This window comes from Ambystoma mexicanum, chromosome 8, assembly GCF_040938575.1.
Source record: "Ambystoma mexicanum isolate Mex_15411 chromosome 8, UKY_AmexF1_1, whole genome shotgun sequence".
Classification (NCBI taxonomy): domain Eukaryota; kingdom Metazoa; phylum Chordata; class Amphibia; order Caudata; family Ambystomatidae; genus Ambystoma; species Ambystoma mexicanum.
Window position 1 is genome coordinate 1652101704 of NC_090929.1, and position 576716 is coordinate 1652678419.

General features: G+C 47.8%; 1 protein-coding gene across 1 annotated transcript; it reads left to right on the forward strand.

Moving 5' to 3' along the window:
• Positions 1-79709: 79709 nt before the first annotated feature.
• Positions 79710-472656, forward strand: HSPA12A (heat shock protein family A (Hsp70) member 12A). Its single transcript, XM_069611919.1, has 12 exons — positions 79710-80053; positions 220302-220390; positions 228422-228549; positions 261589-261775; positions 265791-265895; positions 307886-308002; positions 408287-408458; positions 423239-423325; positions 435821-435925; positions 443151-443409; positions 458063-458166; positions 460003-472656. The coding sequence occupies exons 1-12, from the start codon at positions 80014-80016 to the stop codon at positions 460638-460640; spliced, it is 2031 nt and encodes a 676-aa protein (XP_069468020.1). The 5' UTR covers positions 79710-80013; the 3' UTR covers positions 460641-472656.
• The last annotated feature ends 104060 nt before the right edge of the window (positions 472657-576716 follow it).

Consider the following 576716-nt stretch of genomic DNA (forward strand, 5'->3'; position numbering starts at 1 on the left):
TTTTGCAATGATTCTTTCCTTTAATTTTCAACTTGGAAATCATTGAGTTCTAAGCTCTCAATCTGATATCTACACTGGCTACTATGACACAAACATCAATTATTTAAAATAAATAGTCCTTTTTTTCTTACTATCTATGGTAAAGTTATGTCCAACACCTCAGCTCAAACGTCTCTTTCACCCTTTTGTTCATGTTCCTTTCACCTCCCTAAGCTTTAAATTCCTGCTTGCCATATAAACTTCACATGTGGATTCTACTTGAAAATTGCACGTTCCATCGCAATCATCTTGATCTTTAGGTTGCTGCTCCCAGATTCGAGATGGATCACATGGATCTTATATGAAGATCACGATCTATCATTGACGTGCTTTGTAAATGGAGATCATGACCCTTAAAACATGGATTCCAACACATCAAACTAACACGTCTCCCTATTCAATATTTTGCATGTATTCACCTTTTCCTTTTTTTAAATTGATGACTCAATGAAAATCGAGATCTAGCCTCGCGATCTTCTGTATTTCAAAAGTAAAATTAGCATTTTTTTTAACAACGACAATATCTTAATATTACAAATGTTTCAAGTGTTATTTTGTTAATCTTTCTACCTACTACAAATCAGATATAACATCTTCATCCAACTATATAATGGCACAAATCGCCATTATATAAAAGAAATTGTGTGTCTTTGTCTTCCTTTCTATGGTAAAATTCTGTACGATACCCCACCTCAAACCTCTCTTTCATCTCCTTTCATGTTGCTTTCATCTCCATAAGCTTTAAATTGCTGCTTACTATATATATATATATATATATATATATATATATATATTATATTGTGGCGGTCGCCAACTATAGTTGAATAGTTGAGTATCGAGTTCAATAGCAAACCCGACAATTGAATTGCTAATAACTTGCATGAAGGATTTGGCTGATAGTTTGCAAACAGAATGTTTGTCGCGGTCAGAGTGAGGCTGGATGAGGATCCAGAGAGAGCACAGATGGTTTAGTGGAGATGCAGGGATTGAGGTAGGCACATTGTCATAGATACAATGGTGAGGAATTGGCATGATTTTGAACTCAATGCAGGCATCAATGAGGAGCCAGTTGCGACTGGTTGACGAGACGTTCTCTGATCGCTCTAGTCCTGTGGCTGCTCCAAGAGCCTTGTTTTGAATAGTTGCAGTTTGTATCGGTTCTTGGCGGAAGTGCCTGAAAGTCAAACTTTGCAATAGTCCAGTTTACTGCCTATGATGGCTCGAGCAAGAGTTAAGCAATTGTCCTATGAAAGGGACTGTCTGCTCAGAGTAATGAGTGTAGAGGTGTTGGGAAGGGGGGACCACTGTTCCACACCGCCAATCGGCTCAGGATAAGACAGAGGCCTGGAAACCTGATGTAGGGCAACAAGGGGCAGTGGGGTGCTCCTAAGGGGATCGGTATCGGAGGATTAGTGCATGCTTTTAGATGTAGGGCACATGTAGTACCAAAAGGCCATTTTATATAATAGCAGCCATATTGAAATTAAGGCCTAACATGGCACAACAGCCAGCCTCGCCGACCTAGGCCACAAACATGAGAACAAGCAAATGCATGAAGAATAGGTTGCATCTTGGGTACTGATGAGTAAGGCCAGGGCCACAGAAAATCATAAACCCTTCAATGTCTCAAAGTTGCCTGCATTCTTGTTCCAGGAGGAATGAGCCCTGCGCTTTTGTAAGATGGGATCCCATGAGAAGGAGGGCAGGATCATCCGCATGCAAATGCCCTCATTCCAAGACCTTTAAAAATCCAAGGTACCAGCCAGCCCTGGACCACCAACCATAAAACAGTTGAACCCCCAATTGATCAAGAAAGATCAGAAAGCAGGGCTTGTTTTCCTTCACTTTGGGTCACGTGATTGCAGCTTCATGGGCAATGACAAACGCATCAGCGCTCACATGGAGGAAGATGGACAGAAGAGGCTGGGACCACCGGCCTGGTATCTCCTATGGAGCAGGTAGCCTATGTATAGGGTCTTGCTATCCAGCCATGTGGTTTCACACTGTATGTGATTACGTCACTGATGACGCTACATGCCTTTTTAATGTGTTGCTCATGCTGATTTTGGCAGGACGTTCGGTTGTAGCAGAGTTCTTTGCTGACACACCTTTATTTTGTGAGAATAAAAACTTGTTATCTTTGCAAGTGGTGTGCTGGGCTTTTCCCCTAGTGGGTTGCATTTGTTTTGGTATGAACGTTTAGGGGCTTCCCAACAAATTTGTTGATCCTGATGTGATCCCTGCAACGCCGCGATGACAGAGGCTTCCAGGCCGCATCTCTGGAGGGGCCATGCCCACCTGCAGCGACCAGTCCCAAGCTCGCAACCTACAGAGGTGTGCAGAAGCCGTTTTTACAGAATTCTGTCTGCTTTTTGGTGCAGGGTGCGGCTCCTAGGAGGGTGCATGCTGTTATTGGGACCCTGTGATGGAGGAGCTTTGGTGAACACGCTGCTGTCAGTACACCCCTTGCAAATGATAACGAGGGTTGGAGTGTATGAGGGAGAGTGGTGTGAATGGTTGTAAAAGGGGAGTAGTAGGCCATGTGGTGATTTTTGATTTCGATTACTATTACTATTAATATTTAGGAGGATAATAAAAAGGATAACAGGAGTGTGGGAATCTTTCTGAGTGAGGGAAGAAGGTGGAGCCATTTTTTATTTGTGACACACAGATGAAAGTAGGAGCTTTGTATAATTAGTGAGCTTGGCTTCCTGTAGCCAGTATATTTCGGGTGTGGGAAGGGATAAAGTAGTGGTTGTTATTTTGGCTTGTTATTTTAGTTTGTTGTTTTAGTGTATTATGATATTTTGTGCAAGAGGTGGAGCCCAGAAAAGGACCTGTGACGATAGTGTGTGTGGTAGGAGTGTGGAGTGTAAGAGTGTGCATGGAGGAGGGCGGGATTATTGACAGGGGGTGATGGGGAGGCAGGGGCGGTGGACTGGTGGTGACTTTGTGATATAGGTATATGCAGCGTGTAATTGCTGTGAGAAACCAGAAGGTGCCTCACCCACTAGTCCCCAGGGATCTGTCATCCAGGTGGCCAGGACACGACCATTGTTTTTGGATCCAGTTTCTGGGGATGGACCAGTGCAGGAGGATCACCTGGATGAGGGGTCTTCGGTGAGTGGAAGTGGGACACTGAAGGGTGTGACGTGGTATCCCCTTCCCTGTAACACCTTTACCCCATCCTGCCAGATAGGATATTTAGGAACTCACCCCCCCCCTTTTACAACATGAACACTTTCTCACAGACAGCCCGCTATGAGAGAAAACAGGCTAACACCCGAGCAGTATACCTAATGTGTCCCAAATCCCCTGGTCAGGGGCGGTCAGGTAATTACTAACCATCACACACACCTGACTTCCATTAAGCTTCCTCACATAGATAAAAGGCAGAGCACGAGAGCACACTCTGAGCGAGGCAAAGCACACGAGGAAACAGCAGTTCCAAGATGGCAGTTTAATGAGAGAAGAACGACGGCAAGACACAAGGGGGTCACAAGGAAGGAAGTTCCCTTGACCTTTTTGACAAGGAACCGTTACTTTCATGAACTCTCGAGAATAGAAAGTGTAAGAACAGGAAACCAGGCTGAAGAAACCTGCATTCTGTGTCAGAGGTACCCGAGCCCTCCGGCATCGATAATAAAGTCGAGTAGAATCGCCTGCTGCCGTGGTACTGTCCTTGGCTCCAAGAAGAAAGCAACGCCACAGCGAAATCCACACAGCCGGTGAGTTGGGGAGACCGATGCAAGACCGGTGTATGTTGAAGCCAAGGTTGCAAGCGCCAGCATTGTATGGTGAGCGCTGGAACAAACATTGTTTGAAACGCGTGTGATGACCAATGCGAGTAAAGTTGAACTGCAGATGAGTGATTGAACTTTGAAACCAAGATTCAATACCTTTGACAGAGTGGTCCGGTACCACGTGTGTGCTCAATCGAAGGTCTCTGTAAGGTATCCAGCTGAGAGTTGACAAAAGTGAAAGAGTGGCTAAGGATTGTGAATCGAAGTGGTCCTGTGAAGTTGATAGAGTAAAGAAAGTTTATGGCAACGTAGATAAAGTTGGTGCGAGCCCGGCAGAGGGAGATCAATTGAAAGCTTTGAGTTAAAGCACGTTTGTGTTAAAGTAGATAAATTGGTCCGAGCCTGGCGGAGGGAGACTGATTGAAGATTTTGTGTCAATGCGGATCTGAGCCCGGCGGAGGGAGATCCGGAGTGAACCCGAAAATTGGACACATAAAGTCCTAAGAACATTGTGTTAAAGTGGATCCGAGCCCGGCAGAGGGAGATCTGAGGTGAATAGTAAATCACCTAAGAAAATTGTGTCTATGTGAAATAGATAAAGGAAAGGAACTTTATTGTTTGTTTGTTGCAACAAGCCCTCTGAAAGAAGAGACTTTGAATGGCAAAGAGACTTTGGCAGAGAAGGCCATGATATTGAAGATTTTAACTGCACCCTCGTGCCAGAGAAGCCAGAGACTGTGCTAAGCTTGAGTGTGCCGCCTTGTCCCGTGCTGACAACGTGGGGAAGGGAAGCCTATGGCTTGAATATCCTGACATATGATTTCTTGAACCCTTTTCTTTTGCATAACATTGTTTCCCACACTATTTGAATTTAGAGGTGGTATTGGCACTAGTTTTATTAGTATAGGTCCTTTTATTTTGACAAGACAACACTAGGAGAGCAGTATTATTATTTTGTGGACATAGCTTGCTCCCATCTTTAGATTACGATTAGATAGGCGTTTTTCAAGCCCAGTTGAAGTTCAATGAACACCCTTGAACTGTGGTCACTTGTGTCTGTCTTACTGTTGATACCATGCCTTCCTTATATTACAAATCTAGTTTTTGAGTGGGGTGAGTGTTAAGATGGGAGGGAAGACACCATTGGAGCATATGTATAGGGCATTACTGTTGTACAAGGATAAAATAGAAAAATACCACAAGCAGTGGGTTGTGGGGACACAAGGGAGGATGCCCCGCCCATGGCCAGAGCAGGGCACCCATAACAGATGGCTATTGGAACATACAAGTGCATTTATAGCCACCAAGTACAGAGGTAAAAAACTCCAGAAGAGAAAAGAGATCTTAGAACTGTGGAAAATGATAGAGGACGTAGAAGACCCTTATGGGTTTAAATCCCAGAACACCAAAGGAGTGCCTCTAGATGTAATGCATGCGATGACACTGGAGAAAGGGGCCCAGCCCTCACTCAGGGGCTTTACCTGCTTACCATTTGCCCAGCCTCTGGGTACACAAACCCAACATATGTGCCTACTCCTGCCACTGCCCCAGCCCCATACAGATCTACACCAAGCACTATCCCGCCCCAGGAGAATAAGGTTCAGAAAGAGTTAGAGGAGGCATTGAAGCCATGTCGGTGGAATTTAACCCTTACTAAGGGGGGTAAAGGAAGGGGAGAGCAAACAGGGGCGTGGGCCGGATGAATGGAGGGCTGAAGATATTCTGTTTAGACTAGATAGCACATCAAGAAAGGGGATAATGGTGACAGGAGGGCAGAAAGTGTGGGGAATGGGACAGTGAGGTCCAACAGGGATGCGGACAGAGAGTTAAAAGATTGGGACACAGTGGACGAGGTTGAAGACGATGAAGAGAATGCACAGCAGGCACCGGAAGATACACCATGGGTGGAAAGTTTGTGGGGGCCACAGTTAAGGAAGAAATTTGCGCAGGTAGCAGTAACAAGGAAAAAGGGAAGTGATGCACGTAAAGTAAGGAGGGGGACGGCCACTCAGGTGCTGCTGTTGCATAAAGGTCTGGGCAGGGTGCAATATGTGCCCTTGGCCCAAATGGATCAGAAAAATCTGATCAAAACACTTCTGCCCCTTACTGCCGGTGCCAGGAAGTAGATCTATTCATTTGAGAATCAGGGGGGGATTCCCCTGACAGTGGGAGACATGAATTGTTTGCTTGTTGCAGCTACTGCTTTCTCGACGGTGTTACCTAGGAAGAGAAGATGGGTTATCTGGCAATAGTTACCTAGGTTGTCAGGATCCAGAGTGGGTTTCTTTAGTAGAGAGAGGATTTGTCCTGTTTTTAGGGTCGAGGGGAAGGTGCCTTCAGTTAAGGCGTTGTTGATGATCTCCAGGTATGGAAGGAGAGCTTCTGCAGGTAGGGTCTTGAGGATGGATGATGGGAGGGTTGTATCTGTATACGATGTGGCTTTGAGGGTGTACAGGGTTTCTACCAGGTCCTCTGTCGAGAGTGTCTTGAATGTTGTCCAGGGAGTAGAGATTTCGCAAGGTGGGGTGTGAGGTGGGTCTGTGGATGCAGAGCAGACGTCTATGTGCTGGTGAATCTCACTGATGTTGTCGATGAAGAAGGTGTTGATGGCAATTAATTTTTCAGTGTGGTATGGCAGGGTTGGGTAGCAGATTGACGCAGTGCTTGACCACTTTGAAGGGGGCTCTGCTTTTGTTGTCTGCATTTGCTTTGGTATTGTGATAGTAGGAGTCCTTGTCTGTGTGTATTAGTTGTCAGAGGGTTGCTCAGAAGTTAGGCTCAAAGTTGGATGCATCTGGTATCACCTGTCATTGGTGTGCCACTATATGTAGGATGTGGCATAGGAGCTCTGGTGTGAGTGCGAAGGCTGGCCAATCTTTATAGGCCCATGCATGAGCGAGATTGAGTGGGTAAGTGGCAGGATTAGGTGGCTGGGTAAGGGGATCTGAGATGCATGGGAGAGGAATAGTGGAGAGGGGTGGTAGGAAGTAGGTTGGGTTGGGTGCAGGATGAACGCAAGGGGGACAGGAAAGAGGAAAAAGGAGCAGTAAAGAGGGGAGATGGAAGGGGGTCAGTTTTGATAAAGTTGGATGGGCGCTGTAAAGAGGGGTAGAATAGGAGGTTGGGATGTTAGTGTATTCACTGTTGTGAGGTGACGGTGGAGGTGTGCAAGAAGAGTTTGCTGAATCACTAAGAGAGGTAGAAACTATGTGGAGGTAGGCTGTGAGCAGTTGGGGTGGGTGAATGGTGCACAGGTTGCCTCTGACTGTGGAAGAGGCAAGCTTACCTTGTGTACTACTAAGCGGCTTGCACGGGACAAGCTGCATATCACTGGAGACTTGGCGAGGGATGGAGAGTGGAAGCATTTTACTGGTAGTAGTCGAGGATGTAGGTTGCATCCAGAATAGTGTATGAGAACTGGGGTGGTTGAGATTAAGAAGGGGTTACTGGTTAGCTGCATGACCGCACATGCCGGACACATCTGGACAGGTTCAGACACGTGAGGGCCTGACCAGTGAGCCTTGGGAATGGGCCAGTGATGCCTGCCGGCTGCGGGGCTGCATCTTGATGATGTATTGCTGCAGGCCAATCAGCTCGAGCGAGGGCTAGTAAGTAAGAAAGAAAGGTAGTGCTTTAAAATATACAGTGGGCATGGCCGAAAAACACGCTCACTGGCCAGGGCTGAAGGCCTGGCTAGTGGGCCTGAAAGACATGCATTTGGCCGTGGCCAGCTAGTGGGACCAGCAGAAATATATTGGGGAACATGTACATGGCCATGGCCAAAGGCCAAGGCTAGTGGCTCAGTAATGTTTCAAAATATACAGTGGGCACGGCAAGAGGCTATGTTCACTGGCCATCGCCGAAGGCCCTGGCTAGAGGGCCCGGAAGACATGTATAGTGGCCATGGCCAGAGGCAAAAAGAGGTGCAAAAGAAACATCTTGGTGGAACATGTACAAACTATGGTATAACCAAACCTTTGAAATTCACTGAAAAAAACCCTAGTTAAGGTGCAGTTAAGTTGCACATACTTAATGCAACAAATCCATTGGGGAAGTCATGACCAGCTTAACTCGGCGCGTTCCTGTTGCAAAGCCCATGAGCACGCACATTTTATAAGAAAAGGGATTCACAATGACAAGCAAAATGAGGGTCATGATCTTGTAGAGAAAATAAGATCTTTGAAGACACGTCCCACAAAGATTGCGATCTTCGGAATGAAATCACTTGAAACGATTGTCCAATCAAAACAAGGGATGCTGAAAACACGTATCGTCATGGCTCATGCTCCTCTGGTGCACTTCTTTTCATTAAACAAGGAGGCTTAAAACATGTCTGTGCAAACCCACACCTCAAACAGCAACTCCGCCTAATACCAGTCTCCCACACATTTTAGGTGAATTTAGCAATCCCTGCATTTCAGTTATAATTATAAATTAGGATTGCTTCCTACATTCATTCAAAGTACTGCGTTACCCCTCCCCACTAGAATATACTGTGCTTGCCACATTATTTTATTCATTAAGTTTCAAGAATTTACTCTTTTTTCACTTGCTCGATCAGAATGGAGATCTTAGATCGCAATCTCTGGGAAAATGATCGAAAAACAAAATAAGTCTACACTACCGCCAGACCCCAAACCTTCACGGATCCTCTCAGGGGTGGACTGGCCTTTAGGGAACTCTGGAGATTTCCCGGTGGGCCTCTTCACCCTGGGCCTCTTCTCTGTGGTATTTCCAAATTTTCTCATAGGAAAAGCATTGGGCTTGCTGAAAATGTGTCATATGGGGCCACTTTGAACTTTATTTCCAGGGCCTCTTTTGGTCCCCAGTAATTATTTCCATGACCTCTTTTAGTTCCCAGTCTAGCCCTGGATCCTCTTCACTTTTCTTCCCAGCATGAAAGCTGCCCTGCTGCTTCCCCTTATGTCATTTTAGGGCCATTTTCAGAAATTGAATCTGGATCTTTTGCACTCACTTATCGCTGTTTTCAATAAGGCGGGTTTTCAGAAATGAAATCATGGAAGATAGATATTTGTTTTTGGACACTGGGGGCACCCTGCTTGCCACCAATTTTGAATAACGAAAAGACGGATTTATGTCAAACCATCAAAGGATTTCCCTTGAAGGCTTATGCATAGCTTGTTTCTTATTTGTCAAAAATCTGTCCAGTGGTTTGTGCTGTGTACTTCTGCAAAAATTGGACATTTTTCATATGGGAAAACCAAAGTGAAAAGTGAAAAAACACACCCTTTTTTGACTCTTTATATCTTTTGAACCATAACATGGAATTGCACCAATATGGAAAAAATTCGGACTGATCCATCATACAGGTCAACGGTTATTTGACATATAATTTTTGCATTTCCTATGGATGATAGATTTCACCTTAACCATAGTGCGGCAAGCGCCACCCTATGATACATATATGTAACTCAAGAGTGAGGGGTGCACTCCAGTTGCCAACAGTGTTCCTGACACATCTAGTAGCGGGCACACTCTGTCTGGCTCTTTTAAGCCTCATTCTCTCTTCAGGAAGGCAGTCCCAGGTGTTAATTAGCTCATCTCCCATTAGTGCGGGGGAATTCTGGTCCTTGTAGTTGCAGTATTCAGGAGTTGGGAACCAATGTTATCCCTTTGGCTGAACCTCAGTTGGGGATGGGGTGATACACTGCAAAGTACTCTGGGTATACGCTGGAGCACAACTCATTATTTCATTCTGGCACCACTTACTGATTAAAATGTTAGTACTCCATTAAAGTACTAGAAACTGCTCCCACAGGGAATGATATGATAGGTTATTTATAACGCCTTAATACCCAGAGGCTTCTAAGCGCGGACCCAGGGATCGAACCTGTATTGTTCTGTGTCATCTTGCTTCCAAGGCGAGCACGTTGCCCCTGAGCTATCCTCCCAAGACGAATGCACTCCTTATTATGAGCATTATGCGTTATGCCTTTCCCCGATCTGCTGTATGCTTTGTTCGCTTTGCATTGATACCACAGGCATGCAAAATCCCTACCATACATCACCTCATCCCCTCGCTTACCTGTGAAAATTATTCATGCTTGTCTAGCTCTGCTCCCCCTTTCATCCTTTCTCTCCTCAGATGACTTTTTCATCCCTCAGCAAGCTAAGGTCTGGATATCCCCGGCACAATATGACATTTTCCATACAGTCCTCGGCACTGTTTGATCACTACAACGATTACTGACTTGGTAAAACAATTTAAAAACGATTGAGCTAACAAAAACAGCTCTGAAAGTGTATACAATTGCTGATCAATTGTTCTTGAAGTTGTATGGTATTCACGTTCAGTCAGTAGAGACTTTTTAATCTATATTTCTGGATTAAAGAAGAAATAAGCAGTCATATTCGGCCTCAGGCAGCCTGTCAGCCGAGTCGCCATCTTGTTTTGTCCAATTAAGATTAGTAACGCCATTTTCATTCTGATGTGCATTTTGTATCCCCCTTTCTGCACCTTCTTCATAGCTCTCAACTCACGCGCTTTTGGCGGGTGACACCCCCCTTGTAAACAGCTGACTCACCCGCATCCTGGCTCCAATGGTCTGATTTGATCCTTCCTTCTTCTAAATGCAAATATGTGCACTTCTTATCCTTGCACTCTGAGGAGGGTTGGTCTCGGAAGAGGCGGAAGGCCGGCTCTCGCGAGATGATGCAGCTGTTGCGCGCGCAGGCGCCCATGCACGGCAGTCAGAACGCGGGCTGTGCTAGCAGCACACGAACCCCCGAGCTCCTCCATAGACACTGAGAGATTGGATCTACCATCCATGTAAATAGTTATATGCTGTATGCATAGTTTTACGCTTTATGTGCACTAACATACTGCACTAACCTGGGTGGCCAAGTTAGTGCAGTATTTAAGTCTGTCCAGTTCAAACTTTGCATCCTGCGTAAGGTTCTCCCATATCTTCTGCAGCACCTTTGTCCTTTGGCTGTCTCGTCTTTGGTTTCTGGCTCTATCGATTATTGCCACGCCCTTTATCTTGGGCAACTGGTGTATCTCCTTCAGCGCCTACAGATTGTGCAAAATTCGCCGGCCAGGGTCGCTCTTCGGGCCTCTCGGCTCTCCTCTGCGTTTAGCCATTCTTTGCTCTTTGCATCGGCTTCCAGTGGCCAAGCAGGTCAAGTTTAAGGCACTGTGCCTGGGCCATCAGGCCTTTACAGTTCCTTGGAATACCTACAGTCTAAGTTCAAGCGGTATATTCTGTCTCGCGCCTTGCATTCTGCTACAGCCTGCTGTATTACTGTGCCACGTTTTAAGCACTCCCCTCTGGGGCGACGTTCCTTTTCTGTAGCCGCCGCCTTTCTGTGGAACGGTTTGCCTCCCTCACTCTGTTCCATTTGTAACCATCTTTCATTCCGGCGTGCTGTTAAAACTCTTCTCTTTTCTGTCTAATTTCTTTTTTCTTTGCATTGCTGTTTCTCTTGGTCTTTGCCTTAGCGCCATGATGCCCTAGTTGGTGATGGTTTGCGCTATATAAATTCTCATAACATATGTGCTATGTAAATGGTGTCACAGTGAAGCAACTGTGGTTAGCCCCCTGCTGTAAACATCACAAGGCCCAGTGTCATCTTTATGGCCACAACACACACCCTGCTCCCCTGAAGGAGATGATGCTACCCAGAAAGAGAGAGCAACATGGAGAATTGTAGCACAGAAGGCCAGGTGCCAGCACAACAGCACATGCTTGTATTTAAAAGACACTGCGGTTCTCATTGTTCTTTAAAACGTTTGACTCTGGTTCTCCATGGACTTGGGGGTAAACCTCCTACTAAAGACTTGGACTTTATAACAATGAGTTGCAGGTGGTACATTTAGCTCTCAGCCTTGGGCTGCTTCAGAGCTCCCTGCCCGCCCCCAGCTCCAGTCATGACGGCGTTCCTCATCCGCACAGAATCTCATGGCTATTCCCAAGTTCCTCATGACACTCTTTCCAACATTGAGAGCAGTTTTCCTTTCTCGCCTGGCTGCTACTAGCCACTAAATTCACTGTGATTTTGCAAACAGGCCATGGAAAGCATGACTTGCGCTCCTGCTCGGGGACAGGTTTAGACATTAGTCAGCACTAAAAGTCTCATATTTGTTGCAAGTTCCTTCCCTGCAACGCCATTGTGTCAAGGCAAGGCTGTGCCTAAGGGACCCAAGGATAAAAGGACCCCTAAGGACGCAGTGGTAAGAAGAGTTATATTACCTAACCTTTTTCTTCTGCAATTGTTGTATCTGCACGGTTGTTTTTAACTCTTCCAAGGATGTTCCATATTTCTTTGGGAATTATAATTTTTTGTCTTATTAGGGTATTTTGTGAGCATGTGTCTAGCTTCGAGAAGCAGCAGAGCACTTTACATTCGAGTTGCTTTGCTGCTCACTGAAATCCTGGGGACCGTTGGGCACATTTTTGCTTGGTTTGTATCGCTCCTGGCGCAGGCGCAGGCGCAGAAGAGGCCTTCAGCGCATTCCAGATGCAGCCAAGTTCAAGGCAGTGGGAGATGGAACTGGACGCTCACATTCAGATAACGTTCCCAGTGCTGTAGTGCACCTGGCATGTGGCTACGGTTTAGGAATTGCAGATGTCAGTGGTTTTCCTTCAGTGGTCACCAGCCTATCTGAGTGTAGCCATAGTTCCACCGTCTTGTCGATAGTAAAAAAGGAAAGCAGTCAAACTTTTCTAAATATGTGGAGCTTTATGACGAGTTGCCAGAAGAGCCCAGTTCATCCGGAGCAGGTTAAGCCAGTCCTGTTTTTTAATCATTATCGACGTGCCTGACGGATCTTGCATACAGGGTCGGACTGGGCCATAAAATTGTCTCGGGCACCGATGACAAAGTGGCACACAGTTGTAAATAGCTATTTATTCCTTTTGTGACAGTGTTTGAATAGTACCCAAAATTGTGCATTTTAAAGAATGTTTATTCAACAACACTGGTCAAAACTATAAGCCGCATAGTGAAGTAACTCATCAAAGTGGCCTACATTCGCCAAAAAAGTGGCCCACTTTGACCCAAAAAACTGCCCCACAACAGCATTGTGCGTTTTCGGGTCGGCCATGGGCCTATTGCCCTATAGGCCGGTCCGAGCCTGCTTGCATACCCATCATTTTAATGACTGAAGTGATAACTACAACTCCCAGCATGCAAAGTGCTGTGGACTCCAAAGCTCGGACCGGATGCACGTGTCAGGAAAGCACGCTCGCCACAGTGATTCTTTGTTTCCTGGATCTTTTATGTGAATAACTGGCACAGGACCAGTCATGTGTGTTATTTGTTTGCACAAACTTGCACCACTAAGACTGGCTTGTGATGGGCATGTTTCCAGTGTAGCAGTGCCACACTGAATCAGGCAGTGCTGTAGTGAGGTGGAATGCATATTTTCTGTGAATCCAGTGTTTCTCTCTACATATCACTTTCTGCTGGGCCCATGCACGATTTGCTGTGCCAGCACCCCTCCCCCTCAGAATTGAATGAAAATAATAAGGCATTTTAAGAGACCTTGGGCGTCATTACAACTCTGGCGGTAGCCGTGCCCTTGTTAAGGCCACGGCTGCCGCCGGAGTTGCATTTTTTCCGGCACCCGCAAATGGGCAAAAACCGGGTCATGCCGAGTTCGGCGGGCCCAGTAATTGCCCATTTTCGGGTGCCGGAATCAAGGGCCTCCCCATCCACATCCTGCCCCATAGGGTTGGGGACGTCGGATGCACAGGCACATTCAGAGTTGTGCCGGTGCGTCCGATGTGCTCTGCTCGCGGGTGCCGTTACACCCTCCAGGAAAAACCGCGAGCAGAGCACATAGTATGGCGGTCCAGGAACTACGGTACCGACATGCTTACCGGTACCATAGTTCCCGGACCGCCATGGTTGTAATGAGGCCCCTTCTTCAGAAAATGGTGATAGAGCAGACTATAACACAGAAAAGATTAAATAAATATATAAAGGGTAGTGGGGTAAGGGGTTAAAATGGGTCGGGATGGGGTTGGGGTGGCATTATAAGGGTGGAAAATCCAGGATTTGGGGAAGGGGCGAATTAAAACAAAAAACAAAAATCAGTGTTTTTCAGTGTTTTGTCCACGATGAAATGTACCACTCAATAATGTCCGTTGGTAAAATCACATATAACCTATCGAACCATTATTTTAAAAATGTTCCTGGGAGGAGAATGACACCCAAACACTGGGTTGTCTGGCGTGGCCTTTTTTGGGTCCTGTACAATTGATCCAAATACTAATTGCATGAAATCTGAACCGAACCTAGGGTCATCCTAGGATGGCATGAATGCCCTCATTCCAATCTCGGACTCACCCTATCATAGGTACAACTTTAGACATAAAGTGTACTCATTGAAAAATCACACATGCATCTCAAATTGTTCCCGGTATTCTTTCTATTTGGTTTTTCCGAAAAGTAGACTCTGCTGCTCAAGTAGGAGACGAACCCCTGCATTTCGCAAAGTCTCCTACTTAACCTAGGATACAGATATCCCAAGCAAAAACAAAGAGATGATGGCTGGAAGGTTTAGAATGAATCTTAACCACTGGCAATGCTCTGGGCAACCCCCCAGACCACCGTTCTTCACCTGCCAAGCCATTACAGAAGGGGAAAGACCATATGCAAATCAGGCTTGGCCCCACCCCAAAAGAGGCAGTCCAGCCCGAACTGCTAGGCTACATCCCTTCTGTACGAGACCACAAGCATCCCCAAACATGTTTCGCCATTGTTGGGGATCATCAGTGAGGAGTAGCTTGGGTCTCTAGGCCCAGCAGGCACGGGACCCACGTCTGGGCATACCCGTCCCACTCGGGGTGACAAAGCAAAAACAAAGAGGTGATGGCTGGAAGGTTTAGAATGAATCTTAACCACTGGCAATGCTCTGGGCAACCCTCCAGACCACTGTTCTTCGCCTGCCAAGCCATTACAGAAGGGGAAAGACCATATGAAAATCAGGCTTGGCCACACCCCAAAAGGGGCAGTCCAGCCCGAACTGCTAGGCCACATCCCTTCTGCACGAGACCACAAGCATCCCCAAACATGTTTCGCCCTTGTTGGGGCACATCAGTGAGGAGTAGCTTGGGTCTCTAGGCCCAGCAGGCACGGGACCCACGTCTGGGCATACCCGTCCCACTCGGGGTGACAAAGCAAAAACAAAGAGGTGATACCTGGAAGGTTTAGAATGAATCTTAACCACTGGCAATGCTCTGGGCAACCCTCCAGACCACCGTTCTTCGCCTACCAAGCCATTACAGAAGGGCAAAGACCATATGCAAATCAGGCTTGGCCCCATCCCAAAAGGGGCAGTCCAGCCCGAACTGCTAGGCTACATCCCTTCTGCACGAGACCACAAGCATCCCCAAACATGTTTCGCCCTTGTTGGGGCTCATCAGTGAGGAGTAGCTTGGGTCTCTAGGCCCAGCAGGCACGGGAACCACGTCTGGGCATACCCGTCCCACTCGGGGTGACAAAGCAAAAACAAAGAGGTGATGGCTGGAAGGTTTAGAATGAATCTTAACCACTGGCAATGCTCTGGGCAACCCTCCAGACCACCGTTCTTCACCTGCCAAGCCATTACAGAAGGGGAAAGACCATATGCAAATCAGGCTTGGCCCCACCCCAAAAAGGGCAGTCCAGCCCGAACTGCTAGGCCACATCCCTTCTGCACAAGACCACAAGCATCCCCAAATATGTTTCGCCCTTGTTGGGGCTCATCAGTGAGGAGTAGCTTGGGTCTCTAGGCCCAGCAGGCACGGGACCCACGTCTGGGCATACCCGTCCCACTCGGGGTGACAAAGCAAAAACAAAGAGGTGATGGCTGGAAGGTTTATAATGAATCTTAACCACTGGCAATGCTCTGGGCAACCCTCCAGACCACCGTTCTTTGCCTGCCAAGCCATTACAGAAGGGGAAAGACCATATGCAAATCAGGCTTGGCCCAACCCCAAAAGGGGCAGTCCAGCTAAAACTGCTAGGCCACATCCCTTCTGCACGAGACCACACGCATCCCCAAACATGTTTCGCCCTTGTTGGGGCTCATCAGTGAGGAGTAGCTTGGGTCTCTAGGCCCAGCAGGCACGGGACCCACGTCTGGGCATACCCGTCCCACTCGGGGTGACAAAGCAAAAACAAAGAGGTGATGGCTGGAAGGTTTAGAATGAATCTTAACAACTGGCAATGCTCTGGGCAACCCTCCAGACCACCGTTCTTCGCCTGCCAAGCCATTACAGAAGGGGAAAGACCATATGCAAATCAGTCTTGGCCCCACCCCAAAAGGGGCAGTCCAGCCCGAACTGCTAGGCCACATCCCTTCTGCACGAGACCACAAGCATCCCCAAACATGTTTTGCCCTTGTTGGGGCTCATCAGTGAGGAGTAGCTTGGGTCTCTAGGCCCAGCAGGCACGGGACCCACGTCTGGGCATACCCGTCCCACTTGGGGTGACAAAGCAAAATCAAAGAGGTGATGGCTGGAAGGTTTAGAATGAATCTTAACCACTGGCAATGCTCTGGGCAACCCTCCAGACCACCGTTCTTCGCCTGCCAAGCCATTACAGAAGGGGAAAGACCATATGCAAATCAGGCTTGGCCCCACCCCAAAAAAGGGGCAGTCCAGCCCAAACTGCTAGGCCACATCCCTTCTGCACGAGACCACAAGCATCCCCAAACATGTTTCGCCCTTGTTGGGGCTCATCAGTGAGGAGTAGCTTGGGTCTCTAGGCCCAGCAGGCACGGGACCCACGTCTGGGCATATCCGTCCCACTCGGGGTGACAAAGCAAAAACAAAGAGGTGATGGCTGGAAGGTTTAGAATGAATCTTAACCACTGGCAATGCTCTGGGCAACCCTCCAGACCACCGTTCTTCGCCTGCCAAGCCATTACAGAAGGGGAAAGACCATATGAAAATCAGGCTTGGCCCCACCCCAAATGGGGCAGTCCAGCCCGAACTGCTAGGCCACATCGCTTCTGCACGAGACCACAAGCATCCCCAAACATGTTTCGCCCTTGTTGGGGCTCATCAGTGAGGAGTAGCTTGGGTCTCTAGGCCCAGCAGGCACGGGACCCACGTCTGGGCATACCCGTCCCACTTGGGGTGACAAAGCAAAATCAAAGAGGTGATGGCTGGAAGGTTTAGAATGAATCTAAACCACTGGCAATGCTCTGGGCAACCCTCCAGACCACCGTTCTTCGCCTGCCAAGCCATTACAGAAGGGGAAAGACCATATGCAAATCAGGCTTGGCCCCACCCCAAAAGGGGCAGTCCAGCCCGAACTGCTAGGCCACATCCCTATTGCACGAGACCACAAGCATCCCCAAACATGTTTCGCCCTTGTTGGGGCTCATCAGCGAGGAGTAGCTTGGGTCTCTAGGCCCAGCAGGCACGGGACCCACACCTGGGCATACCCGTCCCACTTGGGGTGACAAAGCAAAAACAAAGAGGTGATGGCTGGAAGGTTTATAATGAATCTTAACCACTGGCAATGCTCTGGGCAACCCTCCAGACCACCGTTCTTCGCCTGCCAAGCCATTACAGAAGGGGAAAGACCATATGCAAATCAGGCTTGGCCCCACCCCAAAAGGGGCAGTCCAGCCCGAACTGCTAGGCCACATCCCTATTGCACGAGACCACAAGCATCCCCAAACATGTTTCGCCCTTGTTGGGGCTCATCAGCGAGGAGTAGCTTGGGTCTCTAGGCCCAGCAGGCACGGGACCCACACCTGGGCATACCCGTCCCACTTGGGGTGACAAAGCAAAAGCAAAGAGGTGATGGCTGGAAGGTTTAGAATGAATCTTAACCACTGGCAATGCTCTCGGCAACCCTCCAGACCACCGTTCTTTACCTGCCAAGCCATTACAGAAGGGGAGAGACCATATGCAAATCAGGCTTGGTGCCACCCCAAAAGGGGCAGTCCAGCCCGAACTGCTAGGCCACATCCCTTCTGCACGAGACCACAAGCATCCCCAAACATGTTTCGCCCTTGTTGGGGCACATCAGTGAGGAGTAGCTTGGGTCTCTAGGCCCAGCAGGCACGGGACCCACGTCTGGGCATACCCGTCCCACTCGGGGTGACAAAGCAAAAACAAAGAGGTGATGGCTGGAAGGTTTAGAATGAATCTTAACCACTGGCAATGCTCTGGGCAACCCTCCAGACCACCGTTCTTCGTCTGCCAAGCCATTACAGAAGGGGAAAGACCATATGCAAATCAGGCTTGGCCCCACCCCAAAAGGGGCAGTCCAGCCCGAACTGCTAGGCCACATCCCTTCTGCACGAGACCACAAGCATCCCCAAACATGTTTCGCCCTTATTGGGGCTCATCAGTGAGGAGTAGCTTGGGTCTCTAGGCCCAGCAGGCACGGGACCCACGTCTTGGCATACCCGTCCCACTTGGGGTGACAAAGCAAAATCAAAGAGGTGATGGCTGGAAGGTTTAAAATGAATCTTAACCACTGGCAATGCTCTGGGCAACCCTCCAGACCACTGTTCTTCGCCTGCCAAGCCATTACAGAAGGGGAAAGTCCATATGCAAATCAGGCTTGGCCCCACCCCAAAAGGGGCAGTCCAGCCCGAACTGCTAGGCCACATCCCTTTTGCACGAGACCACAAGCATCCCCAAACATGTTTCGCCCTTGTTGGGGCTCATCAGCGAGGAGTAGCTTGGGTCTCTAGGCCCAGCAGGCACAGGACCCACGCCTGGGCATACCCGTCCCACTTGGGTTGACAAAGCAAAAGCAAAGAGGTGATGGCTGGAAGGTTTAGAATGAATCTTAACCACTGGCAATGCTCTCGGCAACCCTCCAGACCACCGTTCTTTACCTGCCAAGCCATTACAGAAGGGGAGAGACCATATGCAAATCAGGCTTGGCGCCACCCCAAAAGGGGCAGTCCAGCCCGAACTGCTAGGCCACATCCCTTCTGCACGAGACCACAAGCATCCCCAAACATGTTTCGCCCTTGTTGGGGCACATCAGTGAGAAGTAGCTTGGGTCTCTAGGCCCAGCAGGCACGGGACCCACGTCTGGGCATCCCCGTCCCACTCGGGGTGACAAAGCAAAAACAAAGAGGTGATGGCTGGAAGGTTTAGAATGAATCTTAACCACTGGCAATGCTCTGGGCAACCCTCCAGACCACCGTTCTTCGCCTGCCAAGCCATTACAGAAGGGGAAAGACCATATGCAAATCAGGCTTGGCCCCACCCCAAAAGGGGCAGTCCAGCCCGAACTGCTAGGCCACATCCCTTCTGCACGAGACCACAAGCATCCCCAAACATGTTTCGCCCTTGTTGGGGCTCATCAGTGAGGAGTAGCTTGGGTCTCTAGGCCCAGCAGGCACGGGACCCACGTCTTGGCATACCCGTCCCACTTGGGGTGACAAAGCAAAATCAAAGAGGTGATGGCTGGAAGGTTTAAAATGAATCTTAACCACTGGCAATGCTCTGGGCAACCCTCCAGACCACTGTTCTTCGCCTGCCAAGCCATTACAGAAGGGGAAAGACCATATGCAAATCAGGCTTGGCCCCACCCCAAAAGGGGCAGTCCAGCCCGAACTGCTAGGCCACATCCCTTTTGCACGAGACCACAAGCATCCCCAAACATGTTTCGCCCTTGTTGGGGCTCATCAGCGAGGAGTAGCTTGGGTCTCTAGGCCCAGCAGGCAAGGGACCCACGTCTGGGCATACCCGTCCCACTTGGGGTGACAAAGAAAAAACAAAGAGGTGATGGCTGGAAGGTTTAGAATGAATCTTAACCACTGGCAATGCTCTGGGCAACCCTCCAGACCACCGTTCTTCGCCTGCCAAGCCATTACAGAAGGGGAAAGACCATATGCAAATCAGGCTTGGCCACACCCCAAAAGGGGCAGTCCAGCCCGAACTGCTAGGCCACATCCCTTCTGCACGAGACCACAAGCATCCCCAAACATGTTTCACCCTTGTTGGGGCTCATTAGTGAGGATTAGCTTGGGTCTCTAGGCCCAGCAGGCACGGGACCCACGTCTGGGCATACGCGTCGCACTCGGGGTGACAAAGCAAAAACAAAGAGGTGATGGCTGGAAGGTTTAGAATGAATTTTAACCACTGACAATGCTCTGGGCAACCCTCCAGACTACCATTCTTCGCCTGCCAAACCATTACAGAAGGGGAAAGACCATATGCAAATCAGGCTTGGCCCCACCCCAATAGGGGCAGTCCAGCCCGAACTGCTAGGCCACATCCCTTCTGCAAGAGACCACAAGCATCCCCAAACATGTTTCGCCCTTGTTGGGGCACATCAGTGAGGAGTAGCTTGGGTCTCTAGGCCCAGCAGGAACGGGACCCACGTCTGGGCATACCCGTCCCACTCGGGGTGACAAAGCAAAAACAAAGAGCTGATGGCTGGAAGGTTTAGAATGAATCTTAACCACTGGCAATGCTCTGGGCAACCCTCCAGACCACCGTTCTTCGCCTGCCAAGCCATTACAGAAGGGGAAAGACCATATGCAAATCAGGCTTGGCCCCACCCCAAAAGGGGCAGTCCAGCCCGAACTGCTAGGCTACATCCCTCCTGCACGAGACCACAAGCATCCCCAAACATGTTTCGCCCTTGTTGGGGCACATCAGTGAGGAGTAGCTTGGGTCTCTAGGCCCAGCAGGCACGGGACCCACGTCTGGGCATACCCGTCCCACTCGGGGTGACAAAGCAAAAACAAAGAGGTGATGGCTGGAAGGTTTAGAATGAATCTTAACCACTGGCAATGCTCTGGGCAACCCTCCAGACCACCGTTCTTCGCCTGCCAAGCCATTACAGAAGGGGAAAGACCATATGCAAATCAGGCTTGGCCCCACCCCAAAAGGGGCAGTCCAGCCCAAACTGCTAGGCCACATCCCTTCTGCACGAGACCACAAGCATCCCCAAACATGTTTCGCCCTTGTTGGGGCTCATCATTGAGGAGTAGCTTGGGTCTCTAGGCCCAGCAGGCACGGGACCCACGTCTTGGCATACTCGTCCCACTTGGGGTGACAAAGCAAAATCAAAGAGGTGATGGCTGGAAGGTTTAAAATGAATCTTAACCACTGGCAATGCTCTGGGCAACCCTCCAGACCACTGTTCTTCGCCTGCCAAGCCATTACAGAAGGGGAAAGACCATATGCAAATCAGGCTTGGCCCCACCCCAAAAGGGGCAGTCCAGCCCGAACTGCTAGGCCACATCCCTTCTGCAAGAGACCACAAGCATCCCCAAACATGTTTTACCCTTTTTGGGGCTCATCAGTGAGGAGTAGCTTGGGTCTCTAGGCCCAGCAGGCACGGGACCCACGTCTGGGCATAACCGTCCCACTCGGGGTGACAAAGCAAAAACAAAGAGCTGATGGCTGGAAGGTTTAGAATGAATCTTAACCACTGGCAATGCTCTGGGCAACCCTCCAGACCACCGTTCTTCGCCTGCCAAGCCATTACAGAAGGGGAAAGACCATATGCAAATCAGGCTTGGCCCCACCCCAAAAGGGGCAGTCCAGCCCGAACTGCTAGGCTACATCCCTTCTGCACGAGACCACAAGCATCCCCAAACATGTTTCGCCCTTGTTGGGGCTCATCAGTGAGGAGTAGCTTGGGTCTCTAGGCCCAGCAGGCACGGGACCCACGCCTGGGCATACCCGTCCCACTCGGGGTGACAAAGCAAAAACAAAGAGGTGATGGCTGGAAGGTTTAGAATGAATCTTAACCACCGGCAATGCTCTGGGCAACCCTCCAGACCACCGTTCCTCGCCTGCCAAGCCATTACAGAAGGGGAAAGACCATATGCAAATCAGGCTTGGCTCCACCCCAAAAGAGGCAGTCCAGCCCGAATTGCTAGGCCACATCCCTTCTGCATGAGACCACAAGCATCCCCAAACATGTTTTGCCCTTGTTGGGGCTCATCAGTGAGGAGTAGCTTGGGTCTCTAGGCCCAGCAGGCACGGGACCCACGTCTTGGCATACCCGTCCCACTCGGGGTGACAAAGCAAAAACAAAGAGGTGATGGCTGGAAGGTTTAGAATGAATCTTAACCACTGGCAATGCTCTGGGCAACCCTCCAGACCACCGTTCTTCGCCTGCCAAACCATTACAGAAGGGGAAAGACCATATGCAAATCAGGCTTGGCCACACCCCAAAAGGGGCAGTCCAGCCCGAACTGCTAGGCCACATCCCTTCTGCACGAGACCACAAGCATCCCCAAACATGTTTTGCCCTTGTTGGGGCTCATCAGTGAGGAGTAGCTGGGTTCTCTAGGCCCAGCAGGCACGGGACCCACGTCTGGGCATACCCGTCCCACTCGGGGTGACAAAGCAAAAACAAAGAGGTGATGGCTGGAAGGTTTAGAATGAATCTTAACCACTGGCAATGCTCTGGGCAACCCTCCAGACCACCGTTCTTCGCCTGCCAAGCCTTTACAGAAGGGGAAAGACCATATGCAAATCAGGCTTGGCCCCACCCCAAAAGGGGGAGTCCAGCTCGAACTGCTAGGCCACATCCCTTCTGCACGAGACCACAAGCATCCCCAAACATGTTTCGCCCTTGTTGGGGGCTCATCAGTGAGGAGTAGCTTGGGTCTCTAGGCCCAGCAGGCACGGGACCCACGTCTGGGCATACCTGTCCCACTTGGGGTGACAAAGCAAAAACAAAGAGGTGATGGCTGGAAGGTTTTGAATGAATCTTAACCACTGGCAATGCTCTGGGCAACCCTCCAGACCACCGTTCTTCGCCTGCCAAGCCATTACAGAAGGGGAAAGACCATATGCAAATCAGGCTTGGCCCCACCCCAAAAGGGGCAGTCCAGCCCGATTTGCTAGGCCACATCCCTTATGCACGAGACCACAAGCATCCCCAAACATGTTTTGCCCTTGTTGGGGCTCATCAGTGAGGAGTAGCTTGGGTCTCTAGGCCCAGCAGGCAGGGGACCCACGTCTGGGCATACCCGTCCCACTCGGGGTGACAAAGCAAAAACAAAGAGGTGATGGCTGGAAGGTTTAGAATTAATCTTAACCACTGGCAATGCTCTGGGCAACCCTCCAGACCACCGTTCTTCTCCTGCCAAGCCATTACAGAAGGGGAAAGACCATATGCAAATCAGGCTTGGCCCCACCCCAAAAGGGGCAGTCCAGCCCAAACTGCTAGGCCACATACCTTCTGCACGAGACCACACGCATCCCCAAACATGTTTCGCCCTTGTTGGGGCTCATCAGTGAGGAGTAGCTTGGGTCTCTAGGCCCAGCAGGCACGGGACCCACGTCTGGACATACCCGTCCCACTCGGGGTGACAAAGCAAAAACAAAGAGGTGATGGCTGGAAGGTTTAGAATGAATCTTAACCACTGGCAATGCTCTGGGCAACCCTCCAGACCACTGTTCTTCGCCTGCCAAGCCATCACAGAAGGGGAAAGACCATATGCAAATCAGGCTTGGCCCCACCCCAAAAGGGGCAGTCCAGCCCGAACTGCTAGGCCACATCCCTTCTGCACGAGACCACAAGCATCCTCAAACATGTTTCGCCCTAGTTGGGGCTCATCAGTGAGGAGTAGCTTGTCTGGGGATGCTGTTGGTACTCTTGTTCAGAGGAGAATTGCCTAGCATTTCGGTGCTGGACTGCCCCAGGGCAGGACAAAGACTGATATGTTTGGGATATTTCTTCTCTGTGAAAGATAGTGAGCAAAGACTCTGGGTAAGTCTCTCGTAACCAGGGCTAATGTCTGGCAGAGAGACTCCCAGGACCCCCCTTGTCAATTTGCATATTCAAGTAACTTTGGGTCTCACCCTAAATTACTAGGGGAATCCAGATGTGGACCCCTTGCTCACTATTCTTAGAGAGGCACAGCTCCTCCCTACTGATGAGGTCCAACCAGACTGAAACACGTGTCTGGGGTTGCTGTTGGTACTCTCGTTCAGAGAAGAATTGCCTAGCATTTCGGTGCTGGACTGATATGTTTGGGATATTTCTTCTCTGTGAAAGATAGTGAGCTAAAGACTCTGGGTAAGTCTCTCGTAACCAGGACTAATGTCTGGCAGAGAGACTCCCAGGACCCCCCTTGTCAATTTACAGATATCCCATACAGGCTCCAGCCCTACACCGGGGGCATCTAGGCTAACATTTCACAGGGGTGAGGGGCTTACCCTTCAAATGCTGGGATAGGGTCTAACTTCAGAGACTTCGGGGGGGGGGCAAACTTTACCTCTGTGGGGGTATCTAACTTCTGTCAACATTTTAATGAAACTTTTCTGGTGTAGCTTCAATATTAATTCTCCCCTTCGGGCCTGAAACCGAACCGGACTGCTGTGAGAATGAGCTGTCTCCTGCCTTGCCCCCCCCACCCATCCAATCACTCTGTTGACATGTCGGCACTAGCACCCCAACATGATTTCTATTGCCAAAGTATTGTATGCATACGAATGCAGGCGCTATAAATTAAATGCTTTACATTAGTAAATGCCCTTTCTTTTCTGTGTCCTGTCTGCCATGGCTCGGTAGGTCAACCAGGTCAAGTCAGCATAACCCAAAATGTCGGGGTGGGTGGGGGGGCTAAAGCCCGATCTGCTGCCCAATGGTCATTCCTCCATTAACCCTGCGCAACCCTATGTTTAGTAGGGGGTCGCAATCTCCTACTTGAACTAGGAGGAGACGGCTATCCCCTACTCTGGGATAACAATGGCATCTGTTATTGCAGCGCTCCGAGTCCCACGCGTGTGTAGCGCTATTTAAGAAGTAGATATTAATTAATAATATGCTCCATGTTGCAAACCTACTCAGCCCTATAATAGGGGGTGCAGAGAAGCAGAGACTGCATTGGGACCAAGCTTCATGGTGCTTTGTGTACTTTGCAAGTCAATTCTTTCAGGCTGTTTTATTGTAGTTCTTGAAAGCCAAAGCTTCCATGGTTGTATGTACTCGAGTCTAGACAGTGATGTGTGCTACTGGTGCAATTCGTAGAGGCAGTCAAAGGTTCGAAGATGCAAACAGTGTCAGAGCCGCACCGCGGGTCTTGGGGCGGCTCGAAGGTGTCATGCGTGGACGAAGCAATTCAAAGGCAGCTCGAAGCAGCGAAACAGGATTCCAGGCTGCTCTGGGCCTATGAGGTTTGAAACATGGGGGGCGTCCTACCATCAATATTTGAATATTTGCATTTACTCTATGCAAACATATACATACACCTTTATCATTTTACACACAGACAAGAACATCTTTGTCTCGCATACCTTCGAAAAATACATTTAAACTGATCAGTGTTTAAGCCGCTTTTATTATTTTGCTGCTGGTACTTTATTTTACTTTTTTTTTACTCTGCTGTCAAGAACTTTTGCAGTTCCAGAAATGAATTATGTGAAACATTCAACATAGTCTAGTGTGCTAACATAGCAGTAACAGCAAGAAATGTGCGATAGATTATGTATTCAACAAGGAGTCATCGATAAGTCGACATTGTACATGTATTGATTTCGCATGTTGGAAACTTCTCAATTGCTAAACATACAATAATTATAAAGTATGGACTCAGTCATAAAAGTAGGGATGCGCTGAGCTTGAAGAAAAGTCAGAGCTCTAGTAGTACAACTAGTTTGCTACGTATCTTTTAGTCCCAAGGGATGTGTGGGGTGTCACACTCCTTTATAGAGACCTCTCTGAGGTCCTGCAACGCCAGGCAAAAGGGTGACCTATTTGTGGCTGTGAGCCCCGCTCCAGGGGCTGTAGGACAATGTGAGTCCTTCTTAGCCTGTTCCCAGTCCAGGGAGCTTAGTTGGCACCAGAGGGTTTCCTTCACCCCCATTGAGGAGCCGTGTTCCAGTGCAGATGGGAGAGAGGCAGGCATTGGTCCACACCATTCACCCCCAATGTTTACTGTGCATAGTTAGACGGAGCTCTTCTCATCCTTGAATGCTTTCTGCCTTTGCCTCTCTCAGAGAACTTTAGAATGGACTGCACTCCTAGTAGAGGTGCACAAGTGTATTCTTCTTCTGATGTGCAAAGTTTTATCAAAGAAGAAGTGCCCCCCCTTACTTATTAAGACAAATTGTCACTGGGGATTGGACAAAAGCAGGTCTGCTCTAAGGGGGCCAATCCCTGCCACTGTACCAGGTGTCCCTTGCCTTATTGCATCATACACATGGTGCTTTATCCTATAGAGACAGAAAGGGAAAGAGCCCCAAAAGAAAAGCTAGATGGTGTAACCCTATCTCAGGTCCACCTTTCTCTCTTTGGCTACTTAAACTCTAACCCTTTCAGTGACTGCTGATATCAAAGGATCTCTGCAGTGCAGCACCCTGTTGTGAGGCTGACCTTTGGTATGTGAGTGCCCCTTTGAAGCAGGGTTCCCAGGAAATCTCCTGGTGAGCGCCCCTGTGCCCTAAAGGGAGGTGTTGCCCTTCCTCTTGCGGAATCAAAGGAAGGTTATTGGCTCACTTCGATCAGTGGAGACAGATAGGCTAGCCATGAATTTACATCGCCTTGACAACACTGACCTAGGCTCACATGGGCTACCACTTCCATGTTATGACATTGAGGTGGCTTTAATAATTGTGTGCTCTTATCAATCACCTCATATCAATACAATGGGGGGAAGAACCCGTATGCTAGTACCTGCAGCCCTGACCCCAACCTTGAATTTAAAGACTAAAAACTAAAAAATAGGGACAGGAAAGAAAAGGAATGTCACAACGTGGAAGACTGGGCAGTCTGAACTACCAGAAATTAATAATACACATTCACACAAGGATCAAAGTACACCTTTAATCAAAAAATGGCAAACACACTCTAAAAGCCACAGTAAATGGCAACTATTTCATCCACCAAAAGTAACACAAATAAAGTGCAAAAGAAGAAGCAGCCCAATTTAAGTGCTGACGTGCCTACCTCTATCCGAAAGGGAATTGGCAAATGTCAAAATAAATATCTATACACAGACAAAACAATACAAACCTAGAGACACAATACTACATGCTAAAATGAAGACGAATCTAGAACCATTAAGGACATCTCCTCTCTCAACCAGCTCTAGCCGCTTTCTGTAACCACACCTTCCCCACTGGCTCTTTCCCTCTATCCCCCAAGTACCCCCTTGTACACCATCTCCTAAGAATGCCCTCTGCTGGCCCTTCTTGCCTGGCTAACTATCGCCCCTTCACTATTACCCCCTTCCTGGGCAAACTCTTGGAGAAGCTGGTCTTCCCTCAACCTTCGACACTGTTATCCATTCTATCCTCATAAAATGGCTCCAAGGTACCCTCAGCATCATGGACCGGACAATGGATTGGCTGACCTCCTTCCTTACGAATCGCCTTCCCTGGGACCTTCCACCTGTCTCTCTACCTGTGGTGTTCCGCAGGGCTCTAGCCTTTCGCATTGGCTTTTCAATATCTACCTTGCCCCTCTTGCCCACCTGCTCTCCTCCTTCTCTCCTCACTTCCAGTGGTAAGCTGATGACACTCAACTTTCCTTCTAGCCCCCCCCATTACTACCACCTCTTCTTCCTCGCTCATTCCCAATTGCCTGTCTGCTATCCAGGCATGGTGTTCTTCCAACAATCTCTGTTTTAATGCCAGTAAGACAAAGATCATTCTTATTCGGACACCTGTGTCGTGCAGCCCTCCAGCTCTCTGGCCGCTCTCCTTGTGCCCTCCTCCATCTCCTTCTACTGAAGCTAAAAATCTTGGGGTCATCTTCGACTCCTCTTTCTCCTTCACTCCTCACATCCTGGACCTTGCCAAGAAGGCCCACTATCAGCTTCACATGCTCAGAGGCATTCTCCCTTTCCTCACCTTCCCCCAGAGGCTCAATGTCTCCAGAGCTCTGGTCCTCTCCAGGCTGGACCACTGTGACAGCCTCTTCCTCAATCTGCCCCTTTGCTCCATTCGCCCCCTTCAACTAATGAAAGAATAGGGCTGCAAAACTGATCCATGACCTCAAGCCCAGGGACCGTATCTCGCCAGCTCTAAAAACTCTTCACTGGCTCCCGGTGGCTGCGAGGATCAAATTCAAGACACTCTGCATCATCCACAAGGCTTTCTGGGGGCTGGGACCAGTCTGTCCCCAACTTTCTCTTACTAAATAGTCTCCTGCCAGATCCCTTCATTCTTTAGCTCCAACTCCCTGCTCATCAAACGTTTCTCCAAGCAGAGAGTTGGGGGCAGATCTCTCTCCTCAACTGGTGCCTCCCTTTGGAACAACAGCCTCCCTCACCCTCGCCGACTTGAATTGGTCCACCTCAAGTTCTGGAAACTCCTCAAAACTCTTCTTTTTTCTACCACTTTCCCTCTCTCCCTCCCCCGATAACTTCCCCACTGCCACTGAAACTGGTGGCATGGTCCCTCATGAGTCCTATAGGTTACCAGGCCCTCCTCACAGTCAATACCATCAACCTCCCCTTCTCATCGCTGCCCTCCGGGCCCCCCGTTTGACTGCCTGGCGGCAGGCATCTCCCCTCTCCTGGGACACCTCCACCCTAGCACTTACCAGTTGCCTCCTCCTCCGGCAACCTATGGAACTTCCTCTCTTGGGCTGCCACTAGCACTTGCCCTACCCTGATCCCCCCACCTTAGACTCTATGGCACTCCCCGTCTTGGGCTCCCACTAGCACTTGACCTACCATGATCCCACTTCACCCCCCTCCCTGTCTCTCCTACACCTCCCTTCAATGTACTTGCACGTTCTGAATGTCACAAGGCCTAGTAGGACTGTGATTGTTTATTGTCTATTCATGTCATTGTTTATCTATTTACTCCCCTGTTCCCTCCCTTTGCCTTGCGGTGCCTCGAAACACTACTTGTTGTATAGGGGCCTTACAAATACCCAATAAATAAATTAAATAAATGGAGAATGAAGATAATTAGGAGCACTGTAAACATTCAGTAGCTTAAAATCTGCTCAACATGTTTCTCTTCTTAAATCCTATAATTTGAGAACATTCCTCAGGAGCATTATGGGCAATCACTCTTGAATTCTGGTACTCTTTTACTTGTAGCCAGAAAGAGCACCAACAACACAGTGGTTAGTTTTTCTAAATTTTTCTAAATGTTTCTGTTTTTCAAGTCGCTCCTCCTCCCCACGCTGCTAAATACCAATAAAATTAGCAATTAGTGCTATATGTGCTACATTAAGGCGATAAATACCCTTAATAACCCCAAAGAGTGGTGTAACAAATTACCTCTCGGGTTTGAGGGGCAGGATTTTCTTCACTTAACAGCTGGTACTGCTTCTTAAAATCACTTAACAGGCACAATCGGCAGATACACAATAAAGTGTACTAAGAAACGATCCCTATGTGCACAATTCACAACCCCTAAACAACTTCCAACCAGCACTCAGTAAATTCACTCACCTGTATCCACCTTCATGAGGTGGTCCTGTTACCCAATCAACTTCTATGTAACCGTAGACCAAAGTCCAGTTTCCAATGGATCCCAATATGGTTGAAATCTATGGAAAGCCAAAAAGAGCCTGTCTAAGCATTCTCAGGTAGGCTAAAAAAGGATATGGTGGTCTCAGCATAAAGTGTTACGTTTCATATTCCTCAATCGCAGAATTCCGTCTAACAGCATACGACGGGACAAACATGGCACACACAATCTGGTAGTAGAAGTGTCTAGGGGCATAGGTTGTTAGACCTGGGAGACTGGGAATGGATGAACACCCAAACAGTAGAAACAGTGCTCCAAAAGTAAAGGAGCAACACAAACGGCTTCAGGTAAGTTTGCCAAGAGCCCCACAGTACCTTGAGAGTGCAGAAGCTGATGCTGCTGGATGCCTTCTGGATGCACGGCTGCAAACCTGATCCTATTCCTTGGTTGTAGTGATGAAAGGGGGGACCCTGGATTGAGCTCCTACAGCAGTAGTCGAGAGCGAGAGAGAGCCTTGCCAGCAAAGAATTCTTCTTACTCCTGCATCAGTGTGTGGTTTTAGCGGTATCAGGTAATATTATCCCCACCAAAAATATCGCCGTACATATGGTCGTCGGGAACGGCCATAGGCGATATTTTTGGTGGGGATAATTTATTAGGTAAATGGTTGCGGGGGTGTCCCCCACTCCCTTAAAAAATATATGGGGGTTGCGGTGGTGTCCCCCGCAGGTTCCATGAGGTAATATCGCCGGAGAAATATGGCAACATTTTTGTATGGCGATATTTTTGCGGGGATATTATCACATGGAACCGTTTTAGCGCCTTTTTCTCTGCACCAGGAGCTAACGATCACCCCCAGTTGGAATCTTCTTCTTTTCTCTGTCCTGCACTCTGGTGAGGGGACTTAGAGGAGAGGATGAATGCTTCTGGAGGTCCATACATATGCTACTGAAGTTCCAGCAAGATTCAACAATGGCAACGCAATGCACTTCCAGGGGGTCGAGGTACCCTGGACTATTGGGATTCTGCAGCCCGGGAAGGTTGCAGGATGTAGGGTCTTGGCTCAAAATGAAGAGTGCATTGAGACTGGTTATGTTCACTAGCACAGAGGAGGAAGTCATACTTGGCGGAGCTTCCCTGTTGATTCAAAAACAGGGTCAGGACAGCAGTGGTACTTCAGGGGTGCGTCTGCACTTACTGGGGGTGCTGCGGGTGTCTCTGCCCATCTTCTTCTGCAGAGCTTCAGTTCCACTGGTCAAATTAGCCTTCTGTCCCAAATATCTTGCCTTTTATGTAGGAACCCATTAATTAAGTCCTATGGAATTGTCAATCACCTGGAGGTGGCTGTCCTTCCAGGACAGTGAGTCACCAAGTTCAAACTGGTTTCAGCCAGGCATACCCTCAGACAAAGGACAGAGATGATTCACGCTCCTCCCTCACTTCATGACTCAGCAGGCACACTGGAGCCTTGGCAGGCGTCACAAAGGGATCCCGCCAAAGGCAAAACTCAATGAGGACCCACCCCACCAGGAATGGTAGAATAAGGGCTAAGAAGGAACCTGAATGAAAAATGGCGATAAAAGAAGACTGCGGCCAATTTAGGAAATGGTCACCCATGGGTGCTGTACTGCAGATGTGAAAACAGCCTGCGAGTAATTTATATGTAAATGTTAGAGAATTGTATCCACTGCCACCAGCCATTTAGGTTTGTCTGTTACTGTAACTTTAAAAGTACAGGAACGTTGGGAAAGGAGATACAGTGTAGCCGCTCAGCACGCCACATAAGGTGGTGTGTGCTGATCCCGAAAAAAGAAAGGTAAGTAAGATAAAAGTATCCTAATATACCTGAGAACTGTAGTTCTCATGGAAAAGTAATTAGAACATAAAAAGGGAAGTCTAAGGGACTCCCCAGCAACACTGCACATAACTCCATTAAAAGGAGAAAGAATTCCCGTAGCAGAAAAGTAGGGTTCCCATCCCAGAGCAAAAAGAAGGAGGGAGTGGTAAAAGGTCCCACTCGGGAGAATAAAGCAAAAAATCACAGAAGTCCAGCAAAAGTGCTTGGGGTATCTTGGCTTTAAGGGAATTGGCACAATACATGAAAATTCTACTAACATTCGCCCCCCCCCCCCCAGACTAAGGGACAGGAGGATTTAATCCACTCCTGGATGAATCTCTTATTCTGGTCAGTCATACTTCCGGGAGAGCCCATCAGCATTCTTATGGTTGGTACCTGCCCTATGCTCAATGATGAAGTTGAAGCCTTGAAGGCGTATGGAACACCTGAGCAGTTTAGGATTCTTCCCCTTCATCTGCATTAACCATCTCAAGTGTTGGTGGTCAGTTCGAATTTGGAAAGTTGTCCCATACAAGTATGGTCTAAACTTCTTCAAAGCCCAGACAATAGCAAAACACTCAATAGTTGCCACCTTGTTTCTCTGTCTTTTAATTTTCTACTAATAAAGCAGATGTGGTGTTAGCTGCCGTGTTCATCCAGTTGGCTCAATACTGCCCCAATCCCTGTGTTAGAGGCATCAGTCTGTACTAGAAAGGTCTGAGTATGATCAGGAGCTCTTAGCACTGGAGATTTACATATGGCATCTTTTGGCCCCTGAAATACATTTCCATAATCTTCAGTCCACTTCACTTTCTTAGGGATAGTTGTAGAAGATATGACATTTAGAGGATAAGCTGTGGACCCACAGTTCTCATTGAAGTTCCTGTAGTAGCCTGTCTGGCGCAAAAAGTCTCTTACCTCTGTTTGAGTAGATGGGTGGCCCAGTCTTCACAGCTTTTACTTTGCTGGTTAACAGCTTGATCTCACCTCCTTCAACCCCATGACCAATGTAGACCACTTCACTCTGACCAACTTGACATTTGCGAGCCTTGATGGTCAGATGGGCCTGTTGTATAGCAACATCTTTACCACCTAGACACATATCCAAGGTGGTAAAGATGTGCTTCCCAAGTGGAGCTGAACACTGCATAAAAGTATGCCATGCAGAAATCCTCTAGTCCATTCAGAACATGATTTACCATCCTCGGAAAAGTTGCTGGTGCACTTTGCAGTACAGAGGGCATGATCTTAAACTGGTACAACCCTTCAGGGAGAGGAATGCTGTTTTCTCATTGGCATAGCCTGTCAGGGCTACTTGCCAATAGCCTGACGTTACGTCAAATGTGCTGAGGAACTTGGCAGACCCAAGTTTGTCTGCCAGCTCATCTGTCCTAGCTAATGGATGGGCATCAGACTTGGTAACTGCATTTAAAGCCCTATAGTCTACGCAGAACCTTCATTCCTTGGTACCTGCTTTTGGCACTAGCACAACTGGACTTGCCCATGGACCTGTGGAGTGTTCAATGGCTCCAAGGTCAAGCATTTTGTTAATGTGATTCCTCACTTCGTCTGACATTCTGTTGCCCCTGCTTTTCACAGGGACACTGTCAATATCATGCTAACCCCAAGGGGCTAAGCCTAGTCTAAGTGAGAACAGAGAGGCAAACTGAGTTAATAGAGCTTTCCGCTCCTGTGGTTACTGCAGTGTCAGGTTAGAAGAGAGTTTGACTCCTTCTACAGATCCATCTGAGGGTTGTCCCCAAAGATGATCAGGGAGAGGTTCACTCTCCTCCTATTCTTGTTCAGAGGCTAGAGGCAAAGCTCCCATCTATGGTCTGGAGATGTATGCCTTCAGGTGGTTGGTGTGAAAGACCACAGGGGCCTCCTTGGGTTGCCCAAGTCCACAAGATAGTTTACCTCTCCAAGCTTGCCTACAACCAGGGGCATCATTTAGGTGTCACCAGGGGTCGCAACTGCGATCCCTGAAATCTCCCTTGCTACCCCTGTGGTCTCCCTTGCTACCCCTAAAAAGACATTACAAAAAAGCCAGCAGCATGTGGCTCTTTGTTTCTGGAGTGGCTGGTTTTCTAGCAGCTATGGCCGGTAAAATAGCTCAGTGGGTAGAGCGCTCACTGCTGCAATGTGTGTGTGATCTGCAGGTTCGACTACTAGCAAGGTCAACTCAGCCTTTCTTCCTGCTGAGGTTGATAAATGAGTACCAACACAGGTTGGGTGATATTGTATGCATATTTGTTCTATATGAAGCTCTTGAGCGTAAGTGCTATATAATAACACATCATTATTGTTTGGCCTTGGAAGTCTGCTTGATTCACATTAATTTGATAATATGGGCCTATACGGACTGATATTAACGATACATATAGTGATCAATTCTTGTATGCAATGTATACCACTTTACAGTGATAATGTAACCATATTATTCATAGTGTACTTAGATGCTATGTGATGCCATTTCCTGTTTTGTGAAGGGGTGAAAGGTAGTGTTTCATTGCTTCCCGTGATGTCACTTCGGGGTGGGGTCAGAGGACATCACTTCCTGTGATGTCATCAGAGGTCAAGGGTCATGTGATGTCCCGCTACCCCTGGCATCTTGGTAAAATGACGTCCCTGCCTACAACTTTAAAGAGACTAGTCCATTTGTCCTGCAAAGCTCTTTGTTTTGTTGGGAACATAACAAGGACTAGCTGCTTTGAAGTACACTCCACCATGTTATCTTTCTGGTCATGCCAATGCTTGACCAGGGCATAAACAGCTTTCAGGTTTTCTGTAGCTTCAGTCATCATTTGTGCCATCCTCTATCTGAGGCCTAACAAATAGTCAATAACTCGGACTGGCATTAAGGGTGGAACACTCTCCAGCCTTTCTTCAATCAGGGCCAAGGGGCCTCTGACTGGATGCCCATAGAGGAGGAGCTCAAAGGAGCTGAAGCCCACTCCAGCTTGAGGCACCACTCTGAAAGCAAGAGGAAGGCATGGCAGTAGAAGGTCACACTTTCTTCCAAGAGGTTCAACTAAAGCACTTATCATGCTCTTCATTGTTCTATTAAACCTTTCCACCAACCCATTGGTTTGGGATGGTAGGATGTTGAGAACTTGTAGGTGACCTCACAGTTTTTTCCACATGTCTTGCATGTAGTGAGACATAAAATGTGACCTGCTGTCAGATACTTCCTCCTTACAAAACCCTATTCTGGTACAAATACCAAGCACGGTCTTAGCCACTGCCTGTAACGCTTACCTGATCTCTGCTGGAGCGTCTGGCTTCACTGGTTCTATAGGTGCGGCTATGACCTTGCTGGGAGTGGTAGGAACCCTGCAGTAGTGGAGAGAGAGGACAAGGAGTGACTATCTTGTGAGTCAGAACCTCTTACCCCTACTCACTCTTCTATGCTTCTGCCCTGTCCTCTGGTTCACCCCCCTCTCACCTGTGTGTTTTAATTAGGAAGCTCTTCATCATGCTGTCTAGCAGGGGTGAAAGTAGTTGGTGAGGCAGCTGCAATTCTCGTCACTGGAGAATAGGACTGCCTTGCTATGGAGGATGAAGAGACCTCATCTTGGTAAGTGATTTACAGTTTTGTTTAGATTTTATACTGGTTCCCGTGTCTTGCTGTAGTCAAAAGATGAGCCTTTGATGTTAACTTGACTCTGCCGTGGTTAATTCTCTGCTTCCTATCTCCTTCTCTTGCAGTATGAAGAAAAGTAACATGGAGGAATACAGGCACTACGGAACGCCTGCAGAGTGTTAGTAACAGAGGTAAGTCTGAGCGCGTTACTTGGAACAGCGCGGTTTAGCCAGAAAGCTAATGTGGAATCTGGTGTCTTCGTATCCTAGGTCTACCCACATGTAAACTCCCGGAAGCTGGAGAGGTTCGTGGAATGCTGCGCTAAGTATGTGTGCGAAGCCTTTTTAAATGCGCGGTCACTGATTGTGTGAGTTTTAAATGTCTGTAGCTTGTCCTTCAGATTTCGCTGCACTCAGAGTTTTGCCCCTCCGCTGCTGGTACGGATGCCGGGGAAGTTTTGCTGAACACGAGCGTGGAACTCGGAGAGAGATCTGCTGCGAGGAACTGCTGCGGATCATGTCAGGTACGTATAGTTCTGTTATTTGTGGTTTTCTTGTAAATTTTTAAGTCTTTAACACGTTTTCTCTCTTCTCTTTCAGATCTGTGAACAGCAGCGCCGGTAAGGGTTGTGCCGCTGTCAGTGGTAACAATGTAAAGCACGTGCAAAAGCTCGGTCGGGACTTAAATAGGCCACCACGCCCAACTACTGGTCTTACATGCAGACCAGCCAGCGGCTCATAATGCACCATCCTGGGGGAACACCAAACCCTAGTATCTCCTATGAGTCCTACTAATGTTTGTGTGATGATAAGCATGAGGAATGCCTGGCAGGCCAGGACCCATCTAGACCCTACATGGTTACTTAAAGTAGACTTGCTACACTGTGGTGAGTGTCCCAACCAATGGGCCTTTGTGGTGATCATGACACTGCCTGAGCATTAACAGTCCTTATAGGTATGGCCTCAGGGTGTCTAGTAGCATGGTCTACTACAACCAGTATAAACCTGTTGCCTGAGTGGGTTGGAGGATCAAGGGTACAACAATGTCAATCCCCACTGTGAAGAATCCAGCGGATCCCTCACTGAAACCCTGCCTAAAGTCTCCTCCCTGGTGGCCAGCGGGGGGAGGGGGCAGACTCTTCCTAAACCCAACCCTGGAGGTGGTGTACTGCGGGAAGATCACCTGGGGAAGACAGGGCCCAGGACGGTGAGATTACATGGGATGAGACACCGTATTTATCCTATGGAAGGAAGAATCTTCCCAAAGTACATAGAGAGGTAATGGCTTATTGTCATTTTAATGTCCCTAACTCTCATGTTAGATCTCAAGTTGTGGACCTTAATGCTGTAAAATCAGAGCAAACTTTATCAAAAGAAAGATCCTTGTTGCTGCCCCAAACTAGACACCTTCTTCAAACCCAAAGGTACACTATAAAGGAATGTGTAAATGTTTCCTTTGATACACTTGCTTCCTCTGTAAAGGCTAATCTTCATAGCCCCTCTCTTGATAACTTTAAGGGAATTAAACCTACCCTTAAAAGAAATGTAAATATGCTAAAACCTAACTTTGTTGAAATAAACTACAAGTCCCAGAATCCTAGAGGGAATGGGATGAGGAAGAGGGCTGAAGAGGCATGCAGTTGTCAAAGGTAGGCAATAGGCTTAGCAGCCATTGCAGTAGTCAGGCAATTGAGGGTAATAACCCAAACCTGAAAACTATCACAGAAACTGGGAGGTATTAAAGGCCCCATCAGAGAGAGAAAGAAGGAAGGAGTGGAAGGAGCTGCAACCTTGGCTGAAGTGCAGGCTGTGGCAGTGGAAGCAGAAGGAAGACACAAGACTGGCAAACCAAGCAGAAATTGGAGAAACAAAGGGACACCAGAACCTGGCGACAGCAGATTTCACCAGCATGTTCCAAGAGAGTCCTGTCCTCCCAAACTCTGAAGTGCAGAAGCTGCGCAGTGAAAGATGTGCTGGAGAAATAGTTTTCCCCATGTGAGTCTAATTGCTGTGGTTGCCCAACTGCTGACGTATCGAACACTGAGGCAAAAAGCACTTGTCAAGTCAAGGGTCTTGGTAGCAGAGGAGGCTCCCAAGGCTTCTGGCCAGACCGGAGACACCTCTTCAGGAAAAGGGTTTGGGTCCCTAGCAAGCCAGAAGCAGTAGAAGTAGTTGGAGTCGGGGAAGCAGAGTGACCCGCAGAGAATGCTTCAGGAGCCGGTGAGTGAAGTACAGCTTTCTAAAGCATTGCACAAGCATTGCTGGCAACAATAACCAGCTCCTTTACCACTCGCGTACAACTTTCAGCAAATAGACGTGGACTGTTGTATTTAAAATCCCTTGAACAATGGAATTGAAACACACGCGTATAGATTAAAAGGCTTCTTGCTCGCATAGGAAGCTAATGCTTTTAAACCCATTGTTCCAATAACCAAAGACTATCATTTTTAGAAGAGTGGTTATGTGTCCTTAATAAAGAGAAGGGAACGCTGCAAAGTCCATTACAGAACACTTAATGCTGACAATATCAAAGTTACAATATTTACCATGGGAAAATTAAATTAATGAATGTTCGCATGCTCCTTATTGTAATTCCTCAAGGAGGCCTGAACTCTATCCTTTGCTTCTATGGGAATACAATTACACAGTCACTGTTAAAGCTGGAAAATGACATCAAAGAGAGATTGTGTGTGCCCAATTGTGGTTTCTTCTGAAAGACTGAACCTTACACTTTGTATAAAAATGAGAAAACATTAATTCTCAAGTCTATAAAAGACTGAAGAGAACAAGCATTGCCTAAAGCCAAGAGGTACCCCATTCTAAGTGTGAAGCTGACCCTTTCTCAGAGTTTAGAACAAGCCAGCTGCATTGTGAAGTTACTAACAATAAAAAGGCCTAAAATACAAGTGCACAAGCATTACCCAAAGCTAGGAGAGTGGCACCAGGGATTCTGCAAAATTGTGCGGGGTGATATCCGAGTGAAAGGCAAAGGTGAAGATTGGGAAGGGGAATTGGCAGCTTGTTAAGAATTATCCTGAAGCAGACTTAAACTGTAATGCCCAAGAGGGTCACGGCCAGAGAAAAATGAGTCTTGAAGGCAAACCCAGGTTATTGTTGTTGTGGCAGTTAGAGAAGAAAGGCAGAGAGGCTGCCCCTTAGAAGACAGCTACTCAAAGGAAGAGTGCCTTGCCTACCTGAAGAGGTTGAAGTATCTTGTTGAAGTCTGTCTAAAAGTCATTGAAGCTGTGGCAGTAGTCCAAGGCATTGGAACCAAAGAAGTATATCTGGTTGTCAATAGATGCTACGTTACAGTTGTCAAAACCAAGGTGAAATATTGTGATGTAAGAGGTCTCTAGTCTTATGATGAAGCAAGTAGAAAAAATTTTGTTGAAGTAGAAGTAGCAGTATCAAAAAGATGTTCTGACCATTTTCAATGCCAAAAACCCTAATTTAAGAAGTCTTAACTGTTAAACAAGAAATCTGTAATATTAAGGGTGTGTATAGTACATTTTCTTTGAAATGTGGTGAATCTTCCTATGGGAGTGATACATCATCATGGCCAGTATTATTACCATTGTGGCTATTTTTCCTGGAAGTGAAAAGTGGATGACTTTACCCAAAGAGAAGATTTGTTACTATTGGAACCTTTTGTTGATGAACTTTTGTTTTGACTTAAAAATCGCCAAGAATTACGTTAAGACATTTTCTTTCTATGTGTTACGCTACGGCAGCAACAAAGGACATTACCAAAAAGATTGTTCCCACGGAGTATCTTGCAATCAGGGAATTCGCTCTGGCAGCGTTACAAGTTGCCTTGGAAACTGTTTGGGTCACGTAGATCTGCTAGTCAGCTGATCAGACGTGCCTCACTTTCACAGAAGCCACGCCTCCTTGTTCCTTAAAAGCGGTCAGCCGCGGGAGCTTTGTTGCTGCTAATCGATCGTTACAGCGTTCCTTTTCGTAGCCTTCCTACGGCTTGTTCCATTCGGATCACCCTCCGAGTATCCTGCTTTGTATTTGATCTACCGTTACCAGACCTTGGCTTATGTCTCCTGTTTTGCTTCCTGGATTTGTCCTTCAGTATCTATTGCCTTGGTTGTGAATCTGCTCGCAGTCTCTTTACACTACCGAGCTCCTGTTGAGCTCCCCGCTCTGCCTGTCCTCCTGCTGGGTTTTCAGCACATCATTCCCCGCTGAGAACGGAATTCCAGTCTTCAGTTTTCTTCTTACAGCAAGCGCCTTTCTTCCAGCGGAATTCAGTCTTCTATCAGGTTAATCCTATTTCCAGCCCTGCTTAATTAAGGATTTACTTCTACCTCACCTACTTATTTGACTGTGTTACATCCTGTGAAGATGATGTGTATTTTCCACTAAAGTGCAGTACGAACGCTTTCCAGTTTTGCACCAACCCGGTCCTAGTACGTCCCTCGTGCCGTTCGGGTTGTCCTACCTATACTAAACTTCCCATTTGTTATTTTATCCTTTCGTTGTCATCCCTCATTTTGGAACTCTGAACACTTTACTGAACTGATACGGGACTTCCTCTCAAGGCCTTCATTTTCACTATCTCAGGTACCAGCGATTCTGTTGTGTTCAATAATTGTATACCTTTTCACACCAGGTTGGCGTTATATTCAAAACAGTTTATTTTTTATTTTTTGCAGCATTGCTTGGTGGTGCGCTCAATTCCGCTCTTTTGCATTATAGACTACTCTGTCTTGTTTTACATAATAGCAGAGTGGTACGTCGTGAAAAAGAGCCCCTCTCTAAGAGGAAGCCTGATTCTTTTGAAATCAGGGGACCTGGGTTTTCTGAAGACTTCCACGGCTCGCCTCACATCTCGATCCAGGTTGGAATCAAGTACTCCTTCCGGGTCGGTGAGTAACAGAATTAGCAGCCTCGAAGAAAATGTCGACTGAGACTACTGATGCTTTAAATCAAATTGTGCAGATGGTCACGGATCTTCGGACTGATCTGACAAGTGCACAAGAAGCATTGCGCCAACGCATGGATGCAATTTAGTCTATCGTCACTACTCCAGCAGCACAGGCAGGCGCTGGGGCTATGGCTTCAGGTTCTGGGTTTCCAGCACCCGTTCAAGAAAACGCTCCTGTGTTGTTTACAACCCAGTTCCCATTGGCTCCTCCGGAAAGGTTTTTGGGAGATCCCAAACAATACAGGACGTTTATCAATCAGTGTAAATTGCACTTCCTATGTCGTCCTGCCTCCTTTCCTACTTCCACTACCAAAGCGGCTTTTGTCCTTTCTCACTTAGGTGGTACTGCAGCAGCCTGGGCCAATCCCCTGCTTGAATCCAATAGTCATGCATTGTACAACTGCGATACTCTTCTTTCCATGATGAGCAAAGTGTTTGATACCCGATACACTACCCAGGCTACGGATTTGGAATTACTCAAACATCGACAAGGTAATTTCTCCTTGTTGGTTTATCTCGCTGGTTTCAACCAGCTGGTTGCTGAAACTGATTGGCCCGAGGAGAAAAAGGCTGCAGTGTTTTATCAAGGACTTTCTGAGGAACTTAAGGATGTTTGTCCACCGTTCCCGTTGTACCTACAGCCTTTGGGGATTTGCTCGACTTGGTACTACAAGTTGACGCCCGTAAGGCAGAAAGGCGTGGTGAGAAAAGGGCTAACCCAGTGCTACCCACCACAAAAGCGGTTTCAACATCTCTGCCTCCTCCCGAGCCCATGCAAATCGGTGCTGTTTGGAGTCCATTAACGCCCGCTCAAAGGGAGTATCGCAGGTCTCACAACCTTTGCATGTACTGTGGTGCTTGTGACCATCTATTACCAGAGTGCCCAAAAAAGCCCAAAAGAAAGGCGGGAAACGCCAAATCCCGACAGTAGATAGAGTCCCTACGTCGGGAGATTCAAGTCAGAACTCATCTTGTCTTGCTTCGTCTCAACTCATCCATCTCCCTGTCACATTTTCCTTGACAGCCGGTCCGTCTATTGTGGCCCAGGCCGTGGTTGATTCAGCTGCCACAGGCAATTACATTGATCATGGTTTCGTCTCAGTTACAGGGATCCCTTTGGTTTCCAAAAAACAACCTGAGACAGTCAATTCGGTAGACGGTTCTATCCTCGTGTCTGGAATGGTTACTCATCAGACGGTACCCATGGTCATGTGCACCAATGACGGACATGCTGAGACCATTACATTTGATGTTATCAGAGCTCCGGTTTATAAGGTCATTTTTGGTATTCCATGGCTTTGTTTCCATAATCCTGTTATTGACTGGGTAACACACCAGGTACAGTTTCCATCTACTGTATGTAATCTTCAGTGCACGCCTCTGCATGGTGTTATCCAGAACACCCCTACCAATGCCCTTGCCTCTTCTTCCCTGCACATCGGGGCGATTACTACTGTCAACTTATCCTCTGTTCCCACAGAGTATGCCGACTTCCTGGATGTGTTCGATAAAGGCATGGCTGAAAAACGAACCCCAATAGGGTCTATGACTGCCCCATTGACTTAATGCCTGGGGCAAAGATTTCTGTAGGAAGAGTGTATTCCCTTACCCTGAAGGAAGACGCTGTGTTAAAAGACTACATCGATAAAGCACTTGCTATGGGATTTACCAGGCCATCCAAATCACCGGCAGCGTCCCCACCCTTCTTTGTACCTAAAAAAGAGGGCGACCTACATTGACTACAGAGCCCTGAATGCAGTCACCATAAAGAATCCATACCCGCTTCCATTGATTTCTGTTCTTCTCGATCAACTGGGTTCCTCGCAGATTTTTACCAAATTGGATCTCGGAGGGGCTTATAATATGATCCGCATGAGAGAGGGGGACGAGTGGAAGACGGCATTCAAGACACGTTATGGCCTGTACGAATACCTGGTGATGCCCTTTGGGCTTTGCAATGCTCCGGCTACCTTTCAAGCTTTCATGAATGATCTATTTCATGACATATCTGACCAATATGTCGTCGTTTATCTAGACGACATCCTGATTTATTCTCACAATCTCACTGAACACGTTCAGCATGTCAAAACCGTACTTCAGTGCCTGAGGGAAAATCACTTATTTGTAAAGGCTGAAAAATGTATATTCCACGCTTCTGAGGTGGAATTCCTAGGATATGATCTTACCAGCCAAGGAGTGCGTATGAGCAAGTCCAAAGTTAAGGCCATACTTGATTGGCCAGCACCCAAGACGGTTAAGTCCCTTCAATCTTTCTTGGGATTTGCCAACTTTTATAGACAGTTTATTCATAGATTTTCTGCTCTTTCAGCGCCTCTAACTTCATTAACCAGTGTCAAAACCCCCTACGTTTGGTCATCTGCGGCACAACTGGCTTTCGACCAATTGAAATCAGCCTTTACTTCCGCTCCTGCACTTAAACACCACGATCCTGATCTACCCTTCTATGTGGAAGCGGATGCCTCCGGTACCGCTATTGGAGCAGTCTTGTCCCAAGAATGCCCACAGACTGGGGAAATGCATCCCGTTGCCTTCTTTTCTCGTAAATTAACAAACTACGAAAGGAATTACTCCATCACAGAACGGGAGTTGTTAGCCATCAGGGATGCCTTCGCTGAGTGGCGACATCATCTACTTGGAGCGTGTCATCCTGTCACTGTGTTTTCTGATCACAGAAGTCTTTTGGCTTTCAAATCTATGAAATGTCTCACAGCCCGACAGGCCAGGTGGCACTTATTCTTTTGTCAATATCAGTTTCACATCACCTATCGTCCTGCCAGGGCTCAGGTATCAGCTGACACACTTTCAGGTCTCCATTCGGTGGGTAACCCGTCCAAATCCGAACCTCCTATGCTTCTCCCGGACAAGGTCATTTGCGGTGCATGGTACAGCCTTCCTTACGGGATGTGATTGCGCAATGGGTAATCTAACATCCGAAGGAGGTTGAGGAACTTAATATGGATCTGTCTCAGGGGTTACCCATCATTCAAGAACGTATTTTCATACCTCCTGGTCGGGCTCGTTTATTGGCACTTCAATGGGCTCATGATTCTGTGGTTGCCGCACATCCAGGTCAAAAGAAGACGCTGGAATCCCTACGGCGATGGGCTTGGTGGTCTAACATGTCTCGCAATGTGCAGGATTACATCACTACGTGTGCTATTTGTGCCCAATGCAAATCTGCCAGATCCAGACCAGTTGGTTTGTTGCGTCCTTTACTGGTGCCTCATAAACCCTGGCTTATGATATCAATGGACTTCATTGTGGAATTACCAGATGTCAAGGGTCATGATACCGTGTGGGTTGTCATGGACTACTTCACTAAATACGCCATATTTGTGCCATGTTCAGGATTGCCTTCTGCTTCTCATTTGGCCAGACTATTCATGGCTAAGATCTTTCGGTATTTTGGTCTCCCTTCCATCATTGTTTCGGACCGAGGTACCCAGTTCACTTCTAAATTCTGGAAGGCTCTCACTACCTCTTTGGGAATTGAAGACAAATATTCTTCATCCTATCATCCTCAAACAGACGGCCAAACCGAGAGACTCAACTCCACAATTGAACAGTATTTACGCTGTCTTTGTCTTCAGTTTCAACAGACCTGGTATACCGCCCTGCCACAAGCCGAATTTACATATAATAATTCCATGCACAGTTCTACAGGAGTGTCTCCCTTTTTTGCTTTATTTGGTCTACATCCTAGGTCTTTACCGTTGACTCCACCCTTACCTGAGGCCTCGCCTGCTGCACTGGTATGTGTGAGATTTAGACCAAGTTCATCGGGATGTACGATGCCATCTGCTCAGGGCTCAAGAGCACGCCATGAAATCAGCGGATGCACACCGACTGCCAGCTCCGGTCTACCAAATTGGAATGAAGGTTTGGTTGTCCTCCCGAACCTACATATTGCGGGTAAATGTTCATTGTTGCCGCGCTTTGTTGGTCCTTTCCGCGTTTCCTCTGTAATCAATCCAGTTGCGGTTAAATTGGATCTTCCTAAGCGCTGGCGTATTCATCCAGTGTTTCATGTATCACTTCTCAAACCAGTCATTCCGTCCACTCGGTTGCCTGCTTGCCCTGCTCCTGTCATGGTCGGGGGGAAGGAGGAGTATGAGGTTTCCCGCATCCTTGATTGTAGGATCTCGAGGGGTTCTGCCCTCTATTTGGTGGACTGGAAGGGGTTTGGACTTGAGGACCGTACTTGGGAGCCTCTGTCTAATCTGCATTGCCCCGATCTCTTAAGGGATTTCCATGCCGCCCGGGGGTTGCCGGCGTTTTTGGCGGCGGATGCTGTTACGCTACGGCAGCAACAAAGGACATTACAGAAAAGATTGTTCCCACAGAGTATCTCGCAATCAGGGAATTCGCTCTGGCAGCGTTACAAGTTGCCTTGGAAACTGTTTGGGTCACGTAGATCTGCTAGTCAGCTGATCAGACGTGCCTCACTTTCACAGAAGCCACGCCTCCTTGTTCCTTAAAAGCGGTCAGCCGCGGGAGCTTCGTTGCTGCTAATTGATCGTTACAGCGTTCCTTTTCGTAGCCTTCCTACGGCTTGTTCCATTCGGATCACCCTCCGAGTATCCTGCTTTGTATTTGATCTACCGTTACCAGACCTTGGCTTATGTCTCCTGTTTTGCTTCCTGGATTTGTCCTTCAGTATCTATTGCCTGGGTTGTGAATCTGCTCGCAGTCTCTTTACACTGCCGAGCTCCTGTTGAGCTCCCCGCTCAGCCTGTCCTCCTGCCGGGTTTTCAGCACATCATTCCCCGCTGAGAACGAAATTCCAGTCTTCAGTTTTCTTCTTACAGCAAGCGCCTTGCTTCCAGCAGAATTCAGTCTTCTATCAGTTTAATCCTATTTCCAGCCCTGCTTAATTAAGGATTTACTTCTACCTCACCTACTTATTTGACTGTGTTACATCCTGTGAAGATGATGTGTATTTTCCACTAAAGTGCAGTACGAACGCTTTCCAGTTTTGCACCAACCCGGTCCTAGAGCGTCCCTCGTGCCGTTCGGGTTGTCCTACCTATACTAACCTTCCCATTTGTTATTTTATCCTTTCGTTGTCATCCCTCATTTTGGAACTCTGAACACTTTACTGAACTGATACGGGACTTCCTCTCAAGGCCTTCATTTCCACTATCTCAGGTACCAGCGATTCTATTGTGTTCAATAATTGTTTACCTTTTCACACCAGGTTGGCGTTATACTCAAAACAGTTTGTTTTGTATTTTTTGCAGCATTGCTTGGTGGTGCGCTCAATTCCGCTCTTTTGCATTATAGACTACTCTGTCTTGTTTTACATAATAGCAGAGTGGTACGTCATGAAAAAGAGCCCCTCTCTAAGAGGAAGCCTGATTCTTTTGAAATCAGGGGACCTGGGTTTTCTGAAGACTTCCACGGCTCGCCTCACATCTCGATCCAGGTTGGAATCAAGTACTCCTTCCGGTTCGGTGAGTAACACTATGATTGAACATTTTTTTCATGAAGTGACTTTGAATACTGTTGATGGGAGATATCCCAGGACATTAGAAGGTCATTTAGGAAATTATACATTGTTTAGGTTATGTTGAATTGCCATCTTTTTTAATTTATGTGTTTGTTGTTTAGTGTGAGGGCCACTTATCCTATGTTAGAGTGTGTCGCCTTAGCTTGTAGAATGGGCAGGGAATTCCTCAGTAGAGTAGGGCAAGTGAGACGTTTGGATCTATTTTCTTTACAAATAAAATGGCTTATTTTGAAAGATCTTCCAACAGTTGTCTCCCTCGCATTACTGACCCCCTCACACCAACCTCTCAAAAGGAACTCCCACCACTGGTAGAACCACTAAAGGGGACACATTCTTGGAACCACTTTTGCCAGACAATTGGCAAGCGTGTCTGCTCCTACAATGCTTGTTTACATCTGTACCCATCTTGGGCCAGTAGAAGGACAATGGGATTCACTCTTTGGTCCTCAAGTGACCGGCCCAGAGGGATCTCATGGGCCAACTGTAGAAACTTTGGTCTAATCTCTTGGGGTACCACCAGCCTTCGGAGGTCACCTGGAGTAGTTTCTGTAGGCTCACTGTAGATGAGCCTATCCACCCAGTAGAGTCTATGCTCCTCTGGCTCTTGCCTTTCCAGCTGGGAAGCTGCCTGCTGACAAAGACCTTCAACAGAGAGACACTCTCTTTGACCTCGGCTGAAGTCTGTCCAAGAGGGTCCACCTTCTGCCAGTAAAGGGTGCAGCTCAGGATGGTCTCTAGGATCCAGATCATCTTCTATGTGGGGAGGAATAACCTCTGCCTCTGTTTCACCATTAGGGGTTTCTTCTTCTTCCACCTCAGCCCCCACTAAAGGTGGGGTCACTGGGGTAACCTGGAGTTTCCCTCTGGGAGAAACTCTTATATTTAAGGAAGGTCTGGACTTGAGGCCCTTTTTTTCCTGAGACTCTGGATTTCTGCTTGGTCTCTTTCTTCTTTGTGATAGAAGTGGCTTAGAGACCTGATGGTCGACTGGGGATACTGAATTCCTCCTTGATCTCAAAGGGGATGTCTCTTAAGGTTGCTTCCCTGGGCAATCTAGAATGTTCCTTTTCCTTCTTACCTGGAGGCTTGGGGTGCTGGAAACTACACCCAGAGTGTTTAGATCATTACCCAGAAGAACCGTACCAGGCACTTCAGACTGACACTAACAGGACTTCTAACAATCATGTTGTTGCACTTTATGGCAGCTGTCATTATGATACCCATTTGGTGAGGTACATCCTCAAGGTTCAGAAAACTTTCATCCACCACAGTTATGCTGGCGACACTGACTCTAATGGCAGGGATCTCCTGACCATTTACGAGGACACTGTCCTTGTAATATTCTTTGGTATTATCTGGAATGGTTTTGTAAACCTCTACATTCTGTTGTTCCCACAGACGCAGGGACACTAATGAAACTCTGGCCTGAACACCAATGGGTTCTTCATCTAGAGTATGAAAGCTAGCACGTGTCATAGGAACTTTTCCCTCAGAGATGAAGGCTATGGAGACAGTTGGGATCCCTGAAGGTCTAACCTTACATCTGGGATCCCCTTTCACATGGTCACCAGACCCACAAGCCACACATCTGGTAACTACCCTCTGGTTTTGCCCCAGAGGATTCACTTGTCCTATAAGGTTTATCATGGAATGTACCCTTGTTATGTTTGGGGGCCTCTTTGGATGGTGGATTATTGGGGTTTCATTCCCCCTCTTTCTTGTGCTTCTTCCTCTCCTCCGTCTTATGAGGAGCCTCAGAATACTTGTGAGGGGCCCTGTTGGCTACCCACAGGCCAGCAGCCTGTGGTAACTTCTTGGGGTCAAGTTCTTTGGAGTCAGCTAAATGCTGTCTCAGCTCTGCGGGACAGGCATCAAATATACCTTCAAGCATGAACAGGCTTCTCATACCCTCAAATGAGCTCACCTTATGGCCCTTAATCCAACCATCTAATTGGTTCAGGCACTCACATATCCAAGTAGTCCACATCACACCATCTTTCTTCTTATGGTCTCTGAGCCTTTTAAGATATTGGGAAGGGGTCTTCCCAAATGTGGCTACAAGAGCCTCTTTGGCTTTCTCATAGTCCTTTATGTCCACAGCATTCAACTCCATCATAGCATCACAGCCATTCTGGGGAAGCCTAGAGATAACCCATGCAATCAACTCATAGGTACTGATATCTCGCATGCCACAGTTAAACGTAAAAGTACTCAACCAATCCAATATATCAAGCTTTGTCTCATACACACTCGCCACTTCTTAAGGCAGTTGAGGCTCCTTGGAGACATCAGACTGGGAGGACCCTGAAAAGGAAGAAGAGTCAAGAGACCACTTTTCCATGTCATATTCATGCTGTATTTTTCTTTCTCTGAGTCTCCTCTGCTTGTCTTTGTCTTCATATTGGATTGTTTGTTTCCTGAATTCTAGTTCAAGTCTCATTTTCCCCATGGATAGATATTCAGTGCACAGGTTGTGACCTGACGAGGTCCCGATAGGAGGAAACTGTGGTATAGGTGAAGGATTGGAAGGGGGGATCTCACCCCCTCCTGATTACCCCTCATCTTTTGATCCCTGAGGTAAATTAGGGCTTAGCTCTAAAGTTTCATCCTCATAAATGTCTTCCATATCAATGTTAGGAGTAGAAGTTACAGACATACTCCTAGGGTTTGTTTAGTTAGTAAAGTGTGAATCAGGTCATTCTTTCTACCCTTAGAATTAAGGTTTCTCTCTTTACACAATTCTTTACGTTTATCTACTGTAAGAACTGTAAGAGCCTCGTCCTTGGAATTATCAATTTTAGAAGGTGTTAGTGAACCTTTTCTCAGTAGTGTATTTCTAATAGTGTAATCCAATGTACACAAAATCCCACCACTGCCACCAGTGTTAGGTACGTTTTTGTAAAGTCCAATTGGGATTGGACTCTGCGAGCCGCAAAATCTAACATAGTCCTGTACTACCCAAGGTTGGTAGAGTGTCGGACCAGCCAGGCTTATTTTAGGAGGAGAAATGTGAGCTGCAAAGCAGTACACAGAAATCAGAACATACATATACCCAAAGAAACACTTACAGACGTGTAGTTATATCAAAATAGTGATGTATCTTAAATATACACAATGCAGTTATAAACTAAAGGAATATCGTATCAGGTAGCAACATCAAACGTACATTTAGAATAATAAGGACAAATAAAGCAGGTGAGTAAATTGTTATGCACTTTTCCTATCCATACACAGAGTGACTTCAGTCAGGTAAGCAAAAGCACTTATTTAAATTAACTCTGCATCATTAGGTTATTAGTCAAGTTAAGAATATAATGGGCAACAATCACAGGTAAGCAATTCTGAAGTCTTGTAAGGTTTAGGCAGTCTTTTCCCTAACTAGAAAGGAATACTTCAGTTCAGGTTTTGGAAGGGAACAATGCAATGCCCAAGCCAAGAGGGTTAGAAGATTTACTGTTGAGAAACCAGCAATGCCAAAATCAATAGGAATACATCAGTTCTGATGCAAATCTTAGCACAGGTAGGTAACAAGTAAGTTGTTCTTTGAAAATGCACATGAGTTTAAGAGAAGCCTTCCTGTGAGGGGACAGGCTGTTATGCCGGGGCAACTGGAAATGGGTGAATACCCAAACAGTTGTGAGACAGGCATGGTGTCAAGACAGGCATGGTGTCAAGAGAGATGACACAGACAACAAATATATGTTTCAACTAAGACGTTATTAATCATCAGAATGATGTAACGCCCAACTAACCCAATGCTACGGTGGAATTTCCCTGCCTACGTTCGATATTCAAATTGTGTGCATCGGGCTTAACAGCCTCTTGCAGAGTGTCCCGGGGTCCTGTGTGCTCACAGATGCTTACTGGAAGTCACTCCTGCTTTGCCAGGCGATTTCTGCTGCACGCCCCGGCCTTTGTGCTGGACTGAAACTCCGCTTCTCTGTAGCAGTCACACTTTGCCTTTCCCCACAAGGGTTTCCAGACGAGCAATGTTCTCCCGGCTAGAATCCCAGGAATTCAGTTAGTGTCTCAGCGCCTCCGCTACTTGTCCTCTTTGCACAGCACTCTACAGGTTCTCTGCTCCTCCTGAACCTTCCGCAGCACTCGTACTCCACGTACCTCTTCCCCCTTCTCCAGTCTGAATGCCACCTTTTATATAATCCTTGATTACCAAAAACTTGCAGGTGGAACTTGTCATTCTTAATTGCCTGACCTTGTATAAACGTATTAATGGGACATGCCTCATCTTCATAGCCGCATGCCACTAAACCGCTCTTCTTCGTCACAGCACCAGAGTGGTTTTTACAATGGGAAATCTGCACTATTACTAGTTGCCTCTTCTATCCAGTACTCAAGGGACACTTACAGGGGATGATGGAAGGAGCCTTGCAATAGCCCACAAAGGCTAAGGGAGGGGAGGGTAGGTCAATATCAGGAAAGGGGGGATACTTTGTTCCCCCCTCAGGCACCTTCTCTCTAATCCCCAAGGACCCTCAACTCAGGTTATCCTCCCTCACTTGTCCGCCCCCAGGGTCAGGATTCAAGAGCGATGGACCATCCTTGGCCACCTAAACACAGGATCCAAGGGGAGTAGATGTGAGAGTACCTTTAGGTTTCTCACACAGTAAAAACAGTGCCTTAGAAGCACAGTGAGGCCCCACGATGCACAGCCTTCTGCATTGTGCATAATCCAGTATGCCTTCTGCATCAGAGTACATTTGTGCGATTTACTGCGAATATTAAGAAGCTCTGTAAAAGCGCAGTTCTTTCCATGTCGCTTGCCACAATGATTGTGTTTCTGGCCACTAAGCAAGTGAACTTCCATTTGCCATCTACTTTGCTTCATGACCGCACCTTTAAAGATGGGCCATCGAGACTCTGACAAGAAACCTACACCCACGGCTGCCTAACACTACATTGATTGGCTGGTTCATGCCACAAACAGACCAATGGTACAACCGGCAGGTGTAAGCCGGCCCCCCTTGCAAAGGCCCCACTGCTAAGGCTCCTGTCTGAGCCTGTGCGTGCTGGTATGCACCCTGTGCGGTACCTCCTGGCCCACCTATCCACCCAATTTTTGCTCAAGCCGTTCCATCAGGTGGGATCAAAGCTTTGCCAGCCCCATGATTCCTCCTCCTGACTTACCCAGTCATCAACTTTGGATTGGCTCCATTTTCTACGTTGACGAGTCTCTACCATTGCCCACTCTGACTCTCTACCTATCCACTGTAGTGCACTGCTGTAACTCCACTGTATCCCTAAATACGGTGCACCCCGAAAATCGCTTAACTCTGGCTATCTGCTGTCCTTAAAGTTGGCATTCCCTCCATAGCGTTCCAGCTCTGTTACTTTCAGGCACAAACCCATGCTTTGACAATGCCTGCATGATACATCGACTGTCTCCTGCCCATGTGCTTTCTCAAGATGCTCTCATTTGCACTTTGTGCCTCTCACATCGTTCACCATTCCCATGTGATCACACTATGGAGACCTGCCAATATCTGCTCCACTGTCAGCCTATCAGCGCTACCTGACTCTCCTTACTACCAGCTTGACCCGTGCAGGTCTTCTACCCACCTGCACTTGCATATTTGATGTAGCACTTGTACCTGAGTTATGACTTTCCAAATTGTGCACCCAAACTCATGTCGTTCTTTACCTACCTGTAACTGCATGTTTTGATGTAGCTCCCCGGACCATGGGTTGAGGCGTTCCAAACTGTGCACCCAAACTTATGTCGCTCTTTACCTACCTGTAACTGCATGTTTTGATGTAGCTCCCCGGACCATAAAATGTTGCTTTCAAAATTATGCCCACCAATTTATGTCTGCTAGCAACCACTGTAACCACTTCCTAATCAAACTATTCATGTAATGACTGTAACTTTCTACCATGTAATGACTGTACGTTTCTACCACTGTAAGTAACCACTGTAACCACCTACTTAAGTAAAAGCGCCTAGATGCCCCTGGGCTTTGTGCATTATATAAATGTCAAAAATGAATAAACAGATAATTAATAAATAAAGGAGCGACACAAACGGCTTCAGGTAAGTTTACCAATAGCCCCACAGTACCTTCAGAGTGAAAAGAATGATGGTGTCGGGTGCCTTCTGGATGCATGGCTGCAAACCTGGTCTCCTATTCCTTGATTGTGGTGGCAAAAGGGGCATCTGGGGGGCTTCTGGAGCAGTAGTCGAGCAAGGGACTTGCCAGCACAGAAATCGTTGTACTCCTGCGTCGGTTCATGGTTTTGGAGCCTTTTTCTCCGCACCTGGAGCCAACGGTCACCGCTGGTTGGAATCTTCTTCTTTTCACGGTCTTGCACTCTGGTGAGGACGCTCTGAGAAGAGGATTCATGCTTCGGAGGTCCACACAGATGCCATCAAACTGCAACGAGATTTGTCAACGGCAAAGCAATGCACTTCAAGGAGGTTGAGGTACCCCAGATATTGGGATTCTGCCGCACGGGAAGGTCACAGGATGGTGGGGGATGGCTCAAATCGAAGAGTGTCTTGAGCCTGGCTATGTCCACTACTCCAGAGGAGGAAGTCATGCTTGGTGGAGCTTTCCCATTAATTAAAAACGGGGTCAGTACAGTAGCAGTACTTCAGCAGTGCTTCTGCGGATACTGGAGTTGCTGCATGTGTCTCTGGTCATCTTTTCAGTGTTTCAGTTTCAGAGGTCAACTTAGACTTCTGTCCAAAGGCCTTGCCCTTTATGGAGGACAGAGCCATCTTAAGCACTTTTGGGGCCCTGGGCATGGACATCTTTGGGGCCCCCTCCACCAAACCAAAGGAATTAAGGGATCAAGAATACTGGTATCGCCCCCCACCACCACCCGTCACGCTCACAACCTATAGGTCGATACGCTGTCTCGCAGCATAATAAGCATGTTTACTCCCTTTAAGTCCCCCTGCCCTCTTCATTCTTGCTCTAATCAGAATGATAAACAAGTAGCATTTGAAGACCAACATTAGCAGTCTACAAAGGGGTTATTGTTCTAATACATAGAGGATACTTTTTATCAATAACATTCAGGAAGGTAGATGTAGTATTAATGCAGGACCGTATGTAAAAGTTACATGTAGCTCATAATAGACAGAGAACTCACATTAGCTGACTCGCAGAATGCAAAAGTGCTCATGAATGGATAGAGACCACCAAATGGAAGAAAGGAGAACGTTACACATACCGTAGCATGGATAGTGGATGCAGATTATAAACTAGCAGGAAGGTGTATTTATCCAGACAGACTGAGATTAGAAGTGGGATATGGTTTTCAACAAGTGTTTCCATTAGATATAAAAGGAACAAATGCCTGTGGTGTGCGATATAAGTATGCTCACTATTAACACAATGGAACCATGAAAAAGGCTTTTATGAAGATCATACCATGAGAAGGAAATCACTTGGAAGGGCTGACAATTTTGAAACGTTTAGGGACTGGCAATATTGAGAATTTAGGCAATACAAGATTAAATGAGATGCCCAGGATCACAGATTGGTTAAGGGGTGAAGCTGGGATTTGTGCAAACTCTGCAATTTCTGCATGTTAATACTTTCTTTTCCAGTTCTTACCATGAACAACACACTTGGAAAGTACACAAATCACATTACCAAACATGACCATTTTTAAACAAAATATTATAGAAGGGTGTTATCCAAAATGGGAATGATTCTAGCTTCACTCTCTCCATCATCAAGGGAAGTATATTAACACATTTAATCTGAGTTTGTCTTTTGTATTTTTAAAGCTTTAAACACTTCCAAAACAATGGCTTTATTTATTTAATATTTATATTGTGCCGGTAGCTCGCAAGCTTCGGGGCTTGTGACTTTTTCATTGGTAAACGTGCATAAAAACTTTGACTTTTACCAAAAAGCAAAGCATTTTTTGTGTCAAACAAGCAGAACTTAAAATATGCTAGCATGAGGCCTGCAACATATGGTCCGCTCTCTTCTGTCTACCAACCCTTCCACCCAAATGGCCTACATAAAAAGAAAGATCAAGTAATGGGCTAAATGATACCAGCAGCATGCAAGAAGGCAAACCTCACAGAAGACAACACAGTAATGTAAGATATGTTAGATGATTTTACCAGGATCACTGTATCATCTGCTGGCAAATCCAGGATACAAACATGAACGCTATTGTTCCATAGTCTTGAATTTGGATAGTTATTCACCTCTTGGACTAACAGTTTATGCCATGGTTGGAGGTGATTGCCTAGGTTTTACAACACCCCATCTGAACAAACCAATTTCTAGACCTTCACCATACGCATGATATGTTAGTTTTTATAACAACCCCTATCTGGTGCAGGTATATTGTTGATAATAGTAGATGTTGTTCTGCAAAACCAAGTGCATATGCAGGCAGGTTTATAAACTTCAGACATAGGAAAGGCTCAGCCAGCCTTGCTGGAATGTGATATTCTAATTTTGCATATGAACACATATCTCTGCAAAGGGTGCTTCACACACTGAGCTAACTTCTGGAGCATTGTGGCACTCAATTTATCAATACGCATTTCACCATTGCCTATTGCACGTGATCAACATAATTCCCACAGGAAGGAAAGATTGCTACAGAGTTGTGCCTTAAAGAACACACAAACTATGTATACCACAGTGGACACAGAAAGCAATACATGATGAATTTATCAAGGCAGAATGCCCTTGCCAAAATAGAAAGACAATGGGTTTAGCAATGGGTTTAGAACCTCAGCAGCACCCCATAAAATATCCCGACGTGTACTATTTAAGTCTGGTGAACAATGGAATCTTCCTTCTTTAGATCAGCTAGCCTTGTGGGGCCCCCTCCAAGGTGGGGGCCCTGGGTATGTGCCCCTTTTGCCCTCCCATAAAAAAGTCTCTGATCCAGGAACCCATTCATTCAGTCCCATGGACCTGTCAATCACCTGGGGTGGCTGCTCTTGCAGGACAGTCAGCCACCCAGTCCAAACTGGTTCCAGTCAGGCATAGTCTCAGACAAAGGCCAGAGATTTTTCGGGCTCCTCCCCCACTTCCTGCCTCAGCAGAAACACTGGAGCTTTGGCAGGCTTCGCAAAGGGATACTGCCTAAGGCAAAACACAAAGAGGACCACTCCAAAAGGGATTGGTAGTAGAAGGTCCAAAAAGGAACAAACAAATGAAAAATGGTCATAAAAGAAGACTGCTGCCTTCTGGGGAAATGGTCACCCATGGGTGCTGTACTGCAACTGTGAGAACAGCCTACGAGTAACTAACACAACAATGGCAGAGAAATGTATCTACTGCCACCACCCGTTGTAGGTTTGTCTGTTACTGTAACTATACAAGTTACAGGAGCAGTGGGAAAGACGTTATAGTGTAGCCCCTCTGACTCCACAAAAGAAAAGCAAGTAAGATAAAAGTATCCTATTATCCTTTAGAACAGTGGTTCTCATGGAAAAGTAGTCAGAAAATAAAAAGGTAAACCCAAGGAGCTCCCCAGCAACACTGCACACAGGGTGCTGGGTGCTGCAACAATCCATTACAGATGCCTGTAGTGAAATACCTGGAGGAAAGCATGACTCCATTAAAAGTAAAAGGAATACAGTAGCAGAAGAATAGGGTTCCCATCACAGAGCAAAAAAAGAATGAGTGAGTGGTAAATAGTGACACTCACTCAGGAGGATAAAGCATGCAGTCGCAGAAGTCCACCAAAAGTGCTGGGGGTCTCTTAGGGTGAGGTGAATTGGCACAAGAAATGAGAATTCTCCCTTTCACCGCAATGTCACATTTCACCTTTAGTTGTGTGCTGTTTTTCATCAGGTTATATGGTGCGGTGGTGAAGTGCCGAACCTGGCGGCCACAGTTCGAGTGCCGAGGTCGGTGTATATTCTTATAAGACAGTCAATGTTTCTAGTTTTACACACTGCTTCTAAAATACCCGGGGGTGACGGCATCTGCTCTGTGAAAAAGGTGGGGGGACGCTGTCCACCAGCATGCACCCTCGACTTGAGTCCTGCATCTACCTAATGAAATTGGGAGAGTTCCTGCCTCCTCACTTTCGAAATACTCTGGATAAATAGGGTGTATGACCCTTCATCCAAAATGGGATCAGGGCTGGGATCGTGGGCCAAGCATCCTGTCGAGCTAGGCCATGGCCACTACATGACACTTTTTTGCGAGTCTCTACCTTTCACTGAAAACGCAGTCACAACTTTGATTCTAAGGACCATTTCTTTTGTTATGTTATGATGTGTTACTGTGATTTTTTTTGTATTCATGTTTTTATTTAAGCACTATGGTTTATATTAAACCACCTGCTGGATATCAAAACGCACGAATACAGATGCCACATAAATAAAATAATTTCGATTTAGTTATTGGTTTTTATACCGCGCTCTGCTGTCTGGACTACACACCTGGAGGGTGCTCTTGTCATCCCTGATGCATCAGTACCTGCCTCGTCCACTCCATTCTGATTGCACAAGAGGTAGGAGCGAATTTTAAAACAAGAAGAAAGCTTGAAAATGGAAAATAGAAAAATTACATTAAATCGCTCTATTTTTCACTAATAAGGCCATTTAATCATGCTGACCTCCGCACTGCCTTTCATTTGTCTACCATTGCCCAACTTCACTCTGGGGCTGTGCGTACTGTGGCAGAGGGGAGATTTTACAACAGTGGGCCATTTGCTTACTGGTTCATGCGGCAATTCCAAGGTGGCTGTTTCCTTCTTCTCACTGTAGAAGGCCCCTCTGAGTCCTCTTCACTCACCTACCCTCATGTCGATTGGCTGCTGACATCCATATTTGGCGTATTGGGGGAACAGCAGGCTTTAGCCAGCCCCCTCTTCAAAGGCCCACATCTAAGGCCCTGTCTGTTCCTGTCAGTGCCTGGCTGTGCTCCGGGCCCCACCTTCCCAAATCTACAATCAAAATGCTCCTGAATGATATATATACTTTCAATGGTCCTCTTGACTGTGACTTCCATACTTGTGCCATCACGTAAGTACTGCTTCCTAGTGGCTGCATCGGCTCCACTGAACTCACTTCCTCTGCTTCTCAAGTCATCCACCTTGTAGATGCCCCATGTTCTACTGGGACTCTGCACTCTGCCTTCACTCACTGTGTCTCATCCTCACTGACACCATCTACTGTAATTCTGTGCTGCATTCCCTGTGTCATTCCTCCAAGACTGTGTCTGTTTGAGCGAAAATCGTTTTTAGCGGTGCCTACTCCTGTCTTGAAATTGCCTGTTTGTGTGAAAATCGTTTTTAGCTGTGTCTCCATCCTACTTGTTTGACTTTACACCTATTAGCCATTTGGCCTACTGTGCCAAGTGGATCAGGTTCAAAACTGTGCTTTCCAGCATACTCACCCCCACCTCACCTCTCACTTTCTCTCTGCCTCTCTCTTCCTCCCTCGTTCTGAGACGGCACTCTCCATCTCCCCTATTTTCTCCAACTGCTACACTATCACCTATCCACCCTCTTTCACTAAATCTTGACAGAAAAAACATGAAAAAGACATCCTTGCTGCTAACCCAGACCTCCCAATTGCAGACGTCTATGTCAGTGCATCCTCAAGAGACATCTTCACTGACATCTTCGTTTCCGTCCCATATCCCGACATATGGACCTCTCATCTCACAGCCACTCTCCCACCTTACTCCTCAACTTCCATTAATGGCGGCACCAAGTGGGAAGTACTCCTTGCGGGCTTCTTCTCATCCCGCTGCTGTATCAATGTTTACAACACGGGCACAGTCCTGGGTCAAGGCCCTCAGGCCAACCTACTCCTATTTGACCGGCTCCTGCCTTCTCTCATCAATCAACTTCCTTCGTTCCCCTGCCTCTCCCCCTTCTACCTCCTCTACTCTACCTCTCCAGATCGATGCCCCACGTCCCGTCACGCTGCCTCAAAAAACCTTCAAAGGCAGCGATTGCCTCCATCTGGCAACCTTCAACTCACACACAGCCTTCAAATATTTGGCTGGCATCTGCCTTCTCCTTCAAGACACTTATCTGGACATACTTGCACTCATGGAAACTTGGTTCAACACCAGCTGAGTTACTTCCCTTGACTGACTCCTCCCGGACGGCTTTAAGATCACCTCTAAACCTCAACCCCACCGTGCTGGCGGTTGAGTTTCCTTAATGTTCCCAGAGTGGATTCCTTCTACCACCCTACCCACTCAGCAGTATTCGTCCTTTGAAAGCCTAGTGTGCAAATCGATCATCTCTCCTTCCTCCACCTTGACCATTAATACCATCTACCAGCCCCCTGGCACTTCTTCTCTCTCTATCTGAGTGCGTGGACTTTTGTTCCTCCCTACTCTCTGCCACCTCCAACCTGCTACTACTAGGTGACTTCAACATCCACCTAGACTCCCCTTGCACAGCAACCACCCTCTTCACTAACCTCTGCTCCTCCCTATCCCTCTCCAGTCTTCCCTCTGGCCCTACCCATTCTGCTGGACACACGCTAGATGCCATGATCCACTCCAACCTTACTCTCTCTTCTCCCCTGGTACCCACTCTCCCCTGGTCTGATAACTCTCTCCTCACCTCCCATGTTGGTCTCTATGGCCCTTTGACAACTCCACTTAAAGCTCTGCCAACCTCGTTCACGAACATCCATCTGATGAAACGAGTGTCAGCTGCTGGCTTCTCTTCCACTTTCATTTCCCCTTGCCCACCCAACACAGACGTTTCCCCTGATTCTGTCCTCAGCAACCTCTAGCTGTCCATCACCAACACCCTTGACATCCTTGCCCCAGTCATGAGGATCCGCCTGAAACCTGCCTTCAAGCGTAACACCTGGTACGACTCTGATCTTCCAGACCAAAAATGGAAGTGCAGGGTTGCTGAAAGGAAGTGGAACACTTCCGGCTCACCCTCTGATAAACTGGCCTGCCGCCTGATCCAGAGACACTACAGACTCTCCATCCATGCCAAAAAGGAGGCCACATTCAGGCACGTGTGTCCAATGCGTCCAACAACATGGCTGAACTCTTGAAAATCTGTAAGGAACTTGCCAACCCATCCGCAGCATCCTCTGCCCCTACTCCTTCCCAGGCCCTCTGCAATGCCCTCGCCTCTCACGTCACTGTCAAAACCCAGGGCATACTGAAGAGCCTTGTCACGCACTCTTCCAACCCAACCGTCCCCTGTTCCCCCCTACCATTCCCCATCCCCTTCCCCCTCCTTTACGCCTGTCTCCCCTGAAGAAGTCACCAGTGTTGTCAACTCCATGAAGGTCTCATCCAAACAGGTTGCCCCTTGCTCCTCCACATCCATCAAGGAAAATACCACCTCTCTGGCCCCTGCTCTGACTGATCTCTGCAACCACTCCTTTGCTACTGGCTCTTTTCCATCTTCCCTCAAGCACTCCTTTGTGCGCCCCTCCTTAAAAAACCCTCTGCAGACCCTTCCTGCCCAGCCAATTACCACCCCATTTCCACCACACCCTTCCTGGGAAAACTGCTGGAGAAGCTGGCCCTCCCCCAACTCAACGCTCATACCGAACTTGTAGGCAGTCTTCATGACCACCAGTCTGGATTCCGAGCTTCTAGAGGCACGGAAACTGCTCTACTGAACACTTGTGAAGAGCTGTTTGCATCTCTTGACTCCAACTCACCTGCTGTCCTCATCCTTCTCGATCTCTCTTCTGCATTTGACACAGTGAATCACTCCATCCTCATGAAAAGGCTCCATGACACCCTTGGCATCTCGGAGCGGGCAGTGGACTGGCGTACCTCCGTCCTAATTGACCGTTCCTCCAAAACCATTCTGGGCTCTTTCTCCTACCCTTCTCACTCCACCGCCAGTGGCGTACCTCAGGGCTCCCTTCTTTTGCCCTGCCTCTTTAACATACATCTCTCTCTGCTGGCGCGACTCATATCCTCCTTCTCCCGCAACTTCCAGTGCTACGCTGATGATACACAACTTTTCTTCAAACTTCCCATTGATGCTCTTGAACCCTCCTTCATCCCTAACTACCTCTCTGCCATCCAGGCATGGTGCACTGCTAATGACCTCTGCCTCAATGCTAGCAAAACAGAGATTCTCCCTATTGAGTCCCCTGCACCATACTTTTTCCCTGCACTCTGACCTTCTTCCATGGGCCCCCCTAACCTCCGCCACTGAAGTTAGTAATCTCAGAGTCATTTTCGACTCCTCCCTTCATCCTTCATATTCAGGACATTGTCAAGAAGTCCCACTTTCAGCTCTTCCTTCTCAAAGGGACTCTACCCTTCCTCACCTTCCCTCAGAGACTCAATGTTACCCGTGCTCAGTTCTTTCTAAACTAGACTACTGCAATAGCCTCCTCCTTAATATTCCTTCCTCCACACAGCGACCCCTCCAGCTAACCGAGAATAGGGCAGTGAGACTTATCCTTGGCCTCAAGCTACCGGTCTCAACACCGATTAAATTCAAATCCCTCTGTATCATCCACAAGGCTATCTGGGGCCACGGACCACTGTATCTTCAATGCCTCCTGGCCAATACTCCCCTGCTAGACTCCTCAGTTCCTCAGGCACCAACTTCCTTCCGTGATAAGCGTTTTGCTAAACAGAGAGCTTGTGGGCAATCACTTTCCTTGGCTGGCTCCCTCCTGTGGAACAGCCTCCCTCTCCCTCTGCGTCTTGAGCATGACCTCCTTAAGTTCCGGAAAAGCCTCAAGACGTTTCTCTTTACCTACTCCTTCTCCTCTCTTCCCTGCTAATCTTACAGCAGCGTGACTGATATGCAGGGCCCTTATGTGGCTTCGGGGCCTTGACCCCCCACATCTCTCATCCCAGCCGCAGTTTTTCTGCTGCTGTCGTAAATCTCTCCCCGTCGCACTGGGATCGGGATCTCCCTTGTTCGGCCGCAGGACTCTTCCTGTGGATGGTTCGGGTCTTGAATAGGCTCGCCCGAGCCTCGTCAGGTTGCAGGACGCGTTCAGAGTTCCGGGAAGTTCGTGGTTCCAGGGTATCCAGGATTAGCGAAGAACGAGTAAGTGGCGGGGGGGATCCGGGAACAGGATAAAGGCAAGGAAGGAAGCAAGAGGATCAAGGAAATCAATGTAAAGAGTAAGCACACGTCGGGTGACTACCGAGGATAGCGTTGAGACGCGCGGACCTGCAGGGGTGTGACCAATTTATAGTACGTGCCACAACGTGAAAGCTAGTGCGTAGCACGGAGTTTGGTACGGCCATGTTGGGAGGAAGAAGGAGTGCAAGCCCTTCGTGACAATGACCATGAGGTCCAGAAGGGGCAATTTCGCCGGGTCATGACAGCATGCCCCCTCAGAAGACTGGTTCCTCCAGGCTTGCCTGGGTGAATAAGATGAAATCTTCTGAGCAAACGAGGGGTCTTTAAATTTGAAACTGGTTCCCATGTTCTCTCGCTAGGGGGGTAGCCTTTCCACTCGACCAGATATTGTAGTCGACCCCTCCTATACCTGGAATCACATATCCTGGACACCTCATATCCAACTGGTCGTCCACAACCACAGGTGTGGGTTTGAAGGGTTTTCGAGTAGAACTAACGTAGGGTTTCAACAGGGAAGTATGGAAGACTGGATGTATCTTTTTCCAGGAATCCGGGAGCTTAAGTCGAAAGGAGACAGGATTGATGACCTCCTTTATAGAAAATGGACCATAATAGCGAGGAGCTAATTTGTTTGGTCATAGATGTCGAGGTAACATTTTCGAGGCTAACCAGACTTGATCGCCAACTGAATAGGAAGGTGATGGTCTTCTCTTAGAGTCTGCATATCTTTTGGTTCGAGTCTGGGTCTGTTCTAACTGATCCTTTGCCTCTCTTTGTAAATTGATCAGCGTCTGAATCCAAGAGTCAAGGGTAGGTACCGGAGTAGATTCGGGAAGAACTGATGGTAAAACAGACGGGTGATAACCTTGACTGCAATAGAAAGGGGTGATCTTGAGAGCTGAATGATCTGAGTTATTGTAGGAGAATTCGGCTAAGGGTATAAGGAGAGACCAATCGTCTTGAACCTTGGTGGCAAAACAACAAAGATATTGTTCCAGGGTTTGATTTACTCGTTCCGTTGCCCCATTGGTTTATGGATGATAGCCTGAAGAAAGGGCACGTTGGATTCCTAGAACACGACAGAGATGTTTCCAGAATTGTGAAATATACTGAGGTCCCCGATCTGAAATAATCTTGGAAGGAAGGCCATGAAGACGAAAATGATGTTCCAGGAAAATTCCAGCAAGTTCCGAGAAAGATGGTAGTTTATACAATGGTGTAAAATGAGCTAGATGAGTGAACAAGTCAATGGTTACCATAATGGTTGTATATCCTCAGGAAGGTGGTAATTCAACAATAAAGTCAGTGGCAATAACTTCCCAGGGTCGGGTTGGCAACGTAGGTTGTAGAAGCAGACCCACCGGCCTCTGATTATCGTACTTGTTCTGACTACAAATAGCACATGTCTTGATGTATTGAACTACACTGGACTTCATCCCTGGCCACCAGAACTGTCTTTGTATAAGACGGAAGGTGTTGGTTACTCCTCGATGGCTGGAGTGAAGAGTATCATGGCATAGATTCATTACCTTCTGTTGAAGTTCTTTTGTCGGAATGACCACTGAATTGTTCTCGAATAAATATCCTTCCTTGATTGTCAGTCGTCAGGGATTTTTCTTCGATATGTCCTTCCAGAGTTCAGATAATTGAGTCTGTGCTCTGATTTCTTCCAGGAGATTGATCGCTTGAGCTACAAAGATTGTGGGTGGAAACATTTTTGGATAGACCTTATCCTCCAAGGGAACATAGTCGGGACGCCGAGAAAGGGCATCGGCAATCAAGTTTTGCCATCCAGGAACATGTGAAATTTGAAATTGATATTGAGCAAAGAAGAAGGCCCATCAAGCTTGTCTACTGTTCCTGCACTCCATGGATTGTAGGACCTGAAGATTTCGGTGATCAGTACGGACTTGAACTGGATATTTAGCACCCAGGAGTAAATGTCTCCATTCAGTGAAGGCATGACGAATAGCCAATAACTCCTTCTCCAGAACTGAGTAGTGAGTCTCGCTGGTGGTCAGGGTCCGTGAGAGATAAGCAATGGGATGTTCCAATTTATCATCAGATTCTTGTTTTAAAACTGCTCCTATGGCGTAATTGGAGGCATCAGTTTCCACTAGAAAAGGACGATTTATGTCAGGTTGGGCCAGGATGGGGGCCTGGGTGAATTCTTCTTTCAAGCGTTGGAATGCCTTGTCTTGTGGTATAGACCAGTTAAATGGAACGTCTTTCTTCAGGAGATTAACAATGGGTTGAACAATCTCGGAAAAGGTGGGAATAAATTTCCGGTAGAAATTGGCAAGCCCCAGGAAGGATTGTATTTGCTTAACAGATGTTGGGGCGGGGCGGGCCAAGGCCCATCTTTGAAGGGTCCATACTAATTCCTTCTGATCTGAGGACAAATCCCAGATAGTGAACTGACGTGACATGAAACAAACATTTTTCTGGTTTGGCTAAGAGTTGATTTTCACGAAGACGTTAAAGTACTGCTTTTACATGTTCTTCATGTTTCAAGGAGTCCTTGGAGAAGATCAATATGTCATCCAAGTAGACGATAACATTGAGAAATAACATGTCAGAGAACACCCTAGCCATAAAACGCTGGAAGACTGCGGGAGCATTGGTCAGACCAAAGGGCATGACTAGGTATTCAAAGTGACCAAAGGGTGTTCTAAAGGCTGTTCTAAAGGCTGTTTTCCATTCGTCTCCTTCCCGGATACGGATCAAATGGTAAGCACCTCGGAGATCCAGTTTCGTGAATATCACTGCACCTCTCACAGCTTCAAGGATATCCGAGATCAGGGGTAGAGGGTATCTGTCTTTCAGGGTGTATTGATTTAGGCCCCGATAGTCCAGGCAAGGTCTGAGCTCTTTAGTGTCCTTTTTCGGAACAAAGAACAATGAAGCACCAGCTGGTGATTTTGAAGGTCTTATGGTGCCGTTCTCAAGATTAGTGTCTAGGTATTCCCGGAGGGCTCTCTTTTCGGGTTCTGAAAGGATAAACATCCTGCCAAAGGGAATCACTGCTGAGGGTTCAGTATCTATGGCACAGTCTTCGGGTCTATGTGGAGGTAAGGCTTGAACAATGGCAGTAGAGAATACATCAGCATACCCTTGATAGATCTCTGGAACTTGTACAATATTGGAAACCATGAGATGGGCTCTCTGGACACCTTGGTAGACTTATAGGAGCTGTGACTGAGGTATACAGGTTTAAACAATGGTTCATACAGAACTCCGAGCCCAGGAATAATGGATTGTGCCTTTGTAACCAGGGCATGCCCAGAACCAAGGGGTAATGGGCTGATTTTATAATGTCAAACACAATCCTTTCTTGATGATGATTTATGGAAAGATGGATCTCCCTTGTTTGCAGATTTATGGGTCCTGAGGAAAGAGGTCTTCCGTCAATTGCTTCCACTGGCTGTGAAAAACTTCTTGCTTCATATGGAATGTTATAACTTCTTACCCAATCTTGATCAATGAAGACTCCCATTGCTCCGCAATCCACCAAGGCCAGTATGGGGTAGACCTTGTCCTTGGATGGCGATAAAAAGGCCTGTAATATCACCAATTTGTTTTGTCCAGGAGAGTTCAAGGATGGAATTGATGTGGAGCAAACATCGCTCTCCCGAAACCTTGCTCCATTTAGGATCGGGAGCTGGCGTTTCCCGAGCGTCGGGGAGGAGCCAGAGGACACTCTTTAACTAGATGTTTATCTGAGGCACAATACATACATAAGCCTGTGTGTATCCTTCTTAACCTTTCCTGCGGGGAAATTGGTCCACGAAAGGCTCCGAGTTGCATGGGTTCAGAATCAGTGCTCGGATTCTTGGCAGATTCGGTCCTTGTAGTATTCTCTGGGGAGTTTCTTTGAATTGAGACTTTATTCTTTTTCTTTTCGGCCTTTCTTTCTTGGATTCTGAAGTCTATTTGCATAGACAAGTCCAGGAGGGCCTGGAATGAACTAGGACGTGCCGCTCTGGCTAATTCGTCCTTAATCTCTTCATTTAGACCTCTGCGAAATAAGGTAAAACTGGCTTCCAGGGGCCAGTGCGCCTCTTTGGCTAGCTGTTTGAATCTGGTAACATAGGTCAACATGTCTTGGGATCCTTGTTGGAAGTCGAGTAACTTCTCTTGAGCACCGTGGACCAGCTCTGGACGTTCGAACATGGTCTTGAGTTCCGCGATGAAGCCTTCATAATCATCCAGGAGAGCATCCCCTGAATTGAGTAAAGGAGTGGCCCAAGTAAGGGCATTACCGGAAAGATGCGATATTATGAAGCCCACCTTAGCCCTAGGAGTTGAGAAATAGTAGGGCTTGAAGGTAAAATGTACCAAACAAGAATCCAGGAATCCACGTAAGGTCTTTGTTGAACCGTCGTATTTATCAACCACTCCTCCAAATAGTACGCTGTCCTTGTTCGCGGAGTCACGTGACAAGATAAGCTGTCTTAGCGCCGCATTCTCGGCTTTTAAATTCTGCATCTCTGTAGAAAGTTCTTGCATTCCGCGCATCAGGTCCTGAATAGCATTCTCCATGGTAGAATCCGTATTGATCGTTTGGCGTCTCAAACTGTCGTAAATCTCCCCCTGTCTCACCTGTGATCGGGATCTCCCTTGTTCGGCCGCAGGACTCTTCCTGTGGATGGTTCGGGTCTTGAATAGGCTCGCCCGAGCCTCGTCAGGTTGCAGGACGCGTTCAGAGTTCCGGGAAGTTCGTGGTTCCAGGGTATCTAGGATTAGCGAAGAACGAGTAAGTAGGGGGGAATCCGGGAACAGGATAAAGGCAAGGAAGGAAGCAAGAGAATCAAGGAAATCAATGTAAAGAGTAAGCACATGTCGGGTCTCTACCGAAGATAGCGTTGAGACGCGCGGACCCGCAGGGGCGTGACCAATTTATAGTACGTGCCACGATGTGAAAGCTAGTGCGTAGCACGGAGCTTGGTACGGCCATGTTGGGAGGAAGGAGTACAAGCGCTTCGTGACAAGGACCATGAGGTCCAGAAGGGGCAATTTCGCCGGGTCATAACAGCTGCACTTACTTGGGCTCACCCTACCCACGTGCGGTTGCATTTACATTTGTCACCTCTTAGCACTTACCCTTAGCAATTCTCCATGAGCATCAAAGCACCTATCCCTCAACCTTCCCCCCTCTGCATTTGCATGTTCTGAATGCTCACAAGGCATAGTAGGTTTGCCTCCCCTTCCCTTACTCTCATTATTTGTTTGTACTATTAATTCAATTATTTATCCTTGCTGTAATTCATTGTCTACCTTACGCTGTCCCCGCCCTGTTTGCCCTGCCGGCACTTTGAAACGGTTTTGCTAATTGTATAAGCACCTAACAAGTGACCAATAAATAAATAAATGGCCTTCAGGTGCTCCGGTAGATCTGAAGGAAGGGCCTATGTTGATGGGCAGTATTGCTGAGAGGATACCCAGACCTAGCCCTTACCAAGGCTAAATAAAAATGTGAATTGAGAACAAGGAAAGAACTTCTAGGACCAAAGAAACATACGGATAGTCCCACTTTGACTCACCTTGTGAAATTCTCCTGGCAGAATTTGCAAATTAGACGCTTCCTGAAAAAGAACTGAAAGATTTTACAATTGGACACAAAGCTGGATAAACATTTTCCAAAACCACCTTTGGTGGTTTATACTAGAGGAAGAAACTTGAGAGACCATCTTGTGAAAGCAGAGAAGGTAACAACTACTATGCAATCCTTCAATCGAAACCAAAATGCTTAAATTGCAAGAATTCCAATAATGTTCAGAAAGGGGAACACGTGAGAGAGACATCCAGGCACAGGAAAGAAAATTACATTCAAACATATTTCTTTGTGTGATTCTAAGAATGTTATCTATGGACTTATTTGCCCGTGTAGGAAATATTATGTGGGGCAAACCACTAGAAAACTAAAACAATGCATTAATGAGCACAAGTCAAATATCCAAACTAAGAATCAGAAATCCCCGGTGGTCAGACATTTTGAGAACATGAGACATTCACTTTCATAATTAAGATTTGTGGTTGGAGGAGGAGGTAATCTGAATGATCTGCTAACCAAAAGGGAAATGTTCTGGATACACACAATGGATTCACTGCAACCATTGGGCATGAACGAAGAATTTTCTCTAGCTCGGTTCCTCTAAGCAAATTAGAAAACTGTTTGAGTTTATTATCTAAATTCTGAGACACAATATATTGAGTTTGGTTGACCATATTAGATTGTTAATGAACTTTCCTATCTAAGAACTTAGAAGCTGGGGGCTCTATACCATTACCATATAATAACTCAGGTATCATATAAGTAGGTGGACTTCCATGACAGGGGAATTTTAGAAATTAAATAATATGATCATCGAATAGTTTGTACAAATAACGTTACACATAAATGATTCAGTAATACTTAATAAATCAATGTGATGTTGTGACCTATACTTACTGTACAGATGATCGTGAAAAATACCCTGTCTAAGTCATGATACATTGGGAAAATGTTGTAATCGTAATAACAAAGATAATATCAACAGAGCAATGTTATAGAATGAAGGGATACCAGGACATCTCAAGATCAATATTCATGGATGAAATATGAACTTTTATTGATGTGTGCAATTCACGTGATCTAATGTATCTAGTTTAGATCATGATATCATGATATCGTAACATCATTTTGATAACAATACTAAGCTTGAGGAGATCTGCATATGATAATGATAGGTTAATAATATTTCTGCAATTAAGATAAACTAGAGAAATGCACATGAATAAAGCAATGAGATAATTATAATTGTTTACATTACCTAGGTGCCCGTAACACCGGGCTATAAACAAGATTGCAAACATGGGATGACTGTTTCCATTTACATGTGGCTGACTCTTGATATTCATGTCAGGAAAATTAGTTTGATTAGAGGCTTTTGCCCACCTAAATCTTATTTCAAATCTGAGATCATAAGCACAACAGTATTCTTGTACGTCTACTTGAAAGAAAATCCCTGTCACATTAAAAGTTTTCAAAATATTTTTTCATTATGGTTTATTGAAAATGGATTCATAGAACATTTGGTCCCAGTGAATTAGTACTAAAATTGTTATAGATTACATCTAATTTAACACCCGGGAGAACCGAGTACTTATAAACAAACAAATCATAAACTAGGAGACAACATTTCTGAACTGTGGTCATTGCTCCATGCTATGATGTCATCATGTTAGGGCGTGATAACCTCATAAGAACGTATACATACATTAAGTGGCCATTTTGTTATCGAAAACAAAGAGTTCTCATTGTAAAGAACGTGGCACAAGATGATGCTCCAAAATTCAGGTAAATAAGAAGGACATCATTATTTACTATCTTTGTGGTCTGTGGTAATTTCAGCTCGTGTTTAGACATGTGCGATCTGAAGCACACATATGATGACTACTGCACCATTATGGTTTCTGAATGGTAAGTAGATTGCCCAGTATCAATTTCATTGACCCTATAATATTGAGAAGAGACTACATTAGATCATTGTTTGATATTTCACAGATAGTAGATCCTTCTGAATCACTAAATAGTGCTGATCTACCCAAAGTTGTGGTATTGTCATTTCTTGAGCATCATCTCTAAGGTAGAATTAGCCATAAAATTCTACCAAACCATTTATTAGCAAGATTACAATAGAGAGCTTATGCTCTATTTAACATTCTCGAAAGATATCAACCATCGGGGGAATTCGCTGGTTGGGGATGAGACAGACCATCACCATCAAGGTATATTCACCCCAATAGTCAGCCAGGTGATTGGAAGCAAGATAACTTGTGAGAACAGTGCATAGTGTGTAGTTACTTGATTAATATGAAAAGATGTATAATTCCCTTTCTATTTACACTTCAGATAATTGAAGCAGATACAAGAATCTATTTAATTGAAACTTGCCCCTGATGAAGGGATACCCCGAAACACGTTGAGCTTTATTATTATTTCTGTTTAAATCTTTTTTGATGGATTAAAGAAATTGTCAAGAAAACTTAAAATTGTTTTAGAATACTCTGCGTTACCGAAAATGAAGCTTGAAAGTATTTAGACGAATTTCATTCAAACCGATTCTCTAAATACCTTATTCTGTGAAATATTATGTGAAATTCAATATTTGAACAAAATTTTAACAAACTTTGACTGATTTTATTTCAGCTGGCACGGGGAAGGGGAGTGTCCAATGCTTAAGGACACTGTTTTGATAGTTGATTAGAGAGCAGCTTAAAGTACCAGAACTGCATTATTTCTTCCCAGCAGCCTAAATATACTTAAATTGTGTTTGAATTTATAAATGGAAATTCTCATACCCAGAGGTGTGCATTTTAGTTGCTAAATACCACATTGTGCTCGCCACATGTAGCTTCATAGGGCAATTGATCACCCTGTGGGCTTTTATCACCAAGATGTGTAGTTAATATGCTCAGAGCCTGGCTTGACACGTATTTTAGAGCTCTGGGTTATCGTGTAGGTTTTTGCAGGTGAAGCTGGGGAACAGAGCGAGAAATTCATCTGTGCCTGCCCCCAATGCTGCGTCAGCAAAAACCACATACCTTTACACGAGCTTGACATGTTCATGCTGGCTTAAAACCAATGGATTCCTAGTCATAGAGAATCCGCCTGGTTTCAGCGTTTGCTAAAAGCAGGTGGATTCCAAAGGCATCCATAGCAAATGCCTTCCGCAATCGTTAAATGCGGGAGGTGTTTACACTTTTTGTACTACAAAGTGCAAAAAAAGTGTTATTGTTTCCGCCAGGTTTAACACTTTTTTCCACTAGGCTGTGCAAATTTGCACAAAGCAGAATGGACGTGCATATACATTGGTGCTCATTTCTGTGAATTACCAGATTTTTTATTAAAGGTATTTTTTACTGAAACTTTTTTACTGAAAAAATACCGATTTTTTTATATATATATATATATATATATATATATATATATATATATATATATATATATATATATATCAAAAAGCACAACAGAGGAAAAAAAAACCCACTCCACCATGAGGTACTGCAGGTCCCAGAAATGACAAACTCGAATCAATGTAAAGACACGAGTTTTAATGATGGTAAAAAAAGCCAAAAAAGCTAAACACACACAGCAAACAAAGCAGGACACCAAGGATGGGTCCTGAACGACGCGTTTCGCGCTTCCCTGAGCACTTGGTCACGTTAGGGAACCAGAGTGAAAAACACAATACATATTGCACAGTAGTCCCTCTTACATTTTGCCTGTTTCCACACGTCAACCACTATGCTGTAAAAACCAGGGCAGCCATGTTAGACTGGAGTAAAGTTTAAAAGATAACAATATTATGAACAATAAGATATGGCAGTATAATTGTTCTGACTTGAGTGTCGTGTAGACCGTTGAGACCTCCGTCCCCAAGTGACGCACAGGGGAAACAAAAGAAACCCGCTGTGCGACCTTTGGAGCCACAGGTGGGAGATGTTACTTCCCGGATCCACGGAACCTCTGGAACACTGATGCTGCTGCAGAAAGAACGAGGTTAAGTACCAGGCAAACACAATATAACACAGTAATCAAAGGATCTGAGTAATCTTACCTATCCGGTGATTGTAAAGCCCGGGAAACCTAGTGAAGGAGGTTCGAGACTCAGATGAGAGGCGGTCCCCAGAACAATAGGGAACGGAGTCAGGTGTGGATACAGGAGAGTCCACCTGTACAGCTGAAGACGTAGTTTGAGTTCCCAAAGGGCAATGGCGTAGAAGTCCAACAAAGTACCAAAGGATGATCCGAAGACAGGTGAGGGACGCGTTGAGGTTCAGCAATGGTTAAACAGTTCCAAGCAAAGGTACAAAAGGGTAATCCGAAGAAGTCCAGGTGAAATATCCAAGATCAAGGTAAACCAACACAGTATATCAAACGTAGCGCCAAACAGAGTCGAAGACAGCTGAGAAGCGATGAGTGCTCCGTGCATTAAGTTTTATATACTGTGCGCTTCTGAGTCATGTGACGTCCACCATGATCACGTGGGAAACGCCGCTCTGAATCACGTGAGCAAATGAATGATCTATGCGGAGGTGTTCCGCCGCCCCTTCTGCTGTATGTTCTCCATGGCAACTGCCAATGCAGGAAGGGCTGCAACCGGGCACGTACATTGTACCTGGTACAGATCTTTCGGTCCTTTGTGGCAACCACATCACGTCGTGAGTCTCGAACCCTGGAGGGAGTAATGTGGGAACCCGAGGTAGGTGTTGTGGAGATGTTAGCAGTGTTCTGGTGTGCAGAGGAAAGTCTAACATAGCCCCCCCCAATGGCCCACAACCCCGTGGGCAGGACGGGTGATCCCTATGGAACCGGGCCACCAACCGAGGAGCGTTAACGTCCAGGGCGGAAACCCAAGAGCGCTCCTCCGGGCCATAACCCTTCCAATCCACCAAATACTGGAGCCCACCCCTAAACCAACGGGAACCCAAAATGGCTGACACTTCAAAAACATCAGGGGAGGCCAGGGACACCGGGGCAGCTGGAACCCGAAGGCGGGAGGAATCAGGGCAGGGCTTGAGGAGAGAGACATGAAAAACAGGATGGATACGCCAAGAGTTCGGAAGAACCAGACGAAAATCCACTGGATTCACAACCTGAGAGATCACATACGGGCCAACAAAGCGAGGCAGAAGTTTCCGACAACCAACCAGACGAAGGTGACGGGAAGACAACCACACCTTAGAACCCACCGCAAGGGGAGGGGCAGCCAAACGCTTGCTATCAGCACGGGACTTCATAGAGGCCTTTGCTTCAGTAAGATGGACCAGAGTACGAGCATGAACAGCAGACAGATCCCTAAGACAAGCCGTGGCCGCAGGATTCAAAGAGAAAGAGGCGTCAGGGACAGGCAAAACCTTGGGGTGTTGGCCATAGAGGGCGTAGAAAGGAGAAAAACCTGTAGCAGAGTGAGCCGCGTTATTGTATGCGAACTCGGCAAGCCGTAAAGTACTCAGCCAGGAGGACTGTTGTTGCAAGATAAGACACCGGAGATACTGCTCCATAGATTGATTCGTTCTTTCAGTCTGCCCATCAGTCTCGGGGTGATAGGCCGAGGAATACCTGGTATCGATGCCAAGCAGCTTAGTCAAAGCTCTCCAAAAACGAGAGGTGAACTGCGACCCACGATCGGAGATAATGACAGAAGGAAGCCCAAACAACGAAAACATAGATTCAAAAAACAACCCAGCTAGGACCGATGCCGAAGGAATCCCCTTACAGGGAACAAAGCGAGCCATTTTTGTGAAAGTATCTACCACCACCCAGATGGTATCAAAACCCCGCACCTTGGGGAGATCGGTCATGAAATCCATAGTCAGTGTGTGCCAAGGTCTTGGGGGTAACGGTAGCGGAAGCAGCAGGCCGATTGGACGACCTCTTCGATGTTTGGCCTGAGCGCAGACAGAGCAAGAGTTGACATAGCATTCCACGTCACGCTTCATAGAGGGCCACCAACACCAGCGCTTTAGGAGATCCATGGTACGCTCCTGGCCGGGATGGGCATTAAAGGGAGCATCATGAGACCATTCAAGGGCCAGGTTACGGGTGTCAGGCATGGGGAGAAACAAGAGATCATGCATGAATGGTGAACCATCACAATACACTGGATCCCAATCCTGCAGTTGATCAGAATGACTGCTCGTCCAAGCTCGCACAGAATCCATCAATGATAGAGAGGGAGTGCAGAGACAAATCACATGACTCTTACCTAGAACTGTATCGGGGAAGGTTGGCAACGAGACTCCACCCGGAGAGCGTGACAAAGCGTCCGCTTTCCCATGAGTGATCCCAGGACGATGAGTGATGTGAAAATCAAAAGCGGAAAAGAACAGATGCCACCGGACCTGTCTGCTGTTGATGCACTTTAGGGAGGCCAGATCCTGCAGGTTCTGATGATCGGAGTAGACAGTGATTGGATACTTAGCCCCCAGGAGATGATGGCGCCAGACTCGAAAGGCGTCCATGACAGCCAGAAGTTCCTTCTCCGTTACAGTATAATGGGTCTCAGTACTGGAAAACTTACGGGAGAGATATGCCACCGGGTGCAACTTGCCTGTCGTAGGACATGTCTGAGACAACACCGCACCGAGGGCAAAAGAAGAGGCGTCCGCCTCGACTATAAATGGAAGTTCGGGATTGGGGTGCTGAAGAATTGGTGTGGTGGTGAAAGAGTTTTCAGAGCCTCAAAGGATTCCTGATGTTCCTTTCGCCACTGGTAGGGTACTTGAGGGCTAGTAAGAGCCGTAAGTGGGGCCACAATGGTAGAAAAGGACGAAATAAAGCGCCTGTAAAAGTTGGCAAAGCCCAAAAAGGCCTGCAAGGCCTTGAGTGTCTGAGGAATCGGCCAATCTAAGACCGCCTTGACCTTGGATTAGTTCATGGATAATGCCCCCTTGGTTATGTGGAAGCCCAGAAACTCAACAGACGTTTTATGAAACTGACATTTCTTGGGTTTGGCAAACAGCAAATGTTCCCTCAGACGGGATAAGACCTCCCGAACATGCTGTACATGGTCATCAAGATTCCGTGAAAAGATCAAGATATCGTCCAGATAAACAACCATGTATACATCCAGTATATCCCTGAATATGTCATTCATAAAACGCTGGAATGTTGCCGGGGTGTTACATAGGCCGAAGGGCATGACTAGGTAGTCATACAACCCGTAACGGGTGCAAAAGGCAGTTTTCCACTCATCGCCCTCGCGGACGCGCACTAGATTGTATGCGCCCCAAAGGTCCAGCTTGGTAAAAAAGGAAGCATGGGATAATCGGTCCAGGAGGGGGGTAATCAAAGGGATTGGATACCTGTCCTTTTTCATGATGGCGTTAAGGCGTCGGTAATCCACACAAGGACGTAAGTCCCCCTCTTTCTTGGGTACAAAAAATATAGGGCTTGCAGCTGGGAAAGTAGAAGGGCGAATGTGTCCTAGTCGTAGGGCGTTCTGGACATACTGTTTCAGAGCTTGTTCTTCTGAGGGGGACAGAGAATAGATCCTGCCCGAAGGAACGGTAGAGTCCGGGATTAGTTCAATCGGGCAGTCATATGATCTATGTGGAGGAAGCACCTCGGAAGAACCGCGATCGAAAACTGACTCGAATTCTTTGTACTCAGAGGGAATCCCGGTAACTACCCCTCCGACGGTATGAGAATTCACAACCGCTGGCCCACCATCATTCAATGAGAGCTGAGCAAGAGCTCCCAAAGCTCGTGACGGAGTATCTGTTTCTAAATGGGCTGGGAGACAAAAGTTCTGGCAGATATCCGACTCAAAGAGTACTTTGCCTGTTTGCCAATTAATCAAAGGATTGTGTTCACGCAACCATGGTATTCCTAATATGATACCGAACTGGGGTGTAGTGATCAAGTCAAAACTTAGCGTCTCTGTGTGAATGTCTTGTATAGTCAATAATAGAGGAGCAGTTTGGTGTCTAACGGGACCAGAGACTAGGGCAGTGCCATCTACGGCCTGAATCGGTTCAGGTCGGGTTTTCACCACTAAAGGTAGATTGAGGGAATGAGCTAAAGCAATGTCTATGTAATTCCCTGTGGCACCAGAGTCAATGATGATCGTGACTGCATGAGAGATACCCGCAGAAGGACAAAGAGTGGCCTGTACAAAGAAGGGCTGGATACGAGCGAAAGCAGGAGTGGCACCCGGAGATGAGGACTGGAAACTCGACCTGGTCTCCGGATCTAAGGTCGAGCTGTCCAAAAAACCTGGGACTTCTTGGGACGTCGAGGGCATTCCTTAACATAATGTCCTGTGGTGCCACAATAGAAGCATGCATTATCCACCCTCCTACGTTCTCTCTCAGATGTCGTGATAGGACTACGTAAACCTCCCACTTGCATAGGTTCCTCAGTGCTGGATGCTGGAGTACTGACAGCTGTAGGATGAGAGGAACCCAACTCAGCCCTGCGCTCTGAGCGACGTGCATCTACCTGTAGGGCAAGATCCACTAGTTCTTGATACTGAGTGGGTACAGTAGGGATCACGGCTAAGGCATCTTTCATTGGATTATTCAACCCTCTATAGAATATGACCGCCCGCTTGCTTTCTGGCCATGTTTCGGCGACCAATTGGTTGAAGCGGGTAATGTAGTCTATCAAGGTCCCTCTCCCCTGGGTTAGTTCTAACAACTCCAAATCCCTAGATTGTGCTTTGTGTCGAGTGTCGAAGACTCGGGACATCTCGGTAACTAACAAATCAAAATCATAGAGAACCAGACTATTGTTCTCCAGTAAAGGATTAGCCCAAGCGGCAGCCGTTCCGGCCAGGTGGGAAAGGGTAAAGGCTGCTTTAGCAGTGGAATTAGGGAAGGCCAGAGGTCTACACAGGAAGTGTAACTTGCACTGATTGATGAAGGTCCTGAACTTCTTGGGGTCGCCTTGATAATGTTCAGGAGCGGCCAAGGGAGAAGGGGCTGGAAGGACCACTAGGGTTGGGGCTGGGGTATTTGCCAATGGAGGAGGTGTAGCTGGAGTGGGAGCATCCCCAAATTCAGAGTCTGCAGGGAGGGAATGCTGGACACTCTGTATGGAATCTAGCCTTTGGTGAATCACCGTGTTTGCGGCGGCCATATCTGCCCTTAATACTGTAATTGCCTGAACTAAAGCAGCTATGGGTTCTTCCGTGGACCCCTGCTTTATCGAACACGACTATATGGCTTCTCAGTCTGTTCTGACTTGAGTGTCGTGTAGACCGTTGAGACCTCCGTCCCCAAGTGACGCACAGGGGAACCAAAAGAAACCCGCTGTGCGACCTTTGGAGCCACAGGTGGGAGATGTTACTTCCCGGATCCACGGAACCTCTGGAACACCGATGCTGCTGCAGAAAGAACGAGGTTAAGTACCAGGCAAATACAATATAACACAGTAATCAAAGGATCTGAGTAATCTTACCTATCCGGTGATTGGAAAGCCCGGGAAACCTAGTGAAGGAGGTTCGAGACTCAGATGAGAGGCGTCCCCAGAACAATAGGGAACGGAGTCAGGTGTGGATACAGGAGAGTCCACCTGTAGAGCTGAAGACGTCGTTTGAGTTCCCAAAGGGCAATGGCGTAGAAGTCCAACAAAGTACCAAGGGATGATCCGAAGACAGGTGAGGGACGTGTCGAGGTTCAGTAATGGTTAAAAAGTTCCAAGCAAAGGTACAAAAGGGTAATCCGAAGAAGTCCAGGTGAAATATCCAAGATCAAGGTAAACCAACAGAGTATATCAAACGTAGCGCCAAACAGAGTCGAAGACAGCTGAGAAGCGATGAGTGCTCCGTGCATTAAGCTTTATATACTGTGCGCTTCTGAGTCATGTGACGTCCACCATGATCACGTGGGAAACGCCGCTCTGAATCACGTGAGCAAATGAATGATCTATGCGGAGGTGTTCCGCCGCCCCTTCTGCTGTATGTTCTCCATGGCAACTGCCAATGCAGGAAGGGCTGCAACCGGGCACGTACATTGTACCTGGTACAGATCTTTCGGTCCTTTGGGGCAACCACATCACGTCGTGAGTTTCGAACCCTGGAGGGAGTAGTGTGGGAACCCGAGGTAGGTGTTGTGGAGATGTTAGCAGTGTTCTGGTGTGCAGAGGAAAGTCTAACAATAATACATTGCACAGTAAAGTAATTCAAGAAACATGTTTAAAATGTCACAAAATAAGAGGTAAGCATAATACTGGAATAGAAGTCCCATGATAAAAAATAAAGGATTATGGATATGGATGCACACACAAAATTATTTTTTTCTTGGAAATGAAAACATCACTTTCCGAAACGTGCAGTCAATAGTTATAACATGAAGTGCAAGTGCAATATTATGTAAACATATTAACATAGCAGTAGTATAAAGTCGAAGAGAACAATATATAGAATAACAATATAGATATGAAGCCAGTGGTGGCTTGTTAAAGCACTATCAGAAATATGCGACCATGGAATTAAAACATGTTTCTATAAATGGGCCATAAAGTGCAATAGCAAAAGATCTGATGAGTGGGGCAGCCCACAGTTACAGCATAAAGTGCAAGTGCATTTCCATGGAAACATACCGACTTAGCAGCAATAGACAAGAGACCAAACTTTATTGGTACTCATAAAGTGCAAGTGCAAGTATTTTACGATAAAATTCCATATTGAAATACATATGGCTGCAAGCTAGGGTTGGAATAAAAACACTACATGCCATAAATTCTTTAAAAAGTAGTTGGTTTTTTGTTGATCAAGTGCCCACACAGTCAAAAGCAAATATATGAAAACAAGAAATCTACACAGTGCTCAGCCTTATAGAATAACAAGTAAGGAGAGAAGGCAAAAATTGGAAGGAAAGAGAGCAATATCCATAGAAAAGATAGATTTAGAATAAACCTATATCAAAATCATAATAGTTACGGTCCCTTAATGTATCAGAATGGCAAGACAGCCGTAAAGCCAAAAAGAAAAAGAGTCTGGTGCAATAACACAGATAATAACATTTAAATAAACAAGGCGTTTCCAGGCCAGAGCAGTATGTCTTATTAGTACCTAAGAGAATCAATATTATATTATGTGTGTGTGTGGGTAAGGAGTTAAAAACATGGGGAATTAGACTTTGAGCCCCCAAATAAACAAAAAAAATATTTCGGTAAAAAATGCCTTGAATAAAAAAACTTCGGTAAAATCATATAGAACCGGAATGCGTACGTTGTTGCTCATTTTTGTGAATTGCCACTTCTTTTAAAATGAGATCCTGGGTATGAGGTGGCAGAGATAGCTCACAGAGTTATGCACTCACTTCTCTGTGAAACAACTACAATTGTGATCCCAAGCGCCAGGTGAAAAGTGATCTCTTTTTGCTGATACAGAATGGGTGGTTTCAGAGTGCCACAATGATCCGAGGAAGTGCTGGTGCTCAAAATTAGACAACAACAGTTTTAGTTTTGTCAGTATTTGTCTTTTTTTGATGGGGTAATGATCTCTCAACCCCCCTAAAGCTACCACCAGCTGTGGAACTGTCTTCACAGTGCCAGGAGAAAAGAGGAAACCATGCAAAAAAAAGACTGAGCTGTTTAAAGTGCTGAGCTGTTAAATAGCGAAGTGCTTGACAGCACTTAAACACTGTGGGCCTGATTCATTAAAAAAGTGCAAAGTTCACGCAAAGTACTTTGTGCATTAAAAACATTGTTGTGCCTACCTAACTGCATATTCCCAAGGCGTATTCTAAGCGCAATGTAACCTTAGGTGCAAAGAAAATAAAGTAGCAACCAGAACGCCCGCGACACGCCCCCATGCAAACCAAAACCAGCGACATATAGCAACCTTTGAGCCTACCTTATCCCCACCATCAAGCACCCTGGCAGTACTGCGGGCCTTCCCCCCACAACCAAGGCAGCACTCCGGCGACACTACGTACCAACCCCTAAAACCCAAAACTGTACCCCGATAATCTGCGTACCTCTCAGACTTGGCAGCAGTTAGAGATTCACCCTTGAAGTCTCCCACCTCCTCCGCCTCCTCACCTGTGGACGCCTCATCGGATGAGCTCTCGGAAGAAATATCTCTTCTTTCTCGCCAGGAGTTGTTAGACTTTTCTTTGCAGGTTTTAGGATAAGCTCTTCTGGAAGCCACACTGCCTAAAAGCAATAAGCCGGTAATAGGGGCTTCCAGTGAGTCCACCCCACTTCAGGGAAAAACGTTGCTGAAAAACCCTGATGTAGACCTTCTGTTGATGGTATCTTGAATCCCAGGTAAATATGATCGTCTCTCTGTGTTGGTTACTTTTCTGATTGTAAAGACTACAATTCCCAAGATGCACCGGAACAGGATGCGTGGCTGACAAGGAACTTGGATTCAACAGAGAGGGATCTGAGTCGTCCTAACCAACAGGAAGGGAATCCAGAAGGTAAGTGGAGTAGCAGGATGAGGAAGAAAGTATCGAAATAAAGTAGGTGGCACCGAACCATGGTAACCGTAACTGCTACTGAGCCCAGGGAAGCGTTAAAAAATAACGCAGAAGAGGTGACTCAGGAGCAGAACAAAAAGGAGGAAGACCAAGAGGGAGGAACAGAGTAAGAACGGAGGAATGAGTGAAAGCGTATAGTATACGGAACACTCGAGCAGCGGGTAAACCCGAAGGGAAGTGCAGGGTTGCAACGCGCCGAGTGAAGATTCCGACGCGTATTTAAACACGTCATCAAAACAAAGACTGAACACTAGTATGCTGCACTAGCTTCACTGAAGCGGAGATGGCTCATCCCTTCCTCCATTGCTCCCATAGCTTCCAGTGGGGACGATTCATGACAGTACAATTTCTTGTAACTCAAGGAGGCACCTGGTTAACCTGTGATCAGCTCTAACTCCAAGCGTCACATCAAGGACGTGCCGTCACCCCTAAATTGTTATGTTGAAGTTACCTTTGCGCGTTGGACCCTATGCGCATTGTGCTTTGCGCCTTCTATCATGTGGTGGCGAGTTCTCGAGGTTTGCGTGTGGCTTTTTCCGACGTGAAGCTGCGCAGTGAAATCCATGAATACGGTTGGGCCTGCACTTGACTGGGGGTCAGATTTGTTTGCGCGGCCCATCCCTCAACCCGCCCACATTATTCCTTGCTCATCCTCATTTTGCCGGGAGAATGGGAAATATGCATGCTCCGCCCCCTATTTATTTCTTTGCATAGGCCCGTCCCGCACTTTGCTTGGTGTGTCGCGCAAAGCGTTCGACTGCATGCAAAGACGTGATGGACCAGTGCAGGATCCCGGAAATACAGGCAAAGTCCAATCCATCAACCGGGAAAAGTAGTTTTGTGCGCTGGAAGGTGCGCAAGCCACTTTTCAGCGAGCAAACAATTCAATGAATCAGGCCCAGTATCTGTCTCCTGCAACATAGTAACTTGGGGTGTAACCCTGTTGCTGTGAGTATCTGTGTTACTGAGGAAGGCTTCGTCCCATGTGCCTTGAAGCACCACGTCTGCCTTGGGCGCTTTACAAATTAGCTAAATCATTTAAAATGAAAAGGGACCTAAGTGGCATTTACAAAACAATGAATTGTATTAACAATACCATTTAATAGCACGAGTCGACAAAGGCGACCAGTACTACCACTGGCGTGTTATACTTACAAATTAAAAATGATAAACAGATTTCTAATTATTTATGGACAGAGATCGGTTGTATAGGGTCCATATAGTTTGGTTGCATTCAGTATACAGGGTGTGGTGTGTTGTGTTGTGGCATGCAGCTGGCTGCTTTTTTCGCTTGGTTACAATTCTCGCCCAATGGCATGGCATGTCGTGCTCAAGGTGTTGGTGCGAGTTGTTAAATGCGCGCGTGTCTTTGGCCAGGACACATGACACGCATTGCAAGCCCCCCGCATGAAACACGTTGCCAGCCGCGGGACAACACATGCAAAGCATGTCGTGTGTAGCTGGGATGCTGAATTGCCTGTGTGGGAGGGCACGGGGGGGCTTGCTGGATGCAGGAGTGTACGGAGGGAGGAGGGATATGGGGTGCAAAGAGGTGCGACGGTGAGAAGGCTAAGGATGGGGCGAAACCTGAAGAGGAGAGAGAGTCTCGGGATGGGTGGGCTGCTGGAGACATGAAGGGGGCGAGGAAGGAGAAACGGAGGAGGAAGATGGGAGGGGCGGGTATGCAGGAGGCTGTGTCGGGAGGGGTTGATGGATGGGCGTGTAAATGCTGGCAGCCAGGAGCAGGAAGGAGGGAGGGAGGGGCGCTGCGGATGCTCTGACACTGCAGCCGCTCCCACCTCGCGGGACACCGGGGGGAGTCCAGCCGGCAGCACAGACAGTCTGCAGCAGGAGGAAGAGGAGGGGGGCTCCCAGCTCAGGGGTCTGAGCGGAGGGGGCAGCGCGTCACAGGCAGCTGCAGTAGCAGCACAGGACCCCGGCGGTGCTGGCATGCCTGCTCCTGCAGCCTGAGCTCCGGAGCCACACAGGGGGCGCAGGGGACCACCCACCCACGAGCCATGTCTGCCAAGCAGGGGCTGCCCGACGGCCACGTGGAAGGTAAGGGCCAAGTGAAGGAGTGGGGTCCTGCCGTGACTGGGGGGGGGCTGTGGCAGCCTGCCCTTAGTGAGATGGGTGCTGGCTGGCTGCCTGCCGTGATGGGGAATGAGTGGGGTGGGGGGTGCGCAGCATCCTGTCATGACTTGGGGAGAATTATTAGCGGGGGGCAGCCTGGGTCCCGCGGCACGCACTGCGGGGATATATGAGAGCTGCGTCGCAGCTTCGTGCCCTGTGGGGTGGGGGCTAAACTGCTAGTGCAGCAAACAGCAAAAAAGAGACACGTGGGAGTGCTGGCGGGGCAGGCCGGGGTGCAGTTCTCTGCCCTCAGAGGAGATGAAGGGGCGAGGTGGCACTGCAGGGGGTTCGGGGGCTACTGTAGTAACCTGTCTTTGGAGGATGGGGGAGGTCCTGGGAAGGATGCGGTGTGAGGATGGACACCGGCCGCATGCCCTTGAAGCAGTAACTTGTCTGTGGGGTGAGGGGGGGGGCACAGAGGTAGTACGCAGCAGCTGCGTGTCTCGTGGAAAGGGGTGTGTGCGTGCGTGACAGGGTGGAGGGAGGGGCGCCGCGAAGCTCTGCTTCGAGCGGCAGGGGTCTGTGGGCTGGTGCAGCGAGCTGGGGGGAGGGGGCTGGAGTTAGTGGGTGCTACGGGGGTCACTCGCGAGTGGAGGGGCGTGCGGGACTGCTGCGTGAGGCTGACCTGGGATCAGTGGGGGGCTGCGCGAGTCTGTCGGGGGGGGGGGGCATTGCGAGTTTATGGGGCGCATGAAGGGCATGGGCGAGGCGTGGTCTGTGCCAGAAGAGAGAGGATGCTGCAGAGTCGGGGACGCCAGGGATGCTCTCACCTCCGCCTGCCCATGCTTCTGCCCCCACTCCCTCCCCCCCGGCACCAGGGTGCCCAGCGCGGCTTGCCAAACCCAGCCTTGGCAAAGTAGTCTCTGCTCGTTCCCTGCCACCGAGGAGCCGCAGCCGGGGTCCTTCATTAGACAAAATGACCCCATTCAAACTTTCTATTGTTCTAAGATGTGCTGAACTAGGTGGAGCAGGATGCCAGTCAACCCCCCGTGGGGCTACGGGTCACCCCTGCGGGGTTAGGGATCTCCAGCGCCAGCCCTGTAGGAGTAGGCGTCTCCTGCTCTTCCCTGCAGGAGTAGGCGTCTCCTACTCTGCTCCGCCCTGCAGGAGTAGCTTTCTTCTGCTCTGCTCCACGCTGCAGGAGTAGGTGCCGGAGTAAGTGTCTCCTGCTCTGCTCCACCCCACCGGAGTCTACCCTGCAGGAGTAGGAGCCTCCTGCTCTGCTCCACCCTGCTGCAGGAGTAGGGGCCTCCTGCTCTGCTGCAGGAGTAGGGGCCTCCTGCTCTGCTGCAGGAGTAGGAGCCTCCTGCTCTGCTGCAGGAGTAGGCGTCTCCTGCTCTTCCCTGCAGGAGTAGGCGTCTCCTACTCTGCTCCGCCCTGCAGGAGTAGCTTTCTTCTGCTCTGCTCCACGCTGCAGGAGTAGGTGCCGGAGTAAGTGTCTCCTGCTCTGCTGCAGGAGTAGGAGCCTCCTGCTCTGCTCCACCCTGCTGCAGGAGTAGGAGCCTCCTGCTCTACACTGCAGAACAATATTCCTCTACCTGGACAAACTAGACGTTTACTGCTTCATCCTGCAGTCCCAGAGTACCCCCCGCCCCCCAATCCCGCCCTCAACCGCATGGCCGGCCGAGGCATAGCCTGATAGCCAGGATTGTCTAACAAATGGGGCCTGAAGCCAATGTAGTTGGGCCCGCGGCAGTGGCATTACCATCTGTTAATGCCCACAGAGCGCTGCTGAGTGGGTATTTGCAGATTTCGGATGGGCCATGCTCGCTTGGGCCCTACCCTCTCTACCTAGATCCTCGTCCTCCCCTCTGAACTCTAGAGCCAGGTACCCACACCCCACAGGGACTGAGAGGGGGGTGCTGCTACACTTTCAGTACCCGGTGCCAGTGGCATGACCCATATGGGGTGGGGGCTCTTCTCCCAGGAAAAATCTGGGGCGGGCGGAGCCCCGAATCCAGCCCATGCTCCACCGGTGATGACGCGCTGAGGAGTGGCTGGAGTACTCCTTATCCTTGTTTTGTGTGCTCTGGCTGCACTGGCTATTTTCGGCTCGATCAGACAAAATATCAGCTGCGTGATGCAGAGCCATTAACATGTCGGTGTGACATCCCCACCTGCTGTCACCCACTGCCGTCTCCAGTGGAGCCGGGTCATTTCTAAAGGCCTGTTTTTCTGCCATTTAAATTAAATATTCCAACTTGACTAAATAACAGAGCGAGACCATCTTCTGAAACTGACACCAGCTATGTTTTGATATGATGGGTCCATTATACTCTCTTATACCCAGAGGTTTTTAAGCGCGGACCCAGGATCAGACCTCTGCTGCTCTGTGTCGTCTTACTTCCAAGGCGAGCGCGTTACCCCTGAGCTATCCACCCGAGTTCACGTAACGTATTGCACATTTCGTGTTTTGGTGGGCAGGTAACTTTTATTCTCATCCATATGAATATTACACGCTGATGTTTTAAAATGCTGTCGAAGAGCAGGTGGTTTTCTCGCACATGAGCCCGTGTCAGACGCTCTGCTAGTCCTGGCTCTTAGGCTCCCAGTGCATTGGATTCTGGTATGTGTAGTCTTTTGTTTTTTACTTGCAAAACAAAGCTACACATACTGTCCAAGCATAGTGAACAACAAATTACCCAGGATCTCTAACGATGTACCAGGAACATAGAGTCCCGCGTTGACATTTTGTAAACTGGGCAACCAGAAAACCTGGGCTCCCAGCTATGCTCCCTCCATTTGGCTAATGCTTGTGATCCTGGGCAAATCATTCTGCCAACATTGAGATCACCTAGAAGTGCTCCTCTGAAGTGGGAACTGCACAAATAACCTCACTGCTACACGGCAGACAGAGCGCCGCCGCAGGTGCATCAACCAACTCAGGAAGAATTCAAATGATCTGTTCCGTGGGTTTTACCTTCTTGAGGATGGGCGATCTGTGAGGAATGTAATTCTGGGGAGCAACAATTCGTAAAATCAAGTTATTCTTTGTAATTTAAATAGGTTTTGTGTAGCGCAACGTCTTTCATTTGGGCGGCCTCTTTGCGCTGCTAAAGTTCTGGATGCACGGGTTTCCATGAATCATGATCGCAATCTTCGCTCTGAGTAGGCTTCCATGCCATAATTCTTCAGGGACGACATTAAAAAAAATAAAATAAAAAAAAAAAACAAATATAGCTCCTGGGTCCTCGGCTGTGGCCAGCAGCATGTGGCTCTTTGTTTCTGGAGTGGCTGGTTTTCTGGTAGGTATAGCTGGTAAGATAGCTCACTGGGTTGAGCACTCGCTACTGCAATGTGTGTGTGTGTGATCTGCAGGTTCGACTCAGCCTTTCATCCTGCTGAGGTTGATAAATGAGTACCATCACAGGTTGGGTGATATTGCATGTATATTTGTTCTGTATGGAGCGCTTAAGCGTAAGTGCTATATAATAACACATCATTATCATTTGGCCTTGGACATCTGCTTGCATTCACAGTAATTTGGTAATATGGGCCTATACACACTGATCTTAATGATACATATGGTGATCCATGCTTGTATGAAATGTACATCACATTAGGGTGATATCGTAACCATATGTTTCAAAGCGTACTTAGACACCATGCTATGTATTGCATTGGCACCTCTGTCTGTTGCCCTCAGTCTCCAGGACCCAGTGCCCCCCCCCTGGCAGAGCACGAGTCTGCACTCGGCAGTACCCCCCCCCCCCGCCCCTCATAGAAACATAGGGGGTGATAAATCCATTATTTTGGCAGTGGCAGATGATGGAATTTAGACACTCCGATATAAATCTATTTGCCGAAGATCACACTAGTTGGTCAGGTAGAGATGCTGGGATTATAAATCTGGCCTTTCGGTGTCTGAACGATTCCTTAAACTCTGCGTTTGACATTAGCTATGTGGGTGCTTCCCCATGCTGGGAGGGGTGGGGGGGGGCTGAATGCATTTCCCCTTCCACCTCTCGCAGGCCTGCTAACTTCCAGAGGTCTCCCCCCTCCCCCCCTCAGGGTTCTCCTATGGGGCCTGTCTGGAGGAACTGATAGGATCCATGTGGGTCAACACTTTAGGAATGTGCCCCCCCCCCTTCCCCCTTCCATGCTCCATGACCCGGGCCTTCTCACATTACCTGTCAGCTTCTCTCCTTTTAAAAGCATCGCGTCCTCCTACAATCCCGCCCCACTCACTTTACAAGACCCCCCACTCCCCTGTCACCCCATCCTCTTGCTATGTTATGATATACAATACAATACCATGCCACAGCGGGTTCTATTGTGACGACTGAACAGAAACGTGTTGCTATATTTATTCCAGTCAGCCCCGCCCCCCACCCACCCGCAAGTAACACTTACCCAAGCCCCTTTACATGGGCACTGTTGCCCCCTCCATCATCACCCCTACACACCAGTCACGCAGGCTCGGACTGGCCTATAGGGCAATGCCCGAACCCAAAATGCAAAATGTTGGTGTGTGCCAGCCTCTTTGGGTCAGAGGGAGGCGATTTTTTTGTCCCATGCAGCAAGTCTTTTTCACCAGTGTTACTGAATAAATATTATTTTAAATGCACAATTTCCATCACATTTTATCAAAACCCCCCCCTTGGGTACTGCTCAAACAGTGTCTCAAAAGGAATGAATTGCCATTTGCAACTGTGGGACACTTTTTGATTGGTTCCCAAGACAATTGTATGCCCCAGTCCCACCCTGCAGCCGCGCACCCCTCTGTGCCCCCTTACTACCAACTCTATATCCCATCACAAAACTTTATTTCACCTATAAAATGTTCCCCACACAGTCGTTCTCATTACCCACATACAGCATGGATATATCCCGTCCTCTTACACAGCAGTACCCTCTCCTCTCTGCCAGTCTCCCACACACACTCAGTGCTAGCCTTCCACTCACGCAGCTCTCCTCTAGTACTGTGACTCGTCGCACTGCTAGCCTTCCACTCACGCAGCTCTCCTCTAGTACTGTGACTCGTCGCACTGCTAGCCTTCCACTCACGCAGCTCTCCTCTAGTACTGCGACTCCTCGCACCGCTAGCCTTCCACTCACGCAGCTCCCCTCTGGTACTGCGACTCCTCGCACCGCTAGCCTTCCACTCGCGCAGCTCCCCTCTAGCACTGCGACTCCTCGCAGTGCTAGCCTTCCACTCGCGCAGCTCCCCTCTAGCACTGCGACTCCTCGCAGTGCTAGCCTTCCACTCGCGCAGCTCCCCTCTAGCACTGCGACTCCTCGCAGTGCTAGCCTTCCACTCGCGCAGCTCCCCTCTAGCACTGCGACTCCTCGCAGTGCTAGCCTTCCACTCGCGCAGCTCCCCTCTAGCACTGTGACTCCTCACACTGCTAGCCTTCCACTCACGCAGCTCCCCTCTAGCACTGTGACTCCTCACACCGCTAGCCTTCCACTCACGCAGCTCTCCTCTAGTACTGTGACTCCTCGCACCGCTAGCCTTCCACTCAGCTAGCCTTCCACTCACGCAGCTCCCCTCTAGTACTGTGACTCGTCGCACTGCTAGCCTTCCACTCACGCAGCTCCCCTCTAGTACTGTGTCCTCGCACCGCTAGCCTTCCACTCGCGCAGCTCCCCTCTAGTACTGCGACTCCTCGCACCGCTAGCCTTCCACTCATGCAGCTCTCCTCTAGTACTGTGACTCCTCGCACCGCTAGCCGGCTTCCACTCACGCAGCTCTCCTCTAGTACTGCGACTCCTCGCACCGCTAGCCTTGCACTCACGCAGCTCTCCTCTAGTACTGTGACTCCTCGCACTGCTAGCCTTCCACTCACGCAGCTCTCCTCTAGTACTGTGACTCCTCACACCGCTAGCCTTCCACTCACGCAGCTCCCCTCTAGCACTGTGACTCCTCACACCGCTAGCCTTCCACTCACGCAGCTCCCCTCTAGTACTGTGACTCCTCGCACTGCTAGCCTTCCACTCACGCAGCTCTCCTCTAGTACTGCGACTCCTCGCACCGCTAGCCTTCCACTCACGCAGCTCCCCTCTAGCACTGCGACTCCTCGCACCGCTAGCCTTCCACTCACGCAGCTCTCCTCTAGCACTGCGACTCCTCGCACCGCTAGCCTTCCACTCACGCAGCTCTCCTCTAGCACTGCGACTCCTCGCACCGCTAGCCTTCCACTCACGCAGCTCTCCTCTAGTACTGTGACTCCTCGCACCGCTAGCCTTCCACTCACGCAGCTCTCCTCTAGTACTGTGACTCCTCGCACCGCTAGCCTTCCACTCACGCAGCTCTCCTCTAGTACTGTGACTCCTCGCACCGCTAGCCTTCCACTCACGCAGCTCTCCTCTAGTACTGTGACTCCTCGCACCACTAGCCTTCCACTCACGCAGCTCTCCTCTAGTACTGTGACTCCTCGCACCGCTAGCCGGCTTCCACTCACGCAGCTCTCCTCTAGTACTGCGACTCCTCGCACCGCTAGCCTTGCACTCACGCAGCTCTCCTCTAGTACTGTGACTCCTCGCACTGCTAGCCTTCCACTCACGCAGCTCTCCTCTAGTACTGTGACTCCTCACACCGCTAGCCTTCCACTCACGCAACTCTCCTCTAGTACTGTGACTCCTCGCACCGCTAGCCTTCCACTCACGCAGCTCTCCTCTAGTACTGCGACTCCTCGCACCGCTAGCCTTCCACTCACGCAGCTCCCCTCTAGCACTGCGACTCCTCGCACCGCTAGCCTTCCACTCACGCAGCTCTCCTCTAGCACTGCGACTCCTCGCACCGCTAGCCTTCCACTCACGCAGCTCTCCTCTAGCACTGCGACTCCTCGCACCGCTAGCCTTCCACTCACGCAGCTCTCCTCTAGTACTGTGACTCCTCGCACCGCTAGCCTTCCACTCACGCAGCTCTCCTCTAGTACTGTGACTCCTCGCACCGCTAGCCTTCCACTCACGCAGCTCTCCTCTAGTACTGTGACTCCTCGCACCACTAGCCTTCCACTCACGCAGCTCTCCTCTAGTACTGTGACTCCTCGCACCGCTAGCCGGCTTCCACTCACGCAGCTCTCCTCTAGTACTGCGACTCCTCGCACCGCTAGCCTTGCACTCACGCAGCTCTCCTCTAGTACTGTGACTCCTCGCACTGCTAGCCTTCCACTCACGCAGCTCTCCTCTAGTACTGTGACTCCTCACACCGCTAGCCTTCCACTCACACAACTCTCCTCTAGTACTGTGACTCCTCGCACCGCTAGCCTTCCACTCGCGCAGCTCCCCTCTAGCACTGTGACTCCTCGCACCGTCAGCCTTCCACTCGCGTAGCTCTCCTCTAGTACTGTGACTCCTCGCACCGCTAGCCTTCCACTCGCGCAGCTCCCCTCTAGCACTGTGACTCCTCGCACCGTCAGCCTTCCACTCGCGTAGCTCCCCTCTAGTACTGACTCCTCACACCGCTAGCCTTCCACTCGTGCAGCTCCCCTCTAGCACTGTGACTCCTCGCACTGTCAGCCTTCCACTCGTGTAGCTCTCCTCTAGCACTGTGACACCTCTCACAACTAGCCTTCCACTCGCGCAGCTCCCCTTTGGTACAGTCACTCCTCGCACCGCTAGCCTTCCACTCACGCAGCTCCCCTCTAGCACTGTGACTCCTCACACCGCTAGCCTTCCACTCACGCAGCTCTCCTCTAGTACTGTGACTCCTCACACCGCTAGCCTTCCACTCACGCAGCTCCCCTCTAGCACTGTGACTCCTCACACCGCTAGCCTTCCACTCACGCAGCTCCCCTCTAGTACTGTGACTCCTCGCACTGCTAGCCTTCCACTCACGCAGCTCTCCTCTAGTACTGCGACTCCTCGCACCGCTAGCCTTCCACTCACGCAGCTCCCCTCTAGCACTGCGACTCCTCGCACCGCTAGCCTTCCACTCACGCAGCTCTCCTCTAGCACTGCGACTCCTCGCACCGCTAGCCTTCCACTCACGCAGCTCTCCTCTAGTACTGTGACTCCTCGCACCGCTAGCCTTCCACTCACGCAGCTCTCCTCTAGTACTGTGACTCCTCGCACCGCTAGCCTTCCACTCACGCAGCTCTCCTCTAGTACTGTGACTCCTCGCACCGCTAGCCTTCCACTCACGCAGCTCTCCTCTAGTACTGTGACTCCTCGCACCACTAGCCTTCCACTCACGCAGCTCTCCTCTAGTACTGTGACTCCTCGCACCGCTAGCCGGCTTCCACTCACGCAGCTCTCCTCTAGTACTGCGACTCCTCGCACCGCTAGCCTTGCACTCACGCAGCTCTCCTCTAGTACTGTGACTCCTCGCACTGCTAGCCTTCCACTCACGCAGCTCTCCTCTAGTACTGTGACTCCTCACACCGCTAGCCTTCCACTCACACAACTCTCCTCTAGTACTGTGACTCCTCGCACCGCTAGCCTTCCACTCGCGCAGCTCCCCTCTAGCACTGTGACTCCTCGCACCGTCAGCCTTCCACTCGCGTAGCTCCCCTCTAGTACTGACTCCTCGCACCGCTAGCCTTCCACTCGTGCAGCTCCCCTCTAGCACTGTGACTCCTCGCACTGTCAGCCTTCCACTCGTGTAGCTCTCCTCTAGCACTGTGACACCTCTCACAACTAGCCTTCCACTCGCGCAGCTCCCCTTTGGTACAGTCACTCCTCGCACCGCTAGCCTTCCACTCACGCAGCTCCCCTCTAGCACTGTGACTCCTCACACCGCTAGCCTTCCACTCACGCAGCTCTCCTCTAGTACTGTGACTCCTCGCACTGCTAGCCTTCCACTTGCGCAGCTCCCCTCTAGTACTGTGACTCCTCGCACCACTAGCCTTCCACTCGCGCAGCTCCCCTCTAGTACTGACTCCTCGCACCGTCAGCCTTCCACTCGTGTAGCTCTCCTCTAGCACTGTGACTCCTCACACCGCTAGCCTTCCACTCACGCAGCTCTCCTCTAGCACTGTGACACCTCTCACCACTAGCCTTCCACTCGCGCAGCTCCCCTTTGGTACGGTCACTCCTCGCACCGCTAGCCTTCCACTCACGCAGCTCCCCTCTAGTACTGTGACTCCTCGCACTGCTAGCCTTCCACTTGCGCAGCTCCCCTCTAGTACTGTGACTCCTTGCACCGCTAGCCTTCCACTCGCGCAGCTCCCCTCTAGTACTGACTCCTCGCACCACTAGCCTTCCACTCGCGCAGCTCCCCTCTAGTACTGACTCCTCGCACCGCTAGCCTTCCACTCGCGCAGCTCCCCTCTAGTACTGACTCCTCGCACCGCTAGCCTTCCACTCGCGCAGCTCCCCTCTAGCACTGTGACTCCTCACACCGCTAGCCTTCCACTCACGCAGCTCTGCTCTAGTACTGTGACTCCTCGCACTGCTAGCCTTCCACTTGCGCAGCTCCCCTCTAGTACTGTGACTCCTCGCACCGCTAGCCTTCCACTCGCGTAGCTCCCCTCTAGTACTGACTCCTCGCACCGCTAGCCTTCCACTCGCGCAGCTCCCCTCTAGTACTGACTCCTCGCACCGCTAGCCTTCCACTAGCGCAGCTCCCCTCTAGTACTGTGACTCCTATAATGAAGAACACAGGAAACCCCTTATCCTTCTTCAGTTCTGCTTGCTGGACACGCCCAAACGCATTTTCTTTTGTGAAGATTATTTTGGCTCATAGTGATGTATACCACACTGGCCATAATTGCAGTCAAATCGATTTTACATCACGTGTAGTTACCCAATCTTCATGGTTATTTTAGAATTGGATGTATGCCTTATTTACAAGGACACTTCCTATCTGTAAGCAGGGGAGCCGACTTATGAATTTCCCGGGGGGTGCCCAAATATAGGAAGTGACATCACTGGCAGTTATATGACCACGTTTGCACAGAGTTTACAACTTGGTGCGAGGAGGTATGGGGTGGGGGGCGCAGAACAGTGGCAACATTGGCAGCATATACTAAAGGTGTTGTAAGTCAATATGTTTAAATATATGGTCTAAACCACCTCATTTGGTTCTTGCAGGAAGAAGTGTCTATTTGCAATCACTGTTCAAGTGGCAATTGTGATAACAGAGATTGTGCCCCTTGGGAGCCTGTCGAACTCTGCAAATACCATAGAAAGGGATAAGCCCCGCTTATACTGTCTATGCCACTAGATATTTTGGCTATGTCTTCCCCTAGGAGCCAACACTCAAAATCTCCTTTGATTTTCATGTAAGGGCTACTTAATTCACGTCATGCCCTCTGTTAGAGGAAGGGCCTTACGCTATGAAGGGCCTTACGCTATGAAGGGCCATACTCTGGGTAATGCATTCTTTCAGATTCTCATTGGCCTTCCTAATTTCAAGGGTAATATTTCATTTCATATTCTCAGGCCCCAATGTGTTTAACCTGAAGTGATAAGTAACTTCTCATGAAATTAGCTGGTTTTGTGCCCTTTTCTGAATGTGATGGCGCCTGGATGCCTTTTGGGCTTTGGCAGTATAGACATCTATTAACATAGCATAACATCAAACAAGTGAGTCTCAGCCCCACCGACTCATAATGTCAGCCTGCCCAGGCTTATGTTCATACTCTGGTTTCCAGTCACAGGCCTTCCCCTCAGAGGTAAATGAATCGTGTAAGACTGTTTTTCATGGCCCCACTGCCCTCAGGGATGAACCATTGCAGAATCTTTAGGATTGACTATTTGAATCTCAGTGCGCGTAATCATTTCACAGACTCAGGTACTCACCTTCTAAATGAACGTCCCCTCTCAGGGTCCCCCTTGGAACCGCTCTGCCTCACATGTCTGTTAATGATTGAATGGTCGCAGGCACAGCAGACCCTTTGCACCACATGCTGGTGGCCGTTATGCGTCTCCTCTGGGTTTAATGGATGGCCGGTGGGACACAGTGAAGGTCATTCCAGGTCATCATTTGTTCTGATACTAGAAACTGTCCTTGTGCCTCTCATCTCACAATCTCCACATCTGTGCACCCCTTCTTGCCAAGAGGGGTGCAGAGATGTAGAAGTTCACCCAACCCAAAAAGGATGGAAGCACAGATACAATGCAAGAGGGGGGCACAGATGTACAAATACATCCAACCCAAAACGATTTCTAGAAATTGAGGGACAGATGCAAAGCAAGAGCCTCTTGCTTTGCATCATCGTCTCCATTTCTAAAAATCTGTTTTGGGCTGGGTGTACCTCTACCTCTGTGCACACCTCTTGCATTGTATCTGTGCCTCCATCCGTTTTGGACTGGGTGTACCTCTACCTCTGTGCACACCTCTTGCACCTCTTGCATTGTATCTGTGCCTCCATCCGTTTTGGGCTGGGTGTACCTCTACCTCTGTGCACACCTCTTGCATTGTATCTGTGCCTCCATCCGTTTTGGGCTGGGTGTACCTCAACCTCTGTGCACACCTCTTGCATTGTATCTGTGCCTCCATCCGTTTTGGGCTGGGTGTACCTCTACCTCTGTGCACACCTCTTGCATTGTATCTGTTCCTCCATCTGTTTTGGGCTGGGTGTACCTCTACCTCTGTGCACACCTCTTGCATTGTACCTCTACCCCTCTTGCAAAGAGGGGTGCACAGAGGTAGAAGTATACCCAACCCAAAACGATTTTTAGAAACGGAGGCACTGGGGTAGAAGAATGGAAAGTGGGTGTTGGAGGGGGGGGGGGGTAATAACGGCCGCCGGGTGATAAGGAAAAAAAGAGGACAAAAAATGTAAAAGGGGGGTGGGGGAAACGTAGCTGCTGCTGCTTTCCGAAAGTGCTGCTCTCTGCTTCGGCTGGTGGCGTTGTATCCTGTGTGCTGCTGCTTCTTCCTTAAACACGGGCAAACCGGAAGCAAAACAGAAGCTTCCGGCAGCCCTCCCCTCTAGCACCATCCACCAATATGGGACCTACAGGGGAGGGCTTAGAAATGTTTGCAGCTTTTACCTGGGCCAGAGAGCGAGAGAGAGAGAGGCACAGTATGGATGGATCCATAATGCTCTCTTCTCTCCCGGCCCGACTTCATTCTGCCGGTGGGTGCCCGGGCCCCAGAGCACCTGCATACTCTACGCCCCCGTCTGTAAGTAAAGGCAAAACTGTGCTGCAGCGTGAGCTTCCGCCTAGAAGTGCTCGGCCAGCGCTATAGACAGTAGAGCATGAGCCTCACCCAGTCTGTTCTATGGGTTATAGCAGATGGTGCTTTGTCTGCCGGAAGTGCTATACAGGCTGCACTGTCAATGGTCTGGTTTGCTTCTGGCCTGGCAGAAGGATGTGAAACAGTTTGTGCTGGTTTGCCCCTTATGGCGGGGCACTAAACGTGATGGGCACATGGTCCTTTCCCTCCTCTAGTGCCATGGCACGCTGAAAAAAACTGGGTCACGAGGGTTGCCCAGAGTTGCGCCAGTGGTTCTGTTTAAGCCAAAACTGTCCAGCCAACACATGTATTTGTTCTTTTCTCATGCAGTCAGGGCTTTAAGTGGGCCAGTGCTAGCCAAGGCTTGACCTTGGCAGTGTCCTAATATTGTCCTTGAGCCAGGCCTCTGCTAGATATCTCCGAACAGACCTCCCTTTCGAAAATTCTTTAAAAATATGAGCGCAACACTGGTGTTGGCTAGAAGATGTCCCCTACAGTAGTGTTTGGAATTGCAAGATCAGTTTAAGAAATGTAAACATTAGGTACTTTTCAAACAGGAAAGGGAAATTATAAGAGAATACATTGTTTGATTTTTTGCCACACAATGTATTAAACTATTAGCTTTATAATGCCTTTAATTAGTATTTATGAATTATGGATTTCTTTCAGAACTGTGGGATTGCCTGGTGTACGGACCCCTTTTGATTTGATGTTCTGTTTCATATTTGAATGTATTTATTTTGGTCAACATTTGTACACACATTAACCATATTTAAATGTATCTTTTAAACCAGATTGTTTGCCCTTTCATTGCATATATATGTAAACTCAATTGGCTCTGTTAGGACACTCCTTTATTTACACGGGCCACTCCTTTATTCACACGGGCCACTCCTCTTTTAAAGCTTTATTAGCTACCTGGGATTTGAGGCTGCACAAGACTCTTTTTAGGCTCCATCCCCACATTCTGCATCACAGCGCATTAGAGCCCCCCCTCGATTTCTTATCCCACTTAAAGCACTGCATGAAGTGTGCTCATGCCTGTCAGATCCACTTGTATAGCGTCCCAATGGCGGCCGGTGCATACAGAAAGACTTGCGCAGTGTCAGCTCCCCAGCAGTGCTCAGCCAGTAAAATGGGCCTCTTAGCAGTGTGCGCTTCCTCCAACATGGCTTCTCCGGAAACAGTGCTACGGCTCCCTCAGATACACCCTATGGGAGCCACTGGACCAATCAGAGCTTCAGATCTCAAACATTGTGACCCTCCACCAGCAGGACTCTGCCATGGCTACAGGACCCCACCAGTGTGAGCTTCCTCCAGTGGTGCCCTGGCGGGGCCGGAGCAGTGTGCACGAACTCCAGAAGAACATTGAGTGCTTGGACCCAGCAGCACGCCGCCAGTGATGGAGGGTTCAAGCCAGTGGTCGCAGTGAGCAGGAGCGGTGCTCCTCTACTTTTTAAAATTTAGTATAGGAACTGTTCCGAAATGGTTTGTTTTAAAATAAAATTGAAGTTGAAAATTGCACTTTCATTGTACTGCTCTGAACATTCCCTTAAACAGCAGGTGCATGTGTTTGGGGGTTTGTACTGGACGTGGCGATGGGGTTTGTGGGGAGTGGGTGCACGCCGGCAGGGAACATAGTTCCACTACTTCTTTTCGTACAGCTCGACCATTGGTTCAAGTAGTTTGAGCCTCCCTTTTCAGTGGCAGATTGGCGATATGCGCCCCCAGAAATGCCCTGTCATAGCTACAGGACTCCCCTAGTGTGAGCTACCATCAGAATTGCACAGTCACTGCTCTGGGACCCTTGCAGTGTGACCCTTCTACTGAAGTACAATTTCAGAGCTACAGGGCTTCAGCAGTGTCGGCTTCCCCCAGAAGAATATCGCCACTGCTATATGACCCTAACCCTAGTCCTGTGGCCATATAGCGCCTCTGTAGTGTGACCTTCCCCCAGAAGTTGGGTGTCAGTGCTGTAGACTGCCACACGCACGTGCTCCCTCCGAAGCTGCACCGGGTGCGAAAAGACCCTAGCTTTGCCCCCTGTCATGGTATCTGCCTGCCCTGGAGGCATATGACCATGCCTGGGGGCACTGACTGGGCATTGAGAGAGGAAGGAATAAGCAGGAGAGGGGAAGTAGCAGCATTGTGATAGGATGGCTGAGTGGTGCCCATGAGGGTCAAACAGGCATTACACCCCTATCCCCATTGAGGGTCACTTGAGGGCAATGGGTGCCACACTCAGCCTAATGCAACCAGAGGAAGGAATGACTTTGAGTGGACCAGGGAGGGAAGCTGGCAGAGGAGAAGTGAAGAGCAGGACTGCAGGAGGTGAGAGGCATCAGTTCTATTGAGGTCTGCATCCTGTGCTGAGATCTGATATGCTGTCTGCCTTTATTGAGCAAGATCCCAGATCCCAGCAAGCACTAACTCTAATAAGCAAGCATCGACTAAGCCTATTGCGTTGGCTAATGGATAGGCCTTTGCCAGGCATTGGTGCCATATTCCCAATTACGTGAACCATTTGCCAGGTATGGTCACTGTATGCATTAGAGCAGGCGTCTGCAGCCTTTGCCTCACCAGATGCGTGGGACTACAATTCCCAGGATGCATTGCTATTGACTAATTTGGCTGAGCATGATGGGAGTTGTAGTCCAAGACATTTGGAAAGGCAAACATTGCAGACCCTGTGCTCTAGAACATTGAAGCGTCTTTTGTGCTAGATGGAATTACAATAAATCTCAGACCAAATAATTGGACAGACTCAAAGAATATGGCAAAGTAGTACTTTATTATCAATTGAATAAAGCAGGGTCAATTGGCAGACATCGGACTGATGTTCACTCGCAACCAAATTTGGAGGTCGTAAACCCCAATATGAGTCGTCTATGACGTCATTCTATGTGGCAAAATACAAAACCTATCAAGGGAAGGGACTGTTTAAGGGAACATATCTACTTATAGACATATAAAAAATAGTGCATCATTGACTACCCCTTCTCTGTAGGGCACGACTTGAACTACCTCTAATACGTACAATACTGATTACAGTGGACAAAACATCAGTGGATTGGCCCCTGCAACATTGTATGTTAGGTTGTTCCCGAAGCCCACTGATTGGTTGGCATAGTATCCAAACTTTGGACTTTTGGCTTAGCAGCACGTACGTGAAACGAGACCTAGATGTTTGAATCCAGTCAGACTACTCCCCATTTTCCCAATTAGTCCATCATCTCTCATCGGTAGGCCGTCAGCCAAAGTCTTCTGTTTGTAGTTTACCTTGTGCCTGGTCACGGTCCTGGAACATTGAAGGGCGTGCGAGCGCACCAGTATCTTAGCTTGAGGCTCTAATGAATAGCCTTTGTTTTCGACTTCTGAGTCACATGTGAAGAGACCACACATTTGTCCATTTCACCTTCCATTACGGCTATTTGATTCAATTTATGCAAGGTTAGTTGCTCCCCTTGGCCTCTAGAGACTTGCTCACACTATCTCATATGAACTTTGTACACTTTTGATTAACCAACAGTTTGGCTCTCACAGATGTTTTCATCTTCTTCCATCTATTAAGAATGTCTCACATTCAGAGCTTATCCATGCACTCCCTTTATGCTCTGTGATTATCCTTTGAAAATAGCATCGTTAACTCGAGGCTAACCTTGACTCATCGCCGGCTCTGCACACAAAACTGTTTTCATGCATATCCTGATTTTTACAGCCTCGGCCTGTCTCTGAGATCGCTTGGTTATGTTCAACATGAGCCAATATTCATTTTTCTAATATGGCCATCCTTGCCACGTTCTATATTCCTCTATAGCTAGATTCTATGTTTTCTTTCTACCTTATGTTCCTGCGGATTTACAGTTATTGGTCAGTAAGTTACTTCATCTTCTTTAGATCCAGGATTGCTTTAGCTTCAGGTTCATGTAACTTCAGGTTCATGTTACTCTTAGTGTTTCAGTTACATTGTTACTTAGTATTTTCATATTGTTTCAACATAGGTTCCTATATCTTCATCATGACATCACTTTGTCCTTTTCGATTTCATCTTAACCTACGTCCATGATGTCAACAGATGCATTTGACGTCTTGGCAGGCGACATCCTTCCATCTTGCATTGTTCCATACAACATCTTCCCACCCTCTCAGTGCGACGGTACATTCTGTATGGCTGTCTGAGTGCATAACATCTCTTATACACTCGATGCGGTATAGGAACGATGTAGGGTGTCCCATCTACGGCTCTACTCTGATTGTTCCAATATGATGGCAGTGAGGGGGCGGGAACTGGCAGGGTAGCGAGTACCTGCTCCTCTGCAACCCCCTGCTTAGAGAGTACCATTGTGTGTTTGATATCTCTGACCCCCATCATAAAATGTCACTTTTCTCCCATTGTTCGAGGATTTGGCAGGTTGACGTGGTACTTACTGCCTGATTCCATTATTCTCACAGTGAACCTGCCGAAAAGTTTTGGAATACTCCTCTCTAAACAGAAGAAACTGGAGCACTAGCCGCCAAGCCCTAAGAGAATGAGAAAGGGTTGGCCCAATAGATAAGTGTGTGTTGCTAGGTCTGGAAAAGATCCGGGGCTAAGCAAATGTCGGGACTGGTGGGACACAGGGCTAGCTAGCATTTTGGTTGTAGCACCTGAGCTTCTATCCGGGGCTACAACCAAAATACACGGGGCTATAGCACCCTCAGCCCCCACCCAGCAACGTCTCTGAGGGTGGTTCTGTTTAATGAGTTATCATTTGTCCATATTTGTATTGTGTGAACCTAGCTATGGAGAAACAGAGTGCTGTACAGGGTATACATAGAACCGTTTTGCTGTACAGTTGTTGGTGTATTTTACAGCACGTTTGGACTATTTGCAAGAAATCTGAGCCAAATGGTTTTCTAGGTGTTGTACTCAGTTTGACACAAAAAGTACCCCATTGCCATATTTTATATCCGTTTGACCTTGACAGCATCCTAGATGAGACAGACACACACAACCCCCTCCCCCCTTTAAATGTTAGTAAACATGAAGGCCATGTTGTCATGGAAGCACACAGTGGCAAATTCGTGGTCAAAGCCACAGGGATAACTGTGAAATTCTGCATCTGAACACTTCTTGAAATTGTAATTGGACAATATCTACCTCTAGGGTGGGCCTTAAAGATTTACAAAAAATAACGTTTCCCTTTGATGAACAGGCAACTGAGGGTGAGCGTCTTTTCGTTCAAGGGAAACCTGGCACAAAAAAATTTCCACCATCTAAAACAAGCATTGGCAAATCCAACAGTTTGGGCTTTTTGTTTAGGTATGTGATAGGCAGTTGTTAGACACTCATATAATGGTACTACCTGACCATAAGATCACAACAGCTAGAACATGGTGTGATTGCCTGGACATATAATAGCAGTGCTTGGCAAATACATATCGAATGCCTATGGCTGGCGACGGCTGGCTTTGTCAATGCTTGTTTTTAACAGGACTCCAGTGCAAGCAACAGATAAGTGGCCTAAGGATCACTTTAAGACATATTTCTTACACCAGTCACACTTTACAGCTGCAATTAAGCCATTCCCTTTTAGCAGACTGCTTAGGATAACTCTGGCAGGCTGATGTTTGATGTTAATGCTTGATAGAGCGAGCTCAAAGAGATCCCAAGAGGATGTGATTTGATTGGGAAGGGACAGGTAGTGGGTGGGAATGTCCAGAGATTAGCATGGCCAAGAGTAGTCAATGGGTGGGCAAATAACACCCACAAGCTGTGTCCCTCCTCACATGCAGGGTCGGACTGGCCTATAGGGCAATAGGCCCATGGCCGAACCAAAAACACAAAACTATGGTGTGGGCCAGTTTTTTGGTTCCAAGTGGGCCACTTTATTGACTAATGTGAGCCAGTTTGATAAGTTATTGATAAGTTATTTCACCATGCGGCTACTAGTTTTGACCACTGTTACTGAATCAATATCCTTAAACATGCACAATTTGCATCACATTTTAACAAAAACCTCCCCCTTGGGTACTACTCAAGAGTGTCACAAAAGGAATGATTTGTCATTTGCAGCTGTAGGCCACTTTTCTATCGGTGCCTGAGATAAATGTATGGCCCAGTCTGACCATTGCTCACATGTCATCTCCCTCTTACCTGTACTCCAAAGCAATGGTTTTGAGTGATAGGTGGTGCTAAAGCGCCACCTCCTAGCCCAAACTAAAAAGAGAAGAAACATGGAATAATGCCCGTGGTGGGATGAAGGGAGGGGGAGTGTGGCTGATGCCAGTGGACAATTCTAGCAACAGTATTAGATGTGCAACTAGTTTGAAGAGTTCACGATAAGCGAATATTGACTCCTCTCCCACCTTGCTAGTCTCCTTCCAGTGGTAGCGTTCCTTCTTGAGCTTCCAAGGAGAGGGACGTTGGCCATTTTTGTTTAGCAGTTGATCCCATTGAAGTACATGGAAATTAACATGTGTTTTAGAGTGCGATGAATGTTTGCTGATCCTAATGAAGTCTACGGAATGCGTATGGCTTGTTGGAGTGGTTAAAATGAGGTTCGGGCCGGTTAGAACCGACAAACGAAGGTTCTCTCAGACATAGGGGCAGTTGTAGTTTCACAGTGTGCTTGGTGGGCGCTTCCGCAGGCCCTCTATGCAGCAGGAAAGAGTTGCAGCAGCCAGGCCAGTACCTCCTGTCCAGGTACCCAGCTAAGGAAAACCTGCGCCATGCCCACGTTTGAACCAGGCTAGGCTCCTTTCCACCTGCCTCAAGACTCCCTTCTGTAAAAATAGCACCGCAGTGGCTCTAGCCGCCCCACCCCGCTGGGGCGTTCCTCCAGTTTGGATGAACGAGGGCCAACAGTGAGCTTGGAAGTCATACTCTCGCTTAATTGCAGAAAGCCCACTTGCTGTATTACTCGAGTACCTCAGAAGGTACAAGCCAATTGCACCCTACAAAATGGAGCAGAGGTTTAACTACACTACATAAGACATACGTACCATTGGCGTCACCAGGAATCAAATTTATGAGGGGCACATGTTTCACAGGGGGGGCCTTGGCCCCCTCAGGCCCCACCCTAGCGACGCCACTGATATGTACCTACTTACTTTCCAAGGAATGTCTTAGGTCAGATTAACAACGCTACAATGATACCACGAAGGCAGCAATGTAATAACATTCAGGTGAGTTTAGAGGGCACAGGAATGAATGAATGAATGAATGAATGAATTAATGAATGAAAGAAAGTTGCCTTAAACGCATGGTGAAACCCTGAGAAGTACCATGCGTGAACCTCAAAGCCGTGCAATTCTTATTTATTTATTTAGCATTTTTAAAGCGCTCACACAGCCCGAGGGCATCGAGGCTGAGGCGCTGTTACAGGAATTGTTTTTTTTTTAGTTGCGTAATTGTTCTTTTAAAAATCTTAGTTGCGTTATAACGCGCTTAAATACCCAAGAGGTTTTTAAGCGCAGACCCAGGGATCGAACCTGTGTTGCTTCATGTCATCTTGCTTCCAAGGCGAGCACGTTGCCGCTGAGCTATCCTAATGTTTGTTTTCAGTGGTTGACAAAAATCATATTTTTGAGTCAAGAGGAGAAGAGAGGAGACATAAGACAATTGTGAAAACACAAATGTCTAAATCATACTTTTGAGTTATGAGGAGCTAAATGCATGTTTGAAGAAAAGCTATGTCAATGCTATACTTATGAGAAGAAATTGGTGAAAATAAAATATTTTCAACATCGTTGACTGGAAAATGTGATGTGGTTTTACTTTATAAAGAATGTATTAGTTGGTGCACATCAGAAAATGCCACAAAGTAAATCAACCTGCAGGACCGTCATTGCACGGTGTGGGCCTCCAGGCCAGAAATGAGAGAGAGTCAGCAGTTCCATTGTTGGAGTCTGCAGCCATTCTGAGGCACGTGCATGCAGCGCTCCTTTTATTAGGTCAGGCCATGACACAGTCATGAATCTTAATCTTAAAAGAGCAATACACTTGGGAAGGACACCATCTTAAAAGGGCAACACACTTTCGAGGGTCATACATAATACTCCTCCTTTTTTATAACAAAAGAATTTACTGAAACATAAATGATTCCCCACCCCCACCCGTTACAGAACGACAATACTTCTACCACTTCGGTATCGTAGGGTAGACCAGTCATAGGATAGACCAATGATACATGCATAGGGACTCGGGTAGTTGCAGACATATAACACGGATCAAACACTCTGTACATATTCAGAGGGTGACAGCAGAGGGTGACAGTTGGGGTTGGTAAACTTATGTTGGCAGTTCCACCACCTTTTACAGGACCCTTTATTAACCTTGGGTATATGGAACTTCAACCACCGAATGACGCCATTGTTAGCTGCTGGCACCATCTAAAGCATGGCTACATACTATGGGAGAACAGCTTCGCATCCATTTAACTGGGACCAGTTTACGCATGTAATTTACATGCAGGCTCACAGCATTTAAACACATGTTTACTGCGTCTTCCTTCAGGACTGCAGGAGACCAGATCACTTTGCATCAATGCCTGTTCAGGATAGTTACTACCACGGGTCAAGGTCTGTTGATGGCACAGTTCAAAGGCCGGTAAAGCTGCACCTGGGAGCACCAGGGGCCACATTGGCTTAGTCCCTGGATGTTGGGGCAGGCAGAGAGACGCAGATAGCAGGCAGCGCGTCTAGGCTGCGCCATGTTCAGGCTCCTCCAGGCAAGGATGCCTCTTGATGTTGACAGGGCAGGGGTGGCAACATGCTATTCAACCCTCTTCTCAGCAGGAGGTCTTGCGGTACTCCTCCTGACAGGGTCCCATAAGCACTCGCATGGGGCAAGACCTGCAGCCAGGTAAATGACTTGTGGGGCGGATGGGCTGCCCACTTGTCAGCAGGATCATTGCTCCTGATCTCTCCCTCCCCCAGGCAGGAGTCACTGCTGTAGATGCGGCAGCAGTCCTGGCCAGTCCTAGGGCGACACTGGCGGCAGGGTGTCGCTGGTGGCAGGGTGTCGAGAGTGGCAGGGCCACATTCCTTATTCAGCTCCCCCAGGCAGGAGTGTTCTTTCTTTCGCTCTTCCCATGGCAGCAGGAGGCCGCCCTCAGTCTCTCCCGACTTCAGCAGATGTTGTTCACGTCACTACGGCAGGTGCGGTATCTGTGGGCTGCATTCACTCCAGCCTCCCCCAGTCCTCTTTCAGTGTCTCGAAGCTTCCTCCCCTTTGGGGTCTTTACTTACAGAGACATGGAGCTCACAGTTTGCTGTTTTCACGATGGAGATTTGCCTTTCTATGTTAACAGCTCCCATGCAGAGGACGCTGAACAGTTCCTGAGTGCCAAGTTCCATGGCGGCAGCCGGAGAACCGTTTTAACTATACATATTTTTTTCATTGCCCCGACATGGAGTGGTGCTCCATTCTCTGCCGGAGCCCCGGGATCTGCAGAGAGACATCTGCATATTTGCCGCACAATGCACCGCCGATGGGCCCGGGATCTGGAAGAGGGACCCTTCCTTTTGTTTTTATTTGCACCGACGCGCAGACTTTCTTTCTCATCACCGGGCAGCCCGGCTACACAAACGGGGGGCACACTTCAGCTCAAACATGGAGCTGCCTATACACTCGCCGCCGGTCAGGCCTGGGGTCTTCTGGAGCTTCTTTTCTTCACATGCTCCAGCACTGGAGGACATCGGGCCTTTCTATTGAGCGGTCATGGGGCGCTTCACGGTGTTCACCGCCTCATGGCCCGGGATATTATTAGGGCATTTATCTGCACAGCTCTAACACCGGAGCATGCACCTTATCACCGTCGGAGGCCCGGGATCTTGGTGAGAGCGTCGGCCGCCAGCCACCTCCATGACTTGTGCTGGTGCCTGAGGGGCAGGCTGGGTACTTGCCTCCAGTGATGTGTATCTGGGACATCGCAACCCTGCGGCAGCAGGCAGTTTCCTGCACAGCGGGACGTTACTCTGCTGAGCACAGGAAGCTGTTCAGACATTACTGCCTCCACCACGCAGCACCTGCTACACTGCAGGAGACCATAACCCTGGCCTTTGTCCATTCGTATCCAACATATCCAAAGCTCATTCCCCTTTCCTCCAGAAAAGTGTAGAATGAGACCTGTTTGTTTTTTGGCATAAAAGGCTGCAGATTTATTCCACAATAACACCAAAATCAAAACCACACTGCACACATTTGTGGAAAAATTAGTCATAAAATGCAGCGACTGCTCCGTGTCCAAAATAACCTGCTTCCCCCTTCCTTCCCAAAACGTCCAGAATAGGCCCAACTCTCCCAACCTTTGCGTCCAAGCCTCTCCTGCCCCTGCAGGCGCTCCTGGGCGGGGAGAGTGCTGTTTTCCTTGTGGGAAGCTGAGCCCTAGTTGTTCCTCCCAGACGCCCCTGCCGCTTAGGCTCCCAAGGGGTGCTGGGTCTGAGAAGAGCGAAGACCCTTCTTGCTTTCTACTGGCTCATCCGGAGTCTGTCTCATGTGTTTGTCCGGCCAAACACTGCCACGCCACGAGTGGGTTACCGCCCATCGGGGCTCCCCCATTCTTCCTACATTTCGAGGATATTTGTGCAGATATTCCAAAAAAACAGATCCATGCCAAAAGTGGTCAAGTGCACCCCATCCTTGAGGAAGTATTCCGGGGATTTCAGATTGATCAGGCCGTGCCTGATCTGTCCAAAGCCCCTGCCCCTGCAGAACTTTGCCATTGCGCTGTTCAGCTTCCTCCTGGATTTCTCCACCGCTGCGTGGTTATCTGCACCTCTCCATTCCGGCCTCGGGATGATCTCAGACCAAACAATTTCTGTTTCCCCCAGTTCTCCTGCCAGTTCCTACAATGAGCACATCATTGCACGCATCAGAGCCCCCCTCCCCAAGCTCGTCAGGTCGTTACCCCCCAAGTGAATAACCAGTATGTCTGGCTTTTGCTCAACGCTCAATAATCTGTGCACCTGCTTCTGCAACTGTGCCCATTCCATACCCGGCACCCCGTGCCAACCTATCCTGAATTCACCCCCTGTCAGCTTTTCTTGTTCTTCTGTCCAACTTGCCCCTGCTCTAGACACAAAAGAGTGTCCTACCACCCACACCGATCTCCTTCTTCTTCGAGCAGGCGCTGGTGAAAAAAGGACAAAAAATTTAAAACCTCACATTTTCTCGGGCCTGATATACCGTTTGAAGCAACTAGATTTCCACCTCCCAATCTGCTTGATTGCCACTCCCTCCCCCCTCTCCCCCGCATGCCAACCGCTGCTGCGGATGTGGCCGCCCCTTTCCGGAATGAGTGTGTCCCAAAGACCCCTTCCGTCTCCCCAATTCCTTCCAATGCCAGTTCCATCACTAACTGGAAGCGACTTGGCGCTGAACCATCCTGGTGGATGAGTAGTGGAGCCTCCTTTACTGACAGAGGTCTGAGCTTGGGATAAACGGACACTGCCCTAACTGGGCATATTGTGCTCCCTGTGATGAGCTGCAATGACACCGTGCACCCTTTGCCCTCCTGATCCGTTTTTGAGCTTTTTAGCCATAACGCCACCTGCTGCTATGAACAGTGCACATCCTGTACTTGTAAAAATCTCGCCCCCTTTGCACCTTTGTTCTCCGGTACCAGTTCACTTATCCTGAATGCCCCAAAGAACGCTAAGGTAAAAGCAGCTCTGAATAGCGCCGCCTCGTACTCCCCGTGGCAGATATACCCTAGACAAAACACCAACTTCTGCAGCTTGACCACGTCAATGGGCCTCCTTTGATCCCCTCCAGATTTTACTTGTCTAGCCCATCCTTTCATTGCCATACCAATATAGTGTTCTTTAGTAGGGTCGTTCTCCCCCCTCAGTTTACACTAATGGATGAAAGCTGCTGTGTGATGTGCCATCCAAGACATATTTTTCCGTTCACGCCAGCCCCAGCCTACAAAGGCCCTCACCGGCGATTCTTGTTGGTTTTCCCCCAGTACCTCTCGTTTGAAATTCAGGTACCGCTCCCAGCAAGCCTTATACCTCCTTGTAGTGTCTGGTGCCAGGGCCGTCTGGATGAGAGTACTCGTATTACCCCAATCATGTCCCACCACTGAGTTTTGAACAGAGACATCACCTTCTCTGCTCCCGGGCAGCTCTCTCGGAATTTCTCCCACTGTAAACGAGAGAGGGCATCAGCTGCCGTGTTCTGTACCCCGGAATGTGCCTGGCTCACACTTCTATATTTCTCTCTAGCATGCATCTCTGAAGTTCCCTTAAAAGAAGCAAAACCCTTCTGCCACTGGCGGAACCTTGGTTAATGATTTGGACCACCGCTCAGTTGTCCGACCAGAGCATGGTTTTGCTGTTCGCCGGCTGTTCCCCCACACAGTTTAAATGCTACCACAATGGGGAAGAGCTCCAAAAGAGTGATGTCCTTAGTGACCCCCTTCCGATGCCATTCCCTAGGTCATGCCACACCCCACCATTTGCTGTCAAGGATTGCCCCGAACCCCAATGCACCAGATGAATCAGTGAACAATCTGCGCCTATCCTCACTGTTCCCTTTGTTACGCCATATTAACACCCTATTAAAATCATCCAAAAAGGTGTCCCACATAGCCAGGCGTCCCGTACCTCAGACCCTAGTGTGACGTGTTGTCCTGCATGTTGCAGGCCGACCGTTTTCAGTTCCACACCCCTTGCGAATGTTTTGCCAACCGGGATGACTTTGCCTGCACACTTGAGGGAGCCGGCCAGAACGTGGAGTTCCCTCAGGGCTGCTTTCTTCTTCCCTCTTAGCCCCGTGATGATCCCTTTCAGTTTTGCCACCGTGTCTTGTGGCAGCCTGCATTCCCCTTTCACAGAATCAATCTCTATCCCCAAAAAGGTAAGACAGGTCACTGGGCCCACTGTTTTTTCCTTGGCTAGAGGAACCCCCATTACCTTCATCAGCCTCTCAAATGTGCTCATGAGGTTTTCACATTCTTTGGACCCCCCCCCCCCCCGATAAACAAAAAATCGAGGTAATGGACCACTGCCCCCTCCGGACATTCCTGCTTCACTGTGAACTCCAGAAAGGTGCTAAATGCTTCAAAATAGGCACAGGAGACGGTGCACCCCATCAGTAAACACTTGTCGTCATAATAGTAAAGCTTTTGCACCTTAAAACCCAACAAATGTTGACTTTCTGCATGAATGGGTAGTAACCGAAATGCTGATTCACTGTCAGCCTTTCCCATAAGCGCTCCCCTCCCAGATGCTCTCGCCACTTCCACTGCCTCTTCAAAAGAAGTATAATGCACTCTGGAACTTTCTTCGCTAATCCCATCATTGATTGACTCCCCTTCTGGAAATGAGAGGTGATGGATCAACCGATATTGCCCTCCTCCTTCTTGGGTACCAGCCCTAGTTGTGATACTACTAAATTCGGCATTGGTGGCTGCCTGAAAGGCCCCGCCACTCTGCCCAGGGCCACTTCTTTGGCCACTTTTTTGAGCCACCACTTCCGGCATCCCCAACGCCGAGCGCAGGTTGCTCGCCTCTGTGCCATTCTTTACAATTGTACATGGGATCCTGAACCCCCACCTGAAACCTTCCTACAACATTTTGGCATCATTACAGTTGTGATAAACTTTTAACCACAGAGTCATTGCTTGCAAAAGAATTGGGGTTGGCAGCCCAATTTTAATCACACCATTACATTTTTGCTTCGGGGGCGTTCTTGACATGCTTTCTACTTCATTCTTTTTTGACCTTCTCTTTCCCTTTTGGACTACTTCTGCGCTTCCCTTCGCTAGAGGCGGTGCTGCATTCCTTGCCGCTGCCTCCGCGAGGGTGCCTAAATCGGCACGATTTTCCAAAGGGGCAACCCTCTTCTGAATTGACCCTCCAGCATTCCGCTTGCTCCCCCTGGTAGCTGCCTCTACTGTTCCATGAGGAGTGCCCGCAAAAGGACGCCCTCTCCCGCCGGGTGAAACCTCCCCTGACCCTCCAAACCTGGGGCTTCTCTACCGTGGTTATTTTCGCTTCCTTCTCCCGTGAGCACTAATTTATCCAAAAACCCGCCAACATCCATTTCATCCCAAGATAAATCTGGCCATACCTGCATTTTCAAGTGGAATGCACGATCATATTGTAGCCAACCATCGCCAGCCCACTTCAAGTAAATATCTGGGATGTAATGACCATATGCCAGCATTGCTAAAGCGTCCTGAGGGTATTTCTCTATCATTATTGAAGCATATACTAAAAAAAGCCTTTAACCAATTATGCATGGTAGCCTCAGTTTTGGGTGTTTCCTTCTCCCTCTTTTCTTTTTCCTTTTCAGATAATTCTTTTAACCCATTTCCCAGAGGCTCCATGTCTACCAGTTCCAGGATTTCTATGAATTCCTTCCTCCAAACCCTCTCTTTGATTGATTATGGTATGTGCCAAGATAAAGAATTGACTGCCACCCTAACCGGGCAAACCCTGGCATTGTTCTCCCATACTGCGTCATTGTACCCACCACTCCGTCTTGGCCGACCATGGAGCTAGGACCCGGAGGCAACCCTGCGTTAGTCACACCTTGCCCCCACCATGTGGTTGGCTGAGTTGCCCCAACTGTAGCCGACCCCCAACTGCTTCCCCAGGCCACCCCCAATTATTGAGCCTGTGCCAGTTACCGGTATGGGCTGTTGCACTTGTGGAGCTTGCTCAGAAATGGGGCCCCCAGCATTGCCATTAGATACCGCGCGGCCCCCTTGAATGAGTGGCTGTTGCACTCCCCCATACAAAGTTGTTGGTTCCCTTGGTTCCCTGACCCTGGAGCCCCCGTGCACTGCTGGTAACTCCCTGGGACCCCAAGACCTGTTGCCAACCCTCTTTGCTGTAATACCGCTGCCCCATTTCCCATATGGTTCAATGCATTGATGTTCCCGCTCAACAATTGACCATTACCCCCGCTCCCCCAAGCTTGCATACATTGCATCACCATACCTTGCACAGTTTCCAAGGATGTGGGGCCTTCTCCCTTCACAGCCACCGGTCTGGTTGCAGGTGTGCTGGGTGCTCCCTGTCTCCTTGGTGCTTCCACAGGTTCAGGCGCTGGCATGGCCACAGCCTCCTGTGTCCTTCCTTTGCTTCTAGCTCCGACCACTCTAGCTTTCTTGTTCTTGGCCGCCTGCTCCCTGCTCCCTGCTCGCCAAGGCCCTTTTGAGTCATCACTCTCCTCCTCTTTCCAGTTGGCTCCTCTTCCTCTTCCTCGTGCCCCTCTCCTTCCTGTTCCTGTATGTCCTCCTCATTGTGGAACATCAATGGGGATTCCGGGCACTCGTTTGTCCCTGGTTGCTCCTCAACAGGCTGTGCCGCCAGAGCCTCCATCCAATTGCAGCCGTGCTTGGCCTCCACCAGCTTGGCCATTGCAGCAAAAGCATCCAGATCCATGCTTGCTGCTGGGTGTTTTGCCACGGGCCGCTGCTTAAGCAATGCTTGCCTGCTTCTCTTGGCTGCCCACAGTTAAGCGCTCAGTCTACCCCCCGTGCCTCCTGTGCCCCAAAGGAAGTGAGTTTGCCTGTGTGCTGTTGTCCTTGCCGCACACGTGCTTTCCCAGACCCGTGGGTCCGGTGAAAAGTCAGCCTTAGTGTTCTCTGCTGACCCCTTGGTGCCCCAACAAAGGGCTCGCCGCGTGCCCCTGCAATGCCAAGGTGTCTCTAAACCCACGCCGGAGTTCAGATGATGAGAACTCTCTGCAGCGGCCAGCCGTGGCTTCACAGCGTGGTTCTGTATTGGCACGTGAACCGCTGTGATCTGGTGGCTTGGGAGAGACTTTCCCGCTCGCCCCGCCTCCTGCCGGTGTTCCACAGCTCCTCACACCTGCAGCATCGGTCCCAGGGCTATGCGTCCGAGCTGCGAGGTGCTCAGCCGGCTTTGGAGAGATTCTCCCGCTCGTCCCGCCTCCTGCCGGGATTACGCAGCTCCTCACCCCTTTAGCAGAGGTCCCAGGGCTATGCGCTCCAACTGCGAGGTGCTCGGCCAACTTCGGAGAGATTCTCCCGCTCGTCACGCCTCTTGCCGGTGCTCCGCGGCTCCTCACTCCTGCAGCAGCGGTTGCCGGGCTATGTGCTCCAGCCGTGAGGCGTCCCTGAATGTTGCACTACAAACCAGCGGCCCGAGCGTCCTCTTCTCCTCCCGACGACGATGCTGACCTCAGCTTATCCTCTGTCTGGCAGTCCTTCTCCAGTCGTCACCGAGCCTGCTGCAGCAGATCTTCTTGCTCGCGCTGCAACTGAAATGAAAAGTTTCAAAACGAAAAGCTCCTTCTGCGAGTACTGGACGGGTGTCCTTTGCAGAGGCTGGATGCTGGCTTCCCTGCAGCTCCAGCCTGCTTATAAAGGGCGAGACCCCTCCGCTCCCCTTTCCTTTGTCAGCCCTTCGCAGGCTTTCCTTGGGATTTGCCGTGCTTTCTTGCTTTCAAGGGCTTTGCCTGTGTTTGGCCGCGCTGGGCACGGCACCTCCCCCTTCTCCAGAGAGGGGGAGGCCAAGAGGGGAATCACTGCCCGGGTTAACGGGGGTGCCTCCTCCATTTTTCGGTGACTTCGTCGTCACCTTCATAATGGTTGTGGCAGAGGCTGCGCTTCCGTCCCCAGTGGGGGACAGCTCACTTTCTCCCCCAGGCAGGAAGAAACCAAACCACTTTGTGGCGGATGCCGCAGGGGGTGCAGGCGCCTCAGGCACTGCAGGCTGACCCTCACCCCAGCCGCACGAGCACCCTCTTCACAATGGATGCTGTGAGCATCCTAGATGAAGGCTGCCTGGGGAGGACCCAGGGCCCCAGGCTGATCTAGTGGGCCCAGACCAACAGGGACCTGCAGGACCGTGATCACACGATGTGGGGCTGCAGGACCGTGATCACACAGTGTGGGCCACGCAGACTCAGAATGAGAGATGGAGTCCGCAGTTCCATTGTTGGAGTCTGCAGCCTTTCTGACGCACGTGCATGCATGGGCTCCTTGTATTAGCTCGGGCCATAACACAGTCATGGCCCAACTTAAAAGGGCAACACACTTGGGAGGGTCACACATAACACACTGAAGACTTAATGGTTATTTTAATCGTTTGTCTTTTCCTGTTACTGACCTGACTCCCTCAATGACTCCAGAAGGGCCGGCAGTGGCTATCCTTGCTTCCTTCCTTCCTTCCTCCCTCCCTTCCGTCTGGCTGGGCTCTTCCTTGCCAGGCACTGCAGTGAGCCTCATCTCTTTCATGATCAATCTGTGGCTTTATCAAGGAAGTGTGAATCTCCCAGCAATCAACAAGGAGTAGATTCTCAACTGGACTGTGATTCTGGAGGCTTTTGCTTGGGAGGTGCTAACATTTCTTTGATGGAGGTCATTGTCGGCCTCCTGTCCAACCAATCAGAATGTTTGGCTGCAGTCAGTACCTGATCGCGTTGACTGCGTTCCAACTCTTCGGACTTCAAAAGCAGCCAGGGAGACGACAAAAAGCCTTCAAGGAACAGCAGTGCACTTTCCAGGCAGTGTGTCTTTCAGCAGGTCTCGCGCTCTGGGAGGATCTCGCGTTTCTGCAAGATCCAATCTCGAGCTGAAACACGAGAGGGCACGTGCACACTTCTCCTTGAGAGAAACTGTTTACATCAAACCTAAATCACTCTCCTGTTCAAAACAATTCCAGATCAACCACGTTGGCAATTAAAATGCATACTCGCCAATGGAGACATACTACACCATACAACTGCTTTTAATTCACATTCTCTATTTTCTTTGCTCAATATTAAACGAATGTTTCTTACTTTGTCACCAAAACTCCACATCAAGCATTACTATTACCAGGCTCTATAGACCTGGGGACGATAGTGACCCTTTCTCACCCGCAATTTACCGTCTGGTGCGATGGTCATTATCCCACGATAACGGCCCTCACAAGCTCTATAAGGCTACGGGATAGAAACATTCTACCATGTTAACTGTGTAACCATACCATCATTCGATTGCAACTTCCCTGCTTGATGTATTTTATACATATTTTAAAGAGTTATTCAAATATTTGTCAAGTAAACATCCATGGAAGCTGTACTGGAGAAGGGGCAGATTCTTATTTTCAACATGGACACAATCTATGGCCTATGACACCATTCCAAATCCAACATTGCTTTGGGAATATTCATTCATTTTGCCCTATGCTGGTGTGTTTGACCCCTGTAGGTACTAAGATAGGGTTCAAAGCAACAAACTTTTGCTGCAAGCGCCCTGTAACAGCAAATGGGACTGGAGGTAGTGTAAATACGGTACTTGCCACAAACCTCCCCCAGGCAGTCACAAACCTTATGCACATCTGACAATGTGCCCCCCACCCCCGCTGCCCACCCACTGCACCCGGGCAAGCAGCTGCAGAAAGGTGTGGCATTTAACAGGAGTGACGGCTCAGCTGGTGCCCAACCTGGGCGCAGACTTTCTCTGCCGCCATCTTGTGTCAGAGCTCCGGTTTCCAAACAGTCTCCTCTTTCCTGTCCCTCGTGGAATGCGTTTCCCGGAAGTCTTGGCGCTGGAGACCCTGGAGTAGGAGGGAGGATGCCTGGCTCGCTGCCTCCTGTGTCGCACTGTGAAGACTAACGCGTCTTAAAGCGTGAACAGTGTGTGCGTTCTGCTCCAAAGTTAACAGGCCTGTTACGAGTTCGGCGGTACAGCACATTTTTGGCGGTAATTCCGTTACTCGCTTTTTTTGTTGAAGTAACCGAATTGCTGCCTGCTTTACCACACTGCCGTGTTCTAATTTTAGAGGAGGAAGTAAATTATTCACTTAAGTTCCGAAACATTGGAGGGTTTGCAGCAGCGGGATTTCCACTCCTGCTTAAGCCTCCAAAAAATGGAAGCCTGCCGTTGCAGTATTTATAGTTCAGCTGTAAATCCACTGGACTGAGTGGCAGTGGCGGTAAACGAGTTTGGTGGCAACTTCATCAGAATTTTCACCAATTTGGTAAATCGGACCCAAAATCTCATTCAATTAGAAACATGCCGCCAGTGGTAAAATTCCATGAACTACAAATGAGCTAATTACCGTTGAGGAGTAAAGTCTAAACCTAAAGGTTATCGCGGGGGAGGGGAGGTAAATGTATTGCCACTGCTGGTCTGCCATTTATTGCACCCTTATAGACAAAGCATTGGGCCTCATTACAAGCATGCCGGCCCGGAAACAACGGTGCCGGTAAGCTTACCGGCACTGTTGTTTCTGGACCAGCATACTACGACTCTGCGGGTGGGCGCCATCCTGCCCGGAGGGCCGTTTTCACGGAAGCACCGGCACCGTTAAAAAGAGGTGCTGGTGCTTCCGTGGTCCCCATTGCCATAGAGTCCCATATATAGGAATGGGGATTTACAAACATACCAGCACCTGACTTCCCGGCCACCGGGGTTGTAATCACGCAGTGTTACCGGGAAGTCAGGCGCCGGTAATTCATTGTGGATAGCACTGGCACGGTCACAGCCAGACCCATAATGAGGCCCATTGTTTATGTACCACCCAAATTATAAACCAAGTAGTATTGCTTATGTAATGTGGGGGGGGGTCCATTAATGTGGATTCGAGCTTGACCTGTACCAGCAACCTCTGAGATATGACGAGGAAGGAAAACCAAGAACAAACGCTGACTTTCATGTGTGCTAGAAAGGACATATTCCTGTTGATCGATGTGGCGTACAGTGCCTAGAAACCATTTATAAAGAGTATGTGACCACTGAAAAATGTACAAGCAGACTCCAGTTAGTCAACTTTTAAATGAGGACAACCAACATTTTACATTCCATGGTCCTATCACCGCTTCCTAATCTTAAAAGCTGTGTCATATTGTCTTTTTCTGGTCTGTACCCAATGATTTGATCGGTAAAGGGGCCAAGGAAGCAACTTGCAAAGAACATTTGTAGCATAAAGAACGCTGATCTACATTTGGCGCCTTGGTGGTGAAATAGGCACCGAGGTCCATGAAATGGGGCACATAATCCCTGATAATGACTGTCCCATCACTGTCCTGCCATACCGCACCAGAACTATGGAGCGCTTCATCACAAGCCACCTCCAACAACACGCCACCACAAAAGACCTCCTCAACCCCTTCCAATCATGCTTTCAAGCCAGCACAGCATCAAGAAGCTAAACTTCACATTCTGAAAGATCTCAACGACCTCGGTGGCAAAGGACACACAGCCCTCCAGCACCTCTCCGGAGCCTCCGACACCATGGACCTTAACATAAGATCTTATCCCACAGCATTACATTCTTGGGCACTGTTCTCGCTTGGTGCAGCTCCTTCCTCACTGAAAGGATACCCCTTGTCTCCATGCACCCCATTCAGTAGAGGGTTCCATAACCATCCTCCATCTCTCCCCTCATCGTTAGCCTACGTGCAGAATCCCTCGGACAGACCCTTCGCAAACACAATATCCTCTTCCACAAATATGCTGTACCCAATAAGAAATATACGCCTAAATCTCACCCTCAGAACTCCACACCCTCAAAACCTGTCTCTCCACCATCACCACCTGGATGGCCAACCAGTTCCTCAAACGCATCCCTTCCAGAACAGAACACCTCCTCATCTCCCTTCACCCCTCGGGCCACACCCGACATCAGCACCTGGATCAAAGAACTCCCCACATACAACCCACGCATATTCCTCTCCACTCCTGTCCAATCCCTTGGCTTCACCATCAACCCCCGCCACCCCACTATTCATTCACACGCCACATATAGCTGCTGTCACCAAATCCTAGAGCCTCCGATTACACATCTGCAAGAAAAGACACATTCTTCCCCCGGCCACTTCCACTCCGCAGTCCAAGCACTGGTTCTATGGAAATGCTCTCATCACTGGACTCCCCAATAGCATCCTTATCCACTACAACCCATGCAAAACGCAGCCACGAGACTCCTCCTCCCGCTACCCAAATATTGAGACATCCCACCAGCTCCGCCCAGCTCTGCTGGCTCCTGCAGCCCAGAGAATTGCTTTCAAAGGACTCTACATCTTTTACAAAGCCTTCCACCTCAAAACCCCATCCTACTTTCACAACAAATGGAAACCGATCACCCACACAAAGACCAGACCAACCATTACAAATCTCCTACACATTCCACTCGGCCAATCAGTGTGCAGGCAAAAGCGTGCCTTCACATAATGGGCACCCAGAGGCTGGAACCCCCACCCACCCCACATCAGTACCGCAACCTCCATCAATTGTGGAAAAACCCTTAAAACATACCTCTTTCATCATGCCTCACCAGACCACCTCCTCCCTCATCCACTGCCTGTCCTAATCTTCTATCCTGGTCTGAATACATTGTAACTTCTTTTTCACCGCCTCTCTTTTGGACTTTGTAAGGCTCTACGAGACCCTGGGTAAGGCCAGCGGTGGACAAAAATTCATAAAAAAATAAATAAGCTTCTCCATAAAGACTGCGATGGCTAGACTTGGTTAGCATACATTTCCATGTATACTAACCGTTTAGCTACCATTTTTCCTATTTTGTGTGGGCGTTTTTTTTTTTTTTTTTTTTTTTTATTTAAAAAAAAAAAATCAATTGCAATTCAGGCAAGAAGAGTTTTTCGCAAATTCTTTCCGCCTCCCTTACCCCGCATATATCCATCAAGCACACATCTCGTGTTTATTAATATCTCCCTGTCCTTGCCCCCTGCATTGGCTCATGCTCCCCAAAAGCATCCACTGAAGACCCCAGCATTGGCTGCCATGCTGCTGACAAGGACCCCCTTTTCCTGAATTCGTAAATGTAAACCTTATGTTCCCCCCCCCCCCCGACTTTTCCACTACCTGATTTTTTTTTTTTCCCCCATGCCATCCCTGAGCAACCAAGGATTGGGGCCATGCCTTCTTTGTGGTTGCTACCTGCTTCTGGAACTTTAGCCAACAAGTCATCTCACACATTAATTACCACTTAGAATTCCAAAATGCTGCAAGTCTTGGCTCTTTCCACCAGTTTGTATGAGGACCACAAACCCACGTTCTTGGTGTGTGCACGCGCTATAAATGTGCAAGTAAATACTTGAACATTGGGTTTCAGAAGGTTTGTTGGTTTCTTGATGCTGGAGATGGCTGAGTGTTTATTACCACTCTGGGCAGCTGCACCAGTCGAGTGCTCGGGACATTTGTGTTCTTTGCTACTTTAACGTTTGCGTTGCATGCCTATTACAGCTTCCAGTGTGCCCCTCCCCCCCACCCCGTGCCCAGCCTGTCCCTTCCTGCTGGTCTTCCCACCACTCCATCTGCATATTGCCTGTCTTTAGCCGCTGCTCAACTCCCTCCCTGAGCATCCTCCTCTCACGGCCACACGGTTCTTCAAATGCCCACCATGGAAAAGAAAAAGGGCCCAGTCCTCAAGCACTCTTTCCCTCTTCTGTCGGCAGCCATGTTGGATTGGGTATGAATATTCTTTTATGAATGGATGACAGTGCAATTGTCCTTTTATAAAATGTTTTCTTTCCTAAATAATGGGCATTAACGGGTGCTGATGATAATGGCTGTAGGCATGGACTTGTCTGACTTGGTAACAGTCAACGTCTGTTTCAGACCTCGGTACCCAGGGGCCAATAAATCGAAGTGGTGGTCATCTGTTACGAGCTGGTGAGAACTGTGCCAGCAGCCATTATCACCATAGTCTGTGATGTCCCAAGTACTCTTTCCGTCGCAATAGTTTCCACGGACCAAGTCTGTGCTGATATACAGACTGCCTTCGAAGCCAAGGTGGACAAGGCGTGGGATAAAATCGGAGCTAAACCTTCGGCTGATAAACATCTACCTTTCTGCCCTCCTCCTGTTCCTCTGATCCATAAATCGGAGTATATGTTTAGCTTCGCTCCTGTCTCTCTTGCCGGCATGATGGCTTCCCTTTCTAGCATGCACCCCTCTGTGTCCAGACAACACCATTCCCCATAACTTTTTCTTGAACTACAAGGATATCTTTGCACCCTTTTTGAGAAGATTTGTCAACTCCTTTTTTGCCAATAATCCAGTCCCCAATTCAATAAAGAAAGCCACTATAACCCCTATGGTTAAAAACCCAGGACTAGACCCAAGCGTCCCTGGCAACCTGTGCCCCATCTCCAACTGTCAATTTCTCCTGAAGGTGCTTGATAAATGCGCCACTAACCAGGGGCGTAGGAGACACATAAAATCTCGGGGGGGCAGGGGACATCTTGGGGACTTTTATTTATTGTGTTTTAGTCAAAGAACTCGACTTTTCACAAAATTTAGAATTAAAATAGGAGTACGTATTAGATTACAAATATCACTGTATGAAACAAGAGGAAAGAAGAAAAGAAAACAGAAGAAAATTAAAGGATGCAGCAGCAAAGAACATGTCTTTTATGTTGCATTTCTGGATTTTACATCTGACTAGGAGCTCATGGTAAGAGAGAGGAAATTATAATTACTTCCAGTGGACCACAGCTAGGACGCCAGCTCATTAAGAGGCAGATCACCTAAGTGGACTCCTGCCAAATAAAGGAGTTGAAGCCTTTTCTTACAACTGCACGTTGCTACTTTTTTTGTGTGGGGCAAGGAGACGTTTGTGTCTCTTGGAATGGATAGATGGAGGTTTCAAAGAACGAGGAAATCTTGTTTGTACCTCTGACTAAGCCCTGTTTTGCGAGTAGAGGGACCAGGTGTGTGATGTTGTTGTTGTTGTGATGTGTGGGTACAGCAGACAAGGAGGATGAGCGATCGCAAGCCCACCCCCTTATAAGCACCACCCTGGTCTGCCACTGGATGTGTCGGACCCGGGGGATGCCGAGTAGGTGGGGTGTATGTGGACCCAAGGGGGTGGCTGTCAGGGCCGGGCCAGCCTGTCACGATCTGGTCCCTCTTATTCCATCTCATGCTGGCTTCAGAGCCTAGCCTTTCTTTGCCTTTGTTATTCTGAATGCAGAGCTGGACTCTGTTCCTTTCTCGTTTAACATTTGTGCAAAGCCAGATCTATTTGATTCTCTCATATGTTACTAGGATGGCAGAGCATGGGTCCTCTGCCCTGTTAGATTATTCAAAGAGCCCCTCTGGCCTTTCTTTGCCTCTCCCTTGTCTCACTGCTTGCTTAATACATACCTCCTTGCTTGAACACTCAACATATTCTCCCTAACACAGCAATGGCAGCTGCAGTCTGTCTTAACTTCTATTTGTTCCGTGTCTTGAATTGGCCTCTTACTTCTGCTTTTCTGTCTGCAGGGGAAAGGCATTTGCCAGTCACTGCCATGATGATTCTTGTTAGGGAGAATTCTCTGTAAGGCTAATTTCCCTAACCTAGTGAGTCCCCCAGCAGCTTTGCTGGATTGTTGAGGTTTATTTTTTTCTCTCCTGCTAAGAGTGAGATTCTTTTGCTCCCACTCTTAGACATGATTTGAGGTGTTCCTTTAACTTTTCATGTGTTTTATGGGCTATGGGGTCTTTTACTCCATAGGGTCTCATATGTTTTTTTGATGTGGGTTCACAGCACCCTCCGTGCCGTAACCCAGGGGTGTCATAGCGACTCCTCCAACATAGACTCCATACCCTGGGACTGACTACTGTCTCCCAGGGCATGTAAAGTCACTATTGGCTTTGCTAGTCCCAAATTATGAACAGAAACCACGACAAACCATCATATTGTGGACGTACTGTTGTTCGAGGGGGCACGTCTCCGTCCCCCCTGATCGAGTTTTGGCTGGTGGCAGTGGATACTACTTTTTATATTCGACCGCAAATATATCTCTATGGGATTTTGCCATTGTTCGAGGCTACCTTATTTAATTCTTATAGCCTCGAACATACCGCTGGTTTAATTATTTAATATTAATTCACCGGTTGGTATTTTTTGCCAGAACTCTATTCTAAAATGGCGTTTGTGTTCTTTTCTGTGACTCCAACCCAAGTCGAGCCCTTTGTTCCACTTTTTGGCGGGCTTCTCCACAGAAGCCTCCGAAAGTGGTGCCACTCTGTCTGGGTACCACAGGGGGTGTGGGAGGGGGTTTAGGCACCCTGGACTGAGTTACTTTGGTAACTCAAGTCGCACTCTTGTGTGATTGGCCCAAGTGGTGAGCCGGCCGGCTCACCACTTAGCATGTTTGATTGACAGCTAGGCTGAGTGAATGGGGGTGTGCTGCATAAAAGCAGGGCTTTGGGGACTGGAACTTCAGAAGTCGCCACAGGACCTAAGAATCCGAGGAGGGAGAAGCTGAGCCGACCTGCAATGACGACCCCACCGGTGGAGCCCTGCTGAACCGTCTCACCACTTTTCCCAACAACAGAGGAGATCTCCAGTCCGGAGAGTCTTCTTCCTTTGACTGGTGAGGATAACCAGTTTTGCCTTCTTTTCACCTTCCTGGAGCATCTCGTGGTCGCCTTGCCCGTGCCAAGCACCCCGGCAACCGGAATACCACGGTTTACCACTACCGCGAAGAGAAGGGTAGTACCTTTTAACCGGAGGACTCCGCGGCTGGTTTCTTCCCTGGCAGTGCAACGACCTTCATCTTTCCTCCACCGCGAGACCGCTTCGTCCTCTGGACGAAACACTGACTTGCACCTGCTGCCAGGAACAACTGCCCCCGCTGGAGCTTCCTTCACACTTAAGGAACTGTGTCCCGCCTGGCTTCCCTTGCGACAGATCGTTCGGGGTGACAGTAAAGCCTCGACTTTCTACCTGGGCTAGCCTGGGTCAACCTAGCTAGCTTTTCCTGACTTGAATTTCAACCTTTTGTGCAAACTATCTACAAGACTCTTTGGGCATAACCCCACTGTGTGAACCTGGACCCCTTCTGCTTTCTCTCTCCAAGAGTGGACCTTGCAATTGACTTCCTTGCTCTCCAGTAGAACTCTGCCTATCCTGCCTTACTGTGGTTCTTTGTAAAAGTATTGAAGCTTGTGTGCTTCCTTAACCCTGCCTTTTTCCTCCCTTTCTTTACAACTTATTAGAGTGTCATCTTATGTTAAGCGCTCACCTCTGTCTGAAAATAAGTGGGGTTTCTCACTAAGACTTGTCTAATAAGTGAATAGGTTTGTATATATATGATAGTGACTGTGTGCTGAATTTACTCACCTCGTTTTTGCTAGTGTAAATTACATGTGTGTTTTTAAATAATTATATACTTTTACACCAAAGCTCTGGTCAGTGTTTGTTTGTACTACTGTGTCCCTGTACCTATTGTGTATACTCTGCATACTGCCTAACTCTTCTTGAGGGAAGTCTGACTGCTCAGCCACAGCTACCAAGTGAATCTGTGTGGTACAGACTGCTACCAAGTGGGTTTACTGCCAAACACCTGCACCTGTAGTCTTAAATCTTTTGCAGTGGTCCCTAAGGGAACTGCACAGGTTTCTGCCTAACAGTTCTACCTGGCCATAAGAGGGCAACAGCTAGCCAATATTGGAAGAACATCATGACATATTATGCCAGAGGCTGGCAACTGCCTTCCTAATGCTACCAAGAGACACAACTCTTGCCTTTGTTTCTAACAGTAATTCAGTGGATGAAATAACGCGAGAACACACACATTGCTTCTAAATGAAGGGGATGATGTCACACTTGGTTAAGACATTTTGATCACGCCAGGAGCTAATTTCCAGCTGCAACTAACTGATTACCTTTTAGACTTCTGGCTTTAAATAACGTTAGTATCACCTGGAAAGCACAGAGGTTGCTCAAGAGGGTTCCTGGTTCACGAGGGGTACCCTACTCGTGGGCATGGGTGATTGTAGGGCATTCTTGCCCTGGTTTGGAGCCTGGCCCCTACAGCCATGATGGGGGAGGGGCCTATTACTTTTGGTTGTACGTACCCTTTGAGGGTGGGCAGACTGTCGGGGTAGTTCTCCCGGGGCCGGCAGAGCCGTCCGCGGACCTCTGGGCTGTGGAGGCCCCAACTCCACCCGTGTCCCCAAAAGGAGTGAGACACACACAAGAAGTAAGGTGGGTACTGCTGTTTATTATAATAATGGCAGGGATGGCTCTCGGCTCGTATGCATCCGATGAGAGACTCACTGTTAGTGGGGCTCGCAGGCCCTTTTTACAGCAGTATGACGCGCTATTCGCATCACCTGGGAAAAGTCATCACAAAACCTATCGGCACTCTGGATTGGGTCCCCGAGTGGTAGGGTTAGTATATGTCCCCTCTAGGAGGAAATGTTAGTGGAGAAGGACGGGTCAGGTGGTACACTTGGGCTGTCCATAACAGTTGTTACTTTAGAATTGTTACAGGTGGACCCTTGGTGATTGGCTAAGAGTACTGGCGTCAGTAATAAGCCCCCCTGTATTCTGATTGGTTCTCCAACGAGCCCCCAAGCCTGGGACCATCGTTGTTCCCAGCTCGCGGTGTACCTGTCCTTAGCAACAATGTGCAACTATGTGTTTGTGCGGACAATGGACAGGTCTGCTCATGGGCTTGTGAGCGGGTCTTTCCCATCGCTGTAGGTGTCCATCTTGCCGCTTCGTTGTTGCAACCTGTGTCCCAAACGTGGGAACTGGTGACTGTCTCGTGGGCTTGGCACCTTGTCAGTTCAGCCTGCTCACATGTGAAGAGACCGTAGCTGGAGCAGAATTATGAGCATTTGTTTTTGTATTTCGTCTCTGAGGGCTTGGCACTTGCAGGTGTAACCTTGGTGCTGGGCTCGCGTTATGCGAGTTGCAACATTGTGGCCTTGGCTGTGAGCTCTCGTTGGAGGCTCGTTCTGCATGGTCAGCACTTGTACTATTGTCGCTGAGAGGATTTTTATGGCGAGGCTCCTGTCTGGGACACTTGCTTGCGGCCTACTTGGCCTAGTTCAAGGGGGGGGCGGTACATAATCCATAGTATGGAGGTCACGGGGCAACAGAGTGTCACAGGCAGCACTAGATGTACATGGTGGTGTCGTCCTGGAGTTGGGTGGGGGGGAAAAGCGACAGCAAGCATGTACACGAGCTCTTCGTGCGTCTTGCGTTTCTGCGGAGCTGTAGAAGGCCTATGTAAATATAACAACGATGCACGTCAGTGGGTGTGTCCGTCCCCTACGTCATAGCACTGAGTATGCTCTTCATGTAGGTTGGTGTGTGAGTGACCAGTGTGCATGGTGGCACGTGTGTTCTTGTCTGTTGGCTATGTCGTCGTGGCATCTCTAATGATGTGAATACTTATGGCTGTTCTAGTCGAGTTGGTCCATGTTGCAGGCGTCGGCTTGAGCCTGTCACGCTGGTGGACACACTCCTCTTATGTTTAGGTTTCTGAACCAGGGTAATTTGTCATCTGGTAGGTAAACTCCTCTCGTGGGGGATGTCTGGGTCGTGATCCCCTAGGCCATGGTCTGGATGAGATTGGGGGGAGGGTGTTATCCCATTCTCCTACTTCAGTCCCCCCTCTGGTCGACTTGTCGACCACAAAATCATCCCTTCCTTTATCTCCTTTCGCTCTCCATACTTTCATTATTCCGGCCAGGTGTCCATAGTGTTTGACATGATCTTCAAATGACCAATACATATAAACACAGCCGCCGCCTGGTTGCAATAGACCCATCTTCCAACATAGCTCCTCGGGTTCCTTGTGTTCTCCACCTTCACAGATGGTGGGTCTATGTGAGTGTCCAATATTTGCTTGCATATTCTCTCACGTTCCTTTATTATTATGTCTGTGTGCTTGTCATCTTCAGCTGGTAGTAGGGCGTGCATGCCGACCATTTCCATCATTTTGTTCGTTGTACGAGCTTTTCTATTTTTCCAGAACTTTATTATGATCAACACAGCTGTCACCAGTAGTATGCATCCTACTGTTAGCTTCAGCCCGTCTGACAACCAAGAAGGCATCCGTAACCATAGGAATGAAAACCAGCTGCCATCCTTCTCCACTCCTTTACTTTCTTCCACCATTTTGGAGTGCATCAGGGAGAGTTGTGATACTGCTTCAGTAAGTGTTCCAATGTCTGCCTCATTAGCAGGGATGAAACCCCATGCATTTCTGAAAAGAAGACACCCGTGTAAATCCACAGAGGTCAGACTTGTGCGAAACGCCCCATAATGTATGACCCACAATCCCTGACAAAGTCTGAAATTTTGTGGAAAAAACACAATTTTCACTTTGTCTGGGATTGTGTGTAATAAATTCTGGGGCGATTCGCACACATCAGACCTCTGTGGATTCCCACTGGTGTCTTCTTTTTGGAAATGCATGGGGTACCCTGTTTTCCTTTGTGTCTTCGACACCCTAGGCCAAAATCTGTAGGTTGTCTCCCCAAACCCTGTGGGGGTTACCAGTGTTTAGCCTTTTCCCTTTGTGCCCAGGTAGGTGCGCCCACACATGTGAGGTGCCGTTTACGTCGGGACACCTGTGGGAACGCGGGAAGGTAGGACATGTGGTGCTGGCGGCGTGTTTCGGTGGGTGGGCAGAGGGAAATGTCTGTAAATTGTGTTTTTTTTTTTCACCAAATTTCAGACTTTGCTGGGGATTGTGGGTAATACATTTTGGGGCGATTCGCGCAAGTCAGACCTCCATGGATTCCCACAGGTATCCTCCTTTTAGAAATGCATGGGGTTCCCTGTTTTCCTTGGTGGCTTCGACACCCTAGGCCCAAATCTGTATGTTGTCCACGTGAGCAAAATCTGCTCTGCCGAAAGGCTTGGGGTTACCAGTGGTTTAGCCTTTTCCCTTTGCGCCCAGGTAGGTGCACCCACACATGTGAGGTACTGTTTGCGTCGGGACACAGGATTGTAGGACATGTGTTGTTGTCTGGGTGTTTCAGTGGGTGGCCAGAGTGAAATGTCTGAAAATTGTGTTTTTTTTTTCACCAAATTTCAGAGACATTTCCCTCTGCCCACCCACCGAAACACGGCGCCAACAACCTACCTTCCTGCATTCCCGCAGGTGTCCCGAAGAAAACAGTACCTCACATGTGTGGATGCACCTACCTCGGCGCAAGGGAAAAGGCTAACCCACTGATAACCCCACGCCTTTCGGCAAAGCAGATTTTGCTCATGTGGACAACCTACAGATTTGGGCCTAGGGTGTCAAAGCCACCAAGCAAAACAGAGAACCCCATGCATTTCCGAAAATAAGACACCCGTGGGCACCTCTCTTTCCACTAAAAACATCCATGGTGGTTTAGTGACCCCCACACCCACCCAAAACAAGTTATAAATGTTTTTGTTTTTGTTTTGCCTCTTTCCTAGGGGCAGATTGTGCTAGCAATCTGCCCCCAGGGAGGGCTACATGAGATGCCCCCCATCCATTTGGGGTGAGGGGGAGAGGGCCACCTCCCTTTTCACTAAAAACATCCATGGTGGTTCAGTGGCCCCCTACACCCACCCAAAACAAGTTATCATTTGTTTTATTTTTGTTTTGCCCCTTTCCAAGGGGCAGATGGGCACATGTGTGTGGCCATCTGCCCCCCAGGGCACAAAGTACTGCCCAGGCTTGGGGGGTGGCTCTGCCAATATTTGCAGTGGCCTCCCCCCCGCCCCAAATGAATGGGGGCATCTCATGTACCCCTTCCTAGGGGCAGAAATCTGCCCCCAGGGAAGGCTACATAAGGTGCCCCCATCCACTTAGGGTGTGGGAGAGGGCCACCCCCCATTTCAAATACAAAAAATCCTGGTGGTCTAGTGGGCCCCCGCCCCCTACCAAAACAAGTTATAATATATAACTTTTTGTTTTGCCCTTCCCTAGGGGCAGATGAGCACATGTGTGTGGCCATCTGCCCCCAGGAGGGGTCAAAACGTACTGCCCCAGGCTTGGGGGCAGGGTAGCTCTGCCAATATTTGCAGTGGCCTCTCCCTTCACCCCAAATGGATGGGGCGTCTCTTGTATCCCTTCCTAGGGGCAGAAATCTGCCACCAGGGAGGGCTACATAAGCCCCTCATCCACTTAGAGTGGGGGGGAGGGCCACCCCCCTTTCAAACACAAAAAATCCTGGTGGTCTAGTGGGCCCCCCTCCCTCCCCCCACCCAAAACAAGTTATAATATATAACTTTTTGTTTTGCCCTTCCCTAGGGGCAGATGAGCACATGTGTGTGGCCATCTGCCCCCAGGAAGGGTCAAAACGTACTGCCCCAGGCTTGGGAGGGGTGGCTCTGCCAATATTTGCAGTGGCCCCCCCCCCCCACACCAAATGGATGGACGGCATCTCATGTACCTCTTCCAAGGGGCAAGAATCTGCCCCCAGGAAGGGCTACATAAGTTGCCCCCCCATCCACTTAGGGTGGGGGGGGAGAGGGCCACCCCCCCCTTGCAAAAATCTCTGGTGGCTAGTGGTCCCACCCGCACCCACCCCACCCAAAACTACGTTTTTAAAAACAAAACATAATTTATTTTGTTTGCCCCCCTTCCCTGGGGGCAGATGATCACCCATCTGCCCCAAGGGTATTGCCCCCATGCTTTGGGGGCAGGGGGGAGAGGGCAGTTTACATAGTAAGCAGCCCCTCCCCCCACTTAAAAAACAGATCCCTGCACAACACACCAAACACATATTCTGGGGGGGATAAATGACATTACATCCCCCCCACTTAAAATTGTGAGGGGGGATTTGTCCCCCCCTGTCCCCCGATGTCCTACACCCATGCTACTAACCAACAAGCCATTGTTGAGAAGGCTAACATCCTGCATCTAAGACAGTCTGACTTTAGACCCTTCCACAGTACCGAGACTGCTCTTTTAGATCTGCAGACGCACATGTTGTGTACACTTGAGTAGGAGCGCGATACAAATAAAATATCAATATCAATGTTGAGAATCTCGGATGGAGGTGGCTCTGGCATGCTGAGATGGAGGTGGCTCTGGCATGCTGAGATGGAGTTCGCTCTGGCATGCTGGGATGGAGGTGGCTCTGGCATGCTGGGATGGAGGTGGCTCTGGCATGCTGGGATGGAGGTGGCTCTGGCATGCTGGGATGGAGGTGGCTCTGGCATGCTGGGATGGAGGTGGCTCTGGCATGCTGGGACGGAGCTCGCTCTGGCATGCTGGGACGGAGCTCGCTCTGGCATGCTGGGATGGAGGTGGCTCTGGCATGCTGGGATGGAGCTCGCTCTGGCATGCTGGGACGGAGCTCGCTCTGGCATGCTGGGACGGAGCTCGCTCTGGCATGCTGGGACGGAGCTCGCTCTGGCATGCTGGTTCTGCTGGATTTGTCAGCAGCTTTTGATCTTCTTGACCATGACCAACTCCTGCTCGCCTTAGAGGAACATGGTCGCTGCACTCCTGACTCAATTCTATGGGTGAGATACTTTCTCCAGAATCCTACCTCTCGAGTGTGTTGGGGCGAGACCACTTCACCCTCTTCCACCATTTCCTGTGAGGTCCCTCGTGAAGCATGCATGTCGCCCTCTACTTTTCAACCTTTATAGTCCACCTTTCTGTTAACTGTTGGATGAGTTCGGAGTATACTTCTCGAACTATGCTGATGACACCCAGCTAGTTCTTGAGTTATCAGGGGATTATGCCGAGGACTCTGTCCTTCTTCTGTCCTTCTTCAGACCATCTATCTTCATGTTGAGACCTGGATGAGCAACAACTGATGTGTCTGAATGGGAATAAGACCGAGCTGCTGGGTTTTTGGCACCAAGCACCCTTGACCAAAATAAGACCCCAGCTACCAATCATTCTCCATCCATGGCTGTCCAATCCCGGTCTCACAGATTGTGAAAACTCTGGGCTTCTTTCTTGACCCTCTGCTTAGTGCAAACGCTCATATAAACCAGACAGTAAACAATGGTTCTTACTACCTTAGGCTGCTGAGAAAGCTATGTCCCTTTCTGTCGGCATCCAGTTTCACCTCAGTGGCCCGTGCGGTTGTGATGTCCAGATTGGACTATGATAATTCATTATTAATTGGGGCCAATAAGAAAAACAACCATGCCCTCCAAACTCTTCAAAAGGATGCAGTTTGCATGATCACGAAGAGAGCTATAAGAGATTATATCGCTGATAGCCGGTGAGATCTCCATTGTACACTTGTGGCCTCCTGGCTGGTATTTCAGGCTGCCTCTCTAGCCCATGAGCTTTATATGGTACGGCAAGAACTGGTGTCCTTTTATGAGCCATCGAGGAAACTGCGCTCCTCTGCCTTCGTGCTGGTCAACATCGGTAAATTTGCTTTCTCCAGTTGTCTAGGCAGATCCTTCCCCTTCAAGGCCACGAAAATCTGGAATGCCTTGCCTTTGGAGCTCAGAATGGTAAAGGAATACAATCCCTTTTGACGGAGATTGAAAACTATCCTTTTCAACTAATGCTCTCTACAGCCACGCCTCTCTGAAATAGAAGCCGCCCTCTTCTGTTCCTCTTGCCCATGCTGGTTACCTGTCCCATCTTTTTTGTTACAGTTTCCGGTGTTTGTGTTTCTGCGCCCTTATGCCTGTGGGCTTTGGCACCCTACAAATAAATAAATAGCATTTTTATAATTAGCTGAAATCTGTTAGAGAAGCTTTATAAGAATATCCGTTAAGAAGACTCTGTATTTAGATGAACATCTGAAAATTTCTGGTGGTCTATGGTTTAAACTTTGTATGGGGTTCAACTGCTAGTGCCTGGTTTTCAATAATTTGACAGAAAGTTAGGGTTTGGAATCCTACTTCTTTAGTTTTATCTTGGAGGAGTAGCTGACCTTTGTGACACACATTTGTTTACAAAAGAGTTAAGGTTAAATCAACAAAAACATAGTCTACAAACATTAGAGATAATAATGCTAAGGTACCAACAGAACAACATATTTATTTTTTATTTTTTTATTTTTATTGTTGTATTATTAGTTTGCATAAAACCTTATACAACATATAACACAAAGGAAAAACACATTTATAATACATAAGCATATAAGAATGCACTGATATATAAGATGGAGAAAAAGTTATCATACCATACAAAAAAAGAAACGGAGAAAGAAATTTCATCTAAAACATCCAAGACATCAGCATTTTACAAAATTCTTAAAAGATTCCTTCCCAGCCCTAAAATCAAATTACATAGAAGTTATATGCCTTGTTAATATCATTACCCGTTTTACCCACAATTAATTCTTTATTTTTGGCTTCCAATTCCTCCGTTATATTTTGAAGCAATAAATTCAAAGCGAGAATTGGGGAGATATAACACCCCACATGCAGCGACTCCAGAACAGATTTTTTGACATTTCTAAATCCTCATCAAATCTATCAGTGAGGTATAGAGCTCGTTTTGACCCAAAATGGACACATGTTAAGACGAGGTGCTTGAGAGTTTCTAACATGTCAGTTTCTCCACAAAAACGACATGTAAGGCTAGGTAAAATATAATTAAGCACCTTTTCTTTATGCATCCAATAATGAATTCTTTCTAGGGTCGGCATCTGGTTAAGTCTAAAACGCACAAATGTAGTTCTCGCCCTATAACAGGGGAATCTAAGTAAATAAAGGGGGATACATTCCCTTGCATGTACAAATTTAGCATATTCCTTATAGGCTGCATAGGACTCTATCCACCCAATCCCCCTTGAATAACAGTCTCTTAACTAGGCCGGGTCGTTGCACCAAGTCGTCTAAACAAGAGCCTAAAATATATAGCAGAGAATTCATTCTGTCGCTGAATCCCTTAATTGATTGGACTGACCCAGATTTAATCACCCTATTCAACAACTCATACAGGGTATTTATAAGAGGATCATTCATTTTCCTAAAAAAGGAAAGCTGTCTCCACAAATATCTGGCTTTGAGTGAGACAAGACATAGTTCGTGCCGGATAATGGCATTGGGGATTGCCATGGAAAGGCCCATTACTTCCTTCCATAATTTTCCCTGAACCACATTTAAATAGGAACTCATATCCTTGGTGCAAATATCCAGACCATATAAAAGAACCGGCTCACATTTAGCAAGGTAGAAACCCTCAACAACATATTTATACATTTTTAAAATATGATATCAAAACCAAATATGGTAACATATTCACCCCATTTTTTTGTAATATTTAGCTTAAGTTGCAACATTTTTACAGTGAATGTTGTCATTTGTTTTTTAATATTGTGTTATAAAAATCTGAAACTTTTTTATTGATTTGTTTTTAATGTGCATTACACTTTGGATGCTTTTGTTAATATTTACATTGTACATTACTTAGTAATGATTTTATTGTAGAAATTGGATATTCTAACTATTAGGTTGTATACATATTGTTATTTGTTGAAATACATGTTACTGAACAGTGTTGGTTATATTGTAATTGTTTTTTGTTCAATGTATGTTTTTTTATGTACTGTGTGTTGTATGTTTTTGTTACTGAATTATGAATTTGTAATTTTAAAATGTTATGTTCAATATTTAATGCAAATTATACAATTTTAATTTTGATGGATAGTGTTATTTATTTAGATGTTACTTTTTTATTTATAGTATATGTTTAGAGTATTCTATTTTTAAATATGTGTTGCATATGAATTATATGTATATTTTATTTTTAAATTATGTATTTGTGTATTATAAAAATATGGTATGTTTTATGATGCATTAATGGTGTACATTTAATACTTTTACATTTTAAATTATTTATGTGTGCATATATTTTTTTTAATTATATAATATTTGTTTATGGCTGAGTTACAGTTAGCATATTTGATTTTAATATATGCGTATAAATGTATTGATGATATATTTTTATGTTGTTTCCTTAACATTATTTATAATGTTTGTAGACTTTAAATTTTTGTTGGTTTAACCTCAACTATTTTGTAAATTTTTTTTAAATAATCCCCTTTGTTTTTAAAGTACTACTATATTTGATAAAATATTAGGTTTCATGATATATTTAATTGACATATATGAATGTTTGTTTTAATTCTGTTTTTTTAATTTAGTTGTTTGAAATCTATCTATTTGTGAAAATGTAAAATTAATGTTTGTGACCGCCTCCACATCACGCCTTTAGCCATCCCTTACCTCCAATGTTAATAAGAACCTTTGAAAGAGAGTAAAATAATTAAAAAAATGAGACCATTTCATGTAGATTGTATTTATGTATAACAGCTTTTTGGCAGATAGGCAATGCCTATCCCATGCCTACACAAAAGTCACATTTGTTGGCTTTGCCAATCCCTGTTTTCAAAAGGAATTCTGTGCAAGGACCAGTGTGAAGACCAGCAATGCTTATACATCAAGCTCGTGAAGGCTCACTTATTTAAGACATTTTTATTACACCTGAAGCTTCTTTATAATTATGCCATATACTGGTTGAATATTGCAGAGGGCAAGTTGTGGAGGCGTAACCTGGGACTGTCTCCATCTACGCCTATTGAGGCAATACGTATGGAGCTCGGACTTCTCTCATTGGCAACGCGAATTAAAAGAAAAATAAGTTTGCTGTTATTTAAAATACCAATTGATGGTGGCAATACACTACTCAGCTGGCATGTGCCGGAAGGGAAAATGAAAATCTGCTCGTTGCACTCCATGAAAGTACTGTATACCTCTTTTGTGAAATTTCATGAACTGATTGATTGGTCCCTAGACGACTTTATCAAAACTTGCACCACAATAGTCCGGAAAGCCCTGGCAGACAAAGCATATGTCTGGGACAGCGCACAGAACATTGCACACGTTCATGGGGAGAAAAAGAAAACATACATGGCATATGCAAGCCAGCCATTTCCGTATCGGGAACCCATGGATTACGTACGGTCCACCAATAATCGGAATGTTGTGCAATTTGTCGTGCTCCCCCCGCTTGAACTTACTCCCTACTATGGTGGCGTAATGCAAAATTTGGGGTCCCCATGAGAGCCATGCTGAGGGCCCCCAGCCCCAGGTCGGCAACAAACCACTGGTCGCGCTACACAGCCTAGATTACCATGCTTGAGCAATACGCACAAACGTGCTGCTTCAGGGGTACGCCGCACAATGTACTAGGAGTAGTGTGTATATGTATGTATGTATATATATATATATATATATATATATATATATATATATATATATATATAATGTATTAATGCATTATACAGGACACATTCTGAGAAAAATTTGCTAAAAAGCCAGAGCGTTTGGAATTATTTTATAGGGTAACACCAGTCCAAAAATCCAATACATGCAAATCACCAACAGTGCACTGGAACATTAATGCTTTAATTAATGTAATGTTTTGCTATTAAAAATGCCATGCCACAATGAAAACCTATCCAACTGGCTGCACATTATAGACCCAGTCTAGACACATAACATATTACAGTAAAGCATGCCAGGTCACATTTAGAAATACCTAGACTGGTTGCACCAAAATGCCAGTCGAAGCGATAATCCTTATGGTTGTTTTATCACAGATGCCCAGAAAAATATACAATGCCACAGTAACAAACGGCTAGACTGGCCTGGCAGCACCCAAATACCAGTCTAGCCAGGTAATTACAATTAGCAGGACTGCTTCATCAGAGATCCCCAGTTAAAAACAAGTCAAGCCAAACTAAGAAATGACTAGACTGGCTGCATCACAATGCCTCTTTACGCACTAATACCGCATACGATTACGATATCACACAATCCAGTCACGCATCCTTTCTCCCTCCAACCCCTTGCCCCAACCCTCAAAATCAGCACATCGGCCTAGAATTGACTCCACGTCCCTCTTCCTTGTCCCAGTGCTGACGTATGAGGCATGCTGATGTATGAGGCACCGTGCCTCATATGTAAGTACTTGGATGAGGAAGAGTGGGACTAGGAGTAATGAAGATTACAGGGAACTAAGCCAGGCATTTCCTCCATGTCCAGCTACCTCATCCCAGTAATTGTGTATTAGGCAGAGTGCCTCATACACCAGTACTGGGACGAGGATGAATTGGGGCTACGAGTAATGAAGATTAGCAATAAGTAATCATGGCATCAAACACAAGCAATGGCACAAAAGCATTGATCTGACTGGGCTTCAGTTCTCTCTCCCACCCCCTGAAATTTTGGGCGATGTTGACCCGACCTGGCTGACCTACAAAGCCGGACAGAACAGGACAGATGTTAAACGGCTCCTTCGTTTCACCATTAACAAAGGCCCAGCAATTTCACTTTTAGTTTTTAGGCAGTTGAAATCGTGCTGTGGGTCTAGTACTTGCATGCCAGGGGATTGATTGGAAGGGTAGAGAGGGGACCGGAGGGATCGGCCTCACAGCGGCCCATAGGTGGGTGCTTTCAGACTTAAAGGCGAGGTAACTGCTTGTAACATGGAAGCTGCACTAGAATAGACTCATTATTTTGCGTAAAAAGTTAGATGCTCCCACACAAATAAGTTTGCCCCTCCCCCACCGCCCGTAAAGTTAGCGCTGCTCCCAACATTTGGAGGGTTAGTCTTCCTGAAATGCAGGTTTTGTTGAACCTCTGAACATACGCGCACACACCATCCACCACACGCATTCATGCACACACACGCACACACACGCACACCCAGCCACCCATAGATTTGAGTGTGCACCATTTCACCATACACTCACACAGGCATACTCAGGCCGCATCATGCAATCACTCATTAATGCACATTGCATTTTATATTATATATATTTACACAAACTTACATGTAGACACACACATTTAAAGAAACTACATTTTCTTACCTTTAATCCATTGGTGCAGGGTACGAGACCTTCAGCTCCCTGCAGCCGCCAGGAATGCTTGCTCACGCCATCTGCAGAGGATCTGGAGGCCTCCGTGTCATGGAGTGGAGGGCATCCCCATTACTTCAAAAAGAAAGGGTTTCTTTATGAAGTCACTGTAACTTCATAAATACATTATTTCTGTTAGAGGACTAACCGTAACAGAAATAATTTCTTTATGAAGGTAGAGTGACTTCAAACTATTTGTTTTTGAAGTCATACGGCAACCCCTGCCCATGACATGGATGTCTGTAGGCTTTCATGCCATGGTGTGGGGGAGCCCTCAGACTTCATAAAGAAATAGTATCTTTTTCTAGTCACTCTGCCTTCATAAAGAAATGAACAGAAATAATTTCTTTCTGAAGGCAGAGCGACTTCAAAACATTATTTTTTTTGGTTTTAAATTTTTGAAAAAAATGTTTGTCTTAGGTGCCCCCTCCCAGGACATGTGCGGGGGGGGGGCTATGATGCAGTGCCACACTCGTATGACTTTGGGTGCAAGGGAAGGCATTCCGATAGAAGAAAGGAAGTGCAGCACTTGCAATAAATCTCCTGAGGCTACCAGACATCTTCTTGTACAGTGCCCCCTACATGTCCCTGTTGTATGAGCTTCACTGGCAGACATGGATAAGCTGTAGGCAAAACGTAGAAGACCACCAGTACTGGGCCACCGTTAGAAGTGCACAATCAAATGTCATTTTAATTGCAGTATTTATGGTTTGGAAAAGTGTAGTTAAGCTATTGGAGGCTAAGTGTTCCAATGTGGTAGTAGTTTAATAACTGATGACTGCTATGAAATGGAATAATTTAAAGAATTATACATGGGGGAACAATGTAATGACTTATGTTTAACATGGACTGTATTTTATGATAATGTAAAAGGATGTTACATGTTTTTTTTAAAAAATAAAATATAAGATGGGCCTGATCACGAGTTGGGCGGTGGAACACTGCTTAAAAAAGTAAGACAAGTATGCCCTATACAGCACGAAGTTTGATATTGCTGCGTGACCAACCAAGTTCAAAGCTATCCCACGTGGGTGTGCTTTGGGAGGGGCAGGTAGTAGGTAGGGCTGGGTGAAATTGTCAAAGTCCGTACCACTAGCCGCGGAAGCGAAATGTGAAAGATTTTGACCCGTTTCACCAGAATCCACCATTCCGCCATCCAGGGGAGTTGCTAGGTCTGGAAAAGACCCGGGGCTAAGCTGATGTCTGTACTGTTGGAACTGGGGGCTAGCTAGCCTTTTGGCTGTAGCTCCTGAGATTCTATCCGGGGCTACAACCAAAAGATCAGGGGCTATAGCCCCCTTAGCCCCCCCCTAGCAACGCCCCTGCCGCCATCCCTGCGTATCAAAAAGAGCGGTGCAAAGTTTCTCGGGCCGTCGATCAGGCAACCCCCGCAAAGATTTTCATGCTGCTGCGTGAACCTAGCACCAATCGAAAAGAGCAACACGAAGTTCCTTATGCTGCTGTGCGAACCTACCACGAATCAAACAAAAAAAATGTGCAAAGTTTCTTGTGCCCCTGAGCAAACCTCGCACGGGTCGTAAAATACCCACCCAAAGTTTCTTGTGGCGCTGCACGAAGCAAGCACGGATTCACACAAAAAGACCTGTGCGAAGTTTTGTGTCGACCACGCACCACGTGAAATTTCAGTGGCGGTGGTAAAAGTAATACTGATTTTGCAGATCGTGTGGAAGCGAAATCCAGTGCGGACTCCACACTATTCGCTATGCAGGCAAACATTTCACTCACCCCCTAGCAGTGGGTTGGAATACGCCTAAGGATTATCATGGCCAGGGGTGATAAGTGGGTGAGTAGAAAGCATAACACCCACATGCTGTGTGTCTCCGCCTCCCCCTCTGCCCGCATTCATCTCCCTCCTCTCTGTACTCCAGTGAAGCGCCCCCTGAAATCCACACTAAAAATGACGGCACCCCTACGGATTCCTCCCGCAAATCCAGCCTTTTGGTCTCACCCTCAACCAAACGTTTATATCCTTTAAATGGCATTAGTCTGCGCACCCCCCAGCCCTAAGTGACTGGCAGAGTATTCATGCGGGGGGTGGGGATCAGAAGGCGGCACTGCAGAAGATTTTAAAGGCAGAACGCGAGCCTTCTCTGTTCTTAAGAGGCCCAGATGGCTGCCGTGTGGAACTGACACGTGCATTGCAAGGGCGCTCGGTGCGCAGAAGGCAGTGCGGGGGAGGCGACATGCGGCATAAGAGGAGGGCGTATGCCGGCTCTGTCCTGGAGAAAAAGGCTGTATGCAACACGTGACTTGGGAGCGGGCGTCCTCCTTAAAGACACGAGGGCCAAAACCTGAATAATGTCCAGACTGACTTCATGTTGGCTGTGAAATGGTGACTTTGATATTGGACACAATCTGTGCAGCACCGGACTGGCGAAGAACTCATTGGGATCACAAATGGACAGGGCTTAGAAGGCAAACACTCTTCGTATGGGTATCTCTTCCCCCAACAGCTCCTCTGGATAACCAGTCCACAAAAAAAGCACGTGGAACACTCCTAGCATACAGGGCTTGTGTGGTACAGAATGCCTGTGGGTGGCTACCCAGGTTCATCACGTCACTTCGGGTATCACAAAACACAGGGGTAGTGCTGGGCAGCAGGATGCATGTGTAGCACTGGCATTGGTGGTCCAGAAGGTACCGTGCTACTCGGGGACGGCGTCGGGGCCTTTCAACGTTTTCATATGAAGGGGGACTTGACCAACGGCCCCCATATTGCCAGTCAGCAGTCTAATAACAGAGCAATACAATCCTTTATCTATTACTTATGTTCTGGGGCTTACAGTGTGCGCTTTGCAGCTCTCGCCTTACAAGCTGCGTTTGCTGGAGCCCACCGGGCTGTCACTTCCATTGGGGAAATCCGAAGTGTTGTCAACTCGTTGCCTTTTAACGCTGCTTCCTCAGCATCAGCCACTTGCTTACAAAGAAGGATTCACAGCTATTCAGCGTGCATTCAGTGTTTCAGCTCCCTCCTGGCTTGCTGTCTCGTGATACTTGCTGGCTATTAACCCTTTCTTTATCTCCATTATAATATATCTCCCCACGGTGGCTCAAACAGCTTTCTGCTCTAAAAGAGGGGGAAAGGGGTGGCACCATCATGTTGAAATGGGGCCCCCACACATCTTCAGCATGCTGCTCCTCCCCAGGACACAGCGCCAAGATCACAAGCATGGTCGGCAATGCGCTTTGCTAGCCTCTTCAGCAAACTGAGACACTCTGTGTCCTCGACACTGTTTTCCCAGCTCTTTCAACAGGGCGCCTCACGGGGGGCTGGCAAATACATTCCCCTACATCTTCATTATCAGAAACACATTTAAAATGAGAAGCTTTCTAGAAGTGATGGACTGCCTGCAGCAGACACAGCAGGTGAGCAGGGAACAGGGAACGCATCCTTCGAGTGTCCATTGTCTGTGACAAGGCTGCCTAGTGAGAGTTCATGTTTGGGTGATTGGAACAACAGCAGCACACCTGCTTCTAAATGCTCAACCAAGCTGCAGTTGGCAACCCCAGCTACACCTTTTTTCCAAAACAACTAAAGGCAGTTACAAAATATGACCCACCCCCTTTTTATACTATCTAGTTTATTTTCATGATGTCCGCCTGTTTGACTTTGTGGCACCTTAAATGTTCACAACTCGCATAACAAGGTGCAGGTTTGTTGCAAACAATGACTACAGACAGGTAACAGTATAACATTGTCGTTTGTTGTGTGTTTTGAAAGTACAGTAATAAACCCCAGGGAATATTTGTGTAGCCTCACATTACTTTTCATTCTAGTAGTTGAAAGCTTCCATTCTGGATAGGAAATTATAATTGCATGTATAACTTTTTTCCTCACACGTTTCCATGAAGATTTCTTATATATTGCCAGGTAGTTTATTATGTGATCTGTGTACTTTGTAATTCATCTCTATACAGAAGAGAACGATGTGTGCTCTTGAAAGCTCCACATTACTGTACTAACTATACTGGGAGGAAAAGTGTCCAGGTGCCTTATTTGCATATTGGACTCTAATATTGCCCCCCACACTGCCTTATCTGCCCAAATAGGGCGTCCCCATAGTGATCTGTTGATTGTGCGTGATTAACAAAGCCTCACTCCATGTCATTTCAACCAAATGTCGGGGTTAGCGGAAGTGAGCTCCCCAGCCTGATGGCCTCCCAGGAAGTGACCACGGCTGAGCTTTGACTGGAATGACATCACAGACAGGGGCACCACTCGTGCCAAACGCCCACAATGCTCATACATTCATAAGGTAATGAATAGTTGCTAAAGGCAAGCTATGAACCTTGCTATGCCATAGCTGAAGTCATGCTATGCTAGTGGCATACACCGTAGAAGCATTACAGGTCGGTGACACGGTCTCCATATGCCACCGCATCCTTTTATGCCAAGGTACTGCAGCCTCACATGTTCCTTAATTAGCCATCCTGTGCAAGGTGCACTCGGCCATGCCCAGGTATTGCCATCATATGCCAAGGGCCCTTCCTTTTCATAGGAACATGCCAACGTGTACCTGGAACTACTCGCGCCATGGGGGGCCCTGCCTCCATGCCATGGGATTCAGGAGACTTGGGCACCGTCTTTATCAGCCAGTAATGGGGTCACGATGGTGACCTATTCAGTTGACCTTTCATCTTACTGATCATCTAATGCCACTTTCCATATAGTGCCTCATGGCATAGCGCTTTCACTTCTAAGCGCTATAGCCCTAGGTGTCCTGGGCTTCCAATGTAATGATATCCAGTGCATTGACTGATGAAGGGCGGTTGCGGTTCTGTCGTGTTGCTGTAAACTGCACGTAGCTCTCAGACCAGCGCTTAACTCAAAAACTATCATCCCTACTGGCGTGGGACGCTGAGCTGCTTCCGGGAGGCACTGTGTCCCCTCACTCATTGCGTTTATTACACTGCACCCTTTAAAACATATATTTATTTTCTGGCATAAACAGTAATTGAACCAGGCGTCAATGGGACTAAAGGCAGGACATCGGAAGCCATCCCATGTCAGGTGTGACAGGTGTGTGCCACCCGTGTCTTCCTCTTTGCGTTCGTGTGCATGCACTTGCTTTCCCCTGCGTTATATGCGCACCAGTACGAGTGCTAAAGTGCAAAGAAAGAAAGGTCTGGAATAAAGTGCAGTGATTACCCCCGACACAAACTCAACCTTGCGAATATGAGTTTGAGGGAAAGCTGCACGGTCTTGCATTTAGCAAATTCATTCCATGCTTGGAGTTATTTTTTTTCTTTTTTCTTTTCCAAACACGGTTTTCGAACATGTTGTTTTCTGGCTACACTGTGCGGCAGGCATCCGAGTGCCAGACGTTTCTAACCCCCACTGGCAGCGTGACCAGAGGTAGCAAGGAGGCTCTCGGAGGCAGAAGCCGCTCTCTTCGTCTCGCCCCCAATTAACATTCTATTGTCTTGCTCCAAATGGCCTCCGAATAATACAGCGCTGGAGCAACGTAGGCCCAGCGCTGGAGCAACGGGGCCCCTTCCGACAGAAAAGTGAAATGAGTGCTATTTAGCGTTGTTTACTGGTACATTTTTGTTTCAGAATTGTGTGTGATTAAAATGAACGCCCCTTGGTTTTGCCTTGAATCTAGACTTGGTGGTTAGTGCCCGCTAGCTTTGGCGGTCTCCACTTATGTGCCCCCCCCCCGTCCCCTGTACATAAGATCATGGATAGATGGGAGGTGGGTTTTCGTGGCTGTTTTGAGCTATTAATGGAGGCAGAATGATTTACAATGTTTAGGATGGGTGCCCGGGCCCTGCTCAGGGCTGGACTGGCCTATAGGGAACTCTGGAGATATCCCGGTAGTCCTCAGCACCCTGGGCCTCTTTTGTGTGGCAACCTATTTTATTTCTAAGTTTTCCCACAGGAAAACGGTTGGGCTTGCTGAAAATATGTAATATGGGACGACTTTGAAAATGATTTCCAGGGCCTCTTTTGGTTCCCGTCCACCCCTGGCCCTACTGTCTAAGGATAGTCTATGGGAGAGCCGGGGGCACTAAAGAAGCCTCCCCATTCCCTAACGGGCATGCACGAGGGGCTTTTTACGGGGCGCAGAGCAGCCGGAATTGCCTCCAAGCGCTTGAATGCTTGTTACTAGCCTGCACATTGATGCACCGATTTCCATTCAGTTTTATTTGTAAAGTGCCTGTGGCTCAAACAGGGATCAAAGTGCTGGGAAAGTGGGGGAGCTGAGGTTGCAGTGATTAAAAGAGCATCTACATGTTATCGACTATGCGTTGCTAGGTCTGAAAAAGATCTGGGGCTGTGCTAATGTCGGGACTCGGGGCTAGCAAGCCTTTTGGTTGTCGCCCCTGAGCTTCTATCCGGGGTCACAACGAAAAGACCAGAGGCTATAGCTCCCTCAGCCTGCCCTCCCCACATCCGCACACCCTAGCAATGCATCTGTATGCTCCAGCAGGATTCAAAACTGGTACCTGCAGGGCTCTGATAAGCTTGGCGCGCCCTTACCAGTTGCAACTCCCTTTCCCACTCGGACTTCCATTTCACTTGGGTGCACCCCTGACCTGGGTGTGACTCCTCTCAGCCTGGCCCTTGACATCTGCAGACCCAGTCTTTCCCCCTCTCAGGCCATGGAGGAAGATTTTGCCTAAACCTTCCAGCCATCACCTCTTTTGTTTTGCTTTAGTCACCTCAAGGGGGACGGGTATGCCCAGACGTGGGTCTCGTGCCTGCTGGGCCAAGAGACCCAAGCTACTCCTCACTCATGAGGCCCAACAAGGCTGGAACATGTTTGGGGATGATTGTGAGCTTGTGCAGAAGGGTTGTGACCTAGCAGTTCGGGCTGGACTACTCATTGTGGGGTGCGACCAAGCCTGATATGGTCTTTCCCCTTCTGTAATAGCTTGGCAGGTGAAGAATGACGGTTTTAAGGGTTGCCCAGAGTGATGCCAGATGGTATGATGAATTCTAAACATTCCCGCCATCACCTCTTTTGTTTTGCACTAAATAGATGGAGCACTCAAAGGGAGAAAGGTGTGGCAAAGGTGCAAAAGGTGAAAAGTGCAAGTTCAACACATGTATTAAGTGTGTCAGGATGGGTGTGGTTAAGGCCTGTAATTCCTGTGGAAAATAAGGGACACTGGTGAGATTGCAAGCATGGGACAGCTCTGTTTCTCGGGGAGGGGGGTGGGACAGTCCGGGGGTGGGGGGGTAGTCAAATCATCTGTCAGCCAGTGAAATGGGAGGAGATCTGTTCTGGATTTTACCAGTAGCACTTTTTTTTACACAGTTTTCCCCTTCTCAACTCCTGTTTTCCATCTAGTGCACCTTCACTCCCCCGGTCTCTGACAGAAACTGGGACGTGTAATACCAGTAGCATTTTTTCATTGGGGGGGGGGGGGAAAGGTTTTGATTTGGGTACCCTAGTTTGCCGCTTTTCCCTGAAATGTGGTTGGTAATTTCACCACCCGGGGTTTCCCAGTGCTCATATGAATCTCATTGTGACGCATTGGCTCTTATTAGGGTTTGTGCAGTGGTGGCTGATCCGCCATTTTGAAGTCAGGCGAAAGAGGAAAGTTGTTCCAGCAAGCCTGTAGTCTCCAGGTGAGTAGGGCTGTTTATTAACCCCACGTCAGCCTGACACAAACGGGGAGAACTAACCCAGCACTCACAGCCACGACTCCAAAACAGATATCAGGCGCATTCCCCACACACTGAGAGGACTGCATGGGTGTTACATCTGCCTCACCTCCTGCATGGGTGGTGACGTGAGACACATTAATAAAGTACCCGCCCTGCTGGCAACCCGGCAGTTCGGGACCCGACGAGCAACAGCAACTGGTGTTTTTCCTCTCTTCCATGCTGCTGGCGCTGCACAGTAGAAGGCTACATGCACGACCTAACCTGAGCTCAGACCCCGCTGGCTACTCCAGCAGGGAACTCAACACTGGTGACGAGGACATGTTTTAGAACACACACGCACAGCTGATTACGTGATCTATCGGTGCCAAATGACCACTACACAAACAATTTTTGGAAGCACAGAGGGGACACATTCCTCCACACGTGGATGAGGGACAGCTAACACTTCCTCAACCCACACCCCACAGGAGGCACAGCATCAAAGCAGCAACCTACAGGTGAGGAGGGTCAACACAAACTGCTCACAACCACACAGGTGCCATTTTCCACACAGTGCCACAACATGGCTTCTGGACTTTCCACACCAAGGCCCAGCATGCCAGCTAGAATGGCAGCATCACTAACACCACCTGCACCATCAACTCACAAGGGGGAGACGCAGCAGTGCTCGGGCCTTTTGACACTTACAGACCCATCATCAGTGGGGCCCTGCAGGACTATCTGGCATCAAAGATTTGAGATGGCCATGGACTGCAAGGATATGACAACCCATAGAAAATTAAGATCACACATTCTACTTAATGTTGGTGACGACATGCTACACATCTTTAATTCACTGGCCGTGGGCGATGGCGCAGACGTATATCAGCTGGCAGAAGATGCCCTAACGGCGCACTTCATGCCACAACTAAATCCTGATTTTGAATCCTTCAACTTCTGCACCATGGTACACACCGAAGAAAAAACCCTCGATGCCTACCACACAAGGCTCAGATGACTAGCACTATCCTGCGAATTTAACGACGTCGAAAAGGAGAAAAGGCACCAAATAATCAACGTAATGTGCTCGGAAAAGCTACGTAGAACAGTATTGAGCGAGAAAGGAATGGCCCTAGTGAAAATAGTAGAATATGGTTGCTAAAGGGAGCTATCACACGCAAGAGCAGCGCGAATAGGCACCACCCTACAGAAGTTACATCTGGCACTGACGACAGCCACCATAGCACAGATCACAAACCACCTGTCCCCAAGGGACGGGAGCAGGTAAGTATACAACTCTCCACAGTGGCAACCAAGAATCCCGGGGCCGACCGAGTGCGGATGGTGTGGAGGAGCGTGACATGGAAAAAGAAATTGCCCAGCACACGGGACCACGTGCAGAGCATGTGGCAGAAAGGACCACTACGCACGCATTTGCAGATCCTCGGGCCAGCCCCAATGCTTGAAACAACAACCACCAAAACCCCTCGTCAGGAAGAAAAAAAAGCAGATATGCACCCGGTGGCAACCAGAGACAACTCTATCAATGGATGAATCTGGGGATGAACAGGAGGAAGCGGCAATCCCCAAGGGACAAAAGCAGCGAAGCGTACAACTCTCCACTGTGGCAATCAAGAATCCTGCGGCTGACCGAGTGTGGATGGTGTAGAGGAGTACGACATGGAAAAAGTAATTGCCCAGCACAGGGGACCACGTGCAGAGCATGTGGCAGAAAGGATCACTATGCAGACATTTGAAGATCCTTGGACCAGCCCCACCGCTCAAAACAACCACCAAAACCCCTCGCCAGGGAGAAAAACTAAGCAGATATGCGCCTGGTGGCAACCAGAGAAAACTCATCAATGGATGAATCCGGGGATAAACAGGAGGAAGTGGCAACAGCGGTGAAAGGAAAGGAAAAATCCACCTGATATCTGCACTGGAGCAAGGAGGCATGACTCTGAAAAAGAGCACGAGACACAAGTGTCTCGTAAATATGCAAGGACAAGAAACAATGATGTAGATCGTCGCAGGAGCATCGGAGAACGTCACAAATATATTTCGTTAACTACAGCCCCAGCCAGAGCTCAAACAGACAGAGACCCTACTATTTGCCTACGGCAGCAAGAGGCTGTATCCGATAGTGGGGCGATTCAGAACCGTACTGAGTAGAGGCAAAAGGACCATCCGTTCCAAAATGTATGTAGTCAATGCAGGAATAGAGTGCCTACTCAGTTGGCACTCAGCTGAGAAACTGGGCCTCATAAGCTTCATCTCCGATATTACTGACTCGATAGATGTCACCAACCTAGTTGTCAAGCACCCAGGCATCCTCCATGGCATTGGATGCCTTAAAAGCTGCATATTGACCCTACAGTTCAACCACTGGCAGTACGCCACAGAAGGACTCCGTTCCACATGAGGAACCTGGTGACAAAGGAAGTACAGGAACTCAAAAAAGGCCTAATCGAACAGGTGATGGGGCCAAGCAAGCAGGAAAGCTACGAATCTGTATAGACATGTGCCTACCCAACACAGCTATAAAAAGGGAAAGGAACATCACCCAACCCCACTCTGGACGAAATAATCACAGACCTCACAGGGTCAAATATTTTCGAAACTGGACCTCAACGCTGGCTACCATCAACTGAAGCTGCACTGTGACTTGAGTTACATAACAACCTTCTCAACTCGCCTGGGCCTACGGCAGACTGTTTTGGAATGTCATCAGCAGCTGAGGCTGTTCAGCAAGCTATCCAAGAAGTGATGTAGGGTATCCCAGGGGTGCTAAATGTCAGCGACGACATTTTCATTTACGCCAGCGACAGACAGGAACAGACAGGAACAGATGTGCCACCTCGAAATGGTCATTAACAGACTGGAGACAGCAGGCCTCGCAATACACTGTGAAAAGTGTGAGTTTCTAAAGGATGAAATCATTTTTGGGGGAGAAGTCTTCAACAAAGAAGGAGTATCCACTGACCCTCAGAAAGTGGCAGACATAAAAGAAGCCTCCCCACCAACTACCCCTACAGAGGTACGCAGTTTCCTGGGCATGGCCACCTACTGTGGTAGGTTCATCCCCCAACCTTGCAACCATGTCAGAACCACTCCGAGAACTCACCAGAACGAGAGACAAATGGGACTGGAGCTCCAAGTGTGCAGAAGCTTCACTGTCATGTGACACAACCATGGCATACTATGACCTGGCCCTAACAACGGAACTGTACGTAGATGCGAGCTCCGTGGGACTCGGGGCAATCCTAGTCCAACAATCACGGATGGGTGAGACCAGACCCATTGCATATGCCTCCCGTGCCCTCACGCCGACCGAACAACGGTACTCCCACATCGAGAAAGAGGCCATAGCAGTTCTGTGGGGCTGCAGATTCTCTCATAAATATGTGAACAGAGGAAAGCACAGGGGCCACGCACTGGTCTTGGAAGCAACAGAGGTTTGAAACGCGGATCCGCGCTTAGAAACCAAACTCAGGTCAGGTATGGTATTAGGCGCGTTATAAAAAAAAAATCATAATCTCTATGGTCGAAAGTTCAAAACTTACACCAACCGCAAGCCCCTGATTCCAATCTTCACTGGGTCGTCAGCACACCCTCCGGCCAGAATAGGGAAGTGGCTACTACACCTCCAACAATATGAGTTTGACCTGGCATACCAGGCAGGGACGGACAACCCGGCAGACTTCTATCCAGGCATGCAAGAGCTGCAACCCTCTGTGAGGTGGACGAATCAGAAGAAACGGAGGAACACATCTGCCAAATCATCAACACCGTGAAGCCCAGGGCAGTTGGCATCCCTGACATTGTTAAGGCTACACAGAGCGACCCATGCTGTGACATTGTGAAAAACACAATATTGGCAGGAGATTGGAAATCATTCCTCCGTCACGTGCACAACCGCACGGCTGCAGCCAAGGACTTTCTCACTGGAATGTTCCCAGTACGGCAGGAGCTGTCCGTTACCAGCGAGGGATTGATCCCGAGGGGAGCACGCATAGTAATCCCCATCAGTCTACAAGACAGTATCATAACACGTGCCCACGAGGGACATCAAGGACGGGTCAGAACAAAGGCCTGAATAAGACACTGAGTGTGGTTTCCCCACATAGACGGCAAAGTCGAGGAGATATTACACATCCTGCCACCCATGCCAAATAGCGGGAGCACCACCAAACCCGGAAGCAATCCGATCAGCAGAGCGTGGATCAGAGACAATGCCTCGGCCATGGGCCAGCAGATATAACTTGAGGGAAGCCCCGAGAGCTCCAGGGAAGCTGAGAGACTGAGTGGTGAAAGACCGAAAGATTGCTTGAGTTGTCCACGTAAAAGGGGAAGCAGGTACCAGTGCCGGACTAGATGACACAGGGAACCAATGTACAGTGATGATGTCTGTATTACGTTTTTCGTTAATTGGGATAAAGGAGGAATGGTACATCCACCTCATGTCCGGCATGCGTGGCGACGTGAGGCGCACTAATAAAGTACTCACCCTGCTGGAAATCCGGCAGTTCAGGACCAGACAAGCGACTGGTGTGCCACGTCTTTTCCATGCTGCTGGTGCTGCGCAGTATAAGGCTGCATGCACGGCCTAACCGAGCTCAGCCCCTGCTGCCTACTCCAGCAGGGAACTCTGCAATGGGCACAGTGTTTACTTCTTGGAAAAGAAAGAACGAGTGTGCGGTACCAGAGGAGAAAATCTGCTTGGGCAATGGTGGGGAAAGGGAAACCCTTTCTCCACTGGGTTCATGCTTAAGCTGGGGGGGGTTGCACCAGCCTTCGCTCCTTCTGACACAAAACAATTGTTGTGCAGTGCTTGCTGTGTGTCAGTGGCCTGAGAGAACGGTGGTGTGTCATAGTGGGATGTTTGGATGCAAGTTCCCGAGAAGGTTCCAGCTGGAGGCAGTTGGGGACTTGTCAGCCTGGCTGATGGGACCCAGTGGTTCTCTCCATAACAACTTGATGTAAACTACAATAAAGCTTGATTTAAAGAACTTAGCAGAAAGCGCGAGAAGTGGCTTTATTTCAACAATGAAGACTGGGACAGGAGGAGGTGTGCACAACATCCCCATTATACCACCTCCAGTTAGTACTTAACATGCAGGTGGGTGTCCCTGATAACATGCAGGTGGGTGTCCCTGATAACATGCAGGTGGGTGTCCCTGTTCTCCAGAGCTACTAGAAAGCCAAAGGGGAGGATCTTCAATGTCTGGTTTTGTTTGGTTAAATATTTCTGCAAGTTGAAAGTATTCCAGAGCACTGTGAAGTGCAAAAGGGGACACTTTGCGGCTCTACACTGAACACAGGCATGAAGTGAGGCATGGATCAGAAACTCGTCGGCCACCAACTTCCTTACTCCTTCATTTTACCTCCTTAGAGAAACTCAAGTAAATGCAAACAAGCATTGCCAGAGCCAACAGTTTAGCATAGGTAGTAGATGGGCATTTGCAAGACCCCTGCACTAGGTCAGGATAGGACCTGTATCTTGGACGACCTGTCCCAGGGTCCCACTCACACTGCAGCCCTTGTGCAGGGCCCCCTTTCTAGCAGACGTGCATGCAGCACGTCGCCCCACTGCAGAAGGATTGAGAAAGGCATGCGCCCACGGGGATCGAAGCAATCATCGATGCAGTCCGCGGGAGTCCTCCCTTTACTGCACGATCATCTATTTTCGGTCTGGGTTAATACCCAGCCCCTCCTGCCGTATCAACCGAGACAGTAAATCGCGCGAGAGGCGACGGGAACATGGAGAAATCCTGTATCCGAGTCTATCAATGCTCCAAGAAGGGCACGAGAAGGTGACTTTTATATAGCGCGCATCACTATGTGAGATGACTATTAAATGACAGGCGCTACTGTTGTCAGATACAACCCATGCTCCGTTTAGTGGCCGAGGCTCAGCTGAGAGAAGGACTGAGGCAGAAATTCAGCGTTCAGTTCAACCCTAAGAGTTGCAAAGTACACACACGTCTCTGCCACGGAAAACCACATGGGTGTCTTGCCGGCTTCACACCTGCGATGAGCCTGTGGACAGATCACCCCTCTGGCAAAGATGGCTCTAAATAAAGTTTCCTGGTTAGGCACCAGGGCTGGGGGCGGGCAGAGGCTAACCCCTTGCCCCTCCCCACCACCCCACCCTGAACCACCCTCCCCGCCCCCCAATGATCTGGGACGCCAGGCCACGCGTGAATTGGTAGAGTTTCCTCACCACAATCCAGGAACTCACTTTGGTAGCGTGACCAAACTCGGGGTTAAGTTTGTACAGGAGAAGGTGGGCAGAGTAGCGCATGAAAGGAGGACACAATGAATTCGCCACACAAAGTCAATATCATGAAATGACAAGCTAAGACGAATAAGGCTTCTCTTCATAGCATTACACATGTTAATATTTTATGTCAACAATCCCACAACCCTGCTTGCATTGCACACCCGCCAGATCTCCAAGAGACCACGCAAGTGGCAACAGTGCATAGTACAAGATCCATTAACATGAACATATGCATTTATGTAACGCGCGCCCACCAGCGGCCTCTTGGCGCTAAAGACACAACTGATGCAGTCAGAAACCAAACCACAATATCTAAAAGGGAAAAGCTTCAAGAAGCGCCTAAACTGGAGAAGATCTTGAATCACTCTAAGAGAAATTGGCGAGGAGTTCCAGAGTTTGGCCGCTGCAATGGAAAAAGACTGGCCGCCAGTCCTGGTTAGCCGGAGGCGAGGAACAGAGATGAGCCGAGCGTTCTGATAACATAAGGAACTCCCGGGAAGGTACCGTAGACACCTGAGCTGCAGGTACTCCGCAACCTGACTGCAGAACGCACAATGAGCTATACATAGTGACTTGAATTTAATCCCCTCAAAGACGGCAAGCCAGTGGAGGGAGCGGAGCACCGGAGAAATGTGGGGAACCGTAAGGGGCGTCAGTGGTGACACGAGTAGCCACATTTTGCAAACGCTGGAGCCGACGAGTAAGATGGAGAGGTTGAGCAAGAAAGAGAATTGCAGTAGTTGGTACTAGTATTAGTAGAGGAGCCAGGACTGGAGCACAGAGTGAGGAAGTAAATAATGGCAGAATCTTCCGCAGAATTATTAATTGGAAGTGGCAAGGTTGGCAGGTAGAAAGAACTTGTGTCTCAGTGGAAAGAGGAGAGGAAATTTTGAAGCCCAAGTTTTTCACAACAGATACAGGTGAGGGACGGGGACCCAGGGCAGGAGGCAAAAATGAGAAAGTCCAAAGAGATGGAGAGGTAGAAGAAGAGACGAACACCAGTACCTCCGTCTTGTCCCCATGCTGGGACACCATATCGGGCTGAGTGGAATTAAGGGAATCTGTGATCACTGTGCTGCACGTAATTCCGCAGATGAAAATGACGACTGCAATTGCGGTGCAGGGATCAGATACCCCACTTCTGCTCGCCTGACCTGGCCTGCAATCCCCACATTTACCTTTATTCCAGCACTGCGGTGCCGACATCCTTGTACCCCTGCAGCGGCAGCTCCTCCCACTTATGTGGGGCGGTGCGGACACCACAGGGTCCTTTTTTTTAAAATCTTATCCCTGCTTACCGTAATGGTAAGCGGGGGACACCCCAGCAACCCCGACCCCTGTTACTGTACCCAAGGAGAGCAAGGGACACCCCTGCAAGCCATGCTTTGCTTGGGCGCAGTAATGGGGGTCAGTAATTTTGTACTGCGACCAGGGGCAGTTTTAGGAATGTTGCCACAATCGTGGCGACATTATGGTACGATTCCGAATTAAGGCGTACAGTATTCTGAATATCACCAGCATAGGAGTAGCCATGGAGGCCATAGGAGTGGATGATTTGGGCAGGAAGCTGAATATAGATGTTACATAAAGTAGGCGACAAGGTGGAGCCCTGAGGGACACCACAAGTGAGGGTACAAGGATGAGAGCAGAAAAAACTAAGAGCAAAGAGCAAGAGCAATAGAGTTTGCTAGTAAAGCAAAGCCATAAACAGTGGGTGGGGGCGATTATATAACAGAGAAAAAAGAATGATATATACAAAGAGGGGGGGATTCCTTTCTTACCACTCCTTGACACAAGAGGGCGAAAGAGAAACAATGGAACAATCGGTCATATGTGACGAGAGTCCTCGTTTTGTTAATTGGTTGCAGGAGAGTACTATTGTGGAGCATTAAAAGAGAACTTAAAAAAAATAATCAATTCCAAACAAAAAGCTGCCCGTATACCATTAGAAATGAGTTCTATAGTAATGTGTTACATTTTCACATATATTTGGCAAATTAAATGAAGACTGGTAGTCTTTCTTCTTTATTGCTTGTTTCTTATTTGTATATTCCATTTCATATTTGAAGTTTAAACTTTTAAGCACTTTTCTGGAAGATGCAGGGGGCCTGATTTTAAGACTTTGGGCCTCATTATGAGTTTGGTGGTATCTGGGCGGTAAATCCGTCCAGATACCGGTGTTAAGTCAAAAGATATATTTCCCCCCCCCCAAAAAATATAACAAAAGATCAATTTAGAAAGACTGCTCTGTGAACGCACAGAGCGATCTTTCTAAATCGAACTGTCACACTGCTGCCGCACACGAGTGCGTGCAGGGGCTGACGGGCACAGCGTGACCTGGATGAGTCATTGCGAGAGTGTCCGGTGAGTGTCTGTCTGTAGGTGTCTGTGTACGTGTGTGGGGAGTTGATGTGTGTTGTGCTGGGAAGGGATGGTGGGTGGGGAAACGGGAGGTTCAGAGGGGTTAAACCTCCTCGATTAACAAGCGAGCCAGCAGCAGAGGGGCAAGGGAGGCAGTATGTCTTATTTCGGCATTTTAAAGCCAACACAAAAACGGCCGAAATAAATCTGTCTTTTTTTGTGTTCGGTCTTTAAAATGGGTCAATATCGCATATAACCCAGATACCACCACATGCTATTACTGGTAATGCCACCCCGTCCGGCGGTATTACCGCTGGATTATAAGTGGCAGCAGGTGGTGTTAGTCTGCATTTATTTGAATCCATTGGACTCAATGGGGGATTTTTGGCAGAAATAATGCAGCAGTAATTCTGCTGCAGTAATTCCCCTGAAATTATGCAGAAAGGTGGCGAGTTACCTCCACCTCATAGCTGAAGGTGAATCCTCCAATGTTCAACCCAACTCCGAACTGAGCGGTGTGGTATTGCTGCGGTGTACAGTAATACTGCCGCATTGAACCTGCACCGCCCAACTTGTAATGAGGCCCTTATTAGTCTTTCTTCTTCTTCTATTCTGCCGTATTTTCAGACTGCTAGTCCTTCTTTTGAATGGTATTTTGATTGCTCCTGTTTGTTTAATTGTACTTGAAGTCTTGACGGTCGATCCAGGATATTACTTGAGAATCCTGAATGTAATCCTTCTCGGTGGACTGGCCCTAGTGAGATGTAGCAGGAAATGTTTGTCATTATTAGGTGGCTGCTTGTTACTGGGTTTGCTCCTGAGGGTGACTCTAAAGTTCCAGCTGGAGAGGAATCCCGGGGAAGGATCTGTTCTGTGCGGGGCAGTTGATACCAGCAAGGGGCAGATTAGGAGGACCGGCTTGCAGCCTGGTCGCCATGATGACCCCTTTCAGACTCTGAAGCACTCAGAGGCATAGATCTTCTGGGGGGTCTGCAAATGGGTGACCTTTGTATTCCAATGGTGGTGTGGACTAGTAGGTATTGCCAAACCTTGGGCGATGTTCATGGTAGCCTACCTTTGTAGTTCTGATTTGCCGTGGCGCTTTGGACGGCACCCCCCCCCCCACACCCTTTTTGCTGGATTTTGGAATGGGACATTACACAGCATTCTTTTGTCCCTATATATTTAAGGGTGGTGAGAGGACATGGCCGAAAAATAGTGAATACAGTGGTGGGACATCAAGGGGGGGAGGGGTATCTGCACTAACCCCACGAAAATACTGAACAAAAGGAGTGCAATGCCCGGGGCGGTGGGCTGTCCTAGATCCTTTTGGACGAGGGAACCGTCTGATCGTTCTGGATCCAGTAATTGTCCAAAGCTATGGAGGAGTTGGCTGCAAATCTCTGGCTTACCTGCTGGATGGGCACGGAGTGCTTTGTTGGGTGCGGTCTATTGCTGTGCCCTGCTTTGCAGGTTGGTTTCTTAAATCTGGAGCAGTGGTGGATTAGGGCCTCTCTGTGGTGTTTCATGCTTGCCATATTCCATGGTAGGCACAGCACAGTGGGCACCTATGTGGTAGGGGATTTCCAGAGTTCTGCATCAGAGGGACCTGGTTCCTGAACTCTCCAGGCAGGGCAGGACTCCACGCTCCTAGCACTTGCACGCTAAGGGCCTCTTGAGGGGTTCTCGGGTGGCGAGGCTGGTAGAAAGTGCCCAGTGATCCGGTGTGGAGCTTCTTCTCCTGAAGGTAGCTCGATTCCTGGTGCCCTGTTGGGATGTCTATGAAATCCTGCCCTCCTGCTCTGAGTAAGAGGAGTTGAAGGTGTATCACTGTGTCTGACATCCGGGTAGAGGTTGAGAACCTGAAAAGTAGCCTGGGTGGAAGGTGGATGGGTTTAATTTTCTGGCATTGCTCTATGCTGTTGCAGAAGAGAATCAGCCATATGCAAATCAGTATTGGAAATGCCACCAATAGGAGCCAACCAGGATGAACTGCTAGACCGCCTCCCCTCTGAATGGAAACGCAAGCAACCTCTGGCAGTACTCTGGGCTGTTGCAGAAGATGACCAGCCATATGCAAATCAGTATTGGAAATTCCACCAATGGGAGCTGACCAGGCTGAACTGCTAGGCCACGTCTCCTCTGCACAGAAACACAAGCAACCCTAGACATGTTTCGGCCTTCTTGGGGCTCCTTATTGGGATACAGCTTGGTGCAGCGAGCTAGGGACCCCGTCTCGGTCTAACCTTTACTCACTTAGGGAGACGAACTAGAACCACCCTGGAAGAGGTTGACCCATTGTCTTAGAAACGGCCATTTGTGTTTGCCACATATATTCACTGCAACACTGCTGGCCCCAGCCCCGGGCTGTTTGGCTTTATCACGTGACATGGTGCCCATCAAAATGCTGCCTAACTTCTTCCTTTTATATGAGCCGGTCGCTGCCTCCAGAATCCACATGCACAAGCAAGATTCATACACTCAGATATGGCTGGCCATATCAGGCACTATACAATGTATCCCCACTACTGCTAGGGAGCAGTCCATATTGGCTCTCTTCCAGCAGAACGTGGGTTCAATCGTGCAACCTGTTATTGAAGGGGGGAGCATGTCAGCTGCGATGAGAGTTCTCGCTCAAAACTGCTCCTCATTTCACCATGATAAAAGTAGAACAAAAACACATAAAGCTAACTTTTTTAGAAGGGGTGGACTGGGAACCAAAAAAAGCACTGGAAATAATGTTGAAAGTGACCCCATATTACATATTTTCAGCAAGCCCAAGCCTTTTCAATATGAGAAAATTCGGAAATAAAATGTCCTACCTGTAAATCTCCAGAGTTCCCTATAGGCCAGTCTACCACTATGCCCAGGATGCAGAGGGCTACCGGGAAATCTCCAGAGTTCCCCGTAGGCCAGTCGACCACTGTGCCCAGCGTGCAGAGGGCTACCGGGAAATCTCCAGAGTTCCCCATAGGCCAGTCGACCACTGTGCCCAGCGTGCAGAGGGCTACCGGGAAATCTCCAGAGTTCCCCATAGGCCAGTCCACCCCTTGCCTTATACGGACCAAACTTGCATCTGTTCACTGCTGGTTCCAGAGTAGGCCCCCACTGGCATTGTAGGCTAATGGGCGCAAGCCCCACTGGGGCAACCAAGCACTTTGGGGGTTGGGAATTTGGAGTCCAGCTTGACATGTGAAGCTGCAGGAGGAGGGCTGTCTGGGACAGCGTCCCGCAGGCCAGTAGCTTGCTCTGTAACCAGTGCTCAATAGTGGATTTGTTTCATGAACTGGGGAACTGGTGTGTTGCACTATTCTGTGGAAAAACGTTATACAGGTGCACACCAAGTATTCGGTGTATGTATGTAACTAGTTTGGGATTGGTAGTGAGGTGCAGAGGAGTATAGCAACCGTGACAATAGGTGGCTTTCGTCAAAAACCAGGAGAAGACCGTGTCCACGATCTGTGGCGCACTCGCACCCTCTAGGTTTTGTCAAGTGGCAATGTTAGCTTAGCAGTAAATCTGGTCTCGTGTCCCTTTAAACCAATAATTTTTAGAAAGCGGAATGACCACTTAAACCATTCATGATCAAACAATTAATCATACATTTTGCTTTTTTAAATAAAATATATATTCATACATTTCCAAACTAAATCAATTTTTTGACACAATGTTTTGCAATATTTGTTTCATATTGTGTGATGCATATCTGTCGATATATTCTCGGGAAGATAGCTCATGGGGCAACGTGCTCGCCTTGGAAGCAAGACCACATGGAGCAACACAGGTTCGATCCCCGGGTCTGCGCTTAGAAACCTTTGGGTATTAAGCACGTTATAAATAACCTATCATATCATATCATATCATAGAGTCAACTTTAAAAAATGAGCACTACACGTAGCAACAGTTCATCTTGTATTCAACTTTCTTATTCAATCTTCTACTTCAATTACCGTTCTGTATGAGAAGGTAAAATGATATACTCAAAACATCATTTGTGTTGCCACTTGCCCTACCTCTCATGGCTACCCTCTGGGAGCCCCTTTGTGGGTGTTGGGGACAGGTATTCATGGAACTCGATTGCAGAGCCCGTCTCTCAAAGCATCTAGGGCTGGAAGAACGAAAATGAGAGTTTCTGGTAAATAATGAGGTTCCAATTGAATATGAAAGGGTTACTTCACGAGAGTTACAATCCTGTGTTTCTACAGGTCTTACCTGCTGTCAGGCGCTGTGCCTGGCGGTCTTTGAATGGAATCTGATCACGGTCATTGGTCAGACCCTAAGCAGAGGAAGCTGTTCGGTATTTTGCTCGTTTCTGTCACTGAAATCTAAGTATTTAAAAAGGGCATAATTAGTGCCTTTTTTACTGGGTATAGTATTTCTGTCTATGATGCTATAATGCGAGGCGCGCTTACCTCTGTCCGCAAGCAGACTCCTTTTATAATGCAAGGTCAGATATAGTAACACGGAGGTCGTCCGTTTAAAAGGATCTGGCAGCTGCCTGCTCCGGGTGTAGAGAGATGCATGCTGCATGCCAGAAGCGTGCCACAATGAAAATGCCTGCTACGTGCAATGGCGTTCGCTTACCTCTAATGTATACCCCCCCTCTCCTAAGGTTCTGGAGCCTGTCAATCAACTGAATGGTAGATTCCGCAGCCGTATGCCGAGCATGTGTCGAGGAAACTAAAGATACAATGAAAGCGGCTTGTAAATAAACGCGCTGCGACCAAAATGACTTGTGTATGGTATGCTCGTGGGCACTTGCTCACCTTCAGTGACTGGAGCTTCCCTCATCTGTTCCGGGAGTTGGCAAGTCAGCTCAGTGGTGGACCACCAGAGATGTAAGATAGCAACTTGAAAAACGGCATTCAGACGCGTATGCACCTCAGCGCGGTGACGTCACATGTAAACAAATGACATCACCACGTCACGGTCCCACGTTATATTCACTTTTAAATAGATATTGTTAGTGGGGGGCTATTCTCAAACCGACTTAGCCAAGTACAGAGCGTATGCCAAACCAGTACATAGTAACATTTTTGGTTTCATATTGAGGTTCGAGGGTCACAATACGATGAGTAGATTAGAGTGCAATGTAATGCCACTCTTCAGCTGAAACGATGCACCTCAAGGCCGCAGTTCGTCCGAGCAAACTGTTGCTTAGCCATATCCCACATCTGGCTGAACTGTGTTGCTTGGCCATATCTCACATCTGGGTGAACTGTATTGCTTAGCCATCAAGGTGAACTGTGTTGCTTATCCATATCTCGCATCTGGGTGAACTGTGTTGATTAGCCATTGAGGTGAACTGTGGGCCTTAGCCATATCCCACATCTAGGTGAACTGTGTGGTTTAGCCATATCCCACATCTAGGTGAACTGTATTGCTTAGCCATCGAGGTGAACTGTGTTGCCTAGACATATCTCATATCTAGATGAACTGTGTTGCCTAGTCATAGCACACATCTAGGTGAACTGTGTTGCTTAGCTATCTAGGTGAACTTTGTAGCTTAACCAAATCCCACATCTGAGTAAACTGTGTTCCTTAGCCATCTAGGTGAACCGTGTTGCTTAGCCATATCCCACATCTAGGTGAATTGTGTTGCTTAGCCATCTAGATGAACTGTATGACCTAGCCATATCACACATCTAGGTGAACTGTGTTGCTTAGCTATCTAGGTGAACTTTGTAGTTTAACCAAATCCCACATCTGAGTAAACTCTGTTGCTTATCCATCTGGGTGAACTGTGTTGCTTAGCCATATCCCAAATCTAGGTGAACTGTGTTGCCTAGACATATGTCACATCTAGGTGAAATGTGTTGCTTAGCCATCTGGGTGAACTGTGTTGCTTAGCCATATCCCACATCTGGGTGAGCTGTGTTGGTTAGCCATATCTCACATCTAGATAAACTGTGTTTAACCATCTAGGTGAACTGTGTTGCGTAGCCGTATCTCACAATCAGGTGAACTGTGTTGCTTAGCCATAGCTCACATCTAGGTGAACTGTGTTGCTTAGCCATAGCTCACATCTAGGTAAACTGTGTTGCTTAGCCATATCCCACATCTAGGTGAACTGTTTTCCTTAGCCATCTAGGTGACCTGTGTTGCCTAGCCACATTTCACATCTAGGTGAACTGTGTTGCTTATCCATATCCAACATCTAGGTGAACTGTTTTCCTTAGCCATCTAGGTGACCTGTGTTGCCTAGCCACATTTCACATCTTGGTGAACTGTGTTGCTTAGCCATCTGGGTGAACCGTGCTGCTTAAACATATCTCACATGTAGGTGATCTGTTGGGTTTAGCCATATCTCACATCTAGGTAAACTGTGTTGCTTAACCATATCCTAAATCCAGGTGGACTGTTTTGCTTGGCCATCTTTGTAAGCTGTTTTGCTTGGCCATCTATGTGAACTGTGTTGCTTTGCTTAGCCATATCCCACATCCAGGTGAACTGTGTAGCTTAACCATATCCCACCTCTGGGTACTGTGTTGCTTAGCCATATCTCACATCTAGGTGAACTGTGTTGCTTGGCCATATCCAACATCGATGTGAGCTGTGTTGCTTAGCCATCTAAGTGGCCATCTAGGTGAACTGTGTTGCTTAGCCATCTCTCACATCTAGGTGACCTGTGCTGCCTAGAAACATTTCACATCTAGGTGACCTGTGCTGCCTAGCCACATTTCACATCTTGGTGACATGTGTTGCCTAGCCATATTTCACATCTAGGTGAACTGTGTTGCTTAGCCATCTGGGTGAACTGTGCTACTTAAACATCTCACATATAGGTGATCTGTGGGGCTTAGCCATATCTAAGACCTAGGTGAAATGGTTTGCCTAGCCATATCTGACATCTAGGTGAACTGCCTTTCTTAGCCATCTAACTGAACTGTGTTGCTTAGCCATATCCCACATCTAGGTGAACTGTGCTGCTTAGCCATATCCCACATCTAGGTGAACTGTGTTGCTTAGCCAAATCCCACATCGAGGTGGACTGTGTGGCTTAGCCATCGTGGTGAACTGTGTTGCTTAGCCATCGAGGTGAACTGTGTTGCTTAGCCATATCCCACATCTAGGTGAACTGTGTTGTTTAGCCATCTGGGTGAACTGTGGTGCTTAGCCATATCTCGCATCTAGATGAACCGTGTTGCTTGGCCATCTAGGTGAACTGTGTTGCTTGGCCATATCTCGCATCTGGGCGAACTGTTTTAATTAGCCATTGAGGTGAACTGTGGGTCTTAGCCATATCCCACATATAGGGAAAATGTGTTGCTTAGCCATCGAGGTGAAGTGTGTTGCTTAGCCATATCCCACATCTAGGTGAACTGTGTTGCCTAGACATATCTCACATCTAGGTGAACTATGTTGCTTAGCCATGTCCCACATCTAGGTGAACTGTGTTGCCTAGTCATAGCACACATCTAGGTGAACTGTGTTGCTTAGCTATCTAGGTGAACTTTGTAGCTTAACCAAATCCCACATCTGAGTAAACTGTGTTCCTTAGCCATCTAGGTGAACCGTGTTGCTTAGCCATATCCCACATCTAGGTGAATTGTGTTGCTTAGCCATCTAGATGAACTGTATGACCTAGCCATATCACACATCTAGGTGAACTGTGTTGCTTAGCTATCTAGGTGAACTTTGTAGTTTAACCAAATCCCACATCTGAGTAAACTCTGTTGTGGTATGCTCGTGGGCACTTGCTTACCTTCAGTGACTGGAGCTTCCCTCATCTGTTCCGGGAGTTGGCAAGTCAGCTCAGTGGTGGACCGCCAGAGATGTAAGATAGCAACTTGAAAAACGGCATTCAGACGAGTATGCACCTCAGCGCGGTGACGTCACATGTAAACAAATGACATCACCACGTCACGGTCCCACGTTATATTCACTTTTAAGTAGATATTGTTAGTGGGGGGCTATTCTCAAACCGACTTAGCCAAGTACAGAGCGTATGCCAAACCAGTACATAGTAACATTTTTGGTTTCATATTGAGGTTCGAGGGTCACAATACGATGAGTAGATTAGAGTGCAATGTAATGCCACTCTTCAGCTGAAACGATGCACCTCAAGGCCGCAGTTCGCCCGAGCAAACTGTTGCTTAGCCATATCCCACATCTGGCTGAACTGTGTTGCTTAGCCATATCTCACATCTGGGTGAACTGTATTGCTTAGCCATCAAGGTGAACTGTGTTGCTTATCCATATCTCGCATCTGGGTGAACTGTGTTGATTAGCCATTGAGGTGAACTGTGGGCCTTAGCCATATCCCACATCTAGGTGAACTGTGTGGTTTAGCCATATCCCACATCTAGGTGAACTGTATTGCTTAGCCATCGAGGTGAACTGTGTTGCTTATCCATATCTCGCATCTGGGCGAACTGTGTTGCTTAGCCATCGAGGTGAACTGTGTTGCCTAGACATATCTCACATCTAGATGAACTGTGTTGCCTAGTCATAGCACACATCTAGGTGAACTGTGTTGCTTAGCTATCTAGGTGAACTTTGTAGCTTAACCAAATCCCACATCTGAGTAAACTGTGTTCCTTAGCCATCTAGGTGAACCGTGTTGCTTAGCCATATCCCACATCTAGGTGAATTGTGTTGCTTAGCCATCTAGATGAACTGTATGACCTAGCCATATCACACATCTAGGTGAACTGTGTTGCTTAGCTATCTAGGTGAACTTTGTAGTTTAACCAAATCCCACATCTGAGTAAACTCTGTTGCTTATCCATCTGGGTGAACTGTGTTGGTTAGCCATATCCCAAATCTAGGTGAACTGTGTTGCCTAGACATATCTCACATCTAGGTGAAATGTGTTGCTTAGCCATCTGGGTGAACTGTGTTGCTTAGCCATATCCCACATCTGGGTGAGCTGTGTTGGTTAGCCATATCTCATATCTAGATAAACTGTGTTTAACCATCTAGGTGAACTGTGTTGCGTAGCCGTATCTCACAATCGGGTGAACTGTGTTGCTTAGCCATAGCTCACATCTAGGTAAACTGTGTTGCTTAGCCATATCCCACATCTAGGTGAACTGTTTTCCTTAGCCATCTAGGTGACCTGTGTTGCCTAGCCACATTTCACATCTAGGTGAACTGTGTTGCTTATCCATATCCAACATCTAGGTGAACTGTTTTCCTTAGCCATCTAGGTGACCTGTGTTGCCTAGCCACATTTCACATCTTGGTGAACTGTGTTGCTTAGCCATCTGGGTGAACCGTGCTGCTTAAACATATCTCACATGTAGGTGATCTGTTGGGCTTAGCCATATCTCACATCTAGGTAAACTGTGTTGCTTAACCATATCCTACATCTAGGTGGACTGTTTTGCTTGGCCATCTTTGTAAGCTGTTTTGCTTGGCCATCTATGTGAACTGTGTTGCTTTGCTTAGCCATATCCCACATCCAGGTGAACTGTGTAGCTTAACCATATCCCACCTCTGGGTACTGTGTTGCTTAGCCATATCTCACATCTAGGTGAACTGTGTTGCTTGGCCATATCCAACATCGATGTGAGCTGTGTTGCTTAGCCATCTAAGTGGCCATCTAGGTGAACTGTGTTGCTTAGCCATCTCTCACATCTAGGTGACCTGTGCTGCCTAGAAACATTTCACATCTAGGTGACCTGTGCTGCCTAGCCACATTTCACATCTTGGTGACATGTGTTGCCTAGCCATATTTCACATCTAGGTGAACTGTGTTGCTTAGCCATCTGGGTGAACTGTGCTACTTAAACATCTCACATATAGGTGATCTGTGGGGCTTAGCCATATCTAAGACCTAGGTGAAATGGTTTGCCTAGCCATATCTGACATCTAGGTGAACTGCCTTTCTTAGCCATCTAACTGAACTGTGTTGCTTAGCCATATCCCACATCTAGGTGAACTGTGTTGCTTAGCCATATCCCACATCTAGGTGAACTGTGTTGCTTAGCCAAATCCCACATCGAGGTGGACTGTGTGGCTTAGCCATCGAGGTGAACTGTGTTGCTTAGCCATCGAGGTGAACTGTGTTGCTTAGCCATATCCCACATCTAGGTGAACTGTGTTGCTTAGCCATCGAGGTGAACTGTGTTGCTTAGCCATATCTCGCATCTGGGCGAACTGTTTTGATTAGCCATTGAGGTGAACTGTGGGTCTTAGCCATATCCCACATATAGGGAAAAAGTGTTGCTTAGCCATCGAGGTGAAGTGTGTTGCTTAGCCATATCCCACATCTAGGTGAACTGTGTTGCCTAGACATATCTCACATCTAGGTGAACTATGTTGCTTAGCCATGTCCCACATCTAGGTGAACTGTGTTGCTTAGCCATATCCCAAATCTAGGTGAACTGTGTTGCTTAGCTATCTAAGTGAACATTGTAGCTTAACCAAATCCCACATCTGAGTGAATTGTGTTCCTTAGCTATCTGGGTGAACTGTGTTGGTTAGCCATATCTCACATCTAGGCGAACTGTGTTGCTTAGCCATCTGGGTGAACTGTGGTGCGTAGCCACATCTCGCATCTAGATGAACCGTGTTGCTTGGCCATCTAGGTGAACTGTGTTGCTTAGCCATCTGGGCGAACTGTGTTGCTTAGCCATATCTCACATCTAGACGAACTGTGTCGCTTAGCCATATCCCACATCTAGGTGAACTGTGTGGCTTAGCCATCGAGGTGAACTGTGTTGCTTAGCTATTGAGGTGAACTGTGTTGCGTAGCCATATCCCACATCTAGGTGAACTGTGTTGCTTAGCCATAGTTCGCATCTGGGCAAACTGTTTTGATTAGCCATCTAGGTGAACCATGTTGCTTAGCCATATCCCACATCTAGGTGAACTGTTTTGCTTAGTCCTATCCCACACCAGGTAAACTGTGTTGCTTAGCTATCTAGGTGAACTTTGCAGCTTAACCAAATTCCACATCTGAGTGAACTGTGTTCCTTAGCCATCTAGGTGAACGGTGTTGCTTGGCCATATCACACATAGGAGTGGACTGTGTTCCTTAGCCATCTATGCAAACTGGGTTGCTTAGCCATCTGGGTGAACTGTGCTGCGTAGCCACATCTCGCATCTAGATGAACTATGTTGCTTGGCCATCTAGGTGAACTGTGTTGCTTAGCCATATCCTACATCCAGGTGAACGGTGTAGCTTAACCATTTCCCACTTCTGGGTACTGGTGTCCTGTCAATTGGTCGACTGCAATTTGGTCGACTGCAATTTGGTCGACACCATTTGGTCGAATGCCAAATGGTCGAATTTTTTTTTTTTTATTTATATATTTTTTTGTGGGTTTTCGTGTGGGGAAAGAAAAAAAAAAAGAAAAAAAAAGGAGGTTGGGGGGGTGGACCCCCCCAAAAAAAACCAAAAAAGGGGTAAAAAAAAAAAAATTCGACCATTTGGCATTCGACCAAATGGTGTCGACCAATTGTCCTGTCGACCAAATGTTTTCGACCAATTGACTGGTAACCCTGGGTACTGTGTTGCTTAGCCATATCTCACATCTAGGTGAACTGTGTTGCTTAGCCATATCCAACATCTAGGTGAACTGTGTTGCTTAGCCATATCCAACATCTAGGTGAATTGTGTTGCTTGGCCATCTGGGTGAACTGTGTTACTTAGACATATCCCACATCTGGGTGAACTATGTTGGTTAGCCATATCTCCCATCTAGATGAACTGTGTTGTTTAACCATCTAGGTGAACTGTGTTGCGTAACCGTATCTCACAACCAAATTAACTGTGTTGCTTAGCCATAGCTCACATCTATGTGAGCTGTGTTGCTTAGCCGTCTATGTGAGCTGTGTTGCTTAGCCATCTGGGTGAACTGTGTTGCTTAGCCATATCTCACATCTAGGTGAACTGTGTAGCTTAGCCATATCTCACATCTAGGTGAACTGTGTTGCTTAGCCATCTATGTGAGCTGTGTTGCTTAGCCATCTAAGTGGCCATCTATGTAAACTGTGTCGCTTAGCCATATTTCACATCTAGGTGACCTGTGTTGCCTAGCCACATTTCACATCTTGGTGACCTGTATTGCCTAGCCATATTTCACATCTAGGTGAACAGCGTTGCTTAGCCATCTGGGTGAACTGTGCTGCTTAAACATATCTCACATCTAGGTGATCTGTGGGGCTTAGCCATATCTCGCATCTAGGGGAACTGTGTTGCTTAGCCATATCCCACATCTAGGTGATCTGTGTTGCTTAGGCTTATCCCACATCTAAGTGAACTGTGTGGCTTAGCCATATCCCACATCTAGGTGAGCTGTGTTGCTTAGCCATCGAGGTGAACTGTGTTGCTTGGCCATCTATGTGAGCTGTGTTGCTTGGCCATCTAGGTGAACTGAGTTGCTTAGCCATATCTCACATCTAGGTGAACTGTGTTGCTTAGCCATATCCAGGCCAAGTCACTTCCATCACTGCTACCCACTTTTTGGTCATCCGACCCATGAAGCGTGTATCAGTCGAGGCTTTCACCACCACCTTCTCACCCTCCTCCCCCTTTGGGTGAATCGCAACCTGACCAAGCCCTCTCCACTCTCCACTCTGCTATATCTGATACTTTTGATATCCTTGCTCCTGTCATGAGAATCCGCATGAAGCCCAAAGCCAAGTGCAACTCCTGGTACGACATAGACGTCGTCACCCTAAAACGCAAGTGCAGGGTGGCCGAGAGAAAATGTCGTGCTTCATGTACATCCTCTGACAAACTGGCCTGCCACCTGCTCCAAAGGCTATACCGGCTCTCTGTCCTAACCAAGAAGAGAGCTCACATCCAAGCCCACGTCTCTGTGGCATCTAGCAACTCGGCTGAGCTCTTTAAAATCTGCAAGGAACTAGCCAATCCTGCCGCAGTCATTACCTCACCTGTCCCTTACCATGCCCTCTGCACAGCACTGGCTTATCACCATCTCCAAAACTCAGGACATCCTGTCCTCACTCTCCTCCTCTCCGCTCCCGCCCTCTATTCCCTGCTCTTACTCTGGCCCTTCTGCTGCCACCTCTCCTCTCTCCTTCTCTGCCTTTCCCCTGTTCTCCACAGACGAGATTTCTAGACAAGTCCCATCTATGAAAGTCTTGTGGAAACAGGTTCACCCTTGTTCCTCTAAAACTATCAAGGACCACATTGACTCAGTGGCTCCCGCCCCGGCTGACTTCTGCAATCATTCCTTCGCCACTGGAGTCTTCCCTTCCGCCCTGAAGCACTCCCTTGTGCACCCTCTTCTTAAGAAACCCTCTGCCGACCTCTCCTGCCCGGCTAACTATCGCCCAATCTCCATCACTCCCTTCCTGGGGAAGCTCCTGGAGAACCTGACTATCTCCCAGCTTAATCTCCACACCGAATCTGTTGGTTGTCTTCATGACCATCAGTCTGGCTTCAGAGCTGCCAGAAGCACGGAAACTGCTCTCCTGAACATCCGTGAAGACCTGCTCTCCAACCTCGACTCTAACACCCCTTGCGTCCTCATCCTGCTTGATCTCTCTTCTGCCTTTGATACAGTCAACCATGCCATCCTGCTCAACTGTCTCCGTGATAACTTGGGTATCACTGGTCAGGCTCTGGCGTGGCTGACTTCTTTCCTCTCTGACCGACCTTCCCAGGTCCAACTTGGGCCCTTCCCCTCCGCTATCTTTTTTTCTACCTATGCTGTCCCCAAGGGGTCTAACCTCTCTCCCTAGCTGTTCAACCAATACCTGGCACTCCTTGCCCACCGCTTCGCCGCTCTCTGCCCCAACCTTCAGTGCTATGCAGATGACACCCAGCTCATTGTCGGGCTACTCTCGGCCTCCTCCTCTCCTTCCCTCATCTCGGACTGTCTGTCTGCTATCCAGGAGTGGTGTGCCGCCAATGACCTCTGCCATAATGCCAGTAAGACTCAGATTCTCCTCATCGGCACACCCGCTCCCTCCTTTCCTGTAGCTCTCTGGCCGCCGTCTCTTGGCCCTCTTCCCACTCCCACCTGCAAGGCTAAAAACCTCGGGGGTCATCTTCAACTCTACACTCTCCTTTTCTCCTCACGTCTTTGAAGTTTCCAAGAAATCACACTATCAGCTGCACCTCCTCAGAGGTATTCGTCCTTTCCTCTCCTTCCCCCAGAAGCACACTGTCTCCAGAGCTCTGGTTCTCTCTAGGCTGGACTACTGCAACAGCCTCTTTCTACCTGCTTTTTCTCTCCGCCCTCTGAAACACATCCACAACAGGACTGCTAGACTTGTCCTTGGCCTCAAGCCCAGGGATCGTATCCCTCCAGGACTGAAATCTCTTCACTGGCTCCCAGTGGCTGCGAGGATTAAGTTCAAAACCCTCTACATCATCCACAAGGCCTTCTGGGGCCTCAATACCTCAACTCTCTCTTCCTAAATATCTTCCTTCTCGAGCTCTTCGCTCATCCGCCTCCAACTCCCTCAGGGTCAGTCGCTTCTCCAAGCAACGAGTTGGTGGTAGATCTTTCTTCGGCTGGTGCCACCCTCTGGAACAGGCTCCCTTCCTCCCTTAAACTTGAGGAGAACCATCTCTGGTTCTGGAAGCACCTCAAAACCTTTCTCTTTGCTTCTGCCTTTTATCCTCCTCTCCTCTGCTGACCTCCTGGCTGTAACCGGAACTGCACTGGCGACCTGGACAACCTCTGATCTCAGGCCCAGTTCCCTCCCTCGCCAGCGTCACACTCCTGCACTGCCTGCCTGGCAACCCCCGCACTTGGGGACTGTTTCTCTATCCCTACAGTCCCCCTACCAGCCCTTGACACCTGATGTCTGCACTTACCCATGCACTTGCCACTTGCTGGCCGTTACTTACTTATTGTTATCTATTCCCATGCACTGCACTGTCCGTGCCCCCTTCCCATGCACTTGTGCGATCTGAATGACACTTGGCCTAGTAGGATCGTTGTCTGTCCTCCCTTTGTTCCCCTCGTTGCCTTTTCGCTCCTTGAAACACTTGTGTATAGGCGCGTTATAAATGCCATATCATATCCAACATCTAGGTGAACTGTGTTGCTTAGCCATACCTCCCATCTAGATAAACTGTGTTGCTTAGCCATCTAGGTGAACTGTTTTGCCTATCCATATTTCACCTCTTGGTGACCTGTGTTGCTTAGCCATATTTCACATTAGGTGAACTGTGTTGCTTAGCCATCTGGGTGATCCATGCTGCTTAAACATATCTCACATCTAGGTGATCTGTGGGGCTTAGCCATTTCTAAGACCTAGGTGAACTGTTGCCTAGCCATATCGCACATCTAGGTGAACTGTGTTGCTTCGCCATATCTCACATCTAGGTGAACTGTGTTGCTTAGCCATATCTCCCATCTAGATGAACTGTGTTGTTTAATCATCTAGGTGAACTGTGTTGCGTAGCCGTATCTCACAACCAGATGAACTGTGTTGCTTAGCTATAGCTCACATCTAGGTAAACTGTGTTGCTTAGTTATATCCCACATCTAGGTGAACTGTGTTACATGGCCATATTCCACATCTAGGTGAACTGTGCTGCTTAACCATATCTCCCATCTAGGTGAACTGTGTTGCGTAGCTATATCCCACATCAAGGTGAGCTGTGTTGCTTAGCCATATCCCACATCCAGATGAACTGTATTGCCTAGCCAAATTTCACATCTAGGTGAACTGTGTTGCATGGCCATATTCCACATCTAGGTGACCTGTGCTGCTTAACCATATCTCACGTCCAGGTGAACTGTGGTGCTTATCCATATCTCGCACCTAGGTGAATGGTGTTGTGTAGCTGTCCAACATAGGTGAATCAGACAGGCTAGGATCCAGTTACCCATCTCTCACCCACCAGCACCTCCACTAAAGCGCGCCAAATCTGCTAGCTCTACTCCTCCCAGTCTATCCTTAGTGCAAGGAAGGGTACCAACCCCAACAGCTAAAAGCAGGCAAGTACCACCTAAAATACATAAAGCAGAACCACAAACAGGGTAGCAGACAATCAAATCCAAGAAAGAACCAGGATCTCCTCCCCACCAGTCTCCAACCCATCAGTCATCCTCCCCTACTGAACCAACCCATCCTGAACACAACAATGCAACAAATCACTGTAGCCCCCGCAAACTGTGGGCCAGACAAAGACAAGCTCAAGACCCCGCAAACCCACCAATGAAAGAATGCACACAAGGAAACAACCACTTAAAGGAACCACCCACCAAACCACAGAGGAAAACAACAACTGAGGAAACAAAAGAAACACAAACCACAACACGAAAGGGCACATGAACTGGAACTCGCCCCACGGACCACCAACCACGGGAAGCCAGCCACAACCGGGAGGCAAACAACCAGCAACCACGGGAAGCCATTTGCAACGTGAGGCAAACAACCACCAGCCACAGGAAGCTACTTGCAACCATGAGACAATCTACAAGATTCCCGAAGAACAGACTATGCCTCGCCAAAGAACCAGCCAGCACAAGAGAAAGCAAGACGAACTGACAACTGGAAAGGAACAACGAGAATGCACACCGCCAAACTACAGAACACCAACAGAACGCACATCCGTTAACAGCACAGAACTAGGAGCAGCACCAAAGAAAAGACTAAAATCACTCTACCTGAGCCCCTATCTCGCAACACAGACACCCAGAAGAGATGCTCATATGTGGCAGCAGGATACCATAATCTCAAAAAAAAAAAAAGGATGAAATGACTAGAAGACGGAGGATCTACTCCCTCAACCCCTATATCACCAAGTTAACCTCCACCACCACCAGCCTGAATCTGAGGAGGAACCAGAAAATGCCATCAACCCAATAAAAAAACCTAACCAACACATTCAACAATGTAACCAAAATAACTGAACACACTCAACAACCCACAGAAGACAGGGAAGATCTGAAACAAAACCACTCAAAAGCGCAAGCCAAAACCCAAAAAGAAACCTTGAAGGGGAAACTACACTGCAACCTAATCAATGCCAGATCGATGTCCAAACACGCAACCAAGATCTACAACCTACTCTGCGACGGGGTTATCGACATCCTATTCATCACAGACACCTGGCTAGCTGAAAATTACAAGGTAATCCTACACAGCCACTTGCCACATAATTTCAAATGCAAACAAGCAAACAGAAAAGGGACAAGAGAAGGAGTTATCCCAGTGGTCTAAAAATAACACCTACAAATAAAAACAGCCGCTCCTTCATCGAAGCAGTCACAAGCCTAGCCATACAACACAAGCATCTGATTATCCTCAGAGACTTCAACATTTGGCTCGACGATGAGAATCCCATATAGCAAAAAACCTTAATGAAACAACTCGAGACAATGAATCTGCAACAGATGGTGAAAGGAGCGACTCACACAGCAGGGCACACCCTGGACGCAATCTTTGCCAAGGAAAATCTGATCACAACATCACCACCCATCCAAATACTAAGGGAGCAGAACCACGCAATTTGCGCCACTGTTGTCATGAGACGCTGCCGGCAGCTAGGAAAGGTAACAGCACAGTGCAAGTTGCGGCATTGTTGAATCCGCTAATGGAATTGATTGGGCCAAAGCGATGGATGGTGGACAGGCAAGGGGAGTCGCAGGTATCCGAACCCTTCTCCACCCTCTGCTCCCCCCATCCCTTGGAAGATATATGCAGAAATGCAGCATGTCGCTGTGCCGACCTGTTTCGTAGTGCAGGTCTGTGGTAAACGCGAACATGTGCTGCTTTTAACAAGCATTGGCAAAGCCAAAAGAAAGTTTAGGCTGTTGTGTAGGAGTGGGATGGGTATTCATGGTACTACTTGGCCACATGATGGCAACTGCAGGGGAATAGTGTGTTGACCTGGGCATCTGACAGCAGTGTCTAATACCTACTTATACACAAGACAAAACGGTTAGGTTTTCAATGCATGTTTTCAACTGGACTTCAGTGCATGGAACAGAAATAAATCAAATGGCTGAGGCACACTGAATAAAGACATTTTTATTACATCAGAGGTGTCTTTATAGATGCAATTAAGCCTTTAGTTGTCCAGAGACTACTTAGAAATAACACGTCAGGACAAAATTTGATGTTACTGCTTGAAAAAGCTAGCTCAAAGAAACCAGTGGAGGATGTGTTTTGGGTGTGGGGGGAGGGCGGATAGGTAATGAGTGGGAATGGCCACGGGGATTAGCATGTCGATAGGCAGTTAATGGATTGGTAAATGACCATAGACCCCACTCCCCCCAAGCTGTGGGGGGAGATCCTCGCATGTAATTTCCCTCTATTGCACTCGTTTTTGCTTGTACAGACCCCTCCGTTTACAGTGATTTTGCAATCGCTCAAAATATAGCAAAATCTGCCTTTAAAAAATAAATGCTTGAAAATGGCAGTTTTTGCATAAACAGTTTTTTTTCTTTCAAAAGACACAAAGGGACAGTTTTTCAAAACTTTTTTGGTGCAAATAATGAAATGCGTAAGCGCATCTTATGACTTGCATGACAAAAGGGAGCAGCCGATTGCACAAAGGGCCTCTGAATGAGCCCGTCTTAAATGAGCTCCTTCAATTGCCCTTTTTTTTTTTATCCCTTTGCACATTTGCACAGAGAAGGGGGCATTTCTGTGAATTTAAAGCAGGGTTCACTTTTAAATGTGCAGAAACCTTAGTCATCCGCCTGCACCTGTTTGGAACATTGCTGACCCTGTCATGCAATTTCTTTTTGTGACATCAGCGGTATGAACCAGTGCTGTCTTCCTGGCATTTCTAGCCCTTAAACAGGGATAGAAATGTTTTTTTTGGGATCACATTTCACGTTGACAGGCCCTTTTTAAGAACCTTTTTGCGGCATGGCTTCCCCCATTCTGGGTACTGGGTCCGGGCTCCCTGAATGGTGAAATACCGGGCCATTCCGACCTTGGAATTCGACCATTCCCCATTCAAGGAACCCGGACCCGGTACATCCCCATTACCATTTCAGCCCCCCTAGGGCTCAATGGGAATGGGTATGATGCTAACAACGGGCCTTTAATGACGGGCCCGTTGTTAGCATCCTGGTCTGCTCGTGGGACCCGTTAGCGGGTTCCTCGAGCAGACCTCGTAATGAGGAGGTGGTGGGGTCGTAATGAGGCCCATAGTGTCGGGAGAGAGCCCCTGATACCAATGTATTCAAGGTGCCCGGCCAGTGCATCATTTGCGCCTCAGCTCAATCCCCTCAAGATGTGCATGCCACCTTTGAGAATAAGGTGACCTGAACAATTCCAACAATGGGGCATCCAAAAACAGGGTATACTCTGTGCTATTTTTAGATGCCCCATTTTGGGGGAATCTGGCCCAAAGTCTGCATCAAAAAAGAATTGGTACAATATAAGGGGGAAAAGGAGAGGAGGGTGCAGTGGGACACAAGGGGAGTGGTGGGCCGGAAAGAGCGAGCGAGCTGCCGATTGGGAGACAGGATCGGCAAAGAGTGTAATAGAATGGGAGACAGGATGTGAGATGCAGAAAGAGCGAGAAAGAATGAAGGACTGTAGATTGGCTCAGTGCCCATTCCCAGGTGCAAATGTGCAATCAGGTGGCTGGAACAACAGGGGGTGAGTCGCAGTTGCAGCCACCCGAGGTCCTTCCCTTGGTGAGGCTATCTTTTTTTTAAAAAAAAATGTTTGCTTTTTTTCTCAATGTGCGGAGGCAACAAGGGGTCTCTCACTGTTGCTTTCCTACCCCCATAAGAAATCCAATCCCTTCCCTACAGCCCCACCACTTAGCTACGGGACCAGAGCATTATGCTCCTGTCCCGGTTCTCCACCCGCTCCTGATGCCATAGAAAAGGAAAAGGGACTTATTCCCTTTTCCCTATGGTGGGGGCCATCTTGTTTTTTTTCTTTTCCTTGGGAGATTGTTGTTGCTTGCGCAAGCCAATCTCCTGATGGGGCTGGGGGAAGAAAAACACTTGCACCCCAGAAGAAAACCAGGGCGTGAATGGCTTTCCCCCCTGCTGAGGGTGTGGACATCACCTTTTATAGCCCCCAGCTCGAGCCTAGGCTCGAGCTGGCAGGCTGTTAAAGGCCATGACTGCCCACCGCAATGGGAGTGAAAGTCATAAACTGGACTGCAGAAAATCCACACCCTAATGGACCACCCGAAATTCAGGAATAGTCTAAAAACCAGGCCCTTCAATGCTTAACAGACACGTTTTACCACACACCCTCCAAGAAGCGGAAATTACACTCATGAATTGTTCAACCTTCACATACAGACAAAACCTAAGGGAACTTCATACTGGCTCCTCACTGTCTGCCTAGAGCACACTTTACTGCAATCAGGAAACTATAATGATGAAGACCTTACATCAAGTCCCGGGAGGATAGCTCAGCGGCAACATGCTCGCCTTGGAAACAAGATGACACGAAGCAACACAGGTTCGATGCCTGGGTCCGCGCTTAGAAACCTCTGGTTGATAAGCGTGTTATAAATACGCAACTAAGACATATTCATGTAACAGCGCCTCGATGCCCCCGGGCTGTGTGAGCGCTTTAAAAATGCAAATAAAATAAAAAAAATAATAAATCAATGCACCAGGGCACCACAATAACCCTAAGTGAACGCTTTCCCTGTCTCCCAGAATACCCTAAAACCTCCCCACCTTTTGACTAACCCTCAATTTCTCTCCACCTTACCACACACAAACAAGCCACTTCCACGCAGCTTTAAAGAGACCCTCTTCCCCAGACATCGAACCTCATAAACGCACACCTCTAGCTGCAACTGGCATACTCGGCCGATGACCAACACACACCCACACTACAGTCCCAAAACTGCACCTGTGGACACAAAGCCTTCAATGTATCCTACAATACACCCCTAAAAAGCTTACAAGCAAGAAGAGCCGACTGTACGTCGGATCTGCAACCTCAACACAAAGCATTGCAATCTCGCCTTTTCCTCTCCTCCCAACTAACCTAACCCACCTTCTGTTTTCCAGAGCGACCTGGAGACCATGCAAATGGCAGTGGTACGCAGCAGAGACGTTTCTAGGGGGGGCTGAGGGGGCTATAGCCCTGGGTCTTTGGGTTGTAGCCCCGGATAGAAGCTCAGGTGCTACAACCAAAATACTAGTTAGCCCTGTGTTCCGCCAGTCCCGACGTTAGCTTAGCCCCTTATCTTTTCCAGACCTTGCAACACCCCTGATGCGCAGTACAGTGCCGGTAAGATAGCTCAGCCGGTTGAGCGCTCGCTGCTGCGATCTGAACGTGATCTGCAGGTCGCAGGTTCGAATCCCGGCAAGGCCACCTCAGCCTTTCATCCTTCCGAGGTCGATAAATGAGTACCAATTTTGGTTGGGTGATAGTGTATGTAAATATGTGCTCTGTAAAGCGCTTTGGTTTAAGGCGCTATATAAATAACTCCTCATTATCATTACAGTTCCTAATAACATATAACATATAGGAAGTCCCACTAACAGGAACCGTGCAGCATCCTGACTTGCTGGTACGACTGTTTTAAGACACTCCCTCCTCTGGCACTGTACACAGGAAATCCCACCTCAGAGGGTATGATGGTGAGGAGTTGTGTGACCCTGAGCTTTTTAGTACATAAGAGTTTAGTACCCACGGCAGCGAAACCACCCCCTTCAATGTGTAAGCTGTACACTGTGAAGTAGAGTAGGGTGCCTGAAGCTCTAGCCCCACATCACAGTTTAATAGGATGGCTAGTTTCAAGCTGTGACATACTCGGGGGGCCTTAAGTGGCAGTGGAAAAGAAGCCGGGGCTCATCAAGGGGGCATAGCCTAATGGTGGCTGGTTGCATGCTGGCTCGTTAGGCCACACCCCCTTGATCGGCCCTGGCTCAATGAGGCTACAGGCAACCCCCCGCCGCCAGGCAGCCTTTTGTAGAGATCAGCACCCTCTCCCCACTGGGTTAGAGTGTCCTGAAAAAAGCCTCTTCTTCCAGCGGCCTTATCTTTCTTTCATAATGGTGGTGCCGGCGTACAGGCATCTCTTGCTTGAAGGGATGCCTTGCAGGTGCGGCACCACCATTATGGATTAAAGGCATTTTCTTCTGTAGCCTGTAGCTCTCGCACATGAGCGAGAGCTGTAGAGCTGTAGGCTTTAAAAAAAAAGCTTTGTCCTGTAGTGATCGGGCTGCCAGGGGAGATTAGTAAGCCCCGGCAGGGCCCCACCTCAGAACGAGATTTCTGAGCTTGCCAGAGCTTGGCTAGCCCCAGCCCACTTAAAGCCCTGGACCTACTTTACGAAAATATGAAGAAGAAATTTTTAATTTTTCTTGCCCACTGAGAGTGAGGGCGTTGTATTGTCCAGGCTTCTGCCTAGGCACCCATTCTTTGGCTTGTGCATGACCAACCCTTTTGTAGTGTTTGTAAAGGCATCAAGAGAGCTGTGTAAGCCGGTCACAATTTCCATGGAGATGTGTGGACAGCCACAGAGGCGGACAAGGTATTGTTGGGACACGCGCGTCTCTGCGGCAGCAGATAAGGTGAATTTATCAGGGGATTGTTCCAGGTTACACCAGCAGAAATATGGCACTGTTGCCATAGCAAAGGCCTGGACAGGCCGCGCTACATTAAGGACAAGCAGCTACCGATCAGGATCAGCAGGGGGCTCCATTTTGGCCTTAAAACCATTCCATTTTTGTATTTGTATAGCGCTTTACGACAAAGCGCTTCACAAAGTAATTATGGTACAAAATAAATGACAATGACAAAACCTACGAGAGAATATTATGATGAAAAAATGTAGTCTTTGAGGCGAGAGCGAAACAAGGAGTAGAACGAGAGAGACCAGAGAGAAAGGGGAAGCGCGTTCCAAAGAAGAGGTGCAAGTAAAGAAATGGAGCTAAAGTGAGAAGAGGCACAGGGAGGACGAGAGATAATGAGAAGGAATAGAGATACCAAGTGAGCGAGAGTGGAATGAGTGAGGAAAGATATGGAGGAGCAAGATTGTGAAGGGATTTAAAGTAAATACACAGGAAGTTGAAGAGCAGGCGAGAACGGAAAGGAAGCCGGTGAAGTGATGCTAGAACAGGGAAAATAGGAAAGAGAGACGGAGACAGACGGGCGCGCTTTCCAGGGGTGAAATCGACATGAACGAGAAACTGCAGGGGTATAATGTTCAAAGTAGCTGCGTATTGGACAGTTTCAGAAAGCCCAACCCTCTTCCTACAAGAAAATGTGGAAATAAAATAGTTTACCACACAAAAGGGGCCTACCGGGAAATCTCCAGAGTTCCCTTTTGGCCAGTCGAGCCCTGGAGATGTGAGCATAAAAGGTAAGGGAAGAAAGAGTCTATAGGGCAAGATTGCCAGCAGAGGGTTAGGAGGGTAAGAGATGAAAGCCGGAAGGAGAGGAGGAGGAGGAGGAGAAGGAGAAGGAGGAGGAGGAGGGAAAGAGGAAGCCGGAAGGAAGAGCACCACAGTCTTGGAAGCGTTCAGAGAAAGGAAATGGTTGGACATCAAGGACTGGATGGCCAGGAGGCAGGGTGAGGCAGTCGCATGAATGGCAGGTGTGAAAGACGAGAAAGAAAAAGTTGCGTGCCATTAGCTTAGAAGTGGCGGGAAAGACCAAGCGAGGTAACAATGGAAGGAAGTGAAATGGTATAAAAGGAAAAGAGAGGTGGGACCAGGACAGAACCCTGAGGGACAGCATATTGAAGAGAGAACCTAGAGTAGTGTCACCAGCCCAAGAGATGGAATAAGAGATAGGAACGGAGCCAATCGAGAATAGAGGTTTTTTAAACCAAGAGAAGCAAGTGATGGAAGCAGAAGAGAGGGGTTGACACTATTCAACTCCAGGCAGGTCTGGCTTGACATCAGCGGATCCATTTTTGTCAGACCCATCTCGGCTTTTCATCATCCCAAGGTAAAAAACGTATGGTACATTGTTTTGTTCAATGTGATTTTAGCCATACAAAATTATTTATTATTTTAATAATGCAGATTGCATTTTAGAAAACGAATATAGGTCAGTTAAACATAACTGCTAGTATGATTTGTTTCTCGTTTCCTTGGCAGTTTTTTTCCAATCTGTGAAAAAGGTGTGTCAAGGGGCGGGCCTCTAAAATGTGGGCGTGTCCAAATGATTTTTCCTTCAAACGCAGGTGGCAACGCTATACTTGTATTGAAAGCATAGAAATCTACATCTTCTCTGGGGGAGAGGCTCTGCCTCCTGACCCCCCAGGGTGTCTGGCCAGACTTCCGAGCACATGTCCAGATGGCGGGGCCAGGCCATATTTCACATTTATTGCTGTGAAATATCCATAATTAATATGCGAGGAGCCATTTAGGCGCAGGCTGGAAGGACATGCAAGCTATCCATTAGTCTGCATTCTGGCCCCCAATGTCATCAGAGCCAAAAAATATTGCCATCTCCAGAAAGAAATACAGCGTTTTGTATCGACGCACACTTTCCAGTGTGTTCGCCTTCAGACAGGGCAGGCTGCCCAGTCAGTCTGTCTGTCTGTCTTTGTGTCTGATAGATGCTAGAGTGCAAACAGCATAGAGGCCCGCCCGGGGCCCCACCCAGGGTGTCTGCGGGTCTGGGCCACCCTGACGGCCCCTCCCTGGGGCTCTCGCAGGTGCCTCACACTTCCTTTACAGGAAGCGAGACCTAAAATGCACGTTGGAGCCTCCACAGAGGTGCACCAATGCATGCACGCATCAGTTATAAACCTACTTCTCTTCACACAGAAGGACATGGTAAAAAAGAATCCAAAACAACATTTAAATGTCTGCCGTCAAGATTTCAGCTTTTTTTTCAGAATAACAGATGGTGGGGCAATAGAAAGTTCCAGGAGCACAGCATTTATAAATGAAGTTGCCAGAGGGCATAGGGGTGACGCTAGTGGGCCGAGTTAGAGCAATCAGCAGGGATACCGTCCTTCCATGGCTTGAGAAGACTACAACGACCAGAATGCATCAGTTGGCTAGGTAAAACTGGAAATGGATTGTTGATTGGACTGCATGTTATCTTATGTTGATTTATACTGTGCACTGCTACCACCCGGGGGAGCTCTCCAGGCCCTCATGTATGCATTAAGAACCTTCCTTGACACATACCAGAATAGTAGCATAAAGGGCCAAAGATTGGGCTTCGTTGGGCCCTCAAACACTGCATGCATAATGAAATGACAATGACAAGGTGTAGGCATAATACACCCCCCAACCCAAAAGTGTTGAGTGGAATGCAGGTTTATGCCCACTCTGCGGTAAAGTTGTGGAATTCAAGATGGCCCTGAGTGCAGCCTCTCTGATTGGGTGAAATGGCTGGCAGTCCTGCTCAATATGAGGCTGTAATATTTCCGTCAATACAAGTGCATTTTAATTTTTAGCCAATCGGGGCATTGGAACGCTATCTAGAAGACTCAGCGGATGGCATCAAGAAAGCTGGCAGCACTGTACCAAAAACTGAAGACCAAGTCCATGCCCCTCCGGACAAAGATCAACGCCTACAAGGTGATCATCAGACCTACCCCGATGTATGCCTCCCCAGCATGGATGACCTGCCAGGAGCGACACTGGATAAGTCTTCAGATAGTCCAGCACAAGGCCCGGTGTATAGCGGCTGAAGCTCCAGCCTTCACAAGGACAGACGACCTTCACAGGGAGCTGGGCATCGAGATGCTGGACGAACATCTAGCAAAGCTGAGCAAGAAACTCTGGCAAGAACTAGATCAGAACCCGAACCCTCTGATCAGAAGACTCGCCATCGCTGCAAACCCTTACGACCGCTACCCGCGTCCCATCACGGCGAAGACCCTATGAAACCAGCCTTACTGTGACAAGTCCGCACAGACAATGAAGAAATGCAGCCCCTGACTACACACTCGACCCGACGAGATGGAGTAATGAGGCTGTACCCAATTATCGCTGCTGATACATAAAGCCTGTCAGCAAGAAGACGAATGAAGCTGCATTGCAACACTCCGTTCACCTTGCTTGGCCCCCCAACTCAAGAGTGGGTGGTGTGGAATGTGGCACAGATTCTAAGTCTGCTTGGAAACTGTCTGGAGGATCAGGACCGCCCACAGCATGGCTATCTCACCACATTTATTTGGTGGCATTTGTATGGGGGCAAACCTCCCATACCCGCTTTCTACATCCACGGGTTGACTGGGAACCAAAGGACACGTTTTGACCAAGTCCAACCCCTTTTCCATTGAAAATGTGAAATAAAGGCCCATGAGGCAAAGGCCTACGGGGAAATCCCCAGAGCTCCCTGTAGGCCCCACAACCCTGAAATCCCATTAAAATAACCTCACCTACAATTGAGCTGCCCAAAGATGTGGTGAGCAAGGTCCTTCAGAAGCTTCTCCAGCCCACAAATGCTTGTGTTTGATTAAAGGCTCATGGCCACCATGATCCCTACAGCAGGGCATCCTCCAGGGACCACCTAAAAGATGGACTTCAGTACTCCAGGGGCCCACTCCTCTGACCACAGCCCCCAGATGATCTACTGTACTCCAGGGGCCCACACCTCTATGACCAGAACCGCCCTGTGTTAGATGCAGAGTAAGGGGCTCTTTGAAGACTTCTTGCATCCTTGCCGCTAGAAGCCGTGGTCTTTAAACTTTGGCCATGGCCCCAAGGATGGACTGGCCTATATGGAGCTCTGGAGATTTCCCGGTAGGTCTCTGCCCACTGGACCTCTTGTGTGTGGTATTTCCAAATGGGAAAAGGGTTGGGCTTGCGGAAAATGTGTAACATGGGGCCATTTTGAAAATTATTTCCAGCCAGGGGTTCTCAGCCCACCCCAGCTGGCCCTATCCAGGGTGGGGAGGGGGAGCAGGCAGGAGTCAACGAAGCAAGGGGAGTCCCAGAGAATGTCTTGGGGGTCCACAAGGATGTTTTAAATGGGAGGAGGGGGACTTTATTTTAATAGAACATGTAAGCAGTTCTAGTATTTGGTTGGGGCACCGCCAACATTTTATTTACTCAAGTGTACCCAGCTTCAGGGCCGGTGTTACCAGGCAAGGTTAGGTGCTTGCCCATAATGTTAAAATGTTAGAGCGACAAATGCCACTGAGGGCAATAACCACGTAAATATTTTTGTATACATAAATTTATTATTCTCTCACTTGAGTCTCGACTACTTGAAGGTGGCATTCTCGGCACTGCCTGCAGCAGCAGGCAGCAGGCACTGGGAGGTTCGGATCAGGTGTGGGCGTGGCGATGTGCCATGCGCAGGGCCTCAGACCGCACCTGCGCATTAGCATGACACATGCACTCATGAAGCTTGTGCAAATGTTGTTCTCCTTCTGAAACATCTGTGGCCTGCCCTGCACTAGCTGCAGCCTGCCGCCGTGGACCATGGCTGGCGGCCCTGTCTGATAGAGACTCGGACACACGCACAAGCATGTGAGGTGAACTATTGTTTTGTAATTTTTCTGACTCCTGTTCTCGGGGCGGCAACAGCCGAACTGGGATAGAGTAGTAAATTGGAGCCAGTGGAAGTTCCGTGGATTGCAGGCTGACTGTGCACAATTCCAACCTATTTGGTGCTGCTTATGTCCAGTTGGCATCAACCAAGTCCAAAACCCCAGAACGCATTCAATTTTCATTGAATGAGGGTCCAATGAGCAGAACTAGAAAAACAGCACAGCGCCATAGAGTTACTTACCTTGGCCTCCTATCTATGATCGGGTGAGCATGAGGGAGATTTTTACCCTTACATTTTAGCCTCCCTCCACTCTGTTCCCCACATGCCTTCAACGACTGAGCAAATCTTTCCTATGCTTTAGGCCGTCTGTAAATGAGTCTCCTCGCGGTCCTGCTCAACTTCCCTAAAACAGACCTAAACGAGGCTATCGACGTGTACAGGTTTTCTGTGTAACTGCCACTGGCAGCTGGGGTTGCAACTGTCACTCGGCTGCTTTACACTTCGGCTGATGTTGAGTGCAGCTTCTACTTTATCTTGTCCAATAAGGATTCGGCTAAGGGAATGCGCCCGCTGACATTTACATTTTGGAAATGCACTTGGATAGGTTTGCGGGACCCCGCGCTTGCCAACAAAGAGCTTTTCTGTCACCTCTGCATATGATTGGCGGGGATTACATGCTACACTTAATTTGGGGATCACCAGTGGTCGCAACTACGACTCTGGAGGTCTCCCTTGCTACCTCTGTGGTCTCCCTTGTAAGTAAGCTTTTGGGCTGGCTGTGGATAATGCCATGAGGCTTTGTTTCTGGAGTGGCTGGCATTGTTGTTAAGATTAGAAAAATAGGAATATCAAATCATTTGTCTATCTCCAATTCTATACAATAATTGCTAGACTCATTAACCCCTTAAGTGCCAGGCTATTATGTGAGTCTATACAAAAAGGACGAGCAAGGTTTATTTCAGGCCCACTTCAGGGGGTGAGTCACTGATTTAGTCTGTTCTTAAACACCTCAAATCAGCCTTTCATCCTTCTGAGGTCGATAAATGAGTACCAACACAGGTTGGGTGATATTGAGTGTATATATTTTCTATATCAAGCGCTTAAGAGTAAGTGCTATATAATAACACATCATCATCATTTGGCCATAGACGTCTACTTGCATTCATAGTAATTTGGTAATATGGGCCTATACACACTTATATTAACGATAAATATGGCGATCCATCCTTGTATGAAGTGTATATCACATTATAGTGATATCGTAACCATATTTTTTCGTTCTGTATTTAGGAATAATGCTATGTGATCCCCCTTCCTGTTTTGTCAAGGTACGAAAGGTTGTGTTCCTTCACTTCCCGTGATGTCATTATAGGTCAAGGGTCGTGTGATGTCACTTGCGCTACCCCTGGCATTTTGGTGAAATGACGTCCCGGGATCTTAACATTGTTCAAAGTGACCCATCTATATATATGCCATCGTCCTCCCTCTGTCTTCCCAGATTCCCTGCTGCTTCCTGCCCTTCACTCCTCACCTGCTCCTGGGGCCGCTGTGAAAAAGTAATAGTGGCCCCACATGGATCCCCGCCTAGCCATTTCTATAGCGGACATGTTGGGTGAGTATTTGCATGAAACGACGGATGGCACGCTTTTCGCGAACCTGTTTTGATAAACAAATTCATTGCTATCCGCACCCCAAGGGAGCAATAGCAATAACGAAGAGTTTGCCGTGTTCTACTGAGTGATAATGGCCCAGGGGACCTGGGTAAAGACACTTGCTACGCTCATACCTATTGACTCTGGCCCCAGGCCATGACCACTTGGTACAGCCCAAGAAATCAGTGATTATCACTAACTTAATTAGTATTTGCATTATTTTATGCATGAAGCAGAACAGTTGCTTTTCTCCCTGCGTGTCTCTGCTGGTAGGTACATGATATTACAATGGCCCCCATCCTCATGTTGAGGCCAGAGGAGCAGGATGAGGGAGAGCTGCTTGGAGGGAAGGTTTGAATCAGTGAGAAACGAATGCTGAGCAGGGAGATGTGAACTGCACAACCAGATGGCCGCTTTATCGCTTCTTCCATCTGCTGATCAGATTTTTCCAAAACAATCTTCTCCCAGCTCAGAAATTAAAATATATTCCATCTCCAGCATGGTGATTGGAAGGCGGGGATTGGGCCAGCGCTGGCCCTTTCCCTATCAGATGACTAATGTATGAAGAAGCACAAATGCGCCCCGTGCGCACACACACACCCACACAAATCCCCTGCACCTTTCCCCCCACACCTACATACACCACCCCACCAGATGACTAATGTAAGAGGACACACACGTTCGCACACACACCCCTACACTACCTTAAAAACAAGCAGAGACAATGCCAACAGTTTGGGTTTTTGTATAGGCCTGGGAAAGGCACTTGCCAGGCACAGCCGTAGTAGTATAAACTGCCCATTGATGGTAGCGGCTGCAAAATCATCCGAGTACCTGGGCATTAAATAGCAGTGCCTGGCAAATGCCCAATACTTATACACAAGACAAAACTGTTGGCTTTGTCAATGCTTGTTTTTACCAGGACCTATGTGAAGCACACGCATAGTGCTTAAAAATCAAGTGGCTGAAGGCAGACCTGGTTAAACCTTTTTATTGCACCAGTAGCTGCTTTGCAGCTCCAATTAAGTCATTAACTCTCTGAAGACTGCTTTGAAGTAACCCTGGCAGCCACTTTGAGTGGAAGGTTTGATGGTAAGGCTTGACTAAAACGAGCACAAATAGTTCCCATGAGGATATATTTTGGGCAGGAATGAGTGGGAATGGCCATAGGCAGTCCATGAGTGGGAAAATAACCAAACCACACCCACAAGCTGTGTGTCCCTCCTCATATGCCATTCCTCCCTATCTGTACTCTAATCCAATAGTTTCGGCTTATAGGTGTTGCAAGCGCCACCTAATGGCCCAAATTAAAAGGGAATGTGTGTCTCTACCTTCAAGGCCCTGCTGGTGGTTCTGGGGAAATGGTGCTTTTGACTCTTAATACGAGTATTCACTCCATGGTGCCTCTGGCAGCAGTGTCTAGCTGCACAAGTTATGAAGGCGAGGGCTGCAGTACCATCACAAGAGGCCAGCTCCTCGGGAGGATAGCTCAGAGGCAATGTACTCGCCTTGCAAGCAAGACGACACGAAGCAACACAGGTTCGATCCCCCCGGGTCAGCGCTTAGAAACCTCCGGGTATTAAGCGCGTTATAAAAAAACCTACCATGTCATACCACAGCAGATCTGGGCCATCTCAGGGGCTCCCCTGCACCGCCGGAAGCACATGGTTCCAGTCTCTGCTGTGAAGCGGTAGTGTGAGCCAACCCACTGCCACACCTGATTTCTTTTCCTACCCCTGTCTCCCTTTTCCCAGCTCCAACATCACAACTTCTTTCTCTCTTCCTACAACCCAGCTCCAGAGCACACTCCACTTTCCTGTCCTTCTTTTTGTATCACATGCTACTAACAAGCACCTTGCCCCTTCACATGTGACCACAGATCTAAGAATCATGCTCCCATAGAGCTCTGACGGCCAGGGGCGTTGCTAGGGGGGGGGGGCTAAGGGGGCTATAGCCCCTGATCTTTTGGTTGTAGCCCCGGATAGAATCTCAGGAGCTATAGCCAAAAGACTAGCTAGCCCCCAGTCCCAACAGTTCCGACATCAGCTTAGCCCCTGGTCTTTTCCAGACCTAACAACTCCCCTGCTGACTGCCGTGACGCCTGCTTTGCTTGGAATATTTTTCCTAAATTTCACATGGAAAAGAAAAAAAGAAAACTTCCAGAATCCAAAGGGAAGAAAAGCGACAGCATGACCTTCTCATGCATGCCCATTAAGGGAACCTACAAGTCCCATAATTCCACAGGACACTTGAGAGCTCTGACCAACCAACTTTCACTCACTCATGCTGCCTTCACTTCTTCTTATGATCCGTCGCCTCCCGTATGCTTTCCTTAGCTGCAGCCACCACCCATTTCACTTCATCTACAGTACTCACAACCACCTCTTTCTTAATGCGTGCCACTATTTCTCCCAGCAGTACCAGAACGATCTACTATTTCATGCATTTCCTGTGGAGTGATATGTTTTCTCTTCCATGTGTTAATATGCCCGCAAAGCTATCGCCATACAAAAATATTGCCATATTCTTGCGACGATATTAGGGCATGGAACCTGCGGGGGACACCCCTGCAACCCCCACTCCCAAAAACCCCAAAAATGATCAGCCCCCCCCCCAAAATATCACCTATGGCCTGGCCGATTCAGACGACCATGTATATGGCGATATTTTTGGTGGGGATAATATGTAGTGATACCATATTTTATTGTTTAGCGTGGACCCAGCCCCAGGGAGCAATGGACCCCTGTACAGGGCACACAGTGAAATCAAGTGCTAAGCAGCGCAGAGACATAATGGGGTCCACACGAATAATACCATGACACCGATTTAATGGAAAAGATTAGGCGGCAGGCTTTATTATAAAAAACATCAAAACCAATTCACAGGTGCTTTTGGGCACTACGTGGGCATGGAGAGGAAGCTCCGCCTTCCACCAGCCGGTGCACATCAAACCAATGCCCAGAGCTCTGCCACCATCCAGCTTGGGCTTTCCAGAACCGGGTAAAGCTCTGGTGTTTTCTCCCAGGTGATGTAGCTTTCAGCAAGCGGGGCCTGGTCATCCAGGAGTATTGTGCTTTTGTTTCATTTCTGTCTGGCACAATGGGCTTCCTCTGCCCTGAACCGTCCTGCCACACCCGAGTGTGTCTACGGCCGCTCAAGTTCCCCCAAATGCCCCTATGTTGGCGAAAAGCGCCATGCCTAAATTGGACCGATGCAACCCGTCTGCCATGAAGTCCGGGTTTCCCAACTTTATTCTGCCCGATGCCCTTGCAAAAAGTGGCCAGGGCTGAGTTCAGCTTCCTCCTCGATAGATCCACCGCATTCTTTGACCTGGATCGTCTCCAGAGCCACCTGGGTAATATTTCTGACATGAAAAGCTATGTTTGCCCCCAACAGTGACCTATGCTACTAAGGGATGTGCAACTCCCCCCCCCCTCCCCCCCTCAAAGCCACCTTCTCCCTAGTTTTGCTAGATCGTTTCCTCCTAAGTGTATGACCAGGTGGTCCGGGGGTCCTCTAAAACATATGAAATCTGACAATCTGTCATGTAACTCCTCCAATTGCATCCCAGGTATACCCCACCACGTGGTTACGGTGTTGCGGAAGTCAGGGGCTGGACATGTGGCTTTCCAACACCTTCCGGCTCTTGTAATAAATGAGTGACCTACTATCCAGTCAGACTTGCCGGGGGAGGGGGGGGTGCCGGTGGACGAGGAGAGTGGCCGGTGGAGAGAGAGGATTCCAAATTATAACTTGTCATGTCTAATGTAACTCTTGAAACTCCCTGACTTCCAACCTCTTCACTCTCTTAATCCCCAAACCGCCCGTCCATGCGGATGTGGCCGCCCCGATCCGGAAGGAATGTGTACCTGTGTACCAACAACTACTGGATCCCAGCCGTCTAATCTGACTGTCTACTTAAGGGTGGCCTGAACCTGGAATCTACTGCGGAACCTGCCATCAATGTGGATTAATCGAATGTTCCCCACCGGCGGCCTGACCCTCATGAATGCCCCTGTGATGCATATGGGGCAATGCCCCAATATCATCCATGCAGTACAAATTCAGGAACTTCCCTTTGCCCAGTGGGTCCGTTTTGGCCTTTCTCTACAGAATAGATGGGCTCTTTTTAGCCAAACTCTCCTCTGCTCTTGCAGATCAGCAACAAAAAGATGGGAGAGGAGAGGGTATCTTGACCAACCAGGGCACACCCTCAAACCAACAACGAAAAAATACTCAGAGCCCCGGGATCAATGTTGTGTAGGTGGCGCATCACCGTGTATCAAAACACTTTTTTCACACCCTTCTTTTTAAAGATGTGCAAATAGCAAAATGCATATATATTGTATAACAATTTTATTTTCTCATATACAAAAAATGTATAGCAGATATTACAAATGGCAAACAATTGAAAAAAGAGTCAACCCCTTGCAGTCATTACCGTGATTCAACACATTTTACTAACTCTCATGTCTAATCACACATTGAGAATTATACCCAAAATATTAATTCACCACTTCCCTACTTTATTCCATACTTACCTATCCCAACATGTTTCTTTCCACTCATACAGTTTCAAAAGATTTACATCGGAAATTCATCAGGGTAGAGCTGACTCTCACTAAACACAGAGTGTTCTTAATCTTGTTGTTTTATCCAATGTGGGTAACAAGTATTCACAACTTTCTTGCGTTTTCTTGTGTATTCCTGTACTGAAACAAACACAACCAACTTAAACAATTTCTGGTCACCTCCTCCCTGCAACAATGCACCACATACAACAACACCCGCATGGTTTAAAAATCCATGTTCTACTGTCCACCCATGCACTAAATTGATGTAATTTCCCACTTTGGGGTCGGACCCGCACGTTTCCTCAACAAATCAATGTGATTTGAAAAGGGCAAATAATGATAATCGAGAGTAGGTCTTGGACTAAAATGCAGAATACAGAAAGATTAGTGTTTGTGAACACTTGGAGCAATTTGGCCACTAAGATTAGGAAGGTAATAATGAAAAACTGTAAGATTTTGGAGAAAGGGAAATGTCCGCTTGAGACCCCCTAGTCACTGGGTGAGGATGGGATCATCCCCATACCTCCAGGTTCAACCCACATCTGCAGGAGAGGGTGACATCTCCCCCATTCCTCGCGATCAGTGCATGTCAACGGGTGATGATTGGATAATCTCCATACCTCCAGGTTCAATGCGCATCTGCAGGGGAGGGTGACATCTCCACGATCCCTCGCGATCCAGTGAATGTCATTGGCTCATGATGGGATCATCCCCATATAGCCCCATTCGTCAAGACCCCATGCATCTCCACGGGTGATTATGGGATCATCTCCATAAACCCAGATGCAATGCACATCTGCAGGAGAGGATGACCTCTCCCCATTGGTCGAGATCCCATGCATATCAACGGGTGAGGATGGGATCATTCCCATACCTCCAGGTTCAATGCACATCTGCAGGGGAGGGTGACCCCCCCCCCATTCCTCGTGATCAGTGCCTGTCAACGGGTGATGATTGGATAATCTCTATACCTCCAGGTTCAATGCACATCTGCAGGAGAGGATGACCTCTCCCCATTCGTCGAGATCCCATGCATATCAACGGGTGAGGATGGGATCATTCCCATACCTCCAGGTTCAATGCGCATCTGCAGGAGAGGGTGACATTTCCACGATCCAGTGAATGTCATTGGCTGATGATGGGATCATCCCAATATATCCCCATTTGTCAAGACCACATGCATCTCAACGGGTGATGATGGGATCATCTCCATACACCCAGATGCAATGCACATCTGCAGGAGAGGATGACCGCTCCCCATTCGTCGAGATCCCATGCATCTCAACGGGTGATGATGGGATCATCTCCATAAACCCAGATGCAATGCACATCTGCAGGGGAGGGTGACCTCTCCCCCCCCAACCCCCCATTCCTCGTGATCAGTGCCTGTCAACGGGTGATGAATGGATAATCTCCATACCTCCAGGTTCAACCCACATCTGCAGGAGAGGGTGACATCTCCCCCATTCCTCGCGATCAGTGCATGTCACTGGGTGATGATTGGATAATCTCCATACCTCAAGGTTCAATGCGCATCTGCAGGAGAGGGTGACATCTCCACGATCCCTCGCGATCCAGTGAATGTCATTGGCTGATGATGGGATCATCCCCATATATCCCCATTCATCAAGACCCCATGCATATCAATGGGTGATGATGCGATCATCTCCATAAACCCAGATGCAATGCACATCTGCAGGAGAGGATGACCTCTCCCCATTCGTCGAGATCCCATGCATATCAACGGGTGAGGATGGGATCATTCCCATACCTCCAGGTTCAATGCACATCTGCAGGGGAGGAGGGTGACATTTTCCCGATCCTCGTGATCCAGTGCATGTCACTGGGTGATGATTGGATAATCTCCATACCTCCAGGTTCAATGCACATCTGCAGGGGAGGGTGACATTTTCCCGATCCTCGTGATCCAGTGCATGTCACTGGGTGATGATTGGATAATCTCCATACCTCCAGGTTCAATGCACATCTGCAGGGGAGGGTGACATTTTCCCGATCCTCGTGATCCAGTGCATGTCACCAGGCACAGGATAGTCTTGACCTTGGTACACATGATCCCTACATTTGGTGCAAGGATTCGGGCAGAAGATCGGGGCAGTTGTGGGGACTGATGGTCGTGGTGTGCTGCATGATTTGACGGCAGAGCCGACACAGACCATTGGCTAAAAATCCCATCACCATATAGCGGGCCATAACAGTCCCACGGTGCTGCTGCAAAAATGGACTTGCCAGAGCGCGTTCCCGTCTAAATGCGTGACAAGCCCTGATATGAAAGTATTCCTTTGCTCACCAGGACAGCCCAAACTCTAGCACTGAAACGGTCTAAAGCTGTACATATGTCTCATGCTGTGCACGCATTGTATCGTCATGGTGTCTATCCTGACAGATGAAATGAGCAGCAAACCAAGTGCGCACTGCATGCTCAGAAGGAATAAATGCACCTCGTTTTTATGCAAAGCAGCCAGCATCTATTATTCAGGGCACCCACATTATTCAACACCTGGCTCCGCCACTCAGTCCTGCTCACACCGCTGACAATCTACCCTCAAGAATGAAGGAGAAAAAAGGAAGGGGGAAGGAAAGGGGAAGGAGGAAGGTTCTCCCCCAGTAAATGTCTACCATTTCCAGCACTGCATTCCGTAATACCTTTCCTCCTGTAGTAGTCCTTGATGCCCACGACATTTCAATGGTGATTGGGGGCGCTCCCTCCATTCTAACAGTAACCGAGGTATTTGTCTTGTCAATCACCCAACCTTTCTGATCCTAGTCCTGGAGTCAGCCATTTACTGTCCATCTTGCGTCTGCACCCCCTTGGAAATCTCAGCCTGCCAATGGGGAGTTTTGGTCCACCTGATGCGAACAAGCCCTCGTTCCAACTGTCCAATGCTGTCCCTCTGCCTGGACATCGCTTGCTCACTCGCCTCGAGTCTCTTACTCCAGCCTTACTTGCTAGACATTTCACTCACTGGTGTTACCTCTAGCAGAAGCCTGTCTTCGACCTTGGAAGAGTTTTTCCACCCCTCCTGTTTTGCTGCTTTCGGATTTAACCTCCCGTGTGAACTCTCCTTGGAGTTGGGGAAGATGGAGGGCGTGAGTCGCAGAAATACTAATTCACTCGATAAACCGGACTCCTCAGCAAACAAAATGGTGTCAATTACAAAACAATGTGTACTCTCCTCAGAGGCACGGCAACAATGTTGGGGACTGGCCAAGAAGCAAGGGCTACAACCACGGAAACACATCAACACTGTACTGTTTCCCTGGAAGTTCTGGCGGCCATGATGGTTGAGTGCAGCCCAGGAGCCGCTTCCAAAACCTTTCGTCATCCAGAACTTTTGTACCGCAGTGTAAATGTCTGACATTTGAGAAAGAACTCCTCGCACTCCTTTTCCCCCCAAAGGAGGGGAAATTGTTAATTTTGAACATGTGTTGATTATGAAATAACCCAAGCATTCTTCTTTGGACTATTGAAAGTTCCGAACGTTTTAAGCACTTTATGACAGCAATGCAAACACTCCACCACTTTCTTGTCACCACATTTTCATTTTTCTTCTCCTTTTAATCAGCGTCACTTATGCAATGAAAGCACTGATTCCAGAAAAGGCTAAGTATTGGCACAGACAGTTTCAGTTCCGTTTGCAAGATGTTAATTCCAGAACTAAAGTGATGTTCAGGACAAGAAGTTCTGGAAGCCAAACTGCACAACTAGCATCGTTCTTCTCTGCATATTTTGGCAGTACTTTTGCTAGTAATTGTTACCCATAAATTACTGTTTGCAACACCATTAATTTATTCAGGTTCTCCATGAGCTAGTTTCCTTAAACTTTTTAATACTTTTAACAGTTGTTATACCCCCCCCCCCCTCCAACCCGTCCCCCGGTTATCAATTAATGTTTAGTTGCATGCATCCTTATTATTGCAAAAAAATACGGTTTGCTTCAAAATATATGCAATTTCCGGTCATGGGATCAAAGAGCATTTGATGACACTGAAATCCACATCACTCATGTTGTTGGTGTTTCAGAACACTCAGATTTCGCTTTCGGTTTTAGTTCTTGTTTTCAAAAGTTTCTGGTCATATTGCACTAAGTTGCATGGATGGTTACCAGCGGCGTCCCCTCGCCGCCCAGCGCGGCAACAAACACGGGCCACACCACAATCCGTGCCGGCCTGGATCGCCACGCATTCACGATGCACACAACGGTCATGCTGCTGCACTGGCCAGCCGTATACGGCACTATGCGAATGATGCTGGTATGTATTTTAATCAAACTTTAAATCTTTCATCTAGTGTAGAAACCAGGGGACTGTGCCTGGCTCCTGGGTCCTGGCACCCAAACGTACCAGCCAGCTCTGTGCTTCAATGCAAAGTGGCGGGGGGCGGGGGAAGCAAAACTGGATTAGCTGTTGACGGCCGAAATTGGGAAAATGGATACACCATGACTTCTCTTAATACTTGGTAATAATTATATGGCGTTGGTCATACACGTGCGAGATGACACAGGCGATCTCCATTATATTTGATGGACCTGACGATTGAGCAAAATAACCGGCATTGATCACATTAGCCGTGGAAAAGAGAGGGGCCCCCACGGGCCATTCGTGTGTAAAAATGGATGAAGGTGCTAGGGTCCACCGACCCCCGGCGCACTCCGGACCAAACTTTGGCAGTCGAGTCCACTTCGGTTGCAGGTTAAAGTGCGGCAATTTGGTGGCTCTGCGACTTTCAGAGAAGAAGATACAGTGATGATTCCCAAAAGGAACAGTTGTGATTTCTCTGCTCCTGGTGGATGGACCAGGCCAGTTTTACTGCAGCAGGCTTCAGGGGCTAGAGTACACAAATGCAGCGCACCTTCAAAGCTCGTCACCACAGCTGGGCGACACAGTAACCGCATATAGTAGGACGCACTCACTTTATTCCAGACCTGGGAACGCCAAGTGCACGAAATTCGGTGTGAGAGTACTGTGAACCCAGAGCTAGCGACATACAAAGTTTCAAGGGCCTCCTCGAAACGGCGGCGGTATCGGGGCAAAGAGTCTGCATAAGCTGGTAAGGTAAGCCCACTGGTTGGCCCAGGCACATTTCCGAGACGGCTTACTTGCAGGGTATGATAAAGGTACAGAGAATAGTTGGTCCAACTATTTCAATGGGCCAAAGCATCTTTGCAGACCTTCTAGAACGACCAGATGCAGAGGGGTCCCACGGGACGACAGCGGGCTCAGGGTGCCAAACCTTCCAGCGGGTCACCAGCGGTTCCTCGACTCGGCTTTTTAGTTTCAGGATACTTGGATCCTATCCTTCATTCAGTGAGAACTCCAGAGAGCGACATGGTGTGGGTGTTCGGGACCTTCTCTTATCCCGAATCTCCTTCGTGCCAAAACGAAGAGGACCCAATGGGAGATCTGCTCACTTACAGGCACACCAGACGTGGACCAATCATGGACCACAGTGGTCCCAGGCATTCACAGCACTCCAGACTCTCTGGCACCCCGGATGTGTATTGGGGACAGGCACCCCAGCCCACATCCTAGAGGCACACACACAAGGCATGCAGAATCCAGCAAAAGCCAGCAAAAGCTTGGCATTTCGCAAAAGAATTCATGCCCAAATAAGCACTGACCCGGGTTGGCAAAAATGAAGTTGTGAAGTTGAATAAATACTTTTTGGGACAAGATACCTGGCAGAGGTATACACCAGGAAATCTGAAGAGATCACAAGAGGATTCCTGATGAAGAAGCAGAACAGGTAATCTGTCAAAGTACAGAAGAAGTTAACTAAATCCATGTGTGGAATTTCTTATTTCAATAAAAACTCTTGTAACTCCTGTATAAAGAACCCAAGGAGGAGCTGAATGTTATAAAACCCTTTGGAAATACAGTTCAAAGAAATCAAGGAACAGCTGACTGTTATGGAAAATATTGTTTGTGCAAAAACATTTTGAACATAATTTAAAGAGCCAAAGAACCTGTTGTTTGAAAGACACTTTTGTCATTCTCCCTAAAAGTCCAGGGGAAGGAAACCACCCTCTGGATCCAAGGGGTTCTCCATGGAAAAAGACTTTTCTGTTGGATTTACTCATTTACTTTAATTATGAACACTTTTTGCCAACTCGAAGTCAAAAACATGTCCTTGCACCCTTCGTTTTCCATTTTTAGTGGGAAAGCCAGATTACAATGTTTTGGACACATAGGCAGTTTATACGTTTATTGACTTGACACAGACTGATCTTCAGTTTGTTTCCTAGGCAGAGGAACTCTCCATGGGGTGGAGAGGTGCTCATCCAACCAATTTCTGTTTGAATCTAAGAAAACAATACCTTTGTGTCTCTCTTATTTCTGACCCCTCACACCAGTTTCCTGATGGCTACAGCTCCAGCTCTGCATTGGCATGTGGCAGTTTCAAATATCACCTGTGCATCCCTGACAGCTGCTGGGGCACAAAGTCCCATTTTATTCTTCTGCACCTCTGATCTACATTATGATAAGTGTATACATTAGTCAGTCCTGCAGCACATACATCTGTAACTATAAGCCATGCCCGATTGTGGGATGGTGTCTGATCAGAGGAAACCATTATACAGTCACAACAATTTGATATCATACTGGTGTCAGCTTGGTTAGCAGGGCTGAGCTATGGCAGGACTGATGTATATTGGTGTCTGGCCTGTCTGCACAGCCTCTATGTGAGACAGTGTTCAGGATGAAGTGCAGGAAAGGGACCCCTTCCATCAGGTCATGGCAACCAGTGCTTCAGATGCTTTACAAGCCAAAGAAAACCACTCTCACTCTAGGCTGCTGACCACCGGAGACCCTTTGAAGTCATCAGACAAGTGAAAGGGGTGGAGTTAGAGCCTCAGTAGAGCGGTGGGCTGAAAGAATGTTCCCACCCTCTTGGATTCTGTTAGAGCTCTCTTCCTTTTCCTGTCCCACCATTCCCTGCGGGACAGGTACTCCAGTGTGATGCCATAATGCAAAGGCAGTTGTTACAATCACTTGAATTGGACCCCTTACAGCAGGCTTGCTTCAGACGAATCCCCTGTGTGGGGGTACCCCCTCATTCTTTGATGAATCTTTGGACCACCAAGAGAGAAGAAAACTCATTTGGACCTCTCTTGGCAATGCAGTTTATTCCAAAGTCCTCTACCGTAGAGGTGGAGATTGAAGGCATATGAGGTAGAAGAGCGTTCTGGCTACTAACCATTCCCAGGGAACGGTGGGAGTGACTCTGCTGCACCAGGACCTCACTGCTGGCTGCATTGGAACAGGTCTCCTGTTCACTGGAGGTGAAGGATTGCTTGTAGGTGGCAGCCAAGCTCTCTGGAGTGGGCGTGCAGGATCACCTTGGCCTCAACTCCCAGTAACCCAAAAACCCAGAAGCATCTTGAACCTGTTTTGCCACCTCGAGATGCCTTTGAGGTGGATTGCCCGTGCTCCACACCTTCGAGCCACCACATGGCCTGGGATGTTTTTGGCACTCTAAGCAAATGTCGCACCGCTCTCAGTATCTGGAGCCTTCCGGGTGCCAGCTAGACTCATTGCCACAGATCGTACGAGTAACCTGACTGCACGGTCGACCTTCATGGGAGCAACTGATTGGAGTGGCAATTCCACCTGCTGGAAACAACTGGCCACTGCGAATGCCAAGTCGACACAGCAGAAACCATTGTATTACCACTGACTCGTCAGCTGTCTGATCCATTGGAAGGCATTGTTTCACCATCTCCGACCTTTCTGGAGCCTGCCCCATCAAACTGACTTGACAATGACTGCCAGTGGAATCGCATTGACTTGAAACATCTCGACCTTGGCTCAGATATAACTAAAGTGATTAGAAGCCCGGCTTGATGCTGTTGCACCCCCAAATCCAATGATAAGGTACTGTGAAGGTGCCCTGTACTCCTGATTCAACCTTGGCACTATAGTGACTTAGGCCTCCCTTCTCAACCTTTTTTCTCCAAAACACACTGAGCATTGACATTGTTGCCCAATCTGACTGAACACCCCTACTTCTTGATCCAGAGTGGTTTCTCCCAAAAGCCTGAAGCTCTGTGTTTCCCTTTAAATTGGCGTGGTTTCCTTGTGTTGTATAGTTAGTTGGTCGAATTTTTATTGTTTAATGAAGAATCTCTATGTTCATAGAACCTTAATTGAGCATTCTTTTATTTTGGAGCTGTAGTACGTAGGTTTGGGTTACTACTGAAGATGACGCCTGCCCTCGGCCCACCTCACCAAAAGCGATGTAGGAGATAACCCTGTTAGCTGTGCCTGTTTCACCTTTATGGTTGTGGGGGGGGGGGATACTGCTGGTTTAGTAGTAGTGTGAGGGCTGAGTGGACCTTTTAGCCACGACTCACCCCTGTACTCCGGCAGTGCAGTAGTCCTTTTGTCACACAGCCTCTCAAGTGCAGTTCTGGAACTTGCTCGGACCCAACCTCAGCAGCACCTTGTTTCTTATTTTTGTTTTTGGTTTGTTTAGTCTGTGTTTTATAATGTGCCACACACTTCGAAGTGGAAACGAGAACAAAAAAGTAGGACACAAGGGCATGGGGCGCTTGGTTGGCATAAATGAATTAATCTTTTGCACCAACATTTCAGGAAGTATATTGAATATGGCTTTGTAAATATGACTGCCATTCAAGTGGTGCGCAGTACACCACGGCAGACCGCTCCAGCCAGTTATGAGCATGCTGGATGCCACCATCTTTGCTTGTGATTCCAAGTTGCAGTGACGTCATCTGCTTTGCTCCATACATCGCTCTGATTGGACAACAGAGCATGAATGTGTTAAGTTTGTAGAAATGCACAATGCACTATTTGTTGTTTCCATAATGTTTTAACTTTTTTTTTTTTTTATCGGGGACCAAGTGCGCCTAGGTGCCATGTGCAACTAAAATTGATATTGATATTTATTTTTGAATTTGATATTTTATTTATAAAATTGAGAATCTGGGATCACTGCAGGCATATGCCTCGCCTGCATGCACCGGGCCCTCTGTCGGCCATGACAGAGTCAGGCGGCCACTTTTTGCTGGCGCCACATTTGAAGAGAGGATGAGTGGCCAACTTGGCGTATATGGCTCATGATTCTACTCACTTCTTAGGCCATTGTCTTGTTTTTGGATTTTTCCAAAAAGGGGGAAAACCATAATGACGCCTGCAGGAATTAGGGGAATTGTCTATAAGTTCTTCTCTCTGTCGCACACAAAATGCCTTCTCATCTGAGCTTTCATGTTATGTCTTGTATGGAGCTAATATCCAGCATTCAAAAGAACAGGAAGGCTAGATGTGCTGCTCAATCGCCTGATGAGCTAATATCGCGCCCCAGCAAGCCTATCGTCTCTGATCATTCTATCCCCACGATTTCTTCTCTACATTTAGACGGTGACACTACTGTCTCTGATATTGTTCAGCTCTGCCCCAATGTTCAGATTGCCACGCTTTTAGTGTCACCAGCCCTGTGTACACCCCAAGTCTCCTGAACCTTCTGAAATTACCAACACCAAGGTATGCAACCACCTTCAAGCCCCATCTCTCATTACTTCTTCTACTTCTCCCTTTCTGCGAGCTGCTCTTCTTAACACCCGCTCTCTCCGTTTGCAGGGAGTAGAGATTGCAGACCTTTTACTGTTATCTGGCTTTGACTTATTTGCAATCACAGAATCGTGGCTTGATGAAGCTACCCCGTCGGAAGCCTTACTTGGCGTTCCTAATAATTATTCCCTCCTACGTGCTGGTTGAATCGGCTGTCGCGGGGGTGGAGTAGCCTTTTTTTTGTAAATAATTTACTACAGTATCATGTAGTTCAATATGAATCACCTGCAGACTGTGAATCTCTGTTAGTAAAACTGAAAATATCAGAACCTATATCGATTTCTATTGTCATCATCTATAGACCTCCTGGGGCTCTTCCTCTTACCTGACCAAATCCCAGTTGCCAGTTCTTGTGATGGGTGATTTCAATCGTTGGTTTGATGCTGCCACTGTTTCTCTACTCTGTGCTTTAGATTTTGTAGGTTTCTCCCAAATGGTGTCATGTCCTACCTACGTTGCCGGGCATATTCTCAATTGGCTGCTTGTACACTATCTTAACTTAGCCAACTTGATTATCTCTCCTTGCATTTCGTCTGATCACTCTCTGGTGTCGTTTCATATCAATATACTGGTCAGACTCTATACCAATCCCAGATTCCTCTCTCGCATGCAAATTGGAGGTCCTTAACCTCTGAAGAAGTTTCACCTCTCCTTCAAGCTAAGCTTGGTATCTTGCAGGACGTTACGAAGGCAGGTGAACTAGCTTTTCACATTTCAAATACTCTTGAGATGGTTATTAATCAGCTAGTACCTTTACAAAATTGCTCCATAAAGAGTGAAGCATTAAATAAAGGCTGGGTTGAGGAAACCGTCATCCACCTTAGACTGAAGAAAAGGTCAGCTGAACGTCGTTGGCGTAAGAACCCTACTTCCGTCACCATGGCCAACTAAAAATTGTTGGTCAAGCAATACAAGGAAGCCATTATTTCGGCTAAATCCTCCCTGTACAATGATGGGATTATGCAGGCCTAATCTAGCTCCAAGGAACTTTTCACCATTCTGAGTGAATTTAAGAGCAAGGTCTGCTCTATGTCGGCCCTGGCAAAAGATGATGACTGGTGTCAATCTATCCACAACGCCATCATCAATAAAGTAATTCCTCACCAAAATAACATCCAATCTACTAGGGACGCTCATTATATTGGGGCTAATTCCAAATCTGTTAATGTTGAACCCAATTCTCCCAAAGCTACCGCCCCTGTCTTTTCTTTCGCTGCTTGCTCTGAATCCACCATCCGTTCAATGACTTCCCGTATGAAGCCTACTTCGTGCCAGGGTGATGTCTGCCCTTCTAGCCTTTTCATTAACTGTATGGATGTGCTCTGCCCGTGGGTTACGAAATGTATCAACCTCTCATTTGCTCAGGGGTCTGTCCCTCTATTCCTTAAAGAGGCCTGGGTCACACTCCTCCTTTAAAATGGACAATCTTGCCGACCAACCAATTACCAATGTCCCATTTCTTTTAAAGATCCTCGATAAGGCGGTTTATACACAGTTTCAGCACTGTGTCGAACAAAATGATATCCTTGCTGTTCATCAGTCGAGCTTCAAAATGGGGCATGGTACGGAAACGGCCATGCTGGACCTCATGGCCAATTTATTGAATATCATCCAGCTTTGCTGTTGCTCTTGGATTTGTCTTCTGCTTTTGATCTTGCAGACCATGGGTGCACAACATACGGCCCGCGGGCCAGTTGCGGCCCGCCATGCTCTTTTATCCGGCCCGCGAGGCACAAAGACTTTCCTAATGGAGGGCGGCCCGCAAGCAGCATCGGCCGCCCTCCATTAGGAAAGTCTTCGTTGTCTTCCGGGCCGGACAAAACACTGGCCCTCATTGGCTCAGCACACACGCACCACGTCGCTCCTATGAGCCACGTAGTGCATGTGTGCTGCACCAATAGAGGGCCAGCACTATAGCTAGCGTGCCCAGTAAGGCTTGATGCCGGAAGGCATTTCTGTCAAAATCAGTTGTGCACCCCTGTTGTAGACCCCTTTTGTAGACCATGCATTATTGGAAGAAAGACTCTGAGACGTTGTTGGTTGCTCCCCCATGGCTTCTCAATGGATCTCCTCTTTTCTTGGTCCACGCAATACCAGAGTAAGTGTGGGTGAGGCTTTTTCTAAGCCTAGCTCTATTATCTGTGGTGTTCCGCAGGGGTCCTGTCTTTCCCCCTCCTTGTTTAATATTTATATAGCCCCTTTCTGAATCTCCTGGATGGCCTGGGTGTCCGGTATACTAACTGTGCTGATGATACCCAGGTCGTCGTCAAACTTACAGGCTCTTACTCCCAGTATCTGGCCTATCTTAATTCCATCTACTTTGCAATCCATGCGTGGATGGCTATTAACTCCTTGGCGCTTAATTCCAAGAAGACAGAACTTCTGATTGTGGCCTCCAGCGCTATACTTAAGTCCCTACCATTGGAATACAAGAGTTTTGTCATCTTTGGCACATAGGGTTTTGCTAGGTCTGGAGAAGACCTGGGGCTACACTGATGTTGGAACTGTTGGGACAGGGGGCTAGCTAGCCTTTTAGCTGTAGCTCCTGAGATTCTATCCGGGGCTACAACCAAAAGACCAGGGGCTTTAGCCCCCTCAGCCCCCCCTAGCAACGCCTCTGTTGGCACCAGTATCCCTGTGGCAAAAAAGGTGAAGACCTTGGGTGTTACCCTTGATGCAGAGCTCATGATGAACTAGCACATTGCTCAGACTCGGTCTTCCTGTGGCTTGATCAATAAACTCCTCTGCAATATCCGCGTGCTTTCTTGACACATGCAAATGCAGCTATTCTCACCACGGCCCAAATCAATTCTCGCCTTGATTACTGCAACAGTCTTTCAAGTGGCTGCTCTCAGCTCAATGTGCTATCTCTCCTGGTTTCCCAAAATGGAGCAGGCCGCGCCATTTCAGGCCTCTCTAGGCGAGCCCAGGTAACTGCCTCCGGACAGGATTTTCACTGACTCCCTGTGAAGCACAGGATCATGCACAAATTGCTCACCTTGACTCACAAATGTTTTCTCAACTTTGCCCCAAAAAATATCTTGCTGATCGTCTAATGCACTATATGTACCCTAAGGTCTGAGAATGAACTCCGAATGGTACAGCCCAGATTCAAACTGGCCAAGGCCGGTGGACGCAGTTTTGATGTCCAGGGTCCGACTGCCTGGATTACCCTGCCGTATAGTTTTAGAACCATTCCAACAAACAATGAATAAAAAAGAAAAGGCTGAAGACGCATCTTTTCAATCTATCACCAGATTAATCTGCGTTCTGCCTTTTTTGTCTCTTTGCTCCCTGTCTTGATAGCTGGCTTTACCTGAATTGTTTGCTTGTGTCGGTTTGTCTTGTTTTGTCTGCGCGCTCTGGGGCTTCCGGGCATGTGGCGCGATTTATAAAATAAATAAATACATGTTGGGGGTGCAAATGAAGAATGAAAGCGCTGAGAGGCCACGCAAATTGCAAAAGCAAGACCCAGTATCCTAACATATCCCATTCCAAAGGAGAGATCCGCCATTGCGCGTCATTCCCTAGGTATGTTATGTTTTCGTGCTGCTTCTAATCCTCACTGTAGTAGCTTCTAACCACCAAATCCTTGTTCTAGGCTCATTCTGCCGAGTGCCCACTAGGTACTTTGTGAGAAGTCCACAAATCGTCCATCAGTAGCCTGAACTCATTGAGTTCGAATAGTTTATAAAGGCACCGTTCGCTTTCTGGGGATCCTCATTACTGTCCTCTGTATTTCCCTTTCCTCGCCTTGTTAGTGCCTCTGATTGGGTAGGGCCTGTGCCCTGGGGGCAGACTATCGGTCCCTGGGGGCTCAGCTCTGCAGGCAGCTCAGCCATGCAGACAGTCTGCACCTGCGCACTACTAGCCTCCGGAGACCTGTCCCTGCGGGAACACTGACTAGACTGTGATCACACGAGCATAAGACGGGAGGGGAAGGGCAGGTATACATATGGATTTAAAAGGTGGTTGTTTTTTGGCTGCTTAAAATTCCTTATGCACTTTAGTTTCTATTTTATTTAATGCCCCCTTGGATTCACCCTCCATGGCTGCCAGGTTTCCCTATGCCACGTCCGACAACTCGAGCCAGTCCTGGTGTTGCCTATTGCAGAGTGGAACTTGTAGTTTGGTTTTCCCATTGTAAGTATGAGCCTACACGTCCCAGTAAGCACTGGGAAAGGAACACGTGGCAGCTAAGTAATTACCTGAGATGCATGACCCCAGTGTAGGTCCCCCGCCCCACCCTGCTCCCGGGTGGGGATCTCGCTGAGCTGCAGAAAATGAGGGGACATGTTAGTGACCGTATGCCACTTAATGTGGGGGTTGGGGGTGCAGGGGAAGAGGGAATGCTAATGCACGATGCCCACACTGGAACTGCTGTGAACTGCCATCAGGGCTAAGAGCCGAACAATCCTACTGGAACTTCCGCAAGCTGCTGAAAACTTGACCCATCCAACCTGGCACTTCCCAGACACCATGTTTTCCCGGTGCCTTATCACTGCCGACACGTGTCAGACATTATGACTTTTCTGTAACTAGCGCCTGATGGCTATGGCTTCAGAGCACCAATACGAATGTAAAGCTAAATATATAAATGCTTCCTTCGTGAAAGGGTGTGCAGACTCTTGGACGGCCAAGTTGGTACTCTCTGGTCTACCAGTAGACCTGGCCTTGCGCGACCTACTGTATTGAAAGCCACCTTTGCATGTGCCCTGCCTGTTGGCGTTGCTCATTGCCCTGCAGGTCAGTTGCCTCCCCCCCCCCCGCTACACTACATGGTAAGGAACTTCTTCTCAAGCCGCACCGCTTGCATCATTAAGGAAGCCTTGGACCACTCTGCACATGGAAAATGGCCATACTCTACTTTCCAGAGCGGCTTGCCTTCCCGAGGGGGTCTCATGACCCTCCTACATGCACCTGTGAAATGTTTACATTTAGTGCATTTCCCACAGAAGGAACATGGTTGTGCACCATCTTAGCAAACCCAAATGACTGATTCTGCCATCATAGAAAACCTTTCAAACTCTCACTGTAAGCGAGGGATTGATTAGTCCTGTCAAGTAGACCTCTAGCTAAAAGTGGCTTCCGACATTTATACAGTGTTAACTGCCCAAATGTAATCCCAATTGTCTTAAAACAAAAGGGCAAGTTTTGGGTAGCTATTAGGAGTTTTTCACAATGTTATTGTGTCCCTTCATGGCGCTAGTGACTCATCTCAGTAGCAGCCTTATTGGTATCAATGTCTGGGACCAGGTTTCACCCAAACCCAACCCTTTGGACACAGCACAGGAAAGCCCCCTTTTGAGATCTCTGGGAAGGCTTGCCACCTTCGCCAGAGGACAGGGAAATGCCCCGGGCGTAACTGGGAGCTACTGCTTCAAAACTGCTGCCAGGGCAATGGTGAGCCAACACCAGGATGGTAATTACCACGCACTCTTTAATGCAGGGTAGACGGGAGAGAGGGCATATTCAGTGTTGTCAGGAGAATAGCCAGTTCACAGAATCACCCCGCCATTTTAGATTCTCTCAGGGATCCCACACTTCCTGTGCCCACTCCCTGCTGACAAAGCACTCTGGGAGGAAAATCACCAGGTAACAGAATTCTGACCACAGCAGCTTGGAATTAAACCCTTAGATAATGCTAGAAGGGTAACAATACACAATGGCAGGTTGCCTCTTTAATGTGGCAAGACAACCCCCTCTGTTGTATCGTCTTTAGACCACTGAAAAAGGAATTCATCTGGAACTGTATTAGGGTTATAGTCTGTCCAAAAGTCCTCTTCCCCAGTGCGATCATTGGGCCAGACCATCCTGGATCTGGGATTCGGCAAAGCATGACTCCCCGGATCTTGGGGAATCCATATGTCCCATGTGCACTTTACATTTGTTTTTTATTTCTTCAGTGCGTTCCATGTGTTTCATGCGTTCTCCAGCATGGGGTCTGGCATGGATTCACATGCTCAAGAATATTCCCCGTCGTCAGGCTGGGAATCCTCGGTAAAGAAAAAAACCAGTATCAGTTTCGTTTCTGATCTGTCTTTCGTAGTAATAACCAATCACTGATCTCTGCGTCATACTGACCACAGCCAATGACTGCCCTCTACCTAAGCCCCGCCTCTGGCAGCCATCTTCAGATTTTTACCGCACGTTCATGTGTTGGGATCCTCGTGCTATTGCTCTCGAGCGTTAGTGCTATTTTTTTCACGTTTTTTCTCAAAAACTTCGTTTTTTCGGTCAAAAGAGCCTCAAGCTCCACCGACTCTCCATCCGATCAACGGGGACCCGTGTCGGATTCGTCTGCGCCCCTCAAGGGTGAAGATTTCGTCAAGCTGCGCTTTTGGAGGACTCCAGAAGTTTCTCAGGCCCGGTCATGGCCCAGGAGAAGGGAAGCTCGACGCCCGGAAAGCTGTTAAGGGTCTGCCCTGGATGCCAGCTGCAGAACGTCTTCAAGGAGGACGAACACTCTTTTTGTCTTTACTGCCTACATGAGGACAAGACGCACGTGGAGAAGGACTGTGCGTTTTGCAGCAACATGTCGGAGCGGACCATGAAGGACCGCCATCAACGTCTCGCCAACTGGCTGGAAGAGAAGAGCCCGTCCGGCGAGAAGAAGAGGAAGAAATCCGAGCGGTCTTCTAAGACCTTTGAGGACGCCCCGGCGACGGGGGTCCAACATAAGGCCAAGCACCGCGAGTCCGCTGGCACCGGGAGCGCCGAACGGTCGGGCTCTACGGGCGCCAGGCAGGGCGCACCCTCCCAGGCACCATCAACCACGAGCCAACGCTCTGGGTCGGGTAAGAGGAAGGCCGAGCACCCGGCAAAGCTCCTGGAGAGGCCCCGGTTGAGCTCGAAGGCGGAGGGGGAGCGAGGCAGTGTCCCCCCCCCCTCAAGGATAAGGCGGTGAGCGCACCTAAGGTGGTGAAGGCCTTAATCCATCCGGCCAAGCCCTCTATCGAAACTGTCGCGGCGGCCCTGGCTCAGCCTGTGGAGGCTACACCAGTGGTGGCGACCTTGGGGCTCAGAGTCTCCCTTCCACCTCGGAGGGAGTCCTCTTTTGTGTCCATCGATAGGACCCCCGTAAATCACCCGTGGGGAAGAAAAAGGGGGGGCAGGGCGTCGTCGTAGATTCGGCCTCAACCGCGGAGGATGAGCTGGTCGAGGTCTTAAGCCATGGCCTCGGCGTGGAAGAAGACCGGCCCGTCGGGATGGATCCCGACGCAGGTGACGACGACATCGTCGAGGGTACCGACGGGGCCCCTGATCGCCCATCGGATTCCCCTCTGCCAGCGCCGCGAGACAACTCGGCGGCCATTTTGTTGGCTATACAGTCCTTATGCTCAGAGATAAGGATGAGACTACCGTTGCCGATGGAACCTCTCCCGTCGGGGGACCCAGAACCGGGACCTTCTGGTGTTCCCCCTACCAAGAAAAGAAGGATCCACCCTCCGCCTCCTTTTCAGCCGTCGCGTCCCTTCCAGCCCTCCTCCCTGTCCACCCGAGGGGATGATACGGGGACTGACACGGCAGCGACGGGTACGGACGACGAGGTATACGACGAGGATGTACCGTCGTCGCCTCCCACCAGGGCTTCTCCGCCCGACGAGATTGGATCATTCCACTCCATGATCACCAGGGCATCCGAGCTTTTCCAACTCTGCCCTGAGGAGAAGAAGAAGGAAGGTTTCCTTTATCAGCGGCGCGAGGCCAAGAGGAAGACGGTCCTCGAAGTGCCTCTATTGGACGACATTTGGGATGAGGGCCTCACCCTTCCACGACGCCAGCTAGAAGAGACCGGTACGAGAAGAAGTACCGGGTCCCGGACACGGCCCCCCTGTGCCTCCGGGCGCAGCCTACCCCGGACTCCGTCGTCTCCGCGGCGGCCAGGAAAAAAGCGGGGGGGGGTGCGGCCTCCACATCGACTTCCCCACCGGACGGCGAGGGAAAGAAATTGGACGCTATGGGACGCAGAGTCATCTCGTCTGCAGCGACGATGATTAAAGCGGCCAACGCCTTGGCTATCGTGGCCCGCTACGAAAGGGAGCTCTGGTACAAACTGGCTCCCCTGCTGGACTTCTTGCCGGACGACAAGAGGGCAGAGGCCCTGGAGATCCTGCAGGAAGGTGAGGTGGCTTCGGACCACACCATTACCGTTGCGACGGACATCGCCGACACTGGGTTCCGCCAGTTGGGCAACGGCGTTTGCCTTAGGCGGCGTGGATGGCTCAAGGCTACGGACTTCCGTCAAGACGTTCAGACCAGAGTCCTGGACATGCCCTTCGATGGGAACAACCTGTTTGGGAAAAAAGTGGACGATTCCCTTCAGGCCATTAAAGCGGACACCGAGACGGCCCGGGCCCTTGGAGTTCTGCAACAACGACGGACGCCCTTTCGGAGCAGCGGAGGCAAGGGCGCCTCCAAAGGTTCCGGCGGCGGTTTCTCCACCTACGGTCAAGCGGCCCGCTCGTCGTCTCAGGAGGCCTACAGAGGACGAGGCAAGTCTGGCAGACCCCGCCGTCGTCGCCAAGGAGGTCAAGGCGGCAAAGCCTCGTCGAAGCAGGATTGAACCGGCCGTGGGGTCGGGCCCCCACCGAAGCACCCCGGTGGGAGGCCGGCTGGCGAGCTTCGTCAGCGTGTGGGAGTCCATCTCCACCGACCGTTGGGTGCTGGACGCCTTGGCCCAGGGTCACGCGCTCGAGTTTCAAAGAAGGTGTCCGCGCGTCCCCCCCGTGGCCAGGAAAGAACGTCACGTCCCTCAACTTCTCCTGGAGGTAAAGGCGATGCTCAGGAAGGGCGCCATCGAACTCGTCCCAAAGAGGCTTCGGGGCTCCGGAGTTTACTCGAGATACTTCCTCGTGAAGAAGACGGGGGGATCCCTCCAGCACGTCCTGGGTCAGCTGGAGGAAGGAGACTTCCTGTCGTCGTTGGATTTGGAGGATGCCTACTTCCATATTCCCATCCTAAAGGGGCACCGAAAATTCCTCAGGTTTGTGGTCCAAGGGCGTCATTACCAGTTCAAAGCCCTCCCCTTCGGACTACGGTCGCCACCCAGGGTGTTCACCAAGTGCCTCGCACCGGTGGCGGCGCAGCTGCGCCGCGAGGGGATCCACGTCTACCCCTACCTGGACGACGGGCTCATCCGAGCCAAGACGAGGGAGCTCGCTGTGGTTCACACGGCAAGGACCGTCCAACTTCTCATGGACCTGGGATTCTCCGTGAACTACGCCAAATCCCACCTGATACCCGCGCAAGACGCTCTGTTTCTGGGAGCGAGGCTCAACACAGTGTCCCTTCTGGCCTCCCCGTCGGAGGAGAGGACCAGGACCATCCTGGGCAAGGTGCAGCGGATGTTGGTGGCCGACGCGGCCAAGGTGAGGTCCATCAAGTCCCTCCTCGGAATGATGTCTTCCTGCATCTACCTCATTCCCATGTGCAGGCTCCGGATGCGCCCGTTGCAGGAGTTCCTGGACGCGCGCTGGATCCAAACGACGGGCAGCTTCGAGGAAAGGATCACACTCGACGAGAGTTTCCGACGAGCGATCCGGTGGTGGGGCACCCCCGCGCATCTGACGGCGGGCATGGACCTCCAGACCCCAGCCCACCAGGAGACAGTGACCACGGATGCCTCCCTGGAAGGGTGGGGAGCGCACACCGAAAATCTGCACGCAAGAGGCCTTTGGCTCCCGACGGAGAAATCCCTACATATCAACGTCCTGGAGCTCCGTGCAGTGTTTTGGGCCCTCAGGTCCTTCCTTCCGTCCCTCAAGGGCAAGGTGGTGAGGATCTTCACCGACAACACCACCACCATGTTTTACATCAGGAAACAGGGCGGAACCAGGTCCCCAGCACTGTCCAAGGAGGCGCAGGACCTGTGGCATTGGGCCGTCGCCCAAAGGATGTTTCTGGTGCCGTTTCATCTGGCAGGGATAAAAAACACCATCGCCGACTCACTCAGCAGGGAGCTGCGCTCGTGCCACGAGTGGGAGCTACGGCAAGATCTAGTGGATCGCCTCTTCCGACGGTGGGGCACACCCCAGATCGACCTGTTCGCGACGGCGACGAACTCCAAGTGCCTGAGGTTCGCCAGCAGGTTTCCCCAGGCGAGGAGCATGGGCGATGCTTTCTCGTTCCCCTGGGAGGGCCTGTTCCTCTACGTGTTCCCTCCTTTGCCACTGCTAATCCGGCTCGTCAACCAGCTCAAGAGGTCACGGTGCAGGATGATCCTCGTCGCACCTGCGTGGCCGAGGCAGATATGGTTCCTGGACCTTCTGGACTTGTCAGCGTCCCCGCCAATCAAGCTGCCGGTGGACGCGGATCTACTCTCCAGGGAAGGAGGCGCCATCCTCCACCACGACCCGAAATCGCTGAACTTGCAGGCCTGGCTCCTGCAGCGCTAGAGTTTGGAGGATACGACATACCGGCCGACTGCAGAGAGGTTCTTGCAAAGGCCAGGGCATCCTCGACTCTTAAATGCTACGGACACAAATGGAAGAGGTTCTCTGTCTGGTGCCGCGCACAGAAGATTAACCCTCTACGGATTACGGCTCCCCAAGTACTGCCGTACCTGCTGACGCTGGCCAAAGCTGGACTGGCACACGCGTCCATCAAGATTCATCTTGCTGCGATCTCCCGATACACCAGAACCACGGGGCGGACGTCCTTGTGGTCTCATCGTCTGGTGAAAGAGTTCATGAAGGGACTGTTCAGATCGTTCCCGCCGGTGAAGGCTCCGGCCCCGGCGTGGGAGCTCAACGTGGTGCTGACCAAGCTCATGGGACCTCCGTTCGAGCCTCTGCACTCGGCTCCGTTGAAATTTCTGTCGTGGAAAACAGCGTTTCTTGTGGCCATCTCCTCCGCACGACGAGTGGGAGAGATCCAGGCCCTTTCCTGCAAGGCCCCGTACTTGACTTTTCACGACACGAGGGTAGTGCTCAGGACGCACCCCTCCTTCATGCCCAAGGTACCGTCGGACTTCCATCTCAACGAACCCTTGGTGTTACCTGTGTTCTTCCCGTCGCCTTCGTCGCCGGCTGAGAGGACTTTGCACTCGCTGGATGTGGCTAGAGCGCTGAAGTTCTACGTGGACCGCACGAAGTGTTTTCGGAAGACGTCACAACTCTTTGTGAACTTTGGACCTGTCAATCAGGGGAAGGCTCTCTCGAAGGCTTCCATTTCCAGATGGCTCTCCGGCTGTATCATGTACTGTCACCGGTTGGCAAACCGACCGCTGCCTGGCCGTCCGAGAGCCCATTCCACCAGAGCGATCGCAGCTACCACAGCGTTCCTATCTGGTGTGCCCCTGCTGGACATATGCAGGGCTGCTACGTGGAGGTCGACGCACACCTTCACGAAATTCTAATGCGTCGACCGGGATTCCAGGGAGGAGTCCAGGGTCGGCCAAGCAGTGCTGCGCAACCTGTTCGCCTGAGGTGAGCCTGGTGAGGAGGTAAGATGCTTAATGTTGAGTTTGATATAATGCTTAATGTTGAGCCTTTGCCACCTCCCGTGGTTGTGCATGTGTGTACTGCTATGTATTCTTTATTCATGAGCATGTGAATCCATGCCAGACCCCATGCTGGAGAAGGAACAAGTTACTTACCTGTAACTGTTGTTCTCCAGCATGGGTCTGGCATGGATTCACATGCGAACCCTCCCGCCTACCCCTCTGCGGCTCTTCACTTGGTCATACTGCCACTTCACGTGCTTCCAAATCTGAAGATGGCTGCCAGAGGCGGGGCTTAGGTAGAGGGCAGTCATTGGCCGTGGTCAGTATGACGCAGAGATCAGTGATTGGTTATGACTACGAAAGACAGATCAGAAACGAAACTGATACTGGTTTTTTTCTTTACCGAGGATTCCCAGCCTGACGACGGGGAATATTCTTGAGCATATGAATCCATGCCAGACCCATGCTGGAGAACAACAGTTACAGGTAAGTAACTTGTTCCTTTTTGTTGGGACCGGGATTTGAACCGTGGTCCCTAGGTCGAGAGGTGAGACAATTCCACACAAGACCACTTGAGGGACTGAGCAGGAGTGCTCTGAATTCCCATTTCAATTTTGCACTAATCAGGAAATATTGCTGTATATGTTTGTGGGGTTTAAAAGGGGTGCACATTTTGTACTTTGCTGACATTATAAGAAATTGGGCCATTTTCCAGGTCTTCATGATTCATCTTCTGAGCAGCAAATGTTTATGGGGATGACTTACCCCACACCCCCGCCTCACACCTTACTCTAGCACTAGGTGGGATCCCCCAGTAAAAAAAATGTACATTTCCACCACTGCGCTGCTATAGGTGCGAACCTAAAAAAGGCCTACAAAAAAGGCGCAAGTCGTTCCCTCGGCTTTCTTGAGGGAACATTTTGGGTGATCTGCTGGCTGGACATGGCCTGCTGTAATTGTAATTGTAATTGGTTATTTATAACGCGCTTAATACCCAGAGGATTCTAAGCGCAGACCCGGGATCGAACCTATGTTGCTGCGTGTCGTCTTGCTTCCAAGACGAGCGCGTTGCCGCTGAGCTATCCTCCCGAGACAGCTGGGGGATACTGGTACACAGGGACCTTCTTACTACAGGTGACAGCCCCTGCAGGTCCTCTCTGGCAACCTTCTAGGCTGGGCAGTGCAGAGCAAGGGCCGCCTTGCCACTGGGGACGCTGGACAGGGTCGCCCAGCAACCAGAAGTCAAGTGCCAGCGCTAGGCACTGTTTTTCTGCATCAGTCCACCTTTGAGTCAGCTGGACAGCTTTGAGACACTTTTCGAACCACTGCCATCCCTCAGAGCTGCCTTTGATACTCACCAGTTTCCAATCCATTTTTGATCCTTCTCGACATTGACTCGACCCCTCTGGAAGCCATCGTAACTCGCACCTCAAACACTGACTCGACCCATTAGAAGCAATCGTCTCGACCCATCTTGACCGCTGACTCGACCTAGTGGAAGCAATCATCTCAACCTGTCTTCACGCTGATTCAACAGGCTGGAAGCATTCGCCCTTCTCAACTCTGTCTCAAACTGTAGCACAGCTTCTAGAAACCCGTCTCCACACTTTTGTGACACACGAACAAGCGTAAAAGCTCCCCTATGCGCATTGTTCCTTAGAGAGGCTCAACTTCACCTCCGTGATGAGGCCCATCAAGGCTGAACCGCGTGCTTGGGGGCTACTGATGATACTCTTGTTGAGAGCAGAATTGCCTGGCCATATTGTGTGGCATTTTAGTCCTCGACTGCTGTTGGAGGTGGGGCCCATTGATCTGCAAATGGATATTTCTCCTCTGTAAAGGGTACAGTGAGCAAAAACTGGTTGTAGACCCTCCGGAGTGCAAGAATGTCCATAGGACAGGTTATATGATTCTTCTCATTATTAAGGTATTTACTGAACGCGGACCCAGCTTTGGGGTAAGCAACGGAGCACCTTACAATCATAGGGTGAAGAGCTCCAGGAGCGAGCAGAGAAAAAGGGAGTCAGGAGCTAACTGGGGAGGGGAGGGCAGGGAATTTGGAGCAAGGGATCTACAAGCAACCAAGAAAGGAAACGGTGGTGTGGGGCAGATCCCCAACTCTAAGGTAGGGTGGGGAGAGGAAGGTGTTTGCTCTCAGTAGAGGGGCTCCCACCCTTAGGTACATTTTGACTCTGCATCAGTTGGGCAGCTTGACAAAATAAGTAGAAACTTTAAGGAGGAAACGGACCCATTTTAAAATGACTCCTGATCCACAGACACAAAAGCACTGCTCAACCTTTCCTCCACCTTCCGAGAATTAGCTCCGCCTCCTTTGCAGTGCTGCTGTCTTTAAGGGGAACACTTGAGAGATAAGCCTACTCTTTAATGTAGACCAACACTAGAAAGAAGTCCCAATGTGTTTTTCAAGATCTCCACCTGGTTGGAATGTTTCTAATTGTGCGAGGGCATTGAAGTGGGTTGAGGAGCTCTTCAGCTCCCAGGTGAAGCGATGCGTCCAGACCTCCAGGGAGGGCAGAAATGGGCAGAGACCAACGTAATGCTATTATTAACCATTCAACAGCTGTTCATGAATGCATTTCATCTCTGGATCCGAGATTATTTCTTAACTGAAACAGGAATATCAGAGTGTGTCAACATTTAGAAAGCTGTTGTCTCCTTTTTAAGGGCTAAAGGAAGCGGCGTCGTTGTGTCTGCCCGCTGGCGGACCGCAGATGAATATTGCATTTTGTACCCAGCAGACGGGCACCGCAAATCAGCAACTCACAACAGCACGGTCAGTGCTTTGATGTCCTAAAAAGCAACCAGCAATACAAATGTTGTTTATTTGAACCACAGCCCAGCCTGGGGCTAATGGCATACAACGTCATGCTGCAAAGTAGATTGGTGGTGTATCTTTCAAAAGCGAATCTCTTGCCAAATCTTGCAATGGCTTACCTAAAATATAATATTAACTGCATTATTAATTGCCAAAAACAGGTTTCCAATGCATGTCAGGTTACAAGTGCTAGTACAAGAAATGCAAAATCTACAAATTAGCCAAATGCACGCGTTAAGGCGAGGACGCCCCCTAAAGAATGTGGGGCTCATTACAAGTATAAAACTTGTGTGGCATATGACTGGGTCCCCAAAGCGCTTGTCGGTGTCCTATATGAGATGGCACTAATAAACCTGTCAGTAAAGGGTTACACCAAATATTCTCTCTGATGTGACTGCTGCGGGCAGCGATGAAGGTATGGACCAAATATTCTCTCTGATGTGACTGCTGCGGGCACCGATGAAGGTATGGAGGGTGACCAGCAGTAGAATACATGTAAAAACTATTTTCACAACCACACTGCACATATACTGAGTACAATCTCAATTTGCATGTTCCATGTTTAATGCGGTTATAGATAACATGTGTTTCGACCAAACAGTCTTCTTCTGGGCTGGGCTGACTTCGGTACATAAGGCAAGCAGCCAGGGAAGAAAGTGAGCCGCATACCTGCAGTTTCACGATCACGAGCTGGGTTTGAAGAATTTTGGAAGTCGGGGGCCGTACTGGAGTCAGCCCAGCCCAAAAGAAGACCATTTGGTTGAAACATTTGTTGGCTATAACCGCATTAAACATGGAACATACAAATTGAGATTGTACTCCATATATGAGCAGTGTGGTACTCCGTGTGTGGTTAAATGTTAAAGGTATTTGTACCGCGCACCGTCACCAACGGAGTTGGTCCCCAGGTGCTCTGGAGGATCTGTAAACGATAAGGTGGGATGGGTTAGTAAGGTGAAGAGGGAGTAGGACAATGAGAGGAGTGGTGTTCTTTTGGCAGCTTGAACTCGGTATACACCGGGTATTGGATCGGTGTCGGTCCACGTGTGCTGTTAGTGCGGCTTATGTGTTGTTGCAGTGTTGTGAAGTGCATGCGTCTTGTTGTGCGAGAGATGGTTGTGTGAGTTTTTGAGTGAGATAAGTATGCAGGGAGCTTGAGCTTATATTGTTTAGTGGGTTACCTGACATTTAGCATGCTAACATTCGAGTTTCAAGTGCGGGCATGCTATCATTCAGTCAAAATCCTATCTAGATGCGACGCAGGCTAATGTTCAGAATTCTATCTAGGTGTGGGCATGCTAACATTCACAATCTTATCTAGATGCTATGCAGGTGAATGTTCATAATTCTATTTAAGTGTGGGCATGCTGACATTCAAGTTTCACCTAAGTGCGGGCATGCTAACATTTAAAATCCTATCCAGATGCGACGCAGGCCAACGTTCACAACTCTATCCAGGCCTGGTCATGCCAACATTCACAATCCTATCCAGATACCACGCAGGCCATGCTAACATTCAAGTGTCACCTAAGTGCGGGCATGCTAACATTCACAGTCTTATCTAGATGCTGTGCAGGCTAATGTTCACAATTCTATCTAGGTGTGGGCATGCTAACATTCTCCATTTTATCTAGATTCTACGCAGGCTAATGTTCACAATTCTATCTAGGTGTGGCACATGCTAACATTCAAGGTTCATCTAAGTGCGGGCATGCTATCATTCAATCAAAATCCTATCTAGATGCGATGCAGGCTAATGTTCACAATTCTATCTAGGAATTGGCATGCTAACATTCAAGTGTCACCTATGTGAAGCACTTGTTGACCTTGACAAGTATGTTAGTATGTACTGCAAGGCAACTTCTGCAATCCTGACATGAATAGGTTCAGTCTGGTGGTCACAAATCTTTCTAAGTATGCCTGGTGTGAGTCTATGGCAGTCTATGTTATTGGAAGGTAAAATAGAGTGGCTGGGGTTTTCTGGAGTAGAGTGATCTACTCCCCACCCATGCCACACTCACAATTTTTGTTGGTGTCTGTTTACTGCTGGCTTCATTGGCGTCCCCTGCGGACACCTGCAGACACATCTTGGAGCCGCCAATGAAGGAGCCGCCCTTGGCCTTGGGGCCCTTAGCTGCAGGGGCTGCCGGGCAGAGGGCTGCCCTGAAGTGTCCTTGATGTGGTAGAGGCGGACCAATCGGGGCTGGGGAGGCGGGCTCGAAGCGAAGCAGAAAGCGGGCTGTCATGGGCAGGTGAACTGCGTGTCGAGTGCGCTCTAGGTGCTTTTAAGCACAATTTAGGAATTTATTTGGGAAAGTATGCAGGTGAGGGTCAGGAGACTCTTACCTCGGCTAGGGTGGCTCAGAAAATCACCCAGGTGGAGCTACGGTGTATACACAGAGCAATGTGGGTCTCAATCCACCAATCAGGTTCACGCGGCGGGTTGGGAAGTGGGAGGTGGGAGGAGGGAGGGAGAGGGAAGTGGTGAGCTGGGGAAGCTACGCTGGGCAAGGCCGCAGCACAGCCACAAAGGGGCACCCAGATGGCAAAGGTGGGCCCAGGAGGGTCGCCACGAGCAGCCTCACTCACCTGGGGCTCAGGATGGCAAAGAGCACACAACTGGAGCTACGGTGTATACACGAGCAACGTGGATCTCAATCCACCAAAAAGGTTCACGGGGCGGGTTGGGAGGCGGGAAGAGGGAAGGAGAGGGAAGTGGGGAGCCAGGGAAGCTACGGTGGGCAAGGCTGCAGCACAGGCACAAAGGGGCACCCAGATGGCAAAGGTAAGCCCAGGAGGGTCGCCACAAGCAGCCTCACTCACTTCATAACAAGTATGGCGGTGTGGGGGAAAAAAGTAGCGGTAACGGAATTACTGCCACTTTTCCTGCTCCACCACACTACGAGTTTGGCTCTGGAGTGGGGGGATTTACCTCCAGGACCGAATCCTCCCACTTTCGACAGAAAATTAGGCAGAATTACTGCAGCAGTAGTCATAAGTTGTCCACCTGATAAAGGTGAGCCAATAACAATCCTAGCTCCTAATACTGTATATCTAGATGTTCTTAACAAATCCCGGCCTTGATAGATTTTTTACTATTGCCACGTAGTATGACGTCACTATGTATCTTCAGGTATAAGAATTGTATTTTTTGTGGAGATCATTGGGAGACTGAGCATACGTCCGTTGATGTTCGTTGTACCCTCCCTATTTTAGATAGTTGTTAATAAAACAGTACTTTGCAATCATCTTGAGTTGGTTCGGTTATTTGGACTCAGATTTATTCTGGTGTAATCACATCCATTAACATATGCACGTTCCAACGGGTCATAAACTCAGTACTGCACAGTGCCCCCTGCTTTTCACTGCGCTGCACCTGCCTCTGGGCGCTCTTTCCATACCCTGTACCCTGAGTTTATCTGTGGAGTTCACTTGTGGTTCAGGTATACTGACCAGAACTGTGAGTTGCCAAATCCCCAATCTGAGATAATTTCACTTGATCACTGTACTTTCAGTGTCCATGTGCCTCCGGCTCAGTGGAGGGTTCCTGCACTTGCTTCATGTAGTTCCCTCCATGCCTTTCTTCTTCATTCTCTGTTGCATTTTTGACTTTTTCAGTATCTTTCCCTTTGTCCCAAGTTTCTGGAAACTTTCATTACTAAAGCATGCTAATTATTGTGCTGCGTCTCAGACACTGCAACTCTCTCCATGATCTGCTGTCTTCATTGAGCTAATAGATGTTTCCTGTTGTTATCCCCTTGTCAGAACTGGTCTACTGTGAGACAGTGTTTCTCCCCTTGTGATTCAAATATCCTGACTTTAATTTCCATGCTCTTACAACATGGCTCACATCTTAACTTTCTTTTTGCTTTCTTTAGTTTTTCATTATCCTGCATTTTATTTCTTCTACTGTCATCTCTTATATCAGGTAGTCATCTCGGAATCCATCTAAGATGAGCTCCAGTCACAGTATTGGGTTTCAGTCTATTGGGTGAGAAGCTATTGCATCCAATGCCATTTTCTGCACAACCGTTTTAGAGGCAGGAGCTTTTTGGAGGCTGGCTTTGGTGTATTGGTTTGCACTTTCTCCCTGCCCATTAATCTGGGGGTGATAAATGGCTGATCTTCTTTGATTAACCTCAGAGAAATCCTACACCTTTGTTCGACACTGTCCATTCCACAGCACTGTGAATCTAGTCCAGGTGGACATGTCCGATGCAAAATCTATCCGTTAGGCTAAGAATTCCATAACTTCTGTGCCATTTCTGTTTCCGGATTTGTTCAAGTGTGGGTGGAGCGGGGGGATTGCTATAAAGGGCAATCCTACTTTTTTCAAGGGGTTCTGTGGGTTTTCAACACTCTGTAGAGAAGTTAAAATGGTGCATGTCCTGTGTCTCTGGAGTGACATTTGCTACTCCAATCCACAACTATATCGACATCACTGTCCATTTGGGCACCAGTACACTTTTCAACCTCAGCGTTTATTCAGTGTCACTCCTAAATGTTCTTTGCGCACGTTCAAAATGATCCATTGTCTCTCACTTGTGAGAGATTTCGCTTTTGTCTGTTCTGGATGTCACTGACTTTGTCACAGATAACGCTGTAACGATCTGTGGATATGGCATGTCACGATGTGTCAAGCCGCTACCACTATTACAGTGCAGCATTATTCTCCATTGCAGCTTTTGCCTCCGCCATCTGCATTCTCACTCACCACATCTTAGAAAGAGTTCAAGACATAAGCCCTGTGAGATGCTTAAGTTTAGTTTGCGCATCCCTCATGGGCATTGGGGGTGCACATCTTGGAAAGCTTAGAGAGATTGCAGGATGGTTGTATAACCGTATGATGTGGAGAGGGAAACCAGCCTGAAATTGAAAGGAGAAGCTTCACCCTCAAGATAACTCTTGATGGCCCAAGCCCCGCTTAGACTCATCATGACGCATCAGCCTACCTGGAACTTACAACTTAACCTCACGTGAAGACCTATTTCCGCTTTAACCATTTCATTTCTTTGCAGCTCAATCCCTAGAACTACTTTCATGTCGTGGAAAATCATGTAATCCTTAGCATTGCATCCCTTCTCTCTCCCTTTGCTTGCTCTTTAAAGCTGTGTCCTGCCTGAGATCTAATCTGTTGACATGGAGTGATAACAACAGCCTCTGGGTCATTACAGAGTTCAGAAGTGTTTGATGGGTAGGCGGAATGATATATGGAGTTGTTTTTTTTATTTATTTGCTTTGTGTTATATACAGGGCTAGCAAGAGAAATGAAAAGCGAGTGTTAGAGACAACCTGGTGTTTTACTCTGTACATTACTGCATGGCGATCATACACGATAGGACTAGGGGCCATTTTGATTCTAGCATGGATGCTAGACTAAAATGGAGGATATGAACCAGGTTTTATCCAAGCATTTTGTTCTCCATACTAGTCTGACTCGATGACACCAGAAAGGAGTTGTGTGGTCACTCTATACAAAGAGCGCTGCTCTGCTCTATAGTCAGTGGGGTAAATTTGCTGAAAATGTTGGGGGTGAAATTACATCTAAATGAAAGGGGCCCCTGCCAAATGAGGGGAACAAAATGGCATGGCACGAAAGTTAGGTGGGACAAACACCCGTGCCCCCGTCCCAAAACTACGCCCATGTCTATGAAGATGGACATTAATGGCCCTCTTTAGTCAAGGAAGCAGCAGAGCTCCTCCGTTCGCCCCTTTTTCTGTATATACTGTGTGTAGCGATTGGCAAACGTGGACGTAGTCCTACCCGGTAGGAGTCTGAGAACACAAGCAACTACACGGTCAGCCTGACTTCAGTGGAGGAGAAAATAAAGGAGCCTTCTATGCAGGACCTAATGATCCAGAAACTTGAAAAGAGTAGGCGATGTGGCCGAGCTGTGTGCCTCCAGGCCAATGTGGCCGAGCTGTGTGCCTCCAGGCCAATGTGGCCGAGCTGTGTGCCTCAATGGCCGATGTGGCCCAGCTGTGTGCCTCAATGGCCGATGTGGCCCAGCTGTGTGCCTCCAGGCCGATGTGGCCATGTTTTATGCCTACAGGCTGATGTGGCCATGTTTTATGCCTACAGGCTGATGTGGCCATGTTTTGTGCCTCCGGGCCGATGTGGCCAAGCTGTGTGCCTCCATGCAGATATTGCCAAGTAGTATGTGTCCTAGTTGAGGGCCCCAAGTAGTGTGCATTCATGCCGTGGTACCCAAGAGGTATCCAGACTGATGTGGCCAAGCTGTGTGATTCGTGCCAATGTGGCAGAGCTGTGGGCATCCAGGCTGATGTGGCGGTGCTGTGGGCATCCAGGCTAATGTGCCCAAGTAGCGTGCACCCAGGCTGATGTAAAGAAGCAGTATGCAAGCAGAGTGATGTATCCAGTCTGTGTGTATTCAGGCCATGGTGGTCATGCAGTTTGTGCCCATAATGTTGCGCCCAAGCAGTGTTTGTTCTAGCCAATGTGGACAGACATTTTGCAATATGACTGATGTGGCCAAACTGTGTGTGCGCTGGCTGTTGTGGCCAAGCAGTTTGCATAAGTGCTGATGTCCCCAATCCGTGAGGATCCAGGCCTACATGGCCAAAGAGTGTGCGTCCTGGCTGAGTTGGCCATGCAGTGTGTGTCCAGACTGATGTGGCCAAAGTGTGTGCATTCAGATCAATGTGGCTAAGCATTGTGTAATGTGGCCAAACAGTGTGGATCCAGACTGAAGAGATGTGGCCAAGAAAAGTACATTCTGATGGATGTAGCCAAGCAGAGTGCATCCACAGTTATGTAGCCAAGCAGCCTGCATCCAGACTGATGTGGCCAAGCAATTTGCATCTAGGCTGATTTAACCAAGTAGTGCGTTATGTTGTTTGGATTTTTACAATGCACCACTGCCGTTTGCATGGTCTCCAAGCGCTCACACATTATGCCACACTGTTGCATTCAGGCAGATGTGGACAAGCAGTGCACATCTATTCCAATGGATTCAAGCATAGTGTGTCCTGCCTGATGTAGCCAAGCAGTGTGTGTACACAATGATGTGGCCAAAGTGTGTGTACTCTGGCTGATGTGGCCAATAAGTGTGTCCCCAGGTCAATGTGACTAAGGAGTGCGCATCCAGAATGAAGTGATGTGGCCAAGCAGAGCGCACTCTGATGGATGTGGCCAAGCAGAGCGCATGCTGATCGCTGCGGCCAAGCAGAGCGCATGCTGATCGCTGCGGCCAAGCAGAGTGCATGCTGATCGCTGCGGCCAAGCAGAGCGCATGCTGATCGCTGCGGCCAAGCAGAGCGCATGCTGATCGCTGCGGCCAAGCAGAGCGCATGCTGATCGCTGTGGCCAAGCAGGGAGCATGCTGATCGCTGTTGCCAAGCCGCATGCCTTCCATCCAATGATGATGGAGCCACTAGGGCCTTGGTAAGCGTGTTAGAGCAGCGTGCACACAAGCCAAATTAATGTGCCCTAAGAGCTGATTGCTAACTGGGCACGCGGTTTACGAGGAGGCCCTTTAATTTGCAACAAAATAGCTTAGGACATCGTGTTAGGAAACATGTTTTCCTTGGCATATGCAAGTGTGCAAAAGAGCGTGGAAGGGGCACGTGGACTGTGTTTACATATTCGGCATTCCTCTTTCAGCCACAGGTGCCCAGCTTCTATTGTGGCTGACTTATATTCTGATCACTCAGGGTCTCAACCCTTGACCCGAGTCAGAATGCTTGTCGATTGAGCGACCTCCAAACAATGACGTCATTTGAGCGTCGCCAGGGGGTCGCAACGCCTTTTATTTTTTAATGCAAGCTCCTGGGCTGTGGCCAGTGACATGTGGCTCTTTGTTTCTGGGGTGGCTTTCTGGATCAGGCCTCTTAAAAAAAAACAGGGGGTTCCACAAGTGTAGCACTTTGAGCAGTGACCCTAAATAAGAAAGCATAGGAATAATAAATAGTCTTTCGGGTATTCTTTAAAATAATTGTTAGACTCATTAAAGGTTTATTTTAGGCACACTTCAGTAGGTGCGTCACTGATTTAGTCTGTTCTAAAACACCTCAAATTCACAATGCAGATGTATTTTTCTTTTCGCAAGTTGCAGTTATAACCTGTTTTTTTCTGCCGTTCTCTGTGTCCTCCGTCACTTGACAAAATCCTTGTGCCTAAAAGCTTGTGTACAATGCAATTGCTCATTTTACTATAGCGCGTAAGATAGCTATAGCTGGTAAGATAGCTCCGTGGGTTGAGCCTTCGCTGCTGTGATGTGTGTGTGTGTGTGGTGTGTGATCTGCAGGCAGGTATGAATCCCGGCAAGGCCAACTCAGCCTTTCATCCTTCTGAGCTCTCTAAACGAGTACCAACACAGGTTGGGTGATACTGTATGTATATTTGTTCTATATGAAGCGCTTAAACATAAGTGCTATGCTGGGACGTCTGCTTGCATTCATAGTAATTTGGTAATATGGGCCTATACGCACCGATATTAGCGATACATATGGTGATCCATTCTTGTATGAAATGTATATCACTTTACAGTGATATCGTAACCATATTTTTCGTAGTGTACTTAGAAACAATGCTATGTGATGCCACTTCCTGTAGCATTCCATCACTTCTCATGATGTCATTTTGGGGGGGGTCGAATGGCATCCCAATGACATCACTTCCTGTGATGTCATCAGAGGTTAGGGGTCATGTGAAGTCACTTCCGCTACCCATGGCATTTTGGTCAAATGACGTCCCTGGACACATCTTGTACACGTTCGGAAGAAACTTAAGACCTTCCTTTTTAATCCGCTTTAACGCTTATTGGTGTTATTTCCTCTCATTATATAACATTCCATATTCTTCGTTGCCAGAAGCACTTTGTGTGGCTTATTTGGTCTCTACCGCGCCTTGATAGCCCTGGGTATTGGTTGCGCTATACAAAACTCGGTTAACATGCGGCAACATAACATATAGATGGAGTCTTTTTGCATGGTTTGTACTGTAAATGATTTTGCCTGAACAAAACCTGTGTTCTACAGAGCTCTCCCTCTCTGAAACGAGCAGCAGTCCTTTCCTTCGTTGGCGTGTGCCGTGCTGTCACGTGTTCCCCATGTCCGCCCTTCTGTTTAATGCCAGCATGTGGCCATGGGAGACTAGTCTCATTCAGTGGCCGATAAGTTGAAACATGTCGATCATATACTAAGGAGATACTCCTTATCTGTTATGTTCCTTATGTGTAACATCCTCTCTGCACAGAACAGAGGATGTGCCCTTCAGCTGGATATGTGTATTAATTTGATTTTGTTTGGAAAATGTTCAGTTTCAATGTGATGAGTGAGATCATGCAGTGTGGCCCCTGGGGTGCTGTAATACCTTAAACATTTAACTGAATCCATTGCCTTGGACATAAGTTCCGAACTCCGGGTTTACAAGATATTTTTGAGATCCCTTGTTCCTAACCCCTCTGGGCTTCTCCTTTTCTTATAACTGTCTGTGGCAAACTCTTTACTGGCTAGTTTTGAATTGGGCTCCAAACGGTATGTTGACGGGGAGATGTGGCCTACTGGAGAAGATGAGGTCTTTGTGACGGGTTGTCAAAAAATGGTCATAGGCGCCCCTCTGCGAGAAGGAACACGGCCCATTGACCTGTTCTTTCGGAAGGTACCCACTCGAGAGAGTCCGCAGCCACACTTTAGCTCACTGTACCTTTCACCGAAGGGAATATCCATTTGCATATTAGTCTTTCTCCAGCCCACATGGGCAGTCCAGCACCGAAATGCTATGGCAATTCCTCTCTGAATAAGAGTACAAACAGCAACCCCATACATGTGTTTCAGCCTTGTTGGGCCTCATCAGTGAGGTGGAGCTGTGCCTCTCTGAGCACAGTGAACAAGGGGTCCATGTCTGGATTACCCTGGGACACCTAGGGTGACTAAACCTAAGTCCCTTAAAAAAATCAAGAGTCCATACACATATCAGTCTTTGTCCTGCCCTGGGTCATTCCAGCACCAAAATGCTCTGGCAATTCTCCTCTGAACAAGAGTACCAACAGCAACCCCAGACACGTGTTTCAGCCTTATTAGGCCTCATCAGGGAGGTGGAGCTGTGCCTCTCTGAGCACAGTGAGCAAGGGGGCCCACGTCTGGATTCCCCTAGGAATTGTCAATTATCAAGGGTGTAGAAGCATTGGCTTTTAAAATGCGTATTAAGTAATACAATGATTCAGGTAATTCCGTCTCTGAAAGGGTAATTTTCTGATCAGATTCCACCTTCATAAACTCTGTGCCAAAAGCATAGCGTGCACCTGTGCCCTGCTGCATCAGTCTCTTGATCTGCGGTGCCTGCTCTACCAGTGGCACAGAGGAGGTCCAAAGGGCACAGTGGCCCATTTAACAGCTGCAGTGACAGCCACGTCTCTGCAGTGCATGGTCTACATTTAAGATATTGCCATCCCATCCCCCTGTACCAAAACCTGGATGATCTTAAGTAACCCATGTTGGTGGCATGATAAACTCTAAAATAAAGCTATGCCTGTGTTAAAGCATGGTGCATGGCACTACATATGATCATGTCAGCCACATCCAATTTGATATCACACGTGTCTGTTCCTGTGAGTCAATTCTGTTGTGGGAGGTAACGTGTATTGTATTTATATTTTATAATATTTTATATAGCGCTTTTTACCAAAGAGCTTCACAAAGAGAAATCAACAGTACAATAAAATCAGCATAGACAATTGTGTTCAAGATCAGCCAGTAATAATCAGACAGGAGACTGATGTAAGTGACTTTTTAAAGAGGAGCGAAACAGAGAATAGGAGGCTATACAACGTAGACATAGAGGAAGGAGATTACAGTGGAGAGGGGCCAGCAGTTGGAAAGATCGAAAGCGAGATTGTTGACAAGGGGCACGAGAAACAGTAAGTAGGAAGAGTCCAGCAGAACCGAGAGGCCGAGGAGGAGAATAGAATGAGAGAAGAGAAGCAAGGTAGTTGGGAGCAAGACCATAAAGATTTGAATACTAAACAGAGGAAATTGAATTTGAGCTGAGAATGAAAGGAAACCCATCCAAGAGAGTCAAGAGAAGAGGAGATTGAGTCATGATCGGAAAGTAAACAAAGTGAGCGAATAGAGGAGTGATAGATTGATTTAAGAATGACTAGGCGAGAGCAAAGAAGACCAAAAAGTAGAACAGAGCAGTAGAAAAGTCAAGAAAAGACTAGTGTCGAAACCAGGAGCTTAGTAGCATGAAAAGGGCGGATTTTACGACTATTCTAGAGGTGAAAACGACAGGCGGAGAGCTGAATGAGATATGATGGGCGAAAGAGAAATTGGAGTCAAGGTAAAGACCGAGATTATGGGCAGTAGGGGAAATCAACAGATTTAAGGGAGGAAAGAGGATAGAAGGAGGAGGAGACAGAGGTGGAAGAACATTAGCAGGAAAGAAAAGAACTTTGGAACCCGAAGGCCCACGCCTCTTCTTTCATCTTTGTTAGGGTAGGTAACACACCCACCAGAGACTGTCGCCCACCAGGAAGCTGTCCTGGGCCCAGGCATCAAAGGGGCACACCCATTCAAAGGCAGTAGCCTCACATTAGGGTGCTGCATTTTGAAAGGCCTTTGATACCACTGAGAAGGGAAGGGACAGGGTTAGAGCACTCTGGGGGGCTCTGATCAGTGGAAGGAGACTTCCAGCCTTTTGTTTCTCTTTCCTTCCTGTCCCCCCCAACCACACTTCCTCTAGAAAAAAGCACTTTGGGTGTGATGTCAGATGGGCAAAGTCCACTTTTTTCGGTAGGCATCAGCTGTGAACTTTTACCTTTTAAAAAAAGGGGGTCTCCTACCACTTCTTTGATTCACTCTGGAAAAACACCTGAGAAGGATTCATGGGACTTTTACAGAGAGGTGCACTTTCCAAAGCCCTCAAATAGTGAAGACGCAGTCCAAGGCAGAGGAGGCCTCTGCACTATAACCTCTCCCACGGCTCTCAAGGCAGAGAGAAGCAAACCCTGAAAGGGTTCATCTTGAGCTAGAGCCCCTGGATTATGACTCGCAACATCTGACCATATCAGCGAACGGCTCCCTGAACTGACGTCGATGCCGTAGATGCTGAGGGATTCGGCCGGTGTTCATTTCTGGCACTCATCGAACCTTCAAACTATTGAGCCTATCAACACTTCATTGTGCCCTCGCTGTGCCCACCACCTGCTATGCTCAAATCAACTGCTTGACGCCAGGACCTGACTCGAATTGCTGGTGAGTCACTTACCAGGGGTTACACCATGACTCAACCCTACCCCACCCCTCAAAACTGCTGCTTCGCCAAACCACACCTTGGAGCAACAAGATCACCATTTTGACCACCGTCACCCACCGACTCCCTTCTATTCCCTCTCCCCTCTGTCCTATTCCCTCTCTTCTATTCCCTCGCCCGTCCCTCCTATTCCCTATTCCCTCCTTTATATTCCCCCGCACGTCCCTCCTATTCCCTCCCTCCTATTCCCTCTCCCCTCCCTCCTATTCCCTCTCTCCTCCCTTCTTTTCCCTCTCTCCTCCCTTCTTTTCCTTTTCCCCTCCCTCCTATTCCCGCACCCCTCTATCCTATTCCCTCTCCCCTCCCTCCTATTCCCTCTCCCCTCCCTTCTATTCCATCTCCCTTCCCTCCTATTCCCTCTCCTCTTCCCTCCCTCCTATTCCCTCTCCTCTCCCCTCCCTCCTATTCCCTCTCCCCTCCCTTCTTTCCCTCTCCCCTCCCTCCTATTCCCGCTCCCCTCCTATTCCCGCTCCCCTCCCTCCTATTCCCGCTCCCCTCCCTCCTATTCCCGCTCGCCTCCCTCCTTTTCTCGCTCTCGCCTCCCTCCTATTTCCTCGCCCCTCCCTCCTATTCCCTCGCCCCTCCTTCCTATTCCCTCGCCCCTCCTTCCTATTCACTCGCCCTTCCGTCCTTTTCCTGCCCCCCTGTCCCTTCCCGCCCCCTCCCTCCTATTCCCTCGCCCCTCCCTCCTATTCCCTCGCCCCTCCATCCTATTCCCTCTCCCCTCTCTCCTATTGCCTCTCTCCTCCCTCCTATTCCCTCTCCCCATTGCCTCTTCCCTCCCTCCTATTCCCTCTCCTCCCCTCTCCTGCAGAGCTTTGAAACACCCTGCACGTGGTATTAACAGTGCTTTAAGGAGGAAAAGGAATAAAGAGGGGGCACTAGCACGCCGTGATGAAAATTCTGGGGGGGTGGGGGCGGTCGGTTGAGGCCTAAAAAAAGGTCTGGCACACCCTCAAATCCCAATGCCTTTAAAAGAGGTGGACTTACGTGATTAAGAGTGTCCTAACAGAGCCAATCGAGTCTTCATACGTGAAATGAAATGGAGTAATTTCTACCGAAAACATTAAATATAAATGTGCTTACAAATATTGACCAACATCAATATATTCATAAATAAAAATTAAAACCGGTCACTGCACCATGCATCTGTTATTCTTAAGTACGAATGAACATCATTGTAATGAGAATACTTTAATAAAATGTGTGTCAAAAATGAAACCTGTTTGAACAAAATCTAATTCAAAATGTGTTTGATATTGTAATTATAAACATGACTGATAGTGACTAGTGAAGAGCAGTATTGGCCGGGAGGATAGCTCGGGGGTAACGCGCTTGCCTTGGAAGCAAGATGACGCAGAGCAACACAAGTTCAATCCCGGGACTGTCCTTCGAAACCTCTGGGTATTAAGCGCGTTATACATAACGTTATAAATAACCAATTACAATTGCCATTCAGCTTTGCATTTACGTTATTGCTAGGAAGAGATCTGGTCAGGCAAGTCAGTTTGAAGAGCCAGTAGAGTCGAATCAAGGTCAATATTTGGAGATTGCCAGGGATGAGTCCTGGCTATCCCCAGCCCACTTAATGCCCTGGGTATTAAGTTCTATGGAAGAAACCTACCCTCACACAACAAAGACTATTCCAGACGTTTTCAGCCTTTGGCTCTCCAGAGCTTTCAGAGTACAACTCCCATCAGCCTTAGCCAGCACATTCAAAGGTAAGGGTTCCTGGGAGTCGTAGTCCAACCCCCTGGAAAGCTGAGTTTGCAGTCCCTAGCCCCAGCCCCAGGAACGCGTTTGATAGCAGGATGAAGTTCATGTTGATCAACCACTCAAACGCGGACTCTTGCTAGAGAAGTCACGTGCGTTCAGTCTGCGTAAACTAGAAGTAAAACGTGTGGTGTTGGGCAACAAGAGTACACATTCGAGGGTTATCCTGCCAACATCCCTCAGAATTAGAGTGAGGGAAAGGGGGGACGCGAATAATGCCTGTTGCATGAACAGTGTGATGGAAAAAAGTTCATGAACTGGAAGGCTGGCAAGGCGCGTTCAAATACAAATGTCAACCAAAACTTTCAAAAAAGATTCAGAGGGTCAGAGGAGTATAAATGGCTTGCGGTTCCAGAATGTCCACGAGGCCTGTTGCGCGCTACTGGCCGCACCACTGGTGTCAGTTGGAGCAGAGGAACGACCGTTGGGAAGATCAGACTTTAGCCCCCCACCCCAAATTTTGGGTTACGTTGATTTGACCTGTCTGACGTACACAGCCGTGGCAGGACAGAGCATGACACAGACAATAAACTGTGCCCTTGGCTGCAGAGTTAAGTGCCAGGCAATTGCTTAAGCAATATTCCCCGAGCAGGGGGGCATTACCACTTCAGGTAATGCCCCAGGGGCCATAGTTACAGACCCGAGTGCATCGAGGGCCTTAAAGGCCCCATGGCATTATCTGAAGTGGTAATACCCCCCGCCGAAGGGCTATTGCTAGTAGTGCCCCAGCCTGTAAAACCAGGGTACTAAAAGCAATGTTAAAAAAAAGTGCCCAACGGTGAAGGGGAAAACGAAGTCTGTTTTCACTTTATTTATTTGTTTTGTTTGTTTGTAATGTGCCGGTAGCCCACAGGCATCAGGGCGCAGAGAGACACATTAGAGTTAGGCAGAACGATAGGTGGAAACTAGGAGTGGCACATTATTTGAAGAGATGAGTCTTCAGATTTTTCCTAAAGATTAACAGATTTGGCTCTGATCTCAGGGTACCTGGGAGGTTGTTCCACTGCTGAGCTGCTCGAACCGGAAAAGATTTCCCAGCACCCGTAGTTTGGGATGCCTGGGGTATCTGTAGCTTGCCAGATGTTTGAGATCTTAGGGCCCTATTAGGGATGTAAAGTGTACATTTGGCTCTGAGGTAGGATGGGGACACTTTTCATGACATTGAAAGAAAATAGAAGAAAAGTAAACAGAGAAAAAGGCCACCATGTAAAAGGGAGACGGATCTACACATAGTCCCTTCACTCTTTCTGTGGCGGCCATAAAAAGAAGTTTAAAAAAATGCCCGCCATGGAAAGTCCATGCCGGCCTGTCGCAGATCGGGAGCGGATGCGCTGTCGACACAAGTGTTCCCAGCGTGTCCGTTCCCGAGATGGACAGAAAAGATGGTAAGTGGGGGTGGGAGGATGGCGAGAGAATTCTGTGGATGGAGGAGTTGGGGGAGGGGAAGACTTAACTCATTCCCCAGCGAGGGGAGATGGCGGCGGCCAGCCCTAAGGAGGCTCAGGGCAGCGTGATTACTGTCTGGTAACGCCTGTGTTCTGAGCCTCCCGATTGGCTGGGAGGCCACCACGCCCCCCTCACTGGGTACTAATAATGTAAAGCGTTTTCTTGTTAGCTTCTTGTTACATTTTTAGGCAAATGAAATTGTGATGGAGGGGGGTAGTGCTTGCATGCCAAGGGAGTGATTGGAAGGGTGGGGGGGGGCAGGAGACGGCTCAAAAATCAATGTGCAAATATTTCCCAAGGTGCCACGTGACCTCCTCTGTACACCACTTTATTTCTGTTCCTTCTGCACAGATTGATACTAATGTGCATGTATTTTTATTTTCAGTTACAGTTACCACGACAACGTACTCCTCTCCTGCGAGAAGCTTGGGCGATCCCGGGATAACCCCGCTCTCTCCATCGCACATCGCTGTGGTAAGAAGCACTCTTGGCATGTTTCAACCCCACTGCTACCCCTTCCCAAAGTACCAGAAAGACGCCCCAGGAACCACTCACTTCCCCCCCCCTTGATAACAGTGGTATTAGAATAGTCCATTTCAGATAAGCCACACATGTCACAGCGCCACCTAGCAGGAATTTCTAGGTGTTGTTTTGTTGCATTTTTTAAAGCCCACCATACTATTGGTGGCCAATCCTATTAGTGACATATTGGTAGTGATTCTTTAAATGGATTAGCTGCAGAATAGTATCGCCATGTATTTGATTGGCGGATATTAGCAATGTAAAAAATGTTTAGTGTTCTGTGCATTGACTGCAAGAGTTTTAATTGTTGAGTGAAGTTCCCGCCTAGAAATATAACCATTCTGTAGGTTTATGTAGGAATTGAAAATACATTTTTTTTCTGCTAGTACAAAATCAAAGATCGGGTTAATTTACCTCGAAAGAAATGCAAGGATTTGGGGAATTTCAGCAAGTATTTAATGGATGTATTCACTGTTTGACTCTCCCTAACCCCTTAATGGATGTATTCACTGTTTGACTCTCCCTAACCCCTTAATGGATGTATTCACTGTTTGACTCTCCCTAACCCCTCGCCTGGATGTTATTCACAGATTCAGTCAATTTCGTCTGGAATTTCATTGAGTTAATGTATTTTTCTGGAGACCATCAAGGATTGTGTGTATTTTGTTCAGGGGCGGAGTCTGGGCATTTTAACTTTTTAAAATGAAATGGGCCTCGAGCCCCAGGGAGGCCCACAGCAACTGCTTCAATGTTGCCAGTCAGCAGTATTATTATACGGCAATCGATTCCTTTGTATATTATTTTAGTTCTGGGCCTTTTAATGTGTGCTTTGCAGTGCTTGCTACAAGCTTCAATTGCTAGGGCCCGTCGGGTCGTCATGTGTATTTTGCAGCACTCGCGTTACAAGCTTTATTTGCTGGAGCCTTTCTGACACCCGAAGGGCTCCAGCAAATGAAGCTTGTAATGTGGGCACTGCAAAGCGCACATTTACAGAAAAGAATAATACCTAGGCGTTAATAGCCGCCGATTACTACAAGACCGCCACTGAGCTGAAACACAAAATGCCCTCTGAAAAGCTAAACCATCTTTGTCAGCAAGGGGCTGATTGTCACAACGCTGTGGAAATGCTGGCGAGGGATTACCTAGTTTGACATTTTAAGTTAGACCGCTTCCGCCATTAGCGGTCTAGTCTTTCCCAAGATGGCGCCTGAGCTCCAGTTCCTGTATCGGCTCAACGCGTTGCAACCATCATTCACCCTTGGGGTAAAATGCTATGTTCCCGCTTTCCACTTGCCTTTTCATCTTTGGGCCGCCACCTTTTGCTTCTTTGTAAGCTGTCTTTGGTATCTGTATCCTTGCTGGTATCCCCTCCCGCGTCTGCCTCATCTTGCCTCTTTGCTGCTGCCATCATCGCGCCACGTTTTCCTAATTTCTAGAGCCTTGCCTGGTATTCTTATTGGAACTCTTACTGAAGAAGCCTTTGTGGCCTTTCTCCTCGTGAGCTCTTGTTCCATCAGGTGCTGCTGTGGTGGCAGGTAGGGACAGGCCTTACCCGTTCACTGAACGCCTAGGAACTTGGCTGAAGCCAAACAAGAAGAGACTTCCGCCAGATTCTATTGGCAAGTCTCAAGGTGAGCGTTCTGATCGTTTGCAACACCTGCACATACCATTCGAGATGGCCCAACAATTTGCCATGCTCAGGTTGTCGGGGTGCCGGGAACAGTTATGGGGGACCTTGCGCAGGGTCCCTGAGATGCAGATCTGCTTAAGGGGGACCCCACACACTTATTGAAGGGTCATGTATTCACACCTGGGGTAGCATGCAAAGGTAGCTGATCTGGCTGTTCATGCTTTGTGTGTGGGCGTGTCGGGGGCGTTCCTGCTGTGACTTGTGAATACGGTTACTTTGCACAAACAATTCCATGAATACGCGGGACGTGCGTTTTTTATTCTGCGCCCAGGATCGCGCAGTGTCCTTCTCGGCACGCAGTCCTTCTCGGCACGCAGCCCTTCATGTATTTCTGCGCACATTTCCATGAATCAGGCTCAGAGTATGTAAACTTTGACTTGTGCAAAAAAAATTGAGCAAATTAATTAAGCGCCTGTTTTGCTGCTTGTTTGATAGGGACTAGTGCTAACAGACTTTGCTTCAATCTGCATTACATAACATAATTTCACTAGAACAAAAAATAAGACTGTTCATTTTACTCTTCTTTGTAACATAAGAAGACATGTAGGAAACATTTTCTTAGTGGTTTAAGCTCTTGCTTGTCCCCCAGAGCAGACTCGTCCTTCCACCATTGGATACAAGGGGCATGGTTTGAATACCAAATAGATGGGTATTAATGGCACAAATTACAGTGGTTAGAAGGGCGAAGAACTTGGTACAGTGACCTATAAAAAAATCTTGAAATTGTACTTCTGTAATATTTCTCTAGCGCCTAACAGACATTGTCATGGCCTTGAACCGCTTCATAACAAATATAGGATTACCCCCTGCCCCACATCCAATACTAGTGACTCTTAACCAGATCCCAACACCAAGTCACCACCCCCTTGACCTAGTGCTAATCCGAGGGAACCAATGATAAAATGCAGTCACGTGACGAATGGAATCTAATCAACATGCATTTCTTCACCAAAGGGTTACTATAGAAACCAAGCATGAAACCCCCTGAAACTCAATTCTCACAGCACCAATACTGGGAGAAAATTCTATTTTCGCCTAATGGCTTGTCTAGACATGCCTTGTCCTCTGGGGCCAAAAAGGTGCGACTTAAAGGCTGTATTTCAACAGGGCTTCAAAGCCATACGCACATAGTGCACGAATTTTCAGACACTTAAAATAACGTCACTCCAGGTATTTGCACGATTTTACTAAAACCATAAGGGTGGAGGAAGTGACGTCACATGCTCTTTGACCTACAAGCTCGCCCACGCCCCACGCTTTCTTTTTTAACGATGGCCTTTATTAACTCCGCAAATGACAGGAACTCACACACTTTTATTATTTCACAGGCCAAGCGTTCCGTCCCTGCAGGCTTATGAATTCCTGAAAGATTCAGTAAGCCTCGTTTTCCTGTATTGACTGGGGGGGGAAAGGGGGGCATCAGACCCTCGTCTCACACTCGCATGTCTCCCCCTGCCCTTTAAAGGGAAAAACAATCCTGAAAATTGCTGGTTTTCTAAACAGTGCAAAGGGGGGCGAACTGGACCACCGCGGCGATGGGCGGTTAGGCCCTATCGTGGTGTCCTGGGCCACTCCTTTTCATCTTTATCCTCCTCCCATATAATTTCTCTGCAGGTAGCACGGAGCCTTTGTGTGCAGCACTCCGAGTGCATCAGAAAATAAACAATTCATGCACACTTTATAACGATTTGAGGTGTCAGGGAGCTGTCGTGCCCCATGCTCTCAGAAATGCTTTGTTGAGGGATCTGGGGGCATTACACTCAATAAATACCTTGCTGAAGCTGCCCCCCACCCCCCTGTTACTCAGTCTGTCGGGTCAAACCTTACATCCCTCTGGTCCCAAGGTTTCACCAGAAACCCTGCCATGGCTAAACAACGGTAGACTCTCCCTTGGGTGGCTGGCATCGAAGGGGTGAGGGTCACACCATTCAGATGGTCTGTGATCCTCTGACCACCTGGGAGAGGGTGTTTGGGGAACTCCCACAATCTGGAAACCCTCCTCCTGGGACAAAAAGATCTTCTGATAACTTGAATCTTCAGTCAACTTCCCTTTAGGAACGCCACTTTCATAACTCGGCTCTCCCTCTGTCATTGGTCCTGCCCGTTGTCCCTCATCTTCCAGACTTCCTCCCAGCATTGGGTCGCCCTCTGTTGCACAGCCACTGGGCATTAAACTGACACCTAGGTCAGAGAGACCCCCACGTATTTTCAGTAGGCTGTCCAATGAATACCTGGGTATGATGTCATTTACTCAGGAGTCAGGAAAGGCTAACCACCTAGTCATGCACAGCACTGGTGACACTTCTAATAAATCTGGTTACAGAATAACTAAAGTTCCCAAAACATCAGGGCTTTGAGGGCTATATAGAGTCCTGAGCTGCACCTCCTTAATGGGGCCAAATGAGACAGACATGTCTGGGGTTGCTTGCGGTGTCATACAGACAGGATACAACTTAGCAGTTTGGACAGGGCTGAGCCTTTTGCGGTGGCACTATGCTTTGATCATGCCACACGGCTCTTGCGGGAACAGTTCTCATGCATAAGACAATGTGCATAAGCAGACTGAAAGATGGTGCCGAGGGTATTGCAACTGTGCAGCCCCCCTGAAAGATCAGAATCCAATGTAACACTTTTGAGGCCTAAGGATAGAACATGTTGGGGTGGCATTTTTCCCTGTGCATAGGGCATACGGGTGTTCAAGTTGGCAGCTTCCTTCGGTGGCATGGGCAGATAATGATAATTTTTCATATGGGTGTGACAAATTGACTTCTGCCATGCAGGAGTACAAGGATGAGTAAAGGCTAAAACATCCACTCAGCCCTCACACTTCTACAAACCAAGAGCCAACACAATCCTAAAGGTAAAGCAGGCAGAGTCACGAGATACACCCCCCTTCGCCTTTTGTGGTCACGTGGGCCGAGGGAAGGCCGTGGGTCAGTAGCAACACAAACAGCAAAGTAGAACAGTGCAAAATGAAGGAATGTCCAATCAAGGTTCTATAAATGTATGTATACTTTAATCAAACACACCATGTACAATAACTAACTAGAAAATATTGTAAAAACTCACCACTGAAGGAAGAACACAGACTATACAAATATAAAATAAATGCATCACTTTGGATAATGCGACAGGAGAGAGAAACACCAATTTAAAGACCACAATGTTCAAAGGATGTTTCTTGAGGTAGCAACATGGATTAACATTACCTAGCCAGTCTCTCGGCACCAAAGATGGACCAGGGGGCCGTTATCAGTCAACAATACCTCTGCAAATGTCTTGGGGGGGGGGGGGGTTTGAAGGTGTCGAACCAGGCTTCTCAGCATCGATTCAGATCACAGATAGGGCAGTCACGATAGTCGAGCGGTAAGCTGGCGTCGAGTGTGGGTCGAATGGAAGAGGAGCTGCAGTCTCGAAGTGTCTACTCAGTTACCAGGTTTGGTTCAGCGGTCGAGGATCAACGGCGGTCGAGCTGGTACCAAGATGAGCAGGCAAGTTGGTTCGAAGAGGAGATGCGAAGGTCGCGCCTCGGGTGAACACCAGGGTCGCGTCGATTGACTCACAGGAGCACTGACAAAGAAGCTGGCATTACGGATGGTGACTCGGGTAAGGCAGCAGGCCTTCATAGTTCGAGCAGAGGCAACAACGCACTTGCTGTGCTCTGGTAAAAAGGGTGTCAAACAGCAGACGGCAGTTCGGAGAACAATGAGCGCCAAAGGGCAGTGTCAAAGTGTCCTGCTGGTTCACTCTGACTCAAGGCACGCTTGAATCACAGCTTGGAGCAGGACATCGTCGACAACAGGGATCTTGTTTATGGCTTTCAGGTGCTTGGGTTCCCACTCTAGGGTCTCAATGGCCAATGCCTGTCTATTTCTCAGGCTCCCAAACATGGGGAGGCTGGCACACCATCACAGGACCTGCAGCATGGTGAGTCCTAGGCAACATGGTGGCTGGCAGAGAGGCATGCTTATGGTCCACCAGCAGTGTTCACCCCCATTGGTCTGTGTAGATGGTTAGGGGACAGAGATATAGTATTTATTTGTATAGCGCACCAAACTCATAGGCATAAGGGTGCTGTTGCAGACAGGCATAGGTTACAATGGGCACAATGTAAACAAAAAGTCAAAGCGGAGTACAAGGCATGTAAAAGTACAGTTACAGTGAAGGAAGTCATGACATTTACTTTGAGGGGAGTAAAGATAGGTTACTGTGCCCTTGTGCCATCCTCAAGGGGGCTATGCTAGTGTTGCTTGTCTAAGGTGGACAACCAGGTTTTGAGCTTTTTCCTGAAGGACCAGTTCAAGGTATTGCTTCTGAGTTGGGGAGGTAGGGCATTCCATCGTTTCTGGAATTTAAATGTGGGTGTCAGAAGCATATGTGTCAGGGAAGGTCTAGTTGGTCTGTTCACTTGAGTTTTCTTGAATTTCTTGGTGACCTATTTAGGTGCATTATTGGCTAAGCATTTGTGTGTGATGGTGAGACTTTAGAAGTCTCTCTCTAATGGAAACCAGTGGGCATTACTTCTGGTGATAGAGATGTGGTCTTTTTTCTGGATATTCAGTGCTGCCCCAAGAACGTTATTCTGGATAACGTGAAGTTTCTTTAGATTACTGGAGGATGGTCCGGCAAAGAGGGCATTGCAGTAGTCAAGTCTTAACAGGTCAAGGGCTCTGGCTAAGGTCTGGCAGCTGTCAGTGGAGAGGAAGCCTGCCTTCACATCACAACTGAAGGACTCTAGAAAGGACTGCTCTCTCAGCAAGGTCCAATGAAATCTTCTCAAGTGATGATCCAAAGATGATGCAGGATGATTCAAAGAACTGGCGCGAAACCCCTTATTGTATAGGTAAAAGTCTCCCAGTGATTGGATTAAAGCTAGCCTGCTTTAGGGGTCCAATCCCTGCTCTTGAAATTAGTGGACTTTGCCCTTCTGATGTGCCACCCAAAAATATATGCTCCAGAAGAAGAGGAGGGGAAAGGAAGAGAAGAGAGGAAGAGAGATTCAAAATGGTGGAAGTCTCCTTCCCACGAACAGAGTTCCCCTTACTACTCTTATTCCGCCCCTTCCCTTCGCTCAAAGAACACACGCCTTTATAAATGTATCCCCTGCTGTGTGAAGCCCGGTTCTCCGTGAAAGGGTATCCCCCTTGGTTTCTGTTCCCAGGACAGCATCCTGTGGAGTGGCTGTCCTGCGGGAAAGGGTGTTATCTGTCCTTACAAAGGAATAAAGAGCAGCAACTTCCCAAGGCCACAGTCCTGTCAGTGGACAGAGGTCTGGGAGGAATGCACAGAATCCTTGCACAGCTGAACTGGTCCCAAAGGGTTGTGACATATGTGCAAAAGAAATGTAATGAGGCTGGGATAGATCTGAGAGATGCTGGCCACCAGAGCCTACCTCGGGTATGGCTTATACCTGCAGTTTAGTGTGCCCCCCAGGACCGGATCTCAAGTGTTATGCAGTTTTTGGAACAGGGATGCATATTTTAAATGCAGCCCCTGCACTGCAGAGACTTAGGTGCCACCGCAGCTTTCAAGAGGGCACCTCTGACCTCTGAACCGGCTCTGTGCCACTGTTAGAGCAGGTGCTGCAAATCAGGATACTGATGCAGCAGGGCACAGGTGCACACTATGCTTTGGCAATCAGCTTTAGCAGGTTCCCCTATCAGAGATGGAATTAGCATCATCAGTTTATTACCTAATAAATAAAAAAAGCAAGGGGTTTCACACCCTTGCCAGATGGAAATTCGTCACAATGGGGGGGGGGGGGAGGGTGTGTGTGTGTGTGTGTGTGTGTTCTGTGATGGGTTGCATGGCACCCACAGGAATTCCCTCTGTGTAAGGAGTATCTCAAATATATCTAACCATCGCATTTGATTAGGACGTGACTCTGCCACAGCCATATTTTCCTTGAGGAATATATTTCCTGTAGGGGGAGCCAAAGTATGAATGTCCCATGTTATGCATGTGTCAAGATGAACATAATTTAGGGCAGCGGCATTGAAAGGGCATTTGAAATTGATTTTCGTGCGGGTGGGGGGCCTGGCCCCAGACCACCCTGTCCCCTACAGACCACTCTAATCTGTATTGAAATGTGTTGATCGCTGAGGAGGCCTATTTGGAAATACTTTGAGTGCTTGCTGCGTGTCTAGGGATTGGAATGAAGCAGGTGAGCAGTGATGAGGTCTGACGGGTTCCTTATTAATGCACCTTGTACAGAACTGAACATGCGGGTCATTGCAGTGCTCAGTCCTTGCAAATCCATGCTCCAATTTGCCCTTGTCTTGTGTGATCTACAGAATGATTCGGATTCCGGGGTAGACGAGCAGCCGTCCTTCCAAGTGGTGGTGGCTATTGATTTTGGCACCACTTCCAGCGGGTACGCCTACAGCTTTGCCAAGGAGCCGGAATGCATCCACATTATGAGGTAAGAGCTGCAATGCAGCAGGCACCGCCCTGTGCAGGGAAGGAGAGCATGCGGCCTCCCGCAGCAAGCCGGGTTGGGCAGCATGCATCCATTCTCTGCATTTTTCTTCACATTTTGAGTTCCACTGCTTACATTTTGCCATTTTTTATTGTTACTGTGGGATTCCACCACTTTGAATTTTTTCTACTGTTAGGTTTCACCACATTGAATTTGGCTAATGTGAGGTTTGCACCATTTTGATTTCTGCTGCCTTTGAATTTTGCCACTCTGAATGCTGCCACTGTGAAGTTTCGCCACATTTGAGTATTGCTTCCTTGATGTTTCAACACTTTGAATTTTTCTCTAGTGTGAAGTTTTCAATTATACTAGATTTTTACAGCAATATTGAGATGGTAAAGGCAAGAGGCCCTGCACTTGGGGTGGTATCTTAGTCTAAATTGACAATTGTGCATGCAATTTTGTGCATTGACTGCGTAAGCCGTTGGTGCATGTGTTCTGCATGTAAAGTATAGCAGAGCCCTCAGCTGTAGACAGTTGCCCTAGGGGGTGATCGGCTGTTTACAATGCCCTTGCCCCTCTCGTGCCACAACCCATGAAATACAGCTGAGTTCCACAAACCATGCTGTCCAGCTGTCGCATAGCCACTGACATAGTAGTCTTCCTTATGCCTTTGCAATAAGCTCTGCAGGATTGAAAACTCTGCAACATAGTAATCTCTTTTTATCACAGAATGTTACTGTTCACTCGCTTTGTATTTCTCCTCTTATTTACTTGTTTGTACAGACTACAGTCTTCTGAAGGCCGTTCATCCACTGAATCACTTTGAGGCCATACCAATGGCAGTAGGTGCTATGCAAATATCAAAAAACCTAACACATTGTTCTATGCGTTTATTCAATCACATGCCTTTTCTATTTCTAAAAACTAGAACCCATCACATTTGTCAGTCTTAGTAAAAGTGGTTTATTTCACCCTAAACTGTGACTTTATCAAACCCAGGCCCTTGGCATGAGTGTAATAAAATAAAATCGCAGAAAGAGAAAAGTTACTACTAGTGTTATTCACTGGTGTCCAAAACAGTAAAAATAGACAATACTGTGAATGCAAAATGATATAAAGATAATAACATATTTTTCATACATAGGACATATTTACACGCATTAATATTATTATCCAATCGAAATTGTTACTCATTTATCGACCTTGGAAGGATGAAAGGCTGAGCTCGCCTTTCTGGCATTTGGACCTGCGACCTGCAGATAAAACACAGATTTTTTAAAATGTATGTATTTATTTATTTATTTATTTATTTATGTCTATAGAGTCTACAGCCAACAGGTATCGGGACGCTTACACAAACACAGGGGGAACAAACATAAAAAACAAGACAAAGAGGGCAATACTAAAATACCCTAGCTGAGAGTGGTTGCATCCTAGAGCGAACTGATCACAGCAGCGAGCGCTCAACCCACTGAGCTATCCTGCCAGCCTCTAATTTTGAATATGTTATGTTACTTGGCATTTATATAGCGCCTTTTCTATCATTGGTATGATCTCAAAGCGCTGGTAAGATGAACGCCCTCGGGAACCGTAGTTCAAGTCAGCAGAGAGAGAGAGTGTGGTATGGTGCGTGGGTGTACCGGATATGTGTGCAGCTGGTGTGGTTGTTGGATGATAGCTGATTTCTAGCGATAGGTATGGTGCTGATGAAATCAGTTGGATGTGTTCAGTCTGGTGGGTGGACACCTAGACTGGGTTCTGGCTGCGTTAGGCCTGAGGAACGCCTAAGCTAGCCGGAATGTGCTCAGCTAGCTATGTTTTATTATGGTGATGAGGTGTTTGTGGGGTCGTGTTCGTATGAGCACAGCTAGCCCAAATCATCATGGTAAAGCTGTGTTCTAGTTGAATGATGGTGTATAACAGAGAGTAAGCATAGTGGTGTGATTCCATGAGCAGGACAGTGAGGACGAGCATATCCACACACATATATATATATATATATATATATTGCGATGGGATGGATAATGGTATATATGGGATACAGATACCTAAGGGGATACTGGTACATGGCACATATAGGCTATACAGGTATTAGGTAGCATCGAAACTCAACAAAATGAGACAATTAGGTCTCCCTTAATGATATTTGGGCTCGCTGTCAAGATGTTAATGTTAAAGGACTGTACCTCTATGTGTGCACATGCTTACATTCACAATCCTATCTAGCTACGGTGCAGGCTAATATTCTCCAATCTTAAGTGTGGCACATGCTAACACTCAGTTACATCTAGATGTGGCGCATGCTAGGCTTAAGAATTCCCTCTATGTGTGCACATGCTAACATTCACAATCCTATCTAGATACGGCACAGGCTAACAATTATTACACCTGTCTAAGGTGACCTAGGCTGATCTTGACCGTTCTCTATAAGTTAGTTAATATTGGCTCTAGTTAACATTGGCTTTGCGAACCTACCGATGATACATAAAGCGCTATACAAATGCAAAGCAACATAACATAACAGTATGCTAGTGCATAGAGCAGTGCAAAATGTATAGTCCAGCCAAGAATGTATTTAGGTTGCTGGTCACTAATCTCTTTAAGTATGCATGTTGTGATTCTATGGCAGTCAATGTTGTGGAGAGGCAAGGTAGAATGGTGAGGGCTTTCTGGAGTTGAGTAATTGCTCTACCCCCACCCATGCCACACTTACAGTTTTGTTGCTGTCTGTTGGTGGCTGGCTTCCTTTGCAGACACCTGCAGACACATCTTGGAGCCGCCTCTGTTAGAGCCGCCCTTTGCCTTGGGGCCCTTAGCCACAGGGGCTGCCAGGCAGAGGGCTGCCCTGGTAGGGTCAGTTAAGACCAGATAAATCAGCCAATGGGAGGGGGAGGTCGGGCCGGGAGGCGGGAGAAAGGGGAGAAACCACAAACGGGGAGCTGGGAACTGGCGAGGCACACAGGACCTCAAATCACATTTTGTAAACAAAAAGGCCAGAAATGGGGTCGCAGCAGCAGCTGCACTCACCTGCTCCTCGAGGTCTTAAAATGGAGCAGGTGGCAACGAGTGGGTCACTAGACCCGAGACCACAACATGCGGCTACCAATCATAGGCCATGGGCGGGCTGGGAGGTGGGAGGAAGGGGAGAAACCACGAACGGGGAGCTGGGAACTGGCGAGGCACATAGGACCTCAAATCACATTTTGTAAACAAAAAGGCCAGAAATGGGGTCGCAGCAGCAGCTGCACTCACCTGCTCCTCGAGGTCTTCATCATTGGGAATCCCATCTGTTATGTATGTGCACATGGGCTTTCCAACCCGGGGTGCAGGGGGCGAGTTAAGATGATTAAAGATAATAATATATTTTTATACATAGGACATATTTGCATACATTAGCACTCATTTACCAATCTCAAATGGATGAATGGCTGAGTTGGCCTTTCCGGGGTTTGAACCTTGCAACCTGTAGATCAAACACAGATCACAGCAACAAGCGGTTAACCCACTGAGCCATCTTACAGCATGCGAGATGCATAACCACATACGTTCCACTGCTCCTTACTACTGTAAAAGTGAGATATGCATTCATTACAAAATTGACATTTCTTTATTGCTTCATTTACTTTTGGTGCTCATATTGTGCGAGTTTAGCTTCGGAAAGCACCAGAGCTTTGTACATTAGTAGGGGTAGGAGCCGATGCACTAGACGGCTGCAAAGAAGAACAAAACAAAATTACAATGTGCGTTAATCGCAGCTGCCCATAACAGTAGACATGAACAACAGACTTGGACACAAAATCCTTTTTGAGGAAAAATACAAATATTTTGCAATTCAAAACTGCACATGCCATCATTAACCACATTATTCCAACTTTTGATTTCAGCACAGCTTTTCTGTTAACACCTTACGTAATCTACAAACCATTATTTGTTTTACTTTTAATTTGTATGTGGGGGGGGGGGGCAGTTTTTGTTCTTTCTGGTGTATGTATCATGGGGACTCATGCCCTCTGTATTGGTTTTGCCGGCGCATGTGATGTTCTGAGGAGGCGAAGAGTTTAATGAAGACGTGCCCTGCAAATGACATGGGTTCCCCTGAGGAGGGTTGCGTCACTCGTATGTTCGCAAGAATAACGGTGGGATGCCAGCTTGCCAAGGATCATATAAAGGGGGTCCTTTTGCCAACAGTAGTTTTTTCAATGGAATCTTTCTTGGAAAAACCATCAAAATATATATATTGGGGGAGGAGGGTTAAGAAGTTAAAAGGGGTGGGGGTGGGGTTAAAACATAGGGAAATGGGGGGCTTGGGTGAGGACCCCTAAAATAAAATTAAAACATTTTGATACGTTAATTCGATGGATGTTTTTTGGTAAATAATCCGTAGAAAAAACTTGTCGGCAAAATGACATTGAACCATAAAGCATTGGGCTCTGTCACAAGAGCAGTCTGCACTTTTCAAGTACGAATCCGGTGGCAAAGTAGACTTAGCATCTCCTCCGGGGGCCCATACATCAAGTATAATGTGTTGAGACTGAATTCCTATTTTAGGGTTCTAGTGCCACATTACGGCCCCTATAACCTTTTGCTTTTCTCCCATTTTTTTTTGCATTATTGACCTCTTTTTGGTGGCTAGGGGACCTTCTTCCTGTACTTAAGAAGCCAAATCCCAAGCGGTGCTCCCTAGGCCCCCAATTGTAGCCCGAGCATGAATTTATCACCCTGCACTGGTTTTAGGCAATAGGTTGGTGGCAGCTGTACTTTAGTTTTGGCTTCACCAGGGGTGGCTGCCATTTTACTGAATTTTTCCCAATGTACCCTTTTGGCAGCCATTGGGGCACCAATATATTTTATTAAGTCCTGCCCTCCACCATTTTGGATTTTAGGGCTTTTTGTTCAGGGAACCACGAGGTAGGCCTAGAATGGCTGTTCTGAGCACTTGGGCTCTTTAAGAACCCACAACGGCAACCTCCATATTGGTTCTTACTGGTGTAGACCAGTCAAGTTCCCACATTTCTTCCTCTCATCCTCTAGTGGTGGCTTGTGCTGACTAACAGTCGTGATGACCAACCAGAATGGTTGCCCTTCCGACTCCTTCCTCCCATCGCCCTTTTCTGTTGAGTGTGGGTCTTCCCTGCCCCTTCGCTCTCTTAGCTCCCTTGTCTTGGAAATTGGAAGGAGCGGGTCTGACGACATTCTTGATCAAATTCCATCCATTTTTACACTGCTGCCACCATTTTAAGCACTCCTCTGGCCATACTGTTGAATGCAGTGGTTCGGGAAAAACTGGTTGGGGTTTTCTGCAGATAGACCTCCAGTCCGGGCTTCCTGAATCTTCCTTCTGAATTTCCTTTGGTGTTGAGTTGGCTTTCCAACCTGAGACTGTTGTGAGACAGGCATTGTATCCAGAGAGACACAGACTCAAAGCTAACAGTTTGAAAAACATTGTTGAATCTCCTTGGGTTGGTGTAATTCCCAACTGGCCCTAACTCTCAAGGGGTTGTTCCCCTGGATGTTTCTAAGGGCCGTCAATGTCTGTAAATCCAAAACCAAAGGCTGTCTGTGTCAAAACCTATGCTTGCCCTCACTCTTAGACAAAATGTGTTCTGGGGTCTTCCTAAAGAAAAAATGGTGGCTCAAAAAGAAATGTAAACAATGACTGGTTTCAGGTGGCCTTACCATCACGTGTAGTTCTGCCAGTTTCAAAAAGAAATTTCAACACAAAAATCAGTGGCCGTGGTACCTTCCACGTAGGGCTCCTCTAGCCAATACATTCCACAATGTCTCTGGTTTGCCTGTGCGTCCCTTCCCCAAGCTTTAGTCTTTCCAGTTCCAAACAAAAAAACACAGTTCTTGTCAGGCCTCTCGAGATGCCCTTCCCCAAGTCTAGGCCTCTCCTGCAAAGGTTCAAAATGTCTGAGGGCCTCTCGGGGTTCCCTTCCCCAAGCTTGGGCCCCGCTGGTTTCAAACAAAAGTGTGCATAGTTCTTCCATCTGCAGTGTCAGACTTTCGAAAATGCTGGTTTTCTGCTCCACCTCTTTGCGACCACTCTGACTTCTGAACCCACTCCTCATGCTTTGTATCTTTTCTTCTGCCTGGTTTGACTTTCCCCTTTCTTTCCACTTTGCTGTGCTTCTTGCACACTCATCTTGCTTTGTTGTGCCCAAGGCACACTTTGTCACTTTGCCGTGCACCCTTGCACCTTCTTTTCCTACTTTCCGGTCACTTGCACCCTCTTTGCTTTCCAGTTCTTTCAAATGCACTCTTTCTATCCTTCAGGTGGCTCGCACCTTCTCTTCTGGTTTCGGGTGGCCTGCACCCTGTCTTCTGTCTTTATCTTTGCACCGCTCGCACACCTTGTTTTCCTTGCTTTTCTTTTTCGTGCCGCTTTCCACCTTGAAATCTCTGCTCCCAGTGCAGTCACACGCACGCCACTGGGTGTCTCTCTCTCTTGCTACGAAACTCACCCAGATAGCGCAGCGCTGGCGAGCAGCTTCTTGGGATCTGTGGGTCGAGGTCAGGGTCTCACAACCTGCCCCTTAGACATTCTGGGACCCGCACACGTCCCAAGGGAATGAGCAGTGGCCTGGAAACTGCCAATAATTAGTAATTCGCCTTACTCCCTCGCCGCTCTGCAACCCTCCATCCACACGGTCAGAGTCTGTGTCCTGCTCTCCTCCGGACTTTCCAGGCTTCCAATGCTGCAGCCTCCATGTTCCAACCGACAACCCCAGCTCGCTCATCTTCTGTGGCAGAAGCACATCTTTTATACCCTAACTGAGGGTGTGAATGATCAAAGTAAAGTGCCTGACCTTGCCTGACTCTTAGTGGGACAGCCTAGTGGTGAAATGTAGTAGGCCTCTCTGCTTCTCACTGTTATGTCTATGGGTAATCCTCACTGCTCCTGGTTGCCTCTTCCTCCTCCCAGTACTTGTTAGTGGGGAGGGGGAGATGGATTGGGATTGGAAATATCCCATAAAAACTGAGGGAGAGGATTTTAAGGTGTAATGGGGAAAGGGGGAATACCATGTCTCACCCTTGGGCATTCTCCTCCCAATCCCCCATGACCCTCCACTCAGGTGATCCTCCCACGCTTGTCCTCCCCCAGGTTCGGGATCCAAAAGCGATGGCCCTTCCCTGACCACGTGAATAGAGGATCCCGGGGGAGTAGGTGGGAGAACACCGTCAGGTTTCTCAGACTGTTTTCCAGGACTTTTACTGCCACTGCCTGCGGTTTTCTTCCAGGTTCTCCTGCCTTGATGTAGGTAGCTGCAGTTGCTTGGAAGGGTAGTGGGACAACACTACCCCATCTCGTTTACTCCTGAGGTCCTTCTGGGTTGCCTCCACTGTCGTCCTCCCCATGGGACCATGTCCTGTGGTTGTGTCACCCTTCCTTTGTTGACCAAGCCAATGGTGTCTGGCTTCACGGGTTCCTTCATCTTCGTCGCCAGTGTTTTCACTGCTGGTATAAGGTGCTCAGTCGTGGGAATGTCCTTTTGTTCTTCTCTCCCACCCGGAGGGGTCATCGTTGCCTTAAGGTTCAAGCCCCTGGTTGCTGAACCTTTTAAACTACACCTAAAAAAAGAAGCACTCTATATCCGATTGTTTTGTGCTGCTGGAACAGTTTTCTGTACAGCTAACGCTATGACCTTTTGGGTCCTTGGGTGAACTATTATTCAGGATACTTACCCTCAGGTCCGGGATCGTGAATCTTTGGAAGAGCGTTTCGACCGCATTTCACATTTACTAGCATATGGGTGGGGTACCGGGGGTTCTTCCTACTTTGCTGCATCCTCTCCCGGAGTGTCTTCTTCTTTAGCCGCCTCTGGATCTGTTCATTCGGTCTCCTCTGGTCCTCCCTGGGGTTGATTGCCACTGAATCGGCACCTGTGCGGTGAGACAGACATGCCTTCGTTTCCAAATGCATGTGTCTGACCTACTGACATCCAATTGACTTCTATGGAACTTTCTACTCACCCTGGAACATTCCTATAGGGACTTTGGAAAAGTTTAATCCACTGTTCCTGGAATTAAGGGCAGTCTCTCAGTGATGGTCTCTAAGCAAGCAGCGTGACCCCCGCTCAGTTCGTTCTGTCAGGAGTGCCGGACAGCACCTGCTGCTCCGCTCCGCTCTGATCGCTGCTCATCACTGCGCGCGCTCACTGTTCTGCGCGCTTCTCGCACCGAGTCTCGCGATGCCTCCCTCACCCCGGGCTCTCGTGAGACTCCCTCTCCACACTATCCTTTCTCTGCTGATTCATTGTATGATATTGAACACACCTTTCACGATGGATACTGCTTCCTCTCATGCCAGCTGCGGAGCGTCGACTGCACCTTTTAGGCCACGCCTTTAGTAGAATGAGTAGAATGGGGGGGGGTGAGTCGTGTACTTTTCAGGGTAATTAGCTACTTGCAATTTGGGCCGCGCCAGACACGTTTTAGACCTGCCCCCCAAATATTGTTTTGGAATTCGCTATGGTTCCCCCATCGATTTCTTCCGCCACTTAAAATACTTTTGTCTCCCCTTCCAAACACCCACCCAACTGGCACCTGTGTCTTCTGTTGGGGACCTACCCCCTAGCATTCTGAGACACCCCAGGACTATACCCCACACCACGACACAAAATTAACTCCAAGGGGGCCTATGCACGCCTGCCTGGTGACCTGGGTGAAGTGGGGGCCTTAGGGCAGGATCTCCCTAAGGGCAGTCAGGACCACCAAGGGGTTGAACAATGTATTCATTCAGAATTAACCCCTTTAACTCCGAATATTTTGTAAATTAAATGGGTAGCTATTGTTAGGTGTGTAGTATAGTCTATACATGGTGGGAGGTCCGAGCGCCAGGTGTGCCCCTGTTCTACTTTAACAGTGCCCTGTCCCACCCACATCAAGGACTTGACTTTTCTTAGCTGGCATTGGTGATGCCCTTGTGTGAAGGTGCTTAGACGTGGCTTGCTCTATGCTGTGTGTCAGCCTGTCTAATGCCCAGGCTGCGGCTGACTGGCACTGTTGTGATGTGGTAGGGGGCCACCAGGGTGCCCTCTGCTGGTGCAGAAGCTGGAAGTTGTGATAGCCCTGTGTTGGAAAGTGAGCTACCTAAAATTGGACTAGCCTACCTAGAAATCACAGGATCTCCATACTAGCAGGTACCGCTGAAAGGAAGCTCCATCTGGAGCTCACTTGCCCTGTCGCTGACTCTGTGTCAGGAGTGGCACTCTATTAAGAGTGGCACAGGACACCCAGAAAGGGTTTGGGTGGTTGTGCCAAATAAAGTGGACAGATAAGAACACACACAGCGGAAAGAAAAGAGAACGAAGAGTAAGCAAGAGTAGCAAGGGAAAAGATACAGAATGAATACCCTCTTGGGGTGTATGCAGATATAGGAAAAGAGTATTCCACGAACCTTGGAAATACTCTAGCCTTCTGCAGTTTGCTATAACAGAGGCCCACGCTGATTGCTCATGACTTGGAACAGCAGCTCTGGGTGTCTGTAATGTAGCAACAGGACAAGGGAAGGGGCAGAGGTTGACTGATGGGAACCAACAGACAAGCTCTGTACAAAAGGGTCTACAAACAGTACAAGAGAAGATACTACAGACAAATCCAGTAAAGGAGGTGATAGCAAACTAGCAGAAGGAAATGAAAGGAAAGTCGTGTAACAGGATAGGATAGCAGAGGACAGTAAGGAACAAGGTTGAGAGCTCAGAGGAGCAGGAAAGCAATGAGTAAGCCCACAGGAGTAGGACTGTAAGGTAGAACGCCCAGAGGAAAAAGGGCTTAGGGCAGCAGATTAAAGCAGACTGCACGGCAAGGATCCCGTAAGGGCCGGGCAGTAAGGAGTGAACCCTGAGGGACAGGGCCGCTGAACGTAGAAGGTAGCAGAGGACTGTAGAGAGCTGCTAGGCCGAGAACCCAGCGGAAAAGGTAGATAGTAGGCAGCGGAGCGTGATAAGCTGCAAAGTAGGAAGGCCCAGAGGACAAGGGCTGTAGGTAGCCAGAGAGAGGTAGGCTGCAGAGCAGGGAGCCCCAGAGGACAAGGGCTAAGGCAGCCGGAGTGAGGCAGGCTGCGGGGCAGGGAGCCCAGAGGACAAGGGCTGAGGAAGGAAAGCAGCAGAGCGTGACCAGCTGCAATGTAGAGGGTCCGCAGGGCAAGGGCGGAGGCTGGAAGGCAGCAGAGTGTGATCGGCTGCAATGTGGAGAGCCCGGCAGGGCAAGGGCGGAGGCTGGAAGGCAGCAGAGCGTGATCGGCTGCAATGTGGAGAGCCCGGCAGGGCAAGGGCGGAGACTGGAAGGCAGCAGAGCGTGATCGGCTGCAATGTGGAGAGCCCGGCAGGGCTAGGGCGAAGGCTGGAAGGCAGCAGAGCGTGATCGGCTGCAATGTGGAGAGCCCGGCAGGGCAAGGGCGGAGACTGGAAGGCAGCAGAGCGTGATCGGCTGCAATGTGGAGAGCCCGGCAGGGCAAGGGCGAAGGCTGGAAGGCAGCAGAGCGTGATCAGCTGCAGTGTGGAGAGCCCAGAGGAGCAGGGCTGTGAGGCAGGGAGCCTGGCAGGCTATGGCTGGAGGCAGCAGGGTGGAGCAAGCAACAAGGCAGGGTCCAAGCAGGAGTGAAGGTAAGCAGCATACAAGATCCGTAGGAAGATGCAAAAGGTGGAGGAAGGACTCTCAGATGCAAGAGGCTGAGCCACTGCAGGCAGCAGCCTTTATACTGCCTAGCCCAGCTCAGGGGCAGGCTAATTGGTTGCACCTGGCGAAGCACACCTGCAGGCAATCGGCCACCTCCCTTTCTGTTCCTGGGCTGGTGGAAGCAGCGCAAGTCTCTAGGGCTTCTGGGGGGTGTAGTTCCTTTGATAACCAATAGGAACAGCCAGGAATCGATGCTTGTAGCCAGGTGCATTATGGTATGCGTAGTTTGTTGGAAATAATAATTAAGCAGCAAAGTCTCGCAAATGGGAAATAAAGTTCCCAAAGTAAATATAGATGGATCCAAGAGTCTGTTGTAAATAAATGATAAACATATAGTCCAAATTGAGCGTAAATGGATGCGCCCATGGCGCAGGCATGACAGTATGCCCCTCTCCAGGCCCTTCTCCAGGCTCCCTGAAGACCGACCTATAGGAAGAATGTCTGTCACACCGTACAAGAGTCTTACTCCAAAAAGGCACATCATGAAGCACCAGAAACGGGTTGCAAGGTGAGAGTCTTGAATGACGGTGATAGTACCAAAGTTCTGGACTTTTGATGTAGAAATCAGAATAGACGAAGTCTTTGGACCACAGACCCCAACTGTGTGTGCATGAAGAGAGGGACTGCGAAAAACTGCTGCAGGCTCCATGATAGATTTTGCTTTGACGGGCAACAATATGGTGCTGGAAAGTGGAGCCATAGGTACAGCAGAGTTGGTAGCTTTAGGAAGGCTTTCCAAGACATCCGGAGCAGCAATGACAACGTTAGGGTTAGCCGCAGAGAGTTCAGGAGTCACAGCAGCGGTTTTCCCATGATTAGTAGACAGTTCAGAGGTAACAGCAGCACTTGAATGGCTGTAGAGAGTATCAAGGCGGTAGCAACTGGGTGTGTGGGTGTCATGAGAGAGCCAGCGGGCTGGAACGCACCTGAGACTGGTAGAGTAGAGTCTGGCAGTCTTAGTGCTATAGATACACCAGCAGGAACAACTGGAGCAGTAGTCTTAACAGGAAAACCCTTCGCTGACCTTGCAACAGTTAGCATGTAGGATCAGGAAGAGAAGGTGCTGAGGGATCAGGTTGTGTAGCAGAGGATTCTGCTGCAGCGAGCACAGCTGCGAAGGAAGTAGAAATCTGGGCATCGGGAGCATCAGAATTAGCAGTAGCTTCAGGAATCACAGTAGCTATAGCAACCTCAAGATTTGAAGCAGAGACTTGAGGAGTCTCAAATGTGGCAGGGAGTTTAGGAACCACAGCAGCAGGAAGATCATGAATTGCAGTTGGAAGTTCGGGTGCTGTAGTAGCTACAGACAGTTCAGGTGTTGCAACTACTGGTAGATCGGGTACCACAACCACTGGCGATTCAGGGGTATCGAAGAAACTGAAGATGTTGATTGCTCAAGAGTGTTGTCTGATAGCACAGCCACACTTTGGCAAGCCCCGCTTGCCAACTCAGCATGCTCGGTGTGAACCGCGCCAGTCTCTTCAGCTGCCATTGTCATTTCAGAAGAGGTTGTAAGTGTGAGTACTGGACAATAGGCAAGGGTGAGGGCGGAACCATCCTTTGACTCGGAGGGATTTCCAATCAGAAGACCACCCTTGTTTTGCGGTGTAATGGCTGTGTGCGTGATTTGACCCACCGGAGGAGTTAATTCTTTTCTGTCAGTACAACAACCTGAGTTTCTGTGGCTGGAAGGTGAAAGAGCTGTGTCAGTCTTTAGAAGGGATACATATGCTATGTTTAGGTCTTCCATCTGCTTGGTATAAGTCTGTATACTTTTCTGTATGGCAATTCCAGGCCTTATCATGTCGATCTCTAAAGATAAGATGTCAGGTGTTGGACATAGTGTCAGATGGTCTGGTGACTTGTGTCCCTTCATAAGATTCTTATAATGCAAATAAACAAAGTCATCATAGAGGTCTTCGGTCTTTCTTTTAAGGCGTAGGAGTTGTTCGTGTAGCAGGTAAGCATCATTAGTTTGATCTAAAGCTTCAGAAGCTCGTGTGGTAGAAAATTCGGTTGTAGCAATGGGAAGACTGACCTTAGGGTTATTGTGGTTAGTAGATACTGTGGAAGCATTAAGATAACCGATGGTTACTATAGGTCTTTTGTACCCAGGACCAGATGCACAAACCTCAGGATAATGACTGCCTTGTCCTGTCAAATAAGGGTTTCCAGCATTCTGGGGAGCTTTCCAAGCTGATCTTGCGCATATCACTCTGGCAACAGCGTATTCTGGTTTAGAGTCCCCCACAATGAGTGCTATATCCTTGTCTGTTGCGGTGTTAGAAGGCTTGTCAGAAGACGCAGGAGTGTTTTTCACTGTTTGGTTTAACAAGATCTGTAAGAATTCATTATCTTGCTGTAGCTCTGCAACAGATAAGGACTGCGGGTCATAGTCGCAAATGTCATAATAATTGTACATGGAAGAAGGGTCAGCTAGCCAGTGAGTATAATACCGTGCTTGTAAATCTTTGTTTACTAAGGCGAGACTGTCCTTTAGACTAAGGTTCTTGTTTGCTGTCTTTAGGGAAACCATAGGTTTATGCAAAGGTTTCTTAACCCGAAAGGAAAGCATCTTTGTTCTGTGTGTGCCTTTCCGGCCTATGGAACAAGACATTTTTTGCTCTTGCATTCTGTCAGGAGTGGCACTCTATTAAGGGTGGCACAGGACACCCAGAAAGGGTTTGGGTGGTTGTGCCAAATAAAGTGGACAGATAAGAACACACACAGCGGAAAGGAAAGAGAACGAAGAGTAAGCAAGAGTAGCAAGGGAAAAGATACAGAATGAATACCCTCTTGGGGTGTATGCAGATATAGGAAAAGAGTATTCCACGAACCTTGGAAATACTCTAGCCTTCTGCACAGTTTGCTATAACAGAGGCCCACGCTGATTGCTCATGACTTGGAACAGCAGCTCTGGGTGTCTGTAATGTAGAAACAGGACAAGGGAAGGGGCAGAGGTTGACTGATGGGAACCAACAGACAAGCTCTGTACAAAAGGGTCTACAAACAGTACAAGAGAAGATACTACAGACAAATCCAGTAAAGGAGGTGATAGCAAACTAGCAGAAGGAAATGAAAGGAAAGTCGTGTAACAGGATAGGATAGCAGAGGACAGTAAGGAACAAGGTTGAGAGCTCAGAGGAGCAGGAAAGCAATGAGTAAGCCCACAGGAGTAGGACTGTAAGGTAGAACGCCCAGAGGAAAAAGGGCTTAGGGCAGCAGAGTAAAGCAGACTGCACGGCAAGGATCCCGTAAGGGCCGGGCAGTAAGGAGTGAACCCTGAGGGACAGGGCCGCTGAACGTAGAAGGTAGCAGAGGACTGTAGAGAGCTGCTAGGCCGAGAACCCAGCGGAAAAGGTAGATAGTAGGCAGCGGAGCGTGATAAGCTGCAAAGTAGGAAGGCCCAGAGGACAAGGGCTGTAGGTAGCCAGAGAGAGGTAGGCTGCAGAGCAGGGAGCCCCAGAGGACAAGGGCTAAGGCAGCCGGAGTGAGGCAGGCTGCAGGGCAGGGAGCCCAGAGGACAAGGGCTGAGGAAGGAAAGCAGCAGAGCGTGACCAGCTGCAATGTAGAGGGTCCGCAGGGCAAGGGCGGAGGCTGGAAGGCAGCAGAGTGTGATCGGCTGCAATGTGGAGAGCCCGGCAGGGCAAGGGCGGAGGCTGGAAGGCAGCAGAGCGTGATCGGCTGCAATGTGGAGAGCCCGGCAGGGCAAGGGCGGAGACTGGAAGGCAGCAGAGCGTGATCGGCTGCAATGTGGAGAGCCCGGAAGGGCTAGGGCGAAGGCTGGAAGGCAGCAGAGCGTGATCGGCTGCAATGTGGAGAGCCCGGCAGGGCAAGGGCGGAGACTGGAAGGCAGCAGAGCGTGATCGGCTGCAATGTGGAGAGCCCGGCAGGGCAAGGGCGAAGGCTGGAAGGCAGCAGAGCATGATCGGCTGCAATGAGGAGAGCCCGGCAGGGCAAGGGCGGAGACTGGAAGGCAGCAGAGCGTGATCGGCTGCAATGTGGAGAGCCCGGCAGGGCTAGGGCGAAGGCTGGAAGGCAGCAGAGCGTGATCGGCTGCAATGTGGAGAGCCCGGCAGGGCAAGGGCGGAGACTGGAAGGCAGCAGAGCGTGATCGGCTGCAATGTGGAGAGCCCGGCAGGGCAAGGGCGAAGGCTGGAAGGCAGCAGAGCGTGATCAGCTGCAGTGTGGAGAGCCCAGAGGAGCAGGGCTGTGAGGCAGGGAGCCTGGCAGGCTATGGCTGGAGGCAGCAGGGTGGAGCAAGCAACAAGGCAGGGTCCAAGCAGGAGTGAAGATAAGCAGCATACAAGATCCGTAGGAAGATGCAAAAGGTGGAGGAAGGACTCTCAGATGCAAGAGGCTGAGCCACTGCAGGCAGCAGCCTTTATACTGCCTAGCCCAGCTCAGGGGCAGGCTAATTGTTTGCACCTGGCGAAGCACACCTGCAGGCAATCGGCCACCTCCCTTTCTGTTCCTGGGCTGGTGGAAGCAGCGCAAGTCTCTAGGGCTTCTGGGGGGTGTAGTTCCTTTGATAACTAATAGGAACAGCCAGGAATCGATGCTTGTAGCCAGGTGCATTATGGTATGCGTAGTTTGTTGGAAATAATAATTAAGCAGCAAAGTCTCGCAAATGGGAAATAAAGTTCCCAAAGTAAATATAGATGGATCCAAGAGTCTGTTGTAAATAAATGATAAACATATAGTCCAAATTGAGCGTAAATGGATGCGCCCATGGCGCAGGCATGACACTCTGCCCCAACCCTACCTGTCTTTCGAGGAAACAGGCATATTTCCCCGTAGTCCAGTCCAGTCCTCTACAGGGTGTAACGTGCAGCCGAGAATCACCAGAAAGTGGTTACAGTGGCCTAACAGGACAGACATTGAGACAGTCGCATGTTACGTTATGTCAATCATGTTTTAGTTATTGGTTTGTTGTTTGTTTTATACTGCACCATAGCACCAGCAGTGGGGTCTCAAAGTGCCGAGGCTTGCCTGGAAGTTGTAGGGTATCCAGTCCTTAGTCTGCCGAGGAAAAGCGAACCAGTGGGGGAAAGAGGGCCACCGAGAAAACAAACCGGGGGTTTCAAAAGGAGGTGGCCAGGTAAAAGGAAGGGGGTGGTGCTGGGCACATGTCGATCCAGCCAAAATCGATCCCAGGTTCAGAATGCGGAAGTGAGAAGGTTACATTCTCTGGTGTCTGAGGGAGAGTGGATTCATCCCATGGTACAGCTTCAGAGAGCTGATTGGCTGTTGCTGAAAGTCGTGTGTGGCTGTGATGGGCTCGAGAGGTGCTCAAACTCACCCTCGAAGCGTGTCACATTTAATTGCTCAGGAGTATGTTTTAATTTCTCCTTTGGGGTGAAACGTCCCAGTGACGTGAGTAAGGAAGGGGTCTGGCTGAACATAGCATACCGTATTTTTCCTAGTGGTTCATATCGGGTTCCTAGTGTTTTCTTAATTATTAATTTTGTATAGCGTGCTTAGAGGCCAGTCTCTAAGCGCCCCTGGGCCATGATTTTAACCTGTGTTATCTGCTTGCTACCAAGACAAACACGTTGCCTCAGAGCTATCCCAGTGATAGAAGTGTACCAAAAAAAAGCTGGTGAACTGCGACTCCGGCTGGGGACAGAGTGGGAAGGAAGGCAGCAACGTGCAACACATGTTTCAAGGGTTGCAGTCATGCTGCTTGACAGCCAATTGAGTTGAAACAGATTTCAGTTTAGCTGTAACTGATACCCAGTGGTAAAGTGGGGAAGTGTGCTTGAACTTCACAAAGAACACTTCTATAATGGTGAAAATGATTGCAAAAAGTAGTGGTACTGTTAAAAGTAAAAAATAAAAGTAGCGGAACACCGCCCCCGACCGTTCCTGCTCACTTCGACCACCGAGCTATCTTCGCTGTAAGTTTTCTTACAGGAAGACTAGGCATTTTCCAGGCCAGCAGTGGGGAAAGCCTAGACTAGGATTCCTACAGGACAGTCTTTTACCCTGCTTAGAAGCCGTCTTATACGTCATTTCCATCTGTTGTTTTTCTTCTCCATATGAGAAACGCAGACTGCTGCCGCCCGCTATAGATCGGGTCCGATAGCTAAGTGAGTTGAGCGCTCTGCGCTGCACAATGTATTCAGTCTGCAGGTCTGACTCCGCGTTTATTCTTGCAAGGTCAATGTATCGAATACCCTTCAAATAGGCAATAGAAACACAATCCAGCACAGTGCAAAATGTTTAACTGCTACGCTGCATAACAAAACGATGTAGTGTTATTATATGTCCAGCATATAAGCACCCTATGGGTTTCCTACATCAAATTGCCTTCGTGATTTTGCAAAAGATTCACGAACGTCTCAAAATCGGCATATAGTAGTAAAACATGTCTGCTTTTTATGTCGCGCTTAATGACTGATTACCCCGCTTCTAAGTGCTGTAATACTAGCTTGTATCCGGCAATTTAAAGCTATGCAATTGGACAGAAGGACCCTTTGCCTGATTCAAACTTACAAAGTGCAAGCAAGCTCCATCTCGGACTCTAGTGCCTAACCCGTAGTGCCCGTGGACCATATTCTCAGCACTATGTGGCATGCATTGGGTGCTTATGAATGCTCAACAATGCCTCTGAAATCCAAATCGTGGTCGTTTTGCTTCTGCCCTTGGCACGAAGCCTCGGATGTGCCTTGATCCTGTTTACAAAGACCCTTGCAAAGGGGCCTTGGTGCTCAGCAGCCGAGCAGCAGCTGCTTGGCGCTGCACGTCTTCCAGGCGGAATGGGGGAAACGCGTATTTACTGCGGCTGTTTACATTGCTAGCATGCGGGCCTGCGCTGCCGCTGGCCTGGCTTCAAAGGGTCCGCCCGAGAGGCAAGATTTCTCAGCCTGTACTCGCCCCCCTCCAGTGCATCGCGTAGTTAAGGGGGTCGTGTCACCAGCTGCAAGAGCGTAACCCTCCTGGTTCACATCCCAGCGTGGCCCTCCCATCCTGACGCACACTGCGAACCTCTTGTGAGGGTCGTTGTTGGGACGTCGAGATTGGGTTTCGAGTATTTGCTATAGCGCTGCGCCACGGTGCAGAAGAGCGCTTTACAGACAGCTTTTGTTATTGCAGGGCCATCTTAGAAACGTGGCTGCAGCGCAGACAGGATAGAATAAGGTCAACATCAGAGGTGTTTTGCATAGCGCCCAGCTGCCATTGGTATGACCTTGCGGCGCTGTATCCTTGACTGAAAGCAGTTGAGGTACCCACCAGAATGGAGTTTGGTGTCGGGGCGCGTGGTGATTTGGGAGCAGAGTGCTGGTATGTTTATTAGGGATGGCCCAAACTAGTTCCCGGATTCACTGAAGTACCCCATTTTGGGTGGTTTTAGGTGAAGCAAACGTTTTAAGCTTTTCTGGTGCTTTGACTGAAAGTCTGAGGTCCTCCAGGGATACAATATTAGGGCAGTGTAAGGGAAGACAGCCTTCTGCTATCCCTTGCAGTGCTCTGTAACATGCCCCAGGTCCTTACTGGGGAGGGGGGATGACTGCCAGGACCCCACAGGGCAGTGGGCCATTTAACACTTGCAGGAGTAAGCGGGTTTGGGTGGGGGGAAGGTGCTCTGAATTCCCACTGCACGCTGGTCTCTGTGGCTAGATAACTAGTGCATGCAGTGTGTGGTGCAGTGTGGAACATGGCTCTGGTACCAGCTGTAACGTGCCCCATGTACACGGTTAGTGGTAGCTGTCCAGGCAATTCCACCCTGCGTGCAGGTGTGAAGGTTGAATTGACCAAAGCGTGAGAACACAGGTGGCCCTCTGCCTGTAACGATATATTGGGAGGCCACGCTCAACATACGAAGGGAGTACCCCCTCCCCAATTAAAGGAGAACGCAATAGATCATTTGTTTAGGATTCAACACGTTGTATCTATGACTCCTATAGAGCCATGTACGCCCCCCTCCCCCCCCCACCAACAACGAGCAAAGAACCAGGCCAGGGTACAGAAAGAAGATCTAGAGAAAGGATGATGGCACAGGGGCAACACGCTGGTCTTGGAAGCAAGCCCACGCAAAGCAGCAGAGGTTCGAATCTCAGATCCGCGCTTAGAAAACGAATTCAGCTATAGTATTAGGCATGTTATAAAAAACAGTTAAACAAATAAATGCATTTGTAGTTAGGTTTAATGAGGTTTGGTTTATGTTACACACACCACCTTCTTTAAGGCACAAACTAAACTGCAACACATAAACCACCTTCTCCTTTTTGTTTTCGGGTACACGGAGCACAGGCTGCATAAAAAGTTCAGAACGTCCCACAAACTCCTTTGTTATCAAAATGAAATAATAAGAGCCTAAGCCTTAGCATTTCTTTCTCTGGGTTTAGTTTGAAAACACATGTACAGTTTCGTTTTTTTGTACGTTTTTTTTTTAATTTGGTAGTTTACAGTTAAAAATGAATTAACTTTTAACACAAGCCACTCCAATCGGAATCTATTAAAACTCCGCCCACAGACAATATAAACCATCCTCAGTCTAAAATAAATATCTCCCCCAAACATTTCGAACATTTTGTAAAATGTATAATGCATCCTTCATTAGTTCTGGAGATGCAATTTTCCCCAAAATCTTCAATGGTAGTATGCATATCTACTCCTGCGGCCAGGGGGGCCGATTTATGAATTTCACGGGGGGGGGGGGGCCCAAATACAGGAAGTGACATCACTGGCAGTTATATGACCGCAAATTTGCATGTAGTCGCCAACTTGGTGCAACTGCGCACGGGGGGGAGCGGGTGTTGGCGCGCACAGCGCAGAACAGTGGAAACATTGGCTAGCATGCACTGCATATACTAAAGTCAAGAAAGAAGATTTAAGCCTTCGAGTTGCATTCCAGTAAGACATCACTGCCCCTACTCCACCGCTCTATAATCGTCCATCAACACAACTCGGATGGGAGAATGAAATGCTTGTTAAACAGAAGGTACAGCTGCAAGGTGGAGTACCACCACCACCACCAAAAAAAAAGTTCCCAATTCAAGGGAAACGAGAAGTAAAGACGTTTCCCGATTTAAAAAGTACCAATCAGGACGTGTGTGGTGCAATAGTTCAGTAAAACATCAACAATTCAAACTTACACTAGTGCTGCTGTAGATTGGCCAGCCACAAGTGACATTTGCTAAGATGTTACCTCTGGGTAACCAGATAGCGTTAGGGATGTAGCTTAATCGTAAACCTTTCAGTGCACACATCAGATGTGCTGCTGAAGTATAATGCAATCCTGGCTGAAGTATAATGCAATCAAGTGTGGTTTCAGACTTGGGGGGGCGGGGGGGGAAGAGTGTTAACTGCTTTTAACATTGTAGTTTACCAGAAATTCTGGTAAAGTAGTGTACAATGTTAAAAAGCAGTTACCCAGACTCACCCTGCACCCAGGTGATGTTTGGGACTGATGGAAGCACTCGCGTCTAAATGTTGTAGCCATGGTTGTCTCCATGTTTTAAAAACTCCCACTTTCCGGGTTTTCAACATTAAAAAAAAAGCACACACATTCTTTTGCCGTGATGACCATCATCATGGCAAAAGAAGGTGTGTGCTTTTTCTTTTGTCTTCATTAATAGGCTCCTAATGGAGCATGAGACCTCACAAAGGCCCGGCCCCTGTCGCACTAAGCATGGTGGCAGGGGCCGTGGATCGGGCTGCTGCTTCTTAACGAAGCAACAGCCCGACCCTTTGGTCATTTATCCTCTTTTTTTCCATCTTTTTTTTTCCAAACTGTGGATGCGCGCCCCCCCTTGGGCATGGGCCTGCGGCCCACCAGAGGGGCGCCCCCCACAGTTTGAATACCGCTGAGCGCTAAACCCTCCCCTCCAGGACCATAAACCAATATGAGTCCTAGAGGGGAGGGCTTAATAATCGCACATTTTCGCGATTATACCTGGCCGGAGAGAAGTGATGCAGTATCGATGGAAAGGGCCATCGATGCTGCATCACTTCTCTCCGGCCAGGGGGGGCTCAGCCCCGACTTGATTTTGCCGGGGGGGGCTCGGGCCCCGGAGCCCCCCGTACTCGGCGCCCCTGCCTGCGGCTCGAGCCGCTCTTAGACGCGCGCAGACAATGCAGCGCATTCAAGAAGCAGGTGCGCGACCAACTCCTTTTCCAGTTCTCCACGGCAGAGTCTTTCGTTCCTAGGAATCTTAATCCCTCCCCCCGCCATCGGTGATCTCAAATGTTTTAACAGCGTTGAATTTGAGTCGCATGTAGTCCCAGACCAAAGAATTTCCAATGAAGTGCTGTACATATGTGGGTGCCAGCTGTTGCACCAGTATGTTTGGAATGAACCATTGTCCTCTGGATTTGGAGGCTAAATTGACAATCGACTCTTTAGTGATAATGAGGTCGTCATTATTCTTTTGTAGGAAGTGGAAGTCCTCGCTAAGGGACCCCCGCGCTTTAGAAGTCCACTTATCTGCTTCCCGTTTTATCAATGCTGAAACAGTTGACTGCATAAAAGAAATTTGACTGAAAAACACTTCAAATAACCATCTCATTAAGTGGTTTTTCTCAGCATGTGCCAATTTCCAATAGAGCATTAGACAATTCAACATTACTCGTTCTCTTATTGGAAACGCATTGAACCCCAACTACAACAGTTCCAGTGAAGTGAAAGTGGGAAGCCTTAAAATGTTCTTCAAAATCGTTGTTTCCAATTTTGTAATTGCTTCAAGTCCTTCTAATACCCAAACTTCAGCCGCAGATGTAATGACGGTCCTGTGGCCCTCCTATTGTTAGCGACTTGTCTCGCTAAAATACTCTCTCTAATTGATACCAAATATCTTTCATACTTCATCAAAATAGAGGCACCCAGCGACAAATCGAAGGCTAGTTCGGACATGCACTCTATGCACACAATCCTCAAATACCATACGCGCCCTATCAGAAGCAGCCTCGATTTTAGTAGATGTCCATATGACTCGATTTTGATGCAGGGTTGAGCAAAAGTGGCCCTGAGGTGTGTGCCCCAGACTCTGGGCCCTCTGTTTAAAACTAAAGATGATAGGAAAATGGTCGCTGTTAGTTTGACGATATACACACGTCAGTTATCAAAGAGAGGGCCTAGTCAATAATACTAGAACTGTTGGTGGAGTCCTTGTGAATTGAAGCGGGCAGTCGAGGTTTCTTATGCCATTAATCATTCAGAACCCTTTCGAATAAAGCAGGGTAGCCCAACTGATTCCATGGGGTCAAGTGTGGTCTAACCTAACCTCATAAACCGCACAAGACCAGAAGATGTCATTAACACAGCCTTCCATGTTTGAGTTTCTAGGAATGCTAGAGTTGAAATCTCCACACACCAGAATTGGAGAGGTAGAGGCCATTGTACTAACCAATTCTTCCATCTCCTTCAGAACAATAGCGTGTGATCCAACATAAGGAGGGTCATATATACATTAAGAAGTATGATTTCTTTTGTCCCCTTTGCATCAGTTTCGTTTTGAAAAGGTTCAATGGAAATTACACTAGTTTCACTTTGCAAAGCACTTCTGCCACCAGCACCCTAAACCCAAGCATCAGTGCTATGCAGCACACCTCTGTTTAAAGGTCAGGTCTGCGATAGTCGGGGCAGTTTATACATTTTGTTTTTGGGCCCCTTTGTTGAATACAATGTTGAAAGAGTGGTGACAATTGGGATTTTAGTTTCGGGATAAGTTTACGTTATATTTAAAAGCAAGTTTTGGGAAGCGGTATCAGTTGGGAATTTCATTTTAGGGGCAAGGACCTTTTTTTTTTTTTTAATGGCAAGGTTTGGGAATGGTGACAATTAGAAATTTTGTTTTTGTGGCCAGGACAGCCCAATTAATTTGACAATAACATTATTCCCGCTAGGAGAGAAGGTGGAAGTTTCAAACTCTTCCAAGCTCCCCAATGTGTCAATCTATTTGGGAGTTAATGACAGTAATATACAGTAAAAAAACGCTAAGGGTCAACACAATTTTCCCTCCACCCACTATGAAAGGCGACCCCCCCCATGCATTTAGTTTCAAATGGATCAATTCTACTTACATTGGACCTTTGTTTTGGGGTGCTCAGGAAGGACAGGCAGGCTTTTTTGTGAACCCACAGGGTCTGGTCACTTCAGTCAGCTGTTGGCGTCCCCAGTTTCTCTCCCCCAGGCAAAGTTTAAGGCTTCTCAATGTTAAGGCCTCTCCACCCAAGATCGTGATAGGCAGTTATCACAGAATACCCCTGGGGCAGCTCTCCTTCAAGAGGGTTTTTAGCTCTCCTTCCAAGATGGATTTTAGGCAGGATCGCCCCAATTCTGTCCAGTTCCCCATTTTCCATAGTGCAAGACCTTTTTACTCCAAGCCCCTACCATGGAAACATAATAATAGGAGGTGCTAATTTATAATCTCGCAACTAGCATTTTACAGTTACATTTCTCTCCACCACCAAAGTCCAGCCCCTCTCTAAGGATTGGTTCAGGAATCCAGAACAGAAATATTGCAACTCCCCTTTGAGATATATATTTTTTTATTTCCCGTTTACCATCCAAAAAGTCCAATGTGGAAAAACTTTACATTTGACAAATAACTGCCATGATATATAGATACAAATATTGCCCTTCTCATGATGGACCTGTAGAAGTCATTTTCATTTCGGCACCTTATTGAACGGGCGGGCTATGATTTTTCGCCCATCAACCAAATAGTGCAATGGTTATGAATATGAAATTTAATATCCAGATATCTAATTAACGAGCCATCAGCTCGCCAACTTTCAGGTTTCCAACATTCTTGTGCTGTTAGAAACACCTTTTGCATTGTCACAGAGTTATTCATAATGGCTTTCAAATGAGACCTGTCACAAGCTTGTGAGTATCTCAGTCTCCAATTTATTACAGACCATAGCATTTGCAATGAAAGTCTATGGCCACATGTTATATGTATAGCGCCTTTTACCATCGGTGTGGTTCCATAGCGCTGTGGATTGAACACCCTTGGGGACCGTAGTCTAAGTCAGTGCACAAGCTAGTGTACTAAAAAAGTTCTTGGGTGCACTTGGTATGTGTGCAGCCAGGGCAGATTAAGTAGTGTGTAGATGCATTCTAGTGCTAGGTGTGCTGCAGTGGTTGTGTGATATCAATAGATTGTGTGCAGCAAGGCCAATTGGACTTGGACAGCTGCATTCCGGTTGTGATGGAGTTTGTGCCTGGGATTATGTGTGCAGCTAGGCTGATTTTCCGGGGGTATAGCTGCGCTGTGAAGAGTGTTGAGGTGATCATGGAGGTGTATAAGCATCTGTGCAGCTAGGATAATGAATCAAGGGGTACAGCTGCCTTCTATTTGTTGGTGCAGAAGAAAGTGTTAGCATATTGTTGTCTTTGAGTGTGTGGATTTGAGGGGGGACCCTGTTCCTGACTAACTTCCAGTACCTGTTTGGGGATGGTATCTCCCTTTGGGGCTCAGGGGTTCTAGGCTAAGGTCCTCCCTGTGTCTTGTTGGGTCTGCAATTTCTTATTGGAGTTGTCTGTTAGACGATGACAGCCAGATCGGGCCCAAGTAATATCGTTTCAATGTAGGTGCTAGAGAGGCCCTTGGTCAGTCGTTCTGCTAAATACAATCCCAGATAGGTAGGATTAGCAAAGATATAACTGCTAGTAGGCCATCAGTATGTAGTTCTTCTCAAAGATTTCCAGATGTTATGTTGACCCATACCACGCACCGCTACCACCCAGGGGCAGTCTCCAGATGCTCATGCGGCTCCGCAAGAAAGAGACAGGGCTGGTTAGTGAGGGTAGAGGGATAGGATAGGTCCAGAACCAGGAGAAACTGGCATCTGTGTGTGTTGGGTTGCAGGTGGGCTGTTTGTGTTGTGCGCTGGCTTGTTGTATCCGTAAGGGTGAGGCCCAACATTATGTTATCATGATTTATAGAGCGCGCTATCACCCAGAGGCATCATGGCGCTAGGATATAACATCAGTAAGACAAGAAGCAAAGATTAGAACAGAAGCGTCTTCAGGAGACGTCGGAACTCAAGATGATTAGAGATTGTTTTCTAATTGAAGGAGGCTGAGCATTCCAAGGTTTGGTTGCTGCCACAGAGAAGGCACGGTCACCCACCCTGGCTAAACGAGAGGAGGGGACAGATAGTAAGCAGGCAGATAAAGACCAAAGAGAGCAACTAGGTAGTGCACAAATTTGTCCTGTAGATAACTGGCTCCCATGCCATAAAACACCTGATGCACCAGGGAAAGCGATTAAAATTCAGTACGCTTTGCCACCGGAAGCCAGTGGAGGGCATGAAGTACTGGAGTTATATGATTTCCATAGGGAACATTCCTAGCCACCCGAGCAGTGAGATTCCGAAGCAGTTTTAGTCGATGGATAAGGCCCTTTGGCTGTATGAGGTTTAGAGCATCGCAATAGTCAATGCGACAAAAAGCACAAGGGCTGCGACAACTGGAGGGTGGACATGAAAAGGAAGCATATTAAGGACTTTCCTAAGAATCTTAAGATGGTAATGTCTGGCTCTGCAGACAGCAGCTACCTGGGCATCCATGGAGAGTGTTGATAAAAAAAATAACACCCAGATTTCTGGCAGCAGTGACCACTGAAGGAAGAACACCCAGTGACGGAGGCCAGAAAGCAGAGGTCCACAGTGAAGGAGAATTGTCGCCATTACGTTTCAGCCAATTCTGGCTCATCCAACTTCCAACGGCCACCAAGCATTGGCTAAGGCGTGATGACACCTCAGCCTTGTCAAGATCAAGGTGGACGGGGATCTGGGTGTCATCGGCACAGGAGGCCGAAGGAGTGGAAGAGTCTCACCAGAGGTTGCATACAGATGTTAAACAGCAATGGCGACAAGGAGGAACCCTGGGGGACACCACAGAAAATAGAAAAGAGTGCTGACAAAAAAGGAGGAAGAGGAAAAGGGAGTCTGGCTACAATCTGCAAGGAATGAGGTAAATCGGGCGAGAACCGGCCCCATCATGCCAATCTTGGCCATAAGGGAGATCAGAGTAGGGTGGTCGACAGTATTGAAAGCTGCTGAGGTCTAATAAGATCGGAGCAGCCATCCCACCTTTATATACCAGCCTGGCCAAATCATCCGGGGCTGACACAAGGACACTCTCGGTACCTCGTTCTGGGTGAAAGCCAGATTGGAAAGGGTCAAGAACATCAGAGGCCTCCAGATATGAGTAAAAACGGGGAGAAATCAAGGCCTACAATAATTTCATGAAAAAAGGGAGAAGAGAAATGGGACGGTAGCTGGCCGGAAGTGAGGGGTCCAAGGAAGGCTTTTTCAACGAAGGAATAACATTAGCATGTTTCAATTTAGCAGGTATATGCCCGGATTGACATGACACATTAATGGCTTGAGTGATCAGAGAGACAGGACCAGGAGGAACATCTTTAATAATAGCCAGAGGAATGTGGTCAGAGGGAGCTGCAGATTTCAGCTGGGAAATGGCCTTACTGACCGCCTCAGTAGTGAAGACGGGGAAAGAGGACCATTCCTGGAAAGGTTCATCATTGACAGGGATGGTAGATGGACACAAACGACGAGCCGGACTGGCTGAGCTAATGTTGTTGCAGATAGTCTCAATATTAGTAACAAAAGAAACGAGAAATAGTCGCACATTTCCTGGGTAGGTGTAACTGATGCTGTGCGCTCAGAAGCAGATGACCGAGATCTAACAACTGAGAAAAGTTCCTTCGATTGGTTAACAGCCTGATCATTTTTTGAGTAAGGAACTGCCGCTTGGCTTCTTTAATTAAGGTGCGGTAGCTACTAGCACAGTGTCTATAGGCTAGCCTCTCTGCGGATCCATAGTCACTCCTCCACCTGCGTTCAGCCTGGCAAAGCTCACGGCTTGAAGGTCAGATGAAAACCAAGGTTCAGACGGCTGAGGGCGGTGTGTGACCAATTTAGCAGGTGCTACAAGATCGGCAGCTGTCTTAAAGGATTCAGTAACGACCTCCAAGTCAATAAGAGGTGCATGGTGTTAAGATGGATTTCTGAACTCTGACCTGGTGGGCAGAGGTTCAGAAGGCCAGCTTAGTTTCTTGGAACAAGGTAACCTTCTGTACAAGCCAGACCAATCAAGGTAGCATTGGCAGCATTCAAGACTAGGTCTCAGGAGGGGTGAGGGTGATCAAAAGAGCCCACAATGAGCACACACAGTAAATGATACCACAAATTACCCTGTCAGGTGTATATATCAAAAATACATATACATTTATTAAAGGCATTTTAAATCGCAAAGCAAATCTCCGCAGTATTAACGAAACCAGCACAACACTAATTATGAAACATATATACAGTTACCAATGGCCTAATGGGCTATTAAACAGTATAGATCCACAACCTGCAAAGAAAGAGGTCACACAGTGCGAATATATCTTATAGGAAGTCCTTCACAATTCAAACTCTAGCTAAGAGGCGTTCCAGTCCCTAAGATGAGTGGGGCCTTGAACTCAAAAGCATATTCGGTGCTGATGCAGACGGTCATGTGGTTAGTTCAAAACGGGTCTCTTCAAGGGGCTGTAGCGACTCAGGAAGGTGGGTGAGGCAGTGAAGAATAAGTTCCCACCATTCGATGAGGGTCTCCCCAAGAGGGCAGAACAGGATCCAAGAGTTGGGAATAGCTTGGTAGGACAGGCTACCTCAATAAAGTAAAAGTCTATGGTTGCGCCAGGGGCCATCGGTTAGGGGTGCAAGTACTTACCGACCCTCAGAGCACTACGGACTAAACTTTGGCAGTTGAGTCCACTTCGGTCACAGGTTCAAATCCTGCAGTTACGCGGCTCTGCAGCTTTCAGGGGCTGCGTTCCGGGAATGATTCTGTGGCAGGACGTAGCAATTTCTCTGCTCCTGGTGAAGAGATCAGACCAGTTCCACTGCAGCGAGTCTGAGGGCACAGAGGGGGGGGGCACAGCAGCAAGGCACCCATGAAGTTCGTCACCACAGCTGGGCGACACAGTGACTGCATATGCTTGGGTTCAGGCGTACTTTCCTAATTTCATAATTTCAGACCTAGGAAGGCTAGGTGTACGAAACTCGCTGGGAGAGTGTCTTATACCCAGAGCTTACAGGCTCAACTCGAAACTCGAGATGGAAGCGGTTCCACGGCAAAGTTCCCGTACGAGCAGGTCAGTTCACTGGGCGGTCCAGGGACACTTCCGAAATGTTTGCTTACAGGTTAAGCAAGAGGTGCCGAGAGTGGTTGGTACCACTATTGCAATGGGTCAAAGCACCCTTGCAAGCCTTCTAGGTTCGATCAGAAACACAGGGTCCGACGGGACAACAGCGGGCTGAGGGTGCCAAACCTTTCCGTGGGTCAGCAGCGGTTCCACAGATCTAATTCTTCAGTTCGGGATACTTGGCTCTTTTACTGAGTTTGGTGTGAACTAAGAAGATTGACCTGGAATGGGTGTAAGATGCCTTCTCTTATCCAAAATCTCCCCCGTGCCAAAACGAAGAGAAACCAAATGGAGATCTGTGCACATACAGCCATCCCAGACGTGGACCAATCACAGACCATGGTGGTCACAGTCATCCCAGCACACCAGACATCCTGGCACCCAGGATTTGTATTGGAACCAGAACGCTCCAGCCCACATCCTGGAGGCACACACACAAGGCATGCTGAAGCCTGTGAAAGCTTCGGTTTGCGCGGGGGTCTGCATGACCAAATGAGGAATTTCCCAGGTCTGGGGAAGGCAAAGGGACAAGATGGCCAAGGGACAGAATAAAGGACCTCCTGGCATGGCCATTTACTGGCCACTGTCCTGGGCCTAACGCTGTACACGCGGTATAGACCATAGAAAAGAGTTGAAAATACATAAAAAGTAACAGTTGCCACCAGCTCTGTCCAAGGCATACTTGTACATTCACCAAAAAATCCTTCGAGGGTGTCTAGGGCCTTAAAAATAAAAAAAGGCACCCCAGCGCTGTAAGGTACTTTGTGCACTGATGAAATGTTACTAAGAAATAGCAACAAAATGAAAGACTAAGGGAATCAGTCTCCCAGTACTGACGGTCTTAAGGGCATGTCAGTTTCCCCGTAACAAAATGGAGCAAAAGCCCATTGGAGTACTGCAGAAGGCTGGGATCCACTGGCAAAAGTCGGGCTAGGATGGTCAGATAACAGCAAAAAAGTTGGGGGGTTCACAACTGGCGGGAAAATTACCCATACATGGTAATATTTCCTATCACTTGTCCCTCCCATACCAAGGACAGGGTGAACTAATCTACCCCTGGATGACTTCTTGTTCAGGTTGGGTAAACATTCTGGACAACCCATTAGAATTGCTTTGTTGGACACCAGGCCTGTGCTCAATGGTGAAGTCAAACCCTTGCAGGCTTCTGGACCACCTGAGCAACTTGGGATTCTCCCCCTTCATGTTCATGAGCCACTTTAAGGGCTTATGGTCACTTTGCATCGTGAAGTTGGCCCCATAGAGGTAGGGACTCAGCTTCCTTAGGGCCCACATAACAGAGAAACATTATTTCTCTACTGTGGACCTCCTGAGCTTTCTGTCCTTAAGCTGGCGATTTATGAATCCAATCGGGTGTTCCTTGCCTTTCTCATCTACCTGTGATAGTACAGCCCCTATCCCAGTGTCAGAGGCATCTGTCTGCACAATAAAAGGTCTTTTGTAGTCGGGGACCCTGAGAACAGGGGCCTGGCACAAGGAGTCTTTTAAGCCATTGAAGGCTCCTCAGATCAAGAGACCTTCTTCGGTTTCTTAGGAGTAGGGAGAGCAGTCAGAGGGGCACAGCTATGGTGCCATAGTCTGCATAAAGTTTCTGTAATACCCAGTGAGACCTAAAAAGGCTCTCACTTGGGTCTGTGTAGTGGGGGTAGGCTAGTTATTTACTGCTTGTACTTTACTGGGTAGAGGCTGAATCCTCCCTCCACCTACTTCATGCTCAAGGTAGACCACAGAACCTTGACCAATCTGGCACTTGCTGGCCTTTATGGTCAGGTGGGCCTTCTGGAGAGCTTGTAATACCATTCTGAGGTGTTTCACATGATCCTCCCAGGTGGCACTGAAAACTGCTATATCATCCAGATGTGCAAGACAAAATTCATCCAACCCATTCAACACGTGATTCACAAGCCTCTGGAAAGTGGCAGGTGCATTTGTCAACCCAAATGGCATTACCCTGAACTGGTAAAGGCCTTCTGGAGTTGAGAATGCTGTCTTCCCCTTGGCATGGCAAAAACAAAGAGGTGATGGCAGGAAGGTTTAGAATGAATCTTAACCACTGGCATTGCTCTGGGCAACCCTCCAGACCACCGTTCTTCGCCTGCCAAGCCATTACAGAAGGGGAAAGACCATGTGCAAATCAGGCATGGCCCCACCCCAAAAGGGGCAGTCCAGCCCGAACTGCTAGGTCCCATCCCATCTGTACGAGACCACAAGCATCCCCAAACATGTTTCGCCCTTGTCGGGGATCATCAGTGAGGAGTAGCTTGGGGTCTCTAGTCCCAGCAGGCACGGGACCCACATCTGGGCATACCCGTCCCACTCGGGATGACAACTCAAAAACAAAGATGTGATGGCTGGAAGGTTTAGAATGAATCTTAACCACTGGCATTGATCTTGGCAACCCTCCAGACCACCGTTCTTCGCCTGCCAAGCCATTACAGAAGGGGAAAGACCATATGCAAATCTGGCTTGGCCCCACCCCAAAAGGGGCAGTCCAGCCTGAACTGCTAGGTCACATCCCTTCTGCACGAGACCACAAGCATCCCCAAACATGTTTCGCCCTTGTTGGGGCTCATCAGTGAGGAGTATCTTAGGTCTCTAGGCCCAGCAGGCATGTTCTGCTAGGGCTATTTGCCAACACCCTGCATTGAGGCCACATGTGCTGAGGTACTTGGAGGCACCCAAGGTAGCCACCAGCTCATCAGTTCTAGGCAAGGGGTGTGCATCTGTCTTGGTGACAACATTCAGAATCCTGTGATCTACACAGAACCTCAACTCAGAGGAACCTGCTTTTGGAACCCAGAACCACAGGACTGGACCAAGGACTACTAGAGGGTTCAATCACCCCAAGATCTAACATCTTGTTGACCTCTGTCTTGATGTACGATCTCGCCTTATCTACTAGCCCCTACTTTTGGTAGGTTCACTATCTCCTGTGTCAATATCATGTTTGCACCAAGGTGTCAAACCAGGAGCTAGGGAAAACAAGGGGAGAATTGCCTCAGCAAACTTCTCACCTTATCTTTCCGACCAGAAGTCGGGTGAGGGGCCCCTTTTACACCCTCAATGGAGCTGTTTGAAGGACTGCCATGGAACAGATCTGGAAGAGGTTCTGACTCTTCCTCCTCTACATCTGAAGCCAACAGCAGTGCAGCTATTTCAACCCTATGGAACACAGCCTTCAGCCTATTCACATGGACCACCTTTGGAGCCTGTCTAGCCCTTCCAAGGCCCACTAAAAAGTTTACCTCACCCAGAGGCTCCACCACTGAGTTAGGGCCTGACCATTTATCCTGTAAAGCTCTAGGCCTTCTAGTGTTCATGATCAGGACTTGCTGGCCTGGTGTAAAGGTGACGAGGGAAACCTTCTGGTCATAAGTGTTTCACGGGAGCTTTCCCAGCCTTCAACCCATCACTGGCCCGAGCCATCAGGAGGACCATTCTCTTTCTTAGTCCCAGCACATAGTCAACTATGTTGCTAGTGATAGGGAGAGTAGGCATCTACCACCCCTCCTTGAGTATAGCTAAGGGTCCCCCAATAGGGTGACCAAAAAGAAGCTCAAAGGGGCTGAAGCCAACCCCCTCTTGAGGTACCTCTCTGTAGGCAAACAATACGCATGGAAGAAGGAGATCCCATTTTCTCCTTTGGGTTGCTTGCAGAGCCCCAATCATGCCTTTGACGGTTCTATTGAACCTCTCAAACCATTGGTTTGGGGTGATATGCTGAGGAAAACTTGCAAGTAACCCCACACTCCTTCCACATGGCTTGCATGCACCTGGACATAAAGTTGCTGCCCCTATCAGACACAACCTCTTTAGGGAAGCCAATCCTAGTGAATATGCCAAGCAAAGCTTTTGCAACTGATTTGGCAGATACTGTCTTTAATGGGATGGCCTCAGGATACCTGGTGGCATGGCTGATCAGCACCAGGATAAACCTATTGCCAGAGGATGTCCGAGGGTCAGGGGGACCAACAATGTCAATCTCTACCCTTTCAAATGGTACCACCACCGCTGGGAGTGGTACCAATGGAGCTTAGTTTGTTGTGCCACTTTTTCCAGATAACTGGCAGGTGGCACACCTCCTGCAGTGACCTTCTACCTGGACCCCCATCTTGGGCCAGTAGAAGTGCATGGCTAACCTTTGCTTGGTTCTCTTGATGCCAAGGTGACCGGCAAGGGGGACTTCATGCGCCAGCTGCAAGAGGAAGGACTTACGTGATGGTAAACCACCAAACTCCTATGGTCTCTCACTGTAGAGGAGCCCACCTTCCCAATAAATCCTGTCCTTCCCAGGACTTCCTACCTCAGGCAGGTAGCAGGCCAGTCTCCTTAAGCCTTCCAAAGATGGACACTCATGTTGGCCCTTACTAAACTCAGCCCTATGGGGACCACCTTCTACCAATAGGCTTTGGAGTTCAGGATGGTCATTATCAGCTCCCGAGACCCCTACCCAGCATAGTCCGTGGAGAAGGACAATGGCAGTTCTATTCCCAAACCTCTGCAGGGCCACAGATGGAGTACCTGAAGCCATATGCTACTAGAATTAGAGTATTCTATGACTTCATTCATTTGACTACTGATCTCATAATTATTAGTAACATTCAATGAGTGTGCTCTAGTTTATTTTTAAATGTTTCAGATGTTCTAGTTCTGCAATTGAGTATTTATCATTTGCCTTGGACTTTAACCTCTTGAATTGTTACTTATATATTTATCCCTACTTCCTATATTAAACGAAGGAACATTTAACTCTGAATTGCTTCACTGTCCAGGTGAAGAAGCTTTGCTCTGGTTTTTCCCAAACTCTAATGTATTCCCTTTTAAATGCGGAGTTTGAGGGTGTCCGGCCATCTCATCTTCTAGTTTATTAGCAATTCGTACTTGTTCAGAATTGGGATTCCACTGCCACCCGTCCTGCTCTTCAGAAGGTCACTTTCAATACCTGGTTCATGGATTACCTCATGGCACCCCCTGCACTGTTAGTAGGACAGATTTCTGCAAGCGTCCTTCTAAACTGGTCAAAATTCAATGCAGACTCACCAAACCTCAATGGGATTTTCCAAATGTTCCCATGATTAAGGTTTCTTATGTTAACCAAACCTTCTGTGAATTTTAAGTCTGTGTTCCCAGAGTTCATCCTATTGGTTAATGCTTCTCTCTTGGTTTCTAGGCGGTGGGAAGGCGGAGATCCAGGAGTGTCCAATCAGAAGACTCCGACCACAATCCTCCTCACCCCGGACCGGAAGTTCCACAGCTTTGGCTTTGCAGCCCGTGACTTTTACCATGACCTGGACCCCACCGAATGCAAGCAGTGGCTGTACTTTGAGAAGTTCAAGATGACGCTGCATACAAGTCCAGTAAGCAGTGACCGTGGACACTGCGCAACACTCCAGTTCACCACTCTAGGGCTTTCTCATGCCCACTCCTGATCCAAGACGGAATACGTTTGTTGCACTCATAACCACCCTCTGTATGCATACACATACACACACACACACATACATACACACACATACACACACATACACACACATACACACACACGCACACACACACAATCTTTTCAATATGTTTCAATAATATAAAATACATTCTGAGAGCCCATATTTGAAAAATGTATGCCAGAGAGAAAGGGTTTTACTTTCTCTATATCTGAGTTCCGATACCTGTGCCATACGGTGTCATTATATTCATATGTATATCCCAATGTCAACACGTGCACCTTACCGTGTTAGGAATGATTCCTGGAAACACGTGCACACTCGCCATGCCTTGTTTCCTTGATACTTGACTTTGCCCAACGTGCACGTTCAGTTCCCATTGTGGGCAGATGATTATTTAATTACCTGCGGGTTTGTAAATCCGCAGTGTTAACTGGTTACGCAAGTTACACACGCAGCACACAACAGGCGCCCTTACAAGTTTGGTGGTGCCATACAAAAGTGCTGGTAATAACGTTACTGACACTTTTTTTGGCAGCAACAGAATTACTGCAGTTTTTTTTCTGCACCACTGAATTTCGAGTTTGACCTTGGAGTAGTTTGACCTTGGAGTAGAGAACTTGCCTAAAGCAAGATCCTGGCGGTAACTCCTTCACCTTGAGGCCAAATATCGTTGGATTTACCGCACAGAATTACCTCTCAAGTTAATTCTGCAAAACATCCCCATGGAATCCTTTGGACTCCAAAAACAGGGCTAACACCACGCTGTCACCCCTCTTAATTCTTGAGATAAGCCCACAGGGCCGACTGACGGAAATGCTAAATGATCGTGGCGACGGTTTTACCACCAATTGGATGCTAAACTCGGAATGAGGCCCTTTGCCAATTTGTGCCTATCTGGTATGCATTCACTTACAGAGGCACCTCCCTTTGTTTCCAGACATCTGCAGTACATTGTTACCTGGGTGTTTCATGAATCACAAGATCCAGTTACACGGTTTTAGTTCACACAGTTTGAAGGATATGCATTGAGTCATGCTAATTTTGCTCACCCCGTTTCAGGAGTACATGTAGAGATGAACATGCACGTGGAGCTTACATTGTAACTTCGGTATTTATTTTTATAAATACCCAAGTATTTATAAAATAAATATAGTTACACGATAGAGTTTACACTGCTGGAGGAGTATGCGTGTAATCATGCACATTGTTACTTGGGTATTTATTGTTTTATCTCATGATACAGTTACACAATAGAGTTTACACTGCTGGAGGAGTATGCGTGTAATCATGCACATTGTTACTTGGGTATTTATTGTTTTATCTCATGATACAGTTACACAATAGAGTTTACACTGCTGGAGGAGTATGCGTGTAATCATGCACATTGTTACTTGGGTATTCATTGTTTCATCACATGATACAGTTACACAATAGAGTTTACACTGCTGGAGGAGTATGCGTGTAATCATGCACATTGTTACTTGGGTATTTATTGTTTTATCTCATGATATAGTTACACAATAGAGGTTAGACTGCTGGAAGAGTATCGATGTAATCGTGCACTTGTAGCTCACATTGTTACATGGTCCTACAGGTGTTCACTGCCTTATTTAGTTACTCGTTGTTTAGTGAATGCATTTTTGTGATCTATAGCAATGTTGCACACATTGATACCTGGGAACATATTGGGCTACACATGCACGTTACATTTGTATTTAGTTACTCATTAAGCCCCTATTGTTACCCGGGTATTGTTTTTGCTATACATGTAGCAAGGTAATTCCCTACCTAGTTAATTGTGTTGTTACCCATGTTGCTCACATAAGTATTTAGTTACTCGTGTAGCTTACAACATTACCAGAGAATGCTTCTTGTTAAGCGTAAACAAGTAAATCACACGATCATTGTGTACTTGTTGTGTTCCAAATGTACCCCACATGTCCTGGGCTTTTATTTAGTTGCACATGTCACTTAAATTATTGATCGGTTTCTATATTCCATCTCGAGATGTTCGATCAAGAAACGTTAACTACTTAACTTCGCCCAGTTTTAAGGTACACTCTGCTGGGGGTAAGTCCTTTGCTGTGAAAGGCCCTCGCATTTGGCATCCCCGCCCCCTCTCTTTGAGATCTTAAAACAATCTAACACGCTTTAAGTAGCCTCTTAAAAGCTTGCTTTTCCGTCAAACTTCTCTCTGTAAGCTTGTTGTTGCCCTCTGATTCTAGCTCACCACCGTGCTCGAATACTTCTGGGTTGGTAGCGCTATGCAAGATATTGCAACAGAAAATGGCATTCTTTTTAAATTCCATGAGAACATGTCGCTCACGTTCTTAAAACTACATGTGCCCTGAGAGATCTTAAGAACAGGCTTTCTCCATTTTGGGGGTACGAGTTCACCATTTGAAAATATTTTGCTTCTGTGGGTCTCTTAAAAAAACATTTTGCCCATTGCAGTTTGACCGTGAGATGGCACGTGATCCTCCACCCACTCCGATTCAAAATGTTTCTTCTCAGGTTGTTTTGGGTAGTACATTTGCATCAGTGTTTTTCTTTCCTAAACCCTAATCGGTGCACCTGATCGTGGCATTGAACAATAAATCTGGGCAATTTAGGTGACACTTGTGCGTCTTCTCGTGATAGCATAGCACAGTTACAGATATCAAGAAAAGCAATAGAGGTGATGGCTGAAAGGTTTAGAATAAACCATAACCTCTGGCATCGCTTTGGGCAACCCTCCAGACCATCGTTCTTTGCATGCCAAGCCATTACAGAAGGGGAAAGACCATATGCAAATCAGGCTTGGTCATACCCCAAAAGGGGCAGTCCAGCCTGAACTGCTTGGCCACATCCCTTCTGCACGAGACCACAAGCATACCCAAACATGTTTCAGCCTTGTTGGGCCTCATCAGTGAGGAGTAGTTTGGGTCTCTAGGCTCAGAAGGACAACATCTGGGCATACCCGTCCCACTGGGGGTGACTAAGCAAAACAAAACGGGTGATGGCTGGAAGGCATAGCTCTGGGCAACCCTTCACTTACAGATTTGCCCAGAAGTGGGTCCTCAGCCATCTGGACCTAGAGACACAAGCTTAGCCTCACTGATGATGAGGAAGGGACTGCCCCTTTTGAGATGGGACCAAGCCTGATTTGCATATGGACTTTCCCCTTTATGTAATGGCTTGCAAGGCAAATAACTGTCATCTGAAGGGATCCCCCGAGCAATGCCACTGGCTAAGATTGATTCAACACCTTCAAGTCATCGACTTTTTTGTGTGTGTCAATTTTCTTATATTGGCTGTAATTCCTAAAAGGCAAGGATGTGGGGCCCCTCTACTGAGAACTAGCATGGGCCCAATACCCTGTTCCATGGAATTTCTTCCACCCAGGAGAGTCCACAATCACATTTTAGGTCCCTGAACTCTTCACAGAGGAGAAATATCCATTTGCAGATCAGTCTGCTCCAACTCACCTGGGTATTCCAGCACTGCAATACTAGGCAATTCTCCTCTGAACAAGAGTAGCATCAGCAACCCCAGATTCTTTATGCATTTGTATGGATTCCTAAAAGATACTGACACAATTGGGGAAAAAATATGATATGTAATATATAGCTATACCTATGGTTGGGAAACATACTGGAACATTGCTTTCCTACTTGCACTTGTATCTTGTGTTTTCTATGCTGTAGTGAACAGGCTGATTAATGTACTGAACTGTGGCTCATGCTAGCGCTATATGTAGGCGCTGTGTTGGTGGCATCTCTGCATATTGAAATCATCTGGTTCAGCTTCACACGCGCTTCCAAATGACCCAGAGAAGTTATCTTGCTCAGTGCGCAGCTGCCCTCCACTATAACTCAGGAACATTGCAATGCACCACATTTCCTCTTCTAACGTATGGCCCCGTTGTGTGTTCTCGCTCTACTTCTAGAACCTCAACATGGAGACAGACCTCACAGCGGCCAACGGCAAGAAGGTGAAAGCCCTGGAGATATTTGCCTATGCCCTGCAGTTCTTCAAGGAGCAAGCCATGAAGGTATGTATGGGGGAACACACTCCTGGAAAGTGTAATAAAAAGTGAGATTTGTGACCTTTGAGGATTAGTTGTGTCATGGACCCACAAAACACAGCACTGAACAGATAGTTGTAACACATTTCCTCATCAGAACACGATTGGATTCTGCAGCTATTGGTGGTGTGTGTTTACCTATAACTAAGTAGGACTTTGCTGGCTAAACAAATAGTACCAGGGTTCTTGCCGCCTTCTTTGCTTTCTTGAGGATATGGCGCCCAGGTGCTTCTTTATCCCTTGTCACAGTCGCAGGGATATGTTAAGTTAAAGGTTCTTATACTGTGCACTGTTGCCACCTGCATGGCCTCTTGGCGCTCTGGTGGATCTGTAATGCACAGAGGATGGTGGGTATGTCAGTAGGACTGAGTGGGGAAAGAGCAAGAGGGCTGTGTTGTGCTGTTGGCAGCTTCAGTTCAGAGAAATCGTTCAATGAGCATAGGTGTGTTTTTCGGTTGGTAGTCACCGTGTGATGTTGGGCGAGATTACGTGTGGCTTGTTTCGTTGTTGTGGTATTGTGAAGTACGGTGCGGTTTGTGGTGCTGTAGAGGTATGTTGTGTTTAGTTCAGAGTTTGAGAGGTGTATGCAGAAGGGTGAGTTTTAATATGGTTAGTTAGTGGCAGTACATTTCCTACCCCCGCTATTACGACTAAAAGTGACCCATATCCCTTCCCCTGTCGTTCATTCTAGTGTGTAGAAATTACCACCACCACTGGTTTCTCCACTAGTGATGAATTCCCTATGCCCTGCGGTCAGTCCTTGAGTTGCACAGTTACCTCGTCCATCCACGTTCCTTTGTGTGGCGAGTTTCACACCCTCGGTAGTCCGATTAAGTGGGACACATCTCCTTCCCCATTTCCACCTTTGCCCCTCTGTCGGGATGAGACACACTTCAGGTCTCCAGCAACCCTTCCCACTTAGATGCCTCTGTTCTCGCATACCCTCCACTCCGGTGCGGCCTACTCCCCACTCCTTTTTTGTTGTGTGTTTGTTTCATGGTGCACGGGTGTTGTTCAGTCATTTTCATCCCATTCTGAGCTACAGAGCAAGGTTTTTAGAAGTTTTCTTTTAGATGGTCTTCATAGTTCATATTTCTTTGAGGGGTGGGGGGGAAGGTTAACAAAGTTTTATGGCTATGCAAGAGAATGCTGATCCACCAATTTTTCTCCATGTGTGTGGTTTGGGTTCTAGGTGAATTGTCGTTGCTGGATCCAAGTGTTCTTGTCGGCTGGTAGGCGGTGATTTTCTTTTTACATTAATTCAACTCCTTGCCCGTAGATTGCTCTGTGTGTTATGCACATTGTTTTGAAGGTGATTCGTCTTTTGACAGGGAGCCAATGTAGCATGCTTAGTGCTGGTGTAATGTGGTCTCTTTGTGAGAATTTGAGGAGAAGTCTGGCAGCTGGATTCTGTATTTGTTGCAGTTTACTCAGTAAGTAGTTCGTCATTCCGAGGTATACACTGTTAGCGTAGCATTTCCTGGACATGTTGAGGGAGATGATGGGCAGTGTTTTGTGCATGAAAGAGAGAAGGGGCAGAATCTTTTTGATCGTGTCAAGATGGACGAAGCATTTAATATCGCATTTACTTGAGATTCTAGCGTTAACTCATTCTCCATTAGGATTCCAAGGTTTTTTACTACTTTGGACAGTGTGGGTGGCATTCCCAGTTCTGTGGGCCACAGGATGTACTTGTTGTTTCCTTGGTTGTCTGGTATAATCATGATTTCCGTCTTGCTTGGTTTTGAGGTCATTAGGGTTTATCCATTGGTAGAGTTATTTGAGACAGTCTGTTAGCTTTGGGTTCTCCTCTTTTTTATCACTGATTTTGTAGTTGATTTGGGTATCATCTGCGTAGTTGTAGCGTGTGAAACCGTGTCTTTCGATGAGGTTGATTAGTGGCATCATATAGATGTTCAAGAGTACCCGGGATAACGAGGAGCCTTGTGGAACTCCACAGGCGGTGTCCCACAGTGTGGATTTGAATAGTTTTAGCCATACTGTTTGTTCTTTCGGACAAGAAAGATTTAATCCAAAGCAGCGCTGTGTCGCCTATCCCTATTTCTTCCAGTCTATTGATGAGGGTGTTATGGTTTACTATGTCGAATGCTGCGGAGAGGTCGAGTAGTATCAGTGCGGAGTTCCTGTTGGAGCCTGTGTTGGTCTTTAGATCGACCCATATAGAGAGTAGTGCTGTCTCCATTCGTCTCAAGGGTCTCAAGCCTACTTATGTCTGGTCCAATAGTTGGTCATTTACAACGTATTCCAGTATTTGTTCATAGACCTAGGTCTCTAGTAGTTTTGCCGGGTAAGGAATGTTTGAGATCGGTCAAGTTTGTAGTTTGAGAGATCTTCCACATTGCCCGTTGGATCTTTGAGGAGCGGTTTGATGGCGGCAATTTTGAAGGCTCACGGTACTCTCCCCATTGAATGTGACAGATTGAAGAGGTTTTGGTAAGGATTGATTTGTAGATGTTTGGCAAATATGGCTCCATTGTGGAGCCTGCCTTGTTACTTTTGTTGAACAAGGTGAAGAATTTTTCTCTTGAAATTTGAGCGAAACTGTTCAGTCTATTCTGTGGTCCTGGTGTTGGTTGGAAGTGCTAAACGGTCTGGGTAATTGGTCTACTTTGTATGATCTGATGTATGTTGGTGATTTTATTCTTAAAGTGATCTGCGAGAACATTGCATCATTTTCTGCTAGGGGACCAGTGTGTTAATGCATCCGGGGGATTTCTCATCTCATTTTGAATGTTGAAGAGTTCTTTGAGTGTTGGTGGCTTTTGTGATCCGGTCGTTGTAGGATTTCTTTTTTGCATTGAGAATGTCCACTTTGTATGATCAGATTTGCTTTTGATATGTTTTTCTTTTGGCTTGGTCATAGTTTGTTCTCCCTTCTTTTCGTAATTTCCGGTTTGCTGTTTTCATTGATTTAAGTTGGGGCATGAACCATCTTGCCACTACTTTCTTTCGTTTGGTGATTGGATGAGGGGGTTTTCTGGGGAGATGGGATCTATTGTTTCTGCAATCCATTTCAGGACTAGGTCTGTTTTTTCAGGTGTCACTTGTGTCCAATGTTGCACTCGATGGTTTAGAGGATTTTAGTTTTTCATCTAGGTTATCTAGTAGTTATCCTACTTCTTGCCCAGATCGGGGGATTCTTTGGGTGCTTGTTGGATGCTTTTGGTGGTATCTGGAGCACATAGGGTAAAATGAGGTGGTCGCTCCATAGTATTTGGATTGGTGGTGCTGTTGTGATCAGGTTTTTATTGGCAAAGATTGCATCCAGTGTGTGTACTATTGTGTGTGTCATTCCTTCACCATCTGTCGCAGTTGTATTGTCCCAAGCTGCTTAGTTAGGGTTTTCTGTGAGTTTGCATTCTCTTCTTTGAACCATATGTTGAAGTCAGCGAAAAAGATCAAGTGATCATGTTTAACGGCCAGGTTTGTGACTGCTTCTACAAAGGTATCTATGAAGGTTGCGTCTTAGGTTGGTGATCTATAGATAAGTATAAATGTGAGGGTTGTTTGTGGATCTGAGGTCAGGATGTTTAGTGGGTTGGCTGTTTTTATTTTTTTGTGTTCTTTGCAAGCCATTGCAAGCCCTCCTCCTGCTTTTCCTTTTCTGTTTGGCTGTATGCATTTGGAATTGTCAAGTAGACAGCTGTGCGGTATCACCTATCAGTTTTCAGCTAGCCAGGTTTCTGTGACTAATAGGATGCTGCTGCAAAGTGGATCGTAGATCTCTGCTGTGTGTTTGGCCGTAGATCTGGCGTTCATTAGGTTGCAGTGTATTTATTTTCTGTATAGTGCCCTGTTTTGTTTTTGCTTGCGACTCTCATCCTCCGGATGTAGGTTGTGTTCTGTTAGGTCTGTTTCGTCATTAAGTAGGTCAGCTAGGTTTCGTATTGGGATCACGTCTTCTTCTGGCTCCTCTTCTGTTTCTGGTTGGTGTTGCCGTTGGTTCCCTGATGAATATTCCATTGCGAGCTAGTGTGTTAGACACAGTGATTTTTGTCTTGTTTTTGGGGTGGTTCTTTTCACCGTCTGACTCATCGGTGTGTGTTGCGCTGCTGTGTTGGAGTTTGCTGGCATAGTGGCCTGGTGTGGTTCAGTTTCGCGTATCCTTCCATGTTGGTATAGCACCCAGACACTTCTTGGGCACTATCAGAGTGTCACAGATAGAGTAATAAACCCCTACTTGTAATCCACCTGGATACATGGTGACTAGTGCACTCCCCCATGTTCCAAGGCACATCCTATTGGTATTTTGCGAGTGACAATTCGCATGGCGTGTAGTGCTGTTGGCTTGTCCAGGAGTCTATATAGGAGAGGAGGGAAACGTGATCTCTTTACAAGAATAAAAGCAAGTGTTGTGGATAACGCCCCACATTGGGCCATTGCGTCACGTGGGAGCTACGTCATTCGGCTCTGCAGCTAATGTGTGCATGTTTGGTGAACGAGTGGGACATAGACGTGTGTGGCTGAAAAAGTAGACAATACCAGACTATCAGGCTTGGCATCCTTAATCATAGTGTGCTTCATAAAATCAATAGCTCCACACATTAAGAAAAGCAGGGTATCCATGTATTGCCATCATTTCCTTTTTAACATCATTCTTTTTTTTAAATGTATTTTGTTTTTTATTGTGATCCTGGTTGCTCTAAGTCAACCTTACACACATCTTAACTAAGCATCAGGGCAAGTTGTTTGCATCACAAAATGCATAATTTGGCTAGTGCAAAAACGACGCATTGGCATAGCTAAGTGCATAGACCCTGCACACCATGCAAGACGAGCATAGTCACGCCTGCAGAAGAATAGAGTGTGATCTCTGAGATATTTCTTTGTTGGTTATTTATATTGTGCTTAATGCCAGACCCCTCCAGCTCCAGTGTTATGATATGATATATGATAGTTTATTTATATAGCGCCTATACACAATGTGTTTCAAAGCGCTTCAAGGCAAGGGAGGGAACAAAGGACAATACAACGACATTCTTACAGGCCATGAACAGTAAGGATTTGAAATTCGGGCCAGGGTAGGGTGTAACTCCTTCTATTTTCGGATAATCGAGTGGGATTTGGGATTAAGGCTCCAGTTGCTTAATTATCGAAACCAGTGGCAGACTGCAAATACATCCACCCGCCCATGTGTCCGTTCAGCTGGACGATTCTCATCTTCCTGTGGTGTTAAAAGGTTTAAGGGCACCACATATAGCTGGAGAACCGTACCTAGAGTGGCGCATGATTCTTTGACAAGAAAACGTCCCAGTTCTCTGGAGTGCAATTCAACAATGTACTTCAGGCCTGACATTTCTTGCCATTTGAGGGTTTTCTATAGTTTCTTCCTTGATGTGTAATTTTTTGAGGTATGTGCCATGAGAATCCTGCATACAACTGGATCTTTCATTCATAGCCGTTACGTTAGCTCAGCGGGTTGAGCACCAGCTGCTGCGACCTGCGTGCAATCTGCAGGTCTTGAATTTGAACCCCACTAAGGCCAACGAAGTCTTTCATCCTTCTGAGGTCGATAAATGAGTACCAACTCCAGCTGGGTGATATTGTATGTATTTATGTTCTATGTAAGGCGGTATATAAATACACATCATTATCATTATAATGCAAACTGAAAGGCATAAAGACCCGTTTAGGGCACACAACTGTGCCATTCTGTAGAATGGTAACAAGGTTTATTGGGCCTCACTACAAGTATGGTGCCAATTCCTCTGGAATTACTGGCAAACTCATTTACCGCCACCACAACGCAGGCCAGCGGAACTCCAGATGGATTCCAAATGCGGTAACACCACCAGGATTTTGGAGGAATTCTGCAACTGGTAATGCCTCCAGTTTTTGCCGGTTAAGTGGGGGAGATGCTTCCAGCAATAAGCTTGGGCTATCTCCTCCACTTTTCATAAAAACTCACAACCCAGTGGTGCAGAAAAGTGGCAGTCAAGTGGACATAACCGAATTACCCCCCGCCCCCACTGTCCACTGTGACGTATTCATGACGCCCATTATTCTTTACCCATAACATTCATTGCAACATCGGAATGCTATATATATATATATATATATATATATATATATATATATAATTTTCCAACTCCTCCCTGATAAGGGTTAGTGAAATGAGCTCCTTTTAGCTGTAACCCATCCATCCGCTCTTGATGTGTTATCTGGACAGGGTCTCTGGCTGTTCCTCTGGTTGTTGAGTGGGAGGGGGATAACTGACCTGGCACCTTGAGTACCGGTGACCTCATGGCCAGAGCTTCACTCCTTCAGCTGAACCTATCTCTCAGCCATGCGCGACTTACTCGGTGCAACCGTTCAGTGCTTGGAACCTCTCAATGGTGAACGTGATGTTTATTCAATCACGCTGCCTTCCCATTGTACCAAGGCCACAAAGTAAGTCATCACCAATATGTTGGTAGCTACAGTGAAACGGCGGTAACACAGTTGCCACTGCCTCTACCAGATTTGGAGAACTGGAGGAAATGCCTCCAAAAGATAGCCAGAGCCATTTCCTCTAGACAAATGTCAGGAAAATCACCAGTGGGATGACCATGGAGTCTTTGTCCTGTAGGCACATGTCTGAAGAGATACAAGGGCCACTGGAACGGATGGTGTGGTCCTAAGGGTTCATTCTGTTTCTCTTCTATTACAAAATTCCATTCAGAAATTGCTTTTTTACAGAAATTTCAACAAGCAGCAATTCTGAAATATCTGCTTTCAATTCTAATATTGGACGTTTCAAAATTATTGGTCTCCGCAACTTCTAATGGCTACATTCGGATTATAGCGCATTGTATGACTGTAATTGGGGGCGCGGGAGGGAGGGGGGCCAAAATCACTGCCCCAAAAAACCTCATTGCCCTCCATGCATTTAACTCTCGCCATCCAAGAACGAGCGTAAGATCCAGTACATCTACTAAGGTGCCCTTGAACCCTCTGAGGCACGCCTCACAATCCCTCCTGCCCCCTTAGAGTGCTCCGTGCTCTGTCTTTATATAGCCCCCTCGGCCTTACATTCTCACCAAATCATGCCTCGTTTCCCCTTGGATGCAATTTCATGAAAGATTTACCCCCAACGTGCGTTTAGCATTTAGTTATTTATTTATTTTTACATTTTGTAAAGCGCTCTAAACCCATAAGCATCAAGGCGCTGGGCCCCAACATAAGACTTGGGCATTAGGTTTACGCTCTATTATATTATGTTGCAGGGTTGGATATAGGGCAAATACTGCCATTCTAAAGTCACTTGGCACATCAAAAATGAAATGCGGCGCTATGTTGTGGAAGCCTTCCACCCGCCTCCGAGGCTTAATTCAATGCGTTTTCATTTGGCATGGTAGGTGGATAGCTATTAACTATGCAGATATTTTCCTCGGATGGGGTCTGTACCACGTCTGGTTCATTATAATGTGCACGTTTAAATGCCAGGCTTTGAAACATATGGCGATGAAAGCTACTACGGTGTCATTATACGTTGTGCAAGGCCTCCATGTCCCTTTTCCACCCTCTGTGCTGTCGTAGCGGGAAAGTATTGCAGGTGGTCAAGACGGGGAAGCATGTTGAGGGACGTGGTGTGTGAATTGATGTTGAGGAGGTACAGGGATTTCTTGGCTTAATTAGGTTTTGGGAGACCAGAGGGGGCGTGAAAAAGGCCTTACCCACTGGCAGGACATCAGAGACGTGGATTAGTTATTCCACAATTCTCTGTGACGTCACTGCGGGGAGATGCAGGATTTCGAAAGGGAAATTGTTGCTAATGTTACCCATGGAAGCTGCAGCTATACACAACAACGTTTTTCATCATTTTAAAAATCGAATGTTTTTCTAGCTATATCCATTTCTTAGTTCAGTCTGCCTATATATTGTGTAATGTTTAAAAAAAATATATAGTTAATAGAGTCTGACTGTGTGAGGTGCCCAGCGGGCGACACCCTCTTTTAGTCTAGCATAGCAGAAAGCAGCTACAATGGGACTATGCGGACTATTTCTGTTTTTATTTTTTATTCATTTTATTGTTCAAAACGTGGCCCGCGCTCGAGAGCAGCCGAGCGCTGTACAGAGTGTGAGTAGCTAGCGTTTGGGAAGCCATCTTTTCACATTTGCGCAGTAATGTGGGTAGTGCTCTGTGCATTTTGTACTTTGTTTCTTTTGAGCATATACTGTGATGAACTCCCCTGCATGATTCTTGAGCTGATAGTGGGGGTAGCCATGTAAACCTGGTACTACCTCCCACAGAATAGCAAGAACACATACTAAGGGGCTATAGACGGCGCACAGGTTCAGCAATGCACCAAACCCATGAAGAAAGAAGGCGAGAAGCTTGCGTGCATGAGTCGGTGTGTTCTGAGAATCTCCTTTTTGCCAGGTTAATTCTGAACCCATAGGCCTTTTGAGACGAGGTAACACTCTACAGGGTGGATGGGGTGCAGAAGTTACTCAAACATCAATAATCAAACCGACTCAAGAAGTTGGCAAAGATTTAGCGGTTATAATAACAATTATCTAAAACAGGGAGTACAGCCGACACCTACGGAGGTCAAACAATATCACGCTCAATGGCTCTTCATAAAAAACAACCTTTTATACTAAAAACTCGTCATCTCTGATGTCGCACTACGTCGCATAATAAGAAAACTTATGTGGGACTGTGGTTGGTTAATGGGAAACATCTAAGTATACTTTCTATGGGGTATGGGGCTGTGTTTGGGTCTCTTGTCAGGTGGACAACTCTGCCCACCCCTAAGGCAAGTTATTGTCAGTGTCATCAATTACACAAAGTCTCATTGGGCCTCTAAACTATAGGACTCTTTACTACGTGGCCCTATATAATTGGTTGGCACGCTTCTCCAGCATGGGGTCTGGCATGGATTCACATGCTCATGAATATTCCCCGTCGTCAGGCTGGGAATCCCCGGTAAAGAAAAATCAGTATCAGTTTCGTTTCTGATCTGTCTTTCGTAGTAGTAACCAATCACTGATCTCTGCGTCATACTGACCACAGCCAATGACTGCCATCTCCCTAAGCCCCGCCTCTGGCAGCCATCTTCAGATTTTTACCGCACGTTCATGTGTTGGGATCCTCGTGCTATTGCTCTCGAGCTGTAGTGCGCTTTCGCACTTTTTCATAGGAAAATTCTCTCTTTTTTCGGTCAAAAGAGCCTCAAGCTCCACCGTTTCTTTATCCGATCAACGGGGACCCATGTCGGATTCCTCTACGCCCCTCAAGGGTGAAGATTTCGTCGAGCCACGCTTTTGGAGGACTTCAGAAGTTTCTCAGGCCCATCTCGATCATGGCCCAGGAGAAGGGAAGCTCGACGCCCGGAAAGCTGTTCAGGGTCTGCCCTGGATGCCAGCTTCAGAATGTCTTTAAGGAGGACGAACACTCCCTTTGCCTCTACTGCCTGCATGAGGACAAGACGCACGTGGAGAAGGACTGTGCGTTTTGCGGCAATATGTCGGAGCGGACCATGAAGGACCGACATCTGCGTCTCGCCAACTGGCTGGAAGGTAAAAGCCCGTCAGGCGAGAAGAAGAAGAAGTCCGAGCGGTCTTCTAAGACCTTTGAGGGTGCCCCGGCGCCGGGGGTCCAACAGAAGGCCAAGCACCGCGAGTCCGCTGGCACCGGGAGCGCTGAACGGTCGGGCTCTACGGCTGCCAGGCAGGGCGCATCCTCCCCAGCGCCATCAACCACGAGCTAACGCTCTGGCTCGGTAAGAGGAAGGCCGAGCACCCGGCGAAGCTCCTGGAGAGACCCCGGTCGAGCTCGAAGGCCCCATCAGAGGGGGAGCGAGGCGGTGACCCTCCCTACAAGGAGAAGGCGGTGAGAGCACCTACGGTGGTGAAAGCCTTGATCCACCCTGCCAAGGCCTCTATCGAGAGAGTCGCGGCGGCCCTGGCTCAGCCTGTGGAGGCTACACCAGTGGAGGCGACATCGGGGCTCAGAGTCTCCCTGCCACCGCGGAGGGAGTCCTCTTTCAAGCCCATCGACAGGACCCCTGTGAAACCTCTGACGGAGAAGAAAAAGGGGGGGCAGGAGGTCGTCGTGGATTCGGCCTCGACCTCTGAAGAGGAGCTGATCGAAGTCTTAAGCCACGGCATTGGTGGGAAAAAAGAAGACCAGCCCGTCGGGAGGGATCCCGACGTAGGAGACGACGAGAACGTCGAGGGTGCCGACAAGGCTCCTGACCGCCCGTCGGAATCCCCTCAACCAGTGCCGCAAGACAACTCGGCGGCCATTTTGTTGGCTAAACAGTCCTTATGCTCGGAGATGAGGATGAGATTGCCGTTGCCACCAACGGAGGAACCGCTCCCGACGGGGGACCTGGAGCCAGGCCCTTCTGGGAGCCCCCCTCCTAAGAGAAGAAGGATTCATCCTCCACCTCCTTTTCAACCATCGCGCCCGGCTCAGCCCTCCTCCACGTCCACGACCCGTGGGGATGATACAGGGACGGACACGGCCGCGATGGGTACAGACGACGAGGTTTACGACGAGGATCTTCCGTCATCATCTCCCCCTGGGCCTCCCCGCCTGACGAGATTGGATCGTTTTATGCCCGGAAGAGAAGAAGAAGGAAGGTTTCCTTTATCAACGGTGCGAGACCAAGAAGAAGACGGTCCTCGCTGTACCTCTACTGGACGATATCTGGGATGAGGGTCTCGCCCTCCTCATGAACCCATCCACAACCCCTGCTAGAAGGGATCGGTACGAGAAGAAGTACCGGGTCCCAGACGTGGCCCCCTTGTGCCTTCGGGCACAGCCATCCCCGGACTCGGTCTTCTCCACGGCGGCCATGAAGAAAGCGGGGGTGGCTTTGGCCTCTACGTCGAACTCCCCACCGGACGGCGAGGGAAAGAAATTCGACACGATGGGACAGTCATCTCATCGGCAGCGACGACGATTAAGGCTGCAAACGCCTTAGCCATCGTAGCCCGCTACGACAGGGAGTTGTGGTACAAGATCGCCCCCCTGCTGGACTTCCTACCGGATGACAAGAGGGCGGAGGCCCTAAAAATCTTGCAGGAAGGAGATGTGGCGTCGGACCATGCCATTACGATAGCGACGGACATCGCTGACATTGGTTTTTGCCAGTTGGGCAACGGCGTGTGCCTTAGACGGCGTGGATGGCTCAAGGCAACGGACTTCCGGCAGGACGTGCAGACCAGAGTTTTGGACATGCCATTCGACGGGAGCAACCTGTTTGGGAAAACAGTGGACGATTCCCTACAAGCCATCAAGACGGACACGGAGACGGCCCAGGCTCTTGGTGTTCTCCAGCAGCGACGGCCGCCCTTTCGGAGCGCCGGAGGCAAGCAGGGTGCCTCCAAAGGTTCGGCCGGCGGATATTCCACCTACCGTCAAGCAGCCCATTCGTCGTCACAGGAAGCTTACAGGGGACGAGGCAAGTCGGGCGGACCCCGCCGTCGTTGCCAGGGAGGACAAGGCGGCAAAGCCTTGTCGAAGCAGGGCTGAACCGGCCGTGGGGCCGGGCCCCCTCTGAAGCATCCCGGTGGGAGGCCGGCTGGCGAACTTCGTCAGCGTGTGGGAGTCCATCTCCACCGACCGTTGGGTGCTGGACGCCCTGGGCCAGGGTCACGCGCTCGAGTTTCTAAAGAAGTGCCCGCGCGTCCCCCCCGTGGCCAGGAAGGAACATCACGTCCCTCAACTTCTCTTGGAGGTAAAGGCGATGCTCAAGAAAGGCGCCATCAAGCTCGTCCCAAAGAGGCTTCGGGGCTCCAGAGTTTACTCAAGATACTTCCTCGTGAAGAAGAAGACAGGAGGATGGCGTCCCATCCTGGACCTACGACGACTGAACAAATTCATCAAGGCACAGAAGTTCCGGATGGTCACCCGCCAGCACGTCCTGGGTCAGCTGGAGGAGGGCGATTTCCTGTCGTCGTTGGATTTGGAGGATGCCTACTTCCATATCCCCATCCTAAAGGGACACCGAAAGTTTCTCAGGTTCGTGGTCCAAGGGCGTCACTACTAGTTCAGAGCCCTTCCCTTCGGATTGAGGTCGGCACCCAGGGTGTTCACCAAGTGCCTCGCACCGGTGGCGGTGCAGCTGCGCCTGGAGGGGATCCACGTCTACCCCTAACTGGACGACTGGCTCACCCGAGCAAAGACGAAGGAGCTCGCCGCGGAGCACACGGCGAGGACCGTCCAAATACTCACGGACCTGGGATTCTCCATAAACTACGCCAAGTCCCACCTGGTGCCCGCGCAAGACGCACTGTTTCTGGGAGTGAAGCTCGACACAGTGGCGCTTCTGGCCTCTCCGGAGGAAAGGACGAGGGCCATCTTGGGCAAGGTGCAGCGGATGCTGGTTGCGGACGCGGCCAGGGTGAGGTCCATCAAGTCCCTCCTCGGAATGATGTCTTATTGCATTTATCTCATCCGCCTGTGCAGGCTTCGGATGCGCCCGTTACAGGAGTTCCTGGACGCTCGCTGGATCCAGATGACGGGCAGCTTCGAGGACAGGATCACACTCGACGAGAGCTTCCGACGAGCGATCCGGTGGTGGGGCACCCGCGCACATCTGACGGCGGGCATGGACTTCCAGACCCCGGGCCACCAGAAGACAGTGACCACGGATGCCTCCCTGGAAGGTTGGGGAGCGCACACCGAAATTCTGCACGCGAGGGGCCTTTGGCTGCCGACGGAGAAGTCCCTCCATATCAACGTCCTGGAACTCGGTGCAGTGTTTTGGGCCCTCAGGTCCTTTCTTCCGTCCCTCAAGGGCAAGGTGGTGAGGATCTTCACCGACAAAACCACCACCATGTTCTACATCAGGAAGCAGGGCGGTACCAGATCCCCAGCCCTGTCCAAGGAGGCGCAGGATCTGTGGCATTGGGCCGTCGCCCAAGGGATGTTTCTGGTGCCGTTTCATCTGGCAGGAATAAAAAACACCATCGCCGACTCGCTCAGTAGAGAGCTGCGCTCGTGCCACGAGTGGGAACTAAGATAGGATCTAGTGGACCGCCTCTTCCGACGGTGGGGCACACCCCAGATCGATCTGTTCGCGACGGCGACAAACTCCAAGTGCCGGAGGTTCGCCAGCAGGTTTCCCCAGCCGAGGAGCATGGGCGATGCTTTCTCATTCCCCTGGGAGGGCCTGTTCCTATATGCGTTCCCTCCACTGCCGCTGCTGATCCGGCTCATCAACCAGCTCAAGAGGTCACGGTGCAGGATGATTCTCGTCGCACCTGCGTGGCCGAGGCAGATATGGTTCCCGGACCTTCTGGACTTGTCAGCGTCCCCGTCAATCAAGATGTCAGTGGGCGCGGATTTTCTCTCCAGGGAAGGAGGCGCCATCCTCCATCACGACCCGAAGTCGCTGAACTTGCAGGCCTGGCTCCTGCAGCGTTAGAGTTTGGAGGTTACGACATACCAGCCGACTGCAGAGAGGTTCTTGCAAAGGCCAGGGCGTCCTCAACTCTTAAATGCTACGGACACAAATGGAAGAGGTTCTCTGTCTGGTGCCACGCACAGAAGATTAACCCTCTACGGATTACGGCTCCTCAAGTACTGCCGTACCTGCTTACGCTGGCCAAGGCTGGACTGGCTACGCTTCCATCAAGATTCATCTTGCTGCGATCTCCCGATAAACCAGAACCACGGGACGGACGTCTTTGTGGTCTCATCCTCTGGTGAAAGAATTCATGAAGGGACTGTTCAGATCGTTCCCGCCAGTGAAGGGCCCGGTCCTGGCGTGGGAGCTCTACGTGGTGCTGACCAAGCTCATGGGACCTCCGTTCGAGCCTCTGCACTCAGCTCCGTTGAAGTTCTTGTTGTGGAAAACAGCATTTCTTGTGGCCATCACCTCCGCACGACGGGTGGGAGAGATCCAGGCCCTTTCCTGCAAGCCCCCGTACTTGACTTTTCACGACACGTGGGTAGTGCTCAGGACGGACCCCTCCTTCATGCCCAAGGTGCCGTCGGACTTCCACCTCAACGAACCCTTGGTGTTGCCTGTTTTCTTCCCGTCGCCTTTGTCGCCGGCTGAAAGGACTTTGCACTCACTGGATGTGGCTAGAGCGCTGAAGTTCTACGTGGACCGCACGAAGAGTTTTCGGAAGACATCACAACTTTTTGTGAACTTTGGACCTGTCAATCAGGGGAAGGCTCTCTCAAAGGCTTCCATTTCCAGATGGCTCTCCGGCTGCATCATGTACTGTCATCGGTTGGCAAACCGACCGCTACCTGGCTGTCCGAGAGCCCATTCCACCAGAGCGATGGCAGCCACCACGGCGTTCCTATTTGGTGTGCCCTTGCTGGACATCTGCAGGGCTGCTACGTGGAGGTCGACGCACACCTTTACGAAATTCTATTGCGTCGATCGGGATTCCAGGGAGGAGTCCAGGGTCGGCCAAGCAGTGCTGCGCAACCTGTTCGCCTAAGGTGAGCCTGGTGAGGAGGTAAGAATTGCTTAATGTTGAGTTTGATGTAATGCTTAATGTTGAGCCTTTGCCACCTCCCGTGGTTGTGCATGTGTGTACTGCTATGTATTCTTTATTCATGAGCATGTGAATCCATGCCAGACCCCATGCTGGAGAAGGAACAAGTTGCTTACCTGTAACTGTTGTTCTCCAGCATGGGTCTGGCATGGATTCACATGCAAACCCTCCCGCCTACCCCTCTGCGGCTCTTCACTTGGTCATACTGCCACTTCACGTGCTACCAAATCTAAAGATGGCTGCCAGAGGCGGGGCTTAGGGAGATGGCAGTCATTGGCTGGAGTCAGTATGACGCAGAGTTCAGTGATTGGTTACTACTACGAAAGACAGATCAGAAACGAAACTGATACTGATTTTTCTTTACCGAGGATTCCCTGCCTGACAACGGGGAATATATCGAGGATTCCCAGCCTGACGACAGGGAATATTCATGAGCATGTGAATCCATGCCAGACCCATGCTGGAGAACAACAGTTACAGGTAAGTAACTTGTTCCTTGTACCCTTCTGGAATATTCCACTCGCTAGCAGCTCGCAAGCTGGTACCCCGGGTGCTGGAGGGTTGGCCTGGTCATGCCTCCCCACCCATTTAGCCCAACATCCATCATCACTCCTACTGTCTGCCATGCAATTAGGCCTTTGAACTCGGCCTTCCTTCGGATCTCTAAGAATAAGAGTGTGAGCATGGCCTTATCTTCTGGTCACATGTAGCTTGCCCAAAGTCTATTTTCATGTGACCATGTGACTGGAGACCACGTCTGAGCTTCCTTAGTTGCATTTAATACCATTACATGAGTAAAACACTGTGCTTGCAGTGTTTTTCCATTGCACCTCAACAGGGGCTCGCCCCTTCTTCATATTCATTGTATCCGTCTATGATAGATAACCAGATTCTTGGCTGCCTCCACCCTTGACACTGGGCCAGACAATCCTTCTTAAATCTTCCTTCACCGTCAGCTGTTTTTACTTCTACTGCGCCACACTTTCAGCCCTTCTATTCACGGCATCCAAGTTTGCTATAATGCATCGTGGAACATACAGATTCTATACACACACACGCGCGCACACGCACACGCACACGTAAAGTTGCACTAATAACAATCTATGAAATTCAGTAAGAAAACGTTATTAAAAGGACGTTATGGTTACAAGTGAAATCGAAAAACCCCTGAAATTCGCCAGTTATGGTAAGCTAAGCAACCATAACTCGCGCCACCACCGTACACTGCTAAGACTAACACCCAGGACATCAAAGATGACATCACAAATATCATTGATGACATCCTTTTCCAAGATAGCCAACATGGAAAGAGAAGGCGGGGCTCCATACACAGCCCCTCTTCCCTTGCCATGGCAGCCCGCAAAACCCTATGAACATATTACCACAAGCACTTTTTTTCCCTTTCAAACCTATCCTACCTTCGAATATCTTTACCACATAGCCCATCCGAGGTAGACATAGCCACTTTAACACCACTTTTCGTCCCTAGTGGTAATGGACAGTAGCCAGATTGTCCGTGCAATAACCTTATACCATGACCCAGACAATCTGGCTACTGCCCACGGCCACAGGCTATACCTCAGTCACCAAAGGTATATGACTATTTTTTGCACCTACATTATTAAACTTGTCAAAAAATAAAACACGGGCACATTTGCAAAACCATGCTTTAATGTCCTTGCCAATGCTCCTCACGAGTTTGCACGAAATCCGCCCATGTTTTATTTTTTTAAAAGTGTCAAAATGTATGTACATACAATAGTCATATAACTTAGCCCACACTCGACAAAATCCATTCAGTCTTTACACAAACATTGAAGGTTTGGTCTATAATCTTTCTCAAAACTTTTGTCCACATTCGTAAAATAGCAACAAAGTTAAAAGCCATCAAAAAATGTTGAGACCCTTCCCTCTAATTTCGCCCCTCTTGAGAAAATCCCACCAAACTTTAGAAAACCATTTATATCTAGATCCAAAATCTTTTTGCCAAATGTTGTGCAGATTCGTCAAATGACACCACATTTAAATGCCTTTACAATATTTTGGGACCCTTCCTCTAATTTTGCCCCCTCTTGAGAGAATCCCCAAAAATTTTGCAAAACCATTCAGGATTAGTTCTAGAATACAATTGCTAAATTACATGCAGTTCTATTGAGTGGTGCAAAAGTTATAAGCCATCCAAAAACTGCTTTTCCCCAACCCTGTAATGCAGAAATAGGTACAGATGTCCTAGGACATGTGTAGTGTCCGGGCACACCACAGGACTGTCCCAGGACATCCAGAGTGTACGCGGACCTTCGGGGGGTGAAACAACCCATTTTTTGGCTTCTTATGGCCATATCCAACCCCACCTCCCCAGAGATTGTTTGTCGAGTTTGCCAAGTGAAATGCTGCTTTTTAAAAAAAGTTTTCACTGCGCTGTTCGCGGACCCCAAAAAAGTCAGCGAATCCAAGATGGCGGGTGTTTCAAGAAAAAAGACGCATTTCACGTTTTCTCACCATCCAATCAGCGGACGTGTCCCAGTGTCTGCGGACTATGCAAAAGTCTGCGAATTTTTCTGGCCAATCGGAGGCCAGTCCACGGACAGCACAGCCAATCAGAGGCCAGTCCGCGGACCGAACGGGGAAGTAAGTCAGCGGACCGCACATAGATATAACACATTTTTGTTGCCTTAAGTTTTGGTCATTTAAAAATAAAATACTGGACGGATTTACACCAAATAAAAAAAGCACGCTTTCGGGACCAAGCCGCCGCTCCTTCAGAGTGGGCCATATACTTTTTTTTTGCAAAGTTTGGTGAGGATTCGTCCATGGGGAGCGAAGTTATAAGCCGCCCAAAAAGTGCTCGTCCTATGGAAACAGAAACTTAACCAAAACCACACAGCCACTACCGTGGCTGTGTAATATATTGGCGGCACCACCTGCGGTCTATTCACTATGTATAGCCAGCCTTCATGAATTCTTAGTCTACTTGCGTTACTGCATCTGTACATTTATGAAATGGTTTTCATTTTCTTCCATGCTCTTACCACATGCAATCTTCATTCCTCACGTAAAGGGTCACTCGAGCTTTTGTTTTGGCATCAGATACTTATGGTCTATTCACCTTCTCGCTTGTCACCTTCTTCTAGGCGCATCACTTTTGCTTCATGTGACGTCACCAGTCTCTTCTTTCATCTGTCTTCACATGCTCTTCGGGGATCTTTCCCAAGAGACTGTCATCTTTTCGTGGATACATAAAGAATGGTCTTCTTAATGGATACTTTGCTTCAAAGGCTGCTTGTGTTATAGGCATCACAGGTGTCGCTTTTGTCCCTCTTTACGGTTCCCAACATATAGGCAAGTTAGGGGTGGGACTTGCGGTAGAGGCTTTTGGCTCCTCCTCTACAATTCTAGTAAGCGTGTAAACTAGGGCAATACCGTGAAGCACTTGGCTCCTTTTGGCTCGATAGCTCCCATGTTGCCACAGACAGTTCAAAATGGCAGCACGCTGACTCAACATCTTGCTTCACAGGTTGGCATGCAACAGCAGTGGGAGTCTAAGGAGACGCAGGAAAGCTGCAGCTCAGGAGAAAACAAGTGGACACAGCTTAACCAAGTTAAGTGAAGGAGGTCTCCAACGGCAGGGCTAAGCTCCTATATGAGACCTTGGTGTGGGCATTTTCAGACAGCAAAGGTGTGGTACGGAGGGCTCGAGGTGTGAAAACAGAGAAAGAGGAGAAAATGGGAAGGAGGGAATGAGGCTGGAGAGTGGACCAGGTGAAGCTCGGGAGGAGAGATGGATGCTGGTTAAAGGTGGCGAGGGAGGAGGAGAAGGATAAAGAGCAAAGGTGTCTCAAAAAAGGTAGCAGGTGCTCCACTCCAGAAAGAACATGGCATGATAACCTGTTCTGTGGTTTTTTCCCACTTTGAGATGAGTTTGCAGTACACGCTCTGAACATTAAGGTAGAGGTCCTGAAGAAGAATTCGAGGAGCACCACCTGTAGAGTGGAGAGGAGGTGGCGCCAGAGAAGATAGAAGGGGATGGAAAGAGCAGGACATGGATGAGCTGATGAGGAAGGAATTCAGGGTTACTCAGGGCAAGGAGGAGAGTGAAACATAAAGTGGAGGAGTGTAAGGAGAAGGAGAAAAATCATGAGATGCTGGTGAGTGGGGAAGGTGAGAAGCAGAAAGGACGTCCGACAGAAGAAAAGGAGGAGACTCTCTACACTGAAGGGACTGGACAAGAAAGAGAGGCGAGGCAGGTATTGTACCCACCACAGAGAGGGTGAGAAGGAGCAAGCACATTGCAGAGGTAGAGAAGATGAAAGCATAGAGGAGAGAACAGGGGAAAGATGAGGACATGGAGATCCGCTTAGGAATTGAATAGTGCCGGCAAGGAGGTAGAGGGAAGCAGGGTGATGGGGGAAGAGACGCAGGTCCCACATACAATGAGAAGTCATGCAATACCACGCTCAACCTGCCAAGCAGTGTAAGTGACCCACATCATGGTGGACATTCTGGGGCTTGGTCTGGTGTCACTCGGCCCGGCATCTTGCTGCCACCCAGGCGTAACATGCAGGTGCATCTACGCCCCGAGACACAACAGAAAGGGTCTTCCGAGAACCTCGGGAGGATAGCTCAGGGACAACGTGCTTGCCTTGGAAGCAAGACGACACGGAGCAACACAGGTTCGATCCCCGGGCCCACGCTTAAAATCCTCTGGGCATGAAGTGCATTATAAATAACCAATCATATCTTATCATATCATAACCCATGAACCCAGGATGGGAAGAAGCAGACTGCACTCAGAAAAACCAAGAACTGAGAAAGAAGTGCTAGGCCACTTGAAACCCCCAGACTGGGGGTGACGGACACCCTTCCAGAAAGGGACTCCAGAGTGAGACGTTGTGTTGCATCAAGAGAACATTTGTTTTCACCCTGAGACTGTTCCTTGGAAACCACGTAGAAGCCATACTGTGTATATGTAACACAACGTTGGGAAAAGCCTACAAACTGATTGCAACCCAGAAACCATGAGCCCAGACAATTGGCCGCAGTGGCAGGAGGGAGCCCAGGGACTGAGTGAAGAAAGGTGGGTACCTTCTATGCAGTATCTAGCGAAGGACAGCCCCGAATACACACTTGTGTAAATGCTCTTAAGGGGCGTCTGGGTGTTGGCGAGCCCTCTCGGCTTCGTGACAGTACACAATGGAATACATTTAATCTAACCATAAAGAAGGCTATCAGGAGAGCATCTCGACCTCGATTTTAACTAAATCTCCGTTTCCTGAAAAATGAACGCCTTGTTCTTCAAAATGTAATCCCGAAGGGGGTATTTTCAGGACAATGTGTGTTTTCTTACTTTCTTTACCAAAGACCAATAGCATATATTGGATTCAGGTAATAACAAATTAAACCCTCTTAAACCCTCTTAAAGCTTTGGAGAAACGAGGGTCACTATTTCAAGCCGATTTACTTAGTCAGTTAAATAAATGAGTCTTTGAAAGGGAATACATGAACATGCTTATATTTAATGATGTACTTCCTCCCAAGTAGTTTCTATATTTCAGGTCTGTGTTCTCTACTGGACATTCAGACCAGATTATGTCGTTTAAGCCACCTTGTAACCGTGTGATATCTTGGACCACAACAGAAAACATTTGTGTTGGAAATGATGAACATGAATGCAAGTTTTTCAATCAAATTTCAAAATATGTTGTTCAACCTTCGTATCTAGGTTATAGCGTCCTTTCGTTGCTGGGTGAAATTTCGATGTTTTTTTTTTTCAAGTACATTTTACAGAAACAACTCGAAATATATAGGGTGGGGTGGAAAAGTATATATAAGGTGTGGGGGTGGTTGGGAATAGGTAAAAAAACAGGGGATATGGGCCAGCCCCCAAAAAATAAAAATAAAATGATTTTGATGAGTTTTTACGGTAAAAAATACTCTTAAAAAAAATAAAAATTTCACCCATCGATGAAATGACATAGAACTGTATCTAGACCTTCTCTGAAAGACTCAATCCACCCAATGGTTGCCCATGGTCAATCTTACCCACAGCAAACTTGGGAGCACATGTCGTGCTACTCTTGCACCCAGACTATACGTTCTCATTTGCAATTCATTACTCTCTTCTCATCAATCAATCAATCATTCACACTCCTGATCAAACTCCCATCCTTCCTTACTACACTGCCTACTGTGGCGAAACCCGGGATTCTGTCACTTCTCCCCAAGGGGGAACCTTTCCTTGTAAGGCTAGTGAGGTGAGCACGCTCTGCTATACCCTCCTTAGGTGTAGTGGCATGCAGGACCTCGCCGGGAGAGACTCCCTCTCTGGGGGCAGGGTCTCCCGTTCTGATGAACTACCTAAAGAACAGGTTACCAACCCATCTTCGAAAACATCTAACGGAAAAAACATGTGCAAAACAGACTAGAATCTATTATTGCCAGCCAAGCCCTCCGGTTGTACCTATAGGGAAACAATTTATATGGTACTGAGATGAAGATTATTACTGGAAGAATACGGAGTAACTAAAACACAAAAGAAGGACTTTGACACTACACTGGCGAAGTTCCACGGGAGGGTCTGAAATCTTGGAGGCGGAGACCTAAGGAGTGAGAGAGCCCGGGAGGTTTAATCAGCTGGAAGGAGCACGCTGAGTGAAGCATGGATGCTCGGCACTCGGATGGAGAGAGAAGCCAAAGTGCAGCCCCCAAGGTGTGGCTCTGGAGGGGCGAGAGGACGCGGAAGACTGAAGTGGTCGTAGAGCGTCCTGAACTCAAGAGACAAGTGTTGGCGTGTCCGCATCGTGCTCGACCGAGAGGTCCATGAATGACACCAATACCACTTTTCTTTCCTAAGGTATTGCGGAGTGAATAGACCGACGGTGATAGGAGGAAACCAGTAACCATCTTGAGAAGAAAAGAAGAGAGTCCCAGCTTGTCGGAAAGCCCGGTGACGCTGTCCCGGAATAAAGCAGGTAACCAGGAGAACCAGAGACCCGGGAGGGTGACGAAGATAACAGGAATACTCCTACTCGTTCTAGTAAAGACAAACTGTCAAAAGTAAATGCCGGGCGAGAACCCCTGCAGCTCCCCTCACCCTCCCTACTCTAACTTATACCCTTACCCCAGCTATTATGCATTACACATATACCATTTCCCCTACCATTTTCGGTGAAATAAATTAGGTGAAATGATATTCGAAGAAATCTACGGTAATGGAAATTCTGCTGAGCTTTTGAGGCTTGGATGAGTGACTTTGGGCAGAACCTGCCGGCTCAGATTTATTTCAGTAGGAACACAGGCCCTCTTTAGGGCAGTTTTGTAGTTTATAAGGTACATAGCAAGACATAGGCTTTCTTGAGATCCACAGTGTAGACATCCAGAGATGCCTGGACGCTTTGCATCATCATGGGAGCGTCCGGAAGCAGAAATTGCAATTTTTAAACATGTTTTCTCTACGGCAGATGAATATCACGTGCGCTCCTATTGAGGGGCTGTCGCGCCAAGTTCGAAACCCTTGCCCAGCCAACTCATCCCTTCATCCTTCTGAGCTCTGAAACCGAGCACTACACACGCTGGTAATGATAACATCCGTTATTAAGCTCCCTGAAGCTCTTAACTGTGGTATACAGCACAAAGACCAAATATTATTTTTAATGAACTTTGCCTGTAAAAAAACAAAAAGGGGCGTTTTAAAGGCAGGCAGCTGAGAAATAATCCCAACATTAAGACTGGAAATGCTCTTTTGCCAAAATGTGCACATCACTAGGATATGTTGTCCAGACTGCCTGCCTCGTCCAGCATAATATGTGCCTTGTAATAATTCATAGTGCTCTTCACCGGGGCGTTGCAAGTCGTGCGTAAAACCACATCCAGGCAAGGGCGTTATTAGTGCGGCTGGACCGGTACTCTCAGGACGGTAACGGCCGGTTCTGCAAGTATTCAAAAGGCCTGATTGGCTGATTGCCCGGGACGACTAATATAAATCCGAGGACCATAAAAAAACAGATTACATACAGGGCTTGCGTTTGGCGCTGCCGGTTGGCACAAAGTCAGCAGAAAATCAATGTTTTCTTCTTCAGGTCCACCAGAGTGGCTGTAAACTGCCCCTGTCCTTGTGTATTCTTGGAACCCGAAGCACTATTGGAGCTCCGCCGAGACCAGCTCAGACTCGCTGCCGGTACGCAGCGCTTTCCATGGTGAAGAGCACAAGCTCTTGGATTGGGACGGCCACTCTTGGTACCTTTAAAGGAGCTCTAGCAAAGGCATCTATTTCTGCGTCATGCTGCACTCAGCGAGAGAGCGCAGCGAGCGGTCCCAACCATCTCAAGGCGCTCAGCAAGAGAGCGCAGCGAGCAATCCCAACCATGTCACAGCGCTGAGCAAGGGAGCGCAGCGAGCAATCCCAACCATCTCAAGGCGCTCAGCAAGGGAGCGCAGCGAGCGACCCCCAACCATTTCACGGCGCTGAGCAAGGGAACGCAGCGAGCGATCCGAACCATCTCAAGGCGCTCAGCAAGAGAGCGCAGCGAGTGATCCCAACCATGTCACAGCGCTGAGCAAGGGAGCGCAGCGAGCAATCCCAACCATCTCAAGGTGCTCAGCAAGGGAGCGCAGCAAGCGACCCCAGCCATTTCACGGCGCTGAGCAAGGGAGCGCAGCGAGCAATCCCAACCATCTCAAGGTGCTCAGCAAGGGAGCGCAGCGAGCGACCCCAACCATTTCACGGCGCTGAGCAAGGGAACGCAGCGAGCGATCCGAACCATCTCAAGGCGCTCAGCAAGAGAGCGCAGCGAGTGATCCCAAACTTTTCACGGGGCTGAGCAAGGGAGTGCAGCAAGCGATACCAACCATTTCCCGGCACTGAGCAAGGGAGCATAGCGAGCGATCTCAACCATTTCAAGGCGCTGAGCAATGGAGCATAGTGAACAATCCCAACCATTTCAAAGCACTGAGCAAGAGAGCACAGCGAGCGATCCCAACCATTTCATGGTGCTGAGCAAGAGAGCGCAGCAAGCAATCCCAACCATTTCAATGCACTGAGCAAGGGAGCACAGCGAGCGATCCCAACCATTTCAAGGTGCTGAACAAGAGAGCGCTGCGAGCAATCCCAACCATTTCAATGCACTGAGCAAGGAAGCACAGCAAGCAATCCCAACCATTTCAAGGTGCTGAGCAAGGGAGCACAGCAAGCAATCCCAACCATTTCAAGGTGCTGAGCAAGGGAGCACAGCAAGCAATCCCAACCATTTCAAGGTGCTGAGCAAAGGAGCATAGCGAGCAATCCCAACCATCTCAAGGCGCTGAGCAAGGGAGCATAGCGAGCAATCCCAACCATCTCAAGGCGCTGAGCAAGAGAGCGCAGCAAGCGATCCCAACCATTTCCCGGTGCTGAGCAAGGGAGCGCAGCAAGCGATCCCAACCATCTCTCGGCGCTGAGTAAGGGAGCACAGGGAGCGATCCTAACCATTTCAAGGCGCTGAACAAGGGAGCGCAGCAAGCAATCTCAACCATTTCATGGCGCTGAGCAAGGAAGCGCAGTGAGCGATGCCAACCATTTCAAGGCACTGAGCAAGAGAGCGCAGCGAGTGATCCCGCCCATTTGAAGGTGCTGATCAAGGGAGCATTGCGAGCGATCGCAACCATTTCAAGGCGCTGAGCAAGGGAGCATAGTGAGCGATCCCAACCATTTCAATGCGTTGAGCAAGGAAGCGCAATGAATGATCCCAACCATTTCAAAGCACTGAGCAAGAGAGCACAGCGAGCATCAAGACCATCAAGCGCCACGATGCCTCCGGGCTGACGTGCGCTCTATAAATCTGAATAAATAAATAAAATAAATCTCAAAGTGATGAGCAAGAGAACGCAGCGAGCGATCCCAACCATTTCATGGTGCTGAGCAAGAGAGCGCAGCGAGCAATCCCAACCATTTCAATGCACTGAGCAAGGGAGCACAGCGAGCGATCCCAACCATTTCAAGGCGCTGAGCAAGGGAGCACAGCAAGCAATCCCAACCATTTCAAGGTGCTGAGCAAGAGAGCGCTGCAAGCAATCCCAAAGATTTCAATGCACTGAGCAAGGAAGCACAGTGAGCAATCCCAACCATTTCAAGGTGCTGAGCAAGAGAGCGCAGCGAGCGATCCCAACCATTTCAAGGAGCTGAGCAAGGGAGCATAACAAGCAATCCCAACCATCTCAAAGTGCTGAGCAAGGGAGTGCAGCGAGTGATCCCAAACATTTCAAGGCTCTGAGCAATGGAACATATCGAGCGATCCCAACCATTTCAAGGCGCTGAGCAAGAGAGCGCTGCGAGCAATCCCAACCATTTCAAGGTGCTGAGCAAGAGAGCGCAGCGAGTAATCCCAACCATTTCAAGGTGCTGAGCAAGGGAGCACAGCGAGCAATCCCAACCATTTCAAGGTGCTGAGCAAGGGAGCGCAGCGAGCAATCCCAACCATTTCAAGGTGCTGAGCAAGGGAGCACAGCGAGCAATCCCAACCATCTCAAGGCACTGAGCAAGGGAGCGCAGCGAGCGATCCCAACCATTTTAAGGCGCTGAGCAAGGGAGCGCAGTGAGCGATACCAACCATTGTAAGGCAATGAGCAAGGGAGCACATCAACTGATCCCAACCACTTCAATGCGCTGAGCAAGAGAGCGCAGTGAGCGATCCCAACCATTTCATGGCGCTGAGCAAGGGAGTGCGGCGGGCGATCCCAACTATTTCAAGGCACTGAGCAAGGGACCATAGCGAGCAATCCCAGCCATTTTAAGATGCTGAACAAGAGGGAGTAGCAAACAATCCCAACCCCTTCAATGCACTGAGCAAACGAGTGCAGAGAGCGATCCCAACCTTTTCAATGCACTGAGCAAGGGAGCGCAGCAAGCGATCCCAACCATCTCAAAGTGATGAGCAAGAGAACGCAGTGAGCGATCCCAACCATTTCATGGTGCTGAGCAAGAGAGCGCAGTGAGCAATCCCAACCATTTCAATGTACTGAGCAAGGGAGCACAGTGAGCGATCCCAACCATTTCAAGGTGCTGAGCAAGGGAGCACAGCGAGCAATCCCAACCATTTCAAGGTGCTGAGCAAGGGAGCACAGCAAGCAATCCCAACCATTTCAAGGTGCTGAGCAAGAGAGCGCTGCAAGCAATCCCAAAGATTTCAATGCACTGAGCAAGGAAGCACAGTGAGCAATCCCAACCATTTCAAGGTGCTGAGCAAGAGAGCGCAGCGAGCGATCCCAACCATTTCAAGGAGCTGAGCAAGGGAGCATAACAAGCAATCCCAACCATCTCAAAGTGCTGAGCAAGGGAGTGCAGCGAGTGATCCCAAACATTTCAAGGCTCTGAGCAATGGAACATATCGAGCGATCCCAACCATTTCAAGGCGCTGAGCAAGAGAGCGCTGCGAGCAATCCCAACCATTTCAAGGTGCTGAGCAAGAGAGCGCAGCGAGCAATCCCAACCATTTCAAGGTGCTGAGCAAGGGAGCACAGCGAGCAATCCCAACCATTTCAAGGTGCTGAGCAAGGGAGCACAGCGAGCAATCCCAACCATTTCAAGGTGCTGAGCAAGGGAGCACAGCGAGCAATCCCAACCATCTCAAGGCACTGAGCAAGGGAGCGCAGCGAGCGATCCCAACCATTTTAAGGCGCTGAGCAAGGGAGCGCAGTGAGCGATACCAACCATTGTAAGGCAATGAGCAAGGGAGCACATCAACTGATCCCAACCACTTCAATGCGCTGAGCAAGAGAGCGCAGTGAGCGATCCCAACCATTTCATGGCGCTGAGCAAGGGAGTGCGGCGGGCGATCCCAACTATTTCAAGGCACTGAGCAAGGGACCATAGCGAGCAATCCCAGCCATTTTAAGATGCTGAACAAGAGGGAGTAGCAAACAATCCCAACCCCTTCAATGCACTGAGCAAACGAGTGCAGAGAGCGATCCCAACCTTTTCAATGCACTGAGCAAGGGAGCGCAGCAAGCGATCCCAACCATCTCAAAGTGATGAGCAAGAGAACGCAGTGAGCGATCCCAACCATTTCATGGTGCTGAGCAAGAGAGCGCAGTGAGCAATCCCAACCATTTCAATGTACTGAGCAAGGGAGCACAGTGAGCGATCCCAACCATTTCAAGGTGCTGAGCAAGGGAGCACAGCGAGCAATCCCAACCATTTCAAGGTGCTGAGCAAGGGAGCATAGCGAGCAATACCAACCATCTCAAGTCGCTGAGCAAGAGAGCGCAGCAAGCGATCCCAACCATTTCAACGGGCTGAGCAAGGGAGCATAACCGGCAATCCCAACCATCTCAAAACGCTGAGCAAGGGAGTGCAGCGAGTGATCCCAAATATTTCAAGGCTCTGAGCAATGGAACATATCGAGCGATCCCAACCATTTCAAGGCGCTGAGCAAGAGGGAGTAGCAAGCAATCCCAACCATCTCAAAGTGATGAGCAAGAGAACGCAGTGAGCGATCCCAACCATTTCATGGTGCTGAGCAAGAGAGCGCAGTGAGCAATCCCAACCATTTCAATGTACTGAGCAAGGGAGCACAGTGAGCGATCCCAACCATTTCAAGGTGCTGAGCAAGGGAGCATAGCGAGCGATCCCAACCATTTCAAGGCGCTGAGCAAGAGGGAGTAGCAAGCAATCCCAACCATTTCAAGACGCTGAGCAAGGGAGCGCAGTGAGTGATCCCAACCATTTCAAGGCACTGAGCAAGGGCCGCAGTGAGCGATGCCAACCATTGTAAGGCAATGAGCAAAGGAGCACATCAACTGATCCCAACCACTTCAGTGCGCTGAGCAAGGGAGTGCAGCGAGCGATCCCAACTATTTCAAGGCGCTGAGCAAGGGACCATAGCGAGCAATCCCAACCATTTCAAGGTGCTGAACAAGAGGGAGAAGCAAACGATCCCAACCCCTTCAATGCACTGAGCAAATGAGCGCAGCAAGCGATCCCAACCATTTCAAGGCGCTCAGCAAGAGAGCATAGCGAGCGATCCCAACCATTGTAAGGCAATGAGCAAGGGAGGGCAGTGAGTGTTCCCAACCACTTCAATGCACTGAGCAAGGGAGTGCAGCAAGCGATCCCAACCATTTCAATTAACTGAGCAAGGGAGCACAGGGAGCGATCCCAACCATTTCAAGGCGCTGAGCATGAGTGAGTAGCGAGCGATCCCAACCATCTCATGGCACTGAGAAAGAGGGAGTAGCGAGCAATCCCAACCATTGTAGGGCAATAAGCAAGGGAGCACAGCGCACGATCCCAACCATTTCAAGGCAATCCCAAACATTTTAAGGAACTGAGCAAGAGGGAGTAGAGAACGATCCCAACCATTGTAAGGCAATGAGCAAGGGAGTGCAGCGAGTGATCCCAACCACTTCAATGCACTGAGCAGGGGAACATAGTAAGGGATCCCAACCATTTCAGGGTGCTGAGCAAGGGGGCGCAGTGAGCGATCCTAAACATTTCAAGGCACAGAGCAAGAGGGAGTAGCGAGCAGTCCCAACCATTGTAAGGCAACGAGCAAGGGAGCACAGCTAGGGATGCCAACCATTACAATTAACTTAGCAAGGGAACGCAGCAAGCGATTCCAACCATTTCAATTAACTGAGCAAGGGAGCGCAGTGAGCGATTCCAACCATTTCAGTTAACTGAGCAAGGGAGCGCAGTGAGCGATCCCAACCATTTCAGTTAACTGAGCAAGGGAGCGCAGTGAGCGATCCCAACCATTTCAAGGTGCTGTGCATGAGGGAGTAGCAAGCAATGCCAACCATGTCATGGCACCGAGCAAGGGTGGGTAGTGAGTGATCCCAACCATTGTAAGGCACTGAACAAGAAAGTGTAGTGGGCGATTATTTGTCACTACCATCTCGGATCATGCCGCCACCAGCACACATCCTGCATGTGTTCCTATGAGTCCAAACGAAACACACAAAGCACTTGCAAACTCTCCCCTTTAGCACCCCTCCATGTGTTTTATTAACTAACCCCAGTTCGACCCACCATTTGGTCGAACTTAACAATAAGACGCTGTGCTCACTGGAAGATTTGTTCCCTGTATCCACAAACCCATCTAGTCGTAAACCCATGACCCAATGCCACTTCATTTACTCTTTGCCTCAAGTAACCGTGTGATGCCATAGCCAGCTGCCCAAATGTGGTTTGCTTCATTCCCCTTTCCTTGACCTGGTCATTCAACCCTTCAGTCCATGCAAAGTCCTCCACAAACCAAACTCTCTCTGGCCTACAAGAAACCAGCTATGGGGGAACAGCGATCTGCACTATTTCCATCTACTTGCAACAAACCCCATATTCCCCTAATATCCCAGAGCATGTCCCCTATCTAAGCCGCTATCGAATCCCACAAGTACATTGTTCAGGACTACTGCACCCATCACAGTGGCTTTCCCTTCGTGGACTTCTCTTTCTCTCATGCATAAAGCTCCTTGCTTCCCACTCTAAGCACTACACTGTGTACATTGCAAAATTACATTGGGCCTCATTATAAGGCTGGTGGCCGCGGTATGAACGGTGCCAGTAAGGCACCGGCACCGTTCATACCGGGCCGCCGCATTACGCGTCTGCTTGCGGGTTCCTGACAGCCCACTAGGTTTTACCTGGCGGGCTGTGCGGCACCCACGAGCAGAACTCGTAATGCTGCCGGCACCGTTCTTAACGGTGCGGGCGCATCCATGCTCCCCACACCCATTCTGCCCTATGGGGCAGAATTGGGATCGGGAGCCCGGCATTGCCACCTCCCGCAAATGGGCAATTACCGGTCCACTCATCTCGTAATGGGCCGGTTATTGCCCAATCGCGGGAGGCGATGCTGGTAGAGAACATGGCGGTAGCCGTGCCTGCCATACAAGCACGGCTACCGCCATGCTCGTAATGAGGCCCATTGTGTCCCCATGACTTCTATTAGGTTGCTAGTGTTGCAAATCTAAAATGTATCCAAACTAAACACAAAGGAACACTTATATTAACAACATTGCATCTAACCTAGCCACACCATTGTTCTAATATGACGTGCGCAACGTGAACCTCTTCCCTACGTTGGGGCATGAAACGTGCATCCCAACAATTCTATGCAGAGAAAAGGTGCATTTCGCAGCACCTTATTCCAAATATAGTGGCTAAGAAGGTGCGTGCTTCAGAATCCGTTCTATGGGGTGTTCCAAATGTACACGTGAGCATTCTTACCCAGCAACAAGTCCTGCGACAAGAGAAATAAGTTTAAATATTATGCCCTGTGTCGAAAAGTAAAATGCAACCAGGGTTGTTGCCAGCCCAGGGGACAGCCAACATGTGCCAAGGTATTGCAGCCACATGCCACAGTGCCGACCATGTACAGGTGCTGCCAAGTACTAAATAAATATATAATATCAAATCAATACTTCAATTATTATGCAATAGGGGTGATGTTTGAATGCCATTGCTTCACTCCAGTACATCTTGCAGCAGCTGCATGTTGGCTTATTGTGCAGCTAGCCTTTTAACCTGTGATGCCAACCAGTTTTGCTCTATTCAGAAGCCAAAGTATATATGTATTTTTATATTTATGGCATGCATGCATGTGTGGTATGTATGTATGTATGTATGGTGGTATAGCTCAATTGGACATCACACTGCAGTCAAATGATGCCCTGTGGTGCAGCTTAATAATAACCTGTCTTGCAGCTCTGCTGTGCCAGCGGTGAAGCTTATTTTATTCCATTTGCCGTGGCTCAACTATTCAACTGATACAGCTCACCAATGCCCCTGGGTCAGCTCACTAATGCCCCTGAACAGCAACATCATACCACTTAGTAATAGTCATGTATGCCCTGTGGTGCTCCCTTATTCACCTGGTACCACCTAATGATGCCCCTGGCACGGCACAATGAGGCCCCATGGTATAGCTCAAAGTATGCCACGCTGCTCCGCCATCCCCTGGATACAGCACAAGTATGCGCCCACTGCAGCTTGGTGATGGTTTGTGGTGCAGCTTAATTGTGCCAAGCCGTGGTGCAGCTTAGTGCTACTTCACGCCACCACTGCACTATGCACTGGTGAAGCTCAATAATGGCCCCTGGTGTCTGTGGTGCAAGCCACCTGCTTGTCCCGAGATGCCCTTTTGGCTCCACTCAGTTACCCATGCCACTGCTGGTTATCCCCTCCCCCCTTTGCCACATACAACTCTGTGGCTGGAATGATTTATCAAGCGCTATGTTGGGGTTATGGAGAAGATACGCGCCTGGCAGCCTCCTTAGGAGAAAGCAGAGCAATCCAGCAACATCCCCTCGCCCTCTGTGGCTTGGCCATTCAGGACTCTGCTGACCCACCGATAGCAGTCTCGGGAGGATAGCTCAGGGGCAACGCGTTCGCCTTGGAAGCAAGAGGACACGGAGCAACACAGGTTCGATCCCGGGTTCGCGTTTAGAAACCTCTGGGCATTAAGTGCGATATAAACAACCCATTAAAATTACCCCAATTCTGAGTGTTTGGGGCCCTAACTGTTTCTTGCTTCATCCCTCGATCAGCCAATGGGAGCCCTCTGTGGGTGCAGAGCATAGGAGAGCACAGACAGGGGTGGACTGGCCTACAGGGAACTGTGGAGATTTCCTGGTAGTCCTCTGCACCCTGGGCCTCTTTTGGGTGGTATTCTGTGTTATTTCTAAATAAATGTTCTCGTAGGAAAAGGGGTTGGGCTTGCTGAAAATGTGTAATATGGAGCCACCTTGAGCATTATTTCCGGTACCTCTTCTGGTTCCCAGACCACCCCAAGCACAGATAGGGTGGTTTATTGTGATTGCCGGTACTGTGCCAGGAAATTGAAGGCTGCAGGGGACTGGAACTTCATCTCCAGCCCGCGGGTGGGATTTGAAGCTGCTGGTTTAGCCCCCAGTAGCTCGTTGTGTTGCCCTGCAAACGGCTCTGAACGTTTCCCAGAAAATCATTCAACTACTCCATCTCCCCAAATCTAATAGCAATATTGCTATCAATCAACCATGCTGGAAAGGATAAGCAATCTAACCCCCCTCCACCCCCCCATGCTGGAAAGGATAAGCAATCTAACCCCCCTCCACCCCCCCATGCTGGAAAGGATAAGCAATCTAACCCCCCCACCCGCCCATGCTGGAAAGGATAAGTAATCTACACCCCCCCCATGCTGGAAAGGATTAGTAATCTAACCCCCCCACGCCCCCATGCTGGAAAGGATAAGTAATCTACACCCCCCCCATGCTGGAAAGGATAAGCAATCTAACCCCCCCACCCCCCCATGCTGGAAAGGATTATTAATCTAACCCCCCCACCCCCCCATGCTGGAAAGGATTAGTAATCTAACCCCTCCACCCCCCCATGCTGGAAAGGATAAGTAATCTACACCCCCCCCATGCTGGAAAGGATTAGTAATCTAACCCCCCCACGCCCCCATGCTGGAAAGGATAAGTAATCTACACCCCCCCCATGCTGGAAAGGATAAGCAATCTAACCCCCCCACCCCCCCATGCTGGAAAGGATTATTAATCTAACCCCCCCACCCCCCCATGCTGGAAAGGATTAGTAATCTAACCCCTCCACCCCCCCATGCTGGAAAGGATAAGTAATCTAACCCCCCCACCCCCCCATGCTGGAAAGGATAAGTAATCTAGACCCCCCCCATGCTGGAAAGGATAAGTAATCTAACCCCCCCATGCTGGAAAGGATAAGTAATATACACCCCCCCCAACCCCCCATGCTGGAAAGGATAAGCAATCTAACCCCCCTCCACCCCCCCATGCTGGAAAGGATAAGCAATCTAACCCCCCCCCATGCTGGAAAGGATAAGTAATCTACACCCCCCCCCCATGCTGGAAAGGATTAGTAATCTAACCCCCCCCACCCCCCCATGCTGGAAAGGATAAGTAATCTACACCCCCCTCCACCCCCCCCATGCTGGAAAGGATAAGCAATCTAACCCCCCCACCCCCCCATGCTGGAAAGGATAAGCAATCTAACCCCCCCACCCCCCCATGCTGGAAAGGATAAGTAATCTACACCCCCCCCATGCTGGAAAGGATTAGTAATCTAATCCCCCCACGCCCCCATGCTGGAAAGGATAAGCAATCTAACCCCCCCACCCCCCCATGCTGGAAAGGATAAGCAATCTAACCCCCCCACCCCCCCATGCTGGAAAGGATAAGTAATCTAACCCCCACACCCCCCCATGCTGGAAAGGATTAGTAATCTACGCCCCCATGCTGGAAAGGATAAGTAATCTAACCCCCCCACCCCCCATGCTGGAAAGGATAAGTAATCTACACCCCCCCCCCCATGCTGGAAAGGATAAGTAATCTACACCCCCCCATGCTGGAAAGGATAAGTAATCTACACCCCCCCATGCTGGAAAGGAAAAGTAATCTACAACCCCCCCCCCCATGCTGGAAAGGATTAGTAATGTACACCCCCCCCCCGTGCTGGAAAGGATAAGTAATCTAACCCCCCCAGCCCCCCATGCTGGAAAGGATAAGTAATCTACACCCCCCCATGCTGGAAAGGATAAGTAATCTACACCCCCCCCATGCTGGAAAGGATAAGTAATCTACACCCCCCCATGCTGGAAAGGATAAGTAATCTACAACCCCCCCATGCTGGAAAGGATAAGTAATCTACACCCCCCCCCATGCTGGAAAGGATAAGTAATCTAACCCCCCACCCCCCCATGCTGGAAAGGATAAGTAATCTACCCCCCCCCCCCATGCTGGAAAGGATAAGTAATCTACACCCCCCCCATGCTGGAAAGGATAAGTAATCTACAACCCCCCCCCCATGCTGGAAAGAATAAGTGATCTACACCCCCTCCCCCCCATGCTGGAAAGGATAAGTAATCTACAACCCCCCCCCCCATGCTGGAAAGGATAAGTAATCTACAACCCCCCCCCATGCTGGAAAGGTTAAGTAATCTACAACCCCCTCCCCCCCATGCTGGAAAGGATAAGTAATCTAACCCCCCCACCCCCCCATGCTGGAAAGGATAAGTAATCTACACCCCCCCATGCTGGAAAGGATAAGTAATCTACACCCCCCCATGCTGGAAAGGATAAGTAATCTACACCCCCCCCATGCTGGAAAGGATAGGTAATCTAACCCCCCCATGCTGGAAAGGATAAGTAATCTACACCCCCCCCATGCTGGAAAGGATAAGTAATCTACATCCCCCCCCCATGCTGGAAAGGATAAGTAATCTACACCCCCCATGCTGGAAAGGATAAGTAATTTACAACCCCCCCCCCATGCTGGAAAGGATAAGTAATCTAACCCCCCATCCCCCCATGCTGGAAAGGATAAGTAATCTACCATCCCCCCCCCATGCTGGAAAGGATAAGTAATCTAACCCCCCCACCCCCCCATGCTGGAAAGGATAAGTAATCTAACCCCTCCAGCCCCCCATGCTGGAAAGGATAAGTAATCTACACCCCCCCCATGCTGGAAAGGATAAGTAATCTACACCCCCCCCCCCCCATGCTGGAAAGGATAAGTAATCTACACCCCCTCCCCCCCATGCTGGAAAGGATAAGTAATCTAACCCCCCCAGCCCCCCATGCTGGAAAGGATAAGTAATCTACGCCCCCATGCTGGAAAGGATAAGTAATCTACACCCCCCCCATGCTGGAAAGGATAAGTAATCTACACCCCCCCCCATGCTGGAAAGGATAAGTAATCTACACCCCCCCCCATGCTGGAAAGGATAAGTAATCTACACCCCCTCCCCCCATGCTGGAAAGGATAAGTAATCTACACCCCCTCCCCCCCATGCTGGAAAGGATAAGTAATCTACACCCCCCCTCATGCTGGAAAGGATAAGTAATCTACACCCCCCCCCCATGCTGGAAAGGATAAGTAATCTACACCCCCCCTCATGCTGGAAAGGATAAGTAATCTATAACCCCCCCCATGCTGGAAAGGATAAGTAGTCTACACCCCCCCCCCATGCTGGAAAGGATAAGTAATCTACACCCCCCCCATGCTGGAAAGGATAAGTAATATACACCCCCCCATGCTGGAAAGGATAAGTAATCTAACCCCTCCAGCCCCCCATGCTGGAAAGGATAAGTAGTCTACACCCCCTCCCCCCCATGCTGGAAATGATAAGTAGTCTACACCCCCCCCCATGCTGGAAAGGATAAGTAATCTACACCCCCCCCCATGCTGGAAAGGATAAGCAATCTAACCCCCCTGCAACCCCCGATGCTGGAAAGGATAAGTAATCTACACCCCCCCCCCACGCTGGAAAGGATAAGTAATCTACACCCCCCCCCCATGCTGGAAAGGATAAGTAATCTACACCCCCCCCTATGCTGGAAAGGATAAGTATTCTACAACCATCCCCCCAACCCATGTCATCCACTGAAATCAATTTTCCAAACTTGGTCAGTAGAAGCTGCAATTTCCATCACCGCAAAAAAATCCTTGGCAATCATTTGGCTAAATTACTAGCACAAACTCCTCCGCTCTCCAAATGAGGTGGCTCTAAGTACTCCCTTTTAGGCTCCTTATGTGATGTGTTTTCCAGTTGTCTTTATTTTATATTATTTGAACTTGTGTTTAGCGCTGGCTCTACCCAAAGTGTCTCGGAGGGCCTGACGTGGGTCAAAGTTTGAAAAGGTGGCAGTTGAAAAAAGAAGTTACAAAATGATTTCAGGAAAGGATAGGAAGATTAGGATAGACAAGTGATAGCAGTGGGGGAGGGCGGGGTTTAGGAGAGGATAGGAAGATTAGGATAGACAAGTGATAGCAGTGGGGGAGGGCGGGGTTCAGGAAAGGATAGGAAGATTAGGATAGACAAGTGATAGCAGTGGGGGAGGGCGGGGTTCAGGAATGGATAGGAAGATTAGGATAGACAAGTGATAGCAGTGGGGGAGGGCGGGGTTCAGGAAAGGATAGGAAGATTAGGATAGACAAGTGATAGCAGTGGGGGAGGGCGGGGTTCAGGAAAGGATAGGAAGATTAGGATAGACAAGTGATAGCAGTGGAGGAGGGCGGGGTTCAGGAAAGGATAGGAAGATTAGGATAGACAAGTGATAGCAGTAGGGGAGGGCGGGGATCAGGAAAGGATAGGAAGATTAGGATAGACAAGTGATAGCAGTGGAGGAAGGCGGGGTTCAGGAAAGGATAGGAAGATTAGGGTAGACAAGTGATAGCAGTGGAGGAAGGCGGGGTTCAGGAAAGGATAGGAAGATTAGGATAGACAAGTGATAGCAGTGGAGGAGGGCTGGGTTCAGGAAAGGATAGGAAGATTAGGATAGACAAGTGATAGCAGTGGAGGAAGGCAGGGAGATGTTAATTCTTTGACATTCTCAACTGCTCATCCTCCCGACCAGTCTCCCGTTTCCGTGTGAGCTGAATTTCTGTTCGGGTTCCTCTACAAATCATTCTGCAAATACCATCAACCAGGGGCGTTGCTAGGTCTGGAAAAGATCCGTGGCTACGCTAATGTCGGGACTAGGGGCTAGCTAGCCTTTTGATTGTAGCCCCTGAGCTTCTATCCAGGGCTACAGCCCACCCCAGCAACGCCTCTGCCATCAGCAGTGGTCAAATAACAACACTGCTCATCCAGCTTGCTCACAGGAGAATGGTGGGCAAGTCCTTTCTCTCTGTCAGTGATTTTGGGCAGACTGATCCTTTGCACAGGGAGCAGCAAATGGTCCCCCATAGGTGAGTGGAGCCACAGGTGGCTGTCTCTCTAGAAGCCGGCTTTAAGGCATAGCCAAGGTTACGCTTGAAGGTCTGGCCAAACCTTTTTGGCACAAACTCGAATATCTCAAATTACCAGGTGATTGGAGTTTAACAATTCGATTCTTTTGGTGATTGACCTAAATACGTTTGTCCATTAGGGTACCGCAAAAGTGATCAGACCCTTGCCGGTCTGTGTGACACATTTTCTCTTTTTAATCCTAAATCAGCCTGCTCGAGAAATGTGTATTCTATTTCTAGAGTAGTCCCAGCACGTTTTTCTTTTTAAGCTAAAAAGCACTGCACTGTGATTCCTGTTCTCCGCATCGGGCACTAATTATTTGTTTAAAATGCCATGATTTTCCTTTTTATTATTTTGGCCCCACTAAGATTTGTACTAGAAATAGAAAACAGACTTTCTACAGCGCCTCTTCACCAGCAACTAACCATGGGTCAGTAATATGTGCATATTTGCGGGTCACATCTCGCACATTGGCTCAGGATTACAGTTGCGTGCAATTATGTTCAATGGCAGATTCGTGCTCAAGTCTCACGGGTCGAGGATTTCCAGAGAAAATCTCTTTCTGAAGACCATCCCTTTGGGACGCATGCGTATTTTACAAAGGAACAATACAATGGTGGCTGAGCTAAGCTTCACCCACCATTGAGTCCCACGGACTCCCAAGTCATTCCAACTGATCATCCATGCTCCAGGTTTCCTGGTCCAGTAAGAGTCCTTGGATTTTCATAGCTCCGGAATATGTTTGGTGGTGCGTATCCTTTACAACAAAGTTCTCTGAGATGCATTCTAACACTAACCAATCCTCATTCACAAGGACCAAGCTAGTGACGCCAAACATTCATGACACGGCTTACTCTAGTCAGTCCCACACAAACTAGACGGTGTTGCCTGTTAGTACTAGGTCGATCGCAGAGTGTCCAAAACACACGTTTGTGAGACATCCAGATATGTGGTGTGAGGAACCTGAGTGTCCTCACTTCATTCCCCGATTTATCCTCCTACCAGGTGGCCGGTGAGAGGCTATCGCTATCGGATCCTGACCCTGAGGGTGGATATGTAAGGGAGGACTACCTAGTTGGAGGAGATTTGTGTAACGGAGATGAGGCACCTTTGGGTGAGACATGGTATCCCCCATTTCCCTTTCACCAAGCGTCCACTGCCCCCCTAAACTTTATAGGCTATTGTCATTCCCTTCCCTACTTTTCCCACAATTAATTCTACTATAGACACCAGTTCGCTACTGGGACGAGGAAGAGATGACTAGAGAAATACATCCTCTCTTTATTGACACACATACACACACACCAGTTATGTACTGCGACGAGGAGGAGGCGAGCAAGAGCAATGAAAAACTTCCAAGGCGGCAGTGAGTCGTCTAATCCTTAAAACTGGTGGGAAGTTTAAAAGCAGCAATAATGGTGAGAATGGAGTCAGCTGACCTCTCCTGGAAGGCAACGTAGCAGACAGAGTGCTCTAGAGCGCCAGTACGATGCAGAGTGTATGCAGCGTGAAGAAAGACTGAAAGAAGCTTGAGGCCTGCGGTAAACTGTGGAGCGGGAACCGGCGTGATCAGGTGAAGCTTCATAGTGAGGCCCGAACTGCTAGAGACGCATCAGTGGCAGAAGCGAAGCCACTGAGAGCCGCTGTGGAGACTGAGCGAGGTACCGCATGAGAAAGAGAACTTGTGGCAGCCGGAGACCTCGCTAGAACGCAGGAAGCACCGACTGGTGAGTCAACCTAGGAACGGGGATACTGGGGTGGCAGGCGCATGTTACAATTGAGCAACATTAATGAATGCTGAACCAAAGCAAAGAAAACCTTTTTGACTACCGATTTAGAATGAAAGCAAGAAACCAAACACTCTTGAATATTGATTTGAATGAAAGCAAGAAAGCGAACACTTTTGAATACCGATCTGAATGAAAAGCAAATACTGTAGAATACCGATTTGAATGAAAACAGTGTGGTGGAATATGACGCTGTAAAGGAACTGCGTAACTTGGGAGAACAAGCATTGGCAGGAGATATTAGAATATATGAAAGTGCAACAAGTGAATAGTGCCAAAGCAAGCAATGGTAACGCATCAGGAGGATGTGAAATGAGAATAAACCAAGCACCACTGCCGAGCTGAAACAGTGGCAACGTGCATTCAAGGAAGAAGAGGCAAGATGGGTGTCTCGGTTGCGTGACCTGTAGTGGGTGGACCGTGTGGTCCGACAACAGCGCCTAGTCCGAGGACACCTACCTATGGGAAAGCCACTTCAAATACCCATAAAGAAGCTTGTGTTTGAATATAATTGAAATTTGGTGTGAACTGAAATTAAGGAACTTTACTTTAAGAACTTGATGAAAGAAAACCAAACCAGAAGAGCTGGAAAGTATTACCAAAAACTGTGTTGCAGAAAAGTGGAAAGACTTGAACGCTTGGGGAAGGGAAACCCTTTACAAACCAAGAGCTGTAAGAAGCTCTGAACTTTTTGACGCTGACATCCCTACACATTGTATACAAATAGATGTGAGGGCAAGCATATGTTTTGAAAACGGACTTTTGCTTTGGACTTCCTGACACAGACTACCCTTAGTTTATTTAGGTAGGGAAATCCCGCCGTAGCATAGGGCAAGCTGGGAATTTTTCGTTTCTAACCCAAACTTTCATTCTGTTGTCTGTGTCTACTTCATGATGCCTTCACAGTGGACAATGCTTAGAAGAAGCCTGAATTACAAACCAGGACATTAGGTTCTGATATTAGATCGGACCTCCCCGCACAGATGGCTATTGCCTCTTGACACTTATCTTTGGTCTGTAAGCCTCCAGGCTCATTGGTATGTTGCGGGCTTCACTGATTACTCATTAATATTCTCAGGACCCCTCAAATCCTAGGCCTAGACTGCTGCTCGCTTGTTGCTTTGTACAGTTCTGCTTTAAAGATGTACACAACCTTTCCTCCTGCATTGTGAGCTCAATCATAGAGATCAGTCAGTGGGGATCTCTTTTAGGAATTAGCCACATTGGTAGAAAGAAAATCAATCGAATGGTACATTTCGCCGATTTCGGTCAGTGCCATTCGATCGATTTTTCCAAATACCGAACATGGAGAGCGGGGGTGTCCCCTGCTCCCGATGTTCAGTATTTTTGGATTTGAGGGATTTGGGGGCGTCCCCCACTTTGTCAATATTGGAGGCAGAGGACAAACAAAAATAAGACAAATGAAAAAGGAACCCTGCTGCGTCGGATCCGACCCACGTTAGAGGGACGGAACTGACAAAAGGGGACAGGGGAGGCAGCGGACAGTGAAAAGTTAAGTAGAAGGGAATTGGGTGGGGTTTATGGATGTAATTTGGGGGGACATGGGTTTGGTTTGTTTGGCCTTGTTAAAAACGTATTCGCAGCGAAAATGACTAAGGTCAATTTCGCCGCGAACAATTCTACCACGATCAAACAACCCAAATCCCATTTTAATGCTTTGCTGAGATTGGCCAAAAATATGGCTAGTTTGACTACAAATATGATGTACAACAAAGTCACTGATACCAGCAATCATTATCAAATCTCATCAAATGTCATCAAAGAGAAGGTGGTGGCAGCAAGACTCGCAGTGTTGTCCCTTTAGTGAACACAAGAACATCTTTTCGTACATGAATGGGGTATGAAGATGGGGGCAGTAAGGAAGGAAACTCTAGCTAACCTAATAACCGAAGTGGATGATAATATTTCAACCAACAGCATTTTAGCTCACTGGTCAACTCAAACCACCTTTCGTACTTTTCATTTAGTGGAAGGTTTTGGAATTTAGGAGAAGGCTGCAGAGGAAGGAGGCGCGAGGCACTATTTGGGGTTGTCTCCTGGTGAATGGTTGAGAGAATGTTGCATTTTGGCCATACTATATCAGCTGCTATAAAATATATTGTGTGCGGTGTGTTCCTTCTGAATTAAGATGGCTCAGTGCGTTGAGCACTTGCTGTTAAGGTTTTTGTGCTACCCAGGTTGCAGTTTGGGCTGCTAGTCTAAAACTGATAGAAACGGGTATCACCTGGATGAAAAAGGAGGAAACCTGTCATTAAGCTGCCAAGAGAGTTCAGCAAAGAGTACCCAATAAAAATGTTCAATATTTTTATATATTCTGACTTCTTCTATCCTCTTTATTTTTATCTCTGGGTACTACCCGCTTTTTTCTAGTCTCTACTCTTTTTCTTTTTCCCTTTAGGGGTATCCCATGGTTTTATTGACAACAAACACTTCGAAGTAATTTACTTCGATGCTATTATTTCGAAATACTTCGAAATTATACATATATTTTTGGAGTATGGGGGGAAGCGGGTGGGGAGGAGTTTGGGGGTGAGAGTGGTAGTGGAGGGGGAAATGGGATATCGGGGGACATGAGATATCGGGGGACATGACAAATTCGAAGAAAATGTTCGAAGTAATACCATCGAAGGAAATGACATCGAAGTTTTTTCAGTCGGTGAAATGACCCACAGAAGTGAAACTGAACAGCCATGTTCTTATGATGAAGCAAAATGGCACAAACAGCGCAAGATCGACGTAAAAATGGATTGAGGAATCTTAAGAGATTCTCATCTCTCTTGCAGGGCAAGCGAGAATTAACCCGGCCTTTTCCCTGCTCTTCAGTGCTTTATGCATGACTACGTTAGAGGCTGGGGTGAAGGGGGGTACAGGGCACCACAATCTTGCAAGGACCTTTCCCTGCTGCATATACCACAAACCCCAGAGATTTAAGTGGACCCGGCTCTCCTGGGGCCAAACTTGGGCAGGCTTTTTTTTAATTAAAGCCCTGTCTGGAGAAATGAGTGTGGGCGCACAGCACTTGAAGGGAGCCCTGCCCTCTTTAACATCTTTCACTGCAACAGCCAAATTCACCAACTGAGCTACTTAGTGGAATGGGGAATTCTCACCTGCAGGGTACACGCATGCCTCTGCAGCAGACACTTTAACACCCCGAGCTATCTTACAGGGATTGATTTTGTTCACTACTGATTATTATAATATTTATTTTACCACACTTTTTTTAGATGCATCTCCCTTTAATCAAGCCTTTGACTTAGCCTAATAAATCACCCATTGACTTATACAGGCCATACCTCCCATAAACTGCCCACGCCTACTTCTGTTTCTTAGACCACCTCATATACTAAGCCCCCCCACCCGAGCATTGGTGTGTGTCTCAGTGCGCCCCTTATTTTAATCATCCCGCTTAAAGCTCTAGCAAGCATGCACACTATTTGACGGCTATGTTTGACAGGAAGGACGGCGGGGCGGCTTTGACGGCGCTGCAGCCCCCCTGTTAAGTTGGCTTCCTCTGTGGCTATTGTGCCTGAGGATCACAGGGGTCGCAGGAGGGGAGTGCTTGTTAGGGTGTGGACATAGACAAGGCAATCACTTCTAGGCGCTAGCACACACATTGGGCCTATGTACAGCGCTCCATCTCCAGTCATGCAGCTCGTTGTTCCCAAGCCAGGCTCGTGCTTTATAAATTCTATAAATGCAACGTGGAGCGACAAATAAAACTGAGTTGGAGCTCGTTTTTGTTAAGCTTTGTTACAGGTTCTTAGGACTTGCACTGGCGCCACCTGAATGGTCGCTTGGCGCTCTGGCGGATCTGTAAGGCAAGGGGGTGTAAGTTAGTAGGACTGAGCGGGAGAAAGAGCGATTGAGCTCTGGTGTGCTGTTGTGGAGAATGAAGGAATGTACATGTGTAAACACACACGTTTGTTAGGCAACACCACGCTTAATGCTTTCTTCTATCACGCAGGAGCTGAGTGACCAGGCGGGCTGTGATTATTCCGCGTCTGACGTCCGGTGGGTCATTACCGTTCCCGCCATCTGGAAACAGCCGGCCAAGCAGTTCATGAGGCAAGCGGCTTACAAGGTAAGGCGAGTGAGGAGGACGACTCTGCTCAGGTAGCCGCGGTCCCCGGCCATGGACTTCGCTCAGGAAGCCGCCATCCCCGGCCATTAGGGTGACCAAATTTCCAAAATGAAAACCCGCCACGACCAACAACATAAAAGAGGGACTACCCCATTGCGGCCCACTAATTACCGCCCCTCCACCAACACGCCCCCACAACCACCACCCAATCATATTTCCAGCACTTCTCCTTTCTATAAACTGTGGATGATCTCATTTGTGCAGTTTTGTCTGTGAATCTTGCCATGTTCATGCAAAACAGGCGTTTGCTCTAATTGATTTAACATAGCTTGCTGTACACTCATTTCCAAGCCAGTCTCTGTGACTTGTACCTGAAAGGTTGGGGGTTCGAGCCAATCCTCCAACATCAAGATTCTGACAGTGTTGTGACAAAAAAAAAAGTTTTAATGACCGTAGCCACCCATCCCTGCAAACCCCGGATGGGGTTTCTAAAATGAAAAAACTCCCGGGACCCCTGGACGGAGGGTGATTTTCCCAGACTGGCCCAGGAAAACCGGGACGTCTGGTCACCCTACCGGCCATGGACTCCGCTCAGTTAGCCGCGGTCCCCAGTCATGGCTCCCTTCTATGGACTCTTTGGCTAGGCTTCCATGCACCAATGCAGGGCCTTTCCTGGGAGGCGTGTCCCTCTGACTCTGCCAGGGCCCACATAGCCCCTCAGATGCAGGAATGCATTGCGTAATCTTAAATCGGTCACTGGCCTTACACGTGACTTACTCTGCCCCAGCCCTACTGGCCTGCCTTAAGCACCGGCCTGTCATGAGTTTAATGATTGACTCTCCCCCAGCCCTACTAGCCTTTCCGAGCCCTATCATGCCAGGACAGCACCCGTTTCGTCTGCGGCCCAGTTTGTCTGTGCAGGACAGTGATTGCTCCTCAGGGTCCTGCCCTCACAGCATGGCCCAGGGTTCAAAGGACAAGTTAATGAAGGCGTGATGTGGTCATGCGGAGGGATATGTGGGACTCTTGCAAGAGGTGATGCAGTGAAGGGCTGGGGTGTCGATGTGCATCTCTTTCCGGTTGTCTCGACTCCTTGTCCCTTAGGAGCTTTTATTAATTCATTATTATAGTCTTAGGATGCCTGTGCATTGGGCTCTCCGCATGTGCACAGCCATTCTTAGCCTTTGACAGGGCTAATGAAAGGAAACACTATTTCCCGGATGCAGTGCCCGATGGGATGGGCCTGATGTTGCCACCATTTTGTTCTCACAGCCAAGTCCCGGGGATGGGTGAATCAGTATTTACATTTCAATGTTACTAACACTTTAATGTTGGAGTGCGAGTTATGAAAAATGGAAAGAACTCCTGGCCAGTGTGCATTATGTACTTAGTGATTCAAGTATACAAGCCTTTCACCACAAACACAATTATCAAATATAAAGCTCATGCTTATGTTCACAAAATGCTCTTTGGTTTTATGCAAATCAGGCTGTAACCCTCACTGGTGCAATTTGCTCCATTCACTTTCTCATAGGGGTATTTTGAAAGCGTACAGTAGGAGTGTAACACAATATCCATCTTGGAATGATTACCTTGTTTTAGAAAATAATGCATATGGTTATTCAGGTTTCAATAATTCCCTTTGCTAAGTAAGACAAGTGTAATGTTCATCTTTCTGCATGCGTACAAGCTAATATTGTATCCGTTCTGAACAAAAAGTAAACCGCGCTCAGTTTGCTGCCCCCCAGTCATCAATATGGCACTCGCAGCATGAATTCCTGATATTAGAAGGGACCCTCCTTGACCACCCTGACACCCGGGCCAAGTGCCCTATAGGCCAGTCCTCGGCCCTATAGGCCAGTCCGAGCCTAGACCTCGGGTATGTCTAGACACATAGGCCCTAGTTATAAGTGAGCTTGTCCAGAAATAAAGGTGCCAGTAAAAAGTTATAGCACCCTTTCCGGACCGGGTTACTTTAAGTCTGCTGGTGGGGACCACGGATCTGCCGGGAGTTCAGGCCCCTACCGGCAGGCTTTTCATTGAAGCACCGGCACCGTTACTTCAGGGTTCCCATTCCCATGGAGTCATATGTGACTCCATGGGAACGTACTGCCGCCACTGGTGATATCCCGGTAACAGCGATACAGGTTTGCCCGCAACCTCGTAATGAGACCCATAGTCCTACAATAAAGCTTGTCTGCTGTGACAGCTGTGAAGAAACCTACTTTACTGACGATGAAAGAATTAAGAGGTTTGTGAGCGTATTTAGAAAGGTTACATTATTGTGCATTTTTATAGTGCCTTATATACCATTGGTATGATCTCAAAGCGCTGTGACTAAAGAAAGGTTTTGGTGCAGCTGCCAGGTGAGGGTTTATAAAGTCCACTCTGCAGCCACTTGTCTTTCAACAGGCGGTGTTATTACCATGTTTGCGTGTGTGCATACCTCCCCATCTCCTAATGCTTAGAGGCCAGCAGCGTTCCCTGGCAGTTGAGGCAATGTGGGGGGAGGTCTGCAAAGCGTTTACTGCACCCAAAACTCCTTCACTTCCCCAAAGAAATAGGCGTTAATATACATGCTGTGGCAAAACGAGACCAATGTTTGGCGTTGATGTATACAAATGAAAAAAGCAACTCAACCAGTTAAGCACTCTTACTGACTTCAAATATCCATCTGGAGTATACTCCATTATCCGGCAACTTGTCTCTGAATTTTCATAATTTTGGATGAAGAAGTTAAAAGAAATTAAGGACATTCGAAAACCAGAGTCTAGCCAGGATAGGATTACTAAGGCCATCCTTATGAGTTCGATGGTATTACCCCTGGTTTGGTGTTGTACAAACCCCTCTGGGGCATTATTGCACCATAATCCACCGTTTGCCACGGTGAAGCCCGTTTACATCTATATTAATGGGCATCCGTTTAGGGAATGAAGGCTACTCATCACCACTCCCAGGGAGTGAAGGCTGCTCGTCCCCACTTTCCCCACTCCCAGGGAGTGAAGGCTGCTCGTCCCCACTTGCAGGGAGTGAAGGCTGTTCGTCCCCACTTTCCCCACTCCCAGGGAGTGAAGGCTGCTCGTCCCCACTTGCAGGGAGTGAAGGCTGCTCGTCCCCACTTTCCCCACTTGCAGGGAGTGAAGGCTGCTCGCCCCCACTTGCAGGGAGTGAAGGCTGCTCGGCCCCACTTGCAGGGAGGGGAGTGAAGGCTGCTCGTCCCCACTTTCCCCACTCCCAGGGAGTGAAGGCTGCTCGTCCCCACTTGCTGGGGGTGAAGGCTGCTCGTCCCCACTTGCTGGGGGTGAAGGCTGCTCGTCCCCACTTGCAGGGAGTGAAGGCTGCTCGTCCCCACTTTCCCCACTCCCAGGTTGTGAAGGCTGCTCGTCCCCACTTGCAGGGAGTGAAGGCTGCTCGTCCCCACTTGCAGGGAGTGAAGGCTGCTCGTCCCCACTTGCAGGGAGTGAAGGCTGCTCGTCCCCACTTGCAGGGAGTGAAGGCTGCTCGTCCCCACTTGCAGGGAGTGAAGGCTGCTCGTCCCCACTTGCAGGGAGTGAAGGCTTCTCGTCCCCATTTGTAGGGGGTGAAGGCTGCTCGTCCCCACTTGCAGGGAGTGAAGGCTGCTCGTCCCCACTTGCAGGGAGTGAAGGCTGCTCGTCCCCACTTGCAGGGAGTGAAGGCTTCTCGTCCCCACTTGCAGGGAGTGCAGGCCGCTCGTCCCCACTTGCAGGGAGTGCAGGCCGCGCGTTCCCACTCCCAGGGAGTGAAGGCCGCGCGTTCCCACTCGCAGGGAGTGAAGGCTGGCGTTCCCACTCGCAGGGAGTGAAGGCTGCGCGTTCCCACTTGCAGGGAGTGAAGGCTGCGAGTGAAGGCTGCGCGTTCCCACTCGCAGAGAGTGAGCCTGCGCGTCCCCACTCGCAGGGAGTAAAGCTGCTCGTCCCCACTCGCAGGGAGTGAAGGCTGCTCGTCCCCACTCGCAGGGAGTGAAGGCTGCGCGTCCCCACTCGCAGGGAGTGAAGGCTGCGCGTCCCCACTCGCAGGGAGTGAAGGCTGCGTGTTCCCACTCGCTGGGAGTGAAGGCTGCGCGTTCCCACTCGCAGGGAGTGAAGGCTGTGCGTTCCCACTCGCAGGGAGTGAAGGCTGCGCATTCCCACTTGCAGGGAGTGAAAGTGAACGCTGCGCGTTCCCACTCGCAGGGAGTGAAGGCTGCGTGTTCCCACTCGCAGGGAGTGAAGGCTGCGTGTTCCCACTCGCAGGGAGTGAAAGTGAAGGCTGCGCGTTCCCACTCGCAGTGAGTGAAGGCTGCGCGTTCCCACTCGCAGTGAGTGAAGGCTGCTCGTCCCCACTCGCAGGGAGTGAAGGCTGCGCGTTCCCACTCGCAGGGAGTGAAGGCTGCGCGTTCCCACTCGCAGGGAGTGAAGGCTGCGCGTTCCCACTCGCAGGGAGTGAAGGCTGCGCGTAGGCTGCGCGTTCCCACTCGCAGGGAGTGAAAGTGAATGCTGCGCGTTCCCACTCGCAGGGAGTGAAAGTGAACGCTGCGCGTTCCCACTCGCAGGGAGTGAAAGTGAACGCTGCTCGTCCCCACTTGCAGGGGGTGAAGGCTTCTCGTCCCCACTTGCAGGGAGTGAAGGCTTCTTGTCCCCATTTGTAGGGGGTGAAGGCTGCTCGTCCCCACTTGCAGGGAGTGAAGGCTGCTCGTCCCCACTTGCAGGGAGTGAAGGCTGCTCGTCCCCACTTGCAGGGGGTGAAGGCTTCTCGTCCCCACTTGCTGGGGGTGAAGGCTTCTCGTCCCCATTTGTAGGGGGTGAAGGCTGCTCGTCCCCACTTGCAGGGAGTGAAGGCTGCTCGTCCCCACTTGCAGGGAGTGAAGGCTTCTCGTCCCCACTTGCAGGGGGTGAAGGCTTCTCGTCCCCACTTGCTGGGGGTGAAGGCTTCTCGTCCCCACTTGCAGGGAGTGCAGGCCGCTCGTCCCCACTTGCAGGGAGTGCAGGCCGCTCGTCCCCACTTGCAGGGAGTGCAGGCCGCTCGTCCCCACTTGCAGGGAGTGCAGGCCGCGCGTTCCCACTCCCAGGGAGTGCAGGCCGCGCGTTCCCACTCCCAGGGAGTGCAGGCCACGCGTTCCCACTCGCAGGGAGTGAAGGCTGGCGTTCCCACTCGCAGGGAGTGAAGGCTGCGCGTTCCCACTCGCAGGGAGTGAAGGCTGCGAGTGAAGGCTGCGCGTTCCCACTCGCAGAGAGTGAGCCTGCGCGTCCCCACTCGCAGGGAGTAAAGCTGCTCGTCCCCACTCGCAGGGAGTGAAGGCTGCGCGTCCCCACTCGCAGGGAGTGAAGGCTGCGCGTCCCCACTCGCAGGGAGTGAAGGCTGCGCGTCCCCACTCGCAGGGAGTGAAGGCTGCGTGTTCCCACTAGCTGGGAGTGAAGGCTGCGTGTTCCCACTAGCTGGGAGTGAAGGCTGCGTGTTCCCACTCGCAGGGAGTGAAGGCTGTGCGTTCCCACTCGCAGGGAGTGAAGGCTGCGCGTTCCCACTCGCAGGGAGTGAAAGTGAACGCTGCGCGTTCCCACTCGCAGGGAGTGAAAGTGAAGGCTGCACGTTCCCACTCGCAGGGAGTGAAAGTGAAGGCTGCACGTTCCCACTCGCAGGGAGTGAAGGCTGCGTGTTCCCACTCGCAGGGAGTGAAAGTGAAGGCTGCGCGTTCCCACTCGCAGGGAGTGAAAGTGAAGGCTGCGCGTTCCCACTCGCAGGGAGTGAAGGCTGCGCGTTCCCACTCGCAGTGAGTGAAGGCTGCTCGTCCCCACTCGCAGGGAGTGAAGGCTGCGCGTTCCCACTCGCAGGGAGTGAAGGCTGCGCGTTCCCACTCGCAGGGAGTGAAGGCTGCACGTTCCCACTTGCAGGGAGTGAAGGCTGCGCGTTCCCACTCGCAGGGAGTGAAGGCTGCGCGTAGGCTGCGCGTTCCCACTCGCAGGGAGTGAAAGTGAAGGCTGCGCGTTCCCACTCGCAGTGAGTGAAGGCTGCGCGTTCCCACTCGCAGTGAGTGAAGGCTGCTCGTCCCCACTCGCAGGGAGTGAAGGCTGCGCGTTCCCACTCGCAGGGAGTGAAGGCTGCGCGTAGGCTGCGCGTTCCCACTCGCAGGGAGTGAAAGTGAACGCTGCGCGTTCCCACTCGCAGGGAGTGAAAGTGAACGCTGCTCGTCCCCACTTGCAGGGGGTGAAGGCTTCTCGTCCCCACTTGCAGGGAGTGAAGGCTTCTCGTCCCCATTTGTAGGGGGTGAAGGCTGCTTGTCCCCACTTGCAGGGAGTGAAGGCTGCTCGTCCCCACTTGCAGGGAGTGCAGGCCGCTCGTCCCCACTTGCAGGGAGTGCAGGCCGCTCGTCCCCACTTGCAGGGAGTGCAGGCCGCTCGTCCCCACTTGCAGGGAGTGCAGGCCGCGCGTTCCCACTCCCAGGGAGTGCAGGCCGCGCGTTCCCACTCCCAGGGAGTGCAGGCCACGCGTTCCCACTCGCAGGGAGTGAAGGCTGGCGTTCCCACTCGCAGGGAGTGAAGGCTGCGCGTTCCCACTCGCAGGGAGTGAAGGCTGCGAGTGAAGGCTGCGCGTTCCCACTCGCAGAGAGTGAGCCTGCGCGTCCCCACTCGCAGGGAGTAAAGCTGCTCGTCCCCACTCGCAGGGAGTGAAGGCTGCGCGTCCCCACTCGCAGGGAGTGAAGGCTGCGCGTCCCCACTCGCAGGGAGTGAAGGCTGCGCGTCCCCACTCGCAGGGAGTGAAGGCTGCGCGTCCCCACTCGCTGGGAGTGAAGGCTGCGTGTTCCCACTCGCAGGGAGTGAAGGCTGTGCGTTCCCACTCGCAGGGAGTGAAGGCTGCGCGTTCCCACTCGCAGGGAGTGAAAGTGAACGCTGCGCGTTCCCACTCGCAGGGAGTGAAAGTGAAGGCTGCACGTTCCCACTCGCAGGGAGTGAAAGTGAAGGCTGCACGTTCCCACTCGCAGGGAGTGAAGGCTGCGTGTTCCCACTCACAGGGAGTGAAAGTGAAGGCTGCGCGTTCCCACTCGCATGGAGTGAAAGTGAAGGCTGCGCGTTCCCACTCGCAGTGAGTGAAGGCTGCGCGTTCCCACTCGCAGTGAGTGAAGGCTGCTCGTCCCCACTCGCAGGGAGTGAAGGCTGCGCGTTCCCACTCGCAGGGAGTGAAGGCTGCGCGTTCCCACTCGCAGGGAGTGAAGGCTGCGCGTAGGCTGCGCGTTCCCACTCGCAGGGAGTGAAAGTGAACGCTGCACGTTCCCACTCGCAGGGAGTGAAGGCTGCGTGTTCCCACTCGCAGGGAGCGTTCCCACTCGCAGGGAGTGAAAGTGAAGGCTGCGCGTTCCCACTCGCAGGGAGTGAAAGTGAAGGCTGCGCGTTCCCACTCGCAGTGAGTGAAGGCTGCTCGTCCCCACTCCCAGGGAGTGCAGGCTGCTCGTCCCCACTCCCAGGGAGTGCAGCCTGCTCGTCCCCACTCCCAGGGAGTGAAGGCTGCGCGTTCCCACTCGCAGGGAGTGAAGGCTGCGCGTCCCCAATTCCAATAATAAAGTATTTAATATAATGAACAATAACAAAAGAAACGCTTAATGAGTCGAGCAAAATCACCCTTCGGTTAATTCCTGCTTTATTTTACCGAAAAGACTTCAGAGCAATATTTGTTCCAGCTGTGAGATGTTTCTGTTTTTTAATCTTACTGAATAATCATTATTGCAGAACAAAGAAACCCCTATTTGATTTTCTGGGGAGGGGAGTGGGCGCTGGAGACACGACTTCTGCTCCTCTTCTTTCAAGGTCAAAATCGATGGTAACTCAGTCTGCACGCGATTGAGATGGCTCGCGACCCTGCAGGTTAGTCATTCTGTATTGATAGGTTTGGACCCCATGGGGGTGGGGTTGAGGGGAGGAATTGATCATGGTAGGTGCAGTGGTGTCATGAGCTAAGTGCTCTCCAATTACTGTGTAACGGACCACCCTCCCCTCGCCGCCCAGACCGCCCTCCCCTTGCCGACCAGACCGCCCGCCCCTCGCCACCCAGACCGCCCTCCCGTGGCCGCCCTGCCAGGTCCTTGGGACGGGCCTGAAAATTGGGGCCCTCGAATGGAGGAGTTTCGTGAATAAAAAACAGGCATTGTCTCAGTAGATATTTAAGCTTCCCACCTGGGAACTCGCACCGTGGGCTTTCATGACGGGGCCACAGAGGCAGGTTTTGGTGAGTTGTATTTAATGTTCAAAACCCGTTCTCTGCCCTAAATATACACAATGGGAACCTCAACCAAATCCAAGCCTCGGGGGCCGGAATCCTGACGGGTTTTCAGGATATCCCTCATTAATATTAATGAAAAGAAATGTGTATACATTTAGAATCATTGTATGCAAATGTATCTCGAATATTTTTGATGGGTAGCCTGAAAACCCGACATGGATCCGGCCCTGAAGGCTGCAGCTGGACAACCCTGCAGGAAGTGCTAAGGGTGAGTATGTTCACCCTGAATTTCCAGAATTAATCATTGTAGGCTCCGCCCCTTAAACTGTCATGACTTATTACGCCAGTAGCAATCCACTCCACGTGCTGTGTGATTGGTGGGGGGTCTTTAGTTTTGGCTGTTCAGAGGCACTGTGGTCCCTGCCTGCGAGCCGAAACTATTGGAATGGGAATTGAAGATAAGCAGGTTGGGTTGTGAGAAGGGGCACGGAGCCTATGGGTGGTGTTTGGCTTTTTACCCACCCGTTGACCACCCACGGCCAAGCCAGTCATTATGGTTGGCACCAGAGCGGCCACTCTGTGGCCACGCTCTATTAGGAGCACGATGCGTCTAGGAGTATTTGAACAAATGATGGGCTCCTTACTCCAGTACCTCACATATATATGCAACAGTCACTCGCTACAGGCGTATACTAGTAAGGGCTCATAGTCCATAGGAGCAGGCAGAACGCTTTCCCTGAACATGGACGTCTAGGCTGAAACGCGTTCCGCTCCGCTTCACACTTCCTGCCGGTGTTGCTATAATTGGAATTTTCTTTTATTGTAAAAGTGTCTTTATTATCGCCTATTAAAGTACAGTGAAAGTGACTGAAAACTGCTCTTAGATGTTATTGTAAATGTATACTTATTTTATTTTAATTTGATTTATTTATTTACTTGTATAGCGCCGGGAACCCTCATGAACGTGTGCATGAAATTTTATGAGAGGTCCGTCCAAGTTCCTGTCTAAACCCACAGTACCCCTTTTGCAAGCTAGTCACTATGGCCAGTCCCACCCACTTCCTGCCTCTCCCCCCACTCCCCGGGATCTCCTTGACCTTGCACTGTCCTTTAGAGTGGAAGTCATTCTATTTCTCAGCAGTCTCCTGAAGTTCATGGGATAATTACAGCTCCTGGTGTACTAAATATGGCTTAACCAAGGGTGCCCTTAACTGCTTGAGTGATAAGCCATGTGTTGTCGTTGCTTTTTTCGTTTGCACTCAATTCCTGTTAAAAGGAAATGCCAGCCGTTTTGAAACTTGTTATATTCATTCAGGGTTGTCAAACTCCAAACCTCGAGGGCCGGATCCATGCCGAGTTTTCCACTCATTAATATTTATGAGAAAAATTTGCATATAATGATTCTAAATCTATGCACATTTTGCCTCATGAATATTAATTAGGGATATCCTGAAAACCTATCGGGATTCCATGCCTCGAGGCCTGGATTTGGACAACCTGATTAGATGGTCCTACTCGACCTTCTCAACACATATCCTTTCTGCAACTCCTATTGCGGTAAGACTCGCGTGGTGAAAGTTGTGGAAAGGATAGAACTTCACTCCCTGTCCTCCTCCTCCCTATCCCCTGCTGCCCTTCTGGTGGACCCATCTCCATTGTCACTGCCCCTTCCCACTCACCTTATCTGGGCTACGTCCTCCTTAACCCCCGCCACTCGCACTTCCTCCCTCCTCTTCTCACTTAGCCCTTGCCACTCGCACCTCCTCCCTCCTCTTCCCACTCTCACTCAAACCCCGCCACTCGCACCTCCTCCCTCCTCTTCCCACTCTCACTCAAACCCCGCCACTCATACCTCCTCCCTCCTCTTCCCACTCTCACTCAAACCCCGCCACTCGCACCTCCTCCCTCCTCTTCTCACTCAACCCTTGCCACTCGCAACTCCTCCCGCCTCTGTCCACTCTCACTCAACCCCCGCCACTCGCACCTCCTCCCTCCTCTTCTCATTCAACCCTTGCCACTCGCAACTCCTCCCTCCTCTGTCCACTCTCACTCAACCCCCGCCACTCGCACCTCCTCCCTCCTCCCTCCTCTTCTCACTCACCCCCGCCACTCGCACTTCCTCCCTCCTCTTCTCACTCAACCCTTGCCACTCGCACCTCCTCCCTCCTCTTCCCACTCAAACCCCGCCACTCGCACCTCCTCCCTCCTCTTCCCACTCTCACTCAACCCCCGCCGCTCGCACCTCCTCCCTCCTCTTCTCACTCAACCCCCGCCACTCGCACCTCCTCCCTCCTCTTCTCACTCAACCCCCGCCACTCGCACCTCCTCCCTCTTCTTCCCACTCTTGCTGCTCCCCTCTAGTTTCCTGTCCGCTCTGCTCCTCCCCGATCCGCCCCCCTGACACCCCACTTACTTTACCGCCTCCCTCGGTTGTCCGGCCCATCCTGTCCTCTTTTGTGCTGCGTGTATTACGCACATCAGGTTTTGCATTGGTTTCCGTGGAACACGCCCTCTGTATAATACATGGCATGGGTCCTTTACAGAGGCATTTCCTATGCACTGCCATAATAAACCCAGGAACTAACACCATTTGTAAGCTGTTGCCATATTATGGCAGGCAGTACCTTTATGTTAGTGCCTGGAAAATACCCCCATGCGTCCACTCAAGGCCAAAGCTGCTGGCTTTGGTGGCGCTGGTTGATGTCGTCATTTGTTGAACCATCGGGCACAGCGTTCGCCGACTCCCCTCAAGACTTGTGGTTACAACACCAGTCACCAGTGTAATATTAAGGGCAGTTTCCTTGGAGCCTTGTATATTGTTTTCTTTCTGTGCCCACATCGCAATGTGGCACTAATGAACCCCACTTCCGTGCTGCCCACAGCCACTAATGTGGTTTTGCCGCTTATCCATGTGGAATGGGCGTTGAGATGCCACTGGACTCGCCCTCTGCCATGCCCCACCAGACACCATGGCTCTTTTGGTTCCTCTTATGTGGTAGATACCGAAATGCCACTGCTCTAGTCTCTCCACCACCTATGAACGACCCCTTATGCCCCTTTAGTCTGTGCTGCGGTCTTACCTGAAGGCCAAGCTCTGGGCTCCCAGAGACCTCAGCCACTTTAGACAACATTCACGTCTCGTCGAGAGAAAGCTCTTGAACCCCCAAACTGCCTGTCATCCCCCGTGCACCCCCACAGCCACAGACCATGCTTCAGACTGCAACGTATTGTCACTCGGTGGAAAACCAGACTGGGTACCCCAAGCCTCGCGTGCTTTCCAACCGCATTTAGCAGATACAGGAAATCTGACCCCTCCTCCCCAAGCGACCTTTGACATCTGCATCTCACCGTGACTTCGGTAAAACCAAAGCCTGCACTGCTGTCAAGTGGATCTCACTAGTCTTGGGAGGATAGCTCAGTGGCAACGTGCTCGCCTTGGAAGTAAGACGACACAGAGCATCCCCGGGGCCGCGCTTCGAAACCTCTGGGTATTAAGCGTGTTATAAACAACCTATAATGTCAACCCTCTTCCCATCATTGCACTCATTATTAAAATGACCCATTTCTGGCAGTGATCCTTATGCATCCGCCCAATTCATTTCAGTTGGACCAATACCCCTGATTGCAACTACAATAGTTTGAGCGCTAAGGGCCTGCATGCCCTCCACCCAGTGAATCCCGACATCCCATATATGCCAAACACAGCTCTCGTCGGCCTCTCCCAATCCCACAGCTCCCTGGAAGCTGCTAGGGAGGCGTAGGCCCTCATATCGAGTTGTGCGGTAACGGTAAAGCAGGAGGTATTGGTTAATACCACCCATGTCACCGCTCTGCAAAATGATGTATTCGAACACCCACATAGAATAAAATGGCAGGTTGGAAGTGAAGAAGTGAAGGTACTGCCTCCACTTACAATGGTGGTAATGGCTCAAGTGGAATTACCGCCTGTGGCAATTTTACTGATCCCTTTAACGGTGGTCAGTCAAAAGGCCGAAACAATAATACCGAACGACAAAAATCTCGGAAAAAAAAATATCGAATAATTTAATTATTTATATATGTGTTTTTGGGGGTCAGGTAAGTAAAAAAAAAGGGGTTAAAATAAAAAAAAAATAGAAAAAAAGGGGGGTTGGGGGGGAAGCCCCCCATTTCGAAAAAAAAAAGTCATAAAAAAAATTAGATATTTTTGTTTTCGGCCTTTTTTCTTCGATATTTTTGTTTTCGAGATTTTTGCGTTCGGTATTATCACTATAAACCGTTAACACTAGTCTTTAACTTCTCTCTGTGTGTTGGGAGGTGGTCGGGGCGGAGAATATTCCCAATATGCGTTCTGAGGGATATGCAATGGGATATTGTATTGTATTGTATTTATTTATTGTTCGGCGCTTATACAGGAAACAAATACTGTTTCAAAGCGCCCACGAGGGGACAGGCAGGGCTTTAAGTGGGCCGGGGCCTGCTAGGGCTGGGCCCCAGCAGGCTCTGAAATCTTGTTTTGAGGCGGGGGCCCTGCTGGGGCCCACCAATTCCTCCCTTGCAGCCCCGGCCACAGGCTTAAAGGCTTTTTTTCTATATCCTGAAGCTCTCGCTCGTGTGCGCATTGCTAGCATTTATTTTGCTGCACCCGCCTCCCCTTTTACTTATTAATTTATCGCCAACCCCTGTGAGCAGCCCTTTCACCACACGCATCTCCGTTCAAAGATGGTCAGCTTTCTTGTTAGTGGGCTGTCTGAAAGGGTTGGTGCAAGTGGAGGTCAGCTGTCTTTGGAGACGTCCGGGGCTCCACCCTGTCTAGCCCTAGCCCACTTAAAGCCCTGTATTTAATCAGGCTCATCTTTGGTTTGAAGGGACAATGTGATGCTGTTGCGCACTATAGACTCTGGGGAAATGAGAGACCCGACACCACATCTTTTTGTGTCTTATGTGCATGTGGCAGTGTCTGGTTTGGCAATATGATTGGACATGCTGGAGGGCTATTGTGGAGGGTAAGGCACAGAGACTTGAAGCGGATAGTGACTTCTTCATTGCTCACATGGGGTGGTCATGGCATCTCATGCTGACTGAGGCCAGGGACATCATTTTGTGTTCTCATAAGGAGTTTCCGGTGGCCCAGTGTAAATGCTGTTGCATACCAACCAATTTGTTATTTCTATGTATAATTTGTATATTTATATACAACATATATATGCATATGTTGATGTAATATTATATGCCCTGTTCATGAATAATTAATCTACTTTGACAAAAGAGCGAAAGAGCGTATAAAGAAAAAACAATTCTTCAAATAAATGTGTTTCAAATAAGAAAAAAACAGATTCACTAGCAAAATAATAAATGCTGTGTGAACTCAATTTAGTAAAGTGTTTCTCTACTTTGCATGATAACAATGGTAGACACAGATATACATGTCAAGACAAAACATGATAAAATAAGAATTATTTGCATGAATGAGTGTAAATACTTGAATATATATATATGGCAGGACGCCCACCCTGGAGCTGGAGAGCTGAAGGGTGCAGAGCCCTGTTGTAGAATAAGAAGGCTAACTCGGTAAAGGGGATCTCTGGTTACTACCGCGCACGCCATTACAGTGTAGGCGGTGATGCCTTCTGATTCTGAGTGGATCACAATCGCCGGAAATGTGTGGGTTGCGCCTACACGCACTGCGGCCATCTCAAAGCAAGTAAAGCGCCTGTCTGTTTTTACGGCTTCTTACATCAAAAACTGGAGGCGGGTTTATATATAGCCAGCCCCTTTCTGTTATAACGTGGATGGGCTGAACGATGAAGGGACAAAGGATCCCCAGAGCAATGCCAGTGGTTATGATTAATTCAAAGCTATGAATCCATCATCTTTTCTTTTTAGCCTGTAGACATACATCGGAACTCTCAGGGTTTGACCCTGGCTATCAAGAATTTGGTTGCAATCCCAAAGTCCCTTTTACCTAGTTCTGCCAGGGGGGGGGGGGAGTGTGGGGGCGGGATCCACCGAGCACTCTCATGGCCGAGTTATCCTTCCAAGGAAATCGGAGCTGTTGTTTCATCTCTCGAACGTGCCTTGGCATGCAGGGCTCAATCCTCTTCCCCAGAAAGTGATTTAATCCCAACAGGGATGAAGGGGCCTGTTTGATGGCGCTCTCCAGGTTCATATGGATTTTCCCGCCATTGCTTCGCTTCTCTTTGCATCACTCTCTCCATTGCCCGCATCCAAGTGTTTTTATCCATGTGGCGGCTTTTTAGAGCTGCAGCCAAAGGTAGCTTGATGCGAAGGCAGTGCCCAAGATGGCGGCTGGGGTTCTTGACGTTGTGTCCGTGTGCCCGCAATCAAACCCACGTGAAATGGGATAAGATTCTACACTTCGTTTCTTTATTTGTCCCACACACCGAACCCTCAGGTAACTGGGCGCTTAAAGCATATATAGAGGTTACAAAATTTTGAACACAAAGATCAACCGTTAATACAGGTAATTTTACAGGACATAAAGGTAATTTTGGATGCAGAGATACAGGTAAATTTGGACTTGCGCCACATCTCCCCCTGGTAGGGAATACAATCAGTGATAGTTGTTTGTTTTTTTTAATTCCTTTTCATTTACAGTTTCTTTAACATGCCATTACTGCACAAGTGCTGACCAATAAAAACACAAAACATCACCAAATTAAAAGCGGATGGAATGCGATTGTTCTAATTAAGGCTGCATCACTCTAATGGCCACAGATTGGGGCTCTTTTTGGCTTTGGGGACTTCTCCGCACGTAGGCGTTTTCATAGAAATGTAATACAATTGTATACATTGTTTGTTGCAATAGGTAGTGACAATAGCATGGCAGGCAATGTCATCAATGTATTGTGTAAGAGCCATGCAACTGTAACGTCTCCCACACACCAAGACTCATAATTATAATTAGCTATTTATGTAGGTAGCCTGCTTTTGGGCTGGCATCTTTTAACAGTAGCGCAGTACTGTGAGTTACGGCCAGTGCGTCCTTTGGGATAAGCCCTTGGTCGGGTGTTGTTAAAATAAAAAAAGCCACGTTTTGAGAATTTTGCAAAATTGGAGAATTGTGGAGGCATTCCGATACCGGGATCGAGTTCCAAAGCGTGGGTCGAGAGATTGTTTGCAGGTCCCTTTCTTTGCAGGTGAGTTGGGATTCCGGCTGGTTTGTCAGTTTACTGCACTAGAAGCATGTGCCACCAGGTATGTGGAGCTCAGCCGCCACGTAGGCCAGTGTGCTACTCCTGACTGCTTTGTTGATGATACATGCGGTCTTGAACCATATCAAGACTAGAGAGGAAGCCAATGTAGTTCGCATAGGACGGGGGGTTATTTTATTGTATAGCGCAAACCTAGCTCAAGAGCAGTGCAATGCTTTACAGCAGGATTGTGGCACAATTGGCTCAGCATTGACTTGGTCAAATTTCTGTGTGCCCATTTTAGGGCATGGCAGACTACTTTTTGGGGAGACAAGTCAGCGGCTGGGACCCCTATCAGGAGGGCATTTCCTGCAAACATGTCTGGGACCACAAGGGCCTGCACTACAGTCGAGGTCCTGTGGCAGGTTTTTAGGGTAGATTTCTACAAAGGGTGAAGATTTGGAGCCAGGCCCAAGAGTGCCCAGAGGCTCTGTGTTGGTGAGAGGATGGAGCCTGGGGGGTGGGGGGATCAGTCAGTTAGAACGCAATGAGTTCATCTGGACAGCCTGGTGTCTGCCTGAGAGGAGGAGGTTAACCAATTCAGTGCCAGAAAATCCCATCCTGACTGTGAAGCGGGAGAGGAGGGATACGCTGGTCGATGGTGTTGAAGGCAGCCGAGCGGTCAAGGAGGACGAGGATACATGAGGTATTTGCAACGCTGACTTGTTCGCGCATGTTGGCTTGGGGATTTCTTTGTCCGCGCATTTCCAGTAATCTCATACTGCGCTATTGTTGAGAACTGTGTGTGCCTCTAGCCTCTAACTTATAAGTCAATTGTGAGGGACAGAGAGAAAAAGTACTCTCATTGTATTGGACTATGCTTTCGGGGCAAACGCTCCGATTTGGACTATGACTCCCAGCTCTCCCTCGGTTACATTTATGGAAACATCAGACACTTCGGTGCTTCATAGCCAAGCCGGTCTTCGCCGGTCCGCGCTGGTCATGCTGTCTAACGCTGGTGAGACATTAATTTTTTATTTGTGCTATTGGTTTTCTTGTCCCCCCCCCTAACATTATGGGATTCCAATGTGATCTTAAAATATTATTTGCTGCTCAGGAACTACGACGCGAGAAAATAGTGGCCCTTTGAACCCCTGCCTGCCCATCAGTTGAAGTCTAATTCAGATAGAGATTTAGAACCCGGATGACCCCTTTTCCCCTCATGGTGTCCACCTCAATCCCCAGTGATGATGCGTGTTTAGCAGGCACAGTCAATACTTACACTGCAGAATGCCAAGATGGTGTCCAAACAGGGAATCCTGAAATACATCTCCCGAAAGTGTGTGACGTTATAGTTCACTCTTCCAAGGACAGGGAACCTTGTCTCCAGGTTAAGTCCAGTAACTTTAGCAGTGCCAAACCAAAGAGTTAAAAAGTTGATCTTTCCTAAGGTTATACACGTGGTTCCCGCTGTGATCGAAATGTCACTCCTAAACACTTCCCTAAGCAAGCGTGCTACTGGCATACATGATGATATCCAGGAGGAGGACTTGGACAGTATGCGTGTCACCGAAACCTAGCTTAATAACTCTTGTGGTCCCAAGATATGCTTGGCCACATCTTCATACCCACGGCATTGGTGGAGGCGTGGCTTTACTGGTAAAATCTAGCCCACGCGTCTTTGAATCCCCAATTGACTAACTGTGAAATGACGCACCTAAAGTCTCTCCATAACGAGAACTGATGTATTAGTCTTGTACTGATCTATCGTCCTCCGGAGACTATGCCAGATTTCATAGAGGAATTGACACACCTACTTGCCCCTCGTAAACCTAATTGCTCTGCAATTTTACTTGGTGATATAAACCACTGGTTGGGTAACCGGGAGGATAAGGAAACCCTGGAGCTAGAAAGCCATCTCAAACATCTGGACTTCCTAATCCTTAACTCAGAGTCCACTCATTCGGGAGGTAACATCCTTGACTGGGCTGCTATTAGAAACATCTCAATGGAAATCACTAACACTAGACTCGGCTTATGGCTCGGCCATTACTGTTATAGAGCGCAGTATTGGTCTTCCCAGTAAACCTTTAAAGGTGCCTAATCAGCCAGAAAGAATAGTGAGCAGGAATTCAAAACCCGGCCGATATTGGAAAATAAAAACCTAAACCAGGTGATGGCTCTCGCCACATTACGAGGAGGGCGGTAAGGGGTTAATGGCACTGGTAAAGGTGCCGGAGCCGTTAACCCCTTACCGCCCCATTACAAGGTCCGCTCGCGGGACCCGTTCAGGACACCTGGTTGTACCAGACGTCCTTAGCGGGTCCCGCGAGCGGCAAGCATGCTAACGGGCCCGTCATTAACGGGCCTGTTGTTAGCATGCTCCCTATTCCCATTGAGCCCTATAAGGGCTCAATGGGAATGGGGATGGACCGGGTCCGGGTTCCCTGAATGGGGAAATACCAGGCCCTCCAAGGTCAGAATGGTCCGGTATTTCCCCATTCAGGGACCCCGGACACGGGTTTGGGGTCCAAACTCGTAATGAGGCCCATTAAGTTGTTTCTTGGATAGAGTGGCCCCTCTTAAATCCAAGGTGATGGGGTTTGCAAATAGTCATGGTATACCCCTGTCCTGACCAACCTAGAAAATTGAAAGGGAAAGGCTGAACGTAGCTGGAGAACAACGCAAACTAGTGGAAATCTCTACAAAAGGCATGTAAAGGCCATGCTTATGAGGCAAAGCTAAACTTTTTCAATGACAAAACTGAGGCTGCTGGAATAATCCTAAGCATTTATTCAAGGTTTATAGAAACCTTGAAAAGCCCAGCCTCGTCCCTCGCTGCCTACCACGGAGCGCTGTAATTTAGTGCACCAGGCTTTCGCTACGAAATTACCTGCACCCAAATATCTGAACTTACGAAGTGTAATACCTATATGCCGCCCCCCCCCCCCCAAATGAAACGCTTCCAGATCCTCGCTTCTCTTTTAGACTTGTATCGGAGGAAGAGATGCTCACGGTGCCTAAAACCATGCACCCCACTCCTTGCCAAGGCGAGAGACTCGCTTCTCTCTTAGACTTGTATCGGAGGAAGAGATGCTCACGGTGCCTAAAACCATGCACCCCACTCCTTGCCAAGGCGAGACACTCGCTTCTCTCTTAGACATGTATCGGAGGAAGAGATGCTCACGGTGCCTAAAACCATGCACCCCACTCCTTGCCAAGGCGAGAGACTCGCTTCTCTCTTAGACTTGTATCGGAGGAAGAGATGCTCACGGTGCCTAAAACCATGCACCCCACTCCTTGCCAAGGCGAGAGACTCGCTTCTAAAATCATTTGGCAAAATTCCAACATGGTTCCCTTTCTGGTTCGTTTTGCAAAATCCCCCTTTGGTCATTGTGATGTACCCGACATCATTAAACAAGTAGTCATTACACCATTGCCAAAACAAAAGGGTCCTGCCCAAAAGATCTGAGCAATCTGCGCCCCATCACTAACCCGCTTTTCCTGCTGAAGGTCAATGACAATTTAGCAACAATCCAGTTACAACAACATTCGGAAAATGCAAATTTTTCATCCTAAACACTATGGCTTTCGTGCTCATCGTCGAACTGAAAGTGCTGTACTTGATCTCCAAAGGCACATGTTTCATCGTATTGGAATAAAGCAAATCCAAGCTGCTCCTTTTGCTCAATTTATCAGCCGCAATTGATTTCATTGATCGCAAGTGCTTGATGAAGTGTTTAACTACTTATGGGGAGTGTTCCAGTGAGACTGCAGATTGGATCTGCTAGTTCCTGGGCAAACAGAGTTCACGCGTGTGTGTTGGGGAGATACCTCCTCAAGCCCCGAGCAAATACTCTTCGGGGTCCTACAAGGTGCCCGTTTGTCTCCTACTTTGTTTACTTAGATTAAGCCCCTCTGTGACCTCCTCACTATTTCTGATGTCCACTTTTTCAACTATGCCAACAACACTCTGCTCCTTATGGAACTGAGTGGCGACTGTGTATCCACCTCAATTCAGCGTACCAATATCTAAGACCTTGTCAAGGGATGGATGGCTCATAACTGGATGTTTTTAAATCCTGCCGAGACCGAGCTGATGATTTTCAGGTCCTTGCAAGCTGGAGTCAAGCTACATCCGGACTACTCTCATTTGAATATTGAAAATTACCGGATTAAGATCTTGACCAAAGTCAAAACGTTGAGAGCGCAAATTGATGCTTCACTGAGTTCCGATGCGCAGGTCCAGGGTACAGTTGGGAGCGCACAGTATCCTCTGAAAGTGTGAAGGCATGTCAAACCTTTCCTCTCTCGTTAAAAACCATGCGGCTCTAATCATTGCAATAATTATGGCGCACATTGACTATTGCAATGCTCTTTGGATTGGAGCAAGTAACAGTCTGAAGAGACTTTAAACATTACAAAATTATGCTGCTTGTACGGTCCGTGATATCCCAAGGAGAGAGCGCATCACGCAAACCAGAAAGGGACTCCACTGACTATGTGTGGCAGCAAGAATTTGTTTCAAGGCACTCAGTGTCTTCCAAATGTGCCTATGTCAATGCCCCTGCCTACCTTAAGGACCAAATGGCATTCTATGTTCCTCATTGTGAACTCCATTCCGCAGGGCTTTAAGTGGGCTGGGGCCTGCCGGGGCTGGGCCCTGGCAGGCTCTGAAATTTCGTTTTGAGGCGGGGCCCTGCCGGGGCCCACTAGTCTCCCCTGGCAGCCCCGGCCACTACACGAAAAGGCATTTTTCTCTACAGCCTGAAACTCTCGCTCGTGTGCGAGAGTTTCAGGCTTCAGAAAAAAAATGCCTTTCCGCCATAATGGTGGCGCCGCACCTACGAGGCATCCCTTTAAGCAAGGGATGCCCGTGGGCCGGCACCACCATTATGGAGACAACGTGAGGCCGCTGGAAGCAGAGGCCTTGCTTTCTAAATACTGAAGCTCCCGCAGATTCGCGGGAGTTTCATTCTTTAGGAAAAGGCCTCTGCTTCCAGCGGCCTCACCCTTTCAGCCTTAATGGTGACACTGCCCCTCCCCAGCTGGCGAGGGGCAGCGCCACCATTAAGGCTGAATAGGCGAGGCGCTATCCCCTGCCAGGTTAGCCTATAGAAAATAAATGTAGAGATCAGCACCCTCTCCCCAAGGGGGAGAGGGTGCTGATCTCTACAAAAGGCTGCCTGGCAGGGGTGCCAGTAGCTATTGAACCGAGGCTCGTCAGGGGGGCGTGGCCTAACTGGCCAGTGGGACCCCTGCCGTTAGGCCACGCCCCCTTGATGAGCCCCGGCTCATTTTGTGGTGCCACTAAGGCACTGCCATTCCGGCTCTGGCGGTCTGCTGTCTGTTCCTAGATCCAGGAGAGCTAAAGGTCTAGGGCGCTCCTTCATTGTTCTGACAGCTCAATTTTGGAACTGGCTACCCCTGGCACTATGCTTGGAAGCGTGTTACCCAACGTTTAGGAAAAATATGAAAACCTTACTGTTCGAATGATTACACCTTGCTTGTGGTAGCCATGTTTCAAATCCTTTCTAGCCAATGTTTTTTTTTTTCTCATCCCGTCCTTCTAAGTCCTTGTGTATGTGTGGCGCCCTGAAGCCTGCCAGCACTTAAAAAACAAATAAATGAGTCGCCCGTATCCATGATTTGGAGGGCATCATCCGCCACTTGGGCGGTGGCTGTCTCTGTGCTGCTCCTGGGGTGGTGCCCCGACTGATGGTCGTTGAGGAGGTGTAGTTTCCGATTCTGGTGCGTAATGGTGTGGCAACTGATTTTTTCCAAGATTTTGACAGTAAATGGGAAGTTAATAATGGGACACAGTTGGCCAGGCTGTCTAGGGTCTGTTTTTTATATAGAGGTTGCATGAGATCGGTCTTGAGGGTGTCCTAGTTGAGCCTTCTGTGCGGGAGGCAATAATGCTGATCAGGGAATGCATTGAGCGCTGGGCCCGTCACTTCTTTAATGATGGAAGCCGGAATGATATCAATCATTGAAACTTGAAAGTGGCCCTAATAGGGCAAGTTAGAATTTCCTTTTTAGTTTTGGGCTTCAAAAAAGAAAATGAATGTTTTCGGATTGGAAATATTTAAATGTGCTTTATAAGGAGAGTCTCAAGATGGCGGTGTGTTTTCTTTTGCGCACTGCTGATGTTGGTAGTAAAACACCTATTAATATAGTGCTTAGAAGTGAAAGAAATGTAGCATGAAATTCTTGATTGAAACAAATGACATGATTATTAATATACATGGTAATGAGGTGCAAGGGGAATGGATTAACCTATTATTAACATTTTTAAGGCACTTGGAAAAACTAAGGACTGCCGTCAGACATGGAAGAGTTATCTTGACTGTTACATGTGCTATTCACACTTATTGCTGCGCTTACCCTGCTCTGTGCAGCCTTGTATCATTCAAAAAGTCAAGGGCTCTGAATGACTGCTATGTCCCACTGCACCCCTCCCTTCCTTGAGCGCTTTGAAACACCCCTCAGTGTATAGGCGCTATGCAAATAAACAATAAATAAAATTAAAATAAATCTATACAAATATTTGTCGTGTATCCATCTATAAAGGGACCGTAGATGAGTTGGACGCGAACGTGTTCATAAACAGAAAAATAAAAGCAAGACAGGGCCATCAATTTAAAAAAACGGTTTGGCTGGAAGGTTTGGATTTAATTCCAAGCTCTGGACTTCTAACTCCACAATCTTTCAGCCTGTCATGAAGAAGGGGAAAGGCCATTTGCCAATCAGTAGTGCTTGGCGTGGCGTGATGGAGTAAGGAGTCTGATGAGGTGATATCATTTTGGCTGTAAACCTTTATTAAATGTGTTAAGAAACCTAGATCTCCCTACTTCTGAAGGGGGGGGTTTCCTTACCTCGACATAGAATAACTCATGTGCTCATCAGGATGTAAGTCAACAGAAACAGTCCTCTGTCCAAACCAACTACTCTATCCCTGCCACCCAGAAAGTAAACCAAAAACACATTCCGTAAAGTTCTTTTTTAACCATCAGGAGAATGACTCCTCTTTCCTGTTGAAGTACTTCAACATTAGGTTGACTCAACAACAGTCACTGATAATAGCGTCTGATGTACCAACTAGACCTGGTCCAGGAGAATGACTCCCTTCCCCTGGTCCATCTGGAAACGTTCCATAGACTGGTTCTTGGTGGTTCTCCTCACAAATATTGTAAAGTCTCTTTAGTTCATCCCGTGGACTTTTAAACAACAATGTTCAGGCCTTTTTCCACTCTTTTCCTGGTTGCCAATACTTTACTGGGAAATCACTTTAAGAGAGTTAATTATCCTCCTGGTGTCTCTCATAGCTTTTAAAGTTCTCACTGTGACGACATTCTCACTCCGGAGGCACTCTTTAACTTTGTGGCTTTTTATCTTCACACTATTTTGAGGGAGATCTCCCCCATGACAACTTGACTCTTGGGTCTTTGGATATCACTGTTGTGATGAATTATTCCACTCCCACAGAATATATAACTCTTGGTTCTTTGGGTATTACTACTGTGGTGAGGGGAATCACTCCTGAGTACTTTGTGACTCTTGGTTCCCTGGGTATCAGTACTGTGATGAGGGAGATCACTCCTGACTACTCTTAGTTCTCTGGGTATCACCGTTGTGATGAGGGAGTTCGCTTCCAAAGAATACTTGAGGTCTCAGGTTGCATTGGACTTCACACGTCTTTCGACGTGCATTCTGGCTTTCCTCTTCTTTTGTGGTTGCGACTCCACTGAGTCACTGCAGTATTGTTTGGACAGCCCAGTCCACCTGAACGAGGCCACGCCACCACTAGACTCTTCAAGCTTCTGTGGCAAGTTGGTTTGCCTCCAGCTCACAAGACTCCTTTCTGCTTCTCAAAACTAACTGTTTTTCACCAATTTGGGCAGAGCGGAGCAGATTTGAAATTCCTGTGTCCTGTAGGTTGCACTGCAGTTTCCTTCACTGCACAACCTGCTTCCGTCCCTCCTTAGTCCTTCTTTGATGCTGGGCGTGCCGCAGCAACTTTTGCCGCCAATGTCTCTGAAGTGGTCTTCATGCCTTCCTGTGGCCACCTCGTCACAGTTCTTGGATGATTCCTCCCACTATTAATCTGTATGTTACTTTGGTTTTTCTTCGTCTCAGTGCTATTAGGATTTACAGATGAGACAGTAGAAACTTCACAATAACACATAGTATTATCCTCTAGTGATGAAGGGCAAGGAGTCCACGATGGCAAGGGTTTAGGAAGGTCTTTCACAAGGCACTAGTCCCCATTGCCATGAGGGGAGTCTCTCCCTATGAGGTCCGCTCACTTTTTACCACCTCTACGGGGATTATTGGGTAGTGGCCTCTCCTCCCTTGCCTCATAGGGAAGGACTCCCCTCTGAGGAGAAGTGATGAGATCTGGTGGGTCGTCACATTGGTCTTATCCCATTGGCATGAGACCAAAAGCAACCCAGGCATGTTTCAGCATCACTGCGCACCATTAGTGAGGTGTAGTTTGTCGTTCGGGTATCACAGGTTGATTAGTTAAAAACCTTTCAGCTGTCTACCTTCAGTTTTGCAAATGTCCCTCTGAGTGGGGCAGGTATGATCAGACGTGGGTGCCTAAAGGGAAGGGCTGTGACCTAGTGGTTGGGCTGGACTGTTGTGTTTGGCATAAGGCCAAACCTCCTTTGCACACAGCCTTTCCCTTTCTGAAATGGCATGCCAGGCTAAAGAATTATGTTTTAGGGGGTTGTCCAAAACCATGCCAGTGGTTATATTTTATTCCAAACCTTTGTACAGGAGGGCGGAGCGACCTCTGACGGGCCCATGGGATCAGAGCTCACCCTCGAGTACTTTAAGACGAGATAGCTGCACCTTGAGGTGGATGGGGTGCAGGATTCTCTTACTCCAACACCAATCAATAAGGACAACTCAATGGTTTGGCAAAGGGAAGTCCGTTTAATGACAAGTACAAAAAACGGGGAAACATTAGGAAATCATCAGTGATGCGATCACCCGTCTCGCTTGAACTTCCCAAACCTTCATTCAGACAGCAATAGTTATAGCGAATTCTCATCAGTGACGTGTAACGTGTAAAAGCTTGTCATGCAATTCTATTGGTTAAAAAAGAAAACTTAAGTATAGGTGCTATATCTGTATAAGGTAACAGAGAGTGAGGATTGGATAACTCTTATCGGGTGGGCGTCTACGCCCATCCCTCTACAATACTTGTACTAGACGTCACTACAAGTACGACGTCTCATTGGATCTACAAGCTATAGGACCCTAAATTATTTGGTCCATTGTGATTGGGTCGTTTACACCCCAAGGCATAAATCTCCACTTTAATTAGCAGCATGCAGAATGGTTACCCAGATGCAGTGTGCCCCAAGATTCACCCTGCCTCCCTTCCATCAATCAATACATTTAGGGCTATGTGTCAATTAGTTGGCTGAGGTTGGCCTCGAAACTGTAGCTTCTTATCAGGAAAAGTTATGGCATCCTCTGGTTTGGGTGACATCAGACGTTGGTACCTCTTCACGCTTGGCTCGTCACGTGTTAGTACACCATGAATCTCCTTCAATATCCCCCTATTTGCGTATTTGATTCTCCCTTCGGCCTCGCCACCTACCTGGGCCTCCTTATCTCGACCTTCACGGGGCAGGCTGCTATGCTCTTGAGTTTTGTTTCTTCGAAGTTGCCGCTCTCCTCCCTTCCTGGGGTTGACCTCGAATTCCCAGGCATGAGCTGCTTTTGCTAAGTTTCGATTCCGCTGTTTCTTCTAGTTTAGCTAGAGTATGAATCTTGGCCTGTTTGACCCCTACCATCCTGGGCTTAATTCTGCTTTTTGTAAAATGGAGTCGCACTTGTATAATGTGCTTTATTGAGGTAGATATATAGTTGGCGCTTGCCGATCTATTCTTCTACTAAGCATTGCAAGCAGTACCATTTCCTTAGCTTCTTGCGTTCCAAGCGTATTTACAGGCGTTAGCTAGTGGCATATTTTCATCCTTCTTTATGGTTCTGTTTCTTTATATGTCAACACAGTTTCTTTTTCTAAGTCCATTACATCCTTATTCCTTCTATTTCGTCTTTGTGTGTCATCCTTTGTTTGTCGTTTCGTTCATCAGTACATCTGTCCAGGCCCTTATGTGTCGTCACCATTCTCCTTCAATTAAGGCCCTTTGGGTTTCTTCAGTGACAGTTTGTAAGTAGTCTTCATTTCGTGTCAGCTGCTGGTACGGTTGTCTCAATGGGTACCGTGATGCCCATGGTTGTCTGGTTATCGGCACTTCAACAGGTATTGCTCTTCTGATGGGCACTGGGCAGAGCCAGAGTGCTGCTCTCTGTTGGTTTATTTGCTCCTCATACGTCACATATCTCGATGAGTATGTTCCTGGTATTTCAAAATGGGTGGCTGGAGTGCAGACCATATCTCCAGCCAGTGCTATTCAATTTGGCCGAAATCAGGGACCCTTCTTGGGTGGGCATTTTGCCTTTGGACTCCCAGTATGCAATACCTTTTATTTACTGATTGTTTAATGGACATCACAGGGGAGGGGGGAGGGGGGGAGGGGGGGAAGGGAGCTGCAGAACAGCGTACACTAGGGCTCGAGGCCAGACCAGCTCAAAATTTACAGAAACTTCCAATTCCTGCGACTATATGCAGAATTATTATTTTATAAATAATTTGATATTTATATAGTGCTTTGATCCAAAGCACTTTACATGGCACATATTTACATACATTATTATTACCCAATCGAAATTGGTACTCACTTTATCGACCTCAGAAGGATGAAAGGCTGAGTCGACCATGCCGCGATGTGACCCTGCGACCTGAAAATCAAACCCAGATCACAGCAACGAGCGCTTAACCCGCTGAGCCATCTTACTGGCAGAAAAACCTCATGTTCAATAATTCCCTATTATAGTGACTTTGCTGTTTGTGTACTTTACATAGCGCTTTACATGGTGAGTGCAGAGTCAATGCACTGGGATGGCAGGGCTTGTTTAAAAGCAAATGGTGGAGGGATCAAATGTAAATGCTCAGTAGATGACCCACTCCCCATAAGTGGCCAACCTCCTCCCCATGCCCAGTGGAGGGGATTCGAGGCAGAAGCCGCAGGTAGAATCCTTTTCCTGGGAGCACCCTCTTTTTGGCGTCCAGGTCTTAGCCCAGACCTGCTGGACAGATCCGAGGGAAAGCCGTTGATAAACGCAGGGGATCCCACCCTCGCCCGCCCAGGGGGGGTCTGATGGGAGGTCGCTGTGCCTTGGCCACAGATGTCATTACGAACCCCTCCTCACTCTCATGAAAGTGACACTGATTGAAGAAGGGAAGAGCAATTGCATAATTGCAGCATCTGTGTAAAGCCCTTTATGTGGCATTGTTGCAATATTTATTGCGTAAATATTATTTATAGGGTAAAACAGTCTTTATTAGCCTCTTCTTGCCTCGCGCTGGCCAGAGCTGTACACATTTGGGACAGCCCTGGGCAATTCCTTTACACCCCCAACTTCCACTGTGTAGGTTCGCAGATTGTGTTTTGGGGTACAGCTGGACAATTGTGCATTCTGCTGCCAGCGCAGGACCGCCGCAGATAGGTTCTGCACATGCGCAGTACCGCACCCTCCCGTTTTTGGTTGGGTGGATTGGAGACTGCTCCCTGAAACCGTACATTTCATGACACTCTCTCCATTCTGCAGAATAGTCCACATCTTCTGCCGGTATCGGGTAATGATATTGCCACATATATGGTCGCCGTAAATAATATTGCCGGGAAAATGTTGTGGCGATATTATTTGGGTGACCATATATATGGCGACAGGGGCAGAAAAAATGTAAATTAAAAAAACTAAAAAAAAAACGGCAATTTTTCGGCGATATTTTTGCATGGCGATATTTTTGCATGGCGATATTTTTGTGGCGACATTATTACATGGAACCGTTCTGCCTGAAATATGAATATACAGACTTACCTGGTGTGATCTGGGTGCTTGTGGAAAGATGTAGAAATATACTTGACACACCCACTTGATGTCACTTTATTGTCCAATTCGTTTCTAGTGCTTCATCCTTCTGTCGGGGCTTTTGTTGTGTATTAATTGCTTGGGACCGGGCTACACCCACAGCGAACTGTGGGGTTCAGACCTAGAAACTCCTTTTGTTCTCTCTGGGAACGCCTGATACCTTCCGCTGAGGACAGGATCTACCCTGGGTTCTAGCTGGAAGCCAGTGCTTGAAAGTCCAGTCTTCCAGCAGGTGGCGCTGAGGCCCCCTTCATGCAAGAGCTGCTCACTGCACGATGGTGAGTTTACGCTTTTGACGGCTGCAAGCAGATGGCTCTCTGGTGCGGCACCCTCCACCAGAGGTGCTGCACTGTGTGCTGTGCTGTGCATTGGACAGAAAAGCTGCTTTCTAAGCCCAGGTGGGTGTTTCTACGCCCCACCTCAGGGCACTGTCCACCATCCATCCCTATAGAACACAGTTTCTCTCCGCCCTTGAGATGGGTGTCACCCACTTTTGCTGACGTGGGTGGTGCTTAGGGTGACCAGATTAAAAAAAAAAAGGGACATGCCATAGACATAGAGGTAGGACTACAGTAAACACAAACTGGAGTCTGATAAAACCGTAGTCCTACTTCTATGTTCCTGGCCTGTTGCTGGGTTGTGTTCCAGGCACACTCTTCTCATTGGAGGAGAGCGACCAGGGAGTGGAAGGGGGAGGAAATGAGGGTGTGAAAAGCATTAATGCGCAGAAAGAGTAGCGCCGGGCCGCGATTTCAGGATTTCTGAATCTGTTCCTGGCAAAAACCGTGACCGCAGCCACCCACCCATCCATTCCCGTGACAGGGGTTTATTAATTTTAAAAACTCTCTGGACCCCGGTATGGAGGGCGATTTCCCCGAACTGTTCGCGGAAAACCAGGACGTCTGGTCACCCTAGTGGTGCTGCTGGTCCCATGAGAAGGTGCAGTCTGCGACTGTAACCCCCTCACCCCCCATGCAGTACTGCCCTTGACTTCAGAAAAGAAACCTTCTCTAGTCGCAGGTGTCCCGGATTCTGTACCCGCCAGCAAGATGTGGAGAGGTGAGTTAGTTTGGAAAAGGCTGTAGTCGACTGAATCCACTGCCCGACACTCCAGCATGTACAGTCCCAGGTGAGGTGGGCGCCAACCCACTTCTCAAGAGGTGGACGATCCATGAGTTCCAGAAAGACCGATGAGGCGCTCAGTTTACTCCCCGGCGCTTCGGAGTTGCGGTGACTCCGTCCTCCCTACATCCCGATACTGTCCCCATGTTTCAGGTACATATAAGAGAAGAAACATATTACCCCGCTCTCTGCCTATAAATATAGGGTTGTGTGATATTTTTTATTGTACAATACAGGACTTCATTTTCTCCTCAGAATATGGACTACATCTCAGTTGTCACATGACATACCGGGACCGTTAACATTGCAGATGAACCACTCACCACTATTTACTTATTAAAAAAATAATTTTTTATCAATATAACAAAATACATGTTTATATATACGTAAAACAGAGAATAATTATTCGCAAAAAACACAGTTAAAACACAGATTTATCTGTGAAGGGATTCTTTGGCATCAGTACAACACACCACATTAGATTGTAGCAATTAGATCAAAGACTTAGTTGTTTTCTAGTCTTATACAGTAGTCGACATGTTTCGGCCCTTGGGTAAAGTTGGGCACTATCTCTAGTGCTTGTCAAACCCTTGATATTATGGCCTTCTTCAGAACATGTACATTTCTTCAGTGTAATGTATTTACTTTTGTATACCCCATATACAAGTATGCATATATATTCAATATAGGCGTGAGTGCACCCCGGTTAATTCTAGCCTGTTCTAGCCTGTGCTGTTTTTAAATTTCCAGAAATTGTGGTTTAAATCAGATCGTGGCCCCGCCTTTCAGCCTTGCAGCGTCTCTATTCCCAGATGATGTGGGAGGGATGCCCGTGAAATAACTGGAAAAAAAGAACCAAGTAGAAATGACAGAGTATTTTTTGGTCGAATAAATAAAATTACTTTTGTATTTTTTGTACTTTTTTAAAATACTGCAGGGGGAGACCCCCTGTACCCACCACTCACTCTCTCATTGCTGAAGTTATACCCATAGCCCACCGCATATATTTTTTAAATAATTTTTACCATGGGGCACTATCGGGTCATGAGATGGGCGACCCCTGACTTATTACACATTTTTTTTATTTTGGTTTATTGGTTAAAAAACATTTACCCAATTACATTAACATCAACTGATAACATAGGAAAACAAGAGAAAACATGTTCTTGACATTACTATGTATAAAACATGATTGGTACAAACAGAGTTAAAAAACTCTAATTTCTTAAAACATGTTATAACAATAACTTACATTATTTTAAAATAATAAAAGACCAAAGTAAAAGTACATTTCATCCACCTTTCATCCTATTATTATTAAAACAGCTCCTGTAAATGGTGGTCGCGTCTTCTGTACATACTTTCCGTAAATTATGAAATCTTACCAAATGAGTGTTCAAAATCTTATGCCAGACTTAAAAGGCTGCATAATTCACTTTCTGATTTGTCACCTGAAAATATATAGGCCCATGTCCCCTGAGTTATGGACATGGGCCTCAATAATGAGTCCACTGCCCCCCCTCACACGTGCACCTTCCACGGATGCTAAAGCTGCTCTCGTGGCGTGCAGAGGTCCTCGGAGATGGAAACTGGGTACAGTCTCTGCCCCTTCGGAGTCATGCCCCCTTTGCTGCCACATTATGCGACAGTTGTTACTGTAACGAGGGTGGGAAGGGACATCTGGCCGTTGGGAGGAGCATTGCGGTGCTGCCAGAGGTGGACTGAGAACCAAAGGAGGCCCTGGAAATAATGATCAAAGGGGCCCCATATTACACTTTTTCAGAAAGCCCAACCCTTTCCCTATAGGAACATTTGGAAAATAAAATAGATGAACACACAAGAGGCCCAGGCTGCAGAGGCGTCCTGGGAAATCTCCAGAGTTCCCTATGGGTCAGTCCAGCCCTGGGTGCTGCACTCTCTCCTTTGCTAAACTCTTATATCTGCAGCCTGATGGCTGCCTTGTTAGGAAGGCGCCCCTCTGTGGTCTGCATGTCCACCAGCCTTAACCCACTACCGTTTTCACCTGGTGCAGCGCTCGCGCTACCTGCACGGGGCACCCGCACCCTTTGCTGGGGTCTTCTCCTGTGCTCTCCTAGAATTGCATCCACCGTCGTGCAGTTTGAAGGCATCCATGACACTAGCGTGTTCTCTGGCAAGCCCTTCATGGTCTCCAACCTGCCAACAACTCCTGGAGAATTGAAGCCCACAGGGTAGATGTTCTAGTTTGTTTGGGAGGGAAGTGACTGTGGAATCAGAAAGGTCTGTAATTTCTAAAAGTGATTGGAAGAAGTACATACATGTTCGTGGGCTTCCACCAATTCCCTATAAATTCAATCGGACAAATGTAATGTATGTGCGATGATCAGAAGCTGGAAATCACTGTCGACTCTTGCCAGGTCTTGCTCTAAGTTAGAAGCATCCGGAACCCAAGTGTGTGATCTTGGCCAACACCACTGCTCCTGAGTTATTGACGCATGAGTCCATCCAGATATTTTCAACCAAATACACACAGAGCGGGATCAATGTGGTTGAAAGGTTGTAGGAGATCTAAACCCACAGATTTATGGTCAGACACTCGGAATTAGGAAGTCTGGCAGCGAGGGCGAGTGTTGGGTTGCGTTTCGCACTTGAGGCTGTGACTGTGAGATTCTTGGAAAACGTGAGATGCTGCAACAATGTGAGAGGAAGCGACCTCAAGTGGCATCTTCATCTGCCCGGGAGGGGCAGGAGGCTGAGCCAAGACTCTGCTAGTCTACATCCACGTGCAGGGCTCCATTCACAGATCTCCATGGAAACGGGAAGAACAACCAAACCGTGACAGCATCCTTTCAAGGATGACCTGTGGCCACGGGAATACACTGCTGACTGTGGAACCGGGACAGCTTCATTCTAATCCCGGATCCACCACTTCAACTAATTGTGTGACCCTCGGCAAACAATCTTCTCTTTCCGTGCCACAATTCTTGTTATCTGAAAACGCAAGCACGAAACTGATTTACGGAGGACCGGTTTGTGTGGCACGAGTTGTAGAACCGTAGGCGGCGAGAGCACAAAGTTCAATGTGGACTGGGCATTGAAAAGTTCAGTCATTGGTCGGCCAGCAGCATCAAACACTCCAGAACTGGTCCCTTGATGACTGCAGCCTAGCTCCATGCATGTGATCTCCACCGTCCCCCTCTCCTCCCCTCTACAGCAGTGACAACAGGTGAAGCAACTGCATTGAAACTTGTGTCGGAAGCGACCTCTGATCGAATCCCTGAAGCGAGGTGCGTCTTGACACGCAGGACCACGTACGTACGGAGGTTCTTTCCTCTGATCCGCGAGTGAGTGACGCGAGCGATGCAAGGTGCAAGAGAAGCAAGGAAGCTGAGGCGCGAACACTGAACATCGTACGGCGGCTCCCTGCATCTTGCACGGCGGCTCCCCACACCTTGCATGGTGGTTCCCCTGCATCTTGCACGGCGGCTCCCCGCACCCTGTCTGCCCGCTCTGCTTGTCCGCCTACCTGCCGGTGGAATCCGCCGGGAGAGGATTCTCCCTGGTGGGCCGGTGGGCTTGTGCCAGAGTGACTGGGTGGAGCTGCGGCTCGGACTGCAGATAGCAGGGTAAGCCTGCTGTGCAGCTTTTGGCATCCGCTTCCCTGGGGGCTCTGTCAATCGGAGGAAGGGGCGAGCAGGGAGGAGGAGGGGTTGCGAGTGCTCTGGCTGTGATGCACTGGATGTGTGGCATTGTTGGCGGGGAGTTGAGAGCGCTGCTCGTGTTTCTGGCTTTTTGAGCTGGAGGTGGCTTCTTCTGATGTAACCGTCAAGGTGATTGTCTACCCAGGGCTGTATCTCAGCATAGCACAGTGCTTTCCTGTACATCATTGCACCTGGGGTGATTCTGTGGTGAACTGGAATCAGTGTGTATGTCCCAGAGACTGCGAGCTTCTGCCTTTGATCCGGGCTGCTAGAACCTAGACACTGTGTGCAAGATCAGGGCTGTCTGGTGAGAAGAGTCATTCCGGGGGTCCTGGAAGACGGTGGGATACCACCTTTCTTCCGTTGTGTGGTATATGGGAATAACCTCTTCTCCTCTCCAATCACGGCACCCATTATTACATTCACCATTGTAGTTTTATCCTGATAAATGAACATGTAATGGACAGTGAGCCTCACCACAGATATGCAGCGGGGGAAAAGAGCTCCCCATCCGATCTATAACTTGCAGAAAATCAAGTCCCAACCCGTAAAGGAATGCAAGGAGACCAACAAGAAAGGTGATAAACTCAAGAAGAACGCAAAATACTCTAAACCGGTGGCGCAAGGTGCTATCACTGAGTTTTTCCCTGTGAACCCTCCCCCTGAAATAAATTCCACCATCAGTGAGGAAACGCCAGCCCCGGGCCAAATTGGTAGCATCTCTTTAAATGCTACTAACTTTGACTACATAGATAATAATTCCCTCTTAGATCTTTGTTTAAATATACAGAGAGGAATGGCGTCACAAATTCCCCAGATGGCATCCAGCGGAATAACGCCCCTGAAGGAAAACATCAGCACTCCCCCGAGCGTGCATAATTCTGGGGGTAGCAGCGGTCGTTTGTCTGCCTCTCCGAATCTTGCAATGGCATCGATGGAGGATGGGGCTGACAATGAGGCTGAGGATAATAACGGTCTGCATCCAAGGTCAACGGAGATAGCCGAGCTCCAATCATCGGTTGCCGCCCTCCAATTAAGATCCTTCTGCAGGGTGTATTCTGGCAAATACTAATACCATCACTATGGTGTTAGATCTGAAGGATTTCCCTCGAGAAGAAGCAGAAGTTAACCTTTCTGACGCCTTGCATATTGCTGAATCCAATGGGAGCATTCAAGCTAAGGATGTACCAGCGGAGTAGGTAGACGAACATGAGCTAGCACAAAGTCCTCTGGCTCCCCCTTCACGGAAACAACGTAGATTGGCAAAGAAGGCGCTTAAAAATAAGAAATCTACAATGAGTGCTCCACTTCCAACTGCTGGACCACGGCCTGTTCCAGAAACATGCTCGAAAAAAGCCAGGAAAAGACTTGTGAGAGCGGCTGCACGGGCGGTAACGATTAAAGGTCCCCTTACAGACTGGTTGGTACCGGAAGAGAAGTCCATCGTTGTGGATTTAGATGAAGCCTCGCTGGTAGACTCTGAGCAAGATCTTGAATCTAGTATGGTAACACATCCTGAGCAACCTCCCGGGTCAGTGGCGGTGGGAGAGCCTTCTGAGCCTACACTGCCTGACCAGAAGAGTTTAGCAAAGGATATTAATGAGAACCGCATTTGCTTCATTAAGAATCTATACCCCAGTGGCAAAAATCCCTGGTTGGCGCGTTCTGAGTTATTAGCCAGACTTTATTACATTCATAAACTTTGTGTTTTAAAATCTGATTGATTTTTTGTTCATCGAACCCCTGAAGGGACCTAACCCCCATTTCTCTGCACTACATTGTACTTTCTTGGCCACTGCGCAATTGATCAGAAAATACAAAGAAGAATTGAGAGCAGTTGACATCGATATTGACGTGGACCCGCAGGAGAGGGATCTTTGTGCTGAACCAGAGGACATTGTCACACTTGCTCCTCTAGCTAATGAGCTCAAGTCTGTGGCAGGGTAAAATCTCGCCCCGGTTGAAATACAACAAGTTCTTAAGTCGCTTCTGGAATCCCTCCCGCGAGTGCTACAGAACCATTGATATTTCTTGTTACTCACTTGGAACGGCCGAGGCTTTGCCCATCTTCTGAGGTCAGAGGGCTCTGTAGACTTATTGTCTAAACATAGTTGCATTTGTCTTCAAGAGACTTGGTCACTGGACCCTTTGTTGCATGATGGTTTTGTTACATATCAATCACCTGCTAAACGGGGCAACAAGGGTCGCCCTTATGGGGGTTTACTCACGGGAGTGGTTAATACGGTTATGTCACGAAAGATTCAGAGTAAAGCTGAGGACCATCTTGTGGCGGCAGAGGTTGATTACCTTGATGAAAGTGGTTTATGTAGGTTTCTCTTAATTAATCTATATAACCCCCCAGGAGTGGTGGTGAGAGAACTATAACTAACACAAGGCAATTCAGGATCCATTGTCCTCTTGGTCGTTGAGGCCTGGTAATGTCGCAGTGGCTGTTGTGGGGGATTTTAATTGTCATATGACAGGTGATGTACTTATATCTTCCAATCCTGATCTTAGTGCAAAATGTCTGAGGACCCATGGAAAGAGGGAGGGTGAAGGACTAGGCTGGCTGCAATTGTTCGATTGCTGGGACCTTATCAATGGTCGTACTCCGGGAGATCGGCCCGGGAAACACACTTGGTCTAATGGAACATCATTCAGCACTCTGGACTACATATTTATGTGCCCCGAGATGCAGTCCAGAGTTGCTGATATGAGTGTGACTCCCAACAAATGGAGCGACCATGCGTTGCTTCTTTGTTCACTCCGCTTCCCTATCCCTCCCACTTCTCCTTTGAATATCGGTAGTATTCAAACCGCCTGCACATGATCAAGAATAGTTTGGTCTGAGAAGAACGTAAGATCGGCCACTGAAGCTCTTGAACCCGCCGCTTCAGATGGTTTCTCCGACTTCAATCTCATGATTGTAAATGATAAAGAAGATTGGATCCTAGGATTCTCGGGCCAACATGCCACTGCTAAAATGGGGCATATGTTAAGAATTGGGGGCATTAAATTCCCTTATAACAAGGGAATTAGGGATGCCAAGAGAGGGCTGAGAGACGAGATTCGGGGTCTTAAGAACCTGAACTTTTCTGGAGTCCTCTACTGCGAGAAAGTAAGAAAAGCTAAAAACAGATATAGAGCTAGCATCAAGAGCATAAAGATGGCAGAGAGGAATAGCAGATATCAAAGGCTAGTACAGACCATCTGCTCTAGAAATTCTCGCAGTATCTGGACACTCCTAAATGAGAATAGAGAGAAGGTCAAAGGCCCATTAGCCAACCCTATTGGCGAGGAGGCATGGGCAAAATTCTTATTAGGTCGCAATTCAGGGGAGGCGGAGGCTTTAAGTATATCAATGGAGAAGGCCCCCATCCTTTCGCCTTTTGATGTTTCAGCGGAGGCCATTTTGAACAAAATAATTGCCCTTAAGTCTTCTAGCGCCCCTGGCCCTAATGGGCTGGCTAACGTAGTAATTAAAAACCACCCTGCATTTTGGGCAGACCTGTTCTCCCTACTCTTTAAAAAGAACTTAGCACAGGGGACAATTCACCGATCCTGGCAAACAGCTATTTTCATTCCTGTCTTTTGAAAAGGGCAGTTGCATAGACCCGAACAACTATAGGCTCCTTTCTATGCTTGGCATCACAGGTAAACTTTTTGCCTCATTACTGCTCAGTGAGGTGCAGAAATGGGTAGAAAAGACCAATATACTCAGTAGATTTTAATGTGGTTTTCGGCAAGATTTTTCCACCTCTCATAATCTATTGGTGATGGATATACTTTGTGTATATACTCAGCAAGGGGCAGACCCCACTTTATGCACTCTATATTGATTTCAAGGCTGCCTTTGACTCTATCCCTAGAGCAAGGCTACGGACTAAGCTTGAAACAATGGGATGCCCGACAGGTCTCTTATACTATCTGAGACTTTTGCACCAGAACACGTCTGCTCGCCTTACATTAATTCATGAAGGCAGCATGACCAGAAAGGTGATCTAAAATAGGGGGGTAAAGCAGGGATGTTGTCACAGCACCCCTTATATACAATCTATATGTGTATGATATCCCTTCAGTGCTAGCTGAGGTTGACAATTGCCCTCCTAAAATTGGACAAGGACGTATAACCAGGGCGACGCAAGTCATCGCATTAATATCTTCTTTTACTAACAAGCAAGGTGGCTTTACTCTTTGGGGGACACGACACCTATATATTCAAGTGTTTTCCCCCATGATTATCTATGGCCTTGAGTCTCTTCTCTCATTTGATCTGGCCTGGCTGCAAGTGATGGAGGGCAAATTCTGGTGTCGGATACTGGGGTTACCCCCTGGTGTTCCTATGGCCCTGATCAGACTTGAATTGGGCCTTCCCTCACTGAAAGCATTGGTACTTAAAAGGAGGGCAGGGGTTTTACCTTAGGATGACTGGCTGCTCCTCTAATCCCTTACTGGCTGTGATCCATCAGGAAGTGATTAAAAAACATACCACTTCACCCCTTCTGAAAGCCATGACCAATTTTTTTATAGACATAGGCTGGACGCACAGAGGGGCAATTGCCACCAAGGAAGTTCTAAAAGCACTTGGAAAAAAGGTGGACCTGTGGGATTGGCTTGAGAATTTCTCACATTTGAGCAGTCTAAAGACCTATCATTTTGTAAAATACAGATTATACAACTTTATGAAACCTCAAGCATATCTGTACCTCTGCCCCACCAAAAGGCTTAGATGTTTTATCGTCGTGTTCCGATTGGAACAACTGCCCACTCTGTATAATGTAGGAGCCAGGGAAAAGATCCCTGTCAAAGAGCGAGTTTGTCGCCTATGCAAATCCCCAGAATGTTTAGAGACAGCCAAACATCTTTTAACGGAATGTCAGCCATTAAATCATACAATCTTATACTATCTTGGTGAATTTGTGCATGATCCTTTAACCATATGCGAAACTTCATTTTGGCTTTATTGCACTAACACCTGCAATATGCACTTGTTCATTGCATTGTATAATGTCTGGCAACAGACTGAAATAGGTTTGGGCGCCCTGATTTGAATTATCTCAGTATGGTGGTGTTAAGAACTGTCATGTCACTCTGTCTAGGAAGAGGTCCTTTATTAATTGTATCTATATCTGATTCTGATACAAGTTGTCTCTTGTAAAGATGTTTATTACTTTGTTCTGCTAAGATTGTACAGATGTGTGGGCGTAAAGACAATAACTCATACATATTCTAACATGATTTGTCTTGATTCTTATTAGTTTGTAAATATTTTAAGTAAATCTGTTTTATTATCCTTTTTCTTTTCTCTATATTACATTTGCTGATGATTTGTTTTTTCTATGATTTAAAATTAATGTATGTAACTTGTATTATGTGTAAAGTTTGAATTTATTTTCAATCAATATCACATTAAAGAATTATTATGTTTCTGCCATCATTGGGGGTGGTTAGACACAGGGTAAGGAAATTAAAACAATGGTACATAGAAAAAGAGGATAGCGCACACCTTGAAACGAAAAGAAACACTAAAACCAATGGATACTGGAGGAGGATTAATCGCATTGTTAAAAGAACTGACTGACTTGCAACTAAAGACTCCGCAGTTCGCTTTGTTGCAGAAGAGTCAGTTTTTCAGATTTTCATCTGGGTTTGCTGTTCAATAGGAATAACACTTTTTTGTTGTGTTGTAAACTTTCGCCCTCAGCTCCAGGAAAGACACAACCCACTTCAAATAATCTGCAAATAGAGAGTAATGGAAGACACGATGGACAAATGCTGTGATTCTGATTTTTATTTGGAATTGCTACAGCTTACAGCGACCTGATCACTTCATGACACTGAGACAGCAGCTTTCAAGTCCAGCACAGGCTTCTGGGAGTTGTAGTTTCCCTTTCTTCTGTTGTGCATACCTGACTTGGGCTCCTGAGGTCAGGAAATTGTGCAAGGAAAGGCAATGTCCTGCACTCTTCTGCTCAATCCATCGAAGAAGCAGGTGCCACTTCGTGGTGCCCCCTGCTCGCTGCCAAACTACCAGAAACATTAACCAATGCCCCTATAGTGGGAAGCCAAGACATCACGTGCCCATTAAGACTCAGTCTCGTATAGACTTGATATGGGTCATCACAAGCAGGCCTTTCATTCAATGCACCTGCAGGTTAACTGCAGAGGGGCAAAAGAGCATCTCAAAACCCTGAAAGCACCCCCCGCCCCCACATCACCTCCCTGGCCTCCACTCTGCCCCCCCCCCCGTCCTATCCCCCTTATTTGTCTTTTCTCGTTGCGATTGCACTGTCTAAATACCTTCAAGAGATTTGCTCATTCTCACTTTTTATCCTGTCTTTGCCTCACCTGCCGTCTGTACCTGTCACATTTCCACCCTGTCCTTGTCTGCAGTCTGTACCTGTCACATTTCCACACTGTCTTTGCCTGCATTCTGTACTTGTCGCAGTTGCATCCTGTCCTTGTCTGCAGTCTGTACCTGTCACATTTACACCCTGTCCTTATCTGCAGTCTGTACCTGTCACATTTCCACACCGTCTTTGCCTGCATTCTGTACCTGTCACAGCTGCATCCTGTCTTTATCTGCAGTCTGTACCCGTCACATTTCCACCCTGTCCTTATCTGCCGTCTGTACCTGTCACATTTCCACCCTGTCCTTATCTGCAGTCTGTACCTGTCACATTTCCACACCGTCTTTGCCTGCATTCTGTACCTGTCACAGCTGCATCCTGTCCTTGTCTGCAGTCTGTACCTGCCACATCTGTATTCTGTCTTTATCTGCGCCCTCTGTCACATCTGCAGACTCTGCATCTCCTTGTCCCGCTTGCTACCCCCACCCCCTCCCATAACGCTCCCCTCCCCCCATCCTGCGCCAAGATTGGACACCAGTCCGCGGCCTATTATGAGTCTCGTAAAAGCTGAGCGCTGGTAATGGATGCGCGCGGTGTCACGGGGCTCATCTCGGGGATGGATGGCACTGGGAGGGAGGGGGCCCCCGCTGCCCTCCCCAGCGTGAGCTCAGCCACGCGCACATGGGCGCGAGCTGCGCTCACATTAGGATTCTGGGCGGCGGCGCAGAACTTGTGCCAATGCGGGTTTTCCCTTCACGGAATCTGCCAGCGCAGCACATGGGGCGACGGGCTTTCGTCTCTGCAGCCGCATTAACCCTTCAGTCTATCTGGGAGCTCTGGCACGTGCCCGCAGCCCAGGCAGCCATGGGTCCAAAGGAAGTCACCTGGAGGAGCGGGGTCCCGCTTTAGCTGCCACCTGCCCTGCTGGCACTCACCCTGAGAGCTGGCACGCACCCTTTGACCTGGCCTGCTGGCACGCACCCTTTGGGGGCAATTGACATCCTTTAAAAACTAGCCACTGAGCTCGACCCCCTCCCAGGTAATTATGGTGCATTTAAGAGCATACTTCGCAGAAGGCATTCTAACACATCCACAGGATTTAGTGGTTGGTCTTGACATATAACTTAACATATACCTCCGCAACAGCCTCCTAACCTGCCGGGCTATCTTGCAAGGTTCTGCTTTGGGGATTAAATAATACAGCACTGCAGGTGGATGACCCGCACTGCCCAGGGTCGCTGCATTAGCAACAGTGCAGTTTATGAACACGGATCACAAGCTGCTCGTGTTTGCTCTCGTGCAGCACTTACGATGCGTGCAGTCTCCTTTAAGAAGTGCAGTAGCTGGCAAGTGCAAGCATCTCTCTGGGGCAAAGTGCGCTCCCACACCCGTTGCTAAATAAGTAAGGTGGCACGTGCCCCCCATTCCCCACTGCACTCAGTACATATGTCTGTATGCCTAGGGGGCTATCACCAGTTGAATGGATACATGAGCAAGTGTTGCTGCCCCCACCCCTGCCCCCGGGTGGGGCACAATATGACCATGCATCCTTGCCCCTGCTCTGCCTATGAGAGTCCAGGGTGCCAGTGACCCACCTCAATGCGAGTCGTGACCGCGCTGCAGGCTACCCACTGAGCAATCTGGCACCTGGGGCCAAATGAAACCCACTAGAAGCGAAGAAATCAATGGCAGCCCACGTTTCCAGGAAAGCCCAACCAGCCCCATGGACTCTACCCATTGCCCAACCAGCCCCATGGACTCTACCCATTGCCCAACCAGCTCCATGGACTCTACCCATTGCCCAACCAGCCCCATGGACTCCACCCATTGCCCAACCAGCCCCATGGACTCCACCCATTGCCCAACCAGCCCCATGGACTCTACCCATTGCCCAACCAGCTCCATGGACTCTACCCATTGCCCAACCAGCTCCATGGACTCTACCCATTGCCCAACCAGCCCCATGGTCTCTACCCATTGCCCAACCAGCCCCATGGACTCTACCCATTGCCCAACCAGCCCCATGGACTCCACCCATTGCCCAACCAGCCCCATGGACTCTACCCATTGCCCAACCAGCTCCATGGACTCTACCCATTGCCCAACCAGCCCCATGGTCTCTACCCATTGCCCAACCAGCCCCATGGCCTCTACCCATTGCCCAACCAGCCCCATGGCCTCTACCCATTGCCCAACCAGCCCCATGGCCTCTACCCGTTGACCAACCAGCCCCATGGCCTCTACCCGTTGACCAACCAGCTCCATGGACTCTACCCGTTGCCCAACCAGCCCCATGGACTCCACCCGTTGCCCAACCAGCCCCATGGCCTCTACCCGTTGCCCAACCAGCCCCATGGCCTCTACCCGTTGCCCAACCAGCCCCATGGACTCCACCCGTTGCCCAACCAGCCCCCTGGTCTCTACCCGTTGCCCAACCAGCCCCATGGTCTCTACCCATTGCCCAACCAGCCCCATGGACTCTACCCATTGCCCAACCAGCCCCATGGTCTCTACCCATTGCCCAACCAGCCCCATGGACTCTACCCATTGCCCAACCAGCTCCATGGTCTCTACCCATTGCCCAACCAGCCCCATGGATTCTGCCCATTGCCCAACCAGTTCCATGGTCTCTACCCATTGCCCAACCAGCCCCATGGACTCTACCCATGTTCCGGTCTCTTTTAGAAGCCCCAATCCTATGTAGTCTCTGGCTTTACCCTGCGATCTTCCACCCGCCAATGGCCGGAAACGTATTACATCAGAAAGCCAGCAGAAGGGGCAATTACTGTAAATGTGTAACACGACCATAGCTGGGGAGCAACAGAGCGATGTGCGTGCTACAAAGCAAAACACCGGAAATGAGAATTTAAGGCGTCATCCATTAAACATTACTAATAGTTATCAGGGTGTAATGCTCAGATTGGGGAGTGCACAAGATGGCAGCACCAACGCTGGCTACCCACAATCTGTACAGGGCTCCACTGCTCTGGAGTTAAGTCTGTGCTTTATACTAATGGGACACATGTAACTGGATCGTAGCGCCCTGATGCCGGAGGGCTTCTCTGCGCGATATGAATGCCAAGAATAAATATAAATAAATAATCAAATAAAAAATAGAGCTCACTTTGTTCATCTCAAATAGGTGAAAGTCGTTGATCTCAGATTGGTGAAAGGCGTTGATCTCAGGTGAAAGGCTGAGTCTGCTCCACTGCAGATATTCAAAATTCTGGTCGGTTGCAAGAAAGGATGGAAGAAAAACTACAGATGGGGGGGGGGGGGGAAGGAGCGATGGGAAAAGAAAAGGAAGGAAACAGTAAAACAAACAGAAAAGAATGGCAAGAAAATGAAACTGAAAGACCAAAAAGGAGGAAGAACACAGAAGCGAAAGAAGAAAGGGAAAGGGCCGATGGGAAGACAGGAAAGGGAGATAGAAAAGAAGGGGAAGAGAAAAAAGAAAATGGAGCTAAAGAATAAAAAAGGGGGAAGAACACAGAAGGGGGCAAGAGGGGAAAGGGAGGAATAGAAAAAAAGAGTAAATGGGGCAATGGAAAGAAAATAAAGGGAAAATGGAGCGAAATGGAAAGAAGTAGAATTGGAAAGAAAGAGGATGGTGATGGCCAAGGTTGGGGCCCCAGTGCAGCTTCCTGGGGCCCAGTGGTACGCGTGTCACGTGTCTGCAGGTCACGCCACTCACAGAGCTCTGCACTGTGTACACAACTCACTGAGTCGTCTTTTCACAATATGCTAAGTGGTACCATATATGGGAGAGTCGGGCACCGCTGGGCAGTGCCAGGTGTTTCCTGAAGAGCAGTTTTGTTTCCGGGGGACCTGTGTGCGGACTTTAAATGTCACCACTGTGCCCACCCTTTGGAGCCAAGGCTCGGTTTCCCTTTTGGAAGGGAAGCCCCCGGATTCTTTCGGAAGAGGAAACGGGCGTTTCCCGCAGGGAGGGGGCCGGGAAACATCTGCCCCAGCTTAAGGAAATGGCCTCTCCTCGGCCGGCCACGCTAAGTGCAGGGGCCTCGGCAGTGCCGAAGAGGTGCAGAGCCTTCTGCAGCCCTGCTAGTGGAACGCCAGAGCTGGCATGCCGGCCTGCAGATGGCACTTTATGGGGGATTGGAAAGGGGGATCAGAATGTAGGAATCCCCATACCCCCTCACCGCCCCACCATTCACACTCTGATCACCATTTTTTAAATTTTTTTTTATTTGATTTAGTTGAAAATTCAACTTTACAAATATAGTACATAAGCCATGAGCAATTAATAATAATAATATGAAACTACATTCACAATTTTTAAAAGTAAGTAAAAGTCAGTAAAAAAAGATGAAAAAGAACAGATGTATCATTAGAACTTAACATTTTCTGTCTTTTTGCATCATTTCTAAAAAGCTAATATCATTTAGCATAGTTTAACAGGCAGTCTAACCAGAGGTTTGTTTTACACAGGTGTTTTATATACTGTCAAGATTGGCTATCTTGTTTTCATTTTTATAGGAATAAAGGGCTTTCGTTCATGTGGGAAAATGGCTTGATTCTTTTGCAAGACCACCTCACATTACAAGAATTTCATTAACCGGCCACAGCCTCCCTGCCACTCTAAAACTTGAGGAGAACCATCTCTGGTTCCGGAAGCACCGCAAGACCTTCCTCTTTTCTTCTGCCTTTGCTCCCCCTCTACCCTGCTGATCTGTTCTCTCTTGGCACTGTGCACCTGGCCATCCTCTGTCTTTTGGGCACAGGTACCTGCTCATCCTGTCACCCTCCCGCACTGCCTCCGGACCACCCCTTGCGGGTCTGTATATGTAGCCATACAGCCCCCCCTTTTTCTTCCTGCACTTATCGGACCGACCCTGTCTGCTGCCTTAAGACCTAGCACTTGCAAATTGCTGGCTGCATTACCACTGTTTGTTGCCTTTATTATTTATTTATTGTTATTTATCTGTTTCTCCTCTGCTTCGCACTTTCCACCTCCCCCCCTTCCATGCACTTTCCCCTCCCACCTCTCCCATGCACTTGCGTGTTCTCAATGTCACTGGGCCTAGTAAGATTGCTGTTTTGTTCTCCCCTGTTCCCCTCCCTTGCCTTGTCGCTCTCTGAAACACTTGTGTACGAGCGCGATAGAAATAAAATAATCAATCAATCAAGTTAAGACGTAATCTTCAAATCTTCACTCGTAAATTTGGCGATGGGCATCTTACAAGGTAATCGGCCATTGTGCGTAATTGTTTATGACCAAAGAGATTCCTATTGAAATCTTTCAGTTTAAGACATTTTTCTTGAGTCAATGACCAATCAAGTTGATAGAGTTCAAACTTGGCACGATTTGGATTTGTGATGAGAAGATCAATCGAGATATCAGCAAGGGCATTTATAGTGTGTGTTCTCCATTGCAATGGGAATAAATACGCCAAAGTTATCAAATAATAAGCCAAAATTGCCAAACGATCTCGATTAGATATTCCCATTAAACATTTTCTAAATAATGTACACATTTTCCACGTCACTTGTGCATGGATCGATAAAAGGCCCAGCTCATATCTTAACAACATACTAGGAGTACTTTTCAGCAAATTTAGTACAGTTTTCCAAAATTTCGCTTCTAACTGATTCCAAAATGCAGCGGGTCTGGATAAGACAGATTCCATCCCGTATGTGATGACTGGTATTACTTTTTGCTGATAAAAGGTCATTATAGGTACACAAGTGAATTTACCAAACTTAGCATGAACAATTTTGGCCTGATTGGTCAGCATTGTTAGTTTGGTTCTCATTGCTACTTTGAGTGGCTTTACAGACGTAGAGTTGTTAAAATGAATCCCCAAATATTTATATTCTTGAACCACTCGTAGTTTATGGTTACTTATTGACCTTTGAAACTTGGTGATGCTTTAGGTTTGCCTAAGATAATAATTTGGGTTTTGTTTTGATTCACCGTTAAATTGTTTTTTAAAACGTATTGCCCAAGTATATCAAGGAGGGTTTGTAGCCCAGATGGAGTTTGCGAAATCAAGACTAAATCGTCCGCATACAAGAGCCATGCTATAACCGGATTCCCTATTTTAGGGGAATCAGACATGGCTAAGGCAAATGCGTCGGCTACATCCAATAAGAACAAATTAAGCAAAGTCGAAGCAAGAATGCAACCTTGCTTCAGGCCTCTTGCAGTTGGAATCATTTTTGAAAAGAGGCCTTCTATGTTCAATTTAATTTGTACAGAAGTATTGGAATGTAGCAAATTCACAATGTTAACTAATGATTCAGGGCAATCATACTTAAGTAGTTTCCTCATGAGCCAAACTCGGTCTACTGAGTCAAAGGCCATACTGAAATCAACGAAAGCAACATAAAGTGGTTGTTTTCGTATGGCATAAACTGACTTGATAGCGTTAAAAAGAGTGAGATTAATTGCAGTACCTAATCCTGTGACAAATCCAGTTTGGAATGGATCTCTCCGATGGGTTGAGAGTGACCAGAAATGTAAGTCTTGTAGGACTAGTCTGCAAAAGATTTTCCCGGGAACATCTAAGAGGGCAACAGGGTGGTAACTCAAGGGATTTTGTCTATTCCCTTTTTTGTGGATGGGGACAATGATTGAATGCTTCCATGATTCCGGGAATTCTTGATAACGGATAATTAGCCGGAATAGTGTGTATAAGATAGGTCAACATTCCTTTTTAGTGTAGCACTTCAAAGTCCATCCGGGCCAGGGGCCCGTGACATGCTAACTTTGTTGATATAATAACGAATGTCATCCTCAACAAAATTAAGATCAAAATTAGATAAAGGTATATCAGAGGAGACAGGTGCAGAAGGTGCAGCATACAAAGATGAAAAGTGGAGCATCCAATCATTCTCCGATACGCCATTTATTTGGGAAGCAAGTTGTGGTATCTTGGTAGTCGAATTTAACAGTTGCCAAATTTGAGCGCTGTTCTTGCCTTGGATGTCATTTAACATGGCTTCACCATTTTTCTGATATTTAGTAAATTTATATTTACGCATCCAATTTTTTTAGGCAGTTTTAATGGATCTGAAAGCAGCCATTTTTACTGGCGGTAGTAAGTGTTGTGCTTGTCTCTTCTGTTTCTTGAACAAAGCTTTTCTAAAGCGAACTGCATTATCAGACATTTGAGTTCTGTATGCGTTTAAGTTCTGCTTAGTTGCATTAGATGAAAGGGAACCAAATAGTTTGCATTGGGGGAATCAAAACCTTCTTTTTCACAGATTTTTAGGTGGTCATAATAGCACATCAATAATTGGTTGGACCATTTCAATCGATTCAGAGAGTTGTTAGTCTCGACCGAGCCCATAAATGATTTCCTCTGCGGGGAAGGTGCCAAGGAAAGCATAAGCTTAAAGGTCAACAACCGATGATCACTCTGATCGGATGTAATAACTGCAAATTGAGTGGTATTTTCAAAAAGACTTCTTGAAACAAAGATATAATCAATAATAGTAGACTGCTTTCCACTAAACCACGTTGCAAGGGGAGGGGAGTCAGCCACGCTTGTGTCATTCAGTATGACCAGATCCCAAACTTTCACAAATATATTCCATAGTTCTACCTGTTCTTGTTTTTTTCTGTATTTCCATTCAAAAGATGTAAATTCAAGCCCCCAGCAACATTAATATAAGTAGTACCATGCACCAACATGATGTTCTACAAAACAGCTGTTAAATTTTTAAGGAACACTGCAGTTGTAATACCCAAAGGGTTCCAATACATATTGACACAAGCAATTTTAAAAGAATTGATGTTGATGTAGAAACATTGAATGAAAGGATTAGGCGCAGGCAGTGGGACTAATTGTATATTAGCTAGAGTGTTTGTGGCAGTAAGAAGACCAGACATTGGCCTTCCTTTAGTGGCTTGTATGGCCAGTTCTAATTGTATGTCATAATTATTCCACATAGGCGGAATGGACAGCCAAGTTTCCTGCAAGAATATCACATCAAAGCCACACAAAACTCTCTTTGGATTGTTAATAAAATGGCTGAAACCCCGTGTGTTCCAGCTAATTGCAGACAAACACACCTGCTGTTGATCCCGCTCTAGTTATACTCTTGTGATGTGACTATGTTTGTTTTGCTTGGGTGCGCTCCCTCCAAGATTATACCTCGGAGTATAGGTTGCAGATATTTGAGAGGACTTCAGACATGATTTCAGAGGACATTTGGCATCATTATTTAGTGAAATCACAAAGCCCAAGTTGAATGAAGCCTCCCGTGCTGCCCAAATGATGATGTGAATAATCAATGAGCGAGTCCAGACAAGAACTGTACTGAGCTCATCCTTGTTTGGAAATTCAATCTGATCGAGATCATCAGACTCAATTTCCCTCAATGTAGTAGTGTCAGAGAAGAGTTTGAGAATACTCTGTCGATTCATGACATAAGATGAGGGAGCATCTTGACGACATGTGAGTAACAAGGAATGCCTAGATTCTAATTTAACAGCAGACTTTTTTGTAGTTGATGTCGCTTGTCTTGATAGCAATGTGTTTGCTGATGCAGGTGCACGGCTATTCATGGCCTGTGGATTTGTATAACTCTTCTCAACATTTTTTTTTATTGGCAATGCATTATCTGATCTCGAATTTAGCAACCATAAGCGGGCAATAGAATGTTTAATTTCTTTAAGATCGGTTTGCAAGAGATTACCATTATTTATGATATCCTGTGACGAGCCAAGGGCCACCTGAGGCTCAGATTTAGCAAAGGGTACTTGTTTAAGTGTAAGATTCTTACTCTCTATGAGAGGCAACGCTGGCAAAAGTTCAGAAGTAATAGCAATAGAACTTTTGGCCGGACCATTTGCTATAATGGGAAAACTAGGATGTTCAAATTTTCGATGCTCAAGATATGAATCAATTTCTCGTCTGGGAGCTTGTCTCGACACCACAATGTCCTCAGAAGAGTCACTGTTGACTTTAATGCATCACATGGGGGGTTTGGGATGAGAGTTGAAGATATGCTCTTAGGCTTTATTTGTTTAAGAGGTTGCTGGTCTTTAGCTAATTTAATTAGTTCATCTAACGGAGGGTGATCTATAATCACTCTCGGAGGATGACAAGGGTCAAGATGTTTATTTTTTTTCAAGTTTGCCAATGTAGCATATTTTTTTGTTTATAGAACTCAAAGCCACTTGAGATCTAATGTGAACACGTGTTAAATTAGTGATGCATTGTTTTGTTGATGATGACACCACCATCTTTGAAGCTTTGACGTTCTTTGTTTTTTTTTTTGTGTTGAGGGCTTCTTTGATTTCGATTTCAAAGATGCGGCTTGATTCGCAGCTCTCACGTCAAACACAGAATATGTGGACTTTCCGCTTTGATCACTGCATGATATTTTATCAACCAAATTAGATTGAGATTCAGCATCTGGGGGGGAACTGGTGTTTACCATTAAGCTTTTTTCAGTAATAATTCCAGCAACAAAGGGAACAGATGTTTTAGTTTTCGCTGAGTGTGTAGCCAGAAGTGCCTGTTGACACATTTGAGAATCTGAAATGATTTCCACAATTTGACAGTCTACATTTTTAAATGTTTGTGTGGACCCACCACAATGCATCATACTCTTTTTCACATTTTCAAGATGTTTCTCGGCCAGAGACTGGACTATGTCTTTTTGTAGATCGAGAGTGTTCTTGAGTTTTTAGTTGGACTCACCACGCATAAAATCGACTCCAGTGGTCAATTTCAATTGATCAAGTTTCAATAGATCAAAGTTATCTGTGAGGCTTTTGAGGGTGCCATCAATAGACTCAAATAGTTTTGCAATGTTCATAACCTCAAGAGTTAAACAAGAGGTTTTAGGAGTATTGCTGTTTTTTGCTAAGGTCTGTGGGTCAACATTGGTCCTACGCGGGGTGAGAGCAATATATGATACTTCCAAAGCTGATAGGTTGCAGCTAGATCGCCGAAACATATCAGGCGATTGTGACAATTTAGAGCCATCCGCTCCAGCCGAGAATCATGAATTAGTAGAGTTCAAATCAAACACAGCCTCTTTGTGTGTTTTAGGCGAGGCAGAAATCGCTATACACGGTGCCCGGATAATGCATTTCTCAAAAGCATAGTGTCTGGTAAGTAAGATTTTTAGTCATATTAGGGTTACCTTCCAGATGTAAAATAACATCCATACCATGCAGAGCCTGATAACAATCCCGCACATCACAGTTTAAGACTGCAGCACCATTTGTTGATCTTGCTGAAGGCACATTTGAAGAAGGGCTGCCTGCCGCATCGGCTTGCCCCACAAATCCAAAGCCATATTTTCGAATGTTAACATTGTTCAGGACGGCCATATTCTTTTTTTGTGGACTTTTGGTTTAGAACAAAGTATCTGTTGGCCTTTCTTCATAGATGGACTGTGATTCTGACATGATGCGTTGCCTTATGTTATCAGGCATTGCTGCGGTGAGGCGATACGGGCCGTTTAATCCAGCAGCCATGTTCTCAAATACAGGCTGTATGAGCCGCTGGGTTATTTAGCAAAGCGGATCACAACAGGGCTGCTTAAAAGCCCAAAATAATGCAAGGGCAAAAACCAGATTAAAGAGTGCACGAGCAAGTGAGCAGGAGCTGAGTCCCGCGGAGCCCCGGACACCGCAGCGAAGCGGCAAACCGGGACTCGACGGGACTCGCTTGGATGCGCGCGGGTGCCCGCTTTTATTCGCCCGCCTGAAACACAAGGAGCAAAGCCTAACCAAAGGTAAAGGAGAAATATATATGGGGGGCAACGTAAGTTAGATGAAGTTGAATGAAACAAAAGGGCTTTTCCTTAGTTGATTAATACCTTATGGTATCTGAAGTCCAAAGCGCACAGAGCTTGCACAAGTCCTTTTCAGCAAGAAGGAGAGAGTTGCAGCAAAGCGGGACTCGACGGGACTCACTGATCACTATTACATAAGGCAGTGGTCTTCAAAATGTGAATGTGAATACTTGGAAGCAGGGATGTCATTTCACCAAAATGCCAGGGGTAGCGGAAGTGACATCACATGCCACTTGACCCCCTGATGACATCACAGGAAGTGATGTCATTTGACCCCGCCCTGAATCGCGGGTAGAGATGGAACAGACATTTCACTCATTGACAAAACAGGAAGTGGCATCACATAGCATTGTACACTGCGAAAAATATAGTTACGATATCACTATGTGATGTACATTTCATACCTGAATGGATCGCCATATGTATCGTTAAGAGCAGTGTGCATAGGCCCGTATTACCAAATTACTGTGAATGCAAGCAGACGTCCATGACCAAACGATAATGATGTGTTATTATATAGCACTTACGCTTAAGCGCTTTTTATAGACAAAATATACACCCAATATCACCCAGCCTGCGTTGGTACTCATTTATCGACCTCAGAAGGATGAAAGGCTGAGTGAGGCGTTTAAGAACAAACTAAATCAATGACTCACCCCCTGAAGTGTGCCTGAAATAAACCTTTAATGAGTCTGGCAATTATTGTACAGAATTCCAGAAAGACACCTTCTTTGGTATTCCTATTCTTTCTTATTCAGGGTCAGTGCAGAAAGTGTTAGACTTGTGGCACTCCTGTTCCTATTTTTCTTCTTTTTTTTTAAGGGGCCTGAACAAGAATGCCAGCCACTCCAGAAGTAAAAAGCCACATGGTGCTGGCCACAGCCCAGGAGCTTGCATTATAAAAAAAATATATATATATATATATATTTTTTTTTTTGAGGTTGCAAGGGAGACCACAGAGGTTGCAAGGGAGACCTCGGAGGTCGCAGTTGCGACCTCTGGCGACCCCTAAATGACGTCCCTGCTTGCAAGCCTGGCCTGCACGATCAGCACAGGTCTGAAGCTGCCGCACAAACCTTTCCCCTGCACATGCAAAGTACTGCCCTGCTAAATGATATGGCCATGATATGATAGGTTATTTATAATGTGCTTAATTGCCAAAGGTTTCTAAGCGCAGACCCGGGGATCGAACCTGTGCTGCTCCATGTCGTCTTGCTTTCAAGGCGAGCACGTTGCCCCTGAGCTATCCTCCCTCCTTCCTCCCATCTCAGAATGATGTGGAATGCTAGCATCCCACATGCAGAGGGAGAGGAAGGTGGCGTGCCTGGTTGGAGCTGCGAGGCAGACGTCAAGGCCTTTTTCTATTCCGCACCGAGGTTCACGACACCTGACCAATGATGCAAATACTTGGACATTTGATGGAAATCCGTGGCACTGGTACAAGTGAGACCCTGAGTTTTTGTTGTGAGTAACTGGGCTTTGGTGGCAATAGCTGGTGTATGATAGCACTACCTCTCACGTGACGTGAGTACCCAAACAATACCTCCCATGTGATGCGAGTACCCAAACAAATTATCTCTGCATTTGGGCGCACGGTGGTAATAGCTGGCAAATGACAACAACTGGCAAATGCTTAAACAAAGCCCAAATATCTATCCTTGCCATGGCTTAATTAGTTCTGCGATGCACCCTTTGGGTAACCGGCGTTCTTCCTTTCTTCTGATGAACCTGCATGTCTTGCATTAGGACCCTGTGTTCCAGACTCACGGCTCTGCTGCAATGAGCTCCTTCTACACCACCAGGCACTTGAAGCCTGGAGGTGTTGCAAGAACTTGATTCACATAATTTCTCTACATTTAATACTGCACACAAACCAATAGATTGTGGCCTATGCAAAGCATGTGATTCTAAGCAGATACAAGCTACAGAACGACGATTACTGCTAAGCAATATTTGTCATACACTTCTAAAAGACAAAAAAGAAAAGAAAAACACCTCTGCACAATTAACTTAATTGCAACAATTGAAGATCATTACATTAAGAATTCATTGTGCATTTCATATTAATATACAGATTCACTATATAAAACATAAAGAAAAAGGGGTCACATTTTTGCAACATACTTAAAAAAGGAATTTTAAATATCCACCTCTCAATTTCTTTCCAAAATGCTACAGTTGCTAAAATAAGACTCACTTGGAACCCCACATACATCTGGGCCAAAATGCCTCACGCCCTAGACCCTCGATTCTATACACAAATTTACCAAACCGCTTTAGTCTCAGGTCATCAAGGGAAGGACAGGTAGAATTATTTTGTCAGGACTACCGAGGTCTGTCAAGTAGCAAAGCCAGGATTTGCAAACTGCAATATTTTTAAATGTAATGTCATTTGGTACTTTGTGTGCAAAAAGGTTTCCGCTTAATGTCGACAACGAAGAGTGCTGTGAAATGGCCACCTGCAATTCAGCACTTTATACTATCCCTAATGAAGCAAGGCACATACCCACAATTCCTGCAATGCACTCTAATTTCTTTTCTAAACAGGTTTTTATTGAGTCTTTCACAGCAAAAGAAAGCAAAATGCTCCCTGAAGCCAGTTTTGCAGGTGTTTGGTACATCACAATGAATAAACAATGGAGCAATCACCCCAAATTAGGGGGCGTACAGGGCCGGAAATGGCATGCCAGCCCTATCCTAGGTCATGAGGGCCTCAGCGAGAGCTTAGTGCTGTTACCAGCCCTGTATGCCGCCTAAGTGGAGGGTGACTGCTATTCACATCCCGGGGTTCGTCCAGAGTGCAAATAGTTTATTTTTTATGGGACACAGTCTCCGTGCTTATTGCGAGATCTCAATCTCCCATAAAGAAGATGGCTGCCCCTGTTGTAAATACAAAAGGGAAGAAGTCCCTTTTCTATTTCTATGGTTACAGCAACTGTGGCAGGAGGGGCACAGGGACAGGAACACAAAGCTCTAGTCCAGCAGGTAAGTAGGGAGGGAGAGAGATGCGTAGGGAAAGGTTGTGGGATGTCTAAGAGGCTTGGTGGCATGGGGAGGCAATAGAGATTGGCTTCCTGTTGCCTCCGCCACAATCAAGATGGCGCCACCCAGGAAAGGGCCTCTGATGGATGGAAAACATGCATGGTACGCTCAAACAAATTTCCGGCACCTGAATGGCTGAACGTGCTTCCCCGGGTGAGAATTTACAATTAAGGCCGAAGCACAAAACCACATTAATCCAAGCAACAATAGTCAAACGGGCGAACTCATGTTGCCACAATAGTCACAGATTTCTGTTCATTCTTGGGGTAAAGGAAAGCCAGGAAAGAGGCACCACAGGGTGAAAATCAAGCAGGTCCTGCGAGGGATTTGGGACTCATGAGAAGCAGGCAAATATGGTTCTTTCACTTGTTGAATACCCAGAAGAGCAAAGCTGTTGCAGTTCTGAAAACTTTCAATGAGGCAGGTCTGCAGATGGCAGGAATGTATTTTGTTCCAAGCCGTCGAGTATGTCAGTAGCATTAAGGGGGCAGATGATGACTGGGAGAGGACGAGGGATGGCACAGGATCAAACAATGGTGCCCCCCACCCTCTCACTTACAGCATGCTATGGACATTGTTTTGTTCTGAAGTTGGCCACATTATTGAGAGTTGTGAGGGATGTTTCTCATGATGTGCCCGGCGATGGTGTGTGCCCAGATTAATCGACACTGCCAATGTTGGGGTTGTTGGAAAAGGAATGATGTTCGGTTACTACCTTGCATAGCAAACACCAGGTTTACAATAGCCTGAAAAAAAACATTCTACCTGAATTGTGAGAGTAGGCCATTTCATGCCACAGTGCCTCCTGGTGGCCATCCCGTAAAGTTCATCTCCAGACTCTCTGATGTATAGAAAGAAGGGATGGAGGTGGAGATATGAAGGGTGTGAGAGCGAGAAAAGAAATGCAAATGGAAGAAAGTATAAGTATAATTGGTTATTTATAATGCGCTTAATAACCAGAGGTTTCTAAGCGCAGGCCCGGGGATCGAACTGGTGGTTTGTTGCATCGTCTTGCTTCCAAGATGAGCGCATTGCCCCTGAGCTATCCTCCCGAGAAAGAAAAAGACAAACGTGCAAGTGAGTTGGGTTCACAGTGAAGCCACTGTGCTCCTGCGCAGCATGTGACTGTGATGATTAGGTGACTGGAAGCCGGGGGGGGGGAGGGCTCACATAGGACTGGCACTATGTGCACGCCTCCACGCTTGGAAATTCTCAGTCTGCCAGTGACGAGGAATGTATCTGTCTGTCGGTTGAATAAGAGACTACCTGCCTCTTAATGCCTCACAACACCACCTAGTCCCGCAGTCAAGGCTGTAACTAACTTCAGTGATGCTGGCCAGGAGGATAGCTCAGAGGCAACGTGTTTGTCTTAGAAGCAAGACAAGGCTGAGCAGCACGGGTTCCATACCAGTCCCTTGTTTAGAGGCTGGACTCTGGCACGACGCGCAACATGGAGGTCCAGTTTACTTATCCGTGCCTGGCACACAAATGGCTCTTTAGAATTGCACCCAAGTACCGATCAGACACGGAAGGGAGTGTATGACCTATGACTACTGCCCCTGCTGGAGCTCATCAAACCCAAACCACTGTAAAAGCAGAAGATCAAAGTTGAAAGGCAATTTTCATGCATGCTTGAATCTCAAATCTGGGTGTATTTAAAATCTGCAGCCCTGTGTCTAAATTGCTGCCATTGTTCATGTATGTTTGAACTTCAAATCTGGGTCTTTAAATCTGATGTCCTTGTTTGAATTGTTTAAAGTACCTACTTCATCCCTACCTGTTGGCTGCTAGGCAGCCTGGTGAGTTGTTTTGGTCCCTGTGTAACCCTCTGTCTCTTCCCCTGGGCACCCTTCTGCCCCCCCCATGGTTCTCTCCATCTCTCCCATCTACTCTAAATGCTACTCTATTACCTATCCTCCCTCTTTACAAAGCCTGGTAAGAAAAAGTTTAGGAAGGGTCCCCTGGGCTCAAACCCAGGCCTGCCCATTGCAGGCACTTATGGTAATGCTTCCTCAGGCAGACCATTACCAACATCCTCTTTGTCATTCCACCCCCAGACCTATGGCCTCCCCATATGGTCTCAGTCCTCGCCCCTTTCTCTTCTTTGCTGATTAATGATGGAACCAGATGGGAAGTGCTCTTGGCTCACTTCTCTTCCTCCAAGTGCATCATAAATGTCTATTAGAATGGCACTGTCATGGCCCAGGGATCTCAGCCCAACCTCCCACTTCTTGACAGGCGTCTTTGTCTCTCATTAACTTGCTCCCTTCTCCTGCCACCCCTCTGGCCTCTTCGCCCCAACCAATGAGTGTACCACGTCCCTTTACCCCACCTCGGGAGACCTTTTTAAAGGTGAAAACCAGCTTCACTTAACTACTCTCAATTCTCATTATGCTGTTAAACACTCCACTCCTCTGACTTCTGTCACTGCCTCAAAGACTTTGACCTCAATGTCCTCATCCTCACTGAGACATGGTTCAATGCCAGCTGTGTCGCTGATTTTGACAGTGTCCTTCCTGATGGCTACAAGATCCTCTTCATGCCCAGGCCTAACCGGTCTAGCAGTGGAGTGGCCCTTATCTTCCATGAGTGAGTACCCACTCAATCCTACTCTTCCTCTGAATGTCTCATCTGCAAGTTCTGCATCTCTCCTATCCGCTCTCATGCTCGCCACCATCTACAGGACCCCTGGTCTGATCTCCCACTTCCTTTCAGAGTGAGGTTGACCTTTCCTCCTCTTTCTTGACCTCTGCTTCTAGGCTTCTCCTCCTCAGTGAATACAATATTCATCTTGACTCTCCTGATACGGCCACCTTACTCTTCCGCAACCTCTGTGACTCTTTCCCTCACCATTCTTCCCTGCGGTCCCTTTCCCTTTCTCTAATCCTCTCACTACTCTTTGTCGGACTCTGCTCTCCTCTCACCAAGAGCTTTTGGGCTCCCTGGCTGAGCCTCTTCCCGCACTGCCAGACTCCTTCTCCGTCATTCGACCAATGAAGCGAGTGTCAGTAGCTGCCTTTGCCGCTGCATTCATTCCCCCTCCAACCCCTGCTATTGACTCTCCGACCATCACAGTCCTGGCTAAACTTCACCTCTGCATCTCCAACACTCTTGACACCCTTGCCCCTGCCATGAGGATCCATATGAAGCCCACTTCAAAATGCAATAGTTGGTATCATTCTGCCCTTTCCCCGCTGAAAAACAAGTACAGTGTTGCGAAATGGAAGTGGCCGGCTTCTAGCACATTCACTGGCAAACTAGCCTGCTGCCTGCTCCATAGGCATGTACAGATTGTCCATCCGTTCCAGGAAGTGGGCCCATATCCAAGCCTGCATCTCTGGGCCACCAACAACACGGCTGAACTCTTTAAAATCTGTAAGGAACTCGCCAGCCCTACTGCAGTCGCCACTTCTCCTCTTCCTTCCCAAGCCCTCTCCATTGCCTTGGCCTGCCATTTCATATCCACAAACCAGAACATCTTGTCCTCACTTTCCTCCACCGCCTTCCCTCCTCCCCCTCCTGCCTCCCTTGGCTCTCCTCCCTCCTTTACCCCTACTCTCTGCCTTCTCACCCACTGCTCCCGAGGATGTCACCAAGTGCTCTATGAAAGTCTCCTCCAAACAGGTGCTTCCCTGCTCCTCCAGAACTATCAAGGACAACATTGCCGCCCTTGCTCCAGCCTTGGCTGAGTTCTGTAACCACTTATTTGCCACTGGCTGCTTCCCTTCACCCCTCAAGCACTCCCTTGTGCACCCCTCCTAAAAATAAAAGCCACCTGCTCGCTCTTCCTGCCCAGCCAACTACCGCGCTAGCTCTACTTCCCCCTTTCTTGGGCAAACTCTTGGAGAAGTTGGTCATCTCCCAACTAATCCTTCACACTGAAGCTGTTGGCTGTCTCCACGATAATCAGTTAGATCAGACAATTGCATGGAAACTGCTCTCCTGCACACTTGTGAAGACCTGTTCTCAAACCTCGATTCCAACTCTCCATCTGTTCTCATCCTCCTCGAGCTGTCCTCTGCCTTCAACACTGTCAATTGGGCCATCCTCATAAATCGGCTCTGTGATACCCTTGGCATCACGGACTGGGCACTGGCCTGGGTGGCCTCTTTCCTTTCTGATCGACCCTCTCAGGTTCAACTGGGCCCCTGTCTCTCTTCCACCTCACTTTCTACTTGTGGCGTCCCTCGGGGCTCCATCCTCTTGTTCTGGCCTTTCAACATCTACCTTGCCCCTCTTGCCCACCTGATCTCCACCTTCCGTCCTCCTTTCCAGTGTTAAGATGATGACACGCAGCTCTCCTTCAAGCTTCCCTCTTCTGCCTCCTCCTCTTCCTCTCTCATTCCTGACGGCCTGTCTGCTATTCAGCCTTGGTGCTCTGCTAACAATACTTGCCTTAATGCCAGTGAAACTCGGATCCTTCCAATGTGGACGCCTGCCCCCTCGTTCCCTCCAGCCCCGCTCTTTGGTCACTCTCCTGGGGCACTTTCCCTTCACCCTCGTGTGAGGCAAGGAAACTTGGTTTCTCACCTCATATCCCAGCCTTTGCTGAGAAGGCCCACTATCGGCTCCACATCCTCGGGGGCATTCCCCCTTTCCTCGCCTTTGCCAAGAAATTGAACGTCTCTCTAACTCTCTGCAGATCAGGCGTTTCTCCAAGCAGAGGGAGGTGGTAGATCTTTCTTCGGCAGGAGCCTCTCTCTGGAATGGCCTCCCTGCCCCCTCAGACCTGAGCCAGATCACCTCAAGTTCCGGAAGCTCTTCAAGACCATCCTTTTCTCCTCCCTCGCTCTCCCACTCCCTTGCTAATGCTACATGTAGTTGGGAGTGGTTCCTGGTCCCTTATGAGTCTTACTGGGGGCAGGCTCTCCTCGACCATTCCTCCTCCCTACAACACTTTAACCAGCTTTTGCCCTCGGGCGCACTTCCCTGACTAGCCAACTGAGTCTGGTCCATCCTACTCTCACTAGCTGTCCCCCACCCCTCTTTCCCCTGGCACCTGCCCTCTTGGCTCCCTTTCCCAGCCCCTGGGCTCCCTGCCCCCTGCACTATCCCCTTTCCCCACTCCCTCTCCATCCTTCCTCCCTGACCTACCCCCTCCCTTGCACTTCATATTATGCACTTGCACGATCCGAATATTACAAGCCCTGGTAGGACCATCTCTTCTGTCCCCCGGCCAACCCCCTTGTGGCACATGGAAACACCTTGGCTGTACAGGCGCTATGCAAATCTTCAATAAATAAAATAAATAAATAAAAAGGTCTCTGTCCTCTGTCTCCCTGAGAGTTGGTTGACTCTTCCCCGCTGTCAGTCTGATCATCCCCATTACTGATCAGTTCATTGTCTCCTACACGACCCATGATTCCACTTCATACATCCACTCTTCACCCCCCTTCCTGACTCGGAGTACGCCATCTGTTCTACCACCACCTGCCGCCTGAAACATGCATCAAGCTCTAGTATTACTGTGTCAGTATTTAGTCGAAGGGCTTTAATTGTGCCAGGGCTAGCTGGGACTCAACCCCAGCAAGTTCCTATCGTTGCACTCGACCACGAGCTACCCACCTTGACTTCCCTGCACTTGAATGTAATTAAAAGAAAGAGTGGTAGTACTGCTCTTCCCCAGTAGATGACAGGATTACACATGTTTAGAATTACTTCACCAGCTTCACACATTTGGGCTGTTTGTCATCTAACGCTTTGATTGGAAAATATAATCTAGAGAACGCAGTGTTTAGCTTTTGCAACCCATTACATTGCATTCTCATCATTAGAATAAAAATAGGTAAATATGAAACACAGATTTACTTTTAAAAACAAGTGGTTTTAACCCGCATTGACCTATTTTGTTTTGATTGTTTTTTCATTGGAATTTTGTAGGTCAATGTTTTTGACTGCTGGTCAATTATATCAGGTTTCACACAACTTTTATTAATAGATTGGGCTCCTTTTTATGGCAGATGTGAATGCTCGGCCACATCTGTCAGGCAGCTCCTTCAGTTCCACGCGCCACTTCCTAGAGCAGTGCCTAGAACACTTGTGTCCAGGCGGGTCATAAATGCCACAACATCTTCTCATATCATACGTGAAGCAGCCTGCCTCCCACACTTCTCAAGTCCTACTCTGAAATGTTGTCTTGCTACTTGTTGTGACCCCCTGCCCACCATTTCTCATCCCACTTAAAGCATCGCCTGCACTATTGCTCTGTCTCCTAAATCTAGTATTCTGAACCTCCCCCCCACCCCGTCCCACTACCGTTTGCCATTTGTTATCTGTCGCCAGTCTGTTCTCTATTTTCGGGACTGTGGTGAACATATGTGGCACCAACAGTCAGGAGCTCATGTCTGCACCCCAAACATTTGGCGTAAAAGCAGGGCCTCGGCATTTACGACTAAGGGGCCGATTCATGGAACAAACATGCACCGAAAATCCCAGTGCAAGCAGGCGCAAGGTGGCGCAAGCGTGAGAAAGCAAGCGCACGTGTGCGATTCAAGGAAGGCGCTGCGCTTGTTTCCCACTGGTTGTGCGCCAAATCCGTGCATGGCGCATGCAGGCACACACGTCATCAAACGGCGTGCGCTACGCGCATAGCAAAAGTGCACATTGCGCGGCGCACACAACAAAAGTGGGCGGAACAGTGGCCGTAACATGCGGAATGGGGAATAACACGTGAAAAAGAAGGCGTAACTGGGAAAGCACTGCAGGGAACTACACGGAACGCCCACACGCACGCGAACAACCTGTATTCATGGATTTGAATACAGGAAACCCGCGCACAGCAAAAGTCACGCACAAGCGTCAACGCGTCCGCCACACGAAGGCAGGCGGAAGCGTCCCCGCGCACATTATAAAAGTGCGTGCAAACAACAAACACGTATATACAGCTACGATGAATGCCCCATTTGTCGCAGCACTGATCGTGGGACACCGCAGGAGGAGGAGAATAGCCAGGGTACGCATTTTTTCACCACGGACAAGCCTTTTTGGGATGCCTGATGACCAGGTCTATGGCAGGTATAGTTTTCCATCCCGTATCATCCTAGACCTGGTCAGGGAGTGGGAAGATGACCTTACATCCCCCACCCTCTGCTCCCAAGCATTGAGCCCCTTGGAGAAGGTGCTCAATGTCCTGCATTTTTTGGCCACTGGGTCTTTTCAGCAGACTACTGCCATAGTGGGGGGGGTATCACAGGCCACGCAGTCACGCTGCCTACACCAGGTCTTGGTAATCATGACAGCGTGCCCCTCAGTCCGCAGGCACATATACATGCCCAGAACACCCACAGAAAGGCAGGCCGTGGTCCAGGACTTTTACAGGGTGGCACATTTCCCCAAAGTGCTTGGTGCCATAGATTGCACCCATGTGGCCCTACGTCCACCCAGGGCCACTGAGCACATCTATCAAAACCGCAAGCACTGGCATTCCATCAACGTGCAGGTTGTATGCGATGCCAAGGGAATCATCAGCTCTGTCTATGCAAACTACCCTGGCTCCACCCATGATAGTTTCATGTACAGAATGTCCGCCCTGAAGCGGGCCGAGTGCCTCGAGGCAATTCGCAGGGAATTCGAGGTGAACATGTCGTCGTCCCTGTGAACCCTCGGGGCCATGGAAGAGGACCGCCTCCAGGACATTGAGCGGGAGTTCGATGATGCCCTGGCCCGGGACATCAAAAAGTGAGCCGTCGGACTTGCCCGCTGCCCATAGAAAATAGTTATAGTGTTAGGTTTCCTTTCTGTTTTTGTTTATTTTGGGCCGCTTGGACAATGCGCCACATTTTTGTATATAGTTCATTAGTAGGTAGGGTTTTTTGTAGGTTTCATTTCATTTGTTGGGCTCATGGACCCTGGATTGGTGATTTGTATATAGTTGAACAGTGAATGTTTCTCGTTTTTATTTTAATTTCACAAAGGCGCAATGTATTTCATATATTTTTTTTCCCTTGGATTTGCTTTGTTGGACTGAGACTTTGGACACATTTTCATTTGGATTTCCTTGGATTCTGATTTCATATTTTTTATTTTTTTCCGGACATGCTGCATTTTATTTCTTGTTCCCATTATTGAGTTTTTTTTTTCTCATTACATTCATGTTGTGTTCAATACATTTTTGTTTCATACTTCGACATGTGGTATTCTCTCATTGGTTTCATGCATGTCATGATATGGGTTTTCACATTCACTTGCACCCATTGTGTGTGTGTGACGGACATGTGTTCATGTACATACTTGCCATTCGGGTTGTATCATGTAATGGCCACTTCTCTGTGGTGGATGCAATACTTGTTTGGGTCTTTGGGCTGCGGTGGCGTGGGGTGTGATGTGGGTGGCCATGAGGCCCATGATTGAGGATCGTCATGATGTGGGTGCTGGGGGACATGAGTGGGACATGGGTGGGGGCCTGCTGGCAGGTGCCCCTGACTGCTGGGCGTGGGGGTGCTGGGGGACATGTGTGGGACATGAGTGGAGGCCTGCTGGCAGGTGCCCCTGACTGTTGGGGGATGGGGGTGCTGGGGGGACATGTGTGGGGGCCTGCTGGCAGGTGCCCCTGACTGCTGGGGGGTGGGGGTGCTGGGGGACATGAGTGGGGGCCTGCTGGCAGGTGCCCCTGACTGCTGGGGTGGGGGTCCTGGGGGATATGAGTGGGGGGCTGCTGGCAGGTGCCCCTGACTGCTGGGGGTGCTGGGGAACATGTGTGGGGGCCTGCTGGCAGGTGCCCCTGACTGCTGGGGGGTGTGGGGGTGCTGGGGGACATGAGTGGGGGCCTGCTGGTAGGTGCCCCTCACTGCTGGGGGGTGGGGGTGCTGGGGGGACATGAGTTGGTGATCACTAATGCAAGGTGACATGTGGCTTGGCTGGGGGGCATGCCCATGGTGGATGGGCAGCCTGCGGGACATGACCAGGGTAGTCCCCTGTGGTGTGGGCTGCCTGCAGGGGCAGGGGCCGTGGAGGGTGTAGAGGGAACACCTGTGAGGACCCACACTGCCAATTCACGTTTAGGACTCCCCGCGCACCCCCAAAATTCACGTGCCCCACTCTGACAGCAAAATCGTGTGTGAAACTTCCCGCGAACCCCAGTTATACACGTACCCCACTTGCACAGGGCATTTCGCATGTGAAACTTCCCATGCACCCCCGAAATACACGTTCCCCTCTCCAATCGCGTGTGAAACTTCCTGTGCACCCCGGGAATACATGTACCCCACTCGCACAGGGCCTATCGTGTGTGAACCTTTCCACGCACCCCAGGAATACACATACCCTACTCGCTCAGGGCATTTCGCGTGTAAAACTTCCCACGCACCCCCAAAATACACGTTCCCCTCTCCAATCACAGTTTCTTGCTGTTCGGCTCTTTCCGAATACTCTGACATTCTCATTTGAATACAATGCAACGTGAACTCAGAAAGGCAAATATAGACTTCAGTTTGCAAAACTGAATAGAATTAGACCAGACAAATTGCTATCACCCAGCTGAAAAATATCTTATGTTGTAATCTGCTCTTTAGGGCATGTTTTGTTACAGGTTCTAAGACATAAAAGGTGCTCATCTTTTATACTTAGCCTGCAACAGTACAGGAAAATCTTTTCTTTTGGCAAATGTTTATATGCAATGTGCACTTTTTTTCAGTTGGAAAAGGCAAACTGAAAGAAATGTGCATAGATACTTTCAGTTCCTGTCATGTCACTTCCCATTGCGTACGTCATAGTCCCTCTTTTCTTTTTTTAAGGACTTGAGTCCTGAGTTTAACATTATCTGATATTTTATCAGGAATGATAAGTTGCATGTGTTTGTGTATTGGGGAGAAGGAGTGGCTAGGATAAGTGAAAAGTGAGCAGCATTTTCTTTGTGTGTGGTGAATAGTTGTGAGATGGGGTTCACTCATTTTAGATTTCCTCTTGAATTGTGTCCTGCATGAGCCGACATGAACCATTTTATACATTTCTATGTGAGCTGCAAAGAAGTTTCAAAACTCGACCGCATCGACTTTGCAACTGGATAGAGAATGCAATCCATCTGGTTCACAATGGCAGTCCTTTTGCATTTGTGAAGCCTCCTACTTTAACTGGCACTGAATATACAACACTCTTCTGTAAGTTGGTGCCTTAATTTTGGTTAAATCTGCTTTATTTCTGGATTTTATACTTTAAATAAAAATGGTACATTAATTACAAAGAAGAGAAATACAAAGTATAGAATGCATTTAAAATGGTGCTTTGTTTTTCTAATGGGTATGTTTTTTGAAGTTTGGAACATGATTTATTAAATAAAGCAACTATTCGGCTTCATATTCGGCTTCGGTATTCGGCCGAATACTAAATATGCTATTCAGTACAGCACTAGTGCACAGCATCATTCACAGGGGGCATTTTCATGGTTTTTGTGTTGGAAAAAAAAAGAGTAAAAGCAATGTGTAAAGGAGATTTAACCTGTTTTTACTATTTTAATTTAAAAAGTTTAAAATTGCAATCAGGGGACCCGAATACCTGTCAGTGTTGAGATTGGCGGTCACCTGCATTCGATTAACACTTTACAATATAGCCTTCTTTTAGAGCACCGTCTTTTTTAGTAGGTGGTAAAAGCATGTTTTTCTGGTGAAGAAATTAATTGACGGCAGCAGAGAGCACAGCTCGGTGGGTTAATGCACGTGCAGCAGTAGCTTGCCCCCCCAACATTGCCGTGCTGGTGAGGGCCCCGTCGAGAACTGAGCACACATCACCTTCCATGATCACCCGACCCGCTCCCGTGCTCTCCCTGCACACCAGGACCATATACTGGGGGGGGGGGATAGTGCACAGCCTGATCCAGGAAGGCTGTAGCTTGACGAGTGTGGCGCTGGATTCTGAGAAATGATTGCATGCAAGGTGGTGGGGCGCTGGCTTACCAACTCAACATGCCTTTAACAAGACATGTGAGCTTCTGCCCCTGTGGGACCATATCTGGATGTTGCTGTTCCTCCACCATGAAACGCCCACCCAGAGAGAACGTGCTATGGGCCCCCACCTCGGTGAAGGGGGGCCCACATGGCTGCCTGATGCAAGGAAGTCTGTGCACAACTTTTTGAAAATCATAAAATGACACCTGTCAAGATATGTTCTAGTGTGCCGGTGAACCTGGCGCCTGGCTGTTGACAAATGCATTCCATTGCCAGCAATTAATAGCTGTTAGCGTTCCCAGTTCCGTGCCAGCTCTTCCAGCCGATCCTGGTTTTTGCTTTCAATTGCATGCCGGAACTTGTAGTTTCGTATGCCCCATTGTAAGGGTGGTCCTACAAGAGCATGCAGTCTGTGAAAAAAAAACAGGACTGGCTCGAAGAGACCCTCATGGAACTGAGGAGGTTGGGAGCTATGTTAATTAACCATGTAATTCTGCTCTTGTGCACTGTAGTGCAGACAGTTTGTGCGTTTACTATAGTGCAAATCCTCCAGCATTTTCACACTTTTGTAGACAAACTATTGATCACGTGAAAAATAAAGATGGAATGCATATTCATACATTGGAGTGCCACTATGGTTCAAAAGATAGCTCGGTGTTAAGTACTTGTTACAGTCATCTTTGTTCATATTCTAGATCACAGTACCACATTCTGGCAAGTCCAACTCTGCTTTTCCTAGATCTGAAGTTCATAAACTTGCATGGTCTAGCAGGCATGGGCTTTGCTCACAAAACAGCATGACGAAAGTGCATTATTGTGACCAAATCCCAGTAATGCACTTTGTGCAGAATACCTCATAGGCCTCAAAAAGGAAGGGGCTCACGGGGAAAGGTGCACAACACTACGAGGACACTGGGCCAAAATGTGGCATATAAGGAGAGGTCCTCTCATTGAAAAAGTAGTAAACCTGCGTGTTCGGATTGTGCAAAATCATACACGGTCGCGTAGCCTCAAGATGAGGGTGAATGTTTTCGAGCTCATGAGATGAGCTCCTTCAGCTGAAGTGTGGAGTGCAGGCAGCTCTTGGCCCACGACCCCTTCTTTAACCCTGTAAAGTCCTGTGCAAGTCTTTCAAGTGCAGCTATTTCAGCCCATCCATTCTTGCACTTTGCACTGCCTTGTGCTGGCTCCCTGCCCTCTCTGCTGTTCACCATCAGTCCTTCCTGAAGCCAGGAGATGGCAGCGTGATGGCATGTAGCATAGCGCCCACCTTACATAAAGGGGTGTGCTCCATACATAGCAGCGTGTGATTGGCTGAACTAATGCCCAAACCCATAATACGAAATGAGTTGCTGCAGTCTTCCAAAAACGTTTTTTTTTGTTTTATTCTTTAAAGCCTGGACCTGCTTGAGAGTATCAGAGCGGTTTACATGTTTTGGGAAACCAGTTTTTGGGTTGGCATCTTTTAACAGGAGTGCAGTACTGTGAGTTGCGTTTTGTGAATCCATTGGGATTAGGCACGCTCAGGTACTGCTGGAAAAGGCAATTTTTTGAGAGATTGGCGAAATTGGAGTATTATGGGGGCATTCAGAGTCGATACTGTGGTCATGTGCCAGAGGTTGGATGCTTGACAAGAGTAGAATTGTTTGCAAGTCCTCTCTTTGTGGAATGGTTGTGATTTCAGCTGGTTTGTCAATTTGCTGGGCAAGGAGTGTGTGCCTCCAGATACGTGGAGCTCAGCCGGCAGGTACCCTGGTGTGCTACTCTCGTGACTGCTGTGTAGATGACACATCAATCACTCCAGACATGTGTAGCAAAGCAATGGATGTGACTAGGGGACAGGGTCGGATTGGTCCTTCGGCCTTTCGGCCCATGGCCGGGCCGAAATCGTCCCTGGGGAGTGGGGGCCAGTTTCTGGCCATGCCTGGGCTGGTTTTGAAAAAAGCAAATTGGAAAAAAAATATATTTTTTTTTCATTTTTTTTCTCAAAAAGCCTTCTTAGGTCGATAAATGAGTATCAACACAGGTTGGGTGATATTGTAGGCATATTTTTTCTATAAAAAAAGAGCTTAAGCGTAAGTGCTGTACAATAACCTATTATCATTTGGCCTTGGACGTCTGCTTGGATTCAGTCATTTAGTGTACTTAGGAACAATGCTATTTGATATCACTTTCTGTTTTGTCAAGGGGTGAAAGGTTATGTTTCATCACTTCCCGGGATATCACTTTGGGGTGGGGTCAAATGACATCACTTCCGGCGATGTCATCAGAGGTCAAGGGTCGTGAGGCGAGTGGTGGGCTGCTTTTTTAAGGCCACTTATTTTTGGGTGACTGGGCCTATTTCTTGTCCCAGTCCGACCCTGCTAGGGGACCTGGAAAAGAGAAGGAAAAACCTCTCGTCACCCACCCCCAACAGTAGCCCGCTTGGTGCAGGTGTGGTAGGAACGAGGCCATGACGGCAACATCACCCTGGTATGACAAGGGGGACCCCGGGGGGAACGCGAAGCGTTTCCCCCCTGGGAGTTTTTGGTGCTGCACACGGCCAGTGAGTGGCCGTGGGGGTGCAGAGCACCTCCCTGGGGGGTACTTAAGGGCTCAGAGAAGGTTCGGGAGGCAGGCGACGGTTAGGACTTGGTGATTGTCCTGTCCTGTTGCCTGCTCCCGAGCCTTCCCTGGTATTAGCTGGGCCTAGATGCGCGAGTAGTGAGGTGAGGAAGGGGATTGCTGTAGACTGGGCGGGTAGGCAGGTTTAATTAAAAAAAAAATATATATATAATTATAATTTTTACATATTTATTAAGTAGTGGGGAACTTGTAGCAGGGGTGCCGTAGATAAGACACCCCTGGCCTGCTTACCGTTGGGTCCTGTTGCGTCTGGTGCGAGGGGTACGGTGCGGCGGGGGGCGTTACTGTGGGGGGATTTTGGTTTTGGCACTTCCCTCCGTCGTTTGAGGGCCGGCGGCGTGTGGAGGAGTGAGCTGTTTTCTCTTCTTATCGTGCGGCGGAACTGTCTGTTTTTATAGTAAGGCGAGGGGAAGGGGCGCGTGGGCGGGGGTTTTCCCGGGCAGGAGCATCGCAGGCTCGAGCTACGCTGTAGCTCTTTCTGGTCAGGGGGAGGGAGTGCGGTCCAATTAAAGGGACCTTCTTGTTTTGCACACGGTAGCGTTAGGCAGGGATAGAGGGCACTGCAGTTCCCTTAAAGGGACAGCAGTTAATTTACCGTGCAAGTGCGGTGTGGCCTCTGAGCCACCGGGGGGCAGTGTGACACTGTCTTTATAGGCCCAAGTTGATTGTGGCCAGTTTGGTGCCGGTTTTTTCTCTTGTTTAGGTTAGTTTTAGGGGAAGGGTTTTTTGAGGGCTAGGATTTTTTGTAGAAGGGGGGGTTAAAATAAAAAATAAAAAAAAGTTCTATTTCCCCTAGAACAAGTTGTCGGTACTAAATATATTGGAAGTGTAGATTTGATTTACGCCTTGGGCGCCAGTGAATTTTTGATAGCCCAATTGGGTTTTTCTCGGGTTAAGGTTAGTGATCCACGGGCAGGTCCCTGGCTCGGGGGCTTATTTAGTTAGTTGAATTGTCAAAGGGCATATTTTAGTGCACATCCAGATTATTGGTGCACAATGGTGGGCCAGGGAGCAGGCAAGAAGGGTATGGTGGATGCTAGGGCTCTGAGGGAGGCCCTGGAAATTGTCAGCAGGGCGTCTAAGGCCCAGCTGGAAGGGGCGGTGGTGGAGGTCACAGGTGAGAGGGAGCTAGGTGGGGGCAGGCCGCAGCGGAGAGCGGCAGCAGATGGGGCCCTCGCAGCAGTGGTGGCCTGCACCCCCGGGGCGGGGAGAGGGGAGGTTTGGGAAGGCAGGGGCAGGAAGATGAGGAGGGAGATAGATAGGAGGGCGTCCGGGGGGGAATTAAGTTCGGGTGGGCAGCCAGTGAGGGAGTTAGTGAGTGAGAGCCCTAGGGAAGCTAGGAGTGCTCCAAAGGAGGTGGCTCAAGGGAATGAAGTTGGGGGCGGTGATGGGGCGCAGAGGGGCGTGTTAGGGCAGAGGGGAAGAGGGGGTAAATACCTGCGGAAGAGTGCAGGTGGGAGGAGGAGGGAGAGGTCCCCTGCATTTGAGGAGGGTAGAGTGGGGGGGGGAACGGCCCCCTCGGGTAATAGGAGTGAGGGCGGAGGGCGCTGCGCAGCCCCCGCTGGTCAGGTGGAGGTAGAGGGTTTCAGTACGACCCCTCCTCGGTCAACGCAAGGAGAGCTTAGAGGGCGCCGCACAGCCCCTAGCAATGAGGATTCCAGGGTGGAGGACGGAACGCCTCGCCTGAGAGAAGAGGACCAGGCAGGGGTTTCCACAACCCCGCCGAGAAGACGTCAAAGGAGTGGCGGGGCGGACGCCCCGGGCTCGCAAGAAGATCATGAACTCAACTTGGGCATGAGCTCGCATCTGCAATGGTATTTAAGGGGTGATGAAGTTGGTTTGGAGGATTATGTGGGGCAATGGGAATTGGAAGATTACAGGGCGGAAAGGGAAGGGGGGGAGGAGAGAAGAAGTTCGAGGTGGGATATGGAAAGGGAAGTGCAGGGTGGACGAGGTGAAAGGGGTCAAGGGAACTATTGGCTGGGTGAGTGTGCTGACATGTTTTGTCCCCGAAGTAGGAGCCCTCTAAGAAAGGAGAGGAGGAGCATCGGTGTGGACGCCAGACCGCAGGTGGCAAGTGTGGAAATAGGTGAGCGGGAAAGGGAATGGTCATCTGCATGGCAGAGAGGGGTTACAAATAGGTGGACAGGAGATGAACGGACTGGTCTTCAAGGTGTAAGGAAAGAAGTTGGTGTGCAGGCCATTGGAGCCGCAGGGGTTGAGAAGAGCATTTGCTCAGTGGAGGTCCAAACGGACAAGGTAGGGGAGCCATTGGTGCTCGAAGTGCAAGCCGGAAAAGATAAGGAGTGTGAAGTGAAAAGAAAGGAGAAAAAATTGCCATACATGGGGATAACGAAACCATTGGGGGCGCACTTGATGGCAGCGACCAGGGAGAAGATTCAGGCGGGGGAATTTGTGGACGTCTTCAAATTGCTCCATAGGGAAGTGAGAGCAAAGGAGGGGTCTAAAGAGGAAGAGAGGGAACTGGCTTCACGCCCGAGGGTCCCGGTGACCATTGAGAATTGGACGTCGGCGTTTATCATTTATGCCAGTGTGTATTGCGAAAAATTCCCTGAGTGTTGCGTGGCCCTGCTTAAATATATGGATGTAATAAGGAAGGCTTTCACGAGCTTTGGGGGCTTTGCCTGGGTAAGGTATGATGAGGAATTCAGAGCGAGAATGGCGGAGGACAGTCGGGAGGTCTGGGGGGAGATAGATATGGATCTCTGGCTGCAATGGATGGTCCCAACGAGGCCTGCCTCGACATTACACACAGCAAGTGGGCTGCCTGTGCCTTTCCGGCCCTTTCTTGGTCGCCCCGCCCATGAGGGGAAGGGGGAGGAGGCAGGGGTCAGTCCTCAGCAGCGTGCTGGGGGTACAATAAGGATAGCTGCGCAAGGACCCTGTGTAGGTTCAGGCACGAGTGTAGCAAGTGTGGTGGAAAACACCCTCTCACGCAGTGTTTCCAACAGGGAGACAGGGGGAGGGGGAGAGGTTCAGGAAAAGGGGTTGGGGGGAAAAGCTTTTACTCCAATTAAAGTGTGTGTTGGAAAAATGGTTGCAATTTTATCCGTATAGGGAAGGGGCTAAGATTTTGAGTGAGGGGTTTTGTCAGGGGTTCAGATTAGGTTACCAGGGTCCAAGGGTGCGTCGGTGGGCGGAAAATTTGAAGTCGGCGAGAGAGAATGTTGAGGTGGTAAGACAAAAATTGAACAAGGAAATAGCGGCAGGAAGGATAGTGGGCTCATTTGATGACGTGCCGGGTGACTTAGTGATATCCCCATTGGGGGTGGTGCCCAAGAAAGCTCCGGGGGAGTTCAGACTGATTCATCATTTGTCATGGTCGGAGGGTATGTCAGTTAATGATTTCATTTCTCCGGAAGAATGTGGGGTTGTGTATGCAAGTGTTGACCAGGCGGTTGAGCTGATAAGGAAGGAAGGGCGAGGGGCCTTCATGGCCAAGTGCGATATCAAGGCGGCTTTTAGGTTATTGCCGGTGCACCCGGAGGATTTTTGGTTGTTGGGTTTGCAGTTTGAGGACCGCATATACATAGACAAAGCATTGCCAATGGGGTGCGCAATTTCCTGTGCTTTGTTTGAACGGTTCAGCTCTTTTCTACAGTGGGTTTTCTCATTCAGCTCGGGGTGGGAGAGTGTGCTGCACTATCTGGATGATTTACTGTTCATTAGTGGGGCAAAAAGAGAGGAGGATTGCAGAGAAATGCTAAAGTTGTTTCAGGAATTGATGGAGGAGCTGGGTGTAGCATTAGCCGAAGACAAAACAGAAGGGCCGGCAGTGGAATTGAACTGGATTCAGTGGCCATGAGCTCACGCTTGCCGCACGACAAGGTGAGCAAATTGGTGGTACTGTTGGAGAAAGCGGTGGGGGCCAAGAAAATGATGCTGGTGGAGATGCAGAGATTGGTTGGGCATCTGAATTTTGCATGTAAGGTGGTGGCCCCAGGGCGGACGTTTTGCAGGAACATGGCAAGGGCCATGGCGGGAGCAAAGTGCCCACATCATCGGATAAGAGTATCGGGGGCAGTGAGGGAGGATTACAGAATTTGGCTGCGCTTCTTGGAGAGTTTCAATGGAGTGTCAATGTGGTTGCAGGGAGACCCGGTGACATGGGAAGTTCAGATACTCTCGGATGCAGCGGGGGCCGGTGGTTTTGGAGTGTTTTGGGGGGGGGGGAAATGGTGTGCGGAAAAGTGGTCAGAGAGGTGGTTGAAGGAAGGGAGGAGTATAGCATTTCTTGAATTTTTTCCATTACTAGTGGCATTGGAGTTGTGGGGGAAAGAGTTGCAGAATAAGAAAGTGAATTTCAATGTAGACAATGAATGCGTGGTCCATGTGGTGAACAAGCAGTCAGCTAGGGATCGGAGGGTGGCAAGACTGATGAGAGAATTTGTCCTGCGTTGCATGGAATGGAATGTGGTGTTTAAGGCAACACATGTGCCAGGGAAGGATAATGGCATCGCTGATGCATTATCTCGTTTTCAATGGCAGAGATTCCGTGGATTGGCTCCAGATGCAGATCAGGAGGGGCAGCAGATTCCGGAGGAGCTGTGGAAGATAGGAAGCTGGGAGCGCTTGCTCTGGTGGAGGGTTCATTGGCCGTGGCATCTAAGAAGTCATACAGGAGGGCCTGGGAGGATTTTATTAGAGGAGGAGCTTGTAGTTGGAAGGGTAGATGGGATGCGGAAGAGCGGAGGAGGGATGATGTCACGAATTTCCTTCTGAGATGCATGGACAGGGGCTGGTCAAGGGCAACGATAGCAGGAAAGCTAGCAGGGATTGCCTTTTACGGGAAATGGTTTTGGGGTTTTCAACCAAGTGGGGGGGAAATGGCGAGTAGGATGTTGGAAGGATGGGCAAGGGAGAGTAAGAGGGACAAGGATAAGAGGAGGCCGATATCGGCAGAATTGCTGCAGAGGTTGATTGAGGTGGTGGGGGGAGTTTGCTGGTCGGTATGGGAAGGGGAACTGTTTGCGGCTTGTTTTACATGGTTATTCTTTGGGGCCTTCAGGGTTTCTGAGTTGGTCAGGGGAAAAGGGGGGATTGGGGGACTGCAATGGTAAGATGTTCAAATTACAGAAGAAGGTTTAGACATCAAGATTAAAAGGTCCAAGACGGATCAGAAGGGAAGGGGCTCTTGGGTTCTGCTGGGTCGAGGGAGCGAGGTTTTATGCCCAGTTCAGGCAGGCAAGGTGTGGAAGGAGCGCTGTGGGGGTAAGTCAGGTTTGGTCTTCCAGCATGCGGACGGATCGCCGGTTACAGCGGCACAGGTGCTAGGGGTATTGCGGAAGGCGCTGGCCACGGTGGGAGAAAAGGCTGAGCAGTTCGGGACTCATTCTTTTAGGATGGGCGCAGCATCTGAGGGTAACAGACTGGGTTTTTCGGAAGACAAGGTGAAAATATTGGGGCGATGGAGGTCGGGGAAATACAAGGGGTACGTCAGGGATTTTGGAAAAGGGGAATGTTGAAGAAAGGTGGAGGAGGACTTTGTGGGCAAGATGTTGTTGTAATATTTTTGACTTGTCAGTCATTTTTGTAATTTCTGTTTCAGATGCTGCGCAAAAGAAGGGGGAGTTGACGCAAGTTTGGATTGTTGGTCATTCAATTGTGAAGTGGGCTGGGAAAGAGGCGGAGAAAAGGGTGTTTGGAAGGCAGTTGGGGTTCAGTTACAAGGAAGTGGTGGTGAGATGGCACGGTTTGGGGGGCCTGCGGTGGGATCAGCTGCTGCCCATATTGGCAGGGATGAGGGAACGCTATGGGGTTCCAAGGGTGGTGATGCTGCATGCTGGGGAGAATGACCTGGTGAGAGATACGGGGGTGGCTCTGCTAAAGAAAATGAAGAGGGACTTAGCGTGGGTTCGGGATATGTGGCCTCAAGCGGTGGTGGTGTGGACTAAGTTGTTGCCGCGAAGAGTTTGGAGGGGAGCAAGAAGTGAGGGAGCAATAGAGCGGGCCAGGAAGGGGATAAACAGGGAAATGGTAAAATTTTGTGCCTCGGTGGCGGTGCAGGTCATGGACCATAAGGAAATAACATGAGGGTTTCCTTATCTTTAGAGAGGATGGGGTACATTTGTCCGTGTATGGGAATAATCATTACCTGGCGGACTTGGGTTCTTGGCTGGGAGACTGGGTAAAAAGTTTGAGGTAGAAAATTTGGGGGGGGTGTTGGGGCAGAAAGAACTCCTCGGGGGAGGGTTTTTCTGGTGCCGGGGGCATGGCCCCTTTTGATGTGGGGGGAGGGAAGCACAATGGGGGAATGACACGGGAAAGGAGGGGGTGGCGCTGTTTGCACAAGCAGGTCACCCCGGGGGAACAGGTATTGAGCCTGGAGGGGCATGGCCCCTGGGAGAAAGCGGGACGCCTGGAAAAGGGGCAAGGAGACGGTAGGATCCAAGGGATCATTAGGGAGGAAATTGATTATTTAATTATTTAATTGTTGGGGGAAAATGAAAATGTTTAAGTTATTTAATTGATTGTTCAAATATCTCTTTAGTTTGTTAGGCCATGGAGCCAGTTAAGCGTTTTGTTTGTAAGCTTTGGCTGTCACATTAAAGCGACCTTTTCCACTTTTAAATGAGTCTGGGTTTTTGTGCAGTAAGCCAAAATGCTGAAATACAAAACATTTAATGGGGCAACCGTCATTTCTTAAGAGGGGCAGGGCTTTGGGAAGGAGGGGGCGGAGCCAAGGAGCATGCCCACTACCCCCAGACCCTCCTGCCAGGTTGCGCAACACAATATGTCTATATAGAACCCAATCCTGGCGATTTGTATAAAAGCAAGCGCATTATGGGACCAACATAATATACACAATTTTAAATGTTAAACATGTCATAGTGATTCATTAATTGTTAAATGAAAACCTTTTGAGCGAATAATGGACTCTTCTGTTTTGATTAGTCCAATAGTCAACCTAATAGAGAGGTCTGTAAATTGCAGGACAGATGCACCCGTTTCAACAGCTGCAAAACTCTCCGCTCCGTCTTGTTCCCGCCCATTGCCTGCGCTGGATGACTGCAGCCAAACCATGTGTTTCATGTTCCCACGCGCACGCCTCCCCTCCTGCAGATGAAATGTCACGCTTCTAACGCCAAGTGCTGCAGGAATCTGTGCAATCTGAAGGTCACAAGGTCAAGCATCGGAATCCGCCTTTCATCTTCGGGAGGCCGATGAAAGGAGCACCGTTGCCGCATAGCTGTTATTTCCCGCAGTTTTAAACTAATCAAATAGTATGTCCGTTAGTTCTTCGCACGTATTTCCATTGGACATTTGCTTAATCTGCGTTTGAGTTATTTAATCAAGTGTTGAAATGTTTTCTACAAGATTTCTACAAGTCGCACCGTAGTGCAAACGACAACGGGGCACTCAATTCCCACCCCCTGCCATGCAGGAGTCATCCAGTCCTGTTTTCTCCCCAGGGAACTCTGGGACTTGTAGTTCTGCATTTTGAATTAGGCAGACGGTGCTGCAATTCCCAGAATTCCATGGGAAATAAACAGGGCCGGATGCCTTTCTCGCGCGTGGCATGCCGGAACTTGAGAGCTGTGCATACAATTAAACAAGAGCATTTGGGGCCAACTATCCTAACACTATTAACGCAAATAAGGGACTTACCAATACAAACAATCTCACTGACTTCCCCTGTAATCCCCAAGGAAATTGGAACACATTTCATTTTCTATTTAAATGACATCCATCCACTTCACCCCCTCCCCTCCCCCGGTCCACCCTGGAGTGAGCCCCCGGGATGGATGTGCAGATGCATCAAGGAAACCAGCTCCCAGAGTCCTCTGCTTCAGGAAGGACCCATCTGGGTGTACTAACCTGGGAGGGTGTAGGTGCTAAAGGCAATGCCCGCGCGCGACAGGCAGCACCTACATAAATGTGCCCAGAACATTCCGCTTATTCAGGGATGGTATTGGCAGAAGACTTTGGGCCAATCCCCGCTATTAGCCTTCAGTTTATACTCGGCCCTTTCCTAGGGCCATTTCAGGGTAGCGGCTGCTCAGTAACCTAGACCCTGTCCAAGCGATGCCTCAAATTTACAAAGCAGCGCAAGTAATTGTGGATCTTTGGTCAATCAGGCGCTCCCCATCAGGGGTGGCCTTCTATCTAGCACCCTGATTTCCTTGCCAAATGGAACAATGGTGGCACTGTTGAATGACATGCATTTTTGCTAGGTGGCTGCCACGGTTCTATGTCATTTCATCGACACCCGTTTTTACGACAAGTGTTTTTCCGCTGAACTTTTTGCCGAAAAAACTTTTTGAAAATGTTTTCAATTATTTTTCGGAGGGATCCCCTCCAAGACCCCATCATTTACCGGTTTGTTTATTCCCGACCCCCAACCTTTAATATGCCCTTTCCCACTCCACAAAAAAATTTCGCATGTTTTTTCGCCAAATATTCCACAGAATAGCACCCGTCGTAAAGGACGTCGTACCGCTGCCATCGCACAGAATTTGCCCTACTGGCATCAGTAATGTAGAAACGAGAAATCGAGGGAGGTCACTGCCCAAGAGGTTGTTCATCCGCTATCAGACCATGAGTGCATTTCTGCTACCACTGCTCCACCTAGACTCACCTGCCGTAGAACCGCCAATCGGAACGCATACTAGAGTACCTTTCTGCAGGTTGCATTCTAGAAAGTTCTTTAGGCACGGTCAGTGTTGTTGGGGTATGCGCGCAGCCTCAAGAGGACAGGCTTGCAGTAAGGTTACTAGTAGATGTCTGAACATTGAAATCCATCTCAAGGTACAGGGCTACATCTGGCCAGGCTTCAGAATTGATTTTTGGCTCACATCTGGAATATACTATCAACCCCCCTGTCTTGCCCATTGATCTGGTCACTGCAAATGTTCATTCTCTGCCACTTGTCTATTCTGGATTCCTTGGGCTGGGTGGAACCCATCGCTGTTTGTAAAAGAGTGAACATGACAAGTCCTGTCTGTACAAGGCGCTAAAATTTACAATGCCATCAATATTTTGTGAGTTCGGAAATGTATAGATTTGCCAAGCGGCCAATCCAGTGAAGTGGGAGGCGGCCCAAGAGGCGGCTCGGGCAATAGTCTATCCGGCTTTGTACCGGAGTGGAGAAATTTAGTTGGGCCTAGCAGCCGTGGAAGTGATGGAGTTTAAGGTTGCTGTCAAAAAACATTGCAAGGTTCGGAGTCTTGGGGGAGGCGGGGGGAGGAAGCAGATCATGGGCAAAAGATATTGGCGAGAGGGACAACAGTGGGGCATTGGGAACAGGGAGAGGGGGGGGGAGTACCTCCGTACTGTGTAAGTTTAGCATAAGGCAGTGAAATGCCTTCCATGACAGCTGGAGATCTTCAAGGAGAGTTCAGAGGTCAGGGTAGGGAAGGAGAAGAGTTGAGTGTGTCAACAATACGGTAATGGCAGAATCCAAGGAAGGAGAGGAGTTTGCAGAGGGGTAAGAGGTGTAGAGGGGTCTCCCACCAGCAATGGGATCTACAACAGGCGATGGAGAAAGAAAATCGGACGAAAAAGAGGCGATCCACGCGAGTGCAGGCATATATAGCCTTGATTATCGTGCCAAACCCATGGATACATACGCCACTTTGGCCCACAGACGAAAGTCTGTCTTTAAATCGAAGATTTTGTTCAGGATGTTGAAATGTGTTCATGGTCTCGTGCCAGCATATTTGGCAACAATATTGGAGTAGTAGAAGCCATCTCACTGCCTTTGCTCCAAAATTCAAATTATAGGGACGGTCCAAAAGTCTACATACAAGATCAGGTGAGTCATAGGTTCTTACTTGCTGCCTCCAGACTCAGATCAGATAGCACATCGAGCTAAGTGCTCGCCCCTGATGTCTGGGTGTACAAGGCGCTAAAATTTACAATGCCATCAATATTTTGTGCTGTGGCAGGTTCGAATCCCGCAGGGTCAACTCAGCCTTTCATCCTTCTGAGGTCGATAAAATCAGTACCACTCTGTGGGGTAATAATGTCTTCTGTTATTTCAGCGCTCTGAGACCTATGGGTGTGCAGCGCTATATAAGAAATACTTTATTTGTATTGTTATGGAACGTCTTAGCCATGGAGATCCACATTAAAGATCAGCTGCTTTTTCGCAACGTGCCAAAAACCTTTCTTTTTTGCTGATTGTTCGTTGCATTCTGGGATCCCCCTACTCGCGGCCCCGTACTTTTAGTACCAACTCGCAGCTGGACCTGCCCTGATCCACATTATAAGTGAACCCCACCCGCCCCCAACGCAAAATCCGTATTTACAAGAGAATGATTGAAAAAAGCATTTGATAACCGACATCCATCATAAAGCCGTTTAAATGTCAAAATGCACCATTGCCACAATAACGTTGCTACGTCCAGAAAGCGTGCTCCTGTTCAATTTCCAGGGAACCAACACATTTCGCACAGCAGACACTCATGGTCATTGCCAGCGGATTTAACTTTTATTGGAAAATCTTTCCCTCAAGAGCTAAACGTCAGGTGACTGATGCACCGTGTCTTCACCTCCTCTGATCGATAATCCATCTGCCTCCTCAAGCAACGGCCAGGGCCGTCGATCTTTTCCTCGCCCACCTGTCCCGTGTATCTAATGTAGCTCACATGTCACTCTGCCCTCGCTTCCAGGCGCTTCCCTTCTACTCGTCACAGCTGGCGGCAGCGAGCCAGATTGCAGGCACTCCAGATTGCTCCCGAGGGACCCTCACTTTCCCCTGATGCATTCCATATTTATTCCGACCCCTCCGTTGCTGGAAGGGAATCCCTGGCCTTGTGGACGACCCCCCCCCCCTCACTCCCCCAATCTAGTTAAAGGAATGTGGAAGCCAAAATCAATACCGGCCACTGCAAGTGCCTTCAATTAAACGCTAAGAAAAGGAAGTCCATCATTTTCAAGTCTAAAGTGGCTCGATACAAGCATCTAATGTTTTTTCGATGCTATTTGGTTTACAGTAAATATTTTACACCTATGTAATAGGTATACACTTTATATACGTCTTGTTTTACAATACATTTCAATTCCTGCATGTTCAAGTCCTATTAGAATTCACTTTCAGTATAAAGCCACATTCCATCTAAATGTAGCTATCCAATATTACCCTTCAGAGTCCTAATTCCTGACTAGTATTATTTCTTTTTAAGTATTGTTTTGATTTATTGAGCGCGGACCTGGCTTCCAGAAGCAACGGAGCGCTTCACAGAGGTACAAAACGGCACAGATGCATAACGGAGTGCTTTACAGAGGTATACAACAGTACAGATGCATAACAGAGCGCTTTACAGAGGTATACAACAGTACAGATGCATAACGGAGCGCTTTACAGAGGTGTACAACAGTACAGATGCATAAAGGAGCGCTTTAGAGGTGTACAACATTACAGATGCCCAACGGAGCGCTTTACAGAGTTAACAATAGTACAAATACACAAGGTAGCGCTTTAAAGACGTGTAGAACAATACAGGTACAAAACGGATCACTTCCCAGGGGTGTACAACAGTATAGATATATAATGAAGCACTTTACAGAGGTATACAACTGTACAGGTGTATAATGGTGCGCTTTACACAGGTATACACCAGTACAGATGCATAACGGAGCGCTTTAGAGGTGTACAACAGTGTAGATACACAACAGAGCGCTTTACAGAGGTATACAACAGTACAGATGAATAACAGAGCGCTTTACAGAGGTATACAACAGTACAGATGAATAACAGAGCGCTTTACAGAGGTATACAACAGTACAGATGCATAAAGGAGCGCTTTACAGAGGTGTACAACAGTACAGATGCATAACGGAGCGCTTTAGAGGTGTACAACATTACAGATGCCCAACAGAGCGCTTTACAGAGGTGTACAAGATTAGAGATGCATAACTGCGATTTACAGAGGTGTACAAGATTAGAGATGCATAACTGAGCTCTTTGCAGAGGTGTACAACAATACAGATGCATAACGGAGCACTTTACAGAGGTGTACATCAGTACAGATGCATAACGGAATGCTTTACAGAGATAACAGAACAGATATGTAGCAGGGGTAGGATACAGAGGGGCACAGAGGGGTACAGGTGTACCGGGTGGCAGGGAGGAGATGGGCAGACAGTGTCTAGCCAATCAGGTGACATAGGGGCGATGTGATAGACTAGGTGTTGAATTAATCATGCAAACTCATTTTTTTCCTATTTGGTTTCATGTTGGCACTTGCAAGATTTCTTTCAGAGATTTCCCAGCCCATCATCCAACGGGCCCAAAAATCAATGCCTATAAAAGCAGAAACATTGTCAACAAATCTTTTGAAATGTTCTGTTCTGATGTCACTTAGCTGCTGGCATTCTATAAAACCGTGTTTTAAATGTTTTAAGTGTTTCACTTCTCCCTCCAGATTGCAGGACTTTTTCAATTTGGGATAATCCCATGTGTGAATCTTTCACCGCTATCGTTTCTATAAAGTTCAAATGGAATTTCTTTTTATAAGCACCTGTCGCAGATGGCCTCAAGACCACACCAATTCTCGAAGACCGTGCAAGGGTTTTAATTGAAATGATTGTCAAGGAGCACTATAGGCTGTCACTGTCTCTCATTTCCTCTGAGCCGTTCCCTTCCTATCGCAAGCACCCCAAATCCCAAGATAATCACTAGGGGCTGGTGACCCTGTTCACTAATTACTGTCTGGCTGGTCTTCATGCCGTAAAGGCAAACTCCTTTCCTCTTTCTCTCCCTCTGACTTGGTTCCCTACAAATCGAAATGTTACTAAGAAATGGTGCCTCCCAGTCACCCCGGTCTCAGTCTTCCTGGTACCCTTGGACACCTAGCCAGATGTTCTATGACTCCTCTCTTTTCTTTCTGCTCTGCTCCCATCTCTTCCTCCCCGACTCTTTCTTTCCCTCTGTCATGATTTCTCTCTGTCCATCTGATGGTGCTCCCATTCCGCTCTCCAGTACTCTTCTGTCTCCATTCTACTTCTTTCCCCTCTCACACTCCCCTGTCCACTCTCTACTATCCTCTACTCTCCTTTCTCCCGTTCCTACTATTCTTCCCTCTCCCCTACGACACTCCACTCCACATACATCTCCTCCCCAAGTCAACCACTTTTCACTCTCCCAGTCACCTTCGCAATCCGTCTCATTCAACCCTACTCTCCCTCTGATAGTCACACTCACGCGCCTGGCATGAGCTCTCTTAACCAAGTACCTTTCTCTCCCACCAATCAAAGACTCCTATTGCACACACTTTCAGCAATACTCCACCACACATCTACCAAACACTGACCTTCCTCCACTTGGTCTTTTGGTCCTCCTCCTGCTTTGACCTCACCCTAACAGCATACACTGCCCTGGCTTCAATGTCCCTTTTAATCTTCCACCTTCCATTGGTTCTCTCTCTCAGTAGGTTTACGGGTCAATAGCTGACTTCCTTCTCCCCAGGGGCTGGCTTTGGGCCTGCAAGCACATATAACTGGCTGTAAGCCCCACCACCTTTTTGTACACAGGTGTGTCAGTGTTTGGTCATAGCAGCCCACTTAAAGTATAATACGTTTCAGCTTGTATGTTTGCCAGCGTTTGATAATAGCAGCTCGTTAAAGGTGTAGTCAATTCCAGAGCTTGTATTAGGACTACACGGAGCATCTGGATTGCCGGTCTGATATACTTAACGTTCCACGGTCCGGCAGAAGGTACAATCAATTTCACAGTTCATGTCTGTATCACTTGTAAAGTGTGGATTGCAGGCTTGATGTGCAGATCTCTCCGCGGCCTTCCAATTCCTCGCCTGCTCTCTTCCGGTTTGGTTGCTCTCTCTTTCCTCCACCGTCCATGCCTTCTGGGTGATGTAGTCCTATGAGACAAGAAAACGAAAACTGGCCAGAATTGTGCACAACAGGTATGGGGCAAGAAAAGGTAGTGCTTAGTTCACTTATCCTGGCACAGGTAGAAGGGAGTGAGACTGGGCCCCTCCCAACTCAACACCCTGCCTCTGAGGGAGGAATGGTACTGGAAAACACCCTGGTACATCACTCCTGTACCCTTTCCCAGAAGTCTTTCAAATGTAGCAACCTGCACCACATCACTACTCTAAACTCTCGTTCAGCTGTCAAACGCTCCTCTGAGATCTGCCATCTCCTGAAGTGCTTGATTTGGATGAACTCAGTCTCACTGAGACTTGGTTCACATCCAGCTCTTTCACAAATTTTGACACTTTCCTTCCCGATGGCTACAAGATTCTCTCTGAACCAAAATCAACCATCCAAGTGGGGTGTAGACTTTATTTTCCCGCAGTGGTCCCTGTTTCCATCATTCAAATGCAGTACTACCCCACCTTTGAATGCCTGGTCTGCAGGCTCTCTATCTATCCTGGCCTCTCCCTCACTATGTGCGCTGTCTACAGGCCGCCTGGCCAGGAAGCCCTCTTCCTCTGAGTGGGCTGACCTCTCCTCCTCGCTCCTTGCCTCCACCTCTCAAATTCTCCTGCTCTGAGACTTGAACATCGACCTGGATGCTACCAGCCCTTCTTCAGGACTCTCTTGCAACCTCTGCGACTCTCTCTCTCTCTCTCTCTCTCTCTCTCTCTCTCTCTTTCCATATCTCTCTCTCTCTCTATATATATATATCTATCTCTCTCTCTATATATATATATCTTTCCCTCTCTCTCTCTCTCTTTCTCTCTCTCTCTCTATATATATATATATATATATATATATATATATCTCTATCTCTATATCTCTCTCTCTCTCTATATAATTTTCTTCCCTCTGACCCAACTCACTCTGCAGGGCACACCCTGGATGTTCTGATGTCCTCAGACCTCCCCTTCTCTAACCCTCTCACCTTCTCCTTTCTTTCCACTTCTCTCTCCCTTCCCCACATGTCAAGCCGACTCCAGCACTGCCACCTACCTTCTCGTTCATCCGACCCATGAAGCGTGTGTCAGTTGAGGCTTTTGCCGCTACTTTCTCCCCTCCTTCTGCACCTTTATCTGACTCGCACACGGCAACATCCCTCTCTTAACTTCATCTCTCTTTCTCTAATACTCTGGATTCTTTGGCCCTGTCATGAGGATCAGCTTGAAGCCCAAACCCCAGTGCAACTCTTGGTATGATTTCAACCTCGCCGCCCTTAAATGCAAGTATAGGGCGGCGGAGAGGAAGTGGAGGGCATTGGGTGCACCCCCTAACAAACTGTCCTGCTGCCTGCTCCAAAGGCAGTACAGACTCTGTCCTCTCTAAGAAGAGAGCCTACATGCAAGTCTGCATCTCTGCGGCATCTAACAACTTGGCTGATTTTTTCAAATTCTGCAAGGAGGTGGAGTCTCTACCTCTCCTGTTCCCTCCCAGACACTCCCTCTGCATGGCCTTGGTCTCTCATGTCACTAAAAAAACCCAGGACATCCTGTCCACCCTCTCTTCCTCCTCCTCTACCACCCCTGGCTCGTTTGAGGTCGTCTTTCCTTCTCCTTTCTCCTACTTTCCCCTGTTCACCCCTGATGATGTTTCTAGACAAGTTTGATTTATGAAAATCTCGCCAAAGCAGGTTCTCCCCTGCTCATCCTGAAACACCAAGGACCAAATCGATACCCTTGCCCCAGCCTTGGCCGATTTCTGCAATCACTCCTTTGTCACTGGAACTTTCCCCTCCTCCTTAAGCACTCTCATGTGCACGCCCCTTGTAAAGAAGCCCTCGACAGATCCTTCCTCTCTGGCTAACTATCGCCCGATCTCCTTCACTTGTTTCCTGGGCAAACTCTTGGAAACTCTGGCCATCGTAACTGCTCTCCTGAACACCTGTGAATTGCTCTCCAATCTTGACTCTAATCTCCCTTCTGTCCTCATTCTCCTCAATCTATCCTCTGCTTTTCACATGGTCAACCATGCCATCTTGCTCAATCGCCTCTGTGACAACCTTGGTATTACTGATCAGGCCATGGCCTGGATGACCTCCTTTCTCACCGACCGACCCTCACAGGTCTAACTGGGGTCTTTCCTCTCTCCCTGGCTCTTCAACAACTATCTGGCACCTCTTGCCCACTGCATCGCTACTTTCTGCTCCAACTTTCAATGTTATGCAGATGATACTCAGCTCTCTTTCCGGCTTCCCTCAGCCGCCTCTGCTTCTTCTCTTATAGCAGACTGTCTGGCCACAATTCTGGAATGATGTGCCGCCAATGATCTCTGCCTTAATGGCAGTAAGATGGAGATCCTCCTCATTTGGACACCTGCTCCCTCCTTTACTCTCTCACTGTGACCGCCCAGCCTGGGCCCTCTACCCGCTCCTACCTGTGAGGGTAAGAACCTTGGGGTAATCTTCGACTCCACCCTCTCCTTCTCTCCTCAAATCTCTGACTCTAAGAAGTCAAACTATCAGCTGCACCTCCTCAGAGGTATTCTTCCTTTTCTCACTTTCTCCCAGAAGCTCACTGCCTCCAGAGCTCTGGTCCTCTCGAGACTGGACTATTGCAACAGGCTCTTTCTAAATCTTCCTGCCTCCACTTTTTGACCTTTACAACTTATCCAGAACAGGACTGCGAGACTTGTCTTTAGCCTCAAGCCCAGGGATCGTATCTCTCCAGCTCTGAAATCTCTTCACTGGCTCCCTGTGGCTGCAAGGATCAAGTTCAAGACCCACTGAAATGTCGACAAGGCTTTCTGGTGCCTGGGACTGCTCTACCTCCTACTTTCTCTTCCAAAACATCTTCCTTCTCAAGCTCTCTGCTCTTCCACCTCCAACTCCGAGGGTCAGATGTTCCTCCAAGTATTGAGTTGGGGGCAGATCTATCTCCTTGGCTGGGGCCTTCCTCTGGAACAGCCTCCCTGCCTCTCTCAAATTTGAGCAGAACCACCTACGGTTCCGGAAGCAACTCAAGACCTTCCTTTTCGCTTGCACTTTCTCTCTTCCTCTCCCCGGCTGATGCATCTGACTGCTCCACGCACTGGTCACCTGGTCACCCTCTGAACTCAGGGCCAAGCTCCTGCATGTCCAGTTGCACCTGCACTGCCTCCGGCCTCCCTAGCACCTACGGGTCTGTATCTGCGCCCCTACAGTCCCTTCTCTCTGCACTTATGAGCCACCCACTGACTGCACTTGTGAGTTAACTGCACTTCACCCTTCACCTCCCCGCTGGCACTTCTCCCCTTCCCTCTTCGCTGCACTTGCGTGATCTGAATGACTGAAGGCCTAGTAAGATTGTTATTTTGTCCTCCCTTTGTTTCCCCCTCCTTGTCTTGTCGCGCTTAGAAACACTTGTGTACAGGCACGTTATAAATGCCTTATCATATCATATCATATATACAGCAAGATGGCCGACCTTGGCGCACATGCCTCCTTCCATTGCTGTAATTAAGTACAGGACATACCTGTTCTGGAGGGTCATCCACCTGATGGCTCTCGGTTTTTCTCTGATTGCATTGAATCCTTTTATTGTTGCATTGATTGTCTCTAAACGCTCCTATCTGGTGATCTGCAGCCACTTGGTGTTTACTGCAGTCTGGAGTCTTGGCGTAAATATAGACGTCATTATCATTGCCGTCTTGCTGAATAGTTTATACTCTTTTGGAATATCTTCAAAGGACTTTATTAATTTTGATGCAAAATAGTTCTCTCTCTTCAGCCAGTGAAGGGTAAGTGGCATCTTCCTCCTCTGGTATTAATTCATTTTTGGAAATCCATTGATATTGAGGTTGCTTCATGGAATCACTGGAGCATGTATTAATACAATGGAACATACTCCTCCTCAATTTTTAGGCAACGGCATGTAAGCTCTGGATCCAATGGCCCAATATCGGTCCATCAATAATGCAGTTTCTCCATTCATTTCTGGGACCTCATGTTCTCCATCCAGGACCAGACCTTCATTCTTGAAGCATGTTGTTGTTTTCTTTAGTGGAATTATAGATACTGGTCCTGCTTCGTTGTCCACCCATGTCAGTAACGTAGAATATTTGGCCCATGATTCTAGGCATCTGTCATTCACTATTTGCACTATGCTTACTGGTTCCTTCTTCAATAAGTGTGCAGGACAAGATAATAGTCCTTCTTCTATCTGGTACTGGTGGCAACATGCCCATACACCAATAGCTGATACCCAGCATCCTGGTAGTCTTGATCTTTCAGTCATATCTGAGCAGTCCATCCTCTTCAACTCAACTATTTCTATTCGTTCTCCAATTTGTGATGGATACATACGTTTTTTGCTTGTCCACCCCATCCCACTTTACATCCTTTGTGTCTTCACATAAGTATCTTCATATAGAAATGTTCCACTTTATTGAGATCGTAAAGTTGTCAATTTTCCTTCGAATTGCCCTCTGTTTGTACACGCTTCCGGATGACTGAAACATTTTGCATCATGTGCTGGCATCTCTTTGGCAATAAATGACCTTTCTGCGTTCATGACATATGGTATTTAGGCACAGACGTAGCAGCTTTCATCGGACGTTCTCTCTCCCACATGTGCTGATACATAAATCATATTTTAAATGAGCCGAATTATCAAGATATGTATTCATATATTCATGATCTTCCCCAACATCCCTTTGAAATCGAAATAGGCGGCTCGTAAGATTATAAATAATGCTGTCTGTACTTTTATTGGGGACGATAGAAAATGTTTCATCGTTACCCACCATGTTGGTATTGTTTTTTCTAACTTGTCTAAATGTCATAATAATCAGGAGGAAAACGGAAATCATAATGCAGAATATCACAATTATTATTCCATGAAAACTCGATGTTCTTGATGACAATGAACCTCCTATATTCTGGAACCTCCTCATCTTCTTTTGACTGATGGACAATCAGAAGGTCTCTCTCCTTATTTCTCTGGACCAATCGGAGCCGTTCGACCTCGTCGACCATGCCATATTGGCAGAAAGGCTTATGTCAGTAGCCAACAGCTCGCGGGCCGCCACTAACTGGCTACTCTCCTTCCTATCTAATAGATCTAGTAGAGTTTGCGCCCATAATGCCAAAGCCCCGGCAATCCAGATACACTTTGGCGTTACTCAGGGAGCCGGCCTGTCACCTTGCATATACAACATTTTCATGACTCCCTTCTTTGCCCACCTTGCCCAGGAGGGCATTTTATTTTCTAACTACGCAGATGACACCCAATGTGTCATCCCTCTCACTGGGCAGCATGACCAGGATGAAAAAGAACTTAACCGTATTTTCACCATCATTGAACTTTGGATGATGTAGAATAATCTCGCTCTTAACCGTGGAAAGAAGGGAACTCATGATAGTGGGCTCTGATAGCATCTTGGCCAAATTAGACCCAGCCTATAAATACGTGCAGCTTGCAGATGCCTTGATCCCCACTCTTCCCAAGGTAAAGATTCTGGGGGTGGTTCTGGACCAATCGCTCACCATGAACTCTTATGTGGCCAGTACTGTGTCTTCCGCCACCTATTATATTAAATTGCTATCCCAACTGCGACCACTTATCTCTCAACCTAACGCAGAGTCCATTGCTCGTGCGATTATATGCTCTAAATTGGATTATTGCTGCAGCCTACTAGCAGGTGCCGGCAGAAAGACCATTAGCTGTCTTCAGGTGGTTCAGAATGGAGCCGTCAGAGCTATCTTTGGTCTTGCCCATAGAGCACATGTATCTGAGGCACGTCGCGCCTTGCACTGGCTGCCCGTGGAGGCGCGCATTACCTTCAGACTCGCCTTAAGGGCACTATGCCTACCTACCTACAAAGGTACATAGAAATTAAACCCAATCTCAGAAATCTGGGCTCCAATAATCAGAACAGGCTTCACCAACCCAAATTTAAGACCAAAAAAGCACAATAGGGTGCTTTTGTCTTTGCAGCACCGGTCATTTGGAACACCTTATCAGGTCAGCTGAGAAACTCCGCAGCCCTAAGCAACTTCAAGAAGGACCTAAAAACCTTCCTTTTCTCAGACTTTCCTCTCTGTTCCCGGTTCGCACGGTTTCTTCTTTCTGTTTTTTGTACTTGTCCGCGCCCTCACACCTATGGGTTTATGGCAGCGCAATATAAATGCAATAAAGTAAAGTAAACTCTGAATATATAACTCTCATTATTTACGGATCACACCTTTAAATCAAGAACCGCAAGATACTTGCTATCGTTATTCTGCAAATAATTTGATTGTTCTTCGGTTTGCCGAAAAAGATATTCCCATGCCTAAGTACTAAAGAATAAGAATGTAACATATATGTGAAAACAGCATATACAGGAATGTGTGTATTGTTATTACAATGGGTAACACAAGAAATGAAGTGTGCTTCTTTTCTTTCCGCTCCGGTATGTTAAAACATTGGGCTTCATTACAAGTTCACCGGCACCCTTCTTTCCCCGACCAACATGGTTTGCCTGGCAGAGCCGCTGTGCCCGACAGGTCTGACCCTGCCGGGCACAGCGGTCACGGCAGGCAAAGTCAGTCGTCACCGAAGCACTTGGGTAACAACGGTGCCGGTGCTTCTGTGTCTCCACTCCCATAGAGTCCTATGGGAATGGGGATTAACAAAATTACTGGTGCCTGACAACCCAGCCCCCAGACTTGGAACAGCCCAGTGACACCAGGAAGTCAGGCGCTGTTCATTTTTTATGGGTCAGGCGGCAACCTGCTGGTAGCACCGGCAGGATTACCGCCGGACCTGTAATGAGGCCCATTGTCTCTTGAGCCTTTCTAAAAAGTTTCAGGATAACTGAAACTCTATTTATTCCTTATCAAATGTTGAAAGATATTGGTCCTTAATTTAAAGTGCTTCTGTGCTCTTAATTCTCCTTGGCCATTGAATGAGCCTGCATGCATGGAACTTCGTCTCTTGCTTCACCATCGGTAGCTGCAGGAGGTGGTCTCAGTTTCTTCTTTATACGGTTGAATGTAGTGCAAATGCAGCCAAGCTCACCTTCCTTTTAATTTAGCAGCTGTAGGGGCAATGTCTTCCACCTCATATGGCCCTTCAAAACGGGGCATACTCCAAGTGCATACAAACCCTCGCATCAGCAACTGGTCTCCTATACACGAACTGGGTTGTTCCAATCAATCCTCTGACTCAATGGTTGGGATGTTTTGTCACTTCTCTTTGACCCCTTTCTCCGCTTCTTGACCTGTTGAGACATGAAAGAAACACTTGCAGTCATTGTTGTTAGGTAATCGTGCATCTCATCACCTAGTGTCTTCGCTACACTATGGGCATCAGTTTTTAACCTAGTTGAAGGAGCAAAGGGGGTTCTCATGTGACACTCAGTCACCAACTCATGAGGAGTTAGATGGTGATCTGAGCAAGGCTGATTTCTTAGAGCCTACAAGACAAGGGGTAGGCAATGTAGCCCTTCTTTAAAGTCATTTTTATTTTTACAATTCTCTATTGTAATAGTCTATTTAATCTCTCACAGATGCCACTCGCCTGTGGATGGCAAGCTGAGGAAAATGTATGCTTAATGCCTAATCGAAGAATTATTTGTTCAAACAATTCATTTACAAAATGTGGTCCATTGTCATACCACAAGACCTCACACACCCAATCTAGGAAACACCTAACGTACAAGGAACCTGGGAGCGAAGGTGGCATCAGGGTGAGTGCATGGACCTGCCTTATACCCTTCAAATCCTCCCTCATACAAATCTAACATGAAACAAAACTAAAATCAACTTTTAAAACTTCTGTACAATGCCTGTCTTCGAGAACCGCGTGGAAGAGAACACTGAACGAGACGCGTTCCTTCAGATCATGTGAAAACCTCATCCAATCAAAACAAAACTATGAAAACAATGTAACCACGGCTCGGCTATGAACGCGTCTCAGGGACGCGCTTTATATTCACAAAACAAAGTTAAATAAACCAGTTCTCTATCCCAATAAACAAACGCAGGACTTTTAATCACCTAACTACAAACCCTACACATTTTAAGTTAAGTGGGAAAGCTTTTTTTAAAAATATATATATTTTTTAAAAGTGTCCTAAATTAACTTGAAATACTCACCTTCCCCTAACTAGCAACCGCACTGAATGCCACATCTCGATGTATCATAATTTGTGAGAATGTACCCTTAACTTTCACACCGCTTTTCAATCGCGTCAAAACGCTTGAAAGAAATTAAAGGTATGCTATCCCCAAGTTTGTAGTGTTTTGGGGCATGGTAAAATACACCAGGAACAAATATCTAGGGAATGCTGAGTCCTACATGGTTGTCATCTGACCCTATAGGGAAGGTACAAAGCCGATGTTCAGATCTTTAATTGGCATGTGCATGCTTATTTTACTCCTTTGTTTCACTTGTGCATCCATTGGCTTATGCAGGGATCTGCAACCTTTGCCAATACAGATTTTTTGGACTTCAACTCCCATCGGCCCCAGCTAGCATATTTAGTGGGAAGGGATCTTGGGAATTGTAGTCCAAAGCATCTGGAGAGCACAAGGTTGCAGATCCCTGGTCTAATGTTTCTAAATTGTAAACGTGTATCTCCTTATCTTAATTACACAAATATTCCCCTTTTTCAATTATCTAATTTTGGGCGGAATATTTCTGCAGCTACAGACTGGGGCATTTTGGTTAAAAGAATATATATATAGCCACGTTCTTCAGTAACACCAGTCATTTTTACTCAATTCAAAGGGACTGCTTTTGGCAACATGAGAAAGTTGGTAGGCAGGAACTGTAACCTATGTTTTGTCATTATAAGCACACCTCAGCCGCAGGCACACTTCCCACTGAGACATCTTACTTGGTTTATAACCTACACCTGGAGGTTGAATGCTGTTCTTTGCTGCAGGCACATTACCTCCTGAGCTATTTTACTCTGGGTTTGGAACTTAATGGGATCTCTGCAACAGCTATATTAATCACTTAGTTATATTATTTGGAAGGGGCATTGATGGGATTGGAACCTGTACTTTTCAGATTTCTAACACAGGTCATCAGCAAATCTGTAAGTGCCTAAAGAAAATACAATTTTTAATAGCGACCTCATGAACTACTGATCCAGCTCAATGGTTTTCAATTGCAAAATGCAGGGGAGGCCAGAGACGCAATCAAAATATTGAGAGCTTTGCTTCAGCTCACCTCTCCCCAGCAAACCACCAGATGCAAGTTTGTCTAGGAAATGAAGGGCAGTGACTATGTTTGCACTTTCTGTACTCAATCAAAACGTGACCGCATCATTTGTTTAATGAGCCTTTTAAAGTATAAACATGACATGCACTTCGAGTGATATGCACTTCGAGTGATAGTTGATAAAGTATTTGGACAAAGCCGAATATCTCAGTTTCAGGTGGAATTCAGCTAAATACTTAACTTTGGTGCACCCCTAATTAAGACACAATCAATATTTTATTGTCTGTGGAACCTTGGGACTTCTATTTTAATGCCGTTCTCTCACTTGACCATATTGTGTGATCATGGGCAACCCCTTTATTCACCTGCCACTTATGTGCTAAAAGTATAAACAACATGAACCACTTGCCCATCCCCTGTCTAAAGAGATACTGATAATTCATATATGTGTTTAATTTTGCCCAAAGAAACCATCTGTTTATTCATATAGGGATCCAGAAATGCTGTGTAAAGTGTTCCCCTTCTGCATACTTTATTCTTTTCACTAGTGCTACTAGTAAGAAACTGTCAAAACTGGATTCCTCTACCCCTTTCTCCTCCTCACCTGGGTCTTCTTGTATCTCCTCCAACCTTAATGCTTCTGTCTTCTTCCTAGTTCTTACGCTTTCTCCTGACTTCTTCTCCTTTTTCTGACGTAAGTAAGGACGCGCTCCCTCGGTGGCCACCTTGATCTGGGTGTTTTACAGATCTTGGGGAAACCCGAGGAGCACGCCCTTCGTGCTGGGAAAAAAGCCCAAAGGCAAAAAACCCTGAGAGATCGTAACTGTCCGTCTGTAGATGCGGTGAGTGCTTGTTTGAAAGTATCTTTCAATTGTCCTTGGAAACAGTACACAATTTCTCCAACAATTCCTCCGATGGAGTTAATGATGGGTTAAATATAGAAATCAGAGTCCAGTAGTTTCCACAAAAGAAAGAAATAGGTAAGAAAAAGATAACGGGGAAGAAATAGAATAAGGTAAGACTTCCGATACAGTGGACGTCGGTAAAGTAAAGAGAAAAGGCTGAGAGAGATAGCCGATGTAGACACATATAGGGAAATAGCGGCAGACACAAAGAGAGGTCAGCGCTATGTGTATGAACGAATAGAGAAACAGAACCAATCGCTACCTTACCTTAACCTGAAAACACCCACGTGAGGGAATAAGGGTGAAATACATACAGAGAAGGGAGACAGGGAGAGAATTAGCTCTGAACTGCAAGTCGCCTCTGGAAACGAAACTGGCAGCGAACGTAACGAAGTCGATACAACGCGCTAAGCGCCAGTTTGCATCGTTGTTTATAGTTCCCGGCGGCCATGTTGGAAAAACACTAGACCTTCAACCTGGAACAATCAGAACCATGTTAGTGGTATTTCCACCTATACATGAATTTCCAGGGCTGGTGCATGACAGTATGCCCCCTTCTATACCTGCTTCCTCCAGGCTTCCCCGGATTCCGTCGGTGGAAATGTTGAACCAGTCGAGGGGCATGTACATGTGATCTGGGTTCCCATGTTCTTTCAGCAATCGGATATCCCTTCCAATGTATCAGGTATTGAAGAGTTCCCCTTCTATAACGGGAATCAACCAATCTGGCCACTTCATACTCCTTTGGTTCTTCGGGAGGGGCAGTAATCGGGCTTCTTCTTGTCCTCTTGTAAGGATCGTCCTTATGAGCCTTTAGAAGAGAGGAATGAAAGACCGGATGAATTCTTCTTAAGGCGCTGGGTAGTTGTAACTTGAATGCAACTGGATTGATCCTGGATAGAATGCGATATGGACCTATAAATCTGGCTGCAAATTTACCCATATGGATCCAACGAGGTAAATACCGAGTAGAGAGCCAGACTCGATCTCCTGGTTTCCATAATGGATTGGGGCTTCTTTTGGTGTCGGCTGACACCTTGTACTTCCTCCTACTGTCTTCCAATGCTCGCAATGCTTCTTTGTGTGAGACCCTGAGATCCGTTAACATCCCTTCAATGGCTGGTGTGGATATCTTAGATCTTGGAGCTATGATTCCTGGTAAGTGATGAGGATGGTACCCGTAGGTACATTTGAAGGGACTCATCTTGATAGCTGTATGATAAGTGTTATTATAGGCAAATTCTGCCATGGGTAGCAAAGAAGCCCAGTTGTCTTGCTCTCTATTGCAATAGCAACGGAGGTACTGTTCTAAATTGGCGTTCAGTCTCTCCGTCTGTCCGTTTGATTGAGGATGATACCCCGAGGAGAGAGCTCGTTGAACTCCAAGTTGATGACAAAGGGAGTCCCAAAATTTTGAGGTAAATTGGGTTCCTCTGTCCGAAATTATGGTTCGGGGTAAGCCGTGTAGTCTTATAACCTCCTTGAGGAATATGGTAGCCGTTTCGGAGGCAGAGGGTACTCCTTGTAACGCTACAAAGTGGGCTAGCTTTGTGTAAGAATCAATCGTTACCAAAATTGCTGTTTTACCATTTGAAGTTGGTAGCTCTACTACAAAATCCATCGAAAGGTCTTCCCAAGGACGTGTCGGTGCCTTGGCTTGATGTAAGAGTCCTAATGGTCTTTGACGAGGGGTCTTATTGATAGCACAGATGGGGTAAGTAGAAACATAGGAGGTGATATCTTTTCGCATAGATGGCCACCAAAAACTTCTGGATATCAGTTCATAAGTTGCCTTTTCCCCCTTATGTCCTGCCAAGGGTAGATCATGACAAAAGTGGATGGCTTGGTTCTGAAGAGTTGAGGTGGGTAGAAATAGTGCAGACTGGCGAAACCATAATCCGTCAATGTCTTGCAATTGATAGGTTTCTCTTACTTCTTGTGTGAATTCTTCCAATCCACTATGAACTTCTTGTAGAAAAAGATTTGCGATCATATAAAAATGATGCTTCGGTAGGATTCTTTCCCTCTGTAATTCTGGCTTCTCATTCTCCCAGCTTCGGGATAATGCGTCTGCAACACTGTTCTGAGATCCAGGGATGTAGGTGATTTGGAAGTCGAAATTAGAAAAGTAATATGCCCAGCGAGCATGTCTCGAATTTCTACACTCCATCTGTTGGAGTACCTTCAAGTTTCTATGATCTGTGCGGATCGTGAACTGTTGCGCTGCCCCTTACAAAAGGTGTCTCCATTCTTGACAGGCAGCTCGCATAGCTAATAGCTCTCTCTCGAGCACAGAATAATTCCTTTCGCTTCCCGTCAGGGTGCGGGAGTAGTAAGCTATGGGGTGTTCTTCCCCTTCTTGATTCTCCTGTAATAATACTGCCCCCAAGGCACCTCCGGAGGCGTCTGTCTCCAGGACAAATGGTTTAGTCTGATCAGGTTGTAACAAAACTGGAGCAGAAGTGAAGCGTTTCTTGAGGTTCTTGAATGCCTCCTGTGCTTCTGTATCCCAGTGAAAAACTACTCCCTTTTTAAGGAGTGAGGTTAAGGGCAAAACCAGGTCTGAAAAATTAGGGATAAACCGACGATAAAAATTTGCCAGACCAAGGAAGCGTTGAATTTCCTTAACAGAAGAAGGATCTGGCCATCGGTCTATTGCCCGGATCTTGTTAGGATCCATTCGTACCCCATTGGCGGCCAAAATAAAACCGAGGTATGAGACTTCGGAAGCGTCGAAGACGCACTTCTCTGGTTTAGCAAAGAGGTGATTCTCTAGTAGTCTCTGTAGAACCCTATTAACCTGAATTCGATGTTCTTCCAAGGATGGTGAGAAGATCAGTATATCATCCAGATATACTACGACAGATGTATATAGAAGATCTGCAAAGATCTTGTCCACAAATCTCTGAAATATCGCCGGGGCGTTCACTAATCCAAATGGCATCACGCAGTATTCGAATAACCCCATTGGTGTTCTGAATGCAGTCTTCCACTCATCCCCTCTTTTAATCCTTAACAAATGGTAGGCCCCTCTTAGGTCGATTTTGGTGAATACTCTGGAATTCTGGACAGCCTCGAGAATATCTCGGATAAGGGGCATTGGGTATCTGTCACGGATAGTCAGGCTATTTAAACCCCTGTAATCGATACATGGGCGTAACTCCTTTGAGTCCTTTTTAGATATAAAGAACAATGATGCTCCTCCTGAAGACCTTGATGGTCGGATCAGTCCGTTCTCCAAGTTGGTATCTAAATACTCTTTCAGAGTAGCCTTTTCTGCTAAGGACAAAGGGTACATCCGTCCAAATGGAAGAGAGACCTCCTCCTTGAGGTCTATGCTACAATCTTCTTTTCGGTGAGGTGGGAGGAGTCTAGGGTTTATATCTTCAAACACCTTAGAAAAAGTCTGGTAATGTACGGGGATAGAGGAAACAGAAATGTGGGATAGTCCTTTGAAAACGCTAGCTTGGACTTCAACCTGGAGTCCCTTCATGCAATGTTCTCCGCAATATTCAGAATCAAAGCTGAGTTTGTTAGCTGTCCAATCTATTGTGGGGTTATGACGTCGTAACCAGGAGATACCTAGTATCAGAGGGAAATGTGCCGCTCTGATGACATCAAAGCTAAGGTTCTCCGTGTGGTGTCCCATTCCCAATGAGATAGGAACCGTTTCCATCGTAATAACTCCGGAAGATAAAGGACGTCCATCTACACCTTCAACTGGGAGAGGGGTTGTCTTCTTTTGGAGTGGAATTTGGTTTTCTTGGGCCCAGTTGACATCAATGAAATTTCCCGCAGCTCCACAATCTAGCATGGCTAGTACAGGGATATTCTGTTTCAAGTTGTAGGAAAACAAGACCTGAAATACCATTAAACGGTTGTCTTCTATTCCTTCCTGACTGAATCTGGTAAGATTGCAAGGGTTTGAGCCGTTGTCCCCACGATCTCCCTTGCATAGACCTGGGGTCTGTCGTTTCCCTGTCTTCTGGAGGGAATTTCAGTACAGTCCTTGAGGCTGTGTCTAGAGGATCCACAGTACATACAGAGGTTCAGTTCTTGTCTTCTCTTCCTTTCAATCCTGGTTAAGGGTCCTCTGGTAGATCCTATCTGCATCGGTTCCTCTAGGGTTGGGCGCTCTCTTCTTCCTTGTGGAGGACTATACCTTTGGACATAGCCTCTTCCTCTCCTTCTCTCCAAACGTCGCTCTTGGATCCGAAATTCGATCTGGAGGGAGAGGGTAACTAGTTCACGAAAGCTGTTGGGACGAGCTACGCGGGCCAATTCGTCCTTCATTTCTTCGTTCAATCCCCTTCTGAAGATTGTTTGTTGTGCTGTATCTGGCCAACCAGCGGATACTGCTAGACTCTGGAATTGCGCAATGTAAGCTTGAAGGTCCTGATTTCCCTGCCTTACATCGAGGAAAGCTTCGTATTTGGTATACTGGACCTCCGGACGTTCAAAACGGTCTTTGAAGCCCTGTATGAATACAGCGTAATCATTAACCAAAGGATCCTGGTTAGTGACCAGGGGGGTCGCCCAGGCCAGAGCACTACCCGCTAAGTTAGCAATGATAAATCCTATCCGAGTTCTTTCAGACTCGAAAGCTCTAGGTCTGAAGGAAAAATATACTGCACAGGCATCTAGGAACTCCTTTATTGTCTTGGGGTTTCCTTCATATTTACCATATGAGAATGGCATAGGTGGTAGATCATCTCTACTCTCTGTTCTAGCTGCAGCCTGTTGACGAAGTAGAAGGTTCTCAGCATGTAGGGTTTGCATCTCCACTCTGAGTCCTTGTATGGCGTTGCACATCTCCTGTATCTGTTCCGGAGACGCCATAGGTTTGATTAGGCGTTGTATACTGTCAAAACTGGATTCCTCTACCCCTTTCTCCTCCTCACCTGGGTCTTCTTGTATCTCCTCCAACCTTAATGCTTCTGTCTTCTTCCTAGTTCTTACGCTTTCTCCTGACTTCTTCTCCTTTTTCTGACGTAAGTAAGGACGCGCTCCCTCGGTGGCCACCTTGATCTGGGTGTTTTACAGATCTTGGGGAAACCCGAGGAGCACGCCCTTCGTGCTGGGAAAAAAGCCCAAAGGCAAAAAACCCTGAGAGATCGTAACTGTCCGTCTGTAGATGCGGTGAGTGCTTGTTTGAAAGTATCTTTCAATTGTCCTTGGAAACAGTACACAATTTCTCCAACAATTCCTCCGATGGAGTTAATGATGGGTTAAATATAGAAATCAGAGTCCAGTAGTTTCCACAAAAGAAAGAAATAGGTAAGAAAAAGATAACGGGGAAGAAATAGAATAAGGTAAGACTTCCGATACAGTGGACGTCGGTAAAGTAAAGAGAAAAGGCTGAGAGAGATAGCCGATGTAGACACATATAGGGAAATAGCGGCAGACACAAAGAGAGGTCAGCGCTATGTGTATGAACGAATAGAGAAACAGAACCAATCGCTACCTTACCTTAACCTGAAAACACCCACGTGAGGGAATAAGGGTGAAATACATACAGAGAAGGGAGACAGGGAGAGAATTAGCTCTGAACTGCAAGTCGCCTCTGGAAACGAAACTGGCAGCGAACGTAACGAAGTCGATACAACGCGCTAAGCGCCAGTTTGCATCGTTGTTTATAGTTCCCGGCGGCCATGTTGGAAAAACACTAGACCTTCAACCTGGAACAATCAGAACCATGTTAGTGGTATTTCCACCTATACATGAATTTCCAGGGCTGGTGCATGACAGAAACATTAGTCAAAAGTACAATGTCCAGCCCAGAAACCCACTTCATGTGTTAATATGCATTTTTTATTGAAATTTGAATATTATTCTAAGTCGGGAAATCGAATAGTCACCCAGTCAGTGCCTTTTCAAGGTTTGTGTTGTGCAGTCTGTGAGACAGGCACGGTATCAGGAGAGACGGACTCGAGGATAATCATTTCAAAAAGTTTATTTACTAAAGTTTCTGGGTTGGTGTAATACCACTGGGAGGATAGCTCAGTGGCAAAGTGCGCTCAACGTGCCCTCATTGGAAGCAAGGTGTCACTAAGCATCACAGGTTAAATCCCCGGGTCCGCGCTTAGAAACCTCTGGGTGTTTAAGCGCATTATAAATACGCAACTAAGATGGAAAAAAATCTATTAAAAAAGGAACAATTCCTGTGACAGCGCCTCGATGCCTGCGGGCTGTGTGAGTGCTTTAAAAATGCAAAATAAATAAAATAAACTGGCCCTAACACTAAAGGGATGTTTCCCTTAACTGATGTTTCTAAAGGCCGTCGAAGTCTGGAAGTCCAAAATAAAAATCTGTCTGTGTCTAAACCTATGCTCATCCTTACTCTTTGACAAAAATGTGTTAGGAAGTCTTGCAAAAGCAAAAAGTGGTGGTTCAACAAAAATAGGAAACCAGGATTGGTTTCAGGTGGTCTTCTCACCTTTTGAAGGTTGGTCAGCTTAAAAAAGAATGGGCTCAATCAAAAGGGACTGTCCATAGGACCTTCACAGTTCAAGCAATGCCAATGTTCTTAATGTCTTAGGGTTCCCTTCTTCAAACTTCAATTCCTCCGATAACACCAAATAATCAAGATTCCACTTTGATAGGCAGCTTAGGGTTACCTTCCCCAGACATGGGCCAATTCAAAGTCCAAATACAAGTTCAGCTCTTAGGCCTCTCAGGGTTGCCTTCCCCAAGTTCAGGCCCCTCTTGGTTTGCAAAACACTAGTTCAGTTTGACAGGATGTAACTTTCTTTCATATACAGTTCTTTCAAGGGGCAGCATTAGAGACTTTCGAAAATGCCAGGTTCTGTGCTCCTCCTAGGCGCGACCACCGTGAGCTTTAACCCCCTTTTATTTCTTGCTCTTAACTCTTTACCTTCAGGGGCTTTCTGCACCCCTTCTTCTTCCCCCTCTGTTTTCTTGACTTCTTTACTCATGCCCACTGGCACCTTTCTTTCCTTCTCTTCTAATGCCCACTGGCACCTTTATTAACTTCCTCCCTGCACATTTTACATTCTGCAGGGTCGCTAATACCCTCTTTATTACAGTTGTTTCACTTTGTGCCCCCCGCGCGCTCTGCTTTCCTTGCTTTCTCTTACTTTCTCGATCTTGTCACACTTCTTTCAATTTATATTGCTTTACTAGTTTCTTATCCTTGCTTTCCTCTTTTCCATTCTGTGCCACTTTATGCCTTCCTTTCACACACTCCGCTTCAGTCAGCCGCATACTCCAGAATCTCTTTCCTTCTCTTACTTTCACGAGACTCACCAGTGACATGCGGTCTCTTCTGGTTGTGTGGGCCTGAGATCAGGGTCTCACCACCTGCCCCTCAGACAACCTTGGGGCCGACACAGTTCTCAAGGGAACAAGCAATGTTCTGACTGCAGTGTGCAGTGTGCTTCGCTCCAGCTCAGTGGAGACACGACTCCCTAGCCACGCTGCAGACCCTCACAAACACTGGGCCAGCGTCTCGACATGCTGTTCTCCTCTGGGCCGTTGATCTTGCTGCTCTCTGCTCCTTGGCTTTTCTGGTCCAAACAACATCCCAATCTCGCTCTCACCTGGGTAGAACCACACCTTTTATAGTTGAAAAAACAGTCACGTGGAGTCAGGTGTGAGTGTTAATTAGTAAATGCCTGACTCTATCAGTGAGACAACTTAAGTACTTTCTACAACCGATTTCCCTTACACTCCCCATGTAATTCCTATAGGAGATCTTCACTACTCATCCTCGTATTTGTTGGAATTGGGAGGGGGTGGTGGAAGGGTTTTGGAGGATAGATCTCTTTCCCCCTGTTATATCAGGGAATCGACAATGGGCATAGATAAATCCTTTAGTCTGGCTTTCCCTCAGGGGATGGTTGCCCCCTGCCATATTTCTGATGGTTGATGATACATGCCTGGGTTTTGATGGTGTTCCCTGTGGCTTAAATTGGTAGTGGATGACAGGATATTGACATCCAACTCCTGGCTTGGTTTTAGTTGGTTTCTCTTCTTTCCCCAACTTTGGCAATTGCCCCCCTCCCCCTTGGGTCATTAATAACGGGATCTGATTTAGGGAAAATGAGACCTGGATTAGGGGGACAGGAATCAACGAATCCCATGAAGGCATCCAGGACTTCCTTCTCCTCTTCTGTTGCTCCATCAGAATACTGCGTCTCGCCCGGGACATTCCCACAAAGGCGACCCCAGATTCCCCTACCCAGGTGATTGTCCCGATTGTCCCTCAGTCGTCCTCCACAGCATTGTGATCCAAGATCAATGGCCCTCCCCTGGCCACCTGAATAGAGGATACTAAGGGTCTTAATGGGGGAATACCCCAAGGTTTCTTACAAGTCCCATTCTACACAATTGAATGCCTTTTTGGCATACAACTTTTGCCAAATTCCGTGTTTGTCTTCTTTCTCTAATATGCATCATACTCTGCACCCTAGTTTAGTTGAGGGTCAGATAATAGTGCATTACTTAAGCCATCCTGGTCCTATTGATTAGCTTATGAAGCTAATGTTCAAAGCTTGTTGCCAGTTAATTTTATAATAGCCGCTTCATTCCACATTGCTCATTCACTAGGTCTCTAATCTGTTGCCCATTGCAGGGTCTTTGGTTGGTTGAGCTATTAAAATAATTGTGTCCACAAGACAATAATCTTGTTTCTTCTTAAATCGAACAGTAAATTAAACAAAACTGCTAGTTTTCTTATCAAGAGCTTTTAAAAGTCATCATGAATTCCACCGACAACTGTAAGGAAGGCATAGTATCCAACAGTAAGACAGACACAAGTGATCACAGTTCAAGGGTGTTTATTAAACTTCAATTGGGTTGGAAAATGCCTGTCTAATCCCAAAACTAAAGATGGGAGCAAGCTACAACTATCAGATAACGCAATCCTAGTAGAGTCTGCCAACATAAGGGCATATACTAATAAACCTATTGCCAATCCTTAATTCTAAATACAAATAGTGCACGAAACAAAGAAAAGTGTTCAAGGAATGTTATGCCAGGATATTCAAGCCGTTGGCTTCCCTTCTCCATGTTTTCAGCACAGGACAAGGCGGCACATTCGAGATTAACACACTTTCTGGCTTCTCTAGCACGAGGATGCAGTTAAAAACTTCAACATCAGGGCCTTCTGTGCCAAAGTCTCTTTGTCATTCAAAGTCTCTTATTTCAGAGGGCCTGGTGTAACAGGACAAACATTAAAGTTGCTTTCTTCTTAGCATTTCACATATACAACTTCTCAGGCAATTTTCTATTCACCCCGGGTACCCCTCTGCCGGGCTCAGATCCACTTTAACACAAAAACCTTCAATTGGTCTCCCTCCATCGGGCTCGGATCAAATTTATATACTTTTCCAAACCTTCTTTACTTCATCAAAATCGAAGACTTTCCACCGTGCGAAGGATTTTGCTCAACCCGTCGCAAGACCACTTCCATACACAATTACTAATTCTCTTCTTGGTATAACGTGAGGTTAACTTTTGTCACTTCTCAGCTGGATACTTTAAACAGACCTTCGATTGAGCACCCACTCTGTTAAAGCGATTGTTTCTTGTTTTTAAAGTTCAATCACTCATCAGCAGTTCAACTTTACTTGTGTCTCTTATTACATGCATGTTCACAATGTTCGTCCCAGCTTTTGCCATACAATGGTGCTGCTTGCAACCTTGGCTTCAACAGACAGGTCTTGTATTGGTCTCCCCAACTTACTGGCTGTGTTGATTTCACTGATGTTGCTTTGTTCTCGGAGCCAAGGACGGTACCACGGCGGCTGTCATCTAATTGCCTGACCTTGTCTGACCAATGCATTAGAACATGTCGGGTATGCGGCTCGGTTGTTAGTCTGTTTTCTCCCATAGCGGGCTGTCCGTGTGAAAGTGTTTGTGTTGTGAGTGGGTTGGGGGTAGAGTTCCTAAGTATCCTACCTGGTAGGATGGGGGTAATGGTATTATAGGGAAGAGGATACTGCGTCCCACCATCCAGCGTCCCACTCCCCAAAGACCCCCTCACCCAGATGATCCTCCAGCACTGGTCCACCCCCAGGCACTGGATCCAAAAGCGGTGGCCGTGTCCTGGCCACCTGGATGTCAGATCCTCTGGGACTAGTGTGCGAGACAAATTCTGGTTTCTCACAACTTATCTGAACATGGCGAATTAGAGCTGAAAAACAAAAGAAAATGTATTACACATGCAAGAATGTCATTATTATTATAACTTGTGTTATTTGTAATGCTAGTAGCAATGTTATTAGTAATGGTACTAGGAGGAGGAGTGGCACCAGTAGTTAAAGTAGCTCTACATAAATTGTTGTTCCTCAGGAAATGTCCAATAAAATGCATTAGAATAATTGAATGCTATGGAATGTACAGTGATGTCATCTATATTTAAGATAACGATTGCCAACTATAGAACCCTCCAAATGAGGGCCACTTGAGAACCCCTTCAAGTGACGATGACTTCTCTCATCTTACGCGTCTGCTAACCCGTGTTGTTCTGCTTCTCTGCTTTGTTGCACACAGGCTGGTATGGCTTCGCCTGTCAACCCGGAGCAGCTGATCATTGCCCTGGAGCCCGAGGGCGCGTCCATCTACTGCAGGAAGCTCCGCCTCCACCAGATGATTGACCTGGGCAGCAAAACCGCCTTGAATGGCTACAGTCCCACAGACCCAGCCACTGCAGGATTCACACAGGGTATGTCGAGTATAAGTTTCCGGGCACATGTTGAGCTATCAACGGGCAGGATTTCACACTGTATGCAGCATTTGCGTTTGATTGGTAAATCTCGCTATCCTATCACCAGTGCTTTAAGTGGGGTATGAAATTGAGGGGGGCCCTCATTCATGGCCGTGGCTTGCATGCTGGGTATGATCTAAGACTTGATGGCCGTGGCCTAAAGACGAACATGTAAAAATGGTCTGGCCTATATAAGTGCATATTGCAACACCGTCTGCTTGGTACAAATGAAATAGATAAGCCAGCCTGTCCACCCAGCACACACTGCATAAATAAATAAACCGGGTCCTGTATCCAGTGCACAACCAGGATTATTTATTTATGCAGTGTTTATCGGATACACCTGCAAACACCTCTACCACAGCTTTTCCCTACTTATCTCTCTTTTTCATCAATCTGCTCTTTTCTCTCCTTCCCAGTTTCCTTTCCTCTTTTATCTTCCTCTCTACGTAGTTACCCCCTTTGCGTTGCTTGTTTTCACCACTTTTCATTTTGCTCCTTGAAAGGACATGGTTTATTCATGTATTTATGCATTGTTTGTCGGATACGCGTATCCAACAAACAATGCATGAATAAATAAATTAACCACGTTGTGCGCAGAGCGGGAACAGACCACGACCCAATTTATTTATTTATTTATGCAGTTTGAGGGATGCACGTATCCGACAAACAATGCATAAATAAATAAACCGGGTCTGTTCAATCTTGGGCTCTGTGATCGAATCTGCAGCGCACAGCCCCCAGGTTCGCCGAGGGAGCGGGCATGATTCTGCCCACAGGCAGCGAATGGACTGTAACTTTGTCTCCTGACCCCTCTTGAGGGGTCAGTAGAGGAAGGTACAGTTTGTAGATGCGGCAGTGTTTCCTGTAGGCAGCTCTGACTGACAGAAGTGCCAGCCAGCCAAACAGTTTGGGCAACGCTGGCTGGCACTTCTGTCAGTCACAGCTGCCTTTTTCAATCATGGTGGCGGGCTCATCTCCGGTCGCAGCTCCGGCTTTGGCGGGATAATGACCCGCTGCAGCATAGTGAGACGGGGCCCTCAGTTTTTGGAGACTGCCTGGGCTTGGCCCTGGCTGGCCCTGGCCCACTTAAAGCTCTGCCTATCACACTACCACTCTGTGATGATTACCTTGGGTGGAGCAAAAGTGTCAATAAAAAGTGGGTGGAGCTAAATCCTTGGAGAGGCAGAACCCACACTAACTATATCAGGGTGGGGATAATGTCCCATCAAATGTGTGTAGGTTGGATTGTCACTGCTTTAAAACTGCCTATGTGTATTTGGGACCGCACGTGATGTGCTATAGAGCATTGCATGCCAATGTAGCATTGACTTCTGCAATGCAGAGTTATCTATATATATCTGCCAGTACAGGTCACTCGTGGCTGTCTCTGCCTTTGAAATCTTAGTGGTGGGCACACCAAGCAGATGCTAACATGCTGCATGTACAATGCCATCAGTAAAAACTAGGCCACATCATTGTTAGTTTTTATTTGTTCTTTATTACAGGAGGACCACACCTGCATGCCCATTACACATCCTCCCTTTGACTAGGGTGCTAGAGGGGAATGCTGTGGTTGGTGGCATCGAACAAAGCCCATGCCAGCTGCCTGGGCTCGGGTGTGGTCTCCTAGAGATTTGCCATTTGGAGACCTCCCAAACTTGATTGCTTGAATGGCACACCAATGGCCCATTTAACTTGCACCTACTGACCTCTGACAGTCCACAACATATGCATTTAAAAAACAGATGCCCACCCAATTGGATGAGCCAGGCTTGCATAGCCCAAGCCTCGCTTTATTTAGCTAATCCCACAGGATCGATTATTTCGAACAGGTTGCAACAAAGTGAATGGGTGTATTATTAAGAGAGCAATAAACCAGGCCAAGGAATATACGTGCAACTATTCGACCCGAGTACATTCCACAAATCGCCTGGTGCCCCCACAGAGCCGGGTAACATCAGTACCTGCTCCTACCGGTCTCAGACACCTGTGCCTGTTTGCCAAAGCCCTGCTTCTCACCTGTGCATTAGGGGGCAAACCGTGCTTGTCTCATGCCTCACCTGAACCCAGCCCCTCCCAATTCTGAGCCCAGCCCCTGCTTGTCTCAAGCCTCACACCTCCCTACTCGGAGGCCAACCCCTGCTTGTCTCAAGCCTCACTCCTCCCTACTCGGAGGCCAGCCACTGCTTGTCTCAAGCCTCACCCTTCCCTACTCGGAGGCCAACCCCTGCTTGTCTCAAGCCTCACTCCACCCTACTCGGAGGCCAACCCTTGCTCATCTCATGCCTCACCCGAGCCCACCCTTCCCTACTCGGAGGTCAACCCCTGCTTGTCTTGTGCTTCACCTGACCTGACCCCACCCCTCCCTACTCCGAGCCCACCCCCTGCTTGTCTTGGTTCTTATCTGTGACTTCTCAAGCCTTTCTTGCATTACCCCGTCCTGGTTAGCCCTTATTTCGTCAATATCCACATTGTGCTTGTCCCTTGTGGCAACAATCTTGACTTCTAGCTTGCCTCTTTTGAGTGGGTTGCCAGCTGCCATCTTGCCTCTTCTGACGTCAATGCCTTCATGCATGTCTCCCTCGTGACATTGTTGGCTACTTTCTCGGTGTCATTTGCCTGTTTGCCTCGTGTGTGACATCATTGCCTACTTCCTGTGTGCGCTCCTCTAATATGATTGCCTAATTCCTACTGGTCTCTTTCGTGACACTGTTTCGACTAGACACTGAGTACCAGTGGCAGAGCCGGGGGTGGGGTTGGGGGGCTGCTGACCTCCTGGTTGCCCCAGGTGCCCGGTGCACCCGCCAGCCTCCCGCTGACACCCTACTATCCGCCTCCAGCACCACTGCTCTTTCACTGCTGAATACTTGAGATGTGGAGGTGAGGCAAAGGGTATGCTTGCCTCCTGTCTCCCTGAACAGCGATGGCAGAAGTTTCATTTTGCCCTTGTGTGAATTCTGCAACGTACACCAAAAGGTTAATAAAAAAAACAACAATAAAAAAAAAACATTCAGTGGCCTGTTCTTCTAAATCAGGTGGGAAGGCGGAGATTCTGGTCCCGCTCCTGATGTGCTCTGGCTTGGTAAAGTGTTAGCACGCATCTTGCAAAATTAGCAAGTCCTGCTCACTTAAAAGTGAGAAGGTCGCCTCATTGTTACCTTGGCCTTGATTGGGAGGCAGGTCAGGCATGGGAGGAGTAGGAAATACAAAAAGCAGAATGCTGCAAAGACAGCTCAGCAGGTTAGGTGACCGTTTTCAGATGTATATGTCAGGAGCGGATTGTAAATGCTTCACTTTTTACCAATTCCTTCTGCTAAATGTGCTGTAAATTGTGTTGTTTGTAACTGGGGATAGGTTCATTCCCTCGCTTTGCTCCGAGAGCAAATGTCTGCCCCTGTAGCAAAAAATAGAAATTTGTTTCTGCCCTGCCACAAAACATCAAACGTTGGCACCCATGCCGTTGGCCATGTCCTTCTTGTCTCTTGCGATGCCATTGCCTACTTCCTGCTTGTCTCTGTTGTGAGACCATTGCCTGTTTGTCTCTTGCGATGCCATTGCCCGCTTGACCCTCTTGTGGCACCCTTGCCTGCCTCCTATAATATCCGTTCTGGGGTTGTCATATATGGCATTGATGCCCACTTTCTGCTTGTCTCTATTGTGACATTGTTGCCTGCCTCCTGCTTGTCTCCTATGGCATCTGTTCTGGGTTTGTCATACATGGCATTGGTGCCCACTTTCTGCTTGTCTATTATTACATCTGATTCACTTTTAGTTTTGCTCTTAGGTGGTAATTTAGCGCCACCTGTAAGCTGAAACTGTTGCATTAGAGTACAGCAAGGGTGAAATGGTATATGAGGAGGGAACTTGGAGGTGTTGTTTGGTTATTTTCCCACCAATTGACTGCCCATGTCCATGTTACTCCCTATGGCCATTCCCACCCACTCCCTGCCCCCTCCCCACCCAAAACACATCCTGCTGGGATGTCTTTGAGCTCGGTTTATCAAACCTTACAATCAAACTTTGAGCTCAAAGGGCCTCATCACGACTTTGGCGGTAACCCTTAAATCCGGCGGTAGCGCTATTACCGCCAGATTTAAGGGTCAGCCAAAGCAGGACTTTGGCGGATTTCTCCCCAGCTCTGAGCTGGGGGGAAATCCGCCGAAAGTTCGCGCTATTACCGCTGGCGGGATTTCCCGCCGGCGGTATTAGCGCGGGAATTTCCCCATTGAGCCCAATGGGGAATGGGGCATTCCCGAATGGGCTCAATGGGGAATGGGGATTGACATTACTGCCGAACTCGTGATCCGGCGCTATTAGCGCCGGGGAGTTCGGCGGTAGGGCTAATACCGCCCGCGCTAATAGCGTTACCGCTACCGCCCAAGTCGTGATGAGGCCCAAAGTCTTTTAAAGTACTTTCTGAAAGTTAATGCCTTAATTGTAGCTGTAAAGGTGATACTGGTGTAATACAAATGTCTTAACCAGACCTGCATACAACCACTCGCTTTATAAGCACTATGTGTATCCTTCACTGAAGTCCTGTTAAAATCCAGCACTGGCAAAGCCAACAGATTTGGCTTGTCTATGTATCAGGGATTTGCCAGGCACTGCTATTATATGGCCAGGACTCTAATAATTGTGCATGTGCTACCATAAATAGCCAGTTAATACCACTATGGCAGTGCCTTGTGAGTGCCTTTCCCATGCCTACACAAAAGTAGTACTAGCAGTTTGTCATTTATATAGTGCTTTTATCCCATTAGCATGGCCTCAATGCGCTTGTGGGGGTGAATGTCCTTGGGGGGGCCAGAGTCCAAGGTATGAGATTTCTCAGAAGGAATAATATGGGTGTGCATATTAGGCCGAGATCGGGAGTTACATGAGCTGGCTGTTTCCCAGTAAGCTACCCTTGATGGTCATGCATGTGGATAGGATGTTGGGGATGGTCAAGAGTGTGCGAGTTCAAGAGGCTAGTTATGTGTCCAGCTAGGCCGAATTCTGTCATAGATTGTCGCTTCATTCTGATGGCAGAGATGTTGTGCTTCCTGTATTACTGCTGTATGGAGGCGAATGTGTGCAAGTAAGTGTCTGGTGTCCACCGAAGTGATGCTTGACTATGTATCTGGAGCGCAAGTCTTAGTACAAGTAAGCAGTGGTACAGAGAAGACAGTTACATTGTGGAGTTACATATGATCACACAGAGCTGTGCACACAAAAGGCAGGGATGTAGATTAGAATTACAGAAAGGCTTGAAGGCAAGATATACACTATATACACAATACTCAATATACACAATATACATCATTATAAACAATCGACATAGAGTAGGTAACTACAGACGCAAAAGAGATTTGCCTACTGTAATACTGAAGCGATGGTGGTGAGGAGTTTAATCTTGTGAGGTGATCAACCAGCATTTGGCTTTTTGTTTGAATAAGGAAGGAGAGGATCCGGACCTAATAGCTAATGGAAGCGAGTTCCAGAGTTTGGAAGCAAGGACTGGAAAACTTGCACCGCCTGCTTTCTGCAGTTTGTATCTGGGGATGGACACGCAGTGTGCTTGGGCTGATCTGAGTATCCGTGTAGGCATGTATTGAGAGAATCAGGAGGGTAGGTAGATGGGGGCCTGATTGTTCAAACATTTGTGAGTGAGGGCGAGAGATTTCAGTGATATTCTTTGTGCTACTGAGAGCCAGTGTAAACTTCTCCTTGTTTCAGAGATGTGTGAGGATCCGGAGATGTTAAGGGCTGCTCTGAAGGAGTTTATTGAGGTTGTGTTGGTTAGTCCCCAGATATAAAGCGTTGCAATATTCAAGTTTGGCCATAACCAGTGTCCTGGCCAGAGTAATGCAGTTCGGGGTACTTAGAAAGGGGCGGCGTGCTGTGATGAGCTTACATATGTAAGCAGATGCAGAGATTACAGCATTCGTTTGTCTATTGAGCGATAATGTGGAGTCAAGATAGCTTCCTAATGTTTTGGTGTCGCTAGAGACATTAATGGAGTTGCCGTCAATGTTGAAGGTTTTGAAAGAAGGATCAAGTCTATTCAGTCGATGTTGGGGACCTAGGATGAGAAGCTCTGTCTTGTCATCGTTGAGACATAGCCCATGTTGGGCAATCCAGGCTTGGATGACTTGATAGACATCATTAAGGGCTTTAGAATCCACCATGTGGTCCCCCGTGATGGGGATGACTATCTGCGTGTCATCAGCATAGTTGGTGTAAGTAACACCCAGATAGTCAAGTAGGTCGATGTTACACGTAGCAATAATAACAGGCACGTATTTTAAAGCTCATGAGAAGGAATTGACCAACTTCCTAAACTATGCTGAAGAAACCTGCGTAGGGAGCCAAACAAGATATGGCCGACGACAACCGAAAATAGCAATGGACTTCTGGAACTGTTATGATGCGCTAACTGATGGATCACCAAAACCAAAGAATGGAAGGATGACGCCACAGTCCAGATGTGGCCACAGGAGGCAATAAACTAACAGTATGGAAATGTTTGAAGGCCTTAAAAACAGAGCATGAAATACAAGACATCAAAATGATGTAACAAGTGAGTGGCACAAATGTTCAAAACAGATTAATTGAATGGGCCAAAAGGAATGACAAATTAAGAGAAATCGCACACAAATTCACAGTATGACATTGCAAGCCTTGTCCTTAATGCTGCATTTGTTATTCATTAGGGACTTCTTAAAAATAGAAAAACAGCACTAAAAACTGCAAAATATAATGTTTATTTAAGCATTTTTTTTGTTTCCAATTTTCTACTTCAATACATGTTTCAATTATTAAACCTTAATAGGTTGAAAGTGTTGAAAAATTGTTTGTGATAAAATACAAAAATAAACCATCAGAAATCTTGGAAAAGCTATATTTACAGTAAGTTTTGTTCATACTAAAATATCTGATAAATATGTAAAAGAAATGGATGAAAACCTGTATTTTCATATTGATCTTGAATGAAAGTTGGAAGATATCCTCATTATTGACATTTGCTATCGGATCGTTGACCGCGCAGCTCAACTGCCATCGTTCACATTTGCTAGACTGACATGGCAAACTGTGTGTCACGCAGCTCACCTGCCACGATTGTTCACTTGTGTGAGACTGACATGGCAAATGGTGTACCGCACAGCTCATTTCCCGCCATTCTTCACTTGTGTGAGACTGACATGGCAGTGTGCCGCACAGCTCATCTGCCGCCATTCTTGACTTGTGTAAGACTGACATGGCAAATGGTGTGTCACGCAGCTCACCTGCCACGATTGTTCACTTGTGTGAGACTGACATGGCAAACGGTGTGTCGTGCAGCTCACCTGCCACGATTGTTCACTTGTGTGAGACTGACATGGCAAACGGTGTGCCGCGCAGCTCACCTGCCCCCATTGTTCACTTGTGTGAGACTGACATGGCAAACGGTGTGCCGCGCAGCTCACCTGCCACGATTGTTCACATTTGCTAGACTGACATGGCAACCTGTGTGTCACGCAGCTCACCTGCCACGATTGTTCACTTGTGTGAGACTGACATGGCAAACTTTGTGTCACGCAGCTCACCGGCCACGATTGTTCACTTGTGTGAGACTGACATGGCAAACGGTGTGTCGCGCAGCTCACCTGCCATGATTGTTCACATTTGCTAGACTGACATGGCAACCTGTGTGTCACGCAGCTCACCTGCCACGATTGTTCACTTGTGTGAGACTGACATGGCAAACGGTGTGTCGCACAGCTCACCTGCCACGATTGTTCACTTTTGTGAGACTGACATGGCAAACGGTGTGCCGCGCAGCTCACCTGCCGCCATTGTTCACTTGTGTGAGACTGACATGGCAAACGGTGTGCCGCGCAGCTCACCTGCTGCCATTGTTCACATGTGTGAAAGTGACATGTCAAATGGTGTACCGCACAGCTCATTTCCCGCCATTCTTCACTTGTGTGAGATTGACATGGCAGTGTGCTGCACAGCTCATCTGCCGCCATTCTTGACTTGTGTAAGACTGACATGGCAAATGGTGTACCGCGCAGCTTGCCTGCCACCGTTGTTCACTTGTGTGAGACTGAGATGGCAAACGGTGTGCCACGCAGCTCACCTGCTGCCATTGTTCACTTGTGTGAGACTGAGATGGCAAACGGTGTGCCGCGCAGCTCACCTGCTGCCATTGTTCAATTGTGTGAGACTGACATGGCAAAGGGTGTTCAGCGCTGCTTTCATTGTATGGAAGTAAATACAGGGGTGAACAATTGATGCACCTCTGAAAGTCGAAATTTTCGCTCAGTGAATTTTTGCCGTATTCTCCACATTGGCACGTTTTCAACCTTTTAGTGTGATACCCGTTGCGGGTAGGATGTTCCTAAAGAGTGAAGGGGGACGGGGATTTCCAGGGGAACTGGAGGGGCAGCTTTGGGATCCTAGTTCTAGGAATTCAGTCTGAGAAATGTGAGTGAAGGAGGAGAGGATCGGCAGAGTGGCCGGCGGGGGAGGGCTGAGACAGGATGAGAAGGAGAAGAAAGCGAAAAGGATGATGATTCTTTGTTGGTGATGGAGTGGTGTCTTTCGATAGCAATGTGGTCTGACAGGGCATCGCAGAAGGTTTGGGAGTCGGGTGGGGCTTCAAGTCTTGACTTCATCGATGATCCTGTGGAGTTCCCTGCTAGGGTTACGGGAGTTCGAGATTCGGTTTCTGAATAAGGATCTTTTAGCTTTCCTAATTCCATTTCTATAGACCCCCGTCTGTCTGACCTGAGTGGCTCTGTGTTTGTGCATGGGGTTGGCCCGGCAAGGGTGCTGTAGGTGGGTTTTAAGAGATTTGAGGGAGGGTGTGTACCATGTGGGATCAGGGCTCGACCTCTGCAGGGCGTATCTCATCAGTGTGAGAGGAATGAGTGCATTGGCGAGCCATTGGTCGGAAAGTTCAATAGAGGGAGGTTCTTCATGGGGTGTTATGGCTGGGAGGGAGCATAGAAGGGGTTGGGGATTATAATGACTTTATTCCAGAGAGGTACAGGGGAGGAAGAGGAGGAGCTGGGGAGATGCGGAAAGAGGGGAAGAGGAAGGAGGTCAGGAGGGAGAAGAAGATGGCAGAGTAGTTGGTCCAGATTTGAGGACAGGTGGCAGGGTGGAGATCAAGTCTGTGGAGCTGAATAAGGTGTCATGGGTCTGACCTGTTATGTGCGTGGGATGTGATATCACTTGCAGTCGGGTCATGTTCAGAGCTTCCGTGTTATCGATGAGTGGACGGGTCAAAGGGTTGGAGGGAATGTAAAACCAGATGTTGAACTCTCCTAATATGGTACGGGATGGGTGCAAAGTCAGGATGGCTGATCCAGAGTCACTTAGGGAGTCTGCAAAGTTTCTATAGGAGCCAGGAGGTCTGTAAAGGATTGAGAGGTAGTGGATGACAGAGGGAGAGAGTATCATTTTTACTACTAATGATTAGCTCCCAGTGTTGCAGGGTTGTTTCTCTGTGTCGAAGACTGAGAGGTGTCGTTTGTGAAGGATGGCTAATCCTCCAGCTCTGATGCACCTATTGTGAAGGATCAGGGTGTAGCAAAGTGGGGAAGGCCTCGTGTGCGATGGGTTCCAAGTGGACGGTGAACCAGGTTTCAGTGATGAAGAGGCTGTCTGGGTTTTCATCAGTGGTAAAGTAAAATATGTTGTGTTTGTTTTTGGAGAAACATCTGGTGTTGATGAGGGTGCAGTAGAAGCAGGTACGGTTTGATAGTGAGGTGAGGTCTTGGAGTGGGAGGAGGTATCAGTGTTTTTGCAGAGGAGAGGGGAGGTGATGGGTAGGAGGTCTATCAGAGAGGCAGCAGAGGGGTGTGCTTGGGATGGATCGGAGGGTGGTGGGTGATGAGGGTGATTTGGAGGTTAGGGGAGTGGCTTTTGGTGGAGGCAGAACATGGGGGAAGGTGAGGTTCAGAAAAGGGGGTATGGGTTGAAGGTGGGGGTTTGGGTGGTTTTGGAGGGGAGTGAAAGAGAGATAGGACAGGGTTGGGAGTTGGAGGGGAGGACAAGATGGTGTATGTGAGGGGATCATGGGGGGGGTCTTGGCCGGAGCTGAGCAGAGGATTGAGGGTGTGATGTCCTCCAGAGGATGTGGCCTTTGAGTTTAGGGTAGTGTCTGGGAGCCAATGGTGTGTGCATGTGTGTGTGTGTAGGAGTGAATGTTGAATGTGGTGTGTTGGCCAAGGTGGCTCGAGCTATGCTGGGGGAAGGGAAATATGATTAGGGATGATGGGAGAGGGGGGGGTTATGAAGTGGAGAGTGGAGAAAGGTGCCGGGGTGAGGAGTGTGGGTGGAGGTGTGTAGGGAGATGAGGGGGGATGGGCTGGAGGGTAGAGTGGCAGATAGCGTCGATGTTCTGGTATCTGGCCCACCAGTGTGCAGCTCTATTCTGGGAAGTGTGATGTGCACTTACGGAAGGGACCTGTGAGATGGGGGGGGGTTTGTGGGGTGTGTGAGGAGGGAGGAGGAGCACTGGATAGAGTGGGGTGGATATAGACAAGGGGTGTGCATGCAAGGATGTTTGGGGGGTGGGGCGCAAAAGGAGAGGGATGAAGTTTGACAGAGAAGGTCATTGGTCTGGATTCTGGAATGCCTGCATGCAGCTCCATTCTTGGATGTGTGAGGCATGATGGGAAGCTATAATTGGGAATAAAGCCTGGATTGCAGCTAGATTTTAAACAAGAACAGTGTCTGAATATGTAGATAGATTCACAATAACAGTGCCTTAAAAATGCAGATGGAATTGAACAAGAACAGTGCCTGAAAATGCAGTTGGAATTAAACGGGAACAGCGCCTGAAAACTGTTGGCATTGCCAATGCTTGTTCTCTTGTGTGACTTAATTGACCTTTGCTTGATCATCTTTGTTGCGACAGCAGAGACCACTTCATGCAGGTTTCTTGTGACCCCATAGGCTGTGCTTTACGGCGCACTTATTTGTATTGCCTAGTAGAGCGGGGTGTGCTAATAAATATACCCACACTGCCACCCAGTGGTTAGAGCGGTCTAAAGTTATAAGAACAGCATACATTTCTGTCTGTTGAAAAGAAGTGTCATCACAAAGGTTTAAAGGAGAAATTCAAAGGTCAGCATTATTATTGTTGCGATTATTATTACTATAATAATAGAAATAATGTATTTCTTATATAGTGCTGCACACCCATAGGTGTCAGAGCGCTGAAATAACAGAAGACATTCTTATCCCACAGGGTGGTACTCATTTTATTGGCCTCGGATGGATGAAAGGCTGAGTTGACCCTCATTCAATATCCTGAGTTCTTGCTAACGTGTTTCGAACTTAAATAATGGTACTTCAAATAATAACTATTTGAATAATAGTTACAGTCAGAAATCCAGCCATCTTCTCTGCCTCGTCTGTCTCTCTCAAGCATTGCAAATAAAACTGCCCTTTGTTCAGTTCTGGAAGTTTGCAAGTGCCCTGCAACTCTTGCCACTAAACCAAGAAAGTAATTGATCAGACCGTTCCATTTTTAAGAACTGGAGTGTGCGAGAATGATCATACTTCTCCAGTCCAAAAGGCTATACTTTCTGTTGGATAATGTTTCCTACGCAGGGATGTACAGCATCACATCGGTATCTTTAGGTTAATATGTAAATATGGAGTGAAGCCCTCACTGTGTGTTGTGTGGATATCACAAGTCGCCCAGGGGTTATTTCATGAGGTTGAGGAACTCAAAGGTGAATTAAAATATTATTTTCATGTCTCGTGGGGGTATTTCATCCCATATACTTAGGGCTATATCAGAGGTCTGGCGGTATCCAGCTCGTAATTCCGCTGGGATACTGCCAGTGTAAATTGCGTTACCGCAACTCATTATGGCGCTATTAGCGCTGGATCCCGACTTGTGGGGGGGGGGGCAGGGAGGAGTGTGGTGGTGGCTGTAAGTCCCCATTCCCATCGGATCTATTGGACCCATTGCGACATTCTGGGCGCTATTACCATGGTGCAATTTGCGCAGCTGGAATAGTGCCGCAAATGGGTGGAAAGGGGAGGGTTTTACCTCCAGCAAAAATCTGAAGATAACCCTCCTATTTTCCACCCAAACTCGGGATTGGGCAGATCGGTAATGCGATGTTAATAGCATAATCACTGCGTTTTTACTGCTCCGCCCAACTTCTGATGACCCCCATAGTTCTTTAAGGATATCTGTGCATTCGGGATCGCAGTCCGTCCTCTTCTAAAATTCTGCAGCACTGGTCAAGATATCTTCCATTTTCTAATATGTAGAACAATGGCCCTCATTACGACTACGGCGGTAGCCGTGCTAGTAATTACCGACACGGCTGTCGCCTGAGTCGTTTTGTTTACCAGCAGCCGGCAATGTGGATGTACCGGAGCATTCCAGCCACGGCAGAACCAGTACATCCCCATTGCCGGGTGCCGGTAGTTATTACTGCCCATTCCCATTTCAGCTCCATAGGGAATGGGGAGGCCGGATGCACCGGCACCGTTAATAACGTTGCGGGTGCATGTGTCAAAGTCTGCTCGCGGGTGCCGGTCCGCCCCCAAAACAAGTCAGACTTGGCGGGCGGAAAGGCACCCGCGAGCAAAACTCGTAGTTTGTCAGTCCGGTAAAAACAGTGCCAGTAGCTTACCGGCACCATTGTTACCAGACTGGCAAACTTGTAACGAGGCCCAATGTGTGCTCTGTTAAGGTTGCCAACCAAAAAAATTGTTTAAATTCTTTTTTTTTACTCTGATTTTGGTTGTTCGTACTCAGCCCTACACATACAAACAAAGACAAATAATGACATATCAAAGTTAAAACAATCACAATCCTCCATTACATAGAAATAATTGGTCCATTAAAAGGAAAAGAAAACAAGAACAATGTAAAGGGAAATAAAATCAGGAAAAATAAAATCAAAAGGCAGTTTCCTGTGTGCTGCAAGGAATGGAAGCATTGTATGCAGGTTTAATACAAAACAATGTAAACGCTATTTTGTTTGGTTTAAAAGTAAGTTTTTAAAACACAGTTGACCTGTGTTAAACCGCAGCAGTGAACTGAATAAACACACCTCCATGAAGGTCTCCATATCAAGCAATGGCTGCACACTGTCACAGACCCCTTCAGGAGTAACAATCTAAAAGAGAAAAAAAATCTTTAAAACTGGGCCCAAGCTTGATTCAAAGCTTTGGTGGCAGTTGGAACTCTGCGCTGTGATACCGCGGACAACACCTTTGTGACTTCACAGCCCAACTGGGTTAGTATGAGGATAGCACAGGGGCAACGCGCAAGTCTTGGAAGCAAGACCACGCAGAGCCCGGATCCGCGCTTAAAAACCACGTTATAAAAAAACAATTAAAATACATGAAATAAAAGGAGTGATTCCATTTTCATGTTGCAGGCGAGTAGTGATGTCACACCGAGCCTGCAGCAGCTTTTGCAAGCGTCTATGTATGTTCATGTTACACTCTGCTCATCCCCACCATAGTGGTCTTACAGCGCAAGTGCATACCCAAAAGGTGGCCTGCTCTGCCCCCGCCCAGGGTGAACAGACTGTGGTCTGTAGAAGGAAGGAACTGCAAAGGGGAGAGAAAGGCCTAAGATGGACACAGCATGATGGATATATGAACTACTGGAGATATTTGAGTTGGGTGATATTGTATTTCTCACTGTGTAGCACTAACTAAGGCCCAATTCCTTTTTTATTATTAAATGGGGCTGACCTCTTTTTCTTTTCTTCAATGTGATGAAGGACTGTTGTATGTTGTGGTTGAATCTGGGATGAAAGGGAGCTGTTCTATTGCAGTCTTGTCTTGTCACTGGCCTGGAGTGCTTGCCATCAGAATGTTGATGCATGAATGCAGCTCAGGAGAATGTTGTGTGGCTCTGTGAGTGAATGTTCTAGGAGTGTCAATGAGTGCAGCTCAGGAGAATGTTGAGTGGATCTGTGAGTGAATGTTCTAGGAGTGCCAATGAGTGCAGCTCAGTAGAATGTTGAGTGGATCTGTGGGTGAATGTTCTAGGAGTGCCAATGAGTGCAGCTCAGGAGAATGTTGAGTGGATCTGTGAGTGAATGTTCTAGGCGTGTCAATGAGTGCAGCTCAGTAGAATGTTGAGTGGATCTGTGAGTGAATGTTCTGAGTGTGTCAGTTGGGGGCCTGAGCTGGGATGATAGGATGGCCGATGGGTCTGCTCCTTTATATCTGGCGTACTTACCCATCCCTGTCCCTGTCCAGTCATCATTGTCACTGTATATACTCGAGAGTAACAGGATTATGTACATACTCTATAATAAAGCTCCACCTGGACCAATCTGAGACTCCACAACTGGTCTGTGTCTGAGTTTTGAGCCGAGTGACTACAAAGAGACTTTACTACAAGGACCTCACTTTTGGTGGGGAGCTAATTACAGTTTATATGTCACTACAGGTTCTTTTCATTGTAAAAGCGAACACCTGCCCACACAGAGCCTGTTTTGCCTTTGGCTGATCCCTCGTGCAAGGCTTTGACCTAGATCCGGGAGCCAGAACCAGACCCAGAGCCCCTACCCCTGCCCCAGAAAAGGCTACATTACTAGAGACACCTATGGGCAAAGCTGTGTAATTGGAGGCATTTGCACGGATTTCAGCGAACGCACCACTTGTTCTAACTGAGCCATTTTCTGTCCCCCTCTCCATGTTCTTTCTGCATGCGAGTTAACCCCTCGATTCATGCCTTTTAACCCCCTTCATCTCTTTCTGTCCGTCGCTAGCCAAGGAGCACATTCGGCGTAACCGGCAGAGTCGAACCTTCCTGGTGGAGAATGTCATAGGCGAGCTCTGGTCCGAACTGGAGGAAGGTACTGTGCCCAGTCCTCTCCTGCATGCTCTTATTTATTTTAACATTTATAAAGCACACTAAACCCTCTTCCTGGTTTATTGTCTAGGGCAGTGCAAAAGAAAAACCTGCAAACCGTACATGTTCTGGTGCATTTTTTATTTTTTTTTTAAAGTCTACACCGCAATTATTTAAAAAGAAAATCAAAAATGTATGTGCTTTCAAAATAACACCTTTTTGCTTATGACTTACATTTTGAAATGGCAGGGCTCTTCAAATTGCCTGGTTTTTCATCAGAACACTTTTTAAAATGTGTGTGGCTCTCTAAATGGTTTCCCTTTCAAAATGGCTGCCTCCTGAAAGACAACGGCCCTTTAAAAATGGCGGTCTTCACAAATAGCTGACATTTTGAAATGGATACCTTCCTCCATATGACTGCCACTTTAAAATGAACTCCTTTTCCAAACACCTTGTCTTTCTAAAGAGTTGCCATGGATCACCTGATGTAGTGCTTACAGGGTATGTTGGTCAATGTTCAGAGGTTGTGTGCCTTTTCCACAAAAGAAGGGCTAGCTGACCACATTAGAGTTGCCAGATGACTCCATGCCAGGAGGGACTTGGTGCCAGTACTGGCTTTCACTACTCAATGGGTCCCAGCTATTTGACATGCAAGTGCTGCCCCATTCTGATTTTTAGTTCAATTGCAATGCACTTTAGGAGGAGTCCCACAGTCTGATACTCTTAGCCCCCCTTCGCCCCCCCGACCCCCTCAACAACACCAGCTCTTCTGGATTAGCACTAACAATTGGAATGCCTTCCATTCATAATCACTGACTCCAAATGTATTTTTGTGGGTAATCTGTAAACATGGAATGGATTTACAAACCCAGGATCGGACTTGGAGATGCTTCACCTAGAACAGAAGTCTGCAACCCTTGGCTCTCTGGGTTGTATTCTACCTCGACGTCCCTGATGCCTACCATTAATTGTTCTAGCTAGGGCTCATGGGAGTTGGTAGTCCCAAAAAAAACGAAGCGCCAAAGTGCTCTGCATCCATCTAATTTCTGCAGGCACTTGGTACTAAGTGGGGGGGTCTCACACTTAGGCTTTCACTGCTCAGGTTCTAGCTAGGGCAGAAGTCTACACCCCTAGGGTTCTCCAGATGTTTCAGACTATGACCCATATGGATTCACACACATTACTCTGCTGACTAGGGCTGATGGCAGGTGTAGCCCCAAATGCCTGGGCCTTTCTGCAGGTCCTCTGTGCTGATTTGGGGGGAGGTCGACTACACTTAGGCTATCACTACTGCTGCCCTACATAGGCCAGGGACCTTCAATCTATGATTCCAGATATTCTGGACTGAGATTCCCATGGTCCCTCACCATGGACTATTAGGGCTGATGGGAATTGTAGTCCATATCTGGCGAGCCAAAGCTCTCAGCGTCTGGCCCTGCTTGCAGGCCCTCGGTGCTAAGCGGGGGCGCTGGGGCAGTCAGTCACACTTAGTCTTCTAGTGACTGAAGAATGCTCTTGTAGAGGGTCACCAGAGCACGGACATGTTTCTGACATCTACCATGTGGCAACTGATGGGCAGATCTTCGGAATGACAGCCACCTGGGATCTGAGTGTCCTCGTCATAGGAAAAGAAGCACTGGGGAGAGGTATTGGTGAGATTTAATTTGTCGATTTTAGGTTTGGCCAAAACACTTAATGACAATCCCTACTCTTTTATAAACTGACACTGCAGCAGTGTTCACACGCATACTTTGGTAATAATGACAGTTTACATATTGCACGTAACAAACTCAATTGACGGTGCGTTCTTTGTAGGTTTTATCCTTTAAGAACAAATTAGTATTCATTTTCTCGACCTCTGAAATGTGCGGAGGCTTAAATCAGCCTTGGTGGGATGTTGCCGTACGATTACACGCGCAACACCAGTACTAGGGCTCAACCAACTGAGCTGCTTTCTCGGCTACCCTACCTCCAAAACCATCAGCCACTCTCTGAAACACCAGTCGATTAAGTCAATTATACCAAGTCACTGTTTTCTTCACTTTATTTCGGATTAATTAAATCCATAAAAGCACACAATTTATCACATATGCAGCGTGCTTAAAGTGGGCCGGGGACTGCCGGGGCTGGGCCCCGGCAGTCTCCAAAAAGTGGGACTGAGCCGGGGCCCTGCCGGGGCCCCGTCCTACAGCAACATTGGCGGGAATCGCGGGATGCATTATCCCGTCGCGGCCGCAGCCGTGACGGGAGAGGCGCCTGCCATGAAGTCAGGCGATCTGACAAAAGTGGCAGCCAACCACAGCGACGCTGTGACTGGCTGCCACTTACGTCAGTCATAGTAACTGCATCTGGTGACCCCTCGCGCAAGAGGTCACCAGAGGCAGTTACTGTCCCTTTGTTTCCCCAGGTCGCTGAGGTGTCTTTAACCCCCGGTGAACCTGGGGATTCCTCAACATATTTCGAGGTTTATAAAAGATGGCTTGAAAAGTACACATTTCAAGCCATCTTTTATAAAGCTTTGCCGATGGACAATTTTGTCCGTAGTCAACGCTTTATAAAAGATGGCTTGAATTGTGTACTTTTCAAGCCATCTTTTATAAACCTGAAATGTTTAAAAAAGATGGCCTGAAAACTAGGCAAACCGTAGGGTATGCACGCAAATATATATAAATGTTATATATTTGTGTGCTACCTTACTATGGTTTGTGTACTTTGCAAGCCATCTTTTATAAACGTAGAAATATGTTACATATTTCTATGTTTAGAAAAGATGGCTTGCAAAGTACACAAACCATAGTAAGGTACGCACACAGATATATAACATTTATATATATTTGTGTGTTTACCCTACGATTTGCCTACTATTTAGGCCACGCCCCTCCCACAAGCCACGCCCCCAATGAGGACCCGCCCCCTCGATTTCTTACCCCACTAAAGCCCTGCATATGCTACAATTTCTAAATTAGAATTCTCAGAGTTTTGTAGAGGGGTAGCCTGGCGAGATCTCGTCGTCCCGCACGAGATCCCGCGAGACTACAGTGCCAATGTGCGCGTGCCTCGGCGCACGCAGGGAAAAAGGACAGCAGAGCCCAGGGAGAGAGCAGGCGCTCCTCCCCACCCCTCCTGCTCAGAGGCCTGGCCCTCATTTATATACACACATGTATCTGAATGTAGGCATGCCACTTACCCTCATCAGAGACAGTGCGAGGCAATATTCACCAGACTGGGCAAATATAATATCTCACCTGTGTGTGTATTTTTCTATGCACAATTAAACCCTTTACAATCATCTGGTGGGAAGCTGCACTTGAGGCCACTTACAGGTGTATACAATTAATACATACATTCGTTCAAACTGATCAGGTGTTTTGCACATATAGTAAACGTCTTAATATGAAATGCAGACTATACCGTGACAAGATATCGCTGAAATCATGAGCGGTCATGTCCCTTAACCCAGAAATGTCCCCCCAGGTGACTCTGCCAAACTTCCCGTGAATGGTATTCACAAGTAAGAAAATGTTATCTTTTCAAGGTTACTTACCTTTATTTATCTATTTTATGTCTTGTTTGGCGTCAGATGCCCGCAGGCCTCAGGACGCACAAGTGATGTGAGGCAAGAGGTCAGCTTCATCCCAGGCGGGACTTGCCCCGAGTGGGCAGATTAAGAGAAATCCCAGTCGAGGAGTTTTGTTTTTTTTTAGCCAGACGGCTCTTTCATAGGTCCATATTTCCCCTTGCTACATGTGTAAGCGATGGTGCACGCTAGTGTCATGGGCCACGTATTGCACACTCCCCCCGGCCTTACCTCATATGTTACCCTCAATGACATGTACAGCCCTCCGTTGCTTCCTTGGTCGGTGTGCCAGTCGCATCCCAAGACTTTAGGAGATGTAACCCCAATATCATCTGGTTTTTCCGTCTCCTTGGAACGAGCTGGTGCACTTTGCTTGGAGGGTACTTGATGAGCTTGGTGTTTTCACATCTCCTTCATGCCCCCCACCCCCTGCCCCTCTTCTGGACGGGGCAGATTGATTATTGCTTGTAAAGGTCATTAAAACGAGTGTTTTCCAAGCCTTGTTGTCTGCTAAATGCCTTGACGACGATGGTGGTGTGTTGTGCAGTAATAACATCGCGGTAAAAAGTAGTCTGTAAAAAAGAATTGCGGTTTGTCCCAGTAAAGGTGTACGCATTACACGTAGGGGGTGGCCCCCACCCCCCTAAATTTGTAAAATGTGCCCGTGCTTTGCGGATCGTGTGCCCCGCATCCATTTCATTGTGGCGGCAAAATCGGACTTTTTGCCAATTTCTTGTGAAAAGGGCCATTTTTGTCATGATTTTAACACATGGAACCGGTGGTGTGATGTACTGATGGCCTAGTAATGGCGGCCGTGTGATCCGGGGGTAATGGGGGCCTAGGAGCACAGCTGTGATTACTGCGACACAGGCTTAGCTTTGTGTTGCTCAGCTGTTGTTGGGCACATGTGCGAGTCCAACATATATGAGCACTGCAGGGAGTGAGAGTGGGCGCTCAAGGGCTTTATTTGCAGTGTCAGGAGCCGGTAAGGTGTGCTCTGCCGTGGGTAAGGTATTTCTGCTCTTCTGGTCTCTGTGCTGGATTTTCTTTTGCACTGGGGCAGAGGCTGGAAGCTGCAGCCCTCTATATGTTTTGAACTACGAATCCTGCGACCTTTCACCATTTCAAATAACCCATACTGGCTAGGGCTGATGGGAGTTGCAGTCCAAAACCGCTGGTGAGGCAAAGGTTGCATATTCCTGCATCATGGGGAGGAAGTTGATAAGGTGTAAACATTGGGAAGTGTAGGATAGTGTCTCACTCTCTTCGTTTTACAGAAGGACATTCACTCACCAAAGGAACGCATGCATAAAAACTGTCTTGGGCCACAAAGAGGATGTCCTTAACAGGACGCGAAGCACGATCTGCATTAGTGATGGATTTCTGCTCAATCTGGATCTGAACCAAAAGGAGAGCCTCTCTGCTGCGTTTCACACAACAGGCTTTGATATCCTAGTTGCTAGACTTTTTAATGTGGCAGGTGTCGAATAAAGCACTGGTCTGGCTTCGCTCCTTCTTGACAGATCGTCGTCAAAGTGTTAAGTTGTGAAATGTTATATCTACGGAAACCCGGGTACACTGTATAGTTCCATAAGGCTCTTCCCCGTCCCCAATTCTTTTTGGCATTTACATACAACCATTGATGAGAATTTTCTTGAGGTTTAATCTGTCTTACCACTCCTACGCAGAAGACACTCGGCTATACCTGCGGATCACAGACCCCACAGTGCAGCTAGAACATATTTCTAATTGCACAATGGACGACCTTGAATAGACTCCAACTCGGAAATCATACATATGGGTCCAAAAGGCTTTATGAAGCAACCAGAGGCCGCTGCTCCACCACCGCACCTGTTTGGTCCACCTTCTACCTACGCTCCCAGGGTCAAGGATCGAGGATGTCACTGGCAGTGCGATATGGGCTGTAATTCTCCAATCAGTATCACGGGTCAGAGTGTATGTGATACTATCCACTACTTCCTTCAGCTCTCCCGATCCTGCAGCTGTCCCAGTAGAGGTCGCTTCGCTGGTGAACTCCGTTAAACTATGCGAATGCCACGCTAATAAACATCCCTAAATATCAGCTTCAACGACAATACGTTGCCAAAATGCGGCATTCGGGCCGATATTGCTTTACTCCAGCGTCAAACCATCGAATCTCATTACACTGGCTGGCTGTCAGTCAACAGATCGACTTTAAAGTCCTATGCCTGATGTGCAAATGCATGACTGCACTAGCTCCCTCGTATCCTGGCAACAGGAGTTCGCTTTACCAGCCTATGAGATCACTTCAGTCTGGGGAAAAGAAATTAGCATACCCGTATCCCGCCAGGTTCAAAGAGGGGATAGGCAGATCTTTGTACACGGACCTAGATTTTGGAATTCATTGCTCCAGGGACTAAGGAACATCACCTCCCTACTTTTATTTTGTAAAACTATGAAAACCTTACTTTCCCAATGATTTACCTAGACTTTTTTCATTTCGAATATGTCCCACCACAACTACTCTCCGCCTCCCACCACTGCTAATCTCCTGCATGCACAGTACTACTCTCCTCCTCCCACCACTGCTACTCTCCTGCATGCACAGTACTACTCTCCTCCTCCCCATCACTGCTACTCTCCTGCATGCACAGTACTACTCTCCTCCTCCCCATCACTGCTACTCTCCTGCATGCACAGTACTACTCTCCTCCTCCCATCACTGCTACTCTCCTGCATGCACAGTACTACTCTCCTCCTCCCCATCACTGCTACTCTCCTCCTCCCACCACTGCTACTCTCCTGCACGCACAGTACTACTCTCCTCCTCCCCATCACTGCTACTCTCCTCCTCCCACCACTGCTACTCTCCTGCATGCACAGTACTACTCTCCTCCTCCCCATCACTGCTACTCTCCTCCTCCCATCACTGCTACTCTCCTGCATGCACAGTACTACTATCCTCCTCCCCATCACTGCTTCTCTCCTGCATGCACAGTACTACTCTCCTCCTCCCACCACTGCTACTCTCCTGCATGCACAGTACTACTCTCCTCCTCCCACCACTGCTACTCTCCTGCATGCACAGTACTACTATCCTCCTCCCATCACTGCTACTCTCCTGCATGCACAGTACTACTCTCCTCCTCCCACCACTGCTACTCTCCTGCATGCACAGTACTACTCTCCTCCTCCCACCACTGCTACTCTCCTCCTCCCACCACTGCTACTCTCCTGCATGCACAGTACTACTATCCTCCTCCCATCACTGCTACTCTCCTGCATGCACAGTACTACTCTCCTCCTCCCACCACTGCTACTCTCCTGCATGCACAGTACTACTCTCCTCCTCCTCCCACCACTGCTACTCTCCTGCATGCACAGTACTACTCTCCTCCTCCCACCACTGCTACTCTCCTGCATGCACAGTACTACTCTCCTCCTCCCACCACTGCTACTCTCCTGCATGCACAGTACTACTCTCCTCCTCCCACCACTGCTACTCTCCTGCATGCACAGTACTACTCCTCCTCCCCATCACTGCTACTCTCCTGTATGCACAGTACTACTCCTCCTCCCCATCACTGCTACTCTCCTGCATGCACAGTGCTACTCTCCTCCTCCCACCACTGCTACTCTCCTGCATGCACAGTACTACTCTCCTCCTCCCACTGCTAATCTCCTCCACACAAAATACGAATCTCCTCCAACTGCTACTACTCTCCTCCCACCACCACCACTACTCTCCTCCTCCCACCACGATTACTCTCTTCCTCCCACCAGTACTACTCTCCTCCACCCACATTCACTACTACTCTCCTCTACTACTCTCCTCCTCCCACCACTGTTACTCTCTTCCTCCCACCAGTACTACTCTCCTCCACCCATATTCACTACTACTCTCCTCTACTATTCTCCCCCTCCCACCACTGTTACTCTCTCCCTCCCACCAGTACTACTCTCCTCCACCCACATTCACTACTACTCTCCTCTACTACTCTCCTCCACCTACCACTGGTACTCGCCTCCTCCTCCTATCACTGCTACCGTACACCTCCCACCACTACGACTCCCCTCCTCCTCCCACCACCACTACTCCCCTCCTCCCACCACTCTCATTGTTTTCCTCCCACCAGTACTACTCTCCTCCACCCACCTTCACTGCTACTCTCCCCCTCCCACTACTAGTACCCTTCTACTCCCCTCACTATTACTCAAACACCCGTCTTTCACCCAGTACCATTCACTTCTTACATTAACTTTTACTCACTTGCCACACACACAAACACACACACACACTAAAACTGCAAACCCACTTTCACTCCTAAGCCACGGTATTACCCAATTTGATCTACTGCCAAATTGACCTACTCCTAATTGACTGCATTTCTTGGGTCAAATTCGTTAGGCCAATTGGAACATTTGAATTAATAGATGTGGGGTTGTGTAAGTAAATAGATTAAGGTGGGGGGAAGTTGAGAGGGGGTGGGAGGTCTCCCCCCGCATTGGGAGGGGGGGCGGCTGGAGATTCTCCCCTCGCAGTAGGTCAAAATAATTTGTCCTCAAAAAAATTAGGTCAATTCGACCGTAGGTTATTGTCTTTTCGTCAAACAATCCATATCCTAAACCAATAACTCACCTGCTCCAACAATCTCCTCCACAAGCTGCTGCTTACTCTTTCCTCCCGCTGGTTTCTTGGTTGTCCTCCACCTCTGATTTCACTTGAAAACCCACACTTCCTCTTTCCTGTTTTTTGGTTTAAATCTCGCTCCCTCTGTGGGGATTGCCCTCCTTTCCTTACCCATCTGTGCTCCTCTTCCCTTTCCGGGGTGTGTCTGTGCAGGGGAAAAGTCTTCAATGGATGACTAAGCTCCGCCCAGGTTTGTGGTCCATTCCTGTGGATCATTTTGGTAGGTTTGGGTGGGTTTCCCCCTCTCTTTCCCCAGTGGTCTAGAGTCCCTTTATCAGATGGTGCATGCTGGCTGTTGGAGCCTGCCCTGCTTGCAACATGGCTTTCCCTGATGCTTTAGTATGTAGCTGCAGCAGCCGTCTCTTTTTCGGGTCGGTGCATGGCTGTGCTCGCGTCTATGTGGTGTTGTGGCGGCCCATCTTACCTTCTCTTCACGACTCTGAGAAGGATGCTCTGGTGCTGGTTTGCTCACTTGGCCTTTGTTGATGTGCCCCGCCATCGCTCTGGGGCTTCCTGTATATAAAGACAAACACTGGCAAACGTCTGAACGAAGAGACGCGGCTGGAGATAAAGGTCTGCAAAGACACAAGCTGGTTCAGGCTCTCTTATTGGAGTTTCTCTCAAAGATAGGGCTGGCTCTGGATTGCCCCCTTAATCTCCCACCAACACCTCGGGAGGATAGCTCAGGGGCAACGTGCTTGACTTGGAGGCAAGATGGTACAAAGCAACACAGGTTCGATCCCCGGCCACTTTAACCTCCTGGTGGCCCAGGCTAGTGACCAGATTGTCCAGGGCCATCCAGAGATACAGCAAGCTGTAGCTGTCGACGCTGTATCACACATTTTTCTGTAGCTACTTTTTGGCCAAATTTAAACAAACCGCTTGACAGATGAACACCATATTTGTGAAAGCAGACTTTCAAGACCAGACCATCGCTTCTCAGGAACATTTGGTGCAAATTACTTGAGCGGTTCGGGCGGTGGACGGGCAGAATTCCCCCCTAAAATGTTGCCCACCCAGATGAAACCGCATGCAAGTACCCTAAAAAAAATAGTATGGTCTATAGTTTTGAGGAACGTTTTTTGTGGATTTGTCAAATAGTGGCAAAGTTATAGGCACCCCAAAATGGCCTTTTCCTATGGGGTGTAAGACTTAACCATGATTGCTATCGCCGTCCCTGTATGTACACATGTCCACAGGTTAGCAAACCATGCATATGTTTGTGAACCCTGCAAAATGTAACGGTTTATTGAGAAGCCACCCTCAACACGGGGAGTTCCTGCCCTCCCCACTCACGTGGTTATGCAACAAAATGATTAACAGATTCTTTTTTTAGCCCCATCTCAGACACATATCAAGCCCCTTTGATTCCTCTCCCCTGAGCTAACAATGAGCCAAGAATCAGGCTGGTGTCCGGGAAATATATTGGTATTTATTTAAATTAACAATAATAGAAATTAGCACGAAAATATCAAAAACACCACTTTATCCATGGCACAACCCAACCAACTTCTCTCAGCATAAATAAATCACACAAGTGAGTTAAAAAGAACAGAATAACACGTGTACACTTACCTGAACATGAGGAGTAGGGTTTGCAGGGAGTCCCCCTCTCCTCATGTAACTGCGGCCTCAGGGGGTGGGAGGGGTTCCCCCAATGGAGGCAGGGGAAAAATATTGCCCAGGCCCCCGTTTTGAATGAACGGTCAAAACGAGGCACCGAGCAGTTTTACTGCGGGCAGTCTGCCCGCCAACAAAACATTCACGGGCAGATCATAAGGATCCCGTTTTTTACAGGTGGGAGGGGGCATTTATTTTCTATAGTACACGGCCCCATTATTAACCCTTTAATTACTTGGTGTTGGTCTTGCACCGACACTGATGCCAGAGGTCTTCCAATTGTTCATATGTTGAATACATGTAGAATCGGGCAAAGTAGGCAATAGAAACTCCACCAAGATACAATTTGCCATGGCTGTCTCGTGGCTTAACATAAGTGCCACCGTGCAGGCAGTTGACCTCTTTCCTGTGTTCGATCCCAGCGATAGACTGAAACATCCCGCAAGAAATGGCTACTGATCAGGTCAGGGCTGTGAATTGCCACAGAGGGTTCAGAAAAAAGGGATCTGCAATGATTGGAACAGCTTTCATTAAATGCTGCAGCGACAGCTGGACTTCTGCTACGTGCGTTCTCTTTAGCTGCACGTGACGTCACAACGCATGCGTTATTACAGTTCATCCATAACAGATCCGCAGAGATGCCCCAAATAGGCTGTGTTCAGACCGTCCTTTACAGATTCCTATACAGATGTTGCAGGTGTCCATGTGTTGTAGAGAGGCTCGGACTGGCCTACAGGGCAATAGGGCAATGGTGTCCATGTGTTGTAGACAGGCTCGGAAATCCCACAGGGCAATGGCGTCCATGTGTTGTAGACAGGCTCGGACTGGCCTGTAGGGCAATGACGTCCATGTGTTATAGAGAGGCTTGGACTGGCCTACAGGGCAATGGTTTCCATGTGTTGTAGACAGGCTCGGAAATCCCACCGGGCAATGGTGTCCATGTGTTGTAGAGAGGCTTGGACTGGCCTACAGGGCAATGGTTTCCATGTGTTGTAGACAGGCTCTCACAGGCCTATAGGGCAATAGGGCAATGCCCGAACGAAAAACGCAAAATGCTGGTGTGGCCTTTTTTTTTGGTCTAAGAGTGCCACTTTTTTGCCCAATTTGGGCCAGTTTAATGAGTTACTTCACCATGCGGCTGGTAGTTTTGACCATTGTTGCTGAATAAATATTCTTTAAATTGCACCACCTTTTATCAAAGAACTCTCCCTTGGGTGCTACTCAGTCTGTCGCAAAAGCAATGAATCCCCATTTGGAACTGTGGGCTACTTTTTTATGGGTGCCCAAGACGATTTGATGCCCAAGGCCGACCCTGGGGGTAGATGCGATAATATGATGCAATGCTGTGGTTGCTTTTTGATAAATTGCCTGGAGCGTCCACTGAAATTTTCTACAGCCACGACTTTCCATTAGCTTGCAACACGGTATGCCATGTTTTGACGCAACACCTTTGGCTCCGGACGATTCGGCATGCCTTAAAGGGACCTGCGCCAAAAGCGCCTCGCCGAAATGGCCGGAGCCCAAAGTGCTGGCTGGTACGTCCCGCTTCGCTTTCAAAAGACTGCCTTTCTGCTATGGAGTGCCACACTGCCACCAAGTGGCCACATTTCATCTATGATGCCCTCAACCAATGCAATGCTGTGTTTTTATTCAACTACGTTCTCATATCACCTTCATATATGTATCCCAATTACCACACATAGAAATCTAGGGCAGAATCTATATTTTATCAGGATGAAGTTCTTTTTGGACCACAAAGGAAGTTTAACGCACGTCCACGCTCCAGCCTTATGCATTTCTTCACGCGCTAAACATGCATTCATAGAGAAAGAAAGAGGACAGAATGCAAAGACCATGGGACTCATTATGAGGCTTGCGCTGACGGAATGAAGGGGGCTGGTACGGGACCGGCCCCCTTCATTCCATCAGGGCTGATTACAGGCTTCCCATCGCGGGACCCGGATCAGACGCCTGGTAAAACCAGGCGTGCTTTCTGGGTCCTGCGAGGGGAAGGAGGAGGTAGCAACGGGACACTTAATGTGCCCGTTCTTACCTTCATCCCCATCCCCATTCCCATTGAGCCCTATGGGGGCTCAAATGGTTCCTGCAAGGAGGAATTACCGGGTCCTCCAATGTTGGCATGACCCGGTTATTCCTTATTGCAGGAACCCGGTAAATGAGCCCGGTTTGGTGGCTCCATGGCTACCGCCAAACTCGTAATGAGGGCCCATGTCTTGCCTCGGTGTGAGGTCACAGAAAATGAAAGGCAATCACTGTATCTCTGTGGGGTTTGGTTTATATTAAAATACTGTAAACATATACATGGCGATGAGGTTATATTGTACAGCATAATTTACCACTGCCATGTGCAATATTGAATTTAGCACCACTGGGACACACAATGAAATGGGCATTACCAGAGCAATCCTAATTCAAAGCACCCAGCACTGGTCATGCTAAGGGGTGTCATGATGTGCTTTGCGGTTCTGTGCTACACATGACTAGTTGCCGCCTCTAGCTCCCTAACTTGCACGGCTGGGAGCTTGGAATGCTTCGGCTGACAGGTTTCGCCGGCGTCTCTTCTACTGTCAGGCATTGGCTTCTCATTCAAGTGTTGGTTTCCATTTCAGGTGATCGGTACGTGGTAGTGGACTGTGGCGGCGGGACGGTGGACCTCACTGTGCACCAGATAACGCTCCCAGAAGGACATCTCAAGGAACTCTACAAGGCTTCCGGTAAGAGGTCCCCTTCTCCGCCATTTTGTTTCGGTCTTGGTTTCATCATTGTGATTAAGCTTTCACTTTGCTGTTATAACTCTTTGCATATTCATGTGTTGTTTGTGGGGGGTGGGGGTGTAGATGGGTTGTATCAGCAATACATCCTGCACATGCAGGGCGGGGCATGCAGATATGTATATAGAAGAGCAGTTTAATCTCCTGCTGTCCATGAGACTATTTAATTCTTGTTATGGTGTGACCACCTTGCTTTCTTAGACATTCCAAACAGTCACAAATTTTTGAATATATATTTTTTTAATTTCTGTGTTCATATGCTAAATTTTGCTTTAGGCAGTGTTAGTTGGAAAATGTAACTTAAAACGTTACTGGTTTCAGTACTGGAATCTTATACTGGAAGAAGTAAGAGTGAAGTTTCCAATGATGAACCGTAAAACGAGCAGGAGGCGTGCCACCCATAGGCATTGCTAGGGGATGGCTGGGGGAGCTATAGCGCTGGATCTGTTGGTTGTAGCCCCAGATAGAAGCTGATGGGCTACAACCAAAAGGCTAGCTAGCCCCCGAGTCAAGACAGTCCTGACATTGGAGTAGCCCCTAGGGTGGCCAACTGTCCTGTATTTAGCAGGATTGTCCCGTATTTGGGGCTCTGTCCCGCAGTTTACAGAGTGGCTGTGCTGGACACAGGTTGTCCCGACTTGCTTTGTTCCCTGGAGTGTGACTCTTGAGAGACAGCAGGTCAGGACAACCTGCGTCCAGCACAGCCACTCTGCAAACTGAAGTGGTCATCTACACACCACTGGGCTACCGCCTGCTGCTGCCTGCAGTTTTCTTTCTCTGGGTGGCTCCGTGGCCCCGGCTCCTTTTGTCTTGCTGCTAACAATCCGACACCTGTCTTCATTCCAATGATAAATCTTTGTTTCTGGGGTACTGATGGTCATGTTTCCAGTTAAAATACATGACTATCACCTCCCAAGGACAAACCATTTGCATTGCAATAAAGCCAAGTGTTAAGAGTCATTAACACATTGTTTAAATTGCAAATGGGGCGGGCCAAACGTGAATGACGCTGTGACGTCATCGCCGCCTTGTGGGCAAGTGTCCCGCAAAAGGATCTCAAAAAGTTGGCCACCCTAGTAGCCCCAGATCTTTTTCAGACCTAGCAACACCCATGGCTCCACCTGAAGAAGGTCCATTCGGATCGAAACATGTCCATGTCTTGGTCAACTAACACTGCCTAAAGAAAAAGCTAGCTATCATATGAATACAGAAATGAAAAAAATATATGTTCAAAAATTGTGACTGTTTGGAATGTCTAAGAAAGCAAGGTGGTCCCACCATGACAAGGATGTTCAATGGACAGCAGGAGATGAAGCCGAAGGAGTGCTTATGCTGTATCTTCATCATATCAGTGCGTGCAGATAACTGACTTGCATGGATTGGGGCTAGAGAGGACCGGCTTCATAACACTAGGTGTCGTGAAGAAAAGATAGGAACAATTACGGACTGTACAGGCCTGGTGGTCTCTCTCTCTCTCTCAGCAGCAATTGTCTGTTTACTGGTTGGCCTAAAGAGCCCTGTAGAACCGGTTTAGTACCAACGTTCTGTGACACCCCAGAGGAGAGGCGACTCTGATCCACAGGTCCACTGTCGTCCTGGATCGTCTTATATACCGTGCTCTGCCATCATGAATTGGGAGTGCAAGAAAATTGTGTCTGAGTTCTGTACAACCGTGTGTGCGTCTAGAACCCAGGGCTGATATAGCTGTGCACTCAAGGGGACAAAGTTCATCTCAAGCCCTGCGCTGCCTTCTCCTGTGGCAGAGAAGGCAGCGCAGCCTCCCTGGATACAGAAGGTAGCCCGGCCTCTGTGGGTACAGAAGGTAGCCCGGCCTCTGTGGGTACAGAAGGCAGCCCGGCCTCCATTGATACATAATATCATTGTATAGAGTCCATATGGCCTGACCCTGTGGCAGGGAGTTCAGTATAATGAGCAGACCAGCCTTCATGGATACAGAAGAGAGGGAGAGACCTGCCTCCATGGGTACAGAAGACCGACCTGCCTCCATGGGTACAGAAGACCGACCTGCCTCCATGGGTACAGAAGACCGACCTGCCTCCATGGATGCAGAAGACCGACCGACCTGCCTCCATGGATGCAGAAGACCGACCGACCTGCCTCCATGGATGCAGAAGACCGACCTGCCTTCTTGGATGCAGAAGACGACCTGCCTCCATGGATGCAGAAGACCGACCGACCTGCCTCCATGGATGCAGAAGACCGACCGACCTGCCTTCATGGATGCAGAAGACCGACCGACCTGCCTTCATGGATGCAGAAGACCGACTGACCTGCCTTCATGGATGCAGAAGACCGACCGACCTGCCTTCATGGATGCAGAAGACCGACCGACCTGCCTTCATGGATGCAGAAGACCGACCGACCTGCCTTCATGGATGCAGAAGACCGACCGACCTGCCTTCATGGATGCAGAAGACCGACCGACCTGCCTTCATGGATGCAGAAGACCGACCGACCTGCCTTCATGGATGCAGAAGACCGACCGACCTGCCTTCATGGATGCAGAAGACCGACCGACCTGCCTTCATGGATGCAGAAGACCGACCGACCTGCCTTCATGGATGCAGAAGACCGACCGACCTGCCTTCATGGATGCAGAAGACCGACCGACCTGCCTTCATGGATGCAGAAGACCGACCTGCCTCCATGGATGCAGAAGACCGACCGACCTGCCTTCATGGATGCAGAAGACCGACCAACCTGCCTCCATGGATGCAGAAGACCGACCTGCCTCCATGGATACAGAAGTCATACCAGCCTCCAATTACACAGACTATCATGGTGTAGAGCCCATATGGCCTGCCCCTGTGGCGGGGAGTGCAGTCTAATGCACAGGTCTGGTTTCATGGGTACAGAAGACAGACCTGCCTCCATGGGTACAGAAGACAGACCTGCATCCATGGATGCAGAATACAGACCTGCATTCATGGATATTATATGCCATGGCTCTTGTTTTGAGTGGGGGCACATCCTGCTGCCCCCAATGTCCCATTAGGCCCAGCTGACTGTGTCTCCAGAGCCCGACCACTTTCTCCCTGTTCTCCGGGTCCTCCATCCATAGGAACCTCCACCTGCCCCCAACTCCAGCCACACTTCTTACAGTGCACTGCTCTGCCCATTCCATCTGCCCTCTTCTTGCTTTGGTCCTTTCAATGCTTGAAAAGCGCATGTGGCAACCATGGCAGGCCATGGGTTGGTCAAAGTGGCCTGGCGGAAATTTGCTGATGATGGAAAAATGTGCACTCCTGTCATGAAAGAGTGTAACATTCTATTTACAAAGACATGTCAAAATCAGCAGTCAAAAATGTAACTCAAACAAAGATGTTCATAAATGTAATCAAAATACCTCATCAGTTCCTTTGAAGGAAATCGGTGATTCTGATTTCTTACATGTATTCCTGCCTTCCAATGCAAGCCTTCAATAGAATCATCTGTTGTAAAAATCAAACAATTTATTCTTCATGCTTTATTTTTCCTTCAAAGTATTACAAAGCAAATCGTATAACTACCAATGTATAAAATGGATTAAGTAATTCTACAAGAGTTGATGGCGACAGAATTGTCACTCGGCATCTTTTTATAAACCTTTAGCACACAGCCGTTGGAGAAATCATTTTTGGAGAACTGCATAGGGGCCCTCTAGTTGAGAGACCTTTTTGGACTCACCCAGAGATTACCCCCAAAGAGCCCCACTTCACTTAAAGTTCCGTACCTGGGTATACAAGGACCTGCAGCTGTGTGATCTTCAGCCAAGGGTCAAGTGGGAATAATGCACAGAATGTAAAGGCCTGGTTGTTATTGGATATGCCTGCCTAGATCTATCCATCCATGGGTCCATCAGACAACGTGCTTTTTAAGGGCAAGGGCATGTCGGTTTATGTCTGCCATGTGTCTATTACAGGGCTCTGCAACCATTGGCTCTCAAGGACTACAACTCTCATGAGCCTTTTGTTAGGACAGATTTTCTGAAGTCCAACTAAGGGCTTGGAAAAACCATTCAACTGAGGCTGTACAAGACTCCACCCTTGGTATAAGACTGTACCACCTGAGTACATGGCAGCGTAGGCAGAGCAGCCAGGCTTATTTTAGGAGGGAGAGAGGGCAGTAGATACGGTACAAGTGAAATTGTAATACAAAGGATCCAAAGACAAACTGAAACATTATGTATTGTAAAAATAAAGGATTTATTTAAATACAGGTAGACTAAGATAAATCTAGGGGTTAAGTAAGTACTAACACATTATATAAAATCACAATATAAAAAGACAACACTATACTTGAAATCAACAGACCCAAGTATAAACCTTATTTGGAACACCTAACAGTAGTTCTAGGGAAGTCAAAACCTTGTTATACACTTTTAGTATAGGTCAAGCCTATTCTTTGGGAGTAAAAGACCAATGGTTAATTTCAGATTACATTCAGTAATACAAAGGCATTAGGCTCTTCCAGTTGTACAGTGACACTTAGAACAAGTCACGTAAACAGTCAACTGGACAATATACGCTTATCAAATAGTGAAACACTTATCCTAGGTGCAGTAAAAACCTATAACTACTTGTGTCATAACATAGTTATACCAGATGAGTAAAACCTATGGATGTAATATACAATTACAGATGGTTTTGAAATCAGGGGACCCCAGATTGAGGTAAGCAATAACTCTGGTAACTTATTTTGGATGGCACACAGCTAACACAAGGTAAGTAAAACCCACATACTTTAACTTCACAATGAAGTGGAAAGTAAAACCCAATGTCTCACTTTACTGAATAGTTATTATTCTAGGCAGGCAATGACCTAATGTAGACTCATTAAGGACAGGCTAGCAGCAAGTCAGGGGAAGCAAGACCCAGTTGGAGGACACTCCTACAATTACCCTACAGGAATAATCTGGTGAAACCAACACATTCCTTTTGTAAAGAGGCACAACCTAATCACAGGAGAGTAAAATACCTTTACATCTACTTCTATTAGACTGGCAAAACAGTGCCTAAGGAAGAAAAGATGTTAACCATACTTTTAAGAATAGTGCATCACACATTCAAGATCAGTAAGAACTTTTGTAACTGTTCGCTCTTAGAATTACAGTTACCAACCAACTCTTTACAAGTAAGTAAAACACTTGATTTCTTTTCTAGGCAGAAGTCCCAATCCCTTCAAAGTATTTCCCTTATTCTTGGAGCATGAGTGTTCTTAGTGGCAGAAGGGGGGTCACTAGTACAAGTGACCAACAGGCAGTGTTAGAAGAAGTTCTTTAGTAGCAACAGTCAGAGTTTCCTTAGGACAACTGGCAAACAAGTGAGTACTTTACTTTTAGAGTTAGAAGAGGGTCCAGGGGCTTCACAGTAGACGCCCCAGCAGGATTCTAGCAGTGGGACTGGGTGCACTGGACGAGGGACCTCCCAATCACAGAAACCACCCCAGGAATACACAGAAGTCCCAAAAGGCTTAAGGTTAGTATATACCCAAGCCAACACAGTACCTCAGCAATGAAGAAGAGATTGCAGCAGGAGAACTTCAGGGACTGAAGCCAAATACCTGGTCAGTGGATTCCTTGTCGTGGAGACTGAAAACAAGACCTTAGAACGGAATTTGCAGCAGGGATTGATGAAGAAGGCTCTAGGCAAGGTTTCCCTCGCGGATGAATGCGGTTCTGCGGATTTGGCGCCTTTTCAAGGAGCACAGAAGAAGACAGAAAATTGCGGTTGAATTCTCTTCGTTTTAAAGGTCCAGCACTCTTTTGAGGGGACTATTCAGACTAGATTCGTGTCTCTGGAGATAGACCAAGATGCCCATGAAGTTTCAGCGAGAGATTCAGAATATTCGGAAGACCGGGCACCGCACAGTGGCTGGAGGTCCCAGGGTATTGGGGTATTTCAAGAACGCAAGGTTGCACCAACCTATGGGATGGCTCAAAATGCAGGTCTTCTTGAGTCTAGTGGTTACAATCAGGCTCTTTGGTCTTCTGTTCCAGTGGTCGACATGACTTCAGCTTCCAGGTTTCCGTATTTATCAGGAACTACAGCACAACCTCTTCATTCTCTCCCCGCATTTTACAGGAAAGGGGCGTCTGGTTGCCCAATCAGGACAGCCAGCCCCCCACTGGGAATTGGCCCCATTTAAGCAAGGTGTAAGACAAAGGAAGGGGAAGTTTTGGACTCCTCCCCCACTTCCTGTGCTTAGACTGACTGGAGCCTGGGCGGGTTGTCCAGGGAATTCCCGCCAAAGACAAAACTCACACAAAGGAATTTCCCGTCCTAGATGTCAGGGGAACAAACAAGAAACACTAAAATGGCAGACAAAGAAGACAGGGGGCATTTTGGTAAAATGAGCACCCATAGGTGCCTTTACTGCAGCTGTGTTCACAGCTTGCAGTAAAGGTGCACCAAATTAGTAAAAGGTATCACTTCCACCAGCCATTAAAGGTAAGCTTGTCACTATAACAGAATTGTTACAGTTTTAAAGTGAAAGGGGATACATTGTATCTCCCCAAAACTCCACATAAGGTGGGGTGTGCTGGGTTCACCTAACAAAATGTAAAAGGGATCCAAAGATCCTTTCTAACCTTGGGAACTGTAGTTCACTCAAGGTTAGCACAAGAAAGTTAAATGGGCAGCCCCTAGGGCAACGCAGAAACAACAGGCACTTATTACCAATAAGTTATTGAACATGATAACTTTTAAAAGACACTATGGAGAGTCTTAAAAATGACACCCATAAAAAGAGTTAAAGATTAGGTGAGGGTGGAAAAAGGTACCCACTCACTGAGGTATTAATGAAAAATATCCCACTAGAAAAGCAAAAAGTTCTGGAGTTGAACCAGGAAAGGAAGATTTACCAGCTCTGTGGAAATCTTACCTAACATCTTTACAATTCACTGTGCTGGCTAGGGTTGATGGGTTTTGTAGTCCAAAACATCCGGAAAGTCAAAGTTTCAGACCCTTGGTCTATTATATTGTGGATATCCACCCATAGGGTGGGGGGGGAGGGATGTCCGGATATAATGACAAATGCGTAGCTGGCTTGTGATGAACTTCCATTAAGTGGCGCTGCATAAGAAGGCCTCAGATCTTGTACACTCACTGGGGTATCGAGTGTTTGATGAATGTATCATATATGCTTACCTTCCTTTCTGCACCTATAGGTGGCCCCTATGGATCTCTGGGGGTGGACTACGAGTTTGAGAAACTGCTCCACAAAATATTCGGCGAGGACTTCATCGAGCAGTTCAAAGTGAAGCGTCCCGCTGCCTGGGTGGACCTAATGATCGCCTTCGAGTCGCGGAAGCGGGCGGCGGCACCGGAACGGACCAACCCACTCAATATCAACCTGCCCTTCTCCTTTATCGACTACTACAAGAAGTTCCGGGGCCACAGCGTGGAGCATGCGCTCAGGAAAAGCAAGTGAGTGCGCTGCTGGTTTCCGCTTCTAGGAGCGCGTTAATGAGTCCTGCATCCGCAATCAGTAGTTTATCCAGGCCTGGTTTATGTTCTGGGACTTGTAGTGCTGCTTTTATAAAGTCGCTGGAAAACCTTTCCCAGAATGCAAAGCGTGGATGACCTACTATGGCCTGGCATCGGCCTTCATGCTCAGACTGGCTTATAGGGTCCTGTCTGAAAGCCCAGTCCAATAGAATAGTCTGGATTGGTTCTGTGAGCTGTTTGATAACGGTGCATTGTATAGCTGATTGTTAAACCAGTGCTACTGGCCCAACGTTCTTTCAAATGGACAATTTGCCACACATTGTTGCAAATCCTCTTTCGTGAAACTCCACGGGCTGTGATTTGCGAATATGGGTGTTTTTTTTGCTTCTTAAGCTTTTTAGTTTGGGGTTTTTAGCTTGTGACACCTATAAGCCGAAACACTTGCAACACAGTACAGATTGGGAAAATTGTCATCTGAGGAGGGACACACAACTTATAGTTCTTTGGCTATTTGCCCAGCCATTGACTGCCCATTGATATGCTAATCCCAATGGCCCTTTCCATCCAGCTCCTGCCCCTCCCCGCGTGACACGCCTCCTCGTGGGAACTCTTTGAGCTCACTTTATTCAAGCCCTACCATCAAACTTTGCTCTCAAAGGGCCTGCCAGTGTTTTTTTCAAAACAGTCTTTGAGAGTGAATTACTTAATTGGAGTTGTGAACCCGCTACTGGTATCATACAAATGTCTTACCCAGTTCTGCCGTCATCCTCTCGATTTATATGTACTACGTGTGTGTCCTTCACTGAAGTCCTGTTAAAAGCAAGCCAAAAGTTTTGGCTTGTGTATAAATATTTAGCACTTTTCTGGCACTGTTATTAGATGTCCAGGTAATCATACCATTTTGCACCTGCTACTATCAATGGCCAGTTAATACTGCTCCGGAAGTAGCTCCTGGCAAGTGCCTTTCCCATGCCTACAAAAAAACCCAAACTGTTGGCCTTGCCAATGCTTGTTTTGTACTAATACTTTAGAGAATGTTCTGAACGTTTTCTGTGAAGTGAGTCAGCGCTGAAGAAGTGGTCTTTACTGCAACGTGGCGGCTAGATCTGAGAAAGTTGTGTAATTATTCGTGTCCTGTGAGGCTCCTCAATAACTAGATTGTTATTTTAAGAAGTGAAGGGAATCCCAGAATGCTCCTGGCCTGGGCATTATGAGATGGGTTATCTTGCTGCAGTTAGCTGTTTTTTTTCTCCATCTGTTCGTATTTTGGAAGAGTTGTTGCTGGCTACACAGGGAGTCGACGTTAGCACGGTTAATGTGTGTGTGTATATGTGTGCGTGTGCAAGCCATCCATTGAAATTCTGTCAGCCTGATCATGTTACCGAGCTCACGTTGCTCCATCTGCCTGGAACGCAGGTCATACTCTTGGTGGTGGGCGTTCATGGAATATATCGGCCTTAAGGGTTCGTACACAATGTGCGCGCGCCCATTGACTGCAATCAAATTATGACTTAGACACCTGAAAAGCTTGTATTATTTCAAACCAGAGACTGTGATGACGGGAAGCAAAGAAGGACCTATCGAGGCTCCTGTGCAGTCACCAAGTTTTCCCATGATAGTCATCTTGCTAGAGGCTGAGTAATAGTTTAATACGTCCAATCTTTCATTCTACGTTTTGTAGCATGGGCGCTGCCCATGCTGACAACCTGTGTCTGTCGATAACAATCAAGGACACACAGATCATCTTGTCAACACACAGGTAACGGGTACTACCTTTTTGTCCCCACCAAGACCACAGGTTTCTGAATCTGCCTTCCTGCTATCTGACTGGCACACCCTGCCCTCCTTTCTTACAGAGCCATGCGCAGCGAGGCCAACATTTTTGGCCAAAGGGCGCTGTAGAAGCCCACTTATCTTACAAAGAGACATCCACATCTGTGTTTGTGGCAAAACCATAAACCTTGACCCCGACACCCTCCTTGAAACATGGCCAACGTCTTGTCACCATCTTTGAACTCAAGACCAAGCACGCCGGCACAACCTCCTTGCCCCTCTTCCTTAATCCTATAGCATTGTGAGGTGACTCCTCCCTCGCCCCCTCAGCCCCGAGACAGGCAACCCCTGAAAGCCATATTCTTTTAATTAAGAAACTGTCATATGTGCCCCATTTTGTAAATATCCCATGCAATCCCAATCCATAATTTGGTGGTATTTTCAGAATACGTGGTATTTAATATACCACATGTTTTTACCATTACCACCATACACTTAATGAAGTCCTAAGAGGTTAGCAGTTGTTCAAACTCCCTTGGGCAAGAAACAAACTCGCATAAACATCCATACCTACGTGAACAGGATATTTGGAGCCGCTGCTCCAGAAGTATTGCTAAATCACTTTGTGATGCTTCTGGGTGTGCCTGGTTCTGTAAAGCAGCAGTGAGAGCAGCAGACATTGGAACAGAATATTTTTTGGCCAATAAGATGCGTTCAGCTGCAGGGAAAAGATTAAGTCTAAAACGTAAGACCATATTCCTGCAATAGGCACAGTTGAAGGGTGTGGGCCATGAGCTCAAGCTTAGTATTACCATATAACTCAACAAAAGAACTAAGCACCATGTTTAAGGCAGATAATTCTGATGAGAAGTTTGATCTGCTCCTCAAGGCCTGTAAGGGTCGGCTGGGATGCCACACTACTTATAGAGGCTGGATCATTGATGTTTGAATTTTGGGGCTCCGTCATAAACGCAGGTAGTTCATCCGAAATTGGTGATACATTTCTTGATGCTTTTGAGTTTCCATTGGTCACAACCACGGGGGACACAGCAGCCTTATTTGAAAATATTGACTCTTAGATGGATGTTACCATTCCGAGCTTAAAGAAATAATTGTTAGGTGTAACCTAAAATGAATGTGAAATATATTCAAAAGCAATAAATAGGGAAAAGATCCTCGGATCACAAGAAAATAGAGGTGCACAGTGTTATGTTATTCAGATTCATAAGGCGCCAAAGCCTGTGGGCATCCAGGCGCCGAAAGACAGCAGTGGTCGAGAAAGTTAAACGAAAGATCCTAATTCTACAGAATAGTCTTTATCTGTTTGCGGAAAAGAAGATGGTCCTCCGTTTTACGTGTCTTGGTAGGTAGCGCATTCCAGGCTTGTGCACCCGAATATGAAAGGCCCGTCCCAACCCATGAGATCTTTTAGTCCGTGGCAGTACCAGCAAGCAGCCCTCCAAAGATCTCGGGCATCTATTCGGATGATGGATATTAATACTCTCCTTCAAATATGAAGGGGCATTTCCAAAAATGCATTTATGACACGTGGTAAGCAATTTAAATTGAATACAAGCTGCCACCGGGAGCCAATGCAGCTTTCTTCTAGAAGCGCTAGTAGCTTCGGAGCTTTTCATCTGGAAAATGATTCGGACCGCTGCATTTTGAATTTTCTGCAACTGTTGAACATTAGTTTTGCTGGCTCCTCCTAGCAAAGCATTGCAATAGTCAACACGTGGCAGAATTACTGCTCTTACAAGTTTTATGCGATTTTCCACTGATATTAGCGGGGCAACTTGTCTCAATACCTTAAGATGGTAGTTGGTATTAGAGGAGATGGCTGTGACATGTGCCTCACTGTCAAGGCCATCCTCCATATAGGTGCCCAGGGTCTTGACTTTTTGCACAGTTTTGATTTGATCGCCTTCAATGGAAAAGCAGTTATATTTTTGATTCAGTTTGAATCGAGCGTGTTGTGGCCCAAAAAGCATCAGCTCAGTTTTAGCGGCGTTCAAACAGAGCCAGTTCACTGAAATCCATTGTTTAATAACATGATATGTTGCAGTCAGTGTTTGTTGATCGATTTCATAACTCCCGATTATGTCCAAAACCAACTGAAAATCATCTGTATAATTGCAGAAAAAGATCCCCATGGTTTCCAACTCAACACATAGAGGTAATATATAAATATTAAACAGCAAAGGTGAGAGGCATGCCCCCTGGGGGACTCCACATGTTATTGTTTGTGGTTCGGAAACATAATCACCCCAGTAAACACAAGACTGGCGGCCCTCCAAGAATTATCTGAGCCAGATGATGGCGTTGCTGGATAGGCCTCCAACAGTCGCCATCCTTTTAAGAAGGATTTTATGATCCAGTGCGTGCCCCTTAGAAAATAAATGTATTGTTTATTCTAAGAACGGTGCTACCCCACCTGGCACTGCCCTCCTGCCACGTCTATAGCTGTGAGAACTAATCCCCCCCGACCAACTCCCACTCCCACTCCCCCCATGAATCTCCGGATTCTCTGTATGTCTCATGGATCAGAACACACTGTTCACTCACAATCATATAGCAGTAGGACAAAAGGTCTTGAGCCGTGACCCAGAGGCAGTCAGTTCATTTCATGTATAGTCAATCTCCCCTACTGTCTCCGAGTCCGCAGGATCCCCCCCCCATGAGCCTACGTTGCCCGGTACAGGATTCGGCTGGAGATGGCATGCAATGGTATGGTAGTGTGGTATGGGTCTTCCGGCTCTCATTTCTCCATCAGAGTCAGCAATGATAATGATGAGAGTGGTGATGATGGTGATAATGGGAATGGGGGACGGAAGTGATACGTAACATGGATAGTTTCCCCTGAGACTGCTCTCTTATTCTGTTGGTACATTGTCCCCACCCTCCCCTCGCTGTGCGTCTCATGAGTTTTGTGTGTCTCCTCCTGGAGCGAGGCCCCAGGGGGTGGACATTTGATATTCAGATGTATGGGGTGGCTATCTCCCCAAAGCATGCCGTCTGTGCAGGCTTATATAGGCGCCTGAGGGTGCGGCGCCTGAGGGTGCTGCGCTCTAAGGAGCAGAGTTTGCTAAGCAATACCCGCCACATAGGTTTAGTTGGTGGGTTAGCGTCTTTCAAATTGAGGATCAGAGTTTTGCGAGCGGCGAAAAGCATTGTATGTATGAGTTTGCTTTGTAGCGGGTCTGTGTGCCATTCTTCCCTCTGTGCCCCAAATAGCATCGGACGAGGTGCTAGCTCGATTTCCACCCCTTCTACGCGTGATATCTGACCGTGTACCGTTTCCCAGTATGTCGCTTCCCGCGGGCAGGCCCAGAGGATGTGCCCCATATTTCCCAATCCCCCACATTGTTGCCAACATGTTGAAAATTGTATGAGACTCATCCGGAATAACTTGCTTGGTGTGTAATACATCCGTTGGATCATTGTATCTCACGATTGCGAATGTTAAACAAGACCGCTGGAATGGCTTAAAAAAAATCGTACAAATCGCCTGGGTCAAATGCTGTTCTCAGATCACCAGACCATTGGACCGCTAAAGTGTGGATGCGCTAAATATTATTGGGGACGCGTGGATATGCCGTTGTGTTTGTGCCATTTCGATTTCGCCCATCGTCGGCACCACCGTCCGAGTCTGCTCTGTGTTATGTTTGCGGATTACAGATAGTAGGGTTGAATATCGGAGCCAATCTGTCTCTCCCAGACCCAGCAGTTGCCAGCCTCCGTGAAGGCGAGTGGGTGCTCTCTTCGTATAAATCACTCTAATATGCTGCCACCCCGTGTCTTGGTTTGTGTGTAGTTTATAGTCTAGCCCATGTGACAAGAGCGCTCTCGCGCTAATCCAGGCTGGAGTCGCCTGCATGGGCGATCTGAGCACTGCACGCAATCAATGCCATTGTGAGAGTGTCGCCATACTATTGAGTGTTTCTTGATCTCGGCTGGAAGCCTGCTTGGAGGGATTGCCAGGGTTTGAGACAGGGTAAGCGGTGCGGGCAGAAACAGTTCCATGTTTTTCCAGCTGGTCATGTCCTCTGTGTTAAGCCACCGTTTGGCCCAGCACATTTGCGCAGCCAGATAATTTGTTTTCCACGCCGGTACCACTAGTCCCCCATCTGCTTTGGAGGCCTGGAGGATTTCGAGCCAGAGCCACGCTTTCTTACCCCTCGAGAGAAATTTAGCCATAAAGGCGTCCAGTTTCTCAAACATTTGCTTTGTCGGGGCAAAGGGGAGCATCATGGCCAGATAGGCCAGTTTCGGTAGGGTGTTCATTTTAAAGGTGTTTATCCTTCCAGTAAGGGAAATTGGGGTCGAGCATCATCGGAGTAGATTCTCTGCAGAATCAGTGCGGTAATTTAATCCTAGTAATTTGTCAAGACTTGGGCTGAGTTTTACGCCAAGATATGGGATATGCCCCAATTGAAGCCTGAAGGGGTCTACCCCTCCTGGGTCCCAGGGGATGTCCTGTCATAATGGGAGGATCTCAGACTTTGCCCAATTAATGAACTAGCTGGCCATAGGGCCAAAGTCTTGTAGTATCTGGCGCAGCACTGGAAGGAAGGTCTTATAGCTACTTATGTACACTAGATGATTGTCAGCGTAGAGTGATACCCGGTCTTCTTCAGAGCCCCGCTGTATGCCTGTTCACCCGGGGTCAGCCTGTAGGTTAGCCGTAAAGGGTTTCTATGGTGAGGGTGTATAGAAGGGGCATAGGGGGCACCCGTGCCACTGTATAGCGAGAAGCGGGCTGACGTAATACCATTGGTGACCACTGACGCCACTGGGTTTGTGTATAACAGTCCGACCAGCTTGGTGTGCTGACTTGGGAAACCATAAGTGTCTAGCACTCAAAGCTTAAATTCCCATTGGACTTTGGCAAATGTCTTCTCTGCGTCTAGTGTTAGGATTCCCTCCTCTGGGTCAGTTCCCCCTGCGATAACATGTAGTAGCCAGCGGACATTGTCAGCAGAATGTCTCCCATGTATGAAGGCCATATGATCTTTATGGATGAGGAGCAGAAGCAGTCCCTCGATAAGTTGCGCCAGGCATTTTGCCAAGACATTCGCATCAGTGTTGATCAGGGAAATGTGATAGTAGGACCCGCATTACCCAGGGTCGCGCCCTTTCTTGTGGAAAACCACAATATTGGCAGCCAGCATAGAATGTGGTAGGTGGCCACTGGTACTTGCTCCAGCGAACACAGATTCCAGAGTGGGTGCTAGGTGGTCTGCTAGTGCTTTATAAAAGTCGATGGGAAGTCAATCGGGGCCGGCCACCTTGCCTGCTGATAAAGATTTCATTTCCTGGAGCACCTCGGAAGTGGTTATTGGGCCAGCAAGATCTTCTCTTTGGGATATCCCTAGTTTAGGGAATTCAATGGACGCCAAAATGTCATTGCTGCGATGTGAGTTGATTGGGGCCGGCTTCGCGTAAAGCGCCCCATAATACTGTGCAAACCTTACATTGATATTCTCGACTCCCTCAATATGATACCCATCTTGATCTCGAATGGAGTCGATAACTTGAGTTGCCTGCTTATTGCGCAGAGCGAGCGCCATAAGGTGCAGGGGTCTGTCTCCCTCGCAATATGTCTGCGACCAGCTAGTGGAAGATTTTTGTGCACGAGCGGAAGGCACCTGTTTCAGGTCCGACGGGAGCCTGGCGAGTTTCATGTGTCTGCCAATCACATGTGCACTTGTGTTGCTTCTCCATGGTTAATATGGCCGCCATCAATTATTCTTCCCATTCTTTTAGCTTATAGGACCATCTTGAAATGCATTGTCCTTGTATTAATGCTTTATATGCATTACAGCATTTCAGTCCAGGGTAATCTGAGGATATGTTGATCTTCCAAAACATGTCCCTATCCCCCTCCAGGTGTTCAAGGTAATCCGGATATCCGAGAGCCCTTGGATTAAGACGCCACAGCGGCCTTCTGCGAGGGATCTCCGGTAGGTCAATCCGCAATAATACCGCCACATGGTCCGCCAGGGTTGAGGCCAATATGTTGCATTTGAGGATCAGATGGGTGATATTGGAGGGGAGGAACCAGTAGTCTAACCTGGATTAACTGCTGTGTCTAGTGGAGTAGAAGGTGTAGTCTCTTTGCTGTTAGTGTGTGATTCTCCACGCATCTCTAAGCCGTAGCACTGTCAGCAGGGACTGGAGGGTGGTCAGCTTGCACGGGCTAGCTTGTAGAGTTGCAGGTGTATTCTGTCGGTCCAATGAAGGGACCAAGGCCACTTAAGTTTCCTTGCACTAATGTCATAGCCCCCATATATTGTGCACATTCCGTAAAGGCACGTGTGAAGAAGGCTGGTGTCATTCGTGGGCCCATATATATTGAGGAGGGTACTGAGCTGTTGATGTATGCAACCTTGTGCCAAGATGTATCTGCCGTCTCCGTCTGAAAATTGTGTTGAGGACGTGGAAGCGGACCTTCCTATGGATCAAAATGGAAACACCTGGCATGGGAAGTGTACCACTACCCCGACCCAGCCTCTATATAGTTTCTTCGACTCTACCCCATTGAGATGGGTTTCTTGGAGAAATATAATGTCCCCTTGAGTATCACGCATGTAGTTGAGCATTTGTATCCTTTATATGGGGTGGCCCAGCCCTTGGATATTAAGAGTAATACATGTGAGGGAGGTCATCCCATTTTTCAGGTGGGAACTCGCCCTCATTGAGGTCACTGGCTGAGACTTGTATCGTGATCCTTACACATAGTGCCAATTCAGAAACATACAGAGTATTAAACCATGAAACGCCAAAAACACAAAACCAGGAAAGAACAATAAAACACTGGGATCGAAGAACTGTATCCCAATACAGAGGACCATGCGTGGGGCTGATCAGGAGGATCAGCGGACCCTGCCCGCGCCCATGCATACCAACGTCCCCTTCCGTGGACACTGGCGTGTCGGAAGTCCAGGTCAGAATCTGGATAGTTAACAACATAAAACACATAACCTTTGATGGGGCAGATGAGCTCAGCGTGACAGGTGATGCATCCATCGTCATCTCATCCGTAGAGTGCTAACCGGTTTTGTCTGCTATTTGGTAGATGTGGGCCAACGATTCCACAGTGCTACAAGGTCTTGTGCACTCTGTTATTGGCCAAGAGAGAGCCAAAGCAATCCCCTAGGGGCATAGCCCTTCATTGGTACACCCCTGTATGGCGGTCTCCCTGCCCCCGGGGGGATCCCCTGTCGGGGCCCTTCAGCAGCAGTCGTGCGGTCCTCACTTCACTTGGGCTCCAGGCTTGAGTGCAGGGTGCTCCGGGTGCTTGCCCGCTCTTTTCCAGCTGCGTTGTGGTCGGGACCAGCGATGTGGCTGAGGCGGGGGTGACGTCCACTCAGCCTGTGGGTTTCTGACCTCCGTAGTAGGAGATTCGGTGGAGACCAATTCTCGCTGCCTCAGGAAGCACCAGGCCTCTTCCGGATCGTCAAATGAATGCCATTGTTTCTCTAGCAGAATACACCAGACGGCTGGTCATTTTAGATCAAATCTATGGTCTGTGCCTTTCAGCCCATCAAATATGGGGTTGAACTCCTTCCAGCTCTTAGAAACTTCAATAGAAAAGTCATTGAATATAAACACGTCCGCACCTTCTATGCGTATCGTGCCCACTGACCGGTAGGCCTTCAGTATGGCCACCTTATGTTGGAAGTTGCAAAATTGTATGGTGATGACACATGGACTCTCACCTGAGGCAGGCTTGGGCACAGGGGCCCTGTGCACTCGCTCTATAATTAGATTTCCTGGAATTGGATTGTGAGGCTTTTCAAGGAAGAAGTTTATAGATGTAGGCCTCTATATCTGACCCTTGGGCGTGTTCCGGGAGACCAACCAGGTGGAGGTTATTAAGGCAGGACCTATTTTCCTGGTCCTCCAGCTTAGCGCCCAGGCGTTGTACCTCCCTGATGAGGCTGCTGATGTCCGCAGTACCTGTGTCAACATTGTCCTCTAGTGAGCTGATGCGCTGTTAGTTATCTGTTGTCCAGTCTACTTGAGCACAGAGTCTCGCATTGACATCTTGCAGCTTGCGTTTAATGTCTTGAACAGCGTTGTTTGTTCCTTGGGTTCTCTGCCCGATAATTTTAATTTCCAGGATAATTGCCTGCAGTTGACTCAGGATTTGGGCCTCCATCGCGGGCTGTCTCTGGGACGAGCGGCGTAATGGTATATCAGTTGTGGTGGAACTTGTGGTGCAGTTGGAGGTAGGGCTACGGCCTGGAGGAAGCATACTAGGAGGGTGCAGAATCAGGGTAGTCTGGGCCTCCGCAATTGCACCGTTTGTTGATGTCGGTGATTGTTTAAGCAGTTATATAGAGCAGTCCCACAGCACTGATGCCCCTGTCACGTGTCACGTTGATACAGATGGCCACTCTATGTAAGTGTCCCAGTCTACAGGGGGCCCTTCTTTGGCTCTTAGACGTTGTCTGGTCCATCGGGTCTGAGAGTAAAGGTACGTGGCCCTTCGTTGATTTGTACTTTCAGTTGAGGCACCTCTGCAGCGTCTCCCTTCTGCCAGCCACCCCACAGTTGCACCTTAACTGTTGGAGCATCCAATGCAGAACATGAATTCCGTCGGTTGTGGGGCCCTCGATCCAAGGTGTGGGGGCCACTGTCTCAACCATGGAGTGGCCGTATGGCCACCTGGGGCCTATTTAAAAGTTTAGTCGGCATAGAGTGCACAACAAGCAGCAGGCACAGAAATGGGGGCAGGCGGACTTTGTAGTACAGACATTCAATGTTGGAGTATATTTTGCATGCACTCCCCCCGCAAGGTTGTAGGTCCATTTTGCTGGGAGGTTCTGGTCCCGGGTCCTATGCAGCCTTCTTCAGTGTGCCAGTAAACACCATGGTGAGGCCCGCTCTCTCTTCACCCCCTCCCGCTGTGTGGCCATTGTAGTCCTCGTTTGCGGCTCACCTGTGGGCTGGAGTACGTCTGATGCCAGTCGGGTCAGGGTGATCGTGACTCCACCAGAGCTCCTGCTCGGCGGTGTGAGGCAATGTGGCTCCAGGGCCCCGCCATGTCCGACATCCCCCGCGGGTGTCTCAGCAGTGAGGCCTGGGTGTGTTGGTCAGAGCGACGGTGATCAAACCTGTAGTAGGTGCAGTGACATGGGCCATTCTCTGTGTTTATGCAAGTATAGTCCCAGGGCCATGTTTGGGCAGGCGGACTGTATCTAACAGGCCGTTGTACCCGGGGTGCGAAATGCGCGTTGATGTGCACCCAGGATCCGCAGCTCGCTCGCCGCCCGTCTGTAGTGTGCTGTCTGGTCCTCCGCCAGCTTTGGCTCGACTCAAGCTGAGCGCTCCCTGTCTCCCCACGGCTCACCTCCCCGTGTCAGCGTAGCTTTAGGCTGCCTGTGCTGTGCATTGCCATTGGGCTGGGGTGGGAGGAGATGGTCTTGTCGTTCCCCTAGCGGAGCGGTTCTTCTTTGGTGCAGTTTGCAGGCCTAACCTGCGCCCAAGCTTAGGGCAATGTTACCGTGGCATGGATCAGGGGCCTCCACTCCTCTCCGGCCCGCAGTTATGGGCTGGCCTGTACACCAAGGTGCAGGATGTAATAGTCGGCTAGGAGGCCCCGGCCTGTCGTCTGTTGGCTCCCAGGATCTTCCCGGGAACTAGCATTGCAGCAGAGTTGGGCCATTAGTTTACTAGCGGGCAGTTTGTTCTCTGCATATACCGCCCCCATATTCCAGCATTGCCTCTCGATTCACTCATCTTGGACGGGACATTTTCCGAAAGCGAGGCTCATCTGCAACAGAACTCTGTCACGCTGCCGCCATCTTGCTCGGGCTCTCGAGCGCCTCCCACCGGATGGGTACAATTTTCTATCCTAATTTCAGTCCTAGAATATTTGGGGAAAGTTCTTGATTTTCATGGGAGTGCATTTTTGGGGAAATGTTGCCTCCTGGCGACATTTTCCCAGTATCAATCAATACCGCTCTGTGCCCTGCAAGTGCTGTTCTGCATAGCGTCCTTCCGATCTGCTCAGGGCTTCCTCCTTGTCCTTCAGATGCTACCTATCAGATTAGCAGCATTTGGAACGATTCATGCCTTAGTCCATCCTCCAATCAGGGCCGGACTTAAGGGCAGCAGCACCCTGGGCGAACTGGCGCCCCCCCTCGCCCTCCAGCGCCCCTGGTTAACAGGGGGAAGAAGGGGGCAGGGCCAGGAGGGGACACTTTTTTTTCCTTTTTTTGTAATGGCGTGAATAGGGCGCGTTACACCCCATTGTCATTGAATGAGCCCGCCGCCGCGGGTTCATTCAATGACAATGAGGCACCTGCCATGCCTTCTGCCACTACGCCAGCTCGGGGGAGCCCTTGAAAGACTCCCCCCGAGCTGGTGTGGTGGGGGCATATGGCGCCGTGGGGGGTGTGGCACTCCCGGGCGGTTGCCCGGCTCACCCCCCCCCCTAAGGCCGGCTCTGCCTCCAATCAATTGTTGGCAGGCAGTTTAAGCACGTAGCTCAACTTCATTAGGTTGATAATTTCACCAAATTTGCTGTGTGTAGCTTATCAAATGGGGGCACACCTACGCTATGGTGTTCGGTGTATTAGCAATTGTTATGGTGGATGCTTTGAACGGCCGTTGCTTTAGACTTTTCCATTCCTCACTTTATTTTTCATAAGGCCCTCATTATTCTCCACAGTCAGGGCTCATTTGCTGGAAGACCTGAATAACGGGGGTCGCCCCGAGGTGCGTCTTTTGTCTCCTGGCATGGACCGTGCAACAGTGCATCTACCCCAATGCTGCAACCATTTGTGCGTCTTATTTCAGTGTGACTGTGCAAGATGGCATATAGGGTTGATTACAATGTCTCAAGGAGGTCTAATGCAAATTGGTATGCGTCAGCATGCTGCGGTAACGGTAGAGTATGTGCAGTGATACAGGACCGCCAGGGCAATGTTGGCACCAGTATAGGTGCAATTCAGTATTTCTGCAATCTGTCATTTCTGCGACACTGCAGAAGTCTGACAGCCGAAAATGCAGACTTTTTTTCCAACCCCTTTCACACCACATACATATGCGGTGGAGGCCCCTGCGCGCCCCCGTACTTGTATTACATCCCATACCCCCTCGCCATATATATGGTCTGAACTTCTTTTTTTAAAGTGGTGATCGAGCTTCCTGAACTTGTGCGATTCAATTTGTTGGCAAAATAGATGTTCTGCCTATGTTGCTGCTGACCTGGGCATAGTCCCTGTCGGTAGCCATAGCTTTACATTGCGATCAACCAATGGCTGCACTGATTTACGACCATCATCTTGCCCGACGCTGTTTATTGTTTCATAGAAGTTGATGCATCGGACAGGCTCGCTCCTAAGGGTTTGCATCCATCCTAGGTTGCTGGCAACATTCTTGGGGCAGGGCACCCTGGCAACTGTGGCAAGTAGGCCAATGAGAAATGGTTCTTATTGTGGGGGTTGTGGTTGGAAAAAGACCATACTGAGTTGGGGCGTATCGCCGGCCTATGAGGAGGGATGAACTCATTTGGTTCCGCACCATTGGTCGACCATCCAGGTGGCTAATTGGCCACTGTGCTGAGTATAAGATCATTTGAGTTCATTGCCTTGCCGGGCTTCGGGCAGTACGGGGCTACCCGGAGCTGCAGTGCCAGAATTTGGCGGTAGTGGTAGGTAGTTCACTGGGTGTCAGGGGTCGACACCCCAGGTGGCTATGCTACCTGTCCAGCGGTAAGCAATGGCGACCATCTGCATTCACTTGATGCCAGTGGTTGGAGACCCTTGCCCCGTGCTGGTCTTGTAATTTAACATTTTAAATAAGGGTGGCCATTTTCTCATCCATATCTATATTCCAGTGTCGTCCTATGTGTTTAAGACTAGCTCTGCACGACTGTCACCCCTAGTGATAATTAATCTAAAGAACGGATGGAGTCACTCACAGCACAGTGTTAAACTAACTTAATGAACCCTTCATCAAAACAGACGGTGCAAAGGAAACGGGACAAGAACTAAATACTTGTTGAAAAACACCTGGGAGACGTAAACATGGGAAAGGGACTAAATGGGGGAGCACACACGAGAGTAAACATGGAAAAGGGACTAAATGGGGGAGCGCACGCGAGAGTAAACATGAAAAAGGGACTAAATGGGAGAGAGCGCATGCGGTAGGAAGCAAGGCAGAGAGGAAGAGGGACTGGAACACATAACTCTTGGCCTCACTGTTGGGCTCTCTCTCTCTCTCTTTCTCTCTCCCCCCATTCACCCCTCCTCTTCTTGTTGCATTGCCTCTCAATCGCCCCCTTTTTCTCGTCCAATCCTTCTTTTTGTATCTGTCTCTCTCGCTATCACACTCTCCCTCTACCTCGCCCCCTCCCGACAGCACAGAGGCAATTCCATTCATCTAACTACGAACCGCACCACATCTCCTGCACCCTATACCCTGCTCACGTGCGCACGCCCTGACGCTCGAACATGTTATTAGCAGCACTACACACATAATCAAAACCAGTGCAATTGTATTCTGTCCTCACTGGGAGGTAAACTCTCGTGCGTGTGCTATTTACATCATTAGTTACAAAAGACTTGGTTCAAATCGGTCCCGTATTCCACTCTGCTCTGACTGCACAAGGATGATGCCAAGGTAGACCTGTAAGCAGTGTGTAACCAAAACCAAAAAAGGATTGCTCTTTTATTCAAGCAGCCTCTACACATTTAGGACGTGACATTAATAGCTGTGAGGAAAGCTGAAGCATGAGAGTGAAGTGAGGATGCACAGAGGAAAGCAATGGGGCGCCCTTGGGTGCGTGGGTGCAGGCGTCACCACCGCTTTAAGCACGCTCTCCTCTTTACCCCTTTCCTCGCAGCGTGGACTTCGTGAAGTGGTCCTCCCAAGGCATGCTGAGGATGAACCCGGACGCCATGAATGCCTTGTTCAAGCCCACCATCGACCACATCATCCAGCACCTCAGTAAGTACCGACCGTGCATGGGTGCAGCAGAATCGGTCTGCGCCTGCCTGGTGGGTGGGACATTTCATGAAGGTTGGGGGACCGGTGGGGTCCCATGTGGGCCCCTGGGTGGCTTTGGCAGGTTGCCAGGTGGGTGGAAACCTCCTCTTGTTCTAGCACCCCAGAGGGGATTTCTGCCTTACCTTGGTCTTCTACCAGGGATGTCCCACAGTTTAGCATTGCACCCCACCCCTTCTTAGAAAGTCACAGAACCTTTGCCTATGCTCCACCCCCAACCCACATCCGAGACGAGGAGTTTGAGCAAGTGTATTATAACTGCAGACTAAGTGCATCGTATTTTATGTTGCGATAACCGGCCTGAATAATGAAATTACCATTGTATTTAGTGAGTCACACTGGACACTTACAATTCCTTGTACACCAGAAACAATTCCCCCAAGGAATGGGGCAACAAGAAATCTCCAACTCGAAAAGCTGATGAATGGAAAGCTTTGTATTAATCATAACCACTGACATTTACTCTAGGCGGCTTCCACTCCATTGGCTTTCACTCTGCTGTGACATCACTAACTATATTCAAATTACTATTAGTCCCACCCCAAACAAGGCAATCCAGCACAAACCTTTAGCCACTCATGCCTTTTGCATGGAACCACAGGCAACACCAGACATAGGTCCTTAGGCACAGCAAGCTGTACCTCACTAATGTGGCCTAACAAGGCGTTTCGGGGTGGCTTGTGTTGCTCGGTAAAAGAGGCAGGGGATAATGGACTGCTTTCATTGGTGGCAGGACCAAGAATGATTTGCATATTCCTCGTCTCCCTTTCCAATGGCGTGGATGGGCTAAAGAACTATATTATGGAATGCCAGTGGTTATAATTGATTCAAACCCTTCCATCAAAACGGGTCGTGGGAGCCCGGATTTGGAGTGGGAGCTTTGGATCCGGCATGCCCCACTTCCGGTGGCAGTGCCTGGTTCGCAGGACATAGCTACTGGAACTCGGGCAAGGACAGTCATGGAACCTGTGCTCGGCTCATGTGAGCAGTTCCAGTCTGAAGCCTGGGGTGGTATTTAGGATAGGACCATGGCCTCTTGAACTCATCAGCCCTTTAGCCCATCCTCCTCCTTGTGCCATTGAAAATACATAGAGGAGCTAAAGGAACAAATTTGACTGTGTGAAATGTCGAAACTGCCAATACCTGAAAGTGTCACGGGGATTTGGGAAATAGATTTAAGAATGTAAAAGCAAAAATTGGTTAAATATTTAGAGGTTTTTTGTTAATTCTTTAAAATCACTTGTCTAGTGTCTTTTGACTTTTAGATGTATACATGGAATGGAATGTGAGTGCAAGGGGGGGAGGTGGTATGAGTTGGGGAATTGCAAGATAATGCTGTGTGCCAGAGTTTGGTGACCAATAGTAAGCTAAGATCAAAAATCTAGCTGGAGACCAGGTCCAGTCTGTGCTGCAGAAAAAAAAGGAACTAGGTAGAGTGGATAAGTCTTACGATCCTTATCTGCTAATACTTGTGTGTCTTTGGCTCCGGTGGTGCAGCTAATAACGGGAAATGCGAAGCAGATGGAACGAGTGAGTCGATTTGCCACACTCACTAGTTTGGGCGCCATATGCAACAAACCTTTCAGAGGATGTAGAGATAGTCCGTGAAGGATAACTAAATAGGCCATTCTCATAGCCCATCCTTCACAGCACCACGCCTTGGATGGTTGTAATTTTTTTGGTGGTAATAACTATATCGTTTACCTTGCACAAATAAGAAAGTTACTAATTTATAACCACATTTCTTCCGAGAATGACACAGCTCTTTTTGTCTCTTAGGTGATCTGTTCCAGAAGCCGGAGGTCCTTGGTGTCAAGTTTCTCTTCTTGGTGGGAGGTTTTGCTGAGTCACCCCTGCTCCAGCAAGCAGTCCAGCAAGCCTTTGGTGACAAATGCCGCATCATTATTCCCCACGATGTGGGGCTCACTATCCTTAAAGGGGCTGTACTCTTCGGCATGGACCCAGCTGTCATCAAAGTGCGCCGCTCCCCACTCACCTATGGTGTGGGGGTCCTGAACCGCTATGTGGAGGGCAAGCACCCGCCAGAGAAGCTGCTGCTCAAGGACGGCACCCGCTGGTGCACCGATGTCTTTGACAAGTTCATCAATGCCGACCAGTCTGTGGCGCTCGGCGAGACAGTCAAGCGGAGCTACACCCCAGCCAAGCCTTCCCAAATGGTCATTGTTATCAACATCTACAGTGCCGATCAAGATGGCGCCAACTTCATCACTGATCCTGGGGTGAAGAAGTGTGGTACTCTGCGTCTGGATCTGACCGGAACAGACAGCGCAACAGCGCCAAGCCGCAGGGAAATTCAAACACTCATGCAATTTGGAGACACTGAAATCAAGGCCATGGCCATCGATATAGCCAGCTCTAAAAGCGTCAAGGCTGGTATTGATTTCCTTAATTACTAGTTGCCTTTTCCCTCCTCCCAAACCCACCTGCCCCACCGTGCATATGCAACTTGTCCTTGCACAGGTTCTGTTCCAGTTGCGGCCCAACAACAATCCGTGAAGCCGCCATGACACATCCTAGCCCAGTACTGCTTTCCTGACCCATCCCTTAATCGGAGTTATTGGTGTGGATGCGATCCATCGACTTTATCCAGTAACTGAAGACAGAATGGAATTGCTCCCTGAACAATAATTGGACATAATTCAGAGGACCAAAGTGATGGAAATTACTTTTCTGTTTAATTATTCAGTTTGTTAATTCCGCTTTCAACTGGTCGCAAGTCTAGCCGAGTGACAAGAGTAGTCCTGTACAGCACGGAACATCTCCAAACAGGAGTCATTGCAGCATTGGGTTCTAGAGCAATGGTTATAAGGCAGAAGGCACAGGGGAACCATGTTTATGTGCACTGATCCATACAACCCATTTCTTTATTATCATTTTTGAATGATAATCCATCCAAAAAGCCATCTGTATATCTAGGTTTTTGGTAAGGCTACATCAAAAAGTGTTGAGTAGATTTTTTTTAGTGCAGTATATTTCTACTTATTACAGCATTTCCTGCCTCTTTACCAGAAATACTGTTATTATCAGTGGGACTTTGGGTATTTTATTGTGACCCAAGGTGTTCACTACATGGTTTGGACATTTCACTACCTCTGTACACATTTGACGACTTCAAAAATGGCACTTCAAATTCACACATTTCACTGTTACTTTACAGATGTCGCTACAACTTAAGAAAGTCACTGTAAACTTTACACATTTCACTACATGTTTACACATTTCATTGTAACTTTACACTTTTCACTACAATTTCACTCTTTTCACTACAACTTCACTCTTTTCACTACAACTTTACAATTTTCACTGTAACTTTACAATTTCCACTGTAACTTTACACTTTTCACTGTAACTTTAAACATTTGACTACAACTTTACACTGTTCACTGTAACTTTACACATTTCACTACAACTGTGAATATTATCTATACATTTACGTATACTGTGCTACATTTTGTAAATCTTGCAATGCAGCTGCTAGGCTCGAGCGTGGGTTTTAGCGCTTGGCTATACACAATCGGGCATGCGACTAACACTGACTGACATGAAGTCACCACACGGTTGTGAAATCTTTATATGCCATCCCACTATTTCCGGTTGTCGGTATATCAACCCCATCTTTTTAAGGCAGAGGCCCTTTAAGTTTCCTAGCCAGGCTGGCGCATTTGGTACAGTCGCTCCGTGCCGCGTTTGCCTCCCAGAACAGCTGCTGTCTGTGCTTTGTGAGGATTCCAGTCCCATTTGGGGGTTCAAGGCCTGAGAGTTTTCTGGAATGTCCTCTGCAGCTTTGTCTTGGCTGGTGACGAGGCCCGTCCCACCCCAAAGCTGGGCCTCTGGTTATGCTGCATAGGTCACTGCTTCTCAGGCTATGATCTGACCTATGGGTATGTAACCACACCTCTTGTTAGGCCACTGCAACTCTTAATATGGTTTGTCAGTGGCCCCTGGTTTTGTAGCAACATTTTTGGCTATATGGGTGCAATGGATGCACCCGTAGTTCTGGTTATGTCCCCCCACTTCTAGTTCGATTAGTCCACCTCTGGTTATGCAGCTGCACCTCTATTTATCTCTACTTATCTGACCATAGCTTTGGCTATGCCATGGTATGCCTGGCTATGCCATTGGACTGTTAGTTGCTGCACCTCTTATGTCATGCCACCATCTGACACTACACTGCTAGCGTTGTTTCTGTACCTCAGCCCTGGATGCTTCATTGCACCCAGTGTTAAATCACTGCACCTCTGGGCATGCTGCAACACTAGTTGAGCCAATCAATTGCATAGTTTGTCGTTGTGCCTCTGATTATGCCACAGTCACTCCTGTTATGTCACTACCTCTCTTGCTATAGCCCTCCACGCTCAGTTATAGCACTTCAGCCTTATTTATGTCGCTGCATATACTGCTCCACTGGTTATTGCACTGCACTGCGAGTTATGCCATTTTCATCTGCTTATATTAATGCGCCATTTGTTATGTCACTGCACCTGTTTTTGCTTCCCTGCATATGCGGGTAAGCCACTGCAACTCTTGCGACGCCACTGCTCCTCTGCTTGCCACTGCACCCTTGGATAATATATTACTGTGTCTGTTTGAATATCTCTACCCACCTAGTTGGGCCTTTACTGTGTCTAGGTTTTTCACTGCACTTCTGATTTGGCACCGTCACTGCATCCCTTGCCATAGCACCATTAGTTATAGCAAAGCACATTGTGCATGTCACTGCATCTCCGGTGATGCGTCTACCCTTCTGGTTGTCACTGTAGTTATTCCACTGTGTCTCGGTTTGTCACTGCATCTCTTCTGCGTCCTTAGTTCTAACGCTGCACATCTGGGTATGTCACAGCTCCTGTAGTTTTGTCACTGCATCTCTGTGAACTGCATCTCTGGGTATTTCACTGAATCGCTAGCTAAGCTATTCGAGTTCGACTTATGCCGGTGCACTCCACATGACATCACTGGCCCTATATTTATTTAATTGCACCTCTGGGCATGCAAATGCACCACTGCCAATGCCAGTGTGCCTGTGGTTTCCACTGCATTCCTATAGTGGCTATAATATTGCATTTCTGGGTAGGTCAATAAACCTCTGGTTATGTCACTGCATCTCTTGTTCTAGCACTGCACACTGACTTACAGGACTGCTCACTTAGGTATGATACTGCATCTGTGGACATGTTGCTGCACCTTTCGTTCTTTCACTGCAACCCTGGTTGTGTCTCTGCATCCATCGTTACGGCACTGCACCTCTGGTTATGTCTCTGCATCCATGGGTATGGCAGTGCACCTCAAGTTATGTCTCTGTATTTGTGGGTATGGCAGTGCACATCTGGTTATGTAGCAGCATTTGTGGGTATGGCACTGCACCTCTGGATATGTCTCTACATCAACGGGTATGTCACTGCATCTCTGCTTATGTCTCTGTATCTGCAGATATGGCACTGCACCTCTGGTTGTGTCTCTGTATCCATGGGGATGGCCCTGCACCTCTGGTTATGTTGCAGCATTTGTGGGCATGGCACTGCACTTCTGGTTATGTGTCTGCATCCATGGGTATGGCAGTACACCTCTGGTTATGTCTCAGCATCAATAGTATGGCACTGCACTTCTGGTTATGTGTCTGCATCCATCGGTATGGCAGTGCACCTCTGGTTATGTCTCAGCATCAGTAGGTATGGCACTGCACTTCTGGTTATGTGTCTGCATCCATGGGTATGGCAGTGCACCTCTGGTTATGTCTCAGCATCAGTAGATATGGCACTGCACTTCTGGTTATGTGTCTGCATTCATGGGTATGGCAGTGCACCTCTGGATATGTCTCAGCATCAGTAGGTATGGCACTGCACCTCTGGATATGTGTCTGCATCCATGGGTATGGCAGTGCACCTCTGGATATGTCTCAGCTTCAGTAGGTATGGCACGGAACTTCTGGTTATGTGTCTGCATCCATGGGTATGGCAGTGCACCTCTGGTTATGTCTCAGCATCAGTAGCTATGGCACGGAACTTCTGGTTATGTCTCAGGATCCACGGGTATGACACCACGTCTCTGTTTCTTTTACTGAACATAGCTGTTTATTGCCTCATGTGTTATGTCACTGCACCTCTGGGTGTGTTTGTATTCTTTGTGTTATGCCACTGCCCTCCTGAGCATGCTGCTGCAGCTATGGGTGGGTCTTTGTTCCTTGTGTCATATCGCTGCACTCCTGAGCATGCTGCCGGGGCTCTGAGTAGGTCCTTGTTCCTTTTTCTATGCCACTACACTTCGGAGCATGTCACTGTACCTCTGGAGTTGTCTTTATTTCTTGTATTATGCCACTGCACTCATGAGCATGCTGCTGCAGCACTGGGTGGGTCTTTGCTCCTTTTATGTCACTCCAATCCCGAGCCATATCGCTGCACTTCTGGGTGTGCCTTTATTCCTTGTCTTATGCCACTGCACTCCTGAGCCCTGTCACTGCACCTCTGGCTGGGCTGTTCTTCCTTTCGTTATGTCACCACACTCTTGGCTATGTCGCTGCACCTCTGGCTGGGCCGTTCTTCCTTTCGTTATGTCACCACACTCTTGGCTATGTTGCTGCACCTCTGGCTGGGCCATTCTTCCTTTCGTTATGTCACCGCACCTCTGGCTGGTCCGTTCTTCCTTTCGTTATGTCACCACACTCTTGGCTATGTCGCTGCACCTCTGGCTGGGCCGTTCTTCCTTTCGTTGTGTCACTACACTCTTGGCTATGTCATTGCACCTCTGGCTGGTCCGTTCTTCCTTTTGTTATGTCACCACACTCTTGGCTATGTCAATGCACCTCTGGCTGGGTCGTTCTTCCTTTCGTTATGTCACGACACTCTTGACTATGTCGCTGCACCTCTGGCTGGGCCGTTCTTCCTTTCGTTATGTCACCACACTCTTGGCTATGTCGCTGCACCTCTGGTTTGCAGGCAGCATCTATTATATATTCTGCATATTCCTGCAGTTTGAGAGTTGTATCCGTGTAGGTGAATCTAGGCTGCACTTCTCAATGGGCCATTGGGATGTCCTCAGTCTGAGTGGTGTCCGCTGTTTGCCACTATATCATTAAAAGCAGCCTTGGCCTGTAAGTTCCAAGCTTATATGAACTAAGACGAACAGAAACTATGCTGGCAAGGAAGGCGATGCTGGTTCAGAGGGCCAAAGTATTGGAGGTTTCCACCGAGAGGTTGCGGATATCAAGGACTTTTAGGAACTGCTTTCTCCATTCAAGTCCAGTTGGCAATTTACCTGGGAAAGAGTCATCAGGACTGCCAGAGGGGTGCCGGTGGATAGCACAGGTGCAACGTGCTGGTCTTGGAGGCAAGACCACTCGGAGCAACAGAGATTCGAATCCTGGATCCGTGCTTAGAAACCAAACTCGTATTAAGTGTGTTACAAAGTATATATTTTTTTAAAATGCCTGTAAAAATGCCCATAAAAACCGATGGTGAAATGGACCCTTCCCATTACGGTGAAACTGAGACGGCTTTGGCCAAAAGAGAAACATTTCCAACAGAAGTCACAAAATGCGTTTCTTTTTTGGCCTATCCACCCTCAGTCACGACACTCCCCCAAATTATTGTGATTGGCTATTTACAACACACTTGTGGACCTAGGGATCGAACCTGCGTTGCTCTTCATCGTGGAGCGCGCGCGTTGCCCCTAAGCTATCCTCCCGTGACATTCTGAGAACCCTTGAAACTTGTAGTGTGAACACTGAAGAACTTGAAGTGCAGGAGGATTTTTGTGATGGAGAAGGAGCCTCTGAATTCTGAAAACGTCGCCCTCCTCCCCGCCCCCCAAGAACTACTCCATCAGTAATGGGGGAACTACCATTATCTCTAGCTTGTATGGGGGCAAGAAGGCTCCGTTACTTTACTGAAGCCTACAAAGCATGCAGTCTCCAGCATCTGACCTCCGAGTGATTGCTTGACGCTCATTTCATCAACACGATGGTCTATTTAGGGAAGAGGTGCGATTACAAATGTGTCTTAAATGGTTGGAACATTTTAACGATGCTTCGAGGATCTGGGTGAAAGTCAAACGAAAGATCTCCTGGTTTTCCTGATATGCCACCCAGAAAATAAGGAGTACAATAACCCGAGGCTCCTTCTTGGGAGATAATGGATCTTCGCTAAGAGATCGTCAGTCCGCTTCTCTCGTCCCTGTCCTCCTGAGACATGCGCAGAGCCTTGAACCTAAGCCTTAAACAAGATTTCAAGCAGAGAAGATCTTGTTGCTGAGGTGAAACCCCATGAGAAGACTCCTTGTGACCCAATAAATATTGGGAAGCCACCATTATTCCCCATTAGGGTAGCTGAGCAGTGGTTCTATAGAAGCCATAACGGCTTGGTTTTAGAAAGCCTGAATAAGGGAACATTGATTCAGAAGCCTGTGCAAGTAGAAATTGTCTCTGCATGTGGCATTGGTGGGGGCCACCAGCGATGGGACATTAGTCGTCAAAACGTTCTCAACATTTCTGGCCTCGACCAAAGATCAAGGTTCTTAACATTTGCGGCATTGACCAACATCTGGTGGTCCTAAAGATTACCTCCAAAGTTGTGGAGCAGATCTCCCCCACATTATCCCAGGGTTTGGCTTTAGTTTGCCAACAAACATTCTCAAGTGAGGATAGCTTAGGGGCAACACATTTGTCTTGGAAGAAAGACAACGCATAGCAACACAGGTTCCAATCCTGGTCTTGCACTTAGGAACTGGTCACCGGTATTAAGAACGTTCCAAAAGAACAATTGTAATTATAATGGAAATGACCATAAAATGGAAGTGCAGTCTTTCATCTTTTCCAGTAAATATATTATATTCACCAGCAGCTGGGTGCCACCAGCATAGCTATACATCCACAAACGTAATACCTCAAAAATACTCAGCAATGGCTGGAGACAGACATAATAATTCGGGAGTGTGCATCGTTATGTCATATAACCAGAAACTGCCTACATCACTGACGTAGATGGGAAATGGGGTATTCAATATCTCTGTGATGATTCCTTTGTGTCCATTGAGCAAAACATTTTTGGGTCTATTACCCATTGACTTTTCACCAGATTATATCATGGTGCATTGCAAAAACCACTTAATGTTCCCTGCACCTGTGATGGCCAGAAAGTGGCACCAAGACTAAAAAAAGAGGGGCAGATCTACTCCTTAAGACTTGCACTACGTCTAGAGACTTTGGGAGGCTAATTCTGGAATGGTGAGAACTTTGCGGAAATCTAGATCAAACCTCCCAGACAAAGGGAGGACTTGCACCAACTTGAACCTTCATGGCGACATTGCTCTGGCTCAGGACCGTGGAGAAACAAGTGTTCTTATTCTACTCGACCTCTGCACGGCCTTTGATACAATTGACCACCAAAGGCTTCTGCAATGTCTCTTGGAGGCTGGAGTCTCTGGCACGCCGTTGAAATGGTTCTCATCGTTCTTAGCGGATCGTACTGAGGTGGTATATCTCCCCCCTTTCATCTCGCCTCCTATGGTGTTTTGACTGTGGAGTTCCTCAGGGCTCAGCACTTTCCCCCTTGCTTTCAAATCTTTACGTGGTGGTACATGCTAAGCTTATTGCTACGTTTGGAGTGCATTTCTTTAGGTATGCAGATGACACGCAGATCTTTTGTTGTCTAAATGCCCCAAGGGATTACCCCTCTAAACGTTTGAGAGGTTGTCTCTCAGCTGTGCACCAGTGGATGTTAGCCAACTGGCTAAAGCTTAATGGGGAAAAGACTGAGATACTGGTCATTGACCAGGACCTCAGTAGCTGGACCCCTGAGTTCTGGCCGGTTTGTTTGGGACCTTGCCCGAAACCCTGCACTGTGGTGAAGAGCCTCGGGATCGAGATCATGTCCTCAGGGTCTAGAGAGGCCCGGATCTCAGAGGTCTGCCAGAGCGGGTTTGCAAAGCTGAGGGTTTTGAGGAAGGTGCTTCCGTTCCTCCCTACTGAGGCTAGGTACAAAATTGTCACCTCGGCCATCATGGCTGCTATTGATTATTGTAATGGCATTTATCTTGGCCAGCCTGAAGCACTCCTCCAACGCCTCCAGATCTTAGAGAACACAGCAGCTAGGTTTGCTCTTGGCACCATATACTCTCCCATTCCCACATCCTCCTCCAGCGCCTCCATTGGCTACTTGTGAGAACTTGAGTAAAATTCAAGGTCCTGTACACGGTCCATCGGGCCATTCACTCTGTAGGGGCTGAGATTTTGCAGACTAAGCTCTTACGTTATCAGCCCATGAGAACTCTTCATTCTTCTAATCAATTCTTGTTGGATATTCCATGTTTCCGCCGCTGCCGTGCAGGAGGTAGATCTTTTTCTGCACTGGGTCCCTCTTTGTGGAACGCTCTCCCCTTTTACCTAAGGAGCATTGACATTCTGTCCATCTTTCACAAACAGTTGAGAACTGTTCTGTTCTAAAGGGATTTTGTTCCTCTCTCCGCTACAGTGATGCTTTTCCAGCTAGCGCCTTGATGCCTCCAGGTCTTTGTTGCGCTTTATAAATTCTATTACATTATACATTACCAAAAAATGGGGGAGGTGAACGTTCTTGCGGACTACTCAAACCAATGCCATGTTAACAGCATGTTACGACTGGGGCCAGTGGGACAAGACTTTGGATTTGATCAAATTTATACCAAAGGACTAGCTTCAAGATGAGGCTACAACCATGTGGGAAGGACAAGATGCCTTAAAAAAATGGCACCGCAGCCAAATTAGTTGTGCGTTACAATGCTGCAAGCCTGCATTGTGCTGATAACCTTGTCACCGAATTGCAGTATCCAGGACGGAGGTGCAGGTGCAGGTCCTAAACATACCATTGAATCGAAACATGCTATTTCGCCAACAAGTGGCCTTGTCGAGAATTAGAAGCCCAAGACCCTGTTAACTGAATAGCAGTGACAAAATATTTCATAGGCCACAACAGGCATCAGCGCAAGATTCCTGCGATGCCAAAGGCATCTGCTTTGAAAGCCGCTGCGTGTCGCTTTCAGTCATCACCAGCATGGTATCGAGTGATGCACTCCACGTCGGCGATGGGGCCATGTGAATTCTCCCCGAGGCACTACAGGCTCCTCCGACTGGTGTGGTTTAGAGCCACCATCAAGCCTTGAACATAGCACTCGGTGTTGTCTCCATCATGGACAGTCCTTTGTGTACTGCTCCAGATTCCTTCTATTATATTGTAATATGAAAAACGGGGGTTCCTGGCTACCTTGCAATTCTGATTTTTGGAAAATTAGATTTTCCATGTTCTTTGCGGTTTTGCCAAGTGCAGCTTTATTTCTCCTTTAAGTGTGGACTCATAGTCCTAGTAGTGGTCAGCCGACACGTGTTTCGAACTTATGGGTCTTTATCAAGGCTAGAGGTATGTTTGGGTCTGGCCCCGGGTGGGGTCCCGGATGTGGTCTGTGCGGGTCCTGGGTTTTCACAGGGACTGCTGGAGTGGTTGCTTCTTCGGTGTATGGACAACCTCTTGTACACTCAGTACAGATTGCCACCGTTGCAGACTGCCTGTTAAATTGACTCCACTATAAATGATCTGTTGTGTATCACTCGAGATTCCATTTTTTACTGCTTATTTGGCACTTGGTCAAGACCCTCCCCCCATCGAGGACCCCCTTTTATGTACAGACTGTTGCACGGTCATTCTAGATTGCTTGCAATATGGACAGGCTGTTCTGTTGAGTATTGCTCCAGCTTTCCATCATTATAGGTGGCATGGTGTGCACTCATGCCAGATTGCGCAACACAGTGTCCATAATGGAAGCAATAACCTTAGATTGCCTCCATTATAGATCGCATGTTGTGTACTCACTCTAGATTGCCGCCATTATGGACAGTCATTTTTGTATTCCCTATTTTGTCTTCATTGTAGGAGGTTTATAGTGTATTTTACCAATTCCTTTTTTAAGGCAACCTTCAGAATACTAATTCCAGATGGCCGCCATTATGGACATCATATTGGGTACAGATTGCTGGTGGCCCACTTTGAGGACTGTCTGTTGTGTGTCACTTCACATTTCATATATTATAGATGGTCTATTGTGTATCACTCCAGATTGCATCTTTTATGGGCATTGTTGTTTATCGCTCGAGATTGCCCCCATTATGGACAGTCTGTAGACTGTGGCTCCAGACATTCATTTGCAGGCCGTCTGTGAATTCTCTGTCCACACAATAGAGCTTTTTCTTTTGGCAGAAACACATAACACAGTTAACTTTTCCTCCATTTTAGCCTGTGCAGAACTATGATTCATTGTTTCAACAAAATGATACACAGAACGCTGCGAAGCATATCGCAGATAATGTTTAGAAACGGTTGCACAGACTTTGCAACATTCTGCGCAGAAATGGTATGGTTTTGTTTAAAAGCAGTCCAGGGATTCTGTTAAATGCTCCCACCAACCTAGCCAGCATGCTCAATGGTGAGGGATCATGGGAGTTGTAGTCCATAACATCGGGGGAGCTACAGGTTGCCTAACATGGTCACCTGCAATTTGCTTCACATTTGTACTATCATACCTAATTTGGCTAAGTATAATGCCATTAGGCTCAGTATTTAGGAACCTGTTACACTGCATGTTTGCTAAATATTTGTGCCAACAATAGAGAGAGGCTCTGCACTGTGAAGCGTATCGCACTAAACATTATGAAGTTGAGATATCTCCCGGAATCTACCCTGTATGAGGTGCCTATCCACAAAGCCCCTTATTTGGGGCCTCCTGCAAATCTGGGATCTGAAGGCACATGTATTTATTATATTGAGTGGGGGGGACTGTCTGCAGTGACTCCGAAGAGATCTGCTTGCGTCGGACCCCTCTGCCCCAGGTCCTCAGTCTTAGAGAAACTTGACTTCTGCCAGGCCCGGTGCCCCTGTACCAGCACTCCCGATTTATCTCTCAATATCACCCACCCGTCCTCTCCTCTCTCCAGCTCCCCTCCTTTCTCTCTCTCCTGTTCCCCAACAATGCTTTGCAGTAAAACAAGTGCAGTGTGCGCGCTGTACATACCAACGCCCATTTAAGGTGGTCAAAAGCTGGAGAGACGAGCTAACCAACACATTGACGCCGACGGGAACCGAAATTCCAACCAAACTGGTCAATTCTCCAGTGCATCATCGTCGCCCTTGCAATGGTATCCACCTAATGCAGTCCACGCTTTGGGCTGCCATCGCCCTGTGTCTTTATGTGACTTATCAAAGGTTCCCCAGAAAATGGTGCCATTTTGGGGCTCAGCATTTGTGTCCAGTTCCCAGCCCCACCTGCCCCTTTTTGGCCCAGTTGCCTATCATGCCACTGTTGCACCGCCAGTCAAAGTATCACTTGGATCTTTTTGATCCGAATGATCCCAAACCCAGCCCTTGGGCGAGATGTCCACGAGCCGCTCGTCTGGTCAGCACCCGTCCTCTATCTATAGTGTGTTACTTGGACGGTTATCACTTTCTATAAGGCCCACTGGGTTACTTCACGCTGGTTTTCCATCTGGCGATGTTTAACAGTTGTGGGCAGACATGGTGCTCTAAGGGACCTCCTTCGGGGCACCCCACATGAGATCACCATGGCCCGATGAGCCTGGCTGCTGTTCTGTGCATTTTGGGGACCTTGATCTAGAGTTGCTTGTTCCTCTTGTCTGCACATTTAGGAACCTAACACAACACCTTACAACCACGGTCGTCCCACCCATAGGCCTTCTGTCATTTCATTGACCAGCTGGGCCTAAAACATCGCAATTGTCACTAATGCACCCCCCGCCCCTGATTTTCGAATCCTTGGGTTCACTAATTTCACTGAGGGGTGCAGTGCTCTCCATACATATATGCAGTGTGCCCCCCAGCCCCACAATTCTAAAGAATACAACTCCGAGCCTATTATCTTTTTTGATTTAGCGACCAGAAAAATGCTGTCATGATGGCTCTGCATGTGCTTGGGTTGCAGGGTTGTGGGTCAGGAAAATGGAGAAACAGCAAAGGTGGGGCAGGTATTGAGCCCAGTCTGTGACAGACACACTATGTTTGTGAGCTTTGCAGAACTCCCTAATACAATGTGAAATATAATATAATGGATGAAGAAGGACCTGGAGCTTAGACTCAAGACTTCAAGGCGCTTCAGCTGCTTCTGGAATGTACTCGGCCGGCCTCCTCGCCCCTCGCAACGCTTCTGCACTGAATGATGCTGCCTTCCTGTGTTCACAGATGAGAGAAGCGCTGAGAACACTGCCCACTGATATCCCTGTTGTATATAACATATTTAAATATTGTACAGACTTTTTATTGGTTTGCCCCTGCTACGTTGTATAAAATGTTTCCCTGCTTCCCTTGGTTGCGCCTGGCTCGCCCCCATACTTACCCCGTGGGAGACCCCACTCCAAAGCCTCAAAAATAAAGGGTTTCAACAAAACGATCTGTGGAATAAAATGTTTTATTTTATGCAGTGCTTAATTCGAAACAACGTCTGCTTCAAAGTGCTGTAATTGTGTGCATGTCTGGGTTAATTTATTGTGTTGCACAACTGTGCACAGGGTCGGACTCGAACAAGAAATAGGCCCGGACACCCAAAAAAAAGTGGCCCACGCCTCGCCTCAAAAGCAGTGTCCCTCAAACCATCATCCGTGAATCGCATCAATGCACAGCTTTACAGAAAATGCTACTTATGGAGGGTCCATGTGTCTGTTGCATGTTATGTTTTGTGTAAATGCTTGAGAAAGTGATAACATTCCTTTTGTTCTTCATCACATGGCTAAATACTTATTTTGCAGAACCATACCCAAGACATGTCTACTCGTTGCCACCAGTAACGAAAATAGAGTTGCATTTAATAAGCAGTGCAGCCAAATGATGACACCAGAAAGAACCTTGCCAGTTGTATTTAGGCTCAAATATTACATTACAACACAAATCATTAAATAACATAACTTTGCATGCTTACAGCTCTGTGACAGGGTCCACAGCTCTGAGGCGCAGAAGTGGCTTGAACCAACCACCCCCGCTGCGGTTTTGGGACCTGCAATTCGATGCTTATACAGCGCTCTGCAACCCCAGCAGGGAAAAAGGGTTAGGGTGACAATGGTTGGATAGGAAGTTGTGGGGGGAGTAGGGAAACATGAGTGAGGTTTAGGGAGAGGTTATGGATAGTTTGCGGAAATTAGGGTAAGGTTTTGACCACCGCGCTCACTTCCAGCGAGCTGTTACACAGCACTCATACAAACATACTTCCCTGCTTCTGACTCTACACACACATACAATATCACTATTGCAGTATACAAAGGCACAGCAAACACACATGAATTAGTGCAGAACGGAGCTTATGTTAGTTGTCGACCAGAGTGTCCCTTGTTGTCTCCTGCGATTTCGTTGTGCCAGGATGTGTCGTAGTAGCTGTTCAAATGCTGCAAGAGAGAGAGTGCTACAATGAGTGCACATATCAAGCACTGCTGCATGTGGCTGTTCAAGTGCATGTACGCATGCAGGAGATTTAGTGAGGCCAACCGTAGCTACTAACCAGGCACAGTAGGGGCCGCATGAGGCTCTGGTAAGTCATGCGGGAGTAAGCGGTTAGTAACGCCTTAGGGTTCAAGAACTGAATGGACATATGGGCCGAATGCTCTGCTTTCAAAGTGTTAATACCTTCAGGCCAGTATTAAAGACCCAATAGCCTGCCCTGCCCAAATCCCTCTACCCCCACCCAGCAGACATTGGCTTAATACATTGCTCAGTTCATTTTTTAGTTTGGCTGTTAGGTGCCGCGTTAAACCCAACCTATTGTAATAGAGTATATATAGGGAGAAAGGTAAATGAGGCGGGACACACAGCTTGTAGGTGTTGTTTGGTTATTTACCCACCCATTGACTGCCCATGGCCATGCTAATCCCCATGGCCATATCCACCCAGTTCCTGCACCACTTCATGGGAATTCTTTGAGCTTGCTTTATTCAAGCCTTACCATCAAACTTTGCAGTGTTTACTCAGAGCAGCCTTCATGAGTTAAGGACTTAATTGGAGCTGTAAACCTGCTAATGCTGTAATAAAAAAATGTCTAAGACATGTTTGCCTTCATCCCCTATGCGTGTCCATCACTGAAGTCCTGTTAAAAACAGGCAATGGGAAAGCCAACAGTTTTGGCTTATGTATAAGTACTAAGCATTTGCCAGGCACTGCTATTATATGCCCAATGCTGCACCATTTTGCTGCTACCATCAACGGCCTGTTAATACCAGTACGACAGGGCCTTTTCCATACCAAACACAAAGGCCCAAACTGTTGGCAAATGCTTGTTTAGGAATGCTCCCATCTCCCAAAGTATCATCTCTCTGCAGTGTGAAAATTTCTCCACAGCACTGTCATGCCTAAATGAAGGGTTGGGGCGGATGGTAGAGTATAAGGGCTTTTTTTGTCAATGGCTAGCACCCCACTCGAATGTTGGGCCACATGTGTGTGCAGACAATTAGCCAATCACCAGCACTTTTATTTCCCTGGATGGTCCCTGCTTGAAAATGTAAAAACGACGAGATGTGGAATAAATCTGAGATATGGGAGACATCAATTAACCACATTTAGAAGAAAAATTACTTCTCACTTACAAGGTAGGATTTTCCAGAAATGTCCATGCAAAAACAATTATGCCTGCATGCTGTACTACATAAACCACAAATTAACAGTGACACACAAACAATACAGTGGAGATCCACTGTAACCAGCACATGCTGGTCCTATAGAGAAAATGTGCCACACATTGAATGGGCCAAGTAGAAACACGTTGGCATTGCATCTGCTTTTCCCGTATCCCCTCCCATTCTATTTCTCTCCAGTCTAATACTGTATGGGCAGTTTGTGAAAGGTTATTGTAGCTCCATTGCCTGCAGCCCCTCTGCTTATATTTTACTCTCTAATCACCACAGGGTCCTCTTGATAGAAATTGAGTGAAACACTTATAACCCACAAAAAATCCCCCAGCATGAAGTTGTGCAGACTACAGTCGGCCCTTAAAATATGCATGGAAAGTTGGAAATATCAGCAAGCAAGTAAAGCTTCTTACCTGCCTCCTTGTATCCAGATGTGCAGCGTCCATCGTGCGACTGAAAGTGGAAATGTTGGAAGGAGGCGGTACGTCGGTATGCTTTTTTCCTCCTTCACTTAAGGTAACACAGACTTAGCAGCTGACATGTCACCCACCCTCATGATCTGCCCGCCCAGTGCGTCCCCAGCCCCCAAAACCTTAATACGCTTGGAGGAACTGAAGCAATTAAAACTTGAAAATGCGGACAGTACTCATGTTACTTACAATTCACTGGGAGCGGGCCCGGCTGGTAAGGCACAGTTAACCTAATTTCTGAGAGTAAGATAGAGTTAGGAGAGACAGAGTCTTACCCTCAGAAGTATTTGAATTGATCAGGAAAGGAGGACAAATGACTGGGATAAAATAACAAAAAAGGGAAAATGAGGAAAGGTGACTAACCCGGGCGGCACGAGGGACGGACTAGAGATGGGTTGGTGCACTGGGCAGCAGAGCGTTCAGAAGTGCACTTGTGGTATTCTGTTGACAATGAATAAAAGTCCAGGTGCAGTGAGTAGAATGTACCAGATACACAATGCAGTGTGTTGAGAAGCAAAGGCTCTGAAAACAATTGTACAGTCTCACACAGTGGCTCTTGAATCAAGGACTTGCACCCTAATTTGCTAGTAACGTGATACAGGCAAAACCAGAGTGCAGCAAAAAATGGTAAAGGATAGATGAGCTTACGTTGTCAGGATAAGATGCAGTCCAGGAAGCAAATCGTGGTTAGCAACGAGGAATCAAAAAGAAGCAGAATTGGAAGGCAAGGAAATCTGGGTCGAATTCCGAGGTCAGCAGCGAGGATATCAACAGGAGCAGAATCGGGAGGCAAAGCAGTCCGATACACAATCCAAGGTCGGCAACAAGGGAGTTCAAGTAAGGGTAGAGCGGAGTGAAGGCAAACCGCACTAAGTTCTGAGTGTCACAACAGGCAGGGGTTGAGCGCAGAGGAATCCGGTAACAAGAATCAGAGGTCAGGAAAATTGAACACACGGTAGTAAGTAACGCCACAATTAGAAACACCGAGCAGAATGCCAACTCCGGTTTTGAACAGTTTGGAGGCATGGCTTCTATGGACACGTGACAGACTGGAACGGGCTGTTGAGTCACGTGACACGAGGCTTCGTCCATGTGGATAATCTCCATGGCAACTTCCACCGCTGCCAGACGGAGAACCGTGCGCGTTGCTTCGTGTTAGCAGAACATTTTGGGTGAAATGACAGCCTTTGATTCGGTGAGGAATACGAACCACGCTGCGATGAGGAATACGTACCACGGTGTGATGTAACATGCATTCCGTGCTGAGTGTTTCTCTGCATTCTGGTATTCGTAGTTTTACTTTTGGGCTGTAAGTGACAGAATGCAAAGAAGGAGGCAGAACTGGATGCCACATTCACATGTCACTGCAACAAGGAGATGTTTAAAGTCTGGCTGTGGGTTGGTTGTATTAATAATATACGTTGCTTACTTTTTTCATTATTCATTATTTTCATTATTATTAACCGGCTTATTATAAACCACCATTCAGCATTTTGTAAATAAAATGTACAGTCTTGAAAAAAAGTACACTTTTATTGTTTTCAAACAAGCAGGCAGCTTACTAAATTTCTATGAATTTACAGTTGGCCTTTGCTTTCACTGGGGCAGGAAATGTGTCGCACATAGATGGATTTTGGGGCAGGAAATGTGTCACACAGATGCACTTACTGGGGGAAGGAAAGGTGTTGCACTTACTGGGGGCAAAAAAATGTGTTGCACTGTTTTATTATGGGGCAGGAAATGTGTCGCACTTAGATGGATTTGGTGGTAGAATATATTGTGTAGGTTAACACGTGTGTTGTGCTTAGAAGAAATTGTGAAGGGCAGCAGATGTATTGCACATGAGGAACTGTGAAGGCTAATGCACGCACTGCTCAAGAAGACATTGGAAAGGTAGCACATATGTTTTACTTGAAAGATCTGTGAAGGTTAGACAGATTTGAGGGTGGGCAGTTTGTCGCACTTAGGTGGACTTGGGAGTGGGCACTTGTGTTGCACTTTATAACATTAGCATGTCCATTGCGGTCAAAGCTGCATGGTAACCTATCCATTGCACTTAGAAGATCTATAAGTTAGCCATTGTAACAAAAAGATATATGCAAGTATCCTTGATATTGCATTCAGAAGATGCCTGATGGTGGCCCATTACAGAAGAAATATAGTGAGGCTATAAGGGTAGCCTGTCTATTGCATCTAAAAATCATCTGATCCCAAGATCTTATGGTAGCCTGTCTATCACGCTTAGAAAATGTACTAAGATAGCCGGTCTAGTGCGCTTAGAAGACTCGGAGGGTAGCGTGTACATAGGGCCAGGAAGAGCCCACAAAGGTATCTACTTTTTTCACACAGACAATCTGATCACACAATGAGATCAAAGATAAGCTCCATCTAAGCTTAAGGTACATATTGTGCACGGCTCGGTAGACATCTGCCACAGGCACAGCTATCCATTCACACACTTTAGAATGCATCTAAGACTACGACAAATTCTGTCTAGCTGGACACTTACGTCTTCACATCCTTAGACCAGACTTGCCTCAACACCTCTGCCATTAGAATACAGCAACAACCTATCACAAATTCTGTCTAGCTGAACAGATAATGATTCTCTTGCACTAGCGCACTCTTGTGACCTCCCTCAGCACCCCCCTGAAGGCGTGGTCATTGGCGCTCCCAGGCTCCCCCATCTCTAATGGCCTAAGGGGTGTGCCCCTGAGGGGCATACTTTACCCATTTTGTTGACCTTCTCTTGATGGGTTTATCAAGTTGTCTGTGGATGGTGAAACGGGAATTCTAAACTCAGTTTTTTGGTTCTGTGTGATATTTCTGAACATTGAAGGCTGCACGCAAAAGAGAACCCTTTTTTTCCGGCTGATTTGTTGAGGCTTTCATTTTTGGGAATTATCACTATTCCTGTGGAGAGTCCCAGTCTGCCCAGACCTTATCAAGAGAGGAGCTGCAGCTACAACCGGTGTTTCACTGTTCTGTTTTATTTACATTGGACCTTTAAACTTTGTTACTGGGTCTCCAAGACTCTACCTTAAAAGGTGCACGCATGCGCAGAGCGCCGCGCAAAGTCCCGTGGAGAGTCCCGGTCTGCCCCAGTCCACTCCGGGCTGCCCGGCACAGGACATGGTAGGCCCTTTGACCTGACAACGCACGCTGCTTGAAAGGCGCGCGGTGATGGACAATGTAAATGAACGCGGAATGGAAATTTCTCCCGCTACTATCATCAAAGTAAGCAGGGAACTGACAAAGTTTGATTTGTACCTTGAATCACAGAAATTGGCCTCAGCATTGTGCGTCCCTGCGCTACAAACCCTAGCCAAAATGAGTGCTGTTGACAATGGGTTACGGTCTGAGTCTTTCTCAAGCTCCTGCACTTTATCAGCTGTATCTCAAGTGGAGCCGTTGGCACATAGCTCTCATAATGGGACTGCAGTACCACCTGCACGTGTTCAATTACCGAGTGAAGAAACTGACGAAAATGATGCACGTGTGGCTGTTATAAAAACACTTGTTCCCGAGACTGTTTGTCTTGAAGGCCATGAAGTCAATTTCACTCTCAGATTGGAGCGAGGCAACGCCATTGAAATAAACATGCAGGCCGATTCATGTAATTCCTCTCAAAAGTGTCGCACGCGGCTGGCGCACAGCGTGCCCGTGTGAATGTCTGCGCCAGCCACGTGCGATAAAATCAATTTCGGCGCACAGCGTATTCATGGATTCTCACCTCCAAAAGCAGACGTGGCGCAGAGTGGCGCAGCGACCCTGCAGCAGCGGCAGTTACGCCCCCAAGAACGCCCTCGCGCAAGGAAAAGCCATCAAGATCGCAAAACCATCGCAAAGGGCTGCGCCAACCCTGTACCAGTTTACCGGACTGGCAAACAGCAAACGCAAAGCGGGGAACGCGTATTACGGGTGTCGGGAACATGCGTGCGCGAGAAGTTTCACACGCGATCTGGCCTGGGGGAGCGTGTGCATGTATTTCAGGTGTGCGCGAGAAGTATTACACACGAATGGCCTGGGTGCGTGTATTTCAGGGGTGCGCGGGAAGTTCCACACGCGATTGGCCTGGGCGCGTGTATTTCAGGGGTGCGCGGGAAGTTCCACACGCAAATGGCCTGGCTGTGTGTATTTCAGGGGTGCGCTAGAAGTTCCACACGCGATTGGCCTGGGCGCGTGTATCTCAGGGGTGCTCGAGAATTTCCACACGCGATTGGGCTGCGTGCGGGTATCTCAGGGGTGCGCGGGAAGTTTCACATGCGATTGGGCTGCGTGCGGGTATTTCAGGGGTGCGCGGGAAGTTTCACACGCGATTGGGCTGCATGCGGGTATTTCAGGGGTGCGCGGGAAGTATCACATGCGATTGCCCTGGGCGCGTGTATTTCAGGGGTGCGCGGGAAGTTTCACATGCGATTGGGCTGCGTGCGGGTATTTCAGGGGTGCGCGGGAAGTTTCACACGCGATTGCCCTGGGCGCGTGTATTTCAGGGGTGTGCGGGAAGTTTCACACGCGATTGGGCTGCGTGCGGGTATTTCAGGGGTGCGCGGGAAGTTTCACACGCGATTGGGCTGCGTGCGGGTATTTCAGGGGTGCGCGGGAAGTTTCACACACGATTGGGCTGCGTGCGGGTATTTCAGGGGTGCGCGGAAAGTTTCACACGTGATTGGGCTGCGTGCGGGTATTTCAGGGGTGCGCGGGAAGTTTCACATGCGATTGGGCTGCGTGCGGGTATTTCAGGGGTGCGCGGGAAGTTTCACACGCGATTGCCCTCGGCGCGTGTATTTCAGGGGTGCGCGGGAAGTTTCACACGCGATTGGGCTGCATGCGGGTATTTCAGGGGTGCACGGGAAGTTTCACATGCGATCTGGCCTGGGGGAGCGTGTGCGTGTATTTCAGGTGTGCGCGAGAAGTATTACACGCGAGTGGCCTGGGTGCGTGTATTTCAGGGGTGCGCGGGAAGTTTCACATGCGATTGCGCTGCGTGCGGATATTTCAGGGGTGCGCGGGAAGTTTCACACGCGATTGGGCCGCGTGCGGGTATTTCAGGGGTGCGCGGGAAGTTTCACACGCGATTGGGCTGCGTGCGGGTATTTCAGGGGTGCGCGGGAAGTTTTACACGCGATTGGGCTGCGTGCGGGTATTTCAGGGGTGCGCGGGAAGTTTCACACGCGATTGCCCTGGGCGCGTGTATTTCAGTGGTGCGCGGGAAGTTTCACACGTGATTGGGCTGCGTGCGGGTATTTCAGGGGTGCGCAGGAAGTTTCACACGCGATTGGGCTGCGTGCGGGTATTTCAGGGGTGCGCGGGAAGTTTCACACGCGATTGCCCTCGGCGCGTGTATTTCAGGGGTGCGCGGGAAGTTTCACACGCGATTGGGCTGCGTATGGGTATTTCAGGGGTGCGCGGGAAGTTTGACACGCGATCTGGCCTGGGGGAGCGTGTGCGTGTATTTCAGGTGTGCGCGAGAAGTATTACACGCGAGTGGCCTGGGTGCGTGTATTTCAGGGGTGCACGGGAAGTTTCACATGCGATTGGGCTGCGTGCGGGTATTTCAGGGGTGCGCGGGAAGTTTCACACGCGATTGGGCTGCGTGCGGGTATTTCAGGGGTGCGCGGGAAGTTTCACACGCGATTGGGCTGCGTGCGGGTATTTCAGGGGTGCGCGGGAAGTTTCACACAGCGATTGGGCTGCGTGCGGGTATTTCAGGGGTGCGCGGGAAGTTCCACACGCGATTCCATCAGGGTACGTGTATTACAGGGGTGCGCGGGGAGCACCACACGTGAATTGCACGTGTGGGTCCTCCCAGGTGTTCCCTCTACACCCTCCACGGCCCCTGCAGGTGGCTCACACCACAGGGGCCTACCCTGCACATGTCCTGCAGGCACCCCATCCACCATGGCCATGCCCCCCAGCCAACCCACATGTCAACTTGCACTACTGCCCACCAACGCATGTCCACCTGCACCCTCAGCCACCAGGGGCACCCTCCACCAGGCCCCCACCCATGTCTCCCACCCCCCAGCACTGTGGGGCACCTGCCAGCAGGCCCCCACCCATGTCCAACTCATGTTCCCCACCACCCCCACCCCTCAGCACTGTGGGGCACCTGCCAGCAGGCCCCCACCCATGTCCAACTCATGTTCCCCACCCCCCCCACCCACCAGCACTGTGGGGCACCTGCCAGCAGGCCCCCACCCATGTCCAACTCATGTTCCCCACCCCCCCACCCCCCAGCAGTGCAGGGGCACCCTCCACCAGGCCCTCGCCCATGTCCCATCCATGCCCCCCTGCACCTGGGTCCCAACAATCCCCAATCATGTCCGTAATGGCCATCCTCCCCTGCCAAAAGGCCCAACCAACTATCACATCCACCCACATATCAAAGGCAATTACATGTTACACACCCAATGTAAATAATGCAAATGAACACATGTCTGTCACACACAATGGCTGCAAGTGAATGTTAAAACACCCAACATGACATGCATGAAAGCAATGAGATGATACGACACATTGAAGGATGAAAATAAAAATGTATTGAAAATCAACTTGAATGGAAATGAAATGAGAAAAACCACAAAGCAAAACAACCAAAAGAAGATGAATGTCCATGAAAAACTCTGCATGGAGTTCTCCGCCCTGACCATTGTGAGCCGCGCCTCTTCCGCCCGCCGCCGCTCCGCACCTATATGCTGGGCCAACCGCTGCCACACGGAAGACACTTCCCGTCCTGGGTCCTCCTGCCGATGCCTGCCCCTCCGATGTTGATGGCCCCGAGCCATGATGCCTCCCACGTTGACTCCGCTGCTGCCTCCGATGCCACTGCCTCTGCCAGCACGACGGCATCCAGGCTGATGGAATCCACCGACGCCGTCGTGCACGTGCCCTGCCTGATGATGCCGGCACATCCTCCATCTGCCTGGGTACAGTTGCTGTGGTGTCCACCCCTGCTGGACCTCTGACTCCCGACTGTGGCAGGGATGGGATCCCCACCGAGCTGGCTGCATTGGTCAGGGCAGGTCCACAGGGGGCCCTGGTGGCATCTGGGCCGGAAGACGGCAAGGAGAACGACTGGCGTATAGTCTCCACAGAGGAGGAGAGGGCCGCCAGATTGGCCGACACATGCAGGAAACCCCCGAACATGGACGATCCCAATTGGGCCACATCGGCACGGTGCTCTTCGTGATGACGTGCGTGCTCCTCCTGGGAAGCACGCACGGCATCACGAATCACAGCTGTGTGCATCGCGACCCCAATCAGGACCTTCTACATACGGCCAGGGGTCCCCTCGTCCGCAGGTGGAGGGGAGTCAGATGACATGGACATCCCCTCTACCTGCGGACGGGCCTGGGACGGGGCATCCCTGCTGGTGCATGGTGGTGCACCCACAGGGTCAGGGACAGCGACATGCACAGGCCCCTCCACAGTGACCTGTGCTGCCTCCTGCCCCTGCCCCTGGACTGCACCACTTGCACCAGCAGGGATGCCCCCACCAGGCCCCATGTGCGCCTCAGTGGCAGCCTCCTCCTCCTCTGTGGAAACCACCAACCTGGATGGCTCCTCACCGTCTTCCGCCGTAGCAGGCCCCTGTGGGGGTTCACCCACCCCTTCCGCTGCAGCTGTGGGGGCATCCCCGCCGCCTTGCTCCACAGCGCCATCTCCACCCTCTTCTTCACTAGCCGCTGCGTAGAGGGAGACATAGAACACAAGCATCAGGGTACTGTACAATGGTCCCCTAGACAGGAAGCAATAGCAGATGAGTGCCACTGTCAGAGTACACTTCCATCATGTCCCTCCACAACACATGTGTCAGTCCAGGCAAAACACACACAGTGACAGTCATGGTGCATGCCATGGACATTTCCATACATGTCCAATGGACTCTCGAAACATACAATGTAATGGAACTCACATGCATCATGGGTCATGCCTATCACATGCACAAACTTCAACTCAGTCACATCCATCTGGACCCGTACACCCCAATCACAGTGGATACAAGGATGACTAGGCTGCATCAGTGAATCTGTAAATTGTCACAGACATGTGTCATGCATCCATGGCATTCACAAGTCACAGACACGCAGGTCAGGCACACAGACCTGGATACCATATATGTACCTGGAATCAGCACCAATCCCTCACCCCCACCCATATCCAGGAACAGAGACTGCCATGCTCTCATGTGTACAATCTGCACAGGGCTCCCCATGTCGCATTTAAACACATGCAACAACCGTGCCGTTCACACATTACTGGTCGCACATGCATTACCATGATGTCCCTGCACACATACATGCGTACATGGCCTATGTCACACATACAGTATCAGACAACCAGCACACTGCAACATGCCCTGTCTCACACAGCAATGCTTGGCCACTTACCGCTCAACACCAGACGGGTCTCCCTCTCAAGGACCTGGGCGTGGAGCGCTTGGTGTACACGTTCCAGGACCCTCATCTGGATGGAACTCATGCGGCCCTGGCCCCCCTCCATGAGGCGCCGGGCCTTCATGAGGGTCCTGGACCTCAAGTCCTCCCAGCGGTGCTTGACTTTCTGGATGGTGCGAGTTGCCACCCCCTCCGCGTTGATGGCAACTACACAGTCGGCCCAGATCCTCTCCCGTCCTTCCTTGTTGGCGCGGGACGATCCGAAGAGGGCATCATACTGCCCCAGGACTTGCTCCACCAGGGCACCAACTTCGGTGGCAGTGAAGCTGGTGCCCCTCTGCCCCTCTGGCCGGGGGTTGCCACTGGTGCCAGATATTGATGTGCCCGACATGCCAACCCCAGGGGCAGGAGTTGGTGGGCAACTGGGTCCTGGGGCTGGGCTGTGGAGCGATGTTATCCGAGTCGGGAGTCTTCTGTTCCAGCAGGGGTGGACACAGCAACTGGACCCCTGCAGATGGCTGATGTGCAGGCACCAAATGGCAGGGCACGGTGGCAGCAGGCAGGCAGGCAGCAGCAGATGGCACGTGGGAGGCTGCTCGTTGCTGGGGGGCAGTAATTCGGCCTTCTGGGCAGGAGCATGGTCTGCCGTGTGTTTTCGCGTGGCCAGCTTGATACGGAGTGATTTGGCACATGAAAATCCTGCACGTCAGCGTGAAATTCGAGGACAGGCCCTTTGCGCGTAAGCGCGTCAGCACGCGTACGCGATTTCATTGGACCAAAGGCCCTTACAGCGTAAGCGTGTCTGTGACGTTTCGCGCACGGGCGTTGCCCTGGCAGGGCTTGGAGATCCCGCGTGCCTTTACACTGCTCTGTACGTGCTTTTCGTGCGGTGCGTGTGTTTTCCATCCGTTGGCGTTCACACGCTATTACTTCACAGCGGGTGTTGGCTACGCATTCTTCTACACGCAAGGCAGACGGTGAGTGGTACCCCGCTCCCCCCCAGGCCCGATCGCGTGAAAAACTTCACGCAAACCCCTGAAATACACGTAGCCCGCTCCCCCAGGCCCGATCGCACCCGAGAGCCCCTGAAATACACGTAGCCCGCTCCCCCAGGCCCGATCGCGTGTGAAAACACCCGCGAGCCCCTGAAATACACGCACACGCTCCCCCAGGCCCGATCGCATGTGGAACTTCTTGCGCACCCCTGAAATACACGCGCCCAGGACAATCGCGTGTGAAAACACCCGCGAGCCCCTGAAATACACGCACACCCAGGCCAATTGCGTGTGAAACTTCTCGCGCACCCCTGAAATACACGCAATTGCTCCCCCAGGCCTGATCGCGTGTTGAACTTCTCGCGCACCCCTGAAATACACGCGCCCAGGCCAATCGCGTGTGGAACTTCTCGCGCACCCCTGAAATACACGCGCCCAGGCCAATCGCGTGTGAAACTTCTCGCGCACCCCTGAAATACACGCGCCCAGGCCAATCGCGTGTGAAACTTCTCGCACACCTCTGAAATACACGCGCCCAAGCCAATCGCGTGTGGAACTTCTCACGCACTCCTGAAATACACGCACATGCTCCCCCAGGCCCGATCGCGTGTGGAACTTCTCGCGCACCCCTGAAATACACGCGCCCAGGACAATCGCGTGTGGTACTTCTCGCGCACCCCTGAAATACACGCACACGCTCCCCCAGGCCCGATCGCGTGTGGAACTTCTCACTCACCCCTGAAATACACGCGCCCAGGACAATTGCGTGTGAAAACACCCGCGAGCCCCTGAAATACACGCACCCAGGCCAATCGCGTGTGAAACTTCTCGCGCACCCCTGAAATATACGCACACGCTCCCCCAGGCCCGATCGCGTGTGGAACTTCTCGCGCATGTAGAACTTTGGCGCACATTTTTTCCTGCGCAGGGACGCTACTGCCTGCTTTCGTGTGGCGGACACGTATGGGCCTGTGCGCGTCTTTGGCCGTGCGCTGTTTTTCCCTATTCGATTCCATGAATACGTGTTGTAGGCGAGCTTGTGGGCGTTCTGCGCACTTGCCTCCTGTACTTCCTCCGTGACGCTCACATTTTCACGAGTTGTTCCCCATTCTGCGTGTAACGCCCCGTGTTACGCCTGCTTTTGTTATGTGCGCCGCGCTATGTGCGAATTCACTGTGGCCTTATCGCACAGCGTTCGATGACCTGTGTGCCAGCGTGCGCCGCGCACTTTTTCAGCGCACATCCCACATTTTGCGCGTGCACAGACTTCCATGAATAGATGTGCGATGTTTTCTGTGCGATAACCGCACTTGCACTGCGATAATCACACTTGCACTGCGATTTTTGCAATTTCACTGCGAATCGCACGTTTTCGCACGCGTGCGCCGTTTTTTCGGCGCACGTTGATTCCATGAATCGGCCTGACGGTGTTGTTTCTCTCGCCATTCGATGTTACTGATCATGAGCTTTTACAAATTCAAGTTTCCGCCGATTCTGTGCGACAGAACACCTTTGTATTTAACCCTCCACTTCCAACAGGTGACAACTGTCTACCATCATTACGGGCACACGAGAGACAGTGTGCAAACTCTGAACTTGAAAGTGAGTTGATTCAAATTCCGCAGCAGGGGCCAAGTGGGAGTTCTGTAAAAACAAAAGGTGACGTGCAACCAAATAAGTCATTCAGCACTTCTATCGCAGCAAATGTGGTTTCTCAAGACAAAGTGAGGCAGATGTCTTGTGTTCAAAGGAGTGCCATGTCGATTGGTTCACCTCCGCACTCTAACAGCTCATTACATATGCCTGCGCGAGCGGATATACAATACTCATGTGATGCTTTAGACGATAAACCAACACCTGTGAATGGCACAACAGCTTCTTCCAAACTGAGCAAAATGACTGGACAAGATTTAGCAGGCCGTGAAGCTCGGTTGGCAGAGCGTTTGTCTGCTGATTATCATCTAATAAAAGACAAACTGATTAAGAGTTTTGGCTCCAAATCTGTGAAAAAGCCTCAATCACAGCTTAAAAGTGCCACTGTTGGGGAGGATTTGCAAAAGTTGCAACATTCAATCTCGCATTTGCGAACCAAGACACAGACTAGTACCCCGATCATGAAAGGTCTGTCCTCGATTGAACAAGCCCCTTTAAGCAGGGAGGCTACCTCCTCAGGCGTACCATGCACTGGGCTGGAGGAAAAACGCGATTTCTTTACTGCACACTGATTCAAGTATAAGTTCCACTACTGGCCACACAAAGACACAACCTGTCTCCCTCCAAATACAAGATCAGGAAACGGAACGTAACAACAAAGCTAATATATCATTGGCAGCAGGCATCCAAATCCACAACAACGTACTAGCAGCAACCTCTCTAGCACCGATCCCTTTCATGAAACTCTGAGTCTCTGAACGACTCCGTAAAAGAGCAAGGTTCACAATTATACACCATATTGGCAAAATTGGAGAATCTGGAACAAGTTAACAATGCCTTACAGACTCGAACAGAAAGGGAAGCTGAACTCTCAACACGATGGCACCATCGGCTGGGCGATCTAGCATCTAGCGCACATGATGACAATGCAACTCTCATGAATGCGGTCCTTGAATGCTTGAATTGGCTGAGGCATAATGATAACAAGAATTGTGGGGACTCTGATACACAACCCACTAGAAATACCTTCAGTCCTTCAATTTCTGCCAAAAGTTCGGGCTCACAAACGTCGTCTGGCATAGTCCCGATTGAAATACTGAATGTGTCATTACCTGTCTCAGCCTTGGGAACAGCATCGAATCGGAAGACGCCAATTGAAGCCTTTGTTGAGAATGTGTCTATAGCCCCGGAGATACCTTTACTAAATTCTTCTGAAAGCTGGAGAACTAGCAACCACACATCAGAGTGCGGCATTTCAACAGGCTCTGACCATCCAATCAAGTTTGTTGCCAAGGAGAATGTGCCCAGCAAGCCAAAGCAACCGTCTTTCGGAATCTTCACTGGGCCCGCCAAACGCCTGACCGGAAACTGCCTTTTATCGTGCGAAGCCAATCTTGTATAATCAACAAACAAGGAACGCAAGGCCACAAAACAAGGTGCAAAGAGAAAGTCATTTAACACAAAACAATTTGTTGGGAACTTACCAACCCCACAAAACTGGGGTTATTTGAGCACAATAAAGACAAGAAAAAACATGATGTACACTTAGCAACAAATGTCGATTTAAATAAAATCCCAAAAGCTAATGACCTGCTAAGTGCAACCAAAATACAAAGTTCTAGGAAGAGAGCACAAATTGACACTGAAGCGGATTCAAGTCTGGCGCAAGACGAATCAATCGACCTATGTGACTTATCTACATATTCCATTGAGTCAGTTACCTCCACGTGTCCTAACAGTGTTAGAGGGACGCAGACTCTGGCACCTTTGTCTCAGTGCCTACTGCGATCTCGAGTGGCAGGACCAATAACATGGAACACGAAGATGCAACCCATCCTAAGGAACTTGGTCGTGGGGCACCAAAACTACTGCCTGAAGTCCAGACCTCTAGCAACAAAAAGGCAACTTCAGGTCTCGCAGAAGGTCCTGATCAAGTGAAACTCGCACAGAGTCAAAAGCTAAATCCTAAAATGACTTCGACACAAATGATGAATCGAAGAGACCTTAAAACAAGTATGATGTCAAGGTCCTTTGACGTGAAAAATACAAGGACCTGGAAGATTCGGGTTTAAAATCGTTTCCGTGATGACAAGCACATCAACCTTAATCGAAGGAATATGATGCACCTACTTCACACAATTCCCTCTCTACGGACAATCACCTTGGATGATATAGTCATTGTCGAATATATCTCAGAAGATGTCGCAGGCAAAATATTCCTGCCCATAAGATCCATTGCAGTGGAAAAAACTCTCCTAGCTGTGAAAGATGAAATACTAGCCTATGGCTTTGACATCCACGTAGAAAAACAACAATCCAATTCGAGAGAAGCTAGTAATTCGCTGCCAGCAGGCGCACACTCGTCAAATGAATCAAGAAGAGAGGTTTAAAGGCAACAATTCAAACTGAAATCGCCCAAATCCTCTAACGAAGTGCATTACCAACAGTGCAACGATAATAATCTGAGAAGTGGTGCCAACTTCAGACACAATTCATAACTAGCATACCTCAGTGGAGAGGAATTATGCGGGCTAATTTCATGGAACACAAGAGATTTTAACCATCTGTTCCAGGATTGGTCCTTACCTTTGGGAAATAACTTTGCAATATTTCTTCAAGAAACATGGTTGCGCGAAACTCCAGTAAAAGATGGATATACTGTAATGTTAAATGCTGCTGGAAAAAACAAGCAGGGCCGTCCTTTTTCTGGGCTAATAACTTTGGTGAATAACGCCCATGGTTGGAAGGTTATCGAAATATATAACCCGAATCTCTATGTACAAGGAACTCTGCTGGTATTGGACACAGAAAAAAAAGAGGAGGCGAAATACCAGCTATTGATAAATATCTACTGGAATCCAGTCATGATATCTACAGCATGATTCATTTCTTCAGTCACATCAATCATTGATCTGTGCCTAATAACACACTTAAATCTCGCAATAGTAATCTGTGGAGATTTCAACTTTTCCTTGTCTAAAGACCTGCATACAAGCCCAATTACGGCCACCACAAGCCTCTCAAGAGATGAGTGTTGGAACCAGGCCTTGAAAGCAAGAAATTGCGAAATGATAAACGGAAGAGTACAAAGTGACATTCTGGCTAGTTTCACTTGGCAGAGAGAGAGGAGTAAGAAAACACTAGACTATTTTTGGATCAGCTCTTCCCATTGGTTGAAAATAGAACGCTTAGATATACATAAGACACCCAAAAGCGATCACCATGTTCTAGAGCTGTCTCTGTTAATGTCAAGGCGCGGCGTAAAACTAATGCATAGTTTTCCATTAGAGATAAATCAAGGTGCTAAAAGACTAAGAATAAATAACAACCATATCCAAAAGTTGAGCAAAAATCTAGAGGAAATGACTAACTCTGCAGCCAACCAATTAAATTACTCACCTATTCTTCAGCAATTTTGCACCAAGAAATCTCAGTTAAGGAATACTTGTCAATTAAATAAATACACATTTAGTGTGTCGGTGAGCACAGAGAAAAAACGACTGACCAAGGATATAAGACAGTTGAAAAAAAGCAGAGGCTGCGATGTAGCCATTAAAATTAGAAAGCTAAAGTCACAATACCGCAACTGGCTTAAATCATTCCAACTAATAAGCGACCAAGAACGTGCTGAACTCATGTTGAAGAAGATTACGCAACATAAAATAAAAGACTTTTGGACAATTCTTAACAAAGGATCTCTATGTCAAGACGCAAAGTTAGCGCATGGAATCCCAGCATTGGCTTGGGAAGACCATTTCAATTTACTATTCAATGGAAAATCGAGACAAAATTAGCCAATAACTCTGGACTGTTCAGCACCTTGGGATATGAATGAATCAAAAGATAAGATCGTGATAATGATTCAACAACTAAAAAACTCACGGGCAGCAGGCCCTGATGGGTTGTCCAATATTATGCTAAAAGAAAAAAAGGATTTATGGGCTGAACTCATTGAGAAACTTTTTCAATTGATATCGACTTCAAAAAGAATCCCTACTTCATGGACAACATCAGTTATTGTGCCAATATTTAAGAAGGGCAATAGGCACGATCCGAACAACTATCGCCCTATTGCCCTTCTGGACACAATAGGACAAATCTTTGTGACCTGTTTACAATGCAAGCTAACATCATGGACAAGTGCCACTGGGTTAATGGATTGTCGACAAACAGGTTTCACCAAAGACACAGGAACCAAAGTGAATTTACTGATATTAAATCTATTACAACTTGACGCATTAAAACATAACAAGAAAATGTTTATAGCCTTCATCGATATGCATCGAGCTTTTGGCACAATCGTGAAAAACTCTGGATGAAACTTTTATCATGGTTCGGTCCACTGGCCTTATTTCAACTGTTAATTGCACTGCACAACAATACTTCTACTAGAGTGCGCCTGGATGCAACTGGTTATTTGACAAACAAAATAAAAATTTCCAAAGGTGTAAAGCAGGGGTGCCCCCTAGCTGCACTGCTGTTTAAATTATTCATTTCGGATATCTCAAATACTTTGGAAAACACCCATCGTTTTCCGCTGTAATTGAATGGGCAAAAGATCAGTTGGGCATATTATGCAGACGACATCGTACTGTTCGATTTAACTCAAATTGGTCTGCAACGACTTTTGACCAATCTGGTCACATACCTTCAAGATAATGACCTTGCGATCAACACTGAGAAATCTAAAATCATAGCAATTGGAACAGCACAAAAAAATAAATCAAATCAATTTAAGTGGACAGCAGAAGGCGAGACAATTGACTATATCAGCAATCCGATACCTGGGAGTGCAAATAAACAGTTCTATCTGTGAATCGGATTGGGTGGCTGACTTGAAATATTGTATGTCCATATTAACAATAAAAGTTCAAAAGTTACATTTTGAATATGGTAAATTCACGCCCTTACCACTACAGACTTTCTATATACAGAAAGTAGTCTGAGTAATTACGTACGGGGCAGAAGCAGGATGGAACATCGACAATCAAATTTGGGCTGTATTGGAAGGCCAATTCTGGAGAAGAGTATTGCGACTTCCAAGCAGCACCTCGATTGTTGTGTTAAGATACAAAGTATGTTTGGAGGCACTACATGGAACCATTCAATGGAAATCAATCACAGCATTACGTAAAAATGCATCTGTCAAATGTAGCACCAGCGTATAAGATATTTGAACCAATGATAAAGAACCTGCATGCAGGAATTCTGCTGGTCTGGGCAAATAAAATCAGGACAATCTTAGACAGCTGGTATCTCAGATGGTAATAGCAACGCCCCAACAAAGAAAGGCAAAGAAAAGACTACGATAGTGGAGCTGGATTCGAATGAAGAACTGTGCAGGACAATGCCGTCATCCCTGAATCTGGGTATGTCATGCAATTGCCTAGATAAACTTCTGAAATACTTGCCAAGATTTCCTTCACGATTGCATCGGAATAAGTTTCTGGGGCTGCGCCTGAACGTCTATAAAACTTAAGAAGTCCTATGGAGAAGACATGATATGAAGACTGTAGACAATCTCTGTCGATTTTGCACATTTGAAATAGAATCATTAAAACATCGAATCATGGAATGTCCCACAATGGCTACACAACGGTCATGCTTTCTAGGCAGATTTGCACCTCGTGATATTAATTTAGATGCATGGTGATGGATGCTGCTGACAGGTAACAACGTGATGTTAACCTGTGCCGTGATTGACTTTCTTGAGAAACTTCTGGAGTAGCGAAAAGACTCTTAAATGACCCGAATCACGTGGATGCCTTATTCCAATGAATTAACTATAACGTTCGTTCAATTATGATAAGGCAACAGTTTGAAGAACTTTGAGATGGGCGAGTGAGAAGTGGTTATAAGTGTCCATCTTGAATGATTTAAGGAACTTTGATGGATGGATTTCTGTGTTTGGTTGGATATGTGTTTTTTTCCTTTTTTTGGTGTTGTCTTCTGTGATGTTTCTGTTTTGTAATTAAAGTATGTAAGAACTAATTGTTACAATAAAAATAAAAAAATAAAAATGATCACTATTTTGGGGGGTGGAGGAGTTCACCCTCTGAAATCCCTTAACAACCAATCCCCTGCCCAACCTTTTTAATTTATATGTTTTACTCCCCCCTCCCCCAGCCCTCCTTTGGTCCCCCCTCCCTTACATTAACACTCCTATTCAACCCCCTTTCCTCCCCTCACAGACACAGACCCACACACCCACACACCCACACACAGACACACTTACTCGCCAACACGCCCCCTCCCTTGCATGCAACAAACACTCCCCCTTAACCCACGCACAAAAACACGTACCCGTCCTTTCGCCCCCACCCCCTCCCATATCCGTCCAGGCTACGACCATTTCCCATCAACATACGCACACACTTCCACGACTTCCCTCCTGCAGGCCGGCTGCGCCTGTGAGCCCGCGCGCACGTTCCTGTGCAGCAGGGGCGTGACGGTGCGATTGAGAGAGACCGACTTTCTGAAATCGAAATTTATTTTCGATTAAATTAAGAAGTGATTATCACTCAGGACAAGCTTCTCCACCAGAGCTAATTGTGTGCTTGCGGGCAGATTGCATAGTGTCCCAATGGCTCGGTTCTAATGTTGGTATTCCTAAGGACAGGCACATTTCTTACATTAAGCACACTGCACACGAAACATAATTTGACTCTTACATCCCCCTCCTCTAGCATATGTAAAGCTCCGCTCTTCATGGAATGCCCCCTGAGAGGTATTTGCTGTCGTCAAATGTTGACTCAGTCACACAGCGACATCTTGTGGCTCCTGCTGGGGAAGAGTGACGACGCCTAGGCTTACCCTTTACAAGAAATACAAACGTATATAGTTCTCTTTAAGATTGCCCTCGAAATCTCTTATCAGCTTATTGGCAAAGGTGTGGCGTATTGGTCAAGTTGCTGGATGTGGAACCAGGAAATATGAGTTCCAGTCCTAGCTTCTCTGCCAGAACAGCCTGTGTGACCTTCAACAAATACCTGCACATCTTCCTGACACAATATCCAAGGTAGCAACACTGAGTGTTTCAGAGATGAGCTAAACGCTGGAGCGGTGCTAAAACTGTGCAAAGAGCAGCGGCCCGAGCCCCTGTCTGTAAGGAGCATGGAGTCATGTTCACTATACAGCGAATGCAACACCCATTGAAAGTGACAGAGTTGGGGGTGGGGGGGGGGGGGTTCTGTGAGGCCCCTTCCCCACCCGATCCCACTCTTCACATGACACCCACTGCCAACTATAAAGACGCTCTCACTAATGGATGCTTTCAGACACATCACAATGGGATGAGTGTTCCAACCAGGCTTTGAATAATCCCTTTCAGTGGGCAGGGGGTCACGCTAGGCACCAATGCCGAGCTCACTATCCGCCCCCCCCCCCCACACACCCCCCAGAGGCTTAGGTGGAACTGGCAGGTTATGAAGCGAGCACACTTGCCGTCTCCAACCTCCTTCGCGTGACTGGCTCCCTCTCCGTCGCCACCTGAGACTGGTTCAGAGTTTTACAATAGGAGGAGCGCTCACATTCTTTGATGTGGCCACTGTAGCTACAATCTAGGCCACCCCCCCTCTCTCTAGTGGGGGTCGCGCTGTCTCTTGCGACTGGAGAGAGGTGCATAGCGTCTACACCTGATGCCTGGAGAGCTTCCTCTTGCGGCGCTTCAGAGGCAGCGCAAGGAATCGGAAACACAGCCCCCCCTTCCCGATTAATAATGGCAAGACAACCTAGTTGCCCGCGTGCCTGCTGCAGAGATCTGTACCATAGCTTCCGGTCCCAGCATGCTCCACTCAGCGTTTGATGTTTTCAAACTTGATGAAATAGGCGCCAACAAGGTGTGTGATGATAATAATAGTTACTCCACTTGCTTGTTATTTCTAACTTTAGGGAGGTTACTCTTCTTGCTTATTATTTCTAAGTTTAAAGAGGTTACTCCACGTGCTTGTTATTTCTAAGTTTAAAGAGGTTACTCCACGTGCTTGTTATTTCTAAGTTTAAAGAGGTTACTCCACGTGCTTGTTATTTCTAACTTTAGGGAGGTTACTCCACGTGCTTGTTATTTCTAAGTTTAAAGAGGTTACTCCACGTGCTTGTTATTTCTAAGTTTAAAGAGGTTACTCCACGTGCTTGTTATTTCTAAGTTTAAAGAGGTTACTCCACGTGCTTGTTATTTCTAAGTATAAAGAGGTTACTCCACTTGCTTATTATTTCTAAGTTTAAAGAGGTTACTCCACTTGCTTATTATTACTAACTTTAAAGAGGTTACTCCACGTGCTTGTTATTTCTAAGTTTTAAGAGGTTACTCCACTTGCTTATTATTACTAACTTTAAAGAGGTTACTCCACTTGCATAATTTTGAGCATTAAACAATATATCAGTCAGTCTTTTAACCCTCTGATAAATGCTGTTTTGTTGGCATGGCAGTATTTTGGGTTAATCAAATAACACTTGTGTCTTGTTTGTAGAATTTATTGAAACGTGCCTTTTTAGCTTTTTTTTTTTTTTTTTACAAAGTTTAGTTAGTTATGATGGGTGGCAGAAATTAATTCCATAGCATCAGAGCTTCCACAAAGAAGTTACAAGAATTTCTTTTTACATTTAATGGGGACACATTCAACAAAATATGCACAGGACAAACACGATTTACAAATAAACGTTTCTGGTGGCTGTTAAATCTGGGTCACAGAATGAGCAAAACTTCCTGCTCCATTCCCTGATGGGGTACCAGTCAATGATGCGCAATACCTGGGATGTCAGTAACTGGAGGACACACGGCATTGTGTTAACTCAACTCATACTTTTATTTACTCTGCCTCTACCTCCCTGAGGCTCCTCCTCTTCCTTCTCTCTACACATGCCTCTTAGAGAGGCACCACCACATTTCCCTCACAAAACCTCCCCTGACAGACCTCCTTACGTCCTAGTCAAATTTCTTCAATGAGCCTGTTGGGTCTTTTGACGATTCTCTGAGGTTGACCTTCAGACTCTGTGCTGTCTCCCCTTTCCGTCTCTTCTCGCTGCATTTCTTCTCCCTCTTCCACTTCCTGCACTCTCTGCTCCCTAACATTGTCTGTTTTCCATAACTGGGTTCTCGTAAGGTATCAGGTGCTTGAAGAACAATGTGTTTCGGGTCACTTCCTACTGCAGGTTGCCTACTGCAGGTTGTTGACAGTGATCATTGTCCCTTTTGTTAAGATGGATTTCTTAACTCTGACCTGGTGGGCAGAACCTTAGGGGGCCACCCTAGTTTAGTGGAACAGGGGATCCTTCTGGACCAACCAGACCAATCTACAGTAGCTTGGCAGGCGGTCAAGACTAAGTTTCGGGAGGGGCGAGTGATCGGAAGCCCACAATGAGCACACACAGTAAAACTCCACTGATTACTTTTAGACAAGGGTATATCACAAATACATGTATTATAGGCCTTTATAACTAAACCACAGTTTCAAGAAAACAGTTACCACACTCCCTTATTCATTATGTAATATAGATACAAAAATATGTTTAACCTAAGGCTGAGAGAAAAGGGAGAAAATAACCACAACCTGCAACAGAAAGAGGTAACTTCAACACAGATATCGTATTAGGCTGTTCTTCGTAGTCCATCCCTAATTTATGTAGTCCATCCCTAATTTATGTAGTCCATCCTTAACGTATGTAGTCCAGCCCTAAGAAGTGAGGAGCCTTGTGCTCAAAGTACAGCATGTATTAACAATCCGCGGTCGTGCGTAAAGCGGGTTTTCTTCAGGGAGGTGTAACTGCTCAGGAAGTGGGTTGAGGCGATGAAGAATAAAGTCCTACTCCTGGTGGAGGGTCTACCCTTGCTGATAGAGTGACTTTCAGAGTTCAGGAATAGCTGGGGAGCGCAGGCTAGCCCAGCCAGAGTGATTATCTTTTAAGGGATTCTGGTGTGTAAAAACAGATGGATGTGCCAGGGTCCACCGGTTAGTGATGAAAGTTCTCACGGACCCTCAACACAGTCCAGACCAAACTTTGCCAGTCTAGTCGACTTCGCTAGTAGGTTTCACCCCTTCCTTTACAGGACATTGCGACTCTCAGCGGCTGCGGGACGAGACGATCGTCCGTGGCGAGGCAGTTGCCTTTTCTCAGCTCTCTAAGAAAGGAGAAGGATAGTTCCAGTGCAGCATGTCTCGGGATACGGTGGGGCAGGTCTGCAGGCATGTAGAGCGACAGTCACCACAGCGGGGCGACACAGGGAGCACAAATGCTCACGGCATGGCACACTCTCATAAATCGAGACCCAGCAGAGCTAGGAAAACAGGGTTTGGCATGAGATGGCCCAGGACCACGAGTAATTAAGCACTTCCCAAAGTCTTGAGTCTCAACTCAGGATGACGGCGTTCTTGTACTTTACCCTGGGTTCGAGCTGGACAGTTCACTGGATGGCCCAGGAACACTTCCAAAGGGGCTCTTTGCGATGGTAAGCAGGAGGAGCCGAGAGTAGTTGTTCGCACTACTCCAAAGGGGTGAAGCACCCTTGCAGGCCTTCTTGGTACGATGCACAAGCAGGGGTCCAACGGGACAACAGTGGGGTCAGGTTGCCAAACCTTCCTAGCATGTCACTGGCGGTTCCTTGAATCTGCTTTCTTGTTAAGGACACTTGGCTCCCTATGAACTTCGATGTGAACGTCAGTAGATCGACCTGGAATGGCTGCAGAGACCCTTATCTTATCCAAGATTCATTTTGCATTCAAATCTCAGATAGCCAATGGAAGATCTGCTCTCTTGCATGCACGCCAGATGTGGGACAATCATGGCCCATGGTGGTTCCAGTCATTTAGGTCTACCAGACATACTGGCCCCAGTAGTGAAAATACCTATACCCCAAAGGATCATGGAAGTAAGGTACCCATTAAGAAAGCCATACAAGCATTCACGACAATATGATGGCCATTTGAATGAAATCCTGGAGGAAGAGTGAAAACTGAACAAAACAGGAGATTGGTGATGTCATACGAGGCAGGAATGAAGCACCTAGAAGAAAGACAGAGGCGAAAGAACATAGATATTCTAAAGAATCTAAAGAGGAGGAGGTGTTAAAGATGAACAACATTTCGGGCTTGAGATGAAGATGTTCATGCTACAGAAATACTGAAGAAAATGCAAAATCATTTTACATGTGTACAGATGCAGTAAACGCAAGCAGACACAGTTTTCTTAAGGCTAGCTACGTAGTGAATAGATAGCGGAATGCGCCAAACGTATATGTATAGGAACGCATAGACTATGGATGATTCCATAACGCACTTTAGCAGAGCTTGGGCCCAGCGAACAGAAAAAGGGTTCTTCAGTGGGACGCAGTTGGAAAATGGCTTAATAGCGAAGGTGGATCTAAGAAAGGCTTGGCTGGCCCAGCACCAAGAAGTCCAGGCCGCCTTGAGCCTGGATGTTCATAGAGTAGCTACCAGACGTATCAAAAGAACAAACTCCTGTTCGTGGAGAGGTACAAGAACATTGAAGACGTCAGAGGCTCATCATTTAATATTATTTTAAATGCAGCAAAGCTCTGAAACATAGTCTCCAGTCACGTGGTTGGATGAAAATAGATACTGGGATGAGCTACTTCGTCTCCAAAACGGAGAGTATGCTTATACTTAATTTTAATCTCAGGCACAGACAACATTTCCAAGGCCAATTTTCAAAGGGCTAATTGACTGACAGACTGCAAGGGTGATGATAGATGGCAGGATAATTGGTGGGAAGCCATGGTCAAGACCAGCTCACCAGCACCTTGGTGCCAGCCTGCGTGCTGCTAGCGCGTGTGGAATAGTACAGAGGGGTGCAAGGGTGGCAACCAATTATAGAGGGAAACGTAATATAGAGCCCTATAGTTTGTATAACCAATGGGATGTCGTGTATTTGATGACGTTCGTAGTGACTTACACTAAAGGAGGGCTTAGTTGCCCCACCTGATGTTAGAGACCCAATCACTTTCCCAGACACGTATGCAACATATACCTAGATGTTCCAGTCGAGCCAATCACTTTCCCAAGTAGGTCTTTTTAATTTGCCATGTAGATTGATGTCAGTGATGATCAGTTTCTACTATAAAAGTAATGTTTTTTACGAACCTTGCTGAGTGAGAAGATCGAGCGAATAATCGTGGATGTTCGTTGTACTCCCGGTTTTAGATAATTGACATTAAAACAGAATTATTTTGCCAACTTCCTGAGTCAGTCTGATTATTGATGTTTCAGTTCATTCTGCATCCCTATCCATCTCAAAGTATTGCTACCTCGTCTTCAAGGGCCTGTGTTAGGTACACGGGTTCAGCAGACTTATACAAACACAAACAAATCCTTAGAGGGTGGCTAGGGCCATACAACAAAAGGACCCCTATTGCAGTACTGGAAAGTACTTGGCACATAGATAAAAAGTTACCAAGAAATGGCAACATAGTCGAAGACTAAGGCAAACATATTTTCCCAGTACTGACAGCTTAAAGAACGTGTCCGTTTCCCCATAACAAATGAGCAAAAGCCGAGAGGAGTGCAGCTGAAGGCTCTGCTCCATTGGAAAAAGTCAATTAGGTAAGCCAAACAAAAGCAAAAAGTTTGGGGGGGTTCACAAAAAGAGGGAAAATTGCACCTAAGGAAAATCTTTCCTAACACCTTTCACTCCTGTCACTCTCAATGGTGTGCTCTCATATCTAGCATCTGTCTTTCTTTGTGTTCGCTGTTTCACCAGCACTTCATCCCCTTCTTCGCAGTACTTGGGTCTCACTTTCTGGGTCCAGTCAGTCCTTTCTTTGGTTATCTCTTTTGCTGTGGCATCTCTCTCTCTCTCTCACTTCGGCCTCTAGCACGTCTTTCTTCGGACTGGATTCTCAGAATCCTTTTTCCCTGCGGGATTCGCGTCTTGGGCCCTTGAATGGTGGCCCCATTGTCTGTCTTTACTGTGGCAGGAATACTCCATTCACTAAAGAATTTGTCAATGATTCGTACCACCTGGGCGAACACCGTGTACGGAGTCTTCACCAGTGGTAATCACAAATTCATCCTCAATTACTATTAGGTAGTCCCCTGTCTCTAAAGGTCCATAAAAGTCCATCACGACATTGTTCAATACTGTAAAGGAGGTCCCAAATTAAGCCTGCACTCCAGTCGCCCATTTTGAAGTACCAGGAACGTTCACACTGAGATATGTGACGTAGGATGAGCAAATAAACCAGCAGAGAGCCGCAATAGGGCTCTGCCCAGTACCTATCAGGAGAACAACACCTGTTGAAGTATCGATACCTAGAAAACCATGCACAGTAATGTATCCATTGAGAAAACCCTACCAGCAAGTAAGAAAGTAAGACGAAATGAAGATAGCCGAAACAATGTCCCAGAAGAAACTCAAAAGGCCTCAATGGAAGACGAATGGTGACGTCACGAGGGCCCGGACTAACGTGCAGAACCAATAAATGACACACACAAACAAAATGCCATGAAGAAGGATATTGTGAACCTAGAAGGAGAGACGATGTTGAAATATAAAGAAACTTAAGCTATAAAGTAGGATGAAGTCATTCAACCAGCTAACGTCTGTACATATGCTTGAAACCGCAAGAAAGCTAAGAAAACAGTTTGGCTTGCTATGCTAAGTAGAAGAATAGAGCGACAAATGCCATTGTACACAATCTACCTCAAAACGATGCATGTTATGTAAGTGCTAGTCCACTTTGCACTAAAAGCAGAAGCAACCCAGGTTATTATAGGCCAAACGCAAGAAGATTCATATTCTAGCAAACACGTGGAAAGAAGGCTGAATCGAAAGTCGGCAGAGGCAGCTCGTGCCAGGGAAGCCAAAGTCATATCAATAGAAGCTATGAAGAGTAGTTACTTTTAATTGAAGCTAAGAACAGAATATCCTGCCTCTGAAGGATCGAGATAAGAAGGCAAAGGCAGGTGGCAGGTGAAACGAAAATCAAATACACAAGAGAAACTAGGCAAATTCACGGTGTAGTAGCACGTGACCATCCAAGCGAGAAGAGGCACATGTTCGCATCTGTGCTTGGCAGTCACCCAGACAGAGATATCATAACTTTTCCTGACAAGAAGACACAGTTTCAAGGCCGACCACAGCCAACTAATTGACACATAGCCACTAAAGTAATGAGGGAAGGCCGGGTGAATCTTAGGGCTCCCTGCACCTGGTTGACCATTCTGCGTGCTGCTAAGTAAAGTGGAGATTTATGTATGTTGTTCAAGCCAACCCAATCACAATGGACCAAATAATCTAGAGTCCTATAGATCGTAGAACCAATGGGACATCATACACATAGTGATGTCTACTAGAGTAATGTTGGAAGGAAGGGCTTAGACGCCCACCTGATAGTGTTTATCCAATCCTCTTACTCCATTACCATATACAGATAAAATTCCTATAGTAAAGTTACCTCTTCCTAAACAATAGAATTACATGTTAACTTTTGAGTGTTACACGTCAATGATGACGAGTTTTGGGTATAAATGTTACTGTTCGTATGAAGTTCAAGGGAGTTGAAGTGAGACGGACTATCACATCACTGTTGATTTCCATGTTTCCCTGTTTTTTGTACTTGTCATTAAACAGACTCCCGTTTGCCAAACCATTGAGTTGTCCTTATTGATTGGTGTTGGAGTAATACACCTGTACCCTCATCCATCTCAAAGGTGCAGCTATCTTGTCTTCAAGTACTCTGGAGCAAACCCTGACTCTATGGGCCGGCCGGGGGTCTCCCCAGTACACTTGGTAGCCGAGATTTGATGGTTATCGACTATCGATTATTTGACTAAAGTAAGACACCAATTGACCATCAACATAAAGTAACTCTAGGTCTTCAGCTTATCGCGTGTCCTTTGCCATTTGGCTGAGTAGACCGTGAAGCTCCCCGTAGACAATGGTAGCGTAAGCAAGAGTCTGCAGAAAGGGCCCGAAGGGACCCGTTTTCCCACACTTCCCTTCCCATTCCTACGGGCAGCTGAGCGAGCGAAAAGCTGAAGAAGGCGGTAACAAAGGCAGTGATCCTGAGGGTCCAGAGACGAACCATGCGAATGGTGAGTGAAGCAAAAAATTGAATGCTTTGAGAAATAGTGCATGACTTAGATTAAGTATAGGGAAAAGGTAACAGAGGGAGGAGAGAAAACAAAATATAGTTAGAAGTAGAGAAGACTGTGTATATATATATATATATATATATATATATATATATATATATATATATATATATATATATATATATATATATATATATATGGGGACAATGACTAAAGAGGAATAAAATAGAGAGGTTACCGGGGTAGACACCAGAGAAGAGAGAGGTTACTGGGGTAGACACCCGAGAAGAGAGAGGATTCACCTTATTCCTGTGCTTTAGTATAGCGGTTTCTTCTATAGCGGCTAGAAGAAACATGTACCCAGAGTCCCACATAATTGGGAACAACTAGGCTCCCACAATGTTTACAGACCTTGTCAAAGGGGTACGTTTGCACTCCATGAAGGGGTAATGATTAGAGGCAGAGATATTTGTGTCCAGCTGGTGTCCGTCTAGTCTGTTAAGTGTCTGTATTAATTGTTAGTGACTCCAATTCAGCACTCCAACTAAGTCAATGCCTTATCTGGGATGCCCAAGGGAAGCCCTTATTTATATATTTCTATGACAAGTTCATAAACCTGGATGATAAACCCCTACATAACGCCCCTCTCTTTGAATCCCCCTGACCTCACTGAGCCAAGAAGTAGGTTTGTTTTGCAAATGAAAAGATTTACTGAAAAATTAAACAAGATATATATGACACTTTTATAAATAAATTAATATTTGATAGCACACATATGAATATGACAGTGATCAACAATGGATAATATTACACTAGCACACTTTTTTTAATTACTTAGGAGTTGGTATAGGAAGGATAAGGTAGCAGAGAATACTTTTATGGTTTCAAGGAAAAGCAATGTTGGAAAGAATGCAGCACAGAAATAAACTGATATGGTTTCAACAAGAGATAAGATGATCACTTTTTCTTTTGACAATTCACTCCCCCCCTATGCAATATAAGGAGATGGAAGGATAGCACACAGTTTTCAGGAATACAATCAAATGCAATACAAATTCCAGTTCCCCCCCCTAGCAAGCTTAGAGCAACCGGTATGCTTTTAGACAGTCAAAAATACTTTTAAATGTGATTTGCAATGAAGTGAAAAATATGCTAAAAATGATTTTAATTCCCTATGGGAGATTCAGGGTAGGTGATAGCTACTTAAGATTGGTTCAGGTCAACACTATCAGTGATTCATGAATGATTATCAGGTTGAAAACGGAGTTCAGCAGTTGCAAGCAAAGGACAGCTATTTTTGACAGGTGGAGAAATTGAGTCAAATTGCAATTCGCGGCACTTTTTCCAAGTGCGTCGATCGCGATTACGGAAAAACTATAAGGAAAGCTTAGGTTCTTAGCTTTATGATGAAAGTTAAATCTTGCTTCTAGGACGGCGGTTCAAAAGATACAGACGTTTTAGTTGAGGTAGATTCTCAGAAATAAAGTAAGATTCAAATGACAAAATGACACTTTCACAGGTTTGAAATCACAGAATGGACACATGATTTCTATGCAGTTCTAAATAGGTGGTAATTGTTTGAATTAGATTATTTTAAACTAAGAGATTAGTTTTGGCCAGCTCTTGCTGGATAGTCACTCTTAATTTTGGAAGGAATGGGCCTCGTCACAGATCTGGTCAACAGGTTTAGCTGCGGTTCTCTAGCCACGGGACAGTCTCTGCCACTGGTTCTGCTCACAGCGTGGCCTCTGGTCTGGGTCTGGCACTGCACAGCGGTCTGGTCTTCTGGAACTGGATCAAGTGGGTTCTGGATACAGCACTGCTCTCTGGGTCTGGTTCTGGCAAAAGTTCTTGGCAAAGAAGCAGAAACAGCACAGCCCGGCTGTTTTATTCTGATGTGCCCCTTGGAAGTCTGGGGTAAAATATGTTTGCAAGATTGTCAGGCCAGCTGAGAATACTTTTAGCTTGCAGTAGGCCTTCTGCTTCAAAGTTCTGGAATCTGGAGTCGTCCGTCAAAGTGCTTAGCAAGAAATCAGTTTGAAGTGGGAAGTGAATGTCCCTACCTGGGTCACAGTGGCTCTTTTTATGTCTTTTAAAAATGGGTGGGAAGACTGACTTTCTATGCCCAACCGTCTGAGGATCCTGATAGTTTAGAGGATTTTCTGTCCTATGACTAGGGAACAGAGCTGTGAGTCATCCCGTGTCATGAGACATCATTTTTATGGCATACAGAAAGAACACTCCCCTTTGGTTTCACTTAGAAAATGAATTTTTCATAACAAACAGGTTTCCCAGATACACAAGTGGTTCATAATACATGTGCACATCACAGATGAATTTAAGACAATTCTCTGTTCAAGCCCCATGTTCCTGCGAGCTTGGGTTCAGAAACGACAACATTTTGCGCTTTTAGTGGGTTTTGCCATGGTCGGTTCGGCATCAAATTTTACACAGACCTGCAACCCCTCCCTGAGCACATTACAATATGTTTTCAATTCTCTAGTGTAAGCACAGTGTCTGTAGTATTAATAAATCACGGGATTCGGTCCCAGAACATCGTACAGAGTCCTAACACCTCTTAAAATGTGCACAGAAAAATCACTGGAATAATGATATTAATTATATAATTTTGACAATTTCGTACTATGAATTATCCATCTTTTAAAAATTATGCTCTGGCCCAGATGGGCGTGTTTAGGTCCCAAAGCACATGGGGGAATTCCTTGTTCGTCCCTGCCTCCAAGCTCAGCTGGCTCACAGAGGCAGTGCCCCTCCCAGTTCCTTCCAAGAGTAAGCCATTTACGACCCCCTGATTTAGCAATTGCTTTGAGCCAAGGGAAGTTCATTGTTCTGTTTACCTGCAGTCCCAGGTACCCCTCCCCTGATTCAATCAGAGAGGTGTGATCTCCTTTTGGTGGTGGCAGCAGAAGGTTTCCCATGGACAGAGGCCTCTTGAACTTTTAATTAAATCAGACTGCCTTCTGGTATAGGGCCTGGGAACAGTAGGTGTGAAGAATTCTCATTGACCAGCAAGGCTTTGAAGTCCCAGCTAACTCCTGTTCCTTTTCAGCTCCTGAAATACAGGTCTCCTGTCGGAGTTTAGATCGCTAGCGCCGGTCAGTGTCACGTGCCGGTACTGCACCCATTTTTGGGAGCTGTCTTGAATTAATACATTTCAAAAAGGGGATTTTACCTGATGGCATATGATCCTTGCTAGCATTGTATTGATGTGGATTTGGCAGTAGAGTAATAACACCCAACCAGAAGTTGGATTTTTTTGTTTGGTGGTTTTGTGCCCATGATTTTAGCAATTTTTGACATTAATTAAAAACGGATTTTGAACAGCACCATATTCCTTTGCACTGATTTTGCTCTGTGTGCAGCCAAAGGGTAGGGTCTGGCAATGGTCTCCTGTATAAACATTGACAGAGGCAAAAATGGATGGCAACCTATTTTTCATGTTTTCCCTGTGCATTTTCTGGTGATTTCTGGCGTCACACATATGTATTGAACATTTTTTGAGAAAACTGATTTAAAAAAAAATGCGATTTGATAGCTGAGACAGAATTGCACATGAATTGATGTTTTTGAAAAAATCGGTAGTACATTTTTGTGGAAAATTTGGGTTGGCGCTTGCGATATTTGGTGCTCGCTCATATTGTTAGAAGCTGTTTAAACCACACGAAAGCATTGGCAAGTGTTATATAAGGGGAAAGGGAACAGATTTGAGCATGGAAGACATAACATCATTGGCACAGTTATGCAAGCAATTGCCAAAACACGCACCCAAGCTAAGGAAATATAGTACCGAGTGGGTTAAAGGTACCGCCCACAAGATGTTTATGCCATGGCCACAAAATGTGTCTTTATCTAAAGCCGTCTTACAACATATGACAACATATTTGCATGCCACATATACAGGCATGAAATTAGAAAAACGTCTTGCTGTTCTACAGTTGTGGAAAATGTGCAAACTGCTAAAGGAGGAAGAGCTGCCAACAGATTGGATACTTAATGTATGCACAGAGGGGGGTGAGACACCTACCTCGCCACCTGCCCCACCTGAAACGAGAATTGAAGAAAGTAAAGACGAGGGATTATACCCGTTAAGGGAACTTAAAGCAGCCACGTGGTACAGTATCAGTATCTGGCACTCCTTGCCCACCGCATCGCCGCTCTCTGCCCCCACTTTCAGTGCTATGCGGACGATACCCAGCTCATTTTCAGGCTACCCTCGGCCTCCTCCTCTCCTTCCCTCATCTCCGACTGTCTGTCTGCTATCCAGGAATGGTGTGCCGCCAACGACCTCTGCCTTAACGCCAGTAAGACGGAGATTCTACTCATCGGCACACCCACTCCCTCCTTTCCTGCAGCTCTCTGGCCGGCCTCCCTTGGCCCCCTTCCTGCCCCTACCTGCAAAGCTAAAAACCTCGGGGTCATCTTCGACTCCACTCTCTCCTTCTCTCCTCATATATCTGACGTCTCTAAGAAGTCACACTACCAGCTGCACCTCCTCAGAGGTATTCTTCCCTTCCTCTCCTTCCCCCAGAAGCTCACTGTCTCCCGAGCCCTGGTTCTCTCAAGGCTGGACTACTGTAACAGCCTCTATCTTAATCTGCCTGCCTCCACTCTCCGCCCTCTGCAACTTATCCAGAACAGAACTGCGAGACTTGTCCTTGGCCTCAAGCCCAGGGACCGTATCTCTCCAGGACTGAAATCTCTTCACTGGCTCCCAGTGGCTGCGAGGATTAAGTTCAAAACCCTCTGCATTGTCCACAAGGCCTTCTGGGGCCTGGGGCCTAAATACCTTCAACTCTCTCTTCCTAAATATCTGCCTTCACGAGCCCTTCGCTCATCCGTCTCCAACTCCCTCATGGTCAGCCGCTTCTCGAAGCAACGAGCTGGGGGTAGATCTCTCTCCGCAGCAGGGGCCTCCCTCTGGAACAGCCTTCCTGCCTCCCTGAAACTTGAGGAGAACCATCTCCGGTTCCGGAAGCACCTCAAAACCTTCCTCTTCGCTTCTGCCTTCTCTCTCCCTCTCCCTTGCTAAACCTGCTAAACTCCCCACTGAAGTCTGCACTAAACCTGCATCTGGGCCACTCTGTGACCTCGGTCCAGGGCCCAGCCACTCTCCACTTGCACTGCCTCCCTGGCTCCTCCTGCACTGTGGGACTGTCACTGCATCCCTACAGCCCCCTTCCCAGCACTTGCTCTGCACTTACCTCGCACTTGCCACCAGCTGGCCCTTTTATTTATTATTTATTATTTATTATTTTATTACGCTACTTACCTTGTATTGCACTTTCCCCCCCCACCTCCTCCCCCTGCACTTTCTCCTTTTCCCCTTACCTCTGCACTTGCACGATCTGAATGACACCTGGCCTAGTAGGATCGTTTGTCTGTCTTCCCCTTGTTTCCCTCCCTCCCTGCCTCATCGCGCCTTGAAACACTTGTGTATAGGCGCGTTACAAATACCTTATCATATCATATCATATCAGCAACCCCTCATATTAGTCACCTACACATAGTAGTGACGAGAATCAAGGGAAAGATAAGGACAAGACTATTACCTCCACAGTCCCAAGGGACAAGGGGAGAAACGAAGACGAAAGAAAAGATCAAGTGCATCTCTCGACAAGGAGGGAGAAGGGAAGAGATGGAAGAGAAGCGAAGGCAGAACTGATGAGATAGCATTCGCATAGGATGAATGGGTGGGAGGACACATTTTATTGAAACTCAATGGGAAAGGCATTGATGACGCAAGACAAAGGGAGAGGTTAGATGAGACACAGAGAGAGGGGAAAGAGAAGGAGTTAAGAGACGAAAGGATAAGAAGGAAAGACAGACAAAGGTGAAAACAGCTATATCGCGAAGAGCAAGAAAAACAGCTTGATCGCAACCCAAGAACGGCTTATGATCAAGACAGACAAAAATAGCAAATGTTAGAGGAAGATCAAAGAATACATGAGAAAAGAATAAGGAGACGAAGAGATGAGGATCTTCGAAGGGCAGATGAACGAAGAAATGAAAAGAGAAAGGAAGAAGATGGGGTCAGAGAGGAGGCGAGGAAGCGCAAAGAAATTGATGTCGATATCGAACGTAAGTGAAGACAGAGAGCACGCGATCTTGAATAATGGGGGGAAGAGAGGCTAAAAAAACCCGCTCCAGTAGTAGATTGGGAAGGCATCAAAGAATTCTTTCCTGCGTACGATTCAGAACCAGGCATGTCTAGGGCAAATATTGAAGATGGCTTTGACACCAGAAGCATCAGAGAAACGATAGATAGAATATATGATGAAATGGGGCTAGAACAGAAACCCCATGGGGAGGAGGAAGACGAGCGCTTGGAAAGCACTCAGCTGTACGACACTGAGGATGTCACCCAAAGTTGTGGGAATAGAGAGCTGTCCCTGGATAGATTAGAAATAAGCAGGAACAAGGAGGATACGAGAAGTTGCGTGAATTGGGGGAAAGACAATGTCCGACTCCGAAAGGGTAGAGCGCGTAGAAAACTAAGAAGGGAGGCGAAGTGAAAGGCAACTTCCAAGGGAAAAGGAAATAAGATGGTCAGACGCTAGTGAGTCTGCACCAAGAGTGTCAGAGTCCGCCACACAGCCTGACCGATATGAAGAAGCATCTCACAGGCAGAGGGGGTGTCTTCGCCACCTTATGTAGATAAACTAAGGGCATTGCTAGGTAGACGGCGATGCAGGAATATTACCCCTGCAATAGACCGAAGAACAATGTGAGAAGAAAAAGTGGGCTACGCATTACAATTTCCGCTACTAGAGAAGGGGGGAGTAATACCACAATATATTTCATGGCCACACATGGATCGAGAACATTTGAAAAACAAGCTTCCATTGCTGACATCGGGAGCCAGAAAATGGATACATGAGTTAGAAAAAATGACAGGAGGAAACATGTTAGCTATAGGGGACATTAAGGGCCTCCTAATCGCCATACTTGGTGAGAGAGCAGACGATGTGTGGGCATGAGCAGGCTACCCTGGTTTAACCACAATTAATACCGCGCATGAAGGAGCACCATTTAACAAATGTAGAGCCGCAGTATGGAAAGCGCTGCAAGTGTTGTATCCAGATACTTCTGATATGGGAGCTCTAATGACTCGAAAAATTAAGGATTCTGAGGATCCGTTAATTTATACACAGAATTTCCAAGACGCGTGGGTGGCCGTAATGCATGAATCGTGGATGAAATCAATACCTGTGTTTTACCATATATTGTCCCAAGGGTTGCCAGAGCCGGTGCAAAAACAACTCAAGAAATTGGTGGGAATCGAAGCCAAACCTTGCGCAGAAATACAGTTTTGCAAGAAAAGAATCACAAAAAGAAAGTGACTCATAAGGTGAGGAAGGGAAGTTGGTGAAAAATATTTGTCAAAGTATGCCCTTGAAGGAGCCATGATAACTAACGCAGATCAATCGAGCATGCAGCAGGTGGCTAGTCCACAGCAAAATAATCAGGGCAATACGCGATTCTATCCCAGGGGAAGAGGATTTAGGGGAAGAGGATGGCAGAACAATCAGGGAGGTTTCCAAAGTAATCAAGGAGGCTTCCAAAACATGCAAAATGGAAACCCGGATATGTCAAATGGCAAATAATCCGACCACCGCCAGTATGTTGGCTGTGTGGAATGACGGGGCATTTGGCGCACACATGCAGAAATCAAGGCATGATACAGAACGGCCAAGGAATGGGAGCAGGCATGGCAAATCTACCTGCAGTTTTACAACAGGGCGTTGCACAGAATCACACGGTGCAACAACAAGCGCCATGAGCGCAACAAGGAGTGCAACCTCCGAGCATGGGCAATTTTCCACAAAGACAAACACAACAGGGACTATTGTAAGTGTCACAAATAATAAGCACAGGGCAGACTCCAAGCCCTGGAAGGGGAAGCAACAATGGGAATGGGGAAATCCACAAGTGCACAGTGGGCCAAACTTGTAAATGAACTAGGACAGCTCACTGGGATCCCTGATGTGCTCTATCCTATCAGTGACACCAGACCCTCACATGGAACCTAGGGTGGATGTCGTTATAGGGGGGTAAAGAAAATTCCTTCCTAGTGGACACAGGTGCAACACGCTCATGCATACGTGAAGGCAAATTTAGCTGCCACAGCGTTCGCCATAGAGAAGGCGACAACCATTGTAATGGCATGCTCCATGACGTTGTACATCGAGCACTCATTATTTGCCATTCTAGAGAAACCAAAGGGCACATTGACATCTCAGAGAGCTTCTGTTATGAAGTGATCATATCAAACCTATCGATTAAAATAGTCCAATGTAAGATAGTAAACCCAGCTATGTTCATCGCAGAGCCTGTCACCGAGGAAGAGCCGATACATGACTGCGGGAATTATGAAGAATTCTATGATGAAATTCCCAGGATAAAAGAAAATGCCTTAGCAGGAGGAGAGATCGTCTTTATTGATGGATCTTCTAGAATCGACCAAAGTGATGGGCAAAGATACACAGGCGTTGCTGTGATAAAGCACACAGCGAATGGAGAGTTTCAAGTGCTTCTTAGTGCTCGAATACCATCTCTTTATTCAGCACAGGCTGCAGAATTATTGGTTTTGATACTCGCCATTGAGAATCACGCAGACCAGGAAGTAACAGTGTACAGTGACTAAGCATATGTGCCATCAACAGTGCACACAGGCTTAGCGCACTGGAAAAGGAGGGGTTACCTCTTAGCAGACGGCACACCAGTGCAGCACGCAGCCTTATTGGACAGGCTGATTAAGGCACTACAGCTCCAAGTGGGCATAGCGGTCATGAAATGTGCCGCACACACCAATGGAACAGATTTTATCTCACGTGGAAATCAAGCAGCAGACACAGAAGCCAAGCGTATGGCATCAAAAAGTGAGACGCTTATGGCAGTGGAAGCTATCCATGCCAATGGACTAATGATGCTTACACGAACCGCACCTGAGGGTTACAGCAATTTGGGGCAAACACAGTTAATGGAACTCCAAGGGGAGGCACCACAGGAAGAGAAAACCTGTGGAAATGTCGAGGGTGTTCTTTAAACCACTCTGACAGCTTATGGTGACAGGACAGCACTGGTAAACCAGTAATGCCTGTAGACCTATTAAAAATAGGGCTGGAGCAGTTGCATTACCTGGCGCATATGACAAAGGAGAATCTAGCAACAATGCTCGCGGAAGACTGGTTCATACCGAATTTAGCTGAGCATGTTACATTCTTTATGGTGAACTGCATAATCTGTCAGCAATTCACTGCAGGGCACACACTAAAAGTAATGAGGAGTCATCCCCAGGCCAAATGGGCCTTTTCAGCACTTGCATGTCGATTACATTGACATGATTCAAGTATGTAGCGGGTACAGATACTTAATTGTTGTGGTGTGTCCATTCTCTAGATGGATAGAGGCAGGTCCATGTACACACCCAGACTCTACCTGTATGGCCAAATTTCTAGTGAGAGAAGTGTTCCCCAGGTGGGGGGTGTGCGAAGCCATGAGATCAGATAATGGCCTTCACTTTGTTAATTCAATATTTGAGCAGATTAGTTTGCTGCTTGGTATAAAGCACAAGTTCTCGTTGGTGTATCATCCACAAGGTATTGGGATCTGAGAGAGGCTCAACTGCTTGTTAAAGGAAAGGATAGCAACGTCGAAGCTAACTCTAAAGAAGGGATGGTTGCACTGCCTTCCACTGGCACTGTATGCTCTTCGGAATCAACCCGGCTCCGACCATCATTTTACGCCACACGAGATAGCCACAGGAAGAAGAATGAGAACTCCCCTTACACCCTGAGATAGAGCTAGATGTGATGCCCAGTCAACAGGAGAGGTTTTAGGATCTGAAATACAAAAATATCTGAACTGTATGACATCTTGCCTTACTGTAATTTCAGACCAGCTGCAGCGACGACGCAAAGGGAGCAGCACAGGACACAGAAGGAGACACTACATCAGACTCAGTTCAAGGTCTACGTGTTCCACTCTTCTTCTCTGGAGACGCCGTCCTTGTGAGAAACCATGCAAGGAAAAGGTGGGACAAGCCAAGATTCAACGGTCCTTTTATCATAGAGGACTGCACTCCATCCGCTGTGAAGCTACAGGGCAGTAGAGCCTGAATTTTTCTCAGTGATATCAAACCCTACATCAGAGAAGGCCCCCGCCTGCACCCCAACAAGGGGAATCGACGAGCAACGAGGAAGAACCACGGCACATGCAGACGAGATCCATGAGGAGGAAGAAGGATGCATGACCAGCTAGACAAAGAAAAATAACTTTTGTGCAAAAAGTTGGCTTCATTTTGGACATTCCTCTAAGCAAAAAAGGGGATAAGGACATAAGAACAGACACTCTGTGCATCCTAGTTGCAGGGTGAAGAAGAAAATTGCACGTGTAAGCCACAACATAGTCTGTTGACTTTGAACTTTGGACTGAGGCACGCTGAAGCCTTGATGAGAAAAAGACTATGCCAAATTTTGATCGAGGACATTTACATTGGAAACAAATACAGTATCCTGATTCATTCAGCAACGAGACCTTATTCGAAATCACTTATGCTGTCCCACAGTAGAGACATCACAAAGGACGTGGTCACCTATTTCAACCTTGTGCTAAGATCATACCCGTCATTGGTAGGGAGGCTCACAAGTGTCACAGACTTTCTCCAAGATCCTGAAAATGAAAAAATAATAAGACAACTGCTTACTGTCATTGCCAAACAATCTATTATACTCCCTGAGTACAGTAAGGAAGAATCAAATGTACCCAGTGGAAATAAATGAGCTTGTCAACACACTGTTCTTTCGCATAATTGAAGACTGTCCAACTCTTATTGGAAGAACGACAGACACACTTGCATTTCTTCAAGACCCAGCAAACACTGAACATTTAAGCCACCTTTTGAATAAGATCGTCATTTTGGTCGTTCTCCACATGACCGGACAGTGCAGACATTGTTTACATCAAGGACAAAACATATAATCCTAAACCCAGAATGACAGTACAGATGTCCCTATCACCAGAAGACCGCAGATTGGCACACAATGTCCTCTTTCGCCTAGTCGCTGACTTTCCAGAGCTGGTGGGGAGACCTAACGAGGTTGATGTCCTCACCTTCATCAGAGATCCAGCTAATGTCGCACAGATGGGAATGCTCCTGCATGGAATCATACTCTAAGTGGAACTTTCCAATCATCAGAGAGACTATCTGAGGAGATTTTAAGAAAACCTTCCGCCGAGGGACAGATCGAGGGAGCAGAGTCAAGAACTCCATTTGTTATATTTGGTGGTATTTTTTCCCTATTTCTTCATACTGACCAGTGTCCAACATGTCCTCAGGGCTGAAGCAGATTCGAGGGGTGGACTGGGAGCCTAACTACTTTGAACATGCACAGTAAAGGGACTCACTGAAGTATTACTTAATTTGATTTTTCCCATAGTCTTGCAAAATAACTGTATCCTGAAATAAAAAACAATTGTCACTCGCAAGAGGGGGGACACTTTTGGAGCACCAGACACTCCTAAACACAGAACTCGAAAAACGATATTGGTTAAGGAAATAATAACATTGACATTTGGAGAATGATCGAGATGGGGGTCCAGAGCGGCAACCTGGTCCTCCCACAAGCAGAGAGGCACCCCCGCTTCTCTGGAAGAAAATGCTGCCGCCTAGCATCAATGACTGCAGAACAACAAACCAAAGCAGCAGAAAGGAAGAGACTGCCTGCCATAAGGATCTCCACAGAAACTGTCATGAGAAAACAAGAAGAGTTAAGAGAAAAGCCAACAGAAGCAGTCATATCAGAAACTCTTGCAAAAACAAGGGCCAACCTTAAAAATTCTCTGTAAGGACACGAATGTTAGTAGATGTACTATTCCCGCACATAGCCAGAGCAAGGAAACTGCATGAGGAACTGAAAAACAAAACCAAAGAGACTGCATTACCCAGCGTATATGTTCCAACACAAGGGACAAGTACCAGTTCCACAATACAGCCATATACCGGACCAGTGTCAGGTTGGTTGGCATGGGCATTTGCACGCAGCAGACAAAAGATGCATGAGGACCAGGAAAGAGCTGCCAGACTCCTGTCCAATCAAATGACACAGGTGAAGAGACCTGCACCATGAACCAGGATACCTGAGAACCCTCCAGCAAGAAAAAGCCATACAGATGCATTCAGAGATGTAGTAATAGCAAACTCCATGAAAACCTTAAAAATTAAGAGAAGCATGCATGAAGACGAAAATGAACTGAACGATTACCTGGATAGCACAGCACACTTGGGTAACAACATTTCGTACCAGCACATGAAGGAAGTTGGAAGGTGAAAATCCGAAGAGGAATGCTTCATTTGCGCACTCCTACCGTACAGCATGGGGAAGTCCAATATCTTCATGGCTGTAGAAATCGATGTCCCGACAGCACACTGTCTCTCACACATAGCAATGTGCAATACCAGAGGCCAGTTCATGGGAAGTGATGCCTCATTGATATGGGCAACTGAAATAGCTTATCCCGATGAAGATGATTATGTCCAGGACATTAAGACGAGAAACGGAGCCCATTCTAGGAATCACGTGATCAAGTACGAGAAGTCTGGAGTTAAAGGAACAGGAATAAGATGGGAAGTGAACCCAAAACCAAATGTCCAAGGAAAAACTCCAGAAGAGGCTCAAAATTTGAAAAACAGAGGCCAAATGCAGATTTGGGGTTACAGTGCTTTCACCAGACGGATGGGAGAAAGGAGTAGTGATCTGCAGAGCATGGATGCTCCTCAGAGCCTGCAAGGAGGAAATTGAAAACTCACAAAGACTGTGCAAACCACTATGGCCTAAACTTACAAAATTACTGACATGGGTCGAAGACAGAGGAGGATCCCTGCAGATAGTGCCACTAGAAAGTCCGAAATTGTGCTTCAGGAACAATGGCACAAGAAAAATGGGGGAGAATCAAAACTGCGGATACATTTGCAAGGCTGCAGGAATGACTCATGCGACTGCAGTGATCATGGATCATTATTGGGCATGTGGACACAAAGCATACATCAGACTGCCGAAAAACTGGGGAGGTATTTGGACAATAGTGAACGTCCATGTACCAGCATTCATGATCCCGAAAAGTGACCTGAACATTGATAGTTTCCCGAAAACAGATGCTCACCTGAGGAAGAGATCTGTGGAACTGATAAGTAATTCTCTCTCTTCATTTGGGTTATCTGCTAAATCAGAAGAAGCATTTCATCAATCCCATATGAACACAGGCTGTTCAGCCTCACCTCATCAGTGTTCACAACGATTTTCATGCCACAAATCCAAGTTGGAGTAAATACTAAATGGTTGAATGGTTGCAGATAACCAGCTGGGAGTTACTGCAAACCATCATCACGACAATAAAAGGATTCAATGCAATCAAGGAAGAATTGTACTTGACATAATCACAGCTATGGATGGAGGTGTTTGTGCAAAAATAGGAGAATCATGTTGCACGTTTATACCTTCTCATGACGAGGAAAATGGAACTTTAACAGAAACTATAAGTATGCTGACAAACCTGCAGAACCAATCATCAATGAAACCGACAAAGTTGATGATGACAGCTAGTTTGGATCACTGTTTTCATGGGTTCCACAATGGATGGTGGATGTATTCAAATTCTTGGGAGCCCTGCTAGTGATGTAATAATCTCGCAATGCCAGAAAACGGCAAAGAAAGCCATAGGGATGAAGATCATGATTGATGTCAAACCAGGATGGAAGCCCAGAGATCTGACTGATGAAAAAATAAGAGACTTTGTGAAGGATAGCAAGCACGCACCGGAAGGTACAATGTTTCGTTATCCCAGAAAACACAGAAATTATGAAGGAAATGGATTTACTCCAGCCCAAATGGACAATGTTAGCTGATGACATGGAACAAAGACGAACATGTAAGGACAGCAGGAAGCCTGAGAGGAGTGATAAAATTATGGATTCCAAAGAGACACTTCTTCAAACCATCATGTGCAAACCCAGAAGTTGCAGAAGGAATGAACCCAGAAGATGAAGTGAAGATGAATACAGAAGAACCAAGTGAGATGTATTCAAAGGAGGAAGTGAAAGTGGTCGATGAATCACCCAGTGGGGGGAGTGTAGAGGAGGTCCCAAATAAAGCCTGCACTCCAGTCGCCCATTTTGAATTACCAGGAACGTTCACATAAAGATATGTGACGTATGATGAGCAAATAAATCAGCAGAGTGCCGCAGTGGGCTCTGCCCAGAACCTGGAGAACGACACCTGTTGAAGAAACGATACCTAGAAAACCATGGACAGTAAGGTATCCATTGAGAAAACCTTACCAGCAAGTAAGAGGAAATGAAGATAGCCTAAACACTGTCCCGAAAGAAACTCAAAAGGCCTTAATGGAAGACGAATGGTGATATCACGAGGGCCCAGACTAACGTGCAGAACCAAAAAATGACACACAGACGAAACGCCATGAATAAGGATATCGTGAACCGAGAAGGAGAGACGATGTTGAAATATAAAGAAACTTAAGCTATAAAGCAGGATGAAGTCATTCAACCAGCTAACGCCTGTACATATGCTTGAAACCACAACAAAGCTAAGAAAACAGTGCAGCTTGATATGCTAAGTAGAAGAATAGAGCGGCAATCGCCATTGTACACAATCTACCTAAAACAAAGCATGTTAGAGTTAGTCCACTTTGCACTAAAAGCAGAACCAACCCAGGTTATTATAGGCCAAACGCAAAAAGATTGATATTGTAGCAAACATGAGAAAAGAAGGCTGAATCGAAACTCGGGAGAGGCAGCTCGTGCCAGGGAAGCCAAGGTCATATCAATAGAAGCTATGAACAGTAGTTACTTTTAATTGAAGCTAAGAACAGAATATCCTACCTCTGAAGGATCGAGATAAGAAGGCGAAGGCAGGTGGGGCGTGAAACGAATATCAAATGCATAAATTGAGAGAAACAAGGCTAATTCACTGTGCAGTAGCACGTGACCATCCAAGCGAGAAGAGGCACGGGTTCACACCCACACTTGGCAGCCACCCAGACAGAGATATCGTAACTTTTCCTGACAAGAAGACACAGTTTCGAGGCCAACCACAGCCAACTAATTGACACATAGCCACTAAAGTAATGATGGATTGAGGGAAGGCCGGGTGAATTTTAGGGCACCCTGCACCTGGTTGAGCATTCTGCGTGCTGCTAAGTAAAGTGGAGATTTATGCATGGGGTTGAAGCCAACCCAATCAAAATGGACCAAATCATCTAGAGTCCTATAGACAGTAGAACCAATGGCACATCGTACTCATAGTGACGTCTACTAGAGTAATGTTAGAAGGAAGGGCTTAGACGACCACCTTTTTTATTGTTTAATCAAACTTAGATTTTTACAATATTTCTTTTTCGTTATGTCTCTAATTTGCCTCTCGAACACAATTTCATATCAACTAGGGTTTGTTGGCTGTGTGAAACTTGGACTCTTTGTATCATTCTTTGGTTTTTAGTAGATCGTTCGCGATGAATTCCAGTATTTTGGCTGTTATTATTTGCCAGCTGGTTTTGTCACCACCAATGAGTCTGCACCACCATGTTGGTTCTTCCATCAATTGGTCGTTTTTTGTTACGTGCGAGAAGTACCTTTGTCTCAATGAGCACGTCGCAGGACAGGTCGTTAAAAGGTGTCGAATTGTTTCTTGTGGCGGAGGCTCAGTGCCGTGGCAAAAGCGACAATTTGCAGTTGGTGATAGCCCTCTTATGTACAAGATTTCATTTGTTGGTAAAAGATTCAGACGCGCTCTTAGAATCAGGTTCCGAGCCCATTTGTTCAGGAATCTCTTTATGTAATTTTGAAGCTCGTTCAATTTTCTTGTATTGCCAGGGAGGTGGGTGGTGAGCCTTTGAGCTGAGGCTTGCTCGGTCGTCTTTGCCCAGTCCGCTTCCTTCAGCTTTTGTAAAATTTTGCATGGATTGTGGATAAGATCAGCTTCGTCAGAGGCAATGGTGTCCAAGAGGCAAGTGTTTTCTTTTTGCCAAGTTGATAACATCTCGGATTTGCCCAGGTCCATCTCACGCTTGATCATGCTGTAGATCTCATTACCATCGACCATTCTGCACTTTCTGTAGAGCATTAGTGTATTACAGTTTACTGTGCATTGCATGGACTGGAGGCTCAGCTCACGTCTTATTGCTACTCCTGAGGTCGGGTTCAGGAGCTTGAGCACTGACCTCCAGAATGAGGCTTCCAGCTTGAGCCAGGTGTTTTTTGGAATTGCCGGCATGGCCTCTGCTCCGTATGTTATTGCAGGCACGACCTTCATTTTGTAGAAATTGATTGTTGGTTGTAATGAAATGAAAACAGAACAGATTGCATAGTTGTTTCAGTCTTTGTGCTGTTGAGTTGTACTCCCAGGTACTTAAAGTTTTGAACGATTTCGATTTTAGAATCTTCAAGGGACCACTTGAAATGTATGATTTTCTTCTTCATGTCTTGTAGGATCATTATCTTGGTTTTTCCTTTATTAATTTCCAGAAAATGTTCCCTTGCGTACTCTTGTAGGCCATTGAGTTGGCGTTGTAGGCCTACCGGTGTCTGGTCAAATAGTGTAAGGTCGTCTGCGTATAAGAGCTGTTCAATCGTAGAGTTTCCAATTTTTGGCGGAAAGGCCCACGTGCTGATTGTACGAACTTGTAGATCGCCTATGTAGGCTAGGAATAAGGCTGAAGCTAGTGGGCATCCTTGCTTCACTCCCCGAGAAATTGGAATTTCCTCGGATAGCTCACCCTCATGGCTCAAGCGCACTCTCATCGAGGTGTTGTGGTGCAAGGCTTGAATGGGGGCCAGTAAGGCATCGGGACATTGCCAGCCTCTCAGCTTCATCCAGAGATGATGTCATTCAATTCGATCGAACGCTTGTGTGAAGTCGATAAACACAACGAACAATGGATGACCAGACTGGAGGGCACTGCTTTTCAGTATACTATAGATTAGTATATTGCCCGATGTTCCCGCATTTTTTTTTTAAACCTGTTTGCAGATGGTCGTTACATTTGGCTGTAACTGCCCAGGACTGAAATTTTCTTAAAAGTAGTGATCCGAAGACTTTGCTGATGCAGTCCAGCAACGCTATCGGCCGAAAATTTGTCGAGTCCTTTATATCTCCCTTTTTGTAAATGGGGATTATTGTAGCTGTTGTCCATGATTTCGGTACCGAGCTTGACTCTGTGCAGCGCCGAAAAATGTCACTGATGAAAGTGACCCATTCTTCAGGATGGCCTTTGAGTTCAAAGTTGGTGTTTCCATCTGGGCCCGGCGCCCGTGAATTTTTGAGCTTTTAATGATTTCTAGAATGTCGTCTTTGTCTTCTAGATTGGTCCACTTTGCTTCTTGGTACTGATGTTTCACTTTGTTTTTAGGTATGACAGACTTGAACACCTCAGCGAAGTGTGTTTCACAGGTCAGATGTGAGATGTTGCTCGTTATCTGGTTCGACTCTGACTGTTCTGTTGATCTTAGTAAGGACCAGCAGTCTCTTGCATTGTTTATCGTTAGAGCTTTGGTAATATTTTCAGCGTCCTGCTGATACAGTTTGCCTCGATGGTCTCGTAACCAAGCTCTGTATTCTGATTTCAAGGCTTTTTGTGTAGTCATGTCGTTGGTGGTTAATGCGGGTTTGTTAGCATTTCTCATGGCTCTTCTGTAATCGCGTCTTCTTGTGACTAGGTCACTGTTATAGGTGTGTTTTTTTATGCTGACTGTGACCTTTAAACTTGTTTTCTTGTGTTTGTATGCCGCTAGAAGAGGCTGGTAGTCGACTGCTTTAGAATGTGCTGACTGTGCATCGCCTTTGTATCTGTGTGTTAGGTTTTTAATCGCGGCTACACTTAATTTGAGTCTGGTTCCTCTTGCATCAATCTCGATGTCCGTATTTGTGTGCTTGTTTTTTGCGCTTTGAATTGTCCAGCAGGTCTCCAAGAGATTGTGATCGCTGGCGGCTGTTCGACGTACGTTGAAGAACATAGTAGCGCTTAATGGCGATTTGGAGACAAATATGTAATCAATTGTCTCACTCGTGTTTGCACGTTCCCAAGTCGGTGTTCGATTTGATTGTGGGAACGCGAGGTCGAGATTGTGTAGGTCTCGAGATTGCGTCAGATCAAGCCATGTTCTGCCACGTTGTTCTGCGGCTGTTAGATGTTTTTGGCTCTTCTCAATATTGCAAACGGCATTTAAATCAACGCAAATCAGTAGAGAGGACACTAATAGATTTGACATAGCTTCGTCGATGGCATGTTCGCACATTGTGATAAAGCTTTCACCACTGATTGCAGCAGGATTCCAGTATGCGTTGATAACGATTGAGTTTTCTGTTTCTTCTGTGATGTTCTTCTGTTTCCATGTGACGCTTACTGCCAGGAGGGACAGGTTTGCAGTTAGGGTTAGGGTTGTACCAATAGAGAGTCCACATCCGGTACGACAGGCAATCATGAGTCCTGACATCGGTCGCCCTAAATGGCCTTTGACTGCCGGGGCCATTATTATCTGGAATCCTTCCAAGGTTGGTGCACTTGTCAACCATGTCTCCTGGAGGCATATGATGTCAAATTGTCCTAGATTGACGTCTCCTGGAGCTGTTAAATGCAAATGCCCTCTGGTGTTCCACGAGCATAGTCTCACTTTACGATGCAGGTTTTCATCTTGTGGTGTTGTTGTTGGAGTGAGCTCTCTGTGGGTGAATTGCTATTTTTTCCGGTGCATCGTTAGAGCTTTTGGTAACCAAGCCCAGATTCCTTGTTTGTTATCAGCGTGCGTGGTCAAGACTTCTGGTGTGTGGCTGTTTTGTATAGTTTGAGAGTTGGTTCTTTTTGTTTTGTAGGATTTGTCCTGTGAACGCAGTTCTCTGCTTGATCGATGTTTGCTGGCATGAATGGTCTTCTTTGAGATTTCTTGCTTTGCCGTTTTTTGTGTCTCCTTACGGTGATCTTGTGTTTTGCGAGGAGGTTCTGAATCCTTTCGCTTGTATTTCGGTGTGTGCAGACTGTTTTGCCTTTGTTCGGGGTGGTTCTGATTGTTTCTATCGTTGGTTCGTGTACGTGAGCTTTGAGTGTCGTACTTCTTGTTCATTCCATTCTCTTTACTCGTGCTTTTTTCTTGGTGTGTAATCGTATCTAGATTGAAGCCAAGACTGTAAATTTCAGATTTGCTTTTATGTATCTGCTTGTAGATGGTGGTAGACCCTATGTGCAGAAGTGTTGCTGCTTTACGCCTGTCGTGCCATGGTTCCACAATGAGTAAATCGTCTGATTTTGTCTTTAAGATTTGGAATCTGCTGCAGTATTGACATGACTGTTCTTCTATTCAGCGTGAGATCATCCTTATTGCTGGATCGTTGCGCCATTTGCAGTGTCCACTTTATCTCAGTGTATTTCTCCTGATGTCTTACGTACGTATCCGTTCTTGATCTGTAGCTGACTTTTTTTCTGCCCAAGTCTTGCATTTTTTCTCTCGGCTTCGTTTGGGTGTTGCAGTCGATTTCATGTGTGATCTCATGTTGCCCGTTTCTTGTTGTTACAGGTGGGCCTTCTATTAGAGAGGCGTGGCGTGTTGCTTCTACTTCTTTTAGATGTTTTGTGGTCTGATTTTGTGATCTCTTATGACCGGTTGAATTGCATTTAGCGTTTTGGGAAATGCTGCGTTGTGATTTCGCTTCTCGGGATTGATCAAGGATAGGGACTTCCACTCTCTTGCATTTCGCTTGACAGAAGACCTGAGATGGACGATTACGTCTTTCTTCTAAAGTTTCGAAATCTCGGTCCGAGTATGTCGTCATATGTTTTCCTTTGGGTGTAGATGGCGTTTCGCTGTCAGATGCTGATGTGGTCCTGTTGTTTTTTGGACTAGGTGTGAGTGCTGAAGTTTGCTCAGCGTCTTCGTCTGAGTAGACACTGATGTTCATTAGATTGTCGTCTTTCAGAAAATCTGCTGCTGATTTGGGTGAATCTAATTTGAATTGTGTTGAGTTTAAATGAGTTGCTTGGCTGCATGCGGCCTGCCGAGTAGTGTTACTCTCTGCAGTAGTTGCTGGTCGCTCTTGTGCCTGCTTGTTGTTTGCTTTTAATGAGTTATCAGTGTTCGCATGTCGCATGATATTCGTGGTGGTCGTCGGTCCTTTGCACTTTGAGTTTGCTTTGTCGAAGATTAAGTATGCCGTTTCTGAGGCTTCACTGATGCTTTTGGAATTGGTACTTTTTTTGTCTACCACTAAGACAACCTCAGGGGTGTTCGGATTGTGAGCTGCAGTGGCAGTTGATTCGCTTTCAGATCTTGGATTGCCAGAATGTTGTTCCGCAGAACTTTTTATTTTGATGTTCACGATTGGGTCAATCAAAGGTGACGTTTGGACGCCTGAATCTTTGGTTGCTGCAGTGTTGCTTTGCTTGTTGGCCTGCACGCCTTGTTTCTCTATTTTTGATGTAATTCTTTCTAATAAGTGATTTGCCAATTGGTCCATGTTGTTCTCATAACTGTTGTTCTCTTCTTTGGCTGCAATGAAAGCCTCCAGGTAGCTGACTTTTGTCAGAATCATGGCGATCATTGCTTGTTGATCTTTTGTGGTGTCGTTAAGTGTTTCGTACAGTTTGCAAAATGGATTTAAGGCGATTGTGATGGAAGACATGATACTCAGTAAGTCTGCTTTTTTTGATGGTGTTTCGGGAATTGGGGGGCCGGGTTGCGTGGCATGGACCTTTCCTAGGGTGTGCAATTGGTCGCTAAACCTACGTCTTGGTGTTTGGCACCCGTTACTAAGGCCATGGGGTTTATAAGCAGAACTTAGACCAGGACGCTCTGTGGAGTGTCTCTTTTTGTCTTGGATTTTGTCCAGTTCTTTATCTTCCTCCCCTCGCAGACTTTCGGCAAGTGCTTTGGTGACAGTAGAGACTGTGTCTACGAGAGGCTCACCTTCACGTGGTTGTGCTGGACTTATCAAGCGACTGTGCATGTCGTCAATAGCACAGACTTCTTCGTTGTGATCCTTGTTATGTGGCTGCACAGGGCTCTCAGGCTGTGGAAGATTGGTGTCTTCATTTGCAGGCACTGGCCAGATCTTCTCTGTAACTGGATCCAGGTCAATTGTGTCATCTGATTGGTCAGGCCACCTTTTGTTAAGGCTTTCCTTATTGTGGTGAATGCCAACTTTCCCATTTTTCACTGTTGTTGCCTGAGTCTGTTGTTGCGGCGAGACCCGGTAAGATTTTTCAAAGGTTTTCATTAGCTTTCCTGCAAGGCGACCGAGTGCCTGGCTGAGTTTCTTTCTGGATCGCACTCAGTACCACCAAGGGAGATTTTTGTGGTGGTGTTGTGGGGGGATGAACCGCAATTTTCCCCTCATCGATTTTGTGGTGTTTGGAACATGGGAAGTGTTCTTTGACAGCGGCAAGCATTTCCGCGTCAGAAAGCTCTTTGTAGTCTTTGTTTTTTGTTGTCAATCGTGTTTTGAAGAAATCTGTTAATATTTGCATTGAGGTTAATTTCGTTGTCGTTCCATGTCTGAGTGTAGTATTATCTCTGTTTTTCTTTTTCCTGTTTACTGGTGGTTGTTTTGCGCCATTATTCTTTTTCTGGCTGGATCCGTTTCTTTTTTTGGTCGTTTTTGGTCTTTCTGACTGACCACTGTACTCTCTGGCCCTCTTTCTAGTGTTGGGCATTTGAGAGGCTTCCATGCATGATGATTCAGTTCGAATTGGGGCAGGTGTAGTCGCACTGTTTGACTCCGGCGAGCCATCTGCTGGCGTGTGGACTTGTGCAGCCGTGCTCTGCACGGAGGTTGGCTCCGCCCACTCCCTCGCTGGAGCAGCCGCTTCCTCGGCTGTTGCTTTGGGTGTGTCTGCAAGCGTGCTCTTCTGGGCCTGCACGGCCCCCACTTCAGACCTTCCAGGGTCCCGGGATGAATGAGGTGCTGCCCCCAAGCCCCTGGTCGCGCCTTGCAACAATCCCGGTCCCGATGCCGACTGCTCGCCAAGCGGCTCCACGTCCACGGCACCGCCGCGCTCCGCCCTCCCTCCGGAAGGCGCCAGCGGGGCAGAAGCCGGGCCATCGGTCCGCGGCGGTGGATTCTCTGTAATGGGGCCTCGAATCTGCGGTGTCACGGCCGCGCTGCCCATGTCCAACCTTTCCCGGGAGCCAGGACCTCCAGGTAAAAAAGGAGGATATATTGGAGGGCATGTGTTCGTGTTTGGGCATACAGACAACATCTGCGGTTTTCCAAGCCGCTCGGCTTGTTGTAGATACGCCCGATTTTGCTGGTCGCTGGGGGAGTGGGCTTTGACTTTGTTAGGCATAAGCTTTTTCCGTTCTGGGGCAAGCAAAGGGTTTTGCCTCCATCAGGTTTTGGCCGGGAGCTTCTAAAACAGCGCCCGTCCTCTTCTTCGAACACCTGGTTTTCTAACATAGTTCTCGTTACGGTTGGTTGTTTACCTGTCTGACGAGACCTGCATGCCAGCAAACAGCCAAACAGTCAGCTGGGATGGCACTCGCCCTTTTCGCGCTTGGGCTTCTATATAATACCTATAGTAAAGTTACCTTTTCCTAACCAATAGAATTTACATGTTAACTTTTAAGTGTTACACATCAATGATGATGGGTTTTGGGTATAAATGTTACTATTTGTATGAAGTTCGAGGGAGTTGAAGCAAGACAGACTATCACATCACTGTTGATTTCCATGTTTCCCCATTTTTTGTACTTGTCATTAAACGGACTCCCCTTTGCCAAACCATTGACTTGTCCTTATTGATTGGTTTTGGAGTAATATACCTGCACCCCCATCCATCTCAAAGGTGCAGCTATCTTGTCTTAAAGTACTCTGGAGCAACCCCCGAGTCTATGGGCCGGCCGGGGGTCTTCCCAGTACAATACAGTCTCAGGAATTTGTGTGTCCTGCATCTGAAGTGGCAGATCACTCTTAGTCTCACATTGACACAAAGACATTTCCTGACCGCCTCCTCTATCATAGCGTCCATGAGCGTGAACCACACTTTTCACCTGAGCATGTTCTATGTTGCCTCCACCCCTCAGTGACCTTCATCTGTAAGCATCACCAAACCCTTTGCAGGGATCCTGGTAGGACGATGCAGCATCCTTTCAACAGTATCCCTTGCTCTGACAAAGCGAGTTCTGTGTGTATTTTCGATAGTCACTCCATTTCCCTACTGCTTACCCCATTGTGTCCATGCAGCGATTTTCTGTAGTCTTTCCACCTGTTGGTAACGGTTAGGTCTTTGGCCCAGCTGATGGATGGGTCAGCATGCAATGCCTGTGCTAGGTTGTCTATGGTGAGGGCTGGTGGCATGACTTGTTCGGTACCGTAACATAGGTACTCTGTGTCACCTTCACTTGCTAGCTGTATATTTCTGGTTGGGTGTTGTAATATGTAGTACGCCGGGTTGCTGTCTCCACCAGGTATGTGTTTGATCTCATAGTCCTACTCTTGAAGGCGGATGCCCCATCTCTCAATCCTGGGCGGCATCTTCATCCTCTGATTGCCAAACAACGAGAGGAGGACTTGGTGGTCATTCACAAGGGTGAATGTTTTCCCTATGACAAAATGGTGGAAGTAATCACAAGTCCACACTGCAGCCAAACTCTTTCTCAGCTTGAGAGCATGTGCTTTCCGTTTGTGATAAGTACCTGGTGGCGCAGGCCACAACAAAGCTCACCCATTGCTTAGGGGTGTTCAATTTGTGCCAAAATCTATCCTACCCCCACCAGGCTGGCATCTCCCACAATCTCTGTGTGCCATGTCGGATTGAACTAAGCAAGGTGTGTTGCACTCGCCAGTTTTTTTTTTTATGATGTCAAATGCCCTCTGACAGTCCTGGGACCATTGAAATGGTTCATCCTTCTGTAGTAGTCTCCTCAATGGTTCCATAGTGATGGCATATCTCGGGAGGTAATGGGCACAGTATCCAGCCATCCCCAGAAATGACCTGACCTCAGCTATCTGGGTAGGTTACTGTAGTTCGCTGATGGTGTGCTCCACATCTCTTTGGGTTCAGGTTGCATTCCTCGGCTAGAAAATATATGGCCATAGAACCTCAGCTTGTCCTTGCAGATATTGCATTTCTCAGTTAAGTGTGAGACCAGTGCCTCTTAGAATGTTGCACATGTCCATGAGAGCTTGGTCATTTTCTTCCTGGGAGGTGCATATACTAGGATGCCATCATAGTAGTTAAATGCTAGTTTTCAATAAATCAAACAAGTTTATTCAGATATATAAAAAAATCCATTAAACGACAAAAATACAGTTATACACATATCAGAATTACGATTTCATAAAAAAGATAAAAGATCAGTGGACATTTCAGAAAACAACATACAGATAAAATTGGCTATCACATAATTTCATATATAGTGGCTGCATTAAACATTGGGTAATAAGATCAAGCAGGAAACAATACTCAAACATTTAACCCATTACCAAAAGTATTATAATTCGCAACACTAGCTTTCACCGCCTTGCAGTTTCAATAAACTATTTCTGAAATACATCAGTCTTTTCAAGAACGTCAGAAGAGCCCAAGCTGTGAAGACTGTATCGGCACTCAAAAGAAACACGAGTGCAGCCCTGTGTGAACGGATCGCTGTCTTCTTAAGGGCAGAAATCAGTCATTTTTCGTATACCAACATACCCTATACAAAATAACAGCAGATGAGGAAGGTCCTCGCGGGAATGGCCACAAACCGGGCAACCCGCATAATCGGGAAGCCTTTCCACTTATAGGTGTTTCCTTGCAACCAAAGGGAATCAAACCGTGCCCTCGTAATCAGCCACCTGTCCTTTTTATACGGGCTCCATGTCAGATATGGTTGTATTCCAGTAAGCCTGCTAATGCTAGTATGAAATTGGCCAGATTTGTGGCCATATTCTAACAGGATTCTTTTCCTTACTGCAATCTCTCCCAGTGTAGCTTTGTAAACTGCCCCCTCGCTCTTAGTTATAAGTGGGGCAGGCAGAAAGAGGGCACCTAAATTAACTTCACCCAAAGTTGAGGAGACATAAGCAAGCCAGGGATTTTTTTTTCCAGCCAGCTTTACCCAACACAGTGCGAATAATAAAATGACAAAGAGAGGCATGTTTGTTAGCCCACAACCGAACCCAGAGTAAAAGAGGAGCCATCGCCCACTGGTCCTCCCAGAGCTCCACACCCAATTCTCTGTGGATAGCTATTCCAGAGGCACTGGTCGGGAGCCCCAGCAGATTTTTAAAGAATGTACTCTCTTTGCTTTGAATTTCAGCCACATTCTGGAAGCCCCAGATGGGTGCACCATACATAGCGCATGCCACAGTTTGAGTGCCGTAGATCTTTATGATCCCATCTAAAGGCTGGCCCCTACACTTTGACATAAATCTGAAGATGCCTCTTTGCAGATTGCTTGGCCACATGGTCCCTACCATTTAAGGCCTCTGAAAAACTTATTCCGAGTTAGTCAAAAACCTTGATTCTGGGTATAATTTCCCCTGCACAGAGCATAGGTTTCATGGGTACTGGACGTTTTCTTCCTACACAGGCCATTACTGCTGATTTCTTGGTATTAATTTTTAGGCCCAAATTATCCATAAATGTTGAATAGGCATTAATCAGAACCTGTAAAGCCCTTGGTGTTCTTGCTAGTAGGACTGTATCGTCCACACAGGCCAATACTGGGAACCCCTTTCCCCCAATACCAGAAGTCAGCCACTATATCAATGAGGTCCTGTGAAAGGCCATTAATGTAGAGGCAGAAACAAATAGGGGGCAGTACACAGCCCTGCCTCACACCACACCCCACCCGAAAGCAGGCGTACAATGCCCACCTGGGCCACTGCGTACACAAGCCTCATTGTCTGTGTGGAGGTCGACCAGCACCTGCAAAATGTCCCCGGGGCGCCCTAAGGACCCAAGCACAGCCAAGAGCTTCGCTCTATCCACTTTGTCAAAGGCCGTGCTTAGGTCCATAAAAGCCAAATATACTGCCTCGCCCCGACAAAAGACTGAATTGGCCACTAAAATATAAAGATTAAGGCTCTGTTCTATTGTGCCCACTCCCGGCGAAACCCAAATTGAATGTCCGAGAGAATCGACTGTTTCCCGATCCAGGTTTCGATTCGGGCCAACAGTATTCTCCCAAAGAATTTAAAGGAGGAATCCAACAAAGATATTGGCCTATATGTGCCAGGGCTGGATATATACCCCTTTTTAAAAATTGGGAAAATGATTGCCTTCTTCCACGAGGGAGGATACTTCCCTGATTGTAGGCAGGCATTAAACACCACTGTCAAGAGTGGTGCCCACATGTCGACTGGATCCTGGAATAAATCTGAAGGGATCATGTGTGGACCAGGGGCTCGGTTATGCGCTTGGAGCTTAACTGCCTTTTCCGTCTCCACCACCTCAAACTTTAGGCATGACCCTGCATGATCTATATTGGCCTGTGAACATTCTGACCCAAACAGGTTCCCGAAATGGGTTATCCAAGCCCCTTCTTCCACATGAGAGCCACTTCCCACATTAGACCAACACCCCTCCGGCCCACTTTTTACATAGGCCCAGAATGCCTTCTGGTCCCCTTTCATGGCAGCATTAAAAAAACCTTCGCAGGCTGCCCATTCTATCTCAAGTTTCCTTCTCTTTAACTCCTTTTGGTAGGTTTTCCTAACTTAGGCAATCGCAGATCTGCTACTAGTCGGGTCCTTAAGTGTTATCAACAAGGATTTCTTTGCCCTTTTGCAGACCTCATTAAACCACCCTCTTTGTTATGTTTCCCTTGGCATTTGTGGCTATGGTGAATTTAGTTGTGAGGGCAGCCAACAATTCTACAAATTTCTCTACAGTTACCCTCACAGATAGATGATCGCCCAAGATGTCCATCACAAGGAATTCATTCTCACTAATTGAGTTATAGTGTAACTCCTCCTCTTGGATGGTTCCCCATTTAATTTTTTTTTTTTTTTTTTTTATTTTATTGGTTGGTTGATAATCAACCTTTCAATTTAATATATAACATAATTGATCACAGATTAAAACAAGATAGAATCAAGCTCAAAATCAGTATTCAGCAAAACCCTACAACCCCACTACTTCAACCTTCAATTGTTTCTCATTAACAGCAAAAAAAAAAATAATAAAATCACAATTCATATATATACATCATCTGAGTTTTCATCTAAAATCAATCCAAATAGATTCAAATTCCACATCATTAGAACCACTAGTAATCCACCAACAAGGGGGTATTAGTTGCAAAACACATGTCATCTATTTAGGGGAAGATTAGGCTATACATTCAATTATCTCAAGATTTAGGGCTAGCAGAAATTGGACTGTGGCTATACGAACAGCTTGGAGAGGTGAGGAGAATATTCTAAACCAAAGTACATCTTTAGTTAAACAGTTATAGTTTTCGTACAGTTTTTTAAAATATTTACAACGTAAATCCTTTAGTGAGGGGCAACCTACTATCAAATGTTTTAAAGTTTCCTCGCACTCTGGTAATTGACAAAACCGACATTTATTTTCTTGTTTTGTTATTTGACCTCTTCGAGCTAAAATTTCTCTAGTGGGCCATAAATTAAATCTAAATCGAAGATAGTTGTTTCTAAAATGGTGCGAGGGAAATTTAAGTAAATAGGAGGCTGCAACTCTCATTCTTTTCGTACCAAAAGGCAGGCCGCAATAATCCTTGTACTGCGAGCAAAGCTCTAAAGTGCAGATCCAGTCATGCTGATATAGTTTTCTCTGGGCACGATTGGGATTAGTTAAAAGCAGTTCAATGGTTATATCGGCCTCTACTAACAGATTGGTAACAAAGTTTCTCCACTTATTGGGAAAAAAATGTGTGGATTTCAACATATATGTGGCCAATATATAAGATAAATCTAAACAATTAGTGCACAGCAGAAATTTCCTCATTAGCGAACACAGTTTCCATGCATAAAATACAAACATTGAAAGAGCACCCAACTCATATCGTATCAAAGGCCCTGGAGTTGAATTCGGTAACTTAAGCACTGACCGCCAAAATTTTGCCTCCAATCGATCCCAAAACGCACGGTCTCTTGGTAATTTAGTTTCTGAGCCGTATGTTATTATTGGTAAAACTTTTTGCGCATAATATAACAATGTCTGAGAACATGTAAATTTACCAAATTTTTGCAAAAGGACTTTAGCTTGACTTGTTAATGTTTGCAATTTTTGTTTTATATCCTGCACATAGGGGGTATCACACTTCAGATTATTAATAATCACTCCTAAGTATTTGTATTGCGGGGTGATAGAGATAAGCTCTTCCTGAAAAGTCCAGACGGACGATTTTAGGGGACGACATTTTTTTTTATTATTATAACATTGCATGATCTGTGTTTTGCTTAAGTTGATAGCCATATGATTTCTTTGAACATACAATGAAAGCCCTTGTAGTAGCCGCTGTAAACCAGCCGGCGTTTTAGAGATTAAAATAAGATCATCCGCATATAATAGCCATGCAATTTGATGAGGCCCAAGTTTTGGGGCATCTGAGTTGATATCAACAAAATTCTTACCCATGTCCAGTATAAATAGGTTAAAAATAGTAGCTGCCAGAATACAGCCCTGTTTCAAACCTCTTGCTGTCGCAATTTTAGTAGTTAGATGCCCAGCTAAAGTGGTTCTTATCTGAATTGCGGTATTTGTATGAAGAAGCGCAATCAGTTTGACCACTGAACCAGGGCAGCCCATTTTAATCAATTTGCTAATTAGCAGATGTCTATCAATTGAGTCAAAAGCCTCTTTAAAATCTACGAAAGCTAGAAACAAGGGCTGGTTGAGATATTCACACTTAGCTTTAATCGCATTGATTGCTGTAATGTTTATTGCCGTGCCTTTTCCTGCAACAAATCCCGTTTGAAATACATCAGCTTTACCAGCAGTTTCAATCCATGCTCGCAAGTCTCTAAGAATCAACCGGGCAAAAATCTTGCCCGGTGTATCAAGAAGGGCAATCGGTCTATAATTTGACGGGTCTTGTCTATTACCCTTCTTGAACACCGGGACAATAATAGAGAGAGACCATGATTTAGGCAATTGTTGAGTGCGTATGATTGTAGTGTAAAGTTGATACAAAATCCTTGCCCATAGGTTCGGATCTTGTTTCATCATATAATTAGATATCCCATCTGGACCAGGGGCACGCGAGCTACTAGACTTGGTAATGTAAAATAAGATGTCTGCTACTGAGAATTGCAAAGTAAAAGCTCCTGGATCACACTGACTAAGTAGTGAATTTGTAGTCTCAGGACAGGCATACAAATTTGCATAATGTTCAACCCATTGGGCCTCTGCCACATCATTGATTTGTAGTGAAATCTGCGTATTAGGGTTGGTCTTATTAATTAGAGCCCATATTTGCGCAGAGTTTTTTGATCCCATCTTTTGGAGCATGTGTTCTCCATCCGTTTGTTAAAGAATAGCTCGATGGGCCTTCATCCAATTTTTATGTTTTGTTTTCAATGATTTAAGGGCTTGCCATTTAATTTGGGAGGGCAAAGATAAAACTACCCTTTTTTCTCTTCTAAACCAGGACTTTTGTTGCTGTACTTCCTTGTTAAAAGAATGCAAAGGGAAGTACTTTGTCTTCACCTTATTTGTTGTAGCAAATGTATGCAATAGGTCACTATACTCTAGTGACTTGTTGGATCCTAGTGTCTTTTCATACACAATTGTTTGTTCGAAGACTCTGGCAAATTTTGTCAGATTGTGTTCAGTCCAGTGGAGTCTATTCATACCTTTATTCACTAGTAGAGGATGGTATGTATTATATATCTCCTCTTTTCCCTGTGGAGCCGTACAATGCCATTTCGCATTCAATATGTTGTGAGCACTGTCCTCAGTAGAGATCACACAAAACAACTTAATATCAAAGAATAGTTCACGATTAACATAAATATAGTCAATAATTGCACCGGAGTGACCTCTTTTCCACGTATACTGTGGTGGACTATCGGTCGGGCATGAACCATTTAACATAACCAAGTTTTTCGACTCAATAAAGGTGTTCCATAAGACCAGTCTGCTATCCCTGCGATTATGGGGAACATCCAGGCAGTGCAAATTTAAGTCGCCTGCCAGAATAATATGCGGGTATATAGGGAGTTTAATAATCTCTGACCATAACTCTTCCAGATCTTTAAAAAATGTTTTAGTGGATATTGCAACTGGATTCCAATATATATTTACAATCGCATATTTATGTTCTCTTATTGTGATGATTACCAGTTGAGTGTATCGATTTGGCGCAGACTGGTGTTCTAGAACAACTTCAGAGGACTTATTTAGAGCCACAAGGAGACCGGACATGGGCCGACCTTTCATAGATCGTATTGCCGGATTAAAGACTATTTCGAAGTTATCCCACACTGGCCGCTCCGTAAGCCAAGTTTCTTGAAATAAGATAATATCATGCTGCGATAACTCATTAGAACTATTCCTCAGTAAATGCCCATGTCCTCGAGTATTCCAACTTATCATAGACAAAAATAGTGGGAGATGTTGCAAGGTAAGTTATGACTGCTTTGATACAGATTGAAGCATTGGGTAATAATTTTGATTACTCGACTGAGCACATAAGCCCTGTCTCTGATTAGAAGTATAAGTCTGCATTGCTAGATGTTGCACCGCAGGGATAGGAACTTGGTTTGACACATCGGTGAGAAGCTCAAAACCTAGTTCATATATTTCTTGTTTAGCAAGCCACAATGTGTTTAACACCACTCGTGAGAACACCCAAAACCGTGCAACAGAAAGATCATTATCGCAGATAAATTCCACCAAATCAATATCGGAGGATTGCAGATCATCTAACGCAGGGATTTCAGCTAGAATTGCAAGTATACTAGAGCGATTTAAGTCATACTTCGCATAAGGTGAATCTCTGCACCGAATGATCAATGGATATAGCGGTTGTTTGGATGATATTTTCAAATTTTTTGATGGTAAAGACGGAAACTTGTCAGAGTGCGGCCAGCTTGTACCCAATGAGTGGTTTTGTTGTTGAGGATGTATATCAACCTTTGCAACAGGGTCAGATCTTTTGATTGTGAATGCATGATATGCTGGTCAACCTCTAACTTCGTAAGTAATGTAGCATTTTTGTTTAAGTTGGTCATATATTCTTCCACTGCGGTTTTAATTACTTGTTGTATTGATATTTCAGATACATCAATTATGGGTTGTTTGGAAGAAGCTGTATCAGCCGAATTAGTAGTAATTTTGGGGGGAGCAGACATTTTTTTTAAAGAAGGGGACCCAGAGCTCAAGGGCATAATAAGTGGTTGTGCCACATGGTTCTTTTCTGTATGAACTGTTATATGGGATCTCTCTCGAATGTTAGGGTCTTTCAGTATCTCTACTTGGACATTCGAGGGTCGTTGTTTGGTCATATAGTGATCAATCTCCTTTCTAATTTCGTTCCGTCTGGCTTCAGCATTCTTATCTATGATCAGCTCAGGAGAACAAGATGATGGAGCTACAAAGATATCACACTCTTTTACTTGTACCACTGGACATAAGGGTACTAATGGAAGTGAAGCTTGTGTGTTTGCCACCTTATCATGTTCAGCAGCCTCGACCAATGCGTCTAATGGGCCATAGGCTACTATCTGGGCCGGGCATGCCGTTGGCTGTGTACTATTTTTCTTACCATTAGCCAAGGTGTTATATTTTTTTTGTACTGCTTCCGCAGCCATGATGGTATGTTTCCTAGGCAAGGATAGGGCTTTAATAAAGGCTTTACTTGCTGAGGTTGTCGTTTTAGTTATATCTTTAACATTTTTTGTTTTTTTACTACTCGGGTTCTTTTTTGGTTTAGATGTAATTTCGGGTAGCTTAGGTCCGTTAGATGTGAATATGTTAAACACTTGTTTGTCTCCGGGAACTATCAGGTCTAAGAGTGGTTTATCTTTTGGTGGTTCAATTTTTTGGAGCAATGAGAAATCGTCGTGAATTACATTGGAAAAGGCAGGTAAGGGCGTGAACTTCATAGGTAGTGTTTGTGTAATGGGCTCGGTAGGGGATTTATCAAGGATCAGTGATTTCTCAGAATTTAATTTTAGTTTTTTTCGGGTATTCATTTCGATACTGTGTTTAAGCGTTGCCTGCCAATGTAATAATTTCTCAATCTGTTTATCGTGTGTCTGCAGTTTTCGATCGAGTGTTTCAAACAGCTTAAAAAGAGAGGAAATGGCCAAATTCATGGCATGCAACGTGGTCTCAATCAAAATAGACGGGGAGATAGCTGGAGGCAAAATAGGGTCATCAGATGGTAGGACCGGAACATCCGGAATACGTCTAGGAGTGGGAGCAGCAAATGAAGCGACTAAACTATGTGCTGAGTCTGAGTATATGAAAGAAACTTCAGGTAGCTCTAATGAGTTCCGACAATCATCTCCTTCCAAGAAGGAAGAGTTTGAACTCAGTTCAATTACTGCAGGTTGAGAATCCGCTAAACCAGCACAGCTTTTAATCAGGGGGAGGGGCGGGGGAACATGACAATCGTGTGGTAATATACTCCCACCCCGGACCCCCCCGGTAGAACCTAAAGAGTTCAGACATGGTATTTGAGGCTCTTGGTTTCTATTGGAATTGATGTTAGACCCTGGGGATCCTGGTGCTTCACATATTATAGGCATTGAATGAGGCTCTTTTGAAAGGGGGATGACGCCCTCTTTAATAAGGGTGTTATCAGAAACTCCCAAGGAATTTTTTACATTAGAGCCTTGGGCGTTTGTAGTAAACTTAAAGCAAGAATCAATTGATTTCCCAGTGAAGTCACAGGATAAGGGTTTTGTCTCAAAGAAGTAGCGTTTTATATCACCTGAAGATGTATGCCTATTAAGGTTAGAGGCACTAACAGGGTGATGCCTTCGGGGCGTACTACCCATTAATTGTTGTTTCTGGGTTTCTACATTTTCCTGGACCAATATTGGGCCATTCATCTTTGTACTTCTTAAGGTACGCATATCACCTTATACTAGTACAGTCACCAAATGAACTATACAGTTAGGTTAAAATTTTGAATAAACAAGTAGTAGTAAAAACAGGGTAAGTAGGTACTGCTAAAAGAGATGATCCGATACCAAGATAAAATCTTTAAAAATAGAGAGTTGAGCAGGAATCTTGAAAAAACTAGGAACGGTACCTAAATAGTTAGCTTGGTCAGTAGATACATATATAACTTTGCCGTCTAGGGAACGCCCGATGGCTTAAGGAGCAGCCTTAGTCCGTCTCTCCTCCCCAAAGACCGGCTTAATTAATAGTTAATTATAATTTTCTTACTCTGGGTTGGATAAGTCGTGAAGTCAATACTTCCAGCCAACCACGCCGAACAGCCAAACAGCACCAGCCCTTCTGCCACCAGGGCTTACGCCGCGAGGGTGGCTTCCCGGCTGCTTTGTAGCTCTTCACTCTGTCACGTGAGCCAGTCACGTGATCCTCGGCGGCCCCGCCTCCTTGAGGACAGCAAGAGCCCTGTGCTCGCAGTGCTGTTCAGAGGGGGAGCGGCAGGCAATCCAAAAGCAATTAAAGGAGCGTAGACCAGCGTTCTTCGCCTCCAACAAACAGGCAATTAAATGCCTTCAGTCAACGCCGCTCGGGCGGCTTCACGGCTGCTTTGTAGCTCTTCACTCTGTCACGTGAGCCAGTCACGTGATCCTCGGCGGCCCCGCCTCCTTGAGGACAGCAAGAGCCCTGTGCTCGCAGTGCTGTTCAGAGGGGGAGCGGCAGGCAATCCAAAAGCAATTAAAGGAGCGTAGACCAGCGTTCTTCGCCTCCAACAAACAGGCAATTAAATGCCTTCAGTCAACGCCGCTCGGGCGGCTTCACGGCTGCTTTGTAGCTCTTCACTCTGTCACGTGAGCCAGTCACGTGATCCTCGGCGGCCCCGCCTCCTTGAGGACAGCAAGAGCCCTGTGCTCGCAGTGCTGTTCAGAGGGGGAGCGGCAGGCAATCCAAAAGCAATTAAAGGAGCGTAGACCAGCGTTCTTCGCCTCCAACAAACAGGCAATTAAATGCCTTCAGTCAACGCCGCTCGGGCGGCTTCACGGCTGCTTTGTAGCTCTTCACTCTGTCACGTGAGCCAGTCACGTGATCCTCGGCGGCCCCGCCTCCTTGAGGACAGCAAGAGCCCTGTGCTCGCAGTGCTGTTCAGAGGGGGAGCGGCAGGCAATCCAAAAGCAATTAAAGGAGCGTAGACCAGCGTTCTTCGCCTCCAACAAACAGGCAATTAAATGCCTTCAGTCAACGCCGCTCGGGCGGCTTCACGGCTGCTTTGTAGCTCTTCACTCTGTCACGTGAGCCAGTCACGTGATCCTCGGCGGCCCCGCCTCCTTGAGGACAGCAAGAGCCCTGTGCTCGCAGTGCTGTTCAGAGGGGGAGCGGCAGGCAATCCAAAAGCAATTAAAGGAGCGTAGACCAGCGTTCTTCGCCTCCAACAAACAGGCAATTAAATGCCTTCAGTCAACGCCGCTCGGGCGGCTTCACGGCTGCTTTGTAGCTCTTCACTCTGTCACGTGAGCCAGTCACGTGATCCTCGGCGGCCCCGCCTCCTTGAGGACAGCAAGAGCCCTGTGCTCGCAGTGCTGTTCAGAGGGGGAGCGCCAGGCAATCCAAAAGCAATTAAAGGAGCGTAGACCAGCGTTCTTCGCCTCCAACAAACAGGCAATTAAATGCCTTCAGTCAACGCCGCTCGGGCGGCTTCACGGCTGCTTTGTAGCTCTTCACTCTGTCACGTGAGCCAGTCACGTGATCCTCGGCGGCCCCGCCTCCTTGAGGACAGCAAGAGCCCTGTGCTCGCAGTGCTGTTCAGAGGGGGAGCGGCAGGCAATCCAAAAGCAATTAAAGGAGCGTAGACCAGCGTTCTTCGCCTCCAACAAACAGGCAATTAAATGCCTTCAGTCAACGCCGCTCGGGCGGCTTCACGGCTGCTTTGTAGCTCTTCACTCTGTCACGTGAGCCAGTCACGTGATCCTCGGCGGCCCCGCCTCCTTGAGGACAGCAAGAGCCCTGTGCTCGCAGTGCTGTTCAGAGGGGGAGCGGCAGGCAATCCAAAAGCAATTAAAGGAGCGTAGACCAGCGTTCTTCGCCTCCAACAAACAGGCAATTAAATGCCTTCAGTCAATTCTTCTTGAACCAATGGGCACTCCCAACAATGGGCTAGGGGCTATAACCTGCGAAAGCCCTTCCCCCAACAGACCCTTAAGTGATAGACAGATGGGCAAATGGTCACTGTGTGTATCTGCCATCACCTCAAAACTTACAGCACACTCCCATAAATTCAATGAGATACAGAAATAATCTATTGTTGAGCAGCCTTGATTATTGTTAAAGGTCACCTCACCTGGTATGTCCAGTGCCAGGCGACCGTTAACTATACGAAAGCCTCATTCCAACAGCCAAAGACTTAATTGTAGGCCCTTTGGGCACACTCTCCCATCTCTCATACACCTGGGTGGGATATTCTCTACCTGATCCTCCAGGGGGTCGAGAATATCCTTATCTACCCCCCCCCATTTTGATATTGAAATCCCCGCCCCAGATGTAAGATGTAGTTTTATTCCTACCCTTGGACAATAAGTCCTTAATAAACGTTTTGACCTTAGTTAATCTGTCTAGATCAGAGACATGAGGACTGTTATAAAAATTAATAATACATATTTCCTCACCCTTTCTAGTTAGTAATAACACCACCTGCAAAAAGTGCAGCCCTGTCGAAATCACCTCTATCCTGCACTCTAAGGCGGCCTTTATCAAAATACACAAACCGCCATAGTATCTACCTCTCGGTTTTTTATTAGCTGGAATATCGAAAGAGATAAAGCCATCGGGGTGCAGGGGTTCTAATGCCCAGGTTTCTTGGAGTAGAACTACTGAGTTGGCTTGCAGGAGCTCCATCACCGGCCCCAACTTCAACTTCCTGGTTGAGCCTGCAATATTCCAAGAGAGCAGGCGCAACTGTGAGCTTTTACTTGCAAAACTCCCAAGTGGAGCGGAGGGGATTAGCACAGTTGCACTGCCCTCTGCAGCAACCTCTTGTCAATCTACATCCTCACAGGACGTTAAGATCTCATAGTGGTTGTCAAGGGGCAAGGGAGCTAAATCATTCCTTACCGTGACATTTCGCTGTCTCTCTTTGGGGGGATTGTGCTCCAGCCACCCAATGGTGTATTAGTTGGTAAAAGCCGACCCGTAGCAGTATTTTTCTCTGCATAACCTCCTCCAATCCTACTGCCCATCGATTGGGTCTGCACCTTCAGTCCCCCATCCTGGACATAGAAATAGTCCAGGAGAAGAAGTTTACTAAACCGCTTATTACCATTAGGCTTAAGGCCCTGGGCTAAGTTGGTGTTCAGAAGGTATTCTGTTATGTGTGTCTGAAAAGGTGATCACCATACAGTCCCCACTCAAATTCTTAGGCCTATTCCCCACCCGGCCCACTCGCCTAGCCATGCGGATCATTTTGGGATCTATCTTGGGCCCCATCAGATTCGAATTAATCCAGTGGGATGCCTTATTGATCAGGGAGTGTGTGGATTCAAAGCTCCCCATTGGGAGCCCGGGCAGTCCAGTGATAATCCCCACAAAGGGGGGATTTCAGAGTTGAAACATTCCCCTGCCCCCTCCCCTGCCCCTGTACATTTGTAATTTCATCTCGGTTGCCAATCTCCCTGTCCCTCTCGGACCCGCTCAACCCCCTTTTGGCCACTGGTACTACTTCCTGGTCCACTTTGACCACAACATCGGGTTGTCTCCCTTGTAAATCGGTATCCTTATTACTACTGGAAGAAATATCACTGGTTGGGGGACTAATTAAAGGACACTGGCACCGCCTGTCAACTACGCCCCTTTACTCAACAGTGCCAACCAGGTCACACAGTTTAAGAGAAACTGCCCTGATGGAGTCGTCCATGATGGCCAAGGTATTTAAAACCCCCTCTTTTAGCCCCCTCAGAGAATTCAGCAACAGCTGTAGTGGTTTAAGCTTTTCGTCCAATAAGGCCTCCAACCATTCTTTATCTCCCTCACTGGCTGTGGAGCAATCCAATGACACAGAATCCCTATCCTCGTGGATTATACCATTAGTCTGGGCACCCCCTCCCTGGAGTGCGGGGGTTGTGTCAGCGCCTGGGCTATCCCTGCTCCTACACCAACCACATTCTCAGCACCCCAATCGGCAAAGGCCTAACACCTGTGTCTACGTCCCCTACCCCTCAGTACCCTCAGTGCCCGATCTATCGCATCGAGGAACAGCCTCTCTAGAATCCAGGGATCTTTGGGACGAGTTAGCAACTATTTTAGGAGGAGGTTTAACAGTTTTCGGGAGTTTGGTGATTTTAGTTGTCGTAACATTTTTGGGTTTTTTAGCCCTTTTTCCTACTGCCCCCCCATCCCCTGCTTTTCTCTTCCCCATGTGGCAAAGTGTGAGGTCGGGCCCGAATAACCGCAGATGCCCGCCTTCCTACTATACCACAATAGTTGAGGGCTAAAATCAAACTCGCCAGTTATGGCCAAGGGTACAACACTGGATGTGGAGGAGAGGGGGAGAGGGGGAGAGGGGGAGAGAAAGAACTCACAGCCCCCTCGTGAAATAAGAATGAAGAGTGAAAACTAAAGTAAAAATATAACACTAAGAACATATAAAATAGCCACCTATTAAAACAATGTGATAACACAGTAAAACTTTAAAACAAATTATTCAAGTTATGCAAAAATTTTAAAACCACGTTATGTCTATGGCTTAATGTCCACTGTCCATGTGTATGTTAGACAAATGTGTGCCCAAACCTATGCCCATACATTACTTTAGTCTTTTGTCTTTTTATCAATGGTCACTACAAAAGCGAGATCCACAAGCGTCCAAGGGGCCAAAATGACCAGAAAAGGAGCACTGCTGCGGGTCACATTGCCATCCACATCCAGGCCAAAGACCCGGTAAGCACAGTGAGTCACGGAAACTGGAGGGTGGGGAACGCCCGACAGCTTAAGGAGCTGCCGAAGTCCTTCTCCCCCCCCCCCGCCCTCCAGCGGACCTTGACAAGAATCAAGCAGCGGTAAGCCAGCTGAACACGCTAAACAACTAATAAGCGGGCGTACCTTACTAATGCTGTGAGACGGGTGAGTCAGATGAGCCGAAGAGCTGAGGAGCTGGGACGCTTTCTTCTTGTGTACACTCACGGGCTCTCATGCGCTCGCTCAAACGGCCACAGCAATGCAGGCAATGCAGGCAAGCACTTTCCAGGGGCTAAGGACAGTGAGCGCAAAACACGAGCGGATGGCAGATAGTCAGAAAGCCCCCGCGTCTCCACAGCGCTCTTGACGCCGCGGGCTTCGCGCTTCCAGGGTTTTTTATGTAAATTGTCCCGCCTCCAGCCTCCAGGGCAAAAGTTAACCCCTTGTTAGAAACACACACGCAGAGCTCCTAGGATGACAAGGACTCTGCAGGACTCCATGCTAGTTTTACAGGACCAATAATTGTGTAATGGTCTCTTGTAAAATCTCTGCTGTGGAGGATATTCCGAAATGTAAACGTTTGTAGCAAAATAAGCCTTCATGTGTGGCAAGCGTGGTAATTTCTCTGGACTCTGAATGTAGTTCCAACTGTTGGTACCCCTGGTTGAGGTCCAGTTTGGAGAACCTTGTAGTGCAGTTTAGTTGTACAACCATGCCCTCTATTTTGTGACCCGGGTGCCTCCATCTTTCTTTGACTGTGTTGGCCACCATCATGTCTATAAACAGCCTTATTCTGTTCCCTGCTTTTGGCACAATGAGATCCAGGGCATAGGACTGGTTGCTCTTTTAATGATGTCATTCTCCAGCAATTGTTGTAGTTCTCGTGTTACTGCTTCTCGGGTGCTGTGGGGCTGGCTTAACATTGTCATTGATGTGTAGCTTAATGATCGTGTCTTTTAGCTTCCCAGGCCTTGAAACAATTCTGGAAACATTATTCCATTCACCTCTTTCTCAATCAGCATACCACGCATGGGGCAGACGTTGTAGTGCATTGCTAGTCTTCCACTACACTGCACCACATCGTTGTCTTGGAAGTGGACATCTAGCAAGCCAAGTTTCTTTGCAGTGCGGTAGCTGAGCAAACATTTGCCACTGATCGGGCTCCTGAGTACTTGGATGATGGCGTTGGTTATCTTGTCCTTGTGTGAAAATGACCACTGGAATTGTCCCAAGGCTGACGCGTGGTGCACCCCATAGGAATTTTTGTGCTCTTGATGGCGTCAGATTCTCCTTGTTTCATGTCTGGAGGAATTCCTGTTCTCCCATGATGTTGGCGGTGGCCCCAGTATCTATCAGGAAGCGGTGTGTCACTTTCCCCATTTGGACCATGTCTTTTGGGGCTTTGCTGCTGTCTTGTTCCCCATGCATTAAGTTGACAAACTCATCCCTGCATTCGGGTGCTTGTTCTTGATAGTTGTCATTGCACACAGTGTAAGAGTCACTTGGGTAGTCCTATTGGTCTAGGTAGCATTCTGTTTTGCTGTGGCAGATCATCGCCTGGAGGCTCATCATAGTCCAGCTCCTGGTACATGGCTCTGATCATCCTTCTTGGCTGTTGGGAGCAGAATGGAGGTTGTCTCCACTGTATTTGTTGTGTGTTTGGTTTGTGCGGCAGGGGCCAGTTAGCGGGCTTCATCTACGGTTGTCACCCAGTTGGTATCGGTCTCCTCTCTTGACAGACTGTGTCTAAATGCACTTCTCAGCCACATCTTGCACATCGTTGGCTTATCGTCGGGCATGTCCACAGGTGCGGCAAGATTTGGCCACATCGGTAGCATAGTCTCTATGGACGGGACCCTGCTTGCGCCTGCATATATTCTTCTCTAACTAGACCTCTCAGTGGGGCCGGGTTGTCATCCGGTCCTCTTCCTGTGTTTTTGGCAGTCTTGAGTGCCGCTATTGCCTCATCTTTCTCAGCCCTCTTATTTGTTGTTCCATGGCAGAGTCTTGCATTTTGACCCTCTCGTGGCCATTTCAATGACTTCATCGATCGTGAGGGGTATCTTTTAAATGTGTTTATGCAACACAGATGATACGCAATCTTCGATTACGCGAAGCCAAACTGCTTCATCATCCTAAAAAGCCCAAAATCGACAGTGTACCAGCTTTTGACAAAATCAGGTGATGAACTCCTCCCGGTCTCGTGTGAGAACTGCTGGCATTGGCTTAAAACATACCTTTCGTAGTCCATGTTTGGTTGGATTACACATTTTTTGTTTAGCGCGGCCACAGGTTCGTCGTAGGTAGTCCTTTCATCTGGTGGGATTGTCTTGATGATGTTTTTACTTTCCTTGCCAGCCAGGTTCGCGAAGATGTCTTTTATGACCGGGGACTTATCTTCACCTACAGCCTTGATGAAGTCGTCGAAATCTTTGACCCACTTGGTCCATCTGGGGCCTTTGTCCTGCTCTGGTGGAGGGTTGAACAGGGAGGGTTTCCTTAGGAATGCAACTTTGCTTGTGCCCAGCTGCGCCCTCTCTTGGTCTGCTGCTTGGTCTCCCATCATTGCATTGCCCTGGGCGCTGCTTCTCACTGGTAGCGGTCCGTAGTCTCTCTACAGGTGTCCACTAGTGTGTGACGTTGCAGACTCTGTCTGTAACCACAGGTGGATAGGGAAGGAGGGGTCTCGGCACGTGTGCTATGATTTATAGTACTTTATTTTGGCCGATCAGTGTATGTGCCACAGTGGTAACCCTTCCCCACTGTCCCTTTAATCCTTTCCAACAATACACCTTCTTCTGCCACATACTTCCCACCCGTTGCTCTCTTTCCACCGTTGCCCTGTTTTCACAAACAACGATCTGTGTACTACTAGCCCATACTCCCTCTTGGGGCCTGTAATACCTTAGCCCATGTCACTGTCTTTGCAACTGCATCAATAAGCATAATGGGCCATCCGCTTTCCTGCAAAGAGTTGGCACAGATCACCTTACTACGCACGCTGCACCTTCTTCAGAATCAGTGACTTATTGATAAAGTCTTCCATCATAAGACGAGTGCAACTGGCAGCCATTATGGTCTTACTGTATGGCCGATTTATATTTGTGTATGGACCGTCTCTGCCTACCTTCTCCCCCTTTGGGGACCTGACCCATCTTACTTCTCATCACCCAACAAAATCTTTGCATCTCAACAGTGTTGGGCGACTAATGTAAGAGTTCTACATGTCGACGATCCCGAAGGCTTGTCTACCCAAATGAACCCAGTAGGCAACTATTGACTGTTCAAATCCATAGGGGTTGGTGTTAGAGTATAGGGTTAAAGGTTAGAATTAAAGGTTGACATTTAGAGATTAGGGCTTGGGGGTATTAAGTTTGAGGTTAGGCATTTGGTTTTAGGAGATCTAGGTTGGGGTTTGAGGTTAGAATACATGTCAGATGTTTGAGGCTAGAGGTAGGGTCAAAGTTTAGCATAGGAACTGGGTCAGAGCCGAGGGTAAGATGGAGTGTGAAAAGGGAAATGTGGTGATGGGGACAGAATGGCTCCTTAAAAAAGCAAAAGCATCTTTTTCAAATCAATAAAACCACAATGGACAACTTTGGGAAGGGTGGACTTCAGAAGTTGACTTATAGGGCATTTCCAATTTAAAAATAGAAAGTTACCTTTTGGAGAGGTTGAAAGTTGATCTTTTGATCTAGAACCATCTCAACGCCTGTTTGAATCACTCATGAGTCTGTCACACACCCTACGTCTTGGGGACGTGTGTCAAGGAGTGGCACTCTATTAAGAGTGGCACAGGACACCCAGAAAGGGTTTGGGTGGTTGTGCCAAATAAAGTGGACAGATAAGAACACACACAGCGGAAAGGAAAGAGAACGAAGAGTGAGCAAGAGTAGCAAGGGAAAAGATACAGAATGAATACCCTCTTGGGGTGTATGCAGATATAGGAAAAGAGTATTCCACGAACCTTGGAAATACTCTAGCCTTCTGCACAGTTTGCTATAACAGAGGCCCACGCTGATTGCTCATGACTTGGAACAGCAGCTCTGGGTGTCTGTAATGTAGAAACAGGACAAGGGAAGGGGCAGAGGTTGACTGATGGGAACCAACAGACAAGCTCTGTACAAAAGGGTCTACAAACAGTACAAGAGAAGATACTACAGACAAATCCAGTAAATGAGGTGATAGCAAACTAGCAGAAGGAAATGAAAGGAAAGTCGTGTAACAGGATAGGATAGCAGAGGACAGTAAGGAACAAGGTTGAGAGCTCAGAGGAGCAGGAAAGCAACAAGTAAGCCCACAGGGGTAGGACTGTAAGGTAGAAACGCCCAGAGGAAAAAGGGCTTAGGGCAGCAGAGTAAAGCAGACTGCATGGCAAGGATCCCGTAAGGGCCGGGCAGTAAGGAGTGAACCCTGAGGGACAGGGCCGCTGAACGTAGAAGGTAGCAGAGGACTGTAGAGGGCTGCTAGGCCGAGAACCCAGCGGAAAAGGTAGGTAGTAGGCAGCGGAGCGTGATAAGCTGTAAAGTAGGAAGGCCCAGAGGACAAGGGCTAAGGCAGCCAGAGAGAGGTAGGCTGCAGAGCAGGGAGCCCCAGAGGACAAGGGCTAAGGCAGCCGGAGTGAGACAGGCTGCAAAGCAGGGGAGCCCAGAAGACAAGGGCTGAAGGCAGCCGGAGTGAGGCAGGCTGCAGGGCAGGGAGCCCAGAGGACAAGGGCTGAGGCAGGAAAGCAGCAGAGCGTGATCAGCTGCAATGTAGAGGGTCCGCAGGGCAAGGGCGGAGGCTGGAAGGCAGCAGAGCGTGATCAGCTGCAATGTGGAGAGCCCGGCAGGGCAAGGGCGGAGGCTGGAAGGCAGCAGAGCGTGATCGGCTGCAATGTGGAGAGCCCGGCAGGGCAAGGGCGGAGGCTGGAAGGCAGCAGAGCGTGATCGGCTGCAATGTGGAGAGCCCGGCAGGGCAAGGGCGAAGACTGGAAGGCAGCAGAGCGTGATCGACTGCAAGGTGGAGAGCCCGGCAGGGCAAGGGCGAAGGCTGGAAGGCAGCAGAGCGAGATCCGCTGCAATGTGGAGAGCCCGGCGGGGCAAGGGCGGAGACTGGAAGGCAGCAGAGCGTGATCGGCTGCAATGTGGAGAGCCCGGCAGGGCAAGGGCGAAGGCTGGAAAGCAGCAGAGCGTGATCGGCTGCAATGTGGAGAGCCCGGCAGGGCAAGGGCGAAGGCTGGAAGGCAGCAGAGCGTGATCAGCTGCAGTGTGGAGAGCCCAGAGGAGCAGGGCTGTGAGGCAGGGAGCCTGGCAGGCTATGGCTGGAGGCAGCAGGGTGGAGCAAGCAACAAGACAGGGTCCAAGCAGGAGTGAAGGTAAGCAGCAAACAAGATCCGTAGGAAGAAGCAAAAGGTGGAGGAAGGACTCTCAGATGCAAGAGGCTGAGCCACTGCAGGCAGCAGCCTTTATACTGCCTAGCCCAGCACAGAGGCAGGCTAATTGGTTGCACCTGGCTAAACACACCTGCAGGCAATCGGCCACCTCCCTTTCTGTTCCTGGGCTGGTGGAAGCAGGGCAAGTCTCTAGGGCTTCTGGGGGGTGTAGTTCCATTGATAACCAATAGGAACAGCCAGGAATCAATGCTTGTAGCCAGGTGCATTATGGTATGCGTAGTTTGTTGGAAATAATAATTAAGCAGCAAAGTCTCGCAAATGGGAAATAAAGTTTCCAAAGTAAATATAGATAGATCCAAGAGTCTGTTGTAAATAAATGATAAACATATAGTCCAAATTGAGCGTAAATGGATGTGCCCAGGGCGCAGGCATGACAACGTGATAGTTATCATTGCATTACTTTACAAACACTTTAACATGAAGAAAGGAGAGAGACAAAGTCTATTGCCCCTCCCCATTCTTCGGGTGTCCATGGTATCCTGCATAAACAGAGTTGTCATTGAATATGTATGCTCATCCCTGTTCTCTCTCTGATTTGGGTCCATGGTCTGTCCATGAATCCGTTATTTTTCCATGGTCTGTGTCCCTTGATCAGGATTATAGATGGACAGGCAACCTTTGGCTGTCGATGGTATCCTGGATAAACAACGTTGTCCATGTATATACCATAACATAACTGTTCTCACTCTCCCAGTTATTTGTGTATGGTCTGTCCATGAAACATATCAATTATATCCATGTTTCTTGTCCATGTAGCAGGAGTATTGAAGTAGAGCCAAGCAGAGCTGTCCATCGTCAAATGTGGTTATCCTTGATATGTTCAATCTAGTTTGGTCATGGTTTGTCCTTGATCCTTGTACATGCATCTTTGCTTTTGTTCATCTGTCTATCTCGCAGCTAATTTTTTAAGTCTTATGATGTGTTAATTCTTGAGCCGAACATGTGTATTTCTCTTAACAATATGAGGGAATTGCTTTTCAGCAACCCCGCAAAGGAACCCCAAGTATGAATTTAAGACCAACACCAATAATTCCTCTTTCTCTGCACCCTCTAAAAATCTAGATGATCTAAATAATTGTATTAGCACAATTGTAGAGAAAGGTGTGCAAGTTGCATACATCTTATGCAGTGGGCAGACCATGGACATCTACTACTACAATAGAGAACTTCATGTTCTGCTACTCAGGGATGGGGATATGTGTATGATTGTGCTTTGCACAATTACAGCAAGTTATGTTTTCATTGCAGCATGAATAAATATATGTGAATATTTTCACTGCACAATTTATAGAGCCATACTGACATTTTTAGGGTCTTTGGAAGGTGTGCACCTCCACTGTGCAGCCACGTTTTATTCAGATGAAAGCCCTGATCTGTCATAGAAGGTTTGTTTTCTCAATGGTAGTTTGAGTCGATGTAATACTCTGGCTTTGTGGAAAGGCAAATGCCATGGGGGTGGCTGTTTCTCCAAGCACTACTTTCTGGAGCTATGATCTTCTGTGGTTGAAATAAACACCCATGGCCATCTGGGTTTATACATGGTTTTAATCTAATGTTAAACCACCCATTGTTCTGTTCATAGGTAAAATTAACAAAGGGTAAACACACAAGGCCATTGAAATGTTCACGCCCACAGTTATCTATGGTTGCCAAGGATTAGGAACAATCATTCATTTCCAGGGCACACCTGACATCATGTCCATGGTTGCCCATATTTGTGTATATGTCTATGATTCCATGTACACCAACAGACCATGGTGGTTTGTGGTCTGTCTCAGAGCCATTTACCACCGGTGCCTGTCAATGCTAAACCATAGCCAAAATCATGGACAAAGCATGGTTGCTCATAGACATTGTCCTTGGTTGTCCATGCTAAACCCACAGACAACCATTGTTTGTCCATGAGCTTAGAAATAGGGTCATGACCCAAATATACAGTATTCTGTGCCCCATTGGCTCTTCAGATGCAAGTCAGGGACCCCACTCCCCCTAATAAAAAGAGTGCTAAACATTTTGGGAAACTCCAGGAGGATGGGTGATCTCATAGACTGTATTCACCAGGTTTTGGTCCGGGGTGTCGGTGAGTTCCGGCCCAGATTCACCCTGGGTCTGTCATGTGATTGCAGGAAGGACTCATGTCAGTTTGCCTGGAATATGAGTAAGAGCAAAGGTTACCGGATCAATGCTGACATCTGTTACTGCAATCATAGTCATTGTCCAACACTTGCAGCTCTCAATGGCATCTATCATGGTGAGAGGCAAATCAGTAGAAAGGCCACATCTCAGCAGATTCCAAGTGAAATTCCGATCCCCCGTCCCCCTTAACGTGCTCTCTGAACCCTTGATGTTTGAATTAATGGCTGAAATAGATCCCTTAAACCCTTTCATGAAAGTAACCCCAAAACAAATCTCTGAAATTCAAATGGATGTCATGGAAATGAGTAACTACTAGGCTGAGATGGGTAATAAAATACGGGAGAAGGGGGAAAGGATATGTATGGACGGTGGTGAACTCCTCGCAGTCTATCAAACTCTTTCAGCTCAGTATCATACCACTCCAGAAATTGGGGGACAATCTTGAAAATCACAATCGCTCCAACAACCTGTGCCTGTAGGGAACTCCAGAGGGCAAGAACGATGATGACATGATTGCATTCATCACTAGATTGCTGTTTATACTGTTAAAGCTGTCCTCCATCGTCAGTGTAGACATCAGTTGGTTCTAGCCACATGGTTGACCAGAGGAGAGAGGAGAATGTTCCCTGTCTCCAGCGCTGACTGATACAGCCATGAGAGTAGAGCAGAGTCACTTTGATTTTGGTTTTGCTACCACTTTTAGACAGGAATCCGTGAACTCCACGTGGGAAACAGCTACAGGCGATGTGTTTAGCACTGAATGCAGGCGCATATGTACTAGATGTTATCTAGCCAACTTTCACTAGACCCAAAGTGCACCAGTGTAATTTTAAGACACCGGCTACCAGCTCTACCTTTTTGCAGCAAGTGAGAGGAGACATCATTCAATCCATTCTAATGCAAGCTCATTTGAAGCCGCTTTTGAATTAACTGTCTTAGGCATGGCTTTCAGAATTTCCTATACTGTGGCCAGTTTGCACCAACGAAGAGTGACGAAAATCACGCAATTTTTCATCTCTTTGCTTTACTGCTTGCCTACGTTTGGAGTAGATTGGCCAACAATTTAAACTGGGCAAGGACCACTTTTACCTTCTCTTTAGATACAGCAAACTTTGATGCTGTGTTTGGGATTGGACGATTTAGAATTGGATAATTAAGTGGCCCATCTCGCCGTTCAAGCCGCAGTCAGTCATTTTTCTTTGTGGCTTCCCTTTTTTTTCATGTTGTATGTTGTTGACAATTTGCAGACAAAAGGTTCCCCAGATGAATTTCCCTTGATTTTAATGTGTGAATAGAGAGTGAGGAATGAAACGTGTTGAGATGAGTGGGTATGTATTGGCATGACTGTGAGTGGGTTCATTGCGCTTTTTATGAGCACACTGAACATTGACATTTGTTCTTGACTACAAGTTTGCACTGGTTGAATTTTTACCCTTGTTGCATAGTAGAAGGAATTGTTCACCTGTGCTATTATTTCTGTATGTATTCTTTTTGTCTGTTTGTATGCACAATTACTAACTGTTCGACAAACCATTGATCGTTTTTGTCTTTCACAATTGAATTTCATTTGATGTTTTTATTAATTAAAATTGAATCTTTTTTGATGATCTATCAGACTGGTAGCAAGTTGAATCTTCCTATGGACTACCACGGTTGTTCATTGTTTAAGTTTGTGCTCTGTTGAGTTGTTGAGGTTATAGTGCTCTTCCCTGAATTAGAGCGCTGCTCATAAGCCTTGCTGTGTTTGCTAAAGGCGAACTGCCTATTTTGAGGGTTGATGCTTGTTGAGCAGGTTAAAACGTAAATTCTTCCCTCACACCTCCTTTGTGTGTTAGCAGACATCAGTGAAGGCATTGCCTATACCTTGCCATCAATGGCCTCACTCAACGGTGCAAGCCCAGAGGGATTATTAGATCTCATAAGTAATCAACATGCAGTCGGTGGAAGGTAAAACTCTGACGTTTCACCAATGGTCTCTAGTCTTTGGCTGATTAATTGGCTTGATGTAATACATAATAATATTAATATTAATTTGCATTTATACAGTGCTACAAACACTCAGTATTATTACCCATAATGTGTGGTGCTCATTTACCGACCTCGGAAGGATGAAGGCTGAGTTAGACCCTGCTGGGATTCGAACCCACGGATATCAAAGTGAGTGCTCTACTCACTGTGCTATCTGACCGGCTGGCATCCAGCTATGCACAGAGTTTGCAGGAAGCCCTTCACTGTTCCTGGCCACCTATGTCGGCTTCCTGCCTGGCCCTCAACTTGTGTGGTGACATGTTGGAGCCTCTAGATCCTCTCTCGTCCCCATCCATCGCTTTCCATCTTTCCTCTTGACTGCACCCTTCCTGATTTTCCCTGTGGACTTCCTCTCTCACGTTGTTACCATTGGTGGTTGTGCATGCTTTGGGTCTGCCTGCTTGCCCAGTCTGCATGAACCCTGCGTACTTACTTTGTGGTCTCTCACTTTTCAGAGTTATCCACCACAAGTACTAACAAAATGGTGGGGCTTTTGAAGTGCCGTAAGTGGAACATTAATGTGCCTTCTATGTGCTTGCTATGCGGTCACACGAGCGGTCGCATAAGCAAAACTGTGATCCATTTTTTATTGACCCACATCGCCGTTGAGAAAACGCTATCTATGGCACAAGCCTGTCGGACCATTGATGAAGCCTTGCACATTTAATTTTATTTGTATACTTATAAAGTGCCGAAAGCGCGCAGGCATCAGGGTGCATAGCATAAAACATAATATCGACAGACAAGACAGAAAAACAATAAACACAAACAGCTGGGCATGAACAAAACCTAGCTTTACTCTCAAGCAATATTACAAAGGAAAAGGGGCAGAAAGGGCAGGATAGTAGGACAGTACAACTACAGATAAATAACGATACTGTGACAGTTGGCTACTTAATTCAAGACAATTCTCAGGGTCATAGAGGAACATATCTGTTGTGAGGGTGAAATTCTATTCAAGTACATCGGTAAACTACTGAACCCACATCCTACAATAATGCAGTACATGTTGTAGGTAGGGCACCACTTGGCAATTTGAGGTCTATTGAGAACGGTCTTGCGTTCTCACACAGTCAGTCCCCAGTCTAGAGTTAAGCCAGGCCATGATGTTTTTTTCTCAGGGCATCCCTGGATTCAAATTGCTTTCGCTTGGCAACATTTATGATAATAATGTTTCTTGGGTCCAGGATGAAGGTCCACAATACTGGCCATTTTGCATTTCCTTTGTCGAAGGTCCTTGCAGGGTTGAGGGGCGTCCAACGAAACTGACTTCCTATGTGGCATGGCGGCCTCTCGTGATGTATGGTCTCCCTGGCCAACCTCAGGAGTGATTATCTTTGCCTGAAAAGACCCATCAGTATGGCAAACCTCTGCCAGGTCTGTTTGGCAACCCTTTTGGTGGCCATTCTTAGAAGAACAGGGGGTTTGTGTGGCGTTTTCCCTTCTCACGGTTTCCAAAATATTGGGCTTCTTTGGATTAGACAAAGATGTGGTAGAAATGTTAGAACCTATGAGTGCCATCCATCTCTGGAAGTCCCTAAGTTTCCAACAAGCCACAATATCCCGTAATAGCTGTTCCAAATGTAGCCGCCAAGGCTCTATATTCCTGGAATTTGCCATCCCCTTTTCTATGTTAAATGCTACATTTTGACCTGGTTGATCCTCTTTGAGTTTCGGCTGCGCTAACAGGCATTGTACTCTCAGGTGACCCTCCAATTGGTCTGCTTCTTTGTTCATAATGTCAGTCTTGTTAATCCCTTCTTTAGTAACTACAGGGTTAGCAGACATAGGATGTACTAGTGAGGGCATTAATATCTGAGGGTGCGCAACATGTACTTCGAAATTGAGCTCGTTCTGAAGCTCTTTTCTAATATTTAAAAGCTCAGAGCAAGCAAGCTGTTCTTGTTGCAGCTTCAGTCTGCGCTTGGCACTTGTGGCTAGAACGTCAAAAAAGATAATTATTGTTCCTGAGAGGTGTCAGTAATGGATTAGGGGAGTGGAAAAGAGGTACCTCCCTCCCACGGCGATGGAAGAGGGACTGGAAAGACCCATTCCTTGGGTTAAACCAGAAACCCCTCACATTTCCTCTCCAATGCATGGGACTTTTCCCGTGCTCAATCCCGCCCCTAATTGCAGCCTTGTAACATGCATGACTTGGGGGAAAGTGGAAAAACCACTAGGCCGCTCCGTAGACACCTGAATATAAGGAATATGTGCAAATATAATTTGCACCAATTCTAGCAGTTTTTGCCACTTGTAAATATCTTGTGTGGACTCTGGGGTGTTAGGTCTGGAAAAGATCTGGGGCTGCGCTAATGTTGGGACTGTGGGGACTGGGGGCTAGCTAGGCTTTTTGGTCGTAGCTCCTGAGCTTCTATCTGGGGCTACAACCAAAGGACTCGGGCTATAGCCCCCTCAGCTCCTCCACTCCCTTGTGTGCGGGCATGGAGGGCACGATCAAAAAAGGTTTAAATGCACTAATAATGATATTGTGATATTTTACTCTTTTTAATAAGGTTGTTTTTCGTGTTCTGTGAGCTTGATCTATTTGGTTATACTATTTCATGTGTGTTGCATTTGTTATTCATTGTATTCAATGATTGTTGGCTTTTATGACATTGCTGTTGAAATAAAGCATTATGAAATGAAATAAAGTGCTTTCCTGTAACGTTACGGGTATTGCTGCCCCGATTAAAGTCACACAATTCTATCCCAATTCAACAACTATAATTGCGATAAAGCCTTACTTTGGGAAACAGGCTTGAATCGGAAAAAGTGACTCAAGCCATCTTGTGAATGGGTTGCATCAAAGCCACAGAGGCTGCAAAAGCAGTGTGGCTGTTTTCTGCCATTAGCAATTGACTTCTTGTGATGACGCTTGATCCCAGGGTAGATAGATCCATGACTGCCTGAAAATTGAATCTGAAATGGTGTTGGTAGTTAAATGATCTACTCTCACTGATGGTGTCCTTGGTGTTTGACTCTTGTTACACAAGCACATGTTGGAACATTATTGAAGGAGATTCCAACCCACAGCGCTTCATTATCCCATAGAAGGAAAATGACGCCCAAAGGCAAGTGCTGGGAGTGGGCGGAGGCTCAAGGCGATTGGGGGGGGGGGAGGGCCGGGACACAGAAGGACACACAAGGGCGCAGGTCATCAATCTCAGCGACTGTGGGGTTTAGCAAGGGAGGGAATGGGGGAAGGAGGAGGGGCAAATGGAAGTCTTGAGCTTTCGGAATTTGAGGAGATCCCGCTCAAGACAGAGATGAAGGGGGAGGCTGTTCCGGAGTAGGTAGCCAGCCGAGGAAAGAGATTGGCCACCAGCTTGCTGTTTAGAGAAGCACTTGACATGCAGAGTTGGCTTCAGAGGAGCATAGAGATCTGGATGGAGCCAGTTGTAGATAGCATGGTCCCTGGCCCCAGACAGTCTTATGGATGATGCAGAGGGATTTGAATTTGATCCTTGCAGCAACCGGGAGCCAGTGGCGAGATGTTGGGGCTGGAAAGATGCGGTCCCTGGCCTTGAGGCCAAGGATCAGTCTCGCAACTCATTGGATTTTATCCAATGAGCCATGTAAAGCCGGGGCGTTTTGCTTCCCCAACCTTGCATGGCCCATTGGGGATGTTGGCTGAGAAACTGCATTTTTGTATGTGTGAGGGAGGGGCTCCTGCGCCTCCTCCCACATACAAACGGAGAAGGGCTCTTCGTAATCAGCTCCTGCGCACATGTGCACAAACCAGAAAGCACTCTTTGCTTCTTTTATGTGCTATGCAGGAGCTGTAGCACTGGGAGGAAACATCATGACTGGGACAGAAGGTACTTTAATTCAAATATGTGTATGTCAGTATGTATGCTTGAGTTTTAAATATGTCCTCAGGGAGGTAGGGAGGAAGCCCCCCTCGCCCCCAACACCTCTTGATTTGTTTGGGCTCCCTTGCTACGCTCCATCAAACTGCCATGTTTAGGAGAAATATTTACACCCCGACAATTTAGTAGACAATTTTGTCTAAACTAGTGCTGTAAAGTATGGTAATAAGCAGTGTAGAAAACAAACTATATCAGTTATATTTTCTTTCCATGGCTTGTGCGCACCACCTTTGTTTGATGCTTCAGAGAAAAGCATTGTAAAGAGAACATTCATGTATTGCCCTTGTGACAAAGCAATGTTGGCAGTGGGTATTGATGTCTTTTGTGGCAGTACGTCTGAATGCAGAGGTGTTTTAGGGAGGCGTGTGGAGGATGCAAATGTAAAGGTTTTTCTTTAAATATGATGGTGTCCCATGATGCCGGTGGCCTCCCAGTCTGCCCATACTGCAATTTTGTAAAGTGCAAAGGGTTGGAGGCTGCATTCTCTTCTAAGATCCAGAGGCAAGGCTTCCTCGTGTAGTCAATAATGTGGTCACATCACTAGTCAGCCACATCTGCACATCTCTTTGTCACCTGTAGGACAGCTAGTTCTGGTAGGTTATTGCGGCTGGGGGTGTGGGATTATTTTGTTATCACACTATTGAAGCCCAGGGCCAAATCAGTTTTTCTTCTGGCTTGGTAATAATGAGTACTGCAGAATTGAAAGCACAAATAGCAATAATGACAAGAAGTACACCTCAAAATTCCTGTTTGTTCCCCCACGTGCTTACTAAAAATGTCTTGGGGGGGGGGGGGCGTAAATTGACCACATGTCCTGCCTGGCTACCCCACACAATCGCCCTCCGGCAAAACTAGTTGTGCACTCCTGCTCAAGAGGGACCCCACCCATTACTTTTCAGATCTGTTTTGTGAGACCATCCTGGCATCTGATATGGCCAGTTCTGCTCCACAACCTACCCCACCACCGCCAACACCATCTGGAGGGCCTGGAGAGGGGAACAGGTGCGGTGATACATAAGAGGAGAATTAAGAAGGAGATGAGGTAGAGGAAGTCCCTATCTCCAGCACCCAGAGTGAGTCCTGGGTGTGGCAGTTTTTTACCACTTTAGGGGGTGTATCAAAGGCTCAGGCAGCTGAGGTTCGATGCAGTCGGTGCAACGTTTATTTTTTTTTATTGTGCAAGTTGGGACCACCTCCATGCAGCGCCACACCAAGTCCAACCCCCCAGGGGCACTGAGAATGGCGGTACCTTTCTCAGGGAAAAGTAGGTTGATGCCCTCTACCCTCATCTTCTTCGACTGCTCCTGTCACCACAAGGGATATTCCTTTGAGGCAGAGGATCCCAGCAGAGGCCTCTCAGGCCATACAGAGCCCTGGTGAACCTTACCTTTCGAGGGTCACAGTTCTATGTTTGTACTGCGAAGCACCGATCTGTAGGGGGGAGCAGTTTTGGAGTGCTTTCGAGACGACGGTCAGGGAGCACGAGAAACACTGCCACCAACCAGATTAAGGCCCGCCCAACATCTTCCTCTCTTCACCTGCCCCTTTATGCCTGTGGCTGGTGCCCCTTCCCTTCCCTATTTCGCCTCTCCTGCAAAAAAGCCCACAAAAATGACAAAACCAAAAAAACACAAAAAAAGGTTCCTACTAACAAAACACTTGCTGCTCTTTTTTCCCGTACACCACACCCAGGAAACCTGATTGACTGATCCCTGATGTTTGTGGTGATTCTGGCCATACTCCGACTACCTATAATTACTATACACATATTATTACAGTGGTGGTTGTAGCCAGTGAAACTACTATACACATATTACTACTGTGGTGGTTGTGGCCAGTGGACAGATTCTTAGGATATGGCCACTAGCAAAACCACCACAATACAATTAACCAAATGACAATTAAGTACAATACAGCGTCAACTAATAAAACTCGCCCTGAACCCCCTGCAATCTAAATGATATCTGTGGACACTGAAATTGACTGCAGACTTGGCGGCATCTGCAAACCCTTTTTTCCACTTATAGAAACAACTCCATATCATCTTTATTCCACTCCCTACCCTTTCCAAACCCTCTTTCACCCACCAAATAACTCTAAATGTGTTTCCCAACTCATCCATTAAAGTCGCTGTCGGCGAACTACTGTGATGTCCGCGGGCTACAACACCTGCCCGACCCTTTTCCACCTATAAAAATAGCCAAATATTATCGTTCTTCCACTCCCCTTCCCAGCCCCTCTTTCCAACACCAAATGATCCCAAGTGTGTTTTCCAGACTTTTTCCCCACTACAATGTCCGCCGTCAGCCGCGACTGTCCGTGGATAAAACATGGCGGGCATTTCCAAAAAGATGACGCAGCTCACTCTTTTCACCTTCCAAGCAGTGGGAGCGTCCAAAGTCTGCAGATATCACACCAGCCCTTGGACCAATCGAGGCCTATCCGCACAACGAACAAGGTAGTAAGTCCACGGACTGAACCCAGATATCACAAATTTCTTTTTTACCTACTTTTTGCCTCTTTCAAAAAATAAAAAAACTACTAGACGGATATACACCAAATTTACAAAAGCATGCTTTCGGGACCAAGCCCCCGCTCCTGTCACAGATTCTGCCCAGCAGTTTTAGGCTATAGGCGTGAGCAAATTCTTTTTTCCATTGCATCTATGGGAAAAACCACACATTTTGTGACCGCCCCACCCCCTGTAACTTGCCCCCCCGCATGAAACCTCCCTGAACGTCATAAAATCAACCTAATGGGGCCATATACTTTTTTTTGCAAAGTATTGTGAGGATTTATCCAGGGGGGGGCAAAGTTATAAGCCACCCAAAAAGTGCTCTTCCAAATATTTGTTTTTATTGGCATTTCAGGTTTTGAACAGTAACAGTAACAATCCCCTTCCAAACTGACCACTCACCTTCCCATTCCCTGATCCCCCTCCCCAACCATGGATCACTACAAAGAGTGTTTCCTGAGGGAAATGTCTAGGGTATATTGTATCGCTAATTATGAACATTTCCAACAGTCTCAATTTCTGAGGGCACCATTATTCCCGATAGTCTGTGTAGGAAGTCTAAAACCAAGTCCCATTCAGTTTTGAATTTTGCGTGATCTCTTTGGATAGAATAGGTTACCCACTCCAGTGAAGTATAGAGCTAGATTTTTGCTATTCAGTCTTGTTAGCTGGGAATGGACAGTTGCTTCCACTTTTGTGCTATTCGAGAAAGAGCCGCCACACTGAGTACCATGTAAACCTTCCTCAGTGGCTTAGTCAGCAGAGAGTCTAGCACATCAATCAAACCCAACATGGCCTCTCCATAGTCCCACTTTATTTGGGGGCCAAAGATTCCCTTTGTTTCCTTATTGACCACATCCCAGAATGGATTTAGGACTGGGCAAAGGCACCATATGTGTATCCAGGTATCCACCTCATTGCACCCCCGCCAACAAGTGTGAGCGGTTGTGGGAAAAAGGTTGTGTAGCTTCTCGGGGTTAAGTGCCACTGCACCAAGACTCTAGTCTACATTTCTCTGATTTGCGTGCCTCTCATTAGCTTAAGGACTCACTGCCACACTTCCCATCATTGTTCTTCAGATAATGGGAGCGATAGCGTGTAGGCCCATTGCTTCATGTAGTGTTGTTACCTTGAACCGGCTCTTAGCAGCTTGGACGTACTAATAAGTTGTGTGCAAGGGTAGGCGTGGAATAAATCTTTGCCGCTGGCCACTTATTAGCAAGGGATGAATCTGGAAACAACCACTGCTAAGGGAGACTGTGACCCAAAAATTTGGAGAAAGTTAGTTTTCAAATTTGATGAAGAGCTGTAAAAATACACTCGAAAGAAAACCTGGGCTAAATCGAACATGTGTAAAAGGTATCTTTCCTCGTGTTAATAACCCTGAAGAGCGGACAAAACAGCTGCACATGTGACTCTTGCTTGTAGAGAAAGACTGTATCAATGAAAGCACCACTGTGGTAAGGCGCCGGCTTGATAGCTGTTCGTAATTTAGAAGCAGCAATGGAAATCCATCCCATGTCACGTCTCTGTAACCCCTGAAGTCTAGTCGTGCACTTTACTTCCAGTGGAACAGAGCAATAGCGTCCATGTTGGGAGTACTAGCTCACATGGTATATAACCAACTTGCTAGGAGGAACAGATGTAAAACATGGGAGAGATGTTATGTATGTTATACATGAATGGGCTGCATTCTAAATGAAGTCATGTGAACTGTGGGAATCTCCCCGAAAAGATTGAGGCACGCTTTCACTCGATCAGTGCACGGGTGAACGAAACACTAGAATGCAGTGTACAGTTGGCAATGAACATGAGTTCATAACAGTGGCATAACACAGAGTGTGGGGCTCCCTGCAAGCCCTGCTGAGGGCCCCCCACCACCACTTGGCCCACGCTGGCCATGGGCAGAATGGGGCGCACCCGCATGGCGAGGGCTGTGGGCGACCTCATTACGCCAGTGGTTCTATATGCGGGGCTGGAAGGATTCCCGTTAATTAGAGAAGCCCTGTATGCTGTGTAGGACTCGTATATAATGTCCAAAGTAAGCGAGCTATATTATTATAAAGGTAGCTCCTACAATGTGCAGCTAATGACTATGTGAGCTACTAGGTCCAGTGTCCACACCATCAGCTTAAGCGTGTATGTAAAAACAAAGTACATCCCCTCGAATGATGGAGCGCCTTGTTACTAAAAAGATGGAGAAAAAACATCCCTGTACCAGGAGCTGTCTGACGGCGAGCACACTGTCATAGACTATCACGTGGTATCATTAGAGATGTTACTGGAATGTCTATATGTGATTAACGAACTGGGGAGAATAACACCTAACAAGTGTCTGATTGCTGCTACAAAATTAATATCATAATGTGACAGCATCAATATGAGGGTCATACTCAGAAAATAGAGATCCTAAGCCAATTATGCACAGCTATAAAGTGAAATAGCCCTCCATATTAAAAGTGAACTGGCGCTGAGGAGCAGAAAAAAGACCAAATGAAAACTTGTGTATTAACATGCATTTCCACGGCTCAATGTAGGATGCAAGTGGACTCTTGTTGCAACCATTTAAAAATGCATACCTAAATGTATACTTTTCATTACCTTTAATGAAACTAGCATTTTGATGAAAAATATATATACAGGCCATGCAATCTTTCTCATGATCCTAAAACCTGGCCCCCGCATTAGTGATGTCAGTAGAGGATACAATTGCAAAGTATTTACATTTGGCCTAAAAAGAGATGACGTAATCCCATGGTGCCATATCTTCACTGTAGAACACTGGTTATCTGAACAATAACGACTGTATATTCCTATATGGAAGTATTATGTGAAAATTAGCTCATCATTCAATCCTTGTGTTTTGTAAATGAGCCTCTGTTGCAACCTGAACAACTTTTTTTCTACAGATTTGTCCTTCATGTTGGAAACGAGACCAGTCCATAGAAAATCAGTCTCCCACAGAACCCGTAACTAAGTCAAATGTGTGACTAGCTTTTGTCTGGCAACACATAGTACAATTACCACAAGGGAAATGCCCTTCAGGTGCTGGAAAAACCCCAAAGTTGTGTAAAAGTGGGGGAATGTTTGCGGAGATTGTTGTGAAGCTGAGTGAACCTGTGGGTCCTTAAGATTTCTACTGCGCTTAAACGAGAGAACAGGGCAAGGCAACTTAGTACGGTCCTGGCCCATTTACATAAGCTTTCATGATTGTATTTAAGCCCAGTAGGCAGCCCAAACTAATGCAAAATGACAGACCAATCTCATTAACATTGCGTATTTAGGTGACTTTGCAGCTGTGTAGCCATTTTGGTTTCATGTGCTTTAGAGTGGACTTCAGGTGGGCGAGACCTTCACGCCGTGCACACTGCTTATTTTCACTTACTTGCAGAGTCTTTACTGTGTGGGTGCCTGTTTGATGTTTCCCCTCACTCCATGAGGTGTGGCTTTGCCCGTCTGTGTAATTGCACCCTTTTGACTCAAATGCTGCCTGATGTAGCCCCTCTGTAACATGAGGTGTGGCTTTGCCAGTCTTTGTAATCATACCTACGTTTCTCATGTGCTGGCGGATGTAGGCCCCTGTAACATGAGGTGAGGCTTTGCCAGTCTGTGTAATGGTACCTATTTGACTCATTTGCTGCCTGATGTAGCCCCCTGTAACATGAGGTGAGGCTTTGCCAGTCTCTATACACACACCATTTTACATCTGTAACCATATGTTTTTTCTTGTACTTCAGCAATGTACCATGCACGTTCTGCAACTAGTGCCTAGATGCCTCAGGGCGTTGTCCGCTGCAATAAACCCAGAAATATCAATACTTTCAAAGGCTAGCATCCACATTTACAACTGTCCTCCAAAATTGAACGGCTTCAGATCAGGTGAGATATGTGGGCTGGAGGCTCGACCCAGACCCTGCGTGACATTTCTGTAACCTTTAGTGTTAGCGGATTCCTTGAAGCCAGGAGCTGTTGACGTAATCAATGCCAAAAAAGGCCTTTGACCACGTTGAGTGGATCTACTTGAACTGGCTCCTAAAGCGGTATGGTTTCGGCCACAACATAGTGTCAGTTGCTCACATGCTTTATTCTCATTACTGCACTAAATTCTACATCATGATTAAGGGATGCACCTCCCCAAGAGAAGGGGGGGGGATTTCAAGATTACCCCTAGTCGCCTGTTCTTTTTGAAACTCTTCTAACAAACCTTTTACACCTAAGATGCAGTGTTGACCTCAACTAATCCTTGCCACCTGAGACGCAGTAGGTGCTTACTGCCGGAACCTGAGGAGTTATTACTACTCTCTTGCCCTTCCCCTTCCACAGATGGCACAAGAATTACTCCAAGACTTAGAAACAGTTCAGGGTTTTTATTGAGAGTAATGGATCCTACGGTCATCCCTCTCTCCTGTCTTGTTTAGCACCTCCTTCCTGACCCAGGAGTCCCTGACCCCGAGTTAGTATGTGCAAAAGATTAACCCTGACTGTCTAGGAGTGCTGTATACTATTTTCTGTGACATAAAGGCAGGTTCCATTCTCCAGCTCACTCTCTCCTCTCCCATCCTGTTGCTACCCTCATCCTCCCAACTCCACCCAACCCTGCTCTCTCCTCCCTCTGTTCTGCTGTCCATCCTATGTCTCTCACTCCGTCTAAGCCTTGTCTCCACCCTTTGATGTTACTACCTTCTCTCTGATCGCACTACTTACTCCTGACCATCACCTCTCCCTCATCCCACCTATTGCACCCTCCCGACACTACTACAACCACCTCCTCTGCACTACTACTCCCTCTTCTGCCCTACTACTCCCTCCACAACACTGCTGTTCTCTCCTCTGCACTATTCTCTCTGATCTTTCTACTCCCTCTTCCCATCTATTTCTCCCACTGCCACACTACTACTCCCCCTCTGCACTACTTCTCACCTTTGCACTAGTACTCTCTCCTCTGCACTACTATGCCATTGTGCACCCTACCTCTCCCTCCTCCACTGTATCACTTCCTCCTCCACTCTACCTCTCCCTCCTCCACACTACTACTCGCTCCTCCATGCTACTACTCCCTCCCCACTCTACTACTTCCTCTTCGCACAGGCTACTCAGTCATCCTTCTTTCAGCCAGTTGCGTTCACTTCACTATCATTCCTTACCCTACATTTCCTAACCTCACCTGCCACATTAACATTGCACTCACTAACCAATATCTCACTATCTCCAGAAATCAGTTCCACATTCTGCTGCTCCTTCCTTTCAGACTTCTGCTTGTTTCTTGGTCCACCGGCTCCACCTCCTTTGACCTTACACGAACAACCCACACTTTCTGCCTCCTGTACTCCCTTGTATGCCCCCCCGCCCCTATTCACTCTATTGGGCCACTTTCCCTGGCCAGTCTGGCACTGTTGTCCACACCCGCGTGTTGACACAATAGGCACTTTAAATAGTGGACTAAGCCCTGACCCTTTTCCCTGTGCGGTCCCATCATGAAATACCGATGGCGTCCTGTGTCATTCAGTGTCCTTGTTAGTTCTAGATACCCCCCGGGTTAGTTCAAGTCCATTGAGGGTTGAGGTGCTTCTCCCATGTCCCTGATGGTCTATGGTACCGCCCACTGGCAGCGGTCTGCAACCGTTGTCGGGCGTGTTGTGCAGCTCCCCATGCTGCTGCGAAGTGGTGACACTGATGACGGGTTCATTCACTTCTGTCTCTCTGCTTCCCGGCACGGAATGCTGGTATCGCTAGGAGCGGGCGGGTTCCTGCTGCTGACCCGGAGTCCAGGCCTCCAATGCTGTTCTATGCACAGACACTGCTGGAGGTTTCCTTGGTCTCCGCGGTTGATGTTCTTGCTTTATGCTTGATTTGCTGATTCTACAAAAAATATATAGTATCTGACGAGCATTGTGTATATGAGACGTGGTGTGAAGCAAATGTTGGCTACATAACGGCATGCTGGCAAAAAGGGGCGATAGGAACTGGGACCCTCTCAACTGCCACCGTCTTCCTCGGGGGAAGGGCTGGCTCTTGATTAATCCCTGGTAGGCCTCCTAACCCCTACCTCCCAGCCCCTCTTGACAAGGCCAGTGTCACCCTGACCTCTCCACTGACTGGATCCCTGCTTAGAATTGTCTGGCATCTTTTACTATGTCACCTCTTCCCTGCTCATCGCACAGGCCATGTCCAAACTGACCCTGTGGAACACTGTCTTTCCCTGCACTTGGTGGCCTCATCTCTTTACTCAATGAGCAAAGATATCGCTACACCATCTGGACACCTCCAAGCTTGAAACACCATTAGCAGTACTATAGATAGGCGATAAGGTGGATGTTGACAAGGCCTGGTGCTTCTACTGAGCATCACCTGTAATTCTAGAGGAATGCTGGGCAACCGTCCCAAAAAAGTAAGAAACATATATTCATGTATTTCATTATGTTTATAGTGCTATAGAACTTTTACATAGATACAACATATATACATATTTTAAAAGAGCGAATAAAAGTAATCAATTCAGAATACAAAATCATCCTAATTCATTACAACCAAATATACAAACTACAGACTTAACCTTAAGACAGAGTAAATGCACAGACTTGCACAAACAGTCAATCAACCACATACATAAAAAAGGCTAACACTTTAATTTATTTATGGCTGCATAGATAAAAGCTCTTTATTAATACCTAGGTCCAGATTTACAGAGTGCCATCTATTATTATGCCTATGCTAATTTTCCAGTTGCCTGTACGGCTTTACACACATTCTATAGTGCTATTTGCAGTGCCCTCATTGGAGAGTTCAGGCAGGTCTGCCAGAATCCACCACTTTTAATCGTATTGGCATCATGTACATAGGAGCCCAGTAGTCTCATGTACACACCGCCGTATTCACCGGCACTCGGTGAGGACGCGTTGTGCTGTTGCCATTTTATTTGATAACCCACATAATCTACAGGTTCTATTTTCTTTCGTAATTCCCAATTTGGGACCTTGGGAGGCCAACGCTGGTAGTTTGTCAATGCGTAATAGTAGCAGAAATCTACGCAAGGCTGGAGATGGGCATGTTTTCAAATAGTTCTGCAGGACCCTATATTCATAAACCAGCAAGTCCACAAAATCGTAGCTTTTTAATCTGGAACGATGTATATAGTTAGAGATCCAATCCAATTCATCCATTAGTTGGAGATCCAATCCCATTAATCCATTAGATAGAGATCCAATCCCATTCATCCAAGTTACAGTTAGATATCCAATCCCATTCATCAATTAGTTAGAGATCCAATCCCATTCATCCATTAGTTGGAGATCCAATCCCATTCATCCATTAGATAGAGATTCAATCCCATTCATCCAAGTTACAGTTAGAGATCCGATCCCATTCCTCAATTAGTTAGAGATCCAATCCCATTCATCCATTAGTTGGAGATCCAATCCCATTTATCCATTTTACAGTTAGAGATCCAATCCCATTCATCCATTAGATAGAGATTCAATCCCATTCATCCAAGTTACAGTTAGAGATCCGATCCCATTCCTCAATTAGTTAGAGATCCAATCCCATTCATCCATTAGATAGAGATCCAAGCCCATTCATCCAAGTTACAGTTAGATATCCAATCCCATTCATCAATTAGTTAGAGAGCCAATCCCATTCATCCATTAGTTGGAGATCCAATCCCATTCATCCATTTTGCGAATAATACTGTATTTTAGTTTGTTTAGATCTTCTTCCCAGCTTGGTTGCCAATTGATCACCTCAAAGGATTTAATTACCAATTTAGCCATATTTTGGTTGTAGGGTGGATCAGCTTGGTTCCCCAAGAGTTGCAACAGAGGGCAACCGGGAATTTTCTTAGATTTTAAGTACAGCAAAGCTTTTCTTTTACGGGCCATAGTTGCCAGAGATATCAAGCCCAATTTGAGTCTTATCATTTCTACCTGCACACTAGGCCCTAGCCCCAGCATTGTACGCCAAAATGTGCCCTCAATAACATTTAGCCAACCAAAGTCATCAATACTGATCGTCTCTAGTCCATAGAGAATCGCTGAACAAAAGCTCTGTTTGTACAGGGCCAATATGCCAGATCACATCTGTCAGTGCCACGGCCTTCCGCATCTTAGTGTCAGTAATTCTCTGATAGGTACCTCTTGCAGTAATCTCCAGGCCCAGGCATTTAAAATGTGTCACCTGCTATATGATGACCATCAGTTATCATGTTAGGTGCTGTGGCTCGCCCGTGAGTAAAGTGCATAACCTTGGCCTTTCCTAAAATAAGCACCAGATCGTGTTCACAGGCACATTGATATAGTACTTGCAAAGCTCTTTTCAGCCCTGAGAAGGTGTGGTCACAAAAGAGCAAGCCATCTGCATAAAATATACACTCCACCTTTTCACCTGATGTTTTAGGGGACAAGTGTTAGCATGCACCATTTTCTTTACCACATCAGCAATATACATATTAAAAAATATAGGTGCCAGTGCACACCCTTGTTTAAGGCCTCGTCCACTGTTCCTCCGTTATCCAGTTTTACCTTGACAGAAGTGTTTTCATGTAAGCTCCGCATGACCGCCAATAGATCACCAGGACAACCCAACCCTTCAATTTTTGTCCATCGTTTGTTTCCTATTTACAGTGTCAAATGCAGCCTTGAAATCAATCATGGTCATGTGCAGGTTGGGCTGCCCAGGGACGTTAGCTGTTATTATGAGCATATCATTTAACCATAGACATTGCGCTGTGCCCAAGCCCGCTATAAAGCCCATTTGAAATTTGCCAAGAATCTTATTTGAGGCTACGCAGCCAGGCTTTGAGTCTATCCAGTAGTAATGAGACAAATATTTTCCCAGTCGTATCCGACACCGCCAGTAGCCTATAGATTTCTGGCTTTGATCTTTCACCACATTTATATATGAGCAGTCATTTGGAATTGCAACATGTAGGGAGAATCCGTCCTTCCTCGCACACCTTTTGATATTGTGTAAACAAAAGCTGACCCCAAAATACAGACACTTTTACCGAGCATCACTTAGAATTTGTGAGGAATGCTGGGCAACCTTCCCAAAAAGTAAGAAACAAATATTCACTGATCCAAATGTGTGATTAGCAAACGATAATGGGTCATTATTGAGGGACAAACAGCCACTGTGACCACAAAAGTGATGGGTGGAAGGTTTTGAATGAATCTGAACCACTGGCATTGCTCTGGGAAACCTTCCACACCACCGTTTTTTAGCCCGTCTGCGCCATTGCAAAGGGGGTCCAGCCATATGCAAATCAGTCATGGTAGCAGCCCAGCCCGAACTGCTAGGCCAGGTCCCCTCTGCATGGAAACACACACAACCTCAGACATGGTATGTTTCGGCTCTTGTAACCAGGACTCATGTCTGGCAGAGAGTCTCCTAGGATCCCCCTTGTTATTTGGACAAATTTGGCCATTCCACCAAATCATCAATAGGACCCCTGGCCTATCCTCCCACTATGACCTTCCCTTCCCTCTTCCCTCAAAGCACCCCAAGTAAGGGAAAGTCTTTCTTTTTTTCTATCGCTTCTGCATGAACCTCAAACCTTTCTAGGCAAATTCCCCAAAAAGTGTGAAAACTTTGAGGGACCTCAAACCACCTAGAAATCGAGTGGTTTGCTTTATCCCTAAACTAATTCACCCAGGCCTGTTTAAGAGTGTTATATATTATCAGGTGGGACAAACACCATTGAGACAGTTTTGAGGCTCAAACAGTCTTTATTTATTTCTTTATAACGGAATTTCTTCGTCTGTAAAGTCCCCTTTTTCACCTTGGTGTACGGGAAAAGGAATTGTGTCCTTCTCAGGGTATCCTCTTGAATGGGCAAGACAGCGTAGGTCTACTTGCCATGAACTCACCAGCAGAAAGTCTTAAAATAAACTCGGGAGTGACGAGAATTCAGCCTTAAGTGTGACTCCCTCTCTCTCCTCCTCTATGTATTCAGTTCTTTAGATACTCAAAGGGATAATGCGTCCATGAGTCAGTTTCACTCCCCCACCATTCCTCCAATGTTATCACATCTCTTTGTGCGTTCAGTCTATAGGGTTAGCGCAGCTCTTTGTTCTCCCCCTTCCTCGGGTTCACTTACTTGTCTTCACACGCTACCGATCAGCTGGGTTGTCTATTTCAGCTCGCTGTTGCCTTTGCCTCAGCCCTCGACTCCATTCTTCCGCTGCAGCGCTTCTGTGCGAGTTGCTTCCCAGGCTCCACCTCTGATCAGGCCTCGATCAGCTGCTCGAGTACGGGTAACGACGCGTTCTCTGACCTTCCTTCTCCGGCACTCCAGCGACGAGCCTCTCCACCTCGGACTCCTCCCACTCGTCGGAGGGGGCTAGGGAGAGACGCGGATCGTCGCTGCGGATCGTCGCTGCGATCCCTCAGAGGCTTGTCAATCCAGCTCCGATGACAAGCACGTAACTTTGCTTACGTTACGAGTTCGTCCTCCTTCTCATGCCACTCCGCCAACGGGCAGACGCCCTCAACATCTCTCCTGGCACAACCGGTGCAACTCCATAAGGCACAACAGGTGCCGCCCGTCACTTACGCACAAAAGGTGCAATTCTAGACTTTGCGGCAAGTCTTTATCTTCATACTTATTTTTAATAAGCCCATTCGTAGGCAAACTCCTCCTCCGCATTCAGCCCCTAGTTGAAAAACAAAACAAAACTCATCAACCGTCAGTATTAGAGAAACTGACCTTACCTCCCCTCTCCTCATTTCATTGGATTACAGTCCCTGTCACTCTAGTGTACTCATCATCTTTGTGACATCGTCCAGACATTCTATGCTTGCTGCTGTGATACGGGTCTATCCCGGAGCTCCCTTCATTACAGACCCCTCCTTCCGGGCTCTTTCGTTTGGGAAGAGCACAAATTCTGGATAAGAAATCGTCTTGTGCCATCTTCCTTCCAGGGCAATTAATAGTTTTGAAAGAATATGGTTGCAGGGACAAGAACCACCTTAAAACTCTAGGATTCGTATCCTTGTTCCTAGAGAGCCAAACCAGGGGAGCATGATCTGTGACTAGAGTAAAGGGTCTTCCTAGCAAATAGTATCTCAGAGCTTCTACTGCCCATTTTACTGCCAAACACTCTTTTACGATAGTCACATATCCCAGCTCATGAGGCAACAGCTTCCGACTTATAAATAGAATGGGTCTTTCCTTCTCTCCGTTATTCTGGAACAGAACAGCTCCTATTCCATAACCTGAGGCATCGGTATGTGGGATAAAACGTCTGTAGTAGCCCACAAACCCTAGAAACGCTCTCACTTGTCTAGCGTTGGCAGGAAATTGTAAACGTTGTATTGCTTCTAATTTCTCTTGCTGTGGTTTAATTAAACCCTGTCCCACCACATAACCAAGATATTTTGTATAAAAGTTCGCTAGATGAGACTTCTTGGGGTTAATGTGTAAACCAGCATTTCGTAAAGTACTCAAAACAGCTTCTAGATGACTAAGGTGACTTTGCCAATTCTGACTGTATACGATGATGTCATCTAAATATGCTCCAACGTAACTTTCATGGCCCTTAATTAGGAAATTCATCAATCGTTGAAAGGTTGCTGGCGCTCCATGTAGGCCAAATGGCAACACAGTAAACTGGTATAGGCCAGTGGGTGCTGCAAAGGCCGTTTTCTCCTTATCTGCTGGATTCAGTGGGATTTGCCAATATCCTTTGGTCAAATCTATCGTCGTTAAGAACTTCGCCTTCCCTAGTCTCTCCAACAATTCCTCGATCCGTGGCATGGGGTACGCATCAAATTTTGATATTTCATTAAGCTTCCTAAAGTCCATACAAAATCTCGATGTACCATCCGATTTAGGAACGAGGACCATAGGAGAACACCATTCGCTGTAAGAAGGCTCAATCACCCCCAACTTAAGCATCTCCTGTACTTCTTGATTCACAGCCTGAACTCTAGCCTCGGGAATCCTGTATGGTCGAAGTCGCACCTTCTCTCCTGGAGCTGTTTGTATATGGTGACAGGTTAACTTCGTTCTTCCAGGTATTGATGAAAAGACCTCTGCGTAATGTCCTATTAATTCGGCAAGCTCCTTTTTTTGGCTTGCACTCAGATCTGGATTGATATTCAACGCTTCCTTCCCAACCTTCTCCCCCGTGGGTACGGAACATTCTTCTGTTGTTCCCTCCACATTTATCATTGCAATCATCGGTTCAGGCTCTATCCACTTCTTTAACATATTGATATGGTATGTCTGTAATTGAATCTTCCTTCCAGGCTGACGAACTCTATACGTTACCGGGCCGAGTACCTCCTCGATGATATATGGTCCTCTCCAAGAAGCAAGCATCTTGTTCTCAGAAGTAGGTAGGAGAACAAGTACCTGGTCCCCTACTTGGAAGCTTCTCATACGTGTTCTCAGATTGTAATAATGTTCTTGGTAGACTTGAGCTTGTAGGAGATGACTTTTTGCTACCGCTTGCAGCTTCTCCACCCTCTCTCTTAACTGCATTGCATACTCGGTAAGCGTGATTTCCGGGTTGGGTTGTTCTTCCCAAGTTTCCTTTAATATATCAAGAAGTGTTCTGACCGGTCTGCCAAATAACAGCTCGAATGGGGCAAACCCTGTGGAAGATTGTGGGGTATTTCGTAAGGTCATCAGGATCCAAGGTATCAGCCTATCCCAATTACGCTCTCCAGGTATCATGGTCTTACTTAGCATTTGTTTTATGGTCTGGTTGTACCTTTCTACCAGCCCATCTGTTTGTGGGTTATATACTGCTGTTTTAATCTGGTTTATATGAAGAGTCTCACATACTTGCTTTAACACTGTAGACATGAAATTGGTACCTCTGTCGGTTATGATTTCCTTGGGAATACCGACCCTTGCAATAAAAGGCACCAGGACGTCACATATTTGTTGTGCATTAGTAGTGTGTAGGGGAAAAGCTTCGGGATATCGGGTAGCACAGTCCACAATCACTAATAAATACTTATGACCCCTGCTCGTCGGGTCTAGTGGTCCGACGACATCCATCCCGATCCTATGAAAGGGTTCCAAAATTAGGGGCATAGTTTGCAGAGGTACTTTCTTAATGTTAGCCCTGTTCTTCTTTTGATATTCCGGGCATTGCTGACAGAATCGTGCCACCTGACCAAACACTCCTGGCCAAAAGAACCTAGCCAGGATCTTTTGAGTGGTCTTCTCCACTCCAAGATGACCTTCACCTATTTGCATATGTGCGACTTCCAACACCGACCTAGTATATTTTCTGGGGACCAGGAGTTGTTGAATGGGTTCGTCATCATGTCCCTTGATAATCCGGTAATACAACCCTTGATCCTTTATGAAGTAGGGACCTTTCTCGCCCTGTTTTCCTCCGACTGAAGCTCTAGCATGTCGCAATAAAGGGTCCATTTCTTGGGCTACTCGGAAACTGTCACCTTGCTCTTCAATCCTCCAATCGACAGCAACCGGACACACATTTCTTGCAATCCATACGTTCTTCTCCTTCCGTTTCTCCAAGCGGCTCTTCCTAGCTCTATTTGAGGGTGGTTTGAGCTCTTGGTCATGAAAGGGTGCCTCTTTTAACCATCCCTGTTCAATTTTTTTGATAATGCGTGATAAGTCCAGCACATCAGATCCAACCAGTAGGGGCTCCGGGAGCACCGGCATCACAGCTGCTCGTACCCACTTCTCCTCCCCCGCAATCTTTAACTGTATTTTTTTGATTGGGTAATTCTTGACATCACCATGCACACAGCGAATCGGGACAGTCTCATTTGTTTCGGGCACACCACCTACCAGCTCCGGGTTGACGGCGGTCTGCATGCTGCCAGAATCAATCAGAGCCCGGGTCGGACGTCCTTCTACTTCGGCATCACAGACATAAGGGTACGCTGGTTTCACCCCGGCGTTTTCCTCAACCTGACTGTTCTCCTTGAGTGTCTCAAGTACCCCTACATCCATCGGCTCCGACTTGATCCTCTTCGGACACAACCAAGCTAGATGCCCCCATTCTGCACACTCAAAACATTGTGGACCTCGAGTGTTAAGAATAGGAGGTCTGGACTTAGATGTCGATGGGAAGCCTTCGCTGGGAGGGTGTAGCTTTTGATTCTCCCAGTCTGGTTTTCGGATCATTGAGTTCGGCCATCTTGAGTTGTTAGAGGGTTTAGGGCCACCTCCTGACGAGCTGGATACCCCTTTCTGAGTAGCTGGATACAATAACAGCTATCCCTGGCCGGCCTTTTGATACAGCACTGCCTCCACCAGGGTGGGTCTATGATGTTGCCGGACCCATCGCTGTATTGGGAGGGGAAGCGCCTCTAAGAATTGCTCCAACACTATTCTTTCTGATATCTCGTGGACTGTAGATGTTGCCGTCTGCAACCATTTGTCTCCTAATTCCTTCACCCTGTAGTATAGTTGCCTGGGTGTTTCTTCAGGCAGTAATCGGACCTCCCGAAATTTGATTCTGTATGCTTCCTCGTCATGACCAAGCCTCTCCAGAACAGCACGCTTCATATCACCATACGATGTGTCTCCAGCCGGGTTTGCTGCCTGGTACGCACTTTGCATCTCTCCCACCAATAGTGGGGCGATGTAATGGCCCCATCTTTCTGCAGGTCATTGTGCGCTCTGAGCGACTCTTTCGAAGTTTACGAAAAAGTGCGCTGGATCTTCTCCCGGTGTGTACTTTTGCAGTACGGATGTAGGTACTTATGGATGGTTTCTCATGCTTGTCGTCTCTATCAATTGTGCTTGATGTAGTTGTATGGCCTGCTGGAATGATTGTCAATCAGCCTGCGCCTGTTGCGCCTGTAATTGAAGAGCCTGTTGGAGTAACTGTTGGCCTTCGGCAAGGGACTTTATTAGCTCTTCCATGGTGTTCTAGTCTATCCCACCGCTGCCACCAAATGTTATATATTATCAGGTGGGACAAACACCATTGAGACAGTTTTGAGGCTCAAACAGTCTTTATTTATTTCTTTATAACAGAATTTCTTCATCTGTAAAGTCCCCCTTTTCACCTTGGTGTACGGGAAAAGGAATTGTGTCCTTCTTAGGGTATCCTCTTGAATGGGCAAGACAGCGTAGGTCTACTTGCCATGAACTCACCAGCAGAAAGTCTTAAAATAAACTCGGGAGTGACGAGAATTCAGCCTTAAGTGTGACTCCCTCTCTCTCCTCCTCTATGTATTCAGTTCTTTAGATACTCAAAGGGATAATGCGTCCATGAGTCAGTTTCACTCCCCCCCATTCCTCCAATGTTATCACATCTCTTTGCGCGTTCAGTCTATAGGGTTAGCGCAGCTCTTTGTTCTCCCCCTTCCTCGGGTTCACTTACTTGTCTTCACACGCTACCGATCAGCTGAGTTGTCTATTTCAGCTCGCTGTTGCCTTTGCCTCAGCCCTCGACTCCCTTCTTCCGCTGCAGCGCTTCTGTGCGAGTCGCTTCCCAGGCCCCGCCTCTGATCAGGCCTCGATCAGCTGCTCGAGTATGGGTAACGATGTGTTCTCTGACCTTCCTTCTCCGGCACTCCAGCGACGAGCCTCTCCACCTCGGACTCCTCTCACTCGTCGGAGGGGGCTAGGGAGAGATGCGGATCATCGGTGCGGATCGTCGCTGCGATCCCTCAGAGGCTTGTCAATATGGCTCCGATGACAAACACGTAACTTTGCTTACGTTACGAGTTCGGTCCTCCTTCTCATGCCACTCCGCCAACGGGCAGACGGCCTCAACATCTCTCCTGGCACAACCGGTGCAACTGCATAAGGCACAACAGGTGCCGCCCGTCACTTACACACAACAGGTGCAATTCTAGACTTCGCGGCAAGTCTTTATCTTCATACTTATTTTTAATAAGCCCATTCGTAGGCAAACTCCTCCTCCGCATTCAGCCCCTAATTGAAAAACAAAACAAAACTCATCAACCGTCAGTATTAGAGAAACTGACCTTACCTCCCCTCCCCTCATTTCATTGGATTACAGTCCCTGTCACTCTAGTGTACACATCATCTTTGTGACATCATCCAGACATTCTATGCTTGCTGCTGTGATACGGGTCCATCCCGGAGCTCCCTTCATTACAAAGAGTCTTAAGAAAATGGACTGGGCCTACACTGGAGGGAAGCCTGGATGCAAAATAAGGATGTCTGGCCAGTATGCACATAGCTGAGCAGCGTGCATCTGTCATGTGCAGAAGGCCACACATGCAACTGCAAAGTGCAAGGACCGGTGCACTATGCTTTGAGGAGCTTGCAGCATCCCTTCTTGACTTTCATGGTAGGTTCTCAGGTCCCCAAACAACTAATAGGCTAGCAATTCTGATGTGCACCTTTGAATGCATAGGTTCTGCAGCAAAGGTTTACCCAAAGTACCCTGGTGTATTGCAAGCGGGTAGTCTCGATACTCTGCATCTATGCAGCCTGCCTGATTGGGGGCAGTTGGTCGTTTTTAGGGTTTCTCCTGGTAGCTGACCCAGGGAGCTATGCGTACTATCTACTCAAATCCAGGTATCCCTTATATCCAGACCATGTTTCTTCATGATGAATTCATGAGCCAATGCTAAAATGGCTCCCCTCCTGACCACATCCGTATTTGCTTCTATTTGCCCGGGTCTCCTGGCTGAATACACATGCATATTCATGCTTAGAAGTCTGTGTGTATCTACATACAAACTGTAAATGAAAGGAATGTCCTTGAATGGCCAGAACCATCAAATTTAAATGAAGGCATGGATCTGGTTGCCAATGGGGCTACCCTCCCAGCTCTACTCTCCCCATGTAAGTGCTTGGCCTCATAGATAGTATTTTGAAATTCTCTGGAGATCTGCCAGCGACACAGAGTTGTGACGTGAAGAGTGACGTTTGATTAAAGACTCTGGGCAGCCTGGTCCAACCTAGTACCTTGGAGACTACATTTGCCTGATCCAACAACTGAACATACAATGATTGAGAGAGACTGCTATCATGAACAAGAATTGCCACCACCAACCTAGACCGATCTCTGAATGGCCATGTGCTGCTGGATTCTTGTGGAGAACATCTTCTCCACAAGAATCCAGCAGCACATGGCTCACAAGAACCTCACATTAGTGCCAGGGGTCGCAGCTCACAGGAACCTCACATTAGTGCCAGTGGGTCGTAGCTCACAGGAACCTCACATTAGTGCCAGGGGTCGCAGCTCACAGGAACCTCAGATTAGTGCCAGGGGTCGCATCTCACAGGAACCTCACATTAGTGCCAGGGGTCACAGCTCACAGGAACCTCACATCAGTGGCAGGGGTCGCTGCTCACAGGAACCTCACATTAGTGCCAGGGGTCGCAGCTCACAGGAACCTCAGATTAGTGCCAGGGGTCGCATCTCACAGGAACCTCACATTAGTGCCAGGGGTCGCATCTAACAGGAACCTCACATTAGTGCCAGGGGTCACAGCTCACAGGAACCCCACATCAGTGGCAGGGGTCGCAGCTCACAGGAACCTCACATCAGTGGCAGGGGTCGCAGCTCACAGGAACCTCAGATTAGTTTCAAGGGTCGCAGCCTCAGATAGTATCAGGCTGATACTTGGTTGCCTCACTGTACCCAAACCAATTTAAACACCCGGAGGTCTCAACTTTGGCTGAGGCAAGCACCACTGACTGCATCACGAAACCTGACCTGGAGTCCCAGTGGGCGTCCAGTCCACATACACCAACCTCCTCACAATACCAGATTTCCCCTGGGCATACACCAGAGAGTACTCCATCCCGTGGCCATGTTTATGAGTTGAAACCCCCTAGATGTTCCTAGGCACACTGGCATGCCCCCACGTGACTGTTCTGTCAAGGTATGTCGCTAATGCCCTGCAACGTTCCCACCTCACCTTTGAAAATTGAGGTTTCTCTTCCTGCTCTGTGCTAGCAGTGATGTTCCCAGGTTGAGTAGCACAACATTCAGTCCCCTCTGGGTTCATAGGAGCCAGGACTCTCCCCACCACTGCAAAGTGATATTCCCTGAACTGAAGGAGATGCCACCTGGCTCTGTGTTGTCCATCAGAGATATGATATGATAGGTTATTTATAACGCGCTTAATACCCAGAGGTTTCTAAGCACGGACCCGGGGATCGAACCCATGTTGCTCCGTGTCATCTTGCTTCCAAGGCAATCACGTTGCCATTGAGCTATCCTCCCGAGACTGCCTGTTGATAGTCTCACCTGCCAAGATGGCCATAACGCACACTGGAAACCTCAACCACCAGCGTCCCGGACCAGAACACTGCAACCACAAGGAGGCCAATCCTAGCAGGTCTAAAGGCAGCTGCAATGCTTGGATGGTATGGTTCAAGGATATCCCAGGAGTGAGATCCTTCACTGCCTTAACTGCCATGATCTCCCTTTGCTTGATTTCCCAACCATGGGCTTTCTGCTTCCAGATGGAGACTGAAAATTGAGAAAAATATCCAGACATGCCAAAGACCCAGGCAATCAGGGATCAGAATTTAATTTGAAAGAAGAGACCCTCCCCCACTAGGTGACTCCTAGTACTAGTAGGGCAAATGAACTGTCCCTTGTACTGAACCGTCGTGGGAAAGCATTACTGTATTGGATCAGTTTGGTCCTTTACATTTCTCTCACCGTGGTCAATCCACATTTTTTGTAGACCCCGTTTGTTGTCAGAAGTCTAGACCTCTTCAGATTAGAGACTTCTGTTTTTCATCGTACATAAACATTTTCATTGTATATACATACATATTTTTGTTCTGTAATAAGGGTTATTTCATCTTATAGTAAATAGACCTCACCCAACCTCTTGCTTGAGCTTGGTAATACCTGTGGCATACTGTGGCTCCTACAGCTCCACGCACTACTCCTCCATCAGAGCTTGGGGGTCTTGCTGCTCAGCTACCGCTACCAAAGGTGAGCCGAGGAAGCTGTGCAACTGTATCCAAGAGTGAGCGCAATCAAGACTCTACCTTGGCACCAGGTTCTGGAGAAACGTCTGGCATGAAGAGTGGGAATGTGTCATGAATGCTCTGAACTAAGAGTGCCCACATGATGAGACTGTGCATGCGCTTTACATTTTATATGTGCAGGAAACATGAAATACATGAAGGCTCTAAGTAGTTCACAAGAAGGAACCATGCCTGGGGCATGTAGAACGTCTCTCTCGATCATGGGCATGTCATTGGTGGCTCTGCAGATGTTTTAGACTACTACTCCCATGATGCCTCACCATTGATTATACTGGTGATGAGTTGCACTCCAAAGCATCTGGAGAGCCAAAGGTTGCAAATCTCTGCTGCAGATGCTGCTGCTCAAGACAATCATCCATGGTCTGCCCGAGCAGCAGGACGCTGCCTTATTGGTGAGTAATCCTGAGGCCCACTCTGTCTGATTGGGCAGGATAGGATGCACAAAGATTTACACGGGAGCCAATCGGGTGATGCCATGAGCATCTAAGACGGGCGCCTGCTAGCTCATACCTGATTCACAAAGCCTAAAACTAGAATGCTTCCCTGTCTTTAGTGCAATGCATTTGCATTGTCCCGCATGCCCAGCGATGCATTCGCATCAGTGCATTTGCATATTTTTTAACCTTTTTTGACTATGCCCTTTACCACGTGCTTACATGTCTTATGATTGTTCCTAGAAAAATGAACAAAACATCTGCAAATCTGCCTCACGTGTTTCTATTTACAAATGGAGGGAAACCCCCCCATCACCCACCCTCTGTTTCACTTGTTTCCTTTAAAATGAAACAAAACAAATGCATACCCATGTATGCTAATAATGCACAGCAATGCATGCATCAATGCAAATGCGTAGCAATGCAAATGTGCAGCAATACAAATGCACAGCAATGCAAAAGTGCAGCAATGCAAATGAGCAGCGATGCAAGTGCGTAGCAATGCAAATGTGCAGCAGTGAAAATGCATAGCATTGCAAATGTGCAGCAATGCAAACGAGCAGCAATACAAAAGCACAGCAATGCCAAATCATCACAGTAAAGACATGCTACGAGCATGGGAAATTTAGAGCTGCCAGGAGCATCTCTGTGATGCTCATGGGAAACCTTTGAGAATCAGATTTGCGCCAGCTTTAGGCTTTGTGAATAAGGTGTGAGCTCGCAGGCGCAAATCTGAGATGCCCGCAGGACCTCCTGATTTGCGCCAGTCATCTTTGTTAATCTGACCCCGATCCACCCTGGCACGGGCATGACCACATTAAGTGAAATAACACCTGTCATCAGCGCCTAGAGAGGACTCAAATCATAACGTGAACCACAGGTGTGCCGTAATTATTTTTAGCACACAGCGGAGACAATGGCCAATCAGCCTCGCGGAACGGCGGCCAATAACTGCACGGTAAATCACTGTCATTCCCCGGAACAGCTCCACGAAATCGGCAATCAGTCGCACATGGCAATCAGTCGAGGTGATTTGTTGGCAATATTTACTTTGATTTTTGATCAAACGAGCCATTTACTTGTTTTCATTTCCTTGCCACCTATAACACTGCCTTCCTAAACAGCATTTCCGGATCCAGTTACTATGAAACTTTCCTCTCAGTCTCCCACTGAAAGCATCTCTCCTCAGCCAGGCAAAGAAAACACTCACGCCTTTGTGCCAGCAAAGACTTCGCTGACGCTTTCACAAATGTCGTGGTCGTTTCATTGCTGCCATTTTTGGTGTTTGTGTGTGTTGGGGGGGGGGGGGGAGGGGGTTACTCCCGTGTTTACTGCACCACTGAATTCCAAGTTTGAGGGTGAACTGGAGGATTTCCCATCGGTAGCTATCTCAAGGTAAAGCCTCAATTTACCGCCCCAAAAACAACAGGTTTACCATATTGGAATTACTGTTTACGGTAAAACTGTCAAAATCCCCATGGGGATATGTGTTCCATTGTCTTATGAGCTCCATAAATTGACATTAACTCCGCCATTATCCCACTCGTAATTGGGCAGTAATTCTCCCAAAGGGCCTCATAACGAGGTTGGAGATAGTCATGCTACCTCCAATACCGGTACCGAGTCCGCCCTCGTTCAATGGGGACTTGCCGGTCTATTCCGACCTTTGCGGGACCGGTAAGTCCCCATTGAAAAAGCCATTCCCCATTCCGATTTCAGCTCCCATAGGGCTCAATGGGAAGGGGAAAGGCACTAATAACGGTACCGCAAATTGCAGTACCGTTATTAGCTCTGAAGTCCCTTAACGGGCCCCGTCCATAATGCCAGCATTAAGGAAGGGACCCGCTAAGGGACCTAGGAATAGGGCGCAAAGGGATTACCGGCA

What these genes read in the sequence shown, in the direction of transcription:
- HSPA12A (XM_069611919.1), top strand. Translation starts at nt 80,014, where the DNA reads ATGTCTGCCAAGCAGGGGCTGCCCGACGGCCACGTGGAAG. An exon ending in GAATGCATCCACATTATGAG is followed by an intron (nt 228,550 to 261,588) that starts GTAAGAGCTGCA and finishes CTTGGTTTCTAG; the next exon opens with GCGGTGGGAAGGCGGAGATC. An exon ending in CATGCGCTCAGGAAAAGCAA is followed by an intron (nt 443,410 to 458,062) that starts GTGAGTGCGCTG and finishes CTTTCCTCGCAG; the next exon opens with CGTGGACTTCGTGAAGTGGT.